The 555,192-nt window shown below is 44.1% G+C and overlaps 1 protein-coding gene and 1 long non-coding RNA gene across 2 annotated transcripts; one reads left to right on the plus strand and one right to left on the minus strand.

The window, feature by feature from the left end:
• Positions 1-22,863: 22,863 nt before the first annotated feature.
• On the minus strand, positions 22,864-445,121 carry FBXO47 (F-box protein 47). Its single transcript, XM_089657332.1, has 10 exons — positions 444,956-445,121; positions 410,560-410,724; positions 356,261-356,337; positions 288,448-288,525; positions 260,206-260,314; positions 249,764-249,940; positions 117,539-117,685; positions 116,633-116,775; positions 97,134-97,293; positions 22,864-22,976 (listed from the first exon to the last, which is right to left on the minus strand). The coding sequence occupies exons 1-10, from the start codon at positions 445,107-445,109 to the stop codon at positions 22,864-22,866; spliced, it is 1,323 nt and encodes a 440-aa protein (XP_089513458.1). The 5' UTR covers positions 445,110-445,121.
• On the plus strand, positions 357,593-364,162 carry LOC149441451 (uncharacterized). Its single transcript, XR_016307372.1, has 2 exons — positions 357,593-358,703; positions 362,502-364,162. It is a non-coding gene; the product is annotated as an uncharacterized LOC149441451 (long non-coding RNA).
• Positions 445,122-555,192: the final 110,071 nt, after the last annotated feature.

Below are 555,192 nucleotides of genomic sequence, written 5' to 3' on the forward strand. Positions count from 1 at the left end.
CTAGCAAACGCACTGCTCTACAAACTAACATGCCAATGGACTTTAAGCCAGCTCCGGCATTGAATGCCTTAGCAGCAACATATGTCCCCACGTCACTCCACGTAAGTCCACCAACCATCACAACCAACTCTGTTCCACCTGCAGTCATGCACCCAAAATCTGAAACCACGGACATGTCACAGTTTGCTAAATACATGCTCCGCAGAGAGCTTGTTAAGACAGGCCTCACCAAGTTTGATGACAAGCCTGAAAATTACAGAGGCTGGAAATCCACTTTTAAGGCCACAATAAGTGACCTAGACATCAATGCCACAGAGGAATTAGATCTACTCATCAGATGGCTAGGTCCCCAATCTACTGAACGCATCAAGAGGCTCAAAGCAGTTCATATCGACAACCCTGCTGCAGGCCTTAACCCCTTCACGCCTAAGGGTAAAACAAATCTAAATGTCTAAGTACAATTCTGCAACATTGACATGTGTTAGTAAAATAGTACATATCATCACAACTACTTTGTACATCCAGGTGGGTTATACCTTGATTTTGTCAGGAGAAATTGGGCTTTCATTTGGTGGTAAATGGTAATTGATAACGCCTGATTTTTTTTTATTATCAAAGGAAAACTGGCCCAAAATAGTAAAAAAAAAAAAATCATTTTTTTTAATTTAGCTGTGTGTTTCTTGTTACTACTATAACCTACCACCAAAGAACAACCCAAAATAAATTCTCCAGCTCTTGACGATCGCAGCAATACCATATATGTGTATGTTGTTTGTACCTGTAGTACAGCCCAGAAACAATAGTGCACATTTTGTTTTTTGTTTTTTTGCCTAAAACACACTGATACTAACATTGACACTAACTGACACTGATACCAATTTTGTGTTAAAATCCTGACCTTTGACCCTGACCCTTGACCCAAACACTAACCCTGGCACTGAACTAGATCAAACCTTGATCTAGGTATTTTTTTTTTTAAATATTTATTTATTTATCTTCTCTTTTTTTTTTTTACAAACATTTTTTTTCCTCCCTATGCCAGGAGTTAGAGAGATACAATGTATCTCTCTTCTCCATTCATATAGAGATAAAAAAACAAGGGAGCCGGGCTGCACAGTGACTGATCACTGTGATAGCCAATCAGAGGCTATCATAGCAATCATGTGACCCAGAATCGGGAGTCCTGGGTTCCAATCGTTTGTCTCAGTGACACTGCGGTCTTTGTGCTGGGAGCGCGCCGAGCGGTCTCTCCCAGCACAAAGACAAGTATGCAAATATGTGGCCCCACGGAAAAAAAGCCCAGTTCCATGAGGCCGCATATGTGTGTGACGTCAGCATCAAGGGGTTAATGCTGCTTGGGGAAGTGTCGGAGGGGGCGGAGCCTGTGAGATCAGCCAGCGATCCAACCGGGACAGCGGAGGAGAAGAATTGGTGCTGAACTGAAATCCATGTGCTGAAAATTGCAGCTGTGACACGCAGATCACACACCTTTCCTCCTGGCAGCGGTGTTTTGGCAGAAAAACACTTGACGCTTGTAAAGCATTTTTTTCTGCCTGTAAACTCCTCTACTCCTGTGTGTACATGGACACATTCCAGACGAAGCTACGAGTCCCTGTAGCACAACGCGTTGGGGAGGGGCAGTGACGTCACCACGCATCCGATCCTAGACACGGCGAGTATTGACAGTGTGCGTGTGCACACCTACAAGGCTGGTCTCACCGCTATCCGCGTTTTTACACATGACAAGAGCAATTGATTTTATTATTATGTGAGTGCATTACCTACGCACAATAAAGTCTTTTATCCCGGATAAGACACTATATATCTCTCTTTCTTTCCCTTATTATCCATACGAGCAGAACTGGACTAAGGAGTGCTTTGAGGAAGGAGAGATTTCGTTACTTATAAAGGCTCACAGTGCAGTTCCTATTATATACCATCTCAACTATCTAATCACAGGCTGTTCCTGAGGAGAGAGAACTGGACTAAGGAGTACTTTGAGGAAGGAAAGATTTTGTTACTTATACAGGCTCACAGTGCAGTTCCTACTATATACCATCTCAGCTATATAATCATAGGCTGTTTCTGAGGAGAGTATATTGAAACCATTTTCCTGTTGAACTTGCATGGAGTTTACCTTTGCATTATTGCATGAGGGACCCTATTTATATATATAGAGGTCACGACTGGAACATTTTATCTCTACGGTCGTGTTTGCATGTTTATACTTGTGAATATATATCAGTATATTTATTTATTCACTCATCCATTTTTTATATATTTTAAATCAGTTGCACAAACTGTATTTATGCACATTTATGGTGAAAATTCTAAACTTATGTTAGATTAATATATGTTTGGTGTATCACAATTTTAAACAATTAATAGAGCGCAGCACCCAATTTATTCATTTATTGTTTTTATATAAGTATAGATTGGAGGTCAATTGATATATATATACTTTTTGAATTATATGACCCAGCAAATACACATACAGGTTCTGCTCCTTTCTCCATTTTTTAGGATGTTTTGATTCGGGTCGCACTTTTTTGAAAATACTGGGAATACATAACAAATTAAGGCCCATAGATTATTGGCATCATAGATATTTAGCCTAATGACATTGTGTTGATCTATACTATTAGTCTATAAACCTGTCCTGTCTCCAACAGACAGTCATGTTTTTTACATGATGTCGTCCCTGTTTCCCTGATGTGCCTTCATGACTGGACACCCACCCTGATGCAATCTGTTTCTCTGACGACTAATTACCAAATATATATGGTTTCATGGCAATAATTGTAAGTAAATAATTGTCCAATCTATGTTTTATTATATGTGGAAACAATTATATTGTTGTGTTGGGTTACATGTATTATTACATACAGGCGAACAAATTTTGTTTTATTTTAGATGCACCCTTTCATAGCTCCTGAAGAAGCGACTGAGAGTCGTGAAAGATGTAGAGCCAATATCCAGCTGAGTAGCTCCGTACCATGACAATACACTTATGTTTTATTCATTATAAGATCATCATCTTCATTGATTTACATTTGGTACCAATAAGGTTATTTGGTCATTTAGGAGCGGTAGGATCTCAACTTTGAGGTGCAATTTGTTGTTGTTTGTTGTTAACTGTGGTACTTAACTGGTATCATATTTTTTAGAAATTATTGTTAATTGTTGTAACTACGCGAATTGTCAATAAAGAGTATGGAAATTTTATACAAAAATGATGTTTAAGTGCCTATAAAGTCCATTCAGCTCTAAATATATTTTTAATCTAGGAAGTTGTTGTTTAGTTCATGTGTTTTGTCAACAACTACATCAGTAGTCAATAGAGATAAATCAGAGAACTGTGACTTTGGCACATTTGCACTTCGAAGCATCAAAGATAATTGAAATACATGTAATTAGTGACATATTGTGAGGTATTGGTTTTGGGTGGAACATTTTGTTCTTGGTGCAATATTGACTTACAAGATCTTAACTGTCTGAAATGCAGGGATCACAGTAGTCTGGATGATTCCAATTCAATCAGAACAACAGTTGGACAGGAAAGTGATAATTCTACCTACCACATAAAATTTTTTGATGCTGATAAATATGTGAGTTATTAAGTGTTATCATTGGCTGGTCAAAACCAATTCCAAAGTTTAGTTTCATCATTGCATGATCATGTACGTGTGATTGACACATACATTGATCTTTACTGTTTGTTAAAGATTTACAGAAACATGTATAGGTGAAAAACCTTTGTTGTCTTAAAGAACATACTATTAATTTCAGCAATAATAATTATATCCATATATCAAATATATGTAAAACGACATTGTTTTATTAAAGCAGAACTCCGGACAAAAACTTCCTTACATGTCCTTCTTGCTGATTTCCTACCTTCACTGAATATGTCATCCATCTTCTAATTCATTCAGTAGTTGCCCTGAAATAGCCTATTCATTTTCAAATCAAACTGTTAGTTCTCTTTGGTTTTCTATTTGTAAGACCAGTGGCTGCTATGCAGACCCAGACTGGGATGGGGGTTGGGCATTTGTGGGGGTGGTTGTTGATGGGATATTCACAGAGTTGGTCCTCTGCACTGTAGTGTAAAGGGGCTCTGTGATATAAAAGGGGACAGAGGGGACAGCACTGTAAAGGGGCATTGTATTGATTACAGTGCCCCTTTACAGTGCAGCCCCCTTATATTACAGTGCCCCTAGCAATCACAGCCCCAATCACAGTTTCCTTTGCAGTTATGCTCCCCCATTTTCTCTCTAATTAGAGTGTCCACTTTTACTCTCTGCCTCCCCTGCACAGTCCTACCTTTGGCAAAGAGACATTTCCATATATTCAGCAAAGAGACTTCCCAATCCAGCAAAGAGACATCCTAATCCAGCAAAGAGACATCCCCATATAGCAAAGAGATATCCCTATATGTAAAAGAGACATCAATATATAACAAAGAGACTTACCAATCCAACAAAGAGACATCCCCACATAGCAAAGAGTCAGTCCAATCCAGAAAAGAGACCCAATCCAGCAAACAGACATCCTCATATAGCAAAGAGACAGCCTAATCCAGCAAAGAGACAGCCCAATCCAGCAAAGAAACATCCTAATCTAGAAAAGTGACAGCCTAATCCAGCAAAGAGACAGCCCAATCCAACAAAGAGACATCCCAATTCAGCAAAGAGACAGCTGCATATAGCAAAGAAACAGCTCCATATAACAAAGAGACATCCCAATCCAGCAAAGAGACATCCCAATCCAGCAAAGAGACAGCTCCATATAGCAAAGGGATAGCCCAATCCAGCAAAGAGACAGCCCAATCCACCCCCCTCACACACACACAGCTGCTAAAGAGCGGAATGTTTGGCTATAACATTGGATCAGTGCAGGGTTTAATGCGCTCAACTTCCCTATGCAGCTATCACGGTGTACTGCCTAGTGATAGGAGACAGCCTGCCACTGTCCCTTCAGTGCAATGTATTTCCAGTGGCAGAGAGGTATGTGTCCGCTGCTGTTGCCCTTCTTCTGCGCCTCCTAGTTTGCCAGCTCCATGGCTGCATAACGGGAAGCTGGTGGGTAGAGGCTACGGTATGTGTTAGCCCTGTTCAGACTGCGGCCACCTGCATGCATAGAATGGATGCAGGTAAAAAAAGCTTGAGCCTTTACAACCACTTTAATTATTATGCTATTATATATATAATACTCTGTTTATAAACTACTGGCTTCTATTCATGTAACCTTCTATGGGTCTCATTTTAACCAATATTGGGGTTTCTGGTGTATATATATATATACACACACACACATTATATTGCCAAAAGTATTGGAACGCCTGCCTTTACACGCACATAAACTTTAATGGCATCCCAGTCTTAGTCCGTAGGGTTCAATATTGAGTTGGTCCACCCTTTGGAGCTATAACAGCTGCAACTCTTCTGGGAAGGCTGTCCACAAGGTTTAGGAGTGTGTCTATGGGAATGTTTGACCATTCTTCCAGAAGCGCATTTGTGAGGTCAGGCATTGATGTCAGACTTGGATTGTAGTCTCCGCTCTAATTCATCCCAAAGGTGTTTTATCGGATTGAGGTCAGGACTCTCTGCAGGCCAGTCAATTTCCTCCACCCCAAACTTGCTCATCCATGTCTTTATGGGTCTTGCTTTGTGCACTGGTGGGCAGTCATGTTGGAACAGGAAGGGGCCATCCCCAAACTATTCTCACAAAGTTGGGAGCATGAAATTGTCCAAAATGTCTTGGTATGCTGACGCCTTAAGAGTTCTCTTTACTGGAACTAAGGGGCCAAGCCCAGCCCCTGAAAAACAACCCCCACACCATAATCCCCCCTCCACAAACTTTCACTTGGCACAATGCAGTCAGGCAAATACCGTTCTCATGCCAACCGCCAAACCCAGACACGTCCATCAGATTGCCAGACAGAACACATCTTCACTGCTCTAGAGTCCAGTACTACATCTGACACTTTACATTGCAGTTGGTGATGTAAAGCTTGGATGCAGCTGCTCGGCCATGGAAACCCATTCCATGAAGCTCACTACACACTGTTGTGCTAATCTGAAGGCCTCATGAAGTTTGGAGGTCTTTATCTATTGATTCTGCAGACAGTTGGAGATTTCTGTGCACTTCAGTATGTGCTGACTCATTTTACGTGGCCTACCACTTTGTGGCAGAGTTGCTTTGTTCCCAGTTGCTTCCACTTCATTATTATACCACTAACAGTTGACCGTGGAATATTTAGTAGCAAGGAAATTTCATGGATTGACTTACTGCACAGGTGGCAACCTATCATGTTACCACGCTTGAATTCACTGAGCTCTTGAGAGCGACCAATTCTTTCACAAATGTTTGTAGAAGCAGTCTGCATTCCTAATAGTGATGGGCCGAACACCCCCGTCCGGTTCATGGTCGAACATCCGAACCTACAGAATGTTCGACTGCGAACTTTGAAAATTAACAATTTACTGAGCAGTATCTTACTGTATCTGAGTATGTGGTAAGATACCGCTCAGTTCCTAAAATACAGCATGAGTTATATTATTAAATCATGCGGTATTTTAGTAGTGAAACATTCTTTGTTGTTTCAGCTGTCAGTGGGGTTCCCTGCTGACAGCTGAATGTAAAAATTATCGGCATTGCCCGACAATAAAAATTTTTTTTAAAAATCGGCGTTGGTCCCCCCTCCCATCCATACCAAGCCCTTCTGGTCTGGTATGAATTTTGAGGGGAACCCCCACGCCAAAATTTAAAAACAAAATGGCATGGGGGTCCCCCCAAAATCCATACCAAACCCTTATCCGTGCATGCAGCCCAGCAGGTCAGGAAATGGGGGAGACAAGCGTGCACCCCGCCCCTGAACCATACCAGGCCACATGCCCTCAACATGGGGGGTGCTTTGGGGCAAGGGGGGCTCCCCCCCTAAAGCACCTTGTCCCCATGTTGTGGACATGGAGGTGATTGGAACAGCTGAATCCAATGATTTGGAGGGGTGTCCCAATACTTTTGGCAATATAGTGTATATATATTTTTGGGTGTAGTATTCATTCATTTCTATTTCCTGGCATATTACCTTTATATTACCTTTATGGCTTTTGGTCTTTAATTCCCTTTTTCCCCTTTTTATTTTGGTTTCCCCATATATGTTCTTCTCTATTTGTAGTGTAATTCCACTGACGATTCCTGCCAGTGCCCCCCGCTGTACTCCCCTAGTGGGCCAGTCAGTTTCCCATCACAGCTCCTGGCCAAGATGGTTGTGTGCTAGTGGCAGGCCCTCTAGTCATCTTCTTGAATTCTTGATTCTCAGAGGTTTTTTTTTCTTTTATAGAACGACCTGCTCCCTCCTCAGATACCTTTCCAGATAGCATGCCTTCAAGCTTTGTGATCTCCTGAAGAAGTGAATGTTGTTTTCCGAAATGCATTGAGATGTTGCTCAGAGAGCTTGTGATATGCAATTCCTAGATTATATGGATTTAGCTTTATTACATGTTTACACTTTACACAAAATTTGGTATTTTATGTTTACTTTCTGGAACATTCTTTTTTTTCTAACAATAGCAATAAATAATGTGATTTTTAACTACAATTTAGTGTGCCTTGCAAAGTCCTTTGGGTAATTTTTCTTCTTTTTTACTATTGTATTGGGGGCTGAGCCACATTTATCCTCACTCATCATAGCCTCTCATCTTGTAGTGTACAAAAGTACACTTCATTCATGTTGCTGCACAGCAGTGCAATGCACTGCGCTGCTGTACAGTTCTGTGTGCTGCGATAAAATGTATCTTATCGCAGCACACTGCAACTCAGCTATAGGCTTCATTGCAGTGTGAATGGGACATGCAGAAAACAATTGTTTGTTGTGCAACACGTGTGTAAGCCAGTTAGTCACTGCAGCATTAAATTAGATTTCTGAAGACTTTTCGCACACATGCAATGTAAAAAAGGTCCTGGCTGCCACTGATATAAGAAAGTGACATTTTAACTGTTTACAGTTTTAGAAAATGATAGTGGCTGCAGATTACAATGGAAAGATACATAATATTAAAGATGAGCTCTAGGCACATATAAAAGACACAAATGCATTTCTGTAATGCATACATTATCTTTTTGTTTTATACAAGCAATGTAAGTACCTGAATTTGACCTAGTATTGGTCTCTATATAGCTGGACAGTAGTGTGGGAGAAGCACAAAGAACCTATCAGTTTATGTGTTGGCAACAAACATGGAAAAAGTAGAATGGAATAGACAGAAACTCATCACTGTGCCTCTTCTTCTTTTACTGCCCAATAACAAGCTAGGGCAGGTCCAGGATGACAGTCTGTCAGACTGAGGATATGTTGCAGTAATAAAAAAGTACTGCAAGGAAAGAATCCTGTGAGGAGAGAGCCAGGGGCGGAGCTGAGTTGTGCGGTATGTGTTTATGGATGCACACAGCCCAGCTTGGGAATGCACCCACATGAGTGCCAGCAACAGCAGTTGGTTTGCTATGAGGGCACTTGTAAGAGGAAGGAAGGGAGACACCAGCAGGGGACTGCTCAAAGAGGGGTAAGGGGCTGCTCTGTTCAATATCACAGTATAGCCTTTAGAACCACTTTAAGTATCAGTTTTAAGTGGAACTGGCCTTAACCCTTGCACTTCAATTGAAGTAAGACATACTGCGGAACAGTAAAGAAATCCCATAGTGAAGTACAGTTAAAACTGATTTATTAATAAACTTGAGGGGTGCTCACAAGCAAAGCAATATCAAAGAGCATATCAAACAGCCACCGGGTCTTCTGATGAAAGTGGTGATGTCACCGCTGAGCTCTGCCCTACGTATGTTTCATTCAACAGGACGTCTTCCAGGGGCACCAGAATGCCCCTGGAAGATGTCCCACTGGACAAAACGTACGTAGGGCAGAGCTCAGTGGTGATTATTTTCAGCTTGTTCTGCTAGGCAGCCCATACATTAACCATTTTATCATTCAATTACTGAGTTGAACAAAAAAAACTGACTTGATTTCCCCATCCATACATTTGATTTGTATTCTAACAGTGGGGAGACAACTGGGAAAATACGACAGGGAGGTTGTGCAGAAGCTGTAATGGAACCAACCCAGATTGCGCTTGAGTACTTCCATTAGAATACCGCTACCCCGTCCGAACACTGACAACAGACACCACAGCCGACCATACAAGACTAGACGACACCAGTCTTGAAGTAAACCAGGAGGTAGACTGGTTTATTTGAACACAGATACAAGATATATACATATGCTTTCTAACATGCCGGGTTGCAGTAAAACATAGATCTGCATCATTTTATTGTAACGCACACATATGGAAATACGGCATTACCACAACGCATAAGTGTGAAGCCAAACTCCAGATTTTTAGAGTAACTTGCATATATTCACTAAAAAGTTAGTTACCAAAGAAATGTTCCAATAAATACAACACTTCTATTATACCAACATCATTGCGCCAATGTAATAAAGAGAGGAAATACACTCACTGGATGCTGCTAATATTAAAAAACTCAAAATAATAATAAAAATGTGAAAAATATACAAATCACAAATAATAGCGCAAACCAAATCACACAACTAAATATAACCACCACCAAATAAGTGCATAATAATAGTCCAAACAAAAAATCAATAAATAGGGAATCTCAATATAGTCCATTCAGAAAAGTCCATATAAACATGATCCTCAGTAAATGAAGTAATGAGATCCTCCTTCATAAGCAATGTGGTATTCAGTGCTCAAAAACACCCCATCAAAATGCACACTCACCATGTGCTAGTAATTAACCAGCAGTTAGTATATATCCAGCATTCACCAAACAGGCTTCAAAGGACGATCCTCATGTGTTGGTAATTACTCAGCATACTACCTAGTGATAATGATGCACCCTCAGGTGTTTTTTGAGATTGGGCCAATTAGGAGACATTTGGGTCTATATAAGTGCTCTTTATTGAGAGCTCACCATTCCCTTGGAAGAAGTCATTGGACGAAACGCGTCAGTAGTGGCTTTCCTGTGATGCAGAGACTGGAGCTCTGATATAATAAAACGCCTTGTTTTTATTTGCTCATTGTGAGTGTGATTTTAAGGGGGGTTTGTTTGGCAATAAATTTGTTGGATGATACTGCACTATGGCGAGTATTTTCTTTACCCACATGTGCTAATCTGGATATGAGAGGATTTTCTCTGGAGTTTGTTTGATGATATGCTGGATACATAGTAGTATGCTGAGTAATTACCAACACATGAGGATCGTCCTTTGAAGCCTGTTTGGTCAATGCTGGATATATACTAACATGCTGGTTAATTACTAGCACATGGTGAGTGTGCATTTTGATGGGGTGTTTTTGAGCACTGAATACCACATTGCTTATGAAGGAGGATCTCATTACTTCATTTACTGAAGATCATGTTTATATGGACTTTTCTGAATGGACTATATTGAGATTCCCTATTTATTGATTTTTTGTTTGCACTATTAATATGCACTTATTTGGTGGTGGTTATATTTAGTTGTGTGATTTGGTTTGCGCTATTATTTATGATTTGTATATTTTTCACATTTTTATTATTAAGTTGCATATATACAGTTTTGCATACCTTCAATTTTCATAATTTCGCTAATAGGCAAAATTTTTAATTTACAGATATTTGTTATTTATTAACTTGACACAGGTTTAGCTTTTAGACTTAGGAGGACTTTAGTATACTTGTGCACACAAGGCATTGCTATCCCCCATTAAGTCCATGATAAATGTTGCTACCAGACTCATCCACCTTACCAACTGTTCAGTGTCTAGAACCCCTCTCTGCCAACCCCTCCGTTGGCTTCCACTCATCCAAAAAATAAAATTCAAAACTATAACTTACAAATTCATCAACAACTTTTTCTTCATTCCTCCTAAGACCTCTTGCTCTCCAGCTCCCTTGTCACTTTCTCCCATGCACGCCTCCAGGACTTTTCCTGAGCCTTTCATATCCTCCCTACCCCAATCTGTCCAACTATCTCCTACTTTGTGCACTTTACGGTGATCCCTGAAAACACTTTTATTTAGAGAAGCCTATCCTGCCTCCACCTAACAACTGTACCTTTATTTTCTCAGTTAGCTCATTCCCCATAGTTGTTACCTTTTGTAGAACTTGACCCTCCTTTTTAGATTGTTAGCTCTAATGAGCAGGGCCCGCTGATTTCTCTTGTATTGAATTGTATTGTAACTGTACTGTTTGTTCGTATGTTGTAAAGCGCTGAGCAAACTGTTGGCGCTATACAAATCCTGTACAATAATAATAAATGCATAGGTGTGAAGCCAACCTTTAGATTTTTAGCGTAAGGTGCTTATATACAGTTTTGCTTACCTTGAATTTTCACAGTTTCACATGTAGCACCCTCCTAGTTTAGCTAGGGGGAGCTAGACCCTGATGGCTAGTGAGGAGCTGATTAGCAGCTCAGGTGAGATAGTCAGAGGAGTCAAATTTTGGTCAGGACTGAGAGACTCTGCAGGCCAGCTCCTCAGGAATTTCCCCCAGCTCTGAGGCGTTTGGAGGAGGGCCTTGAAGCCAATGGGTGAATCTGAGGAGGGGTTGGCTGCACTTTTGAGGGACCTTAGCTAATCCCCAACAGAAGGCTTTACAAGGGGCTGGACTCAGTTAAAAGTGTTGGAGCCTGCTCAATAGTAGGAGAGTGGTGGTGGCAAGGTGACACAGGATGTTGAATTAGGGGATTTATATGAGTAACTGCCTGAATAAATGTCTCAGTGAGGGGTTGCAAGGCAAATGTTTTCTGGAATAAAATTTATAAAGTAGAAATCTGCTGGTCAAGCAAACAGAAGAAAGTCTAAAATACGGGTAATAGAATATTTCCTGGGTCCTAGCATCCTGTCCTCTCACCAGGCACAGAAAGCCTTTCATGTGCAATGAAAAATGAGAGTTGGATTTTCTTGCTATGAGTGGTGGAAATAACAGTCAAAAATCCCGCTATCCTTCATGACTTGGATTTCAGCAGGCATGCTGTTAAAGCCAGTGACTGAGAAGCAGGATGGAATTGGGGACCTGCAGGGCCAATAGGTTTGGGCTGTTTTGAAAAAGCCAAGGCTCATCTACCAGCAGTCTGAGTATGTGTGTGTGCCATGTCCCTCTGGGCCAATTTGGCATGCACCCAATCTATTCCTCAATTATCTTGTGTAGTAGCTGAGGAAGGATCTGAAACAGAGGAAAAGCATTAACCAGTTTGAATTAAGCTCAATGATTCACCAAAGCATCCACTCTAAATGGTAGAGGATCCCAGGTTTTCCTTACAAATTTGTTCAGCTTGTTGTTGAACCTGGAGGCCTGGATGCCCACATCTGGTTTTCTCCACCTTTGACAGAGATTTAAAAAGGCATTGGCAGCTTAAGAGATCCACTTGCAAATTTTCCAACTGTACCCTCTATAGGTGACCTTATAAAAGTGAGGGCTTTCAGTTCCAGAACGTTTATAGGACGTCCTGACTCCTGTGGGGATATGGCCCCCTGGACAGTCTGGGAATTGCAAACTCTGCCCCAGCCTGTAATGCTGATATCTGTTGTAAGCACCTTTCAAGGCATGAGAAGCAAAGATTTGCCCATTTTTAGGGCAGGATTGGAAATCCACCATATTAGAGAGAGCTAGGTTGGACAGAAGGATGATCCAAGGTTTTGATTTGCTTGTTCCACGCCATGAGTATGTTGAATGGAAGAGCACTGGAGCAAGACTGGGCAAAGGAAACTAGTAGACTTTATAAAGTTGATTATCCAGCTAAAGATTTGAATGGATGTTGGTAACCAAGGTTGTGGACTGTGAATAGGTTTGAATAAAAACCTTGAAACCAAAAACGCAGCGTTAGCGGGATCAGCCCCGGCACCTGCCAGCACCTGCGTTTAGCCCCTACGTTTCCCCCCCCCTTCTCCCCCAGCAAGTGCAATGTCAGTAGGTCACTGTCACTTGATACATTGCACACAACCACAGTGTTGGCAGAATCAGGCCTGATCTCTGTTAGCACTTGCCGGTAAATTTTGATGACTATCATATGCAGCAGAGTGCCAGTACTAGTGCCGCTCTACCCTTTGGTGAACTAGCGAGCACCCGCGGCCTAGTACATCCTGATCTTTCACATACCAGCACTGCAGCACAAGTATTGTCCCGCAACCACCAAGAATTTTCACACAGACCCGTAGAGCCCCTGGTATCTTTCCAGATGTGCTTGCAAATCCCACAAATTCTTCAGCACCCGTACTTCCCCCATCCACTGCCCAGCCTGAAATTCAGGTGGAAACAGGAAATATAACTACTCCCCTTGATTTTTTTGAGCTGTTTTTCACGGAATATCTGTATGCATTGATTGTGGATCAAAGCATTTTATATGCACAACAATTTATCACCGCCAACCCAAATTCAAACCTTGCCAGACCATTCACATGGAAACCCATTACAGTTTCCGAATTTACATTTTTTTGGGTCCTAACCCTCAACATGGGCATTACTAAAAAAAATGAATTTGCAGTTGTATTGCTCCACAGACCCAATTCATTATATGCCCATGTTCTCTGCTGTCATGGCCAGGCATAGATATGAGAGTATAATGTGTTTTATGCATTTCAACGACAATACACTCTGTCATCCTCGAGGTGACCCTGAATTTGATCGGCTCCACAAAATTCAGCCCCTCTTAAATTACCTTAACCAAAAATTTGCAGATATCTATACTCCCTAGCAAAAAATCTGCGTTGATGAGTCCCTCATTATTTTTCTGGCCGCCTTGCATTCAAACAATTTCTCCCCAGCAAGCATGCCAGATATGGGGTCAAGATGTATAAGACCTGTGAGAGGGCAACAGGCTATACATATACCGTATTTTTCGCTCCATAAGACGCACTTTTTCCCCCCAAAAAAAGGGGGGAAAATGTCAGTGTGTCTTACGGAGCGAATATAAAGCGGCCGGTCCGGTATTTCCGCCGCCACCATAATAGAATACCGGGCTGGCCACTCAGCTGTTCTCTGCGACAGGAACTCACCTGTTCCTCTGTCCAGCACTGTAGTCTTCCCGCACTGGCTTCTTCCCGCCTGGCATCTGTGACAGCCGGGTGCCCACTGCGCATGCGCGAGAAGCGCTGCGCTTTGTGAATGGTCCGGTGTCTTCTGGGACACATGACAGGTCCCAAAAGACGCTGGGCCATTCACAAAGCACAGCGCTTCTCGCGCATGCGCAGTGGGCACCCGGCTGTCAAAGTCGGGTGCCCACAGTATAGGCAGGAGAACTCCACGGAAGTGGGAGCGGGTACCTGTCAAATTCAGGTACCCGCTCCCCCTCCCTCCCTAAAGGTCCGCAGTGTCCGGTCATGCCCTGTATTGTCTGCAGTGTCTGGTCATGCCCTGTACTGTCTGCAGTCTCTGGTCATCCCCTGTACTGTCCGCAGTCTCTGGTCATCTCCTGTACTATGTCCGCAGTCTCTGGTCATCTCCTGTACTGTCTGCAGTCTCTGTTCATCCCCTATGCTTTCCGCAGTCTCTGGTCATCTCCTGTACTGTCCGCAGTCTCTGGTCATCTCCTGTACTGTCCGCAGTCTCTGGTCATCCCCTGTACTGTCCACAGTCTCTGGTCATCCCCTGTACTGTACGCAGTCTCTGGTCATCCCCTGTACTGTCCGCAGTCTCTGGTCATCTCCTGTAGTATGTCTGCAGTCTCTGGTCCATCTCCTGTGCTGTGTAGAATATATGACAATGCCCATTGAAGTTATAGGGGATATTTGCAATCCCTGTGATAGCATTAAAAGTGATAAAAAAAAAAAGGAAATGTAAGGGACAGTATAAAAATAATTTAAAAAATCAAAATAACTTAAACAAAAAAAATAAAAGCAGCCTCACCCCCTCACGCGCACACACCTGTGTGCTCGAGCGTTGACCCTGTGACGGTATGTAAACAATGGTTGTACCATGCAAGTGAGGTATCGCCGTGAACATCGGATCAAGGGCACTAATTCTAACACTAGACCTCCTCTGTAAATCTAAAATGGTAGCTTGTAAATGCTTTTAAAACGTTGCCTATGGATATTAAAAACGTATGCAGTTTGTCGCCATTGAACAGGGCATGCGCAGTTTTAAATCATGTCATGTTTGGTATCTATTTACTCGGAATACCATCATCTTTTATATTTTACCAAATAATTTGCCAATATATTGTGCTTTTGTGCATTAAAAGTAAAAAAAAGTGTGTTTTATTTTTAAATTTGCTTTTAAAAAATCGCTGCACGAGTACTATGTGACATAAAAATTGTAGCACCCACCATTTTATTCACTAGGGTGTCTGCTTTTAAAATATATATAATGTTTGGGGGTTTAAATTAATTTCCTAGCAAAAAATACAGATTTTTTTCATGTGAACAAAAAGTGTCAGAAAAGGCTTGATCTTCAGGTGGTTAGAAGAGTGAGTGATGTGTGGCATAAACTTCTAATGCTGGGCATTTTTTTTACACAGAATTGTCACTTAAATGATTTACTGCTCACAAATGCCATGGGTATATGTGAAATTACTCCCCAAAAAACAATCTTCTACTTCTCCCGAGTATGGGGGTACCACATGTGAGAGACGTTTTGGCAGTCTAGCCAAGTACAGGACCCCAGAATCCAATAAACACCTACAAGCTTCTAAAGGGCTTTATTGCCTCATTACACTTCCTGAATACCTATAACAGATTTGGAGGCCTGAAATGCCAGGATAGCACCAACCCCCCCCCCCCCCAAATGTCCCCTTTTTGGAAAGTAGACACCCCAAGGAGTTTGATAAGAAGCATGGCGAGTATTTTGCAGATCTTGTTTGTTGCCACAAGTTTTTGGAAAATGAAGAAAAAAAACAAAGATTTTTTCTTTTCTTTTTTTATATTTCAAAACCTTGTGAGAAAAAACTGAGATATGCAAAATACTCACCATGCCTCTTTTTAAATTCCTTGGGGTGTCTACTTTCCAAAAAGGGGTCATTTGGGGGGGTTTGGTGCTATCTTGGCATTTCAGGGCCTCCGAAACTGTGATAGGTAGTGAGGAAGTGAAATGAGGAAGTTACGCACCTTCAGGCTTTCAAAGTGGTCATTGGATTTCAGGCTCCTGTATGTGGCTAGGCTCCCAAAAAGTCTCACACATGTGGTATCTCCATACTCGGTAGAAGTAGCAGAATGTATTTTGGGGTGTAATTCCACATATACTCATGGCTTGTGCGAGAAATATATCATTTAAATAAGAACTTTGTGTAAAAAAAACGAAATGAGAAAAAATTGTTTAAAAAAAAAAAAAAATTTTTCTTCAAAATGTTTTTGTTTATAGCGCCAAAAATAAGAAATGCACAGGTGATCAAATACCACCAAAAGAAATCTCTATTTGTGTGAAAAAAGGACATATATTTCATTTATGTACCGTATAGCATGACCGCGCAATTGTCCATTAAACTAGTGCAGCCCTGTATAGCAAAAAAAAAAAAAAAATGGCGTAAATTGCAGTATCTATACCATAGTTTGTAGACGCTATAACGTTCACACAAAGCAATCAATATACACTTATTAGAATTTTTTTACCAAAAACATGTAGCAGAATATATTTTGGCCTAAATTTATAACTAACTTTGAGTTTACTATATATTTTTTATAGGCAAAAATAAATAATATAGTTTTTCGTCAAAATTTTCTGTCTTTTTTTGTTTATAGCGTCAAAAATAAAAAGCGCACAAATACCACCGAACGAACGCTCTATTTGTGTGAAAAAAAGGACATAAATTTTGTTTAGGTACAGCATTGCATGACCGCAGTTGAATTAGTGCAGCGCGGAGTAGCAAAAAAGAGGCCTGGTCATTAAGGGGGGTAAATCCTCTGGAGGGCAAGTGGTTAAAGTGATTGTAAACTTAACATTTAAAAAAAAAACAACAAACAGATTTATACTCACCAGTGGAATTGCACAGAGTGGCCCTGAACCTCCTTTTCTCAGGTTCCTCACTGGTGCTCTGGGCTCCTCCTCTTCTCTGTGACCCTCATAGGAAGCCACTTGTGGGACACCTGTGGGCTTGATCTGAAGCTACACTGCCTGTGTCCATAGACAGTGCAGTTTTTACCCTGCTTCCCACCCCATTGTCACAGGACATGCCTGATAGCAGCAGGAGCCAATGGTGACATCTATACGACAGTGTCAAGGTCACGGATTTAATAAGGACATGTTTGTAGCAGTAATATAATTGCAGAGATATCGTTATGAACTCTTTTGAAGCTGGACTATTATTTATTTAATATTTATTTATTCACATTTTTGCAATTGGTAGTGACTTTATTTTTATTTTCTATGACACAATGGTATGAGTATGTGTAGAGTGTAAGCAAACCACTAATTTTCACATATTTCTTTACAGAATTTTTATGATAATTTCATTTTCAATATTGTAATGATTTTGCCACACAGTATTGGTAATATTTAAATATTTTAGCATACACCATAGTAGCTCACAAAATCCCACACTTCCAGGATTTATGTAAGTATTGGGGTGGGGAACGATAATTTTGCCTACACATTTTTTACCTTAATGCAAGGAATGCATTAAGGTAAAAATGTCTAGGCTTTAGAACCACTTTAAATCTTCCTTCTTTTGGTCTGAAGCTGGCAGATTGGAAGACAAAAAGCTAGGAGGGGAGAGGTTCAGGATATTTTGGATCTGACAAAAGGGTGTGCTAAATCCTGGTTTGGAAGCAGGCACATGGTAAGAGTGAAAATAATTCTTTAGCTAAGAAATGGGCCATGGCTAATGGTTTAAAAGAACAATATTTCTCTAAACAAGAACAGTTCAATCACCTAAGGACACCAGCAAAAGTTTCACAGAGTGGGCAGTTTTATCTTGCTCTCTGGGGGTGGCCCCAGCAAGTATTTTGCCAGTGTCAAATCACCTTAAGGTAGCTGCACTGAACTCATGGTCTGAGAATACAAATCCTGTGTCCTGTTCTGTACAATTAAGATATCAAGGAACAAAATAAATGAAAAAAGTTGAAGTATTAATGGTAAAAATAAAGACAAAAAAAATCAAGTCAGGAAAAGTCAATATTCCCCCACCCTCTCTTATATCACAGTGCACCCCCATTACCTTGTGCTGCTGTAGGGAAGTAGCTTGGGACGGAGCTGGAAGCAGAACATGAAACGTCTGGAGGAGGAACATAGGAGGGCTGGAGTCAGCTGCTGGAGTCTGCTGAATACTGATTATAGGGAGGGAAAGACAAGATGGTCCTGTGGCTGCACAGAGAGGTGCAGGATCTGTAGGAGGAGTTCTGTCCTCCTCTCTGCTGCCCATTGCTCAGATGGGGGCAGAAAAAGCCTCTCTGTATGGAGAAGCACAGGATCTGGCGTAGGAGTTCTGTTCTCAGGAGAGGTGCGAGGGCTACATGAAATGACCTGGTGGGCTGGATTTAACCCAAGGCCTTGTTTAATATATGTGGATTAGGGTTCACAAGGGGTTAAAAAGGAACACATTTTTTTTAACTTGCAAGGTTACTTTAACTTCCATCATATACAGATCAAAGGTCACTTGATCTGTTATAAATGCACCAGAATATATTTACAATGTATTAAAATAACAATGATACGTCATAACTCTTACTTGCTGTACTAACTATGCAATGGTAGTACAGTGATGTCCCCACTGAGCTATTGTGTTCTGACAGAGGGACTGCCTTCCTGCCAGAACACACTGGTCATGGGATTGGATGCTGACTGCCCGCTGTTTTTCCAGCATGCCTGTTTTAAAATAGCCAGACATTTGTCCGCCTTATGTCAGATAGGCTGCTGTACACACGGGCTTAATGTCGGACTGGTTGATATTCGGCCTGTGTGTACCAGGTTTTGTTGACACAACAGATACTGTTCTGCTAGTGTCAATACAAGATAGCGTATTTGGGACTAGATTTCCTTGGGTTGTTAAGCAACCCTACTCACTGCATCATGTTATTAAAGGCCTGTGCGTAGTAACTTTAAGGCCTCGTGCACACTGGATGCTTTTCTGAAAAAAAAAAATGGCCCAAGCAGCACCTGAAAAGACGTCCAGTGTGCATGAGTTCAAGGTGAAAAAAAACGTGATTAAAATTCTAGATTTACATTTTATAAGCAATCAGCTTTGTAATATAAATATTCCCATCAATGTATGTTAGTATTTCAAGAAATGTAACACAAGATATAAGGCGAGCGCAGATAATATGGTAGCTGCTAGCACAAAAGGCAAGGTAACAAATCCACAGTAATCAATTCAAATGTAAGTGCAGCTCTAAGCAGGGGTCCTCAAACTTTTTAAACAGGTGGCCAGTTCACTGTCCCCCAAACCGTTGGAGGGCCGGACTATAGTTTAAAAAAAAAACAAACTCTGAACAAATGCGGACACAGTACAGGATATGACCAGAGACTGCGGACATACAACAGTGGCGGGAATACTGGGCCGGCTGCTCCATAAGACGCACAGACATTTCCCCCCAAGTGTGTCTTATGGAGCGAAATAGTGCCCCATCATTGGTATCAGTGGGAGGAATAGTGCCCCATCATTGGTATCAGTGGGAGGAATAGTGCCCCATCATTGGTGTGAGTGGGAGGAATAGTGCCCCATCATTGGTGTCAGTGGGAAGAATCGTGCCCCATCATTAGTGTCAGTGGGAGGAATAGTGCCCCATCATTGGTGTCAGTGGAAAGAAAAGTGCCCCATCATTGGTGTCACTGGGAAGAAAAGTGCCCCATCATTGGTGTCAGTGGGAGGAATAGTGCCCCATCATTGGTGTCAGTGGGAAGAATCATGCCCCATCATTAGTGTCAGTGGGAGGAATAGTGCCCCATCATTAGTGTCAGTGGGGGGAGGAATAGTGCCCCATTGTTGGTGTCAGTGGGGGGAGGAATAGTGCCCCATCATTAGTGTCAGTGTGGGGGGGGGGATAGTGCCCCATCATTGGTGTCAGTGGGGGAAGGGGATAGTGTCCCAACATTGGTGTCAGTGGGAGGAATAGTGCCCCATCTTTGGTGTCAGTGGGAGGAATAGTACGTCATTGGTGTCAGTGGGGGGGTATTTTGCCCCGTCATTGGTGTCAGTGGGGGGGATAGTGTCCCAACATTGGTGTCAGTGGGAGGAATAGTACCCCATCATTGGTGTCAGTGGGGGAAGGAATAGTGTTCCATCGTTGGTGTCAGTGGGGGAAGGAATAGTGCCCCATCGTTGGTGTCAGTGGGAGGAAGAATAGTGCCCCATCATTGGTGTCAGTGGGGGGGAGGAATAGTGCCCCATCGTTGGTGTCAGTGGGGGGGAGGAATAGTGCCTCATCGTTGGTGTCAGTGGGGGGGAGGAATAGTGCCCCATCGTTGGTGTCAGTGGGAGGAGGAATAGTGCCCCATCGTTGGTGTCAGTGGGAGGAGGAATAGTGCCCCATCATTAGTATCAGTGACACCAATGATGGGACACTATACCTCCCACTGACACCAATGACACTTAACTTGCTGACCCCTGTTCCAGCATGGTGTTGCTGCAGCCAGCATACCTGGTTGCAGCAGCACCATCTGCACGGCACACTTACCTGTCAGCTGTCTTCTTCACTCTGGCCTCTCCCGCACTCGATGTTCGCGGGGCCGCTCGGCTCCACCTCCTCACAGGTGATTGGTCGCCTGTGTGCCTTTCCTGAGCTACAGTTCTGGCTCCCAATCACCGGTGAGGAGGTGGAGCCGAGCGGCAGGAGTGAGGGAGTGGCCGGAGTGAATGAAGGAGCAGTGCTTCCTGGACTGGATTGTCATGGGATTGGGACTGGAGCCAGGTAATGCACAGCAGCCCCCTGCCCGCCCCTGTACTTAGTGTCCCTTCCTCGCAGAAAATACGCCCCTGCCGGTAGGCCGGATAAATGACCTCGGCGGGCCGCATGTGGCCCATGGGCTGTAGTTTGAGGACCCCTGCTCTAAAGCATAAGTGACAAATGCAATCATACAATCATAGAATGCTTATGTGAATAGAAGTGTTCATACAATAAAAACGTCTCAGATCATATACAATCATAGAATCATTGCTTTTTAGCAATATTAGTGATTATACATAGTCCGTGGCACTACAGGTCACAGGAATGCCTGGTGATCGTGGAACTACAAGGTGCAGCAATACCAGCTATTATAAAAGTGAGTGCACATCCATATAAGGTGGTGGATCCCATGTTGGATCATGAGCACTCTCGAGCATCCCAGCTGGTATTGCTGCACCTTGTAGTTCTACCATCACTGGGCATTGCTGTGACCTGTAGTGCCACGGACTATGCATAATCACTAATATTGCTAAAAAGCACGCGTGTCACTTGGCACTTCTGTGACCTGTATTGCCACGGACTATTTATATTCACTATTTATGTTCAGATTTTTAGTTTTTTTATGATTCTATGATTTTATATGATCTGAGATGTTTTTATTGTATGAACACTTCTATTCGCATAAGCACTCTATGATTGCATTTGTCATTTATGCTTTAGCGCTGCACTTACATTTGAATTGATTTCAAGAAATGTGTTTAAATATGCAACTGGTAATTAAATGTGTACATAAAGGCAGTCTAATTTACTCATTTACATCAGTTTAAACATCAGGAAAGAAATCATATTATGTATAACTCTTTTCCTGAAGTTTTGTGCTTATGAGATATAACTGGACAATGTTTAATGTAATGTTGTGTTAATGTGTGATACATACAAAAATACACATTTGTCGCCCTATTAAAAAATACCTAACTATATTAAAAAATACATAATGACAATACCAAGATGATAAAAGTACTGATATAAGACTTCTGTTGTATCTAGCAACCCCATGAAGGATATCACAAATAAATAAATAAAAAAATACCTAAACAAGTGCTTTAAAAGACTGCTTTTTATTTTTCCTCACATAATAAATAAGCAAACATATGTTCTTTAAATGACACAATAATTTCCCTGAAACCAATTAAGATAACGCCACATGCTCATATTGTTTCAAAACAACCTTCTAGCAAATAAAATACCACTTTTAGCAACTTTTCTACTGCTTACTAATAAACTACTTTATATCTAACTAGAACTGATACAAATAATAATAATAATATAATCAATTATAATTATATCTCACAGTACTTAAAGGATAAGTTCACCTTTGCAAACATGTTATATGTTCTACCCATTTTTAGGGTGGAACATGTAACATGTTCCCATATCTGCAACCGTGCCTGCTGCGCCTCCCTCTGACAGAAAGTACGGGGAGAAGTTTCCCCAAACTATCTGTTAAATTTGAAAACAGAGTGGCCGTGCGGGGCTCAGCCCACACGGCCGCATCATGCATTCATGGACTTCCTTGAATGAATGAACTGCAAGTTCCGACAGCCTTAGCAGCTGTGGGCTTGTAGTTTTCAATGAACAGCACGTGATAGTTAATTGAAGCTTCCTATCAGTATATCTGCTTGCTCGTACATCCCGTATGGCAAGCAGATATTCTGACAGCTCTGCAGAAGACCTGCATGGCATCAGAGATCTACTGATCGCTAGTGCAATTCTTTTCAGGTTCCTTTGGACAAAAATAATAAATGCACATTTTTTTTACCTGCATAAAAATGTGCATTTATTATTTTTGTCCAAAAGGTGAACTTATCCTTTAACTAACTTATGCAAAAACATGTTGAAAGGGAGAGATTTCATTTGTACACCAATCATTTCTACAAAAAAAATATCAGGTTAGGTAACTGTCACAATCCAAAAACATAACCAAATACAGTATATGCAATAAAACATAACACATAATAGCATTCCAACATATGACAAGATTTGGATGTTTTTTTCATACAGATGGTGAGCAGAGAGTCAGATACATGATCTCTTTGTGGAAATTTGCTTGAGCATTAACCAGGTGGAACAGGCTCAGGAAGTTGCTGTCGTCTTCATCGCGGCCTCCTGTAAGGTAACAACAGAATTATCTCTGTAGACCAAAATGGCAGACAGGGATGGCAGATGGCCACCCAATAGTTAGTGATTTGCTTTATTGCAGTCAGGATATGGGTATTTTTATTTACAGTTCCTGCTTCATGGACAATCAAAGAACAGGGTGTTAAAATTACATATTGTATGTGACTAAAAGAGTAGCTACAGCTGTACTGCAGAACACCAAGAAATGTAGGACACCCTTTCACCCACTAGAAGGCATAATTGACAAAGAAAAACAAAAGCGGTGTCACTTACTATTACACTCATATTCATTCATATTTCAAAAGAAAGATAATGTTAAGGGATGTCCTTTTTAACAAAAGCAATTTATTTTAATGTAATTTTTATTGAATTTTATTTTGTCATAGCTTGAAAGTATTATGAGAACAAAAGGTCCCAGACTGATTATTTTTTATTCATTTTGCATTCTACACATGTGGTTTCATATAATGTTAAGGGTTCAGCTCACTTGCAAAACATCATAAGTTTGTTAAAGTTCAACTGCACTGCATCTGAGCACCACAAGTCAAAAACGCTATTTAATTCATTTTTATTATTCGATGCAAACTCCTCCATCCATCCATTTCTCCCTGCTTTATTTTGATGCAAAATCACTTTGAAAATCACCCCCTAGCATTTCTGGCTATGGCCAACTTGAGTAAGGGCAGATGATTAATGTAGAATTTACTTCCTGAAATCCCTCTGCTCTTAGCTCAGGCATGGAGGCAGGAGGATGTGCTTAGCTGGCAAAACCCATCCTCCCATCCTGGGAGTCCTCCTACAGTACAGTGGGGCAAAAACGTATTTAGTCAGCCACCAATTGTGCAAGTTCTCCCACTTAAGAAGATGAGAGAGGCCTGTAATTGGCATCATAGGTAGACCTCAACTATGAGAGACAAAATGAGAAAACAAATCCAGACAATCACATTGGCTGATTTGGAAATAATTTATTTGCAAATTATGGTGGAAAATAAGTATTTGGTCACCTACAAATAAGCAAGATTTCTGGCTCTCACAGACCTGTACCTTCTTCTTTAAGAGGCTCCTCTGTCCTGCATTCATTACCTGTATCAATGGCACCTGTTTGAACTTGTTATCAGTATAAAAGGCACCTGTCCACAACCTCAAACAGTCACACTCCAAACTCCACTATGGTGAAGACCAAAGAGCTGTCGAAGGACACCAGAAACAAAATTGTAGACCTGCACCAGGCTGGGAAGACTGAATCTGCAATAGGCAAGCAGCTTGGTGTGAACAAATCAACTGTGGGAGCAATAATTAGAAAATGGAAGACATACAAGACCACTGATAATCTCCCTCGATCTGGGGCTCCACGCTAGATCTCACCCCGTGGGGTCAAAATGATCACAAGAACGGTGAGCAAAAATCCCAGGACCACACGAGGGGACCTAGTGAATGATCTGCAGAGAGCTGGGACCAACGTAACAAAGGCTACCATCAGTAGCAGACCAAAAAAGAGATTTGTGAAAAGAGATTCACAAGAAAGCGGCTACACTGTGGACAGAATGCGATACTCAGAAAAATTTCCAAAAATTATGCTTTATTACACATTAATGATTGACAATCGGGCAATCGCCCTGGTTTACCATCACCTCAGTATGAGACAATACACACAGTCCTAAAACCATTAAAATCACCGGTCTGGATATATATGTGCTGCCAACTGCAGCCAATACCTTATTAGAGGCCAGAAGTTATCATCCACGCTCACTGATTACAGGAATTCCGGTAGGACAGTTCCTAAGATGTCGGAGAAACTGCTCGATCATTAATGATTTTAGGATGGAAGCGCAGGACCTTTATAAAAGGTTTAGAGAACGGGGATATTCTCACTCTCAGATTAGAAAAGCTCGGAGACGGGCATATCAAACTGACCGTAAGAGTTTATTGTCCCCAAAAAAGGAAGACAAGGTTAAACTAAGTGAGCAACCTGTTAGAATGATAACTCAATTTGGAGCTCAATGGCAGGCTGTGAAACAAATATTAGAAAAGCACTGGAAGATTCTAACCCAATGCCCCAAACTGAGTAAAGTTGTAGGTGAGCGCCCCAAAATGGTAGCAAGAAGAGCACCAAATCTTGGTGACCTCCGTATTCATTCTGACTATCAACCGTTAAAACAAACAACATGGTTGAAGTCACGTACAAAAGGGATGTATAGATGTGGAAAATGTCAGATCTGTAAATTTGTGGATCGCACAGATTTTTTCTGTGATTCAAAAAATAGTACTCACTATAAAATTCAAAGTCTTATAAACTGTTCCACAGCCAGAGTATTATATATATATTGACTTGTCCTTGTAAAAAGATGTATATTGGTAAAACTAAAAGACAACTTAAAGTACAAATAGGTGAACACTTTAGAGATATCAGATCCAATGACCCTGAAAGTAATTTGGCTCAACACTATGCTAAGCATCATGGGGGTAAATTGGATGGCACAAAAAGTAAAGGTTTCTATGCATTACATTTTCCCCAAAGGAGAGGTGATTTTGACAGAGAATTATTAAGAAAGGAAAAATACTGGATATATAAACTTGATACATTGTTCCCAAAGGGGTTAAATGTTGAGTGTGATCTCCAGGTATTTCTGGATAAATAGCCTTACACAGATATTTCTTCATTAATATCGCCATTTTGTGGTGAGTCTGCGGTAATTTTTTATCTCCATTAATGTTAATAAAACATGATAAATCTTCCTTATTATAGATGTGTCCAGCTGCCTGTTGGTTTAAATTTAAATGTGATAAAAGATCAGCTGCTGTGTTAAGTAATTAGCCTGTTTCCCATTAAGAATAGCTGTATGTTAATAAATGTTCAATGTGATCTTCAGGTATCTTTGGTCAAATAGCCTTATACAGGGATTTCCTAATTAATATCGCCATCGTCTGGTGATTTTGCGGTAATTATTTATCTCCTTTAATGTGAATAGAACATGATAAGCCTTTCCTCTCTTTGATGTGTCCAGTTGCCTGTCGTTTTAAATGTGATAAATGACCAGCTGTTGTGCTAAGTAATTAGCCTTTTTTCCCATTGAGAATAGCTGCAGGTTAATAATTTGCATATGTGGGTGGGTTTAAACCCACTATAAATAGGAAGCTGAAAGGCAGGAATCTCATTGGTCCTGACGAAGCTGAGTGAGATACGCCCATTGGCGAAACGCGTTGACGTCATACGTCAGATACGTCACTTCCGGTCATGCGCATTGGCGATATGCTCGCCGATCTACAAGGAGGCAGCCATTTTCACATGCCATGAGTCATGCAAAAGCTGTACAGGCGCCATGGAGAGGTTGGAACCCGCAAAATGTTGGCTGATGTAAGCGGTAGTTCCCTGGATCAACACGGCAGTACCTATGAAGGATATTTCTATTTTCTACTACCCATGGCACAGGTGGTGAGTGGACTGTTACAGGAATAACGAAGAAGGCTCCTTGTTACTTATACTCTATATACATCAGAGTGAGAGTACCCAGAGTGACTATCCTTATATCATTTGTCTTATTGCAGGATGGGGACATGATGCTTTATCTAGATGCAAGGCACACAACATACATTGCAACAGGCGGAAGACCCATTGGGCCTCATTCTATTTCAAATATTAAAGTGGTTTGCAGTCCACATGTTGTGGTGAAGAAACCATATAAAGCAGGCCTCTGCTATTTGCATTTATCTCCCCATCAAGACATCAACAGGGACTCTTTCATCTATAAGAATCTTTGCAAATATTTGCGTCTACCACAGATAGATGGGCCCCAACCACATGTGCCTTTACAGGGTTGTACTGCATGAATCCATAATTATATTACTGGGGTCTATCCCCCCTTTTTTTTCATTCAATTTTTTACTCACATTGCCTTGCATAGGCTTAGGGTTATGCTTCTCTCCACGTGGTAACTGTATTTGCTTATATGCATAGCATGTGATATTATATACCTATGGTACAATTTTTTGAAAACACCTCCTACTGGGAGTGTAACCTATGTGCGGTGCTGCAAATGCTTCAGACTATGGTTGTCATAGTCTTTGCAGCACATATATTTCCAGACCGGTCTTGGTGTGATTTTAATGGTTTTAGGTCTGTGTGTATTGTCTCATACAGAGGTGATGGTAAACCAGGGCGATTGCCCGATTGTCAATCATTAATGTGTAATAAAGCATAATTTTTGGAAATTTTTCTGAGTATCGCATTCTGTCCACAATGTAGCCTCTTTCTTGTGAATCTCTTTTCACAAATCTCTTTTTTGGTCTGCATATTTTTTGGCTACTGGATAGAAGCCATATATTGGGTGATACAGTAATTTATATTTGAACCTCTAAACCTATTTTTACTACCATCAGTAGCACACTACGCCGCCAGGGACACAGATCCTGCAGTGCCAGACGTGTCCCCCTGCTTAAGCCAGTACATGTCCGGGCCGTCTGAAGTTTGCTAGAGAGCATTTGGATGATCCAGAAGAGGATTGGGAAAATGTCATATGGTCAGATGAAACCAAAATAGAACTGTTTGGTAGAAACACAACTCGGCGTGTTTGGAGGAGAGAGAATGCTGAGTTGCATCCAAAGAACACCATACCTACTGTGAAGCATGGGGGTGCCAACATCATGCTTTGGGGCTGTTTCTCCGCAAAGGGACCAGGACGACTGATCCATGTACAGAACAGAATGAATGGGGCCATGTATCGTGAGATTTTGAGTGCAAACCTCCTTCCATCAGCAAGGGCATTGAAGATGAAACGTGGCTGGGTCTTCCAACATGACAATGATACCAAACATACCGCCCGGGCAATGAAGGAGTGGCTTCGTAAGAAGCATTTCAAGGTCCTGGAGTGGCCTAGCCAGTCTCCAGATCTCAACCCCATAGAAAACCTTTGGAGGGAGTTGAAAGTCTGTGTTGCCCAGCGACAGCCCCAAAACATCACTGCTCTAGAGGAGATCTGCATGGAGGAATGGGCCAACATACCACAACAGTGTGTGCCAACCTTGTGAAGACTTACAGGAAACGTTTGACCTCTGTCATTGCCAACAAAGGATGTATAACAAAGTATTGAGATGAACTTTTCATATTGACCAAATACTTATTTTCCACCATAATTTGCAAATAAATTCTTTCCAAATCAGCCAATGTGATTGTCTGGATTTTTTTCTCATTTTGTCTCTCATAGTTGAGGTCTACCTATGATGCCAATTACAGGCCTCTCTCATCTTTTTAAGTGGGAGAACTTGCACAATTGGTGGCTGACTAAATACTTTTTTGCCCCACTGTATATGACATCATTTGCCTAGGCCTGGAAACCAGGAAGTAACTGAAGAAAAAAGTTTTAAACAAGTAAATACTGTATGATATACTTTCCTATGTTAGCAGCATAAGGATTAAAAATAGTCAATGTTGATACAGAGAGTGAAGTTCCACTTTAATGGAATTGTCTTAACTAAGAAGTGGAATAGCATGCCTCCAAGAAACTAATTTTAAAAATGGCTTTCCACCTAGTTTATAATCTAGGGATTTCCCTTTGTGGTACCTTAGCAACTGTAATTTTAATAAGCCTTGGGAGTAGCAATAGGGTTCCACAGGAATGTACGATTTATCATAGATTCTATGCAATCTGACAATAAGGTAATCTCTCTCCCGACCATTCAGAAGCTGTTCAGAAGCAGGCTGCTTCTGAAGATGTGACGTATTGATGACAATACTTGTCAAGTGAAACTTCCGGTGCCTCACTACCAGTCTGGCTTGGAACGTATGCTGAGGAGTCGGCTTCCAAACGGTCGGGAGAGAGATAGCTTATACGTTTTTTCTTTTTTTGTGCTCAATTTTAATGTAAGATGATTTTTAAAATAAACTGTTTTCACACTATGAGAGGATCCCTCTTCTCTTTTTGGATTACCTGTCATTTGAGCTATTGAAGCATCGTTTGGCCAGTTGATGAGAAGATGGCATCTATATATGGTGCCGAATAGGAGGTTCAGTCAGGTCCTTTGTTGACCACAAAGCACAGTCTGACTTTTCTTGTTATATAACAAGAGAGTTATTGCAATCTGGTGAGTGCAGAGTGTTTACAATTACACATGGTGTGATATTAACAAGTGGTGTTTTTGGATATAAGTACTTTCTTCACTTCCTATGGACTTTTCTTATGCAGTTACCGTGCTCCTTTCCAAGGCCCACTTCACCACCTGTCCCCTCACGACTGTTGCAGCCTTCTTCCTGCTCTATCCTAAACTCTCTAACCCACATCTTCAACCTCTCACTCTCCATGGGCACCTTTCCCTCCCCGCCCAAACATGCACTGGTTACCCCCATACTCGAAAAACCCTCGCTGGACCCCACCTGTTTGAATAACGTAAGTCCCATCTCCCTGCTCCCGTTTGCCTCCAAGCTTCTCGAGTGCCTTTTTCACAACTGTCTGAACTGCTACCTCACTGACAACTACCTTCTTGATCCCCGACAGTCTGGCTTCCGCCCACAACATTCCACAGAAACTGCCCTACTAAAACTCACTAACGACCTACTAACTCCATGCTCATACTTCTTGACCTTTCTGTTGCCTTTGACACAGTCGACCACCCGCTCCTCAGTAAACCTCCGTGATTCTGCTCTCTCCTGGTTCTCCTCTTACCTTTCTCAGTGCACTTTCAGTGTCATATACAACTCCTCCTCCTCCGATCCTCTCCCTCTTCCTGTTGGGGTACCCCAAGGTTCTGTCCTTGGGCCTCTCCTTTTCTCTCTCTACACCTCCTCCCTGGGCCAACTGATAACCTCCCATGGCTTCCAATACCACTTCTATGCTCTTGACACCCAGATCTATCTCTCCACTCCCCAGCTCACCCCCTCAATCTCCTCACGTATCACAAATCTACTAAGCAACATATCAGCATGTATGTCACACCACTACCTTAAACTCAATCTTTCCAAAACCAAGCTTGTAATATTTCCTCCTCCCCGATCCCCCACTGACGACTTTACCACTAACATCAACAGCACAACCATTGGTCTTTCCCCTCATGCCAGAGTGCTAGGCGTAAACCTAGACTCTGACCTCTCCTTTGGGCCCCACATCCAATCACTGGTTAAATCCTGCCGCCTCAACCTCTGGAACATTTCCAAAATCTGCCCCTTTCTGACCAATGACACCACAAAACAACTTATCCACACCTTGGTTTTATTCCGCCTTGATTGTGCAACTCCCTCCTCACTGATCTACCGTTACACAGACTATCCCCCCTTCAGTCTATTATGAATGCTGCTGCTAGACTCATACACCTTACCAACCAATCAGTGACTGATGCCCCTCTCTGCCAATCCCTTCACTGGCTTCCCCTAACCCAACGTATAAAATTCTAAATACTAACCACAGCTTACAAAGCCATCCACAACACTGCCCCTAGCTGCATCGCCAACCTCATCCACAGATACCACCCAAATTGCCCACTCCGCTCCTCCCAAGATATCTTCCTCTCTAGCTCTCTCATCACCTCCTCCCACGGTTGCCTCCAAGACTTCTCCAGAGCCTCTCCCATCCTCTGGAACTGCCTACCACAGCATGTCCGGTCAGCCCCCACGCTGTCTGCCTTTAGGCGATCTTTGAAAACTCACTTATTCAGGGAAGCCTACCCCACCTCCACCTAAGAACTGTACTTGAATCACCTCCACCAGATCATCCCCTGCAGGTATCACCTTTTGTATTACCTCCCCCTTCCTTTAGATTGTAAGCTCCACAAGCAGGGCCCTCATATTCCTTCTGTACTGAAATGTATTGTAATTGTACTGTCTCCCTTATATTGTAAACTGTTGGTGCTATATAAACCTTGTATAATTATAATAATAGCTGGATTTTGACTTACACTTACTTCATTTGGACTTTGCACTTATATAGTAATATGGTATAGATCAAGAGGAATGCTTTTTAATTAACACTTTTATGTTATGTATTATACATTATTTTCACATACTGTTAAGTGGTCACAAGCACTATCAGTTGTATATGTTTTGTTACGATCTTTAAGATAAGAGATACAATCTTCATTTATATGTTTAAGGTATTATTTGGCATGGGTGGTTAATTACATATTATTTATATCTTCTTCCTGTATTGCCATGTGACAAATTACATGACTTGAGATGGGAAGAAGAAGCTGTCTTCAGTTCCAGTGGGTGCCATGCTGAGAAGAACTGAACTGAGTGAGTACATAGACCACAGGGGGAAAACTCAGCCCTAGGCCTCCCCTCTCCTCCTCAGAATCCCCCAAGAGCCCCTTAGCCTCCTCCCTCCCTTAGAGCCTTCCAGCACACTTCCTCCCTCAGAGCCCCCCAGATCCCTTTACAGTAGTTCAGTGCACCCCACAGAGCTAAGCTCTCCGCTCCTCCCCTCCTTCACTCCACTGACAAAAGCCAAAGTAGTCCTCATCAGACTGGCATCACCGATGCAGGGACATTTCTCCCTCCACTGAAACTGATACAGCACCATTTTTCCACAAAACAATGCCATAAATGCACAGACATCATTTTCCTTCAAATGATGCAGCCAACATATGGACTTTTTTTCTTCCAGTGATGCCTCCAACACAAGGACAATATTTCCTCCCACTGACACCACTAATGCAGGGACAATTATACTTAAAATCACACCACAGATACAGAGACATTTTTTCCTTCCATTGATACTATTGACACAAGGACATTTTGTTCCTTCTAGTCACACCACAGATGTTGAGACATTTTTTTTTTTCCTTTCAAAGACACCACCGAGGCAGGGACATTTTTTTCCTTTGCTACTGATTACATTTGTGCACTGATTTTAAACTATTTAGTTTGCTGCAGTGTACCACAACCATCTGTACTATCTTAGTTCATGCCACAAGATTACATACATTTCAAGAGCAGCATGCGTTACCTAATAGCCGCACCCCTACACACGCTATTCATTGCTATCTGACAAGCCCTTTATAGCAACTCTTTGAATGGATTTAAAAACATTATTTTTGAATAATGATGCTGATAGTATCAGTCCTTCTATTTTATATGGGAGACTCATCAGGCCAGTATTCGTGGCAAAATAATAGCACAGAATAGCAAGCATAAAAAAACAAGCTGCGCTTGAATTTAATGCCTTTTTGCACCAGATAACAATTGAAGAATTTTCACATAAATAAACACTGGCAAAGCAAAAACTTTGTAAGCTTTCGAAGATAGGGATAAAACACACAAACATTATCCACAAATGACTAAATATGCATTTGCCAGAATTGCACATACTACAACCCCTGGCACAAGGAATCACCACTCTTGGAAACTGTTTATTCAATTGTTTAATTGTATAGGAAAAAAAGCAATCACAGACATGCCTCAAAACTATTTTCATTTAACATTCCAACCTTCTGGCTTGAAGAAACACTTAAAAAAATAACACAGAAAGAAAACTGTAGTCAATTGAAACTGTTTTTGCACATCAAGCAAAGGAGCAAAATATGGAATCACTCTATTCTCAGCTTAAAGCTTGTGGGCCCTGATGCAAAAGTTGACACAGGCAACCCCCCTACCCCTGCAGCATCAACTGCACATCAAGATACTGCCACCATGCACCAAGATACCCCAGGTGGCTAAAGAGTCATTTCAGATATTTATTTACATATTGAGAGTGTAATTTAAAAGATTTTGGATAAACTGTTGACATATTTACATAACTACTTCAATTATTAACAATCCTGGAGCATGGGCAGGGTTGCCATTGCGACCCTTGCAGCTTCTCAAGCTGTGTGTGACAGTTCTCAATCAAATGTATATTTTATATATGTAAATATAATGTATTAAAGTATCCATTCTTCCAGTATATTGTGTACAAGGAAAACAAATCCATCCTTCAGTATTCTACAAATGTGCCACTCAACACTGTGCTCTCCACCTTATGGATTGACATCCAAATTGTAGCTAGATTTTTCGGTACCATGCATGCATGTTTTAGCATGGCTGTACTGGGCTGGGCAGGGGGTCTGAGCAGAAACTGAGCTGCTGGGGGAAAGGGTTTGCCCTGTCACCCTGTGTAGGTGAAACTGGAAACTCAGAGGGCCCAGGACGAGCCTGGGTCAGTCGCTGCCTTGCCAGCCTGGGTCCTCCAAGTTTACTGAATTACCTAAATGGTGACGTAGCAAGCACTTTACCCCAGTGACACAGTGTAAAACAGGGATAGACAATCTTTGAGAAGTGGAGATCTACCTGAACAACATCAGAGATCAAAGATCACCAGGAGTTCAGTGCCTTTTTTTCCAAGAAATTAACTAGCAGGGTGTAACGCACATGTGACATGATGTAACGTACATGTGACATGAATGTACAGATTTCAGTAGGTAATATATGACAATGTTATCGTGGATGTAGTTTCAGTCCTTGTAATATACAAAAAGGTGCAGCGCTAAAACACAAATAGACAAACGTGTATATACATGTACAAACTCATGCAAAGGTATAAGGTGACACTGTGCATTCAAATATACGCCACTATATTGTGGCTAATAGGACATGAGGAAGGATTATTATATCCAAAGGTAAGTCCAGCGTGAGGATGTGAATAAGATCTCAACCGATCTATGGCTCTCCAAACGACACAGACTGTGTGCACGGTGAAACAATGGGGGTACAGATTACGCACTCACCAGATGCGCAACCTTTGTGCGCTTTTCTATAACATGGAGACTTCCAATGTCTCAACTAAGGTCTGGTCAAATCTGGTCAGGTCCCCTTCTTTATCCAACGCCTTGCACTCGGCCTTCTCCTTAGATGATCGCCACTCTCCAAATATACCTGGCTCCCACAGGAGCTGAAAATATAAAGTATTTCTGCCAGTTGAGGATCCCTCTTCTTCAGCGCTTGGGCTCAGACAAAACAGACAATGACAATGGTTTGGCGTCCAGCTGGGTTGAAGATTTCAGCTCTGCCTCTCTCCAAGGAAGGATTAGATCAATATCCCAGATTCTGGTGAAGTGCTTTGTATTCTCTCTTGAAAATATCTGTGAAGTTCAAAGTACCTAAACCACAAGGTAATCTGTGAGTGCGTAATCTGTACCCCCATTGTTTCACCGTGCACACAGTCTGTGTCGTTTGGAGAGCCATAGATCGGTTGAGATCTTATTCACATCCTCACGCTGGACTTACCTTTGGATATAATAATCCTTCCTCATGTCCTATTAGCCACAATATAGTGGCTTATATTTGAATGCACAGTGTCACCTTATACCTTTGCATGAGTTTGTACATGTATATACACGTTTGTCTATTTGTGTTTTAGCGCTGCACCTTTTTGTATATTACTGTGTATTGGAAGGTCTTATATGGTGCCTTTGGTGTACAGCTGCTGCTATTTGGAAGGCGCTCGCTTATTTATATGCTTTAGTTTCAGTCCTTGTCATTAAAGAAATATTCAGTCCTTGTCATTGGGGAAATGAGGTACGCAGACAGATGGTCATCAATTAGCTCATCAATTAGCCTTGGAAAAACCTAGCTTCCTCTGGAAGTGACACCTTGGGGCTAATGAGGTTTTGTCACCTTCTGGGGAAACGGGTTTAAAGGAAAGGTCTGGAGACATTTCGGCTTCATGACAGCAGGGGGTCTCCGATCTGTCTGGGGAGCTAAAAGTATATCCATACATCAAAGGGGTATGTTTCATCTCTCATAAAAGCTAAAATATTAGTTGCAGAGAGATGAAAATACTCCCTTCTGTTTGGGCACACTGTGCGCCACACCGACGTATGAAAACCATATTTGTGGCTTAGGTAGAAGGCCAGGAAAATGCAGGAAATGGTTAGGTGGCGCTGGAGTGCGACAGTCGAACAGTGTTTGGTACTGTCGCGATCGGACTGATGCGTTGGTGTCGGAAATCCAATCCCCGACTTGGTGTTTCAAGCCGGTCTTGCTCCGATTGAACTTGGGCAGGTCAGCACCCAGAACATCCTGTGGGCAGGTACAGGAACACCCCCTCAGGGTCAATTGGCCGAGGACTAATGTCCCGCCTACATCCATATCCCCATAAATGGAGTACCCGGGCACTGGGACATTGTAATTCATATGGAGCTGGTTGATCGACCAACGGATTGCTGACTTTTTCTGACTTGCTCCAGTCGCAGGGTAAATTCTGGTAAAGTTTTACTTCTGTCTTTTATTCCCTTTTATTTTATAGTGAATAGTCATTTGTGTGTCTTCTTGTATTTTTTGTATTTTCTGTAACTTTTTATATTTTGTACATATTTTATGCACTGCCCACTTTCAGGATATTAAATCTTAAAATTAATAAGTGACTTCTGTGTATTTAAGCAGGGGCTCATATCTTCGGAGAGATTAGATTGGAGAGATTAGATTGTATTGGATGTTCGTGCCTTTAAACGCTTGGTCAAACTCATTGGCAATCCGTATGCAATTGCACTGTGTGTGGGCAGATTGTAAAAGGTAACAGATCGGCCAGACGGAGATCTGTGTGTGTGGGGTGTCCCAGCAGAACGTTCTGAGGATAAACTGTTGGGTGGTGGCAGGCTACCTTTTGTGGTGTGTCTGGTGTGGGGGTGTGTGGACAATGGAAGGTCTTGCCACCAGCAACAAAAAACATTTTCTTACAAAAATTTGAAAGTTGATACATTCAAATAAATAAATAAATACAAAATACCATATGACTGGTCTAAACAAAGATCAACTAAATACAGTAATAATTCACAAAGCATAATCAAAACTATAACATAAACCGATATACGCCTTTAAGGCAAAAAATAGGAAAGCATAATATAAAAAATGTCAGGGCCTTTATGGCCTATATCAGGAAAATATCTATCAAAATAAACATTTACAATCAGGGAGAAAAAAAAACCCTCCTCCCAGAGGCCCAGTCGGCCCTTCACACAGGAGTGATGCCTTTACGGCTCGTATCGTGAGAGAACATCACCAAGGCCCTTTCGGCAAGCAAAGGCCTTTATAGCTCATACCATATCACAGCACTGGCCTGTATCGGAGTCTACCGCTATGCGGATAAGTTTTCACAAGAAAAAAATTCTCAAAGGCCCTTTCGGCCCATAAGGTAGGGGTGGTGCCATTATGGCCCATATCACTCATGATGAGGCATTTGGCCTGTCTGAAATTCGGGGAGAAACAATCTTAACAGCAGCTTATTCAGCCTATCAGGCTTTGACAATGGCCCTTTCGGCCTGTCAGACAAAAAAGAGGCCTTTATGCCTCATCCGCCTATACACATACTTAGGCCCTTTTGGCCATATCATAATCATAAATGTATTTAACACACAAAACAAAAAATGCAGAACAAAGGCTGAGAAATGCAGGTCTTCAAATGTATGTAGCCTCTCTTCAAAAATTCTTCATTCAAAATCTAAGGGAGCGGAACACTCGAAGAAAGAAAAGAGAACAGCATCCTCACCCAGAGATCAACAGACTGCGGCTACAGACCTGATATTCCTCCACGTCTCTATCCAGGCCCTTCGCCACAGTCTGTCTTTTTCAAGACCCCGAATTTTCCCAACCACACCAAGAATGTCATATACCAACACCAAGACAGGAAGGATTTTCTGCCAAATGGAAACCTGACACTGTGCATTCCAAGTGAAATATCGGACCACTAGACAAACTAGAAAAAGTGTCAAAATCCACGTCTTTCAAATGCCCCATATACCCACTCTGCATAAGACATGCAGTGCAGGAAGGGGATGTCTAGAGCCCTCCCCACCTCTTTGTACACCTCTATATTGAAAGGGCACTGAAGCAAGAAGTGGTCCATAGTCTCCACTTCGCCCCACACTCCGTCGTCGGACAACCACGGTTGTCCAGAGAACGGTGCTGTAAGTTCCCCCTCACATATAGCCTGCCATGGAATGCGAGCCAGGCCTGGTCCCTAAACTTTAAGGGAATCCTTTCCATATTTATCAATCTTAAGCCCTCCCGCAGACTATGGCCTGGGCAATCCTTCAAGGCCAGCGGCGCATGAAAAGCAGTGGCCAGGACCCTCTCCCTGAGAAATTTTCCAGGAAGCGATCTGACCTCCTCCGCCGTCACACACCACCACTTAAGTATTTTCAAGCTTGGGGCAACATAAGCCGGGAGCTTATCGTGCTTGACTCTCAGGCTTCTCACTGGCCTGCCATTCTCCCAACAGCTCAGAAAGGGTTTAAACTAAGCCCGAAACAAACCTACCCATGCAGGCAGCTTCTCTTCCAGCATATTACCAAAATTATGTTTTACAAACATAACAGAGAAGAAAACGATCGGGTTGACCATCCCTAGGCCACCCTCCCGCCTGGACCGATAGGTCACATTCCGCTTCACTAGGTTCAGTCTGTTCTCCCATAATAGCTGGAAGAAACAGCTGTAGACCCTCGTATAGAGAGACTCTGGCAAGAGACAAAAGTAACTGACGTACAAAAAGACCGGAATCAGGTAGGTCTTGATCAGATCGACCCTTTCCCTTAAGGAGAGCCGCCACCCCTTCCAGCATCTCACTTTAACCTCGGCATCAGACAACCTGGATTCCCAATTTGATTTACCATAATCATCAGGGCCAAATGTGATGCCTAACACTTTGATCTTTGGCTGGGGCTCCGGGAAGGTATCCAGAAAACTTTACTTTTCTCACGATTTATCTTGGAGTCTGATGCCTCCGCATACTGTTCCATCTCTGAGACCACCTCCTGCACCTCTTCAGTCCCAGAGATGAAAACAGACACGTCATCGGCATAGGCCACGACTCTCAAAGGCGGCTCACCAGTAGCACCCACCAGCACCCCACCCAAATCCCCGCCATCTAGCCTCCTGATGAAGGGGTCAATGGCAAAGGCATAGAGCAAGGGACTCAGCGGACACCCCTGGCGCACCCTAGAGCCAACCTCAAAGGGTCGCCCAACCCAACCATTGATCAACATGAAGCTCTCCGCCCCTCTGTACAATGTTTTCAACCAGCCAATAAACCTCCCTTCCAGGCCATACTGGTCAAGAAGATGCCAGAGGTACTTATGATCTACCCGATAAAAGGCCTTGGCCTGATCCAGAGCCAGCAAATACTTCCCACTGCCATCAGCCCTGCATCGCTCCAGAACCTCCTGGACAGCTAACACCGCTGTGAACGTACTTCTGCCCTGAACTGAGCAGTGCTGATGCTGCGAAAGTAACCAGTCTGCCACTGACGACAAGCGCCAGAAAAGGATCTTGGCCAGAATCTTCCTATCGACATTGAGAAGGCTGATGGGGTGCCAATTCTCAATCATCGAAGGGTCCTTACCCTTTGACAACAAGATCACAGTCGATTTCCTCATGGAGGGAGGGAGTGAACCCTCATCCAGACAGCTATTAAAGACTTCCACAAGGTGAGGTGCCAAGCTGGGCTTAAAAATCTTAAAGAATTCTGCCGTCAAGCCATTTGGCCCAGGCGTCTTCTTAATGGCCAGACTATCTATGGCTTTGACTACCTCTTCAACTGTGATCTCACCTGTCAAACATGTGGGCGGAATGTTGTTTTCCAGACCTGGCGTAGACTCCAAAAAGCTCGACATCCTTGCCTGGTCGAGGTGCTTCTCCCCAGGAGATCTTCAAAGAATGCCCTTGAGACCTCCAAGATTCCTGACCTGGATTTCGTCAGAGATCCCGTACTATCTCTCAGACCGGTGATCATTTTAATTGCTATACCTTGCTAGCAGTTCTGGTAAGAGTCTCCAAAACCAAGGAGGCATGCCGGTCATACTGATACTTCCTCAGGAGAAGCTTAACCTCTGAGATTGCCCCAGAATCTCCACCATCAGAGACAGCTGCCTACCAACAGCTCCTCCGCAGCTGTTGGTAGGCAGCATATTTATCAAATTGTTTTTTCTTACCTAGGGCCTTGAAAAACCTGCCAATCCGCACTTTGGTAAGCTCCCACCACTCCGACTTACTGCTGCAGAAATCCGGGATGGTCTCCTGAGCTTGAAAAAAATCCTTAAAGGATCGTCTCACCTCCTCATCATCCAGCAGAGTCGAATTCAATCTCCAGACACCCCTCCCCTTCGGTGGCGTATCTGAAACATTCATAGACAGTCAGCAAAGGGTGGTCGGAAAACTCCACCGCCTGACACACAGGTGCCGAGAAGGCAGAGTCCCCCTTTAAAAAAAAACCCTATCTATTCTACTCTCACTTCTACCTCGCCTAAAAGTGAATCCCGTGCTGTCTGGGCTGCGCTTAATTAAGGCATCCTCCAGACCTGCTTCCCTAACTATCGCATTTAAAAAAACGCTGTCATACTCCAGCCTGTCATTGGAGCCCTTCCTGTCCTTAAGCCTAGTGACAGTATTAAAGTCTCCTCCAAAGACAACTTGCTGGGACGTAAAAAGGAAAGGCTTAATCCTTGTAAAGAGGCATTTCCTATCCCACGTAGACTGCGGACCGTAGATGTTAATGAGTCTTAGCTCTTGCCCCTTCACAAGGACATCCAAGACCATATATCTTCCAATCTCCACCTCAATGACCAGCCGACACATTACCATGATGGAAAAAAGTACTGCAACTCCGCTGTAAGGCACGGCCGCAAGAGACCAGAAGGAGGGACCACACCTCCACTCCCTCTTCGCCAGATGGACATCAGCCAGACTGCTGAGTCTGGTCTCTTGCAAAAACAAAACATCAGCACAAATACTGCTGAGCAAAAATAAGGCCACACTCCTAACACCTACAGACTTTATGCTGGCAACATTAATGGTTGCCACATTTATCGGAGCGGGAACTGCCATCAAGGTAATTGAGATGGTCATTTCTTAACCTTTGTTTTCCTCTGCTTTGCAGAGGACCTGCCTTTCTTTTGGGTTCCCTTTCCAACCCCATCATCCATAGGGGAGAGGGTACCTCCAGAATCCCCTTCCTCCCCGGAGAGGACCTCAAACTTGTTGCCAGATATAATTTCTACTTCCAAAGAGGAAACAGACGATCCAGGGGACAACCCTACCCTGCTCCCTCCCTTCCCAACCACAGACCACCCCTCCCCCTTGGTCACTTTACCTAACCCACCTTCCTTAGGGACAGATACCAATCCTGCCTCCTTCCCAACCACCTCAGATGCCACCACATCACCACCAGATTTTTGGCAGCGCCAGGGGAGAAGTACAGGGGGAGGCATCACCGAAGGCGCTCAAGACGCCTTCTTGGTTCCAACACCTCGGTTTTTCCTAACAGGGGTAACAGGAACACTGGGGACAGGGGTAGACAACACTGGAAAAGATATTTGGGGGGACACAGAGACAGTGGGAGACTCTCCAGAGGGAGAGGGTACAGACACATTAGGGGTCACAATAGGCACCGACAGCGCCAAAGAACCTTCGGTGTCAGATCTGTCCGAGGAAGGGGGAAAGGGGGTTGGCTCCTCACCCCTCTCCTCAGCATCCCTCCGGTCCAGCTCCTCCATGAGCCCGGACAAATTGTGGAGTGCCTCTGGGCACTTACTGTATGAGTGCCCCAGCTGTTGGCAAAGATTACACCTTATTAAATTACACTCTCTGGCTGTATGCCCTATCCCCTAACACAGAGAACATTTCAGTATTTCACATGTTGCTGCAAAGTGCCCCTTGTTTCCACACCGGTGGCAGACTTTAGGTTGGCCGGCGAAAAAAAAGGTCACCCTGTCTCTTCCCAGGAATGCTGAAGTGGGCACATGCTTGATTTTATTATCCTCCGTATGTAGTCTAACTGTTGCTACCCACCCACCTGTCCATATCCCCCTATCATCTGTAATCCTCCTTATGGGGGCCAAGACATCCCCATATTTCCCCAACCAGATAGTAATGTCAGCTGCCAGGAGGGATTCATTCCTCACCAAGATGGTTATATTCTTGGTTAATGACTGACGCGACACCACTAGCCCCTCCAACCTTGGGGTCCCTTTACACTGGTTCTCAAACTTTATCCAAAATATTTCTAGACCTTCCGGCCTCTGAAAAGAAATGTAATATTCTCCAGACCCCAATGGGGCTATGAAGGCAAATATGTCATGAGCCCTAAAGCCCATCTCGATGATGTGATCCACCGCTTCCCTTCTGATTGGGGGTGGGGCTTTCCCTTCCCATCTTATCTGCACAACATTCCTTCTTTGTGCCGCAGGTCCCCCCATGCTTACTACAGGCGGTTGCAACGCAGCCTGTCCCCTTCTTAGGGCAGCAGAATAATCCAGCACAGGGGAGGGGGGAGAGGAGGCAGACACCCCCTTCACAACACTTGACACAGAAGGAACATTAATTATGGGAGCAATACTCTGCACAGCATTTGACACATTACCCATGGGAGCAATACTCTGCACAGCACTTGACACATTAAACGTGGGAGCAATACTCTGCACAGCAGCTGATACATTACCCGTGGGAGCAATACTCTGCACAGCAGCTGACACATTACCCGTGGGAGCAATACTCTGCACAGCAGCTGACACCTCCCCCACTGGAGCAATGTTCTGCACAGCAACTGACACCTTCCCCTCAGAAGCAATACTCTGCACAGCAACCTGCTCCCCTGCAGCATTACTCACCCTCCCGCTCTGCTCCTTTGGCAGCAGATCACTGGGGATTCAGGGTTTTCATGAGCTGTAAGCCATAATCAGCACAATTATGACAAATCACGGCTTGAACTATCTTGCTTTGCATCTAATGAGTCTATCTCATATATTTGTTTCACCTTTTAAGTTGCATTACTGAAACAAATGAACTTTTGCACGATATTCTAATTTTTCGAGTTTCACCTGTATATATATATTTTTTAATTATTTCTTTTATTAAGTTTTTCATTGCAAAAAACACAACAATATACCATTTTCATCCAAGATTCAAACATTTCATCTAAATTTCCCATCCCAACCCCCCTTACAGCATACCCCAGTCCATATAACTCTTCCCATCTCTTTCCAAAAATCCAGTTCATGTCTATAGCTTTTCTCCTCAAGCTTCTCTTTCTACTCTTCCTTTTTTTTTTCTATTCTTTCTTTCCCTTAAATCTTTCTTTTCCCTTTTCCTATTTCTGCTACATTCTTACAAAATGTTCTCTTTGATTCACCTACCACGGATCAGATTACTGACCTTCCCATTACTTCCATATATTTTCCGGATGCCTTGAAGTCAGACCATCCTCCTCATTCCTTTCTGAATTTTTCCATTTTACCTTCATCTATTTGATATAACTCCTCCATCTTGTTTATATATTCAACCCTATCTAACCAGTCCCTCATTGTTGGAGGCTCCTGTACCTGCCAGAATTTGGGAATAAGCCCTTTAGCCACGCTGATTAGATGGTATATTACACTATTTTTATACTGCTTCACTGGTACTTCTGACCTATAAAATAAACACACCCACGGATCCTTCTGTATAGTTGTCACTAGTATCTCTTGTATCAATTGGATTATATCTTGCCAAAACTCCCGTATTTTTGGACAGTCCCACCATATATGTGCCATTGTTCCCTTAGCTCCACATCCCCTCTAAAAAAGCGTTGAGACTTCTCGTTTTCTATGTGCAACACTCGGTGTCAAATACCATCTTGTTAAACATTGGTAATTCATTCCAACCGTGTTCATGTTCATCTCCCCATGTATTCATTTGAACATTTTATTTTTCTGTGATTGATTCATTTTTGTTCCCAGTTCCCTTTCTCATTTTTCTATGAACTGCGGAGGACCCACCCCCCCCCAACATCTTATATATCCCAGATGTCCTTTGCCATCCTCAGTGGCTGAGGTAACTTCGAAACAAAATGTCTTAATTGGAAATATCTCATTTCATCTAATGCCACAAATATCTCTTTTTACTCTTTAAACTTCCCCTTCACCACTATATCCCCCAACAATGCATCTATATCTTTAAACCATTTCCCCAAAATATTATCCTTCCCTGGTGGGAAAAACTCAGTACCCACCTGGGGAATCAACAGTGAATTATACTTCCAGTCCATTTGTTTGTGCATTCCATCCCATACTCTTAACACCTCCTGTGTCAGTGTACTACCAGTCTCATCCAGAATACGGAACTTTCGTGGTATCCAAATAATCCTCTCTAATCGTGTGTTACTTAACCAGTTGCTTCCCGGTCTATAATCAAATGATGGCCGGGCGAACACTTCGTCCCTCTGGGAACGCATCATATGACGTCCTTCCCGGATTGCGCATTGCGCATGCCCGTGCTGTGGTGAGATCTGTCACCTGACATGGCCGATGACAGATCTGTGTACCGGCCCCGTTGCCAGTACCATGTAATCTGCTGTGACCAATCACAGCAGGTCGCATGACAGTTGTATACAATGGATGGCTTCCTTTCATGCCATCGATTGTATACAAGTGTGTCTAGCTGTGAATGGTCACAGTGATCACATGCACAGGTTGGGCCAATCACAGCCCATCTGTGTCATGTGATTAGCTGTGGCCAATCACAGCTAATCACAACAAAAAAACCTGAATTAATCAATTCTTTGAATTAAGAAATTCTTTGCTATAAGCAATCAAATTGTATAAATAAAAAACAAATACTGTTCACTTCCCCAATGTAGTACAATGTTACTATGGTAACATTATACTACTTTGGTCATAGTGTAATATGAAAATAAAATCTTAAAAAAAGAGAAAAAAATGTAATAAAAAAAAAAAAAAAAAATTATCAATTTTTTTCGTACTGTCACCAGTCAGTGTCCCTGATCACCGCCACACCAGTTATATGATGATGCTGTACTGCACTGGTGACAGTATGTAAAAAAAAAAGTGAAAATAATTTTTTTCATTTCTTCATTTTCCGAAAAATTATAACAAAAGAATTACAACTTCAAAAAACTCACCATGCCCCTTATGAAATACATCGGACTGTCTACTTTGCAAAAAGGGGTCATTTGGGGAATATCTGTACTGTTCTGACATTTTTGGGCTTCATGAAATTAGATTGGCTGTCAGTATTTCAGGATTGATCAATTTTTAGATATATCCCATAGTTTGTGACCTCTATAACTTTCCTGCAGACTAAATAATAAATACTGATTTGGGTTATTTTCACCAAAGAAATGTAGCAGAATACATCTTGGCCTAAATTTATGAAGAACAATTATTTATTTGCAAACTTTTATAACAGAAATAAAGAAAAATGTGTTGTTTTTTTCAAAGTTTTCAGTCTTCTTTTGTTAATTTAGCAAACAATAAAAACCCCAGTGCTGATTAAATACCACCAAAAGAAATATTTTGTTGTATGGACAAAATGATAATGAAAATGATTTTTTGTTTGGGTACAGTGCTGCATGACTGTGCAATTGTCATTCAAAATGTGAGAGCGCTGAAACCTGAAAAGTGGCCTGGGCAGGAAGGGGGTAAAAGTGCCTGGTATTGAAGTGGTTAACCCTTTGAGGACCAAGGGACGTATTTGTCCCATGTTTTTAATTGCGTGTATCATCTGATTAAGAACTTAAAACTCTTTTTTTTTTTTTTGGTTTGAGTCAAAATATTAGTTCTTATCAACAAACAACAAATGGATCTAGCTTTTTGCCAATTATTTCATGAAATGGCTTAGTTACAGCAACTGAAGTGTATGAACTTTAAAAACAAAAAAATTGATTCTTTTGCCGTTCCAAAATCTTGCTGTCCTCAAAGGGATAAAGTGCCTTCTATTTTAACCCAACTCTTCCCCTGTGAATTATATGTTCAGTCTACAATTCGTGACAGTATCTCCACAGTATAGTAATTCTTAATATTGGGCAAATTTAGTCCTTTTTCTTTCTTATTACACAGAAGTTCACACCTAATTCTCAGTTTCTTATTAGCCCACATATATTTAAGTATTGATTTTTTTTTTTTATCACAAAGAAGGATCTTGGGATATAGACTGGGAGCATATGGAATTTTTATAAGATTTTTAGGACTATCACCATCTTATTCAAATTTATACGCCCAATCCAAGAGACCCTTTATTTTCAAATTTGAAAGCTCTTCGTACTCTTTTAGTAACCCCATTAGGTTAGGTAACCCAGGCCCAGGGTTCACAATATAAAACAGCATATCATTGGCTTATGCCGCTACCTTATGCTCTATCTCACCTATCTTGATTCCTCTAATATCTACACTCTTTCTTACTGTCACCAGCAAAGGTTCTAGGGATATAACAAATAATAACGGGGATAAGGGGTATCCATGTCTTGTATCATTCTACATCTTAAAAAATCCAGAGAAAAACCCATTTACCTTAACCACCACTGTCGGGCCATTGTAGAGCTCTTTCATCCAACTCATCGTTGTAGTACCTAATCCCAAGACCTCTAGGGTGTTTATCATGAACCCCCAATCCACCCTATCAAAAGCTTTTTTCAGCATTGATCGAGAATATAATTGTTAGTAATTTTTCTCTCTTTGCCTTCTGTAAAAGAAGCAATGTTCTTATCCCTCCCTTCCCTTCCTGGGACAAAGCCCACTTGATCTAAATGTATCCATTCAGGCATCAACTCTTTTAACCTCGTAGCAAGCACCTTCGCGAACAGTTTTGTATCTGTATTTAGAAGTGATATTGGTCTATAGCTAGCACATTGTGAGCTATCCTTTCCTAGTTTTAGAATGATCGTTATATATGCTTGCAGTGATTCTGCTCTTATTCCCATTCCCTCTCTTAAGGTATTCATTTATGTACAAAATTTAGGGACCAATAGGTCTCCAAATTTCTTATAATACCCCACCATATACCCGTCGGGTCCTGGGTTCCTCCTTCCTGCTGTGTTTCTCAGAGCCTTGTTAATTTCCTCCTGCGAAATCGCTTGTTCTAAAGACACTAATTTTTCTTTTAATATTTTTGGCAGGTCTACTGCCTTTAGGTATTCCAGACGTTTCCCCCTATCTTTTTCCCCTATAACTTTCAGGTTCTTAGATTTTACATCATACAGCTTACTATAGAATTTTTGGAACGTTTCAGCAATGTCAGTGGTGGAGTAAACCAGTTCTCTTTTTTCATCCTTAATGTTTTCAATATAGTTTTTTGATTTATTTTCCTTAAATCTTTTCATCAGATATTTTCCTGGCTTACTCCCCCACTGATATCTTTCATTTGAAACCCTATTGAAAATTGTGTTGCCTTCACAGGCTAATTGAATTAAAGTTACTTATATGGGACATGTAGTGTACCACGGCCATCTAGTGGCAAACATGTATGGCAGTTCTCCTCTGGATATGTAAGCTCTCAGACAGGAAATGACTCTTGGTTTAGGAAGCTCGTCAGCCATTTTAGATTTCTATTAACTGTGGATGCAGTGTGCTTGCTTCTCTCCCAAGGGGCTTGAGCCATCATCACCTGTAAGTGCCTTTCTTCTGTGTCATCTGTCATTTATGTTACACTAGTTATTCTATGTATACTGATATGCTGTTATTGTATTGTGTTTCAGTTTCACCTATAAAATAAAGTTGGATTCTTTGGTAGACAACACAAGCAGTGGGTTTCTGTTTGCTGGAGATTCTGACAAGGGTTTAGCTGTCCGTTTAGAGCCACACATAGTCAGTGTTTTGAGAACGGAACAGTGAAAAGGTGAAGCGCAACAATCCTGGAGATAGGAGTCACTGCACAGACAGTGAAAAGGTGAAGCGCAACAAGCCTGGAGATAGGAGTCACTGCACAGACAGAATGAGTCTAAGATCAGGAAGATAGTATAAGGCTGAAGATCAGTCACCCGGGACACATCAAGGCAGGGAGAGCATGCCAAGTGTCCAGCAAGATGATGCACACTCACACTCGTCTACATCAGCAAGGTCCAGTCAGATTTCATCAGCAAGTGCCCTTTTAGCCAGAGCTCGCGCCAAAGCAGAGGCAGCTCGTGTTCAGCTAGAATTCGCTGAGAAAGAGGCCACCATTATGAAGGAAATTGCTGAGAAAGAAGCCGCCGCTGCAGCAGCAGAGGCTGCCATTATAAAAGAAAAATCAGAACAAGAAGCAAAGTTGCATATTCTTCAGCGGCAGTGTGCAGCCGCCGCCGCTGCAGCAGAGGCCGCAGCTTATGCCGAAATGGAACGGTATGGAAGTGGGTCTATCCACGAAGGCCCATATGTGCCTGAGAAACCCCTCTCCTCAGTAGAACGCACAAGGGAGTATGTCCAAGAACATTCAAGCAGCAATGCAACAAAACAGTTCCCTAATCCAGAGTCAGCTGAATCTAAACCAAGACCAGCAGAATCCCTGAGTGTACAAAAACAAACCAATCCAGAATCAGCTGAATCTAAACCAAGACCAGCAGAACCCCTGAGCGTACGAAAACAAACCGATGAGGCCAGCAGTACCAGAGCGATTAAAAATGAATCCTTACTACAGCAATCCAAACACCAGAGTACACAAGATGTCACTAAATATCTTATCCAAAAAGAAATGGTTAATTCGGGCTTTCTCAAGTTTGATGACTGCCCTGAGAATTACTGGGCATGGAAGTCTTCTTTTCTGTATGCAGTCAAAGACTTAGGCTTATCAGCAGCCGAGATGCTGGACCTGATGATAAAATGGCTTGGGACGGAGTCAGCAGAACATGCAAGAAGGATGCGCAGGGTACATATATTTAACCCTCCAGCAGGACTTGATATGGCCTGGCAAAGGCTAGAGGAAAGATAGGATTCACTAGAGGCAATTGAAGGTGCTCTAATGAAAAGACTTGAGTCTTTTCCCAAGCTAAACAGCAAAGACAACTTGAAACTGCAAGAGCTGGGTGATATTCTTTGGGAAGTCCAGTGTGCCAAAGAAGAAGGCTATTTAAGAGGACTTGCACATTCAGATACCGCCAGCGGTACTAAGCCAATAGTGGAGAAACTACCTCACAACCTGCAAGAAAAATGGGTGAGTGTTGGAGCCAAATACAAAGAAGAATATGATGTCCCCTTCCCCCCTTTCTTTGTGTTTTCTAGATTTGTACAGCAGCAAGCAAGGATCCGGTGTGATCCCAGCTTTTCCTTCATCACCAGCAGTCAACTGCCAAAGGCAGAAAAGCCACTTAGATCCTACAATAGGACTTCAGTGATCGCCCACAAGACAACGGTTCCCTCTCAGGACCCAGGCTGTCCAAGCAGCTACAAGGTAAACACCTTTGAAGGTCCTGACAGGCTTTGCCCACTTCATAAAAAGCCCCATCCTCTAAACAAGTGCAAAGGGTTCAAAAGTAAACCCATCAAGGAAAGGATAGCCTTTCTTAGACAAAACGGCATCTGCTTCAAGTGTTGTGGATCCACTAAGCATCTAGCAAAGGACTGCAAAATACAAGCGGATTGCTCAGAATGTGGCAGTAACAGACACATCTCAGCTTTACACCCTGATACATTGCATCAACCACTAGAGGTCGCTGAAGAGCAGAAAGATGAAGGCAGGGAGCAAAAGGATAATTCAGCTACTCCAGTAATGTCCAAATGCACTGAAATCTGTGGCGACAGTACAAGTCCACGCTCATGTGCCAAGATCTGCCTAGCAACAGTGTACCCCACAGGGAAAAAGGAGAAGGCAATTAAGATGTATGTAGTTCTGGATGAACAGAGTAACAGGTCACTGGCAAGGTCAGACTTTTTCGATGCCTTCAACATCAAGTGCTATCCCATACACCCTAAAGACATGTGCAGGAATGATAGAAACTTCAGGAAGAAGAGCTACTGACTTTACTATTGAGTCTCTTGACAAGAGAGTCCATCTCTCACTTCCCATTTTGATAGAGTGTGATATGATACCGGATGATAAAACAGAGATCCCTTCACCAGAAGTAGCCCGTCATCATCCTCATCTCAATTCAATATCTCACCTTATTCCAGCTATCCAGACAGATGCCTCTATTCTTCTACTTCTTGGGAGAGACATTCTACAAGTACATAAGGTACGCCAACAAATTAATGGGCCCTTTAATGCCCCCTATGCCCAAAGACTTGACCTAGGGTGGTTCATAGTAGGAGAAGTTTGTCTAGGAGCAGTACATCAGCCTGACAGTGTCAATACGTCAAAGACATCTGTGCTACTGAATGGACGCACATCCCTTCTAAGGCCATGCCAAAACAGCTTTGTTGTGAAAGAAACCCTTAACATCCCAAAACCATACTGTGACTTTCCTTCTAGTTACAATAGAGATATTAGTAGTGGCATGGAGTCTGACACTTTAGAGAACTCAGTATTCCAGAGAACAAAAGATGACGACAAACAAGCAATGTCTATAGATGATCGAGCTTTTCTCCATATCATGGATAAAGAGACTTTCCAAGATGAAAACAACAATTGGGTAGCTCCCTTACCCTTTCGCACACCAAGGTGTTATTTACCCAGTAACAGAGAGCAGGCCATGAAGCGCCTGAACACACTATGTAAAACCTTGCAAAGAAAACCTGAAGTGAAAAAAGACTTTACAGAATTCATCAAAAGGATGCTTGATAATAATCATGCTGAAGTAGCACCGTCACTGGATGAAGGTAAAGAACACTGGTATCTGCCAATGTTTGGCGTTTACCATCCACACAAGCCAGACCAAATAAGAGTTGTGTTCGATTCCAGTGCTCAACATGGAGGTGTTTCATTGAATGATGTACTACTGAGTGGCCCAGATCTAAATAACACACTTCTGGGTGTCCTCTTACGGGAAAGAGCCTATTGCTTTCACAGGTGATGTGCAACAGATGTTTTATTGTTTCCTAGTGAGAGAGGACCATTGTGACTACCTGCGTTTCCTGTGGTACAAGGATAATGACATAGCTAAAGAGGTGACAGAGTACAGAATGAGAGTACATGTTTTTGGTAACAGCCCGTCTCCTGCTGTTGCCATATACTGCATGCGCAAAGCTGCCCAGAAGGGTGCAGAATGTTATGGTCAAGATGCCAAACACTTTGTGATGAGACATTTCTATGTAGACGATGGACTTGCTTCAGCTAACACACCTGAAGGAGCAGTCGACATTCTCAACAAAGCAAAACAGATGCTGGCGGAGTCTAATCTGCGACTACATAAGATTGCCTCTAACAGCAAACAAGTCATGGAAGCTTTCACCGCAGAAGATAGAGCTAAAGATCTCAAAGACCTGTGCCTGGGAACAGACACCCTTCCTTTACAGAAGAGTTTAGGCCTAAGCTGGGATCTAGATAAAGACTGCTTTGTGTTTCAGGTTTCTTTAGCAGAAAAGCCATTCACAAGAAGAGGGATCCTATCCACTGTGAACAGTCTCTATGATCCTCTCGGGTTTGTAGCACCAGTCACCATAAAAGGTAAGGCCTTAGTTCGTGAACTGTCAAGTGGAGAAAGTGAGTGGGATGCCTTATGTTAGGAATGGACTGGCCAGCAATGGTGGGACTCACCTGCCTTTTGATCTGCAGTACCAGGGCTGGCCAGCGGGTGCTCCCAGCAATCAGAGACTCAACCTTTCAGCCAGCTAACACCTGGAACTGATGATGCTGGGGTATTTAAGGGATGGCCAGACCCACAGACTCTGCCTTGGTGTTGTGTTTGTCCTGGGCCCTGTATCTGTCCTGCTTCCTGTTTCTGGCCCTCTGCCTGACCCTCTGTACTACGCTGCTTGTTACCTGTTTTGATCTCTGGCTTGTGACCCTGACCATCCCTCTGCCTGACCCTCTGTACTACGCTGCTTGCTACCTGCTGAACCTGGCCTGTGACCCCGACCATTCTCTGCTTGCTCCCCCTGTACCTACCTGCCCAATTGATATTGACCCGGCCTGCCTGACGACGCTTGCTTGTATGTACTGTTATCTGTGGGTGGTTTGGTTTGGTTTGTTTGCACTGTATTATGTTTAGTATTGCACTGCGTTTATGTTTGTATGGTTAGTGTTAATAAATTGTATTGTTTATCACATATCTGAAGTCTGCGTTTCCCTGCATCAGTCACACACCTCTGGTCATACCTGGGAGCCCTGACATTACACCAAGGCCAATCCTGACCAGAAGTGGCTGCACAGGGAAGCCATCTTGGCTTGTTGATGGGAAGGATGGATCTTGATGAGGTTGAATATTTATATCTGCTAGTGTTTGATGACAGGGAGTATGCTTATCAAACTCTGAAGGAGTATACCCGGGATGAACTGCTAGAATGTATACGGCTCGCTCATGTTCTAGTAGATCAGGGCACAGAGTTCTCTGAGGTGCAGCCTTTGATTGAGGTTTGTGCTGAGTTGGTTTCATCTGGTTCCCCCGAATGCAGGGATGAATTTTTGCCACCATTTAGTGCAGACCAGGTAGAGTCCCTGGTGTGGTTATTAGAGGATGATGTGGGTTACTTTCTGGAGCGTTATTCCACATGTTCACCACAGACACTAAGAGATTGTATAAACGCAGTGCAGTCATTGACCAGACAGGCTTTGTGTAAGCTCAGCTTTGTTCAACCCGTACTGCAGACATGGACAGATTTGTTGCACCCAGCCTCAGTCAGCTTACAAAGACCCAGTCCTGCTTCTAATCTATTTCCTCAAAACTCTATTCCTGCATTCCCAACAGCTCCTCCTGCCCTGCTATCTACCGCATGTCAGTACCCTGTTCCCACTCGCTGCACCTATCCTGCCTTTAACCCTGTAAAAGAGCCCTCTGTAGCAACCGCTCCCTCTCCTGTTCCATCCTCCAGTTCTTCTCTGTCTCCAGCTGCTCCATTCGTTTGCAGACCTGCGTTTACTTGCAGTGCTCCAGTAGTTAAAACCAGAAAAAAGCGAAAATTCTTTCCAACCAATACCATCCTGCCAGTATCCAAACCGGTGAGCCTGCCTTCCGTGGTTCAGCCTGAAGCCTCTACTCAGCCTGAAGCCTCTACTCAGCCTGAAGCCTCTACTCGGCCTGATGCCTCTACTCGGCCTGATGCCTCTACTCGGCCTGATGCCTCTACTCGGCCTGAAGCCTCTACTCAGCCTGAAGCCTCTACTCAGCCTGATGCCTCTACTCAGCCTGATGCCTCTCTTCAGCCTGATGCCGGTACGCAGCCTGATGCCTCTCTTCGGCCTGATGCCTCTACTCGGCCTGAAGCCTCTACTCGGCCTGAAGCCTCTACTCGGCCTGATGCCTCTACTCGGCCTGAAGCCTCTACTCGGCCTGAAGCCTCTACTCGGCCTGAAGCCTCTACTCGGCCTGATGCCTCTACTCGGCCTGATGCCTCTACTCGGCCTGATGCCTCTACTCGGCCTGAAGCCTCTACTCGGCCTGAAGCCTCTACTCGGCCTGATGCCTCTACTCGGCCTGATGCCTCTACTCGGCCTGAAGCCTCTACTCGGCCTGAAGCCTCTACTCAGCCGGACGCCGGCATTCAGCCTGATGCCTCTACCCAGCATGATGAACTGATCCAGCCTGACGATCCTATTAGACCAGTTGACTCGATGCCCGCTGTTGATCCAGATGATTCGGTACCTGATCCGGTGCCCGCTGTCGAGCCAAATGACCTGATGCCTGGTGACCCAGTGCCCGCTGTCATACCTGGTGACCCGATGCCCGCTGTCGAGCCAGACAATCCGGTACCTGATGACCCGGTGCTCACTGTCGTGCCTGTTGACTCGGAGCCCACTGCCTTGCCAGATGACGCGGTGCCCGCTGTCGAGCCAAATGACCTGATGCCTGGTGACCCAGTGCCCGCTGTCCAGCCAGACGATCCAATGTCTGACCCAGTGCCCGCGGTCATACCAGTTGACTCGGAGCCCACGGTTGTGCCTGGTGACTCGGCGCCCGCCGCCCCGCCTGGGGGCCTGAGACCTGTCGTTCCGCCTGGGGGTCCGGCGCCCGCCACTCCGCCTGAGGGTCCGAGACCTGTCGCTCCGCCTGGGGGTCCGGCGCCCGCCGCTCCGCTTGAGGGCCCGAGACCTGTCGCTCCTCCTGGGGGTCCGGCGCCCGCCGCTCCGCCTGAGGGCCCGAGACCTGTCGCTCCGCCTGGGGGTCCGGCGCCCGCCGCTCCGCCTGAGGGCCCGAGACCTGTCGCTCCGCCTGGGGGTCCGGCGCCCGCCGCTCCGTCTGAGGGCCCGAGACCTGTCGCTCCACCTGGGGGTCCGGCGCCCGCCGCTCCGCCTGAGGGCCCGAGACCTGTCGCTCCATCTGGGGGTCCGGCTGCTCCGCCCGGGGGCCCGGTGCCTGCTGCTCCGCCCGGGGGCCCGGTGCCTGTCGCCCCGCCCGGGGGCCCGGTGCCTGCTGCTCCGCCCGGGGGCCCGGTGCCTGCTGCTCCGCCCGGGGGCCCGGTGCCTGCTGCCCCGCCCGGGGGCCCGGTCGCCCCGCCCGGGGGCCCGGTGCCTGCTGCTCCGCCCGGGGGCCCGGTGCCTGCTGCTCCGCTTGGGGGCCCGGTGCCTGCTGCTCCGCCCGGGGGCCCGGTGCCTGCTGCTCCGCCCGGTGGCCCGCTGCCTGCTGCTTCGCCTGGTAATCCGATGTGCCTCTGCCCGGAGTCCTGCCCGATGTGCCTCTGCCCGGAGTCCTGCCCGATGTGCCTCTGCCCGGAGTCCTGCCCGATGTGCCTCTGCCCGGAGTCCTGCCCGATGTGCCTCTGCCCGATGTGCCTCTGCCCGGAGTACTGCCCGATGTGCCTCTGCCCGATGTGCCTCTGCCCGATGTGCCTCTGCCTGGTGTGCCTCTGCCCGGTGTGCCTCTGCCCGGTGTGCCTCTGCTCGATGTGCCTCTGCCCGGAGTCCAGCCCGGTGTGCCTCTGCCCGGAGTCCAGCCCGGTGTGCCTCTGCCCGGAGTCCAGCCCGGTGTGCCGCTGCCCGGAGTCCTGCCCGGTGTGCCAGTCTTTGATATCCCGCCAGTTACCAGACCCGGGCGGTGGAACATTTTGCCCAGCTAGGACTGTTTGGAGCGTCCTGAGGCCGCTCCTTGGGGGGGGGGGGTACTGTTAGGAATGGACTGGCCAGCAATGGTGGGACTCACCTGCCTTTTGATCTGCAGTACCAGGGCTGGCCAGCGGGTGCTCCCAGCAATCAGAGACTCAACCTTTCAGCCAGCTAACACCTGGAACTGTTGATGCTGGGGTATTTAAGGGATGGCCAGACCCACAGACTCTGCCTTGGTGTTGTGTTTGTCCTGGGCCCTGTATCTGTCCTGCTTCCTGTTTCTGGCCCTCTGCCTGACCCTCTGTACTACGCTGCTTGTTACCTGTTTTGATCTCTGGCTTGTGACCCTGACCATCCCTCTGCCTGACCCTCTGTACTACGCTGCTTGCTACCTGCTGAACCTGGCCTATGACCCCGACCATTCTCTGCTTGCTCCCCCTGTACCTACCTGCCCAATTGATATTGACCCGGCCTGCCTGACGACGCTTGCTTGTATGTACTGTTATCTGTGGGTGGTTTGGTTTGGTTTGTTTGCACTGTATTATGTTTAGTATTGCACTGCGTTTATGTTTGTATGGTTAGTGTTAATAAATTGTATTGTTTATCACATATCTGAAGTCTGCGTTTCCCTGCATCAGTCACACACCTCTGGTCATACCTGGGAGCCCTGACACCTTACTTCCACAAGAGAGACTCCACGAGTGGGTCCAATGGACAGAGTCTTTAGAAGCTTTACAATGTCTACAAATATCCAGATGTTATGTTCCTGTTTCATGGTCACAGGCCTGCAAGAGAGAACTATACATCTTTTCAGATGCCTCTGTTATAGCGATAGGTGCAGTCGCTTACTTGAAGGTAAGCGATGCAGGAAATGTCTGTCATGTTGGATTCGTAATGGGAAAATCCAAACTGAGCCCTAGGCTGGCACATACAATTCCACGCCTAGAGTTATGTGCAGCTGTACTAGCGGTTGAACTGTATGAGCTAGTGAGAGACGAGATAGACCTAAGCCTAGATGCTGTGAAATTCTTTACAGACAGTAAAACAGTTTTAGGCTATATTTGCAACACTACAAAGAGATTCTTCTTGTATGTCTCCAATCGGGTGAATAGGATCAGACAAACAACCTGTCCAGAGCAGTGGTTCTACGTACCCTCAGAACAAAATCCTGCAGATTATGCTACCAGGCCTACACAGATAGCTTGCCTTCAGAACTCTATATGGTTCTCAGGTCCACCTTTTCTGTGTCAGACAGCTGTAGATAATCCTGATGACAACAATGTTTATCCTTTAGTGGATCCTGAAGCTGATCCTGAAATTAGGTCAGAAGTAGTACATTTCAGTACTAAAGCCTTTGACACCAGACTACGGTCGCATTGTTTCGAAAGATTTTCCAACTGGAAGAGACTAAGCAGGGTTATAGCAAAATTAATTCATGTTGCCAAAAGCTTTCAAAAGAAAACCAATGATGATCAACCCGGAAGCTGGGGAGTTTTCCATGAAAGAGTCAGTTTAGAAGAACTTTCACAGGCCAAAACAGTTATAATTTCTTCTGTACAACACGCATGTTTCAGACAAGAATATGACTGTATTGAACAACAAAGGACACTTCCAAAACAGAGCCGTCTTACAAAACTGAGTCCCTTTGTAGATCAAGATGGACTATTGAGAGTAGGTGGCCGTTTATCCTTTGCCACGCTGCCAGATGAGGAGAAGCATCCTGTCATCATTCCTCATGATCACCACATTGCTACATTGATCGTAAGATATTATCACAACCAGATAGTTCACCAAGGACGCCACATAACGGAAGGTGCGATCAGAGCTGCAGGTTTCTGGATTCTTGGTGGAAAACGTTTAGTGTCTGCAATTATTCACAAATGTGTCGTGTGCCGTAAGCTCAGAGGGAGATTGGAAAGCCAAAAGATGGCAGAGTTGCCAAAAGATAGAGTCAATCCTGAATCTCCCTTCACTAGTGTGGGTGTTGATGTGTTTGGCCCCTGGGCAGTTGTAACACGACGAACTAGAGGAGGCAGTGCTGACAGCAAACGCAGGGCTGTTCTTTTCACATGTCTTTCTACAAGAGCAGTGCATATAGAATTGGTTGAGTCCATGTCAGCATCCAGTTTCATTAACGCTCTAAGAAGATTCTTTTCTGTTCGTGGTCCAGCTAAGTTGATTCGCTCTGATAGAGGTACTAACTTTGTAGGAGCATGCAAAGAGCTGCATATATGCTCAAATGATACAGAACTTCTAGACTATCTTCAAGACAAAGGATGCACATGGATCTTTAACACTCCACACTCATCTCACATGGGAGGTGCTTGGGAGAGATTAATAGGTGTAGCTAGACGCATCTTAGATGCAATGTTACTCCAAGCAAAACCTACTCGTTTGACTCATCAGACTTTGAGTACTTTCATGGCAGAAGTCATGGCTATCATTAATGCAAGACCTTTGGTACCACTCTCTACAGATCCTGATAATCCTACAGTTCTTACGCCTGCCATGCTCTTGACCCAAAAGATAGACTCTTTATCGGCCCCTTATGGGGACTTTAGTACAACAGAACTTCATGTAAATCAATGGAAACAAGTCCAATGCCTGGCTGATATGTTTTGGAAGAGATGGAGGAGAGAATACCTGTGTACCTTACAAAGTCGCAAGAAATGGATTGAGACCAGTCCCAACGTCAAAGATGGAAATGTTGTTTTATTGAAAGATAGTCAAGAAAGCAGAAACAACTGGCCTGTGGGAATAGGTCACAAATACATTGCCAAGTAAAGATGGTAATGTCAGAAAGGTTGAAGTCAAAGTGACGAAACAAGGGACTGCTAAAGTGTACACTAGACCAGTTTCAGATGTCATTGTTCTCCTTTGAATAGCATTTCTGTTGTGTAGCTGGCACAATACATAGCAGAGAGCTCCTCACTGATAGCGTTCAGGCGAGACATTCGCCATTGAGTTAAATTCCATCCTGTGGATTACAATTGGGGTTGGAGATAGTTTGGCCTTGGGCGGCTTCTCCAATCCGAAGATGGGTTTATGGACTAAACTATTTCTTCATGTGGGCCATAAGCTTGAAGTACCATAGCCAAAAGACCCTGATATGTTGTGGACTCATGTTTTAGTTTATGTTACCAATCTAGGCCGGAATGTATTTTCTTATGTGTTTTCCCTGTACAGTAGATATGCATGGGTAGTGATATAATATATTATATCAGGCAGGGAGTGTGTTGCCTTCACAGGCTAATTGAATTAAAGTTACTTATATGGGACATGTAGTGTACCACGGCCATCTAGTGGCAAACATGTATGGCAGTTCTCCTCTGGATATGTAAGCTCTCAGACAGGAAATGACTCTTGGTTTAGGAAGCTCGTCAGCCATTTTAGACTTCTATTAACTGTGGATGCAGTGTGCTTGCTTCTCTCCCAAGGGGCTTGAGACATCATCACCTGTAAGTGCCTTTCTTCTGTGTCATCTGTCATTTATGTTACACTAGTTATTCTATGTATACTGATATGCTGTTATTGTATTGTGTTTCAGTTTCACCTATAAAATAAAGTTGGATTCTTTGGTAGACAACACAAGCAGTGGGTTTCTGTTTGCTGGAGATTCTGACAAGGGTTTAGCTGTCCGTTTAGAGCCACACATAGTCAGTGTTTAGAGAACGGAACAAAAATCCTCCTTGATTCCTGTTCCACTAGGTCTTTCAACTCTTCTCTTTTAAGTATGATCTTCGAGCAAACCTCTGTGCCCTGTGCCCTGTCTCTTTTTATGTGCCTGTTCTAATCTATGCAATTCCTCTGTCACCTCCTTTATTTTTCTCTCACGATCTTTCTTTTTTTTTTTGCTCCTGCAGCTATCAGTATTTCCCTCACATAAGCCTTATGTGCTTCCCAAGTGGTGGCCAAAGAGACCGCCTCAGTTTCATTTAGCAGAAACAATTGCTCTATTTCCTTCCTTAACCTCTTCTCTTTTCAGGGTCCTGTATAAGTGTCTCATTTAGTTTCCACATTGCCCTTTTTGTTCCATTCTCCTCCTAACTTCTATATTGGATTTAACCAATGAGTCCAATTTTCTAAGCTCGAACATTATATAATCCAACCATGAGTACGATCTATGCGCCAGAGAAAAGAAGGTATAATCTCTTTCTCTGGGATGTTTCATTCTCCATGTATCCATTAACTGACTTTGATGTAACCTCATTTTCAACTTTCTTAGTTTTTTACCTCCTCCTCTCTGCGCATTCGATGACATATCCATCCATGGATCAAGACAAAAATTAAAGTCTCCTGCCAAGACCAGAATCCTCCTCTTAAACTCCATCATTTTCCACAACACTCCATACAGAAATGCTTCTGGATTTTGATTCGGGCAATAAATATTAAGGTATATCTTTGTCCCCGTATTTTCCCTCTGGGTCCAACAATCTCTCCTCCAAGTCAAAACCCACGTTTTTTGAGAACCCAATCGCTACTCCTTTAGCCCTCTTTATTGGTGAATCTGCATAGTACCATGTTGGATAGTACCTCGAGTGTAGTTTAATGTTAGTATCATATGATAAATATGTCTCATGTAAGAATACAACATCTGCGGAGAGTTGGTGGACCTCTCTAAGTATATTATGTCTTTTAGTAGGAGAGTTTTAAGTACTGTCCGTGATACTTTCTTTATTTGCACTAACAAACAATTTTGAGGACTAGCTTTCGAGGAGTGTCCCCTTCTTCAGGTCAAAGCAGTACTGATCACAAAGGTATAGCATAATGTAAGAAGAGATGGAGGGGATGGGAAAAAAAAAAAGAGAAGAGAACAGAGATAAGACACAGCAAAAGCAAAGTCTGAGGGGGGGGGGGGGGGGGAGACAACACTCACAGAGGCAGTCATGCTTGAGGTGATAATACTGTTGGATAATGATTGAGGAATCCCATGTCCAAATTCAGGCCGTTATTAAGTTATGTTGTTATTAAGTTAAGTTATTAAGGATTAAGTACATTTTTTGCTTTCGCTTTGTCTTATCTCTGTTCTCTTCTTTTTTTTTTCTTTCCCATCCCCTCCATCTCTTCTTACATTCTTCTATACCTTTTGTGATCAATACTGCTTTGACCTGAAGAAGGGGACACTCCCCGAAACCTTGTCCTCAAAATTGTTTGTTAGTGCAAATAAAAAAAGTATCATGGACAGTACTCAATTGTTTCTGCCGCAAATGCACTATTACAGCTACAATCACCTCCAGTAGGAGAGTTCAAACCTTTCACATTATATGTCGTAAAATTGATTGTGCTCATAGCTATCTAGTATTTCTGTTCTCCTTCTTGCTGAAAGGGAAAACGATTAAGACTACCCATCTCATGGACCTTCCTCCCACCCCGCCCCTCCCACATCCCCTCCATCCCACCACTCCCCCTCTTCTCTCCCATCCTAAATTACTAAGAACCCCTTGGCCTGTATATTGCCTTGGAATCTGACATGGAATTCCCCCACTGGTGATTCCTGATTTGATGTAACACTCTGAACATGGGATTCTATTCCCAGATCTCAGGATGGGGTTTAAGTGTTTAATATCCTGTTTGACCTCCCGACGCCCCGCACGTTTATCAACTTATCTTCCACAGAGACCTGCTGGGGACACAGGGGGAAAGAGGGAGAGGAGAAAAAAAGGAGGGAAGGAGGAAGACAACAACTCATCCCCTGGAACCCCTTCTCCCACTGACCCCCACCCCACCACCCTCCCCCCAATTCAGTCTATCTTCTCTTTTTATTCACTGGCTGCCGCTTCTCTTTTTTTGACCTTACACTTTCACTTTCATTTGATCCCTCCAACCACCCCACAATTCCCATTTTGCAGTTCTAATTTTTCACAAAAGTCACTAAGTTCTTCTGGGAATCTTAGCCTTGCTGATTTCCTGTCTTTCCACCCAATCAGACATGCTGGGAATCCCGAATTATATCGAATTCTTTTTCCCCTCATCTGATCCAAAAAGGATTTCAGTAATCTTCTTCTAGCTAATGTCTCTGAGGCAATGTCTGCAAAGACTTGTAATTTTGTTTCTCCAAATTTAATTTCTGGGGTCTTCCACAATTTTTTACATATTCTTTCTCTGTCCTCATAATGATGGAATCGAACAAACACGTCTCTAGGGGTATCTTACTCCTGATATGCGTCTTAATCTATGTATTCTCTCAATCTTCAGAGGATCTGTGGCTAGTCTACCTGTCAATGGGTTAAACACCTTCTTTATTTTTTCCCGGAGGTCTTCTTCCTGTGTATCCTCTGGGAGGCCCCTAATCCTTAGATTATTTCTTCTCTCTCTATTTTCTTGGTCCTCCAGTTTAAATGACAGCTTCCTCTGTTCCCTTCGCATCTCTACCAACTGCGTTTCCAGATTATATATCTGCTGAGCCTGTGTCTCCGGTTTCTCCTCCACTTCTTCCACCCTTGTTAACATTAGTCCAAAATCCTTATGAATCACTGCCATTTCATTTTCCATAGAAAGTTCCAGTTTTGCAAACATTTCCGCCATCTTTATTTTTGTGGGGATTTGTGATATTACTCCCTGTTGTCCTGAGACATTTTGATCATTTACACTGTCATTGTTTATAGATTCATTAATCTGATTCTCTTCCCGTACTACAAATGACAATCTAGACTGCTCCCCATCATACTTTCAGAGCAGGAGCTCCCGACGCCCACCATGAGGAGAATGTCTGGGGGCCTGATCTGACTACACTCCACAATGTAATCCTACTTGATACTGCTGCTGGTGATCCTGGTCAGTGCTGTTTGGTGTTCCCGCGATGGCGGTCATGTGGCAGTGGTGATCTCTGGCGGAGGGACCGAGTGGCAGCGGTCTGGGGCTGACGTGACGTCCCAGAGCTCCCGGAGAGACCGGCGCCGGCCAACTGGGGAGTGAAGTTCCCTGGAGCGAAGGAGGTGCTGAGAGGGGTGGATAGAGGAGGCGCCCGGGCAAGGAAGGCCCCCAGAAAGGGTGGCCAGTGTGGGGATATGCTAAGGTGGCTGGACACCCCAACGGCCGGAGAAGAGGGACACTCTGCAGGAGACCCGGAGGCCAGGAGAAACCCGAGGACACAGGACTTCAGGACATCTTGAGCCCCCGCCCAGACCCCCGCTCAGGCGATTTAACAAACTGGAGCATGAGATCCCGACTGGGATAGAAGAGCGCATAGAGACAGACGGATCCAGAACCCCAGGCTCGGAGGGTGATGGTGAGTTGCCGTGGGCAATGGCAGGAGATTTAAGTCGCTTTTTTCTTCTGTTGTTAGTAATTGTATACCTGAGCAGTGGGGCTGGGCGGTCAGAAGATCAAGAAGCCGGGGTATCTCAGGGGCCAAGTAGTGCTGCTAATAGGTTTGTGCGATAAATGCTATTTGGGACTGTAAAAGTCATTGTAGAAGAACAAGGAAGATGGGTCTTCTATAGGTGTGAGAATATTGTATTTTGAACATTGAGTGGAAAACCTGCAGCTAAGTGCAGCTAATATGAAGAACAGATCCACTAAAGGCGGGGGTGGAAAAACCATGCAACTCAACACAAATACTAGCACAATAAAGAAATACTTGCCATTACAGGAAAAAAATCCAGAGATACAGTGTCCAGAGAAACAACAGGAAAGAAGTAGGAAGGTACTGAGACATTTGAATATCTAAGGCCTGATATTAGGTGGTTAAAGTGACTTGCAGCTGTAAATTGTGTTAAAAAAATATCCTTGTAAGAGCAAATTTCTCTTTGAATTCAGTACATGTGCACAACTGATTGTTGACATAAATATCAGACAGAGTCAATACTCCTCTGGTCCTCCAAGCTGCAGTGTTCTGCATGGAGGCTAGCTGGGAGACTTTTGGATTATCTCAAAGTAATGCATTATCAGGAAGGTCCCCACCGGGTGCAGTTTTCTTAACTTACAACCAATTTGTCAGGGCTCCCGGTAAGACCAGAGATGCGTGAACTGACACAGGGAAACGCAGGCTCAAGTATGGTGTAACAATAGAATTTATTAAGGGTTATACACAAATATAGTGCACAATATAACAAAACCAAACCTCCAATTGATAACGGAATGTACACAGATAAGAGCAGTCAGGGCTGGTGAGGTGGAGTGGTCAGGCGGGCCGGGTCAGGAATCATCGGGCAGACAAGACACAAAGGAGTAGGCAGAGCGTAGTCAGACAGGCCGGGTCAGGAACAATCAGGCAGACAAGGTACCAAAGGAGCAGGCTGGAGAGTGGTCAGGAATAACTGAAGTCATGACAGGCGGAGTTCATTCAGGGTCAGGATCAAGCAGAATCAGGAATCAGGCAGGAAGCAGACAGGATGCAGGTACAGGGGCTCATGGGAAACATACACCAAGGCACTGACTGCAGGTCTGGCCATTCCTTAAATACACCTCCTGCAATCAGCCTCAGGTGATGGCCGACTGCAGGAGTGAGCTTCTGGTTGCTGAGAGCACCCGCTGGCCAGCCGTGGTACTGCAGCCCACAAGGCAGGTGAGTCCCACCACCATTGGCAAGTCCATTCCTGACAGTACCCCCCCCTCAAGGAGTGGCCTCAGGACGCTCCAAACAGTCTGTAATGGCCCAAATGTTCCACCGCCTGGGTCCGGCAACTGGCTGGACATCCCACTGCCTGAATCAAGCGATTGGCTGGGTCTCCTGCTGATAGGCCTATCTTTTTGCAGGAGACCGCAGGAAGGCAGATTGCTGGACACAGGATTTCCAGAAGCAGGCTGGGCATCAGGAGCCGGTACATCAGGCTGGGCAGCGGGCGGAGGAACGTCAGGCTGGGCAGCAGGCAGAGGCACGTCAGGCTGGGCAGCAGGCAGAGGCACGTCAGGATGGGCAGCAGGCAGAGGCACGTCAGGCTGGGCAGCAGGCAGAGGCATGTCCGGCTGGGCAGCGGGCACTGGGCCATCAAGCGAGGCAGCGGGCACGACAGCGGGCACTGAGTCATCTGGCATGACAGCGGGCACCGAGTCATCTGGCATGACAGCGGGCACCGAGCCATCAGGCAGAGCAGCGGGCACTGGGCCATCAGAAGAGGCAGCAGGCACCAGGCCATCAGGCGGAGCAGCGGGCACCGGGCCATCAGGCGGAGCCGCAGGCACCGGGCCATCAGGCGAGGCAGCAGGCACCGGGCCATCAGGTGAGGCAGCGGGCACCGGGCCATCAGGCGAGGCAGTGGGCACCAGGCCATTAGGCGGAGCCGTGGGCACCGGGTTATCAGGCGAGGCAGCAGGCACCGGGCCATCAGGCGAGGCACCAGGCCATCAGGTGGAGCAGCGGGCACCGGGCCATCAGGTGAGGCAGCAGGCACCGAGGCATCAAGCTCAACAGCGGGCACCGAGTCATCTGGCAGAACAGCGGGCACCGAGTCATCTGGCAGAACAGCGAGCACCGAGTCAACTGGCACGACAGCGGGCACCAAGTCAACTGGCACGACAGCGGGCACCGGGTCATCTGGCACGACAGCGGGCACTGAGTCATCTGGCACGACAGCGGCACTGAGTCACCTGGCACGACAGCGGGCACCGAGTCATCTAGCAGAACAGCAGGCACCGAGTCATCTGGCATGACTGCGGGCACCGAGTCATCTGGCACGACCGCGGGCACCGAGTCATCTGGCACGACAGCGGGCACCGAGTCATCTGGCACAACAGCGGGCACCGAGCCATCAGGCGGAGCAGCGGGCATCGGGCCATCAGACGAAGCAGCAGGCACCTGGGCATCAGATGAGGCAGCAGGCACCGGGGCATCAGATGAGGCAGCAGGCACCGGGCCATCAGGTGAGGCAGCAGGCACCAAGGCATCAAACTCGACAACGGGCACCGAGTCATCTGGCAGAACAGCGGGCACCGAGTCATCTGGCAGAACAGCGGGCACCGAGTCACCAAGCTCGACAGCAGGCACCGAGTCAACTGGCACGACAGCGGGCACCGGGTCATCTGGCACGACAGCGGGTCATCTGGCATGACAGCGGCACCGGGTCATCTGGCACGACAGCGGGCACCGAGTCATCTGGCATGACAGCGGGCACCGAGTCATCTGGCACAACAGCGGGCACCGAGTCATCTGGCACAACAGCGGGCACCGAGTCACCAAGCTCGACAGCGGGCACCGAGTCATCTGGCAGAACAGCGGGCACTGGGTCACCAAGCTCGACAGCGGGCACCGAGTCATCTGGCAGAACAGCGGGCACCGGGTCACCAAGCTCGACAGCGGGCACCGAGTCATCTGGCTCGACAGCGGGCACCGAGTCATCTGGCAAAACAGCGGGCACAGGGTCACCATGCTCGACAGCGGGCACCGAGTCATCTGGCACGACAGCGGGCACCGAGTCATCTGGCACAACAGCGGGCACCGAGTCATCTGGCACGACAGCGGGCACCGAGCCATCAGGCGGAGCAGCGGGCACCGGGCCATCGGGCGGAGCAGCAGGTACCGGGCCATCAGAAGAGGCAGCAGGCACCAGGCCATCAGGCGGAGCAGCGGGCACCGGGCCCTCAGGCGAGGCAGCAGGCACCGGGCCATCAGAAGAGGCAGCAGGAACCAGGCCATCAGGCGGAGCAGCGGGCACCGGGCCATCAGGCGAGGCAGTGGGCACCGGGCCATCAGGCCGAGCCGCATGCACCGGGCCATCAGGTGAGCCAGCAGGCACCGGGCCATCAGGCAAGGCAGCAGGCACCAGGCCATCAGGTGGAGCAGCGGGCACCGGGCCATCAGGTGAGGCAGCAGGCACCAAGGTATCAAGCTCGACAGCAGGCACCGAGTCATCTGGCAGAACAGCGGGCACCGAGTCATCTGGCAGAACAGCGGGCACCGAGTCATTTGGCACGACCGCGGGCACCGAGTCATCTGGCATGACCGCGGGCACCGAGTCATCTGGCACGACAGCGGGCACCGAGCCATCAGGCGGAGCCGTGGGCACCGGGTTATCAGGCGAGGCAGCAGGCACCGGGCCATCAGGCGAGGCACCAGGCCATCAGGCGGAGCAGCAGGCACCGAGCCATCAGATGAGGCAGCAGGCACCGGGCCATCAGATGAGGCAGCAGGCACCGGGCCATCAGATGAGGCAGCAGGCACCGGGCCATCAGGTGAGGCAGCAGGCACCAAGGCATCAAGCTCGACAGCGGGCACCGAGTCATCTGGCAGAACAGCGGGCACCAAGTCATCTGGCAGAACAGTGGGCACCCAGTCATCTGTCAGAACAGCGAGCACCGAGTCACCAAGCTCGACAGCGGGCACCGAGTCAACTGGCACGACAGCGGGCACCGGGTCATCTGGCACGACAGCGGGTCATCTGGCACGACAGCGGGCACCGAGTCATCTGGCACGACAGCGGGCACAGAGTCATCTGGCACAACAGCAGGCACCGAGTCACCAAACTCGACAGCGGGCACCGAGTCATCTGGCAGAACAGCGGGCACCGGGTCACCAAGCTCGACAGCGAGCATCGAGTCATCTGGCTCGACAGCGGGCACCGAGTCATCTGGCAGAACAGCGGGCACCGGGTCACCAAGCCCGACAGCGGGCAACGAGTCATTTGGCAGAACAGCGGGCACCGAGTCATCTGGCATGACAGCGGGCACCGAGTCACCAGGCACGACAGCGGGCACGAGTCACCAAGCCGGGCCACGGGCACCGAGGCACCGGGCCGGACCACGGGCACCGAGGCACCAGACCACGGGCACCGAGGCACCAGGCCGGACTGGGTCATCAGGCTGGTTCGGGTCATCAGGCTGGATCACGAACACCGGGTCATCAGGCTGGATCGGGTCATCAGGCCGGATCGGGTCATCAGGCTGGATCACGAACACCGGGTCATCAGGCTGGATCGGGCCATCAGGCTGGATCACGAACACCGGGTCATCAGGCTGGATCGGGTCATCAGGCTGGATCGGGTCATCAGGCTGGATCACGAGCACCGGGTCATCAGGCTGGATCGGGTCATCAGGCTGGATCGGGTCATCAGGCTGGATCGGGTCATCAGGCTGGATCGGGTCATCAGGCTGGATCGGGTCATCAGCCTGGATCACGAACACCGGGTCATCAGGCTGGATCAGGTCATCAGGCTGGATCACGAACACCGGGTCATCAGGCTGGATGGGGTCATCAGGCTGGATAGCGTACACTGGGTCATCAGGCATCAGGCTGAACAACGGAACTTTGGCACTAGGTACCAACACATGTGTATAAAAGTAAATATCCTGCACAACCACTGCCAAAACACAATAAAATAAAAAAATCTAGGTAGATTAAAAATAAAAATATGTGATAATCTCAATATATCTCACTAGTGATCCTTTTATTTTACACCACTGCTGCCGCTATAATCCTAAAGTGTTCCACACTATTTAAACCTCTTATGATAGAACGTTGCAGTTATATACACATATTTGTGACATACAGAAAAATAGAAGTCCCATGTATTAAAAATTGTGACAGTCCCAACTTTTGTGTAGATATCAATCTTGTGCTCCAAATCAATACTCTATGATAAAATCATTACGTGTTGCATACTTCCACCACAGACTTCTCACCTAGTGCTCAGAAAACAAAAATCAGTATATATAATGGCCGGTATTTTGGCGCCTTAGGTTTTGACAAAGGAGCTGGATGGCTCTGAAATGCATTAGCCATGCCCCTTTACTTTCCTGATGCTGACTTTCTGCCATCGGGGCCCTGCGCTCCATGGCCCTTTAGCGTCCTTCAGCTTTTTTGCCTATGCACGGCGGCTCACTCCTCTGCTACTACACGATGGCTTGCTTCCCGGTTCACGGCAGTGACATACCTTTGATATCCAGCAAGGATGCAACAGGCTGAGACTGGTTGATTGACATAGTGATATGTGCATGAAGTCTTTCTAAATGTGAGTTTCTACTATGTTTGTTTTTTAATAAAACTTTGCTTGTAAAGCTGCACCCAGATGAGCACTCTCTGTTTGTTTGTTTTTTGTTTGCTGCAGAGATTCCTTCACTCTCTGAGGAGCTGCCATCCCTGTGCATGTTTCCCATACATTGGATCCTGAGCACCATTCATTGCCTAGGACTCAGCACAATTCACCTATGCGCCACATGTATATGGTTTTGCTTGCACCTGGTGCTTAGATCTATTAAGATCTCCTTTTCAAGGAACAGAATATGAGGTGTATGAAATACTGAAAGAAATGCTTGGATCCATCTGGGTTTGCAGCATCTATCCAGGCTATATTATCCCCTTAAAGGGGAAAGCACACCCTAACCTAGTTTTAATAGACCTAAGTACCAGGTGAGCAGTTTGTGGTGGACAAGTGTGCAACATGTGGTGAATTTATCATAGAAGATTGATTTGAAATACAAGATTGATATACACACAAAAGTTGTACATGGGGCTACTGGGTATCATAAATGGTTTAAATACTGTGTACCAACAAGGCACTTAATACAAACCAATAAAATGTATGTGTATGGCTCGTACTACTAAAGAGGGGAAAATAAGAGGCAGACTTGCCCAGATCAGGTAATTATTCCCAAGAACCAAAGATGCTCAGTAAAAGACAGAAAAATCCAGATGTTCAGGGGCTTGTCTTGGGATACTAAGCAGTATCAGGCATCTAAGTAATGGAGGCATCCTCAACCCATTTTCACCAGACTTTCTCAAACTTCTCGGGGCAGCCTGTTGATGTAAGTGTCCTTGTATAATGGTAAGTTAGAATTCACAAATTGTTTCTAGTATTGAATGGATGGTGGTGATGACTTTTTCAAACACAAGGTTCTGGATTTTCTGTCATAGAACAGGAGAAACCTGAGCAGGGTCCTCTGCGCTATAGTGGGGATTAAGTCGTGAACAAGGCCTCGCAAACATATTTGTGGGGAAGGAACAAAGAAGGTGTGTTCAGTCACGTTGGCAACTTTAACAATCTTCTCTCAGTATTAAATAATGGTTGGACATGTCCAAAAACATGAAAAAAGATTGCACCTCTAGCAGGCCATTGCCTGAGATCATTGAATCCAATTTATGGAATCTGTGAGGGGCGAAGTATGCTATGTGAGTAATCTTCAATTGAATTATATGCCCAAATATTTAAAAAAGGACACTACAAAGGACAATTATGGATGGTAGTTGGGGAAGCACCCATATTTAAAGGCATGATCACTGACTTTTGCTAATTAATTTGCATACCCAAGTAATAACCAAAGATGTATTGCATCAGGAAGCAAGTTTTCAGTATCCCCTACATACAGGCCTACCTGTCTGTTATATTATCTAGCTTAATACTGTAAGCCGTGTACCGGGGTGGGCTCCCCAGGATACAGTGAAGTCACGAACGAGGAAAGCAACCCCAACACCAGCTTTTGCCACAACAGAATTTTACTTAGATGTGGCAAATAAACACAACCACAAATGCTGGAAACATACAATAAATTTACATACACCCAGCCCAAAGGCTGAGACCCTTGTGCTGCACAGCACGGCGCCTTCTGATGGATGAAGGTAGAAAGTGAAGTAATTTACCTACTGGCGGGCACAAATAAGCTGCCACACCTTACCTGTTATTACCCTAAAAGAGCAGGAATCAGTGTATGGGTGTACGGTATGGGCTAGCCTGCGGTGCAGCACAACAGCTTACAATCTTACACAAATCTACAGTATTCCCTCTCCCATAACTGGTCCTGTAGCACGTGCCTGAGTATTCCTTCTGAGCAAAATGCCAGTCTGGCTTGAGTTTGTAGGATTTTATCAGCTCTCCAATGTGAAATGTCACTTTAAGTTGTGGAGTCTTTTCAATAATCAGTAACAACACTTGTGGCCTCATACAGAGACCCTAAATAACTAACTATAGACCTGGACTCAGTCTCAAGGCGCCAACACTGAAATGAGGTGCGTGCACAATCTTACCAACCCGGGTCTGCTTTGCATCTGCTGGTGACTCTGAACAGAACAAATGTCTCTCTAACAAGCATGCGGTCTCGCCGTATATGTTGCTTAGTTCCTCTGTTCTCATCAGCCTTCCTGGCAGCAATCTCATCAGCATTCCTGGCAGCAATCTCATCAGCATTCCTGGCAGCAATCTCATCAGCTTCCTGGCAGCAATCTCATCAGCTTCACTCAGCTGCAGCTCTGGTTACTGAGGGACGCTTTCACACCTGGATGTCATCAGATTCTCAGCTCACACGGCCCCTTATTCATCATGCTCCAAAACATGGCTTCTCCCTCTCCTTCCTGTTCTCTCCAACTCTGTGTGCAAAACCCCACCTTTTCATGAATATACAAATATCTATGCAGTCTGAGGCTGTGTTAGAAAAATAGTGACATCTTGTGGCTAAACCGCAGAATGTCAGTCAAAACATTAATTTACTTCCTCACAAACCGTGTTCAAACAATGAGAGCTGTTTCCCCATCTCACAATACCAGCATAACTGTCCTGGGAAGCAATAAGAGCACCCTCATGAGCTCAAGTGTGATGTTCGAATCACTTCCCTAAATATGGAAAAAGATCACCACGCTTTACTGCCCTCTTAGGATTGGGGATGCTCTGATATCATGGCACTACAAAAGCAAAACAGAGAGGGTGCACCAGCCTAGCGTATTACCACAATAAACCATTTATTGATAAAAGCATAATGGATGTATACTCACAAACAAATGTGAACTACAAGCTCTTCAAAATCATGAAAGACAAATGTTGCTCAATTCTCTGCACATGCTCCTTGCCTTGGGAGGATGCCACCTGGATCTAATTGGCTTACACCTTTCAAGGGTTATCCCCTCATCATCAGAGCCCGAGACAAGGAGCACATGCAGGGGATCAAGCAATATTGTCTTTAACCACTAGCCTACAGGGCCTATACCCCCTTCCTGCCCAGGCCAATTTCCAGCTCTCAGCGCATTTGAATGACAGTTGCGTGGTCATGCAACACTGTACCCATATGAAATTTTTATCATTTTTTTGTGACAGATATAGCTTTATTTTAGTGGTATGTAATCACCTCTGGGTTTTTTATTTTTTCTTAAACAAACCAAAAACCACAGAAAATTTTGAAAAAAAAAGTTTTTTCTTAGTTTTTGTTATAACATTTTATAAATAAGTGATTTTTCTCCTTCACTGATGTGCGCTAATGAGGCTGTAGTGATGGCCACTGATAAGATGCACTGATGGACACTGATAGGTGGCACTGATGGGCACTGATGAGGAGGCACTGGTAGGTGGCACTGATGGGCATTGACAGGCATCACTGATGGGCACTGAAAGGCAGCACTGATATATGGCACTGATAGGCGGCACTGATAGGTGGCAGTGACTGACACTGATAGGTGGCACTGACTGGTACTGTTAGGTGGCACTGTTAGCTGACACTAATTGGCACTGATAGGCGGCACTGACTGGCACTGATAGGCGGCACTGATAAGCGACACTGACTGGCACTGATAGGTGGCACTGATTGGCATTGATAGGTGGCACTGACTGGCACTGATGGGTGACACTGAAAGGCAGCTCAGATGGGAACTGATGTGCACTCGTAGGCACTGATATGTGGCATTGATGTGGCACTGATGGGCACTGGCATGTGGCACTGTTCAGCACTGACAGCTGGCACTGATGGACACTGACAGGTGGCACTTCTGAGGTCACACTGATCATCAGGGCACACTGATCATCAGTGCCCTGATGATCAGTGTACCTGTCCCCTCCGCAGAATGCCGATTACTGGCTCTCCTCTCCTCTCGAGCTGTCAGTGTGACAGCTCGAGAGGAGAGAAATGCCGATAACCGGCATTTCCCTGTTTACATGTGATCAGCTGTGATTGGACACAGCTGATCACATGACCGAGCCGACATCTTCGGCTCTTTCCGTGGATCGGTGATTCGCTGTGTCAGAGGGACACAGCGCACCGCCGATCGCTGTGCTGCGCGCTCCCTGAGCCGCGCATGCACGGTGAGAATGGAAGGACGTCATATGACGTCCTGTCAGAACGAGGGAACCACCTTGCGCCCGTCATTGGACTATATGGCGGGCGGGAGGTGGTTAATGATTTTGATTCACATTTGTTTGTGAGTATACATACATTATGATTTTATCAATAAATTGTTTATTATGGTAATGCACTAGGCTGGTGTCCCCACTCTGTTTTGATTTTGTAATAACTATGGATAGCTAAAGTTTCAATATCAATAGCAGGTGAAAAAAGGGGATAAGGGACCACCTTGACAGCTTCCCAGAGCAACGGGAAATGGGTTGAAAGTAGTCAATTGGCCAGTATTATAGCACATATTCTGCATTGCAAAATTGACATCCTCCTAGGAAATCCAGGGCCAAAACTAATTTGCTGATGGAAGCCTCCAGAATGGCCATTCGATTGAATCAAAGGTCTTAGCAGTATCAAGGAAAGCCAGCATGCAAGATTCTGAAATATGACTAATAAGTTGAGCCATTATTTGAGTTCTACAGATGTTTATCAAAGTCAGTTTCCCAGGTATGAAGATCATTTGGATGACAAATTTAAACCTAAGGGCCAATATACAGTATGAGATTGTATTTTATAAATCAAACTCAAGTTAGGTCTATAAGGCAAGCACTCCATGGGATCTTTTTCAGGTTTAAGTAACAGAATGATTGTTGCATCAAACATGGATTCAGGGAAAAGCTTGTTTCAAGTATTTTGATCAGGTGGTGGTTAGTACATCAATATAGCATTCATAGACTCTCTACACTATCCAAAACTAAAAAAAAGTTTCAACATTAGTTATGCCATAGGTATAATATAAGTACGTTCACAGTGCAATATATACTTTATGTAACACTATGCATTGTTACTGAGAATGTAGAACTTTATTCATCCACAAGATGGCAGCATTCTGCACTTTTACTTGCCATAGCCTTGAAGTGGTTGTAAAAGCAAATATAAAAAATTCCTCCTTTACCTTCTCAGCTAACCCAACTGCTATCTTCTTGGCAGTCTATGTCCTTATCTTGGTTCAGTAGGGCCCAAGCGAGCAAAATGACTTATCTTCCCAACTCTCTCTCTCTCTCTCTCTGGCACAGTTAGGCTTGTGTTGATCTGTTCCTCTACATATGATTTATAGCCATTTCTTTGCTGGTGTAATTTCATGATATGTCCACTAGATGGTGATCATGTCTCAAGTATCTCCAAAATTCTATTGACTACTGAAGCTTGGACCTTGCTCAGTATTTTTTGTGCTAATCATTGGTAGCTCTAATCCTACATTTGTAAATAGATTTCCTCTAGGGTGGTTTATAATATTGTGGAATGTTAGGGAGCTACACTTGAAGGTCAAATGTTCTCCAGTGTTTGACTACTTGCACAGTTATTACCTATGTGGTATCCTATTTCAAAAAATACATTTACAGGGCTCCAAAATTGTAGCTCTCGAGCATGCATAGATAGCTTATTCCTACCAATTAACATTTTCCTCATATGCTAGAGGGGTGTCTATCTTTATCTCTAAGACCTCTTGCACAAAGTAGTACAAAATGCCACATATGTTTTTACTTATCTTAACACAGGTATATTGTTATCTATGGAACAATGTACACAGCTGCATAAAGATCAGCAATAGGCCTCTTGCACACACACATACAGTAATAATTTACTGATGTTTATACGCAGGATCTTCTTGCCTGTCTGATTTTCCTTGTTCGATCAGCGCCACTGACTATAGCCGGCAGCACTGTTCAGTAGGGAATGTGACAAACTCAGTGTTAGACCATTGCCATTTTCACCAACTTGTGACAAATGACTGATCAACTTCACATCGCACTGTCACTTATTCGCAAGAATGATACTCTCAGCCTTACCCTGCTCAAAGATCTTCCAGCTTGCAGGACCATAACCTAGGTGCCAAGAGACTGAGAGTGATTGTCACCGGGTTTAGTTAACTAAGCAATTAACTCTTTAAATTGCCATTAACTATTTTTTTACTTAGAAGTAGTAAACCTTCACAATGTTAGCAATAGCAACTATGATTGTAGAATAAACTCCTATGGCATTAAGTACCATCTCTATGCTGATGACAAGCAAATCTATCTTTCTATTCCTCTCCTCACCCCTTCAGTCTCCTTTCGCATTACTAACCTACTAAGTGACATATCGGCATGGATGTCACTCCACTTCCTCAAACTAAATCTTTCTAAAACTGAGCTCATACTATTCCCTCCAGCCCGTGCCCCCTCCCCTGGCTTCTCCATCAAGATCAATAACACAACCATCAGTCCCTCCCCTCATGCCAGGGTGCTAGGTGTAACCCTAAACTCCCATCTGTCCTTTCAGCCCCAAATCCAATTGCTGTCCAAATCTTGTAGACTTCACCTCCGCAACATGTCCAAGATATGCCCGTTCTTAACCTCTGAAACCACTGAGCAACTTATTCACTCCCTTGTTATCTCTCGCCTTGACTATTGTAACTTCCTCCTCATTGGCCTACCTAATCGAAAGCTATCCCCACTTCAGTCTATCATGAATGCTGCTGCCAAACTCAACAACCTTACTGACCATTCCATATTTGCCATCCCTCTCTGCCAGTCCCTCCACTGGCTTCCCATTGCCCAACGAATAAAATTCAAAACATTAACAATAACATATAAAGCCATCTATAACTCTGCCCCAAATTACATCACCAATCTTGTCTCCAAATATCACCCAAACTGTCCTCTTTGCTCCTCCCATGACCTCCTACTCTCTAGCTCCCTTGTCTCCTCCATCCTATGGAACTCTCTACTCCAATTATCTATCGCCTACTCAACCCACTTTTAGGCGTTCTCTGAAAACCTATCTCTTCAGGGGAGCCTTTCCCGCCTTTTAGCTAATAATAGAATCTTCTATCCCCCAAAGTTATTATCTTTTGTACCACCAGCCCCTCCCTCTTAGATTGTAAGCTCCAAGGAGCAGGGCCCTCCTAACCCTCTTGTATTGAACTGTATTGTTGCTGTATTGTCTCCCTTTATATTGTAAAGCGCTGAGCAAACTGTTGGCGCTATATAAATCCTGTGTAATAAAATAATAATAAGGCTGCATCGTCAGCCAGGGTGACCCACTTGTATAGCTATCCTGCAGATTCATGGGGGCCTCTCTACTGGCCTTCGAGCCTGACTATGGCAGTCGCAGTGGTCATGTCTCCAAAAAGGTGTTCAGAGTCTGGGACCCATAGATATAAGGACCTTGCATGTCAGGATCCGGAACTGAACCCAAGACTTCTGTTGCATCTGGCAGTAGCTCTTCTTAATGTGCCACCTGAGATGCTGGACAACTCCCTGCTTGGTCCCTTGGACAACCTTTCTTTCTATCTGTTTATAAGTGAATCTTGAGCTCCATGCTCCTCCTATGAACTTCCTACTTAGGCCATGCCTCTGCATGCCTACTCGACCTGCATGTGGGGGTCCCTCCCTTCTTGTGTGCACACTTATCAATGCCCAGGACCAGGTGGGGCCACATTCATCTGAAAGTCAACATTATGGCGGTCCCCCTGGCTTAGGAATGAGTGTGCAGCTATGTGACCTAAAGAGTTCCTCTGAGAAGCATTCCATCCCATATCATTACTCACCTTCCTGTTCGAATATTGCATTTAGAAGGGACACTGCTAAGCCCATGCCCTGTTCACTAGTCCAGCATAACTCTGCCACATTCCTACCAGTGACAGAATGGGGTCCCACCATGCACTACCGCGGACCTCATGCGTGCACATAGTTAACTCCTTCTACTCCTATACCATGTGGCTAGGCACCTGGGGTCTCTGTACTAAGAGTTCGATCCCAAATACTGCTGGGGGAGCCAAACCACCCCCCCCCCCTCACTACTGGAGGACCCCTTGCCAACCCAGGTACCACGATTTATAGACTGGCTAAGGATCACTTTCCATCAGTAATTGGTTACTGTGGCAGCTACTGTCTTCCTCCACTTCTTCTGCACAAGGCAGTGGTGTGGCAACAATATGGAGGGTGACCCCCCTTAAACATTATATATTATGTCTGTGCCCCCCGTCCCCTGCTTGAATATCTGAGATCATCGGAGACCCCCGGAGATGGCTGATGGAGGCAACACAATACAAGGAAGGGGCACTGGTTAGAATAATGGATTGAAAAGGAGAAAGTAAGCAATCACTCACAGTGAATGCTGAGAACGGGCAGAAATGGTGAGTCACCGCGGCCAGCGTTAATACTATACGATCTGCAATAAACATTATGATATGTCTTTCTAAAATAAATGTGTGGGTCTTAAGAAGTTTGTTGGAATTGGAGGGGCAGGTTGGACTGTAAAGACTTTTCTTGTCTTTCCTACAAAAGGATAAGAGGGGTCACCCGGTCTGTTTTTAGAGTGCCTCAGTAAAAGAGGAAAACGGACTGGGCAAAAGAATAGTCGAGTTTAAGCTTGATTGGAATTTCTGGCAGCAAGTTGAAAGTAAGGAAAACTGCCATCAGATTTGTTTGGATAGATTGGAATACACTTGGAAATTGGAAACCTTGAGTTATCAGCTGAAAGTCTCTAACAGCATGAAGAGTAGATCAGCCAAAGGGGGGGAGCTCTAAAACACCCCAACCGAGCCTAAATACTAGTACAATAAGAAAATATATGCCGTCCCAAGAGAAGAGCCCAGAGGACCAATCCCCAGATAAACAACATGAAGTAAAAGGAAGGCATAACGGGGATCAGACTAGATTTTCATTTGGGACCTTGGAAGGAAATCAGACCAAAGACCTCAGAAATATGGAAAGTGAAATAGAAAGAGGAAATAAAGAAGAGCTAGGTTCAACAATAGCACAAATGCCTACGAAAGTAGAAATTGCAGAGATGCTTGCAAAATTAGAACACTCAATAAAAAATGAAATGGCGGTTAAACATAGTGATTTGGGATATGTGCTAGCATGGGTTGAAGAGGTGGAGGGAAAAATAGAGAATTATGCCCAAATAATTATGAAGCTTGAAACCCAGGTTGAACAAATGCAAAGAGAACAAAAGAAGCTTTCATAAAAATTGGAAGATCGAGAGAATAGAGAAAGAAGGAATAATCTAAGTATTCAAGGCTTACAGGAAGCACCCCAAGGAGAAGATCTAAGGGACAAATTGAGAAAAGCATTCAACCCAATAGCAGACCAGGGTTAGAACAACTGAAAATAGAAAGAGTGCATAGGGTAAGACCCCAAGGAAAGACATCAGATTCTTCAAGAGATACGATTCCAATATGACGAAAAAGTAAATATCTGGAAGAAGCTACGCAGGATGTCAGAGATAAAATATGAAGAAACAAATCTGAAAATTTTCATAGATATTGCAGCGGAAACTTTAGCCAGAAGGATGTCTCTGAGACCACTGTTGAATCAGATAATGGAGAAAAATGTCTGATATGCTTGGGGTTTTCCAGCGTGCCTAAGGAGTGGATGAAAAGATGGAAAATTGGCAACATTAATATTTCCAGAAGATTTAGAAGACTTCTGTAATAGACTGGACTTGCAGAGAGTGGATATTCCTGGATGGTCTGGTGGAGTTTGGGAGAGTGAAGTGTTGGGGAAAGAGAGGTGGCAGCCAGTGTTAAAAAGGAAAGCGTAAAGAGAATGATGACAAAGTGTAGCAGTATGGGGTTTCCTCTTTTATTGTTTTCTCACTCTTCTCCCTTTCTCTCTCTCTCGTGCCTCCCCTTGACTACTGCCCGCTCCTCTCAGTTGTTACCTCCCCTTCTCCCCAGATGTTATAGATTATCTCTCCAGTGGATGGGTTGCCATGTGAAGGGATGGGGGAGAGGTGAGCGGGAAGCGGGGGACTGCATGGGAGGCTGGAGATGAGGGGGGGAGAGATGGGAAAAGAAAGGCAAGATGGCGGCAGGAGTTTCAGGAGGCTAAACATGCAACTAAATTCATAACCCAATGGGGAGAACAAGGGGTCTGACTTGGTGTGCATGTTTAGAGCCTTACCCTGGGAAAGCAATCGAGAGTCGTAATATACCATCACTGATTCCAGGGCTAGAATGGAGCCAAGGGTTAGGTAAGAATGGGAGGGAGGGATGGGGTGGACTGGGGGGGGGGGGAAGAGGAGGGGGGAGGGGATCTGAGGAGGAGGGAGGGGGGAGGGGGGAGGGGAAGGGTATAGAGAGAAAATCTTCTTGCTTTAGATGGTTTAATACCCAGGAAGAAAAAAATAGTAGAAGTAATAAATATGGTTAATTTTATAACATACAATGTGGTTTTGAATACAAAAGGCACAAGATTCTCAGTGAAATACATCAATGCTCTTGTCCAATGAAACAGAGGGGGTTTCAATTGCTAGAGTCAGGGAAGCATATAAGGCTTTTATTAGGGGAATTCTGATCTCGATTGGAGTAGAAAAAAAAAAAGAAAAGGGGGAAAAAATAAGGTTAATAATGGAGGAACTATATAATTTAGAGCAATTACATAAAAATAAAATTGATACAGATATACAACAGAAGATAGTTCTGAAAAGAAAAGAGCTGAAAGATGGAATTAGAAATGAGGAGGATCTTTAATAGGGTCTCAAAAGAAAGATATCAGTGGGGGAATAGCCCGGGGAAATATCTATCAAGGAAGTTAAAGGAGGAGAAATCGAGGAATTTTATAGAAAAAAATTTAAGATGAAAAAGCATAAATGGTAAATTCAACCACTGATATTGCAAATGTGTTTCAAAAATATTATAGTAGTCTATATGGAGCAAAATTTAAGAACCAGAAAGAACCAGAGGGAGAAAGAAATGGAAAAAGACAGATATATTTATAAGAGTCAGGCCTACCAAGATTAGAAGAGGAAAGACTAATAGCCTAAGAAAAACCGATTTCACATGAGGAAATTAGTATAGCTTTGAAGAGTACAGTAACAGGAAGGAGCCCCGGACCAGATGAATATACAGTGGATTATTATAAAAAATTAAAAGAACAACTTGTCCCTAAAATGTGTATATACATGAATGCATTAGGAGAAGGAATGGAAATGAGGGGGGAAACGTTACAGGTTTATATCACAATCATACTTAAGGAGGGTAAAGATAGATTTCAATGTGCTAGCTATAGACCTATCTCACTATTAAATACAGACACAAAACTATATGCTAAAGTACTAGCAATGAGAATGTAAGAGCTGATGCCACATTGGATACTCTTAGATCAAGTGGGATTCATTCCTGACACAGAAGGAAGAGAGAATGGATTAAGAACATTGCTCTTCTTGCAAAAAAGAATGAAAGCGAAGTTACTGACGGTGATCTTATCAATAGATGCTGAAAAAGCTTTTGATAGGGTCGATTGGGGTTTCATGATGGACACATTAGAGATGTTAGGAATTGGGCCCAAAATGTTATGTTGGATAAAAAAATTATATAGCAAACCTTCAGCAGTGGTGAAGGTTAATGGGTCCCTCTCACAGTTCTTTTAAATGTATAATGGAACGAGGCAGGGACGCCTACTCTCTCCCTTGCTGTTTGTAATGTCCTTAGAACCGTTATTAGCAACAATACGAAATAGTGTAGATATAAAGGGAATCTGAATAGGCGATGTAGAGCACAAGGTCGCAGCATACGCCAGCGATATGTTGTTCTATATCGCAAATCTCAGATTAATGCTTCCCAACCTAATGAGAAGATTAAAACATTATGGATTACTATCAAACCTCCAAATCAGAAATATTAAATATCAACATATCAAAGATGGAGAAACAGAACCTATAATTAGATTTCCCCTTTACAAGGAGGGAAAAGTAATTAAAATACTTAGGAATAAAGTTAACTCCATCAATAAAAAATCTATCTCAGGTAAACTATATTCCATTAATAAATGAGACAAAGGAACAACTGTACAGAATGCCTATAGGATGGTTGTCATAGATATGTCGTCTAAATATGGTTAAGATGGTAATAATACCAAAGTTTCATATGCTCCCAATATATTTGCCAGGGTCTTTTTTTGTGACCCTAAAGAAAATGAAACTGAGGTATATTTGGGCGAATAAAAAAATCAAGAATGAAATATGAAGTTTTGTGTAAGGGTAAAAGGTGAGGGGGGTTACATTTTTTGGATACAAATTGAAAATACAGCCAGAAAGTCACAATTAGGATTATTTGGCTTCCACATAAGTTTCACACACTGGATGAAAATACAAGCACTTTGACACGAAATGTACTGAGGGTTTGGGACATATTGTATAAGCAAATGGGTTGTAAATATAATTCATTGCTAATGCTGTTAACAGGAACAGAGTTTTTTCCACCGGGGAATGATAACATCTCAGGAAAATGGATAAAAGATAGAAAGGCACGGTTGAAAGATATTGTAGATAATGAGAAATGATGTCCCTATCAAGAATTAACCCCCCTAGTGGTTTCCCGAGTCTGGCTTGGGGTTAAATTTAACTGTCAAAAGCGGTAACCCCGAGCCAGACTTGGAGTCGGCGCAAATACATACCTGGTCCTGGGATCCGTGTCTCTGGTCCTGCAGCCGCCTCGAGCCATCTGCTTTGACCGTCCCCTGTCTCCTTCCTGGCTATCTCACGCAGATCTGTGTGACCAGCGTGAGACAGCTACGCTGTGTCGGCGGGGGGTGGGGCTTGCGGGAGGCGGGAGTTTTAAAATTAGATCTGTGTAAAAATAAAGTGTTACTCCAGTGAATACATTGTATCATTACCTCAGATATATCCATAGTGCAGTTTTTGAGTTTCTGTGACTAAAAACGGTTTTACACTCATTGCTTCCAAAAAGTGCCAAAAAGTGCCAAAGCTGTTTTTAATGAGCTAGCAAACAGCAACAGTGAGGTGCTACTTGAATTGAGCGATAGTGACTCATGTGGAAATTTGTCTCCAGACACCGACAGTGAAGACAGTGCCGAATCTGAAATTGACGTCAGTGATCTGCGACTGTGGTGCACTATTGATTGCGGTATGCCAGCACTGCCAAGATTCCCATTTACCAGTGCACCTGATATGAAATTTCACCTTGAAGGTGATAACCCCTTGGCGTACTTTGAATTGTTTCTGACCAATGAGGTTATTGAAATAATCGTGACGGAGACAAACAGGTATGCAGCGCAACAATTAGCTGCTCCATACAGCAGGTTTTCACGAAGCAGAAAGTGGAAACCTGTGACCAGAGAGGATATTTGGCTGTTTCTCGGACTATTTATTCTTCAAGGAGTAGTGGGGAAACCACTGCAGAAGTGGTATTGGACCAACAACAAAAGGCAAAATGATGGCACTAAGATGGCGGGACAAGAATGATGTGTGCCTAATGAGCACCATTCACAATGCCTCCACAGTGATGGTACAATCAAAAGGTGGGAAAAACATTCAGAAGCCACAGGTAGTTATTGACTACAATAACACCATGGGAGGTGTAGACAGAGCTGACTAAGCTATGACTTTCTATCCATCAATTAAAAAGCAGCAGAGGAAATATTACAAAAAGATTTTCCGGCATCTTCTAGAACAGTGCTTGTGGAATGCCTACATTCTGTTCCACAAAAACAGTGACAAGCCTGTGCTTCATACTGACTTTATTTAGAAAGTTGCAGAATCCATCTTCCTGAAACACCAAACACCACCAATGTCTGTAGGTAGATCCGGACAACGTGCTGTGGGAGTTGTCAACCCAGAACGCGTGACTGGACGTCACTTTATGGACCACATCCCACCAACCCAAAAAAAGGCAGCACCTACACGGATGTGCGTAGTATGTTGCTCTCAGCGAGATGAGAGTGGAAAAAAAATCGCAAAGAAATGAGGTTCCACTTTCCTGATTGTGATGTCTGACTTTGTGCAGTCCCGTGTTTCAAGATATACCACACCTGGATGTTTTCTAGAACAAAATGCAGGACCTGGGAAAGGGCCCTAAGGCTGGAGAGACCTATGCCGATTACCGGGGGGAGAGTGGTGACCCACGTGAAGAAAATTGAGAGAGAGGAGGAAAAGCTAGTCCAGATGAGAATGGACTTAAAGCGTTTCAAAGCGACTTACGACCGAGTCTGGAGTACCAAACGGCAGGCCATGTGGCCAGAGTTGGAAGGTATGGAGAAAGCTGTTCAGTTGCAAGTGGACCTTGTGGCTACACTGAAGGCTGCGAGTGGTGCATTGAAAGAGAAATACGCAAACGAGAAGAGGTTCAAGCAAGCAAGAGATAAGTCAGTAGCAGTGATGAGGTGCCATGATGGTGGTGTTGTTTCTTCAGAAGTTTCATCTGATCCTGCTGGAGGGGGCTCTGCAGCAGGGAGCAAGCAAGATGGCAGAGCTATGGCCACTGGAAATGGCCACAAGGAATTTGATAAGAAGCATGATAAGTATTTTGCAGATCTCATTTGTTGCCACAAGTTTTTGGAATATTAAGAAAAAAAACAAAAACATATTTTTTCTATTTTTTTTATATTTCAAAACCTTGTGAGAAAAAAAAGATCTGCAAAATACTCACCATGCCTCTTTTTAAATTCCATGGGGTGTCTACTTTACAGAAAGGGGTAATTTGGGAGGGGGGTTGGTGTTATCCTGGCATGTCAGGACCTTCAAAACTGTGATAGGTATTGAGAAAGTGAAATGAGGAAGCTACGCACCTTCAGTCTTTCAAAGTGGTCATTGGATTTCAGTCTTCTGTATGTGGCTAGGCTCCCAAAAAGTCTCACACATGTGGTATCCCCATACACGGTAAAGGTAGTAGAATGTATTTTGGGGTGTAATTCCACATATACCCATGGCTTGTGCGAGAAATAAATCATTTAAATGACAACTTTGTGTAAAAAAAAAAAATGTTTTTGTCATTTTCCTGAAACTTGTGGAAAATAAATAAATCTTACATGGACTCAATATGCCTCTCAGCAGATATCTTAGGGTGTCTACTTTCCAAAAAGGTGTCATTTGAGGGTGTTTGTATTATCCTGGTATTTTAGCACCTCAAGAAATGTGATGAGCAGTCAGAAAGTAAAAGCTGTGTAAATTCCATTATCTATACCATAGTTTGTAGATGCTATAACTTTCACACAAAGCAATAAATATACAGTTACTGGGATTTTTTAAACCAAAAACATGTAGTAGAATACATTTTGGCCTAAATTTATGATTAAATTTTAGTTTTTTTGGATATTTTTAATGACCAAAATGAGAAAATATTGTTTTTAAAAAAAAAATTTTTTTTTCAAAAGTTTTTTTGTTTATAGCGCCAAAAATAAAATGTGCACAGGTGATCAAATACCACCAAAAGAAAGCTCTATTTGTGTGAAATAAAAGACATAAATTTAATTTATGTACCGTATTGCATGACTGCGCAATTGTCCATTAAACTAGCACAGTGCTGTATAGCAAAAAAATGGCGTAAATTGCAGTATCTATACCATAGTTTGTAGACGCTATAACTTTTACACAAAGCAATCAATATACACTTATTGGGATTTTTTTACCAAAAACATGTAGCAGAATACATTTTGACCAAAATTTATAACTAACTTTGAGTTCGCTATATATTTTTTATAGCTGAAAATACAAAATATCGTTTTTCTTCAAAACTTTCAATCTTTTTTTGTTTATCGCGTGAAAAATAAAAAGCACACAGGTGATTAAATACCACCGGAAGAAAACTCTATTTGTGTGAAAAAAAGAAAGTACATTTCGTTTGGGTACAACATTGCATGACCGCCGAATTATCAGTTGAATTAGCAGTAGCAAAAAGAGGCCTGGTCATTAAGGGGGGTAAATCCTCAGGAGTGCAAGTGGTTAAAGGTGCTCAGGGAGTGTCTTGATGAGAATTTAAAGAAGGACTTTATCAGACACTCAACATCTCCTGCAGGGGTAGCCCCATTCTTTGTTGAAGAAAAAAAAGATTCCACCTTGCAGCCATGCATGGATTACAGGAATTTGAATAAACTCACAATTATAAAACATTATCCATTCCCCTTAATTCCTGAAATGTTGGAGAGACTCTGCCAAAGTATTTAACAGACCAGATTTACAGGGGCATATAACTTTGTCAGCATTCATCAATGGAAGACTGCTTTTAGAAATGGATATGGACATTTCAAGATTTTTTTTGGTAATGCCTTTAGGCCTTTCCAATGCTCCTGCAACTTTTCAACATTTTGTCAGTGATGTCCTGTGGAATCTGTTGGACCAGTTTGTTATTGCATACTTGCAAGATATCCTTATCTTTTTTTGATAATCTATAGGAGCACTGCAAGCATGCTTCCACTCTCTGTAAAAGTTTAAGGGAGAATCAACTTTACATCAGATTGAAGAAATGTGAATTTTAACAAACCCAGATCAAGTTCTTGGGATACGTCATTTTGCCTGAATACGTAAGCATGGATCCTGAAAGGATCAAAGCAGTGGTAGATTGTCTTGCCCCTTGAACATACTCTTTCACTGGTTGGTTTTGTTAAGATGAGTATTCTTTTCAATAGAAAACACAATCTGTAAACATAAGAAACATAGAAGAGTGACGGCAGAAAAAAGACCAAGTGGTCCATTGAGTCTGACCTATTTTTTTTATTTATTTTTTTTCTGGGTGAATAGATCTATGTTTGTCCCAAGGAGGTTTGACTACTGTTGGCTGACTCATTACCTCTGCTTGTAGTCTATTCCAAGCATCAACTACTTAATACTTAAATTAATACTTTCTAAGATTAGTTTTGAACGTTACTCCTGCTAGTTTGAGGTCATGCCCCATGTTCTTGATCTTGGCTTCACATTGAAAATACTGCTCTCTTGAACCTTATTCACTCCCTTGATATATTTAAAAGTGTCAATCATGTATCTCCTTTTCCTGCTTTCCTCCAGACTGTGCATATACATATACTGACGCTTCTGATGACATCATATGATGAAACGCTTAGGGCGGGGCTTGATAGCGCTATACTTGTCCTCTGAGAAGGAATTACTTTTTGCTGGGATTTAGAGTGCCATACAGGTAACAAACTCACTTCAATCACTTCCCATAATATGTAAAACGCTTGAATTATACGCAGAGGTATCCTATTATAAACTCAATGAAAATAAGTCTCTAATTCTAAATCTACATACACACCCAAAACCCAACAATATCTCTCTAAACAATTCTCGTTCATATGGACAAACCAATCAATCCCTTATTTAGGAAACAACTTAACCCCTACAATTGATCAACTTTATGCATCAAATCACAAATTGTTCCTCCAATCATTACCTAAAGACCTTCTCTCCTTCCAAACTTTTGGTTTATCTAAATTAGGCCGAATTGCAACCCTGAAAATGTTCACTCTACCTAAACTGCTCTACATATTCTAGACCCTTCCCATACCAGTACCCTCCAATTTCTTCTGCAAAATACAACAGTACTTTACCCAATTTATATGGGACTCCAAGAGGCCCAGATGTGCTACTAATTTACGAATACACCCGCTAAATAGAGGTGGCACAGGTCTCCCCCACGTGAGATCGTATTATCTAGCCACATTACTGGTCCAAATTTATTTTTGGTGGCACCCAACCAAAGAGAAGACCTGGTCCATGATCGAATCACAAATATTTTGCCCACTAGAGATACAAAATTTCCTCATTATACGACCTACGGACCATATACGTTTTCACCTCAAGCATCCCTGCATTAAAGCATCTCTAGACGCCTGGCACGACCTGCTAGAGTGCAAGTTTACAGAGTCCAGAAAGATATCACTTCCCATGAATATATTATTATTATACAGTATTTATAAAGCGCCAATAGTTCGCTTAGCGCTGTACATTACAAAGTGGGACAGAACATGTGACAGAACAATAACAATACAATGCAAAACATGAGGGGATTGAGGGCCCTGCTCTTTCGAGCTTACAATCTAGGAGGGAGGGGATGGTGGCACAGGAGGCGATAGCTGTGGGGGATGGAGTGGTAGGAAAAGTGGAGGAGGTCGGCAAGTTAGCAGGGGGTGGGGTAGGCTTCCCTGAAGAGATGGGTTTTCAGGGTGCGCCTAAAGTAGAGGAGAGTAGGTGATAATCTGATGGGTTGGGGCAGGGAGTTCCAGAGGATGGGTGACACCCTGGAGAAGTCCTGGAGGCGAGGATGGGAGGAGGAGACCAGGGAACTAGAGAGAAGGAGGTCTTGTGAGGAGCGGAGTGTGCGTGCTGGGTGGTACTTGGATATTAGGTCAGTGATGTAGTTCGGGGCAGTATGGTGGACGGCTTTGTACGTCAGTGTTAGGATTTTGAATTTGATCCGTTGCGCAATCGGAAGCCAGTGGAGGGATTGGCAGAGGGGGGTGGCGGAGATGGAGTGGTTGGAAAGGTGAATGAGTCTGGCAGCCGTATTCAGGATTGACTGAAGCGGGGATAGCCAGCGGCGAGGCAGGCCAGTGAGGAGGGAGTTGCAGTAGTCGAGTCGTGATATGATGAGGGAGTGGATGAGCTGTTTAGTGGTTTCTGGGGTTAGGAATGTGTGTATTTTGGCGATGTTGCGGAGGTGGAGTCTGCACGAGTTTGTTAAAGATTAGACTTGGAGCTGGAAGGATAGGTTGGAGTCCAGAATGACACCAAGTACTCAGATACCCTCCCTTGATTTAGCTTCATTGGAAACATGTGGAATCACCGCTTTACTGGATCTCTACACAAATTATGCGCTAAAGCCATTTTCATGTCTCCAAGATCAATTTTCCCTATCTAGTTCAGAACGCTTCACCCACATGAGCATTATCCACTGTATACTAGCGAATAACCTCCCTCCAACTACCTCTCTCCCGATTCCTGCTGTTCAATTTTTCACTAATCCCAAATACCCAGGTAAAGGGATCTCTGCATTCTACTCTTATATAACCAATTTAAAATTTAGCCTACAAACATCATCCCTTAAAAACTGGGAAAATATCTTATCCAACACAATTACAGACAGAACATGGCGAAAAACCTTTACTCTTACCTACAAATCTTCCACTGCAGTACACACTGGGAATCGTACCTAAAAATCTTGCATCAATGGTATCTAACCCCTGTTAGATTATCAAAAATATACCCTACTCAATCACCGCACTGTTGGTGACAGTGTGGTGACCTAAGATCCATATACCATATAATATGGTCCTGTAAATCTCTCAGATCCTTTTGGAATAGTGTTTTTAAACTAATATCTGAACTAGCTGGAAATAAAGTTGTCCCTAACCCACCCTACTACATGTAGGAATCGAAGAATTCTGTCTTGACTCCCGTACCATAATAATACACATACTATTTGTAGGATAAAATAATATCACCAGATTGTGAAGCTCTCTCACTCCACCATCTATGACTATGTTGTATCATGATCTAAATTTCCAATGTGAAATGGAAAAAAGATTTGCCCTTAACAACTTCTCCAATCCCAAATTCAAATCCAATTGGTCACTATGGTCATGCAATCCTAACTGTATAGTTCATTTCTGATAGCCCACAAAATATGAAGTATGTATTACTAACGCTATTCTCACTTGTATATAACTGATCTGGTTATTGTTCTAATTCATTCCTGTTTCTGTACCCCACCCTGATCCTACCCCCCTCCCCCACCTTCCATCCTACCCTTTCCCCAGGTTCCTTGTTATATTAGAATCTGTATATTGTGCCTAATAATTGCATGTAATCTCTTTGATTATACCGCCTGTTATTTTGGAATATCTAAGATTTTACTGTTCATATTGTAAAACTATGAACCTGTTTTTCTTAACCTGTTAACTCCTTTTGAAAACTTAATAAAAATCATTTAAATTTAAAGTGCTTACATGGTTTTATGTAAGTGCAATTTTAAATGTTTTTTACCCAATAAATACGGTGCTATGCTATGGAAGTTTCCCTTTGGTGTTTTTACTGTGGAGGAGGAGTACTGTGGATGTTCTGGAGGAATTATGTCGCAAACGATTAATCTAGAGATGTTTCAACTATGGAGTCTGTCATCAGCGTATAGAGGTGTCAAGACCACACAGATGGCCAACTTTCCTACAGGAGAGAGCTGCAACATCTTATGCAATATTTGACCTACCTTTTCCAGGTGGTCAATTATCTGGGGTGAGTGGGGCTCTGCAGGGGGAACACTAATTGGAGCACTACGCACAGAGTATTACTATGGATAAGAAGATTTACTACTGTATCACTTAATATTCACACTGGATCCAGATGAGGGTCTCTTTGGGTTTTTTTTTTGAAACTTTCCACTTTTTTAAACTATTTTATGTTTGAACAATTATTGGGACTTTAATATATATACAGTTGTGTTCAAAATAATAGCAGTCAGACATCACTAAGCTGATCAATCACTGTTTTTGGTAGAAATTATATTTCTACATGGCAAATAATGTACTAGCAGGTGTAGTAGAGTAATAGAAATCCAACAAACCCAACAGTCATGACATGCATGCTGCTGATTCTGTGTAATTGAATCACTAATTGAAAGAGGCATGTTCAAAATAATGGCAGTGTGGAGTTCTATTAGTGAGGTCATTCATTCTTTGAAAAACAGGTAGCAATTATTGCCCTCATTTAAGGAAGGAAGGCAGCAAATGTTGTACATGCTGGTTACAGTGCATTTCTCTCTGAAATTCAAAGGAAATGGGTCGTTCCAGACATTGTTCAGAAGAACAGCATACCTTGATTAAAAAGTTGATTGCAGAGAGAAAAACATATAAAGAAGTGCAGAAAATGATAGGCTGCTCAGCTAAAATGATCGCAAATGCTTTAAAATGGCAACCAAAACCTGAAAGACGTGGAAGAAAGCGAAAAACTACCATTCGAATGGATAGAAGAATAGCCAAAATGGCAAGGACTCAGCCAACAATCAGCTCCAGGAAGATCAAAGAAGGTCTAAAGTTACCTGTGAGTACTGTTACAATTAGAAGACACCTATGTGAAGCCAAGCTATCTGCAAGAAGCCCCCACAAAGTCCCACTGTTGAAAAAAAGACATGTGCTGAAGAGGTTACAATTTGCCAAAGAGCACATTGACTGGCCTAAAGAGAAATGGCGCAACATTGTGTGGACCGATGAAAGTAAGATTGTTCTTTTTAGGTCTAGTGGCCAGAGACAGTTTGTCAGACGACCCCCAAACACTGAATTCAAGTCACAGTACACTGTGAAGACATTGAAGCATGGTTGCGTAAGCATCATGATATGGGGATGTTTCTCATACTACGGTGTTGGGCCTATTTATTGCATACCAGGGATCATGGATCAGTTTGAACACATCAGAATACTTGAAGAGGTCATGCTGCCTTATGCTGAAGAGGAAATGCCCTTGAAATGGGTGTTCCAACAAGACAACGACCCCAAACACACCAGTAACGTGCAACATCTTGGTTCCAGACCAACAAGATTGACGTTATGGAGTGGCCAGTCAAATCCCCGGATCTTAATCCAATAGAAAACTTGTGGGGTAACATCAAAAATGCAGTTTCTGAGGCAAAACCAAGAAATAGAGAAGAACTGTGGAATGTAGTCCAATCATCCTGGGCTGGAATACCTGTTCACAGGTGTCAGAAGTTGGTTGACTCCATGCAACACAGATGTACAGCAGTTCTCAGAAACAGCGCTTATACAACAAAATATTAATTAAGTGATTCAAAGGAAAGCAAAATTTTCAAACATTTTTCAGTTTATATAGCGAATGTTTGAGTTTGTAAATTTTTTGCTATTTTTTGGAACAGTCTAATATTCACGTTTCTTCAATTATTTTAGAGGAACAACACAAATTTGATATATTTTTCTTCATGTTTTGATTTGGAATAGAATGTGTAGTGTTCCCAATGCATTTGTGTGTATGAAAATAAAAGCTATTAGAAGGATTTTGAGCTTTATTCATTTTTTTCAACATACTGATATTATTTTGAACACAACTATATATATATATATAGTTTTATACAATTTCACTGTATACACAGTTCTATGGTATTGTATATGTGCTATTTTTAGCACTATTGATGTCTGAGCACCTTGTAGTCACACATTGGTTCATTTAGGACCGGGGAGGAGGGATATAATTGCCAGCCCTTGGGGCATTATAGCATATGCACATTTGTGGGTACTTTTTGTGTAGTAGGGAGTTTATTTATTTATTGAAAATAGTTTTTGGGAGAGGCAGCGCAGCAATTTTTATGTTTGTACATATACTAAGTTTCGGATCACTCCTGCAAAAAAACTGTATTGACATCGGATTGGTATGGAGATGTCTGTATGTTTTTTCGAGCTCTGAAGAAGGGGGCTTTATTGGACACAAAAACATATTGGATACTTTTTTGGATTGTCCCTCTGACATTTATTGGAATAAAGTTGTATCTGGACCTCTTAGCAGTATTGTGGCAATTCAACTTTCATTTCAGTTACACTACATTACAAGCCAAAGAAACCAAGGAGATCCTCTGAGGTGTAAAAGCTGCCTGTCTGGGAACCAGAACATTTACATCAACATTAATACTTTAAAGAGTAACTCCACTTTCATAGGAAAAAAAGTAATGAATGAAAAAAAACAATATAGCATATACAATTGCGACACAAGTCATATTGTACATTACAGCAGTGCTAGAATGTTCTGGAAATTCAATGCAATATGGCAACCTGGAAGCACAAATGATGTACGGAATCCCCCCCAGAAAATTTAATTTCCTGCTTGCATTATTGACTTACTGATCTTCCCAGAAGTCTGCACTAAGATACAAGTCAGATTTTGAGCATGCCCTGCAACAAAAATGTCATTTTTGGTGAGATACTACCAAAGGGAAATCACATATAAAGGGATGTAGGCTCTTTTACTTCCTTCATTAGAGTCTTGCAGGTGCAGCAGCAGCTACCTCCTTGTAAAAACCTTTGTGAGCTTCAGAAGATCTTCTTTTCCTCCTCATTTGCATTTGTTTGGAATGAGCAGTTTACACTAGTTGCAGTCATGTGCACTGCTCTATGCATACTACACATCCCATAGATCATAGTCACTAATCCATCTCAGGAGGTAGCAAGAAAGTATGGCTACGTTCCTACATGCAGTGAAACCATGGAGAACGAATTTAGCCATCCTCTAACAGGAAGTTGGATCACATCAGTGTAGCACCCTCTAGTGTGCTACTAGTGTTAGTGTAGGTAAATCTATTATGGTAACTGTGTGAGTCTGTAATTAGAACGAGTTACTGCAGGTCAGGCTGGGTGACTCAGCAGGTTGGGTCTCTATCTCCTCCACCTGGTTCTGGAGGCCCATGGAAGCTTCCAGAAGCCAGTGGGCAGAAGGGGTGGAGACATAAATCTGCATGTTTATGGGAGTTTGTCCAATTCCAGCCTAAAAGGCCCTTGTAGTATGGTAAGGCTAGTGCAAAATATGGGGGGCTAAAAAGGGAGTTGGGTGGAAGATGGAGTGCTGAGGAAACTGGCAGTGGCCTGGGAGGGGTCCCCTAAGTCTAGGGGGGGCTTTTTCCTCAAGGATGGGCTCTGGCTGGCTCAGAAAGATCCATTCAGCATCACGGTATGAACAGGATCTTTGCCTGGGAGCAGTGGGTGCAAGGAAGACACAGTGAGTACATCAGCACACCCAGGGATTCACAAGGGGAGAGACTGCCATATGTAGCAAGGATTCAAAGGATGGTGCTGTGCTGTGGAGCTGGGAGCAGTTCTTCAGGGGGGAGGAGATACCTCTGCATGTAGTTTGCAACAATCTATGCTAACTTTCAGATGGGCCTGAGAGACCCAACCCATAACTACTGATCCCTTAAGACTGACTGTATCCAGGGAGGAGAACAGTTCAGGATCTTTCTCTATACATAGGAAGGAATATGAGATGTCCCTGTGCATTGCTTTAGTCAAGTTGGGCATCCCATAATCTCTATTATACCGTCCAAGTTATTTCCCCTAATAAAATAACAAAAAACAAGCTCATGAACTGTTTACTCACTGTGAATGCAAGTGTGGAAAATGCATGTTGCCTGGCTGTGCAACGCTAAGAGGGACCAAGAAACACAGCGGCCCTCAAGAGGATAGCGCTACATCAGCAAAAAAGAAAAAAAGAATTTGGAGATCTGGAAGAGACTGAGACCAATAGAAGGTATTTTTGACCAGTTTTTTTTTTTAAATGAAAGCAAAGTTTAGTTCCACTTTAATAGTTGTGGTGCAAAACTGTATGTAAAGTAAGACACTATTTTTACAGATGCAATCTGCTTGTGCTCTTTCTCTGAAATCACAGCCTATCCAATAAAGCAGGCTTCACTAAATGGTGGACTGGGGTCTGGATGCGGACTGAGTCACTGTCCCATCCGGACCCATGCGGTCCCACCATTTTGTGGCCTTTCCTTCCTCTATCATCACAGTGCTGACAGCAGGAGACAGGACAGTTCTGGATGGAGGACGGGAGCTGCCCGAGGTTAACAAGCAGGTGATTGGTTGCTAGGATGAAGGGCAGTCCTAGCAATCAATCACTGTCTGTCAATCACTGTCTGTGTAGGGTAGGACAGTGTGTGTGTGTGTGGGGGTGCAAAGTTAAAAGGGCTAAGGACATTACTGTGAAGGGGGGCTAATGTGAAAAGGAGACGAGGACTGAATGTGGAGGGGCTGAGAACAGTAATGTGGGGGGATTGAGGACAGTAGTGTGTGTGGGGGGGGGGGGGTTGAAGACATTAAACTTAAAGTGGAGGAGCTGAGCCCTGAAATGTGAAGGGCTAGAGACTGTGATGTGGGGGTCTGAGAGCATTAAAGTGTGGGGGGGCCCTGAGGGCAGTAATGTGGGGGGCTAAGGAATGTGGTGTTTAAAGGCTAAGGACATTAAAGTGGGGGGCTGAGAACTGTAATGTAGGGTGGCTGAGGACTGTAACGTGGGGGGGGGGCTGAGAACAGTAATGTGGGGGGGCTAAGGACAGTAATGTGGGGGGAGGCTGAAGACAGTAATGAGGGGGCTGAGGACAGTAATGTGGGGGGGGGGCTGATAACAGTAATGTGGGGAGATGATATAAAAAGTGGAACAGTATTGTGCAGTGAAGGGGAGAGTACTGTTGGGGGGGGGTTGATTTCAAGGAAGTGTAAAAACACTACTGTGAAAGGGGTGGAGGGGGATGATGTAAAGGGGGAGCTGAGGACAATAAGCAAGAGGGGATCTTGCTAAGAACGAGGAGGGGACTTTGATGTGCAGTGGGGATTGAGGACACTGATGTAAGAACAGGCTCAGATCTGTACATGTGCATTTGGCGCACACATTGTGGGTAGGTCTGCCCATTCATTTTAATGGGCTGTACTACCCGCAAGAAGCACAAAGTCCCCAACCCTTTTTTTTTTTCAATATCGCACCATAGCAACATGTAGTTTGGCAAGCATGAAAATGCACCACAAGTGCATTCATGAGATTTGGACCTCTGATGCATGAAAATTTTACTGCCTGGACCTCGGTGAATTTTAATTCAATACCCCTGTAATAAAGGCTGCTGTTGTGCAAATCTGTTTCTATTTGCAGATCAATTTGCTTATTCTTTCTCTCAGAATTTGCAGCCTATCCAATAAAGGCTTTAAAGGTGTGCTGCAAATCTGTTAATTTTCTCTTTTTATTTAAACAAAAAAGAGATTAATCACTCAATTGCAGTCTATCCATATAGGCTTAATAGCTTTGGACTACTGTGACATTTTTCTGGCTTTAGTCTTCAAATCCAGACACATATGATTAATCACCAGATGCAATATGCCTGCTCTATTGCAGAATTTGTGGCCTGTCCACACAGAGTTGATAGCTGTAGTGCAAAACTATATCATTTTTCCATCTTCAGTCTCCAAAAAAAGACACGCATTATTTACTTCCAGATGCAATATGCTTTCTCTTGCCTTCAAAAATTATTCTGCAAAAGCTATCCTATAAAGACTTAAAAGGCGTACTTTAAATCTGTACTAAATTTGAATCTTCATTCTTAGAAAATAGAAACTATTAGGATTTTTGGTTTATCTGAAAAACCCTTTTCTTGGAGTACATCACAGGAGACAGGAGGTAATTACTAAATAGCCACCTTAAGGGGAAGGGACACTGGGTGGAAAAAAGACAGGAGTCCCTGCTCATTATTCATAGGTTCTCCCAGCTCAGGAAGCCCCAGTTTTGTAGCAAGTAATAGGAAACACGAGCCAAATGGAAGGATCTCAGTGACTTGTAATGTACTCCAAGAAAAGTATTTTATAGGTAAACCGCTAATCCTACATCAAAGGACACAGAGGGGTTAACAACCCATACTGCATGGGATGTCCCAAAGCAATGAATCTGAGGAGCGGGCAACACAGCAACAAGGCTAACAAGCTGAAATATCCCACAGAAAAGGGGGAAATCCCCTTACAAAGCCTCCTAAAAGACCCTTCATCTGAAACTGGAGTCCGCAGAGATAAAAATATCAACCTGGTAGAACTTCATAAACATGTGAAGAGAAGACCATGTAATAACCTTACAAACATGAACAGAAGTTTGATGCTGAATGGCCTAGGATGCATTGACACCAGTCTGTAGTGAAATTGGCCTTAACCAGGAGAGGAGGAACCTTGCTCTGGATACCATAGGCCTGGGAAATGATAATATTAGAAGTAACCAGCCTGACCCTTATGAGGTATATCAGATAGGGAATCAGACTGAAGAAAGAAGCTGTAGACTCCAGATAAATGTGATAAGCCTGAGGAACAGGTGTGTGAAGTGTGACATGTCTTCTATTTTGGATGCTTAGGAGTAAGACAAAAGAATGGAAGCACAATGTCCTGATTCAGGTAAAATGAGGAAACCATCTTAGACAAGAAAAATTATTAAGGTCTGGTTGTCTTTTTGGCGGCCATTACCTGCAAGCCTAGGTAATGGCCGCCAAAAAGACAACATTGCAAAGGGGCAAGGGAATCTCTTGGAGAGGTTCAAAGGGGAGAGGACTGCAAAACCAACAAGAGAAATTAAAGCATTAGTTCACCTTTACAGAAAAATTGCAAAGGTAAACTAAGAATGCACACCTTCCCCACCCCTCCGGTGATACTGAGCTGTCAGTGACCACTCAGCCAGTCCAGCAGTCCAATGATGTGAGCTCCTCTCTGTCTTCTCCGTGCAGCGCTTTTTGGACAAATCAGAGCAATTCACTGTGCAGGCACTGACCAATCAGAATTGCTCTGGTCCATTCCAAAACCATTGGAGTGGCTGCATGGGCACTGACAGTTTAACATCACCACAAGTACAGGTGGGACTGGGGGTGGAGAGGGTGTACGTTGTTAGTTCACTTTTGCATTTTTTCTGTAAAGGTGAGATAACACTTTAAGGTGACATGGAGTTGGAGGGTGACACCCTGAACAAAAGCTTTGACCAAAAAATAAGAAGCAACAGGTCTCTGAAAAAACATGGCCAAGAGCAAGATTTGTACCTTCATGGTACTCAAAGTCAAGGATATCTCTGGACCAGGCTAAAGAAAAGCTAGAATCGTCCCCACAACACACTATCAAGGAGGGAACTTATGAATTTCACACTAATTGAAACAGGCCTTCCAAGCATGATGGTACACCTTTCTGGAGGTTGACTTTCTAGCCCTGGGAATGGTAAAATTCACAGAGTCTGAAACGCCCATGTCTCTTAGGACCTAGGCTTCAACAGACATGCTGTCAAAGCCAGCACCCTTAAAGCAGGATGCAATATCAGACCCTGAGACAGTAGGTCTGGCCAATTTGGGAGAGCTCAAAGCTCAGGTGCCAAGAGGTGCTTGCATACCATGTTGACCAGACCAGTGCATTCAGGATCACCAGTATGCCTGTGTAAAAGTTGAGGAAAGAGTTAAAGTGTTATTAAACCCACAACAGTAAAATCAGTCTGTATATGCAGTAAAGCATGCTTGTTATACTCACTATGGAATCTAAGTGGTTAATCCTCTGCATGGTTTAAAAATGCTGTTTAATCCTGACTTTTCTGGTCCTCCCCTACTTCAAAGTGTCTTCTTCTTATTTCCTGATAAGACATTTTGTAGAGACACTCTGCACATACTCAGTTTAATGTGTATTGCTAGAGAGGTTTTTTTTTGTTTCTCTTGGGAGAGTGCATGTGATCAGCACAGGGACAATTAGCACTGTCCAGACAGAGGTCAGGGGTTTTGCATCCTCCAAGAGCAAAAAGAAAACTCCTCCTACAAGCTTTAACATGTGCTCTGCTGGACACTGATAGAAGTCACAAGACCTAGATCTAACTGCTAAAGAGAAAAGGTATTTAGCGGTTTGTATTTACTAAAATAATTGCATTTCCATGTAGTGTGTACTGTGGGAGACCAGACAGAGTGAATGCAGGGTCCTGGGTTTAGTAACACTTTAAATTAAAGGGAATTCATGGATCAAAGAAAACTGATCCCAGGGAGTCTCCAGTGCATCCACTGCAATGGCCAGATGACTTGTCCAGTTTGTTGTTGAATCTGAACATCAAGAGATCTTAATCCCCCCTGCAGACATATCTCTGCGAACACCTCTATGACAAGGGCCCATTCCCCTGGATTTAGCTGTTAATGGTTGAATAAATACTCCTGTCAATCTTCTACATTGGGAATGTGGACAACAGAGATGGCTAGAACATAAAGTTCTGCCTAAGACAAGATTAAGTCTGAGTCTTTCGGAACAGCACATCTTCTTCTCCCTCAATGACGACTGATGCGTGCCACTGAATTGGCAATGTCTGACTGCACCCTTACAGGGAGACCTTGAAGGCAAACAGACCAGTGTAAGAGGGACAACTGAATTGCCCAAGGATCATGGATGTTGATCGACAACTTCCACTTCTCTGACAACCACATTCCAGGGAATGTCCGATTGCCTCTCAGAGAATCAGGAAGAAATTTGCTCCCCTACAGGAGCAAATTGGATCATACTTTGCTGGGATTTTTTTGTTGCCTTCCTCTGGATCAGCTGTGGGTATAGGATTGCAACTTTTTTTTTTTATGGTTGAACTAGATGGACTTTTTTCTTTTTTCAGCCAGACTAACTTTGTAACATTCCCTGAACTGAGAGCTCCTCCAATACACGTGCTCAGCCTGACAGACTGGGGTCTGTCATCAAGACCTCCCACTTTATTGGCAGGTACTTGACAGTGAACATCCACCATCCCAGAGCAGCTCTGGTCTTGTGCGTCAGATGCATTACCTAATCTAATGACTCCCACACTTGTCCCATAACAGCAGGATATTGATCTGTAGAGCTCTGCAGTGAAACTGAACATAGGAGATTGCCTTGAAGGAGACTATAATCTTTCCCAGCATGTTCATGCATGTCCTTTCCAACACCCTTAGAAACTCCACCTAGGCTTATAGAGGAAGGCACTTCTGCGGAAGCAGTATCGTTGCCTGAGGTGATATGATTGGTTTTATAGGAGCAAGCATCCAGGTATTCCACAATGGGAATCCCTGTGGATTCTCAACAGTCCCAGAACTCGGGCTAGCACGTTGGGAAACATCTGGGGGGCCATGGACAGGTTGAAGGGTAATGCCACAAACTGGTAGTATTGATGCTCCATTGCAAAGCACAGAACTCATTGTTGAGGCTGGAAAATCAGGATGTGTAGGTAGGCATCCTTGATGTTGACTGACATCAGAAAGTCCCTCTGATGAAGCAAAGCAAGCACTAACTGAGAACACGCCATCCTGAATTTTGAATTTTCAGGCACTTATCTTGTCTTTTCTAGGAGATGCTCTCTTTGGCTTGGGAACCATGAAACAGGTATGATGACCCCTTGGGACAGTAGTCCCAAAGCAGTGAAAGTCCAGATTACTGTATATCCATGGGACACCACATAGCTGACCTAATTGCCTGAGATTGATGAAGACCAAGTAGCTGCAAATGCCCTTAGGTGTCCCCCCATCTAAGTGGGTGTCCCTTCACTGAATGGAAGTTTTGCCTAGGGACTGGAGAGATTGGGATTCTAGCTTCTATGAAACAAAAGCACAATGTAGGAATGTCTCCTGCTGGTGGCCAAATGCCTTCACTTGTTGAAGAGCTCAGCAAGTGAGAACAGTGAGAGCATGAAACCCATAATTTGCATGAAACCCATAATCAACACCCATGTGCAAGTAAGCATCCTTGAATCCTATTGAGGCGAACAGGTCCCCCTAATAGAGAGAAGCCATACAAATTGAACAAATTCCATCCTGAGCTTCCACACTTTCAAAAAGGTATTGAGTCTCTTGTGATCAAGGTTGGGCCTAACCTCATCCTTCCTTGGTACAGTAAATAAGTCTGACTCAATGCCTTTGACATTTTTCTGAGGGGGGGGGGGCAATTTTTTACTTAGTTTACAACTCTGGCATGAAGCATTATAATTCATAAGAATATAGAAATCTATGTCCATCAATGAACAAAAGAGAAACCCTTTTTTTTAATACATCATGTTTTGTCCTTAACCTTTTCCATTTGTATTATGTCAACATAGTTCTCCTAAAGGGGCACAATTCTCCTAACCTAAATACAGTTTATAGATAAAAAAAGTGTACTAACCTGATATGACAGATTGCAGCAAGTTCATGATAGCATGTGCAAATGAGCTCTCTACATTTTTCAGGAAGTCCTTTTTCTCCTGCTGTGTTCCAAACACGTTAGAGACCCTCTGCATCATTTTCACTGCCCATGCTAGGCAGTACTTGTCCTTTTCGCAAACCTAGGCCACATGCAGAGAGCGAGGTAGAGATTTCAATATTGTTAGAAAACATGTCGCATGATTCTCAATGCAAGATCAGGCACCACAGTGTTCTACCAACTTCCATAACATATCCTCCTTTTGTTAGATTTGCTAAAGATTGGGTGTGTTGGTGACAGATGCACCTGTGCAGCTGACTAGAGGCTCATGCAGATGGACATTTATGACAAAATCTGAAAAAGCACTGCTGAAATGCATGTGTTGGAATGTAAAACAGTTTTTTACAAGAAGAAGCTGCATTTAACCTGGTTTGAAAGGTAATGCAAGTCGATAATGCCTGCTTTCAAAAAATCACAATGAAAGCAGGTCTAACACAACCTTTGAATTGTCATCCACAATATGCAACCTCAAATGTATAACAACAAATGCCCGTGTACATAAGCCCTAGGCCCTAAGGATAAGAGACCAACTTGCAAATTATTATTATAAATCTTGACTCAAACACATGAAATCTTATAATTACAGGCATGTTTTATATTGGCTTAGTTTTCATCTTGAAGCGACATTAAACCCAAAAGCAAACATTTATTATATTGCAGCTTACCAATTCTTAGATGTTGTGGCTGCCTTGGATTTTCTTTTTAGGCTTTCTTTCCTTTATTTTCATCTGGTGATCCAACCAGTAGGTTTGTTGTTTTTCAACAAAACAAGCCCTCCTCCAAATGTAGCAGTTAAAGTGTTAAGACTAACCATGATCAGCTTTTATTTATTAAATGTAAAAGCTTTATCTCAATAGGAACAAAGCTGTTGCTGTAACTGCTTGTGTAATTACAGTGTGAGTTGACGCATCAATTTATTCATGTTAACAGATTGAAAAAGCCTAGAAAACTGATGTAGCCACCAAACTTAAGCGTTGGTAACCTGTAATATATTACATTTTTGGTTTTGGGTTTATTACTGATTTAATCACCAAATGGGGCTATATTTAAATCAAGCTGCAATTACTGACCTCCAGAAAACCCATCTCGCTCTTCTGAAGGAAACACATTTCAAAAATGATTATGTTCCTAAACTAACCAATAGGGACTTCTTGTGGGTGTATCACAGTCTCTCGCCTATCTGTAAATCTAAAGGAGTCAGTATTTTGATTGGCAAATCTGTGCCTTGGACATTTGGAGCAGTGCAGTCAGACCCCCAAGGCTTTCTTCTGCTTAAGGGAAAGATCCAAGATGTTCATATCACCTTTGCCAATGTCTGTTTCCCAAATGTATACCATTCTCAATTTCTGCAAGACCTACTACCAGTACTTTTAGAATTTTCAGAAGAAATCATGGTCTTAAGTTTGCAATGGACCCTTTATTAGATGTGTCATGGGGCTCCTCTCATCTTATTTATTCCCGTCTTAAACGCCTGAAAGCTACAGCTATTATGTTTGGTAGACCTCTTGGCTATTCCACTGGCAACTGCTGAATCCCCAAGGGCGAGACTATTCTTTTTTCTCTCTGGTCCATCACACTTCTTCGCGTCTTGACTATCTTTTACTTTCCCATCAAGCTCTTCCTAGAGTCGTATCCACACAAATTGATGTTATCTCCTTCACCGGCCAAGGTCCAGTCTACCTTACTCTTCAATTGGCCCAAGTCTGCATGGTCCCCCATCGCGGAAGCTGAACAAGACCCTCTTACAATCTTCAGAGACTTGCGCCACACTGCTATTTTGACGGAATACTTTGCTGTCAATCGTGACTCAGCCGATAACCCTCTAATCATTTGGGAGGCGCATAAGCCGGGGGTACAGGATGTGTTGATCTGTATTGGGGCGTGTCTCAAAAGGGGTTATACTCATCGTACTGACGAGCTTGTGGATGAGCTGCATAGATTTGACCTCTCCCACAAAACGATGCTGGCACATGCCGCTTACCAGGATCTTCTAAGAGTCCAAGAAGAGTTGAGGTCCCTCCTTTACCATAAGACGAAGGAAAAACTGGCATGAGCCATCATAGCATGTACGAATTCTCAAATAAACCGGGCAAACTGCTGGTCCGGGCCCTACGGGGTCTCTGTGCTAACACTTATATTCAACAAATACAAACCTCCTCCAGACGGAATTGATCACCTCTGCTGAGATGGCGGCAGAATTCCGAACTTTCTATCATGACCTTTATAAGCTCAACCGTTCCACTTTGGTGGTCTCTCCACCGAAATGCTGATGGTGAAGTCTTCTATAGCAACCTTGGGCATGCAGTCCCTTACTCCTACAGTTCATGAGGAACTGGAGGAGCTTGCAGTGGCACTGACCCAATCCAAACCTAAGAGAGTTCCCGGTCCTGATGGCCTCACTGCAGCCTATTATAGGACCACTTTTGAAATATTGTCTCCTGATCTGATCCACACTCTCAACTCCATTACTGAGGGGAAAACTATGCCTCTGGATGCTCTGCAAGCTTGCATCTCTTCAGTCCCAAAGGAGGGGAAGGACTCTTCCTGATGTGGGCTCTACTACCCAATTCCCCTCTTGAAATCCGACCTGAAGCTATTTGCTAAAATCTTGGCTAAACTTTACACCCCCATATCCCATGTTTCCTCCACTGGGATCAGGCAGGATTTATACCCCTCCGTGAACACAGGGATAACATGATACGGGTCCTCAACTTGATCCACACTGACAGGACCTCCTGATATCCCTTTCTCTTGCTGTCCATGGACACAGAGAAAGCTTTTGACAGAGTCAACTGGCAGTTCATGCATGCCACCTTGGAACACATTGGATTGGGACCCGCCTTGCTGAGCTGGATTTTTTCCCGTTATTTCTGATCCTTGGCTGCTATCAAAATTAATGAAGCTAGGTCTGACTTTATTGAGATCCCAAATGGCACCATTCAGGGATGCCCGCTCTCACGTTGATCTTCATGCTTTCCTTGGAGCCCTTCCTTTGTACAGAGTGGATTCCAGTATTTCGGGCTATTGTGAGATTCACCAAGCATTGGATTGTTCACCTACTAATAGAGAACATAAGCTGGGTTTAGACCATCATGAGACAGGTTAGTTTTACCCTACTCATACAAAAGGTAGCCGCCTTCGCTGATGACCTCATCTTCTTTTTGACTGACCCCCTTGTGTCTTTGCTGAACTTGCTTCAATCTTTATGTGTGTATGGGACACTCTAATACTTTCAAATCAACTTATTTAAATCCTCTGCCCTCAACATCACCCAAGACACAATTGGATGCCTCTATCCCTCCTCTCCATTTCTTTGGACCCTGCCACTCTGTATGTGGCTAAGTTTGAGCCATTGCTCCTCCATATGTGCGCTGATCTGCTCCGTTGGCATTCTCTTACCTTAACATGGTTCAGTTATTGTAACGCCCTCAAGATGACACTAGGGTTCTTTATCTCCTGCAGGCTCTTCCCATCCGCTTACCACCCATGTTCTTCAAGCGAGTGCATACTCTTTTTTGGGAGTTCACGTGGTCTCATAAGAAACCCCATCTCTAACTCCAACTCCTTCATTAGAGATGAGCGAAGTATTCAAAAATTCGATTCGACTGATTCGGCGAATTCGTGGAAAAATTTCGATTCGAGTCGAATATATTCGCTGTGAATTTAACTTAAAAAAGGGTGTTTCTAGGCTTCAGAGAGACTTAATATTAGTGCTGAACACTGTACCTTTAATTTAAATGCCCTTGGAGTCTGCTGGGGAAGAGAAATAATACTGTCAGTCAGTATGACATGCAGATGAGTGCCGTCGATCTTAGAATCACCGCACACTTCACTCATTTGGGCAGTCACGGGGCCAAAACCAGAGTGTGGAGCCACAGTGTGGCGGTGGAGGCAGCAGCAATGGGAGGCCATACAGCACCCTATGACAAAAATGGAAACCACCAGCAGTGTGAGGAGACCTGAAAGTGGCACATGGCAGAGTGTGGCGATAGAGACAGCAGCAATGGGAGGCCGTACAGGGACCCATGACACACTCTGGACCTGGCAGCAGCATGAGGAGGCGGTACAGGGGCCCATGGCAGATTACGGGCCTGGCAGCAGCATGAGGAGTCGGTACGGGGGCCCATGGCAGATTACGGGCCTGGCAGCAGCAATGGGAGGCCGTACAGGGACCCATGACACACTCTGGACCTGGCAGCAGCATGGGGAGGCGGTACAGGGGCCCATGACAGATTACGGGCCTGGCAGCAGCATGAGGAGTCGGTACGGGGGCCCATGACACACTCTGGACCTGGCAGCAGCATGAGGAGGCGGTACAGGGGCGCATGACAGATTACGAGCCTGGCAGCAGCAACTTGGACAGGAGGACGTTCAGCTTCTGCACCGTCTGGTGCGTGCTCGCAAACTGTTGTCTCTTGGAAACGGATTCCAAGAAAGACTGCTGACGGAATCCGTGAAGAGGAGTAGCAGGAGAAGGAGCATCTGAACGAGCGGAATATGCCAACAAGCGACAACAGGGGCCCATGACAGATTACGGGCCTGGCAGCAGCATGAGGAGTCGGTACGGGGGCCCATGGCAGATTAGGGGCCTGGCAGCAGCTATGGGAGGCCCGTAATCTGCCAGCACCCTATGACAAAAAATGGAACCCACCAGCAGTGTGAGGAGACCTGAAAGTGGCACATGGCAGAGTGTGGCGATGGAGACAGCAGCAATGGGAGGCCGTAGAGGGACCCATGAGAGACTCTGGACCTGGCAGCAGCATGAGGAGGCGGTATAGGGGCCCATGGCAGATTAGGGGCCTGGCAGCAGCTATGGGAGGCCCGTAATCTGCCAGCACCCTATGACAAAAAATGGAATACACCAGCAGTGTGAGGAGACCTGAAAGTGGCACATGGCAGAGTGTGGCGATGGAGACAGCAGCAATGGGAGGCCGTACAGGGACCCATGAGAGACTCTGGACTTGGCAGCAGCATGAGGAGGCGGTATAGGGGCCCATGGCAGATTAGGGGCCTGGCAGCAGCTATGGGAGGCCCGTAGTCTGCCAGCACCCTATGACAAAAAATGTAACACACCAGCAGTGTGAGGAGACCTGAAAGTGGCACATGTTTGGGGCATGATTCATGGCGGATTTAGTCAGTTGTGTCAGGAACTGGTGGTTTGAAATCCAGACTAATCCACGCCTGATTCATTTTCACAAACGTCAGTCTCTCCACACTTTGGGTGGACAGTCGTGTCCTCCGCGGAGTTGCAATACCTCCTGCCGCACTAAACACGCGCTCCGATGCCACGCTACTGGCCGGGCATGACAGCCTTTCAAGGGCAAATTCAGCTAGTTGGGGCCAAAGGTCAAGTTTCGTTGCCCAGTAGTCAAGGGGATTGTCTACCTCGGTTGGCAGGGTGCTGTCCAAGTAGGCCTAAGCCTGTTGTTTGAGGTCCTGCTCCAGGTCCACCTGATGCTGCTGCTGCTGCTGCTGCTGCTGCGGCTGGTTAGTAGTTTCCTCACTGCGCTGGTGAAGAAAGCTACTCATCATCGACTGCAGACTGAGGCAGCCGCTGCTGGTGGAGCTGCCACTGCTCCTACCACCCCACCCCTCCCCTGCTGCCATGGCAGTGGAACGCGAGCGCACAGGGCCCACAGTGTCTGAGGATGGACGTTGGCGCAGACAGGCAGAGACCAGCTGACTACATAGGTGGTTTTTATAGTACGTTATTTTGGCCTCCCTCTCAGCAGGTGTGAAAAAGGCCACCATTTTTGAACGGTAGCGAGGGTCCAACAAGGTGGACAGCCAAAAGTCATCCCTCTGTCTGATGGTTATTATTCGGCTGTCGCTACGCAAGCAAGCGAGCATGCTATGGGCCATTTGTGCCAAGGAATGCGAGGGACTCCCTGCCTCCATCTCCACAGCATACTGCCACGGTGCGTCTGGGTCCTCTGTCTCCTCTTCCTCCTCCTCTACCAGATGCTCCTGCTCCTCCACTCCTGTCCGCTGAGTGGAAAAACCACCCATTTCACTCAATAATTCCTGAGCACCAATGTCCTCCTCTACCTCCTCCTCTTCTTCCTGTCCTGCCCCCACAGGGGTCATGTGGCGTTGAGATCTGTGCGCCACGTCTACCGCACCCTGACCAGCCATTGTTAACAGCATTTGTTCCAGGACGTGCAACAGAGGAATGACGTCGTTCATCCCATAGTCCTGCCGACTCACGAATAGCGTGGCCTCTTCAAAGGGCCTGAGCAAGCGCAGGTGTCACGCATGAGCTGCCAATGGCTGACATCTAAGTTACACAGGGAGTACCTTTATCCGCTTTTAACATCAGGAAATCTGTGATGGCCTTTTGCTGTTCGTAAAGGCGGTCTAACATATGTAGGGTTGAATTCCACCTTGTTGCAACGTCACAGCATGAGGAGTCGGTATAGGGGCCCATGGCAGATTAGGGGCCTGGCAGCAGCTATGGGAGGCCCGTAATCTGCCAGCACCCTATGTCAAAAAATTCAACACACCAGCAGTGTGAGGAGACCTGAAAGTGGCACATGGCATGAGAGACTGTGGACCTGGCAGCAGCATGAGGAGGCGGTATAGGGGCCCATGACAGACTCTGGACTTGGCAGCAGCATGAGGAGGCGGTATATAGGGGCCCATGGCAGATTAGGGGCCTGGCAGCAGCTATGGGAGGCCCGTAATCTGCCAGCACCCTATGTCAAAAAATTGAAAACACAAGCAGTGTGAAGAGACCTGAATGTGGCACATGGCAGAGTGTGGCGATGGAGACAGCAGCAATGGGAGGCCGTACAGGGACCCATGAGAGACTCTGGACCTGGCAGCAGCATGAGGAGGCGGTATATAGGGGCCTATGGCAGATTAGGGGCCTGGCAGCAGCTATAGGAGGCCCGTAATCTGCCAGCACCCTATGTCAAAAAATTCTACACACCAGCAGTGTGTGAGGAGACCTGAAAGTGGCACATGGCAGAGTGTGGCGATGGAGACAGCAGCAATGGGAGGCCGTACAGGGACCCATGAGAGACTCTGGACTTGGCAGCAGCATGAGGAGGCGGTATATAGGGGCCCATGGCAGATTAGGGGCCTGGCAGCAGCTATGGGAGGCCCGTAATCTGCCAGCACCCTATGTCAAAAAATTGAAAACACAAGCAGTGTGAAGAGACCTGAATGTGGCACATGGCAGAGTGTGGCGATGGAGACAGCAGCAATGGGAGGCCGTACAGGGACCCATGAGAGACTCTGGACCTGGCAGCAGCATGAGGAGGCGGTATATAGGGGCCTATGGCAGATTAGGGGCCTGGCAGCAGCTATAGGAGGCCCGTAATCTGCCAGCACCCTATGTCAAAAAATTCTACACACCAGCAGTGTGTGAGGAGACCTGAAAGTGGCACATGGCAGAGTGTGGCGATGGAGACAGCAGCAATGGGAGGCCGTATAGGGACCCATGAGAGACTCTGGACTTGGCAGCAGCATGAGGAGGCGGTATATAGGGGCCTATGGCAGATTAGGGGCCTGGCAGCAGCTATAGGAGGCCCGTAATCTGCCAGCACCCTATGTCAAAAAATTTTACACACCAGCAGTGTGAGGAGACCTGAAAGTGGCACATGGCAGAGTGTGGCGATGGAGACAGCAGCAATGGGAGGCCGTACAGGGACCCATGAGAGACTCTGGACTTGGCAGCAGCATGAGGAGGCGGTATATAGGGGCCCATGGCAGATTAGGGGCCTGGCAGCAGCTATAGGAGGCCCGTAATCTGCCAGCACCCTATGTCAAAAAATTCTACACACCAGCAGTGTGTGAGGAGACCTGAAAGTGGCACATGGCAGAGTGTGGCGATGGAGACAGCAGCAATGGGAGGCCGTACAGGGACCCATGAGAGACTCTGGACCTGGCAGCAGCATGAGGAGGCGGTATATAGGGGCCCATGGCAGATTAGGGGCCTGGCAGCAGCTATAGGAGGCCCGTAATCTGCCAGCACCCTATGTCAAAAAATTCTACACACCAGCAGTGTGTGAGGAGACCTGAAAGTGGCACATGGCAGAGTGTGGCGATGGAGACAGCAGCAATGGGAGGCCGTACAGGGACCCATGAGAGACTCTGGACCTGGCAGCAGCATGAGGAGGCGGTATAGGGGCCCATGGCAGATTAGGGGCCTGTCAGCAGCTATAGGAGGCCCGTAATCTGCCAGCACCCTATGTCAAAAAATTGAACACAACAGCAGTGTGAGGAGACCTGAAAGTGGCACATGGCAGAGTGTGGCGATGGAGACAGCAGCAATGGGAGGCCGTACAGGGACCCATGAGAGACTCTGGACCTGGCAGCAGCATGAGGAGGCGGTATATAGGGGCCTATGGCAGATTAGGGGCCTGGCAGCAGCTATAGGAGGCCCGTAATCTGCCAGCACCCTATGTCAAAAAATTGAACACACCAGCAGTGTGAGGAGACCTGAAAGTGGCACATGGCAGAGTGTGGCGATGGAGACAGCAGCAATGGGAGGCCGTACAGGGACCCATGAGAGACTCTGGACCTGGCAGCAGCATGAGGAGGCGGTATATAGGGGCCCATGGCAGATTAGGGGCCTGGCAGCATCTATGGGAGGCCCGTAATCTGCCAGCACCCTATGTCAAAAAATTCAACACACCAGCAGTGTGTGAGGAGACCTGAAAGTGGCACATGGCAGAGTGTGGCGATGGAGACAGCAGCAATGGGAGGCCGTACAGGGACCCATGACAGACTCTGGACCTGGCAGCAGCATGAGGAGGCGGTATATAGGGGCCCATGGCAGATTAGGGGCCTGGCAGCAGCTATGGGAGGCTCGTAATCTGCCAGCACCCTATGTCAAAAAATTCAACACACCAGCAGTGTGTGAGGAGACCTGAAAGTGGCACATGGCAGAGTGTGGCGATGGAGACAACCCGCAATGGGAGGCCGTACAGGGACCCATGACAGACTCTGGACCTGGCAGCAGCATGAGGAGGCGGTATATAGGGGCCCATGGCAGATTAGGGGCCTGGCAGCATCTATGGGAGGCCCGTAATCTGCCAGCACCCTATGTCAAAAAATTCAACACACCAGCAGTGTGTGAGGAGACCTGAAAGTGGCACATGGCAGAGTGTGGCGATGGAGACAGCAGCAATGGGAGGCCGTACAGGGACCCATGACAGACTCTGGACCTGGCAGCAGCATGAGGAGGCGGTATATAGGGGCCCATGGCAGATTAGGGGCCTGGCAGCATCTATGGGAGGCCCGTAATCTGCCAGCACCCTATGTCAAAAAATTCAACACACCAGCAGTGTGTGAGGAGACCTGAAAGTGGCACATGGCAGAGTGTGGCGATGGAGACAGCAGCAATGGGAGGCCATACAGGGACCCATGAGAGACTCTGGACCTGGCAGCAGCATGAGGAGGCGGTATATAGGGGCCCATGGCAGATTAGGGGCCTGGCAGCATCTATGGGAGGCCCGTAATCTGCCAGCACCCTATGTCAAAAAATTCAACACACCAGCAGTGTGTGAGGAGACCTGAAAGTGGCACATGGCAGAGTGTGGCGATGGAGACAGCAGCAATGGGAGGCCGTACAGGGACCCATGACAGACTTTGGACCTGGCAGCAGCATGAGGAGGCGGTATATAGGGGCCCATGGCAGATTAGGGGCCTGGCAGCAGCTATGGGAGGCCCGTAATCTGCCAGCACCCTATGTCAAAAAATTCAACACACCAGCAGTGTGTGAGGAGACCTGAAAGTGGCACATGGCAGAGTGTGGCGATGGAGACAACCCACCGACTGTTTTGCTCGCTGCCAAGCTGCCACCCTCTTCTCCTGATGATGCGGAAGCAATAGCCTGATGACGACGAGGCTGCCAAGTGCGATCAGCCTCATCATCATCAATTAGGGTCTCCGCCTCACTACTAGCCCCCTCGGCTGCGTGTGGGTCAGGAGACAGACCTGTCTCTAGACCGGCTACCGAGCCACTCTCCTCGCCACTACTTCTTCGCCTGGCTGCTGAAGAGGCGGATGTCTCCCCCCGTTCCTGACCGCCCTCTGTTAGCTCTTCCTCACTGTACTGGATGACACCGGGAGCACTAGCCTCTGGCTGCGAATAGTGCTGCCTCGACCCCTTCCTCTGCTGCCACGTCTGCTCGCTCCTAAAACATTGCCTCCTCTGCCACTCCTCTGCATGTTGTCTGACATACTCTTTAATTAAACGATTCTGTGTCCCTGAGTAACAATTCTGTGTCCCTGAGTAACGTTTCTGTGGCCCTAAGTAACATTTCTGTGGCCCTCAGTAACAATTCTGTCTGTCCCTGAGTAACAATTCTGTGTCTGTCCCTGAGTAACAATTCTGTGTCCCTCAGTAAAAATTCTGTGTCCCTCAGTAACAATTCTGTGTCTGTGCGAGTAACAATTCTGTGGCCCTAAGTAATAGTTCTGTGGCCCTCAGTAACAATTCTGTGTCTGTGCGAGTAACAATTCTGTGTCTGTGCGAGTAACAATTCTGTGGCCCTAAGTAACAGTTCTGTGGCCCTCAGTAACAATTCTGTGTCTGTGCGAGTAACAATTCTGTGTCTGTGCGAGTAACAATTCTGTGGCCCTAAGTAACAGTTCTGTGGCCCTCAGTAACAGTTCTGTGTCCCTGAGTAACAATTCTGTGTCTGTGCGAGTAACAATTCTGTGGCCCTAAGTAACAGTTCTGTGGCCCTCAGTAACAATTCTGTGTCCCTGATTAACGTTTCTGTGGCCCCAAGTAACGGTTCTGTGGCCCTCAGTAACAATTATGTGTCCCTGATTAACGTTTATGTGGCCCTAAGTAACGGTTCTGTGGCCCTCAGTAACAATTCTGTGTCCCTGAGTAACAATTCTGTGTCTGTGCGAGTAACAATTCTGTGGCCCTCAGTAACAATTCTGTGTCTGTGCGAGTAACAATTCTGTGGCCCTAAGTAACGGTTCTGTGGCCCTCAGTAACAATTCTGTGTCCCTGTGTAACAATTCTGTGTCTGTGCGAGTAACAATTCTGTGTCCCTCAGTAACAATTCTGTGTCCCTCAGTAAAAATTCTGTGTCCCTCAGTAACAATTCTGTGTCTGTGCGAGTAACAATTCTGTGGCCCTAAGTAACAGTTCTGTGGCCCTCAGTAACAATTCTGTGTCTGTGCGAGTAACAATTCTGTGTCTGTGCAAGTAACAATTCTGTGGCCCTAAGTAACAGTTCTGTGGCCCTCAGTAACAATTCTGTGTCTGTGCGAGTAACAATTCTGTGTCTGTGCGAGTAACAATTCTGTGGCCCTAAGTAACAGTTCTGTGGCCCTCAGTAACAGTTCTGTGTCCCTGAGTAACAATTCTGTGTCTGTGCGAGTAACAATTCTGTGGCCCTAAGTAACAGTTCTGTGGCCCTCAGTAACAATTCTGTGTCCCTGATTAACGTTTCTGTGGCCCCAAGTAACGGTTCTGTGGCCCTCAGTAACAATTATGTGTCCCTGATTAACGTTTATGTGGCCCTAAGTAACGGTTCTGTGGCCCTCAGTAACAATCCTGTGTCCCTGAGTAACAATTCTGTGTCTGTGCGAGTAACAATTCTGTGGCCCTAAGTAACAGTTCTGTGGCCCTCAGTAACAATTCTGTGTCTGTGCGAGTAACAATTCTGTGTCTGTGCGAGTAACAATTCTGTGGCCCTAAGTAACAGTTCTGTGGCCCTCAGTAACAATTCTGTGTCCCTGAGTAACAATTCTGTGTCTGTGCGAGTAACAGTTCTGTGGCCCTAAGTAACAGTTCTGTGTCCCTGTGTAACAATTCTGTGTCTGTGCGAGTAACAATTCTGTGGCCCTAAGTAACAGTTCTGTGGCCCTCAGTAACAATTCTGTGTCCCTGAGTAACAATTCTGTGTCTGTGCGAGTAACAATTCTGTGGCCATAAGTAACAGTTCTGTGTCCCTGTGTAACAATTCTGTGTCTGTGCGAGTAACAATTCTGTGGCCCTAAGTAACAGTTCTGTGGCCCTCTGTAACAATTCTGTGTCTGTGCGAGTAACAATTCTGTGTCTGTGCGAGTAACAATTCTGTGGCCCTAAGTAACAGTTCTGTGTCCCTGTGTAACAATTCTGTGTCTGTGCGAGTAACAATTCTGTGGCCCTAAGTAACAGTTCTGTGGCCCTGAGTAACAATTCTGTGTCTGTGCGAGTAACAATTCTGTGTCTGTGCGAGTAACAATTCTGTGGCCCTAAGTAACAGTTCTGTGGCCCTCAGTAACAATTCTGTGTCTGTCCCTGAGTAACAATTCTGTGGCCCTAACTAAAGTTTCTGTGGCCCTAAGTAACAATTCTCTGGCACTCAGTAACAATTCTACAGGGACCCATGAGAGACTCTGGACCTGGCAGCAGCATGAGGAGGCGGTATATAGGGGCCCATGGCAGATTAGGGGCCTGGCAGCATCTATGGGAGGCCCGTAATCTGCCAGCACCCTATGTCAAAAAATTCAACACACCAGCAGTGTGTGAGGAGACCTGAAAGTGGCACATGGCAGAGTGTGGCGATGGAGACAGCAGCAATGGGAGGCCGTACAGGGACCCATGACAGACTCTGGACCTGGCAGCAGCATGAGGAGGTGGTATATAGGGGCCCATGGCAGATTAGGGGCCTGGCAGCAGCTATGGGAGGCCCGTAATCTGCCAGCACCCTATGTCAAAAAATTCAACACACCAGCAGTGTGTGAGGAGACCTGAAAGTGGCACATGGCAGAGTGTGGCGATGGAGACAGCAGCAATGGGAGGCCGTACAGGGACCCATGACAGACTCTGGACCTGGCAGCAGCATGAGGAGGCGGTATATAGGGGCCCATGGCAGATTAGGGGCCTGGCAGCATCTATGGGAGGCCCGTAATCTGCCAGCACCCTATGTCAAAAAATTCAACACACCAGCAGTGTGTGAGGAGACCTGAAAGTGGCACATGGCAGAGTGTGGCGATGGAGACAGCAGCAATGGGAGGCCGTACAGGGACCCATGAGAGACTCTGGACCTGGCAGCAGCATGAGGAGGCGGTATATAGGGGCCCATGGCAGATTAGGGGCCTGGCAGCATCTATGGGAGGCCCGTAATCTGCCAGCACCCTATGTCAAAAAATTCAACACACCAGCAGTGTGTGAGGAGACCTGAAAGTGGCACATGGCAGAGTGTGGCGATGGAGACAACCCACCGACTGTTTTGCTCGCTGCCAAGCTGCCACCCTCTTCTCCTGATGATGCGGAAGCAATAGCCTGATGACGACGAGGCTGCCAAGTGCGATCAGCCTCATCATCATCAATTAGGGTCTCCGCCTCACTACTAGCCCCCTCGGCTGCGTGTGGGTCAGGAGACAGACCTGTCTCTAGACCGGCTACCGAGCCACTCTCCTCGCCACTACTTCTTCGCCTGGCTGCTGAAGAGGCGGATGTCTCCCCCCGTTCCTGACCGCCCTCTGTTAGCTCTTCCTCACTGTACTGGATGACACCGGGAGCACTAGCCTCTGGCTGCGAATAGTGCTGCCTCGACCCCTTCCTCTGCTGCCACGTCTGCTCGCTCCTAAAACATTGCCTCCTCTGCCACTCCTTTGCATGTTGTCTGACATACTCTTTAATTAAACGATTCTGTGTCCCTGAGTAACAATTCTGTGTCCCTGAATAACGTTTCTGTGGCCCTAAGTAACATTTCTGTGGCCCTCAGTAACAATTCTGTCTGTCCCTGAGTAACAATTCTGTGTCTGTCCCTGAGTAACAATTCTGTGTCCCTCAGTAACAATTCTGTGTCTGTGCGAGTAACAATTCTGTGGCCCTAAGTAATAGTTCTGTGGCCCTCAGTAACAATTCTGTGTCTGTGCGAGTAACAATTCTGTGTCTGTGCGAGTAACAATTTTGTGGCCCTAAGTAACAGTTCTGTGGCCCTCAGTAACAATTCTGTGTCTGTGCGAGTAACAATTCTGTGTCTGTGCGAGTAACAATTCTGTGGCCCTAAGTAACAGTTCTGTGGCCCTCAGTAACAGTTCTGTGTCCCTGAGTAACAATTCTGTGTCTGTGCGAGTAACAATTCTGTGGCCCTAAGTAACAGTTCTGTGGCCCTCAGTAACAATTCTGTGTCCCTGATTAACATTTCTGTGGCCCCAAGTAACGGTTCTGTGGCCCTCAGTAACAATTATGTGTCCCTGATTAACGTTTATGTGGCCCTAAGTAACGGTTCTGTGGCCCTCAGTAACAATTCTGTGTCCCTGAGTAACAATTCTGTGTCTGTGCGAGTAACAATTCTGTGGCCCTCAGTAACAATTCTGTGTCTGTGCGAGTAACAATTCTGTGGCCCTAAGTAACGGTTCTGTGGCCCTCAGTAACAATTCTGTGTCCCTGTGTAACAATTCTGTGTCTGTGCGAGTAACAATTCTGTGTCCCTCAGTAACAATTCTGTGTCCCTCAGTAAAAATTCTGTGTCCCTCAGTAACAATTCTGTCTGTGCGAGTAACAATTCTGTGGCCCTAAGTAACAGTTCTGTGGCCCTCAGTAACAATTCTGTGTCTGTGCGAGTAACAATTCTGTGTCTGTGCAAGTAACAATTCTGTGGCCCTAAGTAACAGTTCTGTGGCCCTCAGTAACAATTCCGTCTGTCCCTGAGTAACAATTCTGTGTCTGTCCCTGAGTAACAATTCTGTGTCCCTCAGTAACAATTCTGTGTCCCTCAGTAAAAATTCTGTGTCCCTCAGTAACAATTCTGTGTCTGTGCGAGTAACAATTCTGTGGCCCTAAGTAACAGTTCTGTGGCCCTCGGTAACAATTCTGTGTCTGTGCGAGTAACAATTCTGTGTCTGTGCGAGTAACAATTCTGTGGCCCTAAGTAACAGTTCTGTGGCCCTCAGTAACAGTTCTGTGTCCCTGAGTAACAATTCTGTGTCTGTGCGAGTAACAATTCTGTGGCCCTAAGTAACAGTTCTGTGGCCCTCAGTAACAGTTCTGTGTCCCTGAGTAACAATTCTGTGTCTGTGCGAGTAACAATTCTGTGGCCCTAAGTAACAGTTCTGTGGCCCTCAGTAACAATTCTGTGTCCCTGATTAACGTTTCTGTGGCCCCAAGTAACGGTTCTGTGGCCCTCAGTAACAATTATGTGTCCCTGATTAACGTTTATGTGGCCCTAAGTAACGGTTCTGTGGCCCTCAGTAACAATCCTGTGTCCGAGTAACAATTCTGTGTCTGTGCGAGTAACAATTCTGTGGCCCTAAGTAACAGTTCTGTGGCCCTCAGTAACAATTCTGTGTCTGTGCGAGTAACAATTCTGTGTCTGTGCGAGTAACAATTCTGTGGCCCTAAGTAACAGTTCTGTGGCCCTCAGTAACAATTCTGTGTCCCTGAGTAACAATTCTGTGTCTGTGCGAGTAACAGTTCTGTGGCCCTAAGTAACAGTTCTGTGTCCCTGTGTAACAATTCTGTGTCTGTGCGAGTAACAATTCTGTGGCCCTAAGTAACAGTTCTGTGGCCCTCAGTAACAATTCTGTGTCCCTGAGTAACAATTCTGTGTCTGTGCGAGTAACAATTCTGTGGCCCTAAGTAACAGTTCTGTGGCCCTCAGTAACAATTCTGTGTCCCTGAGTAACAATTCTGTGTCTGTGCGAGTAACAATTCTGTGGCCATAAGTAACAGTTCTGTGTCCCTGTGTAACAATTCTGTGTCTGTGCGAGTAACAATTCTGTGGCCCTAAGTAACAGTTCTGTGGCCCTCTGTAACAATTCTGTGTCTGTGCGAGTAACAATTCTGTGTCTGTGCGAGTAACAATTCTGTGGCCCTAAGTAACAGTTTTGTGTCCCTGTGTAACAATTCTGTGTCTGTGCGAGTAACAATTCTGTGGCCCTAAGTAACAGTTCTGTGGCCCTGAGTAACAATTCTGTGTCTGTGCGAGTAACAATTCTGTGTCTGTGCGAGTAACAATTCTGTGGCCCTAAGTAACAGTTCTGTGGCCCTCAGTAACAATTCTGTGTCTGTCCCTGAGTAACAATTCTGTGGCCCTAACTAAAGTTTCTGTGGCCCTAAGTAACAATTCTCTGGCACTCAGTAACAATTCTGTCTGTCCCTGAGTAACAATTCTGTGGCCCTAATAACGTTTCTGTGGCCCTAAGTAACAATTCTCTGGCACTCAGTAACAATTCTGTCTGTCCCTGAGTAACAATTCTGTGGCCCTAATAACGTTTCTGTGGCCCTAAGTAACAATTCTCTGGCACTCAGTAACAATTCTGTCTGTCCCTGAGTAACAATTCTGTGGCCCTAATAACGTTTCTGTGGCCCTAAGTAACAATTCTCTGGCACTCAGTAACAATTCTGTCTGTCCCTGAGTATGAATTCTGTGGCCCTAACTAGCGTTTCTTTGTCCCTAAGTAACGATTCTGTGGCCCTAATTAACAATTCTGTGTCCCTGAGTAATAGTTCTCTGTCCCTAAGTATCGTTTCTCTGTCCCCAAGTATCGTTTCTGTGGCCCTAACTCTGTCCCTGTCCCTAATACAGAGCGGTCTGCCTCTGTTCAATGACTGCAGGCAAATGAAGAATTCCAAAATGGCCGCTATTTATAGCTCGACCATTACACAGTGCTAGCTGGCTGGCTGCTGATTGGCTGATGCGATCACATGTCGTTGAGGAATGCATTATGGGTCAGCGCGCCTTGTCTGCGCGCCTTCCCAGACATCCCCGCTCCATCGCCGCACATGTCAGCCGCCATTTTTGGAAAAATTTCGATTCGCGCGTCCGAATTAGGCTATTTTTCGGATTCGGCGCGAATCGAAATTTTTCCGATATTCGACTCGAATTCCACTTCGGCTACTTCGATTCGCTCATCTCTATCCTTCATCTTTCCAAACGTCAGGGTGGAGTAGGCCTCCCTGACATCTGAGCCTACCAAAGAGCAGCTCATCTTACTAGGCTGGTGGATTGGTATTGTCATGCTTTGGCAAAACACTGGGTGACAATGGAACTGGGCGACTCTCAGGGTATGGCAAAGAGCTGGCCCTGGATCGCCATGTTACCTAAAGACCTTACTGACCATCCCACCCTTGGAAGTACCTTGCTGGTCTCTAGAAAGGCCTTTTGCAGCTCCTCAATCTCTCTTTTGCTGCCCCCCCATGATTCCCATCCTGGGAAATCCGGAGTTTCAGCTGGGACTTGACAAACCTCAGATTCAACGTCTGATGCCAGGTGGCCGTCTCCATCTTTGGGACTTCCTGGGGTCCAATGGCAAACTTTCTTGCTCTATCCATCGTCCACTTACAGAACTGGAAAGTATTTGTCACAAGAGGGAACCGATCCATCATTGTTTTTCCATTCTTTATGCAGCCCTGACCCATCCAAAGGATGATATCACCCCCACCTTTCTCTCCAAGTGGGAAGCTGATCTCAATACGCATGTCACTGATTCACAAAAGGAGAAAATCCTCCATTTTGCACAGAAATCCTCCATTGCTACCAAGGTTCAAGAGACCAGTTACAAAATCCTGACCAGGTGGTATAGGGTGCCCACAACATTTCAATGTATTTTTCCACAGGTCTTGGACTTGTGTTGGTGATGTGGCTCAGAACAGGGCATGAAGCTTCACATCTTTTGGACCTGCCCTATAATTAGACCATTTTGGCAAGCAGTGACTGGCACCATTAAACATCTGATGAATGCTGACTTAGCAGAAATCCAGCGGCGTGTCTGCTGTACCTCACAAGACATCCAATAAAAAAGTCTCCCTAATGGTTCAGCTGTTGAATGCAGGGAAGGTCTGTATTTCTTTGTGCTGGAGATCTGTGATTAGTAGTCTAAAACTAATCAGCTCAGGGACATGGAGGACCTTACGGCCACTTTATATGATGAGGGGAAGCTTTTCTGGAACACTTGGAGACCGTGGCAATATTATGTCTATACTGACGCCTACTTGCAGGAGGTTTCCCAACCTGAATTGTATTTAAGCCACCAAGTGGACAAAGCCTGCCATTTAGTTACACAAAGCCACAGGTTTTCGTTGTGCACCATTACAACATTGTAGCCACTGGCAACATAAAAAAACAAATATGTCATCAGTTGATAAGAAGGACATTGGGCACTTGCACAGCATCCTTGCTTGCCCCTTCCCGTTACTCTCCATCAGCACTTGGGGCACACTAGCTGAGTGAGCGAGAGAAACTTAGGGAGAAGAAAAACAATGGAATACTAGTCAGTACCAGTGTGCACAGGTGTATTTGCTTTGGAAGAATAAATCACCTCTGACATTGGGTGTCCCACATGTGTAGATGTCACTGCATTCTTTAAAACTATTAGTTTACTTTTTTTTACATTTTGTAATGGGTGCCTCAACATTGTGCAGATATTTAAAGGGTGCCCCAAGATTGTGCCAAATTTTTAAGGGTGCCCCAAGATTGTGCAGGATTTTAAAGTGTGCCTTGACTGAAAAAAAGATTGAGAAACACTGCTCTATGTCTTATCTGACCACTGACCTGCTGTCTACTCCATTTTCATATGTTCCCTTTTGGTACGTTGATTTTGCTGTTTAGTCAATGTTACTGTTGTCTTGGATAATTGTGCACCGTTTGATGCTCTACTCCTGCATATATTGTATTATGCAACTTTTGGATAAATAGAAGAATTTAAAAAAAAAATCAAGCTGCAATTTTGTAGTAAATCAGTCTCTTAGTCTGTTTCTATGCTCCTGTTTTGCACAACCTTGCTTAGTCAAAATCTATAAATGTCTTTCTCTAGAAGTTTGAGCTCAAACACTGTTCTGGTGCCGCTTTATGCCTTGACATATTTAGCTGTATGTGAAAAAACAAACAAGATAGGTTATAGCTAAAGCTAGCTGTATAACAATTAAGGAGATAGATTAAAGCTCCAGGAAACATAATAATCCTCATTACTTTTTCAAGACACTTGTTACAGCAGTTTTACTTACCTGATCCTATGCTCCTGCAGGATCCTCTGCATTGCTAGAATGGTCCCTCCAGCCTCCTCTCCCATATATTCTGGCAGGCTAAGGTCCTCTGATGTCATCAAGATCAATGCAGTGACCATAGCTCATGTTTTTTGTTAAAAAATCATTTTAGGCCTGTAGGTTATTTAAAACCCTAAAAGTATTACATTGTTTATATTTTCTGAAAGCAGACACTCAAGCAAATAATAGTAGAGGTTCCAATATTTTTATTTGCATTTTTTTAATGGTTTGTGATTGCATTCTTGTGTGCTTGTATGTGGGGCAAAAAACATTTTTTGGGGGCAGAGTAACTGCTTGGGTGTAACTTTAGTTGTTTTTCCACTAAACTTTATTTTTCATCGCATGGGGACAAAATGTCATCTATGTGATCCTTTTATTTGGTGACAGGTAAATCTTAAGTAACATCATTTTGCAATTTTCAATTCTTCAATTGACACTAGATCTGCAGCCTGTTTCACTGAGTACTCACCAGTGCAAGGAAAACAACCATTCGGGCTAGATCCATTATCTTCCCATTAACGGCTTTACTAGCCATAAAGGTGAAACAAATACTGTTGCCACCAAGAATGAGGAGGCGAGCACTGTTCTCCAGCAGCCACTCTTGTGGGACCACTGAAACCAGAAAGGACATTTTATAGTAAACTTTGCAGTAAAGGTAGTATTCTTATCTTTAAAGTGGTTGTAAAGACTCTATGCATGAAGGTAAAAAAATCTTCTGTGTGTAGCATCCACCTCAGCACCCCCTAATAGTTACCTAAGCCCCCTCTTGATCCAGCGATGTTCACTGGAGTCTCAGCAAACCTTCTCATTGGCAGAAGGCAGAACACAGAAGCGGGAGCCATTGGCTCCCACTGCTGTCAATCACATACAGTGAGCCCATGAGAAGAGAGAGGTTGGGGCCGAGCCGTGGCTCTGTGTGTGAATGGACTCATGCAGCAGCAAGTGCCCCTGTAGCAAGCTGCTTGCTGTGGTGCACCCTACAGGAGGAAGAGGACAGGAGAGCCTGTGGAGGATCCAAGCTGGTCTGTGCAAAACCACTGCACACAGCAGGTAAGTATCGACATGTTTGTTTTTTTTTCTTAAAAAAAATAAACCTTTAGAATCACTCTAATGTATTGTGTACTGTGTGTAAACTAGAACAGTGAATAAATGATCATAGCAAGATGCATTTCAAAAGACTATGTAAGTACATATAGATAATATGAGTGGCAGTACTACTTTCTACTATGTGTGAGCACCTTTGCTTCAATAACTTGGTTTAAAAAATCCCCCGTAAGCAGACATAGGTAGAGTCAATATGGCTGTTCTCTGACCTACAGTAAAAACAAAATAATTGTTCAGTTGTTTAACTTGTGAAAATAATATGCAATTCTACCTAAAAGTTCGTCCAGCAGACTCATGACATCATCAGCTGTCCACTCTTTGGCTCCTGTGTCAGAGAGTAGTTTGATGGCATCAGCCAGCCCTTTTAGGCTGTTCTCATCAGCTGCCCCTTCCGTCATCTTCAGCCATGCTACATGTCCTAATAAATATTATGGGACCCAAATGAATAAATATTGTATAATAACTGTGTATAGTAAACTGTGTTTATTGAATTAGTGGTAGGCCTAAAGCAAAACTTCACTGCATCTGAGCACCACAAACCTAAAATGCTGTTTATTTCATTTTTAAAATTAAAACTCCCCTAATCCATCCATATCCCCATGCTTTATTTTATTGAGAAATCATGTTGAAAAGCATCCCTAGCATTTCTGGCTGTGGCCATCTTGAGTTAGGGCAGATGATTCATGTAGCATTTACTGCCTGGAATCAATCTGCCCTTAGCCCAGGCATGCACGCAGAAGGGTGTGCTTAGCTGCAAAGACTCCTCCTCCCCTCCTGAAGGCTCCTGGGATGTATGACATAATTTGCCTAGGCATGAAAGCCAGGAAGTAGCTGAAGAAATGTAAAAAAAAGATTTAAATAAGTTAATCTGATACACTTTCCTATCTATTGACCATGCTAGTAGCATAAGGATAGTCGGTGTTGACTGAGATGGTGAAGTTCAGCTTTAAAATCTACAGTCAGGTCCATAAATATTGGGACATCGACACAATTCTAACATTTTTGGCTCTATACACCACCACAATGGATTTGAAATAAAACGAACAAGATGTGCTTTAACTGCAGACTGTCAGCTTTAATTTGAGGGTATTTACATCCAAATCAGGTGAACGGTGTAGGAATTACAACAGTTTGCATATGTGCCTCCCACTTGTTAAGGAACCAAAAGTAATGGGACAGAATAATAATCATAAATCAAACTTTCACTTTTTAATACTTTATTTTTTTTATTTTTTTTTAATTTAAATATTTATTAGTTTTTCATATTATTACAAAAAATTCCATAAGAAGAGATAACAATACATATAAATATTCCATACATTTCTACCTTACCCCTTCTAATAAATCTTTTCTTTCCCTCCCCTCCCAGCCCTTTCCCACCCCCCTTCCCCCTCCCTCCCCTTAGCACGTTCTTTACTCTCTCGAGGCCCAATAGTTTCTTAATTTATAGTTTTCTATACTTCTCTTTCATTCCTGATTTTTCCCATTTTTCCCATCTTGTATAGTATATTCCCATCCTATCTTCCTGCATATAGTAAGATCTTTCCATTCTACTTATCTGATTTACTCTGTTGATCCAATCCTCCTCCTTCGGCACCTCTGTTTTTTGCCAGAACTTGGGTATCAACCCCTTTGCAGCGTTTAAATAGTACCATATGCCTGATTCTTTATATTTATTTACTGAGATCCCAGCATTGTGTAGAAGACACATCGTTGGGTCTAACCCTATGTCATTTCCAGTTATTATTTCTATTGAGTTAACTATTGTCTTCCAGAAAGCCTGAATTTTCGGACATTGCCACCATATGTGAAACACCGTGCCCTCCTCCCCACAACCTCTCCAACACATTTTAGAGTTTTCCCTCCTCATCTTGTGCTCAATACTCGGTGTAATATGCCATCGTGTCAAACATTTATAATTAATCTCCACGTCTCTCATACTAACATTCTCGTGTATCAATCTATATATCTTGTTCTGTTGGTCCTCATCTAACACCACCTCCATATCTCTTTCCCATTTCGTTATAAAAATTAACTTTGTGTCTGTGTCTAATTCTGTGAGTATTCTGTAAACCTTGGCAATACCGTGTTTCCCATCTCTACGTGTTTCTAACAACCTTTCAAACCTATTCCAATCCTTTTTTAATCTCAGGGGTTTTGGTAGTTTTCCAATAAAACATTTTAACTGATGATATTTCCACTCGTCTATTCCAATAAAACTTTCTCCCTTCTTCTCTTTTAATTCTTTAAATGGTCTCAATTCCCCCTCATCCAGTACATCTCTCAGTTGGATATCTTCCCTTTTAAACCATCTACCTGATATCTCATCCTTTCCTGGGGGGAAATAATCAGAATTTACAAGAGGCATTAATATAGAATTGAATTCCCATTTCCTACTTTTGTGTAGATTATCCCATGCCCTTAAAACATTTAAAGTGTAAATACTTGTGCTTTCTTTAATTCTTCTAAGATGTGCTGGGACCCATATCATCTTACTCAAACTAATCCCACTCAATTCGTTTTCAATTTGTACCCAACTCTTCCCCTTGTGGTTGAATGTCCAATCATAAATTCTTGCTAAAATTACTGCTTTATAGTATCTCTTGACATCAGGTAGTCCCATTCCCCCTTTCTCTTTAGTTCTACTCAATATTTCGTATGCTATTCTTGGTTTTTTATTCCTCCAAATATATCTTATTAACATTTTTTTCATTATCTTAAAAAAGGCCTCTGGGAGTTTAATTGGGACCATTTGGAATCTATACAGTATTTTAGGTATGATTACCATTTTAAATAAGTTTATACGTCCTATCCATGATGGGTTTCCTCCTTCTAATATTTTTAATTCTTTCTTGGTCTCATTTATTAAAGAAATATAGTTTAATCTATACAGTTGTTTATATGAGATAGCAAGTTTTATTCCTAGGTATTTTAAATCTTTTTCTCTCCATGTAAAGGGGAACTCTTTTTGTAGCTTTTCCTTTTCACTCTTTGGTACGTTAATGTTCAAGATCTCTGTTTTTGTTGGGTTAATTTTTAAATTTGATAAATCGCCATATTCCTTCAAGATCTTCATTATATTAGGTAATGTTATTCGAGGGTTGTCTACATAAAACAATAGGTCGTCCGCGAAGGCCGCGACTTTATGTTCTATATTTTCTATCCAGATTCCCTTTACCGCTCCACTATTCCTTATCGTAGACAGCAGGGGTTCCAATGACAGAACAAACAGCAAGGGGGACAGTGGGCAGCTCTGTCTTGTTCCATTGGACATTCCAATGGATTCCGACCTCTCCCCATTTACCGTGATAATTGCGGTGGGCTCTCTATATAGTTTACCTATCCACTCACGCATTCTCTCTCCAATCCCCAACACTTCTAAGTTGTCCATCATGAAGGCCCAGTCCACTCTATCGAACGCCTTCTCGGCATCAATCGACAGTAGTACCGCCGGGGCCTTCCCTTTTCTACTTTTCTGAATGAGCATCAGAGTTCTCAACCCGTTGTCTCTACCCTCTCTCCCTGGGACAAAGCCCACCTGATCTCCGTGAATCCATTCAGGCATTAGATCTTTCAGCCTATTTGCTAGGACCTTTGCGTACAACTTAGTATCGGTGTTCAATAGTGAAATTGGTCTATAACTAGAACACTGGGAAGGGTCTTTTCCCTCCTTTTGAATGAGTACAACATGGGCCTGAAGAGATTCTCTTCTACCCTCCATCCCTCCTCCCAGTTCATTCATATACTTCTTCAGCTTAGGTAACAATATTTCACTATATTTTTTATAGTACTTAACTGTATACCCATCCGGACCTGGACTTTTTCCACCCCCTGTACTTTTTAATGCTACTTTTATTTCATCCTGGGAAATTTCCGCATCCAAGGCATTCAATTGTATTTCACTTAACTTTGGTAATCCTGCATTTTTTAAATATATCATCCTTTTTTAATTAATATCCTTTACATTTTCCTTTGAAGAGCCATGGGGGCTAATATTATACAGTTTTCTATAGTATTCCGTGAATACTTTAATAATCCCTTTGGTTGAATAAACCAACTCTCCTTTAGAATTTTTTATCCTTTCTATATAATTTCTATTTTTCTTTTTATTCAGAGCTCTCATTAAATATTTTCCTGGTCTGTCGCCCCATCTATATCTTTCATTTAGTACTTTGTTATATCCTCTTCTCCTCTCTTCGTCCATCAATCTCTCTAATTCATCTTTTTTATCCATTAACTTCTGTCTTATTTCTCTTGTTATTTTCTTCTTTTGCATCTGCTCTAGATCCAGGATTTCTTTTAGGAGCCCACTAACCCTCTCTCTTCTTTCTCTTTTCTTCCTTGCTCCCATCGCAATCAGGATACCTCTTATATATGCCTTGTGACTTTCCCATACTGTGGCTGTCGATACTTCCTCTGTCTCAATCTCCTTAAAATATAGCTTGATATCTTCCCCAATCTTCTGAGCTATGTCCTGATCCAAAAGAAGGGCCTCATTTAACCTCCATCCTAAACCTCCCGTCCACCATCTTCCCCATCCCATTTTCATTGTGACAGGGGCATGATCCGAGAATGTACTCATCTCTATTTCTATTTTAACCAATAGCTCTATGAGTTGATGATCTATCAAAATATAATCCAACCTCGAATATATCTCATGTGCCTTAGAGAAGAAGGTGTAGTCTCTGTCTCTCATATGCATTATTCTCCAAGTGTCCACCAGTTGGTACTCGTGAATCGCTTTCTTCAAAGCTCTCAGAGACCCACCCCCCTCTCTCCGCACAGGGGAGGTTGCATCCTTTTGGGGATCCATGCAGAGATTTAAGTCTCCTGCTACTATCAAACGCCCTTTTTTAAAGTCCATCAGTTTTTTCAACAGACCCTTCAAATAGATCTCCGGCTTTTTGTTGGGGCAATATATATTGGCTAATGTACACTCGATTCCCTGTAATTTACCTTTCAAAAATAGGAATCTCCCCTCCGGATCAGTTCTTCTATCCTCCAGCTCGAATCTCATGTTCTTTGCCAACCCTATTGCCACCCCTTTTGCTCTTTTAATTGGGGAGTCAGCGTAATACCATGTTGGATAATATTTAGATTTTAATTTCACATTTGACTCTATCTCAAAATGTGTTTCCTGTAAAAATACCACTGACGTTGCCCTGTGGTGTAACTCTTTAAACAACTTAAATCTTTTCCCAGGACAGTTCAACCCGTTCACATTATGTTATAACCTGTATTTCTTCCATCCTTCTTAAATCTGTCTATCTCTCTTCTAATAAACCTCTTTCTATTAGGCCCTTCTATCGTGCAACCTTTTAACCCCACCTCCCCTCCCCCCTCATCCTCCCCCCCAACCCCCATCTCCCACTCCCACCCCCCCTCCCTCCCCCCCTCTCTTCTTTTTCCCCTACCCGTTTTTAGGCTTATAAACTGCCTGCAAATCATTTGTGGATCTATTTCCACCTTTGATTTAAAACTTAGGGCGTAAGCTCCGCCCATGGACGGCTCTCCTCTCCTCCGACCCCCCCAGATCTCTTCTCTCTAACGTCCAAGCTCAAGAAGAATCTTAACTTCCCTCCCTTCACCAGAGTGTTCTGAAGGACCTCAACATCCGGAGGGTAGAGACCAGGGGCGAGAGATGGAAGCAGGAGAGAGAGAAAAGGAAAAAAAAAAACATAATTTCTACTTAATTCTCCCTCCCTTCTCTCCCCGACCCCAAAATCTCCCTCCCCCTCCCCCCGACCCACTGCCAGTCCTCTTTCCTAGTAACATCTGTATCTCCTTTATCTTCTTCTTCTTCTTCCCACCCCGCCATCTCCATTCTTTGCAAATCCAGTCTCTCGCAAAAGTCCCTTAGTTCCTCCGGAAATCTCAAGTAGGCTGTGACCCCGTTTTTCCAGCCAATCAGAGATGCTGAGATACCCCATCTATACTGCACATTCTGTTTCCTCATTTGCTCCAACAGGGGTCTCAGGGATCTCCTTCTCCATAGGGTCTCTGCTGTTAAGTCTGCATAAATTTGGATAGTCAAATCTCCATATTTAATTAATGATCTTCCCTTGGTCTTCTTCCAAATCTCATCTTTGACCCCAAATTTTTGGAACTGTACAATTATGTCTCTCGGTCTTTCCTTCTCAGTAGCCTGTTTGAGCTTTCCTATTCTAAACACTCCGTCTAACTTGATCCCGTCTGTTTCAGGTCTATCTCTTATGGAGTTCAATATTTTTTTCACTAGTTCATATAGTGTTTCGCCTTTTGCAGTCTCTGGAATTCCTCATACCCTAAGGTTACACCTTCTTTCTTTATTTTCTTGGGCTTCCATCCTATAGGTCAATTTTTTCTGAGTGTTTTCCAATTGGTTTATTTTTTTCCTTAAGTTATCAAAGTTTTGGGCCTGAATTTTAACTTTCTCCTCTATTTCTTCTATTCTTGATAGCAGGTGCCCTAGGTCATTACGAATAGCTGTTATTTCATGTTTTATCATTTTTTCCAGGTTCTGAAACATTTCTATCATCTCTTTCTTATTTGGTGCTTGTAGTTCCCCATCTGGTTCTCTTTTTCCCGAACCATCCTCTATTTGTTGGCTGCAGCTGCTATTCGTGCCCAATGATAATCTCGGACTATTACCTGAACTAATGTCCATTTCCCCTTTTGTGCTTGTGCCCTGGGCCCTTTCTGGCGTAATATTTCCATATGATGTAAATTTCTTTATTGTTCCTGTTTGAGACCCTTTGGGCCCTGCTGCCTTGGGACCCTTATTCTTCATATCCTCTGTGAAATTTCTGTTATTAAATTTTTTTTTTTTTTCTTTCTATATCCTCAAGATGGGATTGTACCTCTCCTTTATAATTTCTGGACCAGACAAACTTGCAATTTTTTTTTTTATGTTTTATTTTCCTAGGACACCTAGGACACCAGGGCCTCCTCTCTTCTTCTCTTCTAACCCCTGGAAATCCTCCCCTCTCCTTTCACCACCTGGTCTTCTATGTCACTCTGGGGTCCACAACACAGCAACACAGTAAGTCCCCAGTAGTTCTCACTCACCCTTCCCTTCTCAAGATGGTAGCTCCATGCTTGTACGGAGGGCCATCACTGCTGCTCAGTCCTGGGGGGGGGGGGATTTCTCAGGGTTTCCGATGTTGTGTTGTTTTTCTTTCCCTCTTCTTTTCCTTTCCTTTTTCCTCTCTTCTTCTTTTCCTCCTTAGGGTTCGTTCCAAGGAGGCAGGATGGGTTTCCTGGTTTTCCTGGCTCCACCAGGCCCAGGTGCGGACAGCCAGCTAGGTAGGGGGGTATAGGCAGCAGTGAGCGTCTCCCTGTCACATCGGGGAGGCAGCCGGCTTCCAATTTCACACGACTCTCCTTCCCCCTGTCCGCCTTCGGCCGGCCGGCGTCCCTGCTTCCCAGGGATGCACCGCGGCTGGTCACGTGCCCCGGCCGCGCCTCCTCGTCTCCCGGCAACCAGGCTCAGCGTCCCAGTCTCTCTCCACTGCTCTCCGGCTCCAACCGCGCACCGCTGCCCATCAAAGAAAGCCCACCAGGCCGAGGTATATCTCTGCCATCTAGGGCTCCATACCGCTGGGGGGAATTAAGACAGAAAATAGGGGGGGTCGGTCAGAGAGGGCTCGTGCGAGAGCTCCTAGCTCGAGCTCTCCGCCGTCGCCATCGTCAGGCTCCGCCCCGGAACTCTTCACTTTTTAATACTTGGTTGCAAATCCATTGCAGTCAATTACAGCCTGAAGTCTGGAACGCATAGACATCACCAGACGCTGGGTTTCATCCCTGGTGATGCTCTGCCAGGCCTCTACTGCAACTGTCTTCAGTTTCTGCTTGTTCTTGGGGCATTTTCCCTTCAGTTTTGTCTTCAGCAAGTGAAATGCATGCTCAATCGGATTCAGGTCAGGTGATTGACTTGGCCATTGCATAACATTCCACTTCTTTCCCTTAAAAAACTCTTTGGTTGCTTTTGCAGTATGCTTTGGGTCATTGTCCATCTGCACTGTGAAGCGGCGTCCAATGAGATCTGAAGCATTTGGCTGAATATGAGCAGATAATATTGCCAGAAACACATCAGAATTCATCCTGCTGCTTTTGTCAGCAGTCACATCATCAATAAATACAAGAGAACCAGCTCCATTGGCAGCCATACATACCCACGCCATGACATTACCACCACCATGCTTCACTGATGAGGTGGTATGCTTAGGATCATGAGCAGTTCCTTTCCTTCTCCATACTCTTCTCTTCCCATCACTCTGGTACAAGTTGATCTTGGTCTCATCTGTCCATAGGATGTTGTTCCAGAACTGTGAAGGATTTTTAGATGTCGTTTGGCAAACTCTAATCTGGCCTTCCTGTTTTTGAGGCTCACCAATGGTTTATATCTTGTGGTGAACCCTCTGTATTCACTCTGGTTAAGTCTTCTCTTGATTGTTGACTTTGACACACATACACCTACCTCCTGGAGAGTGTTCTTGATCTGGCCAACTGTTGTGAAGGGTGTTTTCTTCACCAGGGAAAGAATTCTTCAGTCATCCACCACAGTTGTTTTCCGTGGTCTCCGATTCTTTTGGTGTTTCTGAGCTCACCAGTGCGTTCCTTCTTTTTAAGAATGTTCCAAACAGTTGTTTTGGCCACGTCTAATGTTTTTGCTATCTCTCTGATGGGTTTGTTTTGTTTTTTCAGCCTAATGATGGCTTGCTTCACTGATAGTGACGGCTCTTTGGATCTCATCTTGAGAGTTGACAGCAACAGATTCCAAATGCAAATAGCACACTTGAAATGAACTCTGGACCTTTTATCTGCTCATTGTAATTGAGATAATGAGGGAATAACACACACCTGGCCATGGAACAGCTGAGAAGCCAATTGTCCCATTACTTTTGGTCCCTTATCAAGTGGGAGGCACATATACAAACTGTTGTAATTCCTACACCGTTCACCTGATTTGGATGTAAATACCCTCAAATTAAAGCCGACAGTCTGCAGTTAAAGCACATCTTGTTCGTTTCATTTCAAATCCATTGTGGTGGTGTATAGAGCCAAAAATGTTAGAATTGTGTCGATGTCCCAATATTTATGGACCTGACTGTATATTGCAGTTTATATCCAGTTAGTTTCTTGGAAAGTTTATGAACATTTTGGAAAGACCTAGGGGTTTATTGATAAAAGATTCATTGACAAATTATCTTGTGATTTTTTTAAAGCAATTCACCCTTCTGACATTCACCCAAATTTACTTGGCATTTTATGATCATTTACAATAGGGTGAATGTGCACCAGATTAATGTGGACAGTATTCTAACATCACCTTTACAGTAAGCAGTAAAGACAGCTTTTATTCCAGCAGGTGAATTTGCTAGCTGGATCTTTTCATACTTCAAAGAAGAACAGTTTTCCATAGTTTCATATGGTTCCATAGTTCTAAAATATCCAGTGATAGTTGTGTGCATGAAAATGCCTTACTGATGTCAGAGGAGAATGGGCAGACTGGTTTGTGATGATAGAAAGGAAACAACAACTCAAGTAACCATTCTCTACAAACAAAGTTATGCAGAATACCATCTCTGAACGCACAACACACTGAACCTTGAAGCAGCAAAAAAAAGTGTTTTTTTAGGATTTTATGTGATAGACCAACACAAAGTGGCACATAATTGTGAAGTGGAAGGAAAATGATAAATGGTTTCCAAAATATTTTACAAATAAATATCTGAAAAGTGTGGCATACATTTGTATTCAATCCCTTTACTCTGATACTCCTAATTAAAATCTAGTGGAACCAATTGTCTTCAGACGTCACCTAATTAAAAAATAGAGTGTAATTTAATCTCAATATAAATACAGCTATTCTGTGAAACCCTCAGAGGTTTGTTAGAGAACGTTAGTGAACAAACAGCATCATAAAGGCTAAGGAACACACCAGAAAGGCCAGTGATAAAATTGTGGAGAAGTTTAAAGTAGGGTTAGGTTATAAAAAAAATATCCCAAGCTTTGACCATCTCATGGAGCACTTTTCAATTCATCATCCAAAATGGAAAGAGTATGGTACAACTGCAAACCTACCAAGACATGGCCGTCCACCTAAACTGGAAGGCCGGGCAAAGAGAACATTATTCAGCGAAGCAGCCAAGAGCCCATGGTAACTCTGGAGGAGCTGCAGAGATCATCAGCTCAGGTGAGAGAATCTGTCCACAGGACAACTATTAGTTGTGCACTCCACAAATCTGGCCTTTAGGAAAGAGTGGCAAGAAGAAAGATATTGTTGAAAGAAAGCCATAAGAAGTCCTGTTTGCAGTTTGTGAGAAGCTATGTGGGGGACACAGCAGACATGTGGAAGAAGGTGCTCTGGTCAGATGAGACCAAAATTGAACTTTTTGGCCTAAAAGCAAAACGCTATGTGTGGCGGAAAACTCACACTGCACATCACCCTGAACACACCATCACCACCTTGAAACACAGGACCCAGAAAACTCAAGCTAGACTGCGAACACAGGGCATTAGACTTGAGGCCCATGAAGGATATAGGATGTTATAGGGGTTGTCATCAGGAAAGCATGGTCAATGGGCACACTTTACTTCAATGGGACAAAAATCAGGATTTTCCCAGACTTATCCAGAGGCATCTTACAAGGGATAGCCATGATGCGGCCCCTCCTTACCAAACTCAGACAAATAAACAACATTCCATATCGACGGGGGTTCCGTCTGCACTTGGTAACCTGCAAAGGATCCAGCTCCTTCTTCGTACAACAATATGGCCACCTCCCTGACCTGTTTGCAGCCAGTATGAGCCAGTTTGCCTCCCCAACCTGCCACATCTAGAAGGGAAATTGCTTCATCTACTTCAACAAAACCCTGAGTACTTATTCCACAATCTGCGAGTTTATATATGACCCACTGGGGTCACACAGGAACTGTATGGACCTAATGTTTCACTGATCTCTCAGGCACACTGCCAGGGTAACCCACCTTCTTCAGTCCCCCCTTCTATCCTGTGGGAGTCTCTGCAGCAGAATGCGATGCTGAGATTCTTATAAAATGTTTAAGGACATTTCATGTTTCAGCTATGTTTGCTCAGTTACCTTTGTCCTTCTTGCATTTATAATGTTTGTTAGCGTATCTGTCCACTTCTACCCATATAACCAGTGCCATTCCCTTTGAGAGACCCCATGTTTCTCGGAGTTGTCTGGATCTGAGCTGACTTGAAACCGACCAGTGCCTTTGGCACCAGGTAGTACACATATCTGTATATAGGCCAGAGATCTCCACATCTGTACACTGGTTGTTCATTGTTTATATCATTATTACTGGTTGTATATGCCTGTGCTCTGATTCATGTGTCCTATCTCTTATCATACTCATTTTAGCTTTTGTTGGGTTCAGGGAAACCCACCCTTGACTGTTTTTACCCCTCCCTCTTGTAGGCAAGCACTCACACAGCCTGTGGCCTTTTTCAGTGAGTGCTCTTGGAGTGTTCTCCACCACACTTAAGGCGTCTTAGAGTCTAGGGTGTAGTCTATCCCCTTGTACATTTTTTAAGTTCTTTTTTTTTTCTTCCTTTCTTCTCAATCCTACCTGTTCTTCCCCCACCCACTTTCCCCAAGTCCCTTCTGCTCCCCCCCTCCATCCCACCTACATATATACATACAACGCCGGCCTATGTTGAGGAATTGTCTTGACTGATTTTGCTTAATGTGAAGAGTCCTAATACCCCAGAAATTAGGTCACATACCCCCTGAATACCCCAGAAACTGAACACCTTTATGGAAGGTTTGCTGATTCTGGGTGATGCCTTTATTTTCACATCGTATTTGTTCTGTGTCTCCAATTTAAGCATTGATAGTGTGATCTCTGTAACTTACATTTGTCATGAGATAGCGATAACTTCAACCTCTGTTGGATACCACAGTCAGTGCCTCAATGAGAATGACATCTTGTAGATCTTGTGAAGTTTATTTTATAAACTGAGAGAATCTTACAACAATGAAATTCCATAGATCAAAAGAATATACTGTGTCTTGCTTCATGCCATGAGGTTGTTGCAATGCATTTCTGGGAAAAGGGGAGGGCTATCTATGCAATATTAGCTAAACTAATGGAAAGGGAGAAGCAGAGACAAAACACTGAAACATGTAAAGGCATATGACAGTCAATATGACAGTCATGTGAAACATGACAGTATTCGATTGCCTCTCATAACACAAGGATGAAAACTATAGCGCTGCCTACTGCGTCTACATATGAAGGATATTAATCAAAGGAGAAAAAGGGGGCAGGGTAGAGAGAAGCAAAACAGGTGGGGGTGAGGGGAAGGTCACTGTTGAGGATTGATGGAAGAGCAAAAGTATCTGTTCTACAGATGCCAATACATGTGGGAATTAAAGATAGTGCTGCCCCTAACATAGAGGTCCTGATTAACCTAATACACAAATGGAAAGTGATTAGAGAGAGAGAGCACAGCCATAAAATGTAGGCTAAGACAAAAAAATTAATCCAGAAGTCATGCACTCATTGCATGTGATGTAGGCATATACAGCATGTCGGTATGGAAGATCTCCAGAAAACTGGTTACATCTTGCAGAGTTTGGCAGGCAAGCAGTGAGGCTGTTTACAGAGATCAGCAAGCAAGTGGCTGGAAACTGCAGAGTTCGTTAGGGAAGCAGCTGGAGAGTGATGCTGGAACTGTCAGACTTTCAGCACAGAGCACAAGCCATCTCCTGAGGCTGAGCGGCTTCGGCAGTCTTTGGGAATCTCTATAGTGACATTTCTACTTTGGGGGAATGGTTTATGAATTTCACTATATGGAGGCAGGAACTGGGCGGGGCTGTCACTGGGTACCACAGACTGGGTACTTTAGTCTGACTGGTCTGAATGGTTGGATCAGCAAGGGAGCCGGTCTTGAGGTTTGAGTGGCTTGTGTTTAGGGAGTCTAATATTCAACTGTAGTAGGACAGTGTTGCAGTGGAAAACCGCGGTCAAAGCAAACAGGAACAAGGATGGTGCTGTGAAATTGAGGACAGTGGAAACCAATAGAGGAAAGTGGGAATGGACATAAATATAAAACATAGATACAAAAATAAATTTAATTGAAGCAAAATAAATATATAGAGGGTTGGTTTATGTTTTTTAGGTCAAAATGCTGGTCCATTTTACCAGGAGATGTATGTGCTTAGTGAGTATATATAGGAAAAATTAAACAGGAGAGGACATCGGGATGGCTGGAATAATAAAACGACTGCAAAGGGGTATTTTTAGAGGAACATACCAGGATAGAGAGAATGGCCAGAAAAAATACCCTGGGGATGGCAAATATAATCCAATATCTGCTATAGGATGCTACATTGGATATAAAATATCCAACGGGTGTGGTAACATTAAAAATTAGAAATAAAAACAGAATCACTTAGGTAATTTTATTTATTACAGGTACTTAAGTAACACCAATGTATACAGCACTTTACATATGTATTGTAAATTCACATCAGTTCCTTACTCTCAAGAGGCATACAATCTAAAGTCCCTAACTTATATTCATACATACACATATTAGGGCCAATTTAGACAGGAGACAATTAACCTACTAACGTGTATTTGGAGGTGGGAGGAAACCAGGGTACCCAGAGGAAACCCACGCAGGCAGAACATGCAAACTCCAGGCAGGTGGTGCCATGGTTGGGATTCAAACCAATGACCCTAGTACTACCAGGTGGAAGTGCTAACCATTTAGCCACTGTGCTGCCCAAGTGCAAAATTGCATAGTTACATAGTTAGTCTGGCTGAAAAAAGACAAAGGTCCATCCAGTTCAACCATTAAAAAAAAAAAAAAGTTATAATCCTACACTCACAGTTGATCCAGAGGAAGGCAAAAAACCCCAGCAAAGCATGATTCAATTTGCTCCTGCAGGGGAAAAAAATTCCTTCCTGATCCCCCGAGATGCAATTGGATATTCCCTGGATCAACCTTACCTATGAATGTTAGTATCCAGTTATATTCTGTGTATCCAAGAAATAATTCAGGAATAATTTTTTAAAGAAATCCACTGAGCTGGCCAGAGCCAACTCTTGATGGAGTCTATTCCACATTTTCAGAAGAAAAGGAGGGCACCAGGTCAGGAGTAAATTCAGTGAAAAACTGTAAAAATGGAAGACTTACATCTGGGATTCCTTCAGTCAGCATGTGGAGTGGAAGGAGCAGCAGAGGAGCGGGTTCGTAGTGCAGTCGGGTGGATAGATCGGTGACAACAGTGGGACCATGCAAGGAGCCGCATGCAACTCGACGATGTGTGTTCAAAGTTCCTGCCTGGCAGGGAAGAAGATGACAGGTGCCGCGGGAAGCAGAGGAAAGGAGGCGCCAGGTGAGAATAGTGTAAAAACAGTAAAGGCTTTAATGCAGAAGACTTACTGTTAAAATCCTTCAGTTGGCAAATGGAAATGAAGAACAGGCAGAGGAGCGGGATCGTGGTCACTTAGGTGGATGGATCAGTGATAACAGCGGAACCAAGCAAGGAGCCGCTCGCCACGTCAGCGGTGTCCCGGCTGCAATGCATTTCAGAAGCTCCACTATTGACAAATATCAAGGTGACTAATAATAAATAGCAATAAACGTGCCCCCTCACTCCCACTCTGTAACGTGACCAGTGGGTAAAACTATTCCAGGTGGGTATGCACAGTTCATAAATGGTAAGTGATGGTGTTCAACACAGTAAAAATTCATGCATTGTGCGTGATCACACAAAACTTCCAGTGCTGGTGAGTGACTCTCCTCCTATGGCTGAATTGCCTCCTCACCTCCACTCTGCGGCCCAATGGGCTTATGCGCCTGATTTTGCGCACTGGGGCTGCCCTGCAGCAGTAAATGTACGGTGAGTGGTCCTTATGCGGTTAATCCGAGTCTGTGGGGGATGTGCCCACACGCCCCTCCCTCCCCTTCTGCTTCTTTCCTTCTTCTTTCTTTCTCTTTTCGTGGTCTCCTTACAATTCTTTTTGATTCCACAGCAGTGGAATACAGTGCCTAGAAAAAGTATTCATATCCCTTGAAATTTTCCACATTTTGTCATACAATCAAAAAAGTAAATGTATTTTATTGGGATTTTATGTGATAGACTAACACAAAGTGGCACATAATTGTGAAGTGGAATGAAAATGATAAGTGGTTTTCAACATTTTTTACAAATAATGCATTTGTATTCAGCCCCACTGGGTCAATACTTTGTAGAACCACCTTTCACTGCAATTACAGCTGCAAGTCTTTTCGGGTTGTCTCTACCAGCTTTGCACATCTAGAGAGTGATAATTTTGCCTATTCTTCTTTGAAAATTTGCTCAAGCTCTGCCAGATTGGATGGAGAGCATCTGTGAACAGCAATTTTCAAGTCTTGCCACAGATTCTCAATTGAATTTAAGTCTGGACTTTGACTGGGCCATTCTAACAAATGAATATGCTTTGAGCCAAACCATTCCATTGTAGCTCTGGCTGTATGTTTAGGGTCGGATTGTTGCTGGAATGTGAACCTCCGCCCCAGTTTTTTCAGTCTTTAACAAGTTTTCTTCTAAGATTGCCCTGTATTTGGCTCCATCCATCTTCTTATCAGCTTCCCTGTCCCTTCTGAAGAAAAGCATCTCCACAACAAGATGCTGCCACCACCATGCTTCACGGTGGGGATGGTGTGTTCAGGGTGATCTGCAGTGTTAGTTTTCTGCCCCACATAGCATTTTGCTTTTAGGCTAAAACATTCAATTTTGATCTCATCTGACCAGAGCACATTCTTCCACATGTTTGCTGTGTCCCCCACATGGCTTCTCGCAAACTGCAAACAGGACTTCTTGTGGCTTTCTTTCAACAATGGCTTTCTTCTTGTCACTCTTCCATAAATGCCAGATTTTTGAAGTGCATAACTAATAGTTGCCCTGTGGACAGATTCTCCCACCTGAGCTGTGGATCCCTGCAGCTCCTCCAGAGTTACCATGGGCCTTTTGGCTGCTTCTCTGATTAATGCTCTTCTTTCCCAGCCTTTCAGTTTAGATGGACAGCCATGTCTTGGTAGGTTTGCAGTTGTGCCATACTCTTTCCATTTTCAGATGATGGATTGAACAGTTCTCAGTGAGATGTTCAAAGCTTGGGATTTTTTTTATAACCTAACCCTCCTTTAAACTTCCCCACAACTTTATCCCTGACCTGTCTGGTGTGTTTCTTGGCCTTCATGATGCTGTTTGTTCACTAATGTCCAGAAAAAACTTAAAAAGGCAGGTGGAATACAAATTGGCAAAAGCATAGTGTTCAAATTCCTGGAGCAGTTTGGGGAGGAAATGGTAGGATTGGTTAAAGTTATTCTAAAGGCTTTTTTTTTTAAGAAAAAATAACAAACATGTTATACTTACCTGCTGTGTGCAGTGGTTTTGCACAGAGCAGCCTGGATCCTCCTCTTCTCCGGTCCCCACAGGCTCTCCCGGCCCCTCCCTCCTGTCAGGTGCCCCCACAGCAAGCAGCCTGCTATGGGGGTACCCGCTGCTCCATGTGTCCATTCACACACGGAGCTTTGACTCGGCCCCGTCCTCTCTCTCTTTTCATTGGCTCACTGGCTGTGATTGACAACGAAAGGAGGGAGTCCCGGGATAGCTGATACTCCAGTGCACATCGCTGGACTGAGAGGGGGCTTAGGTGAGTTTTGGGGGGGAGGATGCTGCTGCAAACAGAAGGTTTTTTACTTTCATGCATAGAATGTATGAAGGTAAAAAACCTTGAGCCTTTAGAACCACTTTAAGAACAGATCATCTGCATACACAATGACTTTATATGAGAGATTAACCTGTGATATACAGAAGAAGGGCTCTAGGGTAAGCGGGGTAAAAAGGAATGGGGAGAGGGGGCAAACTTCTTTGGTTCCATTAGAGTTATTAACCACTTTCTGTCTGCCCTATAGCAGAAATACTGCACCAGGGCGGCACGGGTGCGCAAAATCACGTATATACGTAATTTGCGCTCCCGCGGTGATCGCGGGCTGGGGGCGCGCGGGAGTGTGCCCACCGACCCGTGAATGCTGTGATTCAGTGCCCAAGGGATCAATAATCCGATTTAGGCCAGCGATGTTCGATCTGAATAGGATGATCGATCCTTGGCCTTGGTTTATACTTACACAGGTACAGGAAATGATGCAATCTTCTCTCTGGGCACATTTCGTCCCAGAGAGAGAAGAAAGCAGACACACGTAAGTAAAACAGCACACTTACACAGTTAGAACACATTTTAGGACAAATTTAATCCCTTGATCGCCCCCCCCCCCAGTTAACCCCTTCACTGCCCTGTCACCAGTGTCATTAGTACAGTGTGCAGATTTTTTTTACTGTCACTGGCAACTTCAGATAGCTTTAGCGTCAGTTAGCACTCCTCCCAGATAGCGTCAGATTGCCCGTCACTACATCAGTCATCACCTTTAACCCCTTGATTGCCAGGAACACGTTCACATACACAATAAATCTCCATTGCTAGTATAGTGTCTGAACGGATCAATATCTTTGATCAGATCAGCACTATAACAGCATTCACATTATTATAGTGTCCCCAAAAATGCAGCATTAGCGGGATCAGCCCCGGCACCTCTTAGCACCTATGTAATTGCTATCACTTGATATATTGCACACAAAACCGCAGTGTTCGCAGAATCAGGCCTGATCTCTGTTAGCACTTGCAGGTACATTTTTTTGTAGCAGTTCAAGCGTCCCTGACAGCAAGGTGCTCTTTTTCCCATGAGTCGCACTAGGTACCTATAAATTTAGTGGCCAAAATGTCCAACGAAAGGTACTCTAGTGAAGAGGCCTACAGGATTCTGAGCATATCAGATGAGAGTGAAGGGGAAGTCTCATTGAATCTGCCTCAGAATATGAACCTGTACAAATACAAATAGCTCAGACGATGGAGAAGAGGTCCCTGCTAAGGTCAGGAATACCCGACCCCGTTCCCAGGTTGCGGAGATGTTACAATCGCATGATGATTCTCATATGCAGCAGAGTGCCAGTACTAGTGCCGCTCTACCTTTTGGTGAACTGGTGGGTCCCATATGTGCAGTACAAGCTGCTGTGGAGGAGAGCTCAAGTAGTATCCCGCAGCCACCTAGAATTTGCACATAGGCTCGTAGAGCCCATAGTGTCCTTCCGGATGTGCTTGCAAATCCCAATTGGTAGCCTACAATTTCTGCAGCACCTGTGCTTCCCCCATTCACTGCCCACCCCAGAATTCAGGTGGAAACAGCACATTTAACTACTCCCCTTGACTTTTTGGAGCCGTTTTTCAAGATCTGTATGCATTGATTGCAGATCAAAGCAATTTATATCCACAAAAGTTTATCGCCACCAACTCAAATTCAAACCTTACCAGACCATTTGCATGGAAACCTATTATGGTTTCCAAATGCAAAGTTTTTTTGGGGCTAACCCTCAACATAGGCATTACTAAAAAAAATTAATTGCAGTTGTATTGGTCCACAGACTCGATTCATCATATGCCCATGTTCTCTGCTGCCATGGCCAGGCAAAGATATGAGAATATAATGGGTTTTATGCATTTCAATGATAATACACTCTGTCGTCCTCGGGGTGACCCTGAATTTGACTGGCTCCACAAAATTCGGCCCCTCGTAAATCACCATAACCAAAAATTTGCAGCTGTCTATACTCCCCAGCAAAATATCTGTGACCTAATTTCCTTGGCTTCCCACAATGGCTTGTAAATACCCATCTTAGAAAGGGGGAAAAGCCTGCTTGAGAAATTAATTGCTCGCAGTGAAGTGGAAGGACAAACAGGATGTTTTAGTCTTATCTTCCATTCACACAGATAAAATTGCCATGGCAGTTGGTGTTGTTGAGAAGTCCCTCTGTGTCCTCAACTATATCCTTAACATGGGAGGGGTGTAATTCAACGACCAGATGATGAAGCAGTTCTTAGTTTCCCGAAAAGCCAGATGCTGGTACAAAAAAGTGTCTGTTTATTTATTTCAATTGGCTCTACATAATGCTTTTGTGCTTTACAAAGTAACTGGACATAGGGGATCTTTCCTAAAATTCCAGGAAGAGATCATCACAGCCTTTTTGTTTCCATAAGGTACTGTGACCCAAACACCCAACCCAGATGCAGTTAGCTGGCTGCATGAGAGGCCTTTTCCCAATACTATTCCTGGTACCCCAACCCAAAGGACACAAAAAAAAGATGTTGTGTCTGTAGCACGGAATTAGGCGTGACACCCGCTTTTTTTGTTCCTCCTGTCCTGGCCAACCTGCTCTCTGCCTCAAGGACTGCTTCCGTCGCTACCACACACTAGTGGAGTATTAGTATAGGGTACAGCACGGCACAGTTCAGGGCACATATTGGCACAGGGTCTTGAAATATGTTAGGTAGTCAGGAAACTGGCTATCGTATTTTGAGAGATCCTGCAATCTGGTTAAAGTTAAAAAAGGTAAAAAAAAACCCATAAAGAATTTTAAAAACCAACAAAAGTTGTAGTTTTTTTGTTGTTGTAGAGTTACTGTTCTACTGTTACGCTGATCACGTTCATGTATGTGATTGAGCATAGTTACTGTGAGCAGTCGTTAGGTGGTTAATAATGAAATAGGGCAGTAACTGCCAAAAGCTGAAGGGTTCTTACCCTCCTTAGGAATAACTGAAATGTGGGCTCTCAGGAAATCAGGAGGAAAAGCAGTCTCCCATCCAGACAAGTTGAAGGTTTCGATCATGTGTGGGGTTAGATATTGTAGAAGTAGTTTATAATATTTGTAAAGCCACCTTGCCTGAGTGATTTCTGGTGCCTGGTTTGAATGAACTCACCACAATCTGGAGTTCTTCAGTGGTAATGGGCTTTTCCAGTTTTTGTTGCAGGGATGTGCTAAGTCAAGGGGGGGGGGGGGTGAGAAAAATAGTCAGTCCTCTATTTGGGAGTGAAGAGTAGATGTTGACAATAGGGTCTTGAGGTGGGGAGGTTGTATATAGACACGTAAAAGTCTCTGAAGGCTGCGGCTATCTGTTTTGGTAAGTTAACTGTCCTACCATCAGGTCGAGTGATATATGGTATATGTATTGAGGTATGCTGATCTTGCAGAGCTCTAGCCAATAGGCAGCCACATTTATCACCATGCTCATAATAATGTTTCCAACAGGACTTCTGTCAGGAATGGACTTGCCAATAATGGTGGGACTCACCTGCCTTGTGGGCTGCAGTACCAGGGCTGGCCAGCGGGTGCTCTCAGCAATCAGAGACTCAACCCTGCAGTCAGCCAAAACACCTGAGGCTGATTGCAGGTGTATTTAAGGGATGGCCAGACCTGCAGTCTGTGCCTTGGTGTGTGTTTTTCCATGGGCCCCTGTATCTTGTTACCTGCATTCCTGTTCCTGTCTGACTGATTTGTTGCCGACCCTGCCTGATCCGGACCTTTGCTGACTTCTCCTGTTTGATCCCTGGCTTGTGACCCCGACCATTCTCTCCGCCTGCTCCTCCTGTACCTACCTGCCCGATAGTTATCGACCCGGCCTGCCTGATTACATTGTGCTCTATATGTGTATGTACCTGTGTATCTGTATCAGTTTAGGTTTGGGTTTGTTTCACCTTGTTGTATGTATTTGTGTTAGCTTGGGGTTTGGTGCACTGCGTTTATGTTTGTATTGTTAGTCTTTAATAAATTGTCCTTTTTATACCATATCTGAAGCTTGCGTTTCCCTGTGTCAGTCCACACACGTCTGGTCATACCCGGAGCCCTGACAACTTCAGTGTGGCCTTGGCGTTACATCTAAGTAAAGAGGCTACCTGCATGTGGAGACTTAATTCCTTTTGATCTTGGTGTCTAGAGTGCTTTTAGTCAGTTCGAGATTTTGTGACTGGAGTTTGGCTTCTAGAGCTAGCTTGAGTCAGGTGTCATGTTTGATCTGGATTCCCCTCATCATGGTCTAGTGAGTTTCCCACACTACACCTGTCAGGGCTCCCAGGTATGACCAGAGGTGTGTGACTGATGCAGGGAAACGCAGACTTCAGATATGTGATAAACAATACAATTTATTAACACTAACCATACAAACATAAACGCAGTGCAATACTAAACATAATACAGTGCAAACAAACCAAACCAAACCACCCACAGATAACAGTACATACAAGCAAGCGTCGTCAGGCAGGCCGGGTCAATATCAATTGGGCAGGTAGGTACGGGGGGAGCAAGCAGAGAATGGTCGGGGTCACAGGCCAGGTTCAGCAGGTAGCAAGCAGCGTAGTACAGAGGGTCAGGCAGAGGGATGGTCAGGGTCACAAGCCAGAGATCAAAACAGGTAACAAGCAGCGTAGTACAGAGGGTCAGGCAGAGGGACAGAAACAGGATGCAGGACAGATACAGGGCCCAGGACAAACACAACACCAAGGCAGAGTCTGCGGGTCTGGCCATCCCTTAAATACCCCAGCATCATCAGTTCCAGGTGTTAGCTGGCTGAAAGGTTGAGTCTCTGATTGCTGGGAGCACCCGCTGGCCAGCCCTGGTACTGCAGATCAAAAGGCAGGTGAGTCCCACCATTGCTGGCCAGTCCATTCCTAACAACACCTGGGTCACTGTCTGGGGTATCATTAGTTTGGAAGTATAGACGGAGCTCTTTTGTAACATCCTTCAGAACAAAGGTGTCTTGTAAGAGGGTTTCATTCAGCGTCCAATGCCAGGCTTTGGAGAGGGGTATGAGGGTAATTTTCAGGGTGACCGAGGCATGATCCGACCACATGATGTTCCCTATTTCTGAGGCATTGATCAGGGAAAGTTGGTGATGCAATATATAAGAAAAAAGTCTATATGGGAGTACATCTTATGTTGGGGGGGAGTAAAATGTATAGTATCGTTTGATTGGATGAAGCAGGTGCCAAAAATCTATTAGTTAGGCTTTATGAAGAGCCTGTAGAATTCTCCTATGGGAGCTACGGGGAGTCGAAGAACCACCCATAGATGTGTCTATCTGAGGGTCCAATAAAAAGTTAAAGTCTCCCCCTAGAATATGATAAGTCTCTCCAGCACCTTCCCTAGGAAATGGTCCTGATTTACATTAGGGGCGTATATTGTGGCCAGGGTTATCTTAATGCCACCAATCAAGCCCCTTAGAAATAGAAGTTAACCTGTGAATCCAAAAGAATCAGAAGGACTTGGTGAGAGATAAGGATGGAGATGCCCTTGGATTTAGCTGAGCTGCTGAAGGAATGATAGGACATTGGAAACCATCCATTTCTGTTTTCCCCTCTTTATAATGAGTCTCCTGTATGAAGGCTATATTGGAATGCGAATATCAAATCGGGAAGGATCTTCCTCCTTTTTTCAGGAAAAGTTAGTTCCTTGGCAATTTAGAAAGTGATGGATAGCGTGTCCATCTTGCAGTCCAGCAAGGTGAAAGAGAGAAAAAGGTAACAAGAAAAAAAAGGAGGGGAGGAGAGGGGGGTTAGAGGTGGGGGGGCTTAGAGAGGGTGTAGGCAGGAGGATGGAGATGAGATGACATAGTGCTGGTGTGAGGAAGGGGAAAAACAAGGAAAGAAGGGGGATTATGATGCCTTACAGAGGAATGCTTCAATGGCTCTCACAATTGGTGTCCAATAGGCTGTGTGAGCACAGGCATATGGGAGAGTGGTCAGAGAATGCATGAAGAAAGTGCTCCTCTCTCCCCAGCAATAGAGAATGTATGTTGACAAACATAACCCATGTCTAGGGATGACACACCATTACCAAATGTATAGTCAGCAGTCATAAAACATAGAAAAAACCCCCAAAACAACAGAGAAAGGGATAGGAACCTGAAACCTATAAACATAGAGGCTAATGTGATGGGTGGTAAAACCTGCCTACAAAAAAAAAGAAGAATCACCACATCCTGCAGTTTCCTAGCCATAGCTTTCAGGACAGTCGGATCTGGACACCAGAAGTTAAATGACTCTATCCCGAAAGGCATCCCACTGGGCATTGGTAGCTAGGAAAGTCAGGAGAAAAGTAACAGCCATAATGCAACTTTCAATATCACGCACAGGGTCAACCAAGAGAATTTAAGATTACTGAATTTGTCACTTACAAACAACCAGTTCCTGAAGCCGAGGACAGGAACTCCATTCTCAGCATTAGGTGATGCAACCCAGGAGGAGGAACCCCACCCAGAACCCTGGGGAGTCCTGGAGGCCACTCCCCAACACACAGGCCCCTTGCAGTATGGCCCAAAGGGCACAGATGGCATCTTTGCTATTGGGGTATATTATCTCTTATGAGGGGGTGAGCAACATCTCCTCCTATGCTCGGTTTGGCCAAGGGACACAGAGATAAAGGGGTCCAGGTTGTCATGCATACAGTTGGCCAATGGCAACACATATAAATGTTTGCACACCAATTTGAATGCGCACTTGGGGCCCAGTGTCCTATTTAAACTGGTCTGTCACCATGAGCAGGAGCTAAATGGTCTTCAGCTTGTACCTGTATTCCTGAGACCTGATCCACTGAAGTTGCTTACCTGTATATGACCCGGCTTTCCCCTTGACTACGACTTTGCTCCTGCTTTAACCTTGTACAGTGAAGAAAATACGTATTTGATCCCCTGCTAATTTGGAATGTTTGCCCACTCACAAAGAAATTATCAGTCTAAAAATCGAATGGTAGGTGTATTGTAACACTGAGAGACAGAATAGCAAAAAAGAATTCAAAAGAATGCATGTTTAACAAATTATGCACTGATTTGAATGTTCATGAGGTAAATAAGTATTTGATCCCCTTTACAAAACATGATTTAGTACTTGGTGGCAAATCCCTTGTTGGCAATCACAGAGGTCAGATGTTTCCTGTTGTTGGCCACCAGATTTGCACACATATCAGGAGGGATTTTGGCCCACTACTCTTGGCAGATCCTCTCCAAGTTATTAAGGTTTGGTGGCTGATGTTTGGCAACTTGTAGTGTGTTACCAATTGTTTTCTTGGTGACTGTGGTCCCAGCTGCCTGGTGACCATTCACAAGATCCTCACGTGTAGTTCTGGGGTGATTCCTCACTGTTCTCATGATTATTGACACTCAACAAGGTGAGATCTTGCATGGTGTACTAGACCTTTTGTGTTTCTTCCATTTGCAAATGATTGCACCAACTATTGTCACCTTCTCACCAAGGTGCTTGGCGATAGTTTAGTAGCCCAGTCCAGCCTTGTGTAGGTCTACAATCTTGTCCCTGACATCCTTGGACAGCTCTTTGGTCTTTGCCATGGTGGAGAGTTTGGAATCTGATAGTTTGATTGCTCCTGTGGACAGGTGTCTTTTATACAGGTAACAAAATGAGATTAGCAGCACTTCCTTTAGGAGACTGCTTCTAATCTCAGCTAGTTACCTGTATGAAAGACAACTGGTAGCCAGAAATCCTGCTGAATGATGGGGGATCAAATACTTATTTCCCTCATGAACATGCAAATCAGTGCATAATCTGTTAGACATGCATTTCTTTTGAATTTTTTGTTGCTATTCTGTCTCTCAGTGTTACAATACACCTACCATTCGATTTGCAGACTGATCATTTCTTTGTGAGTGGCCAAACATTCAAAATCAACAGGGGATCAAATACTAATTTCCTTCGCTGTACATCTGATTACTCTGATCTCGGCCTATCGTCTTCGCCTGCTGATTCTGTACTGCACTGACTGGTTGTTACTGACCTTGCCCTGCTTCCTGGACTTGTTCTGTGTGCTGACTCAGTCCCTCATTGCTTAACTGTGGCTGGTCGCTGCTTGCATACTGACTCCGCTACCATCTCCTGCTCTGGTGCCAAGCTGCTTCAGCATCCTGTCCTGAGGACTGCAAACCCCAGCTTCATGCGCCTAAAGAGCGTCCAGCTACTCTAGCATTTGTGCCACTGCTTGCCTTCCCACTGTGTCCCCACCTTCAAGAGTGTTGGGCAGGAGGTGCAAGAGAGGCCTCCACAACATTCCAGTCATCATTACCCCAAAGTTGATAGATCCCATTTGAATCAGGCAACTTGAGACCTAGAGCCTTGTGTACCTGGTACTATCTCGAAGTCTTGTGGTGACAGGGAATCCAGGACTTTATGCAGGATAGCAATGACAGTGCTGTGGAGAGTCTCTGGAGCGGTTGCTTCAAGGAAGCCTCAGAGCTGTCTATTGTTATGATAGATCCAGTCTTCCAGGTCCTCCAGGTGGATTTGCATGGCCACCAGGTGGTCCGAGTATGAGGCTTGTCCCTGTTTCAGAGCCACCAGTCTCTGCTCAAAGCCGGTGAGTGATGCCTCCCTGGCGGAGACCTGCTGTTCCTCCATGTGGAGAGATTGGATATCTTGCCGATGCATCTCCTCCAGCCTCCTCAATGTTGGCCTTTATCGGGAGCTCCCAAATCAGGACTCTCAAGTGTGTGTCATTCTGAGGCGACTGCTTGTCTGTCAGGGGGAATGGAGTGAGACATCACCGCAGGGCCAGCACCTCTGGAAAGTCAAAACAGAAGTCTGAGGCATGAGAAGTGGTCAGTGAGGGCAGAAGGACTTAAGGAGATACTCCTTGTATGTGTCCCCGCCATGCCGGAGCTTTCCTCCGGTTACCCAGGAAGAATCGTTTGATCGCAGAGCAGACAGGCGTTTTGAGTAAGTTTTTCACTTTTCTACATTTATTCATATTCATAATGGAGATATAGGACTGTGTGGAGCTAGAAAATGTTGGAAGAGCACAAGTGCTGTAGGTCTTCACTCCAGCATGTCTAGACCATGCCTCCTCATAGACCTTTTTTTTTGTTTTTGCTGAATTTTGCATCCACAGAATTTAATGTTTTTAAATTTTCAAGAAAAGGAAATAACCTCTTTGCGCTTAACCAATCAGAGTATAAGGGTCAACTTAGCTGATACAGAGTGGGAATTAGCTTTGTACAGAAGGTCCTCTTCTTAGAGTATTTTTGATGTGGGATCTGTGCAGCACTAGGGTTATCTGTCCTGAGACTAGTATACATTGCCTCTAGCAATGAATTCACAGTAACTAGCATATGGGTAAAGGGTAATTATGTATTTTCCATAAATAGTACAGAAGAGAAATCTCGAGGCACCTTTTGTGGAAAATATATCCCCTTTGGTTTGTGTTACAGTGAGTGCATCAGGCAATTCTATTGTTTGGGCATTATTATAATCAGGAGGAGCCCTTGTGGTTGATAGCCTCCTCTTATTCTGAAGTGGTGATAGCTTCTTAAATAGGTATGACATGGTGGCTGTGAATTCAGCCTTAGCAGGTAGCATGCAGAGTGCCAGCAAGGGAGCTGGAGTTATAGGATTGGAACAGTGTCCATGTCAGACCTTGCTCTGGAGTGAAGGAACCACTAGTAACTTGAGAGAAACTTCCTATAGTTTCCTATAGACCTGCAGTGGACTCACCAATGTCTGTCTTGGGTGTTTCGGCTCCCAAGCACCTTTAATCTTCCATTGCTACATGAGGGCATTCCCCTGTGGGGTACTCACAGAATGGAAATTAATTAAGGGGGTTCAGTGTATAAGATATGAAGTAGTCGTAGCAAACCAGGTGCTGAGTTCCAAGAGATGTTTCCTTTAAGAGTTGGGGAACAAGTGGTCTGGCAAATAATCAGCTTGCATTATTGGCAAAAAAGGTGACCAGTGACCAGAAGTGCATAGCTAAGTGTCTCATTAGTAAGACTCCTCAGGTGCAAATTCAAAATTCCACTCACAGTGTCCACATCCACAAAGGATTAAAACATTTCCAACTGTTGTAGGAACTAAATAATCAGCAATCAGAACCAATATTGATGGTACACTACATTACCAGATCTAAAAAGATCTTAAATATGTACTAACTTATTACTGTAAATTCTAAATATAAAAATATATACAAAAAAAAAAATATATATATATATATATATGTACACATTAATACAGTATCAGTGCACAGGAGGACCAAATAAAGAAATTGAATATTCCCTCTACTTCTTTAGCAGCAATTCAACAAACTCTCATACAATTCAGTAATATTTCATATTATAAAATAAATGCATCCAAATCTAATATCCTATATCTGGGTGTAGATCACATTCTAAAAATGCACCTACAAAACAAATCTCCCTATATATGGAGAAATGAAGTCATTCCTTATCTTGGAATATTGTTGACAAACAAAACCTCTGACCTAGGAACTCTAAATTATTTTAAATTCATTCCATAAATTCAAACCCACCTTAATCAAATGGCTAAACATGAACTATCCTGGTCTGGCAGACTGGCCACATTTGAAATGTTCATATTGCCACAGATTTTATATCTATTTAGATCAATTCCAATCCCAATTAAATCTTCATATCTAAAAAAAACTACAATCTATGCTTAAAATGGGAAAATATGAGACCTAGATGCTCACATAATATATTAATCAAACACAAAAAAATAGGAGGAATGGGATTTGTTGACATTAGGGACTATCACAAAGCATCATTATTAGACCAACTCAAACATTGGTTTATAGTGGAAGATGATACAAAATGGGGTGACATTCAAAAAAGTCTAGCCTCTTCTACAGATTTAAGTGCCATACTACTAGTGAGCTCGTGGCAAAGGATTCCCACTAGTAAAACAACACCAACTATACGAGCCTCAATTGAAGCCTGGAAATCCTTAAGCTCCATGCCTATAGATCCTCTCCAAATAAGTCCTCTTCTTATACCTATAACAGCTTTAGAAGTCATAATGCCTAGCATAGATATCTCAAATTGGAAACTTAATGGCATATGCACAATACAAGATATTTGTGTTAAAAACAACATAAACATTTTGAATTCCTTATGAAATAATTTAACTTTCTCCCTTCCGGAAAATCAACCTATACACACATTAGTCATTGCCTATTGAAACATTCAGTAAAAACAATATATATATATACCCAAAGTCTCTTTACAGTTCTTTAGCTCCGCTACTCCTAAATCAGGTGGTATAACCCTATTTTATAACCTTCTACAATGTAAATCAGAATTTAATAAGACTACTCCTTTAATCAAGTGGGAAAAAGACTTAGAGACTGAAATCTCTAATGAGCAGTGGGAATGTGCATTCGGGAATGTGTTTTCAGCTACTAGATGTGCTAACCTTTGGGAGCTAATGCACAAAATTTCCACAAGATGATATCTAACTCCTTACCAGATGGCCGAATTCTCAGAACAGCATAGTCCTCAATGCTGGAGAAACTGCGGTCAGATTGGTACTCTATTACATATATTATGAACATGTAAAAATATTACAAGCTATTGGTATAAAGTCTTCCACATGATATCGGAAATTACTGGGATATTAAAAAAAACAGATTATACCTTAGCCATTTTGAATATAAATATAGATACATATCCAATCCATTATCGACTCTTAGTGACACAGATTCTTCTAGCATCAAGACTTACCGTTACTATTTACTGGAAAAAAGACTTAGCCCCTTCTCTAAAAGAAGTCATTGAGCTAGTCCAGACCCACTCTATCTATGAGAAATCTTTAGCTTACCTAAACGATAGAGTTACCAAATATGACAAAGCTTGGAAACCCTGGTCCAGCTGGTTCAGAACTGTAACCTAAGATATTATGTTTAACCTTTTCTTGGATACTCTAAAATGATTATTTCATGGAACTAGTAGGATTGTTAGGAATTATTCAATATTTCCTTTTTTCTCTTTGTTAAACTTTAACACAGCACCTATACTGTGATATTGTGTAGCTTTTCACTGTCCTATTTTTGTTTTTTGTTGTACCTATATTTGTAAAACCAAATAAAAATTTATTATGGAAAAAAAAGAAAACAAATATTCCCCATGTGAGGGCCGAGTTCACCTGTGGCTGGCACTGTGGTTCTCAGGGCTGATAGCTGCAGTTAGAGTGTCCACCAGCTGGTGTCTCCCAAAAGGTTACAGGAATTGGCTCCACCTGGTCCCAGCTGTGGTGAGGATATTTAATGGCTTTCTCATGAGTACATTGTGCGTCACTGTTTTTGCTACTCGTGCATTCCAGCCAGTTTGCTTTGCTGCCAGATCCTGTTGTCAATTTTCCTGTTACTGTATGCTGTATCCTGGATCCTGCTGCCTTGTGCCTACTTACCCTTGTTTCTGGTCCCAGCTTTTTGTTCCCCCTTCCCATCTGCTTCCTGCTCCTCCAGTTTTCCCCTAAATTTGTATATACCTCACTTTGGCATACTGTATATTGTATATAGTTAGGGCTTGTTCACACTTGACTAAATTTCTAACTCTGCAAAAACGCCCCTATAGTGTCAGTATGGGTGTTAGACAGGCATTAATGAGCTTTAGTATGGACGTTTTACAAGCGTTAAAAACACTCCCAAAACGCCCTACTCACAGTTTTGAGGTGTTTTATAACCAATTTACAAGCATTAAAACTGCACCACAAAAGCCTATAATAAACTCTATGGTATTAACATGTCGCAACCGCACTGAAAATGCCCCAAAAATGCCTGCCAGGGCATTTGAGGAGCTTCACCATAAACTTAGGAGGTGTTGAAAGGCTTCAAACTCCTCCTGACTTGACATGAGGCTTCAGTTTCACTTAGGGGTGTACTCACTTTTGTTGCCAGTGGTTTAGACATTAATGGCTGTGTGTTGAGTTATTTTGAGGGGACAGTAAATTTACACTGTTATACAAGCTGTTACACTCACTACGTCACATTGTAGCAAAGTGTCATTTCTTCAGTGTTGTTGCATGAAAAGATATAATAAAATATTTACAAAAATGTCAGGGGTGTACTCACTCCTGTGAGATACTGTATTTCTGCCCCTGGAATCAGTTCAATAGGGCAATCATACAATTGATAAGGAGGTAATTGATCAACATTTTTTTTATCACAGACATGCCGAAACTCATGTTATTGTGGAGGCAGGATGTCATATGACAGGGCAGTTACTACATCAACTTGGGTTGATAGGGTACATCAAGCCGTAACTGGAAGTGTACGCACCGCCATCTTGGATAGGGGATCAAATGCAGTTTCATTCACAAAAGTATCTTGATCCTGTAGTGTCCCAGGTGAACACAAACAAATGTGAGTGGAAGATTTTAAGAGCTTTAACCAATTCAATACCGGGCAATTTTACACCTTCCTGCCCAGGCCAGTTTTCAGGTTTCACACTTTGAATGACAATTGCGCGGTCATACAACATTGTACGCATTTTCTTCACACAACTAGAGATTTCTTTTGGTGGTATTTAATCACCACTGGGGTTTTTATTTTTTGCTAAATTAACAAAAAAAGACCAAACATTTTGAAAAAAAAAAAAGTTTTTCTTTGTTTCTGTTATAAAAGTTTGCAAATAAATAATTGTTCTTCATAAATTTAGACCGAGATGTATTCTGCTACATGTCTTTGGTGAAAATAAATAACCCAAATTAGGATGTATTTTTTAGTTTGCAGGAAAGTTATAGAGTTCACAAACTATGGTATAGATCTGAATATTGATCAATCCTGAAGTACTGACAGCCAATCTAATTTCTTGAGGTCCAAGAATGTCTTTCTTGGACCTCAATGTCTAATTTTCTTGAGGTCCAAGAAAAGAATGTCTAATTTTCTTGAGGTCCAAGAAATGACCCCTTTTTGCAAAGTAGACAGTCCTACGTACTTCATAAGAGGCATGCAAGTTTTCTTAAGTTGTATTTTTTTTGTCATAATTCTTCGGAAAATGAAAAAATTAAGAAAATTAGTTTCGCTATTTTTTTTTTTACATATTGTCACCAGTGCAGTACAGCATCATCATATAACTGGCATGGCGGTGATCAGGGACACTGACTGGTGACAGTATGAAAAAAATATATATATATATATATTTTATTTTTTTATTAAATTTTTTTTATTTTTTTTAAGATTTTATTTTCATATTTCACTATGACCAAAGTAGTACAATGTTACCATAGTAACATTGTACTACTTTGGGGAAGTGATCAGTATTTTTTTTTTTTTTTACACAATTTGCTTATAGCAAAGAATTACTTTGCTATAAGCAAGCATTTACCTGAATGACATTGATTCATTCAGGGTTTTTTTTTTTTTTTTGTGCTTAGCTGTGATTTGGCCACAGCTAATCACATGACATGTGCATGTGATTAGCTGTGACCATTCACAGCTAGGCAGTAGTATACAATGGATGGCATGAATGAAGCCATCCATTGTATACAACTGTCATGTGACCTGCTGTGATTGGTCACAGCAGGTCACATGGTACCGGCAATGGGGCCAATACTCAGATCTGTCATCGGCCGTGTCTGAGGTACACGGCAGGTGACAGATCGCGCCGCTGCGCCGCTCTGCAGGAGCACAATCTGCGCATGTGCGGGAGGACGCCATATGGCGTCCACCCAGAACGCTGATGACATTTGCCGCCCACCATTCGGCCATAGGGCGGGCGGCAAATGGTTAATAAAGTTTATGTTGGTTTGATATACTTCACCATCTGGAGCATTTTTTCCATTTGTCTGTGATGCGCTTTGGAGTTTGAAGGTGCAGGAGGAGTTGGACATAATATACCAGCAAACCTGCCTGGGTTAAAGGGAAAGGCGCTCTTTTGACCTGACGGTTCGGGTCAACCTCCAAGTGGTGCATTTTGGAGTTTAGAGGTGCAGGAGGAGTTGGAAATTGATACAAAAGCATACCCGCCCGGGTTAAAGGGAAAGGTGTGGTTTGCCCTGACGATTCGGGTCAATCCACAAGGTGAGCGCATAAGTGTGTCAGAGGTGGATCAAACACTGGGGGTCGCACGAAATCACTGGATGAATACATGCAGTGGAGAGATTGCACAGTAGCACCTGAAGCACTAAGTCTTAAAGGGACGGTTCACAAAGAATTATTTATTTATTTATATTGGGACACTGATAGTAGATAAACGCACAGTGGTTATGATTCAGATAACGCATGGTTAATACGGGCAGTATTATGAGAAAGGTGCGTTATTGTGTTTAATATAAGGTGATACATTTGGAACACAGATTATGCATTTATATGGTATTTAAGCATATCACATTGTCACAAAGCAAGATTTATGTACATTTATTTATTTTTTGATTATATAGTATTGTGCTGCATTTTTGTATATAATTATTTGTACGTGGGAACACTTTAAATGTTAGCTGCAATATTTGATCATATTGATTTGGATAGGCATATTGCGCTGTAAGTTTTCACATAGTATTTTAGAACACAATAGAATAGAAAATAAAAGAATAGAATAGAAAATAAAGGAATAGAATAGAAAGACTAGAATAAAACAGAAAAAATTGAGAAAGAATTGAAAGAACATAACTGTCTTCTGAAATTCAAATTTTAAATAGAAAAGAACCAGCTATTCTTGATTTGAACTCGATTCAAATAGTTTGAATCCATTGAAAAAATGTGAATCCGGTCAAAAGCAAATAAATTAAATTAATTTTGTTATGAATGCAACAAAACAAAATTAGTAAATGTTTTCATTCTGCACATGTCTAGTTAAAATCTGGATAAACTTTTGGATCTCTCTGAACAATCTGACTAGCAGAGAAATGCATATTATCATTACTTCCAAATATTCCCAGTTTCTCCTTCTTTTCTGTAAGCCTTTGATCAATTTGGATACATAATTGGATGAATGGCTCAAGATCATTAGGAGTCTCTACTCAGGCAAGCTCATCCTCTACCTCATGTTCAGAAAGCCCTTGGCGGAACTGACTCTTTTGCGCCACTGGGTTCCAAGTAGTATCTGAGATCCATTGTCAGAATTCAGTTGTGTACTCAGCAACAGAACATGTACCCTGATGCAAACAATACCTGCACATTCACATATATGCGGATTGGATGCAGTTTGAACTGCATCCAATCCGCATGATATGTGAAAAAAACATTGCTTCCTATGGTGCCTGCTCACATATTTCTGGTGCACTGGCAATGCGGATTCAGTGCGATTTTAAAAAGAGTCATGTCCGATTTCTGAGCAGTGCAGTCCAGTACAGGTGCGGATTACAGGCTATTGACTTCTATGGAAACCGCATATGTGTGAACAAGATAAGATCCTGAGTTAATCCTGAACCTGACATGAACTTGTGAACAACTACTGTGTCAATTATCTGTGTCACCTGAGCTTCAATCCACACCGCACATGTGTGAATCAGCTCTACAACTTTGCTTTGGAGATAGCATAGCAGTTGGGATAATCAAAAACCTGATTCATAGCAGACACAAAAGTCTCAAAATTATTCAGAGTAGAACTGTCTTGTCCTGCATAAGGGGAGCCCCAAGCTAGTGCTTCCTCAGGCAGAAGGTTGATAACAAATAGTACCTTCTTATCCTCAGACGTAAATACAGCAGGTTGCATTTTGAAATATATGGATATAAGGAAACCTCTGTTTCTATTGAATTTGAGTGGTGGAGGTATACGTGTGTTAGCATCATCTCGGGAATGTAAGTCCAACAATTGTTTCTGCAGAGCATGGATTTCTACACTGCATGGTATCATGGCACTCAAGGCAGAGCAGCAGGAGGAAGATGAGGACAGAGAGATTTGTCACTTGACATGCTATGAGGTAAAGGACACATCCTTCGAAATGTATATCTGAGAGGTGCTAAGGATTTGGTGAAATCAATCCAAATCTTGTTTCCTGAGACTTGGGTTGTGTACTCAATGCACTTATGCTTATGACACTTTATGAGTATGCATTTGGCTTTTATTTTTATCTAATAAACATATTATCAAGTAATTTACTAGCTTAGCTTCCTCTTGTATTTTGCTTTGTTGTTGGTTTATAAGAGTCTCTAATCTGAAGAAGGAGGCATTGGAGAAACATTATCATTAATGTCAAGATGGGCAACAAGGATGTTTCTGCATTGATGCAATCTCGGCTCTTAACAATTCCCTAGTGATGTGGTGTCAGATCTGTGAATCCAGTTGCGTCTTCACAATTAAGGCTTCAAAGATGTGTTGTTAGGATTAATGCTGGTTCCACCTTCAGCATCCAAAGCAAAGGCACAGATATGCATGTAGTGCTTACCCCAGAAGGAGCCACTTGGTATGACGGGTTCTCTGTTCTGCCACCGCTGTACTAGCATATGGAAAAATACAGCAGGCTACGTGATTGTAAATAGAGTAAGCATATTATTTTAATTCAAAATAAATAACAATGCATACAAGTGATAAATAGGTAAATCATCTATTTGAATGCAATGAACTAACTCACATTAATAGCAGGCTATAATATGGCAGTAAATTCAGATCACACTGGTACTAAGCAAAATCTAACTAATATTAGCAGTACTGGTAAAGGGCAGCGTAAACAGTGAACTGTATAAACAAATTAACAGCATAATTAGCAAGAACCAGTCTCACAGTATCTCCCTGCAACAAATGTTCAAAGTCCCAGAATGCACTCTGTGGGGTTTATTTACTAAAGCTGGAGAGTGCAAAATCAGGCCCAATTCTGCATAGAAACCAATCAGCTTCCAGGTTTTATTGCCAAAGCTTAATTGAATAAGCTGAGGTTAGAAGTTGATTGGTTTCTATGCAGAAGTGAGGCTAATTTTGCACTCTCCAGCTTTAGTAGATAAACCCTTGTGTATATCTCCCCAAGAATATGATTGTGTATATTTTCCTGAAAAGGGGTACCCCTGGGAGACAGTTATACAGTATCTGACACCTGACTTGTACACTTCAGTCAAGTAACAGCGGGGACCAAATCTATATGGTGATGCTCTTAATTACCATAATTTCTAGTCTGCGTGCAGTGCTTAATTTTGGAGCTATTAAGCAAATAGGTAGTCTCTTGTCTCTCTCTTCCTGAACTGTTAAACAGTGGTAAAGTCAGCACAGCCACAGCAGCTGACAAATCCTGACACCCAGAGAACCTTGTCCTGGACACTCTTCTGTCTCTGGTCCTCAGGAACCTGGTCCTCAGTGGCTCAGTCTCTAGGCACACACAGGCACAGAGGTGTGCACAGCTCTAGTTCTTGCACGTCGAGAGAGCATTCTCAATATCACAAGCCTGGGAAACTTTCCTCATCTCTCTCCTCTCTTTACAGGGGTTTTCTGGACATTTTAGTCTGCAGCCTGATCCACTTCTACAGCACAGTGCTCCCTGCAAAATGCATTCCACATGATCCCACATGATCCCAGTCTATTCAAAAAGGCTTTCTAGCCATGGTGCAAACCTGTATGCTATTTTCCACCTTCTGTGTTTATCTTACAATCCAACTCGCATTCATACATGCTAGGGCCAGTTTAGGCAGGAGCCAATTAACCTACCAGTATGTCTTTGGAGTGTGGGAGGAATCCAGAATACATGGAGAAAACCCACACAGGCACAGGGAGAGCATGCAAACTCCAAGCAGGCAGTATTGTGGTTTTTATTCAAACCAATGACCCTAGTGCTACTAGATGGAAGTGCTAACCACTGTGCAGCCCAGCTCAAAAAAGATACTATTTTTATTTACGTTTGATGCCCACTTATAATGTATATATAAAATATAAGGTCATCAGCATACATTGCTAGTTTTCCCTCCAATGGATCAACCGTAACTCCTACCATCAAAGCAGAACGCCTAAGGGCTGAGGCAAAAGGCTCCATATTTATAGCAAACAGGGCTGGTGATAGAGAGCATCTCTGCCTCATGCCCCTTTCCACCAAGAAGGGAGGTGAAAGTTCTCCCCCTAATTTTATTTGGGCTGTCAGAGATGTGTACATTATCTCAATCCCTTTGTGAAAATATTGGTCAAATCCCATAATTGCAAGAACAGAAGACATATAGGTCCAATCCACAGAATCTAAAGTGGTTTTTTTATTTAAAGCTATTAATACTCTGGTGGTCGAGTCAACTGAAGGTAACTGAACATGTGTAAAGACTCTCTTACTGCATAAAGCCAGCTTGATCTATATCAATTATAGAGGGGAGAAGTAAGAGAAGTGAGGTGCAACAATAAATCCCTCCTGGTCTGGGTGAAAAGGCTGAATCAATCTGGAGTCGTGAAGGCAGAGAAGGCAGCCATCGCAATCCAAATCCAAAGTCTTCCAGATGTTTGGTTAGGGAGGAAAGGTAAATTCTAACGGCCATAATTCCAGAGATATATTCCCTTTTCATAAAAGCCTTGAAGCGTCCCACGCTATTGGCAGAGAGGTGGAACTATCATTAAGTTCCCATTACTGAGTCTATTTGGCAGACACATTATGCTCCCCAACCTTTTGGTCTTGTATCCATTTAGACACAAGACATCAGCATCTATGGCAGCCTTTCTCAACCAGGGTGCCTTGAAGTTTCTTCAGGGGTACCTTGGCAAAATGTCTAAAAATTGCCCAAAATTTGTATACAAGCCAGCAGGTGGAACAAGCCTAGTGTTTAGTTACACAAAGTCGCAGGTTTTCATTGTGCACCATTACGACCTTTTGGCCGCCGGTGTCCTGACAACCAATGACATCATCAGTTGATAAAAGAGGATGTCAGCTGCCTGCACAGCATCCTATTGCTTTGGAAGAATGAATCACCTCTAATGTTGGGTGTCCTATGTGTGTGGATGTTGCTGCGTTATATAAAACTATTAGAATCGTTTTTCACATTTTAGAATGGGGCGTGCTTTTAAAATTATGGACAGTCTTGAGGCACCCCATTTTAGAATGGGGTGCCTCAAGATTGTCCATAATTTTAAAGGGTGCCTCAGGACTGTCTATAATCTTAAAGGGTGTCTTGACTGAAAAAAGGTTGAGAAACACTGATCTATGGCAATGCTTATTTCAAGAGAATGGAAAGATAAGCCTACTGGCGGGTATGGGGCAGGTTGTACAGCGGATAGAGCATGAATGCTACCAAAGGCTAAATCTAGGGACAATCTGGGGAAGTGGCCCGAAGGGGATTTGAGGAGTCTGGAGTTGTGTCCACAATGGAGTTAAAGTCATCTACTATATAGACGGTTAAGATTTGCAGAGGAGACGTTTTATCATAAATGGTATACAAGACCACATGGTTAAAGGGAGGAGGAATACAAACATTAATAAAGGCATATGTGATGACTTTAATATCCAAAAGAGGTATGGTATATTTACCCCCAGGGTAAGTAATAACCTGAAGAGCTTTACATTGTCAGGACTTGTTTAGGAGAATGACAACTGCCCTCACATAGCTAGAATATGTATCATGAAAAGCTTGTTGTACCCAGGGCCTACGAAGGGCCAGTATCTTATTGCTTAGAAGATGAGTCTCCTGCAAGAATGTAATGTGCACTTTATGATGGTTCAGATACAGTACTTAAACATCAGAGATCTCTTGAACCTATCAATGAGACTCTTCACGTTCCAGTATATTAATTTAAGTACTTTGCAGTTAAGAGAGTAATGCCACTAACAGAATTAATGGGTAGCAAAGGTAAGGCCCTGGAGATCAGGCAAGAGGAGGTGCCATTGATGAGAAACCATAAGGCACATAAAATTTCAATAAATGCAAAAGACACACACAAGACTGTGAAACTTGAGTGTAATCAAATGTAGTCAAAACACTGACCCTTTCACTACCCCAACAAAGTGCAACTGGGTCAGTTTTATACCTTTGATAAAAAACCTGCAAACTGTTCTTCTAGTAGTGGAATCTGATGCTAAGATGGAGAGGCATGGTCCAGGCAGATGTGAATTTCACCAAAGAGAACAGACATCTGAAATGTGGCTATCCAAACGAAAAGGACACAGTATAGCGTCACTGTGGATTAGGCTCCTGATCAACTGGATCAGTGGACAGGAATAAGGTGGCAGGGTAGTTAGAGGAAGAAAAGCCCAGGCAATGGGGGTACTCCAAGTAATTGATTTTTTTGGGAGCAACCAGGCATGACAAATGTATGGAGGGATCCCAGTGCTCCGTGACGCAACGCGTAGGATGGAAGTGTGGTGACATAATTTCCGGCGCGGATGGCAGCTGCCATCTTGGTACACCCATGCAAGTACATCTATGCTTGTGGGTCTGTGGACCCTGTGTTTTTCTTGTAAGTAGGCATTTGGCTGTTTTTACCTAATAAATATTTTAAAGCTTACTGCACTATGGGAGTTTTTTGTTTAACCTTCCATATCGGGACCGCCTGAGAGGAGATTGGCTGATTACCTCTGTGAGGGGATACCACCACTATTGATAAGAATGTCTGGTCCCACCAAGAGGATTTCCTGGATTACAGCCAAAGGTGCAGATGCGATTAGGATCGCTCGTCTGAGTGCTACATTGAGGGGGAGGTCGCAGCGTGGAGGTGAGCGTGCTCACTAGCTGGTGGGGGGATTATCTATTGCAGTGATCACTGGACATTATCGCCTATTGAATGCACACAGAGTTTTTTTGGACTGTGCACACTTATATTGTTTTCAACCACATTGTTATTTCTTCACATTTTGTTTGACACATGTTTTGTATGTCATGTGTCTTTATAAGATTTAGTACCTTTACTACATATTTTTTTGGTTGTATTCACCAATTAGGTCACGATTAGTTTTTATCATTCACTGTATTGAGCTCATTTATTCATATTTTGCTCACTTGCTATTCCCTTTATGTTTATGTTTTCACTTCATTCATATTTTGCCATTGAGGTATCTTAGTATTCTGTATCCATTTTTTTTACATCCACTGCATTGAGTCATATCTATGATCTACTCATCTATTTGTTTCCTTGCTGCATTTTTTTCTTATCATTCTATTCATTTACCGATTTCACTTTCGTTATTAGTAGAGATGAGCGAATCGAACTCGGCGAAGTGGAATTCGTTTCGATTAGAAAAATTTTTCCAAAAATGGCGGCGACATGTGTGGCGACGGAGCAGGGATCTCTGGGAAGGCACGCAGACAAGGCGCGCTGACCCATAATGCATTCATTCATGACATGTGATCGCATTAGCCAATCAGCAGCCAGCCAGCCAGCACTGTGTAATGGTGGAGCTATAAATTGCGGCCATCTTACAATTCTCCATTTGCCTCTGGTCATTCAAGAGAGACAGATCTCTCTGTATTAGGGACACAGAATCGTTACTTAGGGACACAGAACCGTTACTTAGGGACACAGAACCGTTACTTAGGGACACACAATCGTTACTTAGGGACACAGAACCGTTACTTAGGGACACAGAATTGTTACTCAGGGACAGACACAGAAATGTTACTCAGGGACAGACACAGAATTGTCACTGAGGGACACAGAATTGTTACTGAGGGACACAGAATTGTTACTGAGGGACACAGAATTGTTACTCAGGGACAGACACAGAATTGTTACTGAGGGACACAGAATTGTTACTGAGGGACACAGAATTGTTACTCAGGGACAGACACAGAATTGTTACTGAGGGACACAGAATTGTTACTGAGGGACACAGAATTGTTACTGAGGGACACAGAATTGTTACTCAGGGACACAGAATTGTTACTCAGGGACACAGAATTGTTAATCAGGGACAGACACAGAATTGTTACTGAGGGACACAGAATTGTTACTGAGGGACACAGAATTGTTACTCAGGGACAGACACAGAATTGTTACTGAGGGACACAGAATTGTTACTCAGGGACACAGAATTGTTACTCAGGGACAGACACAGAATTGTTACTGAGGGACACAGAATTGTTACTGAGGGACACAGAATTGTTACTCAGGGACAGACACAGAATTGTTACTGAGGGACACATAATTGTTACTGAGGGACACAGAATTGTTACTGAGGGACACAGAATTGTTACTCAGGGACACAGAATTGTTACTCAGGGACAGACACAGAATTGTTACTGAGGGACACAGAATTGTTACTGAGGGACACAGAATTGTTACTCAGGGACAGACACAGAATTGTTACTGAGGGACACAGAATTGTTACTGAGGGACACAGAATTGTTACTCAGGGACACAGAATTGTTACTCAGGGACACAGAATTGTTACTCAGGGACAGACACAGAATTGTTACTGAGGGACACAGAATTGTTACTGAGGGACACAGAATTGTTACTGAGGGACACAGAATTGTTACTGAGGGACACAGAATTGTTACTCAGGGACAGACACAGAATTGTTACTGAGGGACACAGTAATCTGCCATGGGCCCCCGTACCGACTCCTCATGCTGTGACATTGCAACAAGGTGGAATTCAACCCTACATATGTTAACCGCCTTTACGAACAGCGAAAGGCCATCACCGATTTCCTGATGTTACAAGTGGATAAAGGTACTCCCCTGTGTAACTTAGATGTCAGCCATTGGCAGCTCATGCGTGACACCTGCCGCTTGCTCAGGCCCTTTGAGGAGGCCACGCTATTCGTGAGTCGGCAGGACTATGGGATGAACGACGTCATTCCTCTGTTGCACGTCCTGGAACAAATGCTGTTAACAATGGCTGGTCAGGGTGCGGTAGACGTGGCGCACAGATCTCAACGCCACATGACCCCTGTGGGGGCAGGACAGGAAGAAGAGGAGGAGGTAGAGGAGGACATTGGTGCTCAGGAATTATTGAGTGAAATGGGTGGTTTTTCCACTCAGCGGACAGGAGTGGAGGAGCAGGAGCATCTGGTAGAGGAGGAGGAGGAGACAGAGGACCCAGACGCACCGTGGCAGTATGCTGTGGAGATGGAGGCAGGGAGTCCCTCGCATTCCTTGGCACAAATGGCCCATAGCATGCTCGGTTGCTTGCGTAGCGACAGCCGAATAATAACCATCAGACAGAGGGATGACTTTTGGCTGTCCACCTTGTTGGACCCTCGCTACCGTTCAAAAATGGTGGCCTTTTTCACACCTGCTGAGAGGGAGGCCAAAATAACGTACTATAAAAACCACCTATGTAGTCAGTTGGTCTCTGCCTTTCTGCGCCAACGTCCATCCTCAGACACTGTGGGCCCTGTGCACTCGCGTTCCGCTGCCATGGCAGCAGGGGAGGGGTGGGGTGGTAGGAGCAGTGGCAGCTCCACCAGCAGCAGCTGCCTCAGTCTGCAGTCGATGATGAGTAGCTTTCTTCACCAGCGCAGTGAGGAAACTACTAACCAGCCGCAGCAGCAGCAGCATCAGGTGGACCTGGAGCAGGACCTCAAACAACAGGCTTAGGCCTACTTGGACAGCACCCTGCCAACCGAGGTAGACAATCCCCTTGACTACTGGGCAACGAAACTTGACCTTTGGCCCCAACTAGCTGAATTTGCCCTTGAAAGGCTGTCATGCCCGGCCAGTAGCGTGGCATCGGAGCGCGTGTTTAGTGCGGCAGGAGGTATTGTAACTCCGCGGAGGACACGACTGTCCACCCAAAGTGTGGAGAGACACGTTTGTGAAAATGAATCAGGCGTGGATTAGTCTGGATTTCAAACCACCAGTTCCTGACACAACTGACTAAATCCGCCATGAATCATGCCCCAAACATGTTATTATTTTTAACATAGGCCTCTGTATGGCCTTCAATTTAAGCTGCTTACGCTTCGCCACTCTGCCATGGGCCCCTGTACCGCCTCCTCTTGCTGCTGCCAGGTCCAGAGTGTGTCATGGGTCCCTGTACGGCCTCCCATTGCTGCTGTCATCGCTGTCATCGCCAGACTCTGCCATGTGCCAATTTCAGGTCTCCTTACACTGTTGGTGGGTTCCATTTTGTCATAGGGTGCTGGCAGATTACGGGCCTCCCATTGCTGCTGCCAGGCCCGTAATCTGCCATGGGCCCCCGTACCGCCTCCTCAAGCTGCTGCCAGGTCCAGAGTGTGTCATGGGTCCCTGTACGGCCTCCCATTGCTGCTGTCTCCATCGCCACACTCTGCCATATGCCACTTTCATGTCTCCTCACACTGCTGGTGGGTTCCATTTTGTCATAGGGTGCTGGCAGATTACGGGCCTCCCATTGCTGCTGCCAGGCCCGTAATCTGCCATGGGCCCCCGTACCGCCTCCTCATGCTGCTGCCAGGTCCAGAGTGTGTCATGGGTCCCTGTACGGCCTCCCATTGCTGCTGTCTCCATCGCCACACTCTGCCATGTGCCACTTTCAGGTCTCCTCACACTGCTGGTGGGTTCCATTTTTGTCATAGGGTGCTGTATGGCCTCCCATTGCTGCTGCCTCCACCGCCACACTGTGGCTCCACACTCTGGTTTTGGCCCCGTGACTGCCCAAATGAGTGAAGTGTGCGGTGATTCTAAGATCGACGGCACTCATCTGCATGTCATACTGACTGACAGTATTATTTCTCTTCCCCAGCAGACTCCAAGGGCATTTAAATTAAAGGTACAGTGTTCTGCACTAATATAAAGGCTCTCTGAAGCCTAGAAACCCTTTTTATAAGTTAAATTCGCAGCGAATATATTCGCATCGAATCAAATTTATTCCTCGAATTCGCCGAATCAGCCGAATCGAATTTTTGAATACTTCGCTCATCTCTAGTTATTAGGGTAGTACAGTATCATTTTCAGGGAGGGGCGGAGCCTGACGATAGCGGCGGCGGAAAGCTCGAGCTAGGAGCTCTCGCACGAGTCCTCTCTGACCGACCCCCCCTATTTTCGGTCTTAATTCCCCCCAGCGGTATGGAGCCCTAGATGGCAGAGATATACCTCGGCCTGGTGGGCTCTCTTTGATGGGCAGCGGTGCGCGGTTGGAGCCGGAGAGCAGTGGAGAGAGACTGGGACGTTGAGCCTGGTTGCCGGGAGACGAGGAGGCGCGGCCGGGGCACGTGACCAGCCGCGGTGCATCCCTGGGAAGCAGGGACGCCGGCCGGCCGAAGGCGGACAGGGGGAAGGAGAGTCGTGTGAAATTGGAAGCCGGCTGCCTCCTTGATGTGATAGGCAGACGCTCACTGCTGCCTATACCCCCCTACCTAGCTGGCTGTCCGCACCTGGGCCCGGTGGAGCCAGGAATACCAGGAAACCCATCCTGCCTCCTTGGGACGAACCCTAAGGAGGAAAAGAAGAAGAGAGGAAAAAGGAAAGGAAAAGAAGAGGGAAAGAAAAACAACACAACAACGGAAACCCTGAGAAATCCCCCCCCCCAGGACTGAGCAGCAGTGATGGCCCTCCGTACAAGCATGGAGCTACCGTCTTGAGAAGGGAAGGGTGAGTGAGAACTACTGGGGACTTACTGTGTTGCTGTGTTGTGGACCCCAGAGTGACATAGAAGACCAGGGGGTGAAAGGGGAGGGGAGGATTTCCAGGGGTTAGAAGAGAAGAAGAGAGGAGGCCCAGGTGTCCTAGGAAAATAAAACATAAAAAATTGCAAGTTTGTCTGGTCCAGAAATTATAAAGGAGAGGTACAATCCCATCTTGAGGATATAGAAGGAAAAAAAAAAAAAAATAATTTAACAACAGAAATTTCACAGAGGATATGAAGAATAAGGGTCCCAAGGCAGCAGGGCCCAAAGGGTCTCAAACAGGAACAATAAAGAAATTTACATCATATGGAAATATTACGCCAGAAAGGGCCCAGGGCACAAGCACAAAAGGGGAAATGGACATTAGTTCAGGTAATAGCCCGAGATTATCAGTGGGCATGAATAGCAGCTGCAGCCAACAAATAGAGGATGGTTCGGGAAAAAGAGAACCAGATGGGGAACTACAAGCACCAAACAAGAAGGAGATGATAGAAATGTTTCAGAACCTGGAAAAAATGATAAAACATGAAATGACAGCTATTCGTAATGACCTAGGGCACCTGCTATCAAGAATAGAAGAAACAGAGGAGAAAGTTAAAATTCAGGCCCAAAACTTTGATAACTTAAGGAAAAAAATAAACCAATTGGAAAACACTCAGAAAAAATTGACCTATAGGATGGAAGCCCAAGAAAATAAAGAAAGAAGGTGTAACCTTAGGGTACGAGGAATTCCAGAGACTGTAAAAGGCGAAACACTATATGAACTAGTGAAAAAAATTTTGAACTCCATAAGAGATAGACCTGAAACAGACGGGATCAAGTTAGACGGAGTGTTTAGAATAGGAAAGCTCAAACAGGCTACTGAGAAGGAAAGACCGAGAGACATAATTGTACAGTTCCAAAAATTTGGGGTCAAAGATGAGATTTGGAAGAAGACCAAGGGAAGATCATTAATTAAGTATGGAGATTTGACTATCCAAATTTATGCAGACTTAACAGCAGAGACCCTATGGAGAAGGAGATCCCTGAGACCCTGTTGGAGCAAATGAGGAAACAGAATGTGCAGTATAGATGGGGTATCTCAGCATCTCTGATTGGTTGGAAAAACGGGGTCACAGCCTACTTGAGATTTCCGGAGGAACTAAGGGACTTTTGCGAGAGACTGGATTTGCAAAGAATGGAGATGGCGGGGTGGGAAGAAGAAGAAGAAGATACAGGAGATACCGATGTCACTAGGAAAGAGGACTGGCAGCAAGTCAGGGGGAGGGGGAGGGAGATTTTGGGGTCAGGGAGGGAAGGGAGGGAGAATTAAGTAGAAATTATGTTTTTTCTTTTGTTTTTTTATTTTGTTTTTTTTTTTTTCTCTCTCCTGCTTCCATCTCTCGCCCCTGGTCTCTCCCCTCCGGATGTTGAGGTCCTTCAGAATACTCTGGTGAAGGGAGGGAAGTTAAGATTCTTCTTGAGCCTGGACGTTCGAGAGAAGAGATCTGGGGGGGTCGGAGGAGAGGAGAGCCGTCCATGGGCGGAGCTTACGCCCTAAGTTTTAAATCAAAGGTGGAAATAGATCCACAAATGATTTGCAGGCAGTTTATAAGCCTAAAAACGGGTAGGGGAAAAAGAAGAGAGGGGGGGAGGGAGGGGGGGGGGGAGTGGGAGATGGGGGTTGGGGGGGAGGATGAGGGGGGAGGGGAGGTGGGGTTAAAATGTTGCACGATAGAAGGGCCTAATAGAAAGAGGTTTATTAGAAGAGAGATAGACAGATTTAAGAAGGATGGAAGAAATACAGGTTATAACATATAATGTGAACGGGTTGAACTGTCCTGGGAAAAGATTTAAGTTGTTTAAAGAGTTACACCACAGGGCAACGTCAGTGGTATTTTTACAGGAAACACATTTTGAGATAGATTCAAATGTGAAATTAAAATCTAAATATTATCCAACATGGTATTACGCTGACTCCCCAATTAAAAGAGCAAAAGGGGTGGCAATAGGGTTGGCAAAGAACATGAGATTCGAGCTGGAGGATAGAAGAACTGATCCGGATGGGAGATTCCTATTTTTGAAAGGTAAATTACAGGGAATCGAGTGTACATTGGCCAATATATATTGCTCCAACAAAAAGCCGGAGATCTATTTGAAGGGTCTGTTGAAAAAACTGATGGACTTTAAAAAAGGGCATTTGATAGTAGCAGGAGACTTAAATCTCTGCATGGATCCCCAAAAGGATGCAACCTCCCCTGTGCGGAGAGAGGGGGGTGGGTCTCTGAGAGCTTTGAAGAAAGCAATCCACGAGTACCAACTGGTGGACACTTGGAGTATAATGCATATGAGAGACAGAGACTACACCTTCTTCTCTAAGGCACATGAGATATATTCGAGGTTGGATTATATTTTGATAGATCATCAACTCATAGAGCTATTGGTTAAAATAGAAATAGAGATGAGTACATTCTCGGATCATGCCCCTGTCACAATGAAAATGGGATGGGGAAGACGGTGGACGGGAGGTTTAGGATGGAGGTTAAATGAGGCCCTTCTTTTGGATGAGGACATAGCTCAGAAGATTGGGGAAGATATCAAGCTATATTTTAAGGAGAATGAGACAGAGGAAGTATCGACAGCCACAGTATGGGAAAGTCACAAGGCATATATAAGAGGTATCCTGATTGCGATGGGAGCAAGGAAGAAAAGAGAAAGAAGAGAGAGGGTTAGTGGGCTCCTAAAAGAAATCCTGGATCTAGAGCAGATGCAAAAGAAGAAAATAACAAGAGAAATAAGACAGAAGTTAATGGATAGAAAAGATGAATTAGAGAGATTGATGGACGAAGAGAGGAGAAGAGTATATAACAAAGTACTAAATGAAAGATATAGATGGGGCGACAGACCAGGAAAATATTTAATGAGAGCTCTGAATAAAAAGAAAAATAGAAATTATATAGAAAGGATAAAAAATTCTAAAGGAGAGTTGGTTTATTCAACCAAAGGGATTATTAAAGTATTCACGGAATACTATAGAAAACTGTATAATATTAGCCCCCATGGCTCTTCAAAGGAAAATGTAAAGGATATTAATTAAAAAAGGATGATATATTTAAAAAATGCAGGATTACCAAAGTTAAGTGAAATACAATTGAATGCCTTGGATGCGGAAATTTCCCAGGATGAAATAAAAGTAGCATTAAAAAGTACAAGGGGTGGAAAAAGTCCAGGTCCGGATGGGTATACAGTTAAGTACTATAAAAAATATAGTGAAATATTGTTACCTAAGCTGAAGAAGTATATGAATGAACTGGGAGGAGGGATGGAGGGTAGAAGAGAATCTCTTCAGGCCCATGTTGTACTCATTCAAAAGGAGGGAAAAGACCCTTCCCGGTGTTCTAGTTATAGACCAATTTCACTATTGAACACCGATACTAAGTTGTACGCAAAGGTCCTAGCAAATAGGCTGAAAGATCTAATGCCTGAATGGATTCACGGAGATCAGGTGGGCTTTGTCCCAGGGAGAGAGGGTAGAGACAACGGGTTGAGAACTCTGATGCTCATTCAGAAAAGTAGAAAAGGGAAGGCCCCGGCGGTGCTACTGTCGATTGATGCCGAGAAGGCGTTCGATAGAGTGGACTGGGCCTTTATGATGGACAACTTAGAAGTGTTGGGGATTGGAGAGAGAATGCGTGAGTGGATAGGTAAACTATATAGAGAGCCCACCGCAATTATCATGGTAAATGGGGAGAGGTCGGAACCCATTGGAATGTCCAATGGAACAAGACAGGGCTGCCCACTGTCCCCCTTGCTGTTTGTTCTGTCATTGGAACCCCTGCTGTCTACGATAAGGAATAGTGGAGCTGTAAAGGGAATCCAGATAGAAAATATAGAACATAAAGTTGCGGCCTTCGCGGACGATCTATTGTTTTATGTAGACAACCCTCGAATAACACTACCTAATATAATGAAGATCTTGAAGGAATATGGCGATTTATCAAATTTAAAAATTAATCCAACAAAAACAGAGATCTTGAACATTAACGTACCAAAGAGTGAAAAGGAAAAGCTACAAAAAGAGTTCCCCTTTACATGGAGAGAAAAAGATTTAAAATACCTAGGAATAAAACTTGCTATCTCATATAAACAACTGTATAGATTAAACTATATTTCTTTAATAAATGAGACCAAGGAAGAATTAAAAATATTAGAAGGAGGAAACCCATCATGGATAGGACGTATAAACTTAGTTAAAATGGTAATCATACCTAAAATACTGTATAGATTCCAAATGGTCCCAATTAAACTCCCAGAGGCCTTTTTTAAGATAATGAAAAAAATGTTAATAAGATATATTTGGAGGAATAAAAAACCAAGAATAGCATACGAAATATTGAGTAGAACTAAAGAGAAAGGGGGAATGGGACTACCTGATGTCAAGAGATACTATAAAGCAGTAATTTTAGCAGGAATTTATGATTGGACATTCAACCACAAGGGGAAGAGTTGGGTACAAATTGGAAACGAATTGAGTGGGATTAGTTTGAGTAAGATGATATGGGTCCCAGCACATCTTAGAAGAATTAAAGAAAGCACAAGTATTTACACTTTAAATGTTTTAAGGGCATGGGATAATTTACACAAAAGTAGGAAATGGGAATTCAATTCTATATTAATGCCTCTTGTAAATTCTGATTATTTCCCCCCAGGAAAGGATGAGATATCAGATAGATGGTTTAACAGGGAAGATATCCAACTGAGAGATGTACTGGATGAGGGGGAATTGAGACCATTTAAAGAATTAAAAGAGAAGAAGGGAGAAAGTTTTATTGGAATAGACGAGTGGAAATATCATCAGTTAAAATGTTTTATTGGAAAACTACCAAAACCCCTGAGATTAAAAAAGGATTGGAATAGGTTTGAAAGGTTGTTGGAAACACGTAGAGATGGGAAACACGGTATTGCCAAGGTTTATAGAATACTCACAGAATTAGACACAGACACAAAGTTAATTTTTATAACGAAATGGGAAAGAGATATGGAGGTGGTGTTAGATGAGGACCAACAGAACAAGATATATAGATTGATACACGAGAATGTTAGTATGAGAGACGTGGAGATTAATTATAAATGTTTGACACGATGGCATATTACACCAAGTATTGAGCACAAGATAAGGAGGGAGAACTCTAAAATGTGTTGGAGAGGTTGTGGGGAGGAGGGCACGGTGTTTCACATATGGTGGCAATGTCCGAAAATTCAGGCTTTCTGGAAGACAATAGTTAACTCAATAGAAATAATAACTGGAAATGACATAGGGTTAGACCCAACGATGTGTCTTCTACACAATGCTGGGATCTCAGTAAATAAATATAAAGAATCAGGCATATGGTACTATTTAAACGCTGCAAAGGGGTTGATACCCAAGTTCTGGCAAAAAACAGAGGTGCCGAAGGAGGAGGATTGGATCAACAGAGTAAATCAGATAAGTAGAATGGAAAGATCTTACTATATGCAGGAAGATAGGATGGGAATATACTATACAAGATGGGAAAAATGGGAAAAATCAGGAATGAAAGAGAAGTATAGAAAACTATAAATTAAGAAACTATTGGGCCTCGAGAGAGTATAGAACGTGCTAAGGGGAGGGAAGGGGAAGGGGGGTGGGAAAGGGCTGGGAGGGGAGGGAAAGAAAAGATTTATTAGAAGGGGTAAGGTAGAAATGTATGGAATATTTATATGTATTGTCATCTCTTCTTACGGAATTTTTTGTAATAATATGAAAAACTAATAAATATTTAAATTAAAAAAAAAAAAAAAAGTACAGTATCATTTTATTTTTGTATCACTATTTTGGTAATTTATTTAGGTGCTAGCAGCCACCCAGAGTTTGTTGGCTCTAGGATTGGCAGCGCAGGAGGGTTTTTGTCTCTGTTTTTAGGTTTATGATACATTTATACACACAGTATAACAAACGTTTTTTGGCTGTATTTCCTCTTCTGCTTTCAACCCTCAATTACTTCTACAGAAATAATCTACAGAAAATGTATTACAAATTAAGTTTGAGGTGAAAACTAATCATATTGGGTTGCTGCTTTATTTAAGCCAAACAATTATGTATGTTGTGACAGAATATGGTTTTGCTGATGTTGCAGTCTTATTGTTCTGTAATTCCTGGTACATCTTTAAGGTATCCCCAAGCATACTATTTAAATAATTGCATATCTTTTATGTTGCACATTTGAGCAGCTCCAAAATTGCCTTTCCTCATTAAACAATACATTCATTTATTTATTTTGTTTGATGCACATTCCATAGGTCACTATCCAGCTTCTATGTCCTTTCTTTCTCATTCCCTGGACTTTTCACTTAGTAAATAACCATTACTGAAACTGCATTATCGGCTTCTGTTGATTTCAACGAGGTTCGCATTCTGAATTTGAATTTAAATTATGTTCGCTGTGCCGTATCCCGGTACATTTGGCTCATTACTAATCTCCTATAAAAGATGAAGGGTTACCAGCAGCTCCCATAGATGACACCCTCCTCCCACTTAAACAGATTCAGAATGCTTGGGGCATACTTTGCCACCATCACAACACCTCTGTTCTGGAGATATTTTTTTTTTTTACCAGAGAAGAAATAAGTATGTCATCAAACTCTATAATATTCATAAAAAATGATTTATTTACAAAGAGATCTTCTTTCTGACCCCCCAAAAAAACTAACTGCTTTCATACCCTGTTGATGAGAGATAGTAGTGTAGAAACAGGCAACGTCAGCTGTCACCAACAGAGAATCTTCTTTGTAATTAATATCCTTTAGAACATTTATTACATGTTTAGTGTCTTGAAGATATGAAGGCATGAGGCACCAAGGGCTGCAAAAATTGGTCTATTCCTATCTCAATGTACGGGAATTGATACCACCACCAACGGGTTTCCCTGGAGAATTAAAAGAATCTTTATGTACTTTGGGGAGATCAAATATTATGGAGATCTGAGGGGCAGATGGCACAAGGTACTGCTTCTTTTTATTTAAATCCCATTATTTTAGCCTTGGTTGATTAACCAATTCAATACCGGGCAATTTTACACCCTCCTGCCCAGGCCAGTTTTCTGGTTTCAGCACTCTCACACTTTGAATGACAATTGCGCGGTCATACAACATTGTACCCAAACTAAAATTTTATCATTTTCTTCACACAACTAGAGCTTTCTTTTGGTGGTATTTAATCACCACTTGGGTTTTTATTTTTTGCTAAATTAACAAAAAAAAACCCAAAAATTTTGAAAAAAAAAAGTTTTTCTTTGTTTCTGTTATAAAAGTTTGCAAATAAATAATTGTTCTTCATAAATTTAGGCCGAGATGTATTCTGCTACATGTCTTTAGTGAAAATAACCCAAATTAGGATGTATTTTTTAGTTATAGAGTTCACAAACTATGATATAGATCTGAATATTGATCAATCCTGAAGTACTGACAGCCAATCTAATTTCTTGAGGTCCAAGAATGTCAGAACAGTACAGATATCCCCCAAATGACCCCTTTTTGCAAAGTAGACAGTCCGACGTACTTCATAAGAGGCATGGCGAGTTTTTTGAAGTTGTATTTTTTTGTCATAATTTTTCGGAAAATTAAAAAATTAAAAAAATTAGTTTCACTATTTTTTTTTACATATTGTCACCAGTGCAGTACAGCGTCATCATATAACTGGCATGGCGGTGATCAGGGACAGTGACTGGTGACAGTATGAAAAAAAAAATTATATATTTTTTTAATTTTTTTTCTTATTTTTCATTAAATTTTTTAAAAATTTTTTAAAGATTTGTTTTTCATATTTCACTATGACCAAAGTAGTACAACGTTACCATAGTAACATTGTACTACTTTGGGGAAGTGATCAGTATTTTTTTTTTTTTCTTACACAATTTGCTTATAGCAAAGAATTACTTTGCTATAAGCAAGCATTTACCTGAATGACATTGATTCATTCAGGGTTTTTTTTTTTTTTTGTGCTTAGCTGTGATTTGGCCACAGCTAATCGCTAATCACATGACATGTGCATGTGATTAGCTGTGACCATTCACAGCTAGGCAGTAGTATACAATGGATGGCATGAATGAAGCCATCCATTGTATACAACTGTCATGTGACCTGCTGTGATTGGTCACAGCAGGTCACATGGTACCGACAACGGGACCGATACTCAGATCTGTCATCGGCCGTGTCCGAGGTACACGGCCGGTGACAGATCGCGCTGGTGCGCCGCTCTGCAGGAGCGCAATCTGCGCATGTGCGGGAGGACGCCATATGGCGTCCACCCGGAATGCTGATGACATTTGCCGCCCACCATTCAGCCATAGGGCGGGCAGCAAATGGTTAAACCTTAGAGTGGTTATAAACAATTTTTTTCCCCTAAAATGAAAAACAAGTTATACTTACCTGCTTAAGGGTTTTGCACACAGTGACTCCAAACTTCCTCTTCTGGGGTCCCCACTGGTGCTCTCCACTCCTCCTGTGCTCCCCAGCTGGGCTCCTGGAGTCTATAGAAACACACAGTGTGGCTCGGCCCCACCCTCACTCCCTCCTCACAGAATTTGATTGATGCCAGCAAGAGCCAATGTCTCCTGCTGCTATCAGCAAAGCCTGGGAGACAAGGAAGAGGGAAGAAGAGTTGAACAGCACTGAATCGAGAATGGATGGATAGATGAATGGTAAGTGTTTGGGGGTGCTGGAGAGCAGCTATTGAAAGCGTTTTTTTTACCTTAATGCAGAGAATGCATATAGGGTAAAAACACCTTTTTCCTTTAGGACCACTTTAACCACTTCCAGTCCGGCCCATGTACATAAACGGCTGGACAGGAGCAGTGCAGGAGCTGGTTGCCGTTTATAAACAGCGCCTGCATTCACAGCCTATGCGCGCTCCCTGAGAGTGCACAGCACTGATCGCTGTATGTGACCTCTGTGTGAGGTCCTGATTCATGTGATAACTGATTGGCCAATCAGTGATCACATAAACAGTAGCAAACAAGATGTCACTTTCTGACATCATTGCTTACTACTTGTGAAATCTGTGAATGATCACAGAGGTCCCATGGTATTCACAACAGCCTTGTACCATGTGACAAGCTGTGACCAATCACAGCTCTCACAGTATTTCTCAATGGCTGCAAGAATGCAATTAGAGAGAAAGAGAAATGATTGCTTTTACAGCCTTTATGGATGTAAAAGCAATCAGTATTAAAAAAAAAAAATAATCATCACCGCCCACAAGTATCACTATGGTGACAATGTACTGCTAGGGTGACAGTATGTTAAAAAAACAAAACAAATAATAATATAAAAAAAAAAACAAAAGTAAAAAAATGTTTTGAAAAATTATAATTTTTGATTATAGACTAATTTGGGTTTTTTTATTAAAAAGATAACTGAATAAATTTTGGCCAAGATTAATGAAGAAAGATTATTTATTTGCAAAATGTTATAAGAAAAACACTATTATTCTAAATTTTTGGACTTTTTCATTTATATAGCAGAAAAAAAAAGTACCACCAAAATAAAGTTTTATCTATTTAAAAAAAGTCATATGGGTACAGTGTTGCATGACCGCGCAATTGTCATTCAAAGTGTGATAGCACTGAAAGCTGAAAATTGGCCTGGACAGGAAGGGGGTGAAAGTGTCCGGACTTGAAGTGGTTAAGGTCTTTCTTACACTGAAATGTAATGCGGTCTGATTATGTCAGTATTTCTGTGCTCGAAGCGGTACATTTTTTTCCATAGAAATATGTTGTTTTTTAATTGTAGGCCTGTAATTCTTAGGAATATCTCACTGAAGTCTGTCCGAACAAGAGTCTAGTAAACATCCCGGGTATGATAAAATTTGAAACACGAAATCATAAATTATAATATAATAAATAATCATAAAAAATAATAATAATACATTTAATTCAATAATGTCATCAAACCAAAAACACTGAAATTTGAAAAGAGCACCAAGTTCACACATCACTGATCTTAGTTGCAAATTCGTTTTCAGTGTCTGATGACGAATTTCCCCACGAATCATTATCACTCAATTCTGCAAGTGGTTCTAATTTACTATAGCTGTTCTCTTTTGACCTAAAGAGACGCTTTTTGGACACCATGGACGTTTCTCAGTTTCCAGGCAGAAAGAACAGTAAAAATGCAGGCAGGGCACTGGACAAAGCACTAGGGACAAAATGTATGTAAAATGGTTTGATACAGTAATGTTATACTATGAGATTTTAGTGTATTGAGTGAATATCACATTTTTACACTTTTGAATTTCCCGCAGGTTCCGTCCCCCGTACATCTAGTATGTCCCGACGCTCACAGGGAACGGAACCCGGAAGACGGATGCCGGAATCGGCCAGAGGAGATGGGCAGGGACGCTGCAGGGGGGACATCGCGGGAGCGCACAACAAGGTAAGTGCTAGAGGGAATCCCTGAGCAACACTGCAGTGTATTCACGAGTGTATATCGGGGTTACCGCTTCTGGCACTGAAAGTTAACCCCAAGCTACACTTGGGAATACCGCCAGGGGTGTTAAAAGGATATACATGTCCCTATTTGACAAAATTTTGTTAATTTCTTTAAAGCTGATCTCCAGCTTTTAGTGAGCTAAGAATAGTTTGTTTGGACCAAGCTGGTCCAAAGGAACTATTCTGTTTTGTATAGTGGAGGAGGACCAATAAATAATAATAATAGTAATAATACTGTTTTTTTTTTTTTTTTTTAAAGTGCGGTTTACTACCGTTTTAAGGGGATCAAGTGCTCCTTGCAAAGACTGTGTGCTAATCTGTCAGAAGGGAAGTGCCACTCCTAAAGTAATAGAGAGCTAGGATCCATTTGTTCTTTTGTAATTTTTGCTGGATTTTTGCCATTTTGTGTCTAAGATATGTCCTCCAAATCGTTCAGTTCCATTGAGCATCCCATATACTACTATATCCCGTCCAAGTTGTTAACCCCTAATAAAACAACAAAAACCAAGCTCATGGACTGTTTACTGACTTTAGATGAAAGTGTGGCAAATGAGTGTTGCCTGGCTCTGCGGAGCTTAGGGGAACCCAAAAACTCATCGGCCCTCAAAAGGGTAACGCTACAAAAACTTTTAAAACAGACCTGATTTGTAAAAAGCCTGGTAAATTTGAACGAGATACAGTAGATTATCTACAGGGGTGGATTTTAAATGCAAGAAGGATTTGCTAATGGGAAATGTGAGATAAGAAAGGGCTAGTATGAAAGATGTAGGAAGAAGGATGGATAAGAGAGCACAAAGGGCAAGTTTAACAACACTATATGAGGTGAGGAAGTAGAGTAGCAATAATTTCAAAGGATCTTTTAAAAGCATTAAGGGTAGGAACAAGCATTTTAATAAATATCAAAATTAAAATAGAAATATTTGGGTCGTTGTCATGCTGAAAGATGAAGTTCCTCTTCATATTCTGCTTTCTAGCAGAAGCCTGAAGGTTTTGTGCCAATATCAACTGGTATTTGGAACTGTTCATAATTCCATCCACCTTGACTAAGGCCCCAGTTCCAGCTGAAGAAAAACAGCCCCAAAGCATGATACTGCCACCACCATGCTTCACTGTGTGTATGGTGTTCTTTTGGTGATGTGCAGTGTTGTTTATGTGCCAAACATATCTTTTGGAATTACGGCCAAAAAGTTCAACCGTGGTTTCATCAGACCATAATACATTTTCCCACATGGTTTTGGGAGACTTCAGATGTGTTTTTGCAAAGTATATCCAGGCTTGGATGTTTTTCTTCGTAAGAAAAGGCTTCTGTCTCGCTGCTCTACCCCATAGCCCAGACATATGAAGAATATGGGAAATTGTTGTCACATGTACCACACAGCCAGTACTTGCCAGAAATTCCTGCAGCTCCTTTAATGTTGCTGTAGGCCTCTTGGCAGCCTTCCAGACCAGTTTTCTTCTCGTCTTGTTACCAATTTTGGAGGGACGTCCACTTCTTGGTAATGTCACTGTTGCGCCATATTTTCTCCACTTGATGATGACGGTCTTCACTGTGTTCCATGGTATACCTAATGCCTTGGAAATTCTTTTGTACCCTTCTCCTGACTGATACCTTTTAACAATGAGATGCTCTCTGATGCTTTGGAATCTCTCTGCAGACCTTGGCTTTTGCTGTATGATGTGACTAAGAAAATGTCAGGAAAGACTTACTAGAACAGCTGAACTTTATTTTCTACCTCCCCAGTTATAAGAGGGTGTGCACACTTATGCAACCACATTAATTGTGTATGTTTACTCCACCCCCTAAAAGATTTCAGTTTGTTTTTCAATTGAGTTGTACAGTTTATAGGTCACATTAAAAGGTGTAAAAAGTTCTGAAATTATTTGTCTTTGTCTAATTTTTTTACATCACAGAAACTTGACATTTTAACAGGGGTGCATAGACTTTTTATATCCACTTTAGGCCATTTGGGGACTAGACCTAAATATAGCCCTTTTTTAGAGGAGTGTCTCTCAAGGTGGAGTGTAAACAGAAAAAGAACTGAATTAGGACCAGACAAGAAAAATTAAGTGCAAAACAAATAAACAAATATGAGGAAAACTAGAGAGACGGGTCACACAACCATTAAGACTTTCAATCTCTCTATAGTTCTGAGTTCTCTGCAGTAGAGCTGATTTGCACAAATTCGTCAGAAACCTTATAGTGAAAAGGTCCTAAAGCAGCAAGCTGAGGCCCTCAAACTTTTTAAACAAGGGGCCAGTTCATGGGCCTACACACTGTTGGGGGACCGGACTATAGTTTGAAAAAAATATGAACAAATGCCTATGCACACCGCACATATCTTTTTTGTAGTGCAAAAAAACAGGAAAAAATAATACAATATTTAAAATGCACTGTACTCTGTAACGCACTGCACACCACAATGCTCTGTATTCTGTAACACACTGGACACTGCAATGCACTGTACACTGTAACGCATTGTACACTGTAATGCACTGTACTCTAACGCACTGGACACCGCACTGCACTGTACTCTGTAATGCACTGGACACCGCAATGCATTGTACACTGTAACGCACTGGACACCGCAATTCACTGTAATGCACTGGATGCCGCAATGCACTGTACCTGGTGCCTGATGTGCTCTCCTCCTCTCCTGTTGCTCCTCTGGCTGCAGCAGGTGAAATCATGGGCTTCCTGGCTGCCGCTCTCCGGGTCCTCATGGCTGAGGACCCAGCGAGCAGCCTAGTTATTTGCCAACCGGCACCGTTTTTTTAAATTTCCCTCCTGATTTTTTTTTTCTGTTTCCAGCTGGCCCGGATAAATGGCTTTGGTGGGCCGTATGTGGAACGTAGTTTGAGGATTCCTGCACTATAGGATGGAAGAATGGGTGGCAGTGAGATTACAGTACTGGACATTTTTAAAGAACTCTGGGAAGAAGGGTACAAGAAGGGGCTGGAGTAGCTTGAAGAGTTAGTGATAGGTGGCGTGTATGAAATATACAGCAGACTGTGTTCAGGCCAAAATTCATTTTTCATCCTTATTGGGCTAAAGGCAACTTTATGCCTACCTTCTATAGAGTAGTATATTTTGAGTTAGCCTAGATATGTGAGAAGAAAGAGTCTAGATCCAACATGTCATGTAAGAAAAGGAAACAAAACAATGTCTAATAGATAATGCTAATATGATAATCAGGCTTATCTAACAGAGATCAGAATTTTGAGGGGGAGGTGATCTTATTATTGAGTACAAAGATTCCTCAAAATCCCTTCTGGACCAAGCAATTAATAAAGATGTGTTAAAACTTTAATTTAGACCCCCCATCACATTCCTAAATAAAAAAAGGATAGTGTTAACCCTCCAAGGAGGCCCATCATAGTGGGAATAAATAATTAGACAAGCAATTTTTTACAGGGTCTTGTTTACACAACTCCCCTCATATGTGAAAGATTCAGGCTACATGTTGGAAATTCTCACCAACTATACCAACTAGTATAGATGGGTATCCTTGAACATTTTTTCACTGTACCCCTCCATTAAACATGAAATTGGACTTCAGGCAGTCCAGTGTTTGTCGGTTACGTTTTTAAATATACCTCACAAGCTATATTTAATCTGAACTGTACTGAGTTCACTCTAACACAAAATTACTTAAAGTATTACTAAACCCACAACAGTAAAATCAGTGTGTATGTGAGTAAAGCATGCTTGTTATACCCACTGTGGAACCTAAGGGGTTAATCCTCTGCATTGTGTTAAAAGGCTGTTTGATCCTGACTTCTCCCCTTCTTCCAGTGTCCCCCTCTTAGCTCCTAATAGGACATATCATGTGAAGTCACTATGCACATGGTCAGTTTGGTGTGTATTGCTAGAGTGTTTTTTTTTCTTGGGAGAGTGCATGTGATTGACACAGGGCCAACTAACACCGTCCAGACAGAGGTCAGGAGTTCTGCATCCTCCTAGAGCAAAATGAAAACTCCTCCTACAAGTTTAACCAGTGCTCGGCTGGACACTGATAGAAGTCACAAGACTGCTCCAACTGCTGATGAGAAAAGGTATTTAGCAGTTTATATTTACTAAAGTAATTGCATTTCCATGTTGTGTGTTCTGTGGGAGACCAGATATAGTAAATGCAGGGTCCTGGGATTGGTAACACTTTAATCTGGGAGAATTGTACCAAACCATAAATGGGGCAGCTAATGCAGCCAAGTTTGCCCCAAATTATGCAAATATTTTTATGGGTTATTGGGGAAAATTCCATATTTGGCACAATAATCCTTTTGTGGCAAACCTGGCATTGTATGCTTGTTACATTGTTGATACAATCATTATTTGGAATTAACCTGTTAAGACATTAGAAAGATATATTAAACACTGTCAAGATAACCCTTTGAAATTAAGTGTCTGCATACTAGTTTGGTTTTCTTGGAACTAAGCTCTGTTGAGGATGGGCATATAATATCTAAAGCATACTTTAAATCATGATAGGTTTTGGATTGAAAAAGTGTCCAAGAAATACAAGTGTCAATAAAAAAAAGTCAGGAGGAACAATCAGGAAATGTGGAAGTGAAGCCTGTAGAAGAAAAAAAAATATTAAAGCAGTATTAAACCCAAAAAAATAATTATATTTGCATCTTACCAGTCATTAGATGTGGTGGGTGCATTATTTTTCTTTTTTCAGGCTTATTTCCCATGGTGTTCTGGCCAGCAACCCACCTACTGTATTAGAGTGCCTACACTCTGGCTGAAGGAGCACAGAATCACCTTTGTACAACAGAATTGTCAGTCTTCAGAGAGAGAGAGGGTGGGGGTGTTAGATGCACTAGCAGATCTAAATACACTAGCAAATTGAAGCCAAACTCCAGCTACAAATGTATAAGCAGTTAACGCAAGTTAACGCAAGTTTTCCTTTTGGGATAAATGTTTTATATAAAAAAAAAACTGATTATTGTAAGCATACTTTTAGTGTTAAATTGTTTGTCTAAACCCTGTAACTGCTACATCTGCAGGACAGCTTGTTCTTTTGAAAAACAACAGACTTACTGGCAGTATCACCGGGTGAAAATAAGGGAAAGAAAGCCTAAAAAAGAAAAGGAATGCAGCCATCAAATCTATGAATTGGTAAGCTGCAGTACTGTACATAAGAAATGTTTGCTTTTTGGTTTAATTACGCACTAAACACATTTTTTTGTAAGAATAGGAACACTCTGAAACAAGAAACAATCTTGGGGATTAGTCTGCCCAATAAACCTGGAGTTATGTTAGGGAACCATGAAACCTCAAAAAAGAATGTAAGTTCTGCACTTTAAATGGCTGTAGAGAAAGGGCGGTAGCTAAAAAGGGAAACATTATATAGGAGGATTTGTTTTATTTCTGTGTATCACCTGAGGCTGGTCACTTCACTGGGTATACATACTGCAAGGGTTAACAACCACTTTTCTGTTTCTGTAACGTTAGGCTGAATAGTGAGAAATTACAATTAAGGAGAACTCTACGAGTGCAAGTCTCCTTACACCTGTGCCCTATCAATTGCTTGTGTGCATAGCACAGTGGTAGAATAAGAAAGTGGTGTATACTATAGAGTCATCAAGACATGCAAGCCAGGAAATTGGTATATTAAGAGGGTACAGGGAGGGGAGCATGTCTAGATGCCGCGCTGATTTTACGTGTTTTGGAGTAGCTCCGTCTCTTGCCTGTTGTCTAGAGCACACCTACAGCACCTAATCTTATATGATGGGCAAGCTGAAAGGGGCCAGGGCTACCAAACCTGCGACTTCCACCTCTTCTTTGAATCCAGCACTTGCTAACATGAAGGAATACTTTAATACAGCTCAGGCACCATCTCCTCCTCCGGGAGCCAAGATTGCGTCCCATGCCGCCTCAATGGATTTACTGCTACCTTGTCCTATGGACCTCTTTCAACTCATTCCTCCTCTCCTCCACATTAGATGCTACAAGCACAGTTATACAAGAGGTCCATGACGCATTTCACAAAGAAATCACAACTATACATGAAGATTTCCAAGGTCTCAACCCCTGCGTGGAAACCGTAGAGCATGCAGTCCTGACTTCCAAAGAAGGGCTGAGGATTTGAAAGAGACAATACAGGCAATTTTTAACAACGTTCTAGGGCAGCTGTCTTCCCATAAAATTGAAATCGATTATGCCCACAGAGCACTACATCCTGAAGTTCAAACCTCACAACCTTGTGATGTTATCTGTAGAGTCCATTCATATGTTCTAAAAGAGGAAATTATGTGAAAAGCTCTTAACACTCGCAACTTGGAATTTGATTGTAACGTACCTGATGGGAGACTGAAATGATGAGGTCGGTCTCACTTGTGTCACTAGTCCTGACCCGGCTGGAGTAGGAACAGAGGGAGTCTAGGACCCAGGGGAACAAGAGTGCCAGTAGTTGTTGTTTGCAGCTCTTGCTGATGAAAACCTTAGAATGCTGATGATCCTCTGATCTTGGCACAGTAGTAGTAGGCAGAGCAGGTTTTGCAGATTGCCAGGCGTGCACCAGAGCAAGGCAGGTAGTGAGGACAAGAGACAGGAGCAATGTCATGGAATAGCCAGGGTCATCAACAGTCGGGCAGCACGGTACAGAATCAGGAGGAAAAGCCAAGGTCAGGAGCAGAGCCGAAGTCAGGAACCAGTATCAGGAGAGCAATCAGAGTCAGGTGAGGAACAAGGCGGGTCAGCAACAAAGGAATCATACAGGAACAAGCAGGACATGGGGGAGCTGAAGACCAGTCAGCACTGAACATGAGCAGAGACACCGTCTGGTGCCAATCTTCGCCGTGTGTGTGCGCGATCGTCCATTTCCAGTCACGATTCGTCTTGCTGGAAATCCCTTACATTGCCCCCCCCCTTAGGGGCAGCCCTCCGGATGCCCACTAGGGCTCGTTTTTCAGGGTGACAACGGAGATAGGCTTGAACTATCCGTGGGGCATGGACATTAGTGGATGGTTCCCAGGAGTTATCCTCTGGTCCATAACCTTTCCATTTGATGAGGAACTGGGTCTGTCCGCCCCTCTTCCTACAATTCAAGATAGCCTCAACCTCGTACTCTTCATTTCCCTCAACCAGCAGTGGAGCAGGCACCTCCGAATTCCGGTTGGGAAACCCACTTGGGATATGTGGTTTTAACAGGGAGCAATGGAATACCAGGTGAATCTTCATGTTAGCAGGTAGTTCCAATTCAAAGCCCACAGGGTTCACCTTTCACCTTGATAGTGAATGGTCCCAGGTATCTTGGACCAAGCTTTCTTGACGGACAAGCAGTATCTTGAAAGCTATTCATTAGCACTTTGAAAGTATAAGATATACATATTGGTACATGGGAGCGCGGCACTATCTATTTTGAAAATATTATATATACACTAGCATATGAGTCAGTGCAAGTGCCAGCGAACCTCACGTGAGAAATAAGGACATCTAAAGTCACATATTGAACACCTCATTTCATAATAGCTCACAAGCATTCACCATTTATATTTCTTGACGGACAACTTAATTTTAGATTAGCCATGGATAACCAGACTTTTTCCCCTTGTTTCAGTTTCAAGTTGCCCCTTCTCTTTCTGTCAAAAATTTTTTTGTTACTCGCCTGAGCTTCAGAAATCGTCTTCTGTAATACTTCGCCGTTCCTCCTGAGGAACTCCATCCTTTCTTGTACTGCCGGAACAGCAGCCTCCACTGGTATTTCCGGAAGAAAGGAGGGTTAGAGTTAATTAGAGTAAAAGGGAGATTGCTTGGTGGAAGAATGAATGGAATTATTGTACGCAAATTCCGCTAATGGAAGGAGCGATGCCCAGTCATCCTGTGAATATGAGAAGAAGCATCAGAGGTATTGCTCCAGAGTTTGGTTTGTCCTTTCCGTTTGTCCATTTGTTTGTGGGTGATAAGCAGAGGAAAAGCGTAACTCGATCTCTAATGCCTCACACAGAGCTTTCCAAAATTTGGATGTAAATTGCACTCCTCGATCAGACACAATATTTAGGGGAACGCCATGTAGTCTTACGATCTCCTTGATGGAAGCGGAGGCAGTTTCCGTGGCAGAAGGAGTCCCTTTCAAGGGAATGAAGTGAGCCATCTTGGACAGGCGATCTATTACTACAAAAATAGTGGTGAATCCCTCTGATGGGGGAAGTTCAACAATAAAGTCCATGGAGATCATACTCCAAAGTTTTTCCGGTACGGGCAAGGATTCCAACAGGCCCCAAGTCTTGGCTTTATCAGACTTGTTCCTCAGACAGACTGTGCAAGATTTCACATAGTCCTGGCAATCCTTTATTGCATTTGGCCACCAGAAAGAGCGAGAGACCAAATCTGAAGTCTTATGAATTCCAAAGTGACCTGCTAAGGGATGGTCATGACATCTCTTGAGAATAAGAGTCCTGAGTTCTTCGGGCACAAAGATTTGTTCCTTGTGGAAGTACAGACCATCCTTTAATTGCAGATGCATATTTATGGGAGGTGGATGATTATCCATGACTTCTCTTATTTGCATTACAAGGTCTGTCTGGAGAAGTAAGAAATTCTTGGCTGGTAAAATCGTATCGGGTTCAGACTGCACAATTGGGTCGGGAAACATACGGGAGAGTGCGTCAGGTTTACCATTTTTTGAACCAGGACGGTACATCAGATGGAAGACAAAGTGGGAGAAAAATAATGTCCATCTTGCTTGTCGTGGCCTGAGGCGTTTTGCCGTTTTCAGGTACTCTAGGTTTTTATGATCAGTGAAGATGAGAATAGGGTGGGATGCTCCCTCTAGTAAGTAGCGCCATTCTTCCAATGCTGCCTTAATGGCTAGTAACTCTCTGTCTCCCACATCATAATTTCTTTCAGAGACACTTAATTTCCTGGAGAAAAATGCAACAGGATGCAGAAAGGATTTAAGCCTCTGTCTTTGTGACAATATGGCTCCTACTGCATTGTCCGAAGCATCCACTTCAAGGACAAAGGCTAGAGCAGGGTCTGGATGCTTCAGGATAGGTGCGGAGGTGAACATGATTTTTAATTGCTCAAAGGCTGTTTGGGCGTCAGGAGTCCACTTGAAGGGAATATGCTGCCTTGTGAGTGGTGTCACTGGTACGATGATTCCAGAGAAGTTTTTGATAAATTTCCTATAGAAATTTGCGAACCCTATAAAGTGCTGCACTGCTTTCCTGTCTCCTGGAATGGGCCATTCTAAGACGGTGGACACCTTTTGAGGGTCCATAGAGATGCCCTCAGAAGTGATCACAAACCCAAGGAACTGGATGGATTGCCTCTCAAATTCACATTTCTCGGCCTTTGCGTAGAGGCGATGCTGGCGTAGTCTATCCAGAGTTTTCTTTACGTGATCCCGATGACTTTCTATAGAACTGGAGAAAACCAGGATGTCATCCAGATAAACGATGAGGAATAGATCCAGATAGTCCCAAAATACATCATTTACTAGGTGTTGGCAGGTTGCTGTGGCATTACACAGACCAAAAGGCATTACCAGATATTGAAAATGCCCAAATCATGTTCAAAAGGCCGTCTTCCATTTGTCACCTTCACGACTTCTCACTAGGTTGTAAGCACCCCTCAGATCCAATTTTGAGAAGAAACATGCTCCTCGCAGCCTTTGAAATAATTTGGGGATTAGAGGAAGAGGATAACGATTCTTGACCGTTATCTTGTTTAGGTCACGGTAGTCTACACAAGGTCTAAGAGTGTGATCCTTCTTCTCAACAAAGAAGATGCCGGCTCCTGCTGGTGATGTAGAAGGCTGAATAAACCCTTTTTCCAAACATTCGTCTATATACCCCCGGAGGACTTCTAATTCGACTTCGGATAAGGGGTAAATTCCACCAAAAGGAATTTTGGCGCCGGGCAGGAGCTCAATCGGGCAGTCATAGAAGCGATGAGAAGGAAGGGTATTGGCACTCTTTTTATTGAAAACGTCCAGATACTCGTGATACACCACAGGAACGAGTTTCATGGTCTCGGGATCAGAGTGAATACTGAGAAGAGGAGTTGTCACACTTGTCTCTTTAGGAGTGCAGTGAGTCAGACAATATTCTGAAGGGAAGAAGATTTCTCCAGACAACCAATTGATGGTTGGGTTGTGCGCTCTTAGCTAAGGCATGCCGAGAATAACTGGAAAAATCGGGAAGGTAATAATATCCAGACATAGAAATTCCTGGTGCCCTGAAGGAGAGTAGCAGAATATTGGCATGGTTTCTTGTGTTACAGGGCCAGAACTGATACCAGACCCGTCTGCCAGATGAACTGCAAGTCTTTGTGCTTTGGTACGGAGTGGAACCTTATTCTGGGTAGTGAAGTGCACATCTATAAAACAGCTACAAGCACCCGAGTCTATGATGGCCGGGACCGTGATTGTCCTTTCGGCCAGTTGCAGTTGCAGATGAAAGGAGAGATGCGTTCGGCTTGTCCCTTGGGGGTGCATCATGTAAAAACAGTTGGGAGAGGACTTATGAGGTTTTATCGGGCAGGTCACCACAAAATGACCTGCATCACCACAGTAGAGGCAGAGGTTGGATTTCTGCCATCGAAGGCGTTCTGCTGCGGATAACTGTGGTCTCCAAAAGCTTCTCCTAGCTGGATTGGTGGGCGATTCTGACGGGACAACATTTGAGGAGGGCACGGAAGGCCCAATTTCTGAGCATATCAGAATCTTCCCGTTAGTCCTCTCATCCTGTCTTTCCCGAATCCAACGGTCAATGTGGATCGTCAGGTCTATCAGACTCTCCAATCTGGTTGGTACCCCCGCTCGGGCCAGCTCATCCTTCAGGGTATCAGAAAGACCAAGACGGAACTGATAGCGGACAGCAGACTCGTTCCACTGAGTATCAGAACTCCAGATGCGGAATACAGTGACATATTCCTCCACAGGCCTCTGGCCTTGCTGTAGCTTACTGAGCATAGATTCAGCGGTTTGGCGCCGGAAAGGATCAGCATAGATTTGTGCCATTGCTGTAAAAAACGAGTTCACTGAAGTTAGGGCCGGATCATGTTGTTCACGGAGGTGGTATGCCCAGGACTGAGGTTCATTCCTAAGAAGCAAGATGATAAATCCCACCTTAGTATTTGGTGAAGAGAAGGTCCTGGGGAGCAGGGAAAAATATAACTCACAGGAATTACGAAAACTCCTGAACTTCCGGCGTTCTCCTGTAAAGAACTCAGGCGTAGGCACCCGGGGTTTCGGTAGGGCGGGGGTTTCAAAGACCATACTGGTCTTTGTTTGAGTGGCTGCATCAAAGGCTGCTGTGAGATCTGTCTCTGTGAGGACATTAGAGTCGGTTAGCAGTTTACTATCCAGATGCTCAAAGTCTTTCTGCAGGTCTTGTATCACGTTAAACAAGGTAGTTACTGATTGGCGAATGTCCCCCAGTTGCGAGGCCTCCCTTTCAGACTCCATCATTGGCTGACTGGTACTCTCATGTACCTGATGGAAGACTGAAATGACGAGGTCGTTCTCACTTGTGTCACTAGTCCTGACCCCGCTGGAGTAGGAACAGAGAGAGTCTAGGACCCAGGGGAACAAGAGTGCCAGTAGTTGTTGTTTGCAGCTCTTGCTGATAAAAACCTTGGAAGGCTGATGATCCTCTGATCTTGGCACAGTAGTAGTAGGCAGAGCAGGTTTTGCAGATTGCCAGGTGTGCACCAGAGCAAGGCAGGTAGTGAGGACAAGAGACAGGAGCAATGTCATGGAATAGCCAGGGTCATCAACAGTCAGGCAGCACGGTACAGAATCAGGAGGAAAAGCCAAGGTCAGGAGCAGAGCCGAAGTCAGGAACCAGTATCAGGAGAGCAATCAGAGTCAGGTGAGGAACAAGCCGGGTCAGCAACAAAGGAATCATACAGGAACAAGCAGGACACAGGGGAGCTGAAGACCAGTCAGCACTGAACATGAGCAGAGACACTCCTTAAATAGGCCATCTGGTGCCAATCTTCGCCATGCGTGTGCACGTGCGCGATTGCGCATTTCCGGTCACGATTCGTCTTGCCGAAAATCCCTTACATTGATGCACCAATTTAGCTATACCCTGACATCTTCTGGATGACTCTGAGAAAATATTGCTATTTTCACCCGCTTTTGGCTGTCCTCAGAGGATCCAGCATCGCTTATCACTGGGGGTTTCTGTTTAGTCTCACAGCAAAGATGGATGGCAAATTATCCATGCTTAGAATCCCTGAAGACCTCCCATCTTTCTGCAAGGATTTGGATATGCCCTGCCCTCCTCTCCAAGGATGGGACCTTTTGCCACCTCTTCCTCTTGAGCTGCAACTCTGTCAAAAGGTCACCTCTACCAAATGTCCTTGCCCATTCTCTTCCTCTACACCTAAGGACTGACTCTACTAATGCTGACTGCTTTTTGCCCTTTTTGTTTGTTTTTTCTCAGAAGAGTTGCCCCTCCTTTTCCTATAAGTGTGGCGTACCACTATTGAAGACTACACCTTTATTCTGATTGCTACTGTGTATAGTCAGTTGATGGGCACTGTTTTACCAATGGTTACAGACAGGGCTGCCCTTCTTTCCCTCCCCCTCCCCCCTTTTTTTTTCCTCCTCCCCCACATTTTACCTCCATGTACGGGAAAGACAGAAGGGAATGGAACAAGAAAAAGAACAGAGATAACCGCATGTTAACCATGTATAACCATGTGTATTTCTGCTTGTGTCATTTTACTGTAATGATGTTGCTAGTTCTTTTCATCATTGCTACATCATGACTTCGGTCTTGGTGTGGCTTAAGTCCTTACTTTACTCTTACTAATTGCTGATGTGTGGTCATCTAACTGCTGGGCATATTTCTATTGGTTGTTTATCTCTCTGACCCTCCCAACCTTTTTTTCTCGCCCTGTACTTTAACCACTTGAGCTCCTGAGGATTTACCCCCCTTAATGACCAGGCCTCTTTTTGCTACTCGGCGCTGCACTAATTCAACTGATAATTGTGCGATCATGCAATGCCGCTTTTACTTTCTGACTGCCCATCACATTTCTTGAGGTGCTAAAATACCAGGCTAGTACAAACACCTTCAAATTACCCCTTTTCGAAAATTAGACACCCTAAGCTATCTGCTGAGAGGCATATTGAGTCCATGTAAGATTCATTTTTTTTCCACACGTTTCTGGAAAATGACAAAAACTTTTTTTTTTACACAAAGTTGTTATTTAAATGATTTATTTCTTGCACAAGCCATGGGTATATGTGGAATTACACCCCAAAATACATTCTGCTTCTTCTACTGAGTATGGGGATACCACATGTGTGAGACTTTTGGGAGCCTAGCCACATACAGAAGCCTGAAATCCAATGACCACTTTGAAAGCCTGAAGGTGCGCAACTTCCTCATTACACTTCCTCACTACCTATCACAGTTTCAAAGGCTCTGACATGCCTGGGTAGCCCCAAACCTCCACCAAATGACCCCTTTCTGAAAAGTAGACACCCCAAGGAATTTAAAATGAGGCATGGTGAGTATTTTGCAGATCTCATTTTTTCTCACAAGGTTTTGAAATATAAAAAAAATAGAAAAAAATATGTTTTTGTTTTTTTTTCATTTTCCAAAAACTTGTGGCAACAAATGAGATCTGCAAAATACTTACCGTGCTTTTTATCAAATTCCTTGGGGTGTCTACTTTCCAAAAAGGGGTCATTTGGGGGGGTTAGGTGCTATCCTGGCATTTCAGGCCCTCCAAAACTGTGATAGGTAGTCTGGAAGTGTAATGAGGAAATAAAGCCCTTTAAAAGCCTGAAGGTGCTTATTGGATTTTGGGGTCCTGTACTTGGCTAGACTGCCAAAAAGTCTCTCACATGTGGTACCCCCATACTTGGGAGAAGTAGCAAAATGTATTTTGGGGAGTAATTCCACATATATCCATGGCATGTGTGAGCAGTAAATCATTTAAGTGACAATTTTGTGTAAAAAAAAAAAATATTTATTTTTGTCATTTTCCAAAAACTTGTGGTAAAAAAATAAATTCTTCTATTGATTCAACATTCCTCTCAGCAAATAGTTTGGGGTGACTACTTTCCAAAAAGGGGTCGTTTTGGGGGGTGGGGGCGTTTTATGCCCAGCATTAGAAGTTTACGCCACACATCATTCACTCTTCTAACCACCTGAAGACCAAACCTTTTTGTTCACATGAAAAAAATCAGTATTTTGTGCTAGGAAATTAATTTAAACCCCCAAACATTATATATTTCTTTAAAGCAGACACCCTAGTGAATAAAATGGTGGGTACTACAATTTTTTATGGCACATAGTACTCGTGCAGCAATTTTTCAAAAGCAAATTTAAAAACAAAATACACTTTGTTTACTTTTAATGCACAAGAACACAATATATTGGCCAATTGTTTGGTAAAATATAAAAGATAATGGTATGCCGAGTAAATAGATACCAAACATGACATGCTATAAAACTGCGCATGCCCCGTGCAATGGCGACAAACTGCAAACATTTTTAATATCCATAGGCAGTGCTTTAAAAGCCTTTAAAAGCTACCATTTTAGATTTACAGAGGAGGTCTAGTGTTAGAATTACTGCCCTTGATCTGACGTTCACGGCAATACCTCACATGCATGGTGCAACCGCTGTTTACATAACGGCACCGGGTCAAGGCTTGTGCACACAGGTGTGCGCGCATGGGAGGGGCAATTTTTTTTTTTCTTTAGTTATTTTGATTTTTTTTTTTAATTATTTTTACATTGTACCTTTCATTTTTTTTTTTTTTTAGCATATTAATGCTATAACAGGGAATGCAAATAACACCTATAACTTCAATGGGCATTGTCATATATTCTTTTTTGAGAAATCTGGAGTCTATCAGACTCTAGATATCTCCTCTGCCCTTACATTATCTAATCAAACCAAAATCGGTGTGATCAGATGCTTTCCCAATTTACAAATGGCGCTGTTTATATCCTGCAAAACTGAAGTGATAAAATGCTTGTAGCTTCCGAATACTTAGACTATAGAGATGATTGGCACCATTCTGGTCTCCAATCAGCTCTGATGTCAGCTGGCAGAAACATCGGCTGCATTCTCAGGTTCCCCTGATGGCACGGGACTGCCCGAGAAGGCCGTGGAAGGCAGCGGGGGAGGGGGGACATCATCTCCCACTGCTTGTAAAAGCAATCTTGCAGCTAACTAGCCACTAGGATTGCTTTTACATGAAAGCCGATCGCCGACTCAAAGAAACAATACCAGGTTGATACCTGCAGCTGTAGGCATCATCCTGGTATAACCATTAAAATCCAGTGGTGTACCAGTACATCGCTGGTCCTTGTTGGTTATATATGCTATGTTCTTTTTTTTTTGGTATGCAGTAGAGATGAGCGAATTATTAAAAAATTTGATTCGGCTGATTTGCCGAATTTGCGGCAGAAATTCGATTCGATGCGAATTTATTCGCTGCGAATTTAACTTATTAAAAGGGTTTCTAGGCTTCAGAGAGCCTTTATATTAGTGCAGAACACTGTACCTTTAATTTAAATGTCCTTGGAGTCTGCTGGGGAAGAGAAATAATACTGTCAGTCAGTATGACATGCAGATGAGTGCCGTCGATCTTAGAATCACCGCACACTTCACTCATTTGGGCAGTCACGGGGCACGACGAAGAAGATGAAGAAGAAGATGAAGAAGAATGAAAAGAAGAATGAAAAGAAGAAGAAGAAGAATGAAAAGAAGAATGAAAAGAAGCAGAAGAAGAATGAAAAGAAGAAGAAGAAGAATGAAAAGAAGAAGAAGAAGAAGAATGAAAAGAAGAAGAAGAAGAAGAAGAATGAAAAGAAGAAGAAGAATGAAAAGAAGAAGAATGAAAAGAAGAATGAAAAGAAGAAGAAGGAATGAAAAGAAGAAGAAGGAATGAAAAGAAGAAGAAGAATGAAAAGAAGAAGAAGAAGAATGAAAAGAAGAATGAAAAGAAGAAGAAGAAGAATGAAAAGAAGAAGAAGAAGAATGAAAAGAAGAATGAAAAGAAGAAGAAGAAGAATGAAAAGAAGAATGAAAAGAAGAAAAAGAAGAATGAAAAGAAGAAGAAGAAGAATGAAAAGAAGAAGAAGAGGAATGAAAAGAAGAAGAAGAATGAGAAGAAGAAGAAGAATGAGAAGAAGAAGTAGGATGAGGATGAAGAAGAAGAAGAAGTAGAAGAAGAAGAAGAAGAAGTAGGATGAGGATGAGGATGAAGAAGAAGAAGAAGAAGTAGGATGAGGATGAAGAAGAAGAAGAAGTAGGATGAGGATGAAGAAGAAGTAGGATGAGGATGAAGAAGAAGAAGAAGAAGTAGGATGAGGATGAAGAAGAAGAAGAAGAAGAATGAGGATGAAGAAGAAGAAGAAGTAGGATGAGGATGAAGAAGAAGAAGAAGTAGGATGAGGATGAAGAAGAAGAAGTAGGATGAGGATGAAGAAGAAGAAGAAGAAGAAGGATGGGGATGAAGAAGAAGAAGAAGAAGTAGGATGAGGATGAAGAAGAAGAAGAAGAAGTAGGATGAGGATGAAGAAGAATTCCATTCCAGCAAAAAGTGTATCTGCAGAGAGCTCCGCTATTTCTGACAGTTCTCTGACAGTTCCTTCACATTTACAGCGGTTGAAACGTATCTATTTGTTTCCGAATAAAAACATCTGTATCCTAAATGGAAACAAATAGATACAATGTTTCAACCGCTGTAAATGTGAAGGAACTGTCAGAGAACTGTCAAAAATAGCGGAGCTCTCTGCAGGGACACTTTTTGCCGGCTGTAGAAGGGATGAAAATCGGCCGATCGGGAAAAATTCGATTCGCGCATCCGAAGTTTGCTAATATTCGGATTCGATGCAAATCGAATTTTTCCTAAAATTCGAAACGAATTCCACTTCGCCAGGTTCGATTCGCTCATCTCTAGTATGCAGCCTGTGGAATGAATGAAAAAATTAGAAGAAATCTCTGCCAGAAAAAGTGTGTGGTATGCCCACCATTAGAATATACCACCCTGCATCCATCCACTTCTAATGGTGGGCACACATTAGGTCACACTTTGCCACAAGTGCCAGTTCAAGATTGAATAAATGTCTAAATAGTGGCACGCTTGAATAAAAATTGTCCACATATAAGTGGTACCCTATATGGAGAAATGATGACACCAAGTCCCAAACTATCTTGCCACTGCTCCCCATGTAGTCTGGGCATCCGGGGGGGCTCCACGTGACTATCTTTTCCCTCGTAAATCCAAAACTTATAAGTATAGCCTGTTGTTATCTCACAGGTCTTCTACATCTTGACCCCATATCTGGCACGCTTGCAGGGGAGAAATTGTTTGAATGCAAGGCGGCCAGAAAAATTAATGAGGAACTTCTCAACGCAGATGTTTTGCTGGGGAGTATAGACATCTGCAAATTTTAGGTTAAGGTGATTTGTGATGGGCTGAATTTTGTGGAGCCGGTCAAATTCAGGGTTACCCCGAGGATGACAGAGTGTATTGTCGCTGAAATGCAGAAAACACATTATACTCTCATATCTATGCCTGGCCATGGCAGCAGAGAACACGGCATATGATGAATCGGGTGTGCGGACCAACAAAACCGCAATTAATTTTTTCATTTCTTTTAGTAATGCCCATGTTGAGGGTTAGGCCCCAAAAAAATGTAAATTTGAAAACCGTAATGAGTTTCCATGCGAATGGTCTGGCAAGGTTTGAATTTGGGTTGGCGGCGATAAATTGTTGTGCATATAAATTGCTTTGATCCACAATCAACGCATACAGGTATTCCATGAAAAACAGCTCCAAAAATCAAGGAGGTATGTGAAAGACCAGGATGTACTAGACCACTGGTACTCGCCAGTTCACCAAAAGGTGGTGCGGCACTCTGCTGCATATGAGAGTCATCAAAATTTACCGGCAAGTGCTAACAGAGATCAGGCCTGATTCTGCGAACACTGCGGTTTTGTGTGCAATGTATCAAGTGACAGTGACCTACTGACACTGCACTTGCTGGGGGAGAAGGGGGGGTAAGCGTAGGGGCTAAACGCAGGTGCTGGCAGGTGCCGGGGCTGATCCCGCTAACGCTGCATTTTTGGGGACGCTATATTAATGTGAACGCTGGTATAGTGCTGACCTGATCAAAGATATTGACCAGTTCAGACGCTATACTAGCAATGGAGGATTATTGTACATGAGCGTGTTCCTGGCAATCAAGGGGTTAAATGTGATGACTGGTGTACTGACGGGCAATCTGACACTATCTGGGAGGGGTGTGAAAACCATGGGAGCGCGAATCACGTATAAATATATATATATATATATATATATATATATATATATATATATATATATATATATATATGTGTGTGATTTTGCATACCCATGCTGCCCTGTAGCAGTATTTCTGCTGTAGGGTGGTCAGGAAGCGGTTACAGAAGAGGTTTGTGTTACGGCGCTGCGTTACTTTAACTGACAATTGCGCAGTCATGCAACACTGCACCCAAATTAAATTTACATCCTTTTTTTTCCACAAATTGAGCTTTCTTTCGGTGATATTTGATCACTTGTGCGTTTTTAATTTTTTGTGCTATAAAAAAAAAGGCTGACAATTTTGAGAAAAAAAAAGCAATATTTTGGACTTTTTGCTATAAAACATGTCCAGTAAAAAAATAAAAAAATCTAATTTTGTCACAAATTGCGTCCAAAATGCATTCTGCAACATGTCTTTGCTAAAAAAAATCCCAATACGTGTAAATTAATTGGTTTACATGAAAGCTATAGCGTTTACAAATGGCGGGAAAGATACTGGGATTTAAAAAATTTTTTATACTAATAATGGCGGCGATCAGCGACATATGGCAGCGATCAGCGACTTATAGCGGCGATCAGCGACTTATGGCAGGACTGCGGCGGACATTTTGACACTGGGGGGGAAATGACTTGGGGTCACTGACATCCCCAGTGACACCAATACAATGATCAGTGAAAAAAAAAACCCACTGACATTGTACTAATGGCACTGGGGAGGAAGGAGTTAACATTTTTATTCGCTGAAAGGGTTAACTGTGTGAGGGGAGTGTTTTACTAGGGGGCGGGGGTGTGTGCTGGAAGGGGACAGGCTGATCTGGAGAGATAAACTCTTGTCTCTGGTTCAGCTTGTCAGGAGCTGACAGGCAACTGACAGAGAGCAGGGCTGTGTGTAAACAATGCAGCCCTGCTCTCTGTCAGCGATTACCGCTAATCACCGGGAAACGGCCGGTAATGACCGTCTGTGACCTGGCGGCTGAGACCCGCGGGACAGGTTTTGCAAAACCACATTTTAAAACGTGGTTTTGCGCAGCTGTGCCGCCCTAAAAATGTTTTAATGCAGTGGCTGGGGCTCAAGTGGTTAAGTGGCTATATTCCACATATAATATAGGCAGGTGGGAGACTTATGCTATACAATCCTTCACAACCTGACCCCCTATAACCATGGTCATATTGGTTCTTTTATGTTTCTTACTACATTTTATCACCCCCCCATGTATACAGTAAGAGGGTAAGTGGGATTATATTCTAACCTTTGCTAATTCATTTTGGAAACCATTTGTGAATTATCTGTATCATTCGAATACTGTTTTTCCTACAGTCCGTATTATTTTCTCTGCTTCTTATTTTATCACCTTTCCAGTTTTTTCTGCGCTTCCCTTCTCTTTTGTGAGCTTCTGTTATTTTCTGCTAACATTTGTTTTCATATTTTAAAATATTGTAAAGATGGTATCTCTCCCCTCCTCTAAGTTCTTGTCCCTTAATGTAAAGGGATCAAATTCAAACTCTAAAAGACAGTATAACCTTGCAGGAACTTAAAATGTTTGACCCCAATGTGTTTTTTTTTTTTTTAAAGAAACCCACTTCGCACTTTCTGCGAATTTTACCTTTATTACAAAGCACTAAACCAGGCATGTCCAAAGTCCGGCCCGCGGGCCATTTACGGCCTGGGGGTCAGTTTAATACTGCCCTCCAACAGCCTTCCCTGCTCTGTGTAATGTGGCCCTCCCACGGCCCTCCCTTCTATGGCAGACAGTCTTCTGCTTGAGAGCAGAGGGCAGTGCACATGCCTGACTGCGGCGCGTTCTCCCTGGTCTGTGTAAATGCGGCTGTCGCACGGCCCTCCCTTCTGTGGCAGACAGTCTTCTGCTTGAGAGCAGTGCGCATGCGTGACTGACTCTGTTGCTCCCAGCGCATGCGAGCTGGGAGCGACAGAGGGCGGTGACGTCAGGGCCGGGCTTCCAGCGTGAAGTGTGTTTCTCTTCCCCTCCCGGCTGCCGAGCAGAGACTTCAGCTCCAGCTACCTTTTTCACCCTTCACATTAGTGCAGGTAAGTTTTTTTAAAATTTATTTTCAATACATTGTGAAAACTCAGCTGTCAGTTGATCTTAATGTTATGAAATGAAAAGTATGTCGTTTGCAATTAACTTGGCATAAAATAATTTATTTGCATTTAATTGTAATGGTTCAAAGAATGTTCGGAAAAATGTTCGGCCCTCCACCATGTTCACTTCATCCAATCTGGCCCTCTTTGAAAAAAGTTTGGACACCCCTGCACTAAACCAAAGTTTTTTCGGCCACCTCCCACTTTGGAAAAAAGGCTGGTGTAGCAATTTTTAGGAATGCTGTTCCCTTTACTTCCACTGATACTTTGCTTGACCGAGAGGGTAGATATGTTATACTTCATTGCCAATGGGGTTCCGAGACTATTACTATGTGAAACCCCTATGCCCCCAACTCTAAACAAATTTCCTTACTGAGGGAAGTTTTCACAAAAATGTCTACTTTCACACACACTCATATTTTCTTATAAGCGGAGATTTCAGTCTCCTTTCATACCTGACCTTAGATAGACTGTCCATAGTGGGCAAATGTCCACAGATTGCATTCAAAATTCCAATCCCTTCCTAAACAATGTTCATTGTTTGATGCGTGGAAATCCATGTACCTCACAGGGTAGAGCTACAGGTTTTATTCTCTGGTACATAAGACACACACTAGAATTGATCATTTCCAAACTCTTCACCACATTATGTCCTCAGACATACAATCCATAACATGATCTGACCATGCACCTTTTTTTAACCTCTTCTTGACCGTGCTATAGCCGAATGACAGCTACAGTGGGGTCGTCCAGTTGTGTGAGGGTGTCATATGACTCCCTCCCAGAACATACCCCCACACGCCTCCCCAGCAGTGTGGTGCTCTCTGTATTTGCTGTATCCTTTGAATACAGCTTATCACATGACATGGTAAAGGGCCAATCACAGCAGCCTTTTACCATGTGATCAGCTGTGTACAATCACAGCTGTTCACCATGTAAATACACTTGCCAGTTATCGGCAGTACTTTCCTCACGCTGTCACAGAGTGAGGAAAGTACTACCAATAACCAGAAACTGTGAAAGGAGAGATCTACACTGATAATCAGTGCCCGGATCATCAGCGCCCTGATTATCAGTGCAGCCTCAAATGTGCCCAACAGTGCTACCCATCAGTGCCCAACAATGCAGCCCAGCATTGCAGCCCATCAGTGCCTGACAGTGCTGCCTCTCAGTGCCACTAGTCACTACTGTCAGTCAGTTGCCTTCAGTGCTGCCTATTAGTGCCCATCAGTGCCGCCTCATCAGTGCCTCCTCATCAATGCCCACCAGTGTCACCTCATCAGTGAAGCATATCAGTGCCGCCTCATCAGTGCTCCTCAGTGCTGCCTATCAGTGCAGCCTCATCAATGCACATCAGTGAAGGAGAAAAATTACCTGTTTGCAAAATTTTATAATACAAACAAAGAAAACTGTTCCCCCAAAATTTTGGGGCTTTTTTCGTTTATAGTGCAACAAATAAAAAATCCAGTGGCAATTAAATACCACCAAAACAAAGCTCTATTTGTGTGAAAAAATTATAAAACTTTAATGTGGGTACAGTGTTGCATGATCGCGCAATTTTCATTCAAAGTGCAACAGCGCTGAAAGCTGAAAATTGGCCTGTGCAGGAAGGGGGTAAAAGTGCCCAGTAGGCAAGTGGTTAAACTCATTGAATCTTTCAACCCCACCCCACACCCAGACACTATCAATGGCGACTCAATGAGTGGTTACTTAAAAACGATTTAACTAAGTTACAACTCAAAGATAGCTTACGCCAATGTTTTCCAGTTAACTTGGGTACTGTTCAAAATCACTGCTCATTATGGGAGGCCCACAAAGCAGTGATTAGCGGGGATTGAATGGCTTTATCCTCTAAGCTTAAAAAGGATGCCTGACTGCCTAAATCCTAGCTTCTCTCTCAACTTAAAGTGGTTCTAAAAGCTCATTTTTTTTCACCTTCATGCATTATATGAATGAAGTATTCGTATGAAAGTAAAAAACGTTCTGTGTGTAGCAGCCCCCCCAATACTTATCTGAGCCCCATCCTGATCCAGCGCTGTCTACAAGAGCTTCGGTTCCCTGTGGACTCTCACACCTGATTGGCTGAGGCAGCTGTCAATCAAAGCCAGATAGCTAATCAGGAGAGGGAGGGGGCGAAGCCTTCGGCTCTATGAGTGAATGGACACACAGAGCTGAAGCTTGGGAGCATCTGTTTGCTATGGGAGCTTCCGACAGGAGGGAGGGCCCAGCAGCACCGGCTGGGGATCCGAGAAGAGGAGGATCCGGGTTGCTCTGTGCAAAACTACTGCACAGAGCAGGTAAGTATAACATGTTTGTTATTTTAAAAAAAACAAACAAAAACGAGACTTTATTATCACTTTAAACAGGTAGAAACTAACCTAACACAAAAACCTTCTCTTAATAATCTCTGTAAACTTACTGACCTTAGAGCCCAATTTCAGCAATTAGAGGCTCAATTCTCAAATCCAGATGCAGTGAATCGGCTGTATGAGATGCATTTTCCAGATGTCCTCTCTGGTACCCCAACCCAAAGGTCACCCCAAAGAAAATGTAGTGTCTGTAGCAGACACGGAATAAGATGCAACACTAGCTTTTTTTGTCCCTCCTGTCCTGCCAAACCTGGAGTCTCAAAAGATGTTAGATTGTCAGGAAACTGTCTATTGCATTTTGAGTGATCCTAAAATCAGAGGCTGTTCTTCAAAGTTACAAAAAAAGTTAAAAAAATTAAAATAAATAAAAAAGTGAGAAAAAAATAAAGTAAAAAATAACATAAAAAAATATAAAAGTCAAAAAATAAGTTGTCGTTTGAATTAATGTTCTTTTGTTACTGTGTTTTATTGTTAACAGTTGTAACAGTACTGATCTGTTTATTCTGACAGCGACAGGGTCTTGCTCTCAGAATATATACATCAGTGCATGCAGCGCTGCTGGATGAGATTTTTCACCCGCAGTTAAAAAAACAACATATATGCCCAAGCATGGGGGCCTGGGGTGGTCAGTGGGTGGATCACTCCTATGCATCGGCATATATATTTTTCATTTTTTTAGCACACATTTCATTTAAAAAAAGTTGTCGTTTTATTGAGTTATCGTTTTCTTGTTACTGTGGTTTAATATTAACCGTTGTTCTTTGCTTCTCAGGAACACCATTCAGCTGCAGCACCAATTTGTTTACTCTGACAGCAACAGGGTCTTGCTCTCAGAATATACATCAATGCCAGTGTTGGGATGAATTCTCAAGTCAAACATAAGTCTGTATGCTGAACACACAAACAGCACGGGCGTTTGACGGGCTGTTTGCCCGCTGAGCACCCCACGATGCACTGCACTCTCACAATACATTGTGAGAGCCATGATTGGCCAAAGTCAAGGTGACTTTGACCAATCATCGCTCATGGCTAAGTTCACACTGACCACTATATAAGACTGCTTACGCAGCAGAGGACAGCAGACAGAGGGGAGAATACTCACCCTGAAAAAGAACAATTAAAAAAAAACACATTTAAAAAACAGCGTGGGGAGCATTTTCTTCAATTAAAGGGATTTTTCAAAAGACTGGTCTTTATTTTTTACTGAATTTAACCCTTTAGTGAATGGGTAGTGGTACAAGTACTCCTTACTAATTCACAAGGGTGGGGGCAGCCTCAGGGTGCCCCCTTATTTAAAGGGGTACTCTGATGCTAATGAGCCTCCCTGCACGCAAACCCACACAACCAGGGTTGTGGGGAAGGGGCCTTGTCCTCACCAGCATCGGGACACCGTCCCCATGCTGAGGGCACGTGGCCTGGTAAGTCGCAGGGAGAGGAGCCGCTCGATTGTCTGGTAAGGCTATTAAGGGGAACCCCACACACTTTTTTTTAACCTAAAGGGTCTGGTATGGATTGGAGGGGGACCCCAAGCTGTTTTTTTTTTAAATGTCAGTCCTGCTGCAGCAGGTCCTATACATTGTACAGATGTGCAACTTTGCAGGTAGTTTAAGGGGACCCCCAGGCATGATATTTGAAGGAATTTTTATTTTTTTACTTTAAGCAATGAAAAATAACTGCCGCTTTAAAAAACGGTACTTTTTAGGGCAGGACCCAAGTCCCCATACCCCTTTTGATGGCCAATACCTTGCATATACCTTTGATGGCCAATACTTTGCATATAAGCCTTCCAAATGGGCATTTTTGAATTTACAAGTTCGAGTCCAATATACTTGCATTGAGTTCGAAGGTAAAGGTCAAACGTTCATCGAGTTTGAACGTTCAACTGCAAACCAAACACAGAGGTGTTCGGCCCATCACTAGTCAGTGCGTGCAGTGCTGCTGGATAAGATTTTTCAAAGAACATGTAAGCCAAAGCTTGGGGGTCTGGGGTGGTCAGTGGGTGGGTCGCTCCCATGCTTCGGCATATACATTTTTCATTTTTTTGGCAGAGATTTCTTCATCCACATTGAATTGAGGAATCTTTTAGGTTCTCTTTTTTCGTTCAGCCCACAGGCGGCATGAAAAGAACGAACATTACAAATATGCCCAACAAGGACCAGTGATGTATTGGTACGTCGCCTTCTATGGCTTTCTCGGGCTCTCGCATCCCACCGGGGAACAAGAGAATGTAGCCAGTGGTTCTGCCTGCTGACCATATAGCTGATCAGACTATGGTCTAAGAAACCGGAAGCTACGAGCATTTCATCACTTTGGTTTTGTTGAATATAAACAGTGCTGTTTTCAAAATAGGAAAGCATCTGATCACACTAACCTTGGTGTGATCAGATGGTTTATGGGCATAGGAGAGATCTAATAGATCCCAGAAAAGAGAACTGTCACTGCCTATTGCTATCATAGGGGATATTTACATTCCCTGTGATACCAAAAAAAAGTGATCAAAATTGAAAAATAAAAAGGCAAAATAAATAATTAAAAAAAAATTAAAGCACCCTGTCCTACTGCGCTCAAGCGCAAAGGTGTGCATGCGTGTCGGCCCCATGTTGGTATGTAAACAGCAGTTGCACCATCTATATGAGGTATGGCCGCGAACATCAGATTGAGGGCAGTAATTATAGCACAAGACCTGCTCTGTAAATCTAAAGTAGTAGCCTGTAAAGGCTTCTAAAAGATTGCCTATGGATATTACAAATGTATGTAGTTTGGTATGTTTTAAAGCATGTCATGTTTGGTATGTATTTATTTGGCATAACATCATCTTTTATATTGTACCAAACAATTGGCCAATATATTGTGTTTTTGTGTATTAAAATTAAAAAAAGTGTATTTGTTCCAAACAATTTGCATTTGAAAAAGTTGCTGCGTATGTGCTATGACATAAAAAATTGCAACACCCAACATTTTATTTTCTAGGGAGTCTGCTTTAAAAAATATATAATGCTTGGAGGTACAAAGTATCTTTCTAGCTAAAAATACTGTTTTTTTTCATGTGAACAAAGAGTGTCAAAAATGGCTTGGTCTTCAAGTGGTTAGAGGAGTGGGTGATGCGTGGCAGAAGCTTCTAATGTTGGGCATGAAATGCCAGGATAGCACCCCTCCCCCGCCAACTGACCCCTTTTTGTAAAGTAGACACCATAAACTATTTTGCTAGGAGGCATGCTGAGCCAACTTTTTACAAGTTTTTGGGAAATTAAATTTTTTTTCCTTTACACAAAGTTGTCATTGAAATGATATATTGCTCAACTCAAGTCATGGGTATATGTGGAACTGATAATTGTGCGGTCATGCAATGCCGCTTTTACTTTCTGACTGCCCATCACATTTCTTGAGGTGCTAAAATATCAGGATAGTACAAACACCCTCAAATGACCCCTTTCGGAAATTAGACACCCTAAGCTATCTGCTGAGAGGCATATTGAGTCCATGGAAGATTTATTTTTTTTCCGCAAGTTTCTGGAAAATGACAAAAACTTTTTTTTTTACACAAAGTTGTCATTTAAATGATTTATTTCTCACACAAGCCATGGGTATATGTGGAATTACACTCCAGAATACATTCTTCTACTTCTCCCGAGTATAGGGATACCACATGTGTGAGACACTTTGACAGTCTAGCCACATACAGGAGCCTGAAATTCAATGACCCCTTTGAAAGTCTGATGGTTCGTAAATTCCTCATTTCATTTCCTCACTAATTATCAGTTTCAGAAGCTCTGAAATCCCAGGATAGTAAACCCCCCCCCCCCAAAAAAAAATTAACCCTTTTTGAAAAGTAGACACCTTAAACTCATTGTTGAGAGCCATGTTGAGTCAATGGATAATTTGGGTTTTTTTTATCACAGGTTTTTGGAAAATTACAAAAAAAATGTTTTTTGTTTACACAAAGTTGTCACTTACCCACTTGCCCTCCTGAGAATTTACTCCCCCTCCTGACCAGGCCATTTTTTGTGTCACGGCGCTGTGTTACTTTAACTGACAATTGCGCAGTCATGCAATGCTGCCCTCAAATGAAATTTACTTCCTTTTTTCCCACAAATTGAGCTTCCTTTCAGTGGTATTTGATCGTATGTGCGGTTTTTATTTTTTTGCGCTATATTTTGAGAAAAAAACAATATTTTTGACTTTTTGCTATTAACCACTTGCCCTCCAGAGGATTTACCCCCCTTAATGGGTGGCACAGTGGCTTAGTGGTTAGCACGTCTGCCTTGCAGTAAATGGGTCATGGGTTCGATTCTCGACCATGGCGCTTCCTGCATGGAGTTTGCATGTTCTCCCTGTGCTTGCGTGGGTTTCCTCCGGGTGCTCAGGTTTTCTCCCACACTCCAAAGACATGCTGGTAGGTTAATTGGATCCTGTCTAAATTGGCCCTAATATGTGTATGTATGAATGTGAGTTAGGGACCTTAGATTGTACACCCCTTGAGGGTTAGGGACTGATGTGAATGTTCAATATATATGTGTGTAAAGCTCTGTGTAAATTGACAGCGCTATATAAGTACCTGAAATAAATAAATAATAATGACCAGGCCTTTTTTTGCTACTTGGTGCTGAATTAATTCAACTGATAATTGCATGGTCATGCAATGCTGTACCCAAACAAAATTTACGTCCTTTTTTTTCACACAAATAGAGCTTTCTTTCGGTGGTATTTGATCACCCATGCACTTTTTATTTTTCGTGCTATAAAAAAAGACCGAAAATTTGGAAGAAAAACAATATTTTTTACTTTCGGCTATAAAAAATATATAGTAAACTCAAAGTTAGTTATAAATTTAGGCCAAAATGTATTCTGCTACATGTTTTTGGTAAAAAAAATCCTAATAAGTGTATATTGATTGCTTTGTGTGAACTTTAGACACCCTAAGCTCTCTTTTCCACAAGTTTCTGGAAAATGACAAAAACATTTTTTTTTTTTTACACGAAGTTGTCATTTAAATTATATATTTCTCACACAAGCCAAGGGTATATGTGGAATTACACCCTAAATACATTCTATTACTTCTACCGAGTATGGCGATACCACATGTGTGAGACATTTTGGGAGCCTAGCCACATACAGGAGCTTGAAATCCAATGACCACTTTGAAAGCCTGAAGGTGCGTAACTTCCTCATTTCACTTCCTCACTACCTATCACAGTTTCAGATGCCCTGAAATGGCAGGATAGCACCAAACCTCCCCAAATGACCCCTTTTTGGAAAGTAGACACCCCAAGGAATTTAAAAAGAGGCATGGTGAGTATTTTGCAGTTCTCATTTTTTCTCACAAGGTTTTGAAATATAAAAAAAAGAAAATATGTTTGTTTGTTTTTTTAATTTTCCAAAAACTTGTGGCAACAAATGAGATCTGCAAAATACTCCCCATGCTTCTTAGCAAATTCCTTGGAGTGTCTACTTTCCAAAAAGGGGTAATTTGGGAAGGGGGGGGGGTTTGGTGCTATCCTGGCATTTCAGGGCCTCTGAAACTGTGATAGGTAGTAAGGAAGTGTAATGAGGAAATAAAGCCCCTTAAAAGCCTGGAGGTGCTTATTGGATTTTGGGGTCCTGTACTTGGCTAGACTGCTAAAACATCTCTCACATGTGGTTCCCCCATACTCAGGATAGGTAAGTGACAATTTTGTGTAAAAAAAATTTTTTTTTTGTCATTTTCCAAAAGTTTGTGGTAAAAAAAATTAATTCTTCTATTGATTCAACATACCCCAATGGCACTAGACTGCCCGAGAAGGCCGTGGAAGGCAGCGGGGGAGGGGGGCATCATCTCCCACTGCTTGTAAAAGCAATCCTGCAGCTAATTAGACACTAGGATTGCTTTTACATGAAAGCCGATCACCGGCTGAAAAAAGTTATACCAGGATGATGCCTGCAGCTGTAGACATCATCCTGGTATAACCATTCAAATTCCAGTGATGTACCAGTACATCCCTGATCCTTGTTGGGTATATATGCTATGTTCTTTTTTTTTGTATGCAGCCTGTGGACTGAATGAAAAAAAGAGAAGAAATCTCTGCCAGAAAAAAGTGTGTGGTATGCCCACCATTAGAATATACTGCTGTCAGGGCTCCCGGGTATGACCAGAGGTATGTGAACTGACGCAGGGAAATGCAGGCTTCAGATATGTGATAAACAATATAATTTATTAACACTAACAATACATAAACGCAGTGCAATACTAAAACATAACACAGTGCAAACGAACCAAACCACCCACAGATAACAATACATACAATGCAAGCGTCGTCAGGCAGGCCGGGTCAATAACAATCGGGCAGGTAGGAACAGGAGGAGCAGGCAGAGAGTAGTCAGGTCACGAGCCGGGTACAGCAACTAACGGGCAGGTAGGTACAGGGGGTCAGGCAGAGAGTGGTCGGGGTCACAAGCCAGGGATCAAACAGGAGAAGTCAGCAGAGGTCCGGATCAGGCAGGGTCAGCAACGAATCAGTCAGACAGGAACAGGAACAGGAACGCAGGTAACAAGATACAGGGGCCCATAGAAAAGCACACACCAAGGCACAGACTGCAGGTCTGGCCATCCCTTAAATACACCTGCATAATCAGCTTCAGGTGTTGGCTGACTACAGGGTTGAGTCTCTGATTGCTGAGAGCACCCACTGGCCAGCCCTGGTACTGCAGCCCACAAGGCAGGTGAGTCCCACCATTGCTGGCCAGTCCATTCCTGACAGTACCCCCCCTCAAGGAGCGGCCTCAGGACGCTCCAAACAGTCCTAGCTGGGCAAAATGTTCCACCGCCTGAGTCTGGTAACTGGCGGGATATCAAAGACTGGCACATCGGGCTGGACTCCGGGCAGCGGCACACAGGGCTGGACTCCGGGCAGCGGCACACCGGGCTGGACTCCGGGCAGCGGCACACCGGGCTGGACTCCGGGCAGCGGCACACCGGGCTGGACTCCGGGCAGCGGCACACCGGGCTGGACTCCGGGCAGCGGCACACCGGGCTGGACTCCGGGCAGAGGCACACTGGGCTGGACTCCGGGCAGAGGCACAGGGCCCCCAGGAGGAGCGGCAGGCGCCGGGCCCCCAGGAGGAGCGGCAGGCGCCGGGCCCCCAGGAGGAGCGGCAGGCGCCAGGCCCCCAGGAGGAGCGGCAGGCGCCGGGTCATCAGGCACGACAGCGGGCATCAGGTCACCAGGCATCAGGTCATTTGGCTCGCCAGTCACCAGGCACGACAGTGGGCTCTGAGTCAATTGGCACGACAGCGGGCACCGGGTCATCAGGTACCGGATCGTCTGGCTCGACAGCAGGCACCGGGTCATCTGGCGCTGGATCGTCTGGCTCGACAGCGGGCATTGGGTCACCAGGCATGACCGCGGGCACTGGGTCATCAGGCATTGGATCGTCTGGCTCGACAGCGGGCATCGGGTCACCAGGCATGACAGCGGGCACTGGGTCATCAGGCATTGGATTGTCTGGCTCGACAGCAGGCATCGGGTCACCAGGTATGAGGAGCGGCGGGCGCCGGGCCCCCAGGAGGAGCGGCAGGCACCGGGTCATCAGGCACGACAGCGGGCATCAGGTCACCAGGCATCAGGTCATTTGGCTCGCCAGTGGGCACCGCGTCATCTGGCAAGGCAGTGAGCACCGAGTCACCAGGCACGACAGTGGGCTCCGAGTCACCAGGCATGACCGCGGGCACTGGGTCAGACATTGGATCGTCTGGCTCGACAGCGGGCATCGGGTCACCAGGCATCAGGTCATTTGGCTCGACAGCGGGCACCGCGTCATCTGGCAAGGCAGTGGGCACCAAGTCACCAGGCACAACAGTGGGCTCTGAGTCAATTGGCACGACAGCGGTCACCGGGTCATCAGGTACCGGATCGTCTGGCTCGACAGCGGGCATCGGGTCACCAGGCATGACAGCGGGCACTGGGTCATCAGGCATTGGATCGTCTGGCTCGACAGCGGGCATCGGGACACCAGGTATGACAGCGGGCACTGGGTCATCAGGCATTGGATCGTCTGGCTCGACAGTTGGCATCGGGTCACCAGGCATGACAGCGGGCACCGGGTCATCAGGTACCGGATCGTCTGGCTCCACAGCGGGCATCGGGTCACCAGGCATGACAGCGGGCACTGGGTCATCAGGCATTGGATCGTCTGGCTCGACAGCGGGCATCGGGTCACCAGGTATGACAGCGGGCACTGGGTCATCAGGCGTGATAGGATCATCAGGCTGGATCAGTTCATCAGGCTGGGTAGAGACATCAGGCTGAAGTGCGGGTGCCGAGGCACCAGGCTGAACCACGGAAGGCAGGTTCTCAGACGGCAGGCTCACCGGTTTGGATACTGGCAGGATGGTACTGGTTGGAAAGAATTTTCGCTTTTTTCTGGTTTTAACTACTGGAGCACTGCAAGTAAACGCAGGTCTGTAAACGAATGGAGCAGCTGAGGACAGAGAAGAGCTGGAAGATGGAACAGAGGAGGGAGCAGTTGCTACAGAGGACTTCTTTACAGGGTTAAAGAAAGGATAGGTGCAGCGAGTGGGAGCAGAGGACTGGTATGTGGTAGTTAGAGTATACTGGGCAGTCACTGGGGGTGCTGTCGAGGATGCAGGAAGAGTGCCTTGAGTGGAGGAATGATGTTGTAAGCTGACTGAGGCTGGGTGCAACAAGTCTGACCATGTCTGCAGTATGGGTTGAACAAAGCTCCGCTTACACAAAGCCTGTCTGGTCAAAGACTGCACTGTGTTTATACAATCTCTTAGTACCTGTGGTGAACATGCAGAATAACGCTCCAGAAAGTAATCCACATCATCCTCTAATAACCATACCAGGGACTCTACCTGGTCGGCACTAAATGGCAGCAAAAATTCATCCCTGCATTTGGGGGTACCAGATGAAACCAACTCAGCACAAACCTGAATCAATGGCTGCACCTCAGAGAATTCTGTGCCCTGATCTACTAGAACATGAGCGATCCGTATACATTCTAGTAGTTGATCCCTGGTATACTCCTTCAGAGTCTGATAAGCATATTCTCTGTCAACAAACACTAGCAGAGATAAATACACAACCTCATCAAGATCCATCCTTCCCAGCAACAATAAGCCAAGATGGCTTCCCTGTGCAGCCACTTCTGGTCAGGATTGGCCTTGGTGTAATGCAGTGTTTCTCAACTCCAGTCCTCATGGACCCCCAACAGGTCATGTTTTCAGGATTTCCATTATTTTGCACAGGTGATTTGATCAGTTTCACTGCCTTAGTAATTACCACAGCTGTTTCATCTGAGGGAAATCCTGAAAACATGACCTGTTGGGTGTCCATGAGGACTGGAGTTGAGAAACACTGGTGTAATGTCAGGGCTCCCGGGTATGACCAGAGGTATGTGAACTGACGCAGGGAAACGCAGGCTTCAGATATGTGATAAACAATATAATTTATTAACACTAACAATACATAAACGCAGTGCAATACTAAAACATAACACAGTGCAAACGAACCAAACCAAACCACCCACAGATAACAATACATACAATGCAAGCGTCGTCAGGCAGGCCGGGTCAATAACAATCGGGCAGGTAGGAACAGGAGGAGCAAGCAGAGAGTAGTCAGGTCACGAGCCGGGTACAGCAACTAACGGGCAGGTAGGTACAGGGGGTCAGGCAGAGAGTGGTCGGGGTCACAAGCCAGGGATCAAACAGGAGAAGTCAGCAGAGGTCCGGGTCAGGCAGGGTCAGCAACAAATCAGTCAGACAGGAACAGGAACAGGAATGCAGGTAACAAGATACAGGGGCCCATAGAAAAGCACACACCAAGGCACAGACTACAGGTCTGGCCATCCCTTAAATACACCTGCATAATCAGCTTCAGGTGTTTGGCTGACTACAGGGTTGAGTCTCTGATTGCTGAGAGCACCCGCTGGCCAGCCCTGGTACTGCAGCCCACAAGGCAGGTGAGTCCCACCATTACTGGCAAGTCCATTCCTGACAACTGCCCTGCATCCACCCACATCTAATGGTGGGCACACATTAGGTCACACTGTGCAACATGTGCCAGTTCCACGACTGTACAAATGTCTAAATAGTGGCACGCTTGAATAAAAATTGTCCACATATCAGTGGTACCCCATATGGAAAAAGGATGACACCAAGTCCCAAATTATCTTGCCACTGCTCCCCATGTATTCTGGGCATCCGGGGGGCTCCACGTGACTATCTTTTCCCTCATAAATCCAAAACTTATAAGTATGGCCTGTTGCCTTCTCACAGGTCTTCCACATCTTGACCCCATATCTGGCATGTGTGCTGGGGAGAAATTGTTTGAATGCAAGGCGGCCAGAAAAATTAATGAGGGACTCACCAACGCAGATGTTTTGCTGGGGAGTATAGACATCTGCAAATTTTTGGTTAAGGTGATTTGTGAAGGGCTGAATTTTGTGTAGCCAGTCCAATTCAGGGTCACCACGAGGAGGACAGAGTGTATTGTCGTTGAAATGCATAAAACACATTATACTCTCATATCTAAGCCTTGCCATGGCAGCAAAGAACACGGGCATATGCAGATTCGGGTCTGTGGACCAATACAACCGCAATTCATTTTTTTTAGTAATGCCCATGTTGAGGATTAGGTTAAAAAAAAATTTAAATTTGGAAACCGTAATGAGTTTCCATACGAATGGTCTGGCATGGTTTGAATTTGGGTTGGTGGTGATAAATTGTTGCGCATATAAATTGCTTTGATCCACAATCAAAGCATATAGATCTTCCATGAAAAACAGCTCCAAAAAATCAAGGGGAGTAGTTAAATTTGCTGTTTCCACCTGAATTCTGGGTTTTGTAGTGAATGGGGGACTACGGGTGTTTCAGAATTTGTGGACTGCCAATCAGGATTTGCAAGCACATCCGGAAAGATATTAGGGGTCTGTGTGCGAATTCTTTGTGGCTGTGGGACAATGCTTGTGCTCGCCACCGCACCAGCTTGTATTACACTTATGTGACTCACCACTGATATACAGTCAGGTCCATAAATATTGGGACATCGACACAATTCTAACATTTTTGGCTCTATACACCACCACAATGGATTTCAAATGAAACGAACAAGATGTGCTTTAACTGCAGACTGTCAGCTTTAATTTGAGGGTATTTACATCCAAATCAGGTGAACGGAGTAGGAATTACAACAGTTTGCATATGTGCCTCCCACTTGTTAAGGGACCAAAAGTAATGGGACAATTGGCTTCTCAGCTGTTCCATGGCCAGACGCCTCTGATTTTAGATGCTGGATGGGGGACAAGCAATGGAATGATGCGGCCTTGCGTCACCAGTTCTGCATTGGTTTATCCGAGTCGCTCAAAGACGAGCTAGCCAGAGTGGGCTTACCCGATACTTTGGAAGATTTAATTTCTCTGACCATCAAGATTGACCGCAGATTGCGGAAACGCAGGATGGAGAGGTCCAGCCAGGGTCAAAGGCCTACAAGGGTGGTACCTCGTGTTCCAATCCAGTAGTCTCCTTTTGCTGGAAATCGGAACTCGTAAACTGCCGACATGCCTGAACCCATGCAATTGGGACTAACGCGACCTTCATTGACGTTTGAAGAACGTCAGAGACGTTGACTGAACAATCTCTGTCTTTACTGCGGGGAAGCAGGTCATGTGGTACGCTCCTGCCCAGCAAAACTAAGTAAGTGTGCCTCTGTTTTTTCTGCTACATCTCCCACCTACCTCAATAATTCAAATTACTTAGCCGTGCCCATTTCTTTCCAGCTCCCCGGAAGGACCGCGTCAGCGACGGCAATCGTTGATTCAGGAGCTTGCAGCTGCTTTGTAGACCTAGACTTTGCAGCTCAGCAGCAGATTCCCCTACAGACCAGGGAGTGTGGGCTGAATATTTTCCTAGCCGATGGGTCCCGCATTAAGTCAGGGGTGGTAGACTGGGAGACCCCACCTATCTGCACTGCGGTGGCTGGCCACCATCGGGAAATCCTCCACCTGGATGCCATCGCATCCCCTCTATTTCCAATTATCCTGGGGCTCCCTTGGCTACGGGCACACGCCCCCCAGATTAATTGGAAGACAGGGTCAATTCAGTTCAGGTCACCCTACTGCCAAGAGCATTGCTGTCCCAAGACTTCCCCAGCTTCTCAGTCCCTATTATGCATGGACACGGACGCTGAACTGACTCAAGTTATTCCCCCGGCCTACCACAGCTTCCTCGATGTGTTTAGTAAGCGAGGAGCAGACAGGCTTCCTCCACACCGAGCCTATGACTGCCCAATCGACCTTCTCCTGGGCTCTGAGGTCCCTTTTGGGTGAATATTTCCTTTATCTGAACGTGAGCTGGGGGTTTAAAGGAATATATAGATGAGAACCTCCAGAAGGGGTTCATCCGTCCGTCCACGTCGCCAGCCCGAGCTGGAATCTTTTTTGTGGAAAAGAAAGACAAGTCCCTAAGGCCCTGCATGGATTATAGGGAACTAAACAAAATAATGGTGAAAAATCGCTACCCGCTTCCTTTAGTTCCTGAGCTATTCCAAAGGCTGAAATCGACGTCTGTCTTTACTAAGTTGGATTTGAGTGGTGCGTATAATTTAGTCCGCATAAGGGAAGGAGACGAGTGGAAGACAGCTTTCCGCACCAGGTTCGGGCACTTTGAGTACCTGGTCATGCCCTTCGGGCTGTGCAACGCACCAGCCACATTCCAACATTTTGTTAATAATGTGTTCAGAGATTTCTTAGACATCTTTGTCGTCATCTATTTAGATGACATCTTGATTTTCTCTTCATCCCTGGAGGTACATAGAGGCCATGTCAGGAGCGTGTTGGAGCGGCTTCACCAACATGGGTTGTATGCCAAGGCAGACAAATGCAGTTTTGAACAGCACAGCATTTCCTTCTTAGGACTGATCATTTCCACTACGGGAGTTGCCTTGGACCCCCAGAAGATCTCTGCAATCTTAGAGTGGCCAGTACCCACCGATAAAAAGGGGATTCAATGATTCATTGGCTTCGCCAACTTCTATAGGAAGTTCATTAAGAACTTTTCGGGTCTTGTGTCCCCTATTACCCAACTCACTAAACAGGGGGTGCGTTTCCGGTGGACACCTGAGGCGCAGGTGGCATTCGAGTCTTTGAAGAGACTGTTTATCGAAGCCCCTATTTTAAGTCACACAGATTCTGCCTTACCCTATATACTGGAGGTGGACGCATCCGAGAACGCGGTAGGGGCAGTCCTATCCCAAAGGAAGGGCATCAAGGAACTCTTGCACCCGGTGGCTTTTTTCTCTAGGAAACTCACATCGGCAGAGAGGAATTACGATATTGGAGATCGGGAACTCCTGGCCATCAAGACAGCACTGGAGGAGTGGAGATACCTGCTGGAGGCGGCCACGCACCCGATCTTAATTTTTACAGACCACAAAAACTTGAAGTATTTGAGGACAGCCAAGCGCCTGAGACCACGTCAGGCCAGATGTGCACTTTTTTTTTCAAGGTTCGTGTTCCACATAACCTACAGACCTGGATCGAAGAACACAAAGCCTGATGCGCTTTCGCGCATGTTTGAAGACCCTGAAGACGTTCATAAACCAGACACCATTCTGTCTGCAGGAAACTTTCTTGCCCTACAATCTGAACTACGTTCCAAGAGACAAACCGCATCCGTTGCAATGCCAAAACTATCGGGGGTTTCCTTGCAGAGCAAGGAGGGACTTTTGTGGAAGGAGGGACAGATCGTAGTCCCCGAGGAAGCCCTTACCGTGGTTCTGGGCTACTGCCACTATCATCCGCTGGCAGGCCATTTTGGAATAGGGAAAACTTTAGAACTACTACAGCGCACGTTCTGGTGTCCAAATATGGCCAAAGATTGTGAATTATACGTTAAGACCTGTGCAATTTGTCAAAGAAACAAGCCCACCAGAAACAAGGCCTGGGGTCTGTTACGAACCTTACCAATACCCGACAGGTGGAAAATGATCTCAATAGACTTTATAGTGGAGCTCCCAACTTCACAAGACCACACTGTAATCTTTGTGATTGTGGATCGCCTGTCTAAAATGGCCCATTAAAGAACACGCCTTCGGCTTCCGAGACGGCGCAAATCTTTGTGAAGGAGGTTGTAAGTGTAAAGGACCGCCCGGCGACACCACTAGCACTCCACTGAATAGGCGTCCCCAGTGCAAGGAATCTAAGTCCCGGGGTGCTTGTTCACCAGGGCCCCTGATGGTGGGGATGGACTTGGAGCCCCCCAAGACCAGGTCGTGGCTACTGGGTATACCCGTCAGTGGTAGTGGTATGCGCCGAGGGCTCCCACGGGAGAGAGCCTGGTATGAGGAGGTCTGAAGACCCCACTGGAGAGGATGGATGGATGGATGGCTGAGCAAGTGCTAAGTCAGACAGGCCGAGTCGGTAACAGAGAGGACGGTACGGTACAAGGCAGTGGGCAGAGAATAGTCGGGTCACACGCCAGGTCAGCAACACTAATGGGGGGCATTCAGGAGAGAGGTCAGGCAAAGCAAGGGTGTGGGCAGGAGAAATCAGCAGGTCAAGAACAATCCGGGTCAATAACTTACTAGGTACAGGTTCGCAGGATACAGGTAAGACCAGAAGGCACTGAATGACAGCTCAGGGCCATTTAAATATCCCGCCCTGCGCTGTCATTGGTGCCACGCGCACGCCCGTGGTCCCTACTGCGCATGCGCAAACTCACTCGCCGCGGTCGGCCAGGTCTCAGTGCCCGCATTCCACCACAGGGCGGTGCACTGCGCCTGCGCCGAGCCCATCGTGGCGGTGATCCCCGACAGTAAGACTTCATGGGATTCCGAAAGATATCGTCTCTGATAGAGTGGTCCAGTTCAATTCAAAGTTTTGGAGAGCTCTATGTGAAATTCTAGAATCAAACTTTCTTTTTCATCCGCATACCACCCACAGACCAATGGGCAGACCGAACGAACCAAACGTTAGAACAGTATCTCATGTGCTACACTCCCTTTCTCCAGGATGATTGGCTGACACTCCTGCCTTTAGCCTAATTCGCATATAACAATGCCAGTCATTCCGTTACCCAACAATCCCCGTTTTTCGCTAATTACGGGTTCCATCCTATGTTTCTGCCTGACCTGATCCCAGAAAGTACGGTTTCTGCTACACAAGATATGCTAAGCTTTTTCTCTTCTAACAACAAGGTACTACAGGAAGCACTTGCTAAAGCCCAGGATGATAATAAGAGGGCTTTTGACAAGAGGAGAAGAGGTGAACTCATTCTGCACCCTGGGGACCAGGTCTGGTTAGCTACAACTAATCTAAAGATGTCATGCCCATCAAGGAAGCTGAGACCGAAGTTCATGGGGCCATTCCGGGTAAAGCGGAAGATTAATGAAGTGGCTTATGAGCTCACACTTCCCGAATCCTTTAGGATACACCCGGTTTTTCATGTATCCTTACTAAAACCCGCAACACCGGATCCCTTCCCGGACCGTAGTCCAGACCCCCAGAAGCCATAGACACTGACGAGGAATTTGAAGTTGAGGCAATCTTGGACTGTAGGAAAAGGGGAGGTCAGACACAATTCTCATTAAGTGGAAAGGTTATAGTCCAGAGGAAAATTTGTGGGAACCAGCCCAAAATGTCCACGCTCCTAGGTTGATCCAGGAATTTTTTCGCAACCACCCACAGAGGAGAGATTAGTTGGGCATCCGGCGGCTGCCCGTAGGGGGGGGGGGGGCAATGTAAGGAAGTCCAGGGCTCACGGGACGGCGCATGTGCAGAACGCCGATGCGTGTTAACCGGCAGGCACTAGGACATGGTCAACCACGGCAGCGGTGTCAAGGTCCTACCTTTTCCCTGAGGTTATGTTACTCCATGTGCTGGCGTCCATCTTAGATTCTGCTGTGCATGATGGGAATCCTTTTATGCCTTCAGGTTTCTGTGGTCCATCCCCCAGAGGGGTGTGGCTGATGACATATAAGCCTGTGGCCCGCACATGCTCTTTGCACTTGTGTCTTGTGTCTTTGTGTTGCTATTATTCTGTTCTGACTCTCGTGACTCTCCTGGTATTCTGATTCGGCTTGTGACTTGACTATTCTTTGTATTCTCCTTTGATCTGACCCTCTGTTGCTGAACCCGGCTCGTGACCTGTGATTCTCGTCTGCTGTCCTGTACTATTTTGTCCTGTTGTTGTTGACTCCGGCTTGTCTGACTACTCTTTTGTCTCTTCCACCAGCTACACGCCATTGGCGGCGGCCATTACAGCAGCTGAGGTGTCTCGGGGGCCGCGACCTGGTTCCTGGCTGCGTCAAGTCCATCCCTACCATCAGGGGCCCTGGTGAAGGGCAGCCTGGGACTTAGACTCCGCGCCCTGAGGGACTTCGGTCTGTGGGTGGTGGTTGTCGTCAGCCAGTGCGTTACATTGTTAGGCCTGCCTGTCCGTTCCTCAGCTCCTGCCCTGACATTACACAAGTGCCATGAACCCTGACGGTGCAGGCACGCCTTCGCTCCCAATGCTAGTCGCCAGATTCGATCAACAGGATCACCTGTTTGATCAGTTCGCTCAGGCGTTGCAAACTCTGCTTGCACGCACTGCACACCTTGCTCCTGGTGCTATTAGGCCGGTAGTCGCTCCGGTGGTCTCTCCCGCTGCTTCTCCGCCTATTGCGTCCACCACCTCGACGGCTGCATCAGCGGCGCCCAGAGGTATGACTGGTTCTGCCCCTCTTCCACAGCGCTTTGGGGGTGAGCCGAGTCAGTGTCGTGGGTTCCTCAACCAGGTGGGTATTTATTTTGAAATAATACCTCACGCCTTTCCGTCTGAGAGGTCAAAGGTGGGGTTCCTAATTTCACTACTCTCAGACAAGGCCTTGGCAAATCCCTTATGGGAGAGGAACGACCCGGTGATTCAAGATTTTTCCAGTTTTGTCGATGCCTTCCGTAGGGTATTCGACGTACCGGCTCGTTCCGCCTCGGCGGCCAAGCTGCTCATGACCATGCATCAGGGTTCACGGACCGTGGCCGAGTACGCTATAGAGTTTCGTACCCTGGCGGCAGAGGTCGGTTGGAACAATGAGGCTCTGGTGGCTGCGTTTTCCCATGGCCTTTCTGACACATTGAAGGACCAGATTGCAGCTAAGGAACTGCCTGTGGTGTTGGAGGAGCTCATCTCTTTCCTGATCCTGATTGACACCAGGCTCAGGGAGAGGCCTTCACTCAAGGAACGCCTACGGAGGCCTTCCAATCGACTGGCACCTGCGTTTTCTGTCCCACCCGTTCCTCCCTCTCCTCCCACGCTTCCTGGGGATAGCTTGTCTGGTGGGGAACCCATGCAGCTGGGGTTTGCTCGCCTTTCCGAGGGGGAGCGGGTCGCTCGGCGTCGGGAGGGTCGCTGCCTGTACTGTGGCCTCGGTGGGCACTTTCGGCAGTCTTGTCCGGTCCGTCCGGGAAACGCTCGCACCTGAGATCATGTCGGGGACAGATCTTGGGTGGAGTTTCCTCGTCCCCGGCGTTCCGCAAGGATAAGCCACTGATCACCGTGGTCCTTTCTTGGACGGGGGGCTCGGTGACGGCCCAGGCGTTGGTAGACTCTGGGGCCGGTGGGTTGTTCTTGGACAGCTCGTTTGCTGCGCAGCACTCCATTCCCCTGCAGGCTCGTGCTGCCCCATTGGTTCTCGAAGCAATAGATGGCAGGCCCCTGCAACCGCCGCAGGTTACCCACGAGACTCTGCCAATAGAGGTAGCCATTGGGGCTGTTCACAGGGAGTTGGCCTGTTTTCAGGTGATTTCTTCCCCACACTATTCAGTGGTTTTGGGGTATCCCTGGCTCCAGAGGCACAATCCAACCTTCAATTGGCAAACAGCCGAGATTCTCTCATGGTCTCCACAGTGTGGGGCCGGGTGCATCCGGGGGCCGGTTAAGGTATTGTGTGCCTCCTCGGACTCTGCGTTGCCCACCGACTATGGGGAGTACCGGGACGTGTTCGATAAGGTACGCGCTGGTACCTTACCACCGCATCGTCCTTACGACTGCGCCATATCCTTGCAACCCGGGGCCACTCCTCCACGTGGCAGGGTGTACCCTCTCTCGGTTGCGGAGAATAAGGCCATGGAGGAGTACGTTGTGGATGCGCTTTCCCGGGGGCACATTCGTAAGTCTACTTCCCCAGCAGGAGCGGGTTTTTTTTTCGTAAAGAAGAAAGGTGGGGAATTGAGGCCCTGCATCGATTATAGGGGTCTCAATCGGATTACCATTAAAAATGCATATCCAATTCCTTTGATTTCTGAGTTGTTCGACCGCCTTAAGGGAGCAACAGTCTTTACCAAACTCGACCTTAGGGCGGCGTACAACCTCGTACGGATCAGACAGGGGGATGAGTGGAAGACCGCGTTTAACACCAGAACTGGGCACTACGAATACCTGGTGATGCCCTTCGGATTGTGTAACGCGCCCGCGGTTTTTCAGGAATTCATAAACGATGTCCTTCGTGATTTGTTGCAGCAGTGCGTAGTGGTTTACCTGGATGACATCTTGGTTTACTCTACCTCCATGGAGTCCCATGTCCAGGATGTCAAGCAGGTGCTGCAACGATTGCGTGAGAACGGACTCTTTTGTAAACTCGAGAAGTGCGAGTTCCATCAATCCCAGGTTGCCTTTTTGGGCTACATAATTTCCGCGGAGGGATTTTCCATGGACCCTCAGAAGGTTGCGGCGGTTCTGCAGTGGCCTCGTCCCAATGGTCTTCGGCCCATTCAGAGCTTTCTGGGTTTTGCCAACTACTATCGGAAGTTCATCAGGAACTTCTCCACATTGGCAAAGCCTCTCTCTGACCTAACCAAGAAGGGGAGTAACCCTCACGAGTGGCCATCCGAGGCCATCATAGCTTTCGAGGCTCTGAAAGCTGCCTTTGCTTCGGCTCCAATTCTTTCGCATCCCAATCCTGGGTTGCCCTTCGTCCTCGAAGTTGATGCTTCCGAGACGGGAGTAGGGGCTCTCCTGTCTCAGCGTCGGTCGCCCGATGGACCCCTACTTCCCTGCGGGTTCTACTCCAGGAAGCTTTCCTCGGCTGAGTGCAACTACCAGATTGGAGATCGGGAGTTGTTGGTCATCATTCTGGCTCTCAAGGAATGGAGGCACCTGCTCGAGGATTCCGCGGTTCCGGTCCTCATTCTTACCGATCACAAGAACCTGACTTATCTTTCGGAGGCCAAGAGATTGACACCCCGCCAGGCCAGATGGGCTCTGTTCTTGTCACGCTTCAACTATGTGGTTTCATATTTGCCTGGTTCCAAGAATGTCAGGGCTGATGCGTTATCACGGCAATACTCTGAGTTGTCCAGGGAGGACTCTGAGCCAATCTCACTTATACCTCCAGATCAGATCCTGGCTGCCATTCGCACCAGTCTGACCTCTCCCCTTGGGGAGCAGATTTTGGCGGCTCAAACTGATGCTCCTCCCGGGAAGCCGGAGGGTAGATGTTTTGTACCCGAGGGATTGCGCACCCGCCTGCTGCGTACCTACCATAACGCCAAAACTGCCGGGCATCCGGGGAAGAACCAGCTGTGTTGGGTCGTCTCTCGCTTATTCTGGTGGCCAACCCTCTGTGCCGACATTGCCTCTTATGTAGCGGCATGTTCGATCTGTGCCCAGAATAAGTCTCCACGACATCTCCCTTTGGGTCTTCTGCAACCCATTCCCAATGGGGAGCGTCCTTGGTCACATCTAGGGATGGACTTTATTGTAGACCTCCCGGTGTCTCGGGGTCATACGGTCATCCTCATGATCGTCGATCGGTTTTCCAAGATGTGCCATTGCATTCCACTCAGGAAATTACCCACAGCGCAAGAACTGGCCACGGTCTTTTCCAGGGAGATTTTTCGCCTGCATGGGTTACCTAAGGTGATTGTCTCAGACCGCGGGAGTCAGTTCGTGTCCAGATTCTGGCGCGCCTTCTGCTCCCAGTTGGGTATTAGTCTCTCCTTTTCTTCAGCCTACCACCCGCAGTCCAATGGGGCTGCGGAGCGTTCCAATCAGGCCTTAGAACAATTCCTTCGGTGCTATATTTCAGACCATAAGGACGATTGGGCCGATCTCCTGCCGTGGGCAGAGTTTGCCAGGAACTCGGCGGTCAACTCCTCCACCGGGATGTCTCCCTTCATGGCCAACTATGGGTTCCAACCCGCGGTATTACCTGAGAGGTTCTCACCACAGGACATTCCGGCTGTGGAGAACCATCTTGCTGCCCTGCGTTCTTCTTGGGGGCAGATCCAGAGGGCCTTGAGGGACTCAGCTCAGCGCCAGAAGTTCCAGGCTGATCGCAGACGGTTGCCCGCTCCTTCATACCAGGTCGGCGATCGGGTGTGGTTGTCTACTCACAACCTCAATCTTCGGGTGCCCACACCCAAACTAGCTCCCCGTTTTGTCGGTCCTTTCCGCATTCTCCGCAAAGTGAATCCGGTGGCCTATGCCCTTGCCCTTCCGTCTGGGATGCGGATCTCCAATATCTTTCATGTTTCCCTGTTGAAACCTCTGATCTGCAATCGCTTCACTACCTCTCTTCCTCGGCCCCGTCCTGTCCGGGTTGACGGTCATGAGGAGTATGAGGTGAGCCGGATCCTGGACTCTCGATTGGTGCGCGGTCGATTACAGTTCCTGGTTCATTGGCGCGGTTATGGTCCCGAGGAGCGTTCCTGGGTTCCTTCCGCGGATGTCCATGCTCCTGCCCTCCTCCGCGCTTTTCATACCCGCTTTCCTCAGAAACCTTTTGTTGAGCCGCGGAGGGGGAGGGGCCCTTGAGGAGGAGGTACTGTCAAGGTCCTACCTTTTCCCTGAGGTTATGTTACTCCATGTGCTGGCGTCCATCTTGGATTCTGCTGTGCATGATGGGAATCCTTTTATGCCTTCAGGTTTCTGTGGTCCATCCCCCAGAGGGGTGTGGCTGATGACATATAAGCCTGTGGCCCGCACATGCTCTTTGCACTTGTGTCTTGTGTCTTTGTGTTGCTATTACTCTGTTCTGACTCTCGTGACTCTCCTGGTATTCTGATTCGGCTTGTGACTTGACTATTCTTTGTATTCTCCTTTGATCTGACCCTCTGTTGCTGAACCCGGCTCGTGACCTGTGATTCTCGTCTGCTGTCCTGTACTGTTTTGACCTGTTGTTGTTGACCCCGGCTTGTCTGACTACTCTTGTCTCTTCCACCAGCTACACGCCATTGGCGGCGGCCATTACAGCAGCTGAGGTGTCTCGGGGGCCGCGACCTGGTTCCTGGCTGCGTCAAGTCCATCCCCACCATCAGGGGCCCTGGTGAAGGGCAGCCTGGGACTTAGACTCCGCGCCCTGAGGGACTTCGGTCTGTGGGTGGTGGTTGTCGTCAGCCAGTGCGTTACATTGTTAGGCCTGCCTGTCCGTTCCTCAGCTCCTGCCCTGAGAAGCGGCCGCGCATGCGCACTCGCGATTGCGGACGCGCCTGGCACCAATGACAACGCAGGGTGCGCTATTTAAACCAGCCATAGGTATGTGCAAATTGCCGTATGGTCTCATTACCTGTTCCTGCTCCTCTGTTCTGTGAAGTACCCTTTGTTGCCGACCCTGCTTTGATCCTGACCCTGTTGAGCCCTGGCTTGTCCTGACCACTCTGCTGTCTGCTCCTTGTTACTGAATCTCCCGTTGATGAACTTGGCTCGTTACCTGAATACTCTCTGCCTGTTCCTCCTGTAGCTACCTGCCCGTTAGTTGCTGACCTGGCCTGTCTGACTACGCTATACCTTCACGGTCATCCATCCATCCTGCACGAATCCAGTCCCTGCTGCCCAGGTCTGCTAGCCTCTTCACGTCAGGCTCTCTTCTTCTACATACCTCTGGTGGTTACCTCTACCACAGTCGAGCGTACTCAGGGGTTGCGACCTGGTCTCAGTCTGCTCCAAGTCCATCCCCACCATCAGGGGCTCTGGCGAACAAGCAGATTGGGACATAGACTCCGCGCCTTGCTAGAGATACCACCAGGCGGTTTATGACAGGAACTGCTCATGATCCTAAGCATACCACCTCATCAGTGAAGCATGGTGGTGGTAGTGTCATGGTGTGGGCATGTATGGCTGCCAATGGAACTGGTTCTCTTGTATTTATTGATGATGTGACTGCTGACAAAAGCAGCAGGATAAATTCTGAAGTGTTTCGGGCAATATTATCTGCTCATATTCAGCCAAATGCTTCAGAACTCATTGAACGCCGCTTCACAGTGCAGATGGACAATGACCCAAAGCATACTGCAAAAGCAACCAAAGAGTTTTTTAAGGGAAAGAAGTGGAATGTTATGCAATGGCCAAGTCAATCACCTGACCTGAATCTGATTGAGCATGCATTTCACTTGCAGAAGAAAAAACTGAAGGGAAAATGCCCCAAGAACAAGCAGAAACTGAAGACAGTTGCAGTAGAGGCCTGGCAGAGCATCACCAGAGATGAAACCCAGCGTCTGGTGATGTCTATGCGTTCCAGACTTCAGGCTGTAATTGACTGCAAAGGATTTGCAACCAAGTATTAAAAAGTGAAAGTTTGATTTATGATTATTATTCTGTCCATTACTTTTGGTCCCTTAACAAGTAGGAGGAACATATGCAAACTGTTGTAATTCCTACACCGTTCACCTGATTTGGATGTAAATACCCTCAAATTAAAGCTGACAGTCTGCAGTTAAAGCACATCTTGTTCGTTTCATTTCAAATCCATTGTGGTGGTGTATAGAGCCAAAAATGTTAGAATTGTGTCGATGTCCCAATATTCATGGACCTGACTGTATGCTTTATGTGTCTCCCAAACTAAGGCCTCAGAGACCTCTTTAGTTTCATTGAACACAAAAAATTGTTCAAGTTCTCTCCTTAGCCTTTTCACTATTTTGGGATCCTGTATGAGCACTTCATTTAATCTCCACATAGTTGTTCTATCTTGCCCTCCTCCTACTCGTAATCTTGTTATTACGGGGGCATGATCAGACATAGATATTATCTCTATGTTGGAACTAACTAATGATTCCAGCTGTCTATGTTCTATCATTATATAGTCCAGTCTCGACTACAAGCCATGTACACAAGAGAAGGTATAGTCTCTTTCTTTTGGATGTTTAACTCTCCACGTGTCCGCCAATTGATGCTTATATAATATTCTCTTCAATAATTTCAATTTCCTGCCCTCCTCTCTCTGTGCACGTGACGATGCATCCAGTCGAGGATCTAGACACATATTAAAATCTCCCGCTACAACCAAACTTCCCCTTTTAAATTCCGAGAGTTTCTTTAACCTCCCTGGCGGTATGATTATTTCAGATTTTTGGTGCTGAAAGCGGTACCATTTTTTTGCATGGAAATATGTATTTTTTTAATTGTAGGCCTGTAATTTTTAGGAAAAACTCACTGAAATCTGTCCGAACAAGAGTCTAGTAAACATCCCGGGTATGATAAAATTTGAAACACAAAATCATAAATTATAATTTAATAAATAATCATAAAAATAATATAAAAATAATAAAAAATTTAATTCAATAATATAATCAAACCAAAAACACTGAAATTTGAAATATAGCGCCAAGTTCGCACATTGCTGAGCTCAGTCGCAGAATCGTTTTCAGTGTCTGATGAGGAATTTCCTCACGAATCATTATCACTCAATTCTGCAAGTGGTTCTGATTTACTATCGCTGTTCTCTAGCCAGTCTAAAACCGATTTTGACCTAAAGGGACACTTTTTGGACGCCATGGACGTTTCTCAGTTTCCAGGCAGAAAGAACAGACAAAATGCAGGCAGGGCGCCGGACAAAGCACTCAGGACATCACAGGGACAGGACACAGAAGCCGGATGCCGGCATCGGCCGGAGGAGATGGCCGGGGACGCTGCAGGGGACACATCGTGGGAGCGCAGGGTAAGGTAAGTGAAGAACACATGCCGGAGCAGTGCCGCATGGTATTCCCGAGTGTAGCTCGGGGTTACCGCTTTTGGTACTGAAATGTTACCCCGAGCTACACTCGGGAATACCGCCAAGGAGGTTAATATCCCCTCTAGGAATATTACTGGATTTTTGTTTGGGCAATATATATTAGCTCATGTAAATTCCAAGCCCTGTAACTTTCCCCTGAGAAATAGGAATCGACCCTCTGGATCTTCCATTCTACCTTCCAGGGAAAAATTTACCTTTTTTGAGAACCCAATTGCCACCCCTTTGGCTCCTTTAATGAGTCAGCATAGTACCAATCTGGAAAAAATTTTGAATATAATCTGATGTTTGTGTCTCGGGTTAAATGTGTTTCTTGGAGAAATACTACTTCTATGAAATATTGATGGATTTCTCTAAGTGTCTTATGTCTTTTTATCGGGAAGTTCAACCCTTTCACATTATATGTCAAAAATTGAATCAAACTAATTTCTATTGTATTTTCATTGGTCTGCTGACTTTTTTTCGAGGGAAAACCAATGCATACAGTTTAGGATATGGACGTTCTTCCTTTTCCCTCTATAGCAACCCATTACCCATCCTCCCCCAACCCCCTCCCACCTTTCCTTAAATCCCCTCTCCCCCACCCCCAAACCCGTGGGCCTAAGTTTTGCCCCTGAATCTGTCATGGGACCTTCCCATTAGCGATTCCCATTTTGGAGTGGAACTCTAAACGTGAATGCCTACTCCTCCCCCCCTCTTGCCACATAGGGGTTCTAGAGTTTTGGCAGTCCATTAAGCCTCCAGGCTGCCCACCCTTATCTTATCAATATTGCTTAGTTCCTGCTGCACCTCAAACCCCCCCTAGTTCTCCCTAAATAAGTCAGAGCCTCAACATGTGATAAGAGGGGCGAAGGAGGAGAAGGCGTAAGAGGGAAAAAAAAAAAACACACCACCCCTTGGGTCATGTCTATCACTCCCTTCATCCCCTCCGTCCCTCCCTCTCCACGCCGAGTTACCTTCTCCTTTTATTTACCATCTGCCATGTTTCCCTGGCCCTAAACATTCAGTGGACCCTTCTGACCACCCCACAATGTCCATTTCCTGTAAATCTAATTTTCTACAAAAGTCACTGAAATTTTTCTGGGAATCTCAGTCTTGCTGATTTCCCATCTCTCCAACCAATCAGGCAGTCAGGGAACCCCCGTTAAATCGGATCTTTCTCTCTTTCATCTGCTCCAGCAATGGTTTCAATGATCTTCTCCTAGCTATTGTCTCAGATGAAATGTCAGCAAATAGTTGTATCTTTTTATCTCCATATTTTATTTCAGGGGTCTCTCTGATCTTTTCCAAATTTTTTCTCTATCCTCATAGTTGTGGAAATGGACAATCACGTCTCTAGTCAAGTCAGCTGATACTCCTTGCGGTCTCCTTATCCTAAGAATTCTCTCCATTTTAAGATGTTGTCAGGAATGGACTTGCCAATAGTGGTGGGACTCACCTGCCTTGTGGGCTGCAGTACCAGGGCTGGCCAGCGGGTGCTCTCAACAACCAGAGGTTCACTTCGGCAATTAGCCATCACCTGGGGCTGATTGCAGGTGGTGTATTTAAGGGATGGCCAGACCTGCAGTCTGTGCCTTGGTGTGTGTTTTTCCATGGGCCCCTGTATCTTGTAACCTGCATTCCTGTTCCTGTTTCTGCCTGACTTGTTGCCGACCCTGCCTGATCCTGACCTCTGCTGACTTCTCCTGTTTGATCCCTGGTTTGTGACCCCGACCATTCTCTGCCTGACCCCCTGTACCTACCTGTCCGTTAGTTGCTGTACCCGGCTCGTGACCTGACTACTCTCCACCTGCTCCTCCTACACCTACCTGCCCGATAGTTATCGACCCGGCCTGCCTGACTACGTTGTGCTCTATATGTGTATGTAGTGCAGTCCTTGACCAGACAGGCTTTGTGTAAACTGAGCTTTGTTCAACCCATACTGCAGACATGGTCAGACTTGTTGCACCCAGCCTCAGTCAGCTTACAACGTCATTCCTCCGCTCAAGGCACTCTTCCTGCATCCCCGACAGCACCCCCCAGTGACGGCCCAGTATACTCTGCTAACTACCACATATCAGTCCGCTGCTCCCACTCGCTGCACCTATCCTTTCTTTAACCCTGTAAAGAAGTCCTCTGTAGCAACTGCTCCCTCCTCTGTTCCATCCTCCAGCTCTTCTCTGTCTTCAGCTGCTCCATCCGTTTACAAACCTGTGCTTACTTACAGTGCTTCGGTTACTAAAACCAGGAAAAGGCGAAAATTCTTTCCAACCAATACCATCCTGCCAGTATCCAAACCGGTCAGCCTGACATCTGAGAACCCCCCTTTCCGTGGTGCAGCCTGGTGCCTCAGCGCCCACAATTCAGCCTGATATCTCTACCCAGCCTGATGTCTCTACCCAGCCTGATGTCCTTACCCAGCATGATGTCTCTACCCAGCCTGATGAACTGATCCAGCCTGATGATCCTATTATGCCAGATGACTTGGTGCCCGCAGTCTTGCCAGACGACTCGGTGCCCGCAGTCTTGCCAGACGACTCGGTGCCCGCAGTCTTGCCAGACGACTCGGTGCCCGCAGTCTTGCCAGACGACTCGGTGCCCGCTGTTGTGCCTGGTGACTCGGGGCCCGCAGTCGTGCCAGATGACTCGGGGCCCGCAGTCGTGCCAGATGACTCGGTGCCCGCGGTCTTGCCAGATGACTCGGTGCCCGCGGTCTTGCCAGATGACTTGGTGCCCGCGGTCTTGCCAGATGACTCGGTGCCCGCGTTCTTGCCAGATGACTCGGTGCCCGCGGTCTTGCCAGACGACTCGATGCCCGCTGTTCCGTCAGTTGACTCGGAGCACGCTGTCAGGCCGGTTGACTCAGAGCCCGCTGTTGTGCCTGGTGACCCGATGCCCGCTGTTGAGCCAGATGACCTGGTGCCCGCGGTCGAGCAAGACGATCCAATGTCTGATGACCCGGTGCCTGCTGTTCCGCCTGGGGGCCCGGTGCACGCCGCTCCGCCTGGGGGCCCGGTGCCTGCCGCCCTGCCTGGTTGCCCGGTGCCTGCTGCTCCGCCTGGTGATCCAGCGTTTAGCCTGATGTGCCTGTCCGGTGCCCAGCTCGACGTGCCTCCGTCCGGTGTCCAGCCCGACGTGCCTCCGTCCGGTGCCCAGCCCAAAGTGCCCCTGTCCGGAGCCCAGCCCAAAGTGCCTCCGTCCGGTGCCCAGCCCAAAGTGCCTCCGTCCGGTGCCCAGCCCAAAGTGCCTCCGTCCGGTGCCCAGCCCAAAGTGCCTCCGTCCGGTGCCAAGCCCAAAGTGCCTCCGTCCGGTGCCAAGCCCAAAGTGCCTCCGTCCGGTGCCCAGCCCGAAGTGCCTTCGTCCGATGCCCAGCCCGATGTGCCAGTCTTTGATATCCCGCCAGTCACCGGACTCGGGCGGTGGAACATTTTGCCCAGCTAGGACTGTTTGGAGCGTCCTGAGACCGCTCCTTGAGGGGGGGGGGTACTGTCAGGAATGGACTTGCCAATAGTGGTGGGACTCACCTGCCTTGTGGGCTGCAGTACCAGGGCTGGCCAGCGGGTGCTCTCAACAACCAGAGGTTCACTTCGGCAATTAGCCATCACCTGGGGCTGATTGCCGGTGGTGTATTTAAGGGATGGCCAGACCTTCAGTCTGTGCCTTGTGCAGGCCATAGATGGGTCGAAAATCGGCCGATTTGTCGGCCGAAAATAAAATCGGCCGATTTTTGGATCGTTAGTGGGCAATTTGGTCGGCCGTTTTTCGGTATTTTGGCCGTTTTTGTTTTTCGGTAAAGTTGGAAAAAAATTTTGCCGATCGGCCGATTTTCGCGGCAATTAGTGGGCAAATCGGCCGATTTTTTACCGATAAAAAATCTGCGCATGAGCAGTGACCTGCAAGAGGAAGACAAAAAGAAGAAAAAGAAGAAGAAGAGGAAGAGGATGAAGAAGAGGATGAAGAAGAAGAAGAGGAAGAAGAGGATGAAGAAGAAGAAGAGGATGAGGATGAAGAAGATGAGGATGAAGAAGAAGAGGAAGAAGAGGATGAGGATGATGATGAAGAAGAGGATGAGGATGATGAAGAAGAAGAGGATGAGGATGAAGAAGAAGAAGAAGAGGATGAGGATGAAGAAGAAGAAGAAGAGGATGAGGATGAAGAAGATGAAGAAGAAGAAGAGGATGAAGAAGAAGAAGAGGATGAAGAAGAAGAAGAAGAGGATGAGGATGATGAAGAAGAAGAGGATGAGGATGATGAAGAAGAAGAGGATGAGGATGAAGAAGAAGTAGGATGAAAATAAGAAGAATTCCAGTCCAGCAAAAAGTATCTCTGCAGAGAGCTCCGCTATTTCTGACAGTTCTCTGACAGTTCTTTGACATTTACAGCGGTTGAAACATTGTATCTATTTGTTTCCGAATAAAAACATCTGTATCCTAAATGGAAACAAATAGATACAATGTTTCAACCGCTGTAAATGTGAAGGAACTGTCAGAAATAGCGGAGCTCTCTGCAGGGACACTTTTTGCCAGCTGTAGAAGGGATGAAAATCGGCCGATTTTTTTTACCATTGATGGTAACGTCGGCCGCTTGAACGACCGAATTTTCGTTTTTTAAAAGAAAAATCTGCCGTTTTTTCTCCCCATCTATGGCCTGCATTGGTGTGTGTTTTTCCATGGGCCCCTGTATCTTGTAACCTGCATTCCTGTTTCTGCCTGACTTGTTGCCGACCCTGCCTGATCCTGACCTCTGCTGACTTCTCCTGTTTGATCCCTGGCTTGTGACCCTGACCATTCTCTGCCTGACCCCCTGTACCTACCTGTCCGTTAGTTTCTGTACCCGGCTCGTGACCTGACTACTCTCCGCCTGCTCCTCCTACACCTACCTGCCCGATAGTTATCGACCCGGCCTGCCTGACTACGTTGTGCTCTATATGTGTATGTACCTGTGTATCTATATCAGTTTAGGTTTGGGTTTGTTTCACCTTGTTGTATGTATTTGTGTTAGCTTGGGGTTTGGTGCACTGCGTTTATATTTGTATTGTTAGTCTTAATAAATTGTCTTATTTATACCATATCTGCAGCCTGCGTTTCCCTATGTCAGTCCACACACTTCTGGTCACACCAGCATCCCTGACAGATGTTCTGTTGGAGATCTATCTAGCAAAGGGTTAAGCACTTTCTTTATTTTATCTTCAAATTCTTCTCCATGGGACTCTTCTGGCAAGCCGCGGGTTCTTAAATTGTTTCTTCTTTCCCTATTTTCTTGATCCTCTATTTTAAAAGCAAGCTTTCTCTGTTCTCTTTGCGTTTCTTCTATCTGCGTCTCAAGTTCAATGATCCAGAGCTCCTGTGGCTCCATTTTACCCTCTACCTCTTCCACTCGTGTCAATATACGACCCAGATCAGTACGTATTGCCGCCATTTCATTTTTCATAGATACCTAATTTTGCAAACATATTTGCCACATCGGCTTTTGTAAGTGTTTGTGATATAGCTCCTTGTTGCTCCATAACACTTTGATCCATTGTGCTGTCTGCATTTTATCGGGTCATAGGACTGTTGCGCTTCTTGTGTTCCCAGTGACAATCCTACGTGTTCTCCCACCCCTTTCCTAGTTCTCTCCTGTTGCTTCTCTGGGGTTACTTTCTCCAGGCTTTTCTCCTGTAGGGTAGGTATTTCCTTATTGTACTAGTATTCGCACATGCTTGGGGGGTTTTTACTCCCCCCCTTTGGCGGCTTTACTCCTCATCTTCTTATGATTTGCCACTGAGTTTGTTTATACACACGTCTGCTGTATTATCCGTTCCCCTAAGAGACTTTCCCTCCTATAAATAATTTGGGAGCAGGAGTGATCTATCTGGTACCACCGCCACTGAGAATCGCTGAGCACCTCCAGAATACAGTCCTTAACCCTCTAAATATTCCGAGGATTAAACTATATCATTAACAGTAGGTGATTCACAATAGGGAAAGTCCTGCTGTTGCTCACGACAACTCACCGACCCAGGGGCGGACTGACAACTCATGGGGCCCCCGGGCAATAGGGGATCATGGGGACCCTGTGCCCTCGCCCACACTCAAACCACACCCAAAAAAGCCTATGAAAGGTACCAGGGGCATCTCATGGGGCCCGCTACTGACCCCGGGCCCTTGGGAAGTGCCCAAGTGCTCGAATGGTCAGTCCGCCCCAGCACCGACCCCTTTCATATCGCTAGATCTGGATCTCGTCTTCATAATCTACAATCGCCTAAGCTCCCACCTCACTGACAACAACCTCCTCGATTCACTACAGTCTGGCTTCCGTCCCCTACACTCCACTGAAACCGCCCTACTCAAAATCACTAATGACTTGCTAACCGCCAAATCTAATGGCCACTACTCAGTTCTCTTACTCCTTGACTTCTCCGCGGCCTTCGACACAGTTGAACACCCCCTCCTCCTCAATAAACTACACTCCCTCGGCATCAGAGACTCCTCTCTCCTGGCTCTCCTCCTATCTCTCCCAACGCTCCTTCAGCGTTAACTATAACGCTACCACCTCCCTCTCTCTCCCCCTCTCTGTTGGGGTCCCCCAAGGCTCTGTCCTCCGGCCCCTTCTCTTTTCCATCTACATTTACTCCCTTGGCAAACTGATGCACTCCCACAGCTTCAACTATCACCTCTACAACGATGACATGCAAATTTACCTCTCCACCCCTCAACTCACCCCTTTAGTCTTCGCCCATATCACCCACCTGCTGAACAACATTTCAGACTGGATGTCGCTTCACTTCCTCAAACTGAACCTTTCTAAAACCGAGCTCCTAATTTTCCCTCCAGTCCGTGCCCCCCCCCCACCCTCTCCATCACGACCAACAATGCCACCATCAGTCCCGACCCGCAAGCCAAAGTCCTAGGTGTCACTCTAGATTCAAACGTGTCCTTCCAACCCCATTTCCAATCGCTAGCAAGCTCATGCAGGCTCCACCTCCGTAACATCTCCAAAATACGTCCGTTCCTAACCCCAGACACTACTAAACAACTCGTTCACTCCCTCGTTATCTCACGCCTGGACTACTGCAACTCCCTCCTCACCGGCCTACCTCGTCACAGACTATCCCCGCTTCAGTCAATCCTGAACTCAGCAGCCAGACTCATCTACCTTACCAACCGCTCCTCTTCTGCCACCCCCCTCTGTCATTCCCTCCACTGGCTCCCGATTGCCCAACGCATCAAATTCAAACTACTAACACTGACATACAAAGCCATTCATAGCGTTGCCCCAAACTACCTCACTGACCTGATACCCAAATACCACCCAACCCTCAATCTTCGCTCCGCACAAGACCTCCTACTTTCTAGTTCCTGGTTTCCACCTCCCACGCCCGACTGCAGGACTTCTCCAGGACTTCCCCCATCCTCTGGAACTCACTACCCCAATCCATCAGACTGTCACCTACCCTCCTCACCTTTAGGCGCACCCTGAAAACCCATCTCTTTGGGGAAGCCTACCCCACCCTCACCTAGCTGCCGATCTCCTCCACTCCTCCTACCACTCCATCCCCCACAGCCACTTCCTCCTGTACCACTATCCCCTCCCTCCTGAATTGTAAGCTCGAAAGAACAGGGCCCTCGAACCCCTCGTGTATTGTTTTGTTACTGTACTGTCTCATGTACTATCCCCCACTATAATGTAAAGTGCTGAGCAAACCTATATAAATACTGTATAATAATAATAATAATAATAGGGTGCACGCTATCCCAGCTGTTGCCGTCTTTCCGACTCCTGATGGGATTAGATAGAATAAAGAAATTAATAAAAATACTCTGTTCCTTTTATTTCTGGGGTGTCTCAGGCTCTCCCAAAAGGTTCTAGCCAGGTCTTTAATAAATCATATTTTAAATTCTGCCTTTCTTCAGCTGTAAAGCCACAGCACTATTCTAAGATTTTGAAATTGCCTGTCACTTTTTCAAAATTGCTGCATTTCGTCACATGGGCTGTCACCTGGTCGGTCACATGGAAGTCACAGGGACACTCTCACTGTCCTCATCGCCGCCTCCTGCTCCCAGCCACTGCTGATCCTCACCGCTCCGCCGCCTCTCCCAGGGGCATTGGACCAGATCGCTACCTCCAAGCCCGGCTCGGCACCCGAACCCGCTGCTGCCACGGCTCTCCTCCCCAGTCTGCTCCTGCCTGGCTTCACGATAGGCTTAGGCTTTAGGGGTATGGAGCGGCATGATAGGGTTTGGCTGTAAGGCTGCAGAGTTGCACACTCAGCTTGGCAGGCGCCTGGAGCTCATGGCGCCATGTTCATGCTCCTCCCCATTTTGCCGAGCTGTCTCCGACTCACCACGTCACCAAGAAATACTGCACTGCTGGTATTATTATTATAATACAGGATTTATATAGTGCCAACAGTTTGCTCAGCACTTTACAATATAACGGGAGACAATACAGTTCAATTCAAGAGGATTAGGAGGGCCCTGCTCCTTGGAGCTTACAATCTAAGAGATATGTGAAAGACCAGGATGTACTAGGCCACTAGTGCTCGCCAGCTCACCAAAAGGTAGCGTGGCACTAGTACTGGCACTCTTCTGCATATGAGTCATCAAAATTTACCGACAAGTGCTAACAGAGATCAGGCCTGATTCTGCCAACACTGCAGTTTTGTGTACAATGTATCAAGTGACAGTGACCTACTGACACTGCACTCCTGGGGGAGAAGGGGGGGGTAAGTTTAGGGGCTAAACACAGGTGCTGGCAGGTGCCAGGGCTGATCCTGCTAATTCTGCATTTTTGGGGACGCTATACTAATGTGAACGCTGGTATAGTGCTGATCTGATCAACGATATTGATCTGTTCGGACACTATACTAGCAATGGATATTTACTGTGTATGAACGTCTTCCTGGCAATCAAGGGGTTAAATGTGATTATTGGTGTACTGACGGGCAATCTGATGCTATCTGGGAGGGGCGTGAAAACCATGGGAGCGCAAATCACGTATATATATATATATATTGTGGGAACTCGCTTCAAGTGGTAGAGCTCTTCTTCAAAACACACAGCAACTCGCATCTGTTTAAGGGCCTTTTTGCCCACTTTTATTTACAAGAAAGTTCAAATAAACAAGAATGCTTCCCACGCAGGGGTATCCATCATCAAGCAAATTAATAGTATTCAGCCTCCTGGCTTGCACGCAGTTTTAAGTCTGCCTCCTGCAGACTCTTCCCAAATTATGGCCACTAGCACACAGCTAGTCTGGCTCCAAGGGAGAGACCTCCTGTCTGCCGGGGTGGAGCCCTCCTGACTCCGTCTGCCGGGGTGGAGCCCTCCTGACTCCTGTCTGCCGGGGTGGAGCCCGCCTGACTCCTAACTGCTGGGGTGGAGCCCAGAACTATGGTCAGGACTCTATAAAAAGGCCTGCACACACCTGTGCAATCACTGTGCTGGGGGTTCTCAAAACACGGACCCCGGATTGGAGATTTCATCCCTCCCAGATCTCTTTGAAATCTCCAGGCTCCAGATCCCAAAACAAACTTAATGAATAAATGAGGAAACCAAAAAGTCAGTTTCCTCTGCAATACATTAACTCTCTGGAGCCCCTCAACCTGCCTGGTTGACAATCCAGGGTTTTCAACTGGAGTTTGACCGTGGCAGGACACCGCACTGCCACATATCCCCCCCCTTTGTTTTGACCCCGTAGGGGGCAGAACACACAAACCTAAAACCCTTCCTTTAGCCCTTCTGTGCCGACTATCACCTGTAAAGGTCCAATCCTGGCTGACTTCATTTTCATCTAAGGGAGACACTACTCCCTGCCCCAAGAGGTGACTTCCCCTGTCTCCCCTAACTTGGGCTCTACTACTTCCCCGTGCCTTTTTACGAGTGCGCTTCCAAAAGCGCGGTCTTTCTAATTTTCTTAAGACTATGCTAGTCCTTTTACCACTAGGGGGTTTACAAATCTCAGTACCCTTTGTAATCTGGGGTTGACTCCTAAGCTTTAAATGCCTGGTACCTGTCATATTACAACGTGCTCTCTCAAATTCCTCTAGACCATCCCTTTTTGCTTCATTTACTTTTACAGGGGATATATTTTTAAACCCTTTAGTAACAGACATGGGCTCTTTTATTGTGGCATCAAACTCTTTTAACATCCCCTCGTTAAGCTTTGGGCCATTTCCCTTAGACCTTTCATTCTTATAACTTGGGCGTTTACTGGACCTTTGGAAAACTTTTCCAGAGTGACCTTCCTTACATAATTCTGCATTTGGGTAGACGACCCCAACCACATCACATATACATGTGTCCTCCGGCACTTCTGCCCAAACCTCCGTCCTGTCCAACAGTACTCTGGTGTGCCTCTCATACAGATTACTGCTATGAAGCAACCCAGCAATGCACTGAAAGACAATTTTCACCATCACCAACAAGGATGGTATCACAGAATACCTATATTGACCATCTTTGTTTTGTATAGCCTGTAATACCAAGCTCCGATTAGCGGGACTCCACTGTACCAGCTCTCCCGAACATGGAAGAGACAGTATGGTATACACCGGCTGTACACTCCAGAAGGCTAACATTTCCTTCAGCAGGTCTGTTATCAATAGACAGCCTGATTCTACACATAAGACTTTTCTGGAGACATGGAGACACTCATTTACTGATGCCTCAGAGGTGGTGCTTCTTAAAGAGGCTTCCTCTCTTATGGAGGTACCCAACACAACAACCTGGGGCTCTCCCAGAGCGTAACCAGGTGTGGGATTCACCCAAATACTCTGAGGCTCAGTGTCAATGAGCTCTTCCACGGCTTCTCTATGGGTATCAGTTTGGTATACCACACCATTGTTACCCACAGAAGCATCTTTTATAAATGCCAACAAGCTTGTTGCCCATCTGTCCCAGTCCATTGTCGCTGTGATCTCATCAGAGGTACTACGCAGTACCACTCCAACCGCTGAAGGCGACACAGAGGGACAGAGTGGCTCTGTATCAGACCCATTACGTATATCTTCATTATCCATCTCACACTGGGAGACTCCTTTTCTAGGCACAGCAGGTTGCAACTTCCTACTCTCACCACCGTGACCTAGTGGCGTGTCATTCACTACAAAAACTTTGGCATTAGTGGATTGCATTAACCCATCATTATGAATACGTTCATACCTTTTAGATTCACCATTGCCACACTGAAATAACAAATTCTTATCACTCAATTCAGATACACTCTGATCCACCAGAGCAACACCATAGTTATCCTGGGTTACCTTACCCAACGTTGCTAGGGGAGATAACACATGCTGCTTAGTGGTCACCCCTACTACATTTAATTCACCATTCTGTTTATATGACATTGGTGCAACCCCAATACCAGTACTCTTCACATTGACATTTTTAACCGTTGCCTCCCCGCTAAACAGAGCATTATACAGAGGCAAGTCTCTCTCACAATCACCAGCAGTGGGTTTCCCAACTGGGAGTATCCCATATTTATAGCAGAGTGTCTCAAGTTCAGTCTCAAGCAGTGCATTAGTATCTCTCACATTTTTCTCAAAAGTACCAGTCTTACCCATCACTTCAACAGGCTTCACCTTCTTCACTTGAGTGCGTGGGATCTGGATCCTTTCTGTCATCTCCTCTCTTTGGCTTTGGCCAGCCAGTTTATCCATGCAGCTATAGGATGATACTGTGGCAGGCACTTCTGACTCCTTGGCACCCCCTGCAGGCAAAACAGGTACTTCACTGTTGCTAGAGGTGGCTGCCAACATTTTTAAACATGAATCTGGGCTTGCAGATGAAGACTTTTGCCCAGTAGCACCCTCATCAGTGGTATTCCATAATATGGGGCAGGTAAAGATACCATGCCCAAACTGACCACATTCCAGGCAGGGTATGGTTCCACCGACAACCTTCTTGGGATATGGAACCACATCTCCCTTGTAGCCCCTTCTCCTGGTTGGCAGGCTTTCTCCTGTTGCTATGGGAGATGGCACTCTCCCAGCTGAACTTTGTGGGTTCCTCCAGATGCGCTGAACTCTCATCTCGGCGTTGCCACAATCCTCTGCAGACGACTCTTCTCTCACAGGGTCCACAGGTCTGAAGTCACAGGTGTTGCTCTTGGCAACCACATTCTTCTGAAACTTTGTGGCAGCCTGCTGCTCCTTCATGGAACTCCAAGCAGGCTTCATAATTGTATACCCAGACCTTTGTCTGGTTGTGTCACCTTGCACTGGAAGCTGGGATAAAGGGCACTTGGAGACAGTGTGCCCCCATTCACTGCACCGCAAACAGCGCTCTTGCGACAGTATCTTGGCCAAACTTCCAACATTGCATCCTCTTTCAGGCTTAGTACTCTGCACACAGAAAACTGGTTTCCTTTCACCAGCATTGCCAGGGACAACAGCATGCACTTCCCACTGTGGCAAACTTTGTACAGCCATGTATGGGGCTTGTTCTGGTGGTAACAACCCCTCCAGCCACAGGGCTCTGTCTCTCATTTCAGAAAAGCTTGCTTCTTTTTTGAGTTTTGACCGCCCCATCTTTGCAGTCACTCCACAACACTTTTGCACAGTCCTGGTACACAATGGAGCACTGTCTCTTTAAGGCAAGTTCCTTTTCTCTTGCAGGATCTCCTCACCTGCACACTCAGATAGTGCAGAGTCATGCACCAAACACAGTTCAACACATGAACTTACTTCCTTGCTGGGATCTCTAGTTCTGCCCACAGCATCCTCCACCATATGTGGGAACTTGCTTCAAGTGGTAGAGCTCTTCTTCAAAACACACAGCAACTCGCATCTGTTTAAGGGCCTTTTTGCCCACTTTTATTTACAAGAAAGTTCAAATAAACAAGAATGCTTCCCACGCAGGGGTATCCATCATCAAGCAAATTAATAGTATTCAGCCTCCTGGCTTGCACGCAGTTTTAAGTCTGCCTCCTGCAGACTCTTCCCAAATTATGGCCACTAGCACACAGCTAGTCTGGCTTTCACCTGACTCCAAGGCAGAGACCTCCTGTCTGCCGGGGTGGAGCCCTCCTGACTCCGTCTGCCGGGGTGGAGCCCTCCTGACTCCTGTCTGCCGGGGTGGAGCCCGCCTGACTCCTAACTGCTGGGGTGGAGCCCAGAACTATGGTCAGGACTCTATAAAAAGGCCTGCACACACCTGTGCAATCACTGTGCTGGGGGTTCTCAAAACACGGACCCCGGATTGGAGATTTCATCCCTCCCAGATCTCTTTGAAATCTCCAGGCTCCAGATCCCAAAACAAACTTAATGAATAAATGAGGAAACCAAAAAGTCAGTTTCCTCTGCAATACATTAACTCTCTGGAGCCCCTCAACCTGCCTGGTTGACAATCCAGGGTTTTCAACTGGAGTTTGACCGTGGCAGGACACCGCACTGCCACAATATATATATATATATATATATATATATATATATATATATATATGTGATTTTGCATACCCATGCTGCCCTGTAGCAGTATTTCTGCTGTAGGGTGGTCAGGAAGCGGTTACAGAAGCAGTTTGTGTTACGTCACTGTGTTACTTTAACTGACAATTGCTCTGTCATGCAACGCTGCACCCAAATGAAATTTACGTCTTTTTTTCCCCACGAATTGAGCTTTCTTCTGGTGGTATATGATCGTCTGTGTTTTTTATTTTTTGTGCTATAAAAAAAAAATTACGACAATTTTGAGAAAAAAAAATATTTTGGACTATTTGCTATAAAACATGTCCAGTAAAAAAATGTAAAAATCTAATTTTGTCATAAATTTCGGCCAAATTGTATTCCTCTCCATGTCTTTGGTAAAAAAAATCCCAATACGTTTATATCAATTGGTTTATGTGAAAGTTATAGCGTTTACAAATGGCGGTATATATACTGGAATTTTAATTATTTTTTATACTAATAATGGCGGCGATCAGCGACTTATGGCAGTGATCAGCGACTTATGGCAACGATCAGCAACTTATGGCGGGACTGCGGCGGACATTCAAACACTGGGGGGAACTGACTTGGGGTCACTGACATCTCCAGTGACACCAATACAGTGATCAGTGCAAAAAAAAACCCACTGACAATGTACTAATGGCACTGGGGAGGAAGGGGTTAACCTTTTTAGGCAATCAAAGGGTTAACTGTGTGAGGGGAGTGTTTTACTAGTGGGCGGGTGGTGTGTACTTCACAGGAACACACTGTCCCGGAAAGCTGAACTTCGCTCTCTGGAACAGTGTGCTGGAAACTGACAGGGAGGAGAGCTGCAGTGTAAACACTGCAGGCTTCCTCTCTGTTACTGTTTGTTGGTAATTGCCGGGCTCCGGGGGGTAATCACTGGCCAGGACCCAGTGATTGACACCCGCGGACGTGATCGGTGGCGTGGGTAGGGCAGTCACACGCCTCGTGCGCACCCCCTACCCGATATGCAAAATCACGTATATATACATGATTTTGTGCAGCAGTGCCACCCTGCAGTAGTATGTGTAGAGTGGTTGGTTGACAACTGGTAAAACATGTCCAGTAAAAAAAATTTAAAAATTAAATTTCGTCATAAATTTAGGCCAAAATGTATTCTGCTACATATACGTGTAAATTAATTGGTTTCCGTGAAAGTTATAGCATTTACAAATGGCGGTATATATACTGGAATTTTTTTTTTCACCAGTAATGGCAGTGATCAGCGACTTATAGCGGGACTGCGGTGGGCATTCTGACAATGGGGGGAACTGACTTGGTGTCACTGACATCCCCCGTGACACCAATACAGTGATCAGTGCTAAAAAAAAGCACTGACACTGTACTAATGGCAATGGGCAGGTAGGAGTTAACATGAGGGGCGATCAAACGGTTAACTGTGTGCTGGGAGTGTTTTACTGGGGGGCGGTGTGGTAGTGCTTCACTGTAAGCACACTGCTCTGAATGGCTGTGCTGTGCACAGCCACCCAGAGCAGTGTGCCCGAGCCGACAGGGAGGAAGAATGTTAGTAAACAAAGCAGCTCTCCTCCCCGTCAGATCCTCTGTAATCACCAGGTGCCAGCGGGTAATCACCGGTGATTGACAGCCACGGCCGCGAACCCAGAGATACAAAACCACACACACACACACACATATATATATATGTGATTTTGTGCACCCCTGCCGCCCTGTAGCAGGATTTCTGCTATAGGGCGGCGGGGAAGCGGTTAAATTATATAATTTATTTTCCAAAAACTTGTGGGAAAAAATAAATCTTCCATAGACTCAACATACCTCTCAGCAAATAGCTTAGGGTGCCTACGTTCAGAAAAGGGGTCATTTGTTTGTACTGCCCTAGCATTTTAGCACCTCAAGAAATGTGACAGACAGTCAGAAAATAAAATCTGTGTAAATTCCTGTATCTACACCATAGTTTGTAGATGCTATAACTTTTGCACAAAACAATTAATATACACTTATTTGGATTTTTTTTTACCAAAGACATATAGCATATTTTGGCCTAAATTTATGACCAAGTTTATAGGATGTTTTTTAAACCAGAAAATTACTTTTTTCCCTAAATTTTAAGCCTTTTTTCATTTATAATCACAAAAAATAAAAATATTATTTTTTTAATTTTTCAAAAACTTGTGGAAAAAAAATACATCTTCCATGGACTCAACATGCCTCTCAGCAAATAGCTTTTACTTTCCGAAAAGGGGTAATTTGGGGGGGGTGTGTACTGCCCTGGTATTTGCGCACCTCAAGAAATGTGATAGGCAGTCAGAAAGTAAAAGCTGTGTAAATTCCAGTATCTATACCACTGTTTCTCAACGGGGGTTCTGCCATAATTCACCATTGTAGCAGATGTATATTTGAATATGAATTCAATGTGCACTGATAGTGAGTACCGTCAGGGCGCATTGATACCCGATGCCTTTCTGTAGTTCCGGCTGCTGCCTGTGACATCACTGCAGAGGGCGGAGGGGGACAAGAGGAGAGTGTGTGTAGAATGTTTTCCTCCCTCATCAGCGGCTAGTGATTGCAGAATGTTGTAGCAAGGTGAGCTTTATGCAGCATACAGTACCTGTACTGCTACTAATCCTTACTGTACTCCACTGATCCCCGCCAGCTGTCCTCTTCTGTCTATCCCAGGCACTTGACATCACCTGGAATGGATAAGAGAGGAGAGCTGGCAGGAATCAGCGCGCTAATCCGACATGTACCATCAACTGCCCTGAGCAGCTCTGCATGTGGAAGAAATTAAACAGTACTACTGACCCCCTGTGCCCTGACCTGGTGACCCTCCTGCTGTACTCTGCCCTTTTGACACCCTTCTCTGTTCACCCCTCTGTACCCTGACTTGTTGATCCCCCTGTTCCCTGACCTGCTGAACCAACTGTGCTGTGCCCTGGTGACCCCCTCGTGCCCTGCCCTGGTGACCCCCCATGCCCTGATCTGGTTACCCCCCCCATTCCCTGCCCTGGTGACCCTCCTGCTGTGCATTGCCCTGTTGATGCCGCTGTGCCCTGATCTGGAGACCCCTCTGAGTTCTGCCCTGGTGACACCCATGTGCCCTGACCTGGTGACTCCTCTGTGCCCTGATCTTGTGACTCTTCTGTGCCCTGACCTGGTGACTCCTCTGTGCCCTGACCTGGTGATTCCTCTGCGCTTTATCCCTGGTGACCCCCATAGCTTTGCCCTGACCTGGTGACTCCCCTGTGCCCTGACCTGGTGACCCCACTGTGTTCTAACCTGGTCACCCCCCTGCATTCTGACCTGGTCACTCCCGTGTTCTGACCTGGCCACCCCCCTGTGCCCTGACCTGGTGACTCACCTGTGCCCCGACCTGGTGACTCCATTGTGCTTTGCCCTGGTGACCCTTCTGTGTTCTGATCTGGTGACCCCCTGTGCCCTGCTCTTTTGACCCCCTCTGTGCCCTGACCTGGTGACTCCCTTGTGCCCTGACTTGGTGACTCCCCTGTGCTCTGCCCTTGTGACACTCCTGTTTAGTTTCAGTTGAAATTCATGTGTGCATATCCCAATTTCGACCCAAAATTGAGCATCTGTGCAGAAAAAAAAGCCAGCCCAAATTTCACAGTAATGAAGTTTTAATATTTATTCTATTATTTAATGCTATTTCTAAAAATAATCATTGTTGTTATATCAACAGCTGGCTGATCACACCGATGTTCCATGAGCTGTAGATCTGAAAATTATTTCAAGGGTTCCCCAAGATCTCAGACTTTTTGCCAGGGATTCCTCGAAGGCAAAAAGGTTGAGAGACACTGATCTATACCATAGTTTGTAGACACTATAACTTTGACACAAACCAATTAATATGCAGTTATTGGGATTTGTTTTTACCAAAGACATACAGTATAACAAAATATATTTTGGCCTAAATTTATGACGAAATTTTAGTTTTTTGGGTATTTTATATAACAGAAATGAGAAAATATTTTGTTTTCAACTTTTTTGGACTTTTTTTGTTTATAGCGCAAAAAATAAAAAACACAGAGGTGATATAATACCACCAAGAGAAAGCTCTATTTGTGTGAAAGAAGGAAATAAATTTTGTTTGGGTACAGCATTGCATGACTGTGCAATTACCAGTTGAAATAGTGCAGCGCCAAAGAGCAAAAAATGGCGGGGTCAGGAAGTAGGGTAAATATTCCGGAGGGCAAGTGGTTAAAGATAGCCATGGTGTTGACTACTCTGACCCTGGTAAAATCGCAGCAATTTTCCAGGAGTACTATGTCCAATTGTACAACCGAAAGATCCGCCCTACGATACTTCCAACTCTGACCTCATACTGTATGTCGCAATTATGACTACCTTTCACACTGCACACTCCTTAAATTATCCCGTTCCGCTTTAACCTCTTTGAATACGGCTATTTCTGTCAAAGAAATAGAATACGTTTTAAAACAACTGCCTTCTGGTAAAGCCCTGATGGTCTCACTTACCTTTACTTCAAAACATTTAAACATATTCTTCTCCCCTATATACATAAGTTGTTTAATGGTTTTCTTCACTCCCAGCCAATCCCACCTCCCATGTTACATTGTCATATCACCAGGGAAAGACAATACCTTATGCACTAACCACCATCCCATTGCCCTCCTAAATTCTGAGAAACATTTTGACTAAATATTGGCAGAATGCCTGGGAGCAATTCTGCCTAAACTTGTTTTTCCCGATCAACTTGGATTTGTTACTGCGCAACGGGCGGGGGACAATACAAAATGTACCATTCACCTAATTGATATTGTTAACCGTACAAAAGAGGAAATATTACTTCTAAGTCTATACACTGAAAAGGCATTTGATCATCTCAGCTGGCCATTTTAAATGACTACCCTTCAATGTATTGGTTTTCAAGGCCCGTTTCTCACTGCACTCAAGCATCTATACTCCACTCCTACTGCCTCTATCAAAATGCCTTTGGTTTCTTCTGCTATGTTTCCCATTCACAGTGGGATGTGACAAAGATGCCCATTGTCACCACTTTTATTTATTTTATGTATAGAGCTTTAAAAATCTGACTGCCGCTTGATATTATGAGAGTTACAGTACAAAGTCATCAGTTCAATGTATCCTTATTTGCTGACGACAACTTATTGACCCTCTCGAAACCATTGTATTCCCTGCCAAATTTACACAAGGTATTAAATACCTTTTCTGGTCTCTCAGGTTATCAATTACATAGTATTACATAGTGTTACATAGTTAGCCTGGCTGAAAAAAGACAGTTCATCCAGTTCAACCATTAAAAAAAAAAAATAATCCTATACCCACAGTTGATCCAGAGTAAGGCAAGAAAACCCCAACAAAGCATGATCCAATTTGCTCCTGCAGGGAAATAAATTCCTTCCTGATCCCCCGAGAGGCAATTGGATATTCCCTGGATCAGCTTTACCTATAAATGTTATATCCAGTTATATGCTGTGTATCTAAGACAGAATCCATGCCTTTTTTAAAGCAATCCACTGAGCTGGCCAGAACCAACTCTTGAGGGAGTCTATTCCACGTTTTCTCAGCTCTCACTGTGAAGAAACCTTTCTGTGTTTGGAGATTAAATTTGTTTTCTTCCAGACGTAAAAAGTGCCCCCTTGACCCCTGTGATGACCTCAGAGTGAATAGCTCTACACCGAGTTCACTATATGAGCCACTGATGTATTTATACATGTAAAAATGGTATAAAAGTGAGCGCTCTTGAAGGGTAAGCTGCTGGACACTCAAGGTAACCAAGTGAAAACCCTAATAAAACTCCATAAAAAATAGCGCAGCGCTATGGGTATGATGTAGGTCAAAGCAACACTAAAAGTCAAAATATCTAAACGCACAATAGCATATGTCAGTTAAAACAAGACCAAAAATCAAAATGTCTAAACGCATAATATCACATGCAATAAGTCAAGGCAAGAAAAAAATTATTATATAAAAATAGTTCCGTGTTTTCATTAGAGTCTTATAAAGTGCTTTTCTTATAAAACCGTGGTGTTGTTCCAAGTAATATAGGGGGATTATGCACTCACCAGAGGCCGGGAAAAAAAACATGGCAGATGGTAAATAAAAGGAGAAGGTAAACCGGTTAAGGGGCGGGGATGAGGGAGGAGAGGGGAGTGACCCTCCCATTTTTTTCCCCACCACCTCCTCCCCCAGCTCTCTTTCCCCATGCCGGGGTTGCAGGTCTGATGTATTGAGAAATCAGGAGGGTTAGATGGGCGGTAGGAATCAGGCAGATGATGAGAAGGTGAGGGCGGGTCGTCTGGAGGCTGAATGCCCTGTCAAACTCTAGATCCCCTATGTTGTGAGATGGGGAGTGGAGTGGGCGTGCGTGTTTAGAAATATAGGAATTACCGGTGGGAAGGTCCCAAGACAGATTCAAGGGCAACACTTAGGCCCTTGAATGGAGATGAGGGAGAAGTCATTACAAGCATATATTACGCTCATATTAAAAGAGGGGGAAGATGGGACCCAATGTGCTAGTTATCTGCCTTTTTCACTGTTAAATACAGATACGAAACTGTTTGCAAAGGAACTAGCAACTAGATTGAAAGATCTAATGCCCGAGTGGATTCATCTGGACCATGTGGGATTTGTTCCTGGGAGGGAGGGAAGAGATAATGGGTTAAGGTCATTACTCCTTATACAGAAAAGAATGGAGAAAAAAAACCCTGTACTGGTTTTGTCAGTTGATGCAGAGAAGGCTTTTGATAGGGTAGATTGGGGCTTTATGTTAGACATGTTGGAGATGCTGGGTATTGGGCCCAAGATGAGAGAATGGATAGGAAAAGCTTTATAGTCAACCATCAGCTGCAGTAAAGGTCAATGGGTTGCTATAAGAGTTCTTTAGGATGTATAATGGGACAAAACAAGGGTGTCCACTTTCGCCTCTGTTATTTGTTCTATCTCTAGAACCCCTCTTGGCAACAGTAAGAAACAGTATAGATATAAAAGGGATCCGGATAGGGGAGACAGAACACAAAGTGGCAGCATATGCAGATGATATGCTGTTCTATGTGGCTAATTCTAGGCTGACACTACCTAATTTAATGAAAATAATGAAATGCTATGGAGAGATGACAAAATTAAAAATTAACCTGGTAAAGTCAGAGATATTAAATATTAATGTTCCGACAATGGGAAAAAAAACCTTGCAAAGAAAATTTCCCTTCTTACGGAGGGTAAGAGAATTAAAATACCTGGGGATTAAATTGACCTCGTCCTTAAAGAACTTATATAACATAAACTACTGTATATCCCATTAATAAATGAGATACAGGAGGAACTGATAAGATTATCGGAAGGACCATCCTCTTGGATAGGACGAATAAATTTGATAAAAATGATAATCGTCCCAAAAATCCTATATAAATTCCACATGCTGCCTATACAACTCCCAGGAGCCTATTTTAAAACAATTAGAAAAATTATATTGAGATATATTTGGGGGAATAAAAAAACAAGAATAAGTTATGAAGTGTTATGTAGGGACAAGGATAAGGGGGGCCTAAGTGTGTCTGATTTTAAGCGAGAAAGAAATAAATCTCCTGCGCCGCTATATATAAGTGAACAATTTAAGCAGCCAGTATTAAAGGTGCCACAGCCACAGCACCAAAATCATCAACTAGAATATAAAACAAAAAATACGGCGCTATATAAAAGGCAAACGACTCAATGATATATATCCCAAATGTGCAAATTATCTTAAACACAAATATACATAACTGACATCAATGTGGGGTGAAGCGGACAACTGGGAAAATAACATGTATAGAAGTGACATGACAGTGAAATAGTGTCCTTGTATATCACACAAACTCCATGCAGATGTGAATTGCAATGTGCCAATCCTCTATAGCTGGGGTGCCCCCTCACCTTCCTGCCCAGGCCCCTAGGGACCAAAGAGCCTTGTGTAATAGATGGAATATTCCTCCAGATAGCAGATAGATCCCTCTTGCAGTAATGGTGCAAATCCCTCCTCTTGGCTATAACATAAGTGGTGGATGGTGTCCGTGGTATCTCTCCAGTATATGACTCTCCAGTATGGTCACCAGTGAGGCAAAAGAGACTCGTATAGTGTAAAACCTTTTATTATTTTGTAAGAAAAACTAAAAATCTACTCACATAATACTGTAAGCAAGCAAGCCTTTACACCACTCCAGGGGTGTACTGTGATTCGGAAACCGGAGCACCAAGATGGCGCCCGCGCCGGATATGACGTCAAGCCGTCGATCGTCAAAAGCTCCTCCCACTGGCGTATCTACGCGTTACGTCACTCTCGCACGTGACTTCGTCAGGATATACGCCTACTGCTGGTGGAGCTTAATTTATCTAGTCTATTGGCCAAACAGTATTCCTACTAGGCGGATCCCCGCCGCCATTATGGTGAAGTGCAATCCCGAGGACGGTTTTCTATGAATACTTGCGGCGATCTGTGCATACAGTGCCGAAATTAAAAAAAGGGATATTTAAAATAGGCGATGATCAATAAACAACTAGGATTACATAGAAATGGTAAAATGGAAATAAAAAAGGAGTAAATAATCCTAGTAAGCGAGTGTCAATCACCATTAGGGTAAAGTGCAAACTCCAGTCACAGAGATAGGCACCCTAAGGCGGCACTCTACAAAAACAAACCGCAATATACTCCCAGGGACTTGGGGTATTACCAATAATAAATATGTGATCTATTATATTATAAAAAGTGATTTAAAATGAAGAAAACCACTGTAGTACAATGGTGCACAGAAAATCTATATAACAAGAAATAAAAAATATAAAAAATATAAAAATATAAACAATGTATAAAAATTTATAAAAATTAAGGACCGAAAAATGCCACAAGGGCCCACTAATACAGTACACCTATGGAATGGTTACTTATTATGACAAGTGGGTATATACACATACAAACAATGATAGAGCCTAGTATAGAATATTAACCACTTCCCGTCCGGCCGCTGTTTATAAACGGCAGGACGGGACACCTACAGGAGCGGGTTGCCGTCTCTAAACGGCACCTTGTATGTGAGGCTCGTGCGCGGCTCCTAGAGTGCGCACCCGCGAGCCCGATGATCGCCGAGTCCAACGGACACGGTGGATTACGTGACATGGTATGGGACCAATGAAATCGGTCCCATACCATGTGATCAGCTGTGTCCAATAAGGACACAGCTTAAGTGTAAACAAAAGCCGCATGGTGCGGCTTCCGCCTCCTTCTCCTCTCACGGAGTTGTCTGTGAGAGGAGAAACAGCGAAGAAGAGGGTTGTAGCTAACTGCCCTCCACCTCAGTGACACCTGATCGCCCCTAAAGTGTCCCTGATCGCCCCTAAAGTGGCCCTGATTGCCCCACGTGTCCCTGATCACCCCAATAAGTGTCCCTGATTGCCCCCACAAGTGTCCCTGATTGCCCCCACAAGTGTCCCTGATTGCCCCCACAAGTGGCCCCGATTGCCCCAAGTGGCCCTGATTGCCCCAAGTGGCCCTGATTGCCCCAAATGGCCCTGATCGCCCACAAGTGGTCCTGATCGCCAACAAGTGGCCCTGATCGCCCCCACATAGTGTCCCTGATTGCCCCCACAAGTGGCCCTGATTGCCCCAAGTGGCCCTGATTGCCCCAAGTGGCCCTGATCGCCCACAAGTGGTCCTGATCGCCCACAAGTGGCCCTGATTGCCCACAAGTGGCCCTGATCGCCCAACAAGTGGCCCAGCAGTGTCCCTGATTGTCAGTGTCCCTGATCACCACATAGTGGCCCAGCAGTGTTCCTGATCGCCACAGTGTCCCTGATCGTCACAGTATCCCTGATCGCCGCAGTGGCCAAGCAGTGTCCCTGATCGTCACACAAGTGTCCCAGCAGTATCGCCGCAGTGGCCAAGCAGTGTCCCTGATTGCCACACAAGTGGCCCAGAAGTGTCCCTGATTGCCGCAGTGGCCAGCAGTGTCCCTGATCACCGCAGTGTCCCTGATTGCCGCACAAGTGGTCCAGCAGTGTCCCTGATCGCCGCAGTGGCCCAGCAGTGTCCCTGATCACCGCAGTGTCCCTGATTGCCGCACAAGTGGTCCAGCAGTGTTCCTGATCGCCACAGTATCCCTGATTGCCGCACAAGTGGTCCAGCAGTGTCCCTGATTGCCGCAGTGTCCCTGATTGCCGCAGTGGCCCAGCAGTGTCCCTGATCGCCACACAAGTGGCCCAGCAGTGTCCCTGATCGCCGCACAAGTAAACCAGCATTGTCCCCGATTGCCGCACAAATGGTCCAGCAGTGTCCCTGATCACCACAGTGGCCCAGCAGTGTCCCTGATCACCGCAGTGTCCCTGATTGCCGCACAAGTGGTCCAGCAGTGTCCCTGATCGCCGCAGTGGCCCTGATTGCCGCAGTGGCGCAGCAGTGTCCCTGACCACCACACAAGTGGCCCAGCAGTGTCCCTGATCACCGCATTGGCCCAGCAGTATTCCTGATCACCACACAAGTGGCCCAGCAGTGTCCCTGATCACCGCATTGGCCCAGCAGTGTTCCTGATCACCACACAATTGGCCCAGCAGTGTCCCTGATCACCACACAAGTGGCCCAGCAGTGTTCCTGATCACCACACAAGTGGCCCAGCAGTGTCCCTGATCACCGCATTGGCCCAGCAGTGTTCCTGATCACCACACAAGTGGCCCAGCAGTGTCCCTGATCACCGCATTGGCCCAGCAGTGTTCCTGATCACCACACAAGTGGCCCAGCAGTGTCCCTGATCATCACACAAGTGGCCCAGCAGTGTTCCTGATCACCACACAAGTGGCCCAGCAGTGTCCCTGATCGCCGGATAAGTGGTCCAGCAGTGCCCCTGATCACTGAAGTGTCCCTGATCACCGCAGTAGTCCAGCAGTGTTTCTGATTGCCACACAAGTGGCCCAGCAGTGTCCTGATCATCGCAGTGGCCCAGCAGTGTCCCTGATTGCCGCAGAAGTAGTCCAGCAGTGTCCCTGATCGCCGCAGTGTCCCAGCAGTGTCCCTGATCACCGCAGTGTCCCTGATTGCTGCACAAGTGGTCCAGCAGTGTCCCTGATCACCGCAGTGTCCCTAATTGCCGCAGTGGCCCAGATCACCACACAAGTGGCCCAGCAGTGTCCCTGATCACCACACAAGTGGCCAGCAGTGTCCCTGATCGCCGGACAAGTGATCTAGCAGTGCCCCTGATCACCGCAGTGTCCCTAATCACCGCAGTTGCCCAGCAGTGTTTCTGATCGCCATACAAGTGGCCCAGCAGTGTCCTGATCATCGCAGTGGCCCAGCAGTGTCCATGGTCGCCGCACAAGTGGTCCAGCAGTGTCCCTGATCGCCACAGTGTCCCTGATTGCCACAGTGTCCCTGATCGCCACACAAGTGGCCCAGCAGTGTCCCTGATCACCGCAGTGGCCCTGATCACCATACAGTGGCCCAATCAGTGTCCCTGATCACCTTACAGTGTGCCTGTTCATAAAGTGTCCCTGATCTCTGCCACACCAGTGGATCCTGTTCACTGCCATCGTCTGTGAGGAGAGAGATCCAGTACAGCCAACTCTGAGTAATTTTCAGCCTTTGCACAGAGTTTACACACACTCACAAAACATTGCCAGCCACCTCACTGTATCTCTGATTTTTGCGCAACAGTGACTAGTGTGAACCAACTGCAGCCAGATATCTGTCCCTCACTGCAACACCAGCCTGATCACTGCCATACCAGTGGGTCCTGATCAGTGTCAAAAATATGGCCAAAAGATCATATACAAGCGAGGAGGCATTTCAAATTCTGAGTATGACAGATGAGAGTGACGGAGAACTTAAAACATACCTTGGGGTGTTTGCTTTCCAAAATGGGGTCTTTTTATGGATAATTCCATTGTCCTGATGCTCCAGGACCTCCAAAACAGCAATAGGTAGTTAAGAAATTAGATGTGCGATCTTTGCCCTTAGAACGCTAACAGGTGCTTATTGGATGTGGAACCCCTCTATGTGGCCAGACTGTGAAAAAGTCTCACACATTTGGTATCACCATATTCAGGAAGAGTTAGAGAATGTGTTTTGGGGTGTAATTTTAAGTATGCCTATGCAGTGTATTAGAAATATCTCATAGATTGACAACTTTGTGTAGAAAAAAATACATTTTCTTTTTGCATTTTCCAAAAACTTGTGGCAAAAAATGAAGTCTTCAGAAGACTCTGCATGCCTCTTAAAACATACCTTGGGGTGTTTGCTTTCCAAAATGGGGTCATTTTGTGGATAATTCCATTGCCCTGATGCTCCAGGACCTCCAAAACGGCAATAGGTAGTCAAGAAATTAGATGTGTAATTTTTGCCCTTAGAACGCTAACAGGTGCTTATTGGATGTGGAACCCCTCTATGTGGCCAGACTGTGAAAAAGTCTCACACATTTGGTATCGCCATATTCAGCAGGAGTTAAAGAATGCGTTTTGAGGTATCATTTTAAGTATGCCTATGCTGTGTAATAGAAATATCTCATAGATTGACAACTTTGCGTAAAAAAAAATACATTTTCATTTTCTTTTCACATTTTCCAAAAACATGTGGCAAAAAATGAAGTCTTCAGAGGACTCCCCATGCCTCTTAAAACATACCTTGAGGTGTTTTCTTTCGAAAATGGGGTCATTTTGTGGGTAATTCAATTGTCCTGGTGCTCCAGGACCTCCAAAACTGTGATAGACAGTCAAGAAATTAGATGTGTAATTTTTGCCCCTAGAACGCATAAGGGTGCTTATTGGATGTAGGGCCCTTCTATGTGGTTAGGCTGTGAAAAAGTTTTACACATGTAGTATCGCCATACTCAGGATGAGTAGCAGAATGTGTTTTGGGGTGTAATTGCAAGTATGCCTATGCCGTGTGAGAGAAAGAACTTGTTAAATGACAACTTTGTGGGAAAAAAAAAAAGAATTTTTTTTACTTTCATCATTTCCTGGCAAAAAATGACAACTTCAAAAAACTCCCCATGCCTCTCATTAAATACCTCAGACTGTCTACTTTCCAAAAAGGGGTCGTTTGGGGGGTATTTGTACTGTCCTGGCATTTTAGGGCCCCAAGAAATTATATATGTAGTCCGTGCATCAGGATTGATACATTTTCAAATATATCAAATATATATACCGTGGTCTGTGGACTCTATAACTTTCACAAAGACTAAATAATACACACTGATTTGGGTTATGTCTACCAACAAAATGTAGCACAATGGATTTTGGCCTAAATTTATGAAGAAAGTATATTTATTTGCAAAATTTAGTATCAAATACTAAGAAAAACATGTTTTTTTTCAAAATTTTCAGTCTTTTTTCATTTTTCTAGCAAAAAATAAAAACCCCAGTGATGATTAAATACCACCAAATTAAAGCTCTATTTGTTTGAAAAAAATGATAATAATTTCATTTAGATAAAGTGTTGTATGCCTGAGTAATTGTCATTCACAATGTGAGAGCGCCGAAAGCTGAAAATTGGCCTGGACAGGAAGGGGGTAAAAGTGTCCGGACAGGAAGTGGTTAAACAGTAGGATAATAAAAACCTAATTAGAAATTGCTAATGAAGCAATTCAGGTCGAATTCGACATTAAGGCCCCTTGGGACTTGAGACCTTAACAGAAAAATCCAGTTGGATTCAATTTGACTAATAGATCTGACTTTATTACTCCCCCTCCAGTGCCTTTTGTACTTCTCTATGCCCCAGAATTTAAGTTTAGAAGGGTCGCTATGATGGTGGGTAGCAAAGTGTCTGGGAACATTGTTTTCCTCGTTAAACGAGTGGAGATATCTTCAGTTAAAACATTTTGTTAGTTGCTTCCTAAGCCCTTAAGACCAATGATGGATTTAGACTCACTAGAACAACTTTTTACTACAAATAAAATATGGAAACAGGGTACTTCCCGGATTTATAAAACTCTTACTGAAATGGTGGGGGTTGCCCCTCCTGCGTACATGGAGAAATGGGAAAAAGAATTAGAAATAACATTTGATAAGCAACAAAAAAAGAAAATTTTTAGATTAGCATATGGTGCAGTAGATATGAGGGTGGTGGAAATTATTTATAAGTGTTTGGCAAGATGGTATTTTACACCAAGTGTGGCACATAAACAACAAACAGATAAATCACCTTTATGTTGGAGAGGATGTGGGATAAAAGGCACAATGGCACATATATGGTTGGAGTGCCCCAAAATTCAAGAGTATTGGGAAGAAATAATTTATTTAATTCCAGAGATAACGGGGGTTGAGGTTCCGAAAGATCCACACATATGCTTATTCCATAAAACTGAGACTACAGTTGAAAAATATAAAAACTCGTTGACATTTCATCTGATAAATGCGGCAAAGGGGTTAATACCTAAATTTTGGCAAGATCAGGAAATATAAAAAAAAAGATTGGATAAGTAGGGCTGACTATGTATATAGGATGGAGGAACTCTACCATCAGGAAGAAGATAGAATGGTGAGATTCAGAGAAAGGTGGGAGAAATGGGGGATAGGGAGGAGATAAGAAAGGAAGAAAGAGAAGGGTGCCTTGAGAGTGCCTTGAGAGTGAAGAGTAAAGAAGTGGAGCAAGGAGACAAGAGGCAAAATATCAGGGAACAGAGGGGGGCAAGGGAGTGGGAGTGGATGGGTGGGGGTTTTTTTTCTCTCTTTTTTTTTTAGAGGTATAAGGGTATTGTGTACTGTTGAATATTTTGGATTTTTTTTAAACAATGTAATGTGATTTATTGAAGATTAATAAAATATTTATAAAAAAAAAAAAAAGTTAAACTGAAGCTTTACCTATCAATATACCCACTCATGCCCTCTCAGGCCTGCAATCTTCCTTCACCTATAATTGGAAAACTGACAAGCTTAAATATTTGGGGATCTTTTAAACAACTAATGTATCTCAGCTCTAAAATGCCAACTACTGCCCACTGTTTCAAGAACTAAACTATACAGTTGCAAGAAAAAGTATGTGAACCCCTTGGGATTACGTGGAGTTTTGCATGAATTGGGCATAAAATGTGCTCTGAATGTCATCTAAGTCACAACAATAGAAGAACACAGTCTGCTGAACATATTACTACACAAACATTAGATGTTGCTATGGTTTAATTGCACATAACATGTAAACATTCACAGTGCAGGGAGGAAAAAGTATGTGAACCTTTGGACTTAATAACTGTTTGACCCTCCTTTGGCAGCAATAACCATAACCAAACGTTTCCTGTAGTTGCAGATCAGACTTGCACAACGATCTGGAGTAATTTTGGACCACTCCTCTTCACAAACCTGTTTCAGTGTAGCAATATTCTTGGGATGTCTGGTGTGAATCGCTCTCTTCAGGTCATGCCACAGCATTTCAATCGGGTTGAGGTCAGGACTCTGACTGGGCCACTCCAGAAGACGTATTCTGTGCTGTTGCAGCCATTGTTTTGTTGAATTACTTGTATGCTTTGGGTCATTGTCCTGTTGCATCACCCATCCTCTGCAGAGCTTCAGTTGGCGGACAGATGGTCGTACGGTTTCCTGCAAAATGTCTTGATAAACTCTGGAATTCATTTTCCCATCAATGACAACAATCCGTCCAAGCCCTGAGGCAGCAAAGCAGCCCCAAACCATGATGCTCCCTCCGCCATGTTTTACAATGGGGATGAGGTTTTGATGTTGGTGTGCTGTGCCTTTTTTTCTCCACACATAGTGTTGTGTGTTCTTCCCAAACAACTCAATCTTGGTTTCATCTGTCCGCAGTATATTTTGCCAGTAGTGCTGTGGAACATCCAGGTGCTCTTTTGCAAACTTCAAACGTGCTGCAATATTCTTTTTGGACAGCAATGGCTTCCTCCGTGGTGTCCTCCCATGTACTCCATTCTTGTTTAATTTTTTTTCTTATTGTAGATGTGTCAACAAAAATGATAGCATGTGCCAGAGATTTAGCTGACACTCTGGGATTCTTCTTTACCTCATGCAGCATTCTGCACTGTGCTCTTGCAGTCATTTTTACAGGACGACCATGCCTAGGGAGAGTAGCAACAGTGCTAAACTTTCTCCATTTGTAGACAGTCTGTCTTACCATGGACACATGAACATCAAGGCTTTTGGAGATACTTTTGTAACCCTTTCCAGCTTCATGCAAGTCAACAATTCTTGATCGTAGGTCTTCTGAGAGCTCTTTTCTGCGAGGCATGGCTCACATCAGACAGTGCTTCTTGAAACAAGTAAACCCAAAACAGGTGTGTGCTTTTTAAGGGCAGGACAGCTGTCAGCAACACATCCAATATCATCACACTGATTGGAGTCAAGGTTGGCTCACTCCTGGCTCCAATTAGCTCTGGGAGAAGTCATTAAGCTAGGGCCTCACATACTTTTTCCTCCCTGCACTGTGAATGTTTACATGTTATGTGCAATTAAACCATGGCAACATCTAATGTTTGTGTAGTATTATGTTCAGCAGACTATGTTATTCTATTCTTGTGACTTAGATGACGTTCAGAGCACATTTTATGCCCAATTCATGCAAAACTCCACGTAATCCCAAGGGGTTCACATACTTTTTCTTGCAACTGTACCTCTCACTGGCAGCACCTACAGGTTTCCTGGATAGGACAAATCACATCCCTTAAAATGATCCTTCTCTCTAAACTAATGCATCTCTATGAAACACTGCCTATTAGTGTCCCATTTGCTGATTTAAAAACTTACAGGAAGCCTTTTTGGGCTTTACGCAATAAATGGACAGAAATCGAAAGCCTATAGATAGCGCCTGTCTACACTAACTTATTGATATGGTCTTGCAATATGAGTGTCAGTAACGCTCGACTTTTGACTTCCATGCACTGTAAGTATCTGGATCTATTGTAATGCTAAATTCCAGCTGTCAGGCAAGGCTTCTCAGATGGTCTCTTTTGTCAGAAACCCATCCCTTCCTTTAAGCCTTGACAGACAAATGATCTCTCCCTGGCTAGCGAAAGGTTTGTTTCAGATATTACTGTATAAACAAAGTGATTTGGAAACTTTTGCCTATCTTCAAATCAAACATTATGTACAATCCTTTAGTAATAGACTTGTATTCTCCAAACTATCTCCTTTTGGGAGAATATGCTTGGAAGACCCTACACATCAACACCTCATTTGGAAGCCATTTGGGATAATGTCAATAAAACATCTTTGTGTGCGCTCTATAAGGGAAACCAATATAAAATTTTGTTTCATTGGTATCTTACTCCTGAGACTCTCCATGCTATTAATCCCATTATTCCCCCTATGTGTTGGAGATGCACCAAATTTACAGGAACACTGTTCCACGTTTACTGGGAATGTCCACATTACGCCCATTCTGGGAATATACGAGATCTCTTCTGGAATCTTTTTGTGGCTCACCTATTCCTCTGGATCCAGCCCACTTCCTATTGGGACGTCCTTTACCACACATGGTGAACTCAGCTGTCAAATTGGTTAGCCATGTTCTGACAGTGGCTAGATGTCTGATAGCATTGAAATGGATACAACAGTTACCACCATCCCAAATTGACCTTCATAAACGAATCCATGACGTTTACAACATGGAATACCTGACGGCTCATGTTCATAACAAGTTTCCTAGGTTCAATAAAATCTGGCACCACTGGCATCTTCTAGGTCTTTTTCTTTACTGACTTTCTTATCTTTCTCCCCTTTCCATTCCTTCTCTACAGATCCTTCTTTTTCTGCGTTTTTTATTTGGGAAGATGTTGTACATTGTATGCTGCAATAGGCTTTTCAGCCTTTCACTATATGCATATATATTCCTCCAAAACTGCCTTTATATCCATCTACTATTGGTTACTGGACCTATATAAGTAAGTTTACATGGTTGGTACCCTTATCATATCTACATTCACTTTTGGACTGTTCTTAGTTCACTTTGTTGGCTATCTCTTGGTCCAATATTACATATTGTCATAGAGCATGTACTTCTCTAAACTGCTGTTTGATGTATTGGGTTATGACATTTTATGTCTTTAAAATTAAAGTTAAAAAAAAAAGGGTCCATGGAAACCTGGATAACTTTGTCCACATGTCCAGGCTTCACCCATCACAGCAAGCATACCCTCAGACGAATATTAAGGGTCTGGATGCCCTAGGGGAGGACCACGGCCCTGAAACTGTATAGCACCCAGTGGCTAGCTACACTTGTTGCACTGCATGCCAAGGTGAGCACCTAAGGCACATTCCAGTGTCCAAAGCAAACATTACAGGCCAACCTGGTGACTGTGGGTTTTGGGTATGGTTCCCAAGGTGTGCTCAGGGGTCACTGATCTGGAAACCTCCAATGACCCATGAAGACAGTAAGCAGTCAGATCTTGACAGAAGTGTCAGTTGAATGAACAATTAAACTGACGAAAATATAGTAGGAGTCTCATGAAATGAACAGGGGAACACTAGGGGATGGAAAAGCAAAGCCAGTGTCCAATCACCAGAAGGTAGCAACATAAAACCCAAGGTCTAGGAATCCATTCTTGAGTCCTGTACTGTATGATAAAGATATGGATATTAAAGAAATTGGCAGAGTTAGGGATAAAAAAAATCAGGTTCTTCCTTTTTAAGAAATGCATAAAAATACAAAAAAAGCTTGCTGTCCAGAGGCATCTAATGTGTGTCCATTATACATATACTTTGACTTACAAAACATAACACTATTTGTCTTTAGTGGAAGTAGCCACTCCTTGAAACATGCTATTCAAAAGCAACCTCACTTCTTCCTGAATTAGAATACAAAATAAATTTCATGGAATGGCTATTTCAATTTGTCATACAAAATCAACTTTGCAGCATAGATACCATCATCTGCAGTGACAGGTCCAAAAATAATGTACAGTAACTGTGCTTGGTTCACCATTGGCCATGGTTTAAGGAGCCTTGTAAGCCAAAATGCAGAGTCACTGCGGTGTATCCAGTGATCCAGCAGAACATTGCGGCAGAAGAGGCGCACTTGCAGTTCCAGAGTGCATGATGTTCCTGCATAGAGAGGGGGATATAAAATGGGAACAAAAGATTTTCAGGTTTCTTCCACAGAAGTAAAAATGAGAAGACTAGAGTACAATTCAACTGCACATCAATGAATAAGCCTTGTTAATATCAGACATGATATCCTTGAAAACTTTGAGCCAGCAATAATACAGTTGCTTCATAATTACATTTTGATTATGTATGCCTTTCTACAAAACTTCCATATAATCATCAGCAATGTTAGTATTTCTGAAAAGTTAGCATGCATAAACACACATAGATCCCGGCTTCCTTGATTCTCCCATTCCAACTGCTGGCAGTCTCTTCCGTTCATCTGTGGCTTTGTCTAAATCTCTCTAAATAAATAACAGGCAGCACTCCAAACAGTTTAGAGTTTTATATATTTATAAAAGAGAGTATCATATAAAGACATAACAGTACATCAGCATACATACACAAGATCTCCCCACAGTTCCTCTATTTAGACAAAATCAAACTCTCAGCTACAAGCACCATATACATTTTCATTAGAACAGGGAGGAAATCCTGGCTAAAAGAACAATTAACCACTTGTCGACTGGGTAATAGCTGTATGACAGCTACACCGTGGTCGGCCAGTTCTGGGAGGGCGTCATATGACGTCTTCTCATGATCGTGCTTCCCGTACGCCCCTGACAGCGTGAATTGGGAACTCCCGGTGATGGCTGCGTCCTTGGACACAGCACATCACAAATAGGGGTAAAGGGCCAATCACAGCGGACCTTTACCATGTGATCGCTCTGTCCAGTGATGAGCAATCACAAATGCACACATACAGGGATCATGCCTAGGTCTTCTCTCTCATTTCCACACACCGATACTGAGTGTGAGGAAAGGAGAGAGAATCAGTTGCAGCAGAGTGAGTTTATTTTCATAAGTGCCCTATCGGTGCTCATCATTGCCCAATAGTGCCTATCTATGCACATCAGTGCCCATCAGTGAGTGCTTATCAGAGCACATCAATGCCTATCAGTGGTGCCTCCTCACTGCAGCTTGTCAGTGCTCATCAGTGCACATTAGTGCCCATCGGTGAAGGCTCATCAGTGCCCATCACTGCTGCCTTATCACTGCAGCTTATCAGTGCACATAAGTGCTGCTTCATCAGTGCAGCTTATCAGTGCACATCAGTTACCATCACTGCTACTTCATTACTGCAGCTTATCAGTGTCGCCCTATCAGTGGATCCTCATTAGCACCCATCAGTGCCACCTCATCAATGCATATCAGTGCCAGCGTATCAGTACAGCCTCATCAATTCACAGCAACACCCATCAGTGCACCCTCATCAGCACCTATAAATGCACCCTCATCAGCACCCATCAGTGTACCACCATCTGCACCCATCAGTGAGCCTTAACCGGAACCCAGCAGTTCACCCTCATCAGCACCCAGCTGTACACCCTCATCAGTACCCAGCAGCGCAGGCTCTTCAGCACCCAGCAATGCAGCCTCATCAGATCAACCTCATCAGCACTCATCAGTACAGACACATCTGTCCTAGTATGTCTAAAAAAGAATTTCCTGTGAGGAGGCATACCAAATCTGAAGCATGACCGACGAGAGCAGCGGGGAGCTCTCTGAATCTGATTTTGATTCCGAGCTCGTTTTCAACAGTGGGTCTGCTACAGAATCAGAGGAGGAGGAAAGTGTGCCCACTCACAGTCCAGCGACATATCAGTACATTGCTGGTCTATGTTTGGCATATATGAAACAGCAGAGAACACGAGAGAGGGGCGGGGCCTGAACATGGCGGCAGGGGAGAGCTCAATGTAGGAGATCGTGGACGGAGCTCCGCTGTCTGACCTCCCCAGGCCTCCAAGCTTATCCCCTGGGGCATGTTAGAGCCCTTCGGTGGGGGACTTACCCGGTCTGACGGCTCCCGGCTGAGGAGAGGTTGATGCGGGTGAGGGAAGAGAGAGGAGCGGCTGGAGACTGGCGAAGAGAGAGTCCCTGGACGCTGGGAGACGAGAGGGGCCGGCGCGATCACGTGACCGGCCGCAAGGCACCACTGGGAGATCGGGAAGCCGGCCGGCGTTTTGCAGTGAGAGAGCAACGCCGACCTGTTTACCGGTGGCCGACACACTCTCCCCCTATCCCCCTAGTAACCCTGGAGCCTAAAAGAAAGTGGAAGGAGAACTATCGAGACCTGGACAAGGAGTCTGAAGAGACCCTGGGGAGTTCCCCCCCATGAATAGACCCTCAGAGGAATTGAGTGAAAAGGCACTCATTGGAAGAGGACATAGGAGGAGGGTGAGTGACTATGAATGAAATGTGATTTGCATTTGAAGACCTATTGTGCTGACCCCCAAAAAATAGAGTGTAAGTGAAAGGGGGGACCCCTGGAGACTGTATAAAAGGTGGAAGAGGCTCGCAGAGAGAAGAAGAGAGGCTTAAGGGGAAGGAGGGGGAGAGGAGGGAAGGAAGAAGAGGAAGAAAAGAGAAAAAGGAAAACCAGCAGGGGGACAGGGCAGAGACTTGAAAGTTTAAAGAAATATTTCCCCACCCCACCCACGAACTTATAAAGGACTATAAGAAGAATAAGTGCCATAGAGAAAAATAAAAAACAAAAATGTAAAAGGAAGTGGGCTTAAAGGGTCCCAGACTGGTACAATTAAAAAATACACATCCCAAGGAAACGTAACCCCAGAAAGACTCCAGAGCAGAACTGAAAAAGGAGAAGCAGATCTTAGTATTTAAAGAAGCCCTAGAGTATCAATAGGCCCTGATACTAGTAATCAGCAAATATCAGGCAATACAGAGATGGAAAAAGATCTACAAATACCTAATAAAAAGGAAATGGCAGAAATGTTTAAAGAACTGGAGAAAACAATAAAACAAGAAATGGTAAACATTCGCAGTGATCTGGGACACCTGTTGGAGAGAGTTGAGGAAACGGAGGAGAAAGTTAAAGGTCAGACCCAGGCTATCTCTGAACTTGAAAAAGAACTAACTAATATAGGGAAAGCCCAAGAAAAACTGTTATATAAGGCTGAGATACAAGAAAATAAAGACAGGAAGAGAAACATCTTGATACGTGGGGTCCCAGAAAACTTAAAGGGAGAAAGTCTGCAAGAGGTGGTTTGTAAAATATTTAACACTATAACAAACAGCTCTGAAATGGAAAGGTCTAAAATAGAAGGAACCTTTAGAAAAGGAAAAATTCTGAGAAATCTGGGGAAAGAAAGGCCGAGAGATATAATTGTTAAATTTCATGAACTTCGGGATAAAGAAAAAATCTGGAAGAAGACTAAGGGAAAATCAGTAATTAAGTATGAAGGAGGAGACATACAGATATATGCGGATCTGGCTCCAGAGACTTTGTGGAGAAGGAGAACTTTGAGACCCCTATTGGAAAGGTTGAAAGAACAAAAGGTGCAATATAGATGGGGGACTCCCGAATGTTTAATAGGATGGAAAAATGGGACTACAGCATACCTCAGGTTTCCAGAAGATATGAAAAATTTTTGTGACAGTTTAAAAATTCAATGAATAGAAATCCCTGGCTGGGAAGAACAATGGGAAAATAGAGCGAAGAGAAAAGAGGACTGGCAATATGTGGGGTGGGGGGGGGAGGGGAGGGGGGGGAGAGGGATGGAGGAAGAGAAATAGTTTCTTTCCTTTATTTTTTTTTTCTTTCTTTTCTCTTCTTCTCTCCTCTATCTCCTTCTATCCCCACTCTATCGCCCTCGTTTTTTATTTTTTTTTGCTGTGCCTGTGATAAATCCAGGTGGGGCCTGGGAGGTTATGGGGAGGTTAGACAAGGGGAAAGTCGTCCATGGACGGAGTCTTAGCCCAAGGACCAAATCAAAAGTGGACTTTTTAATCCATAAATGATTAGTAGGCAAATGTTAGGCCTAAAAAGAGGGGGGAGGGGAGGGGGGAGGGAGGGGGTTGGAAGGTTGGAAGGGTGGGAAATGGGAGAGGGGGGTTGTTTTTCCTGCAAGATAAAAGACGATATAAAAGCAAGTGAGAAGGGAGAAGGAGAGAGAAATGAAAAATATAGATGGAGGAGAAAAGAGGAAATTTAAGGAAGATGGAAGAGATTCAGTTTATAACATATAATATAAATGGGTTGAACAATCCCGGGAAAAGATATAGATTATTTAAAGAATTACACCATAGAGATGCCTCAGTGATATTTCTACAGGAGACACATCTTGAGATAAGTTCAAATGTTAGGCTGAGGTCTAGAAACCACCCAACATGGTACTATGCAGATTCCCCGGTTAAAAGAGCAAAAGGGGTAGCAATAGGTCTGGCAAAGAACATTAGGTTTGAGTTGGAAGATAGAAAAACAGATCCAGATGGGAGATTTTTGTTTTTAAGGGGCAGGTTACAGGAGATCGAGTGTACACTGGCCAATATCTACTGTCCTAATAAAAAACCGGAGGAGTATCTGAAAAAAGTGTTGAGGAAGTTGATGGACTTTAAAAAAGGATGTTTGATCCTGGCAGGGGACTTTAACTTTTGTATGGACCCACAAAGGGACGCCACCTCCCATATAAAGACAGAAGGAAGTAGGGCCCTGAAATTATTGAAAAAAGAATTACACAAAAGTCAATTGGTAGATGCCTGGAGAATTACACACACGCAAGATAGAGATTATACTTTTTTCTCAAATATGCATAAGAGATATTCAAGACTAGATCATATATTAATAGAACATCAATTAATTGACCACCTGACCCAGGTAGAAATAGAGACAATATCTTTATCAGATCACGCTCCAGTTATTATGAAAATGGAATGGGGGAGGAGGAAAATCGGAGGGCTGGGATGGAAATTGAATGAGACACTTTTAGTGGAAAAGGAAATAGCTCAGAAAATAGGGGAGGAGATCGAACGCTTTTTTAAGGAGAATGAGACAGGGGAGGTGTCAACGGCCACAGTGTGGGAGTCTCACAAAGCTTATATAAGAGGAATATTAATGGTGATTGGGGCAAGAAAGGAAAAAGAAAGAAGGGAGAAAATGAATGAGCTCTTAGAAGAAATAGGTAAATTAGAACAAATACATAAGAATAGAATAACAAAAGAAATAGAGCTGAAGTTAAAAAAACAGAAAGAAGAACTGAAAGAAATGATAGAAGAGGAGAGGAGAAAAGTATATAATAGAGTTTTAAGTGAGAGATATAGATGGGGAGAAAGACCTGGAAAGTATCTGATGAGAGCCCTGAGGAAAAAGAAAAATAGAAATTACATAGAAAAAATAAAAGATGCTAAAGGAAACATGAAACACTCAAATAAAGATATCATCAAAGCCTTTATAGAATATTACAGGAAACTGTACAATATAAGCCCCTTGGAAGGTTCAGAAACTATAGACAGTGAGAAGAACCAGAAAAGAAAGAAATATTTGGAAATGGCTGGGTTACTAAAATTAAGTGAGGATCAACTAAACTCCCTAGATGCAGATATCTCACAGGAAGAAATAAAATTAGCATTGAAGGGGACAGTGTCGGGGAAAAGTCCAGGACCAGATGGTTATACAGTGAGATACTATAAAAAATTTAGTGAAATCTTAGTACCAAAACTCAAAAACTACATGAATGCACTAGCTGGAGAGATGGAAGTAAGAAGAGAATCATTACAAGCCCAACTCGTGCTCATTCAAAAAGAGGGAAAAGATCCCTCTCAGTGTTCGAGCTATAGACCTATTTCACTACTGAACACAGACACTAAGTTGTACGCAAAGGTCCTAGCAAATAGATTGAAAGAGCTAATGCCTGGATGGATACATGAGGATCAGGTGGGCATTGTTCCAGGGAGGGAGGGAAAAGACAATGGGGTAAGATCATTGATGCTAATCCAAAAGAGTAAAAAGGGAAAAGAACCGGTGGTACTACTGTCTATAGATGCTGAAAAAGCGTTTGATAGGGTGAACTGGAGATTCATGACGGATACTCTGGAAGCCTTGGGAATCGGGCCTAGGATGAGAGAGTGGATAGGAAAGCTGTACAGATACCCCTCGGTGGTTATTGGGGTAAACGGGGAGAGGTCAGAACCCATTGAGATGTCAAACGGAACAAGACAGGGATGCCCATTGTCCCCATTGCTGTATGTTATATCACTAGAACCACTATTGTCAACAATAAGGCTGAATAGAGACGTAAAGGGAATCCTGATAGGAGATACAGAACATAAAGTTGCTGCTTTCGCAGACGACTTGTTGTTCTATGTAGGAAATCCCAGGATAACACTTCCAAATTTAATGAAGTCATTAAAGGAGTATGGAGAACTATCAAATTTAAAGATAAATCCAACAAAAACGGAGATTCTAAATATAAACATCTTAAAAAACGAAAAAGAAAAGATACAAAAGGAATTTCCCTTTAAATGGAAAGACAGGGATATAAAAATCTAGGAGTAAAACTTACAGCCTCACACAAACATCTATATAAACTAAACTATATTTCATTGATTAATGAGATTAGAGACGAGTTAAAAAGATTGGAGGGAGGAACCCCGACATGGATGGGCCGTATTAACCTGGTAAAAATGGTAATAGTACCAAAAATCATATATAGATATCAAATGATCCCAATTAAACTCCCAGAGATTTTCTTTAAAATAATTAAGAAATTGATAACAAGATACATATGGAGGAATAAAAAACCAAGACTGTCATACTAACTGTTAAGTAGGAGGAAAGAAAGAGGGGGTTTAGGGCTCCCAGACTTTAAAAGATATTACAAAGCGGTAATATTGGCAAGAACCATAGATTGGATATTTAATTATAAAAAAAGCTGGGTGAGAATAGAGAATGAACTCAACGGAATAGACTTGGGAAGAATGATATGGGTGCCAACACAGTATAGGGGTTTAAATGATAATGTAAATACATACACTTTGAATGTTTTAAAGATTTGGGATAATTTACACAGAAGTATGAAATGGACTCTTAATTCCACACTGATTCCACTAAAAAACACAGAGTTTTTTCCCCCAGGCAGAGAAGAAATAGGAGGGAAGTGGTTTAAAAAAGATAAGGTGCAATTAGGAGATATTTTGGTGGGAGATGAAATAGGAGCATTTGGCAAATTGAAAAAAAAAGAGGGAGAGATTTTCACTAAATTAGACGAATGGCGGTATTTCCAATTGAGGTGTTTTGTTGGAAGTTTGCCAAGACCTTTAAAGACAAGAGACAATTGGAACTTGTTCGAAAAGATATTGGGAACACAAGGTGATGGGAAACACGGGATTGCTAGAGTTTATAAAATACTCACTGAATTAGACACAAACACAAAGCCAACATATATAACAAAATGGGAAATGGATATGGGAGTTGTGATAGATGAGGAAAAGCAGAGGAGAATGTATAGATTAACTCACGAAAATGTCTCTATGAGAGAAGTAGAGATGAACTATAAGTGTTTGACAAGATGGCACATTTCACCAACAGTAGAAAATAAGATGTGTGGAGAGAGTACACTGTTGTGTTGGAGGGGATGTGGAGAAATAGGCACAATATACCATATATGGTGGGGATGCCCAAAAATCCAGATATTCTGGAAAACAATAATCCACTTAATAAGAAAATTGACAGAAATAGACATAAATCTAGATCCAGAAGTTTGTATTCTGCATATCACGGATATAACGGTAAATAAATATAAAAAATCAGGGATATGGTACTATATAAATGCTGCAAAAGCCCTGATACCCAAGTTCTGGCAGCGAATAGAGGCACCAAAGGAAGAGGACTGGATTGAAAGAGTCGAGCAGATTAAAAAGATGGAAAGGTTGTGCCATACCCAAGAAGATAAGATGGAGGCTTACTATGGGAAATGGGAGAACTGGGAAAAAGCTAGATTATATACAAAGTATAGGAAAGAATAAAGAAAACAACAGAAAAATTTCACTTGCTGATATAAGAAGACGCAGAGAAAAGGTAGAATAGGCAGAGGGGATATGGGGTGGGGGGTGGAGGTGGGTGGGAAAGGTAGCATAGAGTATAAAAAGTAGAAATGTTGGTTAATATAATATTATAGAATATATTTTTATATATATATATTTATATTGTGATGATGAAATGTAATTAAAATGGAAAATTAATAAATATTTAAATTATAAAAAAAGAAACGGCAGAGAACACAGGCATATGATGAATCGGGTCTGTGGACCAATATGACCACAATTCAATCTTTTTTGTAATGTCCATGTTAAGAGTTAGGCCCAAAAAAATGTTAAATTCAGAAATCGTGATAGGTTTCCTTGCAATTTGTCTGGCAAGAGCTGAATGTGGGTGGGCGGAGATGTATTGATGTGCGTATAAAATGCTTTGGCCCACAATCAATCGGTACAAATCTTCCATGAAAAACAGCAGAGGGGCTGGCAGCGAAAGGGTTTGATCCTGCTTACACTGCGTTTATAGTTCTGTTCATGATCATTATATTGATCTGTACAAACATTATAATAGTAATGGCAGTGATCAGCGACCTATAGTGTGAGTGCGATAGTGTGTTGGAAATGCTAGCTGACCCTGGCTGGGAGGGGCACTAGCATTTTATTTTATTTTTTTTAAATACTTTTAGCAGAATAGTACAATGTTACCATAGTAACATTGTACTACTGTGGGGGGTGGTCAGGGATTTTTTACACTTTGCTTTGCAGGAGAAATAAATATAATTTCTCCTGCAATGCAAAGCTTGCTGTCATGAACCTAACTCATTCATAAACTGCTCAAGATAATGATCTGTGATTGGCTGGAGCTGGTCACATGGTACAGGGTGCTGTGATTGGCCCCATGTATCATGTGACAGCTGTGTGCCAATCACAGCTCACTAGGAAGAGAAGCAGAGCTATTATGAATCAGATTGATTCATAGCAGCTTTGCTAACACATATCACATATCAATCACATGATCACCGGGTCCCATTCAGCAGGATCTTCATTCCGCTGTGTCCGCCAGACACAACAGTCATGGGTGGCGAGTGTTGCGTGCGCGCTCGGGCGCGCAGCATCCCCCTGTGTTAGTACAGCCAGAGCGACATGTTGCTTTGCCTGTAGCTGCCTCCTGTCCATAGTACATTGCGTGGCCTCTTTTTGCTATTCGGCGCTGCACTAATTCAACTGATAATTGCACGGTCATGCAATGCTGTACCCAAACAAAATTTACGTCCTTTTTTTCACACAAATAGAGCTTTCTTTCGGTGGTATTTGAACAATATTTTTTACTTTCGGCTATTAAAAATATATAGTAAAAGGCTCCTTCTTCTATTTGTCTCGCATTCTGTATGCTGATTCTGCAACAATTTTTCCTGAGAGTCTATTATGTTATTAGTCTCTAAATGTCTATCATTTTTGCAATTTATTGCCTTTTCTTTCTATACAGTACTTATGTACGCAGTTAAGTTCTCATGTTTTCTCATTAGTACATATTCTGTATTATCCATCGAATCTTTTGCATGTTATATTTCTGCTGGTCATTGCATATGTTCTTGACTGACTTTTTTGCTGTTTCCTATTCTATAATAAAATTCTTTGTAAAAGAAAAAAAAGGGCCGACAATTTTGAGAAAAAACAATATTTTGGACTTTTTGCTATAAAACATGTCCAGTAAAAAAAACTAATAATCAAATTTCGTCATAAATTTAGGCCAAAATGTATTCTGCGACATGTCTTTGCTAAAAAATTCCCAATACGTGTAAATTAATTGGTTTACGTGAACGTTATAGTGTCTACAAATGGAAGTATATATACTGGGATTTTTTTAATATACTAATAATGGCGGCGATCAGTGACATATGGCGGCGATCAGCGAAATATGGCGGAACTGCGGCAGACATTCTGACACGGGGGGGAACTGACTTGGAGTCACTGACATCCCCAGTGACACCAATACAGTGATTAGTGCAAAAAAAAAAAGCACTGACACTGTACTAATGGCACTGGGGAGGAAGCGGTTAACATTTGCCAGTAATCACCGGGCTGCGGCGGGTAATCACTGGCCGGGACCCGGTGATTGACACCCGCGGCCGCGATTGCCGATGCTGGTAGGGCGGTCACGCGCACCCCCTATCTGGAAATGCAAAAGCACACATACATATTTTGTGCAGCTGTGCCGCCCTGCCTCACTATAAGTAAAATTTTCTATTTTTGTTTTATGGATCTGTACTCAATGCTGTATTACTGATCTTTACTGTGTGCATTGTTCCATAGTCAATCTAATTTCAAATCAGTAAAAAATGCAGCGTTTTTTTACTCCAGTGAGCAAAAGGCCTTATTCAACACATTACCTGGTTTTCTGCTAACCAGACTCTGCACTTTGCGCAGTAGATTAGTTAAGTCACATATGAAGATATAAACTCTGTGGCACTCAAGGTCATCCCAACCAGCAGTGAGAATCTAAATAAGAGTAAAAATATGTTAAAAACAATTGGAACGTACCAGCAGTGATAAATGCATCAATATATTTTTTGTTACCTCTAAATAAAAAGTCACTAGTAGTGAGGCTACTCTCACACAGATCCGTAGAAAAATTGCGCAAAACATGTTTTTTTCACATTTGCAGTGCATTTTACACAGGGCATGTGACTTAAAACCACATCAAAAACACAACACGGGTTGACCAGAAAGGCTCTATGCCTGTGAAGTCTACTGACACCAATCTCTGTAGATTGTTTACGCATCTACAGATTTCTCACTCTTCCACTGGCTCCAGGGTGGTGGTATCCCTATACATCGCAAAAGTTTTTGATTCAGTGGATTGGGGATATATGCATTTAGTGTTAGAGCGAATGAGGTTTGGACCAAATTTTCACAAATGGCTTTCCCTACTGTATAGTACTCCTAGGATGGCACTTTAAATTGCAACTTTCATCTCCTCATTTTTTAACATAGGCAGGGGAACTAGGCAGTGCTGCCTCCTTTCTTCCTTCTGTTTCTCACTTATGATAGAACCTATGGCTGTGGCCCTGCGTTCCTCTCCAGAGGTCAGTGCGCGTAAAGTGGGATCCATTAAAGAGCGCTTTGCATTATATGCCGACAACCTCCTGCTTTTTATTAAGGATCCGGGTCCATCTCTGGGTGCAATCCTCCGCATATTAAATAAGTATGCAACTTTTTATGGACTCCAGGTAAACTGGAATGAGTCCATTATCCTACCATTGGACCCTGGGACCCGGGTCATTGCGGATGCTTCACTACCTCTGCATTGGGTGACTCAATTTACCTTTTTAGGCATTTGGATATCTGCTAAGGTTAAGGACTACTATATCTTGAACCTACTGCCCATGATTGACCTCCTAAGATCTAACATAGCAATGTGGCATAATCTTCCACTGTCCCTGCTGGGGCATATTAATCTTCTCAAAATGAAGATGCTATCAATTTTTCCTCTATTTCCTATGAAACTCCCCTACTTGTATTCCTCATTCATTCTTTCAACGTGTTCATGGACTATTCTGTTCCTTTATTTGGGGGTCTTGACCTCCTAGGATTGGCCTGAGGGTGTTACAGGAACCCTGGGGTCAGGGAGACCTTGCACTTTCTGACCTCTACAAATATTATTTAGCTGGCCAGGGAGTCTTTGCTTGTAGATGGCTTCTTGGGGATGATGACGATCCGGCCACAGTGCTGCAAGTAGCAGTCTTAGGATCCTATGAAAGCCTGTGACTACTGTTGTATCGAGGTTAGGGAACTGCCTTTCCTCTCACTGATACCATGAGGGCTAATATTAAAACATGCTCACGTTTGATGACCTAAAGCATAAATTTAACCTCCTATATCTATAAACTAAAACATGCCTTTACCGCTCAGTTTAGCTCCATTCGTATAGAGACTTGGCTTTCCTTGCTTGAAAATGTCCTTATAGACAAATCACTGAAAAAAATGTCAGAACTATACAAAGAGCTTTTCTCTAACCCCCCCCCCTTTCCCTTGGTGACTCGGTGCCAGGTGAAATGCACAGAGGAGGTATGGACCTCTCCACTTTCTCATCTGTATCCTCTCGAGAAAGATCCATTTCAAATTCTTGCACGGGATGTATTATACACCTGCCAAATTGGCTCAAATCTACCCACGGTTATCCGCAGAGTGCTGGGGCTGCTTGCACTCTCTGTCCACCTTTGGACATGTCTTTTGGAATTGTCCGGTAGTTCTGAAGTTCTGGAAAGAACTGTTGCATCGTATTACTAAGATCACAACTGTAACAGTTCCAGTGACCATGTCAGTATGTTTCCTTAGCCTGGTGGAAGGTCTTGCTCCCATTAGGGCCCAATGCACCTTGCTTAGCCTCCTGCTAGTCTATTCTTGCAAAACCTTAATTTTATACTGGAATAAACCTGAGGTTTCCTCTTTATTTACTGGAAGGGGTTGGTCAACAAAATTATCCCATTATACCAGGCCCCCTACAGGAACAGGGGGTGTCCAAAAATGTTTTACAAGCTCTGGCAAGTCTGGTTAGATAGCCCTTCCACCTCTGCCTAACCATGTGTATCTTGGACTCCCTATGTTTCCTAATCTGGTCCTGGCCAAACACTTGGAAGCCCCCTTCAGACATTTCACTGACTCCAGCATCTGATTCTGGGATGACACTACATCCCGCTTTTTGGACCCCCTCTTTATCCTTACTATACTGGGAGATCATTGATACCATCTTTCTCCACTGTGGTCCACGGAGGCTTTGATATCCGGTATGACTAGTATATTGCCGGATGGGGTAGCCTGGTTAGGGGGGAAGGGGGAGGGTGGGTTCTTGTTCTTGTTTTGTTCTATTGTAACTGCATGTGTTTGTTTACATACGGAAAATTCAATAAAAAAAAACAAAAACACAACACAAGTGCATTTTTTAATGCGTTTTTGACATGTTTTTCCATGAATTTGCACTGAACCTGCACCAAAAATGTATCAAGCAGGATTTTCCTAAATGCAGTGGACCCCTAATGGATCAGTGTCAAAAGTTCCATAGGATTACATGGTCACACGTTTCTCTTCCATTTTTTTTTTTTACGCAAAACTGGGATAGCCTTAGCCTTCATTACTTTCTGAGCCACTAACCCAGAACAAGCACATAGATTAGGAAAGTAAGAATACACATGAAATCTTTATCTTGGCTAAATGTATTGATGACAAACTTACCAACTACACCTACCCAACATGGTTATTAAAAGGACCCAAAGAGACAAATAAAGAAAACAATGCATTTTGGGACTGTTTAGGTGCTCGATCACCCTCAGGAACATACATCCACACAAAAAACTCCATAAAAGCCATTGTGTTTTATTCCAGAGATTAACAATTAGGGATTGTCCCCATATAATCAATTTACATATAGATGAAAATGGTCAGTACAGTGAACCCCAATACACTTTCCTAAATTAAAAATGGTACAGTTGTGTTCAAAATAATAGCAGTGTGTTGAAAAAAGTGAATAAAGCTCAAAATCCTTCTAATAGCTTTTATTTCCATACACACAAATGCATTGGAAACACTACACATTCTATTTCAAATCAAAACATGAAGAAAAATATATCAAATGTGTGTTGTTCCTCTAAAAAGAAATTGAAGAAAAGTGAATATTAGACTGTTCAAAAAAATAGCAGTGTTTGTATTCTTCTTTACAAACTCAAACATTCACTATATAAACTGAAAAATGTTTGAAGATTTTGCTTTCATTGAATCACTTAATTAATATTTAGTTGTATAAGCACTGTTTCTGAGAACTGCTGTACATCTGTGTTGCATGGAGTCAACCAACTTCTGGAACCTGTGAACAGGTATTCCAGCCCGGGATGATTAGACTACATTCCAAAATTCTCTATGTCTTGGTTTTGCCTCAGAAACTGCATTTTTGATGTCACCCCACAAGTTTTCTATTGGATTAAGATCCGGGGATTGGGCTGGCCACTCCATAACGTCAATCTTGTTGGTCTGGAAACAAGATGTTGCACGTTTACTGGTGTGTTTTGGGTCGTTGTCTTGTTGGAACACCCATTTCAAGGGCATTTCCTCTTCAGCATAAGGCAGCATGACCTCTTCAAGTATTCTGATGTATTCAGAACTGATCCATGATCCCTGGTATGCGAAAAATAGGCCCAACACCATAGTATGAGAAACATCCCCATATCATGATGCTTGCGCAACCATGCTTCAATGTCTTCACAGTGTACTGTGGCTTGAATTCAGTGTTTGGGGGTCGTCTGACAAACTGTATCCGGCCACTAGACCCAAAAAGAACAATCTTACTTTCATCAGTCCACAAAATGTTGCGCCATTTCTCTTTAGGCCAGTCAATGTGCTCTTTGGCAAATTGTAACCTCTTCAGCACATCTTTTTTTCAACAGTGGGACTTCTTGCAGATAGATTGGCTTCACATAGGCGTCTTCTAATTGTAACAGTACTCACAGGTAATTTTAGACCTTCTTTGATCTTCCTGGAGCTGATTGTTGGCTGAGTCCTTGCCATTTTGGCTATTCTTCTATCCATTTGAATGGTAGTTTTTCACTTTCTTCCACGGCTTTCAGGTTTTGGTTGCCATTTTAAAGCATTTGTGATCATTTTAGCTGAGCATCCTATCATTTTCTACACTTCTTTATATGTTTTCCCCTCTCCAATCAACTTTTTAATCAAGGTACGCTGTTCTTATGAACAATGTCTGGAACGACCCATTTTCCTCAGAATTTCAGAGAGAAATGCACTGTAACCAGCATGTACAACATTTGCTTCCTTCCTTCCTTAAATAAGGGCAATAATTTCCGCCTGTTTTTCAAAGAATGAATGACCTCACTAATAGAACTCCACATTACTATTACTTTGAACATGCCCCTTTCAATTAGTGATTCAATTACACAGAATCAGCAGCATGCATGTCATGACTGTTGGGTCTGTTGGATTTCTATTACTCTACTACACCTGCTAGTAAATTATTTGCCATGAAGAAATATCATTTCTACCATAAACAGTGATTGATCAGGTTAGTGATGTCTGACTGCTATTATTTTGAACACAACTGTATGTAACATAATGTTACATTATGTTACATACCATTTTTGCTATTTTGTATGATGAATACCCTCTTTGCTGGATATGACACCTTCCTAGCTATGATTTTCAATAGATGTGGAGATTAATTAAACCAGATCGCTCAGACGTAATAATGGTCACTCATCAAATGGTTAATCCAACTCAGACTCCATCAAGGTAAGTATTATTCAAATTCCATATGTGGGTAAATAAAGAACACTCGCCACTGCATAATACCGTTTAGAAAGTTATTGCCAACAAATACCCCCTTAGACTAAAACTCACATTGTATAAAAGTACAAAAAGCATTCAGTAATAGGTGTAGCTGCAGTGAAACTGCTAGCTGATTTAATGTGCGTCTCACCACCCGCTCTGTAGATTACAAGTCTGCTATACAAGACGTTCATTGATGACCTGTTCCTGATCTGGGCAGGTTCTGAAGCTGATTTGACTGTTTTTCTTAAAGGATTGAATGATAATCAGAATAATATCAAGTTGGATTATCAGAATAGTATAGATGCTACACATTTTTTTAGATTAAAAGATCTTTAGAAAAGATGATGCCTTACTCACCAAAACTTACTTTAAACCTACTGACCGCAATAGTTATTTGCCATGGTTTAGTGAACATCATCCATTGTGGTTTAAAAATATTCCTAAGGGTCAGATTATGAGACTAAGGAGGAATTGCTGTCAGGACAGTGATTTTCTCATTCAATCAGAAGCCATTGTGGATAGATTTGTTGATAAGGGTTATAATCAGAAATATGGAATTTGAATAATATTTACCTTCATGGAGCCTAAGCTAGATTAACCATTTGATGAGTGACCATTACATCTGAGCCGATCTGATTGAATTAATTAGAGATGAGCGAATCGAAGTAGGCGAAGTGGAATTCGCTTCGAATATTAGAAAAATAAGCAGACTTCGGATGCGCGAATCGAAATTTTTCCTAAAATGGCGGCGACATGTGCGGCGACGGAGCGGGGATGTCTGGGAAGGCGCGCAGACAAGGCGCGCTGACCCATAATGCATTCATTCATGACATGTGATCGCATTAGCCAATCAGCAGCCAGCCAGCCAGCACTGTGTAATGGTCGAGCTATAAATGGTGGCCATTTTAGAATTCTCCATTTGCCTCCAGTCATTCAACAGAGGCAGACCTGGCTGTATTCAGGGAGAGTTAGGGACACAGAAACGTTACTTAGGGACATAGAAACGTTAGTTAGGGACACAGAAACGTTACTTAGGGCCACAGAAACGTTACTTAGGGCCACAGAAACGTTACTTAGGGCCACAGAAACTTTACTTAGGGACACAGAAACGTTACTTAGGGACACAGAAACGTTACTTAGGGACACAGAATCGTTACTTAGGGCCACAGAAACGTTACTTAGGGCCACAGAAACGTTACTTAGGGCCACAGAATCGTTACTTAGGGCCACAGAAACGTTACTTAGGGCCACAGAAACGTTACTTAGGGCCACAGAATTGTTACTTAGGGACAGACACAGAATTGTTACTGAGGGACACAGAATTGTTACTGAGGGCCACAGAACTGTTACTTAGGGCCACAGAAACGTTACTTAGGGCCACAGAATTGTTACTTAGGGACAGACACAGAATTGTTACTGAGGGACACAGAATTGTTACTGAGGGCAACAGAACTGTTACTTAGGGCCACAGAAACGTTACTTAGGGCCACAGAATTGTTACTTAGGGACAGACACAGAATTGTTACTGAGGGACACAGAATTGTTACTGAGGGCCACAGAACTGTTACTTAGGGCCACAGAAACGTTACTTAGGGCCACAGAATTGTTACTTAGGGACAGACACAGAATTGTTACTGAGGGACACAGAATTGTTACTGAGGGCCACAGAACTGTTACTTAGGGCCACAGAAACGTTACTTAGGGACACAAAATTGTTACTCAGGGACAGACACAGAATTGTTACTTAGGGACAGACACAGAATTGTTACTGAGGGACACAGAATCGTTACTTAGGGCCACAGAAACGTTACTTAGGGCCACAGAAACGTTACTTAGGGCCACAGAATTGTTACTTAGGGACAGACACAGAATTGTTACTGAGGGACACAGAATTGTTACTGAGGGCCACAGAACTGTTACTTAGGGCCACAGAAACGTTACTTAGGGCCACAGAATTGTTACTTAGGGACAGACACAGAATTGTTACTGAGGGACACAGAATTGTTACTGAGGGCCACAGAACTGTTACTTAGGGCCACAGAAACGTTACTTAGGGACACAGAATTGTTACTCAGGGACAGACACAGAATTGTTACTTAGGGACAGACACAGAATTGTTACTGAGGGACACAGAATTGTTACTGAGGGCCACAGAACTGTTACTTAGGGCCACAGAAACGTTACTTAGGGCCACAGAATTGTTACTTAGGGACAGACACAGAGTTGTTACTGAGGGACACAGAATTGTTACTGACGGCCACAGAACTGTTACTTAGGGCCACAGAAACGTTACTTAGGGCCACAGAATTGTTACTTAGGGACAGACACAGAATTGTTACTGAGGGACACAGAATTGTTACTGAGGGCCACAGAACTGTTACTTAGGGCCACAGAAACGTTACTTAGGGCCACAGAATTGTTACTTAGGGACAGACACAGAATTGTTACTGAGGGACACAGAATTGTTACTGAGGGCCACAGAACTGTTACTTAGGGCCACAGAAACGTTACTTAGGGACACAGAATTGTTACTCAGGGACAGACACAGAATTGTTACTTAGGGACAGACACAGAAACATTACTTAGGGCCACAGAAACGTTACTTAGGGCCACAGAATTGTTACTTAGGGACAGACACAGAATTGTTACTGAGGGCCACAGAACTGTTACTTAGGGCCACAGAAACGTTACTTAGGGCCACAGAATTGTTACTTAGGGACAGACACAGAATTGTTACTGAGGGACACAGAATTGTTACTGAGGGCCACAGAACTGTTACTTAGGGCCACAGAAACGTTACTTAAGGACACAGAATTGTTACTCAGGGACAGACATAGAATTGTTACTTAGGGACAGACACAGAATTGTTACTGAGGGACACAGAATCGTTACTTAGGGCCACAGAAACGTTACTTAGGGCCACAGAAACGTTACTTAGGGCCACAGAATTGTTACTTAGGGACAGACACAGAATTGTTACTGAGGGACACAGATTTGTTACTGAGGGCCACAGAACCGTTACTTAGGGCCACAGAAACGTTACTTAGGAACACAGAATTGTTACTCAGGGACAGACACAGAATTGTTACTGAGGGACACAGAATTGTTACTGAGGGCCACAGAACTGTTACTTAGGGCCACAGAAACGTTACTTAGGGCCACAGAAACGTTACTTAGGGCCACAGAAACGTTACTTAGGGCTACAGAAACGTTACTTAGGGCCACAGAATCGTTACTTAGGGCCACAGAAACTTTACTTAGGGCCACAGAAACGTTACTTAGTGCCACAGAATTGTTACTTAGGGACAGACACAGAATTGTTACTGAGGGACACAGATTTGTTACTGAGGGCCACAGAACCGTTACTTAGGGCCACAGAAACGTTACTTAGGAACACAGAATTGTTACTCAGGGACAGACACAGAATTGTTACTGAGGGACACAGAATTGTTACTGAGGGCCACAGAACTGTTACTTAGGGCCACAGAAACGTTACTTAGGGCCACAGAAACGTTACTTAGGGCCACAGAAACGTTACTTAGGGCTACAGAAACGTTACTTAGGGCCACAGAATCGTTACTTAGGGCCACAGAAACTTTACTTAGGGCCACAGAAACGTTACTTAGTGCCACAGAATTGTTACTTAGGGACAGACACAGAATTGTTACTGAGGGACACAGATTTGTTACTGAGGGCCACAGAACCGTTACTTAGGGCCACAGAAACGTTACTTAGGGACACAGAATTGTTACTCAGGGACAGACACAGAATTGTTACTGAGGGACACAGAATTGTTACTCAGGGAAACAGAATTGTTACTGAGGGACACAGAATTGTTACTGAGGGACACAGAATTGTTACTCAGGGACAGACACAAAATTGTTACTCAGGGACAGACACAGAATTGTTACTGAGGGACACAGAATTGTTACTGAGGGACACAGAATTGTTACTGAGGGACACAGAATTGTTACTCAGGGACAGACACAGAATTGTTACTGAGGGACACAGAATTGTTACTGAGGGACACAGAATTGTTACTCAGGGACACATAATTGTTACTCAGGGACACAGAATTGTTACTGAGGGACACAGAATTGTTACTGAGGGACACAGAATTGTTACTCAGGGACAGACACAGAATTGTTACTCAGGGACAGACACAGAATTGTTACTGAGGGACACAGAATTGTTACTGAGTGACACAGAATTGTTACTCAGCGACAGACACAGAATTGTTACTCAGGGACAGACACAGAATTGTTACTGAGGGACACAGAATTGTTACTGAGGGACACAGAATTGTTACTCAGGGACACAGAATTGTTACTGAGGGACACAGAATTGTTACTGAGGAACACAGAATTTTTACTGAGGGACACAGAATTGTTACTGAGGGACACAGAATTGTTACTCAGGGACACAAAATTGTTACTCAGGGACAGACACAGAATTGTTACTGAGGGACACAGAATTGTTACTGAGGGACACAGAATTGTTACTGAGGGACACAGAATTGTTACTCAGGGACAGACACAGAATTGTTACTCAGGGACAGAAACAAAATTGTTACTGAGGGACACAGAATTGTTACTGAGGGACACAGAATTGTTACTCAGCGACAGACACAGAATTGTTACTCAGGGACAGACACAGAATTGTTACTGAGGGACACAGAATTGTTACTGAGGGACACAGAATTGTTACTCAGGGACACATAATTGTTACTCAGGGACACAGAATTGTTACTGAGGGACACAGAATTGTTACTGAGGGACACAGAATTGTTACTCAGGGACAGACACAGAATTGTTACTCAGGGACAGACACAGAATTGTTACTGAGGGACACAGAATTGTTACTGAGGGACACAGAATTGTTACTCAGCGACAGACACAGAATTGTTACTGAGAGACACAGAATTGTTACTGAGGGACACAAAATTGTTACTCAGGGACACAGAATTGTTACTCAGGGACACAGAATTGTTACTGAGGGACACAGAATTGTTACTGAGGGACACAGAATTTTTACTGAGGGACACAGAATTGTTACTGAGGGACACAGAATTGTTACTCAGGGACAGACACAGAATTGTTACTGAGGGACACAGAATTGTTACTGAGGGACACAGAATTGTTACTCAGGGACAGACACAGAATTGTTACTGAGGGACACAGAATTGTTACTGAGGGACACAGAATTGTTACTCAGCGACAGACACAGAATTGTTACTGAGGGACACAGAATTGTTACTGAGGGACACAGAATTGTTACTGAGGGACACAGAATTGTTACTCGGGGACACATAATTGTTACTGAGGGACACAGAATTGTTACTGAGGGACACAGAATTGTTACTCAGGGACAGACACAGAATTTTTACTCAGGGACAGACACAGAATTGTTACTGAGGGACACAGAATTGTTACTCAGCGACAGACACAGAATTGTTACTCAGGGACAGACACAGAATTGTTACTGAGGGACACAGAATTGTTACTGAGGGACACAGAATTTTTACTGAGGGACACAGAATTGTTACTGAGGGACACAGAATTGTTACTGAGGGACACAGAATTGTTACTCAGGGACAGACACAGAATTGTTACTGAGGGACACAGAATTGTTACTGAGGGACACAGAATTGTTACTCAGGGACAGACACAGAATTGTTACTCAGGGACAGACACAGAATTGTTACTGAGGGACACAGAATTGTTACTCAGCGACAGACACAGAATTGTTACTCAGGGACAGACACAGAATTGTTACTGAGGGACACAGAATTGTTACTGAGGGACACAGAATTGTTACTCAGGGACACATAATTGTTACTCAGGGACACAGAATTGTTACTGAGGGACACAGAATTGTTACTGAGGGACACAGAATTGTTACTCAGGGACAGACACAGAATTGTTACTGAGGGACACAGAATTGTTACTGAGGGACACAGAATTGTTACTCAGCGACAGACACAGAATTGTTACTCAGGGACACAGAATTGTTACTGAGGGACACAGAATTGTTACTGAGGGACACAGAATTTTTACTGAGGGACACAGAATTGTTACTCAGGGACACAGAATTGTTACTCAGGGACAGACACAGAATTGTTACTGAGGGACACAGAATTGTTACTGAGGGACACAAAATTGTTACTGAGGGACACAGAATTGTTACTCAGGGACAGACACAGAATTGTTACTCAGGGACAGACACAGAATTGTTACTGAGGGACACAGAATTGTTACTGAGGGACACAGAATTGTTACTCAGGGACAGACACAGAATTGTTACTCAGGGACAGACACAGAATTGTTACTGAGGGACACAGAATTGTTACTCAGGGACACATAATTGTTACTCAGGGACACAGAATTGTTACTGAGGGACACAGAATTGTTACTGAGGGACACAGAATTGTTACTCAGGGACAGACACAGAATTGTTACTGAGGGACACATAATTGTTACTCAGGGACACAGAATTGTTACTCAGGGACACAGAATTGTTACTGAGGGACACAGAATTGTTACTCAGGGACAGACACAGAATTGTTACTCAGGGACAGACACAGAATTGTTACTGAGGGACACAGAATTGTTACTCAGCGACAGACATAGAATTGTTACTCAGGGACAGACACAGAATTGTTACTGAGGGACACAGAATTGTTACTGAGGGACACAGAATTGTTACTCAGGGACACATAATTGTTACTCAGGGACACAGAATTGTTACTGAGGGACACAGAATTGTTACTGAGGGACACAGAATTGTTACTCAGGGACAGACACAGAATTGTTACTCAGGGACAGACACAGAATTGTTACTGAGGGACACAGAATTGTTACTGAGGGACACAGAATTGTTACTCAGCGACAGACACAGAATTGTTACTCAGGGACAGACACAGAATTGTTACTGAGGGACACAGAATTGTTACTGAGGGACACAGAATTGTTACTCAGGGACAGACACAGAATTGTTACTCAGGGACAGACACAGAATTGTTACTGAGGGACACAGAATTGTTACTGAGGGACACAGAATTGTTACTCAGCGACAGACACAGAATTGTTACTGAGGGACACAGAATTGTTACTGAGGGACACAGAATTGTTACTCAGGGACACAGAATTGTTACTCAGGGACACAGAATTGTTACTGAGGGACACAGAATTGTTACTGAGGGACACAGAATTTTTACTGAGGGACACAGAATTGTTACTGAGGGACACAGAATTGTTACTCAGGGACACAGAATTGTTACTCAGGGACAGACACAGAATTGTTACTGAGGGACACAGAATTGTTACTGAGGGACACAGAATTGTTACTCAGGGACAGACACAGAATTGTTACTGAGGGACACAGAATTGTTACTGAGGGACACAGAATTGTTACTCAGGTACAGACACAGAATTGTTACTGAGGGACACAGAATTGTTACTGAGGGACACAGAATTGTTACTGAGGGACACAGAATTGTTACTCGGGGACACATAATTGTTACTGAGGGACACAGAATTGTTACTGAGGGACACAGAATTGTTACTCAGGGACAGACACAGAATTTTTACTCAGGGACAGACACAGAATTGTTACTGAGGGACACAGAATTGTTACTGAGGGACACAGAATTGTTACTCAGCGACAGACACAGAATTGTTACTCAGGGACAGACACAGAATTGTTACTGAGGGACACAGAATTGTTACTGAGGGACACAGAATTTTTACTGAGGGACACAGAATTGTTACTGAGGGACACAGAATTGTTATTCAGGGACACAGAATTGTTACTCAGGGACAGACACAGAATTGTTACTGAGGGACACAGAATTGTTACTGAGGGACACAGAATTGTTACTCAGGGACAGACACAGAATTGTTACTCAGGGACAGACACAGAATTGTTACTGAGGGACACAGAATTGTTACTCAGCGACAGACACAGAATTGTTACTCAGGGACAGACACAGAATTGTTACTGAGGGAAACAGAATTGTTACTGAGGGACACCGAATTGTTACTCAGGGACACATAATTGTTACTCAGGGACACAGAATTGTTACTGAGGGACACAGAATTGTTACTGAGGGACACAGAATTGTTACTCAGGGACAGACACAGAATTGTTACTGAGGGACACAGAATTGTTACTGAGGGACACAGAATTGTTACTCAGCGACAGACACAGAATTGTTACTCAGGGACACAGAATTGTTACTGAGGGACACAGAATTGTTACTGAGGGACACAGAATTTTTACTGAGGGACACAGAATTGTTACTGAGGGACACAGAATTGTTACTCAGGGACACAGAATTGTTACTCAGGGACAGACACAGAATTGTTACTGAGGGACACAGAATTGTTACTGAGGGACACAGAATTGTTACTGAGGGACACAGAATTGTTACTGAGGGACACAGAATTGTTACTCAGGGACAGACACAGAATTGTTACTCAGGGACAGACACAGAATTGTTACTGAGGGACACAGAATTGTTACTCAGGGACAGACACAGAATTGTTACTCAGGGACAGACACAGAATTGTTACTGAGGGACACAGAATTGTTACTGAGGGACACAGAATTGTTACTCAGGGACACATAATTGTTACTCAGGGACACAGAATTGTTACTGAGGGACACAGAATTGTTACTGAGGGACACAGAATTGTTACTCAGGGACAGACACAGAATTGTTACTGAGGGACACATAATTGTTACTCAGGGACACAGAATTGTTACTCAGGGACACAGAATTGTTACTGAGGGACACAGAATTGTTACTCAGGGACAGACACAGAATTGTTACTCAGGGACAGACACAGAATTGTTACTGAGGGACACAGAATTGTTACTGAGGGACACAGAATTGTTACTCAGCGACAGACACAGAATTGTTACTCAGGGACAGACACAGAATTGTTACTGAGGGACACAGAATTGTTACTGAGGGACACAGAATTGTTACTCAGGGACACATAATTGTTACTCAGGGACACAGAATTGTTACTGAGGGACACAGAATTGTTACTGAGGGACACAGAATTGTTACTCAGGGACAGACACAGAATTGTTACTCAGGGACAGACACAGAATTGTTACTGAGGGACACAGAATTGTTACTGAGGGACACAGAATTGTTACTCAGCGACAGACACAGAATTGTTACTCAGGGACAGACACAGAATTGTTACTGAGGGACACAGAATTGTTACTCAGGGACACAGAATTGTTACTCAGGGACACAGAATTGTTACTGAGGGACACAGAATTGTTACTGAGGGACACAGAATTTTTACTGAGGGACACAGAATTGTTACTGAGGGACACAGAATTGTTACTCAGGGACACAGAATTGTTACTCAGGGACAGACACAGAATTGTTACTCAGGGACACAGAATTGTTACTGAGGGACTCAGAATTTTTACTGAGGGACACAGAATTGTTACTGAGGGACACAGAATTGTTACTGAGGGACACAGAATTGTTACTCAGGGACAGACACAGAATTGTTACTCAGGGACAGACACAGAATTGTTACTCAGGGACAGACACAGAATTGTTATTGAGGGACACAGAATTGTTACTGAGGGACACAGAATTGTTACTGAGGGACACAGAATTTTTACTCAGGGACAGACACAGAATTGTTACTCAGGGACACAGAATCGTTTAATTAAAGAGTATGTCAGACAACATGCATAGGAGTGGAAGAGGAGGCAATGTTTTAGGAGCGAGCAGACGTGGCAGCAGAGGAAGGGGTCGAGGCAGCACTAGTCGCAGCCAGAGGCCAGTGCTCCCGGTGTCATCCAGCGGTCGTGTCTCCACCGACAACCCTGCCGTCATCGATTGGTTGGCTCGGTCGTCTTCCTCTTCCCAGGTCACCTCTGACACCTACAGCCAACGGTCGGTGGGTACGTCAGACACAACCGTTAGTTGGCATGGCCCGGGAGCAAGCCCACTGAAATCACGTGTCCTCAACCTGCCCCTGTCCTTTGGTGTTCCCTCACCAAGCGAAGTATCGTATGCTGTGGGCTCAGCCCCACTGTACAGTGAGGAAGAGCTAACAGAGGGCGGTCAGGAACGGGGGGAGACATCCGCCTCTTCAGCAGCCAGGCGAAGAAGGAGTGGCGAGGAGAGTGGCTCGGTAGCCGGTCTAGAGACAGGTCTGTCTCCTGACCCACATGCAGCCGAGGGGGCTAGTAGTGAGGCGGAGACCCTAATTGATGATGATGAGGCTGATCGCACTTGGCAGCCTCGTCGTCATCAGGCTATTGCTTCCGCATCATCAGGAGAAGAGGGTGGCAGCTTGGCAGCAAGCAAAACAGTCGGTGGGTTGCCCAGGAGGCAGCAGGGTCGCAGCAGTGTCAGTGGAGGCAAACGGCCACGGAGTACAGCACCAGCTCCACTGCAGCCTACCACCACGGCCAGTAGTGGTGCCGGTGTGCACGGAGGAAGCAGCAGTCAGCCAGTGAGGAGTATCGGGGGCAAAGTTTCCTACTCGGCGGTGTGGCAATTTTTTGTCAAGCCGCCCGAGGAAGTAAACGTAGCCGTATGTCGACTATGTGGCCAGAAAGTCAAGCGTGGCCAGGGGGCCCATGTTGGGACTACAGCGTTGCGGCAGCATATGCAGTGTCGCCATTTGGTGGCCTGGGAAAACCGTGATAAAGATACGGCGGTTCTGCCCGCCCCAGCCCCCGCTCCATCACCCGCTCTGTTACTTGCTCCGTCACCCGACGTCAATCGCCCTCTATCAGCCAGTCAAGGCTCCAACACCTCTGCTGAGGGGAGTTGTCGCTCGTTGGCATCTTCCGCTCGTTCTGATGCTCCTTCTCCTGCTACTCCTCTTCACAGATTCCGTCAGCAGTCTTTCTTGGAATCCGTTTCCAAGAGACAACAGTTTGCGAGCACGCACCCGACGTTGCAAAAGCTGAACGTCCTCCTGTCCAAGTTGCTGGTGCTGCAGTCCCTCCCTTTCCAAGTGGTGGACTCAGCACCTTTCCGAGAAATGATGGCTTGTGCCGCGCCGCGGTGGAGAGTGCCAAGCCATCATTTCTTCGCCAAAAAGGCAGTGCCAGCCCTGAATTCACATGTAGAAGAGATGGTGGGCCAGTCTTTGAGCATGTCGGTCTCTGCCAAAGTGCACGGCAGCGCCGACGTATGGAGCTGTAACTACGGTCAGGGACAGTACATGTCATTTACGGCCCACTGGGGGTGAACGTGGTGCCGTCACAGCCGCACCAGCAACTTGGACAGGTCACGCCGCTTTTGCCTCCACGTTTGCACGTCCTTGGTCCGGCAAAGATGTCCGCCTCTACCACCTCTTCTTCTGCCGTGTCCTCAGCCGCCACCCCCGTGCCAAGTCCCATTACCCGACCGGCATATCACATGTGCAGGGCGCAACGGTGTCACGCTGTGCTGCACCTGGTATGCCTTGGCGAACGTAGTCACACAGGGGAGGAACTTCTCAGTGTAATGAACAGAGAAATCGACAGATGGCTGTCTCCGCGCAAACTTAAAATCGGAACCATGTTGACCGACAACGGAAAGAACATGGTGTCTGCTCTGCGTCAAGGAAGGTTGTGCCATGCACCATGCATGGCTCATGTGTTCAATCTGGTTGTCAAGCGGTTCCTAAAATCCACCATCCCACTGCAAGACATCCTTAAAATGTCACGTAAACTTTGCATGCATTTCAGCCATTCCTACACCGCAAAGCACACCCTCCTTGAGCTGCAGCGGCAGAACGGAATTCCACAGCATCGCCTGATCTGCGACGTTGCAACAAGGTGGAATTCAACCCTACACATGTTAGACCGCCTTTACGAACAGCGAAAGGCCATCACCGATTTCCTGATGTTACAAGCGGATAAAGGTACTCCCCTGTGTAACTTCGATGTCAGCCATTGGCAGCTCATGCGTGACACCTGTCACTTGCTCAGGCCCTTTGAGGAGGCCACGCTATTCGTGAGTCGGCAGGACTATGGGATGAACGACATCATTCCTCTGTTGCACGTCCTGGAACAAATGCTGTTAACAATGGCTGGTCAGGGTGCAGTAGACGTGGCGCACAGATCTCAACGCCACATGACCCCTGTGGGGGCAGGACAGGAAGAAGAGGAGGAGGTAGAGGAGGACATTTGTGCTCAGGAATTATTGAGTGAAATGGGTGGTTTTTCCACTCAGCGGACAGGAGTGGAGGAGCAGGAGCATCTGGTAGAGGAGGAGGAGGAGGAGACAGAGGACCCAGATGCACCGTGGCAGTATGCTGTGGAGATGGAGGCAGGGAGTCCCTCGCATTACTTGGCACAAATGGCCCATAGCATGCTCGGTTGCTTGCGTAGCGACAGCCGAATAATAACCATCAGACAGAGGGATGACTTTTGGCTGTCCACCTTGTTGGACCCTCGCTACCGTTCAAAAATGGTGGCCTTTTTCACACCTGCTGAGAGGGAGGCCAAAATAACGTACTATAAAAACCACCTATGTAGTCAGTTGGTCTCTGCCTTTCTGCGCCAAAGTCCATCCTCAGACACTGTGGGCCCTGTGCGCTCGCGTTCCGCTGCCATGGCAGCAGGGGAGGGGTGGGGTGGTAGGAGCAGTGGCAGCTCCACCAGCAGCGGCTGCCTCAGTCTGCAGTCGATGATGAGTAGCTTTCTTCACCAGCGCAGTGAGGAAACTACTAACCAGCCGCAGCAGCAGCATCAGGTGGACCTGGAGCAGGACCTCAAACAACAGGCTTGGGCCTACTTGGACAGCACCCTGCCAACCGAGGTAGACAATCCCCTTGACTACTGGGCAACGAAACTTGACCTTTGGCCCCAACTAGCTGAATTTGCCCTTGAAAGGCTGTATGCCCGGCCAGTAGCGTGGCATCGGAGCGCGTGTTTAGTGCGGCAGGAGGTATTGTAACTCCGCGGAGGACACGACTGTCCACCCAAAGTGTGGAGAGACTCACGTTTGTGAAAATGAATCAGGCGTGGATTAGTCTGGATTTCAAACCACCAGTTCCTGACACAACTGACTAAATCCGCCATGAATCATGCCCCAAACATGTGCCACTTTCAGGTCTCCTCACACTGCTGGTGTGTTCCATTTTTTGTCATAGGGTGCTGGCAGATTACGGGCCTCCCATAGCTGCTGCCAGGCCCCTAATCTGCCATGGGCCCCTATACCGCCTCCTCATGCTGCTGCCAGGTCCAGAGTCTCTCATGGGTCCCTGTACGGCCTCCCATTGCTGCTGTCTCCATCGCCACACTCTGCCATGTGCCACTTTCAGGTCTCCTCACACACTGCTGGTGTGTTCCATTTTTTGTCATAGGGTGCTGGCAGATTACGGGCCTCCCATTTCTGCTGCCAGGCCCCTAATCTGCCATGGGCCCCAGTACCGCCTCCTCATGCTGCTGCCAGGTCCACAGTCTCTCATGGGTCCCTGTACGGCCTCCCATTGCTGCTGTCTCCATCGCCACACTCTGCCATGTGCCACTTTCAGGTCTCCTCACACACTGCTGGTGTGTTCCATTTTTTGTCATAGGGTGCTGGCAGATTACGGGCCTCCCATTGCTGCTGCCAGGCCCGTAATCTGCCATGGGCCCCCGTACCGACTCCTCATGCTGCTGCCAGGCCCGTAATCTGTCATAGGCCCCTGTTGTCGCTTGTTGGCATATTCCGCTCGTTCAGATGCTCCTTCTCCTGCTACACCTCTTCACGGATTCCGTCAGCAGTCTTTCTTGGAATCCGTTTCCAAGAGACAACAGTTTGCGAGCACGCACCCGACGGTGCAGAAGCTGAACGTCCTCCTGTCCAAGTTGCTGCTGCCAGGCTCGTAATCTGTCATGCGCCCCTCTACCGCCTCCTCATGCTGCTGCCAGGTCCAGAGTGTGTCATGGGCCCCCGTACCGACTCCTCATGCTGCTGCCAGGCCCGTAATCTGTCATGGGCCCCTGTACCGCCTCCTCATGCTGCTGCCAGGTCCAGAGTGTGTCATGGGTCCCTGTACGGCCTCCCATTGCTGCTGCCAGGCCCGTAATCTGCCATGGGCCCCCATACCAACTCCTCATGCTGCTGCCAGGCCCGTAATCTGTCATGGGCCCCTGTACCGCCTCCTAATGCTGCTGCCAGGTCCAGAGTGTGTCATGGGTCCCTGTACGGCCTCCCATTGCTGCTGTCGCCATCGCCACACTCTGCCATGTGCCACTTTCAGGTCTCCTCACACTGCTGGTGGTTTCCATTTTTGTCATAGGGTGCTGTATGGCCTCCCATTGCTGCTGCCTCCACCGCCGCACTGTGGCTCCACACTCTGGTTTTGGCCCCGTGACTGCCCAAATGAGTGAAGTGTGCGGTGATTCTAAGATCGACGGCACTCATCTGCATGTCATACTGACTGTCAGTATTATTTCTCTTCCCCAGCAGACTCCAAGGGCATTTAAATTAAAGGTATTTATTTATTTATTTATCGAGTTTATATAGCGCCAAAGGGTTTGCTCAGCGCTGTACAATAGGGGGGGGACAATACATGAAACAGTACAGTGACATCAAACAGCACACAAGGGGTAAGAGGGCCCTACTCTTTCGAGCTTACAATCTAGGAGGGAGGGGGTAGAGGTACAGGAGGAAACGGCTGTGGGGGATGGAGTGGTAGGAGGAGGGAAGGGCAGCGGCTGTTAGGTGAGGGTGGGGTAGGCTTCCCTGAAGAGGTGGGTTTTCAGGGAGCGCCTGAAGGTGAGGAGGGAAGGTGACAGTCTGATGGATTGGGGTAGTGAGTTCCAGAGGATGGGGGAGGACCTGGAGAAGTCTTGCAGTCGTGCGTGGGAGGAGGAGACCAGGGAGCAAGATAGAAGGAGGTCCTGTGAAGAGCGAAGGGTACGGGTAGGGTGGTACTTGGGAATCAGGTCGGTGAGGTAGTTAGGGGCAGTGTTGTGAATGGCTTTATAGGTCAGAGTGAGCAGTTTGAATTTATTGCGTTGGGCAATGGGGAGCCAGTGGAGGGAGAGGCAGAGGGGGGTGGCAGAGGTGGAGCGGCTGGTGAGGTGGATGAGTCTGGCAGCTGAGTTCAGGATGGTCTGAAGCGGGGAGAGTTTGCACTGGGGTAGGCCGATGAGGAGGGAGTTGCAGTAGTCAAGGCGTGAGATAATCAGGGAGTGAACGAGTAGTTTAGTGGTGTCTGGGGTAAGGAAGGAGCGTATTTTGGCGATGTTGCGAAGGTGGAGCCTGCATGTATTTGTGAGTGATTTGACATGAGGTTGGAAGGAAAGGTTTGAGTCCAGAATGACGCCAAGGACCTTGGCTTGCTGGGCGGGATTGATGGTGGTGTTGTTGGTAGTGATGGAAAGGATGGGGGGGGGGGCACGGGAAGGGGGAAAGACGAGAAGCTCGGTTTTGGAGAGGTTGAGTTTGAGGAAATGGAGCGACATCCAGTCAGAGATGTCGTTTAGGAGGTGAGTGATGCGGGCGGAGAATGTGGGGGTGAGGTGAGGGGTGGATAGGTAGATTTGAGTATCATCAGCATAGAGGTGGTAGTTGAAGCCGTGGGAGTGTATGAGTTTGCCAAGGGAGGAGGTGTAGATGGAGAAGAGAAGGGGTCCAAGGACAGAGCCCTGGGGGACCCCAACAGAGAGGGGGAGGGAAGAGGAGGTGGCGCCGTTGTAGGAAACGCTGAAGGAGCGTTGGGATAGATAGGACGAGAACCAAGAGAGAGCGGTGTCTCTGATGCCAAGGGAGAGTAGTTTATTAAGGAGGAGGGGGTGGTCGACTGTGTCAAAAGCCGCAGAGAGGTCTAGGAGGAGGAGGACAGAGTAGTCGCCTTTGGCTTTGGCGGTTAGTAGATCATTGGTGATTTTGAGGAGGGCAGTTTCGGTGGAGTGTAGGGGACGGAAGCCGGACTGTAGTGGGTCAAGGAGGTTGTTGTCAGTTAGGTGGGCGCTTAGGCGATCGTAGACCAAGCGCTCAAGGAGCTTGGACATGAGTGGCAGCAGGGAAATTGGTCTGAGGTTGTTGAGGTCAGTGGGGTCCAGGGAGGGCTTTTTGAGTATGGGGGTGATGTGCGCATGTTTTAGGGGGGAGGGGAAGACGCCAGTAGCGAGGGAGAGATTGAAGATGTGGGTAAGGGAGCGGATGAGGGAAGAGGGGGGTGACCGGAGGAGTTGAGAGGGGATAGGGTCCAGGGGGCAGGTAGTGAGGCGGGCTTCTGAGAAGACTCTGGTGACTTCCTCAGTGGTAGTAGGGCTGAAGGAGTGCAGTGATGGGGGGGTTACGGTAGGCAGGGCCTTAGGTGTGGTGGGGGGCAGTGCCGTTGCAAGGTCAGAGGAGGGGAGAGATGAGAGGGTGATGGAAGGGGAGAGGCTAGATGGGGAGGTAGACTGCAAGTTGACTATGTCCTTGCGGATTGCGTCAATCTTGCTATGGAGATGAGTGGCAATCTCGTGGGCGGTAAGTGAGGTACTGAGTGGAGGAGGGGGGGGAGAGAGCAGGGAGTTGAAGGTTGAAGGTACAGTGTTCTGCACTAATATAAAGGCTCTCTGAAGCCTAGAAACACCCTTTTATAAGTTAAATTCGCAGCGAATATATTCGACTCGAATCGAAATTTTTTCACGAATTCGCCGAATCAGTCGAATCGAATTTTTGAATAATTCGCTCATCTCTAGAATTAATCTCCACATCTATTGGTATCTGATTCAATGCTGATTAATCACCTGCATCTGTTGAGTTTGCACTTTGATGGGCTGTTGAGCACATCAGAGATCACGGTTTTGGTGGATACTTCTTGAAAGAAAGATTTGGACTTTACTTTATGTTATGAACTGATATTTTTTTTTTGTTTACAAACGATTTTATTGTACATAAGTAGACAGCAAAACAACAGCACTGTATGAAAGAGATATTGTCAACAAAAATAAGACATATTTGAAATGTACAATACATAAAAGTATATTAACATAAAAAACAAGATAGAGGAAAAAAGAAAGTTATGAGTGCATGAGATACATAAATGATAAAATAGATTGAGTGATACATCTATCAACAATACATGTCAGCCAATCTTTACCGGGGATGTTGTCAATCATGCAATAAATGTCTACAATCCTTCCATGGCTCCCATTTTTTATCGTATAAGTGCATCTTATCCAGTAGTGTATAATGAATACGTTCCATAAGCATTACACCGTCAATTCTGTGTAAAACTGAGTCCAAGGGTACAACATTGGACCGCCAATGCACGGCAATGGACCATAAAGTGGCAATACATAATGTATGTAGCAATCTCAGAGTGGCATCAGGGACCCCTGGGATATGAACCCCCAATAAACAGGTCTGTATGGACAATCGTATCGGATTGCCCGATAGTGAGGTAGCCACGTCAGATATCTTACGCCAGATCAAAGATATGTTCGGGCAATCCCAAAATATATGGACCAAAGTACCTGTGCGGCCACAGCCCCGGAAACATAAAGGGGATGTTTGTGGAAACAATGTATGTAGTCTGGACGGAGTATAATACCATCTGGTTAAAACGTTAAGGGCCATCTCACGAACTGAAAGAGATCTAGAGCTCTTGCATATATTATCCACCATGGAGTCGTAATCCTCATCCGAAAAAGTGATACCACAATCCTCCTCCCACCTCTGTCTGTACATAGGAGGAGCATGAAAAAGACAGATCAAAAATTGGAGATAAAGATCTGAAATAAGACCCCTACCTCTAGGAGAGTCACGGCTGACACGCTCAAAAAAAGAGATCGGAGAAGATGGGGTAAGGCCAAAGTGCGCATTAAAAAAGTGCCTAATCTGTCTATAACGAAGGTACTCACGAAGAGGAACATCAAATAACACACCCAAAACTTCCTGAGGTAAAGATGAGATAGCACCTGAATTAGTACGCAATTTATACACGTGTGGGGGGCGCAAAGAATGGTTCAATTTCCTAGCAAACATGGTAGATGCTGAGTTGCTATGTAATAGGAACGAGGCCTTCGACCAGCGGAGGGCCTTTTCAGTTTTTTGGGAAAGTAGGGCATTCAGTTCCAAGCGTTTTTGGGACAATAGCTGTTTATTGGGTAAAGATGGATTAGCTACATGGCTTCTATAGTGTGCTTCTAATTCTCGGGTTAAAAGTAGTATCTGCTGCCAACGTTTTTTATTTCTGGCCGAAGCCATAGAGATAAGTCGGCCTCGTAGGACCGCCTTGTGGGCTACCCAGAGTGTGGCTGGGGAAATATCAGGGGTTGAATTAGATTGAAAGTATTCCTTAAGAGACGTAACCACCTCCTGGTGAGAGTCAGTATCAGTTAGCATAGAATCATTAAGTCTCCATGAAAAGGGAGTAGGTGCCAATCCCACAAACGTGATAGATAAGGCCATAATACTGTGATCCGACCAGGTGCTCAAATGAATACTAGCTATCCTAGAATTAGCTAGCAAAATAGGGGTACAATAGATATAGTCTAGTCTAGCATAAGAGTCATGTGGGTGGGAATAAAATGTGTAATCCCTGGCTCCCGTGTTGTGCGCTCTCCAGGCATCCACCAACTGGAGAGCATCTAGTTTCTTAGTAAGGGATTTTGGGAAAGCTTGGGAAGTGTGCAAGGAGGAGCTAAAAGAGGGTCCAAAAGAGGATTTGCCACCAGATTAAAATCACCACCCACCAATAGATGGGGGGACAAAAATTTATCCGGAGCACCAAAAAATTTAGAAAAAAAGGTAGCTTGTGCCGAATTTGGTGCATAGACATTAGCAATTGTAAGTTCTCAACCTGAAAGGGTGCCCTTAAGAATGATAAACCTACTGTCTGGATCACGATACACATGTTGAACCTCAAAGGGAAATGAGTTATGTAGAAAGATGGCCACTCCCCTACTCTTGGAGGAATGTAGGGTATAATACCCCTGCCTATAGGATCTATGAAAATATGTCAGGTGTTTTGCGGCTGCAAAATGCGTTTCCTGTAATAAGATGATTTTTGCTCCTAATCTTTTATATTGAAGAAAGGCTGTTTTGCGCTTATTTGGCGAATTGAAACCCTGGACATTATGCGAAATACATTGAATTACCATAATAAACAGAGCTTGCCACTATCATCATAAAAGTACACATTACAAGGATATCCCCTAAAATTATTTGACTAGATATAGAAACCCGCAGGTCTGCATCAGACAGACATACAGGTGGCAGAACCAGCCTAGGGGACCTCCAGACCCCAACATAGGGGTCGTGACGTCCACAGACCGATATAATACCATCCTCATGCACTAAAGTTTTGAGAAAAGAAAAAGCGAAAAACAATGGAGAAGAAGCTTTAATATCTTCTATATTTGAAAGGGTAACTGAAGAACATGGATCAGGCAGAAAAGTCGTCATACCTGATAAAACAAAAAATACAAACATTAAGGGGCCACATGGGCCCAAACCCTGTCTCCTTAGAACATGGAAAACAGAGCTGCCACCCCGCAATCGGGTGGCGACACCTCCGGCCATGTCAGGAGGCAGGGTGGGGTAACGTGTCAAAGAGTAGTACAACCATGAATTAATGGGCGCAATTAGGAGGGTCAAATGACCCTTGTTATACCTTAACTCGTCCAGTTATCAATGCAAAACATACAAAATATTCAGTATTGCAAAAATATCACAGCAGCAACCACAGAAATACACAACCTGACAATGTAAAAAATTGAGAGCAAAATCCCTGTGTCCCAAATCTTAGTAAAGTCATAAAAAACAATAGACCAGACCAAAGACTATCAAGACAATGAGTATTAGGCAAGTGAGAATGGATCCATCAACCTGGTTCTTGTCTGACTCTCCTTCTATCCCTCCGTGGGGAAAGGGTATGCCAAATGGGAGAGATACGAGGGGTGGAGGGTGGACGTTGAGGTGATGGGGCATCCGCCAAGCCCAATTTGGCCAAGATTGCTCTACCTTCAGGAGGGGATGCAGCTATATATGTGCTCCCATTATGTGGAACTATCAGCTTAAAAGGGAAGCCCCACTTGTAGCGCATACGAGCTGAGAACAGGGCAGTTGTAACTTCTTTCATTTCTCCAACGTGGCCGGGGAAACATCAGGATGGATTTGTAAAACCGAGCCTTCAAAGGAGATCGTCGGAGTATTGCGAGCAGTATTTCTTCCTTGGTCAGAAAATCCTTCATGCACAAGACAATATCCCTAGGCGGCTTGTCAGCAGGAGGTTTAGGGCGTAGGGCTCTGTGGATGCGGTCACAGGCAAAAGATCCAGGGTCACGATCTGGAAGGAGTGACTTGAATAACTTGGTTATAATTAATGAAAGATCCGACATAGACTCCGGGATTCCCCTGATTCGCAGATTATTCCTGCGATTGCGATTATCAAGATCCTCGACCTGCGCCTGCAGTTGTGAAAAGGCCGTTTGTAAATGATCATGCTCTCTGGAAAGTTCACCATAGGCCAGGCTAAGTTCGTCGTGTTTGGTTTCCAAGCGGTCTGTCCTAGAGCCCAGCGTGGCTATTTCCTGAGAGAGAACATTAGTGCTTTTATGCAATTCTGATTGAAATTTGGCGGCTAGTTTGGCGTACATGGATTCCAAACAGGACTCCAAGTCCCCTTTTGTGAGTTGCTGTGTATTTTCGCTGACCAAGGCTGATAAGGGAGCGGTGGTATCCCGTGCGGGATCGGACAGGGATGCTTGATCTGTATTGACTGGAGACATGCCGCAAATCTCGTGAGACTTAAGTAGGTATGTCGTGAGGGACTTCTGAGCTTGTCCCTTTTTTTTCTTTGTGGACGGCATACAACGAATCTCCCGGGGGTGATCAACTGAAAATTGGTGAGTGGAGATTATAACCCCAGGGGACCTATAGCGCCCAAAATAGGTTCAGGGTTGTAGTTACATGGATGCTGTCAAACCCATCTGCGATAACATTATATTGTAAAAATATTCAACAAGCCTTGAAAAAGTAGGTAGAACATAAGTCGCAGCAATCCAGCAAAAATTTCACTCTGGAGCAGGATGATGGCACCAGATCCCAACTCAGGACACGAGAGGGACGGGTGGGGAGCAGGAAGCAGAGGACCTCCAATACTGAGCACAGGGCCCCGCAGGGAAACACCCTCCGGGGCAGTATCAAGGCCCCAGTAGGCCTCTGAGCCCAGTAAGGGACACAGTCACAGAGGAAGATGGATTCTGGGGCTATTAATATGAGGCCCACTCCCCAAATCACTGTGGGGAGATCATAATAACAGGATGCCACCTGTACCCCCCACTCACTGTGACCAGGTGAAAGGAGGCCTCTGGCAGATGATGTAGGCCGCAAACGTCGCCGCGGGGAGCAGCAACACTCAGCGGCGTCCCTCTCTCAGCCTCTGTGGTACAGAGGACGCTGCAGACGTCCTCGGGTGATCCCCCACAGCCCGGATGGCAGCGGGTGCAGATAAAAGGTGCCGGAGCCCCGGCCCACGCGGCCGCACCAGGCCATGGACGTCCGCTGCCACGAAGGGCGGAAATGTCGCCCGGAGTCTACCTCCCAGGTATCCGGGATGATACCAGGGCCCTCCGCTGCTCCACTGTGATCCGCTGCTGCACGGATGGCAGCGGATTCTGGAATTCGGCGCCGGAGCTCCGGATTATGCGGCCGCTCTGGTCGCCATCTTGGACACGCCCCATGAACTGATATTTTTTTCCTCATTTTTGCACTGTTTGGTGAAAGTGTTGTTTATTTTTTTTTTTAATTGTTCGTTTGCTAAATTTATTATTTTTATTTATGTATGCATTTTTTTATTGTTTTATAACGCACACATATTTGGGCATTGAATTGTATCTCATTAGTGAGCGCTGTTTATGGTGGTTTCCACTTATTTATGTTCCTTTATTTTGAATTAATTTAAAATAGCAGCTCCAGTCACAGTTTGAGTTATATTATGCTATTGATATAAATTATCTGACTTTTATATAGGCTATATATATTTTTTAGCTTATATATAAATATATATTGTGACAGTGCGCAGGTGAAATCACCTGGTTGCGTCCTGGATGGACGATATATTTGTCCGAGGTTCAGGCTTTATGGGGATTTGTACCACTAGAGGGAAGTGCTGAGTCCTTCAGCACTGAGGTAATGAGCCCAGCTGAAGGTAGTGGGCTCATTACCACCTGTATAAAACTTCCCAGAGTGCTTAGGGAGTTGCTCCACCCTGGAACCAGATCTGTGCCTGAACTGGCTGGGGAGCTGACCTGTTATCTGAGTGCAGAGAGACCAAAGCCTGTGTGGCTAGCCTTCAAATACTAGCAACTAGGTATAGCAGCAGGCTGTACCTAGTGGGTAGCTAGGGAAAGCGGTTGTTGCAGTAAGTAGCCAAGTTGGCCAGGATTTATTTTGATGTTTCTTTTTGGTTTACCATTTTTTTGTAAATATTGTAAATAAATTGCACCTGTTTGTTTTCACCTCCACTGTTGTTGTGCTGTGCCTGTCTTTTTGTGTTGTGCACCCATCCAGGGGGTCACACACACCCGCTGCCGAGCTAACCCTGTTACAATATATATATTTTGTTATGATTTTCAATAGTGTGCTGTATTTATCACATTATGTTACATACCATTTTTAATTTCGGAAGGTATATTGCGGTTCACTGTACTGACTATTTTCATCTACTGTATTTGTAAATTGATTTTATGGGGACAATCCCTAATTATTAATCTTTGGAATAAAACACATTGGCTTTTATAGAATTTTTGTGCATTTTCCTGAGGGTGAGTGAGCACCTAAAATGTCCCAATATGCATTGTTTTCTTCATTTGTCTCTTCAGTGAGGGATGTGGTACTGATGGATGAACTATATACCTGTTAGTAAAAGGACCCAAAGGCTAAAGGGAGTGACTTGTATTGGCTCTGTCCACTATCCTAATATGAGGAATAGTGGATTTGTGATAGTATTAGTAAAGAGATTTGTACCGGTGGTGAAAACATACACTTTTGTTTTTCCCCCAAATCTTGAAAGATTTCCTTTTCACAGTGATAATACATAAGAGCAAAAAGTAGAACGAACCTTGGAGCTGTGGGGCATTCAGAATACATTTACAAACTGAATATTTTCAAATCAAATACAAATGCAGTTTGAAAATGTTGTTCAATAAATAATATTATATACCACATGTGGATGCCTTTCAAATCTCCTAATCTGAAATTGGATGGAAACTAAAGATTTCCTCACATTTTGAAGCAGTACAGAAAAAAAACACTTTGGACAAACAGCACACATATCACAAACTATATAAGAATACAAAAGCAACATGTAGAGCTAGAAACAAACCTTTAAAAAAGCTCCATAACAGTGGAGGCCTAGGCACTGGGTGGGGGATGGGCAACCACATAATTCAAAGCAAGGGACCTGTAAAAGGCAACATAAATTTTGGGAAGGGAACGTTACATCAAGGTTGGGCAATAATGTATTTGAGCTTTCAAAGTATTTCTTCACACTGTATTACAATAAAACATAAATAGGCATCCTACATCATATCAAACTCATTTTTTGTCACTAAGACCAGACACAGCTGTCTACAAGGGATGAGCCAAATTCCCCTGGGTTTGGTTCAAGCAGGATTTGGAGAATTTCAAAAGAGTTCGGATGCTCCATGGATGGAAAGTAAACTTGTAAAATCCAAACTACCAATTTTCAGGGCTAGGGTTGTCAACAAATACCAAGGTGAGGCAAAGGGTGTACATCTACCAATGTAAAAAAAATGCAATTCCATTTGGCTGGGAATGAAAGCACTAGAAAGGAAATGTTTTAAATTGCTTGTACACAGACTCCTTTTGGAGGGGTTTGTGCCTTTTTTTTTTTTTTTTCAAAGAAGCCAGCAATGAAATTTAACCAGTTCCCTACTGCGCTATAGCCAAATGACGGTTACAGCGCGGTTGTCTGGTTCTGGGACGACGTCCATGGACGTCATTCCAGAACATGCCCCCAGCAGTGCGCACCTATGGAAACAGCTGATCACGTGATATGGTAAATGGCCAATCACGGCGGCCTTTTATCACATGATCAGCTGTGTCCTATGACACAGCAGATCACTGGGTAAATACAGTTGCTAGTTATCGGCTGCACTTTCAGAATAAAAATACTGCTGCTAACTGGCAATTGTCAGAGAAGTAATCGGCGCCGATCATCAGGGCACTGATGATCAGTGCCCTGATGATTAGTGCTCAGTACTGCTGCCCACCTGTGCCCATCAGTGCTGCCCACCTGTACCCATCAGTGCCACCCACCTGTGCCCTGCAGTGCCACCCAACTGTGTTCAGCAGTGCCACCCATCATTGCCACCCATCAGTGCAGCATCATCAGTGCAGCATCATCAGTGCCAGTTCACCAGTACCGCCTATCAATGCCTCCTATCCGTGCCCATCAGTGGTGACTATCCGTGCCACCTCATCAGTGCTGCCTATCAGTGCAGCCTCATCAATGCACATCAGTGAAGAAGAAAAATTACCTGTTTGCAAAATTTTATAATAGAAACAAAGAAAAACTTTTTTATTCAAATTTTTTGCACTTTTTTTGTTTATAGCACAAAAAATAAAACACCCTGTGTCAATTAAACACCACCAAAAGAAAGCTCTATTTGTATGAAAAAAGTTACAAGAATTTCATATGGGTACAATGTTACATGACCGTGCAATTGTCATTCAAAGTGCGACAGCGCTGAAAGCTGAAAATTGGCCTGGGCAGGAAGGGGGTATAAGTGCCCAGTAGGCAAGTGGTTAAACTGTATAATTTTTATTCTTTGTAAATGTCAAATTTGCTGCAGCACATTCTACAGCAAGAATGAAAAAAAAATGCATAGAGTCCCCCCCCCCCCCCCCCAGTGCATACCAGGCTGTTTGATCCTGGTATGGATTTTAGGGAGATTTCCCATGCAAAAAAAATGCGAGGTTCCCCCTAATCCAGGCATGCAGTGTGGCTGGCCAAGAAAGGAGGAGGGGATGAGGGATGGGGGTGTGAACCCCTCACTGAACCATACCAGGCCACTTCCCCGCAACATGGGGGGCTACCTTGTCCCCATGTTGACAAGGACCTGCCAGAAGAAGAAAACAGACACCTGCTGAGTCATGTCTAGACTGTTCACTTGTCTCCCTCTGAATGACAGGATGAGAAGAGGACAGCTGTTATATATAAGGGGCCAAGGTCTCCCAGGTGGCACCACTGACCATATATGGACATAACCATATTTGGTTAATGATGTCACATGATCCCAATTACGTACACAATGTTTTTTTTTCATTCTTGCCGTAGGATGTGCTACAGCATACCTGACATTTACAAAAAAAGTTTAAATTTGTTTAAAAAACTGGATTTTTGTTACTGGAAAATCCCTTTCTCTAACAGACACAGAACTTCATAAACTTGACCGTAGGGTTATAGCGCCACCTTCAGGAATAGGACACTAGGCAGAAAAAAAAACAGCACAGCACCGCCTATGGACAGTCCTAATTGTTAGTAAACCCCCTCTCAGCTTTATATAGTTCAGTTCTTCCTGCCTAGTGTCAGGAGTAAGACTTAATTTCCAACTGACACCTGTGGTCTTATAGGCAGCTCAATTCATCACAAAGCTGTGCAAGGATAAAAAAAAAAACAAATAGAGGGGCATGTGCTGTGTCGGTCAATGAACTCCGAGAAACGGATTTTACGATGAGTAACAAAAATCCCATTTTCTCTTTCATTCATTGATGGACACAGCACTTCGTAATCTTGGCCATAGGGACATCCCAAAGCAGTGCCTTAATGAGGGGTAGGTAACCAGAACAGAACACACAACAACACTCAAGAACCCTCCAGAGTAGGAATACAAGAATGCTCAGATGACCACCTGGAAACCCTTGCGGCCAAAACACACATCTCAAGATGCCAAAAAATCAACTTCATAGAACTTAGTAAAGATGTGCACAGACGGCCACAGGTAGCCACCTTGCAGACTTGAGTCATGGACTCCTGATGCCAGAACACCCAGGAAGCACTAATCACCCTGGTAGAGTGTGGTTACATGGTTAGTCTGGCTGAAAAAAGGCAAAAGTCCATTCAGTTCAGCGAGTAAAAAAAAAAAGGAAAAAAAAAAGAAAAAAGTTATAATCCTACACCCACAGCTGATCCAGAGGAAGGCAAAAAAAAACCCAGCAAAGCATCATCCAATTTGCTTCTGCAGGGGAAAAAATTCAACTTTACCTATGTTAGCATCCAGTTATATTCTGTGTATCCAAGAAAAAATCCAGGCCTTTTTTAAAGCAATCCACTGAGCTGGCCAGAACCAACTCTTGAGGGAGTCTATTCCACTTTTCACAGCTCTTGCTGTGAAGAAACCTTTCTGTGTTTGGAGATTAAATTTCTTTTCCTTCAGATGTAAAGAGTGCCCCCTTCTCACTGTGTGCCCCCTTATTCACTAAATGAACCAATGATGTATTAATACATGTTGATCATATCCCCCCTTAATCTCCTGTTCTCACGAAAGAATAAATTCAGTTCCTCCAATCTTTCCTCATAGCTGAGCTCCTCCATGCCTCTTATCAGTTTGGTTGCCCTTCTCTGTACTTTCTCCAGTTCCCCAATGTTTTTTGTGAATTGGTGCCCAAAATTGAACTGCATATTCCAGATGAGGTATTACTAATGATTTGTACAGGGGTAAAATGTGATCTCTCTATCTCTGAAGTCTATACCTCCTTTTTTTTTATTTACATTTTTATTTCTTTAATCATTATACAAACAATATAAAAACACATTACACCTCATAAGGATGCATTTCTTATTATATCTATAACCCTCACCCACCCCTACCCCAACCCACATTCTCCCACTACCTCCCTTCCCCTTCTTGTTCTACTATATATCTGTATCAAGAAGTATTCCCTATTTAGACCATTATATCTTCTTTAGGACTACCAGGTTTTCTATAATACCCCCCTTTACTCTAATTAACTCTAGATAAGTTTCTGAGGTCTTAAATCTCATCCAGCTACTCCACGTTCTCCATTTTATCCTCCTCTATACACCTCAATTCCTCCATTCGGACAACACCATCTACTCTGTCTATCCAATCCGCAATCTTTGGGACCTCTTTCGCCTGCCAATACTTGGGGATCAAACCCTTTGCCGCACTTATCATATGATACAAAGCTTTATTTTTACATAGTTCCGAAGCAGGCTCAAAATAATAGAATAGACATTTCAACGGGTCTCCCTGAATATCTACCCCACACGTCTTGGATATATAATGCTATTTCCCTCCAGTAACACTTCAGTTTTGGGCAACTCCACCATATATGTTCCATGTTCCCCCCTTCTCCACAACTTCTCCAACACCAGGGGGAGCTCTCCGTTTGCGGTTTATGGGCCACACTTGGAGTTATATACCATCTCGCTAAACATTTGTAATTCATTTCAACTGTACGTATGTTTGTTGCCATATATGTTGTATTAACAATAGTTTTCCATTGCTGCGGATTCAGTTCTACTCCCAATTCCTTCTCCCATTTACTTACATACCCAGGGGGATCTATTCCATCTAAGTCCATGAGGATCTTGTATATCCTTGAGGTAATTTTTATTGGGTTCCAACCCCGCTCATTAATTTTTTCAAAGGATTTATATCCTCCAATGACCTCATCGGTTGTGGTAGACTTGCAACAAAATTATATAACTGATCATACCTCCACTCATCCACCCTAGTAAATAAATCTTTCTTTTTTTTAACATTTGAAACGTGCTTATTTTCCCTCCTTTTACAATATCTTTCAAACGTGCATTCTTATCTTTTATCCAATTCCCTCCTATTTTAACATTTCCCGGTGCAAAGAATTCTGTACCCTCTAATGGAATCAACAGTGAATTATATTTCCATTTTTCCTTACTGTGTATTCTATCCCACGTGTCCAATACATTCCTAGTCAACTTACTAGTGTCTACATCTAGTGTTCGAAACCTATGCGGTATCCATATCATCTTCTGTAATTGTGATTTACTTAATTCCTCTTCTACTTTTACCCAAAAGCAAAGGGGAGACCTCAATATTTTAGTTCTTAAAGGAAATTTTTGAACTAAGAATGATAATTCTATTTGACACAAGAGATAACGGCCTGAATTTGGACATGGGATTCCTCAATCATTATCCAACAGCTTTATGACTATCAGCTCAAGCTTGACTTCCTCTGTGTGAGTGTTGTCCTCCCCTCCCCCTTTGCTTTTGCTGCGTTTTATCTCTAGCCTTTTTTTTTTTTTTCTCATCTCTTCTAAAATTCTGCTAAAACTTTTGATTTGTATAGTACTGCTTGGACCATGAAGAAGGGGACACTCCCCGAAAGCTTGTCCTCAAAATTGTATGTTAGTGCAAATAAAAAAAGTATAACGGACAGTACTCAATTGTTTCTGTCGCAAATGCACTAATACAGCTACAATCACCTCAAGTAATTATGGTAAAGAAAGCTCCTGGGAGGAGAATCGGAAGCATTTGAAATGTATACAAAATTTTGGGGAGTATCACCATTTTAACTAAGTTTATTCATCCAATCCATGAAGCCCCACGTTTTGCTAACCTTTTTAACTCCTCTTTTTTTATATTTATCAGGGGAATATAATTTGCTTTATATAATTTTTTAACTGAGGTGGTTAATTTTACTCTGAGGTAGTCTATTTAATTTTCCCTCCAGGTAAAAGAGAATGCTTTTTGTAAATTTTTCTTATCTTTCATTGAAAGATTAATATTTAAATTCTGATTTCACAGGATTTATCTTCAAATTTGATCTCGCCCCATATTGTTTTAATTCTTTCATTAGGTTTGGTAATGTTATTATTGGATTAGCGACATAGAACAGCATATTGTCTGCGTACGCAGCAATTTTATGTTCTATATCTCCTGCTTTTATCCCTCTTATATCCTCACACTTCCTAATCCTTTCCTGGAGTGGCTCTAATGACAATAACAACAATAGGGGGGAAAGGGGACATCCCTGCCTGGTTCCATTATACATCCTAAAGAATTGTGAAAAAGATCCGTTTACCTTTACCGACGCTGATGGACTCCTATATAAACCCTTAACCAATTCCCAGTCCCATCTTTTCCAATGCATCAAAGATAAAATCCCTGTTAACCCTGTCAAAGGCTTTTGCAGCATCAATTGACAATAATATTACCGGGTTTTTTTCCTTTTTAACTTTTTGAACCAATATTAAAGATCTCAGTCCGTTGTCCCTACCCTCTCTCCCTGGAACAAAGCCCACCTGATCCATATGTACCGATTCTGGCATCAGGTCCCTCATCCTTGTTGCCAAGACTTTTGCGTATAATTTGATATCAGCATTCAACAACGATATCGGCCTATAGCTTGCACACTGTGAATTATCTTTCCCTTCCTTCAAAATAAGCATGATATATGCTTGTAACGATTCTTCCCTCATTTCCAATCCCTCACCTATTGCGTTCATATAGTGACACATTTTAGGTACAAGAAGATCTCTGATTTTTTTCAAATATGTTACAGTATACCCATCAGGTCCTGGACTTTTGCCTAGTGCCGAGTTTTTTAAGGCTAAATTAATTTCTTCCGGGGTAATAGGGCTTTCCAAACTCTCCATTTTTTCCTGTGCTAATTGAAGCAGCTTTACTCCTCTAAGGTAATTATGTCTTCTTTCTTTCTTCTCCTGCTCATTTTCCCCATTATTCCTCCCCCTTACATCATACAATTCACTATTATAGTTATGAAACCTCCTGGCAATATCTAATGTTTTATACATAATTTCCCCTTTCCCATCCCTGATTTTCTCAATAAAGTTCCTGGATTTCTTGTTCCTAAGTCTTCTCATTAGATATTTTCCTGGTCTATTCCCCCATTGATATCTTTCTTTGGCGACTTTATTATATATCCTCCTGGAATCCTGTTCCATCAGTTCTTTCAGCTCATCTCTTTTTTTTATTATCTCCTGGTATTTATCTATACCCCTCTTTTTTTATGCATTTGCTCCAATTTATATAGTTCTTTTATAATCTGTTTTATTTTTTCCCTTCTTTCCTTCTTCTTTTCTATACCTATGGAGATCAGTGTACCTCTTATATAAGCCTTATGTGTTTCCCACACTATTGCTTCAGACATTCCCTCAGTCTCATTTAATTCAAAGAATTGTTCAGTCTCCCGTCTTAACCTCTTCTCTACTTCGGGGTCCTGCAAGAGTGATTCATGAAGTTTCCACAAAATAATTTTATCTTCACCCCTCCCTATTTGCAAACTCATTGTGACAGGGGAGTGGTCCGATAATGACATAACCTCTATATTGGATCCTTTCAATATCTCTAACTGTCGGTGCTCAATCATTATATAGTCCAGTCTTGAATATGAACCATGTACATGAGAGTAGAAAGTATAGTATCTTTCCCTGGGATTATTTATTCTCCACACGTCTACCAACTGATGTTTATACATTAACTTCTTCAGTGATTTAAGTCTCCTATCTCCCTCTCTCCTCGCCCCCGATGACATATCCCACCTAGAATCCATACATAAATTAAAATCCCCTGCCACGATCAGGTATCCAATTTTAAATTCTACAAGTTTTCTTATACTCCCTTATAAGAATCCCACTTGATTTTTTATTGGGACAATATATATTGGCGAAGTATATTCCTTTCCTTCCAATTTTCCTTTAATGAACAAATACCAACCCTCCGGGTCTTCCAATCTGTCTTCCAGAGCAAAATTGACCTTTGTTGAAATCCCAATTGCCACTCCTTTTGCTCCCTTTACAGGTGAGCCAGCGTATAACCAAAGTTGGTATTGCTTTGAATATAGTTTTACATTAGTATTTCTAGTTAAATGAGTTTCTTGGAGGAATATTATGTCTATCGAATATTATTGTATCTGCCTAAGTGTCTTATGTCTTTTTTGGGGGGAATTTAGTCCTTTCACATTGTAAGTCAGAAACTTAATCTCATTCATTACTCTTCTTGTTGTTTTGGCCTAACACCTTCCCATCATATTTACATAGATACAGATAGTTTCTCTTCATCCCTTTTACCACCCTCCCATTCATCATTCCTCCCCCCTCTCCTCCACCCCCCTGGCCTACTATTTGCCATAGAATCTGTCTAAAAATAATCTTCCTAGTGATTCCTACTTTAGGGTAAAGCTCGGAACATGACCACCCATCCATCACATGGTCTGATATCTTTCCAGGCCCTAGTGGACAGCCCTGTGCCGTTTCTATGGGGATGCCGACCCGTCCCAACCGCTTAAACCCACCCTCTCGCACTTGTCTATCTCCTTAGGAGTACGAGCCAGAGGTGGGTATGTTATTCTAACATTTCCTTGCTATGACCCATAGGGAGAGGAGAGGGTTTGGGCTAAAGGAAAAAAAATTGTGGTAAGTAATCCGCCCTACCCACCCCCCCTTCTCAGTCTTCCGATCCCTAGCCCCCCCATCTCCTTATCCACTCCCCTCCCTTTACTTCCCTTCCTCCTAATTCCTCCTCCTTGGAACCTGTTGCCACCATCCTGACCCCTGAACTTTTTCTCCCTATCTCCCTCCGACCATCCCGGGACCAATACTCTCTGCAATTCTAATTTATCACAAAAGTCATTATAATATTCAGGGTATTTCAGTCATGCCGATCTTCCATCTTTCCAGCCAATCAATGAAGCAGGCGACCCCCAATTATATCTGACTTTTTTCTCTCTCATATAAGTTAGTAAAAGTTTTAAGAACCTCCTCCGAGCCAGTGTCTCTGGGGCCATATCTGCAAAAATTTGTAAGACTGCTTCTTCGTATTTTATGTTGGAAAAGTCCAGTGTCCCTTTCCATATCCATTCTCTATCGCCTAGATTCTGAAACCTTACTATCACATCTCTAGGACGTTCTACAGGAATTCCCCTAGGGCGTCTGATCCTATATACTCTGTCCATATTTAGGGTATCGGTCATTTCTATGCCCATTAAAGGGTTACAGATTTTTTTTATTTTTTCTGGGAGATCCTCCTCTTGCCCCGTTTCTTCTGGCAACCCTCTAATCCTTAAATTATTCCTTCTGAAACAGTTCTCTTGTTCTTCCATTTTGAGAAGTAGTTCTCTCTGTTCCCTTTGTCTCTCTTCTGCTTGCTTTTCTAGATAATTAATTTTTTTCCCTGTTCCTCTGATTTTCTCTCAATTTCCTCCATTCATCCTAACAAATGGCTCAGATCTCCATGTAAATTCCCGATTTCTTTTTTCAACACAGTCTCCATTTTTGCAAACATTTCAGATAGATCTAATTTTGAAATTGGATGAACCGTGGCCCCTTCTTGATCTATCCTTCTTTGTTCTCCTGCATTTTCAGTATGGGAGGATTCTCTCTCCTGATTCTCCTCCATTGTCCCATAAGACAGTCTATGTTGATCTCCTCCTAATTTAGTTTGCCTTATTTGATCATTTTCTTCATTTTGAGGTGCAGGGCTTTTTTTTTCTTGGGTAGGCAAATTTTTTTTATATTTGAGGAACTCGCTATTGGTTGGGGGGTTTTTGCGCCCTCTCCTTTAGTCACTCTACTCCTCGTTTTTAAATAATTCTTCCCTCTTTTCTTCTCTCTCCTTCCCCACTTTCTCTCCATAATTTCAATTACTCGTCGAGTTCTCTTCATCTTTGCCGCTCCCACACCAAGAAGGTAACAATATTATACTTGTTTTCAAATTTCGTGATATCCGTGTCGTGCATAGTCCCGCTATGTCATAATTAGAGATGAGCGAATCGAACTTGGCGAAGTGGAATTCGTTTCGAATATTAGAAAAAATTCGAAATTTTTCCAAAAATGGTGGCGACATGTGTGGCGACGGAGCGGGGATCTCTGGGAAGGCGCGCAGACAAGGCGCGCTGACCCATAATGCATTCATTCATGACATGTGATCGCATTAGCCAATCAGCAGCCAGCCAGCACTGTGTAATGGTGGAGCTATAAATTGCGGCCATCTTACAATTCTCCATTTGCCTCCGGTCATTCAAGAGAGACAGACCTCTCTGTATTAGGGACAGAGTTAGGGCCACAGATACTTTAGGGACACAGAATCGTTACTTAGGGACACAAAATTGTTACTCAGGGACACAGAATTGTTACTCAGGGACACAAAACTGTTACTCAGGGACACAGAACTGTTACTCAGGGACAGACACAGAATTGTTACTGAGGGACACAGAATTGTTACTGAGGGACACAGAACTGTTACTCAGGGACACAGAACTGTTACTCAGGGACACAGAATTGTTACTGAGGGACACAGAATTGTTACTCAGGGACAGACACAGAATTGTTACTTAGGGACACAGAATTGTTACTCAGGGACACAGAACTGTTACTCAGGGACACAGAACTGTTACTCAGGGACACAGAACTGTTACTCAAGGACACAGAATTGTTACTGAGGGACAGACACAGAATTGTTACTGAGGGACACAGAATTGTTACTGAGGGAAACAGAATTGTTACTGAGGGACACAGAATTGTTACTGAGGGACACAGAATTGTTACTCAGGGACACAGAACTGTTACTCAGGGACACAGAATTGTTACTCAGGGACACAGAATTGTTACTCAGGGACACAGAATTGTTACTCAGGGACAGACACAGAATTGTTACTGAGGGACACAGAATTGTTACTGAGGGATACAGAATTGTTACTGAGGGACACAGAATTGTTACTCAGGGACAGACACAGAATTGTTACTGAGGGACACAGAATTGTTACTGAGGGACACAGAATTGTTACTGAGGGACACAGAATTGTTACTCAGGGACACAGAATTGTTACTCAGGGACACAGAATTGTTACTCAGGGACACAGAATTGTTACTCAGGGACAGACACAGAATTGTTACTGAGGGACACAGAATTGTTACTGAGGGACACAGAATTGTTACTCAGGGACACAGAACTGTTACTCAGGGACACAGAATTGTTACTCAGGGACAGACACAGAATTGTTACTGAGGGACAAAGAATTGTTACTGAGGGACACAGAATTGTTACTCAGGGACACAGAATTGTTACTCAGGGACACAGAACTGTTACTCAGGGACACAGAATTGTTACTGAGGGACAGACACAGAATTGTTACTGAGGGACAGACACAGAATTGTTACTGAGGGACACAGAATTGTTACTGAGGGACACAGAATTGTTACTCAGGGACACAGAATTGTTACTCAGGGACACAGAACTGTTACTCAGGGACACAGAATTGTTACTCAGGGACACAGAATTGTTACTCAGGGACACAGAATTGAAACTCAGGGACACAGAATTGAAACTCAGGGACAGACACAGAATTGTTACTCAGGGACACAGAATTGTTACTCAGGGACACAGAATTGTTACTCAGGGACACAGAACTGTTACTCAGGGACACAGAATTGTTACTCAGGGACAGACACAGAATTGTTACTGAGGGACAAAGAATTGTTACTCAGGGACACAGAATTGTTACTGAGGGACAGACACAGAATTGTTACTGAGGGACAGACACAGAATTGTTACTGAGGGACACAGAATTGTTACTGAGGGACACAGAATTGTTACTCAGGGACAGACACAGAATTGTTACTGAGGGACAAAGAATTGTTACTCAGGGACACAGAATTGTTACTGAGGGACAGACACAGAATTGTTACTGAGGGACAGACACAGAATTGTTACTGAGGGACACAGAATTGTTACTGAGGGACACAGAATTGTTACTCAGGGACAGACACAGAATTGTTACTGAGGGACACAGAATTGTTACTGAGGGACACAGAATTGTTACTGAGGGACAGACACAGAATTGTTACTGAGGGACACAGAATTGTTACTGAGGGACACAGAATTGTTACTCAGGGACACAGAACTGTTACTCAGGGACACAGAATTGTTACTCAGGGACAGACACAGAATTGTTACTGAGGGACAAAGAATTGTTACTCAGGGACACAGAATTGTTACTCAGGGACACAGAATTGTTACTCAGGGACACAGAATTGTTACTGAGGGACAGACACAGAATTGTTACTGAGGGACACAGAATTGTTACTGAGGGACACAGAATTGTTACTCAGGGACACAGAATTGTTACTCAGGGACACAGAACTGTTACTCAGGGACACAGAACTGTTACTCAGGGACACAGAATTGTTACTCAGGGACAGACACAGAATTGTTACTGAGGGACACAGAATTGTTACTGAGGGACACAGAATTGTTACTGAGGGACACAGAATTGTTACTGAGGGACACAGAACTGTTACTCAGGGACACAGAATTGTTACTCAGGGACAGACACAGAATTGTTACTGAGGGACACAGAATTGTTACTGAGGGACACAGAATTGTTACTCAGGGACACAGAATTGTTACTCAGGGACACAGAATTGTTACTCAGGGACACAGAACTGTTACTCAGGGACAGACACAGAATTGTTACTGAGGGACACAGAATTGTTACTGAGGGACACAGAATTGTTACTCAGGGACACAGAACTGTTACTCAGGGACACAGAACTGTTACTCAGGGACACAGAATTGTTACTCAGGGACACAGAACTGTTACTCAGGGACACAGAACTGTTACTCAGGGACAGACACAGAATTGTTACTGAGGGACACAGAATTGTTACTCAGGGACACAGAATTGTTACTCAGGGACAGACACAGAATTGTTACTCAGGGACAGACACAGAATTGTTACTGAGGGACACAGAATTGTTACTGAGGGACACAGAATTGTTACTCAGGGACAGACACAGAATTGTTACTCAGGGACACAGAATTGTTACTCAGGGACACAGAATCGTTACTCAGGGACACAGAATCGTTGAATTAAAGAGTATGTCAGACAACACGCAGAGGAGTGTCAGAGGAGGCCATGTTTTAGGAGCGAGCAGACGTGGCAGCAGAGGAAGAGGTCGAGGCAGCACTAGTCGCAGCCAGAGGCCAGTGCTCCCGGTGTCATCCAGCGGTCGTGTCTCCACTGACAACCCTGCCGTCATCGACTGGTTGGCTCGGTCGTCTTCCTCTTCCCAGGTCACCTCTGACACCTACAGCCAACGGTCGGTGGGTACGTCAGACACAACCGTTAGTTGGCATGGCCCGGGAGCAAGCCCACTGAAATCACGTGTCCTCTACCTGCCCCTGTACTTTGGTGTTCCCTCACCAAGCGAAGTATCGCATGCTGTGGGCTCAGTCCCACTGTACAGTGAGGAAGAGCTAACAGAGGGCGGTCAGGAATGGGGGGAGACATCCGCCTCTTCAGCAGCCAGGCGAAGAAGTACTGGCGAGGAGAGTGGCTAGGTAGCCGGTCTAGAGACAGGTCTGTCTCCTGACCCACACGCAGCCGAGGGGGCTAGTAGTGAGGCGGAGACCCTAATTGATGATGATGAGGCTGATCGCACTTGGCAGCCTCGTCGTCATCAGGCTATTGCTTCCGCATCATCAGGAGAAGAGGGTGCCAGCTTGGCAGCGAGCAAAACAGTCGGTGGGTTGCCCAGGAGGCAGCAGGGTCGCAGCAGTGTCAGTGGAGGCAAACGGCCACGGAGTAGAGCACCAGCTCCACTGCAGCCTACCACCACGGCCAGTAGTGGTGCCGGTGTGCACGGAGGAAGTAGCAGTCAGCCAGTGAGGAGTAGCGGGGGCAAAGTTTCCTACTCGGCGGTGTGGCAATTTTTCGTTAAGCCGCCCGAGGAAGTAAACGTAGCCGTATGTCGACTATGTGGCCAGAAAGTCAAGCGTGGCCAGGGGGCCCATGTCTCCATCGCCACACTCTGCCATGTGCCACTTTCAGGTCTCCTCACACTGCTGGTGGGTTCCATTTTGTCATAGGGTGCTGGAAGATTACGGGCCTCCCATTGCTGCTGCCAGGCCCGTAATCTGCCATGGGCCCCCGTACCGCCTCCTCATGCTGCTGCCAGGTCCAGAGTGTCTCATGGGTCCCTGTACGGCCTCCCATTGCTGCTGTCTCCATCGCCACACTCTGCCATGTGCCACTTTCAGGTCTCCTCACACTGCTGTTGGTTTTCCATTTTGTCATAGGGTGCTGGCAGATTACGGGCCTCCCATTGCTGCTGCCAGGCCCGTAATCTGCCATGGGCCCCCGTACCGCCTCCTCATGCTGCTGCCAGGTCCAGAGTGTCTCATGGGTCCCTGTACCGCCTCCCATTGCTGCTGTCTCCAACGCCACACTCTGCCATGTGCCACTTTCAGGTCTCCTCACACTGCTGGTGGGTTCCATTTTGTCATAGGGTGCTGGCAGATTACGGGCCTCCCATTGCTGCTGCTAGGCCCGTAATCTGCCATGGTCCCCCGTACCGCCTCCTCATGCTGCTGCCAGGTCCAGAGTGTCTCATGGGTCCCTGTACGGCCTCCCATTGCTGCTGTCTCCATCGCCACACTCTGCCATGTGCCACTTTCAGGTCTCCTCACACTGCTGGTGGGTTCCATTTTGTCATAGGGTGCTGGCAGATTACGGGCCTCCCATTGCTGCTGCCAGGCCAGTAATCTGCCATGGGCCCCTGTACCGCCTCCTCATGCTGCTGCCAGGTCCAGAGTGTCTCATGGGTCCCTCTACGGCCTCCCATTGCTGCTGTCTCCATCGCCACACTCTGCCATGTGCCACTTTCAGGTCTCCTCACACTGCTGGTGGGTTCCATTTTGTCATAGGGTGCTGGCAGATTACGGGCCTCCCATTGCTGCTGCCAGGCCCGTAATCTGCCATGGGCCCCCGTACCGCCTCCTCATGCTGCTGCCAGGTCCAGAGTGTCTCATGGGTCCCTGTACGGCCTCCCATTGCTGCTGTCTCCATTGCCATACTCTGCCATGTGCCACTTTCAGGTCTCCTCACACTGCTGTTGGTTTCCATTTTGTCATAGGGTGCTGGCAGATTACGGGCCTCCCATTGCTGCTGCCAGGCCCGTAATCTGCCATGGGCCCCCGTACTGCCTCCTCATGCTGCTGCCAGGCCCGTAGTGTGTCATGGGTCCCTGTACGGCCTCCCATTGCTGCTGTCTCCATCGCCACACTCTGCCATGTGCCACTTTCAGGTCTCCTCACACTGCTGGTGGGTTCCATTTTGTCATAGGGTGCTGGCAGATTACGGGCCTCCCATTGCTGCTGCCAGGCCCGTAATCTGCCATGGGCCCCCGTACCGACTCCTCATGCTGCTGCCAGGCCCGTAATCTGTCATGGGCCCCTGTACCGCCTCCTCATGCTGCTGCCAGGTCCAGAGTGTCTCATGGGTCCCTGTACGGCCTCCCATTGCTGCTGTCTCCATCGCCACACTCTGCCATGTGCCACTTTCAGGTCTCCTCACACTGCTGGTGGGTTCCATTTTGTCATAGGGTGCTGGCAGATTACGGGACTCCCATTGCTGCTGCCAGGCCCGTAATCTGCCATGGGCCCCCGCACCGACTCCTCATGCTGCTGCCAGGCCCGTAATCTGTCATGGGCCCCTGTACCGCCTCCTCATGCTGCTGCCAGGTCCAGAGTGTGTCATGGGTCCCTCTACGGCCTCCCATTGCTGCTGTCTCCATGGCCACACTCTGCCATGTGCCACTTTCAGGTCTCCTCACACTGCTGGTGGGTTCCATTTTGTCATAGGGTGCTGTATGGCCTCCCATTGCTGCTGCCTCCACCGCCACACTGTGGCTCCACACTCTGGTTTTGGCCCCGTGACTGCCCAAATGAGTGAAGTGTGCGGTGATTCTAAGATCGACGGCACTCATCTGCATGTCATACTGACTGACAGTATTATTTCTCTTCCCCAGCAGACTCCAAGGGCATTTAAATTAAAGGTACAGTGTTCTGCACTAATATAAAGGCTCTCTGAAGCCTAGAAACACCCTTTTTAAAGTTAAATTCGCAGCGAATATATTCGCCTCGAATCGAATTTATTCCTCGAATTCGCCGAATCAGCCAAATCGAATTTTTGAATACTTCGCTCATCTCTAGTCATAATACTTTTTGGAGCCTCCTTCTCCTGTGTCTCAGCTATGCAGTCTCCTGTGTGTCAACTATGCAAGCTCCCATCCATGCATACAGGAGATCCCCGGACACCTATCAGGTCCTCTCCTTGCTCCTAGGGCCCCGTCTCTCTCTGTCCATCCGCCCGAAACACCTCCAGTCTCCTGTTGCTCGCAGGCCCCCCCCGCACCGCTCACTGACCTGCTCCACGCCGACTCCACCACGGACACTGTACACCAGCAGCACACCCGGCTCACGTCTCTGGTCCCAGACTCCAGGTAAGAGAACACTGTCAACACACAGTCCTCATAGTTTCTCTTCCAGCGGTACTGCAGCGGGTCGGCATCCTGATCTACCTGGCCATGCTGCTCACAGCGCCATGTTATGGCTCCTCCCCCAGCTAGCTCCGTCTATACCTCTTTTAATACAAGAGAGGATTTTGCTTACTTTAGACACCGCAGCTTTGCATGGTGGTGTAACATAGAAGGAGGGAGCCTGACCCTTAATGGCAAAAGCTTCGACAACCGTGTGCTTAATCCATCAGAAAATAGTGGCAGAGAAGGCAGTCAGGACTTTTTGTGGGCCGTACGCAATCACAATACGAGAGTCTGACCTCATATAGCAGACAGATACTGTACACCTGAACCGCCACATCCTAGGAGTGCAGTGCAACCTCCTTGGAATGTGAATGGCAAAGTAAAGGAAGGATAATGTCCTTGCACAAGTGAAAGTTGGATGCCAGTTTCGGAAGCAAGGACAGAGGACCACCTTATCCATGTGTAAGACCAAATAGGAAGACACACAGGACAAGGCTGCAAGTTCTGGAATCGTCGCGCAGTAGTGATAGCAACCAAAAAGGCAACCTTCTGGGAAAAGTGAGCAAGGGAATATCCCTAATAGTCTCAAAGGGAAACTTCAAAGAACCAAAAGAACCAGATTTAGGTTCCACAGCGACAAAGGAGATTGCACTGGAAGAGTCACATGCCTAATCCCTTGAATAAAGGTACAAACCAGTGTGTGGCTAAAAGTGGTTGGAAGAAAACAGCAAGGGCAGAGAACTGGTCCATAATGAAGAAAAGCCAAAATCTGGGATACTGAGAAGGAACACGGGTGCACATCTGCAGCTTTGCACTACGTTATGAAAGCCTTTAAAGTACAATGGTAAATCTAACAAAGAGGTGGATTTACGTATCTTCAACATGGTAGAAATTACTGATCCCGACAAACCCCTGTCCCACAAAACCTGGCTTTTAATAGCCAAGCCATCAAAGCCACCAAAAATAAAGCAGGGTGGAAGATTGTCTCATGAGACAGCAGATCTTTGTGTCAAGAAATCCCCCGACCCAGCACACCACATCGGTGTACCAAGGTTTCTGAGGCCAATCTGGAGCTATTAGAATACCAGGATCCCCTTAGCTGCTGAGAGGAGGAAAGGCTTAAATTAATTGGTAATGGTTCCACCACACTACCAAAGAGTCCATCACATCCGCTAGGGGATCGTCCGCTCTCGTCATGAATCTCAACACCTTCCTGTTGAGACAGGAGGCCAGCAGATCCACATCTGGAGTTGCCTCAGTGCAGGTTTATTTGGCAAAACACATCTGGGTGTAGAGACCACTCTCCTTGAACCAGCGTATGACTGAGACAGTCCACCTGCCAGTTGTACGCCCAGAATGTAAATGGTGGAGAGAGTTGTCACATGCAGTTCCTCTCACCAAAGGATACGGGACGCCTCTAGCGCTTCAGCTAAACTTTCTGTCCTGCTCTGGTGATTGACATAGGCCAACGCCGTGGCATTGCCAGACTGGATCTTGACCAGACACCCTCGCAGAGGATCTATTCAGTGAGCCAGACACAGATGAATTACTCATAGCTCTAAGACATTGGTGGGTGGTCGAGACTCCTCCAGCATTCAGTGGCACTGGGCTGTCCAGTAGAGAGGGAGAAACAACTTGCTGGCTTGAAGATTCAGAGACCAAAGCTATCAGAGAAGGGAAGCCGTGGACAAGCATCCTACGCAGATCAAATTGTCCAGGGACCCAGGAGAAGAATCCCACTTGGATAGAATTTCCTTCTGCAGGACCCTCATGTGGAACTGCGCATATGGGACCACCTTAAAGGTGGATACCATGAGGCCCAGAATCTACATGAAAAAACTCAGAAACGCCCACTTGCAGGACAGCAGCAACCAAACTACAATCTAGAGCTTGTGGAATTCATCCGACAGGAGTAACACTGTGGCCCATGCTGAGCTGAAAATCAGCCCCAGAAATTCCAGATGCCTGGTCAGAGTCCAAGCAGACTTCTGGAGGTTCCACACCCAGCCTAACTCCTGTAGAAAGCACATGGAGATTGACACATTGTCCATCAGTGCAGAGTGAGACTCTGCTCGCAAGAGGAGGTTGTACAGAAATCCCACACCTTCTCAGTAGTGCCAGGACTGGAGCCAGCACTTTGATAAACATCACCAGGGGAGTAGAGGCCAGACCAAAGTAAAGCTCCACAAGCTGATAATGCGCATCCCTGACAGAAAAGTGTATGAAGAGCTGGTGCCTGGTATATAGGAATGTGTAAGTATGCATCCTTAATGTTTATACACACCAGAAAACCACCCTGATGAAGGAAGGCCACCACAGAATGGATCCCCCTTTGCACCTTCAAAAACAATTCAAGCCCTTGAATCCAGCATCGGGCGGACCCTTTTCTTGAGATCGAGGACCTGGACCAGTTGATCCGCAAGTTCCAAGCAGATTGCCGATACCTGCTTGGGATGGACTGCCTGGAACCCCACTTGGGTCTTCCATCAAAGAACTGCTTCCTCGCTGCTGGTACACAGGACCAAGGTATTATAGCTGGCCATCGCACCCAAGACTAGGCGACGCTAGCTTAGGTGCAAAACTGGAACTGTATATTGAACAGAAATGCAGGTTTTTATACACTTCTGAAATAGGGGCAATCCCCACATGAACACTAAAAATATTACACATTGGGATAAACATCACACACTGATTAGCTAACGAGGTAAAGTTGACACCAGATTAATCCCATCACATAGGAACCTGCAGGAGGACCAAACAATAGGTGACTCAATTAGCATCACACCCTAATAAATAGATTACAGCAAGTGTCCTCAGCATCAGGGTGTTTAGAACTGATTATATTAACATCTGCTTAGAGTCTCAGAGTCTGGGGTTAGACCCCAAATCTATATCCTGGTCCTCCAGTTCTCAGAGTCTGTGTGTTTCTGGGAGACATGGACTTGAATCTGAAGCAAAACTACTCCAAAAGGTCTCCAGGCACATACCTCCCAAAGAATAGAGCCCCCTCAAATGCCAGTGCCCATGGTCAGTAGGCAAGAGGCTAGCCTGCAGTCCCCTCCAAAAGACCCTTTGGTTTGTCACACTGCTCATTACCCAGATCGTGGCACAAGAGCTTAGCCCATTCAGTAAGTGTCTGAGACAGAAGCTCTGTGGCCAAAAATGGGTGAAGTGCCAAGCAAGCAACCACAAACATAGAACGGTGATCAATTCCATCTTTCTGTTCGCAGAATCCTTGAATGAAGAAGACCCCTCCCCAGTATCATGATTGTCTTTTTCAACCTAGAGATTGGAGGATCTACAACAGGAAAAGAGGTCCTCCTCAAAGGGGTAATGCACCGAAAACAGTTTTGCGACCATAAAAGGCCACTTGGCCATTCCCAAGACTTGTTTATCAATATAGGTAAGGTAAGGGACAACCTTAGCATTACAAGCCAGCTTTTGAGTATCAAAGAGAACAGCCACTTCCTTGGCAGCCCCTTGAGTATCCTTCATTTCTAAGGTCTCTCACACAGATGTAATGACTGTGGCAAGGAATTAGATACCCCATCCTCTCCGCCCAATGGGAACAGAAGACCAGCCATGAGTGAGCCAGTCTCTGACTTGAAATCATCCAGAAATGGGTGGAAGGTGTTTCTTACCTACCTTGCGCCTGACACCACTTTCACCTGGGAAGAAAAAGATTTGAGGACCTTAGACAATGCCTCAAAGGGGATAGAGTACCCTGAGGGCCCTCCGTGAGAAGGTCAAGAGGGGATGCATCCTCCTGAGACTTTATGTGTAGCACACCCCTCAGACTAGGCACTGCCATGACCACATCCACAGAAGGGAAGCCGAAAAACCACACCTAGCAGGCTGCAGCAGAGATAGGGGAAACCCAATAGGACTCCCCACCACCAGGACTAAGTCCACATACCCTGGGTGTAGTGTCCACACCACAGGAGGTTAAGGCCACGTGGGGCAGTTCCAGGCAGGTCTGAGTCACAGGGAAACACTGCCTCTCCAGCCCTGGCGAGTGTGTTGCAGCACTGGGGAGAGCACGGACAGCATCTTTATTGCATGTGTTAAGCACAGAGCGGCACATGGAGAATATTTATTGAAGAGGCACAGAGACTTTGTACATGAACAATATTTTTTGAGCACCTTATTTTTTGCAGACTTTTGCTCAAGAATTTATGGACACTTTCATATTATATAAATTTATTGCAATTTAAGACAATGATCAATTTTATGTTAGTTTATAGATTTATTTACACATTATTTACACAGTATATATTAGACATGAAATTCAGCTATTCATTTTAAAGTGCTGCCTTATTTGATTTTCTTTATTTAGGAGAATTGTCATATTAATACTAGTATAGTCAACCAGCTTAAGGTGGTTTTTACACCTAAGGGTCAATGTGTAAAATTTTCATTTGAATAAAAAATGTGTATATTGCTATCATATCCCCTCTTGGGCATCTCTTCTCCAAGGAGAATAAGTTTAATGTTTGTAAACATTCCTCATAACTGAAGTCCTTCAGTCCACTTTTTAGTTTTGTTGCCCTTCTCCGGACTCTCTCCAGAACACCCCTCCATAGGACTGGTGACCAGAACTGGACAACAAACTTAAGAGGCAGACAAACCAGTTTTGTAAAGTGGCAGAATTATAGTTTTATCTAGAGTAAATACCCTTTTTAATACATGATGTTTTGCAGGCCTTGCTTACAGCAGCTTTACATTGCATGCTATTGCTGAGTCTGTCATCAACTAGGACCCAGCAAGTGTATTCCTTTATATTTACCTAAATTGAACCTCATTTGGCTTGTATTTGCCTCTTTTTTACAGAGGTCTCCCTGTAAAGTTGCTATATCCTATTGTGTAGTTATTTCCCTGCTTAGCTCTGTACCATCAGCAGACATTGATATTGAACTATTTAACCCAACCTCTATATCATTTATGAACAAGTTAAACATGATTTGTCCTGGGACAGAGCCCTGGAGTATCGTAATTATAACTCCAGGCCATTCAGAAGATACACTATTTATCACCACCCTCTGAATGTGTGCCTGTAACCAGTTTTCTATCCAGGTACATAGACTATCGACAATGCCAATAGACCTCAATTTGTTGATTAAAGTGGTAGTAAAGGCTCAAAGTTTTATACCCATCATGCATTCTATGCAAGAAGATAAAAAACCTGTGTGCAGCAGTGCCCCCAGACCCCTCAATACTTACCTGAGCCTCATTGCAATCCAGCGATGTGAATGTCCCAGGTCTCTGCCTCCTTATTGGCTGAGACAGTAAGTGGGAGCCATTGGCTGCTGTCAATCACAGCCAGTCAGCCAATAAGAAGAGAGAGGGGCAGGACCAAGCCCTGGCTCCATGTGTGAGTGGACACATGGAGCAGAGGGTGCCCCCATAGCAAGCTGCTTGCTGTGGAGGCACCCAACAGGAGGGAGGGGCCAGGAAAGCCTACGGGGGACCCAGGGAGAGAAGGATCCAGGCCGCAAAACCACTGCACACAGCAGGTAAGTATAAACATGTTTGTTATTTTCCAAATTAACAAAAATTAACCTTTAGAATCACTTTTAGAGTTTATGGAGTACCATGCCAATTCTTTGGCAAAGTCCAAATACACTACATTTACAGGCCTTCCTTTATCCAGATTACAGCTTCACCTCATAGAATGGTAATAGGTTGGTCTGTCAAGAGCAATCTTTTATAAATCTATGCTGGTTACTACTAATGTTACTATTCTTATCAGCAAATTCTTGGATATGGTCCCTTATCATCCTCTCCAATAGTTTACAAACTATTGATGTTTAGGCTGACTGGCCTGTAGTTTCCAGGTATGTATCTCGGCTCATTCTTGAATATTGCTACCACGTTACTTTTTTGACAATTCGCTGGTACCATTCTGGTTGGTAAGCTTTCTTTAACGATTTAGAATAGCAGTCTAGAAATGACCTAGCTAAATTCTTTACCCACCTCCTGCCCGCCATAGAAGGAAATGAGCAGCTCTCTCGTTCTGGGAGGACATCATATGACGTCCTCCCACTCTAATTTCACACGCATACCCCCGGGGGAGCACGGATCGGCGATCGGTGGGGCGCTGTGTCCCTGGGACACAGCGGATCATCGATCACAGTAAAGTACCGATGACACAGGCTCTGTCATGTGATCAGCTGGTCTTTGCATCTTACTCTATTTTCTGCATCTTACACTATTCATTTTACTCTGTATGGCACTTTGTTTTCTCAGGTGAAAAAACAGTGCCAGAGGACAAAAGGACTTGACTTTACAGGAGATCTACAGTGGATATCAGAATTTCTGTTGAGCATATATATGTCCTACATTTGACATATACTTTACTGCATATACAAAGTTGTGCAGTTTTTGTCAGAGTTCACTGCAATTTGAAAGTATAAAACATTAACAAGATTGCAAGATTATAAATCCTGTAAACTTGCTTGTAACTGGTGATACCATTCTAAAGAACCAAAAGCAGTCAGTTCTCCACAGCTAGTTTGCTTGTACGCCACCCCTTTCTGTCCATTTCTGCATTTAGAAATTCTCCGCCACAGCATTTTTTTTTCTTACTATAGGAATCTTTGCTCTCTATGGTAAATTTGCGTTAAAAAAATACTAAACTATGGTGACTACTAATAGAACCTTAAAAAATGTCTTGTAAATATTTTAGATGTATTCAGAAAATATACTGCTTTCCAGACTACTTTAATCACCAATGAATATTTTGAAACAGTAGTTAAAATGTCAAACTATCAAAGTTGCATTAAAATATAGCATGCGAACATAATAATGTGCAAAATAACCAGTATCAAATGATATTGTATCTACTGCATATAATCATAGTAGTGCATGATATTCTTAAACATAGTGAAAATCACCAAATCATTTTATTTATGGATTTTTAAATGTTTGCAAATTAAAGAAGGAATATGTATGTGTGGCACCCCCCTGATACTCTAAAGCAGGATGGCAACTCCAGGTTAGCTTTCACCCCAAGACTGAGTCCATGGAAAAAATTGGGGACTGAAATTGGGCACCAGTTACTTTTTTCTTTATAGAATTTTATTGCAGAATTGTTAAGGAGGTAAGGGTTAGGAGTACTAGAAACCATAGCATGTACACCCCTTGAGGGTTAGGGACCGATGTGAATGTACAATATATATGTAAAGCGCTGGGTAAATTGATGGCGCTATATAAGTACCTGTAATAAATAATAAATAAATAGCAGATCATGTACAGACTCTACAGATCAATGCACCGAGTGCATAGGTCAGGGTTGTGTAACACACAGTTCTGCAGCTTTATTTAATGTCCATTGAGAACACAAATGGGGGGGATGACTTAGGCTTTGAAACCAGGGACCCAGACATCACGGGACAGATAACTAAATAGTAGGTCTGTTCCAGCAAAACTGGGACAGTTGCCAAGTATGCACTGAGAAATGTGATAGCATGGTAAGATAGAAGTGGAACATTTAAAAGCTAACTTAACCTCTGTGGGCGGGCTTTAATGTGGCTGTAAACCCTTACATATACCCAGTGAAGTGACTGGCCTCAGGTTATACACAGAGATGAAACAAATCCTCCTGTATAAATTGCACCTGTCTATCTGCAGTCTTCTCTTTTCTACATCTGTTCAAAGTGCTGAATTTTAAAGCTTGTGAATTCAATTTTAAAGCTTGAGAGTTCAAAAAGCAGAGGGCAGAACTAAAGTTACAATCTGCAGAGTGCAGTGAAAATAGTTCTGAGAGTTGATTGGAAGGAAGAGACACCCCTCCCCCTCCGAACAGCTCACAGGGACAGAGCTGAGGTTGTCACTCGATGGAGGCCCATTTTTCTCTTGGTGTCAGGAAAACTTGTCAGAAGTGACTGATGGCAGAGGAACGAGGTAGCAGACAGAAATGATGAGTGCTCCTAATTGAGAAAGGTACACACTATAGAGGGATGTGCTTTGTTCATATTTCATGTCTGAGGTTTACAATCACTTTAATGATTACATGCCACACATACAGGTGAAACTCGAAAAATTAGAATATCGTGCAAAAGTTCATTTATTTCAGTAATGCAACTTAAAAGGTGAAACTAATATATGAGATAGACTCATTACATGCAAAGCAAGATAGTTCAAGCCGTGATGTGTCATAATTGTGATGATTGTGGATTACAGCTCATGAAAACCCCAAATCCACAATCTCAGAAAATTTGAATATTACATGCAATCAATAAAACAAGGATTGTACATAGAACAATATCGGACCTCTGAAAAGTATAAGCATGCATATGTACCCAGTACTTGGTTTGGGCCCCTTTTGCAGTAATTACTGCCTCAATCAGCCTGTGGCACTGCTGAGGTGTAATGCAAGACAAGAATGCTTCAATAGCGGCCTTAAGCTCTTCTGCATTGTTCGGTCTCATGTCTCTTATCTTTCTCTTGGCAATGCCCCATAGATTCTCTATGGGGTTCAGGTCAGGCGAGTTTGCTGGCCAATCAAGCACAGTAATCCCACAGTCATTGAACCAGTTTTTGTTGCTTTTAGAAGTGTGGGCAGGTGCCAAGTCCTGCTGGAAAATGAAGTTAGCATCCCCATAAAGCTAGTCTGCGGATGGAAGCATGAAGTGCTCCAAAATCTCCTGGTAGACGGCTTTGTTGACCCTGGACTTAATGAAGCACAGTGGACCAACACCAGCAGATGACATGGCTCCCCAAATCAACACAGACTGTGGAAACTTCACACTGGACTTCAAGCATCTTGCAGTGTGTGCCTCTCCATTCTTCCTCCATACTCTGGGTCCTTGGTTTCCAAATGAGATGCAAAAGTTGCTCTCATCAGAAAAGAGGACTTTGGACCACTGAGCAACAGACCAGGTCTGTTTTTCTTTAGCCCAGGTAAGACGCTTCTGACGTTGTTTGTTATTCAGGAGCGGCTTGACAAGAGGAATATGACATTTGAAGCCCATGTCCAGGATCCGTCTGTGTGTGGTGGCTCTTGATGCACTGACTCCACCCTCAGTCCACTCCTTGTGAAAGTCCCCAACACTTTTGAATGGCCTTTTCCTGACAATCCTCTCCAGGCTGCGGTCATCCCTGCTGCTTGTGCACCTTTTTCTTCTACACTTTTCCCTTCCACATAACTTTCTATTAATGTGCTTTGATACAGCACTTTGGGAACATCCAACTTCTTTTGCAATTACCTTTTGAGGCTTTCTCTCCTTATGGAGGGTGTCAATGATGGTTTTCTGCACAACTGTCAGATCAATAGTCTTTCCCATGATTGTGATTCCTACTGAACCAGACTGGGAGACCATTTAAAGGCTCAGGAACCCTTTGCAGGTGTTATGGCTTAATTAGCTGATTAGAGTGGGACATTTTGAGCCTAGAATATTGCACCTTTTCACAATATTCTAATTTTCTGAGATTGTGCATTTGGGGTTTTCATGAGCTGTAAGCCATAATCATCACAATTATGACAAATCACGGCTTGAACTATCTTGCTTTGTATGTAATGAGTCTATCTCATATATTAGTTTCACCTTTTAAGATGCATTACTGAAATAAATGAACTTTTGCACGATATTCTAATTTTTGAGTTTCACCTGTATGCATCTATGGGCAATAGTGGTCTCTGTGCTAAGTGCACACTTACTGCATGCTCCCAGCACAGAGATTGAGCTGTCAAAGACATCTCTTGGTCTGTACTAATGATCAAGAACCGGTAGAAATGAAATGGTTCCCAACCATGTGACCATTGCAAAAGCCAATCACAGTGGTCAAATGACTTGGCAGAGCCAACAAGCCCAGTTAATGGCTCAAGGCAGGCAGGAAGGGAGTGCATGTAAATTGCATGTGTTCCTGCACCCAACCGCTTCTTTAAGAAAACATGTGGGGGTGTCTATTGGTTATGCAGCATGAAGTTAGAATCTCTCATCGGAGCCTGACAGGCTGAAATAATTAAACTTCACACTGGGCTTACTCAAGTTGTCCCACCAGCTAAGTCTTGACTCCTTTGGAACTAAACTTGGTGCTTTCTGTTCTTCAGAAACCACCCTTTGAAAAAATCAGGGAAATATTTATTAATGCTTTGGTCAAAAGTAGCCTTTCAGGTGGCCTGACCTTGTCCTGCAAGAAGCCTTTTCTAGTCCTGCATAAGGATAAGTTTGTTCTTCGTCTTAGATTTTCTTTCTGTTTGAAAGTGGTGTCTTCCATTTACCTCAATGAAGATACTGTGTTTCCATCTCTCTTCCTCAGGGCCACTCATCCAACTTAAATAAATCTTCATTTCCTAAATGTTTGTAGGCGGAGCCAAGCATCTGGTACCCAGAGAGGGGAGAATGCACACAGAGACCAAGCAATGCAGCAAAGTGTATTAATATAAGACATCTGACAAGGTGATAACCGGAGTCTGTGTACTGGCCCGGCAGCATTTACAGAGAGCTTGGCAAGTCTTAGTTCAGTTTTGCTGTCAGGGCTCCCAGGTGTGACCAGAGATGTGTGACTGACGCAGGGAAACGCAGACCTCAGATATGTTATAAACAATATAATTTATTAACACTAACAATACAAACATAAACGCAGTGCAATACTAAAACATAATACAGTGCAAACAAACCAAACCAAACCACCCACAGATAACAGTACATACAAGCAAGCGTCGTCAGGCAGGCCGGGTCAATATCGATAGGGCAGGTAGGTACAGGGGGAGCAAGCGGAGATTGGTCAGGGTCACAAGCCAGGGATCAGAACAGGTAGCAAGCAGCGTGGTACAGAGGGTCAGACAGAGGGATGGTCAGGAGCGAGCCGGGATCAGAGCAGGAGAAGTCAGCAGCGGTTCAGAAACAGGATGCAGGACAGAAACAGGATACAGGGCCCAGGACAAACACACACCAAGGCAGAGTCTGTGGGTCTGGCCATCCCTTAAATACCCCAGCATAATCAGTTACAGGTGTTAGCTGGCTGCAAAGTTGAGTCTCTGATTGCTGGGAACACCCGCTGGCCAGCCCTGGTACTGCAGATCAAAAGGCAGGTGAGTTCCACCATAGCTGGCCAGTCCATTCCTGACAGTACCCCCCCCTCAAGGAGCGGCCTCAGGACGCTCCAAACAGTCCTAGCTGGGAAAAATGTTCCACCGCCCGGGTCTGGTAACTGGCGGGATATCAAAGACTGGCACACCGGGCAGGACTCCGGGCAGCGGTACACCGGGCAGAGGCACATCGGGCTGGACTCCGGGCAGAGGCACATCGGGCTGGACTCCGGGCAGAGGCACATCGGGCTGGACTCCGGGCAGAGGCACATCGGGCTGGACTCCGGGCAGAGGCACATCGGGCTGGACTCCGGGCAGAGGCACATCGGGCTGGACTCCGGGCAGAGGCACATCGGGCTGGACTCCGGGCAGAGGCACACCGGGCAGAACTCCGGGCAGAGGCACATCGGGCTGGACTCCGGGCAGAGGCACATCGGGCTGGACTCCGGGCAGAGGCACATCGGGCAGAGGCACATCGGGCCGGACTCCGGGCAGAGGCACATCGGGCCAGACCCCGGGCAGAGGTACATCGGGCAGGACCCCGGGCAGAGGCACATCGGGCTACCAGGCGAAGCAGCAGGCAGCGGGCCACCAGGCGGAGCGACAGGCACCGGGCCCCCGGGCGGGGCGACAGGCACCGGGCCCCCGGGCGGGGCGACAGGCACCGGGCCCCCAGGCGGAGCGGCGGGCGCCGGACCCCCAGGCGGGGCGACGGGCGTCGGGCCCCCAGGCGGGGCGACGGGCGTCGGGCCCCCAGGCGGGGCGACTGGCGTCGGGCCCCCAGGCGGAGCGGCGGGCGCCGGACCCCCAGGCGGAGCTACAGGTCTCGGGCCCTCAGGCGGAGCGGCGGGCGCCGGACCCCCAGATGGAGCGACAGGTCTCGGGCCCTCAGGCGGAGCAACAGGTCTCGGGCCCCCAGACGAAGCGGCGGGCACCGAGTCACCAGGCACGACAGTGGGCACCGAGTCGTCTGGCAAGACTGCAGGCACCGAGTCAACTGGCGGAACAGCGGGCATCGAGTCAACTGGCGGAACAGCGGGCACCGAGTCATCTGGCAAGACTGCGGGCACCGAGTCGTCTGGCAAGACTGCGGGCATCGAGTCGTCTGGCAAGACTGCGGGCACCGAGTCGTCTGGCAAGACTGCGGGCATCGAGTCAACTGGCGGAACAGCGGGCACCGAATCGTCTGGCAAGACTGCGGGCACCGAGTCGTCTGGCAAGACTGCGGGCACCGAGTCGTCTGGCAAGACTGCGGGCACCGAGTCGACTGGCGGAACAGCGGGCACCGAGTCAACTGGCAAGACTGCGAGCACCGAGTCAACTGGCAAGACTGCGGGCACCGAGTCAACTGGCGGAACAGCGGGCATCGAGTCAACTGGCGGAACAGCAGGCACCGAGTCGTCTGGCAAGACTGCGGGCACCGAGTCGTCTGGCAAGACTGCGGGCACCGAGTCAACTGGCGGAACAGCAGGCATCGAGTCAACTGGCGGAACAGCAGGCACCGAGTCGTCTGGCAAGACTGCGGGCACCGAGTCGTCTGGCAAGACTGCGGGCACCGAGTCGTCTGGCAAGACTGCGGGCACCGAGTCGTCTGGCAAGACTGCGGGCACCGAGTCGTCTGGCAAGACTGCGGGCATCGAGTCAACTGGCAAGACTGCGGGCATCGAGTCAACTGGCAAGACTGCGGGCATCGAGTCAACTGGCGGAACAGCGGGCACCGAGTCGTCTGGCAAGACTGCGGGCACCGAGTCAACTGGCAAGACTGCGGGCACCGAGTCAACTGGCGGAACAGCGGGCATCGAGTCAACTGGCGGAACAGCAGGCACCGAGTCGTCTGGCAAGACTGCGGGCACCGAGTCGTCTGGCAAGACTGCGGGCACCGAGTCAACTGGCGGAACAGCGGGCATCGAGTCAACTGGCGGAACAGCAGGCACCGAGTCGTCTGGCAAGACTGCGGGCACCGAGTCGTCTGGCCAGACTGCGGGCACCGAGTCGTCTGGCAAGACTGCGGGCATCGAGTCAACTGGCAAGACTGCGGGCATCGAGTCAACTGGCAAGACTGCGGGCACCGAGTCGTCTGGCAAGACTGCGGGCACCGAGTCGTCTGGCAAGACTGCGGGCACCGAGTCGTCTGGCGGAACAGCGGGCACCGAGTCATCTGGCAAGACAGTGGGCTCCGAGTCAACAGGCACGACAGTGGGCACCGGGTCATCAGGTATCGGATTGTCTGGCTCGACAGCGGGCATCGGGTCACCAGGTATGACAGCGGGCACTGGGTCACCAGGCATCAGGTCATTTGGCTTGCCAGCGGGCACCGCGTCATCTGGCAAGGCAGTGGGCACCGGGTCACCAGGTATGACAGCGGGCTCTGAGTCAATTGGCACGACAGCGGGCACTGGATCAGGTACCGGATCATCTGGATCAACAGCGGGCATCGAGTCAACTGGCCTAATAGGATCGTCGGGCTGGATCAGTTCATCATGCTGAGTAGCGGCATCAGGCTGAATGCAGGCATCAGGCTGAGTAGAGGCTTCAGGCTGAGGAGAGGCTTCAGGCTGAGGAGAGGCTTCAGGCTGAGGAGAGGCTTCAGGCTGAGGAGAGGCATCAGGCTGAGGAGAGGCATCAGGCTGAGGAGAGGCATCCGGCTGAAGAGAGGCATCCGGCTGAGTAGAGGCTTCAGGCTGAGTCACGGAAGGCAGGTTCACCGGTTTGGATACTGGCAGGATGGTATTGGTTGGAAAGAATTTTCGCTTTTTTCTGGTTTTAACTACTGGAGCACTGCAAGTAAACGCAGGTCTGCAAACGAATGGAGCAGCTGGAGACAGAGAAAAACTGGAGGATGGAACAGGAGAGGGAGCAGTTGCTACAGAGGGCTTTTTTACAGGGTTAAAGGCAGGATAGGTGCAGCGAGTGGGAACAGGGTACTGACATGCGGTAGATAGCCAAGTATACTGGGCTGTAACTGGAGGAGCTGGTGCGAATACAGGAGTAGAGTTAGAAGCAGGACTGGGTTTTTGTAAGCTGACTGAGGCTGGGTGCAACAAGTCTGTCCATGTCTGCAGTAGGGGTTGAACAAAGCTGAGCTTACACAAAGCCTGTCTGGTCAATGACTGCACTGCGTTTATACAATCTCTTAGTGTCTGTGGTGAACATGTGGAATAACGCTCCAGAAAGTAACCCACATCATCCTCTAATAACCACACCAGGGACTCAACCTGGTCTGCACTAAATGGTGGCAAAAATTCATCCCTGCCTTCGGGGGAACCAGATGAAACCAACTCAACACAAACCTGAATCAATGGCTGCACCATAGAGAAATCTGTGCCCTGATCTACTAGAACATGAGCGAGCCGTATACATTCTAGCAGTTCATCCCGGGGATACTCCTTCAGAGTCTGATAAGCATACTCTCTGTCATCAAGCACTAGCAGAGATAAATACTCAACCTCATCCAGATCCATCCTTCCCATCAACAAGCCAAGATGGCTTCCCTGTGCAGCCACTTCTGGTCAGGATTGGCCTTGGTGTAATGTCAGGGCTCCCAGGTGTGACCAGAGATGTGTGACTGACGCAGGGAAACGCAGACCTCAGATATGTTATAAACAATATAATTTATTAACACTAACAATACAAACATAAACGCAGTGCAATACTAAAACATAATACAGTGCAAACAAACCAAACCAAACCACCCACAGATAACAGTACATACAAGCAAGCGTCGTCAGGCAGGCCGGGTCAATATCGATAGGGCAGGTAGGTACAGGGGGAGCAAGCGGAGATTGGTCAGGGTCACAAGCCAGGGATCAGAACAGGTAGCAAGCAGCGTGGTACAGAGGGTCAGACAGAGGGATGGTCAGGAGCGAGCCGGGATCAGAGCAGGAGAAGTCAGCAGCGGTTCAGAAACAGGATGCAGGACAGAAACAGGATACAGGGCCCAGGACAAACACACACCAAGGCAGAGTCTGTGGGTCTGGCCATCCCTTAAATACCCCAGCATAATCAGTTACAGGTGTTAGCTGGCTGCAAAGTTGAGTCTCTGATTGCTGGGAACACCCGCTGGCCAGCCCTGGTACTGCAGATCAAAAGGCAGGTGAGTTCCACCATAGCTGGCCAGTCCATTCCTGACATTTGCAGAGAATACCTGAAACAGCTTATGTTACTCTGCAACATCTGATAGAAGAGAAGGCTGGAAGGTGGTCTGGCAACAAAGCACCTGGATGTGGAAAGGGCTGCTAGCTGGCAACATAGGTGAGTAGTCCCTAGTCTGTCCCTCCTCCACTGGCGGCTTTCCCTATGTTAGGCACGCTGTCCCTGACCAGTGGGTTCCTGTTCCTGCCTTATAACACGAACTGCAGGAAGAAAGTGCTATTTATTAGCATTGCCCACACTAAAGATGGCTGCCTAAGTCATCCAGGGCAGCAGCATCCAATCGAACAGCTGCTCTCTCAATGAAACTTGGAACACGGGTTCCTCCTGTCCTCTGCTCTCTCTGCATGGGTCTGCCAAACAGTAACACCTTTGCAGAGAGGCCAAACTGCACCTGCCTATACTCCCTATATTATAAGTTCAGAAATTAAGTTATGTGTAATAAAATGGAATGATACAGGGAAAAAATATTGAACACATGCAAAAAGGCATTGAAAGCCAAGACACCAGATGAAATCTATCAGTAAATAGAAAACAATCCTGCCTCTTGTCCGTACAAATTAATATCAGCTGGTTCAGTCTAAACTGATGGCCTAAAAAACATATCTCATTACCAAAGTGTCGCATAAGAAACATCTCATGATGGGTAAAAGCAAAGAGCTCTCTCAAGACCTTCACAACCTTATTGTTGCAAAACATACTGATGGAATTGGTTACAGAAGGATTTCTAATATTCTGAATGTACCAGTGAGCACTGTTGGGGGTCATAATTTGGAAGTGGAAAGAACATCATTTCACCATAAACAGGCCATGACCAGGTGTTCCTCACACGAGTTCTGATAGAGGACTGAAAAGTATTAACAGAACAGTTTTCCAAGAGCCAAGAACCTCTTGTCAAGAGCTTCAGAAAGACCTGGAATTAGCAGGCACAATTGTTTCAAAGAAAACACTAAGTAGTGCACTCAACCGCCATGGCTTGTATGCATGCAAGACTCCATTGCTGAAGAAAAAGCATGTTGAAGCTCATTTAAAATTTGCTGCACAACATTTAGACAAGCCTGTGAAATACTAGGAGAATATAGTCTGGTCAGATGAGACCAAAACTGAACTCTTTGGATGCCATAATACACACCATGTTTGGAGGCCAAATGGCACTGCACATCGCCCCAAAAACACCGTACCAACAGTGAAGTTTGGAGGTGGGAACATCATGGTATGGGGCAGTTTTTCAGCATATGGTACTGACAAACTTCATATCGTTGAAGGAAGGATGAATGGAAAAATGTACCAAGACATTCTTTTTTTTTTTTTTTTATTTAAATATTTATTGGTTTTTCATGTTATTACAAAAAATTTCATAAAAAGAAACACAATACATTTAAGTAGTCTTAACATTTCTATTTTACCCCTTCTAATAACTCTTTTCTTTCCCTCCCCTCCCCCCCCCCATTCCCCTCCTCCCTCTCCCTCCCTCCCCTCTGCAAGTTTTCCAGTCTCACGAGGCCCAATCACTTTAAATAACTTCCTAATTTAAGATTTTCTATATTTCTCTTTCACTTTTGATTTTTCCCATTTTTCCCATCTTGAATAGTATGTTCCCAGCCTATCTTCCTGCATATAGTAAGATTTTTCCATTTTACTGATCTGATTTACTCTATTGATCCAGTCTTCCTCCTTCGGCACCTCTGTTTTCTGCCAGAACTTGGGTATCAACCCTTTTGCAGCATTTAAATAATACCATACGCCTGATTCTTTATATTTATTTACTGTTATCTCAACATTATGTAGAAGACACATCGTTGGGTCTAACCCTATGTCATTTCCAGTTATTATTTCTATCAATTTAACTATTGTTTTCCAAAAAGCCTGAATTTTCGGACATTGCCACCACATGTGAAACACCGTGCCTATCTCTCCACATCCTCTCCAACACATTTTTCAATTCTCCCCACTCATCCTGTGCTCAATACTCGGTGTAATGTGCCATCGTGTCAAACATTTATAATTAACCTCCACTTCTCTCATACTAACGTTCTCATGTGTCAATCTAAATATCTTTTTCTGTTGATCCTCATCTAACACCACCTCCATATCTCTTTCCCACTTCGTTATAAAAATTAACTTTGTGTCTGTGTCTAATTCTGTGAGTATTCTATAAATTTTAGCAATACCATGTTTCCCATCTCTACGTGTTTCTAACAACCTTTCAAACATATTCCACTCCTTCTTTAATCTCAAGGGTTTTGGTAATTTCCCAATAAAGCATTTTAGTTGGTGAAATTTCCACTCATCTATTCTAATAAAAATATCTCCCTTCTTCTCTTTAAGTTCTTTAAATGATCTCAATTTCCCCTCTACCAGTACATCTCTCAGTTGGACATCTTCCCTCTCAAACCATCTCCCTGATATCTCATCCTTTCCTGGGGGGAAATAATCAGTATTTGCAAGAGGCATTAATATAGAGTTGAATTCCCATTTCATATTTTTGTGTAAATTATCCCATACCCTTAGAACATTTAAAGTGTAATTACTTGTGTTTTCATTAATTTTTCTAAAATGTGCTGGAATCCATATCATCTTACTCAAACTAATCCCACTCAGTGCATTTTCAATTTTTACCCAACTCTTCCCCTTCTGGTTAAATGTCCAATCATAAATTCTTGCTAAAATTACTGCTTTATAATATCTCTTGACGTCGGGTAGTCCCATTCCCCCTTTTTCTTTAGTCCTACTCAGTATTTCATATGATATTCTTGGTTTTTTATTCCTCCAAATATATCTTGTTAACATTTTTTTTATTATCTTAAAAAAAGCCTCTGGGAGTTTGATCGGAACCATTTGGAATCTATACAGTATTTTAGGTATAATTACCATTTTAACTAGGTTTATACGTCCTATCCATGATGGGTTTCCTCCTAATATTTTCAATTCTTCCTTGATCTCATTTATTAAGGAAATATAGTTTAATCTATACAGTTGTTTGTAAGAGATAGCAAGTTTTATCCCTAGGTATTTTAAATCTTTTTCTCTCCATATAAAGGGGAATTCTTTTTGTAACTTTTCCTTTTCACTCTTTAATATATTGATGTTCAGGATCTCTGATTTTGTTGGATTAATTTTTAAGTTTGATAGTTCCCCATACTCCTTCAAAAATGTCATTATATTTGGTAATGTTATTCGGGGTTACCTACATAGAATAATAGGTCATCTGCATAGGCCGCTACTTTGTGTTCTATATTTTCGATCTGGATTCCCTTTACCGCACAACTATTCCTTATCATTGACAACAAAGGTTCCAATGACAAAACATATAGCAGGGGGGACAGAGGACAGCCCTGTCTTGTTCCATTGGACATCCCTATGGATTCTGATCTCTCTCCATTTACCGTAATAATTGCGGTGGGCTCCCTGTATAATTTACCTATCCACTCACGCATTCTCTCTCCAATCCCCAGCACTTCTAAGTTGTCCATCATGAAGCCCCAATCCACTCTATCGAACGCCTTTTCGGCATCAATTGACAGCAGCACCACCGGGGCTTTTCCTTTTCTACTTTTCTGGATTAGCATCAGAGTTCTCAACCCGTTGTCTCTACCCTCTCTCCCTGGGACAAAGCCCACCTGATCTCCATGGATCCATTCTGGCATTAGATCTTTCAGCCTATTTGCTAGCACCTTTGCGTACAGCTTAGTATCGATGTTCAATAATGAAATTGGTCTATAACTAGAGCACTGAGAGGGGTCTTTTCCTTCCTTATGAATGAGTACAACATGGGCCTGAAGAGATTCTCTTCTACTCTCCATCCCTCCTCCCAGATCGTTCATATACTTCTTTAGCTTAGGTAACAATATGTCACTATATTTTTTATAGTAATTAACTGTGTACCCATCTGGTCCTGGACTTTTTCCACCCCCAGTACTTCTTATTGCTGCTTTTATTTCATCTTGGGAAATTTCCACATCTAGGGCGTTCAGTTGTATTTCACTTAACTTTGGTAATCCTGCGGTTTTTAAATAGGTCTTCCTTTTCTCTTTAATATCCTCTGCATTTTCTTTTGACGAGCTTTGGGGGCTAATAGTATATAACTTTCTATAGTACTCCGTAAATACTTTAATAATCTCTTTGGTTGAATATACCAACTCCCCCTTCGGATTTTTTATCTTTTCTATATAATTTCTATTTTTCTTTTTATTCAAAGCTCTCATTAAATATTTTCCTGGTCTATCTCCCCATCTATATTTTTCACTTAGTACCTACTTATATACTCTTTTCCTCTCCTCTTCCATCAGTCTCTCTAGCTCATCTTTTTTATCTATTAACTTCTGTTTTGTTTCTCTTGTTATTTTCTTCTTTTGTATCTGCTCCAAATCCATGATTTCTTTTAGGAGCCCACTGACCCTCTCTCTTCTTTCTCTTTTTTTCCTTGCTCCCATCGCAATCAGGATTCCTCTTATATATACCTTGTGGCTTTCCCATACTGTAGCTGTCGATACTTCCCCTGTCTCATTCTCTTTAAAATAAACTTTAATCTCTTCCCCAATCTTCTGAGCTATATCCTCGTCCAAAAGAAGGGCCTCATTTAATCTCCATCCTAGGCCTCCCGTCCACCGTTTCCCCCATCCCATTTTCATTATGACAGGGGTGTGATCTGAGAATGTACTCATCTCTATTTCTATTTTAACCAACGGTTCTATAAGTTGATGATCTATTAGGATATAGTCCAGTCTCGAGTATGTCTCATGTGCATTGGAGAAGAAGGTATAGTCTCTGTCTTTCATATGCATTATTCTCCAGGTGTCCACCAGTTGGTACTCGTGGATCGCTTTTTTCAAAGCTCTCAGAGACCTACCACCTTCTCTCTGCATAGGGGAGGTTGTATCTTTTTGTGGGTCCATGCAGAGATTAAAATCTCCTGCTACTATCAAACGCCCTCTTTTAAAGTCCATCAATTTTTTCAGCAGACCCTTCAAATAGCTCTCCGGTTTTTTATTAGGGCAATATATATTGGCTAACGTACACTCTATTCCCTGTAATTTACCCTTCAAGAACAGGAATCTCCCCTCCGGATCGGTCTTTCTATCTTCCACCTCAAATCTGATGTTCTTTGCCAACCCTATTGCCACCCCTTTTGCTCTTTTAATTGGAGAGTCAGCATAATACCATGTTGGATAATATTTAGATTTTAATTTCACATTTGACTTTATCTCGAAATGTGTTTCCTGTAAAAATACCACTGATGCTGCCCTATGGTGTAACTCTTTAAACAACTTAAATCTTTTCCCAGGGCAGTTCAACCCATTCCCATTATATGTTATAACCTGTATTTCTTCCATCCGTCTTAATTCTGTCTATCTCTCCTCTAACTTGCCTCCTCCTTGTGCAGAGTGTTGACCCTAAAACCCCTCCCCCCACTCTCTTCTTTCTAACGATGTCCCTCCTCCCCTCTCCCGATAAACCCCTTACCCCCTCTCCCTTCCCTCCCCACGTCCCCCCCTCCCCAGCTCCACCCTGCAGAATATTAACCCCCATCCCTCCCTCCCTTCCCCACCCTTTTTTAGGCTTAAAATTTGCCTACTAATCATTTGTGGACTAGTACCCACTTTTGATTTGATACCTTGGGGTTGAGCTCTGTCCACATACAACTCCTCTTCACCCACCTACCCTCCTCCCTCTATGCATCTAATTCAAAATTTTTCTAAAGACCCCTTGTGGCAAAAACTGTGTTCCTAAAAAACAACCATAAAGAAAATGACGTAGAGAAGCACAAGAGGACAAAGAAGGGCATGGGAGGAGAGAGAGAGAGAGAGGGGAGAGAAATCAAAATAACTCTCCCTCCCTCCCCCAACTACCACTCCCCTCCCCCCATGTCCCCCATATCTCCCCTCTCCTCATCCCACCCTGGGGTCTGTATTCTTTGTAATTCAAGTCTATCGCAAAAATCCCTTAAATCCTCAGGAGATTTCAGCATGGCTGTGAGTCCATTTTTCCATCCAATTAAGCTCGCCTGAGCTCCCCATCTGTATCGCACATTCTGTTTTTTCATCTGTTCTGTCAGGGGTTTTAAGGTTCTCTTTTTCCATAATGTCTCTGGTGCTAAATCTGCAAAAATCTGGACATTTATTTCTTCATATTTAATACTTGTTCTTCCCTTTATTTTTTTCCATATCTCTTCTTTGTCGTTCAGCCTATGAAATTGGACGATTAAATCTCTCTGTTTTTTTCCACCATTGTTTTGCTGAGTTTTTCCTGCTCTAAATATCCCGTCCAGTTTATACGTTTCTGACATAGGTCTGTCCATTATGGAATTTAAGATTTTACTCACTAACCCTTTTAAATCCTCCCTCTGTGAACTCTCTGGGATTCCTCGTAACCTGAGATTTTTCCTTCTATCCCTATTTTCTAGAGCCTCCATTTTATAGCGCAGTTTTTTTTGGTCTTTTTTAATTTCCAATGTCCATTTCTTAAGGTCTAAAATATCCTGAGCATGATTTTTAAGTTTGCCCTCTGTTTCCTCCACTCTGCATAATAATTGCCCAAGATCGTTCCTTATTGCTGTTATTTCATGCTTTATTGAGTTTTCCAGACTTTTAAACATTTCTCCCATTTCTTTCTTATTCGGCACTTGTAATTCTCTTTCCATTTTTCTCTCTTCCATGTTTCCTGATATATATTGACTACTACTGTTGATTCCTAGGGATAGTCTAGGACTTTTTTCCAGGTTAGCCTCCCATTCACTCTTTTCACTTGTTCCCAGGGGTCTTTCTGGGGTCATGTTTCCCTGAAGCGTATACTTTTTAATTGAGCCAGACTGGGCTCCCTTAGCCCCACTTCCTTTTACACTTTTATTCTTCATATCTTCTGGCCCTTTTCAGGATTCCATTGAAGAACTTCGCTATTCAAACTGGGGGACCAGATTTAAAATGTCCTCTTGAATTTTAATTTACATTTCTAGGTGCCCTTAGTTTTAAATTAATCTTCCGCTTTGTTGTTTTAATCTTCCTAGAAGCCCCCCTTGGAACCCCCTTTCTCCACTTCACTCGATGCTCCTTAATATCCAGCCCAGCATTATACTGTTTTTCAGAGTCGCACTCACTCACCCTCCTCTCTCTGTATTTTTCCTGTCAGACTCTCCAGCTGCTGTCATCCATCTCTCCAGATTTTTTCTTCTTTCTTTGGGGGGGTTCCTCTGTGTATCTCAGTCCTTTAGGGCTTCAGGCAGGGCACCAATTTTGTCCTTTGCTTGGGTCATCCAGGACACAGACCACAGAGCAGGGAGAGGTCGGAGAGCAGACCGCGTCTCTGCCTGTCATCCAGACACCGGCCGGCCGGCTTCTCCTGCTCCCAGTACTCCCTTGCGGTTACCACGTGGTCCCGCCTTGTCTCTCCGTCTCCCCGGCAACCCGGCTCTGCCTCTAGAGTCTCCTTCACACAGACCGAGGAAAGACGGCAGCCGAATCCATTCACACTCCACAGGGGCAGCACCTCTCCAACTAGTCCCCGCTCATCTCCCCCGCATGGGGATCCCGGGGAAACAGGTATTCAGCCACAGCATAGAGGGTATGGGAGGTCAGGATCCGAGGTCTCGGAGAGCAGCTACATCGAGCTCTCTGACGCCGCCATGCACAGGCCCCTCCCCCACCTTTAGGTGTGTGTGGTCCAGGACTGTACCAAGACATTCTTGATAAAAATCTGCTGCCATCTACCAGGATGATAAAGATGAAACAAGGGTGGACATTTCAGCAAGACAATGATCCCAAACACAAAGCCAAGGAAGCTCTCAATTGATTTCAAATAAAGAATAAAAAGCTACTAGAATGGTTCAGTCAATCACCTGACTTGAATTCAATAAAAAAATCTATGGAAAGAACGAAAGATCAGAGTTCATTGAATAGGCCCATGGAACCATCAAAATTTGAAGACTGTGTGGAAGAATGGGCCAAAAACACACCTGAGCAATGCATGCCACTAGTTTCTCCATACAGGAGGTGTCTTGAAGCTGTCATTATCAACAAAGGATTTTGTATGAAGTATTAAATACATTTCAGTTGGCGTGTTCAATACTTTTTCCTTGCGTCATTCCATTTTATTACACATAACTCAATTTCTGAATGTATTTGTTTTGGTTTCTTTGTATGTACTGTATGCATTGCATGGGTTGTTACCAACATATGGTGAAAATTTCATGTCAATAGTACCTTTAGATATTTATTTAATGAGGAAAATAGTGACATGGTCAATACTTATTTTACCTGCTGTATGCGTGTGTGCCAGAGGTACTAATATTTTTATACATGCAGGCAAATAATGCATATTAGTATTTTTACTTCCATACAGATGGATGATGTCATGCAGATGGGAATATATATATATATATATATATATATATATATATTGTGACAGTATGAAAGGCGAGGTGATCGATGGACGTTATGGCCCTGATTTACTAAGAATTGAGTCTACCAGCAGACTCTGAACATTCAGGCAGACTCAATGAAATCAATTAACACCTGTCAGTCTTCTGAGAGGTGTCTAGCAATTGTTGGTTATGTGTTAGAGGAGACACTAGTAGCTTGTGATGAGGCAGAACAATGTTTTACTTGTGTGGCTTAAGTTGCAAACATACAACACATTTCAGCAGACATCTTGTTTTTTTGCAGAGAGGGAAGAGAGAAAGGAAGAGAGAGAACCAACAAGTTTTACACATATGCACAACTAGTAACCTTAGTGTACAGTGCCATCTACTGGTCAAGTGATATTAACACACATTACTATATAGTACATGCTGTTGTATTCCCAACACCCCTTCTCAACGGCATGTGCATAATTATATGACATTTAGTCTCTTTTGTAGAAAACAATGACGTTCCCTTGGTGTTTTCGCTTCCTTTGCATCTTGCATGTGAAACTGTTCTAACATTTCTGTAATTTTCTGACTTTGGTTAAGAAGATAGCTTCCATCCTCTTCCCGCTCTATTTGAATTCCTAGGTAGTGAGTAATGTTCCCCAACTCTTTAATTTCAAAATTTTGTTTCAGTTTGTGAACTATTTGGTCATAGTCCCCTTCTTGTTCAAAACACGTCAAGATGTCATCGACGTATATTAGGATGTATGTCCATTTGTTCTCTTGATTCTTTGAATACAGACATGGATCTGCTTTACTTTTTGAGAACCCTTCTTTTCTGAGTATTTCGTTCACTTTTTCATTCCATGCTCTCGCCGCTTGCTTGAGCCCGTAGATGCTCTTTTGCAGTTTGCACACAAGGTTCTTTTCTTTCTCAAATCCTGGTGGCTGTTCCATGTACAGATCCTCCTTGATGTCTCCATACAAAAAGGCAGTTTTGACATCTAGGTGCTTTACTTGCATCCCTTTCCGGCAGCAATACTAAGGAGTGTCCTTATGGTGGAATGTTTCACAACAGGAGCAAATGTCTCATTGTAATCTTCTCCAAATTTCTGGGAGTATCCCTTGGCAACTAATCTTGCTTTGTATCTATAGATGTTTCCTTCTGTATCATATTTCACTTTAAAAGTCCATTTGCTTCCGATGGTTTTGCGACCAGGAGGGAGTTCTGTTAGTGACCAAGTTTTATTTTCTTGAAGTGATTTTATTTCTTCTTCAGCTGCTTTTCTCCACTGATCGGCTTCCCTTCTCGGCAAAGTTTCTATATCTTCCCCGGATGTTGGCTCCTGTGTTTGATGTATTTTAGCAGCGTATGATAACCTGCAGGGTGGTATCCCTTTTGTCATTCGAGAGGATCTTCTGATTTCTTGTTGTTCAGTGGGTTCTTTTGGCTCGTTGATTGTAAGTTCCACTTCTTGTTCTGGCTCTTGTCCTGCTTCGCATGGGTCAGTGTCTCTTGCCGATTCAGCATGTAAATCCTTTCCATATTTTTCAAGAATTGTATTATCGGGTGCTTTACTTTCATCAAAATAAACACTGTAGCTTACTGTGACCTTGTTGGTCTTTGGACAAAGGATTCTATATCCCTTACTCTGCTCACTGTAGCCCACCAGAATGCCTTCTATGGCTTTGTTCTCCAACTTGGAGCATTTCTGACTTGGAATGTGGGCATATGCTTTACAGCCAAACACTCTAACGTGTCCTACGTTAGGTTTTGATCCATTCCACATTTCATATGGTGTACTCTCAATAGCTTTTGATGGGAGCCTGTTTTGTAGGTATGTTGCAGTCATTATTGCTTCTCCCCAGTATTTGTTAGATAAGGCAGCGTCCGAAATCATACAGCTGGTCATTTCTACAAGAGTACGATTCTTTCTTTCCGCTACGCCGTTTTGCTCAGGAGTGTATGGTACAGTTGTTTGGTGTATAATACCTTGTTTCTTTAGGTATGATTCCATCTCTTTTTTCATATATTCCCCTCCATTGTCAGAGCGTATTATTCCAGGTTTCCTTTGAAACTTGTTGCTTGTCATAGCTACAAACTCTTGAAGTTTTTCTAATGTCTCACTTTTGTGCTTCATTAGATACGTTATTGTGTACCTGGAATAATCGTCGATGAAAGTCAGTAAATATCTGTTCTTGCCAGGTGTGATGGTTTTCATTGGTCCGCACACATCACTGTGTATCAGTTCCATGGGTTTAATGGTTTTACTCTGACTGGTCTGTGGAAGAGAGGTTCGGGTGGCCTTTGCTTTGATGCAACACGTGCACTTGCTGAGTGTGTGGCAAGGCAATATTTTCATGTCTTCTGATAGACTTCTCTTTGCAAAGTCCTTTATAGCTTCTGGGTTTTGATGCCCCAATCTTCTATGCCACAGGTGGATGCACTTGTCATGTGGGTTATGAGTTGCCACATTAGCCTTCTCACTTTCAGTGACGAGTTTGTACAGATGTTCATCTAATCCTCCTCTTGCTAGAAATTGCTTTCCATTTTGAATTGTGCATTCATTACCTCTGAACTGGACAGTGAGTCCATTGCTTGCAAGGGTTTTAACTGATAGGAGGCTTCCTTCTAGGCTTGGAACATATAGAACATTCTTTACAAGGATGCTCTGCTTGCCCCCTGATGGCGTTTTGCAGTTCAGAAATCCCTGACCATTACCTTCCGCTGTAATACTTTTCCCATTTGCTAGGAAGACTTTATCTTTTACACTAAAATCAATTTCTGTGTAGAATGTCTCGTCGCTTGTCATGTGACTTGTTGCCCCTGAATCAATGTACCATCCATGTGAGGTACTATTCTGAGTCACTTTAAAAGTACCACTCCATGATGCACTTTCATTATCTTTCATGACCGCTTTAGCTCTTTCTCTTGTGGGTAGCTCCCGCTTTCGCTGCTCAGCTTTCCAGATTGAACAGTTCTTTTTCAGGTGACCGGCCTTTTTGCAGTGAAAACATACCCTGGTTTCTTTGCTTTGTCTTATGCCTTCATGCACCATCAGAGCTGCCTCTGGTCTCTCGTTCTCTTCACTATGCAAATTTTCCTTTCTTCTGCTGTATTCATCAATTAATTTTTCCTTAACATATTCTAGCGTCAGTTCAGTTTCTGGTCTAGTTTCTAGAGCATTTATAAGGGCACTGTATGATTCTGGAAGGCTGCATAGCAGTAGTGCCACAAGATGATTGTCTTTCATTTCTTCACCTATTGCACCCAGCTGGTCCACAATATCTAGCATAGCATTTACATGTTCACCCATTTCCTGCCCTTTTGGCACCCTCATCTTATACAGTTTGCGCAGCAGATATAGTTTACTGTTTAGGTTTGCACGTTCATGCAGTTTTTGTAATGCAGTCCCTATACTTTTAGCTGTGCTTTCTTTCCTTATATGAATGAGTTGATTGTCCTCCACTAACAGGCTTATGACTGCTTTTGCTTGCCTGTTTTTTCTGTCCCATTCTTCCAGGTTGTCATTGGGTCTGTGTGTATCTAGTACCTGCAAAAAATTATCTTTGAATAACAGCATTTCAAGCTTAAACTTCCATAGCTGGTAGTTGGTATTGTTGAGCTTTGCTATTGTAAACTTCATATCTGAAGCACTTGCCATCTTTCAGTGAATTGGATACAGCTCTTGTTTCCTCACACAGGATTTGGTAGGATTGTAACTGCAGCATTTACTTGCTTGTAGTTTTCCTTTTTCCAGTGTCTGGAGCTGGGCCCATAACCTGTAGGTTATGTGTTAGAGAAGACACTGGTAGCTTGTGATGAGGCAGAACAATGTTTTACTTGTGTGGCTTAAGTTGCAAACATACAACACATTTCAGCAGACATCTTGGTTTTTTGCAGAGAGAGAAGAGAGAAAGGAAGAGAGAGAACCAACAAGTTTTACACATATGCACAACTAGTAACCTTAATGTACAGTGCCATCTACTGGTCAAGTGATATTAACACACAATACTATATAGTACATGTTGTTGTATTCCCAACAGCAATCTCATTGAAAAGCGTCTACTTTTCTGTTAGTAAATGTGGAATCGCGTCTCGCACATTTTTATACCGGATATGTTCACTAGGTGGCGCACAAGCGCGGGCTTTGGCGTTTTTGTGTTTGCATATGAGAATACCGTATTTGCCGGCGTATAAGACGACTTTTTGACCCTTGAAAATCTTCTCAAAAGTCGGGGGTCGTCTTATACGCCGGTACACATGTTAGCGGGGCTGCGGCATTAAGTACAGGGGTTTGCAGGGGCTGATGTCTCTTACCTGGATCCAGTCCCACGACGATCCGGTCCAGGAAGCGCGGCGTCTCCTTCAGTTCGGCCACTGGATGTTCGTGCGGCTGCTCGGCTCCGCCTCCTCACCGGTGATTGGCCGCCAGAACTGTAGCTCAGGAAAGGCACACAGGCGGCCAATCACCGGCGAGGGGGCGGAGCCGAGCGGCCCCGCGAAAATTGAGTGCCGGAGCAGCAGGTAAGTGTTCTGTGTAGAGGTGCTGCTGCAACCACATATGCTGGCTGCAGCAGCACCATACGAGAACAGGGTCAGCAAGTCTCAGTGGGAGGAATAGTGCCCCATCATTTCATATAAGTGGTGAAGCGCTCAACTTATAATTACCTAGTGAATACACAAATCATAATAATACAAATAATAATTATTATTATATAAAACTAGTGCAATATCTTCATACACATAACAAATATATATCCCTGGTGATATAGTGAAAACTTATATCTTTTAAACTGTGCAGAAAGTGAAAAAATACAATAATTAAATAAATGGTGATGCCACACTGTGAAAATAATGGCAAAAGTGTTCAAAATAATGTCACTCCATGCTGCAAATAGTGCTTTTCGTGTAAATCTTGACGTGACTCCCCTCAATAGCAGAAATGCCCCCTCACCTTCCAAATTCGACCCTTGCGGGTCACAGAGCCTTTTTATATATATCTCTCTGTTAGATGTCCTCCACTGCCTCCACCGACCATGATCCACCTCCAGGCAGTAAGTACCTCTCCAATTACTCCCCTCATGCACCGAACTTTGCCAGGTAAACCTCTCCTCCACTGCCACCTCCGACCAAGTTCCTCCTCCAGGCAGTAAATATTATCCAATACCCCTCACACAATGGACTCAGGCTCAGAGCGATTCATATAAAACGATAAAACAGACCTCCATAGTGTAACATCGCTTTATTAAGCTAATCCAATACAGTGGAATATTGCACTCACATGTCCTCACGATTTGACAAGCAGTTTCCCATATGCTATGGGTGTATACAGGAGTCCCAAGATGGCGTCCGAACCCGGAACCGGAAGTACGTCACCCCTACGTCGACGCGTTGCGCCACTGTCACGTGGCTTCTTCAGGATACCGTATTGGATGGCCGCACTTCCTTTTACCTCCTCTACATAATCTACAAGGGGCGTGTACAATACCTCCATTTTCATGGAGCCCATTATACAGAGACAGCCGCGATCCGCCGCTGATTCCCCTAATTACAAACTCTAAAAGGGCATAAGAATTACCCATATATACGAAAACTACATGGGGCATATATATTCTCTCGTGGGACCCCCTGTATATAGGACAATTTGCTCATAAATATAAACAACTCCCCATAAAAACCTTTTATTACACCACATAGGTAGATATACTAGACCCAAAAAACCCCATAGGTTCAATATTGTAATTGACATAAAAACACAATAAAAATCAGGGGATAAATCTACTCTTAATACTTCCCCTCCCACCTAGACATATCCATAGATATATCTAAATTCGTGTATATATAAACAAGTAAACACCAAAAATATTTCTATAAAAATTATAAAAATATACATAAAAAATATATAAAAAATATATATACCCATATATATAAAAACCATTCCGTAAGTAAATTACAATTATTTATATTATAATCAATTTGAAGAAATATTGCAAATATTAAAAACCATGTTCTGAACTAATTCTAAAAATTTCTAAAAAACTCTAAAAAAGCTCCTGTATAATACCCATACCACATGTTCACAGAAATGGAAATCTATAATTTACAACCTAAACCAAATATTCTTAAAAATCATTAATAAAGCAATTGAGATCAAATTCAATGTTTAAGCCTCTAGGTATCAGCGTTTGCATAAGGAAAATCCATTTGGACTCCGCCTGACTAATTGTTCTCACTTTGTGGCTCCCTCTCCAGTGCTTTTTATAACGTTCTACTCCCCAAAATTTCAAGCCCGAAGGGTCTTTAGCATGATGGCTAGCAAAGTGTTTAGAAACATTATGTTTTGGGTTCCCTTTTAATATATTTTTCACATGTTCTCTTAGTCTCACGCACAAAGCTCGTTTGGTGCGTCCCACATACTGCAGACCGCAGTTACACTCTAAAACATAAATCACCCCTTCAGTTTTACACGTGATAAAATCATTGATCTCAAATAGACACCCATTACTATTAGCCACAAACTCTTTTTTCTTTTGATTTTGCCCTTTAGTGGCTTTGCAGACACTACATTTTTTACAGGGAAAAAAACCTGTAACATTAAACAGGGTACTCTCTCTATGAACCTTAGGAGGATCTAGTACATTTTTCATAATTTTGTTCCTCAAAGTGGGGGCTCTCCTATAAACAAACTTGGGTTGTTCTGGTAATAGATTACCTAAAATAGGATCCATTTTTAAAATCGGCCAATACTTTTTGAAAACATTTTGGATCTTTTTATATTGTAAATTGAAATCCAATATCACCGCTACCTGATCGGTCTTCTCCTTATCTTCATTTTTTATTTTATTCCCGATGAGTTTCTTTCTATCCATATTGGCCACCTCAAGTTTATTTTTCTCAAGATCACACACAGCATAACCTTTGGATGCAAACCTTTTTTCCAAAATCATGGCCTGAGTCTTGTAATCTTCTTCATATGTACAATTTCTTTTTAGCCTGATGAACTGGCCCTTAGGGATGTTCAGTAACCAGGGGGGAAAATGACAGCTCTCTATCGGGATGTAACCATTCCGGTCCACATCCTTAAAATGGGTTATAGTGCTAATAATTCCCCCTTTTACTTGAATGTCCAAATCCAAAAATTGAAAAATTGAATGGACTGGTTAAGGGGACGAAAGTAAATTGATGAATTTTCTGAATCAATTAAATAATAATAATAAAAACATCAAGTTTGTATGGAAATACAGTAACCAGTCCATTCAATTTTTGGATTTGGACATTCAAGTAAAAGGGGGAATTATTAGCACTATAACCCATTTTAAGGATGTGGACCGGAATGGTTACATCCCGATAGAGAGCTGTCATTTTCCCCCCTGGTTACTGAACATCCCTAAGGGCCAGTTCATCAGGCTAAAAAGAAATTGTACATATGAAGAAGATTACAAGACTCAGGCCATGATTTTGGAAAAAAGGTTTGCATCCAAAGGTTATGCTGTGTGTGATCTTGAGAAAAATAAACTTGAGGTGGCCAATATGGATAGAAAGAAACTCATCGGGAATAAAATAAAAAATGAAGATAAGGAGAAGACCGATCAGGTAGCGGTGATATTGGATTTCAATTTACAATATAAAAAGATCCAAAATGTTTTCAAAAAGTATTGGCCGATTTTAAAAATGGATCCTATTTTAGGTAATCTATTACCAGAACAACCCAAGTTTGTTTATAGGAGAGCCCCCACTTTGAGGAACAAAATTATGAAAAATGTACTAGATCCTCCTAAGGTTCATAGAGAGAGTACCCTGTTTAATGTTACAGGTTTTTTTCCCTGTAAAAAATGTAGTGTCTGCAAAGCCACTAAAGGGCAAAATCAAAAGAAAAAAGAGTTTGTGGCTAATAGTAATGGGTGTCTATTTGAGATCAATGATTTTATCACGTGTAAAACTGAAGGGGTGATTTATGTTTTAGAGTGTAACTGCGGTCTGCAGTATGTGGGACGCACCAAACGAGCTTTGTGCGTGAGACTAAGAGAACATGTGAAAAATATATTAAAAGGGAACCCAAAACATAATGTTTCTAAACACTTTGCTAGCCATCATGCTAAAGACCCTTCGGGCTTGAAATTTTGGGGAGTAGAACGTTATAAAAAGCACTGGAGAGGGAGCCACAAAGTGAGAACAATTAGTCAGGCGGAGTCCAAATGGATTTTCCTTATGCAAACGCTGATACCTAGAGGCTTAAACATTGAATTTGATCTCAATTGCTTTATTAATGATTTTTAAGAATATTTGGTTTAGGTTGTAAATTATAGATTTCCATTTCTGTGAACATGTGGTATGGGTATTATACAGGAGCTTTTTTAGAGTTTTTTAGAAATTTTTAGAATTAGTTCAGAACATGGTTTTTAATATTTGCAATATTTCTTCAAATTGATTATAATATAAATAATTGTAATTTACTTACGGAATGGTTTTTATATATATGGGTATATATATTTTTTATATATTTTTTATGTATATTTTTATAATTTTTATAGAAATATTTTTGGTGTTTACTTGTTTATATATACACGAATTTAGATATATCTATGGATATGTCTAGGTGGGAGGGGAAGTATTAAGAGTAGATTTATCCCCTGATTTTTATTGTGTTTTTATGTCAATTACAATATTGAACCTATGGGGTTTTTTGGGTCTAGTATATCTACCTATGTGGTGTAATAAAAGGTTTTTATGGGGAGTTGTTTATATTTATGAGCAAATTGTCCTATATACAGGGGGTCCCACGAGAGAATATATATGCCCCATGTAGTTTTCGTATATATGGGTAATTCTTATGCCCTTTTAGAGTTTGTAATTAGGGGAATCAGCGGCGGATCGCGGCTGTCTCTGTATAATGGGCTCCATGAAAATGGAGGTATTGTACACGCCCCTTGTAGATTATGTAGAGGAGGTAAAAGGAAGTGCGGCCATCCAATACGGTATCCTGAAGAAGCCACGTGACAGTGGCGCAACGCGTCGACGTAGGGGTGACGTACTTCCGGTTCCGGGTTCGGACGCCATCTTGGGACTCCTGTATACACCCATAGCATATGGGAAACTGCTTGTCAAATCGTGAGGACATGTGAGTGCAATATTCCACTGTATTGGATTAGCTTAATAAAGCGATGTTACACTATGGAGGTCTGTTTTATCGTTTTATATGAATCGCTCTGAGCCTGAGTCCATTGTGTGAGGGGTATTGGATAATATTTACTGCCTGGAGGAGGAACTTGGTCGGAGGTGGCAGTGGAGGAGAGGTTTACCTGGCAAAGTTCGGTGCATGAGGGGAGTAATTGGAGAGGTACTTACTGCCTGGAGGTGGATCATGGTCGGTGGAGGCAGTGGAGGACATCTAACAGAGAGATATATATAAAAAGGCTCTGTGACCCGCAAGGGTCGAATTTGGAAGGTGAGGGGGCATTTCTGCTATTGAGGGGAGTCACGTCAAGATTTACACGAAAAGCACTATTTGCAGCATGGAGTGACATTATTTTGAACACTTTTGCCATTATTTTCACAGTGTGGCATCACCATTTATTTAATTATTGTATTTTTTCACTTTCTGCACAGTTTAAAAGATATAAGTTTTCACTATATCACCAGGGATATATATTTGTTATGTGTATGAAGATATTGCACTAGTTTTATATAATAATAATTATTATTTGTATTATTATGATTTGTGTATTCACTAGGTAATTATAAGTTGAGCGCTTCACCACTTATATGATTTGATTTCACACATCTTGCGGTATAAAGAACAGGTGATAGCAGCTTACTCACTAGGTTCTGTGGAGCGCAGGGGGATTTTTGTATTTTATTAGTGCCCCATCATTGGTGTCACTGATACTAATGATGGGGCATTGTTCCTCCCACTGACACCAACGATGGGGCACTATTCCTCCCACTGACACCAACGATGGGGCACTATTCCTCCCCCCCACTGACACCAACGATGGGGCACTATTCCCCCCCCCACTGACACCAACGATGGGGCACTATTCCACCCCCCACTGACACCAATGATGGGGCACTATTCCACCCCTCACTGACACCAATGATGGGACACCATTCCTCCCACTGACACCAATGATGGGGCACTATTCCTGCCACTGATACCAATGATGGGGCACCATTCCTGCCACTGATACCAATGATGGGGCACCTATTCCCCCCACTGATACCAATGATGGGGCACTATTCCTCCCACTGACACCAATGATGGGGCACTATTCCTCCCACTGACATCAATGATGGGGCACTATTCCTCCCACTGGTGTGCATTGGAAGAGGGGTAGTCTTATACGGCGAGTATAGCCCAAACACTACATTTTAGCAGGAAAAGTAGGGGGGTCATCTTATACGCCCAGTCGTCTTATACGCCGGCAAATACGGTACTTAGAATGTAAAATAAAAAGCACATCTATATTATAATTATTTTTTTTGCTGTTTCTCCAAAATGATCAGACAACTAATGCGTTTACTAATGAATGTCATACATTCTATTTTCAAATATTAAACATTTTCACACTTATATCTCAAATAATTTGGAATGTCTAGTTCTAAGTTCCCAATATAATGATATAGCTTCCTTCTCTTTAATCATGTAACTATTCTATGTTAAAGTCATAATACAGTGCTATAAATGCATGTGTGACAATAATGAATGCATGTAAAAATCAAAAAGTGCAAATAATTGCAATAATGATGTAAAATGGTAAATGGTGCTAAAATAAGTTCAGATAATCATTCCTGAATAATGGAATGTCCTGGAGGTTGCATGTTCTCCATGTGCTTGCGTGGGTTTCCTCCGAGTACTCCAGTTTCCTCCCACACTCCAAAGACATGCTGGTAGGTCAACTGATTCCTGTCCAAATTGGCCCTAGTATGTGTATGTATAAATGTGAGTTAGGGACCTTAGACTGTACGCCCCTTGAGGGTTAAGGACCAATGTGAATGTACAATATATGTGTAAAGCACTGCGTAAATTGACAGCGCTATATAAGTACCTGAAATAAATAAATGATTGCACTTTTTGGATTTTACATGCGTTTATGATTGATAACATGCATTTATAGCACTGCACTATTTCTTTAATATATTTCTATTCTGGGACTGTTGCCAATACCCTGAGTGCTAGCTGCTACCTTCATATCTATACCTAGATTTATACTTATCTTGTGTAATACCATTTTAGTAGTCTATATAATTTGACCAGCGCTCGCTTTATCATTTTTAAACAATGTAACTATTCTACATTGGAACTCAAGCTCTGTCTCCCACGGTGGCTTAGTGGTTAGAACTCACAACTTACAGCACTTGGGTCATGGGTTCTAATCCCAGCTGATGGCTGCATCCCAGTTTGCATGCTTTCCCTGTATGGATGTGTTTCTGCCAACACTCCAAAGACATGCTGCTAGGTTAATTGGGCCTAGTACATGGCTGAGTTTCTGTCCTTAGATTATAAGCTCCTTGACATTTATGAATGTTAAAAAAAGGAGATCAATTTTCTGGGTTGTGTCAGTGCCAGGGATATTGATCAATCAATTAAGATTTTGCCTAATGACTAGAAAGTGGAAAGGGGGTGTGCGTCCTGTTCTGACAAGTTGGAAATGTGCAAGTTTCATGCTGTGTATATTTCATTGTAACTTTTTTTATCTTCTTTTAAACCTTTCTCCTTATACAACTTGACCCCCTCCCCCACCCCATCATCACCTGTCCCATATGCAAATCTATGGATCACGCCCCACTCTTTTTAACTATTTATTTACTGATCAAGTGAATATGTCTCATTTTCTATGAGCTACAGCTCAGATCTCACATTATTATACGATTGCTGATTGTATATCACCACTAGTCTGATTGAATTCACAATTCCTGGTCAGTCCCGTTCCCTTCCCTCTAATAACCTTTAGGGCCAGTTCACACTACATGTGTTTCAGTTGCTTTTTCGGCATCACAAACGCACAGAAAGAAGGTTATATGGTTGTCAATGTCATAATTCACATCGGCACTTGCATTTTCAGCAATGCAGGTGCTGTAAACAAAGTTGACCACGCTGCATTGTTTCTGCACAGAACTGTACTGGAACGCGTTGAAATGCCCTTGAATGTACTAAACCGCACATATCCCTAATTAAATTGAATAAAAAGAACGTAGAAAAAACTAACTGGAAGGGCTACAAAAATACAATGCAATGTGTCCAAAACGCATCCAAAATGTACTGGAACACACTAAACATGCATGCCAAAAGGGCATGCAAAAACGCATCAGAAACACATCTAGACTGTTTCTATAGTGTGAACTGGCCCTTAGGACTTGTTCACACCATTGGTGGTGCAGAAACGCATGCAAGAACACACATTTTCCAGCACAGCAAAGAAATGCAATGCCCTTTGCAGATGTGCGCGGTTAGGTGCAACACACTTTTAAAATAATATGCCTGCAGTATTTTTGCATGTTCCCACACTTTAGACAGCCCATTGAAATTAACCAGCTGAGGAAAAAAAAAAGTAAAAAAAAATGCTCCATTCACACAGGTCCTCTGGCCTGTACAGCATGAATGAGTGGGTTGTTTATGTGGCTAGAGCCACCTGTTACACTGTGGCAGTGTTTCTCAACTCCAGTCCTCATGGACCCCCAACAGGTCATGTTTTCAGGATTTCCATTATTTTGCACAGGTGATTTGATCAGTTTCACTGCCTTAGTAATTACCACAGCTGTTTCATCTGAGGGAAATCCTGAAAACATGACCTGTTGGGGGTCCATGAGGACTGGAGTTGAGAAACACTGCACTATGGGGACACGGCAGCTGTATGAACACAGGTTTTAATCTGACAGGTGTGAAGGCATGGGGAAGTGGCCCTGAATGCTCACTGTCTGTGTTCAGGGCTGTACACCTGCACCCATATGCTTGTCAAATTATAACCTGCAGCATTTACATAGTGTAACATAGGTTGCCTGCAAACGGCAATAGCCACAAAAACAAACCACTGATTCCCACTCTACAGGCCACAGCACCCATGAGCCCCAAAACCTCAATTACACCTCAATTACAAACACAGCTTTATTTATGAACTCAGTACAGTTTTATCATTTAGATTTCACAGGAATATGGTTGGGATTATGTCCATTAATAATGTTTTTAGTGTATTTTTACCATAAATATAATTTGGATATTTTCTCTGGCGGTGGGGGGCTGTCAGGTATGCTGTACAGGGCCCCATGATATCTAACAGTGGCCCTGTTTATTACTGTTAAGAGGATTGTAGAAAAAGAATAGCTAGCTGCACATTGAACACAACCTATTCATTGGTACATAACATGGTCTTGTGGTGAAATAGGGGGCTTTTGGTTTGTTATTTTGGACATACTTGCATATGTGCGCTCTAACAAGGAAGATTTGGGCATATTATATAGCTAGCAAAAATAAACATTGGGGTGCTAGTACATTTCAGGTACTTATATAGCGCTCTTAATTTACACAGTGCTTTACATATAGATGTGGTAAATTCACATCAGTCCCCTAACCCACATTCATACATATACTAGGGCCAATTTTGACAGGATCCAATTAACCTACCAGCATGTCTTTAGAGTGGGGGAGGAAACTGGAGTACCCAGAGGAAACACGCACAGGGAGAACATGCAAACTCCAGGCAGGAGGTACCGTGGCTGGGATTTGAACCACTGACCCTAGCACTGGCTGGTGGAAGTGCTAACCACTTAGCCACTGTGCTACATTCAACTAGACCATGAAATAATCCCCCCAAAAAATACATAGTCCAAATGTTTATTGATCAAATACACATTCCACATTTATTTGGACAGCAACAAAAAAGTAGTTACATTCAATATCTTGGTGAAGAAAAAAAAAAAAAGTAGGATTGATGTTGCTAAAATAGAACAGTCCTGCTCATAAGAGCTTACAATCTAAAAGATTATACTTCTAATGAATTGTGCTTTCACAGGTTACAGCAGGAATCGCTTAATATGAATCACTTGGGCTTATTCACAAAACAAGTTGCAGATCAAAATATCAATATGAAAAATACATACGTGCCAAAATAAAAACACCTCCCACCTCCCCAAATCCCCCACACATACATTTCTCAGCATGTTTGTCTGAAAACTGCATTTCATTCTAAATAAAGCAAACTTGGAAGAGCAGAGCAATTGACATGTGTTAGGATGACAATGCAAAGATAATAAACACACAATCATTGTACAATAACACACAAACACACCTTAGAAGGAAGAACATGCAAAACATTTCCAGCCCACATCAAAACACAGCATGAGTGTGGCCTGGGGCAATTCACCACAATATCTCTTGCTCCCCCCAAACCACCACAGAAAAGGACTTGCAGAAAATAATGTGCCTGTACAAGGCAAAAATCAGCCACTACTGCATCTCTTTATATAAGGAAGGCCACACCCACCACTGTCATTTATTTGGTCAGAGAAAGTGTTTGCACCTGATTAATTCTCTTCCCACTGCGTTAACCCTTGGTATACAGGCCCCACAAATCAGAGTCAGAAAGAAAGCCACAGTGAAGTGTACCTGTGCAGCATACAACAGAACATTGAACAGGGATGTAAAAGGGAACCCTATTGGCAATATTTCTTGGCCCTATGGGCACAATTCACTCCAGATTATCGCATGAGTTAAGGCAGTCACATGACCACATCTCGCATGCAATACTGAAAATGTCAATTCACTTTTGCTAGTATGCGGTATTTCCCATAAATCGGAAAAACACTCAGGAAATCAAACATAAAAAGGCCTTACACCCCAGTCACATCAAAGCCGATTTAGAAATTGTGCGACGTACAGTGAAGATGCCGATTTCCTTACGATTTCAAGAAATCTGACACAGATATCTATGCAAATCGTCACAAAAGTAGTACATGTACTACTTTATAAATCAGTGTCGGAAACGCACCCATGTGACTGCTCTAATAGCAGACAATAGGGTGCGACTTGGCATATACGATTTGCAAGTCGCATGTCATGCAAATCACATGCCAAGTCGCATCCCGGGTGCACGATTTCAAGTGCGATTTGGGAATTGAAATTGTACCTGATATCCGATATAATGAATGTGGATGTGAGTGTCTTAACGTAAGCGATTTGCTGCAGCATAATTTCAAAAGTAGTTCTTGTCTAACTTTTTCAGCATTTTGTAGCGATTTCACATATAGACTACAATAGAAATCGCAATGCAAAACACAATTGAAAACGCAATAACCCATTGGTAAATCTACAGAAAACACAGTGAAATTGCCACCAAGAAGCACAATTTTAAATCACATCTAGTGTGAACCAAGCAGGCAATTCAACAAAGGAAATAAATCTTTGAAGGCATGCGGTATCTGCATGCTCGGATGGGGATCTGTTATGGATTTGGGGGGGGGGACTCCATGTCATTATTTTATTTTATTTATTTTTTTTAATCCTTTTCTCTCTCTCGCTCACTCTTCTCATGGTTTGACAAACTTTCCCAAAAGGAGGTGGAGTGCAAACCAGCATTATCCAATCAATCATTAGTCCAGGCCCTTATTTCATCCCATCCTTTGACATTGACATAAGGTGCAACTTTAAAGGTGTTTGAACAGACAAGGCCTCATTCTATTTCACATTCTAGGGATCATTTAGACAGAAAGCAAAGATGCTGCCACCAGCACATGTATGTTAGGGTAGTCACACAGATATCATGCAAATTCATTGCTGTAGTTGGGATTCAAACCAACAACCCTAGTGTTGTGAGGCAGCAGTGCTAACCACTAATCCACAGAGCTGTTGAACACTAATCCTGCCTGTATTTCTGTGGTGTGAATCAACCCTAAGTCCCTGGGCAAGGTCAGTGTAACTAGCCAGATATCTCAAATGTGACACAAATGTTGTGCTATGTTGCCAATTAAGATGTATGTTGGTTCTATGTATCCCAATACAAAGGATTGCAATACTAATACAGGCGTACCTCAGTTTACCATCGCCTCGGTTAAGGTAATTTTCGGTTTACGAATGAAAATCCATTGAAAATAATGCCTCGGTTTACACAATTGTTGATAATTTTTTTTCACAATACAAAGTGTATGTCGGCACTGATTTTCAAATGCAAATGCCAGCCTTTTTTTTTCTTCACTATAGTTCACAAGCTTAGAAGTCACTTTCCCCGAAGTTACAGAAAACTTTGTATCTTTTAATAAACTCAAAGTAAATATTGTTTCCTTTAGGGATATAAATTCCAAGAAAACTTTCTCTTTTAGCTGGGGGAAGTGACAGGTGAATTTCTGAGTTATAGTGAAGAAAAAAAAAGGGGAAAATTACATTAAAAAACCAGCACCATAATAAATAAAAAACGGCGTGGGGTCCCCCCTCCCATCCACACCAAGCCCTTCGGGTCTGGTATGTATCTTAAGGGGTAACTCCACACCAAAATGTAACAAAAAAACGGCATGGGGTCCCCCCTCCCATCCACACTAAGCCCTTCGGGTCTGGTCTGTATCTTAAGGGGTAACTCCACACCAAAATGTAAAAAAAAAAAATGGCATGGGGTCCCTCCTCCCATCCACGCCAAGCCCTTCAGGTCTGGTATGGATATTAAGGGGTAAATCCATGCCGAAATTCGGCAAAATCAGCCGATTTTTTCCCTGCTTTAGATGGGTCTAAAATAGGCTGATTTTTTGCCAGGAAAAAAAATCAGCCAATTTTGCCTATCATTGCTGCGAAAATTGGCCGTTCGGCAAAATCAAATGATTTTTTGCCAAATTTACTGATAAAAAATGTGCCAAAATCCCAAAAAACGACCGAACAATTAACCCACTAACGGCCCGAAAATTGGCCGATTTTTTTTTCGGCTGAAAAATCGGCCGATTTTACACCCATCTATGGCCTGCTTTAGATGGGTCTTAAATCGGCCGATTCTTCAGCCGGAAAAAGAAAATCAGCCAATTTTGCCTATCATTGCCGCGAAAATTGTCCGTTCAGCAAAATCGGACAATTTTTTGCCAAATTTACCGATAAAAAACGTGCCAAAATCCCGAAAAACGGCCGACCAATTAACCCACTAATGACCCGAAAATCGTCCGATTTTTTTTTCGGCTGAAAAAACGGCTGATTTTAGACCCATCTATGGCCTGCTTTAGATGGGTCTAAAATCGGCACAAAAAAAAATCGTCTGACTTTTGGGCCGTTAGTGGGTTAATTGGTTGGCCGTTTTTTGAGATTTTGGCACTTGTTTTTTTATCGGTACATTTGGATAAAAATCGGCCGATTTTTGGGCCGTTAGTGGGTTAATTGGTAGGCCACTTTTTGGGATTTTGCCACTTTTTTTATCGGTAAATTTGGCAAAAAATCGGCCGATTTTGCAGATCCCTCTCTTATGACTAAGTCCCGGATGTGACGAAACGCGTCAAGAGGAAGTGACGTTATACGCAAGGAGCAGGAACCGGAAGTATCACAGCGGCCATCTTTGTTGGGGAATCGCTAGATACTCGAGTGTGGACTGCCTGGGAACTGTGGGAACTGCCTGGTAATCCCCACTTAGTGGGGTTAGTCCTATTTTGTCTATACTGCTTATGTTTTCAACTCCAAATGCAAGTGGATTTATTAAAACTCTAAACATATATGGAGGTACGTCGTGCTTCATAGATCTATGTATGTGGATGGCACCTAACAAAAAGTGAAGGAGGAGAGGAGGACAAAGTTTCTTGGGAGGATTTCCATACAATATATAAAAAAAAAAGGCGTGAGTTCCATCTACTGTTGGTAAGGGTATATTGGCCTTACTCACTAGAAGTGTCACGTGTGGGTAGGAATCTCACTAAGTGGATCACTTCATGATTTTATGAGCACGAGTGTTCTATTACCTTTCGTTTTTGGAAGGTTTTTTCACAAGTGTTTAATATATATTTTTTTCACTTAAAGTTTGCACAATTTAAGATACACATTTGTGTGTGCATGTATGTGTATATATAAGTTATTATATATATATATATATATATTTAATTAATTTTTTTTTTTTTCTCTTTTTCTGGTGATATTATGGTAATGCACTATTGTGAGTTTCTTTATTTTTGAGGTTTTTCACAACAATCAACACTGCAAGAAATACATCTTCTATTATTTCCTTCTTTTTTATCGAGACACTGGACTTTTTTACTATTTGGTTTAAATCACGGAGACACTGGACTTTATGATTTAGTATAAAGTATATGGGGAACATTTTGTTGTTTGCACATATAGCTGGATTATTTGTTGAAAGAGGGCAGATTCTTGTTTGGATCTATTTATTTGGGATCACATGATTGATGTCCCCGGCTGCCCCCCCCCCCACGTGAATGAGTCTGCGGTATGGTACCGCTACTAATTCACAAAAAAAGCAAAAGTGTAGTGTAAAAAACCACAGTACAGGGTCTTTGACAAGTCCTTTAATATAACAATGTCCCCCGAAGTAGATCCAACGTCAATCATGGCGACTCGAAAAAAGAAAAAAAAGCTCCGCTCTAGACAGAGGCTAGCTGCCTTATGCAGTGAGTCTCTCTCTGACAGTTCTTATATAGGTAAGGGGCAGGGCCAGCCGTGGACATCATCTGAGTGACCCCGCCCCATGTCACATGCTTGCTGCCCCCAGCTGGCCCCGCCTCTTACCTATTTAAGAACTGTCAGACTGTCTCCTGCATAAAGCTGGTTAGCCTCAGTGGCGTCGTAAATTTGATTTGGCGTCTACTTGTTGACACTTCTCTTTAGTAAATCTCTTAGCAGGGTAAAAGTAGACGGTCGCTAGTAAAAATTAGACGTCCGCCCACGGAAATGCGCCTAGGCACAATAGTAAATCAGGGTCAAAGAGTGATATCTCATTGAGCTGTGGATGAAAGTTTATGTTATACAAGCAAGGAAAAGGTTTGCATACTGTTTTCATTTTGTTGGTGACAGGGAGAAGCCCTTCACCTTTGAAAGAGGAATCTTCTGTGTTTAGTTAGTGCCTGGATGGCGAGGATTTATTTTCTGTTTTGTTTGTTTTGATGCTTGCAACCTTGTAAATAAAACTGACAAGTCAGATTTTAGGAAAGCCCTGCTATATACAAACCAATATATAAATAATACTTAAATTATTACCATTAAGTTAATTCAAATTATGATACAAATAACTAATAAAAGTGTATACATACCAAAGAATATTTAAATAGATAATTTCAACTAATCAATCTCCTCCAAATAAATATCAAAATAATTCCACATGAAATACTCCTCTAAAAAAATATTTTACCAAGTGCTCATAAATCATCTATTAGTGACATGATGTACTTACTAATACCCTCAATTTCATTTATATTCATAATACCCTCATTTAATATAATAAAGATAATAAACCAACTAATAACCCTGAACTAAAATGCATTTAAATGATCCCCCATAAATAAAAATAACCAAATGCTCATAAATAATTAGTAGTGATTAGTATGAATCCAAATATCATCAAAATAATAGTCCCATTGAATAAACAATTGTTTATATATAGTGACTTGGTGCTTGTTGTTCTTCAGTTTGTGACTTTTGTGAATCCTTCAAATAGTGAAGATGTGCGCTCACCTCCTTTGATGCCTGCAATTAGGCTAAACACGCTTTCGGTTCACTTTCCCTGGAACCTGCTGGACATATACTTTTGCTGGTAAAATTGGGAGATCCTTCCTTTAGGAGTAATGGATGTATCCTCTGGTGGCTGATTATCCCCTCAGGGATTACTCACTCCTTTTGTTATCTCAGACCTCCTAATTATCCTCTCCTTGTGTTACTCCGCATGCAGGAAGAAATAGAGGACATAGTGCTTTACCTTTTAAAACTTTTTATTCCCACCATCCAAGTATTAAACTCACATTAGACAGGTTTAAATAACGCAATATCCCATTGGAAATCCTCTGCTGGCCTCTGAGTAATACACCTGCCGTCTATCGTGTTGTGCAGCTCCTCTCCGAGTGATGACGTAGCCCCTCCCCTCCCAGTCACGTGGCTTCATCAGGGTGTTGTGATAGGTCACCTATCACAACCCCCTGATGAAGCCACGTGATTGGAGGCGTAACGTGTAGGGGAGGGGCTACGTCATCACTCAGAGAGGAGCTGCACAACACGATAGACGGCAGGTGTATGACTCAGAGGCCAGCAGAGGATTTCCAATGGGATATTGCGTTATTTAAACCTGTCTAATGTGAGTTTAATACTTGGATGGTGGGAATAAAAAGTTTTAAAAGGTAAAGCACTATGTCCTCTATTTCATCCTGCATGCGAAGTAACACAAGGAGAGGATAATTAGGAGGTTTGAGATAACAAAAGGAGTGTGTAATCCCTGAGGGGATAATCAGCCACCAGAGGATACATCCATTACTCCTAAAGGAAGGATCTCCCAATTTTACCAGCAAAAGTATATGTCCAGCAGGTTCCAGGGAAAGTGAACCGAAAGCATGTATAGCCTAATTGCAGGCATCAAAGGACGTGAGCGCACATCTTCACTATTTGAAGGATTCACAAAAGTCACAAATTGAAGAACAACAAGCACCAAGTCACTATATATAAACAATTGTTTATTCAATGGGACTATTATTTTGATGATATTTGGATTCATACTAATCACTACTAATTATTTATGAGCATTTGGTTATTTTTATTTATGGGGGATCATTTAAATGCGTTTTAGTTGAGGGTTATTAGTTGGTTTATTATCTTTATTATATTAAATGAGGGTATTATGAATATAAATGAAATTGAGGGTATTAGTAAGTACATCATGTCACTAATAGATGATTTATGAGCACTTGGTAAAATATTTTTTTAGAGGAGTATTTCATGTGGAATTATTTTGATATTTATTTGGAGGAGATTGATTAGTTGAAATTATCTATTTAAATATTCTTTGGTATGTATAAACTTTTATTAGTTATTTGTATCATAATTTGAATTAATTTAATGGTAATAATTTAATTATTATTTATTGAGAAGTATTTAGGAGCGCAACATATATTTGTAGATATTTCCAACACAGTTGTAGTTATGTGTTTCATGTTTGCGATCCTCTAGTAATTATCACACCTGTGGCTCGCAAGTCACTCTGATTCACCTAAACCAATATATAGATGGATGGAGATAGATGTGGCACAACTCTAACAATACTTGGGATTCATAGCAAGGGCCTTTGTCTAACATGACACAGTGGTAACTGCAGTCTAATCCACAAATACTAATGCGCAGTGGAACCCAGAAGAGCAAGCTGTCTTGGTTAAAAAAAAAAAAAAAATTTTCACTAGTTTAAAGGGTTCTGAGGTGATGATGGCCACAGGGGTAGTTTGTTCCAGGTGGCCTTATGCGGGGCACAGGCAGTACACCTGTGACAGACTCACAGCTTCATCTGAGGGCAAAAAAGTACCTCCTAACATGCGTTTCAATGTATTATCCCCAAAATGCCCAATTGTAGCGTGCATGACTTGACAGACCTGAAGGATGTGCGACTGGGAGACCGCTATTTGCAGAATGTCCCATTGTTCGGTAGAAATATGAAAGCAAGTAAACAACAATTGGGCGCAACAGGAGAAAACAATGCTGTCAGACACACTGGGTGGTAAAGTCTAAGATGACCAAGGAAAGTCTAAGGAAAAGGAGAACAAGCGCCATCTAGGTGTAGTAATAAAAATAATGTTTTAATAATCTCAAAGTAATGCACTCACAAAAGGAAGATAAAAATGGACATATTTCGCAGTGTATATAGCTGTCATCAGTACCCGTCCCGGACCGCCAGATGGACGATTTTGAATTTTTAATGTTTGCCCACTCACAAAGAAATGATCAGTCTAAAAATTGAATGGTAGGTGTATTGTAACACCGAGAGACAGACTAGCAACAAAAAAATTCTAAAGAATTGCATGTCTAACAAATTATGCACTGATTTGCATGTTCATGAGGAAAATAAGTATTTGATACCCTATCATTCAGCAGGATTTCTGGCTACCAGGTGTCTTTCATACAGGTAAATACATCTTTAACCCCACACATGCTAAGGGTCCATACCTTCAAACTTTTTATCAAGTAGTGCCAAAACACTCCCACCCCTAACCACAAAAACCTCTCCCATGGTGAACTCAGAGCCTTAGATCTATCTTCCAACCACTACTTGATAATCAAAACTGCAGACAAGGGTGGTGGTATATTGTACAAAACAAAACTAATTATCTCTTAGAAGTACAACGGCTACTCTCCAATCCCCACATCTAAAAGTCATTGTCCAAGGACCCTTTGTCCTCTTTCCAGACTGAAGCTAAAGCTCTTGTCCATATAGCATATGATGCAAGAATCATCACCAAACAGTAATTGGCCTTTTTCAATAGGGAATATTATGCTACTCCTTACTTCTACCATCTACCCAAAATCCACAAAAATCCCACCAATCCCCCCAAAATGCCCCATTGTAGCATCCATGGACAGTATCACAAGCCCCTTCTCATTATACATAGATCAGTTTTTACAACCACTTGCTCAAAACCTCCCGCATACATTACATAGCCTTAACATCATACAGTTGGGAGACCTCATACTCTTGGGCATCTCTAGATGTTAGCTCCCTCTATACCTCCATCCCCCATGATATTGGTATTTGTGCAGTTAGACATTTCCTTACAGAAGATTCCTCATTTAACTCTAAACAGGATGAAATCATTGGGGAAGCCACTGAGTTTTGCTTAACTCATAATTGTTTGGAGTTTGATGGCCAGTTCTCTCTGCAAACTACAGGCACCGGCCATGGGGGCAAATTTTGCACCCAGTTACGCCAATCTTACCATGGAGTTCTGGGAGTCCCAATCCATATGGCGCAATAATTCTTACGCGCTCAATATCATCTTTTATGGCCTCTATATTGATGATATTATCGTCATTTGGGACGGCCCATAACCCCTATGGGATGATTTTGTCCATCTTTGCAATTTTAACCCCTTCGGCTTGGCATTCACCTCTGTCCACGACTCCTCCACTTTAGCCTTTCTAGATTTGGAACTGTATCATGATGGCAATAAGATCTGTACTAAGAACTACACCAAACCCACTGCAGGCAATTCTTTGCTGCACTACAACAGTTGTCATCATCCTAGATGGATTGCCAATATCCCCAAAAGTCAGTTCTGCCACCTTTGGCGTAATTGTACATTACAAACAGATTACATCACACAGTGTTCCCTATTAAAACAAACATTTTTGGACAATGGTTACCCATAACCCCTTATCAAGGATGCATACTCCCATTATCTTACCCATTGCCCAATTCTTTACAGTTCAAAAAGATGGAATACATCTTCCATAAACATTGGCCAATCCTTCTACAGGACCCTCACCTCAAGACTTCACGCACACAAAAACAAAGCATTTCCTACAGGAAAGCCCACAACATCAAAAGCTTAGTGGCCCACCGGTAAATACAAACCCAATGCCAACACTCCACATTCATCCTTATCTTTTTTTCCTAGAAGGGCATGTACCAGTGCCGCAAGTTGGCCTTCTTAACATGTAAGCATGTTCAACATGGCCAGAGAAACTTTACTATCAAAGGAAAGAACTATCCAATTAACAAATTTTTCAATCGTTCCTCTGACCATGTGGTCTACTGTCTGACTTGCCCATGTGGACTCATCTATGTCGCCAGAACTAAATGAACCCTCCGGAAAAGATCTGGGAGGCACCGACATTTGGTCGAAGAAGGTAACACAGCATGCCCAGACATTTTCTGGAATTTCATGGAAAATCCTCCACTGGACTCAAGGTATGGGTCATCGAATCCATTCCCAGAGCGATTCAAATGGCTCTGTCAAAGGGAAATGTTCTGGATTTACACTCTTCATACTTTGTCCCCGGAAGGCCTCAATGAAGACCTCGAAGTGAGTGCCCTCTTTCGCTAGGTTGCCTATTCTCCCCTGTCCCATTTTTTCCCCCAGCTGTCAATTTTTTTAACTTGTATGGAATATAAATATACATTATCTAATGTCTCCAACGATATCTGAACCTACTTACATTTTAATTTTCCATCCAGGCCAGTCCCTACACCATTCCACATGGGATCCATATGGTCTTTCCGTTAGATTCTCTAGTTTGTAAGTATCACATAAACGTGACATGCCTATAGACATTGACATCTCAGCACATCTGTATCCCATACTCCATACATATATGTACTGAGGTCCATGTATGAAGATCATATTTTCCACTTATGCATGTGTGTGTGTGCACCCATGTGTACTAGTTACACATGTCGTACCTAGCCCATATATGTATGTATGTGTGTATATGCATCATATATTGAGATCTATGTGTGCGATCATGTATAAATGTGTGTATACACTCATATGTATATTTTATCATTTATATTGTCCATGTTCTTAGATTCATCATCCTATAGTTCTTATATCTTATATTATATATTTTCTATACATTGTTAATTTTATGTTTTATTAGGGTATCCCCAGTTCAAGTTTACAGCAGGTTGGTTTGTCACTGTAGTCCCGCAACTGTTTGTACCACCTCCCTTAAATCCGCAAAGTATTATGGGGTTTATGACTTATGCATTTATTTACACATTGTATTACATTGGCACTTTTTACTCCCAATGTGGCTGTATTGTATTTTCCCTTTTGTTGCCCCATATGCCGTCCTGCCTTTTCTATGTGCCGCTTTTTTGCTAATAAATACCCCTTCCAAGATGGCGTCTCTATGGCCTGAAGAAGGAGCACATGCTCCGCAATGCATCGCCATTGTTGTTCGTCACGTCCTGTCGTGATGTCACTTCCACCGCTCAGCTGCGTTCCACGCCAATCGGGCAGCTCTGGGAGCCTCCAGAACAACACACCAGCGTGCCCACAGCCTTGTTCATCTAGCGGTCCGGGACCAGTACTGAAGACTGCTATATACACTGCGAGATATGCCCATTTATATCTTCCTATTGTGAGTGCATTACTTTGCGACTATTAAAATATTGTTTTTCTTACTACACCTAAATGGCACTTGTCCTTCTTTTCCCTCGGTAGAAATACGAGCTTGATGGTAAAGGACATTGTTCCAGATTTTTATCTGGTCCCACTGCAGCAGCAGTAATCTAGACATGTCCAACAACCCCTGACATTCCCATGAAGTTGGCTTATGCTGCTAGAAGAGGAATCGCTGTATTTGGGAAATGACAGAGTCCTTTTGCTGGAGGATGGCTCATTCAGCCAAGGTAACTTCAACCACCTCTGGCAAGGGGCTGCCTGTTGTCCCCAGGAAAAATGCTCAGAAGTGAACTGTGGGGGGCAACACTGTGGCCTTCCACTAGGACATAGGAGAGGTTGTCAGCATGACCATTGAGCTGCATTAGCTTATAATGTATTTTGTAGTTAAAATGGGTCAACTGAGCAACCCATCTTTGTTCCAGGGCCCCCAATTTCACAGACTCCAGTTAAGCGAGAAGGTTATTGTCAGTGTAGACCTCAATCTTAGCCCAATGAGATATTCAGCAAACTTTTTAGTGATAGCCCATATGAGGGCTAAAAGTTTCGGTTTAAACGAGCAACCCATCTTGCTCTTGTGCGGGTATAGTTCCCAGACCTTGCAGGATCCCATTGGTATATACCCAGAAGGGTTTTGAGTAGTCTCTATAGGCTAAGAGGGGAGCGGATGTCAGGCTTTGTTTCAGGATATCAAACGCTTGTTGTTAAGGCTCACGTCTTTGGGCCTGGAAAGAAGGTGAGGATCTCCTTTTTTGGTGAGGAGGCTGTCTGCTTAACAACTGAGTAAGAGGTGTGAAGATGTAGGTGAACTTAGGGATAGACCATCTATAATACCCCACTAACCATAACAAGGAATGCAGTTCTGTGAGTGTCTTTCGGGCATGCCACTCTTGGATTGCTTGAACCTTAGTAGGGTCTGGGGAGACTTCCCCAGCTTTCCATGATATTTCTCAAATACTGAATCTTCTGTCACATCGGGCTTCAGCTTCAAACCAATTTTGGGAAAGACGAGTAAACACCCAGGCTAGTGCTGAAAGTGGTCCCCGAAAGTCTTAGAAAAGCTAATAATGTCATCTACATAAATCAGCATAGTCTTAAAGTTGTGATCTCCCAGGCATCGCTCCATCATCCTTTGGAAGGTGCTGGGAGCTTGGTCAATCCAAAAGGCATGCAACTGAACTTGTTCAGTCCCAGTGGGGTCATAAAGGTTGTTTCAATGGTAGGTCCTGCTCTCTCACTGGGACTTACCATTAGCCATGTCCAAGGAGTTTGCAATAGCCCACACACAATCATAAACTACCGTCCTTTTTGCATACTAAGATAATGGGGGTCGGCCCATGGACTGTGGCTCTCTTTGATTAACCTTCTGTGCAGCATATTGCAAGTCAAGTCTTTTGACCTCTTGGCACAGGGCAGTTGGTATGTGCAGATACCTCTCCTGAATAGGTGGGGCACCCCCCATGTGTGTAGGATGGTCTATAACCTCAGTACATCTGTAATCTTTAGGACCAATTGCAAAGACAAATAGGTCTTTTCATTATAGAGATGTGATACCTTCGACACCCCTGAAGAAAGCGGTGTATATCTCTGAAACTCATCGGGTAAATGGAGGCACATCATTAAGTTTATGTTATTTAGAAAGCTTTGTCACCGCTCATGCTAATTTCTTTTTTGATTATATTTCTCGCACGATTCTCCCGTTCATTGATTAGAAATTTGTTAGTTTTTAAAAAAATTTCCAACATGCCCGGTCACTCAAATTCAATGGCCGAACGAAAATCGGCTAATGCTGGGGCCAGGGCACCGGGGGTAAACATATGGTGCAAAGGGAGGGTGAAGGGTGCAGCAATTACTGGAAACAATCCCCTGTATGTCTCTCCCCGCATTAGCTGAAAGCCAGCAGGAGAGAGAGGAGAGGAAGCCAGCTTTCAGATGCTGTAGAGAGAGCCATAAAGGGGATCAGTTCAAGTAACCGCCCCCCCCCACTGTGCCAATCACCCTCCCTTCCTGCCCACATCCAATTTACCCAGCTGCCTGGGTTCCCCTGTTGGCCTGGGCCCCGTTCAGAAGGACTGGTGGTACCCCCTTATCCACAGCCCTGCTTGAAGCTAACTAAGCTGTTGCAGGTGAGGAGTTTTTTCGCCAGCACGGGCTGTCCCGGTTTAGCACATGGCAGTGCTCTCCAATGATGTCATAAAATAAATATTTTAACAAAAATCCTATTTTTTTATTAAAACTGTATTCAAACTAAAAGCAAACTTTTTTTTTCATATTACAGCTTACCAATTCTTAAATGTGATGGCTGCATTGGTTTTCTTTTTTTAGGCTTTATTTCTTACATTTTCACATGGTAAACCTGGCAGTAAGTCTGTTTATTTTTCAAAAGAACAAGCTCCATTTTGGATGTATCAATTTAGAGGGATGAGAGAAACCATTTAATACTGACATGGGTGCTTACAATGATCAGCTTTCATGTATTAACATAAAACCTTTATCCCAAAATAAAAAAAGAAAAACTTAAAAAAACTGCTGTAACTGATTATAAAATCTGAGCTGGAGTTTGGCTTCAATGTGTTAGTGAATTTAAATCTGCTAGTACATTTACCTCTACCCACCCCCAGACTGACAATGCTGCTGTCTGCTTTGACCCTTGTGTTCCCCCATCCAGAGTGGGGGCGCTCTAATACAGAAGGTGTATTACTGGCCAGATCACCGGCTGAAAACAGGGAAAAAAAAGCCTTACATAAAAGAAAATTAATGCATTCACCACATCTAATGAATGGACAGCTGCAACATATTACATTTTTGGTTTTGGATTTAATACCTCTTTAATTCTAATTAATAGGATTTATTTAAAATGTATCCATCTTTTGCTTGTAGCATATTTATCTGTTTTCTCTATTTTAAATGAAGGTCGAATGTTGCCTTTTCAAATATGCAGGATGCTCAAAAATAATGGGGTGTACTTACTTTTTCCCATGACTGTACATTTTTACATGTGTACATGGGGCCCATAGTAATCTGAGATACATGCAGATCATTTTTAATACATGATTTTATCAGTTTACTCCATTTATACAGATATGTATAATATCAAATAGTTATGTCTAGCAAATATGTTATCCCCTCCAACTTTTTAAAAGTTACATCACAAAATCATAGTTTGCAACTTTCTATAGATATGCTTTTCTGTCCTCATTTCCCATGCATAACACACTTTGCTGCCACAAGCTGAAACAAATCTTACCTTACAAAAAATCTTGTGAATGTACTTAAGCCTTTCTCTGGTAGGCAGAAGCAAAGTGCATCTCTTAAACAATAAGCCTGTGGAGAGAAAGAGTGTGATGGTAAACTTAACATGTAAGTGCTGATTCTGTGGACTTCCAACACCTGATAAATATATTGGTATAAATGTTTGTGTGCCTGCTTGAGCACCTTCTAGGGAAATATACTGCACATTATGTAACAGAATCAGGCTCAGTTCACACTGATGCGATGCAGGAATGCACAGGAATCACTGCATTTCCTGCATCGCATTGCACTGCATAGTAATGCGCTGTGTTCATGCAATCTGCTGCAGGTGTCACATAAAAGTTAACGACGCATCAAAAGCAGGTTGCAGTGTTTGCGTGAATTGGATCACATAGGTATGAACATCCATGCGATCCGATTCCAGTGTGGCAAATAAAGGTGCCTGCACCTTCTTCATGTGGATGCTATGCGATTTGAGCCATGCAAAATGATGGGCTCAAATCACACTGCACAAAATCGCATGTGCTTAGCACAGGATTATGGTGCGATTCCTGTGTGAATCACATGTGATGTGACAGTGTGAACCAGGCCTTAAAGCAGTTCTAATAAAGGCTGAAGGTTTTTTTTTATCTTATTCATTCTTTGCAATTAAAGTTTTTTTCAGTCTGGAACAAAAAATGTAAAACTCAGCAATTCTGTAGCTGCTGAATTTTAATTAAAGCACACTTACCTGTCCAAGGATCCAGTGCCGTTGTGCTTTAAGGTAAAACACCTATAGTATGCAGCTCCCCCCTTATAATTAATAAAGCAGACTTGAATAAATAAATAAATAAAGTCAAATCAAAGTCCAAAATAGATTCCAAAATACTTGAAACAAATTCAAAGGCTCGGATCCTCAAAAAAGTCAATGATGGATTCCAGATATTCTTCACATACCTCAAACAGAATAAAACCCTAAGGTAAATAAAACCAGCATAGAATCCATAGTAGGAATGGAGCTTCATCCAAGTGACATCACCTTCTCTGAATACTTCCCACAGACCTCATAAACAGACCAGGGGTCAATATTGGAATCAAATAAGACACAATTTTATTGTAGCAACTTACATAAAAGAAAGATGAAATCAACATCCATACTGAGGGGAATGCACACAGCATCAATACTCGGCGGTAGCTCCAATGCAATGGACGTTCACATCTGAAGGAGAATCCTAAACCACCTCCTATGGTGGTAGATGGAAGTCCCGGGGATAGGAACAGCCGCGTGTACCAGAACCCAAAATGGCCGCTGAAGCACTTCCGGAAACGTCAGTGCGTCACTGTTAAATCTAAATTATGATTCGGCACTTATATTGATGACAAGCTTGCAAAATATTTGGTTTTTATGATTAGTCATAATTAATATTAATATGTGTGAATGGTCTTTGACAAATGGTAGTATTTACTATTCTTCAATTATAGCTGAGACCAAAAGATATACAAGTTAAGCTGAAATAGTATATACCAGTTGAAGGTTGAGTATGCTATATTTAGGCATAAAAGTATTTGGTAGTTATGTCAAGGTTATTAGAAGGGACTTACTATTACAGTACGTATTTTAATGGTATCTGTGTATATTTAGTATACGTTTCTAACATTGATACATTTACGTCATTAGCTTATAATATTGGTACATCAGCATACATATGTTCCTGTCCATCAAACATCATATGTATAGCATCTTTTCCTTATATGAAATGGCTTTGCTAAGCAGTAATACTTTCCATAGAAGGTATTAAGATCACTAACTATGACGTACATTTGCCTCTTAAAAGTCCATGAGACGACGGACATGGGACACTCACTCACACACTCTCTCTCACACACACACGTTATATGACTCTTGCATACACACGTCTGAGAAGCTGCAACAGGTGCATACTGAGATCACTTCCGGTTACAATTTAGTCACATCCGGCTTCTCCTTCTTCACAAAGTCATTGAGAAGGACAGCATGGAGTATCGCACATGGCAAGGACAGAACAGCCATGACAGATAATGGTGACTTTTTCTTTGAACTTTCGCTTGTCATTTTTACAATAGTTTTATCTACATGGAACTGTTCATAATACGCTTTACATTGTTTATTTGACACCATTGTGTGATAGAATAAAATCACACTTCATTTTTTATTTCAATGGCTCTTTCATTCATAATCGCCTCAAGACACTAGAAGAAGTATTATATGTGTCTAAAAATCCAACATTTTGGTGAGCCAGCCACCGCCGACCGTTTTTTCTACGGATTTCCCCATGCCTTGCTAAGGGGGAGAAAGCACAGATTGATCAAGTCTTGGGAAACACACGGTGAAAAAATCCTAGCAGAACAGGCGATTAAACAGACTTGGACGAGAATTCCAGTGACTGAGCCGGGTCAAACGAGAAAATCTTCTGATTACGGTGAGTAACAATTATGGAATTTATTGATGACTTAGTTAATGAAAGTAAGCTAGAGTTTAAAGATGTTTCTTTATATCCTGAAGACAGTCAGCTATGGCACTATATGTATAACGAATGTTTACATGCCAATATTCAGATAGATAAATCTAGATTTACTGTGCACAGACAACGTAAAAAGATATCTAACATCTTAAATTTAGTAAGAATATTCAACAAAATGATTTTGAATGTTGATTTATCTGTTAAAAAAGCTTGTACGTTAAAACAGACAGAATGTAGCACTGTACAGAATACAGAACAGCATGAAAATCTGTCTCAAGATGCTCCTAGTTGCCCAAACTGTGACATTTTTTGTAATTACATAGAGAATCTTGAGGAACAAATTGACTCAGAGACAAATCTTTTGTTAAGACTGCAGAATGACAGTAAACAGGTTGCCATGATAAACACAGATGACAAACAGAGTGATTCAAAATCAGAGCCACGGCTGTCCGATATCTCTGAAAGTTCGGATATTGACTCTGATGACGAAACACAAATTAAACATAAAGAATTGTTATGTAAAACTGCAAAACTTAAGTTGCAAATACATAATCAATTAATGAAAGTTTTAAAAGACATCCCTGCTTATGATCCAGATAAAGATATTTATAGCAACATGGAAATATATGAAATGCATGTCAAATGCCATCAGATTTCAGATCATGACATAAATTATTTATTTCCGATGTGGCTACCAATTAAATTTATGTCTCGCATTAAAAATTCTGTTGTTAACGATAAAGATCAGAAAAAACATAATGATGCGACAGACAGACTGCGACAATTGCTGTTATGTTCAACAGGTGAAGACGTACCTTCTGTAGAAATGCTAGAATTACTTCAGACACTGCTGACAAAGACCCTTTTGAGTTTAAAAACAAGTTTTCCAAAGCATATAAAATTATATTTGGAGTAGAAAATGAGGAAGACTCAGCTATGATCAAAGCTTTTGTAAAGAAATTCACGTATTTAGACCCAGTAACCATTGTCATAGCAGAGGAAAAACAAAATTTGAATGATATAGTAAGTTTCATTGACAAAATTCGAAGAAAATTGAAAAATAGCAATATCACTTATGAGGTAGCTGCGCTTCAAAGTGACAAAAATAGTCTGACTACAGTTATGCCAGGAACTACAGGTCCCAGTAAGAATGACAACGACAGATGCAAGCAAATGAGCCATAATGAGGATACCATATGTTTTCACTGTCATAAACAAGGTCATATCAGACGCCATTGTTGGAAGTTTAAATTTTACTCACAAATAAAGAAACTGGAAATAAAAAGTGAAAAAGCAGCTTTTGTACAACCTGCTGTGTTGTGTAATGATAAAAATTTAACTGAATTGCCTTATGCTTCAACAGTTAAACAAATTCACACTTTGACTAGAAACAACTGTTCTGACAACAGGGTGAGAAGGGCTGTCACTGACAGAAATGGTTTATTACCAGTTCCAAAAATAGAATCACGTCCACATTCATCCCCGATATCGTTAGAATTTGTCGCTCCAATTGTATTGGATGACAATGGAAGGCCTTTTATAGACGGTTTACTAAATGGTAAAAAGATCAAATTCCTAATTGACAGCGGATCTGAGATTAATCTGACCAGAGAAAACGTACCTGTGAAACCAAATTCACCCATGTGTACAATAAAAGGTTTTAATAATACAGGTCATTCCACTGCTAGACAGGTGCCTAATGTAACATTTGAAATACCTGGGCTAGTGAAAACTAACATTGATATTTGGTATAGTAATGCCACTGAGAATATTCTTGGCATTGATTTTTATCAATAAGCAAAAGTGGATTATTGATATTATGACTAAAGTTATTTGGAGGAATCCTTCTAGGCCCAAATCAATGTTAATGGATCCTTCTATATACAGTGATGTTGGTTTCAACTCTAAAATGTCTATAGCACAAAAATGGCCTGATACTGATGGTAATTCTGCTTTACAATAATTGGTACAACGTTTTCCAAGTTTGTGGTCAAAGTTTAAAAATGACATAGGAACATTGAAAGATACAGAATTGAATATTGAGGGAAAAGATCCCATACCCCTTAATCAATATGAATTACCACGAGAATCAATAGGACCACTTTCTGCCATTATTCAAGAGTTTGTACAACTTGGCATTTTAAAGAAAACACAATCAGTAGTAAATAACTGTATTTGGCCTATCAAAAATGCTGACAATTCATATTCTTTGTCAGTTGATTTCAGGACACTGAATAAACATATTACAAATAACAAAGCAGTTGTTCCTGATCATTCTAATATCAAATTACATTTAAAGGCCGAATCCAAAGTGTTTTCTGTTTTGGAAATCGATAACAGTCATTTTTCGATCCCCATAGCTAAAAGTTGTCAATACAAGCTAGCTTTTAAGTTTCAGAAAGAGACCTATGCATTCACTCGATTAGTAGCTGGTTTAGACATCAGTGATGGTATAGTCCATGAGTCCATAGAAAAAATTCTATCACAATTTTCAAGGCCAGAATGCATTTTTCAGCATGTAAATACAATTATGCTAAGTACGCAGAATGTTAACGAACATATTACTCTTTTGTCTGAGTTATTTATGTTGTTACAGGATGTAGGCCTAAAATTAAACCCAGACAGAGTTCAGTTGATGAAAAGTCAGGTGAAATGCTTTCACATGCAGATCAGTCAAGGAAAAAGACAAATATTACATGAAACAGTCAGAGCTATCACTGCCTTTCCAGTTCCTACAACACATAAAGCATTGCAACAATTTTTGAAAAACATAAATCATTGCAAAGAGTTTATACATGGTTTCGCAGAGAAAGTTAAGCCATTACATCATCTTTTGAAGAGTAAAGATAACTTAGTTGACCAATGGGGTCCAAATGAGAATAATGCTTTAAAAGTGTTGAAAAAGGATTTGCAGAATGCGCCAGCATTAAGTACAATTGAGGTTTGTTCCAATGCTCCTTTTGTTGTGAAAACTCATGTATCTGATAATGCAATTTCAGTAACTTTGTCTCAATTAAAAGAAGGTAATGAGAGACTAATTAGTTACTTCTCCAGAAATTTATCACCATTGGAAAGAACTTTTACATCAGAGGCACAACAACTGTTGAGTTTCTTTTATGCAATCAAAGCTTCACAAAGCACAGTAAAGTCACATAGTATCATATTACAGTCTCCTGACAGTTCACTAAGAAGAATTCTTGAGGAAGATACATTCAGAGAATGCCGTGAAAAGTATCCTCAGTGGATAAGAGCACTGTTAGCCAAACACATTGTGATAGGTACAGCTGTATCAGACAAGTCTCTACCTCACATTCACAGCAACACATGCATTACTGAAGAACACTCTAACACCAGAATAATGACATCAGCACAGAAAACAGTTACGCATATTTCTAATATTATAGGGATGAGAACAAAGGCATAAACCTTTGTCATCTCTGGGGTGATACAAAACCTTTCTTTGTTTAATAAAACAGGGTTTTGCGGTCATGACCTATGATGAAATATTGCGTCCTGTCATACCTAAATAACACACTACTTTTGTATTCTAGTTTAGGTAATTTCAGACAGGATTAGGACAGTATTTTGATTGATATATAGAGGTTTTCTGTAAAAGGAAATAGGAAGTAATGTTACTTCACAATATGTGTTTCAAACTCATACACTGATTGTTTCATAATCTTTCATATTTGTTGAAAAAGGTGCAAGACTAATGCAATGTTTGTGCCAAAGTAATGATACTGCATTTCTTTACAGAAATGACATCTAAAATCAAACATGAAGCGTAACAATCTCCTACAAGCCAACGTGAAGGAATTTGAACGTTAGAGATCTTGATATGGAAGAAGATTGAACAAGAGCTTAATACTTCACACTTGTGACTGATTTATCGCTTTCAACAAAAATGTTTCTACTTTACAGAACTTAAAGAAGATATTGTATAGACATTGCATGAAGAAAAGATTCATCAAGAGGAAATCTATTTATTAGTGATAAAACAATTTATTATTGAAAATATTGTTACAGGTCACATATACATTTTAATGATCCTTTTATTCCGATACTTACATCCATATTGGGATAATATTATTATTATTTTTTATTTTTTACATATTCATATACGGAATATTTTTTGGTTAAAACTTCATAGAGTTATTCCAGTTATTAGAATATCTTTTGTTAAAAGATTCAAGAAACATATTGCTCTTATAGGAGCAATATAAACTTATGACGCATTGTAGAATGGAAAGTATATTTCCGGAGCGTTAAAATATTATACAAATATGGAAATATACTACATTAATTATTATTACATCATTTAATTATTTTTATTATTATTATTATTATTATTACTATATTATCATATATCAATTAACATTATGATTAAGAATTTTTAGGAAGAGAAACTGAAAGATTAGGTATAGAGTTTTGAAGAAAAGTTATTTTTGATTGGTCCAGTTATAAAGAATATATACGATCATTTGGTATAAGACGGTGTGTATGGGACATGAATGAAGTGTGCATTGATTAAGCATTAATTTTGAACTAATCATAATAAGGGGGACATGTTAAATCTAAATTATGATTCGGCACTTATATTGATGACAAGCTTGCAAAATATTTGGTTTTTATGATTAGTCATAATTAATATTAATATGTGTGAATGGTCTTTGACAAATGGTAGTATTTACTATTCTTCAATTATAGCTGAGACCAAAAGATATACAAGTTAAGCTGAAATAGTATATACCAGTTGAAGGTTGAGTATGCTATATTTAGGCATAAAAGTATTTGGTAGTTATGTCAAGGTTATTAGAAGGGACTTACTATTACAGTACGTATTTTAATGGTATCTGTGTATATTTAGTATACGTTTCTAACATTGATACATTTACGTCATTAGCTTATAATATTGGTACATCAGCATACATATGTTCCTGTCCATCAAACATCATATGTATAGCATCTTTTCCTTATATGAAATGGCTTTGCTAAGCAGTAATACTTTCCATAGAAGGTATTAAGATCACTAACTATGACGTACATTTGCCTCTTAAAAGTCCATGAGACGACGGACATGGGACACTCACTCACACACTCTCTCTCACACACACACGTTATATGACTCTTGCATACACACGTCTGAGAAGCTGCAACAGGTGCATACTGAGATCACTTCCGGTTACAATTTAGTCACATCCAGCTTCTCCTTCTTCACAAAGTCATTGAGAAGGACAGCATGGAGTATCGCACATGGCAAGGACAGAACAGCCATGACAGATAATGGTGACTTTTTCTTTGAACTTTCGCTTGTCATTTTTACAATAGTTTTATCTACATGGAACTGTTCATAATACGCTTTACATTGTTTATTTGACACCATTGTGTGATAGAATAAAATCACACTTCATTTTTTATTTCAATGGCTCTTTCATTCATAATCGCCTCAAGACACTAGAAGAAGTATTATATGTGTCTAAAAATCCAACAGTCACTATGTCACGTGCCCCGGACGCGTTTCGTCACATCCGGACTTTTTCAACAGGGATACGGACGTATGTACTCATAGACTTTAAATACCGGCTAACAAAAAGGCAGAACGCCGGCAGCGGCCATCTTAAGATATGGAAAACCGGACACACATGTAACCATAAGATTGGGTGGAAAACCACCACGAGAACCATAAAATATACATCATATCCTTAACCTACATCCATCAATTAAAAAGTATAAAGAATATATCAGTAAAAATTAGAACTTAGAAAATATCATACTATATAAAATGATATCCCCTCAAATACTCACAAAAATAAAAAAATAAAAATAAAATGATAAAAAAAAAAGGTTAAAATATATAACAGATAAAACATAAAGTATAAAATATAAAACCCCCCCTGCAAAAGGAGGGCCATGGAAGGAATTACGTAACACTCTCAAGCTACAAGGATCTCTACTGGTCAGAAATAAAGCAGTTCAGATCCAATTCAATATTGAGGCCCCTGGGCTTCAAAGTATTTAGTTTGAAGATCCAAAAGGTCTCATTTTGGGATATCTCCTGCACCTTATTACACCCCTCCAAAGAACATCAAGTACATGAATACCACAGAATTTTAATAGACTAGGATCTGAGTTGTGAAAATCCCAGAAATGTCTCGAGACACTATGTTCTTTCTTCCCTTTTTTTACATTCTCAACATGTTCTTTAAGTCGGACCTTCGGGTCCCTTTTTGTTCTGCCAACATATTGAATTTTACAGGGGCATTCTAAAAGATAGGTCACATATTTCATATTACATGTAATAAATTTCTTGATTGTAAATGTCTCGCCCATAACACAAGATTTAAACGTTGGGATTTTTTTATCTATAATGCCCGTAATCTTACATATTTTACATTTCCTGCAGGGAAACAATCCTTGAAGTCCAAACATCCGTGGTTTTCTAGGGGGGGAAATTACACCTTTTACCAACAAGTTCCTCAAATTCTCACTTTTTCTGTATATAAAGGGAGGTCGCTTAGGTAGAATCTTCCCTAGAATGACATCTTTCTGTAACACAGACCAATGTTTTCTAATAATATTTTCCACTCCCTTATACTGACAACTAAATTTAGAGATAAAGGCAAATTCCGCTGTATTATTCCCTTCAACTTTTGGACTTTTATTTCTCTTCACCTTCCCGTCACCTATATAATTCAAACTTACTTTGTATCTAATTTTCTCCAATTGAATAGGATCATATCCTTTGGATACAAAACGTTCTTTAATAAACTCAGCCTGCACAATGTAATCCTCCAATCTAGAACAATTCCTCATAATACGGATAAATTGACCTTTCGGGATCCCTCGAATCCATAGAGGATGATGACAACTGCTAATCGGAATGTACCCATTCCTATCGGTCTCTTTAAAAAAGTTTTGAAACACAGTTTGTTATTAAACTTGAAAATATGTAGGTCTAAAAAATTAACCCATTCCATACTACTATTGAATGTAAACCCCAGTTCGTATTCATTCATAAGGATAAAATCCAAAAAGATCTTAAGATCAAAATCCGTTCCCTCCCATACTACCAAAATATCATCAATATAGCGCCTCAATACTTTCAGATCTGTCCAGTTCTTCCCAAAGATCTCAGAATCCTCCCATTTGGCCAAAAAAATATTGGCCAAACTGGGAGCAAATTTGGCACCCATTGCCACACCCTTCTGCTGAATGAAAAACTCTCCTTTATACCAAAAATAATTATTCCTCATGCTGAAGTCTAGCAGCTGCAACATCAATTTCCTCTGTTTCCTATGGAGCTCAGTAAATTTCTGTAAACCCCATTTGATGGGCTCAAGGCCATCTAAATGTTTAATGCTGGTATAAAGGGAATTAACATCAATGGTGACCAAGAAAGTATCCTTGGTGGCCTCCATCCCTTCCAGTAGACCTATCACATCCTGGCTATCTTTTAAATATGAAGGCATTTGTTTTACAATGGGTTGAAAAAAAAAATCCACATACTGGCCTATCCTTGAGTGTACAGATCCGATCCCATTAATAATGGGTCTACGTGGAGGATTGGTAAGGCTTTGGTGAATCTTTGGAAGGATATATATAAAGGGAATACGACAATATGAGGGAACTAAAAACTGTGCCTCTTTATCATTCAGAATATGGTCATCCCTATGATGTCTCCTAGATGGCGACGGAGCAACATGCCATCAGAGAGCTCCGTCGCCCCACTGCCTATTCCGCTGCCTTCCGGGCGGCAACGGACACTACGAGGGCCCTGACACACCTGCGGCCCCTAGTGAAGCATCCGGGAGGGGACCCGAGCAGTTTTGGCCCCCTCCGAAATCGCGGCCTACTACAACCGGCGAAGCCGCGGCCTCGATGAATTCGCGGGCGACTTGCGGCCCCGCCGCCGCTCCGTCCCTCGGCTCCTGCCCTCTGACACACAGCGGGGTGGTCCTCCCCAGGCGGCCCCTGACCCTCTCCACCGTCTCCAGGGCCACAGCAGCCTGACGCAAGGCGACAACAACCACCCCACCAAAGATCAGCCTAGCAAGGACCACCAAGCTGACAGCAGCCCAGGACCACCGCAGGATACCCGCACAGCAGCACCACCAGAACGGGTAAGCTGCCACCACCGATCCCCACCGACCTGCCAGTCTCCGCAGGGCCCTCCTCACGAGCCCTGTGTCCATCCCTGACCACCAGGAACCAGCTCAGGCCCACTGATCACTGTTCCGCTGCCCAGCCCATACATCGGCTCTGGGCCCACCCCTGGACACCCTGCACCCAGCTACCAGGCACCCAGCTACCACCCCTGGACACCCAGCACCCAGCTACCGGGCACCCAGCTACCACCCAGCTACCAGGCACCCAGCTACCACCCCTGGACATCCAGCACCCAGCTACCGGGCACCCAGCTACCACCTCTGGACACCCAACACCTGGACCACCCAGCGAATCGAGACGTCGCCGCACCTCTGCCTCCCGCACCGTGCCTCCCTGCTCCCCTCCGGGGTCCACGCAGCCGGGCACCTACCACAACACAGCCCTGAGCCCTATCCTATCTGACGGAGTCAAGCCTGCCACGCGGCCCTCATCACCCTGGTCCTAACTCACTCTACCTCCAGACGTCGATCCACACCACCTCCTGACGACGACCCTTCAACACCTCTGGACGCTGCGCCCTTCAGCACCTTCTGAACCTCCCGACACCGAGCCCTCAGCACCTGACGCCCGGCCTCAACATCTCCAGTCACCGAGCCGCCAGCATCACCAGACGCCGTGCCTACCAACACCCCCAAACATCGCACCCTACGACCCCTCCACTCGCCGATCCACCGGACCCACTGAAGACCCCACGGACGCCAGCATACTGCACCCACAGATTGCAGCCAGCCAGCTGCTGCCCTTTACTCCCACTACTCCCACTCTCCCCCTACAGAAGGACTCTAGTGGACTCCTCCACGGTGATACAGACTCTCCACATCACCTCGCCCTGACCCGTATCCCTTCACCTCCCCTGACCCGAACAGCACTGCACTCACCCCAGCATGCCACCTGCACTTCTCCTCGTTTTCCTCTCCTCCATCCCAAAAATCGCCTCCCTCTAGCCGCCTACCCCCCCAAAACAGCTCTACATTGCCCCTTCACTTCTCCCCTCTCCCTACTACGACACTCACCACCTCCTCCTGGTACTCCACTCCCCCGTCGACCCACGTGTCACCACTACCAGACCCACACGCTCCTGCACCTCCCATTCCCATGCCACCCTCCTCACCCTTCTCCTATCCGCTGGGGACATCTCCCCGAACCCTGGCCCCTCACCACCTCACCCCCCCTCCAGGAACCCCCCCTCCAGGGACCCCCCTGCTCCCGCCAGCCACCGCAACCCCCTCAACCTCATACCTGTGCACCTCCTCCCCATATCCATCCCCCCTCTCTCGGTTGCACTTCTGAATGCCCGTTCGGTCTGCAACAAACTAACTGCCATCCATGACCTCTTTATCTCCCGCTCCCTCAACCTCCTAGCCATCACTGAAACCTGGGTACAGGCCACTGACTCTATCTCCCCTGCGGCACTCTCCCATGGAGGTCTCGTCTGGTCCCATTCACCAAGACTGAGCGGTCACAAAGGTGGTGGTGTCGGCTTGCTCCTATCACCGCTGAGCACCTTCCAGGTCCTCCCTAACCCCCCCCCCCTTATCCTTCTCCTACTTCGAGGCTCACTGCATCCGGCTCTTCTCACCCACCCCCCTAAGGGTCGCAGTGATCTACAGGCCCCCCAGATCCATAGCCGCTTCCTGGATGACTTCGCCGCCTGGCTTCCCTTCTTCCTTTCCTCTGAGCTACCAACCATCATCCTCGGGGACTTCAACATCCCCATCAACGACAACACCCCAGCTACCTCCCAACTCCTCCACCTAACCTCCTCCTTCGCGCTCACACAATACACTCAATCCTCCACCCACATCAATGGTAACACCCTGGACCTCGTCTTCTCCCACCTCTGTACCCTCTACCACTTCACTAACACCCCCTTCCCTCTCTCCGACCACCACCTCCTCACGTTCTCCACCTCCCCTTCCCCTAACTCCCCCCCCCAGTGCGCCAAACCATCACCAGCCGCAACCTCCGCAACCTGCACCCGGCCCCCCTCCACTCGGCTGCCGACCGCTTACACGACAGCATCCTTCCACTGTCATGTCCTGGCCTAGCCACCACCGCATACAACGACTCACTATCAGCTACCCTAGACTCTCTGGCACCCCTAACCACACGCAACATCAAACCTAGACCGCTCCAACCATGGCAGAACGACCATACTAAATGCCTCAAACGTCGCAGTCGCGCGCTGGAGAGACTATGGCGCAAAACCAAGTCCCCTCTTGCGTTCTCCCTCTACAAATCTGCCTTCCTCACCTACACCTCCTCCCTCCACGCTGCCAAGCAGGCCTACTTCGTTAACCTGATCAACACCCTCTCCACCTGCCCTCGCCGACTCTTCTCCACCTTCAACTCCCTGCTCTCTCCCCCCCCTCCTCCACTCAGTACCTCACTTACCGCCCACGAGATTGCCACTCATCTCCACAACAAGATTGACGGAATCCGCAAAGACATAGTCAACTTGCAATCTACCTCCCAATCTAACATCCCCCCTTCCATCACCCCCTCATCTCTCCCCTCCTCTGACCTCGCAACGGCACTGCCCCCCACCACACCCAAGGCCCTGCCTACCGTAACCCCCCCATCACTGCACTCCTTCAGCCCTACTACCACTGAGGAAGTCACCAGAGTCTTCTCAGAAGCCCGCCTCACTACCTGCCCCCTGGACCCTATCCCCTCTCAACTCCTCCGGTCACCCCCCTCTTCCCTCATCCGCTCCCAAAGCCAAAGGCGACTACTCTGTCCTCCTTCTCCTAGACCTCTCCGCGGCCTTTGACACAGTCGACCACCCCCTCCTCCTTAATAAACTACTCTCCCTTGGTATCAGAGACACCGCTCTCTCTTGGTTCTCGTCCTATCTATCCCAACGCTCCTTCAGCGTTTCCTACAACTGTGCCACCTCCCCTTCCCTCCCCCTCTCTGTTGGGGTCCCCCAGGGCTCTGTCCTTGGACCCCTTCTCTTCTCCATCTACACCTCCTCCCTTGGCAAACTCATACACTCCCACGGCTTCAATTACCACCTCTACGTTGATGATACTCAAATCTACCTATCCACCCCTCACCTCACCCCCACATTCTCCGCCCGCATCACTCACCTCCTAAACGACATCTCTGACTGGATGTCGCTCCATTTCCTCAAGCTCAACCTCTCCAAAACCGAGCTTCTCGTCTTTCCCCCTTCCCGCGCCCCGCCCCCCATCCTTTCCATCACTACCAACAACACCACCATCAATCCCGCCCCGCAAGCCAAGGTCCTTGGTGTCATTCTGGACTCAAACCTTTCCTTCCAACCTCATGTCAAATCACTTACAAACACATGCAGGCTCCACCTCCGGAACATCGCCAAGATACGCTCCTCCCTTACCCCAGACACCACTAAACTACTCGTACACTCCCTGATTATCTCACGCCTTGACTACTGCAACTCCCTCCTCACCGGCCTACCCCAGTGAAAACTCTCCCCGCTTCAGACCATCCTGAACTCAGCGGCCAGACTCATCCACCTCACGAGCCGCTCCATCTCTGCCACCCCCCTCTGCTTCTCCCTCCACTGGCTCCCCATTGCCCAACGCATTAAATTCAAACTGCTCACTCTGACCTATAAGGCCATTCACAACACTGCCCCTAACTACCTCACCGACCTGATTCCCAGGTACCACCCTACCCGTACCCTTCGCTCTTCACAGGACCTCCTTCTATCTTGCTCCCTGGTCTCCTCCTCCCACACACGACTGCAAGACTTCTCCAGGTCCTCCCCCATCCTCTGGAACTCACTACCCCAATCCATCAGACTGTCACCTTCCCTCCTCACCTTCAGGCGCTCCCTGAAAACCCACCTCTTCAGGGAAGCCTACCCCACCCTCACCTAACAGCCGCTGCCCTTCCCTTCCCTCCTCCTACCACTCCATCCCCCACAGCCATTTCCTCCTGTACCGCTACCCCCTCCCTCCTAGATTGTAAGCTCGAAAGAGTAGGGCCCTCTTACCCCTTGTGTGCTGTTTGTTGTTACTGTACTGTTTCATGTATTGACCCCCTCTATTGTACAGCGCTGAGCAAACCCTTTGGCGCTATATAAACTCGATATAATAATAATAATCCCTAGCAGTAATAATTAATTTTTTCAACTCCTTCCTACACATCAGTGTCGGATTTTTTGGGATCTTACGGTATGTATCTGAGTCACTAAGGATATTAATCATCTCTTCCTCATACTGTGTTCTATCCATAACAACCACTCCACCCCCTTTATCCGCCGGCCTAATTACAATTTCTTTCTTATTCTTAAGGCCTATTAAACCCTGATAGAGTGATTCTTCTTCTTTCACCTTCTTATATTCTAATTCATATAAATCATCGATGGTCATGCGTTTAAATACTTCAATAAATTGATTCCTGGAATTCATAGGATTGAAGGTGGATCTATTTCTGAGATTGCTATGAACAAACATTGAACTAGTCAAAGGATTGGCTGCAGAAGTAGGGCCAGGAAGAGAAGAGAAATTTTTTTAATATTTAATTTTCTAATAAATGTATTGATGTCAATAAATGTTCCAAACTTATTAAGATTTCCTTTAGGTGCAAACTTTAACCTCCCTAGCGGTCTGATTATGTCCATATTTCTGTGCTCAAAGCGGTACATTTTTTTGCATGGAAATATATAGTTTTTTTATTGTAGGCCTGTCATTTTTAGGAATAAATCACTGAAATCTGTACGAACAAGAGTCTAGTAAACATCCCGGGTATGATAAAATTTGAAACACGAAATCATAAATTATAATTTAATAAATAATCATAAAAAATAATAATATAATAATAATAAATTTAATTCAATAATATAATCAAACCAAAAACACTGAAATTTGAAATATAGCGCCAAGTTTGCACATCACTGAGCAAAGTCGCAAAATCGTTTTCAGTGTCCAATGATGAATTTCCCCACGAATCATTATCACTCAATTCTGCAAGTGGTTCTGATTTACTATCGCTGTTCTCTAGCCGGTCTAAAACCGATATTGACCTAAAGGGACGCTTTTTGGACGCCATGGACGTTTCTCAGTTTCCAGGCAGAAAGAACGGTACAAATGCAGGCAGGGCGCAGGACAAAGCACTCGGGACAAAATGTATGTGAAATGGTTTGATACAGGAATGTTTTACTATGTGATTTTAGTGTATTGAGTGAATGTCACTTTTGGTCATTTTAAAATTTCCCGCCGTTCCGTCCTCCGTACGTCCCGACGCTTGCAGGGGACGGAACCTAGATGACAGATGCCGGCATCCGCCGGATTACATTGCCGGGGACACCGCAGGAGGGACATCGCAGGAACGCAGGACAAGGTAAGTGAAGAATAGATGCCGGAGCAGTGCTGCATGGTAAACCCGAGTGTAGCTCGGGGTTACCGCTTTTGGTACTGAAACTTTACCCCGAGCTTCACTCGGGAATACTTCCAGGGAGGTTAAGCCCTTATCTAATACTTTGATCTCATTAGTAGTGAGATCAATAGAGCTAAGATTATAAATACCCTCCCCTAGGTTTCTTTTCTTTTCCTTTTGTTTGAATTCTCCTTCTGAGGAATCTCCTATGATCTCTGATGTAGTGGTTGTACTCCTTCCTCTTTCCTCTGATGTGGTCCATACTCCCCTTCTCTCCTGTAAGGAGGGTTCCAATACCCTTGATTCTCCCATTGTTGAGAATAATAGGGTTCCCTCTGGGGAGGACCTGGGGGATGGCCCCTTGGATTCCTCTAAAAAAAATTTACAATAAGGACCGCCTCTACCTCTAAAATTCCTAGGACTGTTAGAATAACCATTCTTCCAACCTGATAATGGTTGGAATCTATTCTGGGTAGAAACATTATAGGTCTGATATGGTGAATTGGGTGGTTTAGAATAGGTAACCCTATTAGTCATAGATCCACGATCCGGTGCATCTGTTTTTTTGGGAACAGGAATCTTATTCCTATTAGTACCAGGGGAAGGGGTATTCCCTTTTCCAACCCCTTTCACTGATAAGGCAGGGGATGACACATTAGATTGAGAGTTGGTTTCTACTACCTCCTGCCATTTGTATATGGTGTTAGTACGATAATCTTCCATGTCCCTAACAAACTTTTTTTGCTTTTTCTTTTTAGTCTCTGAATCCTTCTTATTCAAATGTTCATGTACTATGCTACAGAGAACAATATATTCTTTATTGTCCTTAAAATTTTCCACCTTATTCTTAAATTCTATTAGTTTGGATTCTACTATCCCCAACTTTCTCCTTTTCCTTTCCCCCCCCTTTTACTTACCTTTCCCCCCCTTATACTTACCTGAGCCTGATCTCGATCCAACGATATGCACAAGATCAGAGGCAGATTCAGCTCTCAACCTTTTCATTGGCTCAGACACAGTTGTGGGAGCCATTGACTCCCATTGCTGTCAATTACAGCCAGTAAGAAGGTGGGGCAGAGCCATGCTTTGTGTGTCTATGGGCACACCAAGCCGACTCAAGTGCTGATTGGGGACCCGAGAAGAGGAGGATCAGGGCTGCTCTATGCATAACATGTTTGTTTTTATTTTAAAAAGGTGAATGTTTACAATCACTTTAAAGTGAAGACAAATGAACTCACATACTTGATAAAAATTATCAAATAGGATTTTAAAGGATACGTTCACCTTTGGGAACATGTTACATGTTCAACTTGTTTTTAGGGTGGAACATGTAACATGTTCCCATAGCTACAGCCGTGCCAACCGCTTCCCGCTGCCCCCTCCCTCTGACAGATAATACGGGGAGACGTTTCCCCGTGCAATCTGTCAAATTTGAAAACCGCGCAGCTGTGTGGAGCTCTGCCCACACAGCTACATCATTCATTCACTTCCGTGAATGAATGAACTGCAAGTCTCCACAGCCTTAGTGGCTTCCGGCTTGTAGCTTTCAATTACCTACCACGGTAGTGTGGAGCGCCGTGGTAGTTCATTGAAGCTTCCTGTATGAATATCAGCTTGTTCATACATCCCGTACACCTCGATATTTTGACAGGTCTGCAGGAGATCTGCATGGCATCAGCGATCTACTGATCGCTGGTGCAATGCTTTCCAGGGTCCTTTGGACAAAAATAATAAATGCACATTTTTTTACCTGCAAAAAAATGTGCATTTATTACTTTTGTCCAAAAGATGAACTTATCCTTTAAAGAATAACAACTTCTAGACATACTTCAAGCCAGTCTCTGGATTTAACAAAATGTTTGATGTTGTAACTAAATCTGAGAAATAGGAGCGTAATTGGGATCTTTTGTTCATTCTTCATTGTATTTTTACTCTTCAATATTTTTTATTGAAAAATGTTCAGAGTTCCAGGGAAGGAAAATCCCCCAACAGTACATAGTACAGAAACAAAAGAAATTATAACAAAATACTGTACTATCTGAAATTTTCTTGTCAATTTCTAATCAGGGATAGAATAGTTTACCGATTTGGAGCAGGAGGCAAGCCATTACACTACTCCCAGCCGGGGAGGTAGTGTCAGGCTAAGAAAAAAGAGAGGCGAGTGCAAGGAAGAGAAGAAAGAAGAGCAGAAAAGTGTAGACTATCATGAAGTAAGTTGGAAATAATCATACTGCACATATAAAACAATAGGTGAGCATCTGGCCTGGTTTGGTCTAAGAGATGAAAATTATGGCGCCTGAAGGTGGGGTCAATCAAACTACATCAGGAAAGTTTAATACATCTGGGATCTGATAACCACGGAAACCAGTGTTCAGTAAATTTGTCTCCTTTCAAATGTGATTTAACATAGAGATTCCATTTGACAAATGGTCATTAAGTATAGATATGACAGATGAGAGTGTCAGTAAAAGAGGGTTCTTCCAGGCACATACTAGGGTTAGTCATGCTGCCCATTAAGATTTGTGTGATAAAAGGGAGAAATTTAGAAGGTCAGAGAAAAGAGTCTAGACCAAAGAGAGCCATTTGCGGGGTTAATAGTTACGAAACATGAGTAGTATAAAAAATGAAGGTGGATACATTCCTCCAAAAAGGGACATTGACTGGGCATTCCCACAAGATATGATAGAGAGATCCATTCGCGATACAGTTTCTCCAACATTTCGGAGAGTGAGATGGGTATACGTGAGCCAGCCTGTATGGTACTATTTATAATAAATTTTCATGATGTGTTATATTTTTGGATATTTGTTTTTATATTTTTCCCAATGTGTAATATTTTTAGAAAAAATAGATGGGTTTCGAAGAGTTCAGTGCCAGACAGCAGGTGCCGAGATGTGCAGAGTTGTGTCCCAGTAGACCATACTTGTAGGTAGAGTTTGGGCTAGAAAGGCCATTATAAATGTATGAAATCCCCATAGGTTTGGTGGACATCTGGGTACAGAAAGAAAGTAAATCTTTGGAGATGATTGTCTTGACAATGGACATAGAAGAGATGATATGACGGAATCTCAATCAAATGCAGAAGTCCTTATTAGGTATAGAAAGAAAGTGCAGCGCTAAATAAATTAAGATCCGTACTAATAAAACATATGATAGTCCAAAAACAAGCTAAAACATAAATATCATAAAATGATAAAATCATAATATATTAACATAAAACTGGTGACAGTCTGTGGCAGGTGATAGGTACAGGAGATGACAGTGACTTTACGATCCAGTGGCGAGGTGATAAATAGTAAAAATACGCACTCACCAGATGCGTTTCTTTCAATACGCATATAATCAATATAACCAGAGGTCCCACTCATGGGATGGGATGGATGAGCTGGGCCATCTTAGCGGACTTTCCCCCCACTTGGTATTGGGCAAAAAAACGGTCGTCTCCCTTGGTATAAATCACCGGGTGTCACCGTGGAAGCCTCTTAAGTAAAGGTCACTGAGTATACCTTTTTATCCTTATTAGGTATGTTGTATAGGTGATAATATCTTGGTGCTCGAACAAATCTGTTGATCCCTGCCAAAGTCCAGTGTTGGAGTGGAAGATCTGGAGAAAGGAGTTGTAAGGAGAGAAGTGAAAGTAGTCTAAGAGCTTGCATATGCATTCCTTGAGAGGTTTGTTGTATGGCTTTCCAAGTAGTAACTGTAGCGTGGATTGTAGGAAAAAAGGAGTGAGATGGATGAAAGTTGAGCCAGGTCGCTGCCAGAAGTAGATGAGGAGCTTGAGAAATTGCAGTGGATTCTATTTGAAGCCAAGAAGAAGTGGAATGTGGAGACTACCACTACTTTGCCTGGTCTAATATGACTGCTTTGTGGTATAGTTTGATTTTAGGAGCTCCAAAACCGGCAAAAGCCCTGGGTATACTTAATGAGGATGATTTCCGTTTTGGGTTTGCGAGCTGCCCAGATGAAGTGATCGAAGATTTGTTGGATTTTAGCAACGTCCGCTTGTAGTATTGCTAGTGGTAAAGTCCTGAAGTAGAGGACGTGTGGGAGAAGGAACATTTTGGCCAAGGCTATTTGTCCTGCCCATGAGGCTTTGATGGACATGGATGAAGTAATATTTTGAAGTTTCTGATATAGAGATATAAGATTAGTACAAAAAAGTATAGTAATACAATATGAGTATAATGAAATTCTCATGAAACAGCGCTTCACTTCACATCACACAAATTCTGAAATATCAAACTCTTTTCCATTAGCTGACGATACAAACTTAGTAATGCCTCTTAATCTATTGTTTACTATATGTCATACCGTACATCTGTTTTTTTTGCATGCCGGAGATGTACGGCATGCAATAGAGTAAACAATAGATTAATAGGCATTACTAAGTTTGTATCGTCAGCTAATGGAAAAGAGTTTGATATTTCAGAATTTATTACTCATGTGGTGTATGCTTTTGAGTGCCCATGTGGTCTTATTTACATAGGTCGTACTAAAAGACATCTTAAGAAGAGAATTGGTGAACATCTTCATAATATTACAATAGGATATAAATATCATAGTGTGTCTATGCATGTTAGGAAACATCACAATAAAGACCAATCAAAGCCAATGGTGTCACGCTCCACTATCAGTACATTTAAATAAACATATAAATATATAAATAATTAAATAAATAAATTAAAACAAATTATAACAAGTGACTGAGTCCTGATATATTTCCATGGCGCATTATAGCAATCACGCTAGTGCTGCATGCATATCTTTGAAAAAGCCATGATATTGTGGTGTCTTCGAATGGTGTTTTACAAAACAAATATAGTCCACCAATTTATATATAATGTGCTCCTTAACCACTTGCCCTCTAGAGGATTTACCCCCCTTAATGACCAGGCCTCTTTTTGCTACTTGGCGCTGCACTAAGTCAACTGATAATTGCGCGGTCATGCAATGCTGTACCGAAATGAAATTTACGTCCTTTTTTAACACAAATAGAGCTTTCTTTTGGTGGTATTTGATCACCTGTGTGCTTTTTATTTTTTGCGCTATAAACAAAAAAAGAAAATTTTGAAGAAAAACAATATTTTTTACTTTCGGCTATAAAAAATATATAGTAAACTCAAAGTTAGTTATAAATTTAGACCAAAATGTATTCTGCTACATGTTTTTGGTAATAAAAATCCCAATAAGTGTATATTGATTGCTTTTTGTGAAAGTTATAGCATCTACAAACTATGGTATAGATAATGTAATTTACGACATTTTTTTGCTATACAGCGCTGCACTAGTTTAACTGACAATAAAATACAATAAAATACATTCTGCTACTTCTACCGAGTATGGGGATACCACATGTGTGAGACTTTTTGGGAGCCTAGCCACATACAGGAGCCTGAAATCCAATGACCACTTTGAAAGCCTAAAGGTGCGTAACTTCCTCATTTCACTTCCTCACTACCTATCACAGTTTCGAAGGCCCTGAAATGCCAGGATAGCACCAAACCATAGCATGGTGAGAAGTTTGCAGATCTAATTTTTTCTCACAAGGTTTTGAAATATAAAAAAAGAAAAGAAAAAATAGAACTCGCGCAGCGATTTTTCAAACGCAATTTAAAAAACAAAACAAAACACTTTTTTTACTTTTAGTGCACAAAAACACAATATATTGCCCAATTATTTGGTAACATATAAAAGATGATGGTATGCTGAATAAATAGATACCAAACATGACATGCTTTAAAACTGTGCATGGCGACAAACTGCATACCTTTTAATATCCATAGGCAACGTTTTAAAAACCTTTACAAGCTACCATTTTAGATTTACAGAGGAGGTCTAGTGTTAGAATTACTGCCCTTGATCTGACGTTCATGGCGATACCTCACATGCATGGTGCAACTGCTGTTTCCTTACTGGCACAGGGCCAAGACTCACGAACGCAGGTGTGCGCGCATGGGAGGGGCGAGTTTTTTCTTTTTCTATTATTTTGATTTTTTTTATTATTTTTACACTGTCCCTTTATTTTTTTTTATCCCTTTTAATGCTATCACAGGGAATGCAAATATCACCTATAACTTCAATGGGCATTGCCATATATTCTTTTTTGAGAAATCTGGGGTCTATCAGATTCTGGATATCTCCTCTGCCCTTACATTATCTAATCAAACCAAGATCTGTGTGATCAGATGCTTTTCCAATTTACAAATGGCGCTGTTTATATCTTGTGAAAATGAAGTGATGAAATGCTGGTAGCTTCTTATTTCTTAGACTATAGAGAAGATTGGCACCATTCTGGTCTCCAATCAGCTCTATGGTCAGCTGGCAGAAACACTGGCTGCATTCTCAGGTTCCCTCGATGACACGGGACTGCCCGAGAAGGCAGAGGAAGGCAGCGGGGGAGGGGGGCATTGTCTCCCGCTGCTTGTAAAAGCAATCCGGCAGCTAATTAGCCACCAGGATTGCTTTTGCATGAAAGCCGATCGCCAGCTGAAAAAAATGATACCAGGATGATGCCTGCAGCTGTAAGCATCATCCTGGTATAACCATTCAAAGTCCACTGATGTGCCAGTACGTCGCTGGTGCTTGTTGGGTATATATGCTATGTTCTTTTTTTTTTTTTGTATGCAGCCTGTGGACTGAATGAAAAAAGAGAAAAAATCTCTGCTAAAAAAAAAATGTGTGGTATGCCCACCATTTAAATATACTGCCCTGCATCCACCCACTTCTAATGGTGGGTACACATTAGGTTACACTTTGCCACATGCGCCAGTTCCAAGATTGTACAAATGTCTAAATAGTGGCACGCTTGAATAAAAATTGTCCACGTATAAGTGGTACCCCATATGGAAAAAGGATGACACCAAATTCCAAACTATCTTGCCACTGCTCCCCATGAAGTCTGGACATGTGGGGGGCTCCACGTGACTATCTTTTCCCTCGTAAATCCGCAACTTATAAGTATAGCCTGTTGCCCTCTCACAGGTCTTCTACATCTTGACCTCAAATCTGGCACGCTTGCTGGGGTGAAATTGTTTGAATGCAAGGAGGCAAGAAAAATTAATGAGGGACTCATCAACGCAGATGTTTTGCTGGGGAGTATAGACATCTGAAAATTTTTGGTTAAGGTGATTTGTGAGGGATATGATGAATCTGGTCTGTGGACCAATACAACCACAATTCATTTTTTTTAGTAATGCCCATGTTGAAGGTTAGGCCCCAAAAAAATATAAATTTGAAAACCGTAATGGGTTTCCATGCGAATGGTCTGGCAAGGTTTAAATTTTGGTTGGCGGCGATACATTGTTGACCATATAAAATGCTTTGATCCACAATCAATGCATACAGATATTCTGTGAAAAACACCTCAAAAAAATCAAGGGGAGGAGTTAAATTTGCTATTTCCACCTGAATTTCGTGTTGGGCAGTGAATGGAGGAAGTACGTGTACTGCAGAATTTGTAGGTTGCCAATCGGAAGGATTCTAGGGACTCTACAGGCCTGTGTGCAAATTCTTGGTTGCGGGACAATACTTGTGCTCGCCACCTCACCAGCTTGACTGCACTTATGGGACTCTCCACGTCAAGTCATACTGCACGTCACGTCAAGTCATACTGCAGTGCTGGTATTATTATTATTATTATTATACAGGATTTATATAGTGCCAACAGTTTGCTCAGCGCTTTACAATATGACGGGAGACAATACAGCAACAGGATGTACTAGACCGCTGGTGCTCGCCAGTTCACCAAATGCTATCAAGGCACTAGTACTGGCACTCTGCTGCATATGAGAGTCATCAAAATCATCAAAAGTGCTAACAGAGATCAGGTCTGATTCTGCGAACACTGCGGTTTTGTGTGCAATGTATCAAGTGACAGTGGCCTACTGACACTGCACTTGCTGGGGGAGAAAGGGGGGGGTAAGCGTAGGGGCTAAATGCAGGTGCTGGCGGGCTGATCCCGCTGACGCAGCGTTTTTGGGGATGCTATACTAATGTGAACACTGGTATAGTGCTGATCTGATCAAAGATATTGATCCGTTCAGACACTATACTAGCAATGGAGGTTTATTGTGTATGAGCGTCTTCCTGGCAATCGAGGGGTTAAATGTGATTATTGGTGTACTGACGGCAATCTGACACCATCTGGGAGGGGCGTGAAAACCACGGGAGCATGAATCACATAAATATATATATATATATATATACAGTTGCAAGAAAAGGTATGTGAACCCCTTGGGATTATGTGGAGTTTTGTATGAATTGGGCATAAAATGTGCTCTGAACGTCATCTAAGTCACAACAATAGAAGAACACAGTCTGCTGAACATAATACTACACAAACATTAGATGTTGCCATGGTTTAATTGCACATAACATGTAAACATTCACTGTGCAGGGAGGAAAAAGTATGTGAACCTTTGGACTTAATTGGTTGACCCTCCTTTGGCAGCAATAACCTCAACCAAACGTTTCCCGTAGTTGCAGATCAGACCTGCACAACGATCTGGAGTAATTTTGGACCACTCCTCTTCACAAAACTGTTTCAGTGTAGCAATATTCTTGGGATGTCTGGTGTGAATTGCTCTCTTAAGGTCATGCCACAGCATTTAAATCGGGTTGAGGTCAGGACTCTGACTGGGCCACTGCAGAAGGCGTATTCTGTGCTGTTGCAGCCATTGTTTTGTTGAATTACTTGTATGCTTTGGGTCATTGTCCTGTTGCATCACCCATCCTCTGCGGAGCTTCAGTTGGCGGACAGATGGTCGTACGTTTTCCTGCAAAATGTCTTGATAAACTCTGGAATTCATTTTCCCATCAATGACAACAATCCGTCCAGGCCCTGAGGCTGCAAAGCAGCCCCAAACCATGAAGCTCCCTCAGCCATGTTTTACAGTGGGGATAAGGTTTTGATGTTGGTGTGCTGTGCCTTTTTTTCTCCACACATAGTGTTGTGTGTTCTTCCCAAACAACTCAATCTTGGTTTCATCTGTCCACAGTATATTTTGCCAGTAGTGCTGTGGAACATCCAGGTGCTCTTTTGCAAACTTCAAACGTGCTTGTCAGGAATGGACTCAGCACTGGTGGTGGGACTCGCCTGCCGTGTGGGCTGCAGTACCAGAGCTGACCAGCGGGTGCTCTCAGCAATGGACTCAGCACTGGTGGTGGGACTCACCTGCCGTGTGGGCTGCAGTACCAGAGCTGACCAGCGGGTGCTCTTAGCAGCCAGAAGCTCACAATCAGCCAAACCTGGGGCTGATTACAGAAAGGTGTATATAAGGCATGACCAGGCCTGTGCTCTGGGCCTTGGTGTATAGTTTCCCATGAGCCTCTGTACCTGTATCCTGTGTTCCTGCTTCGTTGCTGACCCGGCTTGGTCCTGATCTCTGTTGACCGTCTCCTGTTCTGACTACTGGCTCATCCCTGACTATTCTTCTGCCTACTCCTATGCTGTTTGACCTCCTGTTGCTGTACCTTGGCTTGTGACCCGTTTACTCTTTGCCTGCTGCTCTGTACTGATCTGTCTCCACCGTTACCGACCCGGCTTGTCTGACCACGCTAACTACTCTGCCATCCATCCATCCTGCACGGATCCAGCCGTACCTGCACATACCTCTGGCGGATCCCTCTACCACTAGCAGGTGTACTCAGGGGCCGCGACCTGGTCTCATCCATCCCCACCATCAGGGGCTCTGGTGAAAAGGCAGACTGGGGCTTAGACTCCGCGCCCTGGGGAATCCTGCCCTGAGGACCGCTAGAGGTACCACCAGGCAGTCGTTACAGAACCCTACGGCCGGCCTGACCATTCCACCTCTCCAGCCCTGACTACGCCTGTGTTCCTGCACCTCCTAAGATTAGTGGAAGGTTAGTTTGTTCACTGTGCGTTTATATAGATATATATCTGGGTGGCTAATAATAAACTGTATTATATTACCTGCGTTTCCCTGTGTCAGTCCACACCTTTCTGGTCATTCCTTGATTCCTGACAGTGCTGCAATATGCTTTTTGGACAGCAATGGCTTCCTCATGTCAGGGTCCGCCGTGGCTCCATCCCCGGCGCATGCGCAATAGCGGCGGCTCACGCCGGGACACAGGCACCAGATCCCGGCGGGCCGCGGCTGACAGGAGGCCGCACATGCGCAGTAGGAGCCGCGGGCGCGCCTCGGGCAACCAATGACAGCCCGGGGGCGCGTCCTGGGTGGCCAATGACAGTGCAGGGCGCGATATTTAAAGATGCCCTGCACTGTCACAAATCGCCGCAAGGTCTGATCTGATACCTGTGTTCCCTGTGATTGTGACCCGGATTGTTTGACGTTCTGCCTGCTCCTGCCAGGTCCTGCCGGCCTCCTCACATCTGGCTCTACTCTGTCCTACTCCTATCCCCGGAGGCTCCCTCTGCCACGGGTGGTATTGCTCGGAGGTCGTGACCTGGTCCTGGTTCTGCTCCAAGTCCATCCCCACCATCAGGGGCCCTGGTGAAAACGCAGACCGGGACTTAGACCCCACGCTCCGGGTGATTCCGCCTAGTGGGCTGCCAGAGGTGCCACCTGGCGGATCCGTAACACCTCCGTGGTGTCCTCCCATGTACTCCATTCTTGTTTAATGTTTTCCTTATTGTAGATGTGTCAACAAAAATGTTAGCATGTGCCAGAGATTTCTGTAGGTCTTTAGCTGACACTGGGATTCTTCTTTACCTCATGCAGCATTCTGCGCTGTGCTCTTGCAGTCATTTTTACAGGACGACCACGCCTAGGGAGAGTAGCAACAGTGCTAAACTTTCTCCATTTGTAGACAGTCTGTCTTACCGTGGACACATGAACATCAAAGCTTTTGGAGATTTTTTGTAACCCTTTCCACCTTCATGCAAGTCAACAATTCTTGATCGTAGGTCTTCTGAGAGCTCTTTTCCGCGAGGCATGGTTCACATCAGACAGTGCTTCTTGAAACCAGTAAACCCAAAACAGGTGTGTGTTTTTTAAGGGCAGGACAGCTGTCAGCAACACATCCAATATCATCACACTGATTGGAGTCAAGGTTGGCTCACTCCTGGCTCCAATTAGCTCTGGGAGAAGTCATTAATCTAGGGCCTCACATACTTTTTCCTCCCTGCACTGTGAATGTTTACATGTTATGTGCAATTAAACCATGGCAACATCTAATGTTTGTGTAGTATTATGTTCAGCAGACTGTGTTCTTCTATTGTTGTGACTTAGATGACGTTCAGAGCACATTTTATGCCCAATTCATGCAAAACTCCACGTAATCTCAAGGGGTTCACATACTTTTTCTTGCAACTGTATATATAATTTTGCACACCTGTGCCGCCCTGTAGCAGTATGTCTGCTATAGGGTGGTCAGGAAGCGGTTACATAAGCGGTTTGTGTTATGCTGCTGATACTTTAGCTGACAATTGCACGGCCATGCAACGCTGCACCAAAACTAAATTTACATCTTCTTTCCCCACGAATTGGGATTTCTTTTAGTGGTTTTTGGTCGCCTGTGATATTTTTATTCTTTGCGCATTAAAAAAAAAAAAAGCCCGACAATTTTGAGAAAAAAAACAATATTTTGGACTTTTTGCTATAAAACATGTCCAGTAAAAATATTTAAATCAAATTTCGGCATAAATTTCAGCCAAAATGTATTCTGCTCCATGTCTTTGCAAAAACAAAATCCCAATACATGTAAATTAATTGGTTTATGTGAAAGTTATAGTGTTTACAAATGGTGGTATACTGTATATACTGTACACACTTTACTCCTGTGCTAGGAAATCAGCGACTTATGGCGGGACACATTCTGACACTAGGGGGGAACTGACTTGGGGTCACTGACATCCCCAGTGACACCAATACAGTGATCAGTGCAAAAAAAAAACTGAAACTGTACTAATAGCACTGGGGAGGAAGGGGTTAACTTTTGGAGACAATGAAAGGGTTAACTGTGTGAGGGAAGTGTTTTACTAGGGGGCGGGGGTGTGTACTGCTCTGTTACACACTGTTCCAGGAGGCTGTGACCAGCGAACAGTGAGCTGAAAGCTGACAGGGAGGAAAGCTCCATTGAAAACAATGCAGCTTTCCTCTCTGTCAGTGAATGCCGACAATCGCTGGGCTCCGGCAGGTAATCACTGGCCGGGACCCAGTGATTGACATCCGCGGCCATGATCGGTGCCGCGGGTACGGAATGCAGGATCACATTTATATATGTGATCCTGCGCACATTGGCCACCTTGTAGCAGTATATTTACTGCGGGCGGTCCCCTTGTGGTTAAATCATTATATGGAACTGTATCAAATACCTTGCTGAAATCAAGATAGGCTATGTCCACAGCGCCATCCTTGTTCAATACATTAGTGATATAGTAAAAATATTCAATCAGATTAGTCTGACATGGTCTGCCCTCAGTAAAGCCATGTTGCTTTGTATCCAGCAGGTTGTGTGTTTTTAAGTAATAAATGAGTCTTCTTTTAATGAGTGATTCCACTTGGCTACAACAGATGTTAAATTCACTGGGAAACATCTCTTACAAGTCTGAGTGCCACTCCGTGTACCTTTTTAATATGTTCCCTCTACTCCTCCTTTTCATATTACTTTCCTGCATTCCAAAAATCTCACTTCTTTATCCCTCTGCTCCACCCCAAAACTTGTACATCTCACCCTTATTGCTACCATCTCCCTACTACTGCTCTCATCACCTCCTGTTGATACTTCACTCTCCTGCTGACCCAAACACCAGGACTGGAAGGAATGTGCACTCGTGTACATCCCGCTCCCATCTTACTTTCCTCACCCTTCTTCTTCTCCTAACCTCTGGGAATATCTCCCCAAACCCTGGTCCTCCAGTATCTCACCCCCACACCAGGCATCCTCTTTCTTCCGGGAATAGCCGCAATCCCTTCAACTTAATATCAGTCCCTGTGTTCCAAAAAACCACCCTCCCTTTTTCATGTGTGCTCTAGAATGCCCGCTCTGTCTGTAATAAGCTCACCACGGTCCATGACCTTTTTGTCACCCGCTCCCTTAAGCTACTAGCAATTACAGAAACCTGGCTCCAAGCAGCAGATTCTGCTTCCCCCGCAGCACTTTCCTATGGAGGCCTCATCTGGACCCATGCACCCAGACCCAGTGGTCGGAAAGGTGGTGGGGTTGGTTTGCTTCTATCCCCACTGAGCACCTTTCAAGTCCTCCCTAACCCTCCCTCTCTATCCTTCTCTTCTTTCGAGACTCACTGCATCCGGCTGTTTTCTCCCATTTCTCTGAGGATTGCAGTGATCTATCGGCCTCCTGGACCGGTACCCCGCTTTCTTGATGATTTCTCCGCCTGGCCACCCTACTTTCTCTCCTCTAAACTACCCGCTATCATTCTTGGAGATTTTAACATCCCTATTAATGTCAACAACCTGATTACATCCCAACTCTTCAACATAACCTCATCTTTTGCATTAGCATAGTGTATACAGTCCTCCACTCACTCTGATGGGAATACATTAGACCTTGTTTTCTCCCGTCTTTCCACTCCCTACAACCTCACAAACACCCCCTTTCCTCTCTCTGATCACAATCTGATCACCTTCACAGTCTCCTCGTCTTCAAACACCTATCCCTCCAAGCGGCAAACAATTACCCGCAGCAACCTTCACAACTTGAACCCTGCTTCTTTCCACTCTGCAACTGACCAACTCTATGACAGAATCTCTCCCCTGTCCTGCCCTGACCTGGCCACTGCTGTCTATAACAGTTCGCTTTCATCCGCATTAGACTCACTTGCTCCTCTAACAACACGAAGCATCAGGCCCTGACCGTTACAACCTTGGCAGACTGACCACACCAGAAAACTTAAATCGCATAGTCGTGTGCCAGAGCAATTGTAGCGTAAAACCAAATCCCGGCAAACATTCACCCTATATAAACCTTCTTTCTTAACATACAAGTCCTCCCTTCATGCTGCCAAACAAGCCTACTTTGTCACTCTTATTAAAACCTTCTCATCCAGTCCTCGTCGTCTCTTCTCTACTTTTAACTCTCTACTTTCTCCACCTCCACCCAGTACCTCACTCACTGCTCACGAGATTGCAAATCATTTCAAAAATAAGATTGACGCAATTCGTAAGGGCATCGCCACTGCACAGACATCCATCCCACTTAGCATACCTTATACTAAACCTCCCTCAACACTTTCCCCTTTTGACCTTGCTACTACCGAAAAGGTTTTCTCAGAAGCCCGTCTCACTACCTGCCCCCTGGATCCTGTCCCCTCAAAACTACTACGGTCACCCTCTTCTTCCATCCTATGCTCTCTCACTCACATCTTCAATCTTTCCCTCTCTACTGGTGCCTTCCCCTCCCCTCTAAAGCATGTGCACATTACTCCCATACTTAAAAAGCCCTAATGGACCCCACCAACCTGAACAACTTAAGACCCATCTCCCTGCTGCCATTTACCTCTAAACTCCTAGAACTCTTAGTTTACAATCGCCTGAGCTCCTCCCCTACCTCACTGACAACAACCTTCTTGACCCTTTGCAGTCTGGCTTTTGCCTACTACACTCCACTGAAACTGCCCTACTAAAACTCACTAATGATCTACTAACAGCTAAAGTTAATGGCCACTACTCCGTACTCTTACTACTTGACCTCTCTGCGGCTTTTGATACGGTTGACCATCTCCTCCTCCTCAAAAAACTCCACTCTCTTGGCCTCAGAGACTCTGCTCTCTCCTGGTTCACCTCCTACCTATCGCAGCGCTCCTTCAGTGTTACCTTTAACGCTGCCTCCTCCTCTTCACTCCCTCTTTCTGTAGGGGTCCCTCAAGGCTCTGTCCTTGGGCCCCTTCTCTTCTCCATCTATACCTCCTCCCTTGGTCACTTGATAAACTCCCACAGCATTAAGTACCATCTCTATGATGATGACACACAAATCTATCTTTCTATCCCTCACCTCACCCCTTCAGTCTCCACTCGCATTATTAACCTACTAAGTGACATATCGGCATGGATGTCACTTCACTTCCTCAAACTCAATCTTTACAAAACTGAGCTCTTAGTATTCCCTCCAGCCCATGCCCCCTCCCCTGACTTCTCCATCAAGATCAATAGCACAGTCATCAGTCCCTCCCCTCATGCCAGGGTACTAGGTGTAATCCTAGACTCCCATCTGTCCTTTCAGCCCCAAATCCAATCGCTGTCAAAATCTTGTAGACTTCACCTCCTTAACATCTCCAAGATACGCCCATTCCCAACCTCGGAAACCACTAAGCAACTTATTCACTCCCTTGTTATATCTCTCCTTGACCATTGTAACTCCCTCCTCATTGGCCTACCTCATCGCAGGCTATCCCCTCTTCAGTCTATCATGAATGCTGCTGCCAGACTCATCCACCTTACTAACCGTTCTGTATCTGCCAACCCTCTCTGCTAATCCCTCCACTGGCTTCCTGTTACCCAACGGATTAAATTCAGAACACTAACAATAACCTATAAAGCCATTTATAACTCTGCCCCAAATTACATCACCGATCTTGTCTCTAAATATCACCCAAACCGTATGCTCCGCTCCTCGCAAGACCTCCTACTCTCTAGTTCCCTTGTCTCCTCCTCCCATGCTCATCTCCAGGACTTCTCCAGAGCTTCCCCAATCCTCTGGAACTCTCTACCCCAATTTATCAGACTATCGCCTACTCTGCTCACTTTTAGGCGATCTCTGAAAACCTATCTCTTCAGGGAAGCCTATCCTGCCCTCAGCTAATACTGGAATCTTCTACTCTTCCAACCAGTCCATCCCCCACAATTACTACCTTTTGTACCACTAGCCCCTCCCTCCTAGATTGTAAGCTCCAAGGAGCAGGGCCCTCCTAACCCTCTTGTATTGAACTGTATTGTTGCTGTATTGTCTCTCGTTATATTGTAAAGCGCTGAGCAAACTGTTGGTGCTATATAAATCTTGCATAATAATAATAATAACTGGCCTACAACTGCCAGCTTCTACCGTGCTGTCCTTATTGTGGATAGGTACAATATTAGCTGCCAGTCATGGGGTACCTCTCCTGTCAGAAGATATTGATTAAAAAGATCTCCTAATTGTCCAACAACTATACCTCTAAGTTCTCTTAGAACTCTGGGATGAATACCATGATGGTCCATTGATTTATTAGGCTTTAACTGAGCCAGTTCACCTGCTACCTCTCTCCAGAAATCCTGAAAATTAACCATCATTACTAGAGCCAATATGATCTACCAACTTGTTATTGTTAGTGCAATTTATTTGTGAAAAAACTGAATATAAGTATTTTTTTAATTGGTTTGCAACATCCAGTTCTCCTTCAGCATAAGTATTGTGCCCAGTTTTAATTTTAGTGCTCCCATTGTATCCATTTTTCCTTCCATTGATGATGTACCTTAAAAAGGTTTTGTTCACTTTCCTAATAGATTTAGCCATTTCCTCCTATATTGTGTTTTTGGCCTCTTTTGTCTATTTTCAGCTACACCTCCTGTTTCCTTGAATCTCCGATATGCTGATTTTTATTTCTCCTTTAAATCTAATAAGAAGTTGCTTTCTCCTTTTTAGGAGCCTTATCCACAATACCTGCCTGGTTTACAACATCAGAACATCAAATACAACAGTTACTTTTGGCAAAGCTATTTTTTTCAGGGACTTCCTTCCTATGCAGAGAATGGTTGCTGTTCTCACAAGCAGCTATGTTTCCAAACTGTGTATCTGCTTGCGTGTGAATGCAGCGTGGTCCAGAAAGGAATGACACAGAGTCCAGTTGCAGGAGAAAGAACTTGTATTGAAGCAAAGGCTCAACTGAATAGACAATCAAGCGGGAGAGCACCACACTGAGGAAACACTCACAATTCAGTGTAACTTGATAACACAGTGGATTCAGATGGGCCGACAGCATCTGTCTCGGAGGGAAGAATGTGGCCTGGCCAGTCTGAACCCAATGGGGAGACTTCCGCAAAAGGATGGCGTGTCCCTAACCTGTCCTTCCTCACCAGGAACCTTCTGCCACTAGTTACTTTCCCTCTCAGACTTGTGCTCTTTCCCTCACCTATCCACTTCGTAGAGTGCTGGCCAAAACCTGGGAGCAGGGTGTTAAAAAGACTCTGCTGACCTAAGATGGCCTCCAGGGTTCACCTTTATGCAGTGTACCCAACCGGAATCCTGCCTCCAGGGACCAGGAAATCATAGAGAAGCCAACATGCTCTTGACTCCCTCTCCAACTGCAGTACCATTCTGGTCGCACGCTACCTACAGTGGAGAAAATGGCCTGCACCTGCCAACATGCTTCTAGTTTATAAAGAACACTATAAGGTTTATGCAGTATCACACCAAAAGCTATTTATGGTTCACAAACCTCACTCTTCCTGACCCAACAGTTGTTCGCACTACCCTTGTCCTGCGCAGTCTTTGCAGGAAAGGTGGCATTTTGCAAGGCTGCTCAATGGACAAATTGCCTCAGACAGGCTCCTGATCTCAGATGGAAGGGCACACACAAAGGAATTCAAACAAGCATAGTCACCACGTAGACCAGAAATTTGTATACAAAGGGGACAGCAACCCAGCTTCCAAAATGTTCCAAAAGCTTTACACTGAATTAAACAAGACATTAACCGTTTCCATACAGGGCACTTTTACACCTTCCTGCCCAGGCCATTTTTCAGGTTTCAGCGCTCTCACACTTTGAATGACAATTGCGCGGTCATACAACATTGTACCCAAACTAAAATTTTATCATTTTCTTCACACAACTAGAGCTTTCTTTTGGTGGTATTTAATCACCACTGGGGTTTTTATTTTTTGCTAAATTAACAAAAAATGAATGAAAATTTTGAAAGAAAAACACGTTTTTCTTTGTTTCTGTTATAAAAGTTTGCAAATAAATAATTGTTCTTCATAAATTTAGGCCAAGATGTATTCTGCTACATGTCTTTGGTGAAAATAACCCAAATTAGGATGTATTTTTTAGTTTGTAGGAAAGGTATAGAGTTCACAAACTATGGGATATATCTGAATATTGATCAATCCTGAAGTACTGACAGCCAATCTAATTTCTTGAGGTCGAAGAATGTCAGAACAGTACAGATATCCTCCAAATGACCCCTTTTTGCAGAGTAGACAGTCCGACGTACTTCATAAGAGGCATGGCAAGTTTTTCGAAGTTGTATTTTTTTTGTCATAATTTTTCGGAAAATGTAAAAAAAATTTTTCACTATTTTTTTTTTACATACTGTCACCAGTGCAGTACAGCGTCACCATATAACTGGCATGGCGGTGATCAGGGACACTGACTGGTGACAGTATAAAAAAAAAATATATAATTTTTTTTTATTAATTTTTTAGTACATTTTTTTTCTTTTTTTAAGATTTTTTTTCATATTTCACTATGACTTTGGGGAAGTGATCAGTATTTTTTTTTTTTTTTACACAATTTGCTTATAGCAGAGAATTACTTCGCTATAAGCAAGCATTTACCTGAATGACATCGATTCATTCAGGGTTTTTTTTTTTTTTGCTTAGCTGTGATTTGGCCACGGCTAATCACATGACACAGCTGGGCTGTGATTGGCCCAGCTTGTGCATGTGATCACTGTGACCATTCACAGCTAGACACACTTGTATACAATGGATGGCATGAATGAAGCCATCCATTGTATACAACTGTCATGTTACCTGCTGTGATTGGTCACAGCAGGTCACAAGATACCGGCAACGGGGCCAGTACTCAGATCTGTCATCGGCCGTGTCCGAGGTACATGGCCGGTGACAAATTGCGCCGCTGCGCGGCTCTGCAGTCGCGCAAACTGCGCATGCCCGAAAGGACGCCATATGGTGTCCACCCGGAACGCTGAGGGATTTTGCTGGCCGCCAATCGGCCATTGGCCAGGCAGCAAGAGGTTAAAAAATAAATATTTACTTACACTCAAAACACAGGCACTAACCATGATAGTTGGGTGTCTCCAAACTCCTACTAATTTCAACCTACTGCTGTTCAAACAATGCACATTTGTGCTGCTGCACTTCTGTCCTGATGCACTCCCAAAGAGCAAACTCCATGGAGTGTATTTCCACTTTTTGCCCTTTTCCAGCTGAATTGGGATAACACCTACTATATATTTCTTACAAGTCCCCATTTAAAAACTGCATTTTACCTTTTTTAAATGCTCTATTCTAGACCCTTCAGCAAGGAAAAACCCTACACTATTCCCTTTGTTCATAAGGGAGGCTGGAGAACTGTGTTTGCATTAATTAACCTTGTCTGTACTCTGCAAACAGATATTCATTATCATTTGTAGCTAGACTTGAATACTGTCTGTCCTAACTAGGGTTAAAAAGTTAGAGATAAGGCTTCTTGCAGTGTGTGTTAATAAGGACAGACTGAGGACAGAATCACTTTGACAAAAGTTCAAAAAACCTTGCAGTCAACCATGACGCCTTCTCCTGAGAAACATCTAATAGGTGTGGCAGTGCAGTATCCTGCCACGGTGAAAGTCAAGGTTATAACCCAGGATTCTCAACCATACAGGTTGAGGGGCTCCAGGCAGTTTCCTCTTTGGTTTGTAAAGCCCTGTGGCCTGGCGATTTCTAAGTGATTTGGGAGGGATGAAATCTCCAATGCTGGGTCCATGTTTTGAAAGCAGCCAGCACACTGATTGCACAGGTGTGTGCAGGCCTTTTGTAGAGTCAGGAGCAGGGTTCTGGGCTCCACCCTGGCAGACAGGAGGTCATTGTCGTGGAGTCAGGAGAGCTCCACCTAGGAGAAGTGGAAACCAGAGCAGCAATTGGCTGATAGCTGTGTGCAATTGGCTGATAGCTGTGTGCAATTGGCTGATAGCTGTGTGCAATTGGCTGATAGCTGTGTGCAATTGGCTGATAGCTGTGTGCAAGTGGCTGATAGCTGTGTGCAAAAAGCCATGTTTTGGAAGGAGGCTGTGCGCATTTAAGGAGTCCAACTGCTGTGTGCTGGGACTAGCCAGTGGTCTGGGAGACCCATTTAAATAGAGGTACTGCTAACCAGCGGGGCTGATAAAGCCTGATGGTGGATACCCATGTGTGGGAAACCTGTTATGTGGAACTTTCTTTTAAAAAAATTGGGCAAAAACAGCCCTTAAAAAAGAAGCAAGTGAGTTACTGTGTGCTTAAAAAGCTCTACCCTTGGTGCTAGTTCCCACACAGGTAAGAAACATTTTTACTAAATGTATGTTCTCATTCATACATCATACCTACAACAAACATACAATATTGTGAGTTTTTCTCAAATTTGACAATAAAAGTGTAATTATGCTTTAAATTACTTTTCTTTCTCTGTCCACCTTCCACCCCAGGACACAATCAAGTAAATGCACATCCTTTTCAATAGTAGGTCTGTAAACTACTAAGGACTGCTAATTAGGCCTTCATAACTGGGGGGTAGTAAATAGGTAGAGCTGGCTGGTGTTCAAACATTCCTTGGTCTGCTATTTTGCAAATGGCAAACTGGATGTTATTAGTAGGTATCTAGCAAGCAGAACATTAAATTGGTTGTAAACTCTGTTTTTTAAATTTACCTACAGGTAAGCTTAGGCTGGCCATACATTATACAATTATCTGCAGATTTTTGGTTTAGATTTACCAAAAACCATATAATAGGAGGACAAACCTAAACAACACTTTCAGTTGTATCCAATTAGGCAGGCCCTTGCACTACATAGTTGAAGGTAAATCTAAAGGAAATTGGGCAGAAAATCTGCAGATAATTGTATAATGTATGGCCAGCCTTATAATAAAGCTTACCTGTAGGTAAAATGAATATCTCCTAAACGTGCACCATTTAGGAGATATTCTCTCTTCATTTAATCTGGCGTATATACTCTGAAGGATCGGTATACCCGTGCCATTCCTTCAGAGCTGTGTTCCGTGGCCTGGGACTCCCATGCTGGAGCTCACGAACTCGGAAGGGAGACGGGTAAGGATGAAAGCCTCTACAGCGGTGACTGCGTGCCACTTGAGGGCTTCGTTTTAAGTTAAGTTTTACATAATATGCTAGTATGCAATGCATATTGGCACATTATGACATTACCTTGCAGGGGACTATTTTAGTCTGCGGTTTACTACTGCTTTAATTGGCAGGTGTACTGGCTATTACTTTATTATCATGGGCAGCACAGTGGCTAAATGGTTAGCACTTCCACCTGGCAGTACTAGGGTCGTTGGTTTGAATCCCAGCCACAGCACCACCTGCCTGGAGTTTGCATGTTCTCCCTGTGCCTGCGTGGGTTTCCTCCAGATACTCTGGTTTCCTCCCAGACTCCAAAGACATGCTGGTAGGTTGATTGGCTCCTGTCTAAATTGTCCCTAGTATGTGTATATATGATTGTGAGTTAGGGACCTTAGATTGTACGCCCCTTGAGGGTTAGGGACTGATGTGAATGTACAATATATATATGAGTAAATGGATGGCACTATACAAGTACCTGAAATAAATAAAAAATTATGATGGAGCCATCTATTGGTTGTTCACTGCAATTGCAGTCTAGTTCCTGTCACGTAAGAAGCAGTTTTGCTTTTTATTAATAAAATTTCACCCTCACATCAGTGCAGAGCACACTAGTAAAGCTTGCCTATTTTCACCACTAATACACATATCATTGTTTGTTAAAGTTAATGGTGTATTTGGATTACACTCCTATGTATTTGCAGTGGGATTTGGAGGTGGGCTCTCTCCAAAAGAACTGTGTTTATTGTAAAGCTTTTGAAAGCGACATGTATAAAAACATATTGTAACCTGTTTGTTTGGTTGTATTGCAGTTTTATACAACTATCCACATCAGTTTTGGAATGAAACACAGCACTGCTTCTGCCAGTTTTGTTAGCTAGCTGTCAGCTAAGTTAGTGGGACAGCATAGCAGTAAATGTAGTACTACTCCCAAAGGAGGTGTGGATTTTAAGCGGTTCTTCCCAAAATAGTGCAGAAGCTACCAAACACACAGGCAACAATCTATTTACTGTGATGCTATTAAACAAGCGAGGGGAATGTCTTTTTGTAATTTATTGCTTGCAGAAACAAGGGAGGGGTAAGGTGCATGGGATACTCAAACGCTTAAGAACAATGGTAGAGGACTCTCTTCTCTCAGTAAAGATAGCACAGTTTAGCTCTCACAGCTGAGGATCACAAGATAGTCTGCAGAACAGTTAAAAACTCATAACTGTGGACTATGAGATACATTGCAGAACATTTAAAGTCTCTACCCACAAGCTTATCATATGTAGGGGCTGGAGTGCCTTGCGTAAATTCCTTACAGCAGGGGTCAGCAACCTGTAGATCATGGTCTACCAGTAGATCCTGACCAAGTGACTGGTAGATCACGGTCTGGGCTTAGAAACCCAACACCATCCCAGAGCATCAAACAGAGTGCAATGCAGAGGGACTACTTGTAAGGTTGGAGGCTGTAGTAGGAAGCAAGAGCCGCATAAGCTGATGCCTCCTCTGTAGTGCTGGCTCCTGTCCCATGAAAGTGATACCAACTGCACTCCATCTCTTATCTCGGCTACTAGTCTCCAGGGTGGTGCCAGCAGCTGAAAAGAAGAGATCTTCAGGTCAGTGTGAAGCGATACATTGGGCATAATAGTATAGGGCTGCTTTCACACTTTTGCACTGCAGTTTACCCACACCTCAGGGTGCAGTGCAGTGTGCCTGCAGCTTTCCTGTGGGTTTGTTGCACTTGGCTACAGACTTCTATTATATCTTGTGGGTTTGGTGCACTTTCTGAATGCAGTAGCCCATAAAAACAAGTTTAACTACAAACACCTATATTAGCACCTAACTAGGAGGGTGCTACTTTTGCTAAGTGACTCAACTGCAGGGTTTTACTACTCCCCAATTTTACATGTGAATGAGCCCTATGGGTGCCTCTGTCCAATGCAACTAAGGGCTCATTCACAAGTGCAGTAAGAACTGCTGCTACTCTGAAAATCGGAGTGTGTTTGAAGGTGGTGAAAAGGCGATTTGTTGCCCCCTCACCACCTGATTTAAAACCACGATTGTCGTGCAATGCACCCAATTGCGACACGGTATTATGGCAATTATGGATTTAAATAAGGCATGAAGAGGCAACATTGTGCCCAGTAATCTTTGACGTCACTCATGTTGTTCAGTTATATCTCTACCTCTGTAAGGTTGCCTACCCCTGACTTACAGAAATCTGTTTCTGTTATGGATTTGTGCTCAACATATCTCAAAATAGAATCTTAATTCTTAAATCCTGTTATGATAAGGTCACATTAAAAACAAGAATATATCTGCATGTATCAGAAAAGATTGGTTAAACAAATACCACACACCCTTGTCCTGTGAGGTGCTGCGGGCTAATAGGGCACATTACATCTTTTTAGGAAATTATATACTGTATTAAGCATATATTGTATAGTGTGTGGTCTTGCTCAAAAGGTAATTTTATGGTGGACCATAAAACTATTAGGTATGAGATGTATACCAATATGGCAGAAAAACTGTATCAGAGGTTCTGCCAACTACCATGAAGCACTACTGCATCCTTCAGCCCCTTCTCACATCCTGTGATTGGTCATGTTATTTTGGTAAATGCTCCAATCAAGCTACAAAAAACAGTTGCATCTGCAGCTTGACAACTCTGCATTATCCATGATCTGTATTTACAGTATTTGGTTAGGATTATTTTTCTTGTCTTTTTATTATACAATATCTGATAATCGATAAGCTTTATTTATAAGGATCCCTGATTCTTTGAACAATGCTACTATATTCTAACCTCTGTCATATTGCTGTCTGGCATAACAACGTTTATTACAGTAATTTCATAAAACAGAAGTTTGGAGCTTCTTTAGGAAAACTGGTATCTTGTAGGAAACTAGTAGTATTTCTGACTAATGACTTTAGCTGTTTTTGTACAAGGGGTAACATTTGTTCAGTGAGTCTAGTCATACCTGATATTATGAGCCTGCTGGGTTTTCCTGGTTTGTGGATCATCAGCAGCATACAGATGTTACCAATTTGTGCATTATCTGGAATTACACTGGTGAGTCCCAAATGCATGTAGTTTAGTAGTGTTTAATGAGACCATTGATTAGTTGTGTAAACCAAACAGTGGCAAGTTGCCTCCTACCTTTCATAATTTTGTTTGCGTTCACAACTACCACCCCCCCCTATTATCTGCTAGTTTAACCCACTGGGCACTTTCATCCCCTTCTTCCCCAGGCCAATTTTCCGCTTTAAGTGCTGTCGCACTTTGAATGGCAATTGGGCATGCAACACTGTACCCAAATGACAATTTTATAATTTTTTGAGATAGATAGAGATTTCTTTTGGTGGTATTTCATCACCACTGGATTTTTTCTTTTTTTGCTAAACAAACTAAAAAAGACTGAACATTTTGAAAAAAATAAATTTTAATTAGTTTCTGTTATAAAATTTAGCAAAAAAGTAATTTTTCTTCTTCACTGATGAGGCAGCAATGATGGGCATTGATGAGGCGGCACTGATGTGGCAGCAATCATGGGCGGCACTGATGAGGAGGCACTTATAGGCGGCAATGATGGGCACTGATAGTCTACACTGATGGGCACTGACAGGCTGCTCTGATGGGGTTGCACTGATAACACTGTTCAACAGGTAAAAAGTTTTGGGTATAAAATTAGCTAATCTTACATAATTTTGGGGTGCTGAAAATGAAAATGACCCTAAAAAATGTTGATTGGCTCTAGTTTCCATGATATATTCACCCATCTAATGACGTAAGCCATTCAAAATTATGATGCAACTTCAGCTGCATAATGCGCAATTGATGCTGGTGACCAATAGAAAATTGCATGTATACTGAGATGATGCAATATTAGCCTTTAATTGCATCACTTCACTGCATAAAAGCTGCAGTATTTGTAGCTGATTGTAGTTCGACAGCGTCTTTACATTTCGTTTTATGCTTATATAGGCTACTCAGTAATGCCTCGAACTTGTGTGAATAAAGCAGATAATTTCTGCTATATCTGCAGTGAAATAACTTTTATCTCACAAAAAAGGAGGATAACAGGAATGATTAAGAAAGCCTACAACTTGTATTTTGGCTGCAAGATAGGAGACCAGGACAAGAGCTGGGCACCACATATATGCTGCAATTCTTGTGGGACGGCACTGGAGCAATGATTGAATGGAAAAAAGGCATCTATGCCTTTCGCTGTGCCAATGATTTGGAGAGAGCCAACAGATCATGTTAGTAATTGTTACTTTTGTATGGTGCCTCCAATTGTAAAAGGGCTAAATAAGAAGAAAAAGTTAGCTGTGCACTATCCAAATATTCCATCGTCAATACGTCCAGTTCCTCATGGAGAGGGGCTACCAATTCCTAAAGCACCAGAATCCTTCGTGGTTGAGTCAAGTGAGGAAGAACCTGAAGCGTGTAGTCACGTGCAGTTGTAAGAGATAGCCCTTTCCTCGAATACAAGAGAAAAGCCAAGAGAAGCAAAATTGACACAAACTGAAGACAAAACTAGTGAGAATCCTAAGTATTAAAATGATTCAACTTAGCTTATGGCTATAATTTTTCTTGGTAATCCTATGCAATATATTATGCCATTTAGGCTTTGTTATGTAGTCAATATCACTTGCTTTATATTTGTGGAAAGACATCTATCTATATAATTATTGTGCATTATGTAGTCATTATGCCTATAGTAGAAAACTTTCCATTTACAGAAAAACTAGAGCCAATTGACAAATTTCATTGTTATATTTGAACTCAGAATGTGAAATTCATTAAGAAATGGATCCTTTTGTTTCCAAAACTGGCAAAAAATAAAAATTTGTTGAACAGTGTAATCAGGGCACTGATGGTCAGTGCCCTGATCATCAGTGTAAATGTCCTCTGTGAGAATTGCTCTCCTCACGTTGTTAAAGCACGAGGAAAAGACTGCCGATAACTGCCAAGTCTGTTTATGATGTGATCGGCTGTGATTGGACATAGCTGATCACATGGTAAAGGACACAGCGGTTGCAAAGCGTGCCCAATGTGCACCCTGGGGGCGTGCAGGGGGGCAGGGTTCTGAGAAGACGTCAATAGACACCCTTCCTGAACTAGCCAACCATGTTGTAGCTGTCTTTTGGCTATAGCATGGTTGGCAAGTGGGTAATGGTGATGGCCTGATTGTTGTGAAAGGGACTTCATTTCATATGAGATGACACTAAAGCTGCATATGAGACAGAGATTATGCCAGGATCAAGTATTTTTTATTTTTATTTTTTTACAAACATTTCATGTCAGGAATCCTGTTCAATAAGGAAATTGATGACCAGCTCCAAAGAAAGCTAAGTGACTTTTAGTGTTACCCATTGCCTACAGACTATTGCATTTTCTAGGAAAAGGTAGATGGCGCATATATATATATATCACAATCTGTATATCTTTTATTATTTTCGTGTGACTGTGAGTGGTTTGCATATGCAGCATTCTTCTTTAGTTTAAGAGTACATTATTATACTACTGAGCTTTTGTTTTCTTGCTGTATTGCAAAGAATTAATACAAAGTGTTAGCTAAAAAGGTAAAAGCAAACAAAAAAATCATGGGCTCATGGACAGGATTTGGGCAAAAGTCCAATTGAAAGAGACCTATTGTCTCTAGTGTTTTCTGTTGCTTGTGCTAAGCAAAATGCTGCATAAACTGTTTAGGAAAAGCAAGATTGTGGAGCTGTTTGGTGACTAGGAGGAAGTATGCAACAAACTTGCTTAAGACAGAAACAGTCAGTGGATGCCGCTTGCTAAGAAATTGGCAAAGTATTTTTTCCCACGAATAAGCTGTGTGTTTATAAAAGGCCATTTTGCAAACTTTATCCTTAAGCACTTTTGTTTAAGAACAGAAGGAAGTATTTTCCATAACTGGCTGAAACTTCCTTCATGCTCTATAATGAAAAACAGGGTGAAGCAAAAATGAATTGGAGTATTTGCAGGCTAGCTGGTGTTCTAGGAAAGTTTAGAGTTTTTTTAAGTGCATTGCCCTTTGATGTGTACTTGAAAAGAATAGTTATAAATTGTGGTGCTTGCCATCTTTTTGTATAGCTCGTTCACTGGATTTGGCTTGGGGACACATTGGATGCCTTCAGCTGCCATTGTGCTCTTGCTGGGTATCCAATGTGTCCCTGTGCCTTTAAGGAGCAGTGGGCTCCCTCCAAGTGAGACTACCCTTAATTTATGCACTACTATATATGCTCCAACTTGGAGCCTTCTAAAAAATATAGTTATAGGACTGCAATAAACAGAGGAGCCTTGGTGCAGGCACTATGGCTTCCACATATATTTGCAAGTTGTTTTTAATGTGAGTTGCTAGGGTCAATTTTTTATTTTTGCAGGTTAGCTGGTAAGTATGTTGGGGCATTTTTGTTTGTTTGTTTGTGATGTGCATTGCCCTTCCATGTGCACCTTACTGCAAAGACTAGTTATAAATTGGGGTGGTTGCCATATTTTCCTCTAACTCACCTCCTGACACATCTAGGTGGGCCATCCTGATATTGATGGCTTGTGGACAAGGCAATCTTGCTCTTTCTAAGAAATAGTGGGAGGTTCCCTTGTTAAATTTGTATATTGATGAGAATTACCTGGGTTTGTGTAAGTGTTAACGTAAAGCGGAACTTCACCCAAACGGAGAAATCTTGCTTGTATGCATCCTCCCCACCTTCACTGCCACATTTGGCATTTTTTGTGGGAAGTGGGTACCTGGTTTTGACAAATACCTGCTCCCACTTTAGGTCAGATGCACCGTGGTGATCTGAGTCGGAAATTCAGTCCCCCTCTTTCCCCCAAAACCTTCTGGGACACTTCACAGGTCCCAAAAGACTGCTGGACTATTTACAAAATGCAGCACGCTTCGCGGATGCTCAGTAGAAAGCAGGCTGTGAAGCCGCAAGGCTTTACTGCCGGTTTCCCTTACTTGAGATACCAGCGTCTACACCCGAAGCTGATTGAAGAATCGGCTTGGGTGAGGACATCACTGGATGTCTGGACAGGTAAGTGTCCTTATATTAAAAGTCAGCCGGGGACATCATCTGAGTGACCCGCCCCATGTCACATGCTTGCTGTTCCCGGCTGGCCCCGCCCCTTACCTATATAAGAACTGTCAGACTGTCTCCTGCATTCAGCTAGTTAGCCTCAGTGGAGAGACAGGCTGACAATTCCTAAATAGGTAAGGGGTGGGGATGATGTCCCCGGCTGGCTCCGCCCCTAACCTATTTAAGAAATGTCAGCTAGCCTTTTCTTCACAAGGCTGGAAGCCTCCGACGGGAGCGGAACCTTTTTTTTTTTTTTTCGGGTCGCCGCCGCCGTGATTGACGTTGGATCTACTTCGGGGGACATTGTTTTAATAAAGGACTTGTCAAAGACCCTGTACTGTGTTTTTTTTTTTACGCCACACTTTTTTTTTTTAGTGAATGAGTCGCGGGACCATGTTCCGCAAACTCATTCACGTGGGGGGGGGGGCGGGATCTGGGGGCCCCCTTGTTAAAGGGGGCTTCCAGATTCTGATAAGCCCCCCGCCCGCAGACCCCCACAACCACCGGCCAGGGTTGTGGGGAAGAGGCCCTTGTCCCCATCAACATGGGGACAAGGTGCTTTGGGGGGGCCCCCCCTGCCCCAAAGCACCCCCCCATGTTGAGGGCATGTGGCCTGGTATGGTTCAGGAGGGGGGGGCGCTCGCTCGTCCCCCCCCCTTTCCTGACCTGCCGGGCTGCATGCTCGGATAAGGGTCTGGTATGGATATTGAGGGGGACCCACGCTGTTTTTTTTTTTTTTAAATTTCAGCGTGGAGTTCCCCCTTAATATCCATACCAGACCTGAAGGGCTTTGTATGGATGAGAGGGGGACCCACGCTGTTTTTTTATTATTTTTTTAATTCACGGAAATAATTTAAAATTCAGCTGTCAGTGGGAAACCCCGATGACAGCTGAAACATTCCCTCTGTCCCTGCAGAGAGCTCCGCTATTATATTTGACATTAAAAAGTATAAAGGTTGCAACATTGTATCTATTTGTATCCATTTCAGATATAGATGTTTTTATTCGGATACATATAGATACAATGTTGCAACCTTTTATACTTTTTAATGTCAAATATAATAGCGCAGCTCTCTGCAGGGACAGAAGTAATTACTTCGTTATTATATTTGCTGGCCATAGACGGGGCGAAAATCGGACAATTTGTTTACCATTGGTGATAACGTCGGCCCATTGAACAACCGATTTTTCTTTTTTTTTTTTTTTAAAAACGGTCAGTTTTCGCCCCATCTATGGCCTGCATTTTTCTTTTTCTTCTTTTTCTTCTTTTTTTTATTCTTCTTTTTCATTTTCTTCTTCTTTTTCTTGCAGGTCATGGCTGATGTGCAGATTTTTTATCTGTTAAAAGATCAGCCAATTTGCCAATCATTGCAGCTAAAATCGGCCGATCTGCAAAATCGGCCAATTTTTATCCAAATTTACCAATTAAAAAAAGTGGCAAAATCCCCAAAAATGGCTGACCAATTAACCCACTAACGGCCCGAAAATCAGCCGATTTTTTTTTTTTTCGGACGATTTTAGACCCATCTAAAGCAGGCCATGGATGGGTCTAAAATCGGCTGATTTTTCTGCCGAAAAAAAATCGAACGATTTTCGGGCCCTTAGTGGGTTAATTGGTCAGCCGTTTTTTGGGATTTTGGCACATTGTTTTTATCAGTAAAGTTGGAAAAAAAAATTTCCAACTTTACTGATAAACAAAATATGCTAAAATCCCGAAAAATGGCCGACCAATTATCCCACTAACGGAAGAGGCCCTTGTCCCCATTAACATGGGGACAAGGTGCTTTGGGGGGGAGCCCCACTGCCCCAAAGCACCCCCCCATGTTGAGGGCATGTGACCTGGTATGGTTCAGGAGGGGGGGCGCTCGCTTGCTCGTCCCCCCCCCCTTTTCTGACCTGCCGGGCTGCATGCTCGGATAAGGGTCTGGTATGGATTTTGGGGGGATCCCCAAGCTGTTTTTTATTTAATTTCGGCGTGGAGTTCCCCCTAATATCCATACCAGACCCAAAGGACTTGGTGTAGATGGGAGGGGGAACCCCATGCCGTTTTTTATTTATTATGGTGCTGGTTTTTTAATGTAATTCTCCCTTTTTTTTTTCTTAACTATAGCTCAGAAATTCACCTGTCACTTCCCCCAGCTAAAAGAGAAAGTTTTCTTGGAATTTAAATCCCTAAAGGAAACAATGTTTACTTTGAGTTTATTAACAGATACAAAGTTTTCTGTAACTTCGGGGAAAGTGACTTCTAAGCTTGTGAACTATAGTGAAGAAAAAAAAAGGCTGGCATTTGCATTTGAAAATCAGTGCCGACATACACTTTGTATTGTGAAAAAAAATTATCAACAATTGTGTAAACCGAGGCATTATTTTCAATGGATTTTCATTCGTAAACCGAAAATTACCTTAACCGAGGCGATGGTAAACTGAGGTACGCCTGTATTAGTATTGCAATCCTTTGTATTGGGATACATAGAACCAACATACATCTTAATTGGCAACATAGCACAACATTTGTGTCACATTTGAGATATCTGGCTAGTTACACTGACCTTGCCCAGGGACTTAGGGTTGATTCACACCACAGAAATACAGGCAGGATTAGTGTTCAACAGCTCTGTGGATTAGTGGTTAGCACTACTGTCTCACAATGCTAGGGTTGTTGGTTTGAATCCCAACCACAGCAATGAATTTGCATGATCTCTGTGTGACTACCCTAACATACATGTGCTGGTGGTAGCATCTTTGCTTTCTGTTTAAATGAACCCTAGAATGTGAATTAGAATGAGGCCTTGTCTGTTCAAACACCTTTAAAGTAACACCTTATGTGAATGTCAAACCATGGGATGAGATAAGGGCCTGGACTAATGATTGATTGGATAATGCTGGTTTGCACTCCACATCCTTTGGGAAATCCATAACAGACCCTTATCTGAGCATGCAGATACCGCATGCCTTCCAAGATTTATTTCCTTTGTTGAATTGCCTGCTTGGTTCATACTAGATGTGATTTAAAATTGTGCTTTTTGTTGGCAATTTCATCGTGTTTTCTGTAGATTTACCAATGAGCTATTGCGTTTTCAATTGTGTTTTGCATTGCGATTTCTATTGTAGTCTATATGTGAAATCACTACAAAATGCTGAAAAAGTTAGACGAGAACTACTTTTAAAATTGTGCTGCAGCAAATCGCTTACGTTAAGACACTCACATCCACATTCATTAGATCGGATATCAGGTACAATTTCAATTCCCAAATCGCACCTGAAATCGTGCACCCTGGATGCAACTTGGCAGGCGACTTGCAAATTGTATGCCAAGTCGCACCCTATTGTCTGCTATTAGAGCAGTCACATGGGTGCGTTTCCGACACTGATTTCTAAAGTAGTACATGTACTACTTTTGTGACGATTTGCATAGATATCTGTGTCAGATGTCTTGCAAATCGTAAGGAAATCAGCATCTTCACTGTACGTCGCACAATTTCTAAATCGGCTTTGATGTGACCGTGGTGTAAGGCCTATTTATGTTTGATTTCCTGAGTGTTTTTCCAATTTATGGGAAATACCGCATACTAGCAGAAGTGAATTGACATTTTCAGTATTGCATGCGAGATGTGGTCATGTGACTGCCTTAACTCATGCGATAATCTGGAGTGAATTGTGCCCATAGGGCCAAGAAATATTGCCAATAGGGTTCCCTTTCGCATCTCTGTTCAATGTTCTGTTGTATGCTGCACAGGTACAGTTCACTGTGGCTTTCTTTCTGACTCTGATTTGTGGGGCCTGTATAGCAAGGGTTAACGCAGGTGGGAAGAGGTTTCATCAGGTGCAAACACTTTCTCTGACCAAATGAATGACAGTGGTGGGTGTGGCCTACCTTATATATAGAGATGCAGTTGGGGCTAATTTTTGCCTGGTATAGGCACATTATTACTGCAAGTCCTTGTCTGTGGTGGTTTGGGAAGGAAGAGAAATTGTGGTGAATTGCCCCAGGCCACATTCACGCTGTGTTTTGAGGGGGGGGGAGAGATATTGTGGTGAATTGCCCCAGGCCACACTCATGCTGTGTTTTGATGTGGTCTGTTAATGTTTTGCATGTTTTTCCTTCTAAGGTGTTTGTGTGTTATTGTATAATAATTGTGTTTATTACCTTTGCATTGTAATCCTAACACATGTCCATTGCTCTGCTCTTCCAAGTTTGCTTTATTTAGAATGAAATGCAGTTTTCAGACAAACATGGTGAGAAATATGTGTGGGGGATTTGGGGAGGGGGGAGGTGTTTATATTTTGGCATGTATGTATTTTTATATTGATATTTTGATCTGCAGCTTCTGTGAATAAGCCCAAGTGATTAATATTAACCATTTGTTTCCTGCTGTAACCTGTGAAAGCACAGTTCATTATAAGTATACAAAAAAATTTAAGAAGTGCGGCGCTAATAAATATGTAATGAGATCTGTAGGCCCATATATGTCTCAGGTAATCTAAAACGTACTGTAATATACAGAAATAATGGCATAAAGCAGAAATGACTAGTACTTTCAAAAAATGTAAATAGTAATGTCCAGGCGAGTAAACGCAGGGTCTTGCATAGAAGCTAGTAAGCCCAGGATCAAACGATAAAATTGCGCACTCACCGGTCTAGCTTCTATGCAAGACCCTGCGTTTACTCGCCTGGGCATTACTATTTACATTTTTTTAAAGTACTAGACATTATTTCTGTTTTATGCCATTATTTCTGTTATTACAGTACGTTTTAGATTACCTGAGACATATATGGGCCTACAGATCTCATTAGATATTAGCGCCGCACTTCTTAAATTTTTTTGTGTATCTTTGAAGGTTTTGCTGTGATTGCCTTGGGTGCATTGGCTGCTGATGTGAGAGCGCTCACTTTTTTATTTTTTTTTTCATTATAAGTATAATCTTTTAGATTGTAAGCTCTTATAGCAGGACCGTTCTATTTCAGCAACATCAATCCTGCTTTTTTTTTTTTTTTTTTTTCCACACCAAGATATTGAATGTAGCTTTTTGTTGCTGTCCAAATAAATGTGGAATGTGTATTTGATCAATAAACATTTGTACTATGTTTTTTTTTTTTTTTGGGGGGGATTATTTCATGTGCTGGTTGTATGTAGCACAGTGGCTAAATGGTTAGCACTTCCACCTGGCAGTACTAGGGTCGTTGGTTCGAATCCCAGCCATGGCACCTCCTGCCTGGAGTTTGCATGTTCTCCCTGTGCCTGTTTCCTCTGGGTACTCCGGTTTCCTCCCACACTCTAAAGACATGCTGGTAGGTTAATTGGATCCTGTCAAAATTGGCCCTAGTATATGTATGAATGTAGGTTAGGGCTCTTAGTACGCCCCTTGAGGGTTAGGGACTGATGTGAATTTACCACATCTATATGTAAAGCGCTGTGTAAATTGACAGCGCTATATAAGTATCTGAAATGTACTAGCACCCCTAACACTTATTTTTGCTAGCTATATAATATGCCCAAATCTTCCTTGTTAGAGCGCACATGTTCAAGTATGTCCAAAATAACAAACCAAAAGCCCTCTATTGCACCACAAGACCATGTTATGTACCAATGAATAGGTTGTGTTCAATGTGCAGCTAGCTATTCTTTTTCTACAATCCTCTTAACAGTAATAAATTGGGCCCCCAATGCATGTTGACTTTGGGCCTTTACTGGCAAATCTATATTTGCCAATGTCATATACACACAGTATAGCTGCAAGCATACATTCACCAATACAAAATCTACAATAGAACTGCAAACATATATTTGCGAATGTCATATACACAATGGAGCTGCATGTAAAATTGCTATGGTGCACAAATAAACGCCAAGACGGCTGTTGGAGGAGGCACTAGAGCAGCTGTCATACCGGAAATATGTCATGACGTTTGCCGAAGGAAGTTTGTCCACACCCGGAAGTGGAAGTGGGGAGTGTGAGTGGATGGGAGTGTAGTTAGGAGAGTTTAGTGGTAATTTGAAAGTCTATTTTGTAGTTTTGTGAATTGTTCTTTTGTGGAATTCCAGACCACATCTGGACATGGCGAAATCGCTGTTCTCCACCGAGGAGCTGATCCTCATTTGCTGGGGAAATATTACTAATAATTGTTGTATTTTTAGTTGAAAACATGTCCAATTCCTAGATCCATTGAGGTACATAGCAGAGGTTCAAGGTTCTTCCTAACTATACAGGTGGCACAGACACAAGCATACACCCAGGGCCACTGTTAGATATCATGGGGCCCCGTACAGCATACCTGACAGCCCCCCACCGCCAGAGAAAATATCCAAATTATATTTATGGTAAAAATACACTAAAAACATTATTAAAGGACATAATCCCAACCATATTCCTGTGAAATCTAAATGATAAAACTATACTGAGTTCATAAATAAAGCTGTGTGTGTAATTGAGGTGTAATTGAGGTTTTGGGGCTCATGGGTGCTGTGGCCTGTAGAGTGGGAATCAGTGGTTGGTTTTTGTGGCTATCGCCGTTTGCAGGCAACCTATGTTACACTATGGAATTGCTGCAGGTCATAATTTGACAAGCATATGGGTGCAGGTGTACAGCCCTGAACACAGTGAGCATTCAGGGCCACTTCCCCACGCCATCACACCTGTCAGATTAAAACCTGTGTTCATACAGCTGCTGTGTCCCCATAGTGTAACGGGTGCCTCTAGCCACATAAACAACCCACTCATTCATGTTGTACAGGCCAGAGGACCTGTGTGAATGGGGCATTTTTTACTTTTTTTTTTTTTCTCAGCTCGTTAATTTCAATGGCCTGCCTAATGTGTGGGAACATGCAAAAATACTGCAGGCATATTATTTTAAAAGTGTGTTGCACCTAACCGTGCACATCTGCAAAGGGCATTGCATTTCTTTGCTGTGCTGGAAAATGTGTGTTTTTGCATGCGTTTCTGCACCACCAATGGTGTGAACCAGTCCTAAGGGCCAGTTCACACTATAGAAACAGTCTAGATGTGTTCCTGATGCGTTTTTGCATGCCCTTTTGGCATGCATGTTTAGTGTGTTCCAGTACATTTTGGATGCGTTTTGGACACGTTGCATTGCATTTTTGTATCCCTTCCAGTTAGTTTTTTCTACTTTCTTTTTATTCAATTTAATTAGGGACGTGTGCGTTTTAGTACATTCAAGGACATTTCAATGTGTTCCAGTACAGTTCTGTGCAGAAACAATGCAGCGTGGTCAACTTTGTTTACAGCACCTGCAATGCACTGAAAATGCAAGCGCTGATGTGAACTATGACATTGACAACCATATAACCTTCTTTCTGTGCATTTGTGATGCCGAAAAAGCAAATGAAACACATGTAGTGTGAACTGGTCCTAAAGATTATTAGAGGTAAGGGAACGGGACTGGCCAGGGATTGTGAATTCAATCAGACTAGTGGTGATATACAATCAGCAATCGTATAATAATGTGAGATATGAGCTGTAGCTGATAGAAAATGAGACACATTCACTTGATCAGTAAATAGTTAAAAAGAGTGGGGCGGTGATCCATAGATTTGCATATGGGACAGGTGATGATGGGGTGGGGGAGGGGGTCAAGTTGTATAACGAGACAGATTTAAAAGAAGAGAAAAAAGTTACAATGGCAGAAACTCAGCCATGTAACTAGGTCCAATGAACCTAACAGCATGTCTTTTGAGTGTTGGCAGAAACACATCCATACAGGGAAAGCATGCAAACTGGGATTTGAACCCATGACCCAAGTGCAGTAAGTTCAGAGCTCTAACCACTAAACCACTGTGGGAGACACAGTTTGAGCTACAATGTAGAATAATGCAAATTAATGAAATACTTGTGAGCCACTAGAAGTTTTCTTACTAATAAAGCAATAAATTCAGTGTATAAAAATACTAATAATATTGAATTTATAAATAAAATGAACGACTAATAAATCAATTGATATTAATATTTATATAGATTATTATTGAATTTTTAGTTATATACAATATTTATTTATTTATTTAGAGCACTTAGATCTATTAATTTTGGAGCGCGGTACAATATAGATATATGAAATTTACAATGTAGAATAGTTACATTGTTTAAAAATGATAAAGCGAGCGCTGGTCAAATGATATAGACTACTAAAATGGTATTACACAAGATAAATATAACCACGAACAGTAATGCATGAAATTGTGAAAGGTCATCCACCCCTGTGACAGTGTACTACTCTATTAAGCACCTTTCAGGCTCCTGTGGCTGAGCTAATTTCTCCCCAGGACCACTTGGGCACCCACCCTGATGGATGGATGGAGCTGGATGACTAACCCATAGCTGCCAGCATACCGCTGCACCCCCAGATGTGTGATGTGTATGACCCATGCGCATTAATACTTTTGTTCTGGTGAGTGTAGACCAGTCCCAAGGGTGATTTACCTTTCACGAGTTCATGCACTACTGTCCGTCACGGAGAGAGCACACGTGCCATTCATAGGCACTCTCTGAGTTGGTACTCTGACATGAAGGACATTCCAATATTCAGGAATGATTATATGAACTTATTTTAGCACCATTTACCATTTTACATCATTAAGTGCAATTCTTTGCACTTTTTGGTTTTTACATGCGTTCATTATTGATCACATGCATTTATAGCGCTGCACTTGTCTTTAGAATAGTTACGTGATTAAAGAGAATGAAGATATATAATTATATTGGGATTTGAGATATAAGTGTGAAAATGTTTAATATTTGAAAATAGAATGTATGACATTCATTAGTAAATGCATTAGTTTCCTGATCATTTTGGAGAAACAGCAAAAAAAAAAAAAAATTCTAATATAGGTGTACTATTTGTTATTCTAAATATTCTCTTTTGCTAAGACAAAAACGCCAATGCTAATAAAGCTCGCGCTTGTGCGCCATCTAGCGAACATATTCGGTATTGCACCTAAAAATGTGCCAGACCTGATTCCACATTTACTAATAGCAAAGTAGACGTTGGTTAATGAGATTGCTAGACGCTGCTCAGAAGTCTGACAGGTCTTGATTGATTTAACGGAGTCTGCCTGAATGGTCAGAGTCTGATAGTAGACTCACGTCTTAGTGAATCAGGGCCTATGTGTTGATTGGACCCTTGGACTCTGACCAAAGATTTCTGGAGGGGGGAGTGTGTAGGCAGGTGCTTGGCTAGATAGAGAGCAAGTTAGGAAGTTAGGCTCTCAATGTCCTCACTGAACTGTCATGTTGGATCAAGTAACACTGTCTGCCACCTGCCAGCAGAGGAAGCAGACAAGCCAAAGTAGCTCTAAAGACTTGTATGCTGGCCCCATTGAACTGTAGGAGTTTAAGTTCTGAATGGGAGTCATGTGGATTATCCTTATGGACCATTGAACTACAGTACCCAAAAGGAGATAGTGATAGGTAGGAGAAAGGGCTGTTTCTAGGCTTCACTGCCATGAGGAGTGAGCATATCTGCCTATCTGGGTGTGTGCCTACCTAACACAAGCCCACGACCTGAGCCAGAGATCAGGGTCCTGGGGGACCAGAAAGAACGGATGTAAGTACACAGAGGCTGGGGACTTTTCTACTGTTGCAACATAGACTCTTGCTGCAGAGCGATCGGAGTGTTGTAAACCTGTGGGACGAGGACCGGAGCCACCTCAAACAGATCCAAAAGATGTATGAACAATAGGACCATTGTGGCTATGTCACTGGGACTATTGAGAGGGCATTGCTGATACTGACCTGTTGCTGCCAGTTGAGACTGAACACATAGGGACTGGACATTTGGCTAGCAGAACCATACCACTGCATGCAGACTTTACTGGGACTGTACTTATGTGCATCACCATAAAGACCAGGCCCAACGCTATCTTGCTGAAGAGCTAGGGCAAAAGACTGTCTCTTTAGATAAGCTGCCCTACAAGGACTTCATCTATTGCCTAGAGTAAGGGGTACCATTGCAGTAGACTTGGGTCTTAGCATAGTAATTCCTAGAGTGCACCCTAGTGGTATAGTACACTGGTTGCAGGAAAGGTATTACAATACTGTTCACCCCTGCAGTTAATGTTATCTATGCCTTTGCTTTGTGTTGATTTGTAGGTTGTCATATATAGATTAATTCAATTATATGGAGCACTACATAAAACTGCTGACGAAGCACTACACCAAACTAAAATAATAAAATTCGAACCAACATTTGTAAGAGAGGATTATTTGAGACTAGCTCTTCACCTAAAGCTCTGTAGTGATTCACTATGTCTGTCCTTCCATCCACTATGCCAACATGGTGGAAGTCCTGATGCAGAAGATGTCGACTTCCTGCTGCAGAAGAGATGTAGCCAATAAGACGATCATTGATAGCCTTGGAAACCATGCTCATTATACTGACATCTTTAACTGAAATAAACAGAACACATGGACGTTGTTAATTCAGAAAATGTAACATTTAAGTTAAAAAGAATGAAAAAAATATATATATATTACAGATCACCTTTAACCACTTCCCACCTGGCCAATGTATATATAGGGCCAGGCGGGTGCTCTCCAGTTCTGAGAGGACATCACTTGTCATCCTCATGTGTGCCCCCTAGGGTGTGCAGCAGCACAATCTGTGACCCAGATCACATTGCTCGATACTGGCCTGCTGTGATTGGCCCAGGTATCGTGATCCCTTTGACCAATCACAGCGATTACATTATCAATTTTGAGGTGTAATTATAAGTATGCCTATGTTGTGTGTGAGACATACCTTGACATAGTTGTCTTACCATGCCAACTTTGTGAAAAACGAATTATTTAATTTCTTCATTTTCCAAAAAAATCAACTTCAAACTCACCAAGCCTTTTACTAAATACCTTGGACTGTCTACTTTCCACAAAGGGATCACTTGGGGGTAATTTGTACTGTCCTGGCATTTTAGGGCCTGGGTGACCCACCATCACCAACTGTGACCAGGATTGAGGAATCCAAGATGTTTAGTAAACAGATGTCCACAAAAGCCAATAGTCGTTCCTGACTGTAAAAAGTGGGGTGTTCATTTATGAAGAGGACTTACAGATTTGGGGAAGCCAAGGGACCGAGGATCGTGATTGGGTCCCTGGCTTCAGTTTTGGACTTGGAGGCTGAAGCCTGGGACTAACAAAACTTTTCGTGGCCTCAGGAGAGCCAGCTGGAGGTTTAGGTTTCTTCTGTTGAGGTATTCCAGTGCTCCTACCCAAATGATATCCTTTATCTGGGTTTCTAAATCAACTCTGGGGAGACACCATCAAAAGGCATGCACAGCTAATGCTTTCTACATTGCTAGGATTTGGAAAGGTTTTCAAAAATTTTTTGATGGATCCTTAAACAGTGGTGCATTCTCGCTCTTGCTCCTCTTTCTACACGTAGAACCAGGCCTCGCCTGTCACAACCCTGGCAAACAGATGACACCAGAAGTCTCAAGAGACGCAGCCGCACTCTTGAGCGAGCATGGCATAAAACTGAAAGATTTTACCCTCTACAAATCCGCTCTTCTCAAATAAAACTCCAGCCTCCACGCTGCTAAGCATGCCTACTACAACACTCTCATCAAGACCCTCTCATCCAATCCTTGTCAACTCTTCTCTACCCTTAATTCCTTACTCCACCCCCCACTGCCTCCACCCACCATCTTACTTACTGCACAGGAGATTGCCAGTCATTTCAAGAAGATCAACACAATTCGTGATGAGATCTCCAGTGTCAAGCTTCCATCTCTAATAACCAACATACCAGGCCCAACACCAAACTCCACACTCTCCTCCTTCGACCCTGTTACCACCAAATAAGTTATCGAACTCCTTTCCAAGACCCTCTTCACCACCTGTCCCCTGGATCCTGTCCCCTCACAACTGTTGCAGCCTCCTTCCTGCTCTATCCTAAACTCTCTAACCCATGTCTTCAACCTCTCACTCTCCATGGGCACCTTTCCCTCCCCACTCAAACATGCACTGATTTACCCCCATTCTCAAAAAACTCTCGCTGGACCCCACCTGTTTGAATAACTTAAGACCCATCTCCCTGCTCCCATTTGCCTCCAAGCTTCTCAAGCGCCTTGTTCAGAACCGTGTGAACTGCTACCTCACGACAACAATCTTCTTGATCCCCGACAGTCTGGATTCCGCCCACAACATTCCACAGAAACTGCCCTACTAAAACTCACTAATGACCTACTAACTGCTAAAGCCAACGGCCATTACTCCATAGTCATACTCCTTGACCTTTCCACTGCCTTTGACACAGTCGACCACCCGCTCCTCCTCAGTAAACTCCACTCCATCAGCCTCTGTGACTCTGCTCTCTCCTGGTTCTCCTCTTACCTTTCTCAGCGCACTTTCAGTGTCACATACAACTCCTCCTCCGCTCCTCTTCCTGTTGGGGTACCCCAAGGTTCTGTCCTTGGGCCCCTCCTTTTCTCTCTCTATACCTCCTCCCTGGGCCAACTGATAACCTTCCATAGCTTCCAATACCACCTCTATGCTGATGACATCCAGATATATCTCTCCGCTCCCCAGCTCACCCCCTCAATCTCCTCAAGTATCACAAATCTACTAAGCGACATATCAGCTTGGATGTCACATCACTACCTCAAACTAAAATCTTTCCAAAACCGAGCTTGTAATATTTCCTCCTCCCCGATCCCCCACTCACGACTTTACCGTTAAGGTCAACAGCACAACCATTGGTCCTTCCCCTCATGCCAGGGTGATAGGCATAATCCTAGACTCTGACCTCTCCTTTGGGCCCCACATCCAATCACTGGCTAAATCCTGCCGCCTCAACCTCCGGAACATTTCCAAAATCCTCCCCTTTCTGACCAATGACACAAAACAACTTCTCCACGGCTTGGTTTTATCCCGCCTCGATTACGGCAACTCCCTCCTCACTGGTCTACCGTTACACAGGCTATCCCCCCTTCAGTCTATTATGAATGCTGCTGCTAGACTCATACACCTTACCAACCAATCAGTGACTGCTGCCCCTCTCTGCCAATCTCTTCACTGGCTTCCACTAACCCAACGTATAAAATTCAAAATACTAACCACAGCTTAAAAAGCCATCCACAACACTGCCCCTAGCTACATCGCCAATCTCATCCGCAGATAACACCCAAATCGCCCAATCTGCTCCTCCCAAGATGTCTTCATCTCTAGCTCCCTCATTGCCTCCTCCCACGCTCTCGCCTCCAGGACTTCTCCGGAGCCTCTCCCATCCTCTGGAACTCCCTACCACAGCATGTCCGGTTAGCCCCACCCTGTCTGCTTTTAGGCAATCTTTGAAAACTTACTTCTTCAGGGAAGCCTACCCCACCTCCACCTAAGAACTGTACTTGAATCACCTCCACCAGATCATCCCCCGCAGCTATCACCTTTTGTATCACCTCCCCCTTCCTTTAGATTGTAAGCTCCACGAGCAGGGCCCTCACATTCCTTCTGTACTGAAATGTATTGTAATTGTACTGTCTCCCTTATATTGTAAAGCGCTGTGCAAACTGTTGGCACTATATAAATCCTGTATAATAATAATAATAATAATTCTCAACAGGTATGGTCAGTGCTCTGGTAACCACTTGACCTCCTGAGGATTTACCCCCCTTGACCCCCTGACCAGGCCATGTTTTGCGTTATGGCGCTGTGTTACTTTAACTGACAATTGCGTGCAACGCTGCACGCAAAATAAATTGACATCCTTTTTTTCTCACGAATTGATCTTTCTTTTGGTAGTATTTGATCACTATAAAAAAAAAAAAAGACCGACAATTTTGAAAACAAAACAATATTTTTTTCTTTTTGCTATTAAACATGTCCAGTAAAAAATGTAAAAAATCACATTTCCTCATAAATTTAGGCCAAAATGTATTCTGCTACATGTCTTTGCTAAAAACAAATCCCAATACGTGTAAATTAATTGGTTCTGACACTGGCGGGAACTGACTTGGTGCTACTGACATCCCTAGTGACACCAATACAGTGATCAGTGCTAAAAAAAAAAGCAAAGACACTGTACCAATGGCACTGGGCAGGAAGGGGTTAGCATGAGGGGCGATCAACGGGTTAACTGTGTGCTGGGAGTGTTTTACTAGGGGGCTGTGTCTGTGTGCTTCACTGTAAGCACACTGCTTTGGATAGCTGTGCTGTGCAAAGCCATCCAAAGCAGTGTGTCCAAGCTGACAGGGAGGAGGAATGTTAGTAAACAAAACAGTCCTTCTCCCTGTCGGAGATGCTTGGTAATTAGCGGGCGCCGGCGGGTAATCGCCGGCCGGGACCCGGTGATAAATTTCATCCCTGGATAGGGAGGATGAGGCCAAACTTGATGAAGCTAAAGAAGATTCCAAACAGTGTATGGATGCAATCAGGAAACAAGAATCCAGGCTCTGGGTGTCAGGTCCATGGGGAGCCCAAATTCTGAACAGGGGATTGAAGTGCAACATCCAAAAGAATGAGTGAAATACTAATTGAGGACAATAGCCAATATGTTCCCCCCTTCATCAGGGCTACAATTGAACATGAAAGGTAGAAACAAATAATAAAACAGGAAAATAAGAATATTCCTTAGCTTACTTCAAGTGACACATAGGGTGTGTATAAATAATAATAATAAAATATGTAAATACAAGGAAAGTTACATCATAGACAACATTACTGACATAAACACACAATTTATAAATATCTAATAAAAAGTTTATAAAAACATACATGAAATTCTATATATTTAAATACACTGTTCAACAAATTTTTATTTTTTGCCAGTTTTGGAAACAAAAGGATCCATTTCTTAATGAATTTCACATTCTGAGTTCAAATATAACAATGAAATTTGTCAATTGGCTCTAGTTTTTCTGTAAACGGAAAGTTTTCTACTATAGGCGTAATGACTACATAATGCACAATAATTATATAGATAGATGTCTTTCCACAAATATAAAGCAAGTGATATTGACTACATAACAAAGCCTAAATGGCATAATATATTGCATAGGATTACCAAGAAAAATTATAGCCATAAGCTAAGTTGAATCATTTTAATACTTAGGATTCTCACTAGTTTTGTCTTCAGTTTGTGTCGGTTTTGCTTCTCTTGGCTTTTCTCTTGTATTCGAGGAAAGGGCTATCTCTTACAACTGCACGTGACTACACGCTTCAGGTTCTTCCTCACTTGACTCAACCACGAAGGATTCTGGTGCTTTAGGAATTGGTAGCCCCTCTCCATGAGGAACTGGACGTATTGCCGATGGAATATTTGGATAGTGCACAGATAACTTTTTCTTCTTATTTAGCCCTTTTACAATTGGAGGCACCATACAAAAGTAACAATTACTAACATGATCTGTTGGCTCTCTCCAAATCATTGGCACAGCGAAAGGCATAGATGCCTTTTTTCCATTCAACCATTGCTCCAGTGCCGTCCCACAAGAATTGCAGCATATATGTGTTGCCCAGCTCTTGAGGGTCCTTCAGAATTTCTAGAGTTAATGTGGTTACACCCCTTTAGCACCTGATGGATAAATGCATGCACTAGCTGTATGGATTTGAGCACAGGGATCTCTTGTTTGTTGTATTGTTGGGTCAGTAGCCAGACCTGAACCTTGTAGCTCTCCCCATTGTGTCTTTTCCCCTATGCTAGCATTGTGTCCACAGTAGCACTTGCGTAGGCAGGGCAGAGTAGGACTGTCCATAGAGGGATTACTTTGACGCAGTTGGCCAGCTTAAGCATGTATTGCAATATGTGTGAACCAAATATCCCTATTTATTGCATAGTTTGCTTGAAAGGGTATATACCAGTGTGCAGAGGGTTCTTCAGAATTTCTACAGCTCTTGTCCTGGTCTCCTATCTTGCAGCCAAAATACAAGTTGTAGGCTTTCTTAATCATTCCTGTTATCCTCCTTTTTTGTGAGATAAAAGTTATTTCACCGCAGATATAGCAGAAATTATCTGCTTTATTCACACAAGTTTGAGGCATTACTGAGTAGCCTATATAAGCATAAAACGAAATGTAAAGACGCTGTCGAACTACAATCAGCTACAGATACTGCAGCTTTTATGCAGTGAAGTGATGCAATTAAAGGCTAATATTGCATCATCTCAGTATACATGCAATTTTCTATTGGTCACCAGTATCAATTGCGCAATATGCAGCTGAAGTTGCATCATAATTTTGAATGGCTTACGTCATTAGATGGGTGAATATATCATGGAAACTAGAGCCAATCAACATTTTTTTAGGGTCATTTTCGTTTTCAGCACCCCAAAATTATGTAAGATTAGCTAATTTTATGCCCAAAACTTTTTACCTGTTGAACAGTGATATTAAATCATACAAACAAAGCATATGTCCATAAAAAAAAAATCACTAAGGTAATGGCGCATTCTATATCTGCTATTGCAAATGACTATATGCCCTGTGAACCTCCTACGTTGGTGACAGATGGCATTTTGCAATCACATTATGGAGGAGGCACACTGCAGGCTGTTCCGGAACGAATGAGCTTAAAAAACCCAGTGTTGTAAAGATACCCATGGTTCTGCAAATTAGAGTAGCTTCTGAGGCATGGCTTAATAAATTGACTTCAGGGGCTGGCTCACACCAGAGGCTGTAACATGGCTCTAGAAGAGGAAGGAGCTCTCTGGCTAGCACAGTACACAAAGGTATGGAAAGCACCACAAGCAGAGCCCAGTACCTGAGGACTACATTTCAGGCAGGCCCCATAGTCTTCGGTCCAGCAGGATTTTGATACAGCTTGCAGAGCTATTTGCTGAGAACAGATAGATGCATAGAATGTCTCTGAATCCAGTGTCGCCTAATGAATGAGAAAAAAATGCATGTATGGTAACTGTTTCTCCTATGAAAGGAGTGCTGAATTTTGCACTAGTGACTACTAATGCAAAAGCGGCAGCATCAGTACATGGCAAGAATTGTTTTGTTATTCAACATTTTAGTATTTCTTTGGCATTAAAGCTTAACTTTGAGCTCAGACCCCTGCCTTCCAGTAATTCTTCCAGATGGATACCTTGTCCCTTCCCAAAACACTTTACTATTTGCCTTTTTTACCTTTCACAAAATATTTAGGCTGGTCACTTGATGTGCAGATTCCCCTTTGGATCTTTTCCTGTGGGTGGCTGCTCATTAATGATGCATTGAGGTGTTGATATCATCAGGTCACCACGCTTTGTATCATTACTATGTGACTGCAGGGCATCATGAGGACACACTGTATGTACACTACATCTGTAGTCTTTCAGGCTGAATAACTCGGGGCAACACTTTTAGCCCAGAGTTGGGCCTTAAAGAAAAAAAGAAAGAAACATGCAGACTGACCTTTTTGACCTCTCATTGTGCAAATGAGAGTTTGGGCCTTAAAAACACAAAACATGCAGACTGACATTTTTGACTTCTCATTGTGCAAATGATACAAATGACAACTGCAAGGCTGTCATGCTGACTCTACCGCAGTGGTGGTCAAAAGGAAAATGATTTTAGTCCTGCCTCATTGCAGTATATCTCAATACACACTAAAGAAGTTGGAGTACAATAACCCAGCATTGGTGCCAAATAGTGCAACAATAAACCCTAACACTGGTGTCAGTGGATACAATAATAACCCCCAGCATTGGTGTCAGTGGATGCAATATTAACCCCTAAAGTTGGTATCAATGGACACAATAACAACCCCCCAGCATTTGTACCAGTGGAAACAATAATAAACCTCAGCACTGGTGTCAATGACTGCAATAGTAGCCCACAGCATTGGTGCACTGGATGCAATAACCCCCAGTATTAGTATCAGTCAACACAAAAATAATGAATTTTGTCAAAAAAACAGAAAAAAATCTTTTTTTAAAACATTTTGAAAACCATTTATCATTTTTCTTTCCACTTCACAATTATGTGCCACTTTGTGTTGGTCTATCACATAAAGTCCTAATAAAATACATCTACGTTTTTGGTTGTAACATGAATACTTTTTCATGACACATAATAACGAATGTCACCTAAATCGGAAAAAAGTTATAACAAAACTAACTAATGTATTTTTTTCAATCGGATGACGTGATATGATTCAATAGTAGTTCGGGTTTGCACTACCAATAGAAGTCGTACAGGTGTAAGGCAAAAAAGAAAAAACAGCTGGCAAAACAATTAGAAGAATTGTATAAAAATAGTTATAAACATATTACTGCGCTAGACATAACTAAAAGACACAATGCACATCAAAATGAAATGGTATGCAAATGGAAAAAAAAAAAAATATATATATATATATATATATACAGTTGCAAGAAAAAGTATGTGAACCCCTTGGGATTACGTGGATTTTTGCATGAATTGGGCATAAAATGTGCTCTGAACGTCATCTAAGTCACAACAATAGAAGAACACAGTCTGCTGAACATAATACTACACAAACATTAGATGTTGCCATGGTTTAATTGCACATAACATGTAAACATTCACAGTGCAGGGAGGAAAAAGCATGTGAGGCCCTAGCTTAATGACTTCTCCCAGAGCTAATTGGAGCCAGGAGTGAGCCAACCTTGACTCCAATCAGTGTGATGATATTGGATGTGTTGCTGACAGCTGTCCTGCGCTTAAAAAACACACACCTGTTTTGGGTTTACTGGTTTCAAGAAGCACTGTCTGATGTGAACCATGCCTCGCAGAAAAGAGCTCTCAGAAGACCTACGATCAAGAATTGTTGACTTGCATGAAGCTGGAAAGGGTTACAAATGTATCTCCAAAAGCCTTAATGTTCATGTGTCCACGGTAAGACAGACTGTCTACAAATGGAGAAAGTTTAGCACTGCTGCTACTCTCCCTAGGCGTGGTTGTCCTGTAAAAATGACTGCAAGGGCACAGCGCAGAATGCTGCATGAGGTAAAGAAGAATCCCAGAGTGTCAGCTAAACACCTACAGAAATCTCTGGCACATGCTAACATTTTTGTTGACACATCTACAATAAGAAAAACATTAAACAAGAATGGAGTACATGGGAGGACACCACGGAGGAAGCCATTGCTGTCCAAAAAGAATATTGCAGCACGTTTGAAGTTTGCAAAAGAGCACCTGGATGTTCCACAGCACTACTGGCAAAATATACTGTGGACAGATGAAACCAAGATTGAGTTGTTTGGGAAGAACACACAACACTATGTGTGGAGAAAAAAAGGCGCAGCACACCAACATCAAAACCTCATCCCCACTGTGAAACATGGTGGAGGGAGCATCATGGTTTGGGGCTGCTTTGCTGCCTCAGGGCCTGGACGGATTGTTGTCATTGATGGGAAAATGAATTCCAGAGTTTATCAAGACATTTTGCAGGAAAACGTACGACCATCTGTCCGCCAACTGAAGCTCCGCAGAGGATGGGTGATGCAACAGCACAATGACCCAAAGCATACAAGTAATTCAACAAAACAATGGCTATAAACAGCACAGAATACGCCTTCTGGAGTGGCCCAGTCAGAGTCCTGACCTCAACCCGATTGAAATGCTGTGGCATGACCTTAAGAGAGCGATTCACACCAGACATCCCAAGAATATTACTACACTGAAACAGTTTTGTGAAGAGGAGTGGTCCAAAATTACTCCAGATCGTTGTGCAGGTCTGATCTGCAACTACAGGAAACGTTTGGTTGAGGTTATTGCTGCCAAAGGAGGGTCAATCAGTTATTAAGTCCAAAGGTTCACATACTTTTTCCTCCCTGCACTGTGAATGTTTACATGTTATGTGCAATTAAACCATGGCAACATCTAATGTTTGTGTAGTATTATGTTCAGCAGACTGTGTTCTTCTATTGTTGTGACTTAGATGACGTTCAGAGCACATTTTATGCCCAATTCATGCAAAACTCCACGTAATCCCAAGGGGTTCACATACTTTTTCTTGCAACTGTATATATATATAGAGATGAGCGAAGTATTCAAAAATTCGATTCGGCTGATTCGGCGAATTCGAGGAATAAATTCGATTTGATGCGAATATATTCGCTGCAAATTTAACTTATAAAAAGGGTTTCTAGGCTTCAGAGAGCCTTTATATTAGTGCAGAACACTGTACCTTTAATTTAAATGCCCTTGGAGTCTGCTGGGGAAGAGAAATAATACTGTCAGTCAGTATGACATGCAGATGAGTGCCGTCGATCTTAGAATCACCGCACACTTCACTCATTTGGGCAGTCACGGGGCAAAAACCAGAGTGTGGAGCCACAGTGTGGCGGTGGAGGCAGCAGCAATGGGAGGCCATACAGCACCCTATGACAAAATGGAACCCACCAGCAGTGTGAGGAGACCTGAAAGTGGCACATGGCAGAGTGTGGCGATGGAGACAGCAGCAATGGGAGGCCGTACAGGGACCCATGACACACTCTGGACCTGGCAGCAGCATGAGGAGGCGGTACAGGGGCCCATGGCAGATTACGGGCCTGGCAGCAGCAATGGGAGGCCCGTAATCTGCCAGCACCCTATGACAAAATGGAACACACCAGCAGTGTGAGGAGACCTGAAAGTGGCACATGGCAGAGTGTGGCGATGGAGACAGCAGCAATGGGAGGCCGTACAGGGACCCATGAGACACTCTGGACCTGGCAGCAGCATGAGGAGGCGGTACGGGGGCCCATGGCAGATTACGGGCCTGGCAGCAGCAATGGGAGGCCCGTAATCTGCCAGCACCCTATGACAAAATGGAACACACCAACAGTGTAAGGAGACCTGAAAGTGGCACATGGCAGAGTCTGGCGATGAAGTCAGCAGCAATGGGAGGCCGTACAGGGACCCATGACACACTCTGGACCTGGCAGCAGCAAGAGGAGGCGGTACAGGGGCCCATGGCAGAGTGGCGAAGCGTAAGCAGCTTAAATTGAAGGCCATACAGAGGCCTATGTTAAAAATAATAACATGTTTGGGGCATGATTCATGGCGGATTTAGTCAGTTGTGTCAGGAACTGGTGGTTTGAAATCCAGACTAATCCACGCCTGATTCATTTTCACAAACGTGAGTCTCTCCACACTTTGGGTGGACAGTCCTGTCCTCCGCGGAGTTACAATACCTCCTGCCGCACTAAACACGCGCTCCGATGCCACGCTACTGGCCGGGCATGACAGCCTTTCAAGGGCAAATTCAGCAAGTTGGGGCCAAAGGTCAAGTTTCGTTGCCCAGTAGTCAAGGGGATTGTCTACCTCGGTTGGCAGGGTGCTGTCCAAGTAGGCCCGAGCCTGTTGTTTGAGGTCCTGCTCCAGGTCCACCTGATGCTGCTGCTGCTGCGGCTGGTTAGTAGTTTCCTCACTGCGCTGGTGAAGAAAGCTACTCATCAAAGACTGCAGACTGAGGCAGCTGCTGCTGGTGGAGCTGCCACTGCTCCTACCACCCCACCCCTCCCCTGCTGCCATGGCAGCGGAACGCGAGTGCACAGGGCCCACAGTGTCTGAGGATGGACGTTGGCGCAGAAAGGCAGAGACCAACTGACTACATAGGTGGTTTTTATAGTACGTTATTTTGGCCTCCCTCTCAGCAGGTGTGAAAAAGGCCACCATTTTTGAACGGTAGCGAGGGTCCAACAAGGTGGACAGCCAAAAGTCATCCCTCTGTCTGATGGTTATTATTCGGCTGTCGCTACGCAAGCAACCGAGCATGCTATGGGCCATTTGTGCCAAGGAATGCGAGGGACTCCCTGCCTCCATCTCCACAGCATACTGCCACGGTGCGTCTGGGTCCTCTGTCTCCTCCTCCTCCTCTACCAGATGCTCCTGCTCCTCCACTCCTGTCCGCTGAGTGGAAAAACCACCCATTTCACTCAATAATTCCTGAGCACCAATGTCCTCCTCTACCTCCTCCTCTTCTTCCTGTCCTGCCCCCACAGGGGTCATGTGGCGTTGAGATCTGTGCGCCACGTCTACCGCACCCTGACCAGCCATTGTTAACAGCATTTGTTCCAGGACGTGCAACAGAGGAATGACGTCGTTCATCCCATAGTCCTGCCGACTCACGAATAGCGTGGCCTCCTCAAAGGGCCTGAGCAAGCGGCAGGTGTCACGCATGAGCTGCCAATGGCTGACATCTAAGTTACACAGGAGAGTACCTTTATCCGCTTGTAACATCAGGAAATCGGTGATGGCCTTTCGCTGTTCGTAAAGGTGGTTAACATATGTAGGGTTGAATTCCACCTTGTTGCAACGTCACAGCATGAGGAGTCGGTACGGGGGCCCATGGCAGATTACGGGCCTGGCAGTAGCAATGGGAGGCCCGTAATCTGCCAGCACCCTATGACAAAATGGAACACACCAGCAGTGTGAGGAGACCTGAAAGTGGCACATGGCAGAGTGTGGCGATGGAGACAGCAGCAATGGGAGGCCGTACAGGGACCCATGAGAGACTCTGGACCTGGCAGCAGCATGAGGAGGTGGTACAGGGGCCCATGGCAGATTACAGGCCTGGCAGTAGCAATGGGAGGCCCGTAATCTGCCAGCATCCTATGACAAAATGGAACACACCAGCAGTGTGAGGAGACCTGAAAGTGACACATGGCAGAGTGTGGCGATGGAGACAGCAGCAATTGGAGGCCGTACAGGGACCCATGAGAGATTCTGGACCTGGCAGCAGCATGAGGAGGCGGTACAGGGGCCCATGGCAGATTACAGGCCTGGCAGCAGCAATGGGAGGCCCGTAATCTGCCAGCACCCTATGACAAAATGGAACACACCAGCAGTGTGAGGAGACCTGAAAGTGGCACATGGCAGAGTGTGGCGATGGAGACAGCAGCAATGGGAGGCCGTACAGGGACCCATGAGACACTGTGGACCTGGCAGCAGCATGAGGAGGCGGTACAGGGGCCCATGGCAGATTACAGGCCTGGCAGCAGCAATGGGAGGCCCGTAATCTGCCAGCACCCTATGACAAAATGGAACACACCAGCAGTGTGAGGAGACCTGAAAGTGGCACATGGCAGAGTGTGGCGATGGAGACAGCAGCAATGGGAGGCCGTACAGGGACCCATGAGAGACTCTGGACCTGGCAGCAGCATGAGGAGGCGGTACAGGGGCCCATGGCAGATTACGGGCCTGGCAGCAGCAATGGGAGGCCCGTAATCTGCCAGCACCCTATGACAAAATGGAACACACCAGCAGTGTGAGGAGACCTGAAAGTGGCACATGGCAGAGTGTGGCGATGGAGACAGCAGCAATGGGAGGCCGTACAGGGACCCATGAGAGACTCTGGACCTGGCAGCAGCATGAGGAGGCGGTACAGGGGCCCATGGCAGATTACGGGCCTGGCAGCAGCAATGGGAGACCCGTAATCTGCCAGCACCCTATGACAAAATGGAACACACCAGCAGTGTGAGGAGACCTGAAAGTGGCACATGGCAGAGTGTGGCGATGGAGACAGCAGCAATGGGAGGCCGTACAGGGACCCATGAGAGACTCTGGACCTGGCAGCAGCATGAGGAGGCGGTACGGGGGCCCATGGCAGATTACGGGCCTGGCAGCAGCAATGGGAGGCCCGTAATCTGCCAGCACCCTATGACAAAATGGAACACACCAGCAGTGTGAGGAGACCTGAAAGTGGCACATGGCAGAGTGTGGCGATGGAGACAGCAGCAATGGGAGGCCGTACAGGGACCCATGAGAGACTCTGGACCTGGCAGCAGCATGAGGAGGCGGTACAGGGGCCCATGGCAGATTACAGGCCTGGCAGCAGCAATGGGAGGCCCGTAATCTGCCAGCACCCTATGACAAAATGGAACACACCAGCAGTGTGAGGAGACCTGAAAGTGGCACATGGCAGAGTCTGGCGATGAAGTCAGCAGCAATGGGAGGCCGTACAGGGACCCATGACACACTCTGGACCTGGCAGCAGCAAGAGGAGGCGGTACAGGGGCCCATGGCAGAGTGGCGAAGCGTAAGCAGCTTAAATTGAAGGCCATACAGAGGCCTATGTTAAAAATAATAACATGTTTGGGGCATGATTCATGGCGGATTTAGTCAGTTGTGTCAGGAACTGGTGGTTTGAAATCCAGACTAATCCACGCCTGATTCATTTTCACAAACGTGAGTCTCTCCACACTTTGGGTGGACAGTCCTGTCCTCCGCGGAGTTACAATACCTCCTGCCGCACTAAACACGCGCTCCGATGCCACGCTACTGGCCGGGCATGACAGCCTTTCAAGGGCAAATTCAGCAAGTTGGGGCCAAAGGTCAAGTTTCGTTGCCCAGTAGTCAAGGGGATTGTCTACCTCGGTTGGCAGGGTGCTGTCCAAGTAGGCCCGAGCCTGTTGTTTGAGGTCCTGCTCCAGGTCCACCTGATGCTGCTGCTGCTGCGGCTGGTTAGTAGTTTCCTCACTGCGCTGGTGAAGAAAGCTACTCATCAAAGACTGCAGACTGAGGCAGTTGCTGCTGGTGGAGCTGCCACTGCTCCTACCACCCCACCCCTCCCCTGCTGCCATGGCAGCGGAACGCGAGTGCACAGGGCCCACAGTGTCTGAGGATGGACGTTGGCGCAGAAAGGCAGAGACCAACTGACTACATAGGTGGTTTTTATAGTACGTTATTTTGGCCTCCCTCTCAGCAGGTGTGAAAAAGGCCACCATTTTTGAACGGTAGCGAGGGTCCAACAAGGTGGACAGCCAAAAGTCATCCCTCTGTCTGATGGTTATTATTCGGCTGTCGCTACGCAAGCAACCGAGCATGCTATGGGCCATTTGTGCCAAGGAATGCGAGGGACTCCCTGCCTCCATCTCCACAGCATACTGCCACGGTGCGTCTGGGTCCTCTGTCTCCTCCTCCTCCTCTACCAGATGCTCCTGCTCCTCCACTCCTGTCCGCTGAGTGGAAAAACCACCCATTTCACTCAATAATTCCTGAGCACCAATGTCCTCCTCTACCTCCTCCTCTTCTTCCTGTCCTGCCCCCACAGGGGTCATGTGGCGTTGAGATCTGTGCGCCACGTCTACCGCACCCTGACCAGCCATTGTTAACAGCATTTGTTCCAGGACGTGCAACAGAGGAATGACGTCGTTCATCCCATAGTCCTGCCGACTCACGAATAGCGTGGCCTCCTCAAAGGGCCTGAGCAAGCGGCAGGTGTCACGCATGAGCTGCCAATGGCTGACATCTAAGTTACACAGGAGAGTACCTTTATCCGCTTGTAACATCAGGAAATCGGTGATGGCCTTTTGCTGTTCGTAAAGGTGGTTAACATATGTAGGGTTGAATTCCACCTTGTTGCAACGTCACAGCATGAGGAGTCGGTACGGGGGCCCATGGCAGATTACGGGCCTGGCAGTAGCAATGGGAGGCCCGTAATCTGCCAGCACCCTATGACAAAATGGAACACACCAGCAGTGTGAGGAGACCTGAAAGTGGCACATGGCAGAGTGTGGCGATGGAGACAGCAGCAATGGGAGGCCGTACAGGGACCCATGAGAGACTCTGGACCTGGCAGCAGCATGAGGAGGTGGTACAGGGGCCCATGGCAGATTACAGGCCTGGTAGTAGCAATGGGAGGCCCGTAATCTGCCAGCATCCTATGACAAAATGGAAAACACCAGCAGTGTGAGGAGACCTGAAAGTGACACATGGCAGAGTGTGGCGATGGAGACAGCAGCAATTGGAGGCCGTACAGGGACCCATGAGAGATTCTGGACCTGGCAGCAGCATGAGGAGGCGGTACAGGGGCCCATGGCAGATTACGGGCCTGGCAGCAGCAATGGGAGGCCCGTAATCTGCCAGCACCCTATGACAAAATGGAACACACCAGCAGTGTGAGGAGACCTGAAAGTGGCACATGGCAGAGTGTGGCGATGGAGACAGCAGCAATGGGAGGCCGTACAGGGACCCATGAGACACTGTGGACCTGGCAGCAGCATAAGGAGGCGGTACAGGGGCCCATGGCAGATTACAGGCCTGGCAGCAGCAATGGGAGGCCCGTAATCTGCCAGCACCCTATGACAAAATGGAACACACCAGCAGTGTGAGGAGACCTGAAAGTGGCACATGGCAGAGTGTGGCGATGGAGACAGCAGCAATGGGAGGCCGTACAGGGACCCATGAGAGACTCTGGACCTGGCAGCAGCATGAGGAGGCGGTACAGGGGCCCATGGCAGATTACGGGCCTGGCAGCAGCAATGGGAGGCCCGTAATCTGCCAGCACCCTATGACAAAATGGAACACACCAGCAGTGTGAGGAGACCTGAAAGTGGCACATGGCAGAGTGTGGCGATGGAGACAGCAGCAATGGGAGGCCGTACAGGGACCCATGAGAGACTCTGGACCTGGCAGCAGCATGAGGAGGCGGTACAGGGGCCCATGGCAGATTACGGGCCTGGCAGCAGCAATGGGAGACCCGTAATCTGCCAGCACCCTATGACAAAATGGAACACACCAGCAGTGTGAGGAGACCTGAAAGTGGCACATGGCAGAGTGTGGCGATGGAGACAGCAGCAATGGGAGGCCGTACAGGGACCCATGAGAGACTCTGGACCTGGCAGCAGCATGAGGAGGCGGTACGGGGGCCCATGGCAGATTACGGGCCTGGCAGCAGCAATGGGAGGCCCGTAATCTGCCAGCACCCTATGACAAAATGGAACACACCAGCAGTGTGAGGAGACCTGAAAGTGGAACATGACAGAGTGTGGCGATGGAGACAGCAGCAATGGGAGGCCGTACAGGGACCCATGAGAGACTCTGGACCTGGCAGCAGCATGAGGAGGCGGTACAGGGGCCCATGGCAGATTACAGGCCTGGCAGCAGCAATGGGAGGCCCGTAATCTGCCAGCACCCTATGACAAAATGGAACACACCAGCAGTGTGAGGAGACCTTAAAGTGGCACATGGCAGAGTGTGGCGATGGAGACAGCAGCAATGGGAGGCCATACAGGGACCCATGACACACTCTGGACCTGGCAGCAGCAAGAGGAGGCGGTACAGGGGCCCATGGCAGAGTGGCGAAGCGTAAGCAGCTTAAATTGAAGGCCAGACAGAGGCCTATGTTAAAAATAATAACATGTTTGGGGCATGATTCATGGCGGATTTAGTCAGTTGTGTCAGGAACTGGTGGTTTGAAATCCAGACTAATCCACGCCTGATTCATTTTCACAAACGTGAGTCTCTCCACACTTTGGGTGGACAGTCGTGTCCTCCACGGAGTTACAATACCTCCTGCCGCACTAAACACGCGCTCCGTTGCCACGCTACTGGCCGGGCATGACAGCCTTTCAAGGGCAAATTCAGCAAGTTGGGGCCAAAGGTCAAGTTTCGTTGCCCAGTAGTCAAGGGGATTGTCTACCTCGGTTGGCAGGGTGCTGTCCAAGTAGGCCCGAGCCTGTTGTTTGAGGTCCTGCTCCAGGTCCACCTGATGCTGCTGCTGCTGCGGCTGGTTAGTAGTTTCCTCACTGCGCTGGTGAAGAAAGCTACTCATCATCGACTGCAGACTGAGGCAGCTGCTGCTGGTGGAGCTGCCACTGCTCCTACCACCCCACCCCTCCCCTGCTGCCATGGCAGCGGAACGCGAGTGCACAGAGCCCACAGTGTCTGAGGATGGACGTTGGCGCAGAAAGGCAGAGACCAACTGACTACATAGGTGGTTTTTATAGTACGTTATTTTGGCCTCCCTCTCAGCAGGTGTGAAAAAGGCCACCATTTTTGAACGGTAGCGAGGGTCCAACAAGGTGGACAGCCAAAAGTCATCCCTCTGTCTGATGGTTATTATTCGGCTGTCGCTACGCAAGCAACCGAGCATGCTATGGGCCATTTGTGCCAAGGAATGCGAGGGACTCCCTGCCTCCATCTCCACAGCATACTGCCACGGTGCGTCTGGGTCCTCTGTCTCCTCCTCCTCCTCTACCAGATGCTCCTGCTCCTCCACTCCTGTCCGCTGAGTGGAAAAACCACCCATTTTACTCAATAATTCCTGAGCACCAATGTCCTCCTCTACCTCCTCCTCTTCTTCCTGTCCTGCCCCCACAGGGGTCATGTGGCGTTGAGATCTGTGCGCCACGTCTACCGCACCCTGACCAGCCATTGTTAACAGCATTTGTTCCAGGACGTGCAACAGAGGAATGACGTCGTTCATCCCATAGTCCTGCCGACTCACGAATAGCGTGGCCTCCTCAAAGGGCCTGAGCAAGCGGCAGGTGTCACGCATGAGCTGCCAATGGCTGACATCTAAGTTACACAGGGGAGTACCTTTATCCGCTTGTAACATCAGGAAATCGGTGATGGCCTTTCGCTGTTCGTAAAGGTGGTTAACATATGTAGGGTTGAATTCCACCTTGTTGCAACGTCACAGCATGAGGAGTCGGTACGGGGGCCCATGGCAGATTACGGGCCTGGCAGCAGCAATGGGAGGCCCGTAATCTGCCAGCACCCTATGAAAAAATGGAACACACCAGCAGTGTGAGGAGACCTGAAAGTGGCACATGGCAGAGTGTGGCGATGGAGACAGCAGCAATGGGAGGCCGTACAGGGACCCATGAGACACTGTGGACCTGGCAGCAGCATGAGGAGGCGGTACAGGGGCCCATGGCAGATTACAGGCCTGGCAGCAGCAATGGGAGGCCCGTAATCTGCCAGCACCCTATGACAAAATGGAACACACCAGCAGTGTGAGGAGACCTGAAAGTGGCACATGGCAGAGTGTGGCGATGGAGACAGCAGCAATGGGAGGCCGTACAGGGACCCATGAGAGACTCTGGACCTGGCAGCAGCATGAGGAGGCGGTACAGGGGCCCATGGCAGATTACGGGCCTGGCAGCAGCAATGGGAGGCCCGTAATCTGCCAGCACCCTATGACAAAATGGAACACACCAGCAGTGTGAGGAGACCTGAAAGTGGCACATGGCAGAGTGTGGCGATGGAGACAGCAGCAATGGGAGGCCGTACAGGGACCCATGAGAGACTCTGGATCTGGCAGCAGCATGAGGAGGCGGTACAGGGGCCCATGGCAGATTACGGGCCTGGCAGCAGCAATGGGAGGCCCGTAATCTGCCAGCACCCTATGACAAAATGGAACACACCAGCAGTGTGAGGAGACCTGAAAGTGGCACATGGCAGAGTGTGGCGATGGAGACAACAGCAATGGGAGGCCGTACAGGGACCCATGAGAGACTCTGGACCTGGCAGCAGCATGAGGAGGCGGTACGGGGGCCCATGGCAGATTACGGGCCTGGCAGCAGCAATGGGAGGCCCGTAATCTGCCAGCACCCTATGACAAAATGGAACACACCAGCAGTGTGAGGAGACCTGAAAGTGGCACATGGCAGAGTGTGGCGATGGAGACAGCAGCAATGGGAGGCCGTACAGGGACCCATGAGAGACTCTGGACCTGGCAGCAGCATGAGGAGGCGGTACAGGGGCCCATGGCAGATTACAGGCCTGGCAGCAGCAATGGGAGGCCCGTAATCTGCCAGCACCCTATGACAAAATGGAACACACCAGCAGTGTGAGGAGACCTGAAAGTGGCACATGGCAGAGTGTGGCGATGGAGACAGCAGCAATGGGAGGCCATACAGGGACCCATGAGAGACTCTGGACCTGGCAGCAGCATGAGGAGGCAGTACAGGGGCCCATGGCAGATTACAGGCCTGGCAGCAGCAATGGGAGGCCCGTAATCTGCCAGCACCCTATGGTGATTAGTGCATTCCAGTGACATAAACGTACAGTTTCCAGCCAACGGCAAGCTGCAATTGACCGATTGTGCTAAATAAACTGAATTTCTGCTTCACAACCACTATTGTACGTTCAAAGAGTTAAATCCACATACACGCCGGGTGGCGGTAATATTTTTTGGGTGATTAGTGCATTCCAGTGACATAAACGTACAGTTTCCAGCCAACGGCAAGCTGCAATTGACCGATTGTGCTAAATAAACTGACTTTCTGCTTCACAACCACTATTGTACGTTCAAAGAGTTAGATCCATTTACACGCCGGGTGGCGGTAATATATTTTGGGTGATTAGTGCATTCCAGTGACATAAACGTACAGTTTCCAGCCAACGGCAAGCTGCAATTGACCGATTGTGCTAAATAAACTGACTTTCTGCTTCACAACCACTATTGTACGTTCAAAGAGTTAATCCATTTACACGCCGGCTGGCGGTAATATTTTTTGGGTGATTAGTGCATTCCAGTGACATAAACGTACAGTTTCCAGCCAACGGCAAGCTGCAATTGACCGATTGTGCTAAATAAACTGAATTTCTGCTTCACAACCACTATTGTACGTTCAAAGAGTTAAATCCATTTACACGCCGGCTGGTGGTAATATTTTTTGGGTGATTAGTGCATTCCAGTGACCTAAACGTACAGTTTCCAGCCAACGGCAAGCTGCAATTGACCGATTGTGCTAAATAAACTGACTTTCTGCTTCACAACCACTATTGTACATTCAAAGAGTTAAATCCATATACACGCCGGGTGGCGGTAATATTTTTTGGGTGATTAGTGCATTCCAGTGACATAAACGTACAGTTTACAGCCAACGGCAAGCTGCAATTGACCAATTGTGCTAAATAAACTGACTTTCTGCTTCACAACCACTATTGTACGTTCAAAGAGTTAAATCCGGTTTTATTTTTGGGGTGCTTATTGAATTGAAGAGTATGTCAGACAACACGCAGAGGAGTGGCAGAGGAGGCAATGTTTCAGGAGCGAGCAGACGTGGCAGCAGAGGAAGGGGTCGAGGCAGCACTAGTCGCAGCCAGAGGCCAGTGCTCCCGGTGTCATCCAGCGGTCGTGTCTCCACCGACAACCCTGCCGTCATCGATTGGTTGACTCGGTCGTCTTCCTCTTCCCAGGTCACCTCTGACACCTACAGCCAACGGTCGGTGGGTACGTCAGACACAACCGTTAGTTGGCATGGCCCGGGAGCAAGCCCACTGAAATCACGTGTCCTCGACCTGCCCCTGTCCTTTGGTGTTCCCTCACCAAGCGAAGTATCGCATGCTGTGGGCTCAGCCCCACTGTACAGTGAGGAAGAGCTAACAGAGGGCGGTCAGGAACGGGGGGAGACATCCGCCTCTTCAGCAGCCAGGCGAAGAAGTACTGGCGAGGAGAGTGGCTCGGTAGCCGGTCTAGAGACAGGTCTGTCTCCTGACCCACACGCAGCCGAGGGGGCTAGTAGTGACGCGGAGACCCTAATTGATGATGATGAGGCTGATCGCACTTGGCAGCCTCGTCGTCATCAGGCTATTGCTTCCGCATCATCAGGAGAAGAGGGTGCCAGCTTGCCAGCGAGCAAAACAGTCGGTGGGTTGCCCAGGAGGCAGCAGGGTCGCAGCAGTGTCAGTGGAGGCAAACGGCCACGGAGTAGAGCACCAGCTCCACTGCAGCCTACCACCATGGCCAGTAGTGGTGCCGGTGTGCACGGAGGAAGTAGCAGTCAGCCAGTGAGGAGTAGCGGGGGCAAAGTTTCCTACTCGGCGGTGTGGCAATTTTTCGTCAAGCCGCCTGAGGAAGTAAACGTAGCCGTATGTCGACTATGTGGCCAGAAAGTCAAGCGTGGCCAGGGGGCCAATGTTGGGACTACAGCGTTGCGTCAGCATATGCAGCGTCGCCATTCGGTGGCCTGGGAAAACCGTGATAAAGATACGGCGGTTCTGCCTGCCCCAGCCCCCGCTCCATCACCCGCTCCGTTACTTGCTCCGTCACCCGACGTCAATCGCCCTCTATCAGCCAGTCAAGGCTCCAACACCTCTGCTGAGGGGAGTTGTCGCTCGTTGGCATCTTCCGCTCGTTCAGATGCTCCTTCTCCTGCTACTCCTCTTCACGGATTCCGTCAGCAGTCTTTCTTGGAATCCGTTTCCAAGAGACAACAGTTTGCGAGCACGCACCCGACGGTGCAGAAGCTGAACGTCCTCCTGTCCAAGTTGCTGGTGCTGCAGTCCCTCCCTTTCCAAGTGGTGGACTCAGCACCTTTCCGAGAAATGATGGCTTGTGCCGAGCCGCGGTGGAGAGTGCCAAGCCGGCATTTCTTCGCCAAAAAGGCAGTGCCAGCCCTGCATTCACATGTAGAAGAGATGGGGGGCCAGTCTTTGAGCATGTCGGTCTCTGCCAAAGTGCACGGCAGCGCCGACGTGTGGAGCTGTAACTACGGTCAGGGACAGTACATGTCATTTACGGCCCACTGGGTGAACGTGGTGCCGGCACAGCCGCACCAGCAACTTGGACAGGTCACGCCGCTTTTGCCTCCACGTTTGCACGTCCTTGGTCCAGCAAAGATGTCCGCCTCTACCACCTCTTCTTCCGCCGTGTCCTCAGCCGCCACCCCCGTGCCAAGTCCCATTACCCGACCGGCATATCACATGTGCAGGGCGCAACGGTGTCACGCTGTGCTGCACCTGGTATGCCTTGGCGAACGTAGTCACACAGGGGAGGAACTTCTGAGTGTAATGAACAGAGAAATCGACAGATGGCTGTCTCCGCGCAAACTGAAAATCGGAACCATGTTGACCGACAACGGAAAGAACATGGTGTCTGCTCTGCGTCAAGGAAGGTTGTGCCATGCGCCATGCATGGCTCACGTGTTCAATCTGGTTGTCAAGCGGTTCCTAAAATCCACCATCCCACTGCAAGACATCCTTAAAATGTCACGTAAACTTTGCATGCATTTCAGCCATTCCTACACCGCAAAGCACACCCTCCTTGAGCTGCAGCGGCAGAACGGAATTCCACAGCATCGCCTGATCTGCGACGTTGCAACAAGGTGGAATTCAACCCTACATATGTTAGACCGCCTTTACGAACAGCGAAAGGCCATCACCGATTTCCTGATGTTACAAACGGATAAAGGTACTCCCCTGTGTAACTTAGATGTCAGCCATTGGCAGCTCATGCGTGACACCTGCCGCTTGCTCAGGCCCTTTGAGGAGGCCACGCTATTCGTGAGTCGGCAGGACTATGGGATGAACGACGTCATTCCTCTGTTGCACGTCCTGGAACAAATGCTGTTAACAATGGCTGGTCAGGGTGCAATAGACGTGGCGCACAGATCTCAACACCACATGACCCCTGTGGGGGCAGGACAGGAAGAAGAGGAGGAGGTAGAGGAGGACATTGGTGCTCAGGAATTATTGAGTGAAATGGGTGGTTTTTCCACTCAGCGGACAGGAGTGGAGGAGCAGGAGCATCTGGTAGAGGAGGAGGAGGAGACAGAGGACCCAGACGCACCGTGGCAGTATGCTGTGGAGATGGAGGCAGGGAGTCCCTCGCATTCCTTGGCACAAATGGCCCATAGCATGCTCGGTTGCTTGCGTAGCGACAGCCGAATAATAACCATCAGACAGAGGGATGACTTTTGGCTGTCCACCTTGTTGGACCCTCGCTACCGTTCAAAAATGGTGGCCTTTTTCACACCTGCTGAGAGGGAGGCCAAAATAAAGTACTATAAAAACCATCTATGTAGTCAGTTGGTCTCTGCCTTTCTGCGCCAACGTCCATCCTCAGACACTGTGGGCCCTGTGCGCTCGCGGGAATTGCTTTGTATATCTGTCGCCTTAGGGGCCGCTGTCTGGCGACATAATTTTTTGTCACTGTGTAGACATCTATTTATAGACCGATGTTTGGCCACAAAAATATATTTAGTAATAACCTAGCCGTTCAGGCCGCTCCCTGAACACCTCGGGAATTGCTTTGTATATCTGTCGCCTTAGAGGCCGCTGTCTGAACAGCTCATGAATTGCTTTCTATATGTGTCACCTTTGAGGCCGCTGGCTGGACAGCTGATGAATTGATTTGTATATATGTACTTATTGTCCGCTGTCCGGACAGCTCATGAATTACTTTTTGTATATAGCCTTCCAAACCACTCTCAGAATAAGTCATGATATTCATGCTGTGTATAGCCTTATAGGCCAATGGTCAATCAAGTCATGATTGTTATAGTGTGTATAGCCTTATAGGCCGCTGTCTTTACAACTTTATAATTCCATGCAGTATATAGCCCTATCGGCCACTTTCTGGCATCCAGTTGCTGTAGCCCCCATCACCACACTGTGCCACGGGCCCCTGTACCGCCTTCTCATACTGCTGCCAGATCCATCCTCTGCCATGTGCGTCTTTGTCGTCTGCTCACGCTGCTAGGTTCCAGTTTTAAACCTAGGCCTGTGTATGGCTTCCGAATACTGCTGCCTCCACCGCCACCCTGCGCCATGTGCCTCTGTCGTCTGCTCACGCTGCTGACGGCTTCCGCTTTTTAACCTAGGCCTGTGTATGGCTTCCGAATACTGCTGCCTCCACCGCCACCCTGCGCCATGTGCCTCTGTCGTCTGCTCACGCTGCTGACGGCTTCTGCTTTTTAAACTAGACCTGTGTATGTCTTCCGAATACTGCTGCCTCCACCGCCACCCTGCGCCACTTTCGGGTCTCCTCACACTGCTGCCAGGTCCATACTGATTCATGGCCCCCTGTACCGGCTCCTCATGAACGTGGTTCAGCGGGTTTGCATCACTTAACGGCAAATCGTTGACAAATGCTGGGACGTTCAGTGTTGTGCGCATTAAGCCAGACACCAAAGGGCAGCACAGACCTGTTATTACTCGCTCAAGCATGGCTGAACAAAACCAGTCTCTACCACAAATTGGACCCAGACCTGCCCAGGGTCTCGTAACTAGATTGCACGGAGGAGTAGAGTCCGTTATCGGAATTAAATAGACAAAACGCCACACCAAAAAGAGTGGCCATTTCCAACACTTATTCCAGAAAGAGAAACAACACGTTTCATATACGGCCCGTAGACGTTTCACGTCTGCCACATTCAGTCGATTTAAGACGCAAGCTCCACTTCCTGTGGTCTCTGACCATCGATATACCTTTAAGTGTCAGCTTTGAAGCTATATTCCCTCCGGAGCACTGACACTGGTGCCCTTCCGTCAACATGCCTTTAAGTTTCAGTTTTCAACCATATTCCCCACAGAAGCCAAACTCTTGGGTATCCCAGAAGCTGCTCAGCGGGTCAGGGCAATAAAGCTCCCGGTTCGCAGGTTGTTCCGTCTTATGGATGGAAGTACGACGGTATATGATCTTCTTCGCACCCACGGCATTACCTCATAAAATTTCTGCATTGCATCTGCAATCACAACGCTGACTTCCCGGATCGCCACTCAGCCATTGGACTCTTGATAGTCGTCTCCCCACACTGCTGCTGGGGGGACTTTTTAACCTAGGCCTGTGTATGGCCTTCAATTGAAGCTGCTTCCGCTCCGCCACTCTGCCATTGGACTCTTGATAGTCGTCTCCCCACGCTGCTGCTGGGGTGACTTTTTAACATAGGCCTCTGTATGGCCTTTAATTGAAGCTGCTTACGCTCCGCCACTCTGCCATGGGCCTCTTGGGTATCCCAGAAGCTGCTCAGCGGGTCAGGGCAATAAAGCTCCCGGTTCGCAGGTTGTTCCGTCTTATGGATGGAAGTACGACGGTATATGATCTTCTTCGCACCCACGGCATCACCTCATAGAATCTCTGCATTGCATCTGCAATCACAACGCTGACTTCCCGGATCGCCACTCAGCCATTGGACTCTTGATAGTCGTCTCCCCACACTGCTGCTGGGGGGACTTTTTAACCTAGGCCTGTGTATGGCCTTCAATTGAAGCTGCTTCCGCTCCGCCACTCTGCCATTGGACTCTTGATAGTCGTCTCCCCACGCTGCTGCTGGGGGGACTTTTTAACATAGGCCTCTGTATGGCCTTTAATTGAAGCTGCTTACGCTCCGCCACTCTGCCATGGGCCTCTTGGGTATCCCAGAAGCTGCTCAGCGGGTCAGGGCAATAAAGCTCCCGATTCGCAGGTTGTTCCGTCTTATGGATGGAAGTACGACGGTATATGATCTTCTTCGCACCCACGGCATCACCTCATAGAATCTCTGCATTGCATCTGCAATCACAACGCTGACTTCCCGGATCGCCACTCAGCCGTTGGACTCTTGATAGTCGTCTCCCCACACTGCTGCTGGGGGGACTTTTTAACCTAGGCCTGTGTATGGCCTTCAATTGAAGCTGCTTCCGCTCCGCCACTCTGCCATTGGACTCTTGATAGTCGTCTCCCCACGCTGCTGCTGGGGGGACTTTTTAACCTAGGCCTGTGTATGGCCTTCAATTGAAGCTGCTTCTGCTCAGCCACTCTGCCATTGGACTCTTGATAGTCGTCTTCCCATACTGCTGCTGGGGGGACTTTTTAACATAGGCCTCTGTATGGCCTTCAATTTAAGCTGCTTACGCTTCGCCACTCTGCCATGGGCCCCTGTACCGCCTCCTCTTGCTGCTGCCAGGTCCAGAGTGTGTCATGGGTCCCTGTACGGCCTCCCATTGCTGCTGACTTCATCGCCAGACTCTGCCATGTTCCACTTTCAGGTCTCCTTACACTGTTGGTGGGTTCCATTTTGTGATAGGGTGCTGTATTGCCTTCCATTGCTGCTGCCTCCACCGCCACCCTGCGCCATGTGCCTCTGTCGTCTGCTCACGCTGCTGACGGCTTCCGCTTTTTAACCGAGGCCTGTGTTTGGCTTCCGAATACTGCTGCATCCACCGCCACCCTGCGCCATGTGTCTCTGTCGTCTGCTCACGCTGCTGACGGCTTCCGCTTTTTAACCTAGGCCTGTGTATGGCTTCAGAATAATGCTGCCTACACCGCCACCCTGCGCCATGTGCCTCTGTCGTCTGCTCACGCTGCTGCCAGGTCCATACTGATTCATGGCCCCCTGTACCGGCTCCTCATGAACGTGGTTCAGCGGGTTTGCATCACTTAACGGCAAATCGTTGACAAACGCTGGGACGTTCAGTGTTGTGCGCATTAAGCCAGACACCAAAGGGCAGCACAGACCTGTTATTACTCGCTCAAGCATGGCTGAACAAAACCAGTCTCTACCACAAATTGGACCCAGACCTGCCCAGGGTCTCGTAAGTAGATTGCACGGAGGAGTAGAGTTCGTTATTGGAATTAACTGTGAGGGACTTTTAAACCTAGGCCTGTGTATGGCCTTCAATTGAAGCTGCTTCTGCTCCGCCACTCTGCCATTGGACTCTTGATAGTCGTCTCCCCACGCTGCTGCTGGGGGGACTTTTTAACATAGGCCTCTGTATGGCCTTCAATTTTAGCTGCTTACGCTCCGCCACTCTGCCATGGGCCCCTGTACCGCCTCCTCATGCTGCTGCCAGGCCCGTAATCTGCCATGGGCCCCCGTACCGACTCCTCATGCTGCTGCCAGGCCCGTAATCTGTCATGGGCCCCTGTACCGCCTCCTCATGCTGCTGCCAGGTCCAGAGTGTGTCATGGGTCCCTGTACGGCCTCCCATTGCTGCTGTCTCCATCGCCACACTCTACCATGTGCCACTTTCAGGTCTCCTCACACTGCTGGTGGGTTCCATTTTGTCATAGGGTGCTGTATGGCCTCCCATTGCTGCTGCCTCCACCGCCACACTGTGGCTCCACACTCTGGTTTTGGCCCCGTGACTGCCCAAATGAGTGAAGTGTGCGGTGATTCTAAGATCGACGGCACTCATCTGCATGTCATACTGACTGACAGTATTATTTCTCTTCCCCAGCAGACTCCAAGGGCATTTAAATTAAAGGTACAGTGTTCTGCACTAATATAAAGGCTCTCTGAAGCCTAGAAACACCCTTTTTATAAGTTAAATTCGCAGCGAATATATTCGGCTCGAAGCAAATTTATTCCGCGAATTCGGCGAATCAGCCGAACCGAATTTTTGAATAATTCGCTCATCTCTAAAGAACAGCGTACCTTGATTAAAAAGTTGATTGGAGAAGGGAAAACATATAAAGAAGTGCAGAAAATGATAGGCTGCTCAGCTAAAATGATCGCAAATGCTTTAACCACTTGAGCTCCAGAGGATTTACCCCCCTTAATGACCAGGCCTCTTTTTGCTACTCAGCGCTGCACTAATTCAACTGATAATTGCGCGGTCATGCAATGCTGCACCCAAACGAAATTTACGTCCTTTTTTCACACAAATAGATCTTTCTTTCGGTGTAATTTGATCACCTGTGGGCTTTTTATTTTTCACGCTATAAACAAAAAAAGGCCAAATATTTTGAAGAAAAACAATATTTTTTACTTTCAGCTATAAAAAATATATAGTAAACTCAAAGTTGGTTATAAATTTAGGCCAAAATGTATTCTGCTACATGTTTTTGGTAAAAAAAATCCCAATAAGTGTATATTGATTGCTTTGTGTGGAAGTTATAGCGTCTACAAACTATGGTATAAATACTGCAATTTACGCCAGTTTTCTGATATACAGCACTGCGCTAGTTTAACGGACAATTGCGTGGTCATGCAGTATGGTACATAAATTAAATTTACATCCTTTTTTTCCCCACAAACTGAGCTTTCTTTTGGTGGTATTTGATTGCCTTTGCGGTTTTTATTTTTTGCGCTATAAAAAAAATAGTCTGACAATTTTGAGGAAAAAAAAACAATATTTTGGACTTTTTGCTATAAAACATGTCCAGTAAAAAAAAAATGCAAAAATCAAATTTAGTCATAAATTTCTGCCAAAATGCATTCTGCGACATGTCTTTGCTAAAAAAAAAAAACAATACGTGTAAATTAATTGGTTTACGTGAAAGTTATAGCGTTTACAATTGGCGGGAAAGATACTGGGATTTTTAGGGGTTTTTTTATACTAATAATGGCGGCAATCAGCGAATTATGGCGGCGATCAGGGACTTATGGCGGGACTGCAGGACTGCGGCGGACATTCTGACATTGGGGGGTACTGACTTGGGGTCACTGACATCCCCAAAAACACTAAACACTGACACTGTACTAATGGCAATGGGCAGGAAGGGGTTAACTTTATTTTGCAGGGAAGGGTTATAGGAGTGAGGGGAGTGTTTTACTAGGGGGCGGGGGTGTGTACTGAACTGGACAAGGCTGATCGAGAAAGAGAAACTGTTCTTTCTTGATCAGCTCATCCTCGAGCTGACAGGGAAGTGACAGACAGCACAGCTACTGCAGCTGTGCTCTCTGTCACTGTTTACCACGGAATCGCCGGGACATAGCCGCTAAGGAGCGGCTGTGACCCGGCGACTGACATCTGCGGCGGTGATCCGCGGGACAGATAGGGCGGCGGCGCGCCTCGCGCGCGCCCCCTATTTGTTTACAAAACACACGTTTTAAAATGTGGTTTTGCCTGCGAGTGCCGCCCTGCCACCGTATATGTACAGTGGCTGGGCGGCATGTAGTTAAAATGGCAACCAAAACCTGAAAGACATGGAAGAAAGCGAAAAACTACCATTCGAATGGATCGAAGAATAGCCAAAATGGCAAGGACTCAGCCAACAATCAGCTCCAGGAAGAATAAAGAAGGTCTAAAGTTACCTGTCAGTACTGTTACAATTAGAAGACGCCTATGTGAAGCCAAGCTATCTGCAAAGTCCCACTGTTGAAAAAAAGACATGTGCTGAAGAGGTTACAATTTGCCAAAGAGCACATTGACTAGCCTAAAGAGAAATGGTGCAACATTTTGTGGACTGATGAAAGTAAGATTGTTCTTTTTGGGTCTGTTGGCGGGAGACAGTTTGTCAGATGACCCCAAACACTGAATTCAAGCCACAGTACACTGTGAAGACAGTTAAGCATGGTTGTGCAAGCATCATGATATGGGGATGTTTCTCAAACTACGGTGTTGGGCCTATTTATCGCATACCAGGTATCATGGATCAGTTTGAATACATCAGAATACTTGAAGAGGTCATGCTGCCTTATGCTGAAGAGGAAATGCCCTTGAAATGGGTGTTCCAACAAGACAACGACCCCAAACACACCAGTAAATGTGCAACATCTTGGTTTCAGACCAACAAGATTGATGTTATGGAGTGGCCAGCCCAATCCCGGATCTTAATCCAATAGAAAACTTGTGGGGTGACATCAAAAATGTAGTTTCTGAGGCAAAACCAAGAAATAGAGAAGAACTGTGGAATGTAGTCTAATCATCCTAGGCTGGAATACCTGTTCACAGGTGCAAGATGTTGGTTGACTCCATGCAACACAGATGTACAACAGTTCTCAGAAACAGTGGTTATACAACTAAATATTAATTAAGTGATTCAAAGGAAAGCAAAATCTTCAAACATTTTTCAGTTTATATAGTGAATGTTTGAGTTTGTAAAGAAGAATACAAACAGTCTAATATTCACTTTTCTTCAATTTTTTTAGAGGAACAACACAAATGTGATATATTTTTCTTTATGTTTTGATTTGGAATAGAATGTGTAGTGTTCCCAATGCTTTTGTGTGTATGGAAATAAAAGGATTTTGAGCTTTATTCACTTTTTTCAACACACTGCTATTATTTTGAACACAACTGTATATATATAAGTCCAAGTAATATTAAGAAAAAATAAGAGTTCCAATGTATGTGGTAAAATGTAGAGATGAATATGTGTCACCCCTTGAGATCAAAGAGCACTACCACCAAATAAACAATGGATGCTTACTAGATCGAGTGGACTCTTGTAATGAAAAGAGTCAGAAAAGCATGGATTCAAAGAGGATCTGGATACCGCTTGATTGTTTCTCCGTATCTTAATTTGGAAACTCCTCCTCCATTCATCTCCAACTTATCTCACATTTTTTCCAATGGTGGCATTCACATGTATGATAAAAAAATGTAGGAAAACATACATAGCAGAAAACCGTATAGCTAATTTTTTTTGTATACATCCATAGAGGTCCCGGGAACCAATCAAAATTCATGCAGCATACCCAACAGTGTATCCAACAGTGTGATGACGTAATGAGCGCAACACATATTCATCTCTACATTTTATCACATATATTGGAACTCTTATTTCTTCTTAATATTACTTGGATAGTAGTTCGGGCCCATGGGGAAATTAATAAAATTTTTGAATTTGTTCGATAATTTGGATAATGAATGGATCCGAATTTCATTCCATTTGTTAATTCGGATGCACATGACACCAGTCTTTATTGTCCAATCAGCTCATGTAATGTCTCTTGGTGGGTTGGATAAGCATCTGAAAATATTGAATGCTTCTGATACGAATCCGTCTAATGCTATAATATATCAAATATATAGAAATCTTCCCGAAAAAAAAATTTAATCTACACGGACCAACGAATATGCAAAATCCGAAAACAAATTGGGTCAACATAACAAATATGACAAAACTAAATTCTTCAATAAACGAATGCATCCGAAACAAGACTAACATTTCTGGCATGCACATGTCTAGTCATTGGTGGTCACAGACAGTGAAATTTAACCACTGCGTTGGTGGTCAGTAGTAATGATATTTAACTCCCCTTGCATTGATGGTCAGTGGCAGATAAAGATAGCCCCCCTACTCCCACCCATTGACGATGATTTACCTATCACTAATCCATCTGGATCTTACTTTTACATTGGGAGGAGATAACTCTGTTCACAGTAAAGTCTCTCTTTCAGTGCCAGATAGCATTCCAGCACCCGGCATCCTGCTGCCACTTTGCTTCCTACATGGTGCCCAACAGCCCACAGGCTGCATGCAGAGGGCCGGCTGCCAACATGCAGACTGTTTGGCACCAGGGCTCTATCGTCAGTGGTTAACCACCTTTCGCCCGCCCTATAGTACAATGACAGGTGCAAGGTGGTTCTTTAGTTCTGATAGGACGTCATACGATGTCCTACTATTCTCACTGCGCATGCGCGGCTCAGGGAGCGCGCGGCGATCGCCGGTGCGCTGTGTCCCTCGGGCACAGTGGATCATGGAAAGAGCCGAAGATGTCGGCTCGGTCATGTCATCAGCTGTGTCCAATCACAGCTGATCACATGTAAACACGGAAATGCCGGAAATGCATTTCTTTCCTCTCGAGCTGTCACGCTAACAGCTCAAGAAGAGAGCTGGTAATCGGCTTTCCGCGGAGGGGACATGTACACTGATCATCAGGGCACTGATGATCAGTGTGCCCTGGTAATCAGTGTGGCCCCAGAAGTGCCACCTGTCAGTGCCCATCAGTGCCACATGCCAGTGCCCATCAGTGCCATGTGCCAGTGCCCATCAGTGCCACATCAATGCCACATATCAGTGCATACCAGTGCACATCAATGCCACATATCAGTGCCCATCTGAGCTGCCTTTCAATGTCACCCATCAGTGCCACCTATCAATGCCAATCAGTGCCACCTATCAGTGCTGCCAATCAGTGCCACCTATCAGTGTCAGTCAGGATTGCCTATCAGTGCGCATCAGTGCCACCTATCAGTGCCAGTCAGTGCTGCCTAACAGTGCCAGCCAGTGCCGCCTATCAGTGCCAGTCAGTGCCGCCTATCAGTGCCAGTCGGTGCTGCCTATCAGTGCCATATATCAGTGTCATATATCAGTGCTGCCTTTCAGTGCCCATCAGTGATGCCTGTCAATGCCCATCAGTGCAACCTACCAGTGCCTCCTCATCAGTGCCTATCAGTGCAACCTCTCAGTGTCCATCAGTGCAGCCTATCAGTGCCCATCACTGCAGCCTCATTAGCGCACATCAGTGAAGGAGAAAAATCACTTATTTACAAAATTGTATAACAAAAACTAAGAAAAAAATTTTTTTTTTCAAAATTTTCAGTGCTTTTTGGTTTGTTTAAGAAAAAATAAAAATCCCAGAGGTGATTAAATACCACCAAAAGAAAGCTCTACCTGTCTCAAAAAAATGATAAAAAATTCATACAGTGTTGCATGACCGTGCAATTGTCATTCAAAGTGTAACAGCGCTGAAAGCTGGAAATTGGCCTCGCCAGGAAGGGGGTATAAGTGCCCTGTAGGCTAGTGGTTAAGAAGAGGTACTGAGTGGGACAGCATCAGAGTAGAGGAGTATACCACAGCAACCTTTGTTTTTTAATTTTAAACACTAGCTTAGAATGATTTTTCATAAAGCAAAAATATATGTTGCCCAGAGTTGGGTTTTAAATAAAACTTTATCTAGGAAAAACAAACAGCCTACCATTTTTTTACTTTTTATTGATCATGGCTGATTTTTTTTTCTACATTTTTTGCACACCTGTAAAAATCTTAATTTTTGGCAATAAAATTACTTAAACCCCTAGAACTGCATATATTTTCTGAAAGCAGAGGCTCTGTAGAATAACAAGATGATAGTTGCAAATGTGTATGTCACATTATATTTGTACAATTGTTTATTATACACAAATTTGCAGGAAAAAATATAAAATTAATTTTAGTGCAAACACACAATATAATACCCATTTTTGTCAAATATAAAAGACAAGAGTGAATTTACAGCAGCTCCATTTCACTACTATTAATCTTCACGCTTTCTTTTTGTAAATTCACTAGGTAGTGCAGGAGATTTTTAAAATTTTGTTTAGCATAAAAGATAAGGTTGCATTGAGTAAATAGATACCAAACATATCAAGTCTTAAAGCTATATGCACCCATGATATCGCATAAAACTACAGTACTTAAAAATCTCCATAAGCGAAACTTTAAAAGCCTTTACAGCTGATCAGTTTAGAGTTAACCAGGAGCTTTTGTGCTAGAATTATATGCTCTGACATGTCACATGTGTGGTGTGACTGCAGTTTTTATACACGTAGGCAACCACTGTGCCACCCACACTGAAAGCGATCAGTGGCTATACAGTCATCACATAACTTTCAGTTTGAAGCCAGAAGCCGGCTGAACAAACAGAGCACAAGCTGATAGCTACAGTAGCAGACATCAGCTTGTGATTAAGGGTCCATTCACATGTGTGCGACTTCAAAATCGTGCGATTTTCATTGCGACTCTATAGTGCAACTTGATGTGAATGTGACCTGACTTTGGACAAGTGTGACTTTGGTGCGACTTTGGCTTTGCCCAAGGATCATTGTTTGTGCTGTACAAAGTCACACACAAGTCACATGTACAACATTCAGGTGCAAAGTTCATGAGACTTTGGAGAGTTTACATTGAAGTCTATGGCCCTTAAGCTGCATGAAAATCAGACCAAAGTAGTGCAGGAACTACTCTGAAGTGGCACAGATATGAATGGTACCCACTGGGAAACATAGGGTGCAACATGTCATGCTACTTTGGACCTCAGAGCCATATGACAAGTCGCACAAGTGTGAATGGGCTCCAACAGTTCGATCTGTGCAAGCGCTGCGCAAACTGTTGGCGCTATATAAATCCTGTATAATAATAATATAGTAGGTGCAAAGATCTGAACTGGTTAAAGCTGTATTTTCAGGCTGTACATGTGTACTGCTATCTGCTCGTCAAAAGCTGGCTAACAACTGGCTTCTGTCAAATGGCCCGAAAACCAGCATTCGATCAGCACAGTGCATTATGGCTAGGTTGGGGGGGGGGGTGAATCTGTCAGTTTTTGTTTTTCTTTCAACCCTCTGGTTGAAAAAGAAAACACTATCCGTGTATACCCAGCCTAAATCAATGTGTGTTGCCTTGTGGTTAGAGACTGTGCTACACAGGAATGCAGACAATGTGGCAGATATCCAAAAAATTTAAATACACCAATAGAACTGTGCAAGTAGATAACATCAAGTAAGGAATAGGCTTTGGTTTTACTTAGCTCCATCCAAAACTAATATGTAGCTCTGTTACTTTCATTAAAACAATCTAGCAAACATTATACCTTAGCAATGAGCTTCCTCCTTACCAGAGATGTACTCTAATAAAATGTGGAATATCTCTAAGGGCAAAACTTGGAAATAACCCGCAGTTGACTGATCCATAAGCTTTGTGCTGTCAGCAGTTTGTGCAATATATTGGTTAGGAATGAGGGTGAAGCTGCCACAGGAGGGCTGAGCCATTGTTCCTGTTCCTTTTACTACTTTTCTGAAAAACACAAACATATTTTAAAACACATTTAAATTAAATTTAAATTATTGTGTCCATTTTATTAGGATTATTTATGCTCTTTTAGTGTACTTCTCCAAACAATCCTCCATTATGAAAGTGAACTGAAACAATAGGGTTGACTTACTAAGGAAATACAAACTTCATTTAGAAAAGTAAATGTTCATTTTGTAAAATGAATGCACGCTGAGCTTAGGTTCAAGATGTTCACTTAAATCAACTAATCATGTCCTAGAAAAACATACCTGCTAACATTATTTCCATAAATATAACAGGATAGGCTTCTCCCACTTAATAAAGACATGTATAGCCAACAGGTCCTCCATGTTCTCTCTCCCCACTATATTGCCAAAAGTATTGGGGCTCCTGCCTTTACATGCACATGAACTTTAACCACTTGCCTACTGGGCACTTTCACCCCCTTCTTCCAGAAGCACATTTGTTCTGATATCGGACAAGAAGGCCTGGCTCGCAGTCTCCGCTGTAATTCATCCCAAAGGTGTTCTATCAGGGTGAAGTCAGGACTCTGTCCAGGCCAGTCAAGTTCCTCCACCCCAAACTTGCTCAGCCATGTCTTTATGGATCTTGCTTTGTGCACAGGTGTGCAGTCATGTAGGAACAGGTAGGGGTCATCCTCAAACTGTTCCCAGAAAGTTGAGAGCATGAAATGATCCAAAATGTCTTGGTATGCTGACGCCTTAACAGTGCCCTTCACTGGAACTAAGGTGCCAAGCCCAACCCCTGAAAAACAACCCCCCACCATAATCCCCCCTCCACCAAACTTTGGCACAATGCAGTCAGGAAAGTACCATTCTCCTGGCAACCACCAAACCCAGACACGTCCAACTGTTGTTACCTTCTCACCAAGCTGCTTGGTGATAGTTTGGTAGCCCAGTCCAGCCTTGTGTAGGTCTACAATCTTGTCCCTGACATCCTTGGACAGCTCTTTGGTTTTTCCCATGGTGGAGAGTTTGGAATCTGATTGTTTGATTGATCCTGTGGACAGGTGTCTTTTATATAGGTAACAAAATGAGATTAGCAGTGCTCCCTTTAAGAGACTGCTTCTAATCTCAGCTTGTTACCTGTATGAAAGACAGCTGGTAGTCAGAAATCCTGCTGAATGATAGGGGATCAAATACTTATTTCCCTCATGAACATGCAAATCAGTGCATAATTTGTTAGACATGCATTTCTTTTGAATTTTTTATTGCTATTCTGTCTCTGAGTGTTACAATACACCTACCATTCGATTTTTAGACTGATCATTTCTTTGTGAGTGGGCAAAAATTGTTGACTTTTTCACCACATCTAAATAGGCAAACAGATCTTGATTTACCACAAGCCTACAGGGCAATTATACCCCCTTCCTGCCCAGGCCAATTTCCAGCTTTCAGCCCTTTTGCACTTTGAATGACAATTGCGCGGTCATGTAACACTGTACCCATATGAAATTTTTATCATTTTTTTGTGACAGATGGAGCTTTATTTTGGTGGTATTTAATCAACTCTGGGTTTTTATTTGTTCTTAAACAAACCAAAAACCACTGAAAATTTTGAAAAAAAAATGTTTTTTCTTAGTTTTTGTTATACAATTTTGTAAATAAGTGATTTTTCTCCTTCACTGATGTGCGCTAATGAGGCTGCAGTGATGGGCACTGATAGGTGGCACTGATGAGGAGGCACTGGTAGGTTGCACTGATGGGCATTGACAGGCATCACTGATGGGCACTGAAAGGCAGCACTGATATATGGCACTGATATGCGGCACTGACTGGCACTGATAAGCGACACTGACTGGCACTGATAGGTGGCACTGACTGGCACTGATAGGTGGCACTGATTGGCGGCACTGATAGGTGGCACTGATTGGCAGCACTGATAGGTGGCACTTATTGGCATTGATGGGTGAAAATGAAAGGAAGCTCAGATGGGCACTGATATGTGGCATTGATGTGCACTGGTAGGCACTGAGTGGGAGGTGGTTAAAAGTTTCACATGGAAATGGCCCGGCCCAGCGTGATGTCACTTTTGGTTCCTTCTTGACATACATCTCTTGGGTAGACTGGACTCTGGATCATTTACCAATACAGATGAGCACAAACTTCCTCACTCATGTGAATTTGCACTTGGCTTTTGATTTTAATAAAGTGTTTTTATGCTGCACCTCGATTGGTGCCCCCTTGTGTCTGTTTTTGACAGATCAAGGTGATGTTCTCCCTGTGCCTGCATGGGTTTTCTCTGGGCACTCCGGTTTCCTCCCACACTCTAAAGACATGCTGGTTGGTTAATTGTCTCCTGTCTAAATTATCTCTAGTATGTGTATGTACTTAGATTGTAAGCTCCTTGAGGGCAGGGACTGATGTGAATGTACAATATATATGTAAGGCACTGCTTAAATTGGTGGCCCTATACAGGCACCTAAAATGAATACATAAATGTACTTGAATAGGAACACAAGAAAAAATTCCTTTGCAATCACTTAATGTTAATAAATATACTAACTCTCTACCCTCACCCACATAGTACAAATAGCACAAACTGTGATAATATTTAGCATAAATTACACTATACATAAAAATATACCATTCAAATTTGGTGCAGCAAACTCCCAAATCACAAACAATGTGCAGCATGACTGATGACCACAATCTTTCATTACACTTATTATAAAGTTTTTGAGTGACTATGAATAACCCATAAAATTAATAAGTCACTGAAAAACATCAATCCTCTTTCTTCTCATTATTCCACTTCCATGTACTGTGCACATAACAAAAAAGGCTCACCAGATGTACTGTGTATGACCTCTTACATATAAGTAGATCACAAATCTCAAGAAAAGCAAGTCCTGGCTTACTTATCTTGCTATCTGTGACTTACTTATTTATCAGTATCAATTTTTTCACTCCTTTGTGGGACTGCTAGTTTGCTTCAGATCATTATCATGTTGAAAGACCCATTTCCAGTTGAATTTCAACCTTTGAACAGATGGTCTAAAGTTCCAATTAAATAAACTTTGATATAATACAGAACGTATAGTCGAGTCTGCAAGCTGCCCAAACCCTGAAGCAGCAAAAAAAACTACATTTCCACCACCAACTTTCACAGTTGTTATGAGGTTCTTCTCTTAAAATTCTGTGTTCGGTTTGCAGCAAACATGTCTACTGGTAATCTGACCAGACAAATCTATCTTTGATTGCCCAGTCTTTAGCAAATTTTTCTAGAAAACCTGCTTTTTTGTCTATATGTGAATAAGCAAAATCTTGCTGTAAAGTTCTTTCTGGATAACAAAGGTTTTTTTTTATTTATTTTTGTAATCATTATTTATTTTGCTGTCTTTATGGTGGTTGTGTCACATTCAGGTATTGAGCAGTCCTAGTGACACCATGGGGTTTATTTACTAAAGCTGGTTCACTCAGAATCTTGTGCACTTCTGTATAGAAACCAATCGGCTTACAGGTTTTATTGCTAAAGCTTAATTGAACAAGCTGAGGTTAGAAGCTGATTGGCTTCCATGCACCAGCTTTAGTAAATAAACCTCCATGTCTATTTTATTAACATTTTAGTTACATAGTTAGTCTGGCTGAAAAAAGACAAAAGTCCATCCAGTTCAACCATAGAAAGAAAAAAAGTTATAATCCTATACCGACAGTTGATCCAGAGGAAGGCAAAAAAACCCAGCAAAGCATGATCCAATTTGCACCTGCTAGGAAAAAAAATCCTTCCTGATCCCCCTGAGAGGCAATCGGATATTCCTTGGATCAACTTTACCTACAAATGTTAGTATCCAGTTATATTTTGTGTATCTAATAAATAATCCAGGCCTTTTTTGAAGCAATCCACTGAGCTGGCCAGAACCAATTCCACATTTTCACAGATCTCACTGTGAAGAAACCTTTCCGTGTTTGGAGATTACATTTCTTTTCCTCCAGACGTAAAGAGTGCCCCCTTGTCCTCTGTGTTGACCTCAGGGTGAATAGCTCTACACTGAGTTCACTATATGAACCACTGTTGTATTTATTCATGTTGATCATATCCCCCCTTAATCTCCTCTTCTCAAGAGAGAATACATTCAGTTCCTCTAATCTTTCCGCATAGCTGATCTCCTCCATGCCTCATATCAGTTTGGTTGCCCTTCTCTGTACTTTCTTTAGTTCCCCAATGTTTTTTTTGTGAATTGGTGCCCAAAACTGAACTGCATATTCCAGGTGAGGTCTTACTAATGATTTGTACCGGGGTAATATGATATCTCTCTCTCTGAAATCTATACCTCTTTTAATACAAGAGCGGATTTTATTTGCTTTAGAAGCCGCAGCTTGGCATTGCATGCCATTATTAAGCTTGTGATCTACCAGAACCCCCAGATCCTTCTCCACCATTGATTCCCCCAGTTGTACCCCCCCCCCCCAGTATGTATGATGCATGCATATTCTTAGCTTCCAAGTGCATAACCTTACATTTATCAACATTAAATCTCATTTGCCACATAGTTGCCCAATTAAACAGTGCATTGAGGTCGGCTTGTAAGTTGAAGACATCCTGTAAGGACGTTATTCCACTGCACAGCTTGGTGTCATCTGCAAAGACTGAAATGGGATTTTTAACCACTTGCCCTCCAGAGGATTTACCCCCCTTCCCGACCAGGCCACTTTTTGCTACTCGGTGCTCCACTAATTCAACTGATAATTGCGTGGTCATGCAATGCTGCACCCAAACGAAATTTACTTTCTTTTTTTCACACAAATAGAGCGTTCTTTCGGTGGTATTTGATCACATGTGCGCTTTCTATTTTTCACGCTATAAACAAAAAAATACCGAAAATTTTGAAGAAAAACAATATTTTTACTTTCGGCTATAAAAAATATATAGTAAACTCAAAGCTAGTTATAAATTTAGGCCAAAATGTATTCTGCTACATGTTTTTGGTAAAACAAATCCCAATAAGTGTATATTGATTGCTTTGTGTGAAAGTTATAGCGTCTACAAACTATGGTATAGATACTACAATTTACACCATTTTTTTTGCTATACAGCGTAGCACTAGTTTAGCGGACAATTGCGCAGTCATGCAATATGGTACATAAATGAAATTTATGTCCTTTTTTCACACAAATAGAGCTTTCTTTTGGTGTTATTTGATCACCTGTGCACTTTTTATTTTTGGCGCTATAAACAAAAATTTTGAAGAAATAAACATTTTTAAAAAAAAAAAATTATTTTCTCATTTTGGTCATAAAAAATATCCAAAAAAACTAAAATTTTGTCATAAATTTAGGCCAAAATGTATTCTCCTACATGTTTTTGGTTAAAAAATCCCAGTAAGTGTATATTTATTGCTTTGTGTGAAAGTTATAGCGTCTACAAACTATGGTATAGATAATGGAATTTACACAGCTTTTACCGTATTTTTCGCCGTATAAGACGCACTTTTTCTTCCCCAAAACTGGGGGGGAAATGTCAGTGCGTCTTATAAGGCGAATATGGAGCGGCCGGTCCGGTATTTCCACCGCGGCCGTGTCAGAATACCGGGCCGGCCGCTCAGCTCTGCAGCGGGACCTTACCAGTTCCTCTATCCAGCGGCGTGCTGTCTTCCCGGCTTCTGTAGTGTGGGCACTGGGCATGACAGCCGGGTGCCAAGTGCGCATGCGCAAGAAGCGGTGCTTTTTATGAATGGTAAGGCGGTACCTGGGACACAAGACAGATCCCAGAAGCCGTCGGACCAATCACAAAGCGCAAGTGCTTCTCGCTCATGCGCACTGGGCACCCGGCTGTCATGCCGAGCGCCATTACAGAAGCCGGGAAGACAGCGTGTGGCTGGATCGAGGAACAGGTAAGATGAAAGAACAACTCCGCGGAAGTAAGAGCAGGTACCTGTCAAATTCAGGTACCCGCTCCCCACCTCCCCAAAGGTCAGCAGTCATCTGTACTGTCCGCAGTCTCTGGTCATCCCTGTGCTTTCCGCAGTCTCTGGTCATCCCTGTGCTGTCCGCAGTCTCTGGTCATCCCTGTGCTGTCCGCAGTCTCTGGTCATCCCTGTGCTGTCCGCAGTCTCTGGTCATCCCTGTGCTGTCCGCAGTCTCTGGTCATCCCTGTGCTGTCCACAGTCTCTGGTCATCCCTGTGCTGTCCGCAGTCTCTGGTCATCCCTGTGCTGTCCGCAGTCTCTGGTCATCCCTGTGCTGTCCGCAGTCTCTGGTCATCTCCAGTACTGTGTCTGCAGTCCCTTAGTTCAGAATTTTTTTTTCCTGTTTTCTGCCTCTAAAACCTAGGTGCGTCTTATAGTCAGGTGCGTCTTATACGGCGAAAAATACGGTACTTTCTGACTGCCCATCACTTTCTTGAGGTGCTAAAATACCAGGATAGTACAAACACCCTCAAATGACCCCTTTTTGGAAAGTAGATACCCTAAGCTATCTGCTGAGAGGCATATTGAGTCCATGGAAGATTTATTTTTTTTCCACAAGTTTCTGGAAAATGACAAAAGCACTTTTTTTTCTTTTTACACAAAGTTGTCATTTAAATGATTTATTTCTCACACAAGCCATGGGTATATGTGGAATTACACCCCAAAATACATTCTGCTACTTCTACCAAGTATGGGGATACCACATGTGTGAGACTTTTTGGGAGCCTAGACACATACAGGAGCCTGAAATCCAATGACCACTTTGAAAGCCTGAAGGTGCGTAACTTCCTTATTTCACTTCATCACTACCTATCACAGTTTTGAAAGCCCTGACATGCCAGGATAAAACCAAACCCCCCCAACAGACCAAGCTGAGGGGCGGAGCCTGAACATGGCGGTGCAGGAGAGCACTATGTAAGTGCTCTCCGACAAATCTCCGCTTCCAAACCAACCGAAAGAGCCCTCCTAATGGAAATCCCCGGAGACCTACCTGGTTGAGGGGGTTAGCTGGTGGAGCTGTGCCGGTCCGGCGGACAGAGAATGAGAGAGCGGGTCCTGGGTGGCCTGAATTGCTCCGGCGGAGATCGAGGACAGAGCAGCGGGTTGCTGGGGAAACGGAGTGACGCGGCATGACCATGTGATCAGCCGCGAAGGAGCTCTGGGAGAGGGAGAAGCGTCCCAAGAGGGGAAGGAGACGCCGACCCGCTCCCTAACTCCCTCGCCTGTATGCTAGCGTGCCTCCCAGCCTGTACGCTAGTTGGGTGGTATGCTAAAGGCCTACAGACAGGCCCACAGACAGCCACATAAAGAAGAAGACCCTGGAGGAATCCCCCCAAGAAAATGAACAGAGGTGGAATGCTGGATGGTTGCAGCCTGGAGCCACCTCACAGGAGATTCGAGTGAGAGGAGGGTGAGTGAGAGCGGCCTAGGCTGGCTGCATATTGGACTGTGTGATATACTTAAATGCTCATTAAGGGAGAAAAGGGGGATTCCCAGGGGAGGTGAGGACGGAAAAGAGGAAAAGGGATTAATCGGCCCTAGAAGAGGATATAAATGTGTAAATGGACAAATAGTAGATTAAAACTGGCGTCCTAGTACATAGTCTGAATACCTATCCTGGCTTTATAGAAAAAAAAACAGGTTTCATAAGAAGATATGAAGAACAAAAGTGCTAAAGGAAGTGGGCTTAAAGGGACCCAAACTGGTACGATTAAAAAATACACGTCCCAGGGAAATGTGACTCCAGAAAGACCCCAAGGTGGAAGTGAAAAAAGGGAAATGGAAATTAGTTTGGAAAATACTCCCAGATTATCTCTGGAAATGAATAGTAGTAGTCAACAAGTGATAGAAAATATGGAAAGGAAAGACTCTGAAAGTGATCTACAAGTACCGAACAAAAAAGAGATGGCGGAAATGTTTAAAAGTTTGGAAAAAACAATAAAGCAAGAAATGGCAACTATTCGGAAAGATTTGGGGCATTTGTTGTTGAGAGTGGAAGAAACGGAGGAAAAGGTTAAAAATCATGCCCAAAATATTTCCGAATTAGAAAAAAGGACAATTACCATTGGGAAAGCTCAGAGAAAACTGCTTTATAAGATAGAGGTACAAGAAAACAGAGATAGGAAGAGTAATCTTAGGATACGAGGAGTCCCAGCGATTTCAAGGGGGGAAGAACTGCAGGAATTGGTCTGTAAACTCTTAAACTCCATACTGGACAGTTCTGATACAGAGTTGATTAAACTGGATGGAGTCTTTAGAACAGGAAAATATCAACAAAGAAACGGGAAGGAAAAATCGAGAGACATAATTGTGCAATTCCATAAGTATGGAGATAAGGAAGCGATTTGGAGGAAGATCAAGGGAAGAACAATTATTAAGTATGAAGATATAAACATTCAGATTTTTGCAGATTTAGCACCTGAGACTTTGTGGAGAAAGAGATCTTTGAAACCCCTGCTAGAGCAGATGAGAAAACAGAATGTGCATTATAGATGGGGAACTCCAGCGTGCCTAATTGGATGGAAGAACGGGGCTACAGCTTATCTGAGATTCCCTGAGGACTTGAGAGACTTCTGTGAAAGACTTGATTTGCAAAGAATAGAGATTCCTGGATGGGAACAAGAAGGGGAAATAGGAGTTATGGGGAAGGAGGACTGGCAGTGTGTTAGAGGGGGGAGGTAGAGGGGAGAGGGTTAAAAAAAATGTTTTCTCTTCCCCCTCTCTCTCACTTCCTCCTCCATATGGTATCTCTTCTAGAGATTTGTGTTTAAGAGTTCAGTGGAAATCTATCGAGCCAATTAGATAGAAGGAGGGTAATTGGGGAGGTTGGAAGGAGGGAGAGCCGTTCATGGGCGGAGTTTAGCCCGAAGGGTGAATCAAAAGTGGGAATAGGCCCACAAATGATTAGTTGGCATTTCACAAGCCTAAAAATGGGAGGGGAAAAATGGGAGGGGGATGGGTGGGGGGGAGGTGATAGATGGGAAGAGGGGTGGGATGGGCTGCTGGAAGGGAGGTGGTGTGGGAGGGGCTTTAGGGACAACACTCTGCACAATAGAAGGAGGTATAAAAGCAGTGATACAAGAAGTATGGAAGAATTACGGTGTATAACTTATAATGTAAATGGGTTGAATTGTCCTGGGAAAAAATTTAGGTTATTCAAAGAGCTGCAACATATAGAAGCTTCGGTGGTGTTTTTGCAGGAGACACATCTTGAGATTAAGGCAAATATTAAGTTGAATTCTAGAAATTACCCAACATGGTTTTATGCAGATTCCCCAATTAAGAGAGCTAGGGGAGTAGCAATAGTGTTTGCAAAAAATATAAGGTTGGAGATAGAGGAGAGAGAAATAGATCCTGAGGGGAGATATTTGTTTTTGAAAGGTAGATTGCAAGAGATGGAATGTACAATTGCAAATATTTATTGCCCAAATAAGAGACCGGAGTTATATTTGAAAGGTGTCTTGAGAAAACTGATGGCCTTCAAAAAGGGACGCTTGATAGTGGCAGGGGACTTGAATTTCTGTATGGATCCACAAATGGATACGACCTCTTCAGTGCAGCGAGCGGGAGGTAAGTCTCTGAGAACTTTAAAGAAGGTGATGCATGAGTGCCAACTGGTAGATATTTGGAGAATAATACATGGAAAAGAGAGAGATTATACCTTCTTCTCTAATGCACACGAGATATATTCAAGATTAGACTATATATTGGTTGATCATCAACTTATAGAGATGGTGGCTAAAGTAGAAATAGAGGCAATGTCTCTCTCAGACCATGCCCCTGTCATATTGAAATTAGAATGGGGGAGGTGGTTGACAGGTGGTATAGGATGGAAGTTGATTGAGGCTCTTCTGGATCAGGAGATTAATCAGAAGATTAGAGAAGAGATTGAAAGCTTTTTTCAGGAGAATGAGACGGAGGAGGTGTCGGTGGCTACAGTGTGGGAGTCCCATAAGGCCTACATAAGAGGTATATTGATCGCGTCCGGGGCAAAAAAGAAAAGGGAAAGAAGAGAGAAACTTACTGCGCTGTTAAAAGAAATAATTGACCTGGAGCAGATACATAAAAATGGAATAACAAAAGAGACAAGACAGAAAGTAATAAAAAAGAAAGAAGAAATAGAGATATTGATGGAGGAGGAGAGGAGAAGAGTTTTTAATAGAGTGGCAAGTGAGAGGTATAGATGGGGAGATAGACCAGGAAAATATTTAATGAGAGCCTTGAGGAAAAAGAAAAACAGGAATTATATAGAAAAAATAAGAAAACCCAAGGGAGAAACGGTTTATTCTACTAAAGAGATCGTCAAGGTGTTTAAGGAATATTATAGTAAATTGTATAATATTACTTCCCAGGATTCAGTAAACAAAAGTGGAAATGAGAGCAGAGAAAAAAAAAGGGTATATTTAAAAAATGCAGGACTATCGACGTTGAGCGAAGATCAACTGAATTCCCTTGATTTAGAAATTACACAGGAGGAAATAAAACTAGCATTAAAGAGTACCATGACAGGGAAAAGTCCAGGCCCAGATGGATATACTGTGAGGTACTATAAAAAATATAGTGAATTGTTAATACCTAAATTGAAGAAATATATGAACGCCGTGGGTGGGGAGATGGAGATGAGGCGGGAATCTTTACAGGCCCATGTGGTGCTTATTCAAAAGGAAGGGAAGGATGCTTCTCAGTGCTCTAGCTATAGACCAATCTCACTTTTGAACATAGACACTAAGTTATATACAAAGGTTTTAGCAAATAGATTGAAAGATTTAATGCCAAAATGGATTCAGGGGGACCAGGTGGAATTTGTGCCAGGGAGGGAGGGTAAAGACAATGGGTTAAGAACTTTGTTGCTTATCCAGAAGGCTAGGAAGGGGAAAACTCCGGTAGTGGTGCTTTCGATTGATGCTGAAAAAGCATTCGATAGAGTAGATTGGAGCTTTATGATGGACACTCTGGAGACCCTAGGATTGGGAGTTAGAATGAGAAAGTAGATAGGAAAATTGTATAGAGAGCCCTCTGCGGTTATTGTGGTCAACGGAGAGAGGTCAGGACCTATTGGGATGTCAAATTGAACAAGACAGGGATGCCCACTGTCCCCATTGTTGTATGTATTATCATTGGAACCTTTGCTGGCAACAATTAGGAAAAATATGGACATAAAAGGAATACAGATAGGAGGAATTGAACATAAAGTGGCAGCCTTTGCGGATGACCTGTTGTTTTATGTGGGAAATCCTAGGATAACACTCCCAAATTTAATGAAGAACTTAAAGGATTATGGGGAGTTATCAAATTTGAAAATCAACCCAACAAAAACTGTCAGGGACCATCGCTTCGCATGGGTCTACACATGCGTAGGTGTCTGTCAAGACATGCAGGCAGCAGGGCAGTAGAACCCAGGCGCACCCGTCGTCTATACCAGTACTGGGCAGGCACTAGGACCTAGGCTGCGCCTGTCAGCTACTTAAACCAGCCCTGCACGGACACTTGTTGCCGAATGGTCTTTGCGTATCCTGTTGCCTGTGTTGTGAGTACTCTGATCTGGATTGTCTGACCTTGTTGCCTTCTCCTGTCCTGACCCCTTGGCTTGCCTGACTCTGCTCCTGGATGCTCCCTTATAGATCTGATCTTCTGGTATTGACCCTGCATGTGACCCGACTATCCCTTCCCTACCGTCTTGTACCGCACCGACCCGCTAGTTACCGACACGGCCTGTTTGACTCTGATCTTGCTCATCCATCCATCTCTCAGGGATCCCCGGGCTCCCTCACATCAGACTCTTAACCCACAGGAGCCTCTGGCAGACTCCTCTACCTGTGGTAGAGATACCCGGTAGCTGCGACCTGGTCCCGGAGCGCTCCAAGTCCATCCCCACCATCAGGGGCCCTGGTGAACAAGTGTTCCGGTACTTAGACTCCGCACTCTGGGGACTGATAGAGGTGCTGTCAGGTGATCCGTTACAGTACCATTCGGCCATGACTGAGTCTGGAGGGAGGCCCTCTCCACTAGAGGACATTTGCCGACATTTATCCGCCCTGACTCAGGCAGTAACTGCACTTCAGGATAAATGTTCACGTTTGGAAAATCATTTTGATACCATCACTATGTCTGAGACTCCTTCCCAGAGCCAGGCTTCGGCCGTCGGCTCTGGAGGAACCTCTGGATCTCCCACAAGGGCTGCGGCTGCACCTTCACCAGCCGAACCTCGTGTTCCCATGCCTGAACATTTTCGTGCACGATTCAGGTCTTTTAAAAACGCATGTCTGCTATATTTTGACCTGCAACCCCGTACATTCACCACTGCGTCGGTCAAAGTAGGATTCATTATGTCCCTACTACAAGACGAACCCCAGGACTGGGCCCATAGATTAAGGGAAAGTCAGGCTTCCCAGCTACAGTCTGTAGACGCATTTTTTTGAAGCTATGGCCATCCTTTACGATGACCCCCAACGGGTGGCTTCGGCCGAATCCACCCTTTACTCACTCCGACAGGGTTGCCGAGCAGCAGAGGAATATGCCTCTGAGTTCAGGCGATGGATGGGGGACACGCATTGGAATGACGCTGCCCTGCGTCACCAATTCCGGGTCGGACTCTCAGAGGCGCTAAAGGATGAGCTAGCCCGAGTTGGCCTCCCAGAGTCCTTGGAAGATCTGATCGCCCTGGCGATCCAAATTGATCGCAGGTTGTGGGAACGCCGGTCTGAGAGGTCAGGCCAGGGTCAAGGATTCACATGGGCACCTCCCAGGGGCACAGGTCAAGTAACCTCCACCGATAATCTACCATCCGTTCCCGTGGATACTTCTGAACCCATGCAGCTGGGGTTGGCTCGGCAGACCCTCACCCCAGAGGAACGCCAGCGAAGACGCATCAGGAACCTCTGTTTTTACTGTGGAGAAGCTGGACATGTCGTGCAGACTTGCCCGGTGAAAGCACGTAAGTCGAGAACTTCAGTTCCTTCTTGTTCCATGGGAAATATAAGCCAATCCAGTTACTTAGCAGTGCCCCTCTTTTTGCAGCTTCCAGGAAGGATCGTGGAAACCACAGCAATCATTGACTCGGGGCCTGCAGTTGTTTTGTGGACCTTGACTTTGCCCGTTAGCAGGAAATTCCTTTACAGGCCAGGAAATGGGGGCTTAACTTATTTTTAGCTGACGGTTCCCAGATTAAATCGGGATTAGTAGATCAAGAGACTCCCCCTATGCTTACCACCATAATGGGTTTTCACCGGGAGTTGTTACGTTTTGACACCATCGCGTCACCCCTTTTCTCAGTGATCCTGGGGCTTCCGTGGCTACAAGCCCACAACCCCCAGATCAACTGGGAGACCGGTTCCCTCAGTTTTCCTTCGGCATATTGTCGGGAAAATTGCCATGCCTCAGGGCCCGGGGCCCCCCAAATTCTCCTGTGTGCTGAGGAGGATTCCAGTCTGAGACAGGTTGTTCCAGTAGTATATCATGACTACCTTGACGTTTTTAGCAAACGTGGGGCCGACACCTTGCCCCCACATCGCCCATATGACTGTCCTATTGATTTATTACCAGGATCCGAGATTCCCTTTAGCCGCATTTTTCCGTTATCTGAGGTGGAATTGGGGGTGTTGAAGGAATATATAGAGGAGAACCTCCGGAAGAAATTTATCCGTCCTTCCAATTCACCAGCAGGGGCGGGTATTTTCTTTGTGGAAAAGAAATATAAAACCTTGAGGCCTTGTGTAGATTATCGGGAATTAAATCGAATTACGATTAAGAACCGTTACCCTTTACCGCTAGTCCCAGAGCTCTTCCAAAGCCTGAGAGCGGCGGTTTGCTTTACCAAGTTGGACCTCCGTGGGGCATACAATTTGGTACGCATCCGGGAAGGGGACGAGTGGAAGACAGCTTTTCGCACTCGGTTCGGCCACTTCGAGTATCTGGTTATGCCTTATGGACTCTGCAACGCTCCGGCCACCTTCCAGCATTTTGTTAACGATGTCTTCAGGGATTTCCTGGATGTTTTTATCATTGTGTACCTAGATGACATCCTGATATTCTCACCTTCCTTAGACACCCATAGAGTTCATGTGATTAAGTTTCTGGAGCGTTTGTGCCTACACGGCTTATATGCCAAGGCCGATAAGTGTTGTTTTGAACAGCAGAGCATTTCTTTCCTGGGTCTGATCATCTCCACTGCGGGGGTTGCAATGGATTCCCAAAAAGTCGCAGCAATTCTTGAATGGCCAATCCCAGCTGATAAAAAAGGCATCCAACGATTCATTGGGTTCGCCAACTTCTACAGGAAGTTCATTAGGAATTTTTCAGGTCTGGTCTCCCCTATCACGCAGCTGACTAAGTCAGGGGTCCACTTTAAATGGACATCAGAAGCTCAGGAAGCATTTGAAACTTTGAAACGATTATTTACCACAGCTCCCATTCTGGGCCACCCGGACACAGCACTACCATATGTGCTAGAAGTGGATGCATCCGAAAACGCGGTGGGATCAATTCTGTCCCAGAGGAAAGGGCCAAAAGAACTGCTGCATCCAGTGGTATTTTTCTCTAGGAAACTCACCCCGGCAGAGCGTAACTATGACATTGGGGACCGAGAGCTACTGGCCATCAAGACCGCTCTGGAGGAGTGGAGATACTTGCTGGAAGGAGCAGCCCACCCGATTTTAATCTTCACAGATCACAAGAATCTCGAATATCTATGTCAGGGATGCGGGTGTGACCAGAGATGTGTGTACTGACACAGGGAAACGCAGGCTTCAGATATGGTATAAATAAGACAATTTATTAAGACTAACAATACAAATATAAACGCAGTGCACCAAACCCCAAGCTAACAAAAATACATACAAGGTGAAACAAACCCAAACCTAAACTGGTATAGATACACAGGTACATACACATATAGAGCACAACGTAGTCAGGCAGGCCGATAACTATCGGCAGGTAGGTACAGGAGGAGCAGGCGGAGAGAATGGTCAGGGTCACAAGCCAGGGATCAAACAAGAGAAGTCAGCAGAGGTCAGGATCAGGCAGGGTCGGCAACAAGTCAGGCAGAAACAGGAACAGGAATGCAGGTTACAAGGTACAGGGGCCCATGGAAAAACACACACCAAGGCCCAGACTGCAGGTTTGGCCACCCCTTAAATACACCACCTGCAATCAGCCCCAGGTGATGGCTAATTGCCGAAGTGAACCTCTGGTTGTTGAGAGCACCCGCTGGCCAGCCCTGGTACTGCAGCCCACAGGGCATTGTGAGTCCCACCACTATTGGCAAGTCCATTCCTGACAGTACCCCCCCATCAAGGAGCGGCCTCAGGACGCTCCAAACAGTCCTAGCTGGGCAAAATGTTCCACCGCCCGGGTCCGGTGACTAGCGGGATATCAAAGACTGGCACATCGGGCTGGGCACCGGACGGAGGCACTTCGGGCTGGACACCGGACGGAGGCACTTCGGGCTGGACACCGGACGGAGGCACTTCGGGCTGGACACCGGACGGAGGCACTTCGGGCTGGAAACCGGACGGAGGCACTTCGGGCTGGACACCGGACGGATGCACTTCGGGCTGGACACCGGACGGATGCACTTCGGGCTGGACACCGGACGGAGGCACTTCGGGCTGGACACCGGACAGAGGCACTTTGGGCTGGACACTGGACGGAGGCACGTCGGCTGAACACCGGACGGAGGCACGTCGGGCTGGACGCCAGATCACCAGGCGGAGCGGCGGGCACCGGGCCACCAGGCGGAGCGGCGGGCACCGGGCCACCAGGTGGAGCGGCGGGCACCGGGCCCCCAGGCGGAGCGGCAGGCACCGGGCAACCAGGCGGGGCGGCGGGCACTGGGAAACCAGGCGGGGCGGCGGGCACTGGGAAACCAGGCGGGGCGGCGGGCACTGGGAAACCAGGCGGGGCGGCGGGCACCGGGCCCCCAGGCGGGGCGGCGGGCACCAGGTCGTCTGGCAAGACTGCGGGCACCGAGTCGTCTGGCAAGATCGCGGGCACCGAGTCATCTGGCAAGACCGCAGGCACCGAGTCGTCTGGCAAGACCGTGGACTCCGAGTCAACTGGCGGAACAGCGGGCACCGAGTCGTCTGGCAAGACTGCGGGCACCGAGTCATCTGGCAAGACTGCGGGCACCGAGTCGTCTGGCAAGACTGCAGGCACCGAGTCAACTGGCGGAACAGCGGGCACCGAGTCGTCTGGCATGACTGCGGGCACCAAGTCGTCTGGCAAGACTGCGGGCACCGAGTCGTCTGGCAAGACTGCGGGCACCGAGTCGTCTGGCAAGACTGCGGGCACCGAGTCGTCTGGCATAATAGGATAATCAGGCTGGATCAGTTCATCAGGCTGGGTAGAGACATCATGCTGGGTAAGGACATCAGGCTGGGTAAGGACATCAGGCTGGGTAGAGACATCAGGCTGGGTAGAGACATCAGGCCGGGTAAAGACATCAGGCTGAATTGTGGGCGCCGAGGTACCAGGCTGCACCAAGGAAGGCGGGTTCTCAGATGGCAGGCTGACCGGTTTGGATACTGGCAGGATGGTATTGGTTGGAAAGAATTTTCGCCTTTTCCTGGTTTTAGTTACCGGAGCACTGTAAGTAAGTGCAGGTTTGTAAACGGATGGAGCAGCTGAAGACAGAGAAGAGCTGGGGGATGGAACAGAGGAGGGAGCAGTTGCTACAGAGGACTTCTTTACAGGGTTGAAGAAAGGATAGGTGCAGCGAGTGGGAGCAGGGGACTGGTATGTGGTAGTTAGTAGAGTATACTGGGCCATCACTGGGGGTGCTGTCGGGGATGCAGGAAGAGTGCCTTGAGCAGAGGAATGATGATGCAAGCCGACTGAGGCTGGGTGTAACAAATCTGTCCATGTCTGCAGTACTGGTTTAACAAAACTCAGCTTACACATAGCCTGTCTGATCAAAGACTGCACTGCGTTTATGCAATCCATAAGCACATGTGATGGACAAGCTGCATAGTGCTCATGGAAACAATCTGGATCATCCTCCAACAACCATACCAGTGATTCCACTTGATCCACACTAAATGGGGGAAAAAAGTCATTCCTGCTTTCAGGGGTACAGGACCGAGCCAACTCAGCACAAACCTGGATCAATGGCTGCACCTCAGAAAACTCTGTGCCCTGATCAACTAGACAATGAGCGATCCTTATACACTCTAGCAGTTGATCCCGGGTATACTCCTTCAGAGTCTGATAAGCATTGTCTTTGTCATCAAACACTAGCAGAGATAAATTCACCACCTCATCAAGATCCATCCTTCCCAGCAACAATAAGCCAAGATGGCTTCCCTGTACAGCCACTTCTGGTCAGGATTGGTCTTGGTGTAATGTCAGGGATGCGGGTGTGTCCAGAGATGTGTGTACTGACAGAGGGAAACGCAGGCTCCAGATATGGTATAAATAAGACAATTTATTAAGACTAACAATACAAATATAAACGCAGTGCACCAAACCCCAAGCTAACACAAATACATACAACAAGGTGAAACAAACCCAAACCTAAACTGGTATAGATACACAGGTACATACATATATAGAGCACAACGTAGTCAGGCAGGCCGATAACTATCGGCTGGTAGGTACAGGAGGAGAAGGCGGAGAGAATGGTCAGGGTCACAAGCCAGGGATCAAACAGGAGAAGTCAGCAGAGGTCAGGATCAGGCAGGGTCGGCAACAAGTCAGGCAGAAACAGGAACAGGAATGCAGGTTACAAGGTACAGGGGCCCATGGAAAAACACACACCAAGGCCCAGACTGCAGGTCTGGCCATCCCTTAAATACACCATCTGCAATCAGCCCCAGGTGATGGCTAATTGCCAAAGTGAACCTCTGGTTGTTGAGAGCACCCGTTGGCCAGCCCTGGTACTACAGCCCACAAGGCATCGTGAGTCCCACCACTATTGGCAAGTCCATTCCTGACAATCTAAGAACAGCTAAACGCCTAAGGCCACGCCAAGCTAGGTGGGCACTCTTCTTTTCTCGTTCCACATCACTTATAGGCTGGGTTCAAGGAATACTAAGCCAGACGCCCTTTCGCACATGTTTGAGGACCCCAAGGAGGAACTCAGGCCGGATACCATCCTGTCATCAGGGAACTTTTTGGCCCTACAAACTGATCTGCGTGCGAAAATGCAAGACGCATCAGGGACATGGTCTTCCTTACCAGAAGTACCACTCTCCCGCGAAGGAGGTTTGATAGGAAAGGAGGGATTGATTGTGGTACCGGAGGAGGTGCAGACGCAGGTCTTGGGGCACTGTCACGATCATCCAATGGCAGGGCATTTTGGAGCTGCTGAAACGCACCTTCTGGTGGCCTAACATGAACAGAGATTGTAAACGATACGTGAAGTCTTGTGCTGTTTGCCAGAGAAACAAGCCAACTAGAAACAAGGCCTGGGGCCTGCTACGCCCACTACCCATTCCTGCTTGCTCTTGGCAAATGATAGCCATGGATTTTATAGTGGAGCTACCTCCGTCCCAGGGTCATACTGCAATTTTTGTCATTGTTGACCGCCTGTCGAAAATGGCTCATTTTGTACCCTTGAAGAGTATTCCTTCGGCTATAGAGACTGCTCGGATTTTTATCAGAGAAGTGGTCAGGTTACATGGGGTTCCAGAAGACATGGTATCCGATCGCAGGGTACAATTTACCTCCAAATTTTGGAGAGCCTTGTGCAGGGCCCTGGGTATCAAGCTATCACTCTCCTCCGCTTTTCATCCCCAGACCAACGGACAGACAGAGAGGACCAATCAGGCCTTGGAGCAGTACCTGGGGTGCTACACGTCTTTTTTGCAAAACGACTGGCTGACACTCCTGCCCCTAGCAGAATTCGCCACCCAACCTTAATGCCTGACCTGATTGCAGTTCCAGCCACCCAAAGCATGGTCAGTTTTTTTTCTGATAACAACAAACTACTGCAGGAGGCCATGGCTAAGGCCCAGGAAGATAACAAAGAGATGTTTGACAAGAAGCGAAGGGGGGAACTAGTGCTGCAACCAGGGGATAAGGTCTGGCTAGCAACAACTAACCTGAAACTACTTTGTCCCTCGAAGAAGCTAGGACCAAAATTTTTAGGACCCTTTAAGGTCAAACGCATGGTTAACAAAGTGGCTTATGAGCTTGTCCTTCCAGAAACCTTTAAGATTCACCCGGTGTTCCATGTTTCATTGCTGAAACCGGTAGTCTCAGATCCATTTCCTGACCGGGAATCCAGACCCCCTGAAGCCATTACTGTTGAGGACCAAGAGGAATTTGAAGTGGAAGCAATTCTAAATTGTCGAAGGAGGGGAGGCCAGACCCAGTTCTTGATTAAGTGGAAAGGCTATGGTCCAGAGGAGAACTCTTGGGAACCAGCCCAAAATGTCCATGCCCCTAGACTCATCCGGGAGTTCCATCGTAGCCAACCGCGGAGGAGAGATCAGTTGAGCACCCGGAGGATGCCCATGGGGGGGGGCAATGTCAGGGACCATCGCGGGTCTACACATGCGTAGGTGTCTGTCAAGACATGCAGGCAGCAGGGCACTAGGACCCAGGCGCACCCGTCGTCTATGACAGTACTGGGCAGGCACTAGGACCTAGGCTGCGCCTGTCAGGTGCAGGGCGGGCTACTTAAACTAGCCCTGCACAGACACTTGTTGCCGAATGGTCTTTGTGTATCCTGTTGCCTGTGTTGTGAGTACTCTGATCTGGATTGTCTGACCTTGTTGCCTTCCCCTGTCCTGATCCCTTGGCTTGCCTGACTCTGCTCCTGGATGCTCCCTTATAGATCTGATCTTCTGGTATTGACCCTGCGTGTGACCCGACTATCCATTGCCTACCGTCTTGTACTGCACCGACCCGCTAGTTACCAACACGGCCTGTTTGACTCTGATCTTGCTCATCCATCCCTCAGGGATCCCTCACATCAGACTCTTAACCCACAGGAGCCTCTGGCAGACTCCTCTACCTCTGGTAAAGATACCCGGTAGCTGCGACCTGGTCCCGGAGCGCTCCAAGTCCATCCCCACCATTAGGGGCCCTGGTGAACAAGTGTTCCGGTACTTAGACTCTGCACTCTGGGGAGGCTCTATCAGGGGACTGATAGAGGTGCTGTCAGGTGGTCCGTTACAAAAACAGATCTTAAATGTAAATCTTCCGAATAGTGAAAAAGACAAGATACAAAAAGAATTCCCTTTTATATGGAATGATAGAGAGATAAAATATCTAGGGGTTAAACTCACTGGTTCATATACGAACTTGTATAAATCAAATTATATCCCACTTTTAAATGAAATTAAGGAGGAATTAAAGAAATTGGGAGGAGGTAATCCGTCTTGGATAGGGCGCATAAATCTGATAAAAATGGTAATTGTGCCTAAAATCCTGTATATATTTCAGATGATCCCAGTTAAACTTCCGGAGGTTTTTTTTAAGGTAATTAAAAAGATGTTAACAAGATACATATGGAAAAATAAAAAACCTAGAATATCTTATGATTTGTTGAGTAGAAATAAAGAGAGGGGAGGATTGGGAGTGCCAGATTTTAAGAGGTATTATAGAGCAGTAGTTCTAGCAAGAATTTATGACTGGACACACAATCCAGAGGGGAAAAGGTGGGTCAATATTGAAAATGAATTAAGTGGAGTTGACTTGAGTAAAATCATATGGGTACCAGCACAATACAGAGAATTAAAAGATACCACGAGTGTTTATACATTAAATGTTTTAAAGGTTTGGGACGGATTGCACAGGTTTATGAGATGGGATTTTAATTCACATTTGATTTCACTGAGGAACACGGAGTATTTTCCCCCAGGTAGGGAGGAGAGCACAGGAAAATGGTTTAAAAAGGAGGATATTCAACTGAGGGATATTATGGAAGGGCAGGAATTGAGAACACTTAAGGATTTGAAAAAGGACAAAAGGGAACTTTTTATTAAGATAGATGGGTGGAAATATCACCAATTAAAACACTTTGTCGGGAATCTTCCGAAACCTTTGAGATTGAGAAAGGATTGGAATCTGTTTGAGAGGTTGCTGGAATCACATGGAGATGGGAAATGGGGCACGGCAAAAGTTTATAAGATTCTCACTGAGTTAGACACACACACACAAAGTCAATGCAAATGGTAAAATGGGAAAGGGATTTGGGAATAGAGATAGATGAAGACAAACAAAGAAAAATATATAGATTAACACACGAGAATATAAGCATGAGAGAGGTAGAGGTAAACTATAAGTGTTTAACAAGATGGCACATTGCACCGAACGTTGAATACAAGATGAGTGGGGAGAATGCAACAGAGTGTTGGTGGGGCTGTGGAAAGATAGGTACGTTATATCATATATGGTGGGAGTGCCCAAAGATTCAAGGTTTTTGGGGGACAATGGTTCATTTAATTGGGATAATCTCTGGGATAAAGATAGGTTTGGACCCAGAGTTGTGTCTATTACATAGTTCAGAGCTATCAGTGAATAAATACAAGGATTCGGGTATATGGTACTATTTGAACGCGGGAAAGGGTCTGATACCTAAGTTTTGGCATAGCTCAGAGGTGCCGAAAGAAGAGGATTGGGTGGAAAGAGTGAACCAGATATGTAGGATGGAGAAACTGTATTATATGCAAGAAGACAAGATGGGGTTATATTACAGGAGGTGGGGAAAATGGGAAGATTTTGTGTCCAAGGTGAAATATATGAAGTAGTAGAGTGGGATAGGTGAAAGTACATATTACTTAGGAAAAGATGTAATGAGAAAGGCAGAGTGGGTGGTTTTACTTGTGGTGGAGGGTTGGTTTTTTCGGGGCGGGTGGAGGTATTAGTTGGGGGGGGGGGTAAAGGGAATAAAGATAGAAGGGAAATAAAGATAGATAGGGATATACAGTAATTAATGGTTTGGATACATTTGAAAGTTTTGTATGTTATATGAGAGTAATGATGAAATTTGTATTTTATATGGAAAATGAATAAATATTTAAATTAAAAAAAAAAAGAACCAAACCCCCCCAAATGGAAAGTAGACACCCCAAGGAATTTAAAAAGAGGCATGGTGAGTATTTTGCAGATCTCATTTTTTCTCACAAGGTTTTTAAATAGAAAAAAAATTAGAAAAAATATGTTTTTGTTTTTTTTCTTCAATTTCCAAAAACTTGTGGCAACAAATGAGATCTGCAAAATACTTACCATGCTTCTTTTCAAATTCCTTGGGGTGTCTACTTTCCAAAAAGGGGTCATTTGGGGGGTTAGGTGCTATCCTGGCATTTCAGGGCCTCCGAAACTGTGATAGGTAGTCTGGAAGTGTAATGAGTAAATATAGCCCTTTAAAAGCCTGAAGGTGCTTATTGGATTTTGGGGACTGCCAAAACGTCTCTCACATGTGGTACCCACATACTCGGGAGAAGTAGCAGAATGTATTTTGGGGAGTAATTCCACATATACCCATGGCATGTGTGAACAATAAATCATTTAAGTGACAATTTTGTGTAAAAAAAAGAAAACATTTTTTTTTTGTCATTTTCCAAAAACTTGTAGTAAAAAAATAAATTCTGCTATTGATTCGACATGCCTCTCAGCAAATAGTTTGTGGTGTCTACTTTCCAAAAAGGGGTCATTTTGGGGGGTAGGGGCATTTTATGCCCAGCATTAGAAGTTTATGCCACACATCATTTACTCTTCTAACCACCTGAAGATCAAGCCTTTTCTGACACTTTTTGTTCACATGAAAAAAATCTGTATTTTTTGCTAGGAAATTAATTTTAACCCCCAAACATGATATATTTTTTAAAGCAGACACCCTAGTAAATAAAATGATGGGTACTACAAATTTTGTTATGTCGCATAGTACTTACGCAGCGATTTTTCAAAAGCAAATTTTTTTAAAAAAATACACTTTTTTTTACTTTTAATGCACAAAAACACAATATATTGGCCAATTATTTGGTAAAACATAAAAGATGATGGTATGCCGAGTAAATAGATACCAAACATGACATGGTTTAAAACTGTGCATGCCCCGTGCAATGGTGACAAACTGCATACATTTTTAATATCCATAGGCAATGCTTTAAAAGCTACCATTTTAGATTTACAGAGGAGGTCTAGTGTTAGAATTACTGCCCTTAATCTGACATTAACGGCGATGCGTCACCTGCATGATGCAACCGCTGTTTACATACCTACACAGGGTCAAAGCTTGTGCACACAGGTGTGAACGCATGGGAGGGGCGAATTTTTTTTTTTTTAAAGTTATTTTTATTTTTTTATTTTTTTTACACTGTACCTTTTTTTTTGTCACTTTTCTATCACAGGGAATGCAAATATCCCCTATAACTTCAATGGGCATTGTCATATATTCTTTTTTGAGAAATCTGAGGTCTATCAGATTCTGGATATCTCCTCTGCCCTTACATTATCTAACCAAACCAAGATCTGTGTGATCAGATGCTTTCCCAATTTACAAATGGCGCTGTTTATATCCTGCGAAACTGAAGTGATGAAATGCTCGTAGCTTCCGAATTCTTAGACTATAGAGATGATTGGCAACATTCTGGTCTCCAATCAGCTCTATGGTCAGCTGGCAGAAACACCGGCTGCATTCTCAGGTTCCCCCGATAACGCAGGACTGCCCAAGAAGGCCGTGGAAGGCAGCGGGGGAGGGGGAGCATCATCTCCCACTGCTTGTAAAAGCAATCCTGCAGCTAATTAGCCACAAGGATTGATTTTACATGAAAGCTGATTTCCGGCTGAAAAAAATTATACCAGGATGATGCCTGCAGCTGTAGTCATCATCCTGATATAACCATTCAAAGTCCAGTGATGTACCAGTACATCGCTGATCCTTGTTGGGTATATATGCAAAGTTCTTTTTTTTTTTTGTATGCAGCCTGTGGACTGAATGAAAAAAAAGAGAAGAAATCTCTGCCAGAAAAAGTGTGTGGAATGCCCACCATTAGAATATACTGCCCTGCATCCACCCACTTCTAATGGTGAGCACACATTAGGTCACACGGTGCCACATGCGCCAATTCCAAGATTGTACAAATGTCTAAATAGTGGCACGCTTGAATAAAAATTGTTGACGTATAAGTGGTACCTCATATGGAAAAAGGATGATACCAAGTCCCAAACTATCTTGCCGCTGCTCCCCATGTAGTCTGGGCATCCGGGGGGCTCCACCTGACTATCTTTTCCCTCATAAAAACAGAAACTTATAAGTATAGGCTGTTGTCCTCTCACAGGTCTTCTACATCTTGACCCCATATCTGGCACGCTTGCTGGGGTGAAATTGTTTGAATGCAAGGTAGCCAGAAAAATTAATGAGGGACTCATCAATACAGATTTTTTGCTGGGGAGTATAGACATCTGCAAATTTTTGGTTAAGGTGATTTGTGAAGGGCTGAATTTTGTGGAGCCGGTCAAATTCAGGGTCACCTCGAGGATGACAGAGTGTATTGTCGTTGAAATGCATAAAACACATTATACTCTCATATCTATGCCTGGCCATGACAGCAGAGAACACGGCATATGATGAATCTGGTCTGTGGACCAATACAACCACAATTCATTTTTTTTTGTAATGCCCATGTTGAGGGTTAGGCCCAAAACAAATGTAAATTTGGAAACCATAATGAGTTTCCATGCGACTGGTCTGGCAAGGTTTGAATTTGGGTTGGCGGTGATAAATTGTTGTGCATATAAATTGCTTTGATCCACAATCAATGCATACAGATCTTCCATGAAAAACAGCTCCAAAAATAAAGGGGAGTAGTTAAATTTGCTATTTCCACCTGAATTCTGGGTTGGGCAGTGAATGGGGGAAGTATGGGTGCTGCAGAATTTGTGGGCTGTCAATCGGGATTTGCAAGCACATCCGGAAGGATACTAGGGCCTCTACGGGTCTGTGTGCGAATTCTTGGTGGCTGTGGGACAATACTTGTGCTCACCACCACATCAGCTTGTACTGCACTTATGGGACTCGCCACGTCGCCAAGTCATACTGCAGTGCTGGTATTATTATTATTATAATACAGGATTTATATAGCGCCAACAGTTTGCTCAGCGCTTTACAATATAACGGGAGACAATACAGCAACAATACAGTTCAATATAAGAGGGTTAGGAGGGCCTGATCCTGGGAGCTTACAATCTAAGAGATATGTGAAAGACCAGGATGTACTAGGCCACTAGTACTCTCCAGTTCACCAAAAGGTAGCGTGGCACTAGTACTGGCACTCTGCTGCATATGAGAGTCATCAAAATTTACTGACAAGTGCTAACAGAGATCAAGCCTGATTCTGCCAACACTGTGGTTTTGTGTGCAATGTATCAAGTGACAGTGACCTACTGACACTGCACTTGCTGGGGGAGAAGGGGGGGGGGTAAGCGAAGGGGCTAAATGCAGGTGCTGGCAAGTGCCGGGGCTGATCCCGCTAACGCTGCATTTTTGGGGACGCTATACTAATATGAACGCTGGTATAGTGCTGATCTGATCAAAGATATTGATCCATTCAGACACTATACTAGCAATCGAGGTTTATTTTGTATGAGTATGTTCCTGGCAATCAAGGGGTAAATGTGATGACTGGTGTACTGACGGGCAATCTGACGCTATCTGGGAGGGGTGTGAAAACTACGGGAGCACAAATCACGTATATATATATATATATATATATATATATATATATATACAGTGGGGATCGAAAGTTTGGGCACCCCAGCTAAAAATTTGTATTAATGTGCATAAAGAAGCCAAGGAAAGATGGAAAAATCTCAAAAAGACATCAAATTACAGATTAGACATTCTTATAATATGTCAACAAAAGTTAGATTTTATTTCCATCATTTACACTTTCAAAATAACAGAAAACTAAAAAATGGCGTCTGCAAAAGTTTGGGCACCCTGCAGAATTTATAGCATGCACTGCCCCCTTTGCCAAGCTGAGACCTGCCAGTGTCATGGATTGTTCTCAATCATCGTCTGGGAAGACCAGGTGATGTCAATCTCAAAGGTTTTAAATGCCCAGACTCATCTGACCTTGCCCCAACAATCAGCACCATGGGTTCTTCTAAGCAGTTGTCTAGAAAACTGAAACTGAAAATAGTTGACGCTCACAAAGCTGGAGAAGGCTATAAGAAGATAGAAAAGCGTTTTCAGATGTCAATATCCTCTGTTCGGAATGTAATTAAGAAATGGTAGTCATCAGGAACAGTGGAAGTTAAAGCAAGATCTGAAAGACCAAGAAAAATATCAGACAGAACAGCTCGCAGGATTGTGAGAAAAACAATTCAAAACCCACGTTTGACTGCACGATCCCTCCAGAAAGATCTGGCAGACACTGGAGTTGTGGTACACTATTCCACTATAAAGAGATACTTGTACAAATATGGTCTTCATGGAAGAGTCATCAGAAGAAAACCTCTTCTACGTCCTCACTACAAAAATCATCGTTTCAACTTTGCAAATGAACATATAGACAAGCCTGATGCATTTTGGAAACAAGTTCTGTGGACCGATGAGGTGAAAATTGAACTTTTTGGCTGGAATGAGCAAAGGTACGTTTGGAGAAGAAGGGGCACAGAATTTAATGAAAAGAACCTCTGTCCAACTGTTAAGCATGGGGTTGGATCAATCATGCTTTGGGGTTGTGTTGCAGCCAGTGGCACAGAGAACATCTCACGAGTAGAAGGAAAAATGGATTCAATAAAATTTCAGCAAATTTTGGATGGTAACTTGATGCCATCTGTGAAAAAGCTGAAGTTAAAGAGAGGATGGCTTCTACAAATGGATAATGATCCTAAACACACCTCGAAATCCATGGGGGATTACATCAAGAGGCGTAAACTGAAGGTTTTGCCATGGCCTTCACAATCTCCTGACCTCAACATAATTGAAAATATGTGGATAGACCTTAAAAGAGCAGTGCGTGACAGACAGTCCAGGAATCTCAAAGAACTGGAAGACTTTTGTAAAGAAGAATGGGCAAAGATACCTCAAACAAGAATTGAAAGACTCTTGGCTGGCTACAAAAAGCGTTTACAAGCTGTGATACTTGCCAAAGGGGGCAGTACAAGATATTAACTCTGCAGGGTGCCCAAACTTTTGCAGACGCTATTTTTTTGTTTTCTGTTATTTTGAAAGTGTAAATGATGGAAATAAAATCTAACTTTTGTTGACATATTGTAAGAATGTCTAATCTGTAATTTGATGCCTTTTGGAGATTTTTCCATCTTTCCTTGGCTTCTTTATGCACATTAATACAAGTTTTTAGCTGGGGTGCCCAAACTTTCGATCCCCACTGTATATATATATATGTGATTTTGAGCACCCAAGTCAGGAAGCGGTTACAGAAGCAGTTTGAGTTACGTTGCTGCGTTACTTTAACTGATAATTGCGCGGTCATGCAACACTGCACTCAAATTAAATTTACATCCTTTTTTCCCCACAAATTGAGCTTTCTTTTGGTGGTATTTGATCGCCTGTGCGGTTTTTATTTTTTGCGATATAAAAAAAAAAGTTTGACAATTTTGAAAAAAAAAAACCTATATTTTGGACTGTTTGCTATAAAACATGTCCGGTAAAAAAAAATAATAATCAAATTTCGTCATAAATTTCGGCTAAAATGTATCTTTCAACATGTCTGTGCTAAAAAAAAATCCCAAATACGTGTAAATTAATTGGTTTACGTGAAAGTTATAGTGTGATCAGCGACTTATGGCTGTGATCAGCGACTTATGGCGGGACTGCAGGACTGCGGCGGACATTCTGACACGGGGGGGAACTGACTCGGGGTCACTGACATCCCCAGTGACACCAATACAGTAATCAGTGCAAACAAAAACCACTGACACTGTACTAATGGCACTGGGGAGAAAGGGGTTAACATTTTTAGGCAATCAAAGGGTTAACTGTGTGAGGGGAGTGTTTCACTAGGGGGCGGGGGGTGTGTACTTCAAAGGAACACACTGATCCCGAGAGCTAAACTCCACTATCAGGAACAGTGTGTTGGGAACGGACAGGGAGCAGAGCTGCAGTGTAAACACTACAACAGCCGTCCTCTCTGTCAGTTATTGCTGGCAATCGCCAGGACCCGGTGATTGACACGCGCAGCCACGATCGGCAGCGCGGGTAGGGTGGGCGCGCACCCCATACCCGATACACAAAATCACGTACAGTATATATATATATATACACACGTGATTTTGCGCAGCGGTGCCGCCCTGCCGCAGTATATGTACTGTGGCTGGTTGGCAACCGGTTAATCTCAGACCCTATATCATTTATAAATATATTAAAAAGTAAGAGTCCCAACACTGAACCTTGGGATACACCACTGATGACCCCAGACCATTCAGAGTATGAATCATTAACCACTACTCTCTGAATACGATCTTTTAGCCAGTTTTCTATCCATTTACATATGGATTTTTCCAAGCCCATAGACTGTAGCTTACAAGTTAGGCGTGTGTGGGGAACTGTGTCAAACGTTTTTGCAAAATCCAAGTATACCACGTCCACCGCCACCCCTCTGTGCAAGGTTTTGCTCACCCCCTCATAAAAAGAAATCAGATTTGTTTGACAACTTCCGTCTTTCATGAATCCATGCTGTCTATTGCTTAAAATATTTTTTTTTCCAGCAAGAACTCATTTATGTGGTCTTTTATTATTAGTGTTTTTTCTTTTTGCATTTCTCTCACTTCCCTTTTTTTCCGGTCCCTTCCTCATGTTTGGTGGCATCTGTGGTGGTATCCGCCTGGCAATGTCTTGATTCCTGGAGCTGCAATTATTTTTATTTATATTGTTTCTTAATCTTGTGTTTTTTATTTGTTCATGTCTTTTGTTTGCAGTAAGTAGTATGTTTTTCGTTCTGTGTTTATGGTTTGTTGTTTCTTTATTGTATGTTGTCTGTTGCTTATTGTTTGAGAGTCTTTTGTTCATTCTTTATTTTTTCATTTCTGTTTTTCTGTCTTGTTTGTTTTGTATTTTTCTTTTCGGTTCATTTTGAAAATTTTTAATGGTCCAATTTTTTTGTTCATTATTTCTGTGTCTATTTAGTGTTTGGGGTCCTTTATGTTAGAGCAGCTTAGGATGGTCATGCTTACACTTCCAGTGGATTGTCCACTGGCGATGGCTGTTATTGCCGTCATGTGGTTTTTTGTATCTTTCCTCCCCTTGGGAGATTGTCATGCAGGCGCCAGCCGATGTGGAGTGATGTTCGGCACATGCGCAGCTTGTCCATCCATTCGCCATTATTGCAGTGGCGTTTCTTGCCGTCCTGTCCTTGTGGCGGCTGAGTCTGGGGCCCTGTGCCCCCCCCCCCCATATGACCCTAGAGGGGTGATCCTAAGTGTGGAAGTATACAAGGGGGGCTCACCATGAGAGGCATTGTTCACATTCCCTTGATGGCGGTCTGTCTGTCATGTAGATGCTTTTCCTCTTTTATGGTCTATTTATAAGAGGTAACTAGTTGGCCTTCTTGTTTTCATTCTGTTTGTATGTTTCTATACTTCTTCTGTGATCTTTTGATACTTTTTTGTCTAGTATGGCACATTTATACATTTCTTGCATTTTTTCTACTACTGTAGGCACTCTTTCAGTTTTACCTTTTTTCACAGTGTTTGTTGGATGTGAAGAGCCTGTTCTAGGATTTTTTGGTTATTCTCTACAGTGTATGGTTCATCCATATATTTGCTGTGGTTCTTTTCTAATACTGGAGGCACCCTTTTATCTCACTCTTTCCACAGGGGATGTTGGATTTGATGACACAGATCCCTTAGTATACATTTATGTCACTATGCCATATATCTTCTTTCCATATAGGCCACATTATATATTTTCATATATACTCTGGCCTTATCCTTGTGCTTTTCCCTTTGTAGTTTTGCTTGCTGGCGTCCTATCTACAGCTCCCAGACAGGCCATGCCCGATGGTACCTCTCCATGGCATGTACGTATTGGTGAATGTTTGATCCCTGTTATATTTACGACCCATTTATTGGTGTGTAAGTATCAGCTTTGTTATAATAGGGATTGGGAAAATGTTTACACTTTATCTTGTTAGTGTATGTTTACAGTATTTGTATTTTTGTACCTTGTTTTTAACTTAATCTTGGAATAAAAGATGTAAAATGTTATACAACGTGTTATTTATTGTTTGATGCAGCTCTAAAAAGTCCCATGGGCATTTTCTATTCTTAGCAATTTCTCAGTGTGGTATCCAGCAAAGCATTGCACACATACTTAAGGCGCTGGACAAGTTGGTCCACTAGCTCCATGTAGACTGAGGACACTTGTTCATGACTTAAACCCTGTTGCAAGGGTTTTGCACATTCCTTGAGAGTTTGGGACACCAAGACCGTGACTAAGATGGAACAAAGGGCCAAACTGGCAACAGTATACATGCAACATGTTACAGATTCCATCTTCCTGTCACCTAGGTCCTTGAAAGAAGGATATTCCTCCACCAAGATCTCAATAGCCTTGTTCAGTCTTGATTTTGGACAATCCACAACTTGGGAAGAAATCCACTTTTTAAAAAGGGCCTCCTCAAAAGGATAATAAACTGAGAAACCATTTTGAAACCTCAAATGACCATTAAGGACATTCTTATTCCCAGTGGATTATGGGTACCAAACGGAACATTGAACCCTTCTGAAGTCCCTGGGGGATCCTTAATTTTTTGGGTCTCCTGCACAGGGGGGGATCAGAGCAGACCAGAGTTCTTCCTGTTTCTGATGCATTTGTCCTCACTACCTGACAGGCCAGGGTCTGTATATGGTTGATACGTAGGAGCATTGACCTCTGCCTCAGATTCATCCGAGAAGGAGGAAATGGGAGGGGGAATGCTTTACTTGACTGATTGGGCATTGGTTCCACATGAGCAACAAAAGTCTACAAGACCGCAGAAAGAGAGTCCATAGGAACGGAGAGAGATGAGGACCCCACTGCCTCCACAGGGGGGTCAGATGTGGAAGGGGTAACCTCAGAACCCATAAAGTCTAGTACATGTGATTAGAAAATCGAATGAAAAAAACTACTTTCAGAGCGGTCGTTCAATAATCAGATCATTAATACATAGCTTTCAAGAGCTGATCACAACAATTCATGAAAAAATATTCAAAGGGAAAAGGACTAAAATTTTTCTCGTACAGTAACAGAACTAATAATTTTTGTTTAATCAGTGACCAAGACTGGGCATGCTTGGAAATGAAAGCATACATTACAATAGAATATAATATATTGCATCACTTCCAAAGTTGTAGTCTGTCTTACGAGAATGTTTATAACTTTAGTAACCTACTTATTTTAGATATGAGACTAGCATGCAACAAAAAACAGATGACCATTAGTCTGATATTCTTGTCATGTGTATGAGGTTTTTGGTTAATGCCCCTTTTTAAAAAGGCACCACAATAGAGGCACACTGTCCACCTGATAAAACAGAGGGGTGCTGGTAGCTCCTACCCACAGATATGGCTGCCACAGATAGAGGGGGACTCCAGAAGGCCTCAGCACACAAGGCATTGTGGAGTAGCCTGGAGGAATCAGCCCTGTTTCCTGTGCTACAGTTGCCCTAGATGGAAGATCAGGGAGCCACGTGAGAGTTGCACATGCTATGCAGAGAAAAAACGCCACCTGAATACAGTTACCCAACTGTGCACCAGGAGTGATGGCAGAGGCTCTTCCAAGATGGCCACTGGCATGAGGCTCCTCTAAGATGACTGCCAGCTCAAGGCTCTTCCAGGATGGCCACTGTGATGGACCACATGGCACCCTGCCTGGGTGCTTCTATCAGAGAACTGCTTCCTCGCCGCTGAGACACAGGGCCAAGATACTGTAGCTGGGCAATGCATCCAAGAAATAGACGACACTAGCTTAGGTGCAAAGTGGAACGGCTTTATTGAAAAGAAATACAGGTTTTTATACCCTTCAGAAATAGGGGCAGTCCCCGCCTGAACAATAAAAACAAATATTACACTTTGGGATCAACATCCCACGCTGATTAGATAACAAGATAAAGCTGACACCAGACTAATCCCATCATGTAGGAACCTCCAGGAGGACTTGCCAACAGACAGAAACAATAAATGACTCAATTAACTAAATTAACAATGGAACAAAGACAATTGTAGCTCTGGCTGTATGTTTAGGGTTATTGTCCTGCTGGAATGTGAACCTCTGCTCCAGTCTCAAATCTTTTTACAGACTCTAACAGGTTTTCTCCTAAGATTGCCCTGTATTTGGCTCCATCCATCTTTCCATTGACTCTGACCAGCTTCCCTGTGCCTGCTGAAGAAAAGCATCCCCACAACATGATGCTGCCACCACCATGTTTCACGGTAGGCATGGGTGATTTGCTGATTTTCAACCACACATCGTGTTTTGCTTTTAGGACAAAAGGTTCAATTTTGGTCTCATCTGACCAGAGCACCTTCTTCCACATGTTTGCTGTGTCCCCCACATGGCTTCTCACAAACTGCAAATGGGACTTCTTATGGCTTTCTTTCAACAATGGCTTTCTTCTTGCCACTCTTCCATAAAGGCCAGATTTTTGGATTGCACAACTAATAGTTGTACTGTAGACAGATTCTCCCACCTGAGTTGTGGATCTCTGCAGCTCCTCCAGAGTTACCATGGGCCTCTTGGCTGCTTCTCTTAATAATGCTTTCCTTGCCCAGACTGTCAGTTTAGGTGGACGACCATGTCTTGGTAGGTTTGCAGTTATGCCATACTCTTTCCATTTTCGGATAATGGATTCAACAGTGCTCCATGAGATGCTCAAAGTGTGGAATATTTTTTTATAACCTAAACCTTCTTTAAACTTCTCCACACCGTTATCCCTGACCTGTCTGGTGTGTTCCTTGGCCTTCATGATGCTGTTTGTTCAGTAATGTTCTCTAACAAACCTCTGAGGGCTTCACAGAAAAGCTGTATTTATACCGAGATTAAATTATACACATGTAGACTCTATGTACTAATTAGGTCACTTTTGAAGGCAATTGGTAACACTAGATATTAATTAGGGGTATCAGACTAAAGTGGGCTGAATACAAATGCATGCCACACTTTTCAGATATTTATTTGTAAAAAGTGTTTGAAAACCATTTATCATTTTCCTTCCACTTCCCAATTATGTGCCACTTTGTACTGGTCTATCACATAAAATCCCAATAAAATACATTTGAGTTTTTGGTTGTAACATGACAAAATGTGGAAAAAAGGGGCATGAATACTTTTTCAAGGCACTGTAAGATGGGGTTGTGTTGGGTAAATAGATACCAAACATGTCAAGCCTTAAAGGGTTAGTTCACCTTTATTGAAAAACTGCCTATGCAGATAAGGAGTGCATGTTGTAGATGATTCACACTATTCTGAGACCTGCTACCCATCCATGATATATTTAGGCCTCGTCTCTGCTTGGCACATGTAGACACACTTCCCTCAGATTTCTGAGGGGAAAAATAGATGCCATGCAAAATTACTTGTATCTTACTACACTGTTAAGTGCTTTAAATTCAGGATGAGCTGACATTTCCCCAGTGTTTTTTTCTATCAAATATGAATGAATAAAAGCCTTTTCCTCGTTGCTCATGTGGAAATTCTTCTACCACTCAAACTGTTGTTTCATTCTCCCTAAACAGTCTGCTCATCCATTGACTTTGGAGAAATTTGTTACGAAGTATCTTTTCACCGTTTTTTTTTTGGTCCCATCTTTCCAGAAGATCTAGCACACATTGGATAAGAGGTTATCTTCCACTGCGGGAGAAAGGCCCTGAATGTTTGGCCACTCACAAAGAAATGATCAGTCTAAAAATCAAATGGTAGGTGTATTGTAACACTGAGAGACAGAATAGCAACAAAAAATTCAAAAGAAATGCATGACTAACAAATTATGCACTGATTTGCATGTTCATAAGGGAAATAAGTATTTGATCCCCTATCATTCAGCAGGATTTCTGGCTACCAGGTGTCTTTCATACAGGTAACAAGCTGAGATTAGAAGCAGTCTCTTAACCTCCTTGGCGGTATGATTCCTTCTGATTTTTTGTGCTGAAAGCGGTACCATTTTTTCGCATGGAAATAGTTTTTTATTGTAGGCTGTAATTTTTAGGAAAATTTCCCCACAAATCATTATCACTCAATTCTGTAAGTGGTTCTGATTTACTATCGCTGTTCTCTAGCCGGTCTAAAACCGCTTTTGACGTAAATGGACGCTTTTTGGACGCCATGGACTTTTCTAAGTTTCCAGGCAGAAAGAACAGACAAAATGCAGGCAGGGCACAGGGCAAAGCACTAGGGACAATATGTATCTGAAATGGGATGAAACAGCAATGTTTTACTATTTAAAATTGAAAAAAAAAAAAATGACATTTTTTAAATTTTTTAAATTTCCCGCCGCCGGCGGCGCCCGTACGTCCCGACGTCACGGGGACTGGAACACAGAAGCCGGATGCCGGCATCGGCCGGAGGAGATGGCCGGGGACGCTGCAGGGGACACATCGTGGGAACGAAGGACAAGGTAAGTGCTGCAGGGACCCCCAGAGCAGCGCCGCATGGTAAGCCCGAGTGTAGCTCGGGGTTACCGCTTGTGGTATAGAAATTCTACCCCGAGCTACACTCGGGAACACCGCTAAGGAGGTTAAAGGGAGCGCTGCTAATCTAATTTTGTTACCTATATAAAAGACACCTGTCCACAGGAGCGATCAAACAATCAGATTCCAAACTTTCCACCATGGGAAAGACCAAAGAGCTGTCCAAGGATATCAGGGACAAGATTGTAGACCTACATGAGGCTGGACTGGGCTACCAAACTATCACCAAGCAGCTTGGTGAGAAGGTGACAACAGTTGGTGCAATCATTCACAAATGGAAGAAACACAAAACAACTGTCAGTCCCCCTAGGTCTGGTGCACCATGCAAGATCTCACCTTGTGGAGTGTCAGTGATCATGAGAACAGTGAGGAATCATCTGAGAACTACATCTTGTCAATGATGTCCAGGCAGCTGGGACCACAGTCACCAAGAAAACAATTGGTAACACACTACGCTTACAAGGAATGAAATCCTGCAGTGCCCAAAAGGTCCCTCTGCTCAAGAAAGCACATGTCCAGGCCCGTCTGAAGTTTGCCACTGAACATCTGAATGATGCTGAGGAGCATTGGTTGAAAGTGTTGTGGTCAGATGAGACCAAAATCGAGCTCTTTGGCATCAACTCAACTCGCCGTGTTTGGAGGAGGAGGAATGCTGCCTATGACCACAAGAACACCATCCCAAGTGTCAAACATGGTGGTGGAAACATTCTGCTTTGGGGGTGTTTTTCTGCTAAGGGGACAGGACAAGTGCACTGCATCAAAGGAATGATGGAAAGGGCAATGTACTGTCAAATCTTGGGTGAGAACCTTCTTCCCTCAACCAGGGCATTGAAAATGGATCGTGGATGGGTGTTCCAGCATGACAATGACCCAAAACACACGGACCAGGCAACAAAAGAGTGGCTCAAGAAGCACATTAAGGTCCTGGAGTGGCCTAGACAGTCTCCAGACCTTAATCCAATTGAAAATTTGTGGAGGGAGCTGAAAGTTCGCGTTGCCAAACATCAGCCACCAAACCTTAATGACAGAGGATCTGCCAAGAGGAGTGGGCCAAAATCCCTCCTGAGATGTGTGCAAACCTGGTGGCCAACTACAGGAAATGTCTGACCTCTGTGATTGCTAACAAGGGATTTGCCACCAAGTACTAAATCATGTATTGTGAAAGGGATCAAATACCTATTTCCCTCATGAACATGCAAATCAGTGCATAATTTGTTAGATATGCATTTCTTTTGAATTTTTTGTTTCTATTCTGTCTCTCAGTGTTACAATACACCTACCATTTGATTTTTAGACCGATCATTTCTTTGTGAGTTGGCAAACATTCAAAATCAGCAGGGGATCAAATACTTATATCCTTCACTGTATATAGACTCAGAAGGGGCTGCAGTGTGACTTTTAGGCCCTGATTTACTAAGAATTGAGTCTACCAGCAGATGCTGAACATTCAGGCAGACTCAATTCAAACAATCATGAAAAGTCTTGTGGTTGCAACAATGTATCCATTTGTATCCATTTCGGATACAGATTTTTTTATTCGGATACAAATAGATACATTGTTGCAACCGCAAGACTTTTCATGTAAAATATAATAGCGGACTGGATTTCTTCTTCTTTTTCTTCTTCTTGCAGGACACGGCTCATGCGCATATTTTTATCGGTAAAACGATCGGCCGATTTGCCCATCATTGCCGGGAAAATCGGGTGATAGTCAAAATCGTACGCGTCCTGTTCTTCTGAGAAGTTTGAAACTTTCAATTTTCCTTCTGTTTATATTTCATTACAACTTTATCTTCTCTAAGGCTACGTTCACATTAGCTTTGTCAGCAGGCGTCAGACAGGCATTTGGGAAGTGTTTTTTACGCTTCTAAAATGCCTATGAAAATTCTGCACATGGCAGCACACGGTGCTGTTCACACTGAAGCGTTAGCATTGCGTCACGGCAAAACTGGCGCCTCATGTCGAGTCAGGAGGAGTTGAAGCCTCCCATTCAAGTCTATGGTGCCGCTCCGCAAATGCCTGGCAGACGTTTGTGGTGTGGTTGCAAGGCATTTTCGGAGCGTTAATACCATTTAACTTCATTACTGGCATTTGTGGCACAGTTTTAACGCTTGGCAAATGCTTATCACATGCCTCAAAACCGCACATAGTGCGTTTCGGGAGCATTTGAGGAGCATTAAAAACGCTTCCCAAACACCTGTCAAACACTATAGGGCCATTTGGCAAGAGTTAGAAATAAAGTCAAGTGTGAACAAGCGCTTAAACCTCTCTCCTTATACAACTTGACCCCCTCCCCCACCATCACCTGTTCCATCTGCCAATCTATGTATCCCCGCCCCACTCTTTTTATTTAACTATTTATTTACTGATCAAGTTAATGTGTCTCATTTCCTATCACCTCCAGCTCAGATCTCGCATTATTATAGGATTCCTGATTGTATCTCACCACTAATCTGATTGAATTCACAATTCCTGGTCAGTCCCGTTCCCTGACCTATAATAACCTTTAGGGCCAGTTCACACTACATGTGTTTCAGTTGCTTTTTTTTGCATCCAAAATGCACAGAAAGAAGGTTATATGGTTGTCAATGTCATAGTTCACATCAGCGCTTGTAGTTCCAGTGCGTTGCAGGTGCTGTCAAAAAAGGCGGACAGGCTGCATTGTTTATACATAGAACTGTACTGAAGAGCAGTAAATCGCCCTGGAACGCACTAAAACGCATATGTCGCTAATTAAATTTAAGAAAAAGAGAGGGAAAAAAAAATTAACTGGAATGCATAAAAAAATGCACTCGAACACGTCAAAAACACATCCAAAATGCACTGGAACACGCTAAACATGCATCAAAAAAGTGCATGCAAAAACATCTGGAACACATCTAGACTGTGTTTCTATATTGTGAACTGACCCTTAGGACTTGTTCCCACCATTTGTGGTGCAGAAATGCATGCAAGAGCATGTTTTTTCCAGCACAGCAAAGAAATGCAATGCCCTTTGCAGATGTGCGCAGGTACCATGATGAAAACGTAATTGCACCTACACACGTCTAGTAAACACAGAGGCATTCACAGCCACCAAAACGCATGGCACCACACTACTGTGCGGTTAGGTGTAACATACTTTTACAATAATATGCCTGCAGTATTTTTGCATGTTCCCACATGTTAGGCAGCCCATTTAAATTAATGAGCTGAGGAAAAAAAAGTAAAAAATGCCCCATTCACACAGGTCCTCTGGCCTGTACAGCATAAATAATGGGGGTTGTTCATGTGGCTGGAGCCACCTGTTACACTATGGGGACACAGCAGCTGTATGAACACAGGTTTTAATCTGACAGGTGTGAAGGCGTGGGGAAGTGGCCCTGAATACTCACTGTCTGTGTTCAGGGCTGTACACCTGCACCCATATGCTTGTCAAATTATGACCTGCAGCATTTCCATAGTGTAACATAGGTTGCCTGCAAACGGAGATAGCCACAAAAACAAACCACTTGTTCCCACTCTACAGCCCACAGCACCCATGAGCCCCAAGACCTCAATTACACCTCAATTACACACACAGCTTTATTTATGAACTCAGTACAGTTTTAGCATTTCGATTTCACAGGAATTTGGTTGGGATTATGTCCATTAATAATGTTTTTAGTGTATTTTTACCATAAATATAATTTGGATATTTTCTCTGGCGGTGGGGGGCTGTCAGGTATGCTGTCCGGGCCCCGTGATATCTAACAGTGGCCCTGGGTGTATGCTTGTGTCTGTGCCACCTGTATAGTTAGGAAGAACCTTGAACCTCTGCTATGTATCTCAATGGATCTAGGAATTGGGCATGTTTTCAACTGAAAATACAATTATTAGTAATGTTTCCCCGGCAAATGAGGATCAGCTCCTTGGTGGAGAACAGTGATCTTGCCATGTCCAGATGTGGTGTGGAATTCCACAAAAGAACAATTCACAAAACTGAAAAATAGACCACTAAACCCTCCTAACTACACTCCCATCCACTAACACTCCCCACTACCACTTCCGGGTGTGTGCAAACGTCCTTCCCCAAATGTCATGACGTATATCCGGTATGACAGCTGCTCTAGCACCTCCTCCAACAGCCGTCTTGGCGTTTATTTGTGCACCATAGCAATTTTACATGCGGCTCCATTGTGTATATGACATTTGCAAATATATGTTTGCAGTTCTATTGTGGATTTGGCATTGGTGACTGTATGCCTGCAGCTATACTGTGTATATGACATTGGCGAATATATATTTGCTGGTAAAGGCCCAAAGTCAACATAAATTGGGGGCCCAATTTATTACTGTTAAGAGGATTGTAGAAAAATAGCTAGATGGACATTGAATATGACCTATTCATTGGTACATAACATGGTCTTGTGGTGCAATAGGGGGCTTTTGGTTTGTTAGTTTGGACATACTTGCATCTGTGCGCTCTAACAAGGAAGATTTGGGCATATTATATAGCTAGCAAAAATAAGTGTTGGGGTGCTAGTAGATTTATTTCAGGTACTTATATAGCGCTGTCTCTATATATACTAGGGCCAATTTTGACAGGATCCAATTAACCTACCAGTAGAGTGTGGGAGGAAACCGGAGTACCCGGAGGAAAACAACACAGGCACAGGGAGAACATGCAAACTCCAGGCAGGAGGTGCTGTGGCTGGGATTTGAACCAACAACCCTAGTACTGCCAGGCAGAAGTACTAACCATTTAGCCACTGTGCTACATTCAACTAGAACATGAAATAATCCCCCCCAAAAAAAAAAAAATAGTCCAAATGTTTATTGATCAAATACACATTCCACATTTATTTGGACAGCAACAAGTAGGTACATTCAATTTCTTGGTTTAAAAAAAAAAAAAAAAAGCAGGATTGATGTTGCTAAAATAGAATGGTCCTGCTCATAAGAGCTTACAATCTAAAGAATATACTTCTAATGAACTGTGCTTTCACGGGTTACAGCAGGAAACAAACAGTTAATATAAATCACATAGTAGGCTTATCTATCCACAAAACAAGCTGCAGATCAAAATATCAATATAAAAATACATACATGCCAAAATAAAAACACCTCCCACCTCCCCCACACATACATTTCTCATCATGTTTGTCTGAAAACTGCATTTCAGTCTAAATAAAGCAAACCTGGAAGAGCAGAGCAATTTGCATGTGTTAGGATTACAATGCAAAGATAATAAACACACAATCATTGTACAATAACACACAAACACACCTTAGAAGGAAGAACATGCAAAACATTTACAGCCCACATCAAGACACAGCATGAGCGTGGCCTGGGGCAATTCACCACAATATCTCTTCCTCCCCCAGACCACCACAGACAAGGACTTGCAGAAATAATGTGGCCTGTACAAGGCAAAAAATCATCAACTACTGCATCTCTTTATATAAGGTAGGCCACATCAAACACTGTCATTCATTTGGTCAGAGAAAGTGTCTGCACCTGATTAATTCTCTTCCCACCTGTGTTAACCCTTGGTATACAGGCCCCACAAATCAGAGTCAGAAAGAAAGCTACAGTGAAGTGTACCTGTGCAGCATACAACAGAACAATGAACAGGGATGTGAAAGGGAACCCTATTGGCAATATTTCTTGGCCTTATGGGCACAATTCACTCCAGATTATTGCATGAGTTAAGGCAGTCACATGACCACATCTCGCATGCAATACTGAAAATGTCAATTCACTTTTGCTAGTATGCGGCATTTCCCATAAATCGGAAAACACTCAGGAAATCAAACATAAAAAGGCCTTACACCCCGGTCACATCAAAGCCGATTTAGAAATTGTGCGACGTACAGTGAAGATGCCGATTTCCTTGTGATTTGCAAGACATTTGACACAGATATCTATGCAAATCGCCACAAAAGTAGTACATGTACTACTTTAGAAATCAGTGTCGGAAACGCACCCATGTGACTGCTCTAATCGCAGACAATAGGGTGCGACTTGGCATACAATTTGCAAATCACATGCCAAGTCGCATTCAATGTGACCGCTATTAGAGCATTCATATTGGTGTGGTTCAAACTTGGTTGGAGCCGCAACAATTTCTAAAGTAATGAATACACTACTTTTCATGCGTTTGCAGAGAGATCTGTGTAAGGTGTCTTGCAAATCGCACTTTAAATCAGCATGTCCCCAGACTTTGAAATCATGTGACTTCACTAAAAGTCACATGATGTGACTGTAGTGTAAATAACACCACTTAGAAATCTGCTTTAATGTGACCGGGTAGCCCCCAGTAACATTGTTTGCGATTTGGCCTGCAATCGGCATGACAGGCGACTTGCAAATCGTAGACCAAGTCGCACCCTATTGTCCACTGTAGGCTCTGTTCACATCCAATTGGATTGTGAACTTGTGCAACTTCACTGTAAGTTGGGCAATTGCCACATCGGATTAGATGTGACAGTGGTGTTAGCCCCCAGTAACATTGTGTGCAATTTGCCATGCAAATGGCAAGTTGCTGGCCATGCCAATCGCATGACAAGTCGCATCCAGGGTGTGCAATTTCAGGTGTGATTTGTGAATTGACATCGTATTTGATATCGGATATAATGAATGTGAATGTGAGTGTATTAACATACGCGATTTGTTTGTTGAACTTACGATTTCAAAGGTAGTTCTTGTTGAACTTTTGGGCCATTTAGTAGCAATTTCACATCTAGACTCCAATAGAAATTACAATGCTAAACACAATTGAAATCACAACTAGCTTGAAAATCTCTAGAAAACACGGTGAAATTGGCAACTTAAAGCGCAATTTTCAATTGCATATAGTGTGAAGGAAGCAGGTAAATCAACAAAGGAAATAAATCTTTGAAGGCATGCTGTACCTGCCTGCTCGGATAAGGGTCTGCTATGCATTTGGGGGAAAAATCCACGCCAGTATTTGTAACAATTTTGATGTGTGAATTCCCCACCCAAGCCTTTTCTCTCTCTCTCACTCTTCTGTATGTCTCTATTTATCACTCTTCAGTATGTATCTCTCACTCTTCTGTATGTCTCTCTTTATCACTCTTCAGTATATAGCTCTCGCTTTTCTCTCTCTCACTCTTCTGTATGTCTCTATCACTCTTCAGTATGTATCTCTTGCTCACTCTTCTCTCTCTCAGCTCTTTGCTTGACAAATCCTTCACAAAAGGGGGTGGAGTGTAAACCAGCATTATCAAATCTATTAGTAGTCCAGGCCCTTATCTCATCCCATTGTATGACATTTACATTAGGTGCAGCTTTGAAGGTGTTTCAACAGACAAAGCCTCATTCTAAGGATCATTTAGACAGAAAGCAAAGATGTTGCCGGAACATCTATTTGAAGACATCCACACAGGGAGATCATGCTACTTTCTTGCCGTGGTTGGGATTCAAACTGACAACCCTAGAGCTAAGAGGCAGCAATGCTAACCACTAATCCACAGAGTTGCAATACTAATCCACCCTGTATTTCTGTGCTGTGAATCAACCCTAAGTCCCTGTGCAAGGTCAGTGTAACTAGCCAGATATCTCCAATGTGACACAAATGTTGTGCCATGTTGCCAATTTCCGATGTATGTTGGTTTTATGTATCCCAATACAAAGGATTGCAATACTAATACATGCGTACCTTGGTTTACCATCGCCTCGGGGAACATCATATTTGGTGTACAAATTCCAAACCATTAAAATTAATTGGTCGGTTTACAAATGTTCGAATAATTTGGTTCACAATACGAAGTGTATGTCGGTGCTGATTTTTCAATGCTAATAGCATGCCTTTTTTTTTTCTTCCCTATAGTTCACAAGCTTAGCTGTCACCTTCCCTGAAGTTACAGAACAATTTCTTCATTTTAATTAACTAAAAGTCAACCTTGTCACTTTTAAGGAAATAAACTCAAACAAAACTTTCTCTTTGAGCTGGGGGAAGTGACAGCTGAATTTCTGAGCTATAGTGAAGACCAAAAAAGCCAGAATTAATTTTAAAAACCAGCACCATAATAAAAACAAAAAACAGCGTGGGGTCCTCCCTCCCATCCATACCAAGCCATTTGGGTCTGGCATGGATATTAAGGGGTAACTCCATGCCGAAATTAAAAAAAACAGCGTGGGGTTCCCCACAAATTCCATACCAGACCCTTATCCGAGCATGCAGCCCGGCAGGTCAGGAAAGGGCAGGACGAGTGAGCGAGCACCCCCCGATCCATACCAGGCCACATACCCTCAACATGGGGGGGTGCTTTGGGGCAGGGGGGCTCCCCCCCAAGCACCTTGTCCCCATGTTGAGCCCCCCTGCCCCAAAGCACCCCCCCATGTTGAGGGCATGTGGCCTGGTATGGTTCAGTGGTATGGTTCAGGGGGGGGGGGGGCGCTCGCTCGTCCCCCCCCCCCCCTGTTTCCTGACCTGCCAGGCTGCACGCTCGGATAAGGGTCTGGTATGGATTTTTGGGGGATCCCCACAGTTTTTTTTTTATTTCGGCGTGGAGTTACCCCTTAATATACATACCAGACCCGAAGGGCTTGGTATGGATGGGAGGAGGTACCCCACGCAGTTTTTTTTTTTTTATTGCAGACCTTTATTTTTACATTCAGCTGTCAAAATAAATATTATCTAGACCTTCAAAATAAGTAAAATCATTACAGAAATAATTATAAAGGATAAGAAACAAAAATAGAATCAATAGAACTAAGAAAATCAAATTAGAATACATAAAGATATGCCTAGTGCTGTTTGTTAAACACAGTAGACGTGACCGAGTGCCGGCTGTCAGAGGACTCCACACTGAGATTTACTATTGAACAGGGTCTAAAAAGAAAGCGCCCCCAGAAGACGTCTAAAATGTGTTCTGCACATGCTCAGTTATATCCGGCCATAGACACTGGAAAAGCGTCTAGTTCTTCACTGTGACAACTTGCTTTAAAAAAACAATTTTTTACACATTTAAATTTTTTTTTGAAATGTCAGATATTGTTTAAAGTGAAGTCCTGATATTTGGCAAAGCAAATTTCAATGTGAACATGTCTCTGCAGTGATTTTTCATGGTGTTAAGACGTGCTTCTTAGCAAGTCTGCTTTTTGAGTCTGATTCCTGGGCTGTGTCTCGTTAGTAAATTTGATTTGGAGTCTACTTGTTGACGCTTCTCTTTAGTAAATGTCTTTGCAGTCTAAAAGTAGACGGTCGCTATTAAAAAGTAGACATTAGCCCACAGAAATGCACCTAGGCACAATAGTAAATCAGGGTCTTAGTGTCTGTACTAGTTGCCACCTATCTTTGTCAAGCCTGGTCTCACAAAAAAAGGCTTCTGGTTCTGGTCTGGGATCTTTTTTATTCTGATATCAAAGCATTCTTGGACTGCTCCCAACCTCTTTCTAAAGAGTCAATCCCTTTGGATAAGATATACACACAACCTGGCTTTTGAAGATGTGTCTTCTGTCAAGGTTTTCACAAACAATGCATGATTTGCAGCATTTATTAACCACTTCCCGCCCAACCACAATGTAATGCGGCCGAGCGGTAGGTACAGGCAAAGCAATGTACCCGTACATTGCTCTGGCTGTACCAACACAAGAGGGCGCTGCGTGCCTGATCACAACTGCTGTCTTCGGTGGACACAGCAGAATGAAGATCCCGGAGAATGGGACATGGTGATCATGTGATCGCTATGCGATCACATGATCACTATGTAAGCAGAGCTGTTATGAATCAATCTCATTCATAACAGCTCTGCGTCTTTTCCTAGTGGGCTGTGATTGGCCCACAGCTGTCACAAGATACATGGGGCAAATCACAGCACCCTCTACCATGTGACCAGCTCCAGCCAATCACAGATCACTATCAAGCTGTCAAAAATTTAACTCATTGATGACAGTTCATGAATGAGATTCATGACAACAAGCTTTACATTGCAGGAGAAATTATCTTTATTTATCCTGCAAAGCAAAGTGTAAACAAAACAAAAAAAAAAAAACTGATCCGCCCTACAGTAGTACAATGTTACTATGGTAACATTGTACAATTCTGATAAAAGTGTTAAAACCATTTTATAAAATGTTTTAAAAAAAATAATATAAAAAATACCATATTAAGAATTTTTTTTTAAGGGTCTTTTTTAACTACTCACCAACTGCTTACCCGGGCGAGCAGCAGCTCTTGGGAAAGTGACATAATCTTGCTTCGCTTCCTATTTTGTGGTGTGAATGCACCTGCGCCCCCTGCTGCCCCCCCGTCAGTCCAGGGAGAGAAGAGAGAACACGGCATCAAGTAAAAGCACCACTACATTTTACACACACACATTCGATTGGCACATTTAACCCTTTGATTGCCCCGTCAGCCAGCCAGTGCCACTAGCGACATCAGATAGCATCAGGGCCAGTTAGCACCCCTCCTTGCCAGGGTCAGCTAGCGTTAGATTGCCCAAACACTATCGCACTCACGCTATAGGTCACTGATCACCCCCATTACTAGTTTAGTGTTTGTACAGATCAATATATTGATCACGAACAGAACTATACTAGTGCCTCCTTTGTATAGTGTCCCCAAAAATGCAGGATTGGCCCCGTTCACTGCCAGCACTAGCATTTAGCCCCTCCGCTGCTTTTCACTGAAGATTTGTACCAATTGATTGTGGGCCAAGGCAATTTATACACACAACAATACATGGCTGCTCACCCAAATTCAGCTCTTGCCAAACAATCCGCTTGGAAAGCTATCACGGTTTCTGAATTTAAAACTTTTTGGGACTTACATTCAACATGGGCATTACAAAAAAATAATGAATTGCAGTCTTACTGGTCCACAGACCCCATTCATCATATGCCCGTGTTCTCTGCTGTTACATATATGCCCAACATGGACGGCAATGTACTGGCACGTCGTTTGACTTTGAGTGGTTATACTGGGATGATGCCTGCAGCTACAAGTATCATCCTGGTCTCGTTTTTTTCAGCTGGTGGTCAGCTTTCATTTAAAAGCAATCCTAGTGGCCAATTAGCTGCTGAATGGTTTTTACAAGCAGCGGAAAGGGACATCCCCTCACTCCTGCTGCCTTCCACAGTGTTCTTGGGCTCTCCTGTCCCACAGGGGAATCCGAGAATGCAGCCGGCAGATCCACTAGCTGACCATAGAGCTGATCAGAGACAAGAATGTCTTCAATCATCTCTATAGTCTAAGATATCGGAAGAATTTCATCGCTTCAGTTTCGCGGGATATAAACAGCGCCATTTGTACATTGTGAAAGCATCTGATCACACAGATCTTGGTGAGATTAGATAATATAAGGGCAAAGGAGATATCTAGAGTCTGATAAACCCCAGAATGTATGACAATGCCCATTGAAGTTATAGGGGATGTTTGCATTCCCTGTGATACCATTAAAAGTGATAACGAAAAAAAATTAAAGGACAGTGTAACAATTATTTAAAAAATCAAAATAACGCACGCGCAAGTATTGACCCTGTGACGGTATAGAAACAGCGGTAGCACCATGCATGCGAGGTATCACCGTGAACATCAGATCGAGGGCAGTAATTATAGCACTAGACCTCCTGTGTAAATATAAACTGGTGACCTGAAAAGGCTTTTAAAATGTCATTTATCGATAATAAAATGCATGTATTTTTTTGCACCGACATGCACCATTTTAAAGCATGTCATGTTTATGCAATATATTGCGTTTTTGTGCATTAAAATTTCAAAAAGTGTATTTTTCCCAAAAGATTTGCGTCTGAATAATGAATAAAGAGCTGCGCAAATAATGTGTGACGTAAAAAATTTCATCACGGGGCACATGCACGGCCAGGGACGATGATGGCTGCATCTTCCTGAGTCTCCATTCATCCCCGGCACTAGCGACTCACCCATCGGCGCAACGCTAGCCTCCAGGTGTCCCTGGGTGAGTCATACAAGCACAATAAGGGGAGAGATAATGGGGAAGATCGGGCGCTGGAAGCCCCCTTCCCCGCCGCCACATGACCCGCGGCCCTCCCCGCTGCAGCGGTTCCTCCATAGGCCTGCAATCCCTGCCTCAATTATGGCCGTGACCCCGAGGACAAGCTCCGGACCCCACTACACTGGTAGGGGGGTCATTAGAATATCCTTCGCTGAGCCATCCTCCCTCCGCTCCTTCCACTCCGCATGTTTCACCTTCTCTCACGGTATCTGCGTTGGAGGAAAAATTTTCGCAACATTACCGCCTCTATATCTATGAAGTGGGCAAATTGGCTTTGGATCTTAGAGGGGAAATAGCCCAGATTGGTGAATGTGCGGATCAATTGGAGAATAAATTTGACGAACTGGTGCAATACGTCCATGTCTTAGAAGAAGATAACGCGTATCTGAAACACACCATGTAACAAATCCAGCTCCAACAAGATTTAGAAAACAGGGAATGCCGGCAGAACATCCGTATTCACGGTATGTCTGAATCTATTGCTGATTCCCAACTCCACCGAAATCTCTTGTCCTTTTTCACGGCAACCGCCCCCATGGTTCCAGAAGCAGACTGGCGCCTGGACAGGGCCCACCGATCACTAGGCCCTAGACCTGCTGACGGCACCAGACCACGTGATGTCATTGTCCGCTTACATTTTTTTGAAAGCAAAGAAGCCTTGTTAGCCTCTGTACGCAACAAGCCCTCCTTGGAATTTAAAGGGGACAGGCTCCAGCTCTTTTGTTATCTCTCTGATTACCTTGGCTAAACAGCGGGCGCTGAAGCTAATGACCACACATCTTCAACATCACTGTGTCCCTTATCACTGGGGTTTTCCCTTCAAGCTGGTCGTCTCCAAAGATTGTTCCCAAGTTATCCTACGTGATCTACTGTTTATCCTCTGCTTGGAACCACTGGCTATTGCAATCCGGTCCCACCCCGTCATACAAGGGATAATGTCTCATGGCCATGAGTACAAACTATCCCTATTATTTGCGGATGATATCCTCCTTACACTCTCGAATCCCCAAACCTCTCTCCCAGTATTGCATAAAATTTTACGTCCGTTCGGGACCCTCTAGGGTTACAAGGTTAATACGTCTAAAACTGAAGCACTCCCACTTCAGATCCCACCAGCTGTTCTCTCGTCCCTCCAAGAATCGTTCCCTTCCCTGGGGTTTTCCCTTCAAGCTGGTCATCTCCAAAGATAGTTCCCAAGTTATCCTACATGATCTACTGTTTATCCTCTGCTGGGAACCACTGGCTATTGCAATCCGGTCCCACCCCGTCATACAAGGGATAATGTCTCATGGCCGTGAGTACAAACTATCCCTATTTGCGGATGATATCCTCCTTACACTCTCGAATCCCCAAACCTCTCTCCCAGTATTGCATGAAATTTTACGTCAGTTCGGGACCCTCTAGGTTACAAGGTTAATACCTCCAAAACTGAAGCACTCCCACTTCACATCCCACCAGCTGTTCTCTCGTCCCCTCCAAGAATCCTTCCCTTATCGATGGTGTACCCATTCTCTAAAATACTTGGGTACTAGCCTTACTTCCTCCTACAGTTCTGTATATGATGCCAATTTCCCCCCTTCCCTTTTTATAGCTATCTCCCGCTCCTTGAAATTTTGGCATACCCTACCCATATCATTCCTGGGATGCAACGCCATAAAAATGACTGTTCTACCCAAACTCCTGTATTTATTTGCGACTCTCCCCATTCCTGTTCCTATGTCCAAACTACACTCCCTCCAGAAATCCCTTCTACACTTCATTTGGCATCATAAGCGGCATAGAATCGCACGTAGTATACTGCTTTCTCTGCGTTCTAGGGGAAGCCTAGGGGCACCGGATATCGTGACCTATTACTATGCTACCCACCTCCGCTTCCTTCCATCATGGTCCACCCAATTCCCTCCCAACCTGTGGACTGAGATCGAGTCCTTACAATTGACTCCGACTCATCCTTGTTCTCTCCTCTGGTCGACCTCGGCGGTGGACATTACACCTATCCGTCGTTTCTTCCTTGGCCTCATGCAATTCTCCATGAGTATTTGGCAGAAATGTAGGACTAGGTTTGCATTGACCTCAGATTGCTCCCCACTGACTAATATCCTCTTTAACCCCAACCTTCCAGATAGTTTGGCCATGCCCCCTTGGGTCACAACCAAGCTCTTCCAACTACGCCACCTAGTACACCCTGTGACTCGGAAGCTGCAACCATTCTCATACCTCCAGAAAAAAGATCTACCTTCCCAACATTTATATATCTACCTCCAGAAACGCCACTTTTTCTCTACCATGTCCCCCACATTGACTCTTGGGAAACCCACCCCCTTTGAGAGTCTGTGCATACAAGCTCCACATCAAAAGGGCATAATTTCTAATACATACAAACTTCTTATGGATGCTTGCCCCCTCTCTAATGACACTCATCATCACATGAGCAAGTGGTCCCAGTTTTTGCAATGTGACATTGATCTGACGCAGTGAAAGAAAATTTAGGAAAACATCTAAATCTTCTGTCTGTGTGGTTTATGAGGAAAATACATACAAAATGATGATTCTGTGGTACAAAACTCCCGATGTAATTCATGCCTTTAACCCGAATGCTTCTTTCGCCTGCTGGCGTTGCAGGAAAGACTTTGGCTCCCTCTTCCACATTTTTTGGACTTGTGAATCCATTGTTCCTTTCTGGGAAGAGGTTTTGTCATTTTTATAATTGCTATTGCCTACCTCTCTCCCCTTTGAGCCTCTATACTTTTTATTGAGCCTGCCATTCCCAAATCTTCCCAAAATGGCCAGGAAAGTCACCACACATATTCTGACTGTGGCCAGAAGAAGCACTCCTATGTGTTGGCTATCTTCTATACCTCCTTCGATGCCAACTCTGTTTAAACTTATAACTGATGTGAGACAGAGTACCTGACTGCTCTACATGCCTGTTCGATTGCTGTGTTCGAGGCAGTGTGTCACGGTTATGGCGGGTAGCTCTCTAGACCCACAGCTAGGGTTTCCCAGGGCGCAGGGTCTAAGCCCCAGTCTGCTTGTTCACCAGAACCCCTGATGGTGGGGATGGACTTGGAGCAGGCTGGGACCAGGTCGCGGCCCCCGGTACACCCAGATGAGGAGGCCGCTAGCGGAAGCAGAATACAGGGTGACTGTTACATACCGGATTGGGGAGCCTGAAATGGAGAGAAGGCGTCCTCTTACGACTCCCGTTCGTAGTCCCTGAAGGTGGGAGCAAGGGTGCAGAGCCAGGAGTGGCAGGAGTGCCGAGCGGATCTTGCAGCTGTCAGTAGGTAGCTGGGAACTCAGGAGATCCGGACACAAGCCAGGTGCGGGTGCAGGAATGTAGGTGCAGCAGCAGGCAGGTGTGGTGGTAGTCTGGATTCGGAACCATGAGTGCAGCGGTAGGTATGCAAGATGCAGGTCAGGTGTGGTTGCAGACAGGGTCATATAGCAGAGTCAGGCAGGCCGGGTCGGTAACAAGCGGGCAAAAAGTACAAGAGGAGCAGGCAGGAGAATGGTCAGGAATAGCCGGGGTTGGTGCAGGCGGAGTTCTTTCTTAGGCGATTATACAGGAAAGCAGGTATCAGGATCAGAATCAAGAGTTTGAGCACAGGAACGTATTTAGACCAGAGGGCAATGATTCTTCCTTGCAGCAGGTTTAAATAGCCCGCCGGCCGTGACGTGGGCGCTTGAGCTTCCCGCTCTACCGCGCATGCATGGCCGCACGCTCCCGTGCCTGCGCACTCGCTCCGCCGCTACTCGAGGGGATCCGTCGCCGTCACACCACTGCACGGTGACAGGATCCCTGACAGTGCCCCCTCCCTAAGGACAGCCTCCGGATGCCCAACTGGGCCATCTTTTCTGGATGCCTGCGTTTAAATGCTTCGATCTATTCTTTGGCATGGATGTTAGCTTCCGGCTCCCAAGAATTATCCTCGGGGATATACCCTTTCCATTTAATCAAGTATTGCAATTGGTTCCTCCTCTTCCTGCAGTTAATAATGGTCTCAACTTCGTATTCCTCTTCACTGTCGACGATTACTGGTTCAGGTGGCCCTGATTCCAGACCTGGGAAGGGGTTAAAGGATGCAGTCTTGAGTAGCGATACATGAAATACGGGATGAATCTTCAGGGAATCTGGTAATATGAGTTCATATGCTACATTGTTGATTCTACTTTTTACGGGAAAAGGCCCCACAAATTTTGGGCCTAGCTTCTTTGAGGGACAAGCTAATCTTAGGTTGGTTGTTTACAGCCATACCTCTTGTCCCAGTTCCAGGATCAGTTCTCCTTTCCTCTTTCTTAAAAAAACTTCTTGGTGTCCAGCTGAGCCTTTAAGATTGTTTCCTGTACAATCTTATTATTTCGCTGTAGGAATTCAGAGATATCCTGGACTGCTGGGATTGCTGACTTTGGTACTGAATTGAAAATAGATGCAGGGTGATAACCATAATTCGCAAAGAAAGGAGATTGTCTTGTGGCCAAGTGTCTTGAGTTATTGTAAGCAAATTCTTCCAAGGGTAAGAGAGATACCCAGTCATCCTGAAAGAAGGTTATAAAACATCGAATATATTGCTCCAAGATTTGATTGGTTCTCTCCGTCTGGCCGTTCGTCTGGGGATGATAGGCGGAAGAGAGCGAGAGTCCCACTCTCAATTTTTCACAAAGGGCTCTCCAGAACTGAGGTGAACTGCACCCCTCGATCTGAAAAAATGTTTCCTGGGACACCATGGAGCCTCACCACTTTTTTAATGAAGACTTGGGCTGTTTCCGCTGCGGATGGTACTCCTTTCAGGGCAATGAAGTGGGCCATCTTGGAGAATCGGTCCACAACAACACAGATGGCGGAGTGTCCTTCAGATGGGGGTAGTTCCATGATGAAATCCATCAATATCATCTTCCGGGGACGGTCAGGAACTGGTAGAGGCCTCAACAATCCCCAGGCCTGGCTATGACTGCCCTTATTCTGGATGCATGTGGGACAGGAGCTCACGTAGACCTTACAATCCTTCTCCCATTCAGGCCACCAAAACAGATGTTGTACTAAGTCCAAGGTCTTGTGGACCCCGAAGTGCCCTGCCAGCGGATGGTCATGACAGAGCTTCATAATTGTCAGTCGGGTGACTTCGAGTGCAAAAATTCGGTCTCCTGACCACAGTAATCCTTCTCTGGAGGACAGGGTTACTCCTGGAAAAGAAGGAGCCCCAGAAGATACCTGCTGAAAGAAGATCAGGTTGTAAGAGGCAGAAAATACCTGCAAAGAGTATTGTATCTGGGCTAGGAGGATCTTTTGGATCATTAAACATTCTGGACAGGGCATCTGGTTTGACATTTTTGGAGCCTGGCCTGTAGGTGATGTGGAAGCTGAACCGAGAGAAGAAAAGCACCCACCTGGCCTATCGAGGTTTTAGACGTCTTGCCGTCTTTAAGTACTCCAGATTCTTATGATCCGTGTAAATTAGGATGGGATGTGCTGCGCCTTCTAACAGATATCTCCATTCTTCCAAGGCGGATTTGATGGCCAGTAATTCCCGATCCCCTACATCATAATTCCTTTCTGCCGGAGCTAGTTTCCTGGAAAAGAAAGAAACAGGGTGAAGCAGAAGTTTTAAGCCCTGTCGCTGTGAGAGGACGGCCCGATAGCACTTTCTGAAGCATCTACTTCTACCACAAAGGGTAGTACTGGGTCCGGATGGCTCAGTATGGGTGCTGAAGAGCTTTTTTAAAGTTTCGAAGGCATCTTGAGCTTCCGGTGGCCAATAAAATCAGACTCCCTGCTTGGTCAGTTGCGTGATCGGAGTAATGATGGCTGAGAATCCTCTGATAAACTTTCTATAAAAATTGGCAAAGCCTATGAAGCACTGAACTCCCTTCTTATCGGCTGGTGCAGACCATTCCAGTATAGCGGAAACTTTCTGAGGATCCATCTTGAAGCCTTCCATGTATATAAATAATCCAAGAAACTGAATGCTTTGGTGTTCAAACTTGCATTTTTCTGGCTGCGCATACAATCCATATAGACGGAGGCGACTGAGGACCCTTTGCACGTGACCCCGGAGATCAGAATGTCATCGAGATATACGATTACGAAGATGTCTAGGAAATCCCTGAAGATATCGTTCACCAGATGCTGGAAGGTTGCTGGAGCATTGCACAGCCCGAAGGGCATGACTAAATATTCATACTGCCCAAATCTGGTACGGAAGGCTGTTTTCCACTCGTTCCCTTCCCTGATTCTTACAAGGTTGTAAGCCCCTCTCAAGTCTAGTTTCGTGAAAATGGTTGCTGCTCTGAGCCTCTGGAAAAGTTCCGGGATTAGTGGCAGAGGATACCTATTCTTCACTGTAATATTTTTTAATTCCCGGTAGTTCACACATGGACGGAGGGAATGATCTTTCTTTTCGACGAAAAAAAATTCCTGCCCCAGCTGGAGAAGTAGAGGGCCGGATGAACCCCTTCTTGAGATTATCATCGATGTAATTCTTTAGTGCCTCCAACTCACGCTCAGATCGCGGCCCCCGGTACACCCAGATGAGGTAGAGGAGACCGCTAGCGGAAGGAGGATACAGGGTGACTATTACGTACCGGATTGGGGAGCCTGAAATGGAGAGAAGGCATCCTCTTATGACTCCTGCTCGGAGTCCCTGAAGGTGGGAGCAAGGGTGCAGAGCCAGGAGTGGCAGGAGTGCCGTGCGGATCTTGCAGCTGTCAGTAGGTAGCTGAGAACTCAGGAGATCCGGACACAAGCCAGGTGAGGGTGCAGGAACGTAGGTGCAGCAGCAGGAAGGTGTGGTGGTAGTCTGGATTCGGAACCGTGAGTGCAGCGGTAGGTATGCAAGATGCAGGTCAGGTGCGGTTGCAGACAGGGTCATACAGCAGAGTCAGGCAGGCTGGGTCAGTAACAAGCGGGCAGAAATTACAAGAGGAGCAGGCAGGAGAATGGTCAGGAATAGCCAGGGTCGGTGCAGGCGGAGTTCTTTCTTATACAGGAAAGCAGGTATCGGAATCAGAATCAGGAGTTTGAGCACAGGAACGTATTTAGAGCAGAAGGCAATGATTCTTCCTTGCAGCAGGTTTAAATAGCCCGCCGGCCGTGACGTGGGCGCTTACTGCGCATGCACGAGCTTCCCGCGCTACCGCGCATGCGCACTCGCTACACGAAGGGGATCCGTCGCCGTCGCACCGCTGCACGGCGACAGGATCCCTGACTATGTGGCACCCATGGGATAATTTCACCTCCTCCCACCTTTCTCCAACTGTACGGTTCTGATGGCCTCCCCACTGTTGCTATGTGACATTATTATGTTTGTAACCATGCAGATTTCACCATCGATGTGCTCCCTCTTTCTCCTGTGTTCCTCTTTCAATTTACTGTATATATATATATATATATATATATATATATATGTGTGTGTGTGAAAACCGATAAAATTGTTAATATAAAAAAAATTTCAACAGCCACCATTTTATTCTCTAGGGCAGGGCTTGAAAAAGCCGCTCGCCCGCTCGCTAAATGCCATTACAGTGCAAGCGACGCTGAGGGGACACGTGCAGGAGAGGTCCGCTCTCCTATGCTGAGAGGAGACACCCTCTCCACCGCCACGGGGGACTCGAACGCCACCCTCAACCGCCTTGGGGGACACGAGGCCCGCTCTACACCTTCTTGGGGAACACGAGGCCCGCTCCCCACCGCCTTGGGGGACACCAGGCCCGCTCTACACCACCTTGGGGGACGCCAGGCCCGCTCTCCACCGCCTTGGGGGACGCCAAGGCCGCTCTCCACCGCCTTGGGGGACACGAGGTCCGATCTACACTGCCTTGGGGGACACCAGGCCCGCTCTCCACCGCCTTGGGGGACACCAGGCCCGCTCTCCACCGCCTTGGGGGACGCCAGGCCCGCTCTCTACCACCTTGGGGGACGCCAGGCCCGCTCTCCACCGCCTTGGGGGATGCCAGGCCCGCTCTCCACCGCCTTGGGGGACGTCAGGTCCGCTCTCCACCTCCTTGGGGGACGCTAGACCCGCTCTCCACCGCCTTGGGGGACGCCAAGGCCGCTCTCCACTGCCTTAAGGGACACGAGGCCCGCTCTACACCGCCTTGGGGGACACCAGGCCTGATCTACACCACCTTGGGGGACACCAGGCCTGCTCTCCACCGACTTGGGGGACACAAGGTCCGGTCTACACCGCCTTGGGGGACACCAGGCCCGCTCTCCACCACCTTGGGGGACACCAGGCCCGCTCTCCACCGCCTTGGGGGACACCAGGCCCGCTCTCCACCGCCTCTGGGGACACCAGGCCCGCTCACCACCGCCTTGGGGGACACCAGGCCCGCTCTCCACCGCCTTGGGGGACACGAGGCCTGCTCTCCACCGCCTTGGGTGAAACGAGGCCCGCTCCACACCGCCTTGGGTGAAACGAGGCCCGCTCTACACCGCCTTGGGGGACACGAGGCCCGCTCTACACCGCCTTGGGGGACACGAGGCACGCTCCACACCACCTTGGAGGACACGAGGCCTGCTCTACACCACCTTGGGGGACACAAGGCCCACTCTCCACCGCCTTGAAAGACATGAAGCCCACTCCACACCGCCTTGGGGAACACGAGGAAAAGCCCGCTCTACAACACCTTGGGGAACACGAGGAGAGGCCCGCTCCACACCGCCATGGGGAACATGAGGAGAGGCCCGCTCTACAGCGCCTTGGGGGACACAAGGAGAGGCACGCTCTACACCAGCATGGGGGACATGTGAAGGAGAAACCCGCCAACGGTGCACATCATTACAACCGCCAGCTTAAGGTAAATGATTGGGAGCAAAATGATTTGGAAAAGAATTTAAGAGTAAAAAGAAAAAAAAAAAAAACAGCACGCCTATGCACAATCAGCTACCAATTTAATTAAAAATAAAATTGGTAGCTGACTATGCATAGGAACACATCCTCATATGGTAGTGGTGAAAATTACCAGTGCCCTCCAAGTTTTGACTGTCACTGTGTTATCGTATGTGCACCCTGTTTATTTTCCTAGGATCGCCATTGGTCCTTCACAATTGTAATGCGTGGACAGACCCACCAAGCAAGCAGCTGGCTCCGCCCTGCTCCTGAAAGGCAGCCCAGCCAGCAGACACACCGATCCACCAGAGGAGACTTCAATCAGGCCAGCCTTTAATCTTAACTGCCGTTGTGCTGAACTGCCGTAGAGCTGAACTGCCGTTGAGCTGAACTGCCATTGAGCGGAACTGCCTTTGATCAGAACTGCCTTTGATCAGAACTGCCTTTGATCGGAACTGCCTTGTTTAATCTGAACTGCCTTGTTGGAGCTGAACTGCCTTGTTTGAGCTGAACTGCCATTGATCTGAACTGTCATTGAGCTGAACTGCCTTGTTTGAGCTGAACTGCCTTGTTTAAGCTGAACTGCCTTGTTTAAGCTGAACTGCCTTGTTTAAGCTGAACTGCCTTTGATCTGAACTGCTGTTGAGCTGAACTGCCTTGTTTAATATGAACTGTCATTGATCTGAACTGCCTTTGATCTGAACTGCCTTGTTTAATCTGAACTGCCATTGAGCTGAACTGCTGTTGAGCTGAACTGCCTTGTTTAATCTGAACTGCCGTTAAATTAAACTGCCGTTAGGCTGAACTGCCTTTTGATCTGAACTGGCTTGTTTAATCTGAACTGCCTTGTTTAATCTGAACTGCCTTGTTTAAACTGAACTACCTTTGATCTGAACTGCCATTGAGCTGAACTGCCTTGTTTAATCTGAACTGCTGTTGAGCTGAATTGCCTTTGATCTGAACTGCCATTGAGCTGAACTGCCTTGTTTAATCTGAACTGCCGTTGAGCTGAACTTCCTTGTCAAATCTGAACTGCCGTTGAGCTGAACTGCCTTGTTTAAACTGAACTGCGGTTGAGCTGAACTGCCTTGTTTAATATGAACTGCCGTTGAGCTGAACTGCCTTGTTAATATGAACTGCCGTTGATTTGAACTGCCTTTGGTCTGAACTGCCTTTGCTCTGAACTGCCATTGAGCTGAACTGCCTTGTTTAATCTGAATTGCCATTGAGCTGAACTTCCTTGTTTCGGCTGAACTGCCGTTGAGCTGAACTGCCTTGTTTAATCTGTACTGCCTTGTTTAAGCTGAACTGCTGTTAAGCTGAACTGCCTTTAATCTGAACTGCCGTTGAGCTGAACTGCCTAGTTTAAGCTGAACTGCCTTTGATCTGAACTGCCGTTGAGCTGAACTGCATTTTTTAATATGAACTGCCTTTGCTCTGAACTGCCTTTGCTCTGAACTACCATTGAGCTGAACTGCCTTGTTTAATCTGAACTGCCAATGAGCTGAACTTCCTTGTTCAATCTGAACTGCGGTTGAGCTGAACTGCCTTGTTTAAGCTGAACTGCCGTTGAGCTGAACTGCCTTGTTTAATCTGAACTGCCGTTAAACTGAACTGCCTTTAATCTGAACTGTCCTTGATCTGAACAGCCATTGAGCTGAACTGCCTTGTTTAATCTGAACTGCCGTGTTTAATCTGAACTGCCATTAAGATGAACTGCTGTTAAACTGAACTGCCTTTGATCTGAACTGCCGTTGAGCTGAACTGCCTTGTTTAATCTGAACTGCTGTTGAGCTGAACTGCCGTTGCGCTGAACTGCCTTGTTTAAACTGAACTCCCTTTGATCTGAACTGCCGTTGAGCTGAACTGCCTTTGATCTGAACTGCCTTTGATCTGAACTGCCTTGTTTAAGCTGAACTGCCTTTGATCTGAACTGCCTTGTTTAATCTGAACTGCCGTTCAGCTGAACTGCCTTGTTTAAGCTGAACTGCCTTGTTTAAGCTGAACTGCCTTGTTTAAGCTGAATTGCCTTGTTTAAGCTGAACTGCCTTTGGTCTGAACTGCCGTTGAGCTGAACTGCTGTGTTTAATCTGAACTGCTGTTGAGCTGAACTGCCTTGTTTAAGCTGAACTGCCTTGTTTAATCTCAACTGCTGTTAAGCTGAACTGCCGTTGATCTGAACTGCCGTTGAGCTGAACTGCCTTGTTTAATCTGAACTGCCGTTGAGCTGAACTGCCTTGTTTAATCTGAACTGCCTTGTTTAATCTGAACTGCCTTGTTTAATCTGAACTGCCGTTGAGCTGAACTGCCGTTGAGCTGAACTGCCTTGTTTAATCTGAATGCCGTGTTTAATCTGAACTGCCATTAAGCTGAACTGCCTTTGATCTGAACTGCCACTGAGCTGAACTGCCTTGTTTAATCTGAACTGCCATTGAGCTGAACTGCCTTGTTTAAGATGAACTGCCTTTGATCCGAACTGCCTTGTTTAATCTGAACTGCCGTTGAATTGAACTTCCTTGTTTATTCTGAACTGCCGTTGAGCTGAACTGCCGTTGAGCTGAACTGCCTTTAATCTGAACTGCCGTTGAGCTGAACTGTTTTGTTTAATCTGAACTGCCTTGTTTATAACTGCCGTTAAACTGAACTGCCTTTGATCTGAACCGCCGTTCAGCTGAGCTGCCTTGTTTAATCTGAACTGCCGTTGAGCTGAACTGCCTTGTTTAAGCTGAACTGCCGTTGAGCTGAACTGCCTTGTTTATTCTGAACTGCCGTTGAGCTGAACTGCCGTTGAGCTGAACTGCCTTTGATCTGAACTGCCATTCAGCTGAACTACCTTTGCTCTGAAATGCCTTTGCTCTGAACTGCCATTGAGCTGAACTGCCTTGTTTAAGCTGAACTGCCATTGAGCTGAACTGCCTTGTTTAATCTGAACTGCCGATGAGCTGAACTGCCTTGTTTAATCTGAACTGCCGTTGAGCTGAACTGCCTTGTTTAATCTGAACTGCCGTTGAGCTGAACTTCCTTGTTTAATCTGAACTGTCGTTCAGCTGAACTGCCTTGTTTAAACTGAACTGCCTTGTTTAAACTGAACTGCCTTTGATCTGAACTGCGGTTGAGCTGAGCTGCCTTTAATCTGAATTGCCTTTAATATGAATTGCCTTTAATCTGAACTGCCGTTGAGCTGAACTGCTTTGTTTAGTCTGAGCTGCCTTGTTTAATCTGAACTGCCATTAAACTGAACTGCCGTTAAGCTGAACTGCCTTTCATCTGAACTGCCGTTGAGCTGAACTGCCTTGTTTAATCTGAACTGCCGTTGAGCTGAACTGCCTTGTTTAATCTGAACTGCCTTGTTTAATCTGAACTGCCTTGTTTAATCTGAACTGCCTTTGATCTGAACTGCCGTTGAGCTGAACTGCCTTGTTTAATCTGAATGCCGTGTTTAATCTGAACTGCCATTAAGCTGAACTGCCTTTGATCTGAACTGCCACTGAGCTGAACTGCCTTGTTTAATCTGAACTGCCATTGAGCTGAACTGCCTTGTTTAAGATGAACTGCCTTTGATCCGAACTGCCGTTAAACTGAACTGCCTTTGATCTGAACTGCCTTGTTTAATCTGAACTGCCGTTGAATTGAACTTCCTTGTTTATTCTGAACTGCCGTTGAGCTGAACTGCCGTTGAGCTGAACTGCCTTTAATCTGAACTGCCGTTGAGCTGAACTGTTTTGTTTAATCTGAACTGCCTTGTTTATAACTGCCGTTAAACTGAACTGCCTTTGATCTGAACCGCCGTTGAGCTGAGCTGCCTTGTTTAATCTGAACTGCCGTTGAGCTGAACTGCCTTGTTTAAGCTGAACTGCCGTTGAGCTGAACTGCCTTGTTTATTCTGAACTGCCGTTGAGCTGAACTGCCGTTGAGCTGAACTGCCTTTGATCTGAACTGCCGTTCAGCTGAACTACCTTTGCTCTGAAATGCCTTTGCTCTGAACTGCCATTGAGCTGAACTGCCTTGTTTAAGCTGAACTGCCGTTGAGCTGAACTGCCTTGTTTAATCTGAACTGCCGATGAGCTGAACTGCCTTATTTAATCTGAACTGCCGTTGAGCTGAACTGCCTTGTTTAATCTGAACTGCCGTTGAGCTGAACTTCCTTGTTTAATCTGAACTGTCGTTCAGCTGAACTGCCTTGTTTAAACTGAACTGCCTTTGATCTGAACTGCGGTTGAGCTGAACTGCCTTTAATCTGAATTGCCTTTAATATGAATTGCCTTTAATCTGAACTGCCGTTGAGCTGAACTGCTTTGTTTAGTCTGAGCTGCCTTGTTTAATCTGAACTGCCATTAAACTGAACTGCCGTTAAGCTGAACTGCCTTTCATCTGAACTGCCGTTGAGCTGAACTGCCTTGTTTAAGATGAACTGCCGTTGAGCTGAACTGCCGTTGAGCTGAACTGCCTTGTTTAATCTGAACTGCCGTTGAGCTGAACTGCCTTTGATCTGAACTTCCCTTGAGCTGAAGTGCCTTGTTTAATCTGAACTGCCGTTGAGCTGAACTGCCTTTGATCTGAACTGCCGTTGAGCTGAACTGCCGTGTTTAATCTGAACTGCCGATGAACTGAACTGCCTTGTTTAAACTGAACTGCCTTTGCTCTGAACTGCCATTGAGCTGAACTTCCTTGTTTAATTGGAACTGCCGTTGAGCTGAACTGCCTTGTTTAAGCTGAACTGCCGTTGAGCTGAACTGCCTTGTTTAATCTGAACTGCCTTTGATCTGAACTGCCGTTGAGCTGAACTGCCATGTTTAATCTGAACTGCCTTTGCTCTGAACTGCCATTGAGCTGAACTGCCTTGTTTAATCTGAACTGCCATTGAGCTGAACTGCCTTGTTTAATCTGAACTGCCATTGAGCTGAACTTTCTTGTTTAATCTGAACTGCTGTTGAGCTGAACTGCCTTGTTTAAGCTGAACTGTCGTTGAGCTGAACTGCCATTGAGCTGCCTTGTTTAATCTTAACTGCCATGTTTAATCTGAACTGCCGTTAGGATCAACTGCCTTTTGATCTGAACTGCCGTTGAGCTGAACTTCCTTGTTTAATCTGAACTTCCTTGTTTAATCTGAACTTCCTTGTTTAATCTGAACTGCCGTTGATCTGAACTGCCTTTGCTCTGAACTGCCATTGAGCTGAACTGCCTTGTTTAACCTGAACTGCCATTGAGCTGAACTTCCTTGTTTAATCTGAACTGCGGTTGAGCTGAACTACCTTGTTTAAACTGAACTGCCATTGAACTGAACTGCCTTGTTTAATCTGAACTGCCTTGTTTAATCTGAACTGCTGTTAAACTGAACTGCCTTTAATCTGAACTGCCTTTAATCTGAACTGCCGTTGAGCTGAACTGCCATGTTTAATCTGAACTGCCTTTGCTCTGAACTGCCTTTGCTCTGAACTGCCATTGAGCTGAACTGCCTTGTTTAATCTGAACTGCCATTGACCTGAACTGCCTTGTTTAATCTGAACTGCTGTTGAGCTGAACTGCCTTGTTTAAACTGAACTGTCGTGGAGCCGAACTGCCGTCGAGCTGAACTTCCATTGAGCTGCCTTGTTTAATCTTAACTGCCATGTTTAATCTGAACTGCCGTTAGGATGAACTGCCTTTGATCTGAACTGCCGTTGAGCTGAACTTCCTTGTTTAATCTGAACTGCCGTTGAGCTGAACTGCCTTTGCTCTGAACTGCCATTGAGCTGAACTGCCTTGTTTAACCTGAACTGCCATTGAGCTGAACTTCCTTGTTTAATCTGAACTGCGGTTGAGCTGAACTGCCTTGTTTAAACTGAACTGCCTTGTTTAATCTGAACTGCCTTGTTTAATCTGAACTGCTGTTAAACTGAACTGCCTTTGATCTGAACTGCCGTTGAGCTGAACTGCCTTGTTTAATCTGAACTGCTGTTAAGATAAACTGCCGTTAAGCTGAACTGCTGTTGAGCTGAACTGCCTTGTTTAATCTGAACTGCCACTGAGCTGAACTTCCTTGTTTAAGCAGAACAGCCTTTGATCTGAACTGCCGTTGAGCTGAACTGCCTTGTTTAATCTGAACTGCCATTGAGCTGAACTTCCTTGTTTAATCTGAACTGTCGTTCAGCTGAACTGCCGTTGAGCTGAACTGCCTTGTTTAAGGTAAACTGCCTTTGATCTGAACTGCCGTTGAGCTGAACTGCCTTGTTTAAGCTGAGCTGAACTGCCGTTGAGGTGAACTGCCTTGTTTAAGATTAACTGCCTTGTTTACTCTGAACTGCCGTTGAACTGAACTGCTTTGTTTAATCTGAACTGCCTTGTTTAATCTGAACTGCCGTTAAGCTGAACTGCCTTTGATCTGAACTGCCATTGAGGTGAACTGCCGTGTTTAATCTGAACTGCCGTTGAGCTGAACTGCCTTGTTTAGGCTGAACTGCCTTTGATCTGAATTGCCGTTGAGCTGAACTGCCTTGTTTAATCTGAACTGCCGTTGAGCTGAACTGCCTTTGATCTGAACTGCCTTTGATCTGAACTGCCGTTGAGCTGAACTGCCATTGAGCTGAACTGCCGTGTTTAATCTGAACTGCCGTTGAGCTGAACCGCCTTGTTTAAGCTGAACTGCCTTTGAGCTGAACTGCCTTTGAGCTGAACTGCCTTTGAGCTGAACTGCCTTGTTTAAGCTGAACTGCCGATGAGCTGAACTGCCGTGTTTAATCTGAACTGCTGTTGAGCTGAACTGCCTTGTTTAAACTGAACTGCCTTTGATGTGAACTGCCGTTGAGCTGAACTGCCTTTTTTAATCTGAACTGCTGTTGAGCAGAACTGCCGTTGAGCTGAACTGCCTTGTTTAAGCTGAACTGCCGTTGAGCTGAACTGCCTTGTTTAACCTGAACTGCCGTTGAGCTGAACTGCCTTTGATCTGAACTTTCTTTGATCTGAACTTTCTTTGATCTGAACTTTCTTTGATCTGAACTTCCTTTGATTTGAACTACCTTTGATCTGAACTGCCTTGTTTAACCTGAACTGCCATTGAGCTGAACTGCCGCTCAGATGACCTGCCGTTAATCTGCCTTCAAGCAGAGCAGCCTTTTAAGCAGGCCATCAATCAGACCAGCCAGCGGACCAGACTTTAATCAGGCCATCAATCAAGCCAGACAGCAGACCAGCGTTTAATAAGCTCAGCCAGCAGAAAAGCCTATAGGCAGCCAAGACCGGCCTTGACAGTGCTACTAGCATGATCACATGTCATGGAGGATCTTCCTCAGCCTGAGTCATCTCTGGCAGCCCAGACGTAATACCAAAAAGTGGTCCTAATTTCCAGTATTCAACCCATATCTAATGCCTGTGAGTTTTTACAAATTTTTTTGGGGTCTCTTCGTTTACACTACAACATGAAACAGAGCAAATTATCTTTTTTTTTTGCAGCAAAAGATTATCCTACTATTGTGGAGTCCCATTCAAACCATATCGAAATAGAGAATGAATCAATAGCAGCAGCTAATTCAGTTGCTAGTTGTAGTTTGCCACAAACTTCCACTGCTGTAATAACTCAAAAGACAAATGATGATGATATGACCGTGAAAAATCACAGTTTTAGTGCACATTGGCTGCATCAGTTTTCATGGCTTGCTTACTCCAAGGAAAATGATACAGTTACATGTAAAGTTTGCAGTCGGTTCCCCCAAATTTCAGATGAAAAATGGGCAAATGGCGTAAAAGCTCCATTTAAAAGGGAAACTTTTGTATGGCATGACAAATGTAATAAACACAAAGAGAATATTGATAGGGCAAAGGCTAGACAACCCTGAAGAAAGACCTTTAGCTATGTGTGTCAGAAAAATGGATGCAGCAATGCTTCAGCACATGACACACACGTTTAACATTGCTTATTACGTAGCTAAATGTGAAAAGCCATTTCTAGATTTCCCTGATTTATTAACATTGAGTGCCAAACTAGATGTGCCAGTTCTGCATAAATATGGAAGTAATGTTCAATGCAAACAATTCTTTCATTTCATTGCAAGAATAATCAGAGAAAGTCTTGTGGCAAACATTAAAAAGTCACCTTTTGTTGGCATCATGATTGATGGATCTATAGATCGAACCTACACTGAACATGCAAACATTTATGTCAGTTATGTTTTAGAAAGAGACGTCAAAGAAGATTTTTTAGGTTCATTTGCGCTATAAAATGCTACTGCCAAAGATTATTTCAAAGGATTGACTGCCTTTATGGATAATTTGCATCTTAATTACAGAGGCTCTTCATGGGTTGCAGGCTTGGGAACGGATAGAGCTGCAAGCATGCTTGGCCACAAGTCAGGTTTAGCAGTCCAGATGAAAGAAGTCTGCCCACAGATGATCAGCATACATTGTGTGGCTGATCGCTTGCAGCTTGTAATCTTGGATGTTTGCAAGGAAATGCCATACCTACAAACATTCGATGAGGTGGTGAGGCGTGTATTCAAATATTATCATTGCTCAGCAAAACACCTTATGCAACTTAAAGATCTTGCAAACACTTTTAAGTGAGGAAATCTTGAAAATAAAGATGTACACACATTGCGCTGGTTATGCAGCAAAGTTGAGGCCTTGCGTGCTTTTCTGCAAAACTGGAAGACAGTAGTGAGGCATATTGAGCAGATATAAACTGAGGGATCATCTGAATCTGCTAAAGTTAAAGGCATCCTGAAAGTCCTGAAACAGCTGACGTTTGTGAAACTTTTGCATTTCCTATTCAATTTTTATAGCAAGCTGAAACCTTTGTCAGAGGGTCTTCAGAACAAAGAACTTATGATCTGTCAGGTAAAAAACAAACTAGAACACGCAGTTATAACTCTTCAGGATCTTTCTGATGGGAAAGGAAAAAAAGAACTTGAATTTCTTAGTAAGTTTACAGAAGATGGAAAACTACATGGGCTGCAGCTGACCAACCTTCAAGCTGGTAAGAGAGAATTTCAGTCTATACGCCAATCTGTATTGGCCAAAGCAGAAAGATATTTAATTTTGAGGCTTTCCTCATTCTCCTCAGATATTCTACAATCTTTCAATATATTTAACAGTGTGTCTTGGACAGACAAAGCACACATCCTCAATTTTGGATTGACTGAGTTGCACAGAATTGCAAAACATGTTTTTGATAATCAGTTTAAAGACAAAATTGACCTGTTAGAAGCAGAGTGGGCTGACCTAAAACTCTCCATTCAAAATGGACTCTCTTTTAATCACTTGGCCTGCAGAGGATTTACCCCCCTTAATGACCAGGCCTCTTTTTGCTACTCGGCGCTGCACTAATTCAACTGATAATTGCGTGGTCATGCAATGCTGCACCCAAACTAAATTTACGTCCTTTTTTTTCACACAAATAGAGTTTTCTTTCGGTGGTATTTGATCACCTGTGCGCTTTTTATTTTTCACGCTATAAGCAAAAAAATGCCAAACATTTTGAAGAAAAACGATATTTTTTACTTTCAGCTATAAAAAATATATAGTAAACTCAAAGTTAGTTATAAATTTAGGCCAAAATGTATTCTGCTACATGTTTTTGGTAAAAAAAAATCCCAATAAGTGTATATTGATTGCTTTGTGTGAAAGTTATAGCGTCTACAAACTATGGTATAAATACTGCAATTTACGCCATTGTTTTGCTATACAGCGCTGCGCTAGTTTAACGGACAGTTGCGCGGTTGTGCAAAACGGTACATAAATGAAATTTACATCCTTTTTTTTCCACAAATTGAGATTTCTTTCAGTGGTATTTGATCGCCTGTGCGGTTATTTTTTGCGCTATAAAAAAAAGGCTGAAAATTTTGAGGAAAAAAAACATTATTTTGGACTTTTTGCTATAAAACATGTCCAGTAAAAAATTTTAAAAATCAAATTTAGTCATAAATTTCTGCCAAAATGCATTCTGCGACATGTCTTTGCTAGAAAAAAAACCCCAATACGTGTAAATTAATTGGTTTACGTGAAAGTTATAGCGTTTACAAATGCCGGGAAAGACACTGGGATTTTTACTTTTTTTTATGCTAATAATGGCGGCGATTAGCGACTTATGGTGGCGATCAGTGACTTATGGCAGCGATCAGCGACTTATGGGACTGCGGCGGACATTCTGACATTGGGGGGTACTGACTTGGGGTCACTGACATCCCCAGTGACACCAATACAGTGATCAGTGCAAAAAAAAAAAACACTGACACTGTACTAATGGCACTGGGGAGGAAGGAGTTAAGTTTATTATTCAGGGAAAGGGTTAACTGTGTGAGGGGAGTGTTTTACTAGAGGGCGGGGGTGTGTACTGCAGGGAACACCGCTGATCGGGAGAGAGAAACTCTTCTGTCTTGATCAGCGTGTCCTGGAGTTCTCAGGGAACTGACAGAAAGCACAGCTACTGCAGCTGTGCTCTCTGTCAGCGATTGCCACCGATAGCCGGGACATAGCCGGTAACGACCGGCTGTGACCCGGCGACTGACATTCGTGGCTGTGATCGGCGGGACAGGTAGGGCGGCGGCGCGCCCCCTAGCTGTTTTAAAAACACACGTTTTAAAACGTGGTTTTGCCCAGCCGTGCCGCCCTGCCGCCGTGTTTCTACAGTGGCTGGGTGGCATGTGGTTAATGAGACTGTGAAAAGATTGAATCAGCAGAAAGAAAGATTCAGCAACATACTCCCTCTGTTCAATTTCTGTGCTGTACTTCCACCAACAACCGCCTCATGTGAACATGGCTTTAGCTACCAAAACAGAATAAAGACCGTCTATCGTTCATCACTGACACTGGAGACTTTGGATGATCTTTTGATGATTGCCATTAATGGACCACCACTAAAAGATTTCAATCCAAATACTGCCATTGATAAGTGGTATTTTTCATCAGAAAGGGGACGTTACACAAGTCTTGGTCCGGCTGGGAAACGAAAACCATAGGAAATCTTGATGTGAAACAGGCTTCCAAAAAAAGATTTTTTGGTGTGTTTTTTCTTCATGGAATAGATTGCAATCCACACACAGCCATTAAAGTGGTATTTTGCATCAGAAAAAGGCTATTACAAAAGTCTTGCTCCTGCTGTATAACGAAAACCATTTCAATTCTTGAGGTGAAACTGGCTTCCTACTGCTTTTTGGCATCCAAATAATCATTTTTTGTTTTTTTCTTCATTGAATAGAATGTAATCCACACACAGCCACTGAAGTGGTATTTTGCATCAGAAAAAGGGCATTGCACAAGTCTTGGTCCTGCTGTACAACGAAAAACATTTCAATTCTTGATGTGAAACTGGCTTCCTACTGCTTTTTACCATCCAAAAAATGATTTTTTGGTGTTTGTTTTCTTCATGGAATAGATTGCAATCCACACACAGCCACTGAAGTGGTATTTTGCATCAGAAAAAGGGTATTACAAAAGTCTTGCTCCTGCTGTACAACGAAAACCATTTCAATTCTTGAGGTGAAACTGGCTTCCTACTGCTTTTTGGCATCCAAATAATCATTTTTTGTTTTTTTCTTCATTGAACAGAATGTAATCCACACACAGCCAATGACGTGGTATTTTGCATCAGAAAAAGGGTATTACACAAATCTTGGTCCTGCTGTACAATGAAAAGCATTGCAAATCTTGAGGTGAAACTGGCTTCCTACTGCTCTTTTGGCATCCAAAAAATGATTTTTTTTTGGTGTTTTTTTCTTCATTGAATAGAATGCAATCCACACACAGCCACTGAAGTGGTATTTTGCATCAGAAAAAGGGTATTGCACAAGTCTTGGTCCTGCTGTACACTGAAAACCATTGCACATTTGATGTGAAACTGGCTTCCTACTGCTTTTTGGCATCCAAATAATCATTTTTTGGTGTTTTTTTCTTCATGGAATAGAATGCAATCCACACACAGCCACTGAAGTGGTATTTTGCATCAGAAAAAGGGTATTACACAAGTCTTGGTCCTGCTGTACAAAGAAAACCATTGCAAATCTTGAGGTGAAACTGGCTTTCTACTGCTCTTTTGGCATCCAAATAATGATTTTTTTGGTGTTTTTTTCTTTATTGAATAGGATGCAATCCACACACAGCCACTGAAGTGGTATTTTGCATCAGAAAAAGGGTATTACACAAGTCTTGGTCCTGCTGTACAACGAAAACCATTGCAAATCTTGAGGTGAAACTGGCTTCCTACTGCTCTTTTGGCCATCCAAAAAATGATTTTTTTGGTGTTTTTTTCTTCATTGAATAGAATGCAATCCACACACAGCCACTGAAGTGGTATTTTGCATCAGAAAAAGGGTATTACACAAGTCTTGGTCCTGCTGTACAACAAAAAGCATTGCACATTTGATGTGAAACTGGCTTCCTACTGCTTTTTGGCATCCAAATAATCATTTTTTGGTGTTTTTTTCTTCATGGAATAGAATGCAATCCACACACAGCCACTGAAGTGGTATTTTGCATCAGAAAAAGGGTATTACACAAGTCTTGGTCCCGCTGTACAACGAAAACCATTGCAAATCTTGAGGTGAAACTGGCTTCCTAATGCTTTTTGGCATCCAAAAAATGATTTTTTTGGTGTTTTTTTCTTTCTTGAATAGGTTGCAATCCACACACAGCCACTGAAGTGGTATTTTGCATCAGAAAAAGGGTATTACACAAGTCTTGGTCCTGCTGTACAATGAAAAGCATCGCAAATCTTGAGGTGAAACTGGCTTCCTACTGCTCTTTTGGCATCCAAAAAATGATTTTTTTTTGGTGTTTTTTTTTTCATTGAATAGAATGCAATCTACACACAGCCACTGAAGTGGTATTTTGCATCAGAAAAAGGGTATTACACAAGTCTTGGTCCTGCTGTACAACAAAAAGCATTGCACATTTAATGTGAAACTGGCTTCCTACTGCTTTTTGGCATCCAAATAATCATTTTTTGGTGTTTTTTTCTTCATGGAATAGAATGCAATCCACACACAGCTACTGAAGTGGTATTTTGCATCAGAAAAAGGGTATTGCACAAGTCTTGGTCCTGCTGTACAACGAAAAACATTTCAAATCTTGATGTGAAACTGGCTTCCTACTGCTCTTTTGGCATCCAAAAAATGATTTTTTGGTGTTTTTTTCTTCATGGAATAGAATGCAATCTACACACAGCCACTGAAGTGGTATTTTGCATCAGAAAAAGTGTATTACACAAGTCTTGGTCCTGCTGTACAACGAAAACCATTGCAAATCTTGAGGTGAAACTGGCTTTCTACTGCTCTTTTGGCATCCAAATAATGATTTTTTTGGTGTTTTTTTCTTTATTGAATAGGATGCAATCCACACACAGCCACTGAAGTGGTATTTTGCATCAGAAAAAGGGTATTACACAAGTCTTGGTCCTGCTGTACAACGAAAAGCATTGCAAATCTAGAGGTGAAACTGGCTTCCTACTGCACTTTTGGCATCCAAAAAATGATTTTTTGGTGTTTTTTTCTTCATGGAATAGAATGCAATCTACACACAGCCACTGAAGTGGTATTTTGCATCAGAAAAAGTGTATTACACAAGTCTTGGTCCTGCTGTACAACGAAAACCATTGCAAATCTTGAGGTGAAACTGGCTTTCTACTGCTCTTTTGGCATCCAAATAATGATTTTTTTGGTGTTTTTTTCTTTATTGAATAGGATGCAATCCACACACAGCCACTGAAGTGGTATTTTGCATCAGAAAAAGGGTATTACACAAGTCTTGGTCCTGCTGTACAACGAAAAGCATTGCAAATCTAGAGGTGAAACTGGCTTCCTACTGCACTTTTGGCATCCAAAAAATGATTTTTTGGTGTATTTTTCTTCATGGAATAGAATGTAATCCACACACAGCCACTGAAGTGGTATTTTGCATCAGAAAAAGGGTATTGCACAAGTCTTGGTCCTGCTGTACAACGAAAACCATTGCACATTTGATGTGAAACTGGCTTCCTACTGCTTTTTGGCATCCAAATAATCATTTTTTGGTGTTTTTTTCTTTGTTGAATAGGATGCAATCCACACACAGCCACTGAAGTGGTATTTTGCATCAGAAAAAGGGTATTACACAAGTCTTGGTCCTGCTGTACAACAAAAAAGCATTGCAAATCTAGAGGTGAAACTGGCTTCCTACTGCACTTTTGGCATCCAAAAAATGATTTTTTGGTGTATTTTTCTTCATGGAATAGAATGCAATCCACACACAGCCACTGAAGTGGTATTTTGCATCAGAAAAAGGGTATTGCACAAGTCTTGGTCCTGCTGTACAACGAAAACCATTGCACATTTGATGTGAAACTGGCTTCCTACTGCTTTTTGGCATCCAAATAATCATTTTTTGGTGTTTTTTTCTTCATGGAATAGAATGCAATCCACACACAGCCACTGAAGTGGTATTTTGCATCAGAAAAAGTGTATTACACAAGTCTTGGTCCTGCTGTACAACGAAAAGCATTGCAAAACTGGAGGTGAAACTGGCTTCCTACTGCTCTTTTGGCATCCAAAAAATGATTTTTTGGTGTTTTTTTCTTCATTGAATAGAATGCAATCCACACACAGCCACTGAAGTGGTATTTTGCATCAGAAAAAGGGTATTACACAAGTCTTGGTCCTGCTGTACAAAGAAAACCATTGCAAATCTTGAGGTGAAACTGGCTTTCTACTGCCCTTTTGGCATCCAAATAATGATTTTTTGGTGTTTTTTTCTTTATTGAATAGGATGCAATCCACACACAGCCACTGAAGTGGTATTTTGCATCAGAAAAAGGGTATTACACAAGTCTTGGTCCTGCTGTACAACGAAAACCATTGCAAATCTTGAGGTGAAACTGGCTTCCTACTGCTCTTTTGGCCATCCAAAAAATGATTTTTTTGGTGTTTTTTTCTTCATTGAATAGAATGCAATCCACACACAGCCACTGAAGTGGTATTTTGCATCAGAAAAAGGGTATTACACAAGTCTTGGTCCTGCTGTACAACGAAAAGCATTGCACATTTGATGTGAAACTGGCTTCCTAATGCTTTTTGGCATCCAAATAATCATTTTTTGGTGTTTTTTTCTTCATGGAATAGAATGCAATCCACACACAGCTACTGAAGTGGTATTTTGCATCAGAAAAAGGGTATTACACAAGTCTTGGTCCTGCTGTACAACGAAAAACATTTCAAATCTTGATGTGAAACTGGCTTCCTACTGCTCTTTTGGCATCCAAATAATGATTTTTTGGTGTTTTTTTCTTCATTGAATAGAATACAATCCACACACAGCCACTGAAGTGATATTTTGCATCAGAAAAAGGGTATTACACAAGTCTTTGTCATGCTGTACAACGAAAACCATTGCACATTTGATGTGAAACTGGCTTCCTACTGCTTTTTGGCATCCAAATAATCATTTTTTGGTGTTTTTCTCTTCATGGAATAGAATGCAATCCACACACAGCCACTGAAGTGGTATTTTGCATCAGAAAAAGGGTATTACACAAGTCTTGGTCCTGCTGTACAACGAAAACCATTGCAAATCTTGATGTGAAACTGGCATCCTACTGCTCTTTTGGCATCCAAAAAATTATTTTTTTGGTGTTTTTTTCTTCATTGAATAGAATGCAATCCACACACAGCCACTGAAGAGGTATTTTGCATCAGAAAAAGGGTATTACACAAGTCTTGGTCCTGCTGTACAACAAAATGCATTGCACATTTGATGTGAAACTGGCTTCCTACTGCTTTTTGGCATCCAAATAATCATTTTTTGGTGTTTTTTTCTTCATGGAATAGAATGCAATCCACACACAGCCACTGAAGTGGTATTTTGCATCAGAAAAAAGGGTATTACACAAGTCTTGGTCCCGCTGTACAACGAAAACCATTGCAAATCTTGATGTGAAACTGGCTTCCTAATGCTTTTTGGCATCCAAATAATCATTTTTTGGTGTTTTTTTCTTCATGGAATAGAATGCAATCCACACACAACCACTGAAGTGGTATTTTGCATCAGAAAAAGGGTATTACACAAGTCTTGGTCGTGCTGTACAACAAAAACCATTTCAAATCTTGAGGTGAAACTGGCTTCCTACTGCTCTTTTGGCATCCAAAAAATGATTTTTTGGTGTTTTTTTCTTTCTTGAATAGGATGCAATCCACACACAGCCACTGAAGTGGTATTTTGCATCAGAAAAAGGGTATTACACAAGTCTTGGTCGTGCTGTACAACAAAAAGCATTGCACATTTGATGTGAAACTGGCTTCCTACTGCTTTTTGGCATCCAAATAATCATTTTTTGGTGTTTTTTTCTTCATGGAATAGAATGCAATCCACACACAGCCACTGAAGTGGTATTTTGCATCAGAAAAAAGGGTATTACACAAGTCTTGGTCCCGCTGTACAACGAAAACCATTGCAAATCTTGATGTGAAACTGGCTTCCTAATGCTTTTTGGCATCCAAATAATCATTTTTTGGTGTTTTTTTCTTTCTTGAATAGGATGCAATCCACACACAGCCACTGAAGTGGTATTTTGCATCAGAAAAAGGGTATTACACAAGTCTTGGTCCTGCTGTACAACACAAACCATGGCTTCTCTGTCTTTGGTAAAATGTTTACTATTGTTATGCCATGTTTTTTGGCATCTAAATAAGCACTTTTTTGTTTTTTCTTAATGCACTACTTCTCTTAGCTCTCTTTTAATAAGATGCTGGAGATAAAAAATGCAAAATGTTTACTATTGTTATCTAATTTATGCAATGTTTTTTGGCCATCAGAGGCACTTTTTTTATTTTTTTCTTAATGCCACACTTCTCTAAGGTCTCTGCTGGAGATAAAAAATACAACATGTTTACAGTAACTATTATTCCATGTTTTTGCCATCAAAATGAGCACTTTTTCTTATGCTATACTTCTGTAAACTAAACTTACATCTTTTAAAGATGCAGGAGATAAATCCAAAAAATGCAAAATGTTCACTACAGGTTTAAAGCTGTAAAACTTGATATTTTGATTGCACACTATTGCTATTAAGCTATTGCTGTTATGTTTAAATTGACATAATAAAGCTATGTTAAAATTGCAGTTTTTTTATGTTGTGGACTCTTTATTCTAAAGAAAAATATAATTTCATAAGATTTAAGGGGGCGGTTTTGGGGGTGGGCCGGGGGTGGGGGCGGATCTGGGCAAGGTTGGGTAGGGCAACTGGTGGACAGTAAGTTTTGTGACCCGCAAGTAGGTCTGGACTCGAAATTTTAACCCCTGCTCTAGGGCCTCTGCTTTATAAAAAGTATATAATGTTTGGGGGTTCAAAGTAATTTTCTAGCAAAAAAATGTTTTTTCAAGTGAACAAAAAGTGTCAGAAAAGGCTTGGTCTTCAAGTGTGGGTGATGTGTGGCAAAAGTTTCTAATGATGGCTCTGAAATGCCAGGATAGTAGAAGCAACCCCTCCAAATGACCCCTTTTTAGAAAATAGACACTCCAAGGTATTTGCTAAGAGGCATGGTGAGTATTATGCAGATATCATTTGGAAAACGAAGAAAGAAAATAAAATATATTTTCTATTTTTTTTTTCAAAAACCTGTGACAAAAAGGATATCTGTAAAATACTCACCATGCCTCTTACCAAATTCCTTGCGGTGTCTACTTTCCAAAAAGGGGTCATTGGGGATGGGGGGGGGGGGGTTGTTTGTACTCTCCTGGCATTTTAGAGCCTCTGAAACTGGGAAAGGTAGTGGGGAAGTGATATAAGGAAATATGTGCTTTGAAATCCTGGAGGTGGTCATTGCATTTTGGGGGCCTGTATGTAGCTAGGCTGCCAAAAAGTCTCTCTCATGTGGTATCCCCATACTCAGGAGAAGTAGAAGAATGTGTTTTGGGCTGTTATTCCATACCCATAGTATGCATAAGCAATATATAATTAATGTGGCAACTTTGTGTAAAAAAAATTGTAATTTTCAAAAACTTTGTGGCAAAAAATAAAATGTTCCACGGACTCAAAATGCTTCTGCAAAATCCTGGGGGTGTCTACTTTCCAAAAAAGGGTCATATGGGGGGTTTGTACTGCCCTGGAAAGTAAAAGCTAAGTAAATTCCAATATATATACCATAGTTTGTAGACGCTATAACTTTTACGCAAAGCAATCAATATACATGTATTGATATTTTTTTTACCAAAGACGTAACAGAATACATTTTGGCCTATATTTATAACTAACTTTGAGTTTATTGGATATTTTTATAACCAAAAGTGAAAAATATTGTTGTTTATTTTTTAATTTTTGGTATTTTTGTGTTTATAAAGTAAAAACCGCAGAGGTGACGAAATACTACCAAAAGAAATCTCCATTTGTGTGAAAAAAGGACATAAATTGCGTTTGGGTACAGCATTGCATGACCACGCAATTACAAGTTGAAATAGCGCAGTGCCAAACAGCAAAAAAAGGCCTGGTCATGAAGGGGGGGGGGGTAAATCCTCAGGAAGGCCAAGATAAGCAACAACTTTGGTGTGCACAGAGCAATGCACATGAACGCAACTAATGTGATTTGCTCATTCCAAACCAACAGGAATGAGGATTTATTTATTACAGGTACTTACATAGCGCCGTCAATTTACGCAGCGTTTTACATATACAGTTGTGTCCAAAATTATTCAACCCCCAATGCTGTAAAGGGGTTTAGGGACTATAGTGTACATTTGGAATTGTATTCAGAATCAAATCCTACAAGGACGTTGTAACTACCCAAATGCAACTAAAATGACATCAATTGTTTATGTAATACAGTAGTAAATGGTTCTTATGTGGTTTCTTCATTGCCACAATTATTCAACCCCTTAAAGACTACCACTCTGAAGAACAGAGGTTCATACAGGTGCTTTCCATCAGGTATTGAAAACACCTGTGGATGTCACCGAGCAGCAATCAAGCATAATAAGCACCAATTAGGCAGCTTTAAAATGACTGTGATACTCAGCTCCTTCTAGACATTTACTGGTGTGGTTACAAACATGGTGAAGGCAAGAGAATGGTCCAGGAAGACAAGAGAAGAGGTGATTTCTCTTCACAGGAAGGGCAATGGCTATAAGAAGATTGCAAAGATGTTAAACATACCAAGAGACACCTTAGGAAGCATCATTCGCAAATTCAAGGCAAAGGGCACTGTTGAAACGCTACCTGGTCGTGGCAGAAAGAAGATGCTGACTTCGACTGCTGTGCGCTACCTGAAGCGTAGAGTGGAGAGAAGTCCCCGTGTGACTGCTGAGGAACTGAGAAAAGATTTGTCAGATGTGGGTACAGAAGTTTCAGCCCAGACAATAAGACGCACACTGCGTAATGAAGGCCTCCGTGCCAGAACTCCCAGGCGTACCCCCTTGCTGTCTCCAAAGAATAAGAAGAGTCGACTGCAGTATGCCAAAAGCCATGTGGACAAACCACAAAAGTTGTGGGATAGTGTTCTGTGGACTGATGAAACAAAATTAGAACTGTTTGGGCCCATGGATCAACGCTATGTTTGGAGGAGGAAGAACAAGGCCTATGATGAAAAGAACACCTTGCCTACTGTGAAGCATGGTGGAGGGTCAATCATGCTTTGGGGCTGTTTTGCTTCTGCAGGTACAGGGAAGCTTCAGCGTGTGCAAGGTACCATGAATTCTCTTCAGTACCAGGAGATATTGGATGGAAACGTGATGCAGTCCGTCACACACCTGAGGCTTGGGAGACGTTGGACCTTTCAACAGGACAATGATCCCAAGCATACCTCCAAGTCCACTAGAGCATGGTTGCAGAGGAAAGGCTGGAACATTTTGGAGTGGCCATCGCAGTCACCAGACTTAAATCCGATTGAGAACCTCTGGTGGGACTTAAAGAAAGCAGTTGCAGTGCGCAAGCCTAAGAATGTGACTGAACTGGAGGCCTTTGCCCATGAAGAATGGGCGAAGATACCCGTAGATCGCTGCAAGACACTTGTGTCAAGCTATGCTTCACGTTTAAAAGCTGTTATAACTGTAAAAGGATGCTGTACTAAGTACTAAGATTGAATGTCACTTGGGGGTTGAATAAAACTGATAATGCTGTGAGCACAGAAAAGACATTTGTGGTTATTTCATTATAACTGTTATGTTATATTTGTCTGACCTACAAGTGCCTCTTTAATGTAAATGTAAGCAAGATGACTGAATGATCAAAAGCAATGTCAAACTGGCCAAAACACTCAATTTCAGTGGGGGTTGAATAATTTTGGACACAACTGTATATTGTACAATCACATCAGTCCCTAACCCTCAAGGAGCATACAATCTAAGGCCCCTAACTCACATTCATACATACACATACTGGGGCCAATTTAGACAGGATCCAATTCACCTACCAGCATGTCTTTGGAGTGTGGGAGGAAACCAGAGTACCCAGGGGAAACCCACCCAGGCACAGGGAGAACATGGAAACTGCAGGCAGGTGCTGCCATGGTTGGGATTCGAACCAACGACCCTAGCATTGCCAGGTGGAAGTACTAACCATTTAGCCACTGTGCTGCCCGCATGGATGAAAGGATGAAAAAGAGAGGTACAGGAGCTCACAGAGGACACTACAAAAAGGCAGAAAAACGCAATAAGAAATAATTTCATGAGAGTTAACAGGATCATTAAATAGTGGATATGTACAGGTTATTTTTGGAGAATAAGGATATCGTTTACCCTAGGTTCACACCTAACCTTTTTCTAAAGCGTTTTGAATTTTGCAGAAACGCAGTACGGTCCATTTAGCCACTTGCCCTCCAGAGGATTTACCCCTCTTTCTGACCAGGCCATTTTTTGCGTTACGGCACTGCGTTACTTTAACTGACAATTGCGCGGTCATGCAACACTGCACCCAAGTGAAATTTACATCCTTTTTTCCCCACAAATATTGCTTTCTTTAGGTGGTATTTGATCACCTATGCATTTTGTATTTTCTGTGTTATAAAAAAAAGACCAACAATTTTGAGAAAAAAAACTATATTTTTGAGTTTTTGCTATTAAATATGTCTAGTAAAAAAATCAAATTTCATCATAAATTTAGGCCAAAATGTATTCTTTGCTAAAAAAAATATCCCAATACAGTGGTACCTCGGTTTACGAATGCCCCGGTTAACGTAATTTTCGGCTTATGAATGAAAATCCATTGAAAACTAATTTATAAATAACGTTTTTCGCAATAGGAAATGTATGTCGGTGCTGATTTTTAAATGCAATTGCCGGATTTTTTTTTTCTTCACTATAGCTCACAAGATTAGCTGTCACTTTCCCCGAAGTTACAGGAAACTTTGTTTTAAGAAACTAAAAGGAAACATTGTTTATTTTAACTTGGGGAAATAAACTAAAAGAAAAGTTTCTCTCTTTTAGCTGGGGGGGAAAGTGGCAGCTTAATTTCTAAGCTATAGTCACATGGGGCGGGGTCACCCCGGTTGGCCCCTCCCCTCACAGAGGGCAGATGGCTGGCAGCCCCCATTTGGAATGGAACCATTTTTTTTCTTTTTTCGGGTCGGCAGTGAGCATCGTGATTGACGTTGGATCTACTGCGGGGGACATTCTTTTAGTTTTTTTCTTTTAATAAGGGACTTGTCATAGACCGTGTCCTGTCTTTTTTCACACTACACTTTTTGTTTTTTGTGAATGAGCAGCGGTACCATTTACCCTATACTCATTCACATGAGGGGGGGGCAGGATCTGGGGGCCCCCTTGTTAAAGGGGGCTTCTAGATTCCGATAAGCCCCCTGCCCACAGACCCCCCCAACCACCGACCAGGGTTGTGGGGAAGAGGCCCCTTGTCCCCATCAACATGGGGACAAGGTGATTTGGGGGGGCCCCTTGCCCCAAAGCACCCCCCCATGTTGAGGGCATGTGACCTAGTATGGTTCAGGAGGGGGGGCGCTCGCTTATCCCCCCCTTTCCTGACCTGCCAGGCTTCATGCTCAGATAAGAGTCTGGTATGGATTTTGGGAACGACCCCCACATTATTTTTTTTTCAAATTTTGGTGTAGGTGTTCCCCTCAAAATCCATACCAGACCCAAAGGGCTTGGTATGGATGGGAGGGGGGACCCCACGCTGTTTTTTATTTATTATTGTAATTGCCAGCAATTCTTTTATATTCAGCTGTCAGTGGGGAACCCCGTTGACAGCTGAAACATTAACACATGGTTGTCACTATTAAAATACCCCACGACTTAATAAAATAACTCATGCGGTATTTTAGTAGCGTTTACTTTTTTCTGACCTCAGGAACGGATTTATTGGTTTTCAATGTATTCCTATGGGAAACGGTGTTTCGGTTTACGAATTTATCGCTATATGAAAAGTCCTGCAGGAGGAATTAAATTCATAAACCGAGGTATTACTGTAAAAGTAAATTAATTGGTTTAAGTCAGTGTTTCTCAACTCATGCTTTCAGGATTTCCATTATTTTGCACAGGTGATTTGATCAGTTTCACTGCCTTAGTAATTACCACAGCTGTTTCATCTGAGGGAAATCCTGAAAACATGACCTGTTGGGGGTCCATGAGGACTGGAGTTGAGAAACACTGGTTTAAGTGAACATTATAGCGTTTAGAAATGGAGGTACAGATACTGGATTTTTTTTTTTTAAACCAGTAATGGCGGCGAACAGCGACTTATAGCGGGACTGCGGCGGGAATTCTGACACTGGGGGGAACTGACTTGGTGTCACTGTCATCCCCAGTGACACCAATACAGTGATAATAAAATACAGCAATAAAAGCACTGACACTGTACTTTACAATGACCAGTGAAAGCAGCGCAAAAAATCAAATATAAAACAGTGACACAAATTAATATACAATAATATACCATAATATGCTATAGCAAATAAATATATAAAAATCAATTACATTAAATCAGTAAAAGTCCAATTCATCAAATGCACAATTACTTCAGATAGGTCCACCAAGAAAAAAATAAATAAAAAATCCTTCTGATCCACTAAAGTCACCACATGAGCAAAGAAGATTACTTGACTATGTGCATAAAACGTCACTCAAGTGTCACCACGTGCTCCAGAGGAAAGCTTCCCCCAGTGGCACTCACCAGATAGCGTGGCCCATCTAAACTTGATAGGCAATCACGGTTATGGTGAGTGTCAGATGCTATAAGGATCCTCAATCACTTAGCCCCTCGGCATTTATAGGCTGATTAGATGGCAGGACATCCTCCAAAATACTTACTCCATCACAAGGGAAAGAAATAAGAGAGCTCATAGCGTAATTCCGCAAAAAAAAATGTATTATATAAAAAGTAATGAACTCACATAGGAAAAATACAAGCATGCTCAACATCCACAATATCCTCGGAAGGTAACAGTGTATCATATAGACAGTGTCTCAACCGATCCTCCTTGCTGCTCGCGAGCGGTACATCACTTCCACCGGGGGACGTGAGGTGGATGCCTGTTACAACAAAGCAACAAATGTCGTGCGGCCCAACTCTGACACGTTTCGTCACCTGACATTATCAAAGGGTTGGCCCCACAGCAGGACAAGATTGCCTAAATAGTGTCCTGTTAATCATCATTAACACCATCACTTCCAGTCTTTGTGACCAAGGGTGTAGTGCTCAAGGGCACCATCTTGTGGCCAATAACTATATTGCCCCTACCCATTACTAAATACATTAATACCACAATAAATGTATGCATGAAGTACATGCAGACCTAAATAATGTTTCCATACACCCATATAAATGTACAATCCCTTTTAGATAATTGCATTAAACAACAAGCCATAGCAAAATACAATATTTACTGGTTCTAACGGGAGAGATCTGAGTTGTTTACATACAGACCTCACCCCTGTCAGCGTTCCTCAGTGATCGCCGGGTGCCGGCCGGGATTCTCCGGCCGTGACCTGGTGATCGACAGCTGTAGCCGCCAATGGCAAAACGGGTAGGGTGGCGCACACGCACCCCCTACCCGGAAATGCAAAATCACCTATATATACGTGATTGTGCGCAGCCCTGCTGCCCTGTAGCAGCAATTCTGCTATAGGGCAGTTGGGAAGCGGTTAAAAGTTGTGTTAACCACTTACCCACCGCAGTATAGCACATATACTGCTACACGGCAGCACGGCTGCACAAAATCACGGCGCCAGGTGATTACTGATAATCTCCGTTTTGTTTACAGTCTTCCTCCCTATCAGCTCGGGCACACTGCTCGGGATGGCTGTGCACAGCACAGCCATCCCAATCAGTGTGCTTACAGTGAAGCACACACCCCACCCCCACCCCCTAGTAAAACACTCCCTACACACAGTTAACCCTTTGATCGCCCCTCACATTAACCTCTTCCTACCCAGTGTCAGTAGTACAGTGTCAGTGCTGGTTTTTAGTACTGATCATTGTATTGGTGTCACTGGGGATGTCAGTGACACCAAGTTAGTTCCCTGCCAGTGTCAGAATGCCCGCTGCAGTCCCGCTAAATGTTGCTGATCGCCACCATTACTAGTAGGAAAAAAGAATCCCAGTATCTATACCGCCATTTGTAAATGCTATAACTTTCACGTAAACCAATTAATTTACACGTATTGGGATTTTTTTATAGCAAAGACATGTAGCGGAACACATTTTGGCCTAAATTTATGACGAAATTTTATTTTTAAATTTTTTTTACTGGACATGTTTAATAGCAAAAAGTCCAAAATATTGTTGTTTTTCAAAATTGTCAGCTTTTTTTTGCTTATAGCACAAAAAATAAAAAACGCACAGGCGATCGAATACCACCAAAAGAAAGCTCAATTCATGGGAAGAAAGTATGTAAATTTCATCTGGGTGCAGCATTGCATGACCACGCAATTGTCTGTTAAAATAACGCAGCACCGTAATGCAAAAAATGGCCTGGTCAGGAATAGGGGTAAATCCTCTGGAGGGCAAGTGGTTAAAAAATAAATAAATAAACTAGATAGATTAGGGTTTGATCAGTAGATCAGCATCAAGGTTAGGCTTATGGTTTGGGTTAAAGGTAAGGGCCAATGAGTTTCAGGTACGGTTGAAAAAAAATTTTTTAATTAACAAATAGTGTCAGAGTGTTTTAGGTAGGATAAACTGAAATGCACACTACTGATTCTAGGCCCTAATACAGGTACAAACAACAAATAACATACACATATGTGGTATCGCTACAATTGTCAGGAGCGAGGCAATTTGTTTTGGGTTGTTGTATGGCGGTAGATCATGGAACATGGTAGTAGCAAGAATTACGTAATTTTTACTAGTTTGGGCCAGTTTTACTTTGATAATACAAAACAATCAGGAGATATCCAGTACCATTTACCATCAAAAGAAAGTCCAATTTGTCCTGAAACAATACGGCATACTCCACCTGGATACACTAGGTAGTTGTGATGGTATGTTACGTTTTGCTAACACATGCAATAGTTGCACAACTGGGTTCAGGTGTTGAAGCTATAGTAAATTTTTTTTTTTCAAAAAGCACCCCCTGCAGTGATATGCCATAAAGCGCTAGTATGCACTGCATACTAGCACATTATGACAGAGTTACCTGTCAAACTCAGCCTTCCAGTGCTGTGCTGTCCACAGCACTTCTGTCTTCACCCAATCTGCCTTGCAGGCTCTTTCTGGCCACTTGAATGGCTGGGTCGCATGTGCATGGGATTCGCTGCACTCTCTGCATGCATGGAACAGTAAGTGTGCTCTGAATGCACAGCACCCTGCACATTCGCAGTGACAACATTGACTGGAGCCAATGTGAATATCTCCTAAATGATGTAAGTTTAGAAGATAGTCACAGTACCTACAGGTAAGAGCTATAAGCTTAACTGTAGGTACAAGTTTAAACTCAGAGTTTATTACCGCTTTTATAAAAACATGTTTCCCTGAGAAAAGTTCTGTAGTGGGAGAAAAAAGTAAGTTGCTATTGCTACCTTGTTCTGAAAATGCTATTTACCTGATTATCTCTGGCTTATATAAATTCTGATTCGCTGACCTGAAACAAGAATTAAAGAAATAAAGTCAAGACACCTGGTTAGCATGTTTTAGGTTCTGCATTCAGAATAGTTTAGCATGACAGCCAAGCAACAAGCAATTCCAGAAGTTGAGGCTGTCTATCACATTTATTTCATGTCGTTTTTGCATATGTCAGCAGGGCTGATGTTATAAATCATGGGCCCGTATAGCCTACCTGATAGGGCCCACCCACCCCGAAAATATCAAATATTTTTGATAATATGTTTCTGTGTGTAGGCAGATTATGTTAAGCTATGAGGATGCAGGAGCTGTAGGAACACAGCCACAGGTCCTCATTTGACAGGCATCTATTCAGGGTCACTCACTCACACCTGCCAAATTGGGATCTGTGGCCGTGTTTGTACAGCCATTGTGTTTCCTTAAAGTAACAGGGGTCTCCAGCTGCATAAACAATCCACTCACACAACCATAGCATCTGTGTCATACTCTGGCCATGTCTGAGGAGGCAATATGTCTCCTCAAATGCTCTCTGAAGAGTGATCCAAATGCAGACAGCAAAGCACTTGTGAACAAGTCCTTCATCTTTCTCATTTTTAGAATTACATTTTTTTTTTAAGAATTGTATTTTATTTATTTAAACATTTTTAACTGCCCTTTTGGGGGGGGGGATTGGTAAAATATCAGGGGTCTAAACAGACCCCTAAATAATTAAACCAATAGTGCCACGCTCCATTGCAAGACTATATAACAAAAAAAGTAATACACCTTGTGATAATGTCTCCAAATCTTGAGTTATATATATAAACAAATATATAACATAGAGTAATCAAATTATAAATGTGCTGTTAAACCCTTGTGAAATCTCAATAACTATTATCAGTGAACCAAAATATATTTATAAACACAGGGTCCTCTTTCAATTCAAAATATTCCACTCCAAAATCCAGGTGCAGTGTGATCTTATTATGCGCTCACCTTATGTTTCGCCTAATAATATAGGCAAAACTCGCTTTTTGTCCTCAGAGGACAAGTGTAACCATAATTCTCCTGCATACGAATTCTCCAAATATATGGATAGCTGTAGTTAGATAATATTCCACCTGGGGTCTCTCCAATCAATTGGTCTCTGTGTACAGGAATGAATGGATGGATATCTCCCCTCCACGGGTCTCCTCCTTCCTTTAGTAACCTCTCTCCAGTGTGTCACAGCTCCTTGCTGCAGTGCTGTTCCTGATTCCTTTCACATGTGTGGTTTGTCTGTGCTCAGCGCAATTTCAAAGCTACAGCGCGAGTTCAAACCTGCCAGTCAGCCGACTTCATATGTGGCTTGCCAACATGTCTGAAACTTCATGCACAGATATCAATTTAAGTTGCACATGAAATCTCCAAAAATAGTGTAGGAACCTTTATCAAAGGAGTTGCACTGATTTGAATGGTTTCATAGCCAGTAATAGAGCGTAACTTTGATCCGTCAAGTCGCACCGGTGTAAACGTGACTTTGAACTGTCAAATGGCTTCAAAAATTGCATTGGTGTGAATGGGAGCTTAGGCTTCTTTCACGTTAATCTGTGACAAAAACTAATTTGCATTTTGCCATGTTTTTACAGCGTTTATGGTGCCTTTTTTACAGGACATATGAATCAAAAACTGCACCAAAAACGGGAGCGTTTTTGATGTGTTTGCCATTGATTTCAATAGGGAGGTGAATTTTTTTTTTTTTTTACTGCAGGCTCCATACAGATACATAGGAATATATAGTCATGTGTTTTTCTTCCGCTTTTTTTTGTAATGCAAAAAAAAAGAAAAACGATCAGTGTGAAAGCAGCCTTAACCAGTTTTGCGCTGCCCTATAGCAGAGATACTGCTACAGGGTGGCACGGGTGCACAAAATCACATATACAGTTGTGTTCAAAATAATAGCAGTCAGACATCACTAACCTGATCAATCACTGTTTTTGGTAGAAATTATATTTCTACATGGCAAATAATTTAGTAGCAGGTGTAGTAGAGTAATAGAAATCCAACAGACCCAGCAGTCATGACATGCATGCTGCTGATTCTGTGTAATTGAATCACTAATTGAAAGGGGCATGTTCAAAATAATAGCAGTGTGGAGTTCTATTAGTGAGGTAATTTATTCTTTGAAAAACAGGTAGCAATTATTGCCCTTATTTAAGGTAGGAAGGCAGCAAATGTTGTACATGCTGGTTACAGTGCATTTCTCTCTGAAATTCTGAGGAAAATGGGTCGTTCTAGACATTGTTCAGAAGAACAGCGTACCTTGATTAAAAAGTTGATTGGAGAGGGGAAAACATATAAAGAAGTGCAGAAAATTATAGGCTGCTCAGCTAAAATAATTGCAAATGCTTTAAAATGGCAACCAAAACCTGAAAGACGTGGAAGAAAGCGAAAAACTACCATTTGAATGGATAGAAGAATAGCCAAAATGGCAGGGACTCAGCCAACAATCAGCTCCAGGAAGATCAAAGAAGGTCTAAAGTTACCTGTGAGTACTGTTACAATTAGAAGACGCCTATGTGAAGCCAAGCTATCTGCATGAAGCCCCCGCAAAGTCCCACTGTTGAAAAAAAGACATGTGCTGAAGAGGTAACAATTTGCCAAAGAGCACATTGACTGGCCTAAAGAGAAATGGCGCAACATTTTGTGGACTGATGAAAGTGAGATTGTTCTTTTTGGATCTAGTGGCCGGAGACAGTTTGTCAGACGACCCCCAAACACAGAATTCAAGCCACAGTACACTGTGAAGACAGTGAAGCATGGTTGCGCAAGCATCATGATATGGGGATGTTTCTCATACTACGGTGTTGGGCCTATTTATCGCATACCAGGGATCATGGATCAGTTTGAATACTTGAAGAGGTCATGCTGCCTTATGCTGAAGAGGAAATGCCCTTGAAATGGGTGTTCCAACAAGACAACGACCCCATACACACCAGTAAACGTGCAACATCTTGGTTCCAGACCAACAAGATTGACGTTATGGAGTGGCCAGCCCAATCCCCGGATCTTAATCCAATAGAAAACCTGTGGGGTGACATCAAAAATGTAGTTTCTGAGGCAAAACCAAGAAATAGAGAAGAACTGTGGAATGTAGTCCAATCATCCCGGGCTGGAATACCTGTTCACAGGTGCCAGAAGTTGGTTGACTCCATGCAACACAGATGTACAGCAGTTCTCAGAAACAGTGCTTATACAACTAAATATTAATTGATTCAAAGGAAAGCAAAATCTTCAAACATTTTTCAGTTTATATAGTGAATGTTTGAGTTTGTAAAGAAGAATACAAACACTGTTATTTTTTTGAACAGTCTAATATTCACTTTTCTTCAATTTTTTTTTTAGAGGAATAACAGAAATTTGATATATTTTTCTTCATGTTTTGATTTGGAATAGAATGTGTAGTGTTCCCAATGCATTTGTGTGTATGGAAATAAAAGCTATTAGAAGGATTTTGAGCTTTATTCACTTTTTTCAACACACTGCTATTATTTTGAACACAACTGTATATACACGTGATTTTGCAGATCCGGGTAGGGGGCCCTACCCGTGTTGCCATTCGTGGCCTCGACTGTCAATCACCGGATCCCGGAATGTGATTACTTGCCAGCACCCAGTGATCGCCAAGTATCTCCGACGGAGGAGAGACCTGTATGTAAATTATACAGATCTCCCGTCAGCTCCTGGACATTGCTTTGTATAGCTCTGCATAGCAGAGCTATACAAAGCAGTGTGATTACAGTGAAGCACAGCAGACAGCCCCCATAGTGAGATAGCACACAGTTAACCCTTTGATTGCCCCAGATGTTAACCCCTTCCTACCCAGTGTCATTAGTACAGTGATAGTTTACTGATTTAAAGCGTAGTTCCACTCACCCTGTCAAAAAATAAAAGTCAGCAGCTACAAAAACTGTAGCTGATGACTTTTAAAAAACAGCATTTACCTGTCCCTCGGTGTGTGTCCCACAGCCCGTTTCACCGGCCGTCCTGTGCTCCGGGTGCTGGCATCTTCAGTGTGGGCACCCGACTGTGACAGCTTGCAGCTTCACAGCCGGGGTGCCCACTGCACATGCGAGAGTAGCGCTGCGCTTCATGAATGGTCCTGTAGTCTTCTGGGACCTGTCACGTGTCCCAAAAGACTACAGGGAGGGAGGACACCTTCCACTTCCGGTTGCCTAGGTGATCGGGCTGGAAGTGGGAACGGGTACCTGTCAAATTCGGGTACCCACTCCCCAAAGGTGTCAAATCCTTAATGGGGAGCAGTCCTTAAAGCGGAACTTCCCCTTTTGAGTGGAGCTCCACTTTAATTTAACTGATTTTTTATATATATATTTGTTTGCTGTAGCATATTATTGAATTGTATATTAATTTGTGTCACTGCTTTATACTTGATTTTTTGCGCTGCTTTCACTGCTCATTGTAAAGTACAGTGTCAGTGCTTTTTATTAGCACTGATCACTGTATTGGTGTCACTGGGGATGTCAGTGACACCAAGTCAGTTCACCTGTCAGAATTCCTGCCGCAGTCCCACTATAATGCGCTGATCGCTGCCATTACTATACCGCCATTTCTAAATGCTATGACTTTCATGTAAACCAATTAATATACTTGTATTGGGATTTTTTTTTAGCAAAGACATTTTGCAGAATACATTTTGGCCTAAAACAAAATTTGATTTTTTTTACTGGACATATTTAACAGCAAAAAGTCAAAAATATTGTTTTTTTCTCAAAATTGTAAGTTTTTTTAGTATTAATAGCACAAAAAATAAAAAACACAAAGGCTATGAAATACCACTGAAAGAAAACTCAATTCGTGGGAAAATAGACCGTACATTGAACTTTGGTGCAGCGTTGAATGACTGTGCAATTGTCAGTTAAAGTAACGCAGCGCCGTATCGCAAAAATGGCCTGGTAAGGAAGGGGGGTAAATCCTCTGGAGGGGAAGTGGTTAATTGTATAAAAAACAAGCAAAACTTTTAACATTCTATAATAAATAACTTATTGGAAAATCAAAAATGTTCGATTTTCTGTGAGCTTTACACACTTCTGACAGTTCCAGCAACCTAGCTGCCCGACAATGGCTCTTCCACAGACCAACAACCGAGAACGTCCACACCTATTCCCTGTGCTCTATTCTCTGTACTTATCATGCACCTGGACAAGGCTCCAGCAGCGATAAAGTCCCAAGCGCTTAGTACATGCCTCCACACATACTACATCACCAGACGGACATTCCGCCGCTCTGAGGAACCTTTCTCGCCTCACAGAAACAGTTCTGGATTTGACCGCGCTTTCCGAGGCCCCGCCTACCGCGAACACGGGTTGCCGCCCCCTGGCCACGTGATGCCTTCATGGGCGATAACTGCGCTGTGTCGCCCTCACGGACATACATAGCAGGTGTGTTCCGTTCTTCTTCCGGGTAGAACCTGTCGGACTTCTGCAAGGGGAGAAGAACGGTAACAAGCATGCAAAGTAGAGAGGGAATTTGGTAATGGTGGGGAAGCGATGAGATTTGTGAGCGGACTGAAAGCTCACCTAGGTGATACAAGGGCCGACATTGTATGTGTAGGCTACAGCAATAGCCACCTATATATATATATATGACTTTTTAAACCAATGTTGTTCCTTTAGGGCGAATTCCCACTATCCTTGGTGATGAATTGCAGAGCAACTGTAGCGATTCAGTGGTCTGGCTGCTATGCGTTGTCAGGTGGCTAGTGGGTGGTGTGATGTGCGATTTAGCGCAGTGCACAGTTCTCACTTCAAAAGAGCTTTATTTGCAGTGTACAAAAGCCACACTGCATTCACTGCGCTGCCTGACATTGCAGTGCAATTTGGTAAACTACAGCATGTCTGCATTTTATCTCAGCGCTAGGCTGTGTTGCACTGCGAATGGGACACATAGGAAACTATTGTTTCCTTTGTGTCCCTATGATGACAGATGTTTTACCATGCGGTAAAACGTCTGTCACCACATATACTGTGAATTATCCCCAATTTTGCTTTCCTGGCGCCAACATGGCAGCATACATGTGCTAGTACACTGCCATGGATTGGCGCCAGGAAAGGTAAATTATGGTGTTTGATAAAGTTTTTCTTCTTGGGTCATGTGATCCCTATTCTTATATGACAAAACAAAGATCGCTTGAGGCTCCATTCACATATAGGCATTTTTAATCATCGGAAGATTTGCCGCAATTCTGCCCACGATTTCAAAACGCACTTAAAATGTCAGTTTAGCACAGTGGCTAAATGGTTAGCACTTCCGCCTGGTAGTACTAGGGTCGTTGGTTCGAATCCCAACCAAGGCACCACCTGCCTGGAGTTTGCATGTTCTCCCTGTGCCTGCGTGGGTTTCCTCCAGGTACTCCGGTTTCCTTTCACACTCCAAAGACATGCTGGTAGGTGAAATGGATCCTGTCTAAATTGGCCCTAGTATGTGTATGTATGAATGTGAGTTAGGGACCTTAGATTGTACACCCTTAGAGGGTTAGGGACTGATGTGAATGTACAATATATATGTAAAGCGCTGTGTAAATTGACGGTGCTATATAAGTGGAAATAAATAAATAAAATCACACATCAGCATATTTAGGTGCCATTGATTTCAGTGGTGACTAAAAATGCAGTGCAATTTGTTGCGTGACAATTGCCCCAAATCAATGGCACCTGAAAATGCTGATGCGCAATTCAAAATGCCTATATGTGAACGGAGCCTTACAGACAGAGGGGCAATGGCTCCCATATCACTTCCAATTTCAGCACATAATTGTCACCTGGCTCCGCTCTATGCGTGTTCTTATGTCACATGACAATAGGGCAGAGCTGGGTGATGAGGGTATGCAGAAACTAGAAGTGACATGGGAACTGCGGCCCTGCTATATTTAATAAAAAGTGTTAAAAGAGAGTACTGCACAAAAATGCACTGCCATCTGCAGAGATGTGTGGGTGTCATTCCTAATGGCACCCCATGCACCTAGGAAATGTGGCTGCATGTGCAGCCACCAGAAAGTACCTTAGTGCTGTGGGGTTTGCTGTAGTGCAATTTTATAGTTTGTGCTTGCTGAACTCTTTGTGTTCGGCAGCCAATTGAAATTAATGGGCTGCCTAAAATGCACAAAAACTGTGCGCACTTGGATGCACCTTTATGGTTTGAATGCTTCCCCCAGCACACCTCTACCTCCAATGCCTCCCCCAGAACACCTCTGCCTCTAATTCCTCTTCCCAACATATCTCCGCCTCCAACCTTTCCCTCCAGCACACCTGGGATTCCTACCCCCCCCCCCCATTCCTCCAGCACACTTGTGCTTCCAATCCCCCCTCCCCCAGCACAGCTGTGCCTCCAGCCCCCCATTCCCCTTCCCCAGTAAACCTCTGCTTCAACCCCCCCGCCCATCACACCTTTTCTTCCATCCTCCCCTCTCCAGCAAACCTATGTCCCTAAATCCTCCTCCTCCAGCACACCTCTGGTTCCATCCCCCAGCCTCAATTCCTGGGACTGGCTGTACTTCTGTTAATTGATACACGTGACTTAATTACAAATTACAAGAGCTTAACAAACTTGGAATGCAGTTATTTCTTACAATTTTGAGAAGGTGCCAATAGTTTTGTCCAGTCCATCTTTGGGGTTTTGTGTGGAATGTGTCAGATTTGGCTTTTTATTTCTCCACTTGTTTGTGTCATACCACTACAAACAAAAGAAACAGAATGCCTAAACATTTGTAATTGAAACAGTTTTCTGGGCGAAGTGGTGCATTATCAGACAGAAATGGAGAGGTGCCAATATTTTTGGCCTTGACTGTATGTAATAATTGACCTATCAGAAGCCCCATATAGTCGCATGTAGAAGAGCATTTCTTGCTGTTGCCATAGTTGCTGCTGTGTTTCTTGCTGCGTACCCCAACACACATATGCTCCTCACCATAATCTCCCAGTATTCCAAGTAAGCCAGGGTGAATAAGGCTCCTATACAGGGGTGGACTGACAACTCATGGGGCCCCTGGGCAATAGGGGATCATGGTGCCCCTGTGTCCTTGCCCAAACTCAAAAAAGCCTATGAAAAAGGTACCAGGGGCATCTCATGGGGCCCCCTACTGACCTCGGGCCCTCAGGCAGTGCCCGAGTTTCCAAGTGGTCAGTCCGCCCTATAGTTACTCCCCTTTGTCTCTAAACCATACCCACAAATTAATAATAATTAATTTCCAAAAAACGTTCCACCGCCTGAAGACCAATTCTATGAGGAATGGACGTATATAATGACTGAACATCAACTGAATCTAGAAAATGTTCCCACTCCATTTGTGTTGCATTTAGTACTTTCAGGATTTCCATACTGTTCTGAAAATAGAATGGAAAGCAGGCTAGAATGCATGCAGGTAAAAAACCTTGAGCCTTTACAACCACTTTAAGCAGCCCTTCGCCTAAAAATCAATCTTCCTGTGCCACCTCTCCTCCAGCCTGGTCAGATATGACAGTTTTTTCAGAAAACAGGTTTTCTTTTTTATCATACCCACATCTGCTTCCTTATTCCCAGTGTAGCACCCTCTAGTGTGCTACTACGGTAGTGTAGGTAAATTTATTGTGTATGACTTATGGTAACTGTGAGTCTGTGATTAGGCCAGGTTATTGCAGGTCAGGCTGGATAGCTTAACAGGTTGGGACTCTATCGCCTCCACCTGGTTCTGGAGGATCATGGAAGTTTCCAGACACCAGTGGGCATAAGGGGTGGAGACATAACCTGGATGTTTATGGGAGTCTAACCAATCCTAGGTTTGGAGGCTCTGGTTGTGTGGTGAGGCTAACCCAGCAATGGGCAAACTACGGCCCGCGGGCCGTATATGGCCCGGCGGACCTTTTAATCCGGCCCGCGGAGCTAGGCTCCTCTCACAGTCCGCCCTGAAGACCGGTGTAGCATGAAAATCTGTCTCCTATGAGGATCTGTCCCCCTCGACGTATCTGCGCATGTGCCGGAAACTGGCACATGCGTAGATACGTCGAGGGGGACAGATCCTCATAGAAGACAGATTTTCATGCTACACCGGAACGGGAGGAACGCGCGGAGCAAAGGTAAGTGAATTGACACAGGGGGGACTTGGGGACTTAATATGGGGAATGAATTACTATATGGGGGATGAATTACTATAGGGGGGATGAATTACTATATGGGGGATGAATTAATATAGGGGGGATGAATTACTATGGGGGATGAATTACTATAGGGGGGATGAATTACTATATGGGGGATGAATTACTATATGGGGGATGAATTACTATGGGGGATGAATTACTATATGGGGGATGAATTACTATGGGGGATGAATTACTATATGGGGGATGAATTACTATGGGGGATGAATTACTATATGGGGGATGAATTACTATGGGGGATGAATTACTATATGGGGGATGAATTACTATGGGGGATGAATTGCTATGGGGGATGAATTACTATATGGGGGATTAATTACTATGCTTACTATGGGGGAATATTACTATACTTACTATGGATGACATACACATCATTCATCTACTCTTGGTCCGGCCCCCGGGTCCAATATATGAACCCATTGCGGCCCTCAAGTCAAAAAGTTTGCCCACCCCTGGGCTAACCCATAAATATGGGAGAGTCAGGCTGACACAGCAGTTGGGTGGAATATGGAGTGCTGAGGAGGCTGTCTGTGGCCTGGGAGTGGTCACATAGGTCTAGGGGAGCTGGCCCAGGAGGATCCATTCAGCATCATTGTATGAACAAGATCAAGGCCTGGGAACAGTGGGAGGACAGAGTGAGTACACCAGTGCACCCCGGGATTTACAAGGGGAGAGACTGCCACATGTAGCAAGCTTCAAAAGGACAGCACTGTGCTGTGATTCAAAAGGACAGCTCTGTGCTTAAGTCTTTATCCTTGTCCTGGGAGATTCTCAGAGCAGGCTGGTAGTGTCTGCAGGCTGTGGAGCTGGGAGCAGTTCTACAGAGGTAAGGAGATATGTAGTTTGCATCAATCTAAGCTAACTTTCAGAGGGACTCTGAAAAGTTTTCTAAACATCCCCCCGCATCCATTGCCTGTGCACGCTCCCTGGGAGCGTGCGGCACCGCGATCGGTGCCTGCTGTGTCCTCCAGACCCAGTGGAACACAGATAGCTGTACAGGACCTCTGTGTGAGGTCCTGATTCATGTGACCACTAATTGGCCAATCAGTGATCACATGAATAGTAGTAAACAAGATGTCACTTCCTGACATCATTGCTTACTACTTGTGAAATCTGTGAATGATCACAGAGGTCACATGGTACAAGCCTATTGACAACAGCCTTGTACCATGTGACATGCTGTGACCAATGACAGCTCTCACAGTATTTCTCAATGGCTGCAGGAATGCAGCCAGAGAGAGGGATAAATGATTGTTTTTACAGCCTTTATGGGTGCAAAAGCAATCAGTGTAAAAAAAGAAAAAAAAATCTTAATCACTCCCCACAAGTAGTACAGTGTCACTATGTTGACACTGTACTGCAAGGGTGACAGTATGTTTAAAAAAAATCATAATAATATATAAAAAAAAAAAGAAAAATGTAAAACAATTTTTGAAAAATTATATATTTTGTTGATAAACTAATTTGGGTTATTTTATTTTTACTAAAAAGATAGATGAATAAATTTTGGCCAAGATTTATGAAGAAAGATTATTTATATTCAAAATTTTTGGACTTTTTCATTTATATAGCAAAAAAATAAAAATTCCAGTGGTGAATAAATACCACCAAAATAAAGTTTTATCTGTCTCAAAAAAATGCTAAAAAAATCATATGGGTACAGTGTTGCATGACCACGCAGTTGTCATTCAAGGTGTGATAACACTGGAAGCTGAAAATTGGTCTGGACTGGAAGGGGGTGAAAGTGTCCGGACTTGAAGTGGTTAAAGAACTGTTTTTATAAGACCTCCACCTTCCTGGACTATCTGAGGCAGCGCAGAAGACCCTCAATGCTGGTGTCACCGTACCAGAAGTGCTACAAGCTATTAAATCTCTACGGTCCACCGCGGCCCCGGGTCCAGATGGCTTTTCCGGCCTCTACTATAAGAAATTTGCACCCTTCTTGGTTGATTATTTTAATGAGTTACGACAGGGCTCCTTGCCCTCTCCAGACGCGGTTAGAGCTCATATCTCTATGATTCCTAAGACGACCGATGATGTGCAGGAACCGCAAGCCTTTCGGCCCATTTCTCTTCTTAATGAAGACCTGAAGATATTAGGCAAGATTCTTAGCTGTCGTATCAATAAATATTTGCGTAGCCTGATTCACAGGGGCCAAGTGGGTTTCGTCCCTGGGAGACAGGCGGGTGATAACGTTCGTAAGGTGGTCCATCTTATACATTTTCTACAACAGCGGAAAATACCAGGATTCTTACTGTCCTTAGACATATATAAAGCCTTTGATTCTCTATCCTGGGACTATCTGTGGTTTGTGCTGTCTCGCTGGGGTTTTGGGGACTCTATTCTTTCTTGGATTCAAGCCTTGTATTCTTCCCCTTCGGCTTCCGTTAAATACGTTGGGTATTTCTCAGATTCCTTTCCTATTTGGCGAGGTACGAGACAGGGATGCCCCCTGTCCCCAGCACTCTTTGTCCTGGCGCTTGAGCCGTTGGCTATGGCGCTCCGGACTGATTGTAATGTATCGGGGGTTCCATACGTTGGACAGGAGTTCAAGTTGAACCTTTTTGCAGACGATGCCGTCTTGACTCTCACTAACCCCTTGACGACGCTTCCAAATTTGCTACAGGTTCTTGAGCGCTTCTCCTTGATTTCGGGTCTCTGTATCAATTTGGATAAGACTGTCGCGCTTAATATTACTTTGGCCTCAGATTTGGTTTTGCACCTTCAGTCCCACTTCCCTTATAAATGGGCTTCTTCTTCTCTTGAATACCTAGGCATCTGCTTAACCCCCACCTATGACTCACTGTTTGCTGCAAATTACTATCCATTGCTTCGCTCTGTGTCCTCTCTTATGCATTCTTGGCAATTTCTGCACCTGTCATGGATAGGACGGATTAATTCAGTAAAAATGACCATCTTGCCGAAATTGTTATACTATTTTCGCACCCTCCTAGTGCGGGTTCCTCCTCATTTCCTTCGGTTGCTTCAGGTAAAGATTATGCGTTTTATCTCGGCCGATAAATGCCCCAGAGTTTCCAGAACTACGCTTTTTGTCCATAGACTCCAGGGTGGCCTTGGGGTTCCCAATGTTACTAAATATTATCAGGCGAGCCAGATCGCCCCGCTATCTATGTTGCATGCTTCCTCAGGCATACCTCTCTGGGTCCTCCTGGAATTACGTAATTGTGCTCCTATTGCGATATCGACACTTCTATGGCTTCCCCCTGCCCTGCGCCCCACGGCACTGAGTCCAATTTTGCTCCATGGCTTACAAGTGTGGGACTCGGTACGTTACTCCAGTGGCCTAATGTCACCTTTTTTGCCTTTGCTCCCAATCACTAACAACCCCCTCTTCCCACCAGGTTTAGATCAACCAAGGGCGTTTTCTTGGTGGGTGACCAATGGTTTTTCACAGGTACGACACTTTTTGATCTCTCGGTCCTTCCCTACCTGGAATTCTCTTCGGGAGTCACGGGATGTCCCTCCGGAGGAATTTTTTCGTTACCTTCAATTGCGCCATTGGCTGCTCTCATTGCGGGGCACTTCTGTCTTCCCATCGCAGAAATCTGCCTTTGAACTGCTTTGCCAACAGCGGCCGGGCGCCCCAGGCCTTGTTTCCCTTCTTTATGCAGCTTTAAATAGACGCTCGTCGCATACTTCTCTTTCATATGTCGTTCAGTGGGAGCGCGACCTGGGAGTGGCTGTGGATCCGGGGGACTGGAATAAGGCCTGGTCACTCATAGCTAAATGCTCATTTAATACAACCACAATGGAGGCGGCTTACAAGGTATTGTTTCATTGGTATTGGGTTCCGGCTCGTTTGGCACAGACAAATCCTGCCTGCAGTGATCGATGCTTTCGGGGTTGTGGCCATCGTGGTGATGTATTGCATATCTGGTGGTCATGCCCGAGGCTGCTTCGTTTTTGGTCTCGTGTGTTTGGCCTCCTTTTCACCTTGTTCCATCTCTCTATACGACGGGATGCTTGGTATGCTTTGCTTCATTGTCCCATACCGGGCCTCTTGGTTCATCAGCAGAAGTTAGCTTCCTATTTGTTTTTGTCGGCCTCTAGAACAATTGGTCAGGCCTGGAAGAGCCCGTTTGTCCCTCTTCAGGGGGTGCGGGACCGTATGACCACTATGATGCTCAATGAACAGATGTCGAGTATCTGCAACGACTCCCAATGTAAATTCTTGAAAATATGGGAGCCGTGGTTGCAATATACCTTTCCCACGCTCCCCCTGGCTAGCCTGGGGATGTGATGTTGTTCGGCTTTGGCGTTCTTGGATCCCTGCTCTTGGTTTGGTTATCTTTTTTCTTTCGTACTTCTCGTTCCTTTCCCCCCCCCCCCTTTTTTTTTTTTCGGTTTTGGTGTGGCAGTGGATAGCTGCCTTTAGTCTGAATTATCAGTGTTATATTTATGTTTTGTTATTTAACCATTAGCCGCCCGGCCAATGGCCGTTTGGCGGCTTCAGATGTGTCTCTTCACTCCGGGTGCACGCCATTTGGCGTGCTCCCGCACATGCGCAGTTTGCGCTAATGCAGAGCAGCGCAGCAGTGCGATCTGTCACCGGCTGTGCACCTCGGACACGGCCGATGACAGATCCGAGTACCGGCTCCCGTTGCTGGTACCATGCGACCTGCTGTGACCAATCACAGCAGGTCACATGACAGTTGTATACAATGGATGCCTTCATTCATGATGCCATCCATTGTATACTAGTGCCTAGCTGTGAATGGTCACAGCTAATCACATGCACATGTCATGTGATTAGCTGTGACCAAATCACAGCTAAGCACAAAAAAAAAAAAAAAAGCTGAATGAATCGATTTCATTCAGGTAAATGCTTGCTTATAGCAAAGTAATTCTTTGCTATGAGCTAATTGTGTAAAAAAAAAAAAAAAAAATACTGATCACTTCCCCAAAGTAGTACAATGTTACTATGGTAACATTGTACTACTTTGGTCATAGTAAAGTATGAAAAAAAATCTTAAAAAAAATAAAAAAAAATGTAATAAAAAATTAAATATAAAAAAAAAATATGTATATATTTTTTTTTCATACTGTCACCAGTCAGTGTCCCTGTTAACCGCCATGCCAGTTATATGATGATGCTGTACTGCACTGGTGACAGTATGTAAAAAAAAAAATAGTGAAAATAATTTTTTCATTTTCTGAAAAATTATGACAAAAAAATACAACTTCAAAAAACTCGCCGTACGTCGGACTGTCTACTCTGCAAAAAGGGGTCATTTGTGGGATATCTGTACTGTTCTGACATTCTTGGACCTCAAGAAATTAGATTGGCTGTCAGTACTTCAGGATTGATCAATATTCAGATCTATACCATAGTTTGTGAACTCTATAACCTTCCTACAAACTAAAAAATACATCCTAATTTGGGTTATTTTCACCAAAGACATGTAGCAGAATATATCTCGGCCTAAATTTATGAAGAACAATTATTTATTTGTAAACTTTTATAACAGAAACAAAGAAAAATGTGTTTTTTTTTCAAAATTTTTGGTCTTTTTTTGTTAATTTAGCAAAAAATAAAAACCCCAGCGGTGATTAAATACCACTAAAAGAAAGCTCTAGTTGTGTGAAGAAAATGATAAAATTTTAGTTTGGGTACAGTGTTGTATGACCGCGCAATTGTCATTCAAAGTGTGAGAGCGCTGAAACCTAAAAAATGGCCTGGGCAGGAAGGTGTAAAATTGCACGGTATTGAAACGGTTAAGTGCCATTGAGAGCCCCTGCGTGGGCGATCTTTTGCCCTGTTGGTGTTAGAGCACTGATTTCTTTAATTTTCTACTTCTTTTATGTGCAATTGATAGCCCCTGCGTGGGCGTGATTTGTTGTTCCTGTGTTAATTGTTAATAATTAATAAAAACCATTGAAATACAAAGAACTGTTTTTATATTTGGTAAATACTTTGGTGCTGTCTTTGGTGTTATGTATGTACATTTTTATACAAACAGATGGCAGCAGTGTACTCAATTACATACCACTTGTTTTTATTGTTTTAGGCCTCCTGAGCTATAAGTGTCGTTACCCAGGAGAGTAGGCTCTTCATCAGGATAATTTCCAGCAGATCTGTTAACAGAAGTTCCTAATGGCATCCGGTGAGACTGATTTATAGTCGATCAAGAGATCCCCTAACAGTAGTAGCAATTGTACTCTTTACCCATTGGGCACAGTTCTGCATGATACATATATTTCCTGCATTCTAGCTTCTATCTCAACTTTTGCTGAAGATCTAAATAGAAGGCATTCCCATCATTCTGCTAGCTCTGGACTAACAAAGAAAACATTGGTACTCTGATCTGGTTTCATTGGTTGTAGATGTTCCATGGAAGCTTCCATTTTACCAAGACCTGTATCTCAGGGCCCAATGCTACACTCTGCTTTTCAGTTGCTGGTTTTAATAACATGACTTAACATGACTTTAACTGTAAAGCCCTGGTGCTTATAGAAAGGTCTACAATACATTGGGCTAGTAAACCATCCTCTTGTAAGGTTTTCCACTACGTTTTGAGGGCTTACTTTTGGTGCAAGTCTGTCAGCTTTAGCTGGTGGACCTATTTGGTTGCCTGGGTTCTCAGCTTCCTTCATTTGCATATGGACCAGTGTCTAGTGCTGAGCATGGAAAGATTTGGGGATTTTGTTCCAGTTGCACCTAGCCTAAAAACGTCTTGATCATTACCTTACTTCAGGGTGTTAATTCCCCATGGGAAAACTTTTTTTTCATTATGGAGAAGAGAGGGTTATTACACCTGTTGGGTTTTTTTGCACATAGTCCCATTGCAGTGAGAGGAAGTCCCTGCAAACAAGGGAATCCCTTGGGATCCCCAGGTCACCAAAACTAGTGTTCTCATTGGAACATTTCTTCTCTATTACTTTTGTGAGGACAACCCAAAATTTGGCATTTTCTTTTATTTTCACTTTCAATGATAATAGTAAACAGGACAATTGTTTTACGTTTAGTTATACTTTACATGTCTTATTTTAGTTCTTCCAAGGCCCCCTTTTAAACAGATTCTGGAGATTCACCGTGTATGTCTGTCTTCAAAGGTTGCCTTCCTTATCACTATTACATTGGCTGGTAGGGTCTTGAAACTGGCAGGTTTGTTCTGGAAGGTGCCGTTTTTCATCCTCCACATGTACAGTGGGGCACAAAAGTATTTAGTCAGCCACCAATTGTGTAGGTTCTCCCACTTAAAAAGATGAGAGAGGCCTGTAATTGGCATCATAGGTAGACCTCAACTATGAGAGACAAAATGAGAAAACAAATCCAGACAATCACATTGGCTGATTTGTAAAGAATTTATTTGCAAATTATGGTGGAAAATAAGTATTTGGTCACCTACAAACAAGCAAGATTTCTGGCTCTCACAGACCTGTACCTTCTTCTTTAAGAAACTCCTCTGTCCTGCACTCATTACCTGTATCAATGGCACCTGTTTGAACTTGTTATCAGTATAAAAGACACCTGTCCACAACCTCAAACAGTTACACTCTAAACTCCACTATGGTGAAGACTAAAGAGCTGTCGAAGGACACCAGAAACAAAATTGTAGACCTGCACCAGGCTGGGAAGACTGAATCTGCAATAGGCAAGCAGCTTGGTGTGAACAAATCAATTGTGAGAGCAATAATTAGAAAATGGAAGACATACAAGACCACTGATAATCTCCCTCGATCTGGGGCTCCACGCAAGATCTCACCCCGTGGGGTCAAAATGATCACAAGAACGGTGAGCAAAAATCCCAGGACCACACGGGGGGACCTAGTAAATGACCTGCAGAGAGCTGGGACCAATGTAACAAAGGCTACCATCAGTGACACACTACTCCGCCAGGGACTCAGATCCTGCAGTGCCAGACATGTCCCCCTGCTTAAGCCAGTACATGTCCGGGCCCATCTGAAGTTTGCTAGAGAGCATTTGGATGATCCAGAAGAGAATTGGGAGAATGTCATATGGTCAGATGAAACCAAAATAGAACTGTTTGGTAGAAACACAACTCGTCGTGTTTGGAAGAGAGAGAATGCTGAGTTGCATCCAAAGAACACCATACCTACTGTGAAGCATGGGGGTGGCAACATCATGCTTTGGGGCTGTTTCTCTGCAAAGGGACCAGGACGACTGATCAATGTACAGGACAGAATGAATGGGGCCATGTATCGTGAGATTTTGAGTGCAAACCTCCTTCCATCAGCAAGGGCATTGAAGATGAAACGTGGCTGGGTCTTCCAACATGACAATGATCCCAAACATACCGCCTGGGCAACGGAGTGGCTTCGTAAGAAGCATTTCAAGGTCCTGGAGTGGCCTAGCCAGTCTCCAGATCTCAACCTCATAGAAAACCTTTGGAGGGATTTGAAAGTCCGTGTTGCCCAGCGACAGCCCCAAAACATCACTGCTCTAGAGGAGATCTGCATGGAGGAATGGGCCAACATACCAGCAACAGTGTGTGCCAACCTTGTGAAGACTTACAGGAAACGATTGACCTCTGTCATTGCCAACAAAGGATATATAACAAAGTATTGAGATGAACTTTTGATATTGACCAAATACTTATTTTCCACCATAATTTGCAAATAAATTCTTTCCAAATCAGCCAATGTGATTGTCTGGATTTTTTTTTCTCATTTTGTCTCTCATAGTTGAGGTCTACCTATGATGCCAATTACAGGCCTCTCTCATCTTTTTAAGTGGGAGAACTTGCACAATTGGTGGCTGACTAAATACTTTTTTGCCCCACTGTATATGGTCATCTTGAGTTCTAAGCATTCCTTATTGTTTAAGGTCATATCCTCCTTCTACCTCACCGAGATTCATGTGCTTCCGCCCTCCTGTGTGGCTCCTGTGCATCTTAAGGATATTGTCCTATATGTGCTTGATGGGGTTAGGGCTGTCAGTGTTTAGGTGCTGCAGCTTCCTTCAGGAAGACAAACTTTGTTTTTAGTTCTGTGCAGTCCTCCCAGATCCAGATGAAAATGTAAACAATATTTACCTCTCAGACATACCAGATATGTGTGCCAGATGTGGGTGCATGGCTAGCAATAGCATCATCTGCTCCATCAGTCTAAGGAATAACCAGCACTCCTGTAGTAATTACTACAGTGCCTGAAATTCATACCCCTGAAATTTTCCACATTTTGTCATGTTGCAACCAAAAACATAAATGTATTTTATTGGGATTTTATGTGATAGACCAACACAAGTGGTACATAATTGTGAAGTGGAAGGAAAATGATAAATGGTTTTCAACATTTTTTTACAAATAAATATCTAAAAAGTGTGGCGTGCATTTGTATTCAGCCCCACTGAGTCAATACTTTGTAGAACCACCTTTCGCTGCAATTACAATTGCAAGTCTTTTTGGTATGTCTCTACCAGCTTTGCACATCTAGAGAGTGAAATTTTTGCCCATTCTTCTTTGCAAAATAGCTCAAGCTCTGTCAGATTGGATGGAGAACGTCTGTTAACAGCAATTTTCAAATCTTGCCACAGATTCTCAACTGGATTTAGGTCTGGACCTTAACTGGGCCGTTCTAACACATGAATATGTTTTCATCTAAACCATTCCATTGTAGCTCTGGCTGTATGTTTAGGGTCATTGTTCTGCTGGAAGGTGAACCTCCGCCCCAGTCTCAAGTCTTTTGCAGACTCTAACAGGTGTTCTTCAGAGATTACCCTGTATTTGGCTACATCCATCTTCCCATCGACTCTGATCAGCTTCCCTGTTCCTGCTGAAGAAAATCATTTCCATACCATGATGCTGCCACCACCATGTTTTGTGGTGGGGATGGTGTGTTCAGGGTGATGTGCAGTGTTAATTTTCCACCAAACATAGCACTTTGCTTTTTAGGCCAAAAAGTTCAATTTTGGTCTCATCTGACTAGAGCACCTTCTTCCACATGTTTGCTGTGTCCCCCACATGGCTTCTTACAAACTGCAAACGGGACTTCTTACGGCTTTCTTTCAACAATGGCTTTCTTCTTGCCACTCTTCCATAAAGGCCAGATTTGTGGAGTGCACGACTAATAGTTGTCCTGCGGACAGATTCTCCCACCTGAGCTGTGGATCTCTGCAGCTCCCCCAGAGTTACCATGGGCTTCTTGGCTGCTTCTCTGATTAATGCTCTCCTTGCCCAGCCTGTCAGTTTAGGTGGATGGCCATGTCTTGGTAGGTTTGCAGTTGTGCCATACTCTTTCCATTTTCGGATGATGGATTAAACAGTGCTCCGTGAGATGTTCAAAGCTTGAGATATTTTATTATAACCTAACCCTGCTTTAAAATTCTCCACAACTTTATCCCTGACCTGTCAGGTGTGTTGCTTGGCCTTCATGATGCTGTTTGTTCACTAATGTTTTCTAACAAACCTCTGAGGGCTTTACAGAATAGCTGTATTTATACTGAGATTAAATTACACACAGGTGGACTCTATTTACTAATTAGGTGACTTTTGAAGGCAATTAGTTTCACTAGATTTTAGTTAGGGGTATCAGAGTAAAGGAGGCTGAATACAAATGCATGCCCCTCTTTTCAGATATTTATTTGTAAAAATGTTGAAAACCATTTATCATTTTCCTTCCACTTCACAATTATGTGCCACTTTGTGTTGACCTATCACAAAAAATCCCAATAAAACACATGTACGTTTTTGATTGTAACATGACAAAATGTGGAAAATTTCAAGGGGTATGAATACTTTTTCAAGGCACTGTATATAACCACAGTCAACCGACATGACGCACCAAGGGCACACAACTGATTGATGATATTTAGCCTAATGTGACCGCTCTCCTGTAAGAACTCCACCCTGTCATCCCAAGAGAAATGCCTGACTTTGAAATGATCCACAGAGACCAAACGTCAAATTTATACTAGTTAAGCTGTGTCCTCTCCTTTCTAAAACACCACAAGCATAAATCAATAAACCTGTCTATGGCTTGGAAACATTATTACAGAACCCTAGGATGTTAAATGCATTGTGTGGTCAGTACTAGCAGCCTTCATGTTTTAAAGACGTTTCTTATGGCCCACATGCCTGAAGCTGTCCAAAGTTGGTGAGCCTGAGATTGTGGAGGTGTAAGGGGTGAAGCAAGGGGAGGGGCCAGTAGCACACCACAATGAAATGGAGGCAATGGTATAATAGCAAATATGAGGCTAACAGTTCCACAAACCTCTATTACAAAGTACTATTGCAGTAAACGCAGACACATTATTATTGCTTGGATATCGATCAGCATTAGGCTTATGTACATAAGAGGTGTTGCAGCAGCTTAAAAATTCTTCACATCTGTTTGTGACTGTCAGTTTCACCCATTCCTGAGGGTCCCTGTACCTGGCAAGAGAGCACTCTGAACTCTGTATAGCTGAGAACAGAATGCCAGCAATTGGAGAGAGCTGGAGGAGGAGAAAACACAGCCCCTACCTCACCCAACTCTCTTCCACTCCAGCCTTCTCCTAAGTAGGAGTATTGACACTGCTGTCATTACTCCTGTAAGCCTATAGCAGCAGCACCAGTGAAAACTAACAGCAGACCAGAAAGCCAGCAGGCAGATTAAAAAGCCAGAGTCATAGGGCAAGACCTGGAGAGTTCCCAGGTATGAGAGAGATTAAAGCGGAACTTAACTATATCTCAGCACCACAAACCGAAAATTCTATTTAATTCATTTTTAACATGCAAAGCATACTCATCCATCCATTCATGCTTTATTTTGTTGAGAAATCACCTCCCTATCATTTCTAGCCATGAGTATCTTGAGTAAGTGCAGATAATTCAGGTACTTCCTGGAATCCATCTGCCCTTAGCTCAGGCATGCAAACAGGAGCATGTGCTAAGCTGAGAAAGCCCCCTCGCCTCCTCTAGATGAAAGAAAAAAATGCCCATGAAGGCTCGTGGGGTGCATGACAACATTCTGGCCTAGGCCAGAAACCAGGAAGCAACTGAATAAATGTAAAAAAAAAGTTTAAAACAGGAATGTATATTATATTTACTTACCTATTTACTAATGCTAGCAGCATAAGGATTAAACAATAACTAATATTGATTGAGAGAGTAAAGGTCTGCTTTTAAGTAACAGTAATGTAAAATTTTCTTAAATTTGAGAAAAGGTAGTAACACTTACTTTCTATATGCAAACATATGCACAGAAACCATGCTTTCTTCTTGCTGTCTCCGTTGATGCTGTAGGCTCCCTCCTTTCTTCTGGTAGCTCCTGTAGCAAGCCAAGTACTAAGGAGGTGCATGTGTGCTCCTATTGTGTGCCTTGCTGAGCTGTGTGTGTCCATAGACACATAAACAGCCAGTAAGCTACACCCCTGTTCCCTCCACAAAGGAGTTTGACTGATGGCAGCAGGAGCCTATTATTCTGCTGACCTCAGTTTCTCCTGTTAAACCAGAAAGAGAAGGGAGCAACAGTGAAACCTGAGAAAACCCTGAAGAGGTGACATGGAGCTAAGTAGGTGTTTAGGGATCGAGGGGGGGTAGGACAAGTGCTGGGGAATTTTTAGCCTTTATAGAGAGAATGCATTAAGATAAAAAATGTTTAGACTTTAATACCCCTTTAACCGCTTGCCGCCCTGCCACTGTGTTTATACGTGTGCAGGGCGGCAGTGGAGCGCAAAACCACGTTTAAAAACGGGTTCCGCGCTCCCGACACTTTCGCGGGCAGGGGGCGCGCGCGCGCGCGCCCGCCGACCCGCGGGTGATCCGATTCGATCCAGGAGGGATCAATCATTAGATTTCAGCCAGTGATTTCTGGCTGAAATCGGATGATCGGTCCCTGTCCTATCCTGTCCTGTGTTGATATTTACACAGGGCAGGATATGATGTCATTCTTCTCTGCCTGGACACATTCCGTTCCAGACAGAGAAGAAGAGACATTTAAACGTGAGTAAAACACTACACTAACAGTTAGAACACACTCTAGGACACATTTAACCCCCTGATTGCCCCCCCCCAGTTAACCCTTCACTGCCCTGTCACCAGTGTACCTGATCAGTGAAGCGATTTTTATTGATCACTGTATCAGTGTCGCTGGCGACTTCCAATAGTGCTAGCGCCCCTCCCAGATAGCGCCAGTTTGCCCCCCAGTACACCAATAAAGCCATTTAACCCCTTAATTTCCCCCCCCACCCCCCCAGTTAACCCCTTAACTGCCCTGTCACCAGTGTCACTGATCAGTGAAGCGATTTTTACTGATCACTGTATCAGTGTCGCTGGCGACTTCCGATAGTGTTAGCGCCCCTCCCAGATAGCGCCAGATTGCCCACTAATACACCAGTAGTCCCGTCTAACCCCTTGATCGCCCCCCCCCCCCCTGAGTTGACCCCTTCACTGCCCTCTCACCAGTGTCACTGATCAGTGAACCAATTTTTACTGATCACTGTATCAGTGTCGCTGGCGACTTCCGTTAGTGTTAGCGCCCCTCCCAGATAGCGCCAGATTGCCCGCTAATACACCAGTAGTCCCGTCTAACCCCTTGATCGCCCCCCCCCCCCTCCCCGAGTTGACCCCTTCACTGCCCTGTCACCAGTGTCACTGATCAGTGAACCAATTTTTACTGATCACTGTATCAGTGTCGCTGGCGACTTCCGTTAGTGTTAGCGCCCCTCCCAGATAGCGCCAGATTGCCCGCTAATACACCAGTGATCCCGTCTAACCCCTTGATCGCCCCCCCCCCCTCCCCCCTGAGTTGACCCCTTCACTGCCCTGTCACCAGTGTCACTGCTCAGTGAACCAATTTTTACTGATCACTGTATCAGTGTCGCTAGCGACTTCCAATAGTGTTAGCGCCCCTCCCAGATAGCACCAGTTTGCCCGCTAGTACACAGATAATCACATTTGACCCCTTGATTGCCAGGAACACGCTTACTTGCACGCTAAACCTTCATTGCTAGTATAGTGTCTGATTGGATCAATATCTTTGATCAGATCAGCGCTATACCAGCATTCACATTACTTTAGTATCCCCAAAAACGCAGTGTTAGCGGGATCAGCCCCAACACTTGCCAGCACCTGCGTTTAGCCCCTACGCCCCCCCCTTCTCCCCCGGCAAGTGCAGTGTCAGTAGATAACTGTCACTTGATACATATTACACACAAAACCGCAGTGTTCACAGAATCAGGCCTGATATCTGTTAGCACTTGTCGGTAAATTTTTTGTAGCGGTTCAAGCAGTCCCTGACAGCCAGGCGCTCTTTTTCCCGTGAGTCGCACTAGGTACCTGTAAATTTAGTGGCCAAAATGTCTAAGCAAAGGTACACTAGTGAAGAGGCCTATAGGATTCTGAGCATGTCAAGTGAGAGCGAAGGGGAAGACTCACTGGCAGAATCAGGCTCAGAATACGAACCTATAGACAGCAGCGGCACCCTGACAGCTAGCTCAGGCGACGAGGAAGTGGTCCCTGCTAAGGTCAGGCGTACCCGATCCCATTCACAGGTTGCTGAGGTGGTACAAATGCATGATGACTCTCATATGCAGCAGAGTGCCAGTACTAGTGCCGCAGTATCTTTTGGTGAACTGGCGAGCACCAGCGGCCTAGTACGTCCTGGTCGTAGGCATACCAGCACTGCAGTATCACTTGGTGACGTGGCGAGTCCCATAAGTGCAGTACAAGCTGGTGCGGTGGCGAGCACAAGTAGTGTCCCGCGGCCACCAAGAATTCGCAGACAGGCCCGTAGAGCCCCTAGTGTCCTTCCGGATGTGCTTGCAAATCCCGATTGGCAGCCCACAAATTCTGCAGCACCCGTACTTCCCCCATTCACTGCCCAACCCGGAATTCAGGTGGAAACAGCAAATTTAAATACTCCCCTTAATTTTTTTGAGCTGTTTTTCACAGAAGATCTTTATGCATTGATTGTGGATCAAAGCAATTTATATGCACGCCAATTTATCGCCGCCAACCCAAATTCAAACCTTGCCAGACCATTCGCATGGAAACCCATTACGGTTTCCGAATTTAAAGTTTTTTTGGGCCTAACCCTCAACATGGGCATTAATGATAAAAATCAATTGCGGTTGTATTGGTCCACCGACCCTCTTGTTCACATGCCCGTGTTCTCTGCTGCCATGGCCAGGCATAGATATGAGAGTATAATGCGTTTTATGCACTTCTACGACAACTCACTCAGTCGTCCTCGGGGTGACCCTGAATTTGACCGGCTCCACAAAATTCGGCCCCTCGTAAATCACTTTAACCAAAAATTTGCAGATGTGTATACTCCCCAGAAAAACATCTGCATCGATGAGTCCCTCATTCAATATTCTGGCCGCCTTGTAATCAAACAATATCTCCCCAGCAAGCGTGCCAGATATGGGATCAAGATGTATAAGACCTGTGAGAGGGCAACAGGCTATACATGTAAGTTTCGGATTTACGAGGGAAAAGATAGTTACTTGGAGCCCCCCGGATGCCCAGACTACATGGGGAGCAGTGGCAAGATAGTTTGGGACTTGGCGTCATCCTATTTCCACATGGGGTACCACTTATACGTGGACAATTTTTATTCAAGCGTGCCACTATTTAGACATTTGTTCAATTTGGGAATTTGCACATGTGGCACTGTGCGATCTAATCGCCGAGGCTTCCCCCAACGGCTTGTAAATACCCGTCTTAAAAAGGGGGAAAAAGCCTGCTTGAGAAATGAAGAATTGCTCGCAGTGAAGTGGAAGGACAAACGGGATGTTTACCTCCTGTCTTCCATTCATGCAGATACGACCGTCCAAATTACCACGGCAACTGGTGTTGTTGAGAAGCCCCTCTGTGTCCACGATTATAACCTTAACATGGGAGGGGTGGACTTCAATGACCAGATGATGCAGCCGTATTTAGTTTCCCGAAAATCCAAACGCTGGTACATAAAAGTGTCAGTTTATTTATTTCAATTGGCTCTATATAATGCTTTTGTTCTCTATAAAGCAACTGGACATAGTGGATCATACCTAAATTTCCAGTTAGAGAACATCAGGGCCCTTTTGTATCCAGAAGGTGCTGTGCCCCAAATCCCTCTCCCAGATGCAGTTAGCCGTCTGCATGAGAGACATTTTCTCGATACCATTCCTGGTACCCCAACCCAAAGAAGACCCCAAAAAAGATGTCGTGTCTGCAGCAAACGTGGAATTAGGCGTGACAGCCGCTATTGTTGTCCCTCCTGTCCTGGCCAACCTGGCCTCTGCATCAAGCCCTGCTTCCGCCTCTACCATACACTAGTGAACTATTAGTATAGGGTACAGCACGGCACAGATCAGGGCACATTTACACAGGGTCTCAAAAGATGTTCGGTAGTCAGGAAACTGGCTATCGCATTTGGAGAGACCCTACCAGCTGTTTAAATGTTTGAAGTTTGGAAAAAAAAGTTACAAAAAATAAAAAAAATAAATAAAAGTACAAATACCCCCCAAAAAAATAAAAAAATGTAAAAACCAAAAATAGTTATAGTTTTTTTTGTTGTTGTCATTTTTGTGATTGTTCAACTTTCACTGGTTTATTGTTGTTTTATTGTTAACCATTTCTGTTTGCAGGAATGCTTTCAGCTGCAGCGCTGACCTGTTTATCATGACCGCGCAATTATCATTTGAATTAGTGCAGCGCTGTATAGCAAAAAAAGGCATAAATTACAGTATCTATACCATAGTTTGTAGACGCTATAACGTTCACACAAAGCAATCAATATACACTTATTGGGATTTTTTTTACCAAAAACATGTAGCAGAATACATTTTGGCTGAAATTTATGACTAACTTTGAGTTTACGATATATTTTTTATAGCTGAAAGTAGAAAAAATTGTTTTTTTTTCAAGATTTTCGTGTTTTTTTGTTTATAGCGCCAAAAATAAAAAGCGCACAGGTGATCAAATACCACCAAAAGAAAGCTCTATTTGTGTGAAAAAAAGGACGTAAATTTCGATTGGGTACAGCATTGCATGACCGCGCAATTATCATTTGAATTAGTGCAGCGCTGTATAGCAAAAAAAGGCATAAATTACAGTATCTATACCATAGTTTGTAGACGCTATAACGTTCACACAAAGCAATCAATATACACTTATTGGGATTTTTTTTACCAAAAACATGTAGCAGAATACATTTTGGCTTAAATTTATGACTAACTTTGAGTTTACGATATATTTTTTATAGCTGAAAGTAGAAAAAATTGTTTTTTTTTCAAGATTTTCGTGTTTTTTTGTTTATAGCGCCAAAAATAAAAAGCGCACAGGTGATCAAATACCACCAAAAGAAAGCTCTATTTGTGTGAAAAAAAGGACGTAAATTTCGATTGGGTACAGCATTGCATGACCGCGCAATTATCATTTGAATTAGTGCAGCGCTGTATAGCAAAAAAAGGCATAAATTACAGTATCTATACCATAGTTTGTAGACGCTATAACGTTCACACAAAGCAATCAATATACACTTATTGGGATTTTTTTTACCAAAAACATGTAGCAGAATACATTTTGGCTGAAATTTATGACTAACTTTGAGTTTACGATATATTTTTTATAGCTGAAAGTAGAAAAAATTGTTTTTTTTTCAAGATTTTCGTGTTTTTTTGTTTATAGCGCCAAAAATAAAAAGCGCACAGGTGATCAAATACCACCAAAAGAAAGCTCTATTTGTGTGAAAAAAAGGACGTAAATTTTGATTAGGTACAGCATTGCATGACCGCGCAATTATCATTTGAATTAGTGCAGCGCTGTATAGCAAAAAAAGGCATAAATTACAGTATCTATACCATAGTTTGTAGACGCTATAACGTTCACACAAAGCAATCAATATACACTTCTTGGGATTTTTTTTACCAAAAACATGTAGCAGAATACATTTTGGCTTAAATTTATGACTAACTTTGAGTTTACGATATATTTTTTATAGCTGAAAGTAAAAAAAATTGGGTTTTTTTCAAGATTTTCGTGTTTTTTTTGTTTATAGCGCCGAAAATAAAAAGCGCACAGGTGATCAAATACCACCAAAAGAAAGCTCCATTTGTGTGAAGAAAAGGACGTAAATTTTGTTTGGGTACAGCATTGCATGACCGCGCAATTATCATTTGAATTAGTGCAGCGCCAAACAGCAAAAAAAGGCCTGGTCATTAAGGGGGGTAAATCCTCTGGGGCTCAAGTGGTTAACTATTCATTGTTCCATGAGGGTTTCTTTAAAAGGCACATGTTCTTGCTATACACCAATTTCTGTTGAATCAGCTGAAATTTGAGCTGTGAGTTGCTCTATTGGCACCATCTATCTAGACAAACTTTGATTTTAAATAGAAGAACCCTGGGCAGAAAAAGTCAAACATTGACCGCAGCCAATCCGATGCAGTCACTGTACAGGTATTCTGACAGCTATGGAAAAAGCAACTTTCAGAATACAATAACCAACAAATTCTGTTCTGTTTGGTGTGGGCTATTGATTTCTCTTGTGCAACACGTGTAGCTGTAATAAGAGAAATCTTAATATCTATGGCTAGCCTTCCATTGTGCAAATTTTTTTACTGTTTATTGAAATAGAAAAGATCTGGCAATTATTCTGTTACTTAGTCCCTGCTTAACTGCCTAGTCACACATTCTGTTCGCTCCTATGTTTATGAGTAGGAAATTGACCCCAAAGGCACTTAAATTTGGCCCACCATAGTCTCTTGCTTTATTAACATAACTTTGGTTGAGGAGGTCTTTAAGGTCTTAACTTGCTGGTACTTTCAGGTTGGCACGTCTCAATCCATCTCATTCAGACCTATGTTTTAGAGGCTGTAATGCTACTGGAGACAGGTTGCATATCTGGTGGACTTCTCTAATGTTAAGTAGACTAGACCAAAGTGTTTAAACTTTTGCAAACCTTATTCTATCACTCTATCCCAAAAATTTCCTAGCTTTCTAGGCTTGGCTGGCTGGTATTTAAATTAAGCAGTTTTGTGTTATTAGCCACCAAACAAACCATTGGCAAAGCATAAAGGAAACAATTCCCACAGTTCAAGGAAGTCAGACAGTGCATAGACTCATTTTTCACTATTGAGCTCACTAGTATACTTCTTAATATCTAAAAGAAATGTATAGCTATATGGACCCAGTGGACCTAATATATGCACACCTCACTCCCATGAAAAGCTTCACATCTTTGTAGAGCTTTTACTAATAAAGGTGCCCATGGGGAGCTCCAGTGCCTTTCTTCTCCCTCCCCCTTCTGATTTCCCTTTTCTTCTGTCGGGCAGACTGACGAAGGGTTGTGCTGACTCCTGAAATGCGTATCCCAGGTGCCTCTGTGTGTGGTGGATCTTACAGTGCTGTATCTGCACTATTCCTGTGGCGCTCCTTGCAGTTCCGGCTTCAGCTCCAATGGTTTAGGCGGCTCTTATTCTCAGTGCACTAGCTTCTACAATGGCGAGTCTCCTCTCTGGATCCATTGGCTTGGTTTGCCCAGTCCACTAGCCATCCATCCAGGGTCCAGACTTTTTACTGCTAGACATGCATTAATCTATCCACACTTGTGATTGCATTACTGTTTTTTTTGTTGACATTAAGAAAACGAAGTTGCTAGACTATATGGCTGTTTGGTGCCCCTCTCTCCTCTCTTAATGCCCTATTCTTCTCTGGGCTGCTATATTTCTTGCCCTTTGTTGCCTCTGATTTTACAGTTGCTATAGCAAACCAAGTTTA

The sequence above is a fragment of the Staurois parvus genome, unplaced genomic scaffold (assembly GCF_062004578.1).
Source record: "Staurois parvus isolate SC_StPar_1 unplaced genomic scaffold, SC_StPar_1.0 ptg000983l, whole genome shotgun sequence".
In the NCBI taxonomy this organism is placed as follows: domain Eukaryota; kingdom Metazoa; phylum Chordata; class Amphibia; order Anura; family Ranidae; genus Staurois; species Staurois parvus.

What these genes read in the sequence shown, in the direction of transcription:
- FBXO47 (XM_089657332.1), bottom strand. Translation starts at nt 445,109, where the DNA reads ATGGCTCAGCCCTCCTGTGGCAGCTTCACCCTCATTCCTAACCAATAT. An exon ending in TGGTTGTTTTCCTTGCACTG is followed by an intron (nt 97,294 to 116,632) that starts GTGAGTACTCAG and finishes CATGTGGCCTAG; the next exon opens with GTTTGCGAAAAGGACAAGTA. An exon ending in GCTGCAATCTGTCATATCAG is followed by an intron (nt 22,977 to 97,133) that starts GTTAGTACACTT and finishes GTTACCTTACAG; the next exon opens with GAGGCCGCGATGAAGACGAC.